The sequence below is a fragment of the Homo sapiens genome, chromosome 8 (genome assembly GCF_000001405.40).
Source record: "Homo sapiens chromosome 8, GRCh38.p14 Primary Assembly".
Classification (NCBI taxonomy): Eukaryota; Metazoa; Chordata; class Mammalia; order Primates; family Hominidae; genus Homo; species Homo sapiens.
The window spans coordinates 65,377,047-65,927,265 of NC_000008.11; the positions used below are offsets into that span (position 1 = coordinate 65,377,047).

The following is a 550,219-nucleotide window of genomic DNA, read 5'->3' on the forward strand; positions in this document are numbered from 1 at the left end:
TCTAACATCTAGATGCCAATAGCACCTCCCTTCCATTGTGACAACCAAAAATGCCTTCAGACTTTGGCAAAATTGCTTCCAGTTGAGAACCACTGGTTTTTGACATTTTAAACAAATAGTTTTAATTCTGAAGTTTGAATTATATCAGGGCAATGGTCCTTCGCTGTTTGGGAATTCAATTGTGGAGATACAAGCGGGAATTCAATTCAGTAATCCCATCTGCTCCTCCCCTACTCTTATTCCCTTCCTTCCATTGTTTCTTTTGCAAATCCCAAGGATGGCTTCTACCCAATAAAAACAGTCTCGTGCACAGGAAGGGACTTGTTCCTGGGCCATGGCGCCCCCTTCGTTGTCATCAGATGTCTCTCCTTCAAGTCAAAATTTTGTCTAGCCCTGATTATCGTACTATCTCCCAACTAAAAACAAAACCTATTTAATTGGCTCTACTATTAAATAACAAGCACACCATGTTATGAACATTGTTTCTATATTTACAAATCCAAAACATGATTGAAAATGTCACTCTCGGCTTTGCAGCAGCTGCTGCCACCACCAGGAGCCCCAAACTATCAGCCATGGTCAACCCCACCATGTTCTTCCACATTGCCGTCAATGGCGAGCCCTTGGGCCATGCCTCCTTGGAGCTGTTTGCAGACATGTTTTCAAAGTCAGCCAAAAACCTTCATGCTCTGAGCACTAGAGAGAAAGAATGTGGTTATAAGGTTTCCTGCTTTCACAAAATTATTCCAGGATGTATGTGTCAGGGTGGTGACTTCACATGCCATAATGGCACTGATGGCAAGTCCGTCTACAGGGAAAAATTTGATGATGACAACTTCATCCTGAAGCATACAGGTCCTGGCATTTTGCCATGGCAATTGCTGGACCCAACACAAACCATTCCCAGTTTTTCATCTGCACTGCCAAGACTGAGTGGTTGGATGGCAAGCATGTGGTCTTTGGCAAGGTGAAAGAAAGCATGAGCATTGTAGAGGCCATGGAGCACTTTGGGTCCAGGAATGGCAAGACCAACAAGAAGATCACCATTGCTGACTATGAACAACTCTAATAAGTTTGACTTGGGTTTTATCTTAACCACCAGACCATTCCCTCTGTAACTCAGGATAGCACCCCTCCACCCCATTTGCTCGCAGTAGCCTATAATCTTTGTGCTCTTGCTGCAGTTCCCTTTGGTTTCCCTTTGGGAGAGAAGTCCCTGCTCTAGCCAAGGGAAGGGGTTCCATGTTTTCCTTGTTCCCTTCCATGCCTAGCTGGATTGTAGAGTTAGGTTTATGATTATGAAATAAAAACTAAATAACAAAAAAAAGAAGTGTCACTCTCTCAGTAGAAACAATATTCCCATAATCAAACATCCAAAGCAAATTGTATGATTTTTTTGTATTATCCAGGATTTCAAGACTCTGTTTCAGGGCAGAAAAGCCAAGTAGAAACAATGGTCAACTTTCAGCATACCTATTTTCAGCAGCCTACTTGCTGCTTCTTATGCAAACATAACTATTATTTGTATTATTTTGTCCAAAATGTTAATACGAGTTTATGTAAACATTCTAAATATATGGATCATAAATAAATACTACTGAATCAAAACTATAAGAAAGCAATATGATTGGCCCTAGAAGACTTTTATATATTTTCGTAAACTATTAGTTCTTTTTAACATATGTTATGCAAACAGGATAATGTAGATATGATACATAAGATGGCAAACACTATGAGTACACACTCTCTTAGAAATTTGGTAAAATACGGCCAGGCGCGGTGGCTCACGCCTGTAATCCCAGCACTTTGGGAGGCCAAGGCGGGTGGATCACAAGGTCAGGGGTTCGAGACCAGGCTGACCAACATGGTGAAACCCCGTCTCTACTAAAAATACAAAAATGAGCTGGGCGTGGTGGCGGGTGCCTGTAATCCTAGCTATTCAGGAGGCTGAGGCAGGAGAATTGCTTGAATCCGGGAGGCGGGAGGTTGCAGTGAGCCGAGATCGCACCACTGCACTCCAGCCTGGGTGACAGAGAGAGACTCTGTCTCAAAAAAAAAGAAAGAAAGAAAGAGAGAGAGAGAGAGAGAGAGAGAGAGAGAGAGAAAGAAAGAGAAAGAAAGAAAGATAGAAAGAAAGAAAGATAAAGAAAGAAAGAAAGAAAGAAAGAAAGAAAGAAAGAAAGAAAGAAAGAAAGAAAGAAAGGAAAAGAAAGAAAGAAAGAAGAAAGAAAGAAAGAAATTTGGTCAAATACAAAGTGCTTCTGAAAACTAGTCTCCCATAAATAACTTTCATAAAGTTCCATCATATTCCTATAATGTCTTTTAAATAAATCTAGTGAGATGTTGCTAAAACGGCAAACTCAAAGATGACATCAAAATTAGCCCAATAATGAAATTTGTCCATCTTAGAAGCATTTTACATTGATATTTAGAGGTATAGTTTTCCACTTCTAGAGCCAATTTTTCCTAAGTCATTTTTTCTAAAACATGTTTGGAAGATTGAGGCCCAAACAGCAGACATCTGGGCCCTCCCTAATAGAACAGGTTTTATTAGATTCCCAACCCAGTGAAAGCAAAGAAACAAAAATGTGCTTTTCGAAGATGGCCGAATAGGAAGAGCTCCAGTCTGCAGCTCCCAGCAAGATCAACAGAGAAGGCAGGTAATTTCTGCACTTACAACTGAGGTACCCAGCTCATCTCATTGGGGCTGGTTAGACAGTGGGTGCAGCCGGCAGAGAGCAAGCAGAAGCAGAGTGGGGCGTCACCTCACCCAGGAAGCCCAAGGGGTTGGGGAACTCCCTTCCCTAGCCAAGGGAAGACATGAGGAACTGTGCTATGAGGAACGGTGCATTCCAGCCCAGATACTACACTTTTCCCATGTGCTTTGCAACCTGCAGACCAGGAGATTCCCTCGGGTGCCTATACCACCAAGGCCCTGGATTGCAAGCACAAAATTGGGTGGCCGTTTGGGCAGACACCAAGCTCGCTGCAGGAGTTTCTTTTCATACCCTAGTGGTACCTGGAATGCCAGCGACACAGAACCGTTCCCTCCCCTGGATAGGGGGCTGAAGCCAGGGAGCCCAGTGGTCTAGCTCAGTGGATCCCACCCACATGGAGCCCAGCAAGCTAAGATCTGCTGGCTTGAAATTCTTGCTGCCAGCACAGCAGTCTGAAGTCAACCTAGGACACTAGAGCTTTTGGAGGCGGGGGGCTGGGGGGCGTCCACCATTACTGAGGCTTGAGTAGGCGGTTTTCCCCTCACAGCATAAACAAAGCCACCAGGAAGTTCGAACTGGGCGAAGCCCACCGCAGCTTGGCAAAGCCACTATAGCCAGACTGCCTCTATAGATTCTTCCTCTCTGGGCAGGGCATCTCTGAAAGAAAAGCAGCAGTCCCAGTCAGGGGCTTACAGATAAAACTCCCATCTCCCAGGGACAGAGCACCTGGGGGAAGAGGTGGCTGTGGGTGCAACTTCAGCAGACTTAAACGTTCCTGCCTGCCAGCTCTGAAGAGTACAGTGGATCTCCCAGCACAGCGCTCGAGCTCTGCTAAGGGACAGACTGCCTCCTCCAGTGGGTCCCTGAACCCCATGCCTCCTGACTGGGAGACACCTCCCTGCAGGGGTCGACAGGCACCTTATACAGGAGAGCTCCGGCTGGCATCTGGCAGGTGCCACTCTGGGACAAAGCTTCCAGAGAAAGGAAAGGGCAGCAATCTTTGCTGTTCTGCAGCCTCCACTGGTGATACATAGGCAGACAGGGTCTGGAGTGGACATCCAGCAAACTCCAGCAGACCTGCAGCAGAGGGGCCTGACTATTAGAAGGAAAACAAACAAACAGAAAGGAATGGTACCAACATCAATAAAAAGGACGTCCATACAAAAACCTCATCTGAAGGTCACCACCATCAAAGACCAAAGGTAGATAAATCCATGAAGATGGGGAGAAACCAGCACAAAAAGGCTGAAAATTCCAAAAACCACAACACCTCTTCTCTTCCAAAGGATCACAACTCCTTGCCAGCAAGGGAACAAAACTGAACAGAGAATGAGTTTGATGAATTGACAAAAGTAGGCTTCAGAAGGTGGGTAATAACAAACTCCTCTGAGCTAAAGGAGCATGTTCTAAACCAATGCAAGGAACCTAAGAACCTTGAAAAAAGGTTAGATGAATTGCTAACTAGAATAACCAGTTTAGAGAAGAACACAGATGACCTGATGGAGCTGAAAAACACAGCATGAGAACTTCATGAAGCATACACAAGTATCAATAGCCAAATCGATCAAGCAGAAGAAAGGATATCAGAGATTGAAGATCAACTTAATTAAATAGAGTGTGAAGACAAGATTAGAGAAAAAAAGAATGAAAAGGAATGAATAAAGCCTCCAAGAAATATGGGGCTATGTGAAAAGATCAAACCTACATTTGATTGGTGTACCAGAAAGTGATGAGGAGGATAGGACCAAGTTGGAAAACACTATAAAGGATATTATCCAGGAGAACTTCCCCAACCTACCAAGACAGGCCAACATTCAAATTCAGGAAATACAGAGAACACCACAAAGATACTCCTCGAGAAGAGCAACCCCAAGACACATAATCGTCAGATTCACCAAGGTTGAAATGAAGGAAAAAATGTTAACAGCAGCCAGAGAGAAAGGTCAGGTTAACCATAAAGGGAAGCCCATCAGATAACAGCAGATCTCTTGGCAGACACCCTACACGCCAGAAGAGAGTAAGGGCCAATATTCAACATTCTTAAAGAGAAGAATTTTCAACCTAGAATTTCATATCCAGCGAAACTAAGTTTCATAAGTGAAGGAGAAAAAAATCCTTTACAGAAAAGTAAATGCTGAGAGATTTTGTCACCACCAGGCCTGCCTTACAAGAGCTCCTGAAGGAAGCACTAAACATGGAAAGGAACAACCGGTACCAGCCACTGCAAAAACATACCAAATTGTAAAGACCATTGACATTATGAAGAAACTCCATCAACTAATGGGCAAAATAACCAGCTAACATCATAATGACAGGATCAAATTCACACATAACAATATTAACCTTAAATGTAAATGGACTAAATGCCCCAATTAAAAGACACATACTAGCAAATTGGATAGTCAAGACCCATCGATGTGCTGTATTCAGGAGGCCCATCTCACATGCAAAGACACACACAGGCTCAAAATAAAAGCATGGAGGAATATTTACCAAGGAAATGGAAAGCAAAAAAAAAACAGGGGTTGCAATCCTAGTCTCTGATAAGACAGACTTTAAACCAACAAAGATCAAAAGAGACAACGAAGGCCATTACATAATGGTAAAGGGATCAATGTAATAAGAAGCACTAAATATTCTAAATATATATGCACCCAATACAGGAGCACCCATATTTCTAAAGCAAGTTCTTAGAGAGCTACAAGGAGACTTAGACTCCCACACAATAATAGTGGGAGACTTTAATACCCCACTGTCAATATTAGACAGATCAACAAGACAGAAAATCAAGAAGAATATCCAGGGCTTGAACTCAGCTCTGAACCAAGCAGACCTAATAGACTTCTACAGAACTCTCCACCCCAAATCAACAGAATATACATTCTTCTCAGCACCACAGCACAATTATTCTAAAACTGACCACATAATTGGAAGTAAAACACTCCTCAGCAAATGCAAAAGAATGGAAATCATAACAAACAGTCGCTCAGACCACAGTGCAATCAAATTAGAACTCGGGATTAAGAAACTCACTCAAAACCTCACAACTACATGGAAACTGAACAATCTGCTCCTGAATGACTACTGGGTAAATAACGAAATGAAGGCAGAAATAAAGATGTTCTTTGAAACCAGTGAGAACAAAGACACAACATACCAGAATCTCTGGGACATATTTAAAGCAGTGTGTAGAGGGAAATTTATAGCACTAACTGCCCACAAGAGAAAGCAGGAAAGATCTAAAATCGACATCCTAACATCACAATTAAAAGAACTAGAGAAGCCAGAGCAAACAAATTCAAAAGCTAGCAGAAGACAAGAAATAACTAAGGTCAGAGCAGAACTAAAGGAGATAGAGACACGAAAAACCCTTCAAAAAATCAATGAATCCAGGAGCTGTTTTTTTTTAAAGATCAACAAAATAGACTGCTAGCCAGACTAATAAATAAGAAAAGAGAGAAGAATTAAATAGATGCAATAAAAAATTATAAAGGGGATATCAACCTGATCCCACAAAAATTCAAACTACCATGAGAAAATACTATAAACACCTCTACAAAAATAAACTAGAAAATCTAGAAGAAATGGATAAATTCCTGGCACATATGTCCTCTCAAGACTAAACCAGGAAGAAGTCGAATCCCTGAATAGACCAATAACAAATTCTGAAATTGAGGCAGCAATTAATAGCCTACCAACCAAAAAAAAAAGTCCAGGACCAGAGGGATTCACAGCCAAATTCTACCAGAGGTACAAAGAGGAGCTGGTACCATTCCTTCTGAAACTATTTCAAACAATAGAAAAAGAGGGAATCCTCCCTACCTCATTTTATGAGACCAGCATCATCCTGATACCAAAGCCTGGCATAGACACAACAAAAAAAGAAAAGTTCAGGCCAATATCCCTGCTGAACATCAATGTGAATATCGTCAATAAAATACTGCCAAACCAAATCCAGCAGCACATCAAAAAGTTTATCCACCACAGTCAAGTCGGCTTCATCCCTGCGATGCAAGGCTGGTTCAACATATGAAAATCAATAAACGTAATCCATCACATAAACAGAACCAATAACAAAAACCACATGTTTTCTCAATAGATGCAGAAAAGGCCTTCAACAAAATTCAGCAGCCCTTCATGCTAAAAACTCTCAATAAACTAGGTATCAATCAAACATATCTCAAAATAATAAGAGATACTTAGGACAAACCCAGAGCCAATATCATACTGAACGGGCAAAAACTAGAAGCATTCTGTTTGAAAACTGGCACAAGACAAGGATGCCCTCTCTAACCACTCCTATTCAACATAGTATTGGAAGTTCTGGCCAGGGCAATCAGGCAAGAGAAAGAAATAAAAGGTATTCAAATAGGGAGAGAGGAAGTCAAATGGTCTCTGTTTGCAGGTGACATGATTGTTTATTTAGAAAACCCTATCATCTCAGCCCAAAATCTTCTTAAGCTGATAAACAACTTCAGCAAAGTCTCAGGATACAAAATCAATGTGCAAAAATTACAAGCATTCTTATACACCAATAACAGACAAACAGAGAGCCAAATCATGAGTGAACTCCCATTCACAATTGCTACAAAGAGAATAAAATACCTAGGAATCCGACTTACAAGGGATGTGAAGGACCTCTTCAAGGAGAACTAGAAACCACTGCTCAGGGTAATAAGAGAGGACACAAACAAATGGAAAAACATTCTATGCTCATGGATAGAAAGAATCAATATCATGAAAATGGCCATACCACCCAAAACAAATGGAAAAACATTCCATGCTCATGGATAGGAAGAATCAATATTGTGAAAATGGTCATAGTGCCCAAAGTAATTTATAGATTCAATGCTATCCCCATCAAGCTACCATTGACTTTCTTCACAGAATTAGAAAAAACTACTTTAAATTTCATGTGGAAACAAAAAAGAGCTGGTATAGCCAAGACATTCGTAAGCAAAAAGAACAAAGCTGGAGGCATCACGCTACCTGACTTCAAACTATACTACAAGCCTACAGTAACCAAAACAGCATGGTGCTGGTGCCAAAACAGATATATAGACCAATGGAACAGAACAGAGGCCTCAGAAATAACATCACACATCTACAACCATCTGATCTTTGACAAATCTGACAAAAACAAGAAATGGGGAAAGGATTCCCTATTTCATAAATGGTGTTGGGAAAACTGGCTAGACATATGCAGAAAACTGAAAGGGCCGCTTTCTTACACCTTATACAAAAATTAACTCAAGATGGATTAAAGGCTTAAACCTAAGACCTAAAACCATAAAAAAAACCCTAGAAGAAAACCTAGGCAATACCATTCAGGACATAGGCATGGGCAAAGACTTAATGACTAAAACACTAAAAGCAATGGCAAAAAAACCAAAGTAGACAAATGGGATCTAATTAAACTAAAGAGGTTCTGCACAGCAAAAGAAACTATCATCAGAGTGAGCAGGCAACTTACAGAATGGGAGAAAATTTTTTCAATCTATCCATCTGACAAAGGGCTAATATCCAGAATCTACAAAGAACTTAAACAAATTTACAAGAAAAAAAAACATCAAAAAGTGGGCAAAGGATACGAACAGACACTTCTCTAAAGAAGACATTTATGCAGCCAGCAAACATGAAAAAAAGCTCATCATCACTGGTCATTACAGAAATGCAAATCAAAACCACAATGAGATACCATCTCACGCCAGTTAGAATGGCGATCATTAAAAGGTCAGGAAACAACAGATGCTAGAGAGGATGTGGAGAAATAGGAGCGCTTTTACACTGTTGGTGGGAGTGTAAATTAGTTCAACCATTGTGGAAGACGTGGTGATTCCTCAAGGATCTAGAACCAGAAATACCATTTGAGTCAGCAATCCCATTACTGGGTATATACCCAAAGGATTATAAATCATTCTACTATAAAGACACATGCACACATATGTTTATGGTAGCACTGTTCACAATGGTAAAGACTTGGAAACAACCCAAATTCCCATCAATGATAGACTGGATAAAGAAAATGTGGCACATATACACCATGGAATATTATGCAGTCATAAAAAAGGATGAGTTCATGTCCTTTGCAGGGACATGGATGAAGCTGGAATCCATCATTCTCAGCAAAATAACACAAGAATAGAAAACCAAACACCACATGTTCTCACTCATGAGTGGGAGGTGAACAATGAGAACACATGGACACAGGGTGGGGAACATCACACAATGGGGCCTGTTGGGGTGTGGAGGCCTGGGGGAGGGATAGCATTAGGAGAAATACCTAATGTAGACGACAGGTTGATGGGTGCAGCAAACCACCATGGCACGTGTATACCTATGTAACAAACCTGCACGTTCTGCACATGTATCCCATAACTTAAAGTATAATTTTAAAAAATGTCCTTTTCAATTTACTAAATTCTTACATATGTGTGATCAATTCTAAGCATTCAAAGGAAGAGGTAATTGCATAAGATAAAGAACAATGACTTAATAAAAGTTAAAAAGTAATTGGTGCTAAAGTTGGTTAAACTTTGGGTCTTCATTGTTTTGTCCTAATCTCATTCTGAAACTTAGTGCTAAAATAAAAATGATTTCCATTAGCCAAATAATGGAGATTCCATTTAGGAAAGTAACAATGTGTATAGACCAAAGTACACCAAATAAATAAATAAATACTTATATAAGTTTTTCTTCTAAATAAAAATTCAAAGGAAATTTTGTCTTAAGTGAAAATGTGCTGCTTACAGAGTTATTGTGAGGAATAAATAAGATTACACACGTAAAAGTACTTTGTAAACCTGAGTATGCTATATAAAATGTGGCACTTCTATTTGCTCCATTTTCCACAAATTTCTCCAAGTATTAGCTTACTGAAATATTCCCAATGCCAATTGGGAGCAGTGGCTCACGCCCATAATCCCAGCACTTTGGGAGCCTGAGGCAGGAGGATCACTTGAGCCCAAACGCTCAAGATCAACCTGGGAAACATAGTGAGATCGCATCACTACAAAGAATTTAAAAATTAGCCAGATGTGGTAGTGCATGTCTGTAGTCCTAGCTACTTGGGAGGCTGAAGTAGAAGGATTGTTTAAGCCCAGGAGGTCAAGGCTGCAGTGAGCTATGATCATGCCACTGCACTCCAGCCTAGGTGGGCAATAGAATGGGACTCCATCCCCAACTTTCCCGGCAAAAAATTCTCAATGCCTTATGCCATCTCCCTCCTGGCCCCTTCCTGCCTTGTCCCATGCCTCCCACTATTCATGAGAATATCTCACATCCAACATAAGTACTTTATCACAGAGCTATAGTATATTAAGAAGTCAAAAATAAAAATTATGCAGCTGCAAATCAGTGAACAAATCATAAACAAACACTAATCCTCAATTGTATGTCTTCAGACTTTGTCAAAATCGTGCCCAATTGAGAACAGCCAGTTTATGGTATTTTAACCAAATACTTCTGACTCTGAGGTTGAACAAAGCACGTCAGGGTTTTCAGAAGGATACCCACTTTTTTTAGTATTCTATTGTAGATACATAAACAGGGTTTGAATCCAGTACCCAATTATAAAACCCCTTTAATTCACCTGCAGTGACATCTTTTTCCACTTTCTAAGTTGGAAGCTGTGCTTTGAGGTCCCCTAGCACAGGCACTGAGCCCTCGAGCTTTCCCCGGATCCCCTTGCAATCACAAAGTTTTGAAATCAGCAGGGGGACTTCCTCTCCTTAACCCCCAGAGGCTGTCCTTGCCCTGTTCTCAGTACCCCGTAGCTACTTTACCTACGATGGCTGAACTTTCCACTTTCTGAGGAACTGCAAACTTTTGTGGTCAGCCTGGCCCACTCTATACCTGAGACATGAATTCAACACATCTAGAAACTCTTATCATGCTGTCAATGCCAAGGAGAAAGGAATTTTTTCTTATGATTTCCATTTTAACCTAAAAGTTGTTTTCTCTATTGGATTTGCCAAAGGGCTCTTTGCTTGTGGCCCCCACACTCCTTATTGCCCTTTTCCATTTTGTGACTCAATATTACAGTGTTTCTACAAATATTGTTAATATTTGCCTCCTGTTTTGAAGTGTTTGAAACATCAGGGAATAAGAAACAAGTATTAGTACTTTGACTGAGCCTGGTTACTTTCAGGTCGGCTTTGGATTTAAAGATTAGGGGCCAGTCTTATATACAAGCAAAAGTGCCTTCACTGTGAAGAACACCCCAGGGGACAAAATTAGACCAGTTAGTTGATAAAATAAATAATGATAATAATAATAACTAAAATTTCAGCACTTACTCTGCATTAAGCATATGCTAGCTGTTTTACATGTACAATCCATCTGATTGTTCTTTGTCTTCTTAAGAAATATTGATTCTTGCACTTTGGGAGGCTGAGGCTGGCAGATCACTTAAGATCAGGAGTTTGAGACCAGCCTGGCCAAGATAGCAAAACCCCATCTCTACCAAAAATATAAAAATACTTGGATGTGGTTGTGGGTGCCTGTAATCCCAGCTACTCGGGAGGCTGAGGCAGGAGAATCTCTTGATCCCCAGAGGTGGAGTTTGCAGTGAGCAAAAATCACACCACTGTACTCCAGCCTAGGTGACAGAGCAAGACTCCATCTCAAAAAAAAAAAAAAAACTTACACTTTTAATGGACTGTCTTGGTTAAAAAATACTGTGAGCTTTGTTTATTTGTGTGTGAATTCATAAATCACAAGTGAGTTTAAGATAATTGCAGTTCCCCATTCATGGACTGGCACCTCCTAATACACACATCAAAGAGTCTGATGTCCAGTCAACGTTGAAAAAAACTGCTGTGGAAAGTTCACATGGATTCTGAGGCCGCCATCCATGCCGGATTTTGACACATGGTTTGACATAGTAATTCCTATTCCACAATAAACCAAATCCTATTCATTCCTCCCTGAAGTCATACACACTTACTAGCCCATAGGTGGCCAGAAGGTACAAGTCCTCTCTAGCATGGGAGGCAGAGGTTGCAGTGAGCCAAGATTGTGCCACTGCACTCCAGCCTGGGTGACAGAGTCAGTGAGACTCTGTCTCAAAAAAAAAAAAAAAAAAAGAAAGAAATATTGATTCCTGGAGCCCCAGTCTATCAACCCCAGAAGAAGTGGTTGGGAAACAGAGGTAAGAAAGAAAGAGAGTGAAGGAAACTTGTTCCTCTCCCAACTAAGCATGCCTCCTCCTATGTGTCCCTTCATCTGTGTCCTCTGCAGTGCTTTGTATTCAACCAGAAAATGTCAGTGTTTCCCTGAGTTCCGTGAGCTGCTACAGCAAATTAATCAAACCCAAAGAGCGGGGCATGGGATCCCCAACTTGAAGCCAGTCGATCAGAACTTCTGGAGGTCTGGACTTGGGAATGGTGTGTGGGGCAGTCTTGGGGAATGAGCCTTCAATCTGTGGGATCTGGGACTGTCTCTGGGTAGACAGCATTGCAGCTGACTTAGAGGACTCCCAGCCGGTGTTCGCTACTGGGTTTGGAAAAAAACTCACACATCTGATCCTACAAGTCTTCTGTGTTGATGATTGTTGTGGTGTGAGAGTAGAGGAAAAACAATGTAGAGAGAGCTCTCTGTGCACAGAGAGGTAAAAGAAGTTTTTATCAGCAAAAAGGGAGAGGCTGACAGAAGCTGCTTAGAAACAGAGTTCCCTGGTTCCAGAGGTTCAAAGCCAGAGTTGCTGTCAGTCCATTGTAGGAGATGCCGTTGCTGGGCAAGTGTTCTCTTGAGAGCCTCTTACCTGAATTCCTGACGTCCTAAAGAATATCTAGTGATAAATCTTGTCAAAGCAGGAAGGGGGTGAAGGACATGAAAGACTTTCTTGTGAGGTTTTTTAAAAGTCCTTAGAAAAAGCTCTGATCTGAGACCTGGAAGCATGAGCCTCCTCTCCTTCAGGCCTTCCTGGCCCTATGGGGTCTGAGTTTGACGAAAGTCATCTCATCCTTGCACCTGTGACTTTCCTATTGGGTGTCTGTAGTGAAGGGATTGGGTTACGAAGTTTAACCTGAGCATTTCAGGGGTTTGGTTCAGGGCAGGGCTTGTTTCTACATCATTAGCAAAAGGGTTAATTTTTCAATGTTTTCTAAAAACAACCTAAGGTGCTTTAGCAGTACCTGGGGATGCTCAAGTCTCAGTTTGGGTTCAAGCCTGCAAGTGAAAACATGCACCTGTCTTCTGCCCTGGCAATATCAATGTTTTTCACTAATAGTCTTCCCAACACCCTCAAGAAATCTCTCATTAGAAGCAAGGGGAGTTATAGAAGGCGGGATGGGGGAAAAATAGGGAAAATATTATTTCTTCCCCAAATGGGAGCAAAGTAGAATATATGAGTAGAGTGATAAATGAGGCATATGTACCTTGAATGAAAGCCATGACATAGAAATTAGATTTAAGCAATTACCTTAGTATAAACAATTTCTGAGGAAAAAAATGCAGAAAAGTATCAGCCAGATCCAGAGTTTTTTGCTTTCCCCCCAAATTACAGAATTGTTAAATCTCATTATAGAAGTCTCCAGCATACTGTTTTCTTCTGCATTATGTTGAGTTGTTAATTCCATTGAAAATCCCCGTAATACAAATAATTTATAAAGAAAAGAGGTTTAGTTGGCTGTACAGGAAGCATGATGTTGGCATCTGCTCAGCTTCTGGGGAGGCTTCAGGAAACTTTCAATCATGGTGGAAGACAAAGGGAGAGCAAGCACCTCGCATGGCCGAAGCAGGAGAAAGGAGGAGATGGGGCAGGTGCTACACACTTTTAAACAACCAGATCTCATGAGAATTCACTCACTATTGTGACACAGCGCCAAGAGGGAAAATCCACCCCCATGATCCAATCACATCCCACCAGGCCCCACCTTCAACAACGGGGATTACAATTCGACATGAGATTTGAGCGGGAACACAGATCTAAACCATGTCACTATGTCTGCTCATTTTTCTCCAAAACTCATTCGTTTTATATGTTTAATGTTTATATGTTTAATCTGTGCCCTATTAATGTATGGTGCTGATCTGGTGCTACGTACATGTGTCTCTCAGTCTACAAATGTTCTCAATGTAAGATGGCAAAAGGAAAAGGCTTCATCCCCCAGGTCACTTACCGTGAACACTTTTTGAATGATTACTTTGCATTTTTGTGCCACATAATATCCTAATGCCTTGTATGTGTTAATTTATTGGTTCCTCATGTCTCTGAATGAGGCACTGTACTAGCTACAGTTCAAACCTTAGTAAGACCAGGTGCAGTGGCTCACCCCTATAATCCCAGCACTTTGGGAGGCTGAGGTGGGCGGATCATGAGGTCAAAAGATCAAGACCATCCTGGCCAACATGGTGAAACCCCACCTCTACTAAAAATTAGCTGGGTGTGGTGGCAGGCGCCTGTAGTCCCAGCTACTTGGGAGACTGAGGCAGGAGAATGGCTTGAACCTGGGAGGCGGCGGTTGTGGTGAGCCAAGATCGTGCCACTGCACTCCGGCCTGGCAACAGAGCGAGATTCGAGATTCTGTCTCAAAAAAAAAAAAAAATTTAAAAAAATAAATAAATAAAAAAACATTAGTAAGTAGAAGAGACATCCAAATATCTCTCAAACCCATCCTTAGTTTATGTTCTTTCTGCCACCATTACAGTGCCTAACGCTGTGCCTAGTGGGAAGACAAAAAGTATTATTTTGACTTAATTCAGCCAACATTTATTGAGAGTCTAAATTAAAAGAATTTTGGTTTGGTTCCAAGTCTTTGCTATTGTGAATAGTGCCGCAATAAACATACGTGTGCATGTGTCTTTATAGCAGCATGATTTATAGTCCTTTGGGTATATACCCAGTAATGGGATGGCTGGGTCAAATGGTATTTCTAGTTCCCAAATGTCCAACAATGATAGACTGGATTAAGAAAATGTGGCACATATACACCATGGAATACTATGCAGCCATAAAAAATGATGAGTTCATATCCTTTGTAGGGACATGGATGAAATTGGAAACCATCATTCTCAGTAAACTATCGCAAGAACAAAAAACCAAACACCGCATATTCTCACTCATAGGTGGGAATTGAACAATGAGATCACATGGACACAGGAAGGGGAATATCACACTCTGGGGACTGTGGTGGGGTCGGGGGAGGGGGGAGGGATAGCATTGGGAGATATACCTAATGCTAGATGACACATTAGTGGGTGCAGCGCACCAGCATGGCACATGTATACATATGTAACTAACCTGCACAATGTGCACATGTACCCTAAAACTTAGAGTATAATAAAAAAAAATAAATAAATAAAAAATAAATAAATAAATAAATAAATAAATTAAAAGAATTTTGATAGACACTGTGGAGCAGTGGGTCTCAAGGAGGAGTGACTTTTCTTTCAGAGGACATTTGACAATGTCTGAAAACATTTTTTGTTTTCACGGTTGGGAAGAAGGTGCTATTGGCATCTAGTGGGTAGGGCCAGTGACTCTGCTAAGCATTCTACAATGTGTAGGACCCCTCCCCACAGCAACAAAGAACTACCCAGCCCCAAATGTCAATAGTGCTGAGGTTGAGAAGTCGTGCTGCAGGGCACGACTTCGAGGTTAACATTACAGCTTGAATGCTAAGTTCTAGGAGGACAGGTGCTGTATCTGTCTTATTCATAGTGGAATACCCAGGCTAAGTCCAGTACCTTCCACCTAATAGGGATTCAGTAAACAGCTCTTACATTATTGCATGTAGTGAAATAAATAAGGTAAATATACACATGACTCAAAGATAACATGGAAAAGGAAAGTCCCATGAAAAGAATATAAATAAAGTGCTTTGGGACTTCAAGGCACAAGAAATCACCTCCAATTGAGCAGAAAAAGAAAGACCACGCAAAAGACGGCATCTGAGATGGAATAGGAAGGGCAATTATGGTTTCAGCAAGAGGAGAGGGTGAGAAAATCACATGAAAGTAGAGGAAAAACCTGGGAGAAACACTGATGATTGAGGAGCTGTCCAGTTAGGGTGGTGCAGGGAATAAGTAGGAAAGGGAGGAGAAACAGCTTGGAAAAGTAGATTGGATCTCATAATTGTAACATACCATGAACACCTGGGTGAATAATTCACATAAGACATGTAAAGAATAGGAGGCCGGCAGATCTCAATTGCCCTATTGTAAAATACTTCCAACTAGAGATGTAATGAGGAAGCACTAGGAGTTGGGTTTACAAAATATTTGGAATATAAAATCCACATTTCTTGGCAAGTTACTATGTAGAATCAGTATAGCAAGTGAATAAGCCAAAAATGATTACCTACGTTTCATTCTGCATAGAAAGAGGAAACTCAGCTTGAAAGGTTTAGGAATGGGAGAACTAATAATTAATTTTGGGCATACAGTGTAAATGAAAGATGTTTAACAGTTTTTGAACATTTCAGAATGCAAGATTCTGAAGCACAGAATAAAAATGAAGGCTAAAGAAAGAAATTTGAAAAAATCTAGATGTTAATGATGGTGCTTATGCAACATAAAACAGGGAAAGGGTCAAGTGAGAGGCCCACTTTCAGGATTTTGGGGAACTCCTTTGTTTAGTTGACAAGGCAAGCAAACAAAGAAAATGGAAGATGATTGGGAAGAGAATCAAAATAGTGTTTTGTTAGAGAGAACAAGATGTGAGAGTCTGAAGAAAAGAGGAGGTGATTGGGCCTATGGGATGCTATGGGAAGCTGGAAAAGATGAGGTCTAAAGACAAATCATTGACCTTGATAATTAAGGGGTAGTTGACAGCTCTGAGTGATCAGTTTATGCACTGTGGTCAGGAAACAAGACAAATTATAGGGGTGCAAAGGAGTTGATGAGAAAGTGATAAGGCTTGTTATGATGCTGTATTAGGGTCCTTCAGATAAAGAGAACCAATAGGAGACAGATACACATATACATACATACATATATTATCATATACGTGTGTGTGTATATATATCGTGTATATATATATATATATATATATATATATCATATATATATTAGAAGGAGATTTATTATGGGAATTGACTCATGCAATTGTGGAGGAGAAGTCCTGCGATATGCCATCTGAAAGCCAGAGAACCCAGGAAAGCTGGTAGTATAATTCAGTCCAACTCTAAAGACCTGAGATCCAGGAGAGTCGATGGTATAACTCCCACTTCTGGGTGGCAGGAGCAGGGGGCACATTTGGAGTTCAAAGGCCCAAGAATCAGAAGTTCCACTGTCCAAGAGCAGGATAAAATGAATGTACCAGCTTAAGAAGAGAGAGAAAATTCACGCTTCTTCTATGTTTTGTTCTATTCATGCCCTCAGTGGATTGGATGATGCCTGTCCACATTGGTGGGGATGGATCTTCTTTACTCGTTTTAATTATTTAAATGCTAATCTTTTATGGAAACACCCTCACAGACACATCTGGAAATAATGTTTTACCAGCTATCTGGGCATCTCTCAACCCATTCAAGTTGACATAAAATTAACCAACAAGATGGAAATATTGAGATAATATTGTAGGGTACATATTTTTTATCTTCCTTCTCTTTGGATTTGCTACTCCATTGCATCTCCATGATAACTTCTGAATGTGAACAATAATGAAAAAGATAATTCACTGGGGAAAATATGGATTACCTAAACAACCAATGTCTGAATTGTAAACAGGTTACCTTCCAAATATTAATTTAAGTATTATGGTACTCAAAAATGCTTTCCTGTACAGAAAAAAAGTGACAAATTGTAATTAGATTTTTAGACCTTGTTAGTCCTCCAAATTATTTAAATCATGACATACTAAAAATAAAATTTTATTTTAACTATTATGTCAATTCTATAACATTATTTAGAATGTTATTTTTTAAGCAAAGATAAGTGACATTTTATTTTTTCTCTGTGGCAAGTATTCCTTTGGGAATTTATGCTTTGGGCAATTATAACTTGAGGATACCAATAGCTTTCACATTAGAGAAACTAGTCCTTTACATTGGCATAAAGAAAAACATTTTACAGTATTTGCCTAAGAGGTTAACTTTGTAGCCTAGTCCCTTCCCAGCATATTAAATGGGGCCACAAGAGACCCTTATTATGAAGCCCAGAGATCTCCCCTTCTCCAACATTGCTCCTTCTTGTTTTATGTAGTCAGTCATAAAGTATGGTCAAAAGTTGGGGAATGCTTCTAGCACACACATATGCACATGCACACATGGGTGTACTCATCCACTCAATAAATATATATGAGATGCCAACAGGTAATGATTTTCTTATCCTGAAGGCTAGCTGACCAGAAAAAAAATTGGATTTCTACAAAGTTTAATGGCTACTGGCCATGGCCCAGTGCTTAAAACAATGGTTCCTGGCTAAATACAAGGCTTGTACCACAGCCGCTCATGATGCCAAGGGTAGGATTCCTGCATTCTCAGTCTTGAAGGCCTTATGAGGGGAATTTACGTATTGTCACAACATAGAGTCACAGCCCCTCATCTGAGCAGGGAAAGGGTTGATGTTATCCCAAACACAAAACCAAGCTCTCAGGACAGAACTGGAGCCAAAGTTCTGCCACTTTATAATGCCTTTGTATCCAGGAAAGAGGATGATGCTTATGTAATCATGCAGCTTAAAAGGGCCATAGCCTAAGGGTCAGGGACTCTCTCCTGGAGTCTAACATCTGTACTTGCTAGATCTCTGTGCAAATGCCCTGTAATGCAATGAGCAACAGGGGACCTGTTATTGCTCCTGTCTCTATGAGTTTTCCCCATAAACACTATTCCAGCAGGCCTGGTGCATGTGCTGCTTGGCCATTTGCCCTTGATGCACAAGTACCAACAATAAATCAGGCACTGGAGACACAGAAGTAAACAAAACACAGTCCCTGCCCTCAAGCTCACATTCTCCTGGGAAAAGAGACAGCCAATAAACAAATAAGTAGATAATGTACCAAGTGGTGATAAGTTATCACAGGCATAATAAAGCAGAGGAAGGAAAGAGAGTGGTCACAGGGGTATACAGGGGTGTTAGTGCCAATCGCTCTTTTAAGGTGATATCTGACCAGTAATCTGAAGGAAGCAAGGGGCTGAGCCATGTGTATGTGTAGGGGAAAGCATTCTTGGCAAAGAGAACTGAGTTTAAAGACCTTGAGGCAGGAGAATATTTGCTGTGTTTGAGGACAAGCAAAGAAGCTCTTCCTAAGCCAGGAGACGAAGAGCAGAGAAAGAGTGGTAGAAAATGAAGTCTTTCAGGCCATGGTAAAGGCTTTGGATTTGATTTTGATTCAGATGGAAAGCCATTGGAAGGAGCTGACTCAAATTTCAGAAAGATCCCTTGGGCTTTCTCTGGAGAAAAGACAGGGCAAGGAGGGTAAGGATGAAATGCAGAAGCAGGGAGTTAGTTAGAGTTGACTGCAATAATCTTGGCAAGATTCGGTGGCTTGGAGTAGGATGAGTGGTCACAGACATCCTGAGAAGTTGGATTTGGGAAATATTTCCAAGAAAGAGCTGACAGGATTTGCTAATTGATTTCATATGGAATATAAAAGAGAAAAGTTAAGGGAATGACATCATCTTTTTTGGCTCAAACAACTGGAAGCCATTTATTGACACAGGGAAACTATGGGATGATCAAGTTTCTTGGGGCAGATTGAGTTCAGGTTGGGACATGTTAAGTTAGAACTACCTCTTAGACCAAGAGGAGATGCTACATAGAGAATTATATACATGGGTCTGGCCATCAGAGAAGTCATCTGGGCTGAGATATAAATTTTAGGAGTCACCAGCATTCAGTGGCATTTAAGGGCACAGGTGAGATCACCTAGGACAACCATGCACAAAATGTGGTCTGAGACTTCTGCTAATCCTCAAGATCCTTTTAACATTTGCCTTTTTAATGCTTCTTCTTTCACAATTGTACAGTGGAGTTTTCCAGGGACTACGTAAGATGTGTTATGGCAACAACTAGAATGCCTAGGCAGATATGACAGTCCAACCATCTTCTATTAACTCAGATGTTAAAGAGACCTGCAAAAATATATAACTATACCACTCTTCTTACCACATTTTTTGTTTTGAAAAATATAATTATTCTTTATAAAAATGTTTTATGTTAATATGTAATGGCTTTGTTATTTTTAAACAAATTAATAAAAATTTTTAACTTTCTCAGTCTTAATTTCTAATACAGTAATTATCAATAGATATAACTCATATAAGCAAATGTTCTTTGGGTTCCTTAATAATCCTTAAGGCTGGGCATGGTGGCTCATGCCTGTAATCCCAGCACTTTGAGAGGCCAAGGTGGTAGGATTGCTTGAGGCCAGGAACTTGAGACCAGCCTGGACTACAAGGCAAGACTCCATCTCTAAAAAAAATTTAAAAACTAGCCAAGCATGATGGCACATCTCTAGTCCCAGCTACTCAGGAGGCTGAGGTGAGAAGACTGCTTATGCCCAGGAGTTTGAGGTTTTCAGTAAACAATTGCACCACAGCACTCCAGCTTGGATAACAGAATGAGACCCTGTCTCAGAAAATAATAATAATAAAATAATGTTTCAGAGCATAAAGAGGTCTAACACCAAAGAGTTTGAGAACTGCTGACCTAGGGAGTAAGTATAGATGGGAAAGAAAGGAAGACGAAGAAATGAGATAAAATAGTTGAGGAAAAACCAGCAAAGAGAGTGAGGGGGAGCCATCATGGAGGTAAAAAGTTAGCAAGAGAGTATCCCAGAGGTCAGGTGAAAAAGGTCTTTCAAGAAGGGAGCAATCCATTGCATCACATGCTGCAGAAAGACTAAATAAAATGAGAACTGACAATTCATTCTGACAATACAGAAGTCAATAGTGACCCAAATAAGAGCAATTTGTCAGAGCAGGAAAGACAAAAGCCTGACTTAGAGGCTTTTGGAGTTAGAGTGGTCTATCCAGGCATATATTGTATAAGCAGAGGCAAGGAATAGTATATTCTTAGAGAGAATTAAAGAGATAGTGAGAGAACAGGAAATGGAGAGGGAAGTATAACCAATATTTAATTAATTTAGTTTGAAAGTAAAACAGAAGTACAGGATGGTATTCAGACTAAACGTACCATCAAGATAGGGTGTTGTTTTCCAGATGAGGACTATAATAGTACATTTATATGATGGTGGGAATTATCTAGAAATGGGAGGAGGCATGCTATAAAAGTCTTGTCTTTGGGTAGGCAAGAGAGGATGGGGTCTAATGCTTAAAAAAGCATGGACAGCTCTTTTATTATTATTATAAGCCAGAAGGAAGAGGATGTGGGTTCAAATGCAACTGGGTGGGTAGATATGGGAGCAGGAGTGTGTGGAAGTCCTCTTCAGGTTGCTCCTACTTTCTCAGTATGTGAAAGATGGAAGGTTATCAGCTGAGAGTAATGAAGAGGAATGTGATGTTGGACATCTGGATGGAGAGGAAAGGTATGAAGTCATCACATTGGAGAGCAAGACAGTGCAGTAACCAGTGAAACAGTAGGATCACAGGGTAGAACTGAGGGCTCACTTGAGCTTTTTGGTTATGAATTTAAAGTGAGACCAATCAAGCAGAATTGTGTGTTTCCCTGTAGCCACATTTAACTAGCAACATTCAAAGACAACCACACATCTCAAAATTCTCAACCTCAATTGAGTGCTGAGATTATTTTTGGCCTATTTTGGCACATATTTTATAAATATTTACCTTTCTTTCTCTTTCCTTATCCTTTAAAGCAATCAACATCTAGCCCTAAAAAAAATGATAACCACATTTAGATATAATCATTCAAGCAGTAAAACTATGTCTCTCTTCTTGAACAACTGACTTAATAAGGAAGGGAACCTAACCTATTAACAACTGCTCAACAAATCCTGAATAACATAAAATTTTAATATCCATATTTAACTAGGACATCCCCCAACACTACCTACACCAAATTAAATTATCATAAACACAAACGCTGCATTATCAATATATTATCATGAACAATTATGCCCTAGTTAAGTCACTTGTTCTGTCTTCTAAGTGTTGTGCACAGCAATAATGATAATTATAACCACAAAGGTCATATCTATATTCTTTGAGTTTCTAGTCATCCCATTATTACCATGATTGACAGTTTTGCCAGAAGCACATTTGTTAAGAGCAATCTAAGTGCTGTAAGGCCCATGTCTAAGAGAATGAAAATGTGTCTGTAATCCTACATACAATGGGGAGATGTAATGCTCATCTCCCCATTGCCAACTATGATTAGCTATTTGAACTTTGTGATAATTGTCTGGAATCTGGGCCTAAATAAAGATCTTCACATGAGAGTGCTAGAGGTAATCAAGGCCTTTGTCGACTAGAAACACAAACACAATCTGAAGGTCTCTTGTAATAGATGATAATATGATCTCTGTACACTGGCTTTGTCACAAATGTGAAATATGCCCTGCTAAGCACTAGATGAAATTGTGACACTGTTCCTGGAAAGAATTCTCTCTTTTCAAAACCATCGAGAGCAACTACTGTGCCTTGCCTACAATCTACTGTCCACTGAGGCCTTTTCACTGGGGGTCCTTGAGACTCAATCCCTGGGGCTCTGCACTTCTACTCGTCTGCATACTCCATTTTATAATCATCACTAAGAATGACAAACACTCCAAGGACAAATACTGTATGATTCCACATATATGGGGTACCTGGAGAAGTCCAATTCATAGAGACAGGCAGTAGAATAGAGGCTAGCAGGGGTTGGGGATGAGAAATGTGGAGTTATCTACTGGGCACAGGATTTCAGTTTGGGAGGATGAAAAAGCTCTGGAGATGAATGGTTGTGATGGCTGCTCAACAATGTGAAACTCCTTAATGCCACAAAACTGTACACTTAAGATGGTAAATTCTATATTATATATGTTTTACCACAATTTTTAAAAAAAAGAATACCAGGCATTCAACATCTCAACTTATTTTCTCTACTCAATTTAGTGAAAACCACCAGTTAGCTGGAATGCAATGAGCATTTGGCACTTGTCTAGCTCTCCAGCATCTCTAAAACAAACTCCTTATATTTGAGAAATTCCACCATGTGAGACTTGCCTTCTCAAATTGAGAAGGTAGAAGATACGCTATGGTTTGAATGTTTGTCTTATTTATAATTTATACTAAAACTTAATTTCCAATGTAACAGTATTAAGGGGTATGGCCTTTAAGAGGTGATTCATGGATTAATGGATTAATAGATTATCAAGAGAGTGGGTCTGTTAAAAAAAAAAAAAAAGGCATTTTGGTTCTCAGAGCACCTCCTTCACCCGTGATGCATTTCACCACGTTACAGTGTAGCATGAGGCCTTCACCAGAAGTCGACCAGATGCAGCTGTCCAATCTTGAACTTCCCAGTCTCCAGAACCATAAACCAAAGTGAACCCCTTTTAAAAAAATATATAAATTACCCAGCTTCAAGTATTCTGTTATAGCAACATAAAACACACTAAGACAAGATGTATATTCCTTGCAGCTCAGGCACCACACATGACTAAGGTTTCATATCAGACACACCAATGGGAACCTTCAATTTGGAATTGAGCAACCTATGCAAGCCAGGCTGTGATGAAATCCATCTTCTGACAAAGGTGGCAACTTTTTCCTGACTGGAAAATATGTCAATCCATTAGTAGGATATAAACTAATTTAGAAAATCACAACCAGTAAATTTTAAAAAAGAAATAGAACAGGGAAAAAAGTTTAAATCTCATAGAGTAAGGATAAGAATATTTACATATTAAAATATACATGTATATGTGAAAGCCATGATGCACAGTGTATTTCTTACTGAGAGTACCAGGCAAAATTCCTTTAACAGGCTCCTTTTCTGCATTAAATAACTAGAGTGGATTGTATTGTTTGCAACTAAGAATCTGTGATAATATATCTGATACCATGTCTAGTATGAGCAGACCAAAGAAGAAGTCTCCTTTTCATCTCTTTCCATCTTTCTCTAAATGCTGCTGATTCATTGTCTAGTACTATGTTTAATATCAGAGAGAATGTTAACTCATTTCTAATATACATGTCACAGTCTATTTGAAGGGCAGTCAGGAAGAAATTTTACATAAAACTACAATTGTATGCCTTTTATGTATACTCATGTCAGTGATGTTAGTTATACTTGCCTTAAATTTTTCTCAAATCATCAAGTTATACAAAACTAAAATTGGAGGCCATGATCACCAATTGTTTATGCATTTTTTTTCCTAATGAGAATCTTTATCCCTCCCAAGAGTACTTTTGATTCCCCTGTGAGTGGAGTTAGAATGGTCTATCCATGCATATGCTGTGGTTAAGCTGTTCATTTTACATAAATCCTAGCCAGATTAACTTTGAATAAGGAATGCATTTCTAGTTTTTGTCTATAGCAAGCAAGTTAACATAGTATGTGGCTCCCATTACTTGAATATATTGCCATGCAATATCTGTCAAAACTTGTGCAAGTTTTGGATTGCCTAAAGAGCATGTAGCCCTCTACATACGTTAAAATTCACCCCTGCATTAAATCAGATGAGCAGAATTGTGTCCCTAGAATGTATAGATTTTTTCCCATATTTAACTACTTTGTATATGAGTGGGATGCCTTCCACATTAGGAATGCATTGGCCTTGGTTCCATTTTATTACCCCATGTTTGTTTTTAGCTTTTTTTCTCATGCCGCTCTTTTGTGTTATTCTGCTGTATTTCATATACTCTTGCCAACTACCTTAAAGACTTCTTTGGAATAAGACAAAGTATAAACAAACAAACAAACAAGCTCCCTTTCTTTCCCTTTCCACAGCCCCCACACACATAAGGCTCAATTCAATGTATGCCTCAATTACTGTAAAAATCTTCTGGCTGGTTTCCCTGCCTCTATTTTCTCCTCTCACAAATGTTTGATTCTTCTTCTTCAATATTGTTTTCATCACTTCACCCAGCTGCTCAAAATCCACAGTTGCTTGGTAATGTCGCTGTAGTAGATATATCTTCAGGCTTACATTCAGAATCCTCCATCAGTTGCCCACACACTTCCAATTTTATCTCTCATGCTCGCTAACAAGGTGCTTCTGTTCTGATAATTCAAAATGATTGCCATGCTTTCTACCTACCTCTTACAATTTTGCAAAACCCAACTCCAGAGACAACTGTTTGTGTTACCTTTGGAAAACCATTTAACCTTACTGAGCTTCATTTCTTCAATTGGAAAATGGGAATAAAACTTTACATGGTTTTTATGAGACAACATAGCACATGAAAGTGCCTAGATTAACTAACGAACTAAATGAATAAAAATGTCTGTCTTCTAAAGTGCCTGGCACATAGTCAGCACCCAATAAAAAGTAATTCAGAATATACTATCCTTTGCCTTTTCTCACACTATTTGCACAGTCCTGAAAAGCTCTGCTCCCTCCTCCGCCATGAGTCCCTAAAGAGCAGGCAATAATTACACAGGCCTTGAGGTCAAAGGGAGATATGAATCCAGACACACTCTGCCTTCCACTGAGTGACTTTAGGCAGATGACGTCAGCATCCACCTGTGTGGTCCATTTCTGAGGACCCAGGAGCATACAGAAGGATGCCCAAGACATGACCTATTCAGTCTTTGGAACACAGTCAGTGCTGTATCTTCTGCTGCTGTTTCCTTTATATTAAAAATTAATGTGTCAGCTGGGCGTGGTGACTCTCTCCTGTAATCCCAGCACTCTGGGAGGCTGAGGCGGGTGGATCACCTGAGGTCTGGAGTTCAAAACCAGCCTGACAAACATGGCAAAATCCCGTCTCTACTAAAACACAAAATTAGCTGGGAGGGGTGGTGCATGCATATAATTCCAGCTACTCAGGAGGCTGAGACAAGAGAATCACTTGAACCCAGGAGACGGAGGTTGCAGTGAGCCAAGATTGTGCCACTGCACCCCAGTCTGGGCAACAAGAGTGAAACTCTGTCTCAAAAAAAAAGAAAAAAGAAAAAAAATTAATGTGTCTTGTTTTATTTAGTTTGAGATAAGGTGGCTGAGTTTTTCCTTTATCTGTGGCACCTAGGAAAGGTAGCTGCTAAGGCAAAATAACCAATATATTAGATATTAGCAGTAAAATTTCATTTTCTAGCTACTAGGAAGCTGGGAACAAGCCTGGCAGTAACCGTATCACCTCTCAAAGAACCCCAGACTAAGCTATAAGAATACACATAAAATGGGACTCTGATGAAATAGGACCTTCAAATAATACAATACCTTACTCCCAAACCATTCTGTTCAATTTACTTAACCACAGGTAAGCATCTCATATTACTTTTGTATATTCAAAATATAGATCTTGACCCTGAGCTGGTGCTTTGTGTTTATTTTTTAACTGAATATAGGCTTTGTCACCTCTAAAAATATGTGAAACAAATCACAAAAGTTACTCTTGTTCTGTGACAGAGCACCCTTGCAAAGAGTTTTTCCAATTCATTAGACCTAAAGACAGTCTATGAAGCCAATAAATTTTGCACTGCCATAGCCTTCACATATATATCTGCTAATTCTAATACTGCACCTTTCTATAGCTCCTAATATCACTAAATATTGAATTTCTGCCTGTAGTTGGTACTGGAAAAATCCCACAGTAAAACCTTTGTCTTAGTCCATTTTGTGTTGCTGTAACAGAATACCATAGATTGGGTAATTAAAAATGAATTCAAATTCATTCATTCACAGTTCTAATAAAGGCTTGGAAGTTCAAGATCAAGGTGCTAGCATCTGGTAAGGACCTTTTGCTGCATTATACCATGACAGAAGGCAGAAGGGCAAATAGAGGGTGAGAAAGAAAAATCAAGAAAGAGAGAAGGGATCAAACTCATCCTTTTATAAAAAACCCATTCCTGCAATAACAGCATGAATCCATTCACTCCACCCACATGACCTAATCACTTCTCATTAGGTCTCACGTTGCAACACTGTTACAATGGAGATTAAGTTTCCACATATGCTTTTGGAGGGACACATTCAAGCCACAGCGACCCTCACCACCTACCCTAGCCTACCTTATCCCAAACTCCTAGCTGACTTGCAATACAATATGAAATAAGCAGAGTAACAGAATTCAATTTCCTTTAGGCTCATTCCTCAACTCCTCTTAAGTCCACTCGGATTTATTTTACATTGTGAGTTATGGGTTGAGTCAAGTCCCCTTGAAATGATATGTTGAACTCTTAATCCCCCCAGTACCTCCAGAATATGACCTTACTTGGAAATCGAGTCATCACAGATGTAATTCGTTAAGATGAAGTCATACCACAGGAGGATGAGCCATTAATCCAATATGACTGATGCCCTTTTAAGAAGAGGAAAGAGACACAGAGAAGAGCAGCCATGTAAAGACACAGAGACACAGAGAAGAAAGCCATGTGAAGACAGAGGCAGAAATTAGAGTTATGCTGCCACAAGCCAAGGAACATCTAAGGCTCCCAAAACTGGAAGAGGCAAGAAAAGATTGTCCCTTAGAGGCTTTGGAGGGAGCATGGCCCCAGATACCTCTTGATATTAGACTCAGCCTCCAGAACTGTGAGGCAAAAAGTTTCCGTTGTTTTAGGCCCAGCAGTTTGGGGTAATTTGCTATGGCAGCTCTGGCAAACTAATGCACTGTGAGTCTGTGCTTATTTCCCAGACTCGCTCAGAAAATGAACTCATTTTCCACACATATGACACTAGGCAAAATGTGTGTTAATCTTCCCTGCACCATTTTCCATTTTCTTGAGAGTTCTTTCCTGAAACTCAAAAGTGCTCATGAGTACCAATGAACGAAGGCTACCTTTGCTTTAATGTCCCTACATTTTCTTTCCCAGCAACCAAGAGGTGATGGCTCAGCACAGTGACATTTTAGGACCGGACTCTCCAATTCAACAGTTAAAAGCCCACACCATGTACACATAAGACACAAGGCATACATTTCATTGTTTCTATACATCACACACTTTGAGCAACTCAGCATGATACTCTCAATAATATCAGGAAAACTATCCCAGACTCCAGAGAGCTGACCTCTCTTCATCTGGCCTTGTTCAATTCGAGAAGGAAAGGCAGCATTGGTCAACTTCACCATCTGCAACACAAAAGTTGAATATTTCACAAGCATTCCAGGTCCTGTTTGCCCTCAGATGGGGTGCAGGTCCCAGGAATGGTAACACTATCTAGCTGATTCCTCCAATTTTGCATTGTTTATGCTTTTAATTATATCATAATCAAATGAAAAATTCCATGTGTAGGGCACAGATTTGGCTTTTAAAAACCAGATGTCTGATGCTTTGGGTCCTCCTTTTAAATTAACATAAGCAAACAATGTTATCTCCATGTTAACAAAGGAAACCATCTCTTCCCCCATTTGTGTTTCTTTTAGAGACTTTGGGTAAATGAAGGCCACACTTGGTCTACTAGCCACATTTGCCCAGGACAGAACTGATGCCAGTTCAGTCAGTTTCTTTATGGTAAATGACATTCGGCAGCCGGGCCTAGATCTCCCATAAGCTCCACATATTGTTGAGGCAGCTCAGAGGACGCGCTTGGATCAGTCAGATGGTGCCCACAGCTGCTAACAGCCCCTGTGAACTGCTCTGACCTCCAGTGTCTACCATTTTCCTTTGGCTTTCCTTGAAAACTTTCCTCCTGTGCCCCACTGCCTGCAGTGACAAGATGCTCATAGAGAACCTACAAGCCTTTGTCAGGATAAAGATAATAATAATAAGAGAAGCAGACTAATGGAAAGAGAAATAAGATATATTTTGCAGTTGCACTTTGGGGTTTTTTTTCTTTTTTTATTTTTTTGGTAGGAAGGATTTTTTTTTCTTTCTTTTTTTTTTTAAAGCATGAGCGTTCTGCTTTTCTGAAAGCGCGGGCTCCAGTGCTATGATTAGCACCAGGAACTGGAGAGGTTCCATCAGAGTGAACCGTTGATTTCAAGGCAGCTTTGCCTCTTGTTTTTCAAACCTGGTAAGCATACACATAAGAAGGCTGGGTCAGAGCTTGGAAAAGCAATTCAGTAGTTGGTGAACAGCCTTCAGAGAAAGCAAGCAAGCATCCAGTTTACATTTATTTTCATTTTAAGAAGTGTGGCCAGCAACAAAGGTGGAGAGTGAGATGGGGGTGGGGTTAACTTATACATAGTTATTTTATGCTGTGCCATCTTGCGGCAGATTTTCTGAGGACTTTGTGTGGGTTTGTTAGGGAAGTAAAAATTGGGTCAGAATAGTTTCACACTCTACTACAACGTTCTTTGCGTTATTTTTTTATAGCCTTCAATTTAGGCAAATCATATTCATGTATCATTGCTAATTTTCAAAACAATGACACAAGAAGACTTTGGCTAAAAAGATATCATATATTTTAACCTGTTCTCAATTTCCCTGATTTATCAGGTTGGCACTGTAACCAGGCACTCTGGTAAAATTGATCCGTACAACAACATTTCAATTTTGCCAGGAAAATGATCACTGTGTTTTATGTTGAGAAAGTTTATTTAACCTGAACATTTTTTTTCAAAAAAGAAAAAGAATTATTTTAAATGGACACAGGATTTTCCATATTTACTTAGATACATTTTTATCAAATCTATACTTGAAAGGAAATTCAGAGTGTCATAAAATACATTAATGACAGAATCAGAATTCAAAATTATTTCAGTATGGTAAATTTATGGGAAAAGTTTAACATGATTATATAGCATTATTATAGCATTTGTCATAAATGTAAAATCTGGCACTTGGACTTCAAATAACAATTATACAAGGAAAGATGAGGTAGCTATAGCTAAATAGCAGCATTCAGAAGAACAACAAAATAAATTTAGTCGAATATAAATTCCAGTGGCTTGAGTACAAATTGAAGCAGCTTGCCTGAAAAGCGAATACATTGTAGCTGGCCTTCTAATGCCAAAGAATGGCAGACATGATTTTGGCTCTCCTAATCACAGGCCAGGCCTCCCCTGGACTCCAGAACTCCAGAACCATCTTCGTTTCTAGGCAGTGCTCATGAAGAGGAGCCCACACAATTTGAAAACTCATGTTCTAGTCCAGTTAGCGTAACTATGACAGAATACCTGAGGCTAAGTAATTTATAAGGAAAAGAAGTTATTGCTTTAGCTCATGATTCTGCAGGCTGGGAAGTATAAGAAGCATGGCACCAGCATCTGCTCAGCTTCTGAAGAGATTTTCATGGTGGGTGATAAAATGATCGAAAATGTCAGAGGGTAAGTGGACAAGTGTGAAGAGACAAAACCCCAGTGGCATCCTAGCTTTACAACAACCCACACTCACAGGAATATTCTCCTAAGAATTAATCCAATCTCATGAGAATGAAAATCCAATCTCATGAGAAAATTATTCTCCTAAGAATTAATCCAATCTCATGAGAATGGCACTCACTATGCCAAGAATGGCACTGAGTCACTCATAATGGATCTGCCCTGTGACTTGAACACTTCCCACCTCTCAACACTACCACATTAGGAATCAAACTTTCACCTAAGTTTTGGTGGGGACAAACAAACTATATCCAAACCATAGTGAGTCATAAACCCCTTCATAGTCTGACCAAAGTTATGGACCTTCTCTCCAAAAAAATACATACACATATAATCTTGCATATCATTTCCAGGTGCTCACAGATTCCCTAAAGGATCTATGAGAAACTATGTCCAGATTCCAGGTACCCATGGGTTCCAGATTAAGGACTCCTGATCTAGAATATATCCAGGCCAACAAGCATCAGAGGTGTTCTGGAAGTGAGGTTCATCCTGAACCTCATACTGAGCTGTCTGCTTTTCTTATTCCTGCCTAAACTCAAGATCGAGTTGGGTGGCCCCAGGGTGGCAGTCACTAACTAACTGGAACATGCTGGCTTTATACCATTACAAAACCATGGGATGGGGTCAATGCAATGATTTCAGGAAAATGTCAGTCAAATATCTGAAATTATTTACATGAATAGATATTCTACTGATTTTTTTCAATGTTTTAGTTTCCTATACATGATAGTCATAATAAAAATAGATAAGACTTATTAAGCATTTATCATATGCCAGACACTATGCTAAGCACCTTATATGATATTCTCAGTATATCCTCACAACAATGGTATGAAGTGAATATTATTGCCTTCCCCAGTTCAGAGATGAGGAAACTAAGGCAGAGAGAAGCTGAATAACTTATCCAACATCACGCCCCATATGAAGCAGTGACACCCACATCTGTCTGCTCCTAACCTAACCACAGTGCTATGTTTCCTCCCTGGTATGACAAGCAAGCCAAGCTGTCTTCCTTCAGGAGATATTGCGGAACATCCACTAAATGGGCATTGGTTACCAGCTTACACTCACCACCAGAGATAAAGCAGAGCACTGTTTTTTTTTGTTTTTTTTTTTTTGTTTTTTGAGATGGAGTCTTGCCCTGTCACCCAGGCTGGAGTGCAGTGGCACAATCTCGGCTCACTGCAAGCTCCGCCTCCCAAGTTCACACCATTCTCCTGCCTCAGCCTCCCGAGTAGCTGGGACTACAGGCACCCGCCACTACGCCCGGCTAATTTTTTGTATTTTTAGTAGACACGGGGTTTCACCATGTTGGCCAGGATGGTCTCGATCTCCTGACCTCATGATCCGCCCACCTTGGCCTCCCAAAGTGCTGGGATTACAGGCGTGAGCCACCGCACCCGGCCAGCAGAGCACTCTTAAACTTACAGGTTTGCATGCTCTGTTGAGTGTCTCGCTTTTTATATTTTCAGGCTTAATTTTCATTTTGCATTGTCATTAAGGTTTGTAAAAGAAGGGCCGCCACATTCTGTCTCTTCTGTCTATGTACCACACTAGCTGCCCTCTTCTATCAATCTTTGATTATGAACCTTTGATGTCTGGGTTTATATTGTAAAGACATTACTCTTCAGGGTTATGAATGTTTTTCTTGTTCAGTATCATGGCCCTGACCTGATTCAAACACCTTTCATAAACAGGCATGAATACATTTGAGAGTGCTTTCTAGCTCTAGCTCCAGATATTGGATTAGTGGAACTTACCCTGTTGAATACTAGCATTCAAAGGAACTCTATGCTGTATGATTGCTTTGTTGTGTAGGGATTCAGTGATAGAAGCCATGATGTAAACAAGAGACATGCCATGTCTGATATGTCCCTACAAACTCTCTCCAAATATTTTCTCATGGGTGGGCAAGTTCACATCTGACAGCCTTTTCCTCCTTCTCTTATGAGGAAAGACCTTCCTTTTCCTCTTATGTTCTTAGGCCTTTAGATTTCAAGAGTTACCCTCTTTCTCTCTCTGAAATTTTTGACTAAGGAATGCTGGATACCATGAGAGAGTTTCATTTCGTGCTCCTTGAACCAAAAAAGCAGATAAATTATTATTAGAATAATTATAAGTTAATAGGATATAAAATATTCAGGTCTTTTAGAACCATCTCCTCTGATATGAGCCTTATGCTATGGAGTTCTAATTTTGTTTTAAAGAATTTGAGAACCTCCAACTTCCCCAGCAGCAGTAATGAAGGGAGGAGGTCCTCTCCCCGGCCCCCCGATCCCATAAAGAGCACATTTCTAGCACACTTACCCACAGTTCAGGTTCTCACATTAATGGGCCTCACAAATAATCTCACTGAACATCAAGCTGGGAAATGAACACTGGCACAGTCCTGGTAAATTATCTTAAACTGGTCCCCGGTGGGAGCAAAACACCTCCAAGTACATGTGCTATATATCAAAAGAGTGCTTCTAAAGGTTGTCCATGGTATGTGTAAAAAAATCTAATAAACATATCTGATAAATCATGATGATAGCCTCCATATTTCTTTGTTTAATTCTCAGTTTTCTTGTAAGCCCTTCTTGAAGTTTGGTTGTAATGGATCATTACGTCCATAATGTGCTCAATGTTGGAGTGAATTTTGAACAGTTTTTAGGCTGCATACTGTTTTCTTCCAGATAATTTACTGGATTAAAATTAGCAGTGTGAAAAGCTGTAGAGAAATCTAAATGCCTGCCAAATCAAAGAAATAATCACATTTTTATGAATATTTAATATCATAGTCATGGCAAATAAGGCAAGTAATTAGTACTTACCATAAATTTGCAAAGTATTATTTTATGTAAATGTTACATTCTACTAGTTTGATATGAATTATTCATTGTATAACCAGACACTGACACAATCCAGTAAACATTTAAATCTATGTGCTATTAGTTTACTTACCTTCAGTGATTTTGTGCAGAATATAAACATATTTTTTCCATGAATCAGTGTTTTCCCCTTGCCTCAAAAAGGGACAAAAGACAATGAGAAGAATGTTATTTAAAACCATCTAGTATATATCCAATAGTAAAGACACTTAAGATGCACATGTAAAATGTGTGGGTCCCTCATGTGTACAGATGCGAACCCCCCAGCTCTGCCTCTGTCTCTTTTCACCTTTCATCTATATCATTAACAAAGAGCAGTTATGAGTGATGCTATAAAAATAAGTGTGTGGGAGAAAAATAATTGAATGTTATAGACTCCATAGTGAAGAATTAAATTTATCCAAAAGAGAAGTCTGCCCTTTGCCCTCAGCCACTGAGAGATGATCTCCAGGCCCCTGGAAGGTCATGCCTAATAAGAGTGTCCTTGTTTGCTGGGGGTCTTTGGTCCACCTGATAGTCTAACAATGAAATTTATGCTGGGCTACATGGGATCTGCCAGTCTTTGGAGGATCCAGAGATTAAAGTTATCAGCCTGACTCCCAGAAGGGCTGGAGACTAAAAAACAGCAACACAGGCAATGTATGATTGAGCCTCCAATAAAAACTCTGAACACCTAGGCTGGGGTGAGCTTCCCTGGTTGGTGATATGCTATGTATTGTCACACATCATTGCCAGGAGTCAGTAATGCTGTTCATGCCTCCACGGGGAAAAGGCAACTGGAAATGCAGCTTGTAGATCCTCCTGGACTCTGCTCTATGTGTCTCTTCCCTTTGTATTCTTCCCTGTAGTAAACCATAACCATGAGTATAATAGCTTTCAGTGGGTTCCATGAGTCTCTCTAGTGAATTATCAAAACTGAGAGCTTGGGAAACTTGCAATTGACATCAGAAGGGAGTACAATGTTGTTGCACTCTGGCCCCTCTAACTTCACAGTTGTTAAAATTTTGCATAAACAGATAAATAAAGTTATCTGTTGATATGATTGAGCTTTATTATAATTGAGACTATATAATTGAGAACTGAAACAGAGTAGCCTCTCTTTGAGAGAGGGTAGGCCTCTAAGCCCACTGCCAGCCAGCTGTGATAGGCTTTTTCTCCCATCATTTTTTCCATGAAGTCCCACTGCCTCTGCCTTACTTTGTGAAGTCAGTTGAGTTCTGTGCTGATTCCAGAGGTACAATGCCAGGGAGAACCAAACCAAAGCAATCCTCACATATAGTGGCTCTTCTAAAAGTCACATTTTCAGCACCTTCCCCAATCTCTATATGGCTCACTTACTGCCCTCCTTGAAGTCTTTGCTCATTGCCTTCCCAGCAAGGCATCCTAATGTTGTTACTTGAAATTAAACCATATCCTCCTACCTCAGCATCCCTACCCTCCCTTCTTGCTTTATTTTTCTTTATAGCACTTATCTCCAGCATACTGTATATGTTACTAATATACTTTGTTTATTTTCTGTCTTCACCCTTGAGAATATAAGTCCTATTAAGGCTGGGATTTTGTTTCATTTTGTTCACCATACCCCAGTGTTTAGAACAGTGGCATGGACATAGTAGGTGCTCAGCAAATATTTGTTGAACAAATGAATGAATAGTCATTCTTCACAGGAAGGGACCAGGGCAGCAGCACTTCCATAGGGGACTGGGGGACTTGTCTTGCATCTGACACACTTTTTTCACTTGGATTGCATGTAACACAACAGTAAATGGCATCATTTTCTAGAGATTTTTTTTATTCCAACTAGTCATAAGATCCATAAAATATTGAGAGAATAAAATTTAAAATTTAAAATGGCTGAAGGCAGAAAAGGGGACAAATGCCACCATTGCCTAGAAAGTCCACTGGAGTCTAATTTAAGGCCATTCCCATTTCAGGAAATGCCTAAGAATCCAGAGTGGTGCTAGAGCAAGGGTATGCAGAATGATAAAAGAGCTGTGTAGGGGAGAAGGGGCGTCAGTACCACTCAGAGAGCATCTTCAATCCTGGGGGTAGGTGGGAAAAGGCAGAGTAGTTTTCTTAGTTCTTTCTAAAATCTAAAGCTGTAAGAATTATTCTTAACCCCTCGAGTTAAGAATCAATCACTGAAGAATACATAACTTGACTAAAACATGTGTTTTCCCTCATCCAAGAGTGGACACAGAGCTAAGTCAAAGCTAATCCATTCATGGGACTGTGAAGAAAACGATGTGCATTGAGCTTTGACCCACTTGAGTTGTGCATGTGGTCCATTTCAGACTTGGCCTTTCCCTTTATTTAGGGAGCCAACAAAATGTGGTTGCAAAGTGGCCCATCCCAGGTCTAAAAATATCAACCTAAGTAAAGAAACTTTTTCTCCATGCTCAAGAAAATAGCAATTAGACCAGTCAAGGAGCAGAAATCATGAAGGCCCCCGACACTTTTCATTGGAAGAAATGCACTAAATGGAAGTTTCTTAAAGGTTGCTGAAGGTAGTAAAGGAAATTAATAGACCATTTAGCACAGTTCTTATAAAACTTGTCCCTTTGCCCTGACACCCTCATGCCCTCAGAAACAGACAATCTTTAGTAGGCAAGATTATTTAAAATAAATAAATTTTGTGAAATCACTAGAATTCAGTAAAGTCAAGGAAATGAGACAGCATGTAAGATTCTAGAATCTCCTGTTTTCAGGAAGTTTCTTTTTGGAATTCCAATCACTCCTAACTATCCTTTCAACCTTACTAGGAAATCAGCTATGAAGTTAGATTTCCTGGAGTAAAATCTAAACTCCATCACCTAAAATCCAAATGACCCTGGGAACTTGCTAAAACTTCATCATATGAGAATAATATCACCACCTGCCACACACACAGCTGCCATGAGGGTCCGATGGCATATCTCCATAAAGCACTCACCAGAACTTCTGCAACCGCATGGGTGCTCTGTAAGCATTAGCTGTTTAAATATTGCTTTTATTGTTAATCTTCTTCCATTTCAAATTCTATTCTACTTTGCTGCTGAAGAAGACCATGCTATTGGAGAATAGGGTTAAAAAATGTTTAATAATTCTTCTGTCTATATCTTTTCATTTTTTTTCTTTGAGACAGGGTTTCACTTAGGCTGGAGTGCAGTGGTGCAATCTCAGCTCACTGCATCCTCTGCCTCCTGGGCTCAAGCAATCCTCCTGCCTCAGCCCCCTCGTAGCTGGGACTCTAGGCACACGCCACCACACTTGGCCCACACCTGGCTAATTTTTGTATTTTGTACAGAGATGGGGGTCTCATCATATTGCCCAGGCTGGTCTCGAACTCCTGAGCTCAAGTGATCGGCCCACCTCAGCCTCCCAAAGTGCTGGGATTATAGGTGTGAACCACTGTGCCCAGCCTACATCTTAAAGTTATGTTAAAGGTTTGATTATAATATTGCCTAGTTAAGCTATAAAATAACTCTAGTTTGGGAAAATATCTTGTTTCCTCTGAGAACTGTCTATTCAATTGCACATGTAATTAAAGAGGAAGCCGAAGAGAAACTTTAAATTTCAAGTTTATCAACTGAGAATGCAGATATTCACACATCCATATGAATATAAAAGCTGGATGGATTTTTTTACACTCAAACCTTGATTTAATGTAACCAGATGTTAAATAAACCATTTCAACCTTAATTTCAACAGAGTTCCCTAGACAATAAATATCACATTTCAAAGTGAGAGGCAAGGAAGGCCACCAGTCAGAATATGCATGGGACTTGCTTAAGAATTGATATTTAACCCTTTGCTAACTACCCACCCTCAGCTCACAAACAACTAGGGGGACTGAAAACAAGAGTTGGTTGTTATAAGAGGACTTTTTGGAGAACTGTTCTCTGCTGTAACTCAAAGGAAGGGACAGACACTAGGTTATTCCCATCGGGCCCTCAACCTTGGGACCACAACCACCAGGTTGAGGGACTGATGGGAATATCCTAGTATCTGCCCCTCCCTTTGAGGAAAGGACTTCGATGGGATCCCTCTGAGAGCTTGACATGCATCGTTCAGAGCTGAGGGCAATGTGGACTGGTGTCTGACTCTGAGACTTTTAAAGGAAGGAAGACAACTAGCCAGCTGCTCTTACAGTGAAATAAAGATAACTGTGCCAGGGTCTGCCCGTGCTCCCAGGGTTTGTTTGAGCAAAAGATGTCTAAGTGCTCCCAGGCATGTGGCCCCTCCTATGAGAAAACAAGCATATAGGTAACTTATGGCCACCTGGATAGTAAGGTGACCCCAACAGAGCGTGAACTGTTGGATTCCCAGGGCTGAGGAAGGAGATGCATGTGACCAGCCACTAGAAACATATTTGCAGGTAGGAAAAACCCAGCAAGTCTTCTGTATGGGGTGAGGGAGAGAGAAAGAGGTAGAATGTAATCTGTGAAAGTGTTTGTCTTAGTCAGCTCAGGCTGCTAATAACAAAATGCCATAAACTGGGTAGCTTATAAACAACAGAAACTTATTTCTCATACATCTGGAGGCTGGAAGTCCAAGATCAAGACACCAGCAGATTTGGCATCTGGGGCAGGGGAGGGGGGCATTTCCTAGTTAGCAGATGGTGCCCTCTCTGCATTCTTGCATGGTGGAAGGAGAAAGGGAGCATTTTGGGGTCTCTTTTATAAGGGCACTAATCTCATTCATGATGGCTCCACCCTCTTGACCTAATCACCTCCCAAAGGCCCCACCTCCACATACCATCACCTTGGAGGTTGAGATTTCAACATATGAGTTTGGGGGTGGGGGCGGATACAGACACTCAAAACCAAGCAGGCCTAAAAAAGTCATTTTACAAATCTTCCAAGTCCAGGGAATACACATGCCAACAGGTAGTGCCTGCCTCCCTTCTCCCCTCCTGTGACAGTCATCTCCAGCTCTGGTAAAGTACTGTATGGAGCACGTGGGAAAAAAACAACCAACACACACCACACCCACCTATAAGCCTGCAAGGGGGCTGTTGGCAACAGGCCCAAGCTGAAGGGAAAAGTTTATCATTAAATGAAAATAGGTGTTTTATGTATTACTCTGGATTGGACACAGTAATTACTAAACCAAAACTGATTTGTTATTAAAAATAACAAGAAGACATTTTGTTATTGAGAGCTAACCAGAAAATCAAGAGGCATCCCCTGGGGACAACAGAAAACCAAACAGTGGGGGAGATGAATGAGGGGATTTTCGAGCACACCCCATGAGCCCTGCTGGCTCGACCTGATGATGACGTTATTTAACAGTATCCTTGCCGAGCTTACTTACCGGGTTCTTCCATAGGCTTCCATATATGGGTGAGGAATACACCTGCCTGCAGGCCCACTTGGAGTGGTACCATCTGAGGGGAGCTGGGAACACGAGGACTATTGAGAGCCCCACAGTTCTGAATAGACCAGCCTCACCCCTTGAGACATCTAGGTCACCCTGTGGGGAAGGGAGACGAGGTGCAGTGAAGTGATGTTTCAACACCCACATCTACCAAGCCTCCTTTTCAGCCAAAATCCAAATGTGTAGCCAAGAGCCAAACAGGAAAAGGAGTGATAGAAATGACTATTGCCTGTTACAAATTCAGTGGCCACCAATATCTAAAAATGCCCCCAAAGCAACTTCATTGAACAATTTTCCTTCCCATTACCAATGTTTTTTTACAATAAACTACAGGGTTCCCTTTTCTGGTGATACCCTTGCAGTGGCCAGGGCAGGGGAGTTAGTCCTTCCGGGTAACATGCTGGTTTTCCTCACCCTAGCCCAGCCCATCCCAGCCCAGGCTTGTTTCTAGAAATGGGAGGGAGGATGCTGTCAAATTTAGAACTGAATCGAAAAAAGTGTAATTTCTAAACCTAGAATAAAACTTGAAACATTTGGAATTTGTATTTCATTTGGCTCTGGAAAAGACGAGTTTGAAGCCGCTGCAGATTTTGTGATCTATTTCCCTGGGGTGTCTTAGAGGCTGGGTAGATAAACTTCAGTGTAATCCCGGCAGAGTATGGAAACTGTGATATCTTGAAATACCTGAAACGCGTGGACTATAAAGGCTGCATTTCTAAGCACTGATTCAGTTTGTGGTAACTATCTAATTCTCTCCCACATAAGCTGAGGAATTGTTAGGTGAGTTGGTTTGTAGCCCTGGGAACAATCCCTCCTTAGCCAGATATTTGTACTTACCATACTAGGACACACAGTTCCATTTTTTGACTTAGTAGAATTCACAGCAGGAATGGTTCCGATTCTTTTATACCTAAAAATGACAGACCAGACACAGACACACACACACTCACACACACCCAAAAAGTCCAAGCATGGAAGAATGTGTCTGACAAGCACAATGAGCAGAAAAGAGCTGGAAAGTAGAGCCATGTGCTCCATAGGACTCTTCTTGGCTTGAAGGGTTTGGTCTGTGCTTGCAAGCCACATGCTGTAAATGAGGAAGTCCACTGTGGAGTTGACAGGTAAGATACAGTAAGTGCCTATCAGAAGTCAACTCACAAAACCAAGCCTTTGACAACACACTGTGATGCTCAGTGGGAAACATGGAATCTGCCAGCTGGCCCAGCAACAAGGAGAGTTACATCCAGGACTCTCAGCTTCCTCTCTCCTACAGAAAGGGGCAGCCCCTTTTGATTTCAGGTTGGCAGGCAGAAAGGAGGAATAAGGGAGATAATCATTGCTTATGATCAAAAGATTGTGAAGACAAAATAAACAGTGAAAGTCACTGTTAATCGTGCTCCGCTGGACTCTCATCAGTACAAAGTGAATGTACAAGGTAGAATCCAGGCCCAAAGACGATTAGAGTAGTGAACAGGAGTCTACCCACACAGACAAGAAGATGGGGCTCATGTAAATGTTTGCCTCTCATTTATTTTGAGCAAACATTTCCTTCCACGTAGCAGACTCATCCTGATCAGCAACTTCCACCTGGTGTTCTTCAAGCCAGATGGAAGCGTAAATTATTTAAATACATGATCTTCCATTAGCTATTGAGCTTAAGTGCCTCAAAAATTTTTTTTAAGTGCTTTCCAGGATTCTAGAAAGCATTTGCACTAAGACAGATAAACATATTCTCAAGACACAACTCCAATGACAGCAATTTTTAGATTTTAAAATATAGTCAGCATCTATAAGTAATTATGACTTCTGCAAAGGATTGTTTACACTGAAAAAGTAAAATCAGAGCTAATGAGCTAATTAAGGTTTGTTTTGTTTTTTTTTTTACCCTCCACATGACACTGTTCCATAAAAAACAAACTTCATGTTCATCCCGACACACTGAGGAGCAACAGTGACCTGTCTTGAATAGTTTCTCTCATTCATGGTTCAGGCATATTTTTCTCAAACTATATTTTTAAGTAAAAATAAATATGAAGGCAGGTTTTAAGCTTAATCATTTTCCTGATGGTAAATCCAGTTAGCACTTCTAATAACATAATAACTGCTGTGTTCCTGTGTGCATAGAGTGTGTAATGGATAGATTCATGAGTAAAGACATCCTAGTTGACTTCCAAAACTGTAATTACTCACTTGATTATAGGAGTAGAAAGGGAATATGTTATAGTTAAAGATTGAAAATTCATAAAATTTCAGAAATTCAAAAGCCTGTAGAGATCACCTAGATCAGCGCTCATCAACCTGGGTTTGCTAAAATACAGATTCTCATTCTGTGGCACTAGCATGGGTTCTGAGAGTCTCCATCTCTAACACACTCTCAGATGATGTTGATGAAATTGGTCTGTGGAACACTCCTTAAATAACAAGCCCTAATTGTTAGATGTGCCCTCATCAGCCCTTCTGGAAATGCCACATCTTGGGAGGATAAAGACATCAGATTTCAAAAGATAAGAGAAAAATCACTTCTTTGCCCTTAGCATACCATTAGTTAACTTTTATATCTAGCGGTCGAACAGATAATAAAATAAAGGTTACAATACTGAGTGCTGCAGTTATTTTTAAATTTATTTGAGTACAAGGAATTGTTCATTGAAACATATTTTACTCAGAAATCTAGTCTGTAAGGGATATAAAAGTGTTACTGTTCAAGTTAAGAGTGTGTGTGTGTGTGTGTGTGTGTGTGCCCTTTTCCACCTTAACCCTGACTCTCCCAACTGTCATTCATGGTCCAGAGGGCAGAAGTCCTCACCTTTGACAAAATGAGTCTGAAAACAACTGTGATCCTGGGTATGTTTTTCTTGTTTGCATTATAAGAGTCTTAATTCCAAGCTGCTCTAAAGAGTGATCCCAACCTAGCATGTTTACTTGCCTCCTTGACTTAAGAGCACGTGGTAGTGTGTCTATATCTAAGGTCTTATTTCAGACTCCACTTCCCTTTTTTTTCTTTTTTTTTTATCACCTTAATTTTTCTTAATTGCCCTTTGACAGTGAATATTTGATATCCCTCCTCCTTTCTTCATTCTGTCAATATTGTTCTTCATTTCTTCATTACCGTAACTCCTTTTACATGGTTTTTACTTCCTACTTGATTTCTCCAGTTGCTTTTTGCTCCTCCCACTAGTGGAGGATGGCTTGAGGATCACTTCACAGTGAGCAGGGGCTATTGAGGATTCCTACTCCATCACCTCAGCTGAGATGTCTGATTTTTAAACAAAATTTACTTACCAATCCTAGCTTTTTTTTTTTTTTTTTTTGGCAGAGTGTTGCTCTGTCACCCAGTGGCAGTGGCATGATCTCAGCTCACGGCAACCTCTGCCTCCCAGGTTCAAGCAATTCTCCTGCCTCAGCCTCCCAAGTAGCTGGAACTACAGGCATGCGCCACCACGCCTGGCTAATTTTTGTATTTATAGTAGAGAAGGGGTTTCACCATGTTGGTGAAGTTGGTCTTGAATTCCGGACCTCAAGTGATCCGCCCGCCTCGGCCTCCCAAAGTGCTGGAATTACAGGTGTGAGCCACCTTGCCCAGCCCCAGGCCTAGATCTTACGAAGCCCCTGCCTTTTTGCCAAGTTAATTGCTGCTATAAATACAGTTAATTTTAAAAATATACTTTCTTTACATATTTGAGGTTTGAAAGGCTTATAAATAACACACTTCTTTTCCCCAACCAAGTTCAGAATTGAGAGACACACAGAGTCAGGGAGATGGAAATAAAATATCGCCTTTGTTCCTAATAAAGCTGTGGGAGAATTTGCTTCAGATGAGAGAGCTTCATGGTGTTGCTAAGGATGCTCTACAGAACTAAAATGACACACTGTGTCAGAGGAAGTGCTGGAGGGCTGCAATTGCAGGACTCCCTGCAGCGGTCCCTGTCTCCTCCACTCCCAGACACTGGGCAGAACCAGTGGTGCTAAGTTTACTACATACCCAAGAGCAGATAAATACACACATTCTCTGCAGGTTGGAGAAATTGAAACTGCAATTGAGCCGGCCATATTCTTTTTCTCATACTCACCTCTCAGATTTCTCTTGCTCTACTCACTCCTCCTCCCTCCAGAAACACCAAGTAAGAGATAGAGGGAGAGGCAAGGAACATTAGGATATCACTTCACCAGGCAACACAGGGAGTGCTTACTAGCATTTCCTCTGAATGTGGACTTTTATTTGAAACATTTCATATAACTTGACAATTCTCTCCTTACGTACAGATAGCGTTGCTGGCACTGCCATAGAAGAATCTATTCTGTTTGCTATTCCTTATCAAGTCTCCAAACAATTTCTGTAAACTAGAACGAATTTATCATACAAGGAATCACGCCAACATTTGTAAGGGTTCCAAAGTATAAGACACTGTTTATGCCCTCAAGATGTTTAAAAATCTAGTTGGAGACACTAGACCTGAACAAACAAAGTTAAGCCATTAAATATTTTAATAACAACTCAATACAATCCTGTGAATACAGGTCAGCACACAATTAACTTTTATGTGAATTTAAAGTAAAATAAGAGCTCAGAAGAAGAAATCTTGATAGGCTGGGGTGGTGGGACAATGTTTTGCTGAGGAGGTATGATTTGGGTTTTCAAAAATGGACAAGGATTTAAGAGAGAAGAGGGAATCATAAAAAGATGGAAGAAGCCAAAGGAAAAACTGTAGCCTGCAGCAGAGGTGTTTTACAAGGGCAAGATTAGAAGGCAATTTTCAAAATTCAAATCTGTTTAGCAACAGTCTCAGCAGCCACAGTTATAAAATTGGTATTCCACTCCAAGGTTTTTGTATCAAGTAAGATGTATGCAAAGCAACAAGAATATAGTAAGTACCCAATAAATGTTAGTTATTGTTTTCAATATCATCATTACACATTATTATTAGTAGTACTCACCAGTTAAATTGCCAATGATTTCTGGAACATTTGCTGATAAAGTTTATTAATGTAGAATTTATTTGGCCTCTCATGTCCTAGCAGCCTGTTCAGCCTTCTCTAAGTAGCACTCTTTTTTAAAAGCAAAGAAGGAAGGAAAGAAGGAAGGAAGGAAGGAAGGAAGGAAGGAAGGAAGGAAGGAAGGAAGGAAGGGCTCTTTATTATAAAAAATTCCAAACATTTACAAAAATAACAGCATATATACCCATCACCCAGATTCAACAATTATCAACTCATGAGCAATCTTACCATTTCAGCTATATTGTACCCAGAATATTTTGAAGAAAATCTCAAACTTCATGTCATTTTATTCTTAAATTTACAGCATGTATTCTTTTTGAAAAATATAACCACAATATAATTCCCACAACTAAAAATATGTTTAAATATCCAAACAATGCTCAAATGTCTTCACTTGGTTCATTTGCTTAGTCCGTTTTGTGCTGCTGTAACAGAATACCAGAGACTGGATAATTCTTCCCCTCTGCTTTCCTCTTCAGTCAGGCTATAAGCACTACTATCTCTCATATTTTCCTTTTCTTCTTTTGATGTTCAATATTAAACATTTTATATCAAAAATTACCTGTGTGATAATATTTGTCAAGTTATAAGAAGTCATCCCACCTCACCATGGGTAATTTAAAGCATAGTATTGGTGTCTGGCAGGGCCTTTATGCTGCATCATCCAATGGTGGACGTGGAAGAGAAAGAGAGGGCAAGAGCAGAGAGGGCCAAGCTTGCTTTTATAACAAATTCACTCTTGAAGTAACAAACTCGCTACTGTGATAACAGCATTAATCCATTCATGAAGCAGAGCTCTCATGAGCTAATCACCTCTTAAAGGTCCCACCTCTCAACACTGTTGCCTTGGGGATTGTTTCCAACATGTGAACTTTGGGGGACAAACTCAAACCATAGCAGTGATCATTGATAGTATTTTTGCTTTTGAATCATTTTTAAATTGTGGATTTAAGCATATTTGAAATGTTTTGGTTCACTGTAGTTGTGGTCCTCATTGATGATCAAATTGTCACATCATTCATCAATGGGGATACTACTAAAGTTGACTCTTGAGTCCTTTGGCTGCATCTTTGATGGTCTTTAATAGGCTCTATGCTTTGTAGTATGATGAGATGCTATAGGGTCATGTTGAACATTTTCTGCCCCAGATTTTCCACTTCTCTGAGGAATTCTGGTTCCTTCGGCAAATAAATGGTGCTACCAGGTCAAGACCTTGACATCAAGTTTGCTGATTGCTACTGTGTCAGCCCTTATTTTCAGGATTTCTTAGTGAAAAGCTATAAATATGTGGTTATTTTGTTGTTGTTTTAAGGTCATATACATCATAAACTAAAATTTATATTTCTGATTCAAACTTAGGACAAGATTTTTAACTTAGCCTCATTTGTGTTACATCTTTTGACAAACACACAAACATAACTACTCATTTACTTCATCCACACAATACACATTCAGAAGTCTTAAAATGAGAATGCTAATACTATCACCTACAATGTGATTATTAAAACAGTTTTTAAAAAATGTTTTTCAGCCAGGCGCAGTGGCTCATGCCTATAATCCCAGCACTTTAGGAGGCTGAGGTGGGCGAATTGCTTGAGCTCAGGAGTTCAAGACCAGCCTGGGCAACATGGCAAAACCCTGTCTCTACAAAAACAATACAAAAATTAGCTGGGTGCGGTGGTGTGTGCCTGTAGTCCCAGCTACTCAAGAGGCTAAGGCAGGAGGATAGCTTGAGCCCTGGAGGTGGAGGTTGCAGTGAGCTGAAGTCACACCATTGCACTCCAGCCTGGGCAACAGGAGTGAAACTCTGTGTCAAAAAAAAAAATTTTTTTTCTTTAGAGTATATGCCACTAGGGAAATATGGTCAAAGCAGTGTGTTTGAAAGTCACTTGAAATAGTTTCTTTCTGAATGGTGTGCCATAAACTCAAATTCTGATATTAATTTATTTCACTTTACTTTTACTTTCTATAATTTTATATTTAATTTTGTATAATTATGTGAATATTTACATGATTTCAAAAACAAAATAATATCTATTCAGAGAAACATAAGCTTCTATCCTTGTCACCTCCAACACATGCCCATAAACACACACGCATACTTGTTTACCCTATGTTAGAGTTTGAATTATGTTCTCCAAAAAGATACGTTGAGGTCCTAATCTAAGGTACCTGCAACTGTGACCTTATATGGAAATAGGATCTTTACAGATGTAATCAAGTTAAGATGAGGTCATACTAGATTAGGGTGGACCCTAATCCAGTGACAAGTGTCTTTATAAGAGAAAGATGAGGGAGATTTGGATCCAGAGACACAGGTGCACACAGCAGGAAGACAGTCACATGAATAAGGAAGCAGATATTGGAGTGATGCAGCTACAAGCCAAGGAATGCCAAGGATGGCCAGCAGCCACCAAAAGCTAGAAAGAGGCAAGTTAGGACTCTTCCCTAGAGCTTCCAGAGACAGCATGCCCCACCAACACTTTGATTTTAGACCTATACCCTTCAGACTGTGAAAGCATGAATCTATGTCATTTTAAGCCACTCAGTTTGTGGTATGTTTTCATGGCATCCCTGGGAAACTAATACATACCCTCCCCCACTCCCATTCCCCGGGCCCTTAAATTAATGAGACACACACTTTTCTTCATCTTGCCTTTTTGACCTGAAATCTATATCCCAAAGATTACCCCATGATGTCATATGAAGACATTTCTCATGCGTTTTTACATCTGCATAGGACTCTAGTTTCTGCATACACCATACTTTATTCAACTAGTTCTCTGTTGATCAAAATGTGAGCCTTTTCTAGCATTTTGCTATCATCAATATTACTACTAATAGCCTTCAGAATGATCTTTTTATATTTTTTCTAGTATCATGGTAGGTACAGTAAGTTCCTAGAAGTGGGATTACTCAGAGGGTAAAGGCACATATAATATTGCAAAATATTACCAAATTCCACCCCAAACATTTTTCCCGTCTTGCATTCACGTTAACCACATATAAGGGTGCCAATTTCTCAGCAGATTCAACAATAGACGGCCTTATCAATCTTCTGGATTTTTATCAATTGGATAGGTGAGAAATGTTTTATTTGCATAGTCTACATTTGCATTTTTCTTATTATGAGCAAAAGCATTGCTCTTCAAGTAGTTTGCAAAATTGAACAGACATATATGAATCAATTCTTCCCCTCTGCTTTCCTCCTCAGTCAGGCTGTAAGCACTACTGTCTCTCATATTTTCCTTTTCTTCTTTTGATGTTCAATATTAAACATACTTAATATCAAAAATTACCTGTGTGATAATATTTTTCAAGTTATAAGAAGTCATCCTACCTCACCAAACCTATAATACACTTAATTCAATAAATGTTAAGTTAGCACCTATCATGCAGCAGGCACTGTACAAGTTTTTAGGGAGTACAGAAAAAGGAAATAGAGAAAGAACTTCTTTCTTAAAAACCTTATCACCTAAAAGGAAATATAGAAACCTATAGATAGGTATGTAAAGCTCCATACAACTATACAAAGTTATATGGATGATATTGATATAGGCACGTATACATAACATACACACACACACCTCGTAACTGAATAACACAGTAGTAGTAGAGTCGAGAAAGGGCAGGGAGGAGAAAATGATTCAGAGGATTATCTCAATTTTATTTTAAGACACATTTCTTTGAGTTAATACAGTACTCTATAAGCATAAATATTTCTGGAAATGGTAAAACACTTGGCTATATAATCATTCACAGCTTAGCAAAAATTAGCTAACCCAAATATTTTCCTTTTTACCATCACCTGAGATCTGTTGCCTTTCTAAATGAGGAATCTCCCTTGAAATAAAAGGATATAGTGTGAAATGAGAACATTTGACGACCAGAAAATAACAGGAGAAAATGAGGTGAACTAGAAAGGCTGCATAATCTTGTGCTTAAAATCTAGGGCTCTGGAGCCATAACAGACTGGGTTTGAATCTTGACTCTACAACTAACTAGCTATAGAATTTTGTGCCAGTTCTTTAAGTAGTCTGGGGCTGTTTTCTCATCAAATACATAATACAAAATTTCCCAATATTACATAAATAGTAAGCAATAATAATAATACCTATTCCATAGAGTTTCTGTGAGAATTAAATGCGAAGAAAAGAGGGAATATTAAATTCTTGCTGTGCCTTCTGCTTCCAGGTAGGATAGATAATTTGTGGCAGTCGATGTCCCCACTGAGAATAACTGAAAAGGCTTGATAGAAAAAAAGTCTGGAGAGTTGGAAACCATGGAAGATGAGGGATGTATTATAGCTGCCTTTTTCCTCCATGGGTATATTTGCTGATTATGATGGTGGGGTGATGGACTGAGAATATGAGATTTGACTGAATAGAGGATGGGGTGCAGAGAAACCAGTAGACATTTTTCAGTCTTAGCCTCCAGAGAGACAAATTGGAAACATGAGGTGCCAAATGGCTGGTGAGAAGGAAAGGATGGAGAACAGAGCCTGACATACAGCCAGTTCTCACTCAGGACATATGTTGACTTCTGAAACTTTATGAAGTAAAGAGTTAACCAGAAAGCATCTGAGAAGCAGAGGAGAGGTTTGGACAGCCTAGCTATATTAAGAAGCAAAGACTAGAATTCAGAAACTACCAGAGTGAAGTACAGATAAATACACCAAGTTCCCAGTTGAAAGTCCCAGGGGCTTTACAACAGGAGTGGTGCAAATCAGTAAAACCACAACCAACTCTTCAGCTCAGAATCTGATTAAAGTAAGGTGACTGGACTTCATCTATCTGCCTAGCAGAGAAAGGGTTAACCCTCTCTCCTGGAAGATGGTAGGTATTACCTGAAGTCTCTAAGTTATTTTCATATGTATCATCTACCATTCAATTTTAAAATGTGCTAAATGCCAAGAGAAAATCATATAACCAAAATGTTCTTAAGAGAATAGACAGTAGAAACAGGTTCATGGTTGATTCAGATATTGAGTTAGCAAACAAAGGCTTTTAAATAACTATGATTCATATATTTAAGAATATATTTTAATAGAGAAAGATCAAAAACTCCCTAATCCATCTTGAGTTGATTTTCATATAAGATGATGATCCAGTTTCATTCTCCCACATGTGGCTAGCCAGTTTTCCCCAGCACCATTTGTTGAAAAGGGTGTCCTTTACCACTTTATATTTTTGTTTGCTTTGTCGAAGATCAGTCGGCTGTAAGTATTTGGGTTTATTTCTGGTTTCTCTATTCTGTTCTATTGGTCTATGTGCCTATGTTTATACCAGTACCACACTGTTTTGGTGACTATGGCCTTATAGTATATTTTAAATCAGGTAGGGTAATGCCTCCAGATTTGTTCTTTTTGCTTAGTCTTGCTTTGGCTATGTGGACTCTTTTTGGGTTCCATATGAATTTCAGAACTGTTTTTTCTAATTCTGTGAAGAAGGATGATGATATTTTGATGGGGATTGCATTGAATTTGTACCAAAGTTGGCATCTATATAAATGTATCAATGGAAATTTTAGAGAAAAAATATAGTAACAGTTATGGATTGAATTATATCTCTCTAAAATTCATGTTTTGAAGCCCCAATGCACTGTACCTCAGAGAGTGACCAAATTTGGAAATAAGGCCTTGTAAAAGGTAATGAAGTCAAAATTAGGTTATTAAGGTAGGCCCTAACCCAACCCAATCAGTGTCCTTAAGGGAAGATATTATAACACACAGAGCCATCAAAGGCACACATTCACAGAGGGATGACCATGTGATGGGGCAGCAGGAGAGCAAGATCTGCAAACCACAGAGAAGATCCCAACCCTGTCAGCACCTTCATCTCAGACTTGTAGCCTCTAGAACTGTGAGAACAGAAAAGTCTATTGTTTCAGCCACCTGGCTGGTGGTATTTTGTTATGGCAGACCTAGAACACCAATACAAAAACTGAAAATGAGAACTCAATAAACAAATCTAGCAGCAAAATGAACATAGCTGAACAGGAATACAGATCAATAGAAAATATCCAAACTGAAGCACAAAGAAAAGAGAGACGGAAAATGCAGAAAAGAGCTAGTTGACAAAGTAAAAAATATTGGAGGGGTGGAGCCAACATGGCCAAATAGGAACAGCTCCAGTCTACAGCTCCCACCATGAGCCATGCAGAAGACAGGTGATTTCTGAATTTCCAACTGAGGTACCGGGTTCCTCTCACTGGGGAGTGCCAGACAGTGGGTGTAGGACAGTGGGTGCAGCACATCGTGCATGAGCCAAAGCAGGGTGAGGCGTCGCCTCACCCGGGAACCACAAGGGGTCAGGGAATTCCCTTTCCTAGTCAAAGAAAGGGGTGACAGATGGCACCTGGAAAATTGGGTCACTCTCACCCTAATACTGTGCTTTTGCATCGGGCTTAACAAACAGCACACCAGGAGATTATATTCCGCACATGGCTTGGAGGGTCCTAAGCCCACAGAGCCTCACTCATTGCTAGCACAGCAGTCTGAGATCAAACTGCAAGGCAGCAGTGAGGCTGGGGGAAGGGTGCCCGCTATTGCTCAGGCTTGAGTAGGTAAACAAAGTGGCCGGGAAGCTCGAACTGGGTGGAGCCCACCACAGCTCAAGGAGGCCTGCCTGCCTCTGTAGGCTCCACCTCTGGGGGCAGGGCACAGAAAAACAAAAGACAGCAATAATCTCTGCAGACTTAAATGTCCCTGTCTGACAGCTTTGATGAGAGTAGTGGTTCTCCCAGCACTCAGCTTGAGATCTGAGAATGGGCAGACTGCCTCCTCAAGTGGGTCCCTGACTCCCGAGTAGCCTAACTGGGAGGCACCTCCCAGTAGGGACGGACTGACACCTCACATGGCCAGGTACTCCTCTGAGACAAAACTTCCAGAGGAACGATCAGGCAGCAGCATTTGCAGTTCACCAATATCCGCTGTTCTGCAGCCACCGCTGCTGATACCCAGGCAAACAGGGTCTGGAGTGGACCTCCAGTAAACTCCAACAGACCTGCAGCTGAGGGTCCTGACTGTTAGAAGGAAAACTAACAAACAGAAAGGACATCCACACCAAGAACTCATCTGTATGTTACCATCATCAAAGACCAAAGGTAGATAAAACCACAAAGATGGGGAAAAAAAAGGAGCAGAAAAACTGGAAATCCTAAAAATCAGAGCACCTCTCCTCCTCAAAGGAACGCAGCTCCTCACCAGCAATGGAACAAAGCTGGACGGAGAATGACTTTGACAAGTAGAGAGAGGAAGGCTTCAGAAGATCAAACTACTCTGAGCTAAAGGAGGAAGTTCGAACCAATGGCAAAGAAGTTAAAAACTTTGAAAAAAATTAGACGAATGGATAACTAGAATAACCAATGCAGAGAAGTCCTTAAAGGACCTGATGGAGCTGAAAACCACGGCACAAGAACTACGTGACAAATGCACAAGCCTCAGTAACCGATGCGATCAACTGGAAGAAAGGGTATCAGAGATGAAAGACGAAATGAAAAAAATGAAGTGTGAAGAGAAGTTTAGAGAAAAAAGAATAAAAAGAAATGAACAAATCCTCCAAGAAATATGGGACTATGTGAAAAGACCAAATGTACGTCTAATTGGTGTACCTGAAAGTGACAGGGAGAATGGAACCAAGTTGGAAAACACTCCGAGGTATATTATCCAAGAGAACTTCCCCAATCTAGCAAGGCAGGCCAACATTCAAATTCAGGAAATACAGAGAACGCCACAAAGATACTCCTCGAGAAGAGCAACTCCAAGGCAGATAACTGTCAGATTCACCAAAGTTAAAATGGAGGAAAAAATGTTAAGGGCAGCCAGAGAGAAAGGAGGGGTTACCCACAAAAGGAAGTGCATCACACTAACAGCTGATCTCTCAGCAGAAACTCTACAAACCAGAAGAGGGTGCGGGCCAAAATTCAACATTCTTAAAGAAAAGAATTTTCAACCCAGAATTTCATATCCAGCCAAACTTAGCTTCTTAAGTGAAAGAGAAAGAAAATCCTTTGCAGACAAGCAAATGCTGAGAGATTTTGTTACCACCAGCCCTGCCCTAAAAGAGCTCCTGAAGGAAGCACTAAACATGGAAAGGAACAACCAGTACCAGCCACTACAAAAACATATCAAATTGTAAAGACCATTGACACTATGAAGAAACTCCATCAACTAATGGGCAAAATAACCAGCTAACATCATAATGACAGGATCAAATTCACACATAACAATACTAACCTTAAATATAAATGGGCTAAATGCTCCAATTAAAAGGCACAGACTGGCAAATTGGATAAAGACTCAAGACCCATCAGTGTGCTGTATTCAGGAAACCCATTTCACGTGCAGAGACACACATAGGCTCAAAATAAAGGGATGGAGAAAGATCTACCAAGCAAATGGAAACAGAAAAAGGCAGGTGTTGCAATCCTAGTCTTGGATAAAACAGACTTTAAACCAACAAAGATCAAAAGAGACAAAGAAGGCCATTACATAATGGTAAAGGGATCAATTCAACAAGAAGAGCTAACTATCCTAAATATATATGCACCCAATATAGCAGCACCCAGATTCATAAAGCAAGTCCTTAGAGACCTACAAAGAAACTTAGACTCGCACACAATAATAATGGGAGACTTTAACACCCCACTGTCAACATTAGACAGATCAATGAGACAGAAAGTTAAAAAGGATATCCAGGAATTGAACTCAGCTCTGCACCAAGCGGACCTAATAGACATCTACAGAACTCTCCACCCCAAATAAACAGAATATACATTCTTTTCAGCACCACACCACACCTATTCCAAAATTGACCACATAGTTGGAAGTAAAGCACTCCTCAGCAAATGTAAAAGAACAGAAATTATAACAAACTGTCTCTCAGACCACAGTGCAATCAAACTAGAACTCAGGATTAAGAAACTCACTCAAAACTGCTCAACTACATGGAAACTGAACAACCTGCTCCTGAATGACTACTGGTACATAACGAAATGAAGGCAGAAATAAAGATGTTCTTTGAAACCAACAAAAACAAAGACACAACATACCAGAATTTCTGGGACACATTCAAAGCAGTGTGTAGAGGGAAATTTATAGCACTAAATGCCCACAAGAGAAGGCAGAAAAGATCTAAAATTGACACCCTAACATCACAATTAAAAGAACTAGAGAAGCAAGAGGAAACACATTCAAAAGCTAGCAGAAGGCAAGAAATAACTAAGATCAGAGCAGAACTGAAGGAAATAGAGACACAAAAAAATTTCAAAAAATCAGTGAATCCAGGAGCTGGTTTTTTGAAACGATCAACAAAATTGATAGACCGCTAGCAAGACTAATAAAGAAGAAAAGAGAGAAGAATCAAATAGATGCAATAAAAAATGACAAAGGGGTTATCACCAATGATCCCACAGAAATACAAACTACCAACAGAGAATACTATAAACACCTCTACACAAATAAACTAGAAAATCTAGAAGAAATGGATAAACTCCTCGACACATACTCTCCCAAGACTAAACCAGGAAGAAGTTGAATCTCTGAATAGACCAATAACAGGCTCTGAAATTGAGGCAATAATTAATAGCTTACCAACCAAAAAAAGTCCAGGACCAGATGGATTCACAGCCAAATTCTACCAGAGGTACAAGGAGGAGCTGGTACCATTCCTTCTGAAACTATTCCAATCAACAGAAAAAGAGGGAATCCTCCCTAACTCATTTTATGAGGCCAGCATCATCCTGATACCAAAGCCTGGCAGAGACACAACAAAAAAAGAGAATTTTGGACCAATATTCTTGATGAACATTGACGCAAAAATCCTCAATAAAATACTGGCAAACTGAATCCAGCAACACATCAAAAAGCTTATCCACCATGATCAAGTGGGCTTCATCCCTGGGATGCAAGGCTGGTCCAACGTATGAAAATCAATAAACATAATCCAGCATGTAAACAGAACCAACGACAAAAACCATATGATTATCTCAATAGATGCAGAAAAGGCCTTTGACAAAATTCAACAATGCTTCATGCTAAAAACTCTCAATAAATTAGGTATTGATGGGACATATCTCAAAATAATAAGAGCTATCTATGACAAACCCACAGCCAATAGCATACTGAATGGGCAAAAACTGGAAGCATTCCCTTTGAAAACTGGCACAAGACAGGGATGCCCTCTCTCACCATTCCTATTCAACATAGTGTGGGAAGTTCTGGCCACAGCAATCAGGCAGGAGAAGGAAATAAAGGGTATTCAATTAGGAAAAGAAGAAGTCAAATTGTCCCTGTTTGCAGATGACATGATTTTATATTTAGAAAACACCATCGTCTCAGCCCAAAATCTCCTTAAGCTCATAAGCAAATTCAGCAAAGTCTCAGGATACAAAATCAATGTGCAAAAATCACAAGCATTCTTATACACCAATAACAGAAAAACAGAGAGTCAAATCATGAGTGAACTCCCATTCACAATTGCTTCAAAGAGAATAAAATACCTAGGAATCCAACTTACAAGGGATGTGAAGGACCTCTTCAAGGAGAACTACAAACCACTGCTCAATGAAATAAAAAAGATACAAACAAAGGGGAACATCACACTCTGGGGACTGTTGTGGGGTGGGGGGAGGGGGGAGGTATAGCATTGGGAGATATACCTAATGCTAGATGACGAGTTAGTGGGTGCAGCGCACCAGCGTGGCACATGTATACATATGTAACTAACCTGTACAATGTGCACATGTACCCTAAAACTTAAAGTATAATAATAAAATTTTTAAAAAAAGATAAAAAAAAAGATACAAACAAATGGAAGAACATTCCATGCTCATGGGTTGGAAGAATCAATATCATGAAAATGGCCATACTGCCCAAGGTAATTTATAGATTCAATGCCATCCCCAACAAGCTACCAATGACTTTCTTCACAGAATTGGAAAAACTACTTTAAAGTTCATATGGAACCAAAAAAGAGCGCGCATTGCCAAGTCAATTCTAAGCCAAAAGAACAAAGCTGGAGGCCTCACGCTACCTGACTTCAAACTATACTACAAGGCTACAGTAACCAAAACACCATGGTACTGGTACCAGAACAGAGATATAGACCAATAGAACAGAGCAGAGCCCTCAGAAATAATGCCACATATTTACAACTATCTGATCTTTGGCAAACCTGACAAAAACAAGCAATGGGGAAAGGATTCCCTATTCAATAAATGGTGCTGGGAAAACTGGCTAGCCATATGGAGAAAGCTGAAACTGGATCCCTTCCTTACACCTTATACAAAAATCAATTCAAGATGGATTAAAGACTTAAACGTTAGACCTAAAACCATAAAAACCCTACAAGAAAACCTAGGCATTACCATTCAGAACATAGGCGTGGGCAAGGACTCCATGTCTAAAACACCAAAAGCAATGGCAACAAAAGCCAAAATTGACAAATGGGATCTAATTAAACTAAAGAGCTTCTGCACAGCAAAAGAAACTACCATCAGAGTGAACAGGCAACCTACAAAATGGGAGATAATTTTTGCAACCTGCTCATCTGACAAAGGGCTAATATCCAGAATCTACAATGAACTCAAACAAATTTCCAAGAAAAAAACAAACAACCCCATCAAAAAGTGGGCGAAGGACATGAACAGACACTTCTCAAAAGAAGACATTTATGCAGCCAAAAAACACATGAAAAAATGCTCACCATCACTGGCCATCAGAGAAATGCAAATCAAAACCACAGTGAGATACCATCTCCATCTCACACCAGTTAGAATGGCGATCATTAAAAAGTCAGGAAACAACAGGTGCTGGAGAGGATGTGGAGAAATAGGAACAATTTTACACTATTGGTGGGACTGTAAACTAGTTCAGCCATTGTGGAAGTCAGTGTGGCAATTCCTCAGGGATCTAGAACTAGAAATACGATTTGACCCAGCCATCCCATTACTGGGTATATACCCAAAGGACTATAAATCATGCTGCTGTAAAGACACATGCACACGTATGTTTATTGCAGCATTATTCACAATAGCAAAGACTTGGAACCAACCCAAATGTTCAACAATGATAGACTGAATTAAGAAAATGTGGCACATATACACCATGGAATACTATGCAGCCATAAAAAATGATGCGTTCATGTCCTTTGTAGAGACATGGATGAAGCTGGAAACCATCATTCTCAGCAAACTATCGCAAGGACAAAAAACCAAACACCGCATGTTCTCACTCATAGGTGGGAATTGAACAATGAGAACACATGGACACAGGAAGGGGAACATCACACACCGGGGCCTGTTGTGGGGTGGGGGGAGGGGGTAGGGATAACATTAGGAGATATACCTAATGCTAAATGACGAGTTAATGGGTGCAGCACACCAACATGGCACATGTATACATATGTAACAAACCTGCACGTTGTGCACATGTACCCTAAAACTTAAAGTATAATAATAATAAAAAAGTAAAAAAATATTATTTGTGTATAGTAGGAGTCCCAGAAGAACAGAGAGAGAAGGGAGCAGAAGTGATGTTAATATTTGAAAAGATGGTGGATGAAAATTTCTAAAACAATAGAAAAACATCAAATCATAGCTACAAGAAGCTCCACAAACTCCAAAAAGGATAAATATAAAGAAAACCACACCAAGGTACATAAGGGTAAAACTTTTTTTAAGAAAAAAAGGCAAAAATAAAAAGACATATTATCTTCAAAGGATCCACAACAACACTAACAATCAATTTCTTTTATTATTATTATTATTATTACACTTTAAGTTCTGGAATATATGTGCAGAACGTGCAGGTTTGTTACATAGGTACACACGTGCCATGGTGGTTTGCTGCACTCATCAACCCGTCATCTACATTAGGTATTTCTCCTAATGCTATCCCTCCCCTAGCCCCCCACCCCCCAGCAGGCCCCGGTGTGTGATGTTCCCCTCCCTGTGTCCATGTGTTCTCATAGTTCAACTCCCACTTACGAGTGAGAACATGCAGTGTTTGGTTTTCCCTTTCTGTGTTAGTTTGCTGAGAATGATGATTTCCAGCTTCATCCATGTCCCTGCAAAGGACATGGACATGGACTCATCCTTTTTTATGGGTGCATAGTATTCCATGGTGTATATGTGTATATGTACCAAATTTTCTTTATCCTGTCTATCATTCATGGGCATTTGGGTTGGTTCTAAGCCTTTGCTATTGTGAATGGTGTTGCAATAAACATACGTGTGCATGTGTCTTTATAGCAGAATGATTTATAAGCCTTTGGGTATATACCAAGTAATGGGATTACTGGGTCAAATGGTATTTCTGGTTCTAGATCCTGAGGAATTGCCACACTGTCTTCTACAATGGTTGAACTAATTTACACTCCCATCAACAGTGTAAAAGTGTTCCTATTTCTCCACATCCTCTCCAGCATCTGTTGTTTCCTGACTTTTTAATGATTACCATTCTAACTGGCATGAGATGATATCTCATTGTGGTTTTGATTTGCATTTCTGTAATGACCAGTGATGATGATCTTTTTTCATATGTTTGTTGGCCGCATAAATGTCTTCTTTAGAGAAGTGTCTGTTCATGTCCTTTGCCCACATTTGATCGGGTTGTTTGTTTTTTTTCTTGTAAATTTGTTTAAGTTCTTTGTAGATTCTGGATATTAGTCCTTTGTCAGATGGATAGATTGTAAAAATTTTCTTCCATTCTGTAGGTCACCTGTTCACTCTAATGATAGTTTCTTTTGCTATGCAGAAGCTCTTTAGTTTAATTAGATCCCATTTGTCTATTTTGACTTTTGTTGCCATTGCTTTTGGTGTTTTAGTTATGAAGTTTTTACCCATGCCTATGTCCTGAATGGTATTACCTAGGTTTTCTTCTAGGGTTTTTATGGTTTTAGGTCTAACATTTAAGTCTTTAATCCATCTTGAATTAATTTTTGTATAAGGTGTAAGGAAGGGATCCAGTTTCAGCTTTCTGCAGATGGCTAGCCAGTTTTCCCAACACCATTTATGAAATAGGGAATCTTTTCCCACTGCTAGTTTTTGTCAGGTTTGTCAAAGATCAGATGGTTGTAGATGTGTGGTGTTATTTCTGAGGCCTCTGTTCTGTTCCATTGGTCTATATATCTGTTTTGGTACCAGCACCATGCTGTTACGGTTACTGTAGCCTTGTAGTATAGTTTGAAGACAGGTAGCCTGATGCCTCCAGCTTTGTTCTTTTGGCTTAAGATTGTCTTGGTTATACGGGTTATTTTTTGGTTCCATATGAAATTTAAAGTAGTTTTTTCTAATTCTGTGAAGAAAGTCAATGGTAGCTTGATGGGGATAGCATTGAATCTGTAAATTACTTTAGGCAGCATGGCCATTTTCATGATATTGATTCTTCTTATCTATGAGCCTGGAATGTTTTTCCATTTGTTTGCATCCTGTCTTATTTCCTTGAGCAGTGGCTTGTATTTCTCCTTGAAGAGGTCCTTCACATCCCTTGTAAGTTGTATTCCTAAGTATTTTATTCTCTTTGTGGCAATTGTGAATGGGAGTTCACAAATGATTTCACCCTCTGTTTAAGACTAACAATCAATTTCTTAACAGAAACAATGGCAGCCAGAAGATAGTGGAGTGATATATTTAACGTGCTAAAAGAAAATAACTGCCTACTACAATTCTATATCCAGTGAATGTAGCTATAAAAAAAAAGGTTGTTTCAGACCAAAAAGAACAAAAAAGAAAGAAAAGATAACCTGAGTGAATTCATCTCTAGACGTCCCACACTAAAAGAAATAATACTATAGGGAGTACTTAGGCAGAAGGAAAATTATCTCAGATGGAACACAAAAATGTAAGAAAGAATGAAGAGCACCAAAAATAGTGCCTATGTGGGTGCTACAGATTGAATGATGTTTTTGTCCCCCCACCAAAGTAATATGGTGAAGTCCTGACCCCCAGTGTGGCTGTATTTGTAGATAGGGCCTCTGGGAAGAAATTAAGATTAAATGAGGTCATAAGAGTGGAACCCTGATCTGACAGAATTAGTGTCCTCTGAAGAAAGAACTTCCTCTTTCTCCCTCCACACATGCACTCAGAGGCGAGACCATGTAGGCACACAGCGGGCAGGCAGCCAACTGCTACCCAAGGGGAGAGTCCTCAACATACACCATCCCTGCTGGCACCTTGATCATGGCCTTCCCAGTTTCCACAACTGTGAAAAAATTAATTTCTATTGTTTAAGTCACCAGATTGTGGTATTTCATTATGACGGCAACCCAGGCAGACTAAGACAGTGGGTAGACCTCAGTGAATACTGACAGTTCCAATCAATAATAATAATGTCTTGTGGAGGTTAAAAATGTGTTCAGAATTTAAATGCATGACAACAATAATACAAAGTTAGTGGGTGGTAAATCAAGTTCGTGTTTTAAGATTCTAGCATTATTATGGAAGAGATAAAATTAATCATTTGGATTTTAATAATTTAAGAATGCAAGCTATAATCTCCATAGTAACCATTTTAAAATAATGACAGGATGTATAACTAACAATATAGAAAAAGATACTATAATAAAAGATATCTGATTAATCCAAAGAAAGGCAAGAAATGAGAGAAAAGGACACTTAAAAGAGATGGGCCAAAAAAAGAGGTTTATTTCGGCTCATGATTCTGGAGGCTACAGTTGCCAGATCTGATCATCTTCCAGTGAGAGCCGCATGTTTCATCATAACATGAGGGGAAGCCAGGTGCACACAAAAAGGGCAAAACACAAGGGCAGTCTCACTTTATGGCACCTCGCTCTTGTGGTAATTAATCCAGTATCATAAAAGTGAGAACTCTCACATTCATGAGAATTCACCCAGTCTCATGAGAGCAGCATTAATCCCTCTTAACAACCCAATCACCTTTTTTTTAAACAGGTGGGTCAAATTTTAAAAAAATGCTAATGTAGGAGGTATCAATCAAATATATCAGTAATTACATCAAATACAAGTGGACTAAAATATGCCAATTAAAAGAGTGTCAGAACATTCAAAGAAGTGTGTAGAGGGAAATTTATAGCACTAAATGCCCACAAGAGAAAGCAGAAAAGATCTAAAATTGACACCCTAACATCACAATTAAAAGAACTAGAGAAGCAAGAGGAAACACATTCAAAAGCTAGCAGAAGGCAAGAAATAACTAAGATCAAAGCAGAACTGAAGGAAATAGAGACACAAAAAACATTTCAAAAAATCAATGAATCCAGGAGCTGGTTTTTTGAAAAGATCAACAAAATTGATAGACCGCTAGCAAGACTAATAAAGAAGAAAAGAGAGAAGAATCAAATAGATGCAATAAAAAATGATAAAGGGGTTATCACCACCGATCCCACAGAAATACAAACTACCATCAGAGAATACTATAAACACCTCTACACAAATAAACTAGAAAATCTAGAAGAAATGGATAAATTCCTCAACACATACACTCTCCCAAGACTAAACCAGGAAGAAGTTGAATCTCTGAATAGACCAATAACAGGCTCTGAAATTGAGGCAATAATTAATAGCTTACCAACCAAAAAAAGTCCAGGACCAGATGGATTCACAGCCAAATTCTACCAGAGGTACAAGGAGGAGCTGGTACCATTCCTTCTGAAACTATTCCAATCAACAGAAAAAGAGGGAATCCTCCCTAACTCATTTTATGAGGCCAGCATCATCCTGATACCAAAGCCTGGCAGAGACACAACAAAAAAAGAGAATTTTGGACCAATATCCCTGACGAACACTGATGAAAAAATCCTCAATAAAACACTGGCTAACTGAATCCAGCAGCATATCAAAAACCTTATCCACCATGATCAAGTGGGCTTCATCCCTGGGATGCAAGGCTGGTCCAACATATGCAAATCAATAAACATAATCCAGCATACAAACAGAACCAACAACAAAAACCACATGATTATCTCAATAGATGCAGAAAAGGCCTTTGACAAAACTCAACAACCCTTCATGCTAAAAACTCTCAATAAATTAGGTATTGACGGGATGTATCTCAAAATAATAAGAGCTATCTATGACAAACCCACAGCCAATATCATACTGAATGGGCAAAAACTGGAAGCATTCCCTTTGAAAACTGGCACAAGACAGGGATGCCCTCTCTCACCATTCCTATTCAACATAGTGTGGGAAGTTCTGGCCACAGCAATCAGGCAGGAGAAGGAAATAAAGGGTATTCAATTAGGAAAAGAAGAAGTCAAATTGTCCCTGTTTGCAGATGACATGATTTTATATTTAGAAAACACCATCGTCTCAGCCCAAAATCTCCTTAAGCTCATAAGCAAATTCAGCAAAGTCTCAGGATACAAAATCAATGTGCAAAAATCACAGGCATTCTTATACACCAATAACAGACAAACAGAGAGCTAAATCATGAGTGAACTCCCATTCACAATTGCTTCAAAGAGAATAAAATACCTAGGAATCCAACTTACAAGGGATGTGAAGGACCTCTTCAAGGAGAACTACAAACCACTGCTCAATGAAATAAAAAAGATACAAACAAATGGAAGAACATTCCATGCTCATGGGTAGGAAGAATCAATATCGTGAAAATGGCCATACTGCCCAAGGTAATTTATAGATTCAATGCCATCCCCAACAAGCTACCAATGACTTTCTTCACAGAATTGGAAAAACTACTTTAAAGTTCATATGGAACCAAAAAAGAGCGCGCATTGCCAAGTCAATCCTAAGCCAAAAGAACAAAGCTGGAGGCATCACACTACCTGACTTCAAACTATACTACAAGTCTACAGTAACCAAAACAGCATGGTACTGCTACCAAAACAGAGATATAGACCAATGGAATCAAACAGAGCCCTCAGAAATAATGCCACATATCGACAACTATCTGATCTTTGACAAACCTGACAAAAACAAGCAATGGGGAAAAGATTCCCTATTTAATAAATGGTGCTGGGAAAACTGGCTAGCCATATGGAGAAAGCTGAAACTGGATCCCTTCCTTACACCTTGCACAAAAATTAATTCAAGATGGATTAAAGACTTACATGTTAGACCTAAAACCATAAAAACCCTAGAAGAAAACCTAGGCAATACCATTCAGGACATAGGCATGGGCAAGGACTTCATGTCTAAAACACCAAAAGCAATGGCAACAAAAGCCAAAATTGACAAATGGGATCTAATTAAACTAAAGAGCTTCTGCACAGCAAAAGAAACTACCATCAGAGTGAACAGGAAACCTACAGAATGGGAGAAAATTTTTGCAATCTACTCATCTGACAAAGGGCTAATATCCAGAATCTACAATGAACTCAAACAAGCTTACAAGAAAAAAACAAACAACCCCATCAAAAACTGGGCAAAGGATATGAACTGACACTTCTCAAAAGAAGACATTTATGCAGCCAAAAGACACATGAAAAAATGCTCACCATCACTGGCCATCAGAGAAATGCAAATCAAAACCACAATGAGATACCATCTCACATCAGTTAGAATGGCGATCATTAAAAAGTCAGGAAACAACAGGTGCTGGAGAGGATGTGGAGAAACAGGAACAGTTTTACACTGTTGGTGGGACTGTAAACTAGTTCAACCATTGTGGAAGTCAGTGTGGTGATTCCTCGGGGATCTAGAACTAGAAATACCATTTGACCCAGCCATCCCATTACTGGGTATATACCCAAAGGATTATAAAACATGCTGCTATAAAGACACATGCACACATATGTTTATTGTGGCACTATTCACAATAGCAAAGACTTGGAACCAACCCAAATGTTCAACAATGATAGACTGGATTAAGAAAATGTGGCACATATACACCATGGAATACTATGCAGCCATAAAAAATGATGCGTTCATGTCCTTTGTAGAGACATGGATGAAGCTGGAAACCATCATTCTCAGCAAACTATCGCAAGGACAAAAAAATCAAACATCGCATGTTCTCACTCATAGGTGGGAATTGAACAATGAGAACACATGGACACGGGAAGGGGAACATCACACACTGGGGCCTGTTGTGGGGTGGGGGGAAGGGGGAGGGATAGCATTAGGAGATATACCTAATGTTAAATGACGAGTTAATGGGTGCAGCATACCAACATGTCACATGTATACATATGTAACAAACCTGCACGTTGTGCACATGTACCCTAAAACTTAAAGTATAATAAAAAAAGACAAAAAAATAAAAATAAAAGAGTGTCAGAATGTATTTTTTACCTACATGTTTACAAGGAGATGTATGTTAACTCCAAAATCCTTAGCATAATGCCTGGCATATGGTGTCCTCAAAGAGGAGCTGGTATTGAAAGCCATAATTAATACTATTGTTAATGGAATTACCATCCTGAGGAACCAGGATAAAAGTTTTTCAGAAGATGTACAAAAAGGGACATGGCTAGCTCACAATTGTGCCCATTACTGGTCCACGCAGTAGACATTAAATTCATTCCATGAAGGCATAATATGAATTAAAACCAAATGTTACATGCTTTGCTTATTAAAAATTTCCCATATTAAAAGATGGTATTATATCAGTAGAATTTTACTCTGTGTTCAAACAACTGATTTATACATGAGAATTTTGAGGAAGTTCTTTATTCCATGGTGACCATTCACAGATTTTAGGTACTTCTTCAAAACAAGATTTGTTTCTTAGTTAACTAGACCTTAAAGAGCTTGTAAGTAAATATGGTGATAGCTATAGTAAAGTACTGCTCCCGATATTTGAGGCTTATTTCATAATCCAATATCATGCTTCAAAACTAATCTACACGAATCAGTGAACAGTCTTCTTCCATTGCAAATCTAACTTTAATTAGAAAAAGTTTCCATCGTTTCTTCAGGAGATTTTGGAATTAAATATTTAAAATTTCAAGAAAAGAGTAAGCCTTTTTTATTTTGAAACAATTCAAACTGCAGGAAACTTACAGAAAAGTTGCATGAATATAACAATAAACTCTTAACCCTGAATTACTAATTTCTGCTATTTTGCCACATTTGCTTTGTATTTTTCTCTGTCCACACGTAAGTATACACATGCATGTGTGCATATATATGTCTGTGCAGCAATTATTATTTTGCTGAGGCTTTTGAAAATGAATTGCAGACATCATTACTTTTTGCCACTAAATATTTCCATTTATATTTCTTAAGAACAAGGAAATTTTCTTACATAGCTACAACATAATTGTCAAATTTGGGAAATTTAAAAGGATACACTACACTTAACTAATCGAGTTAATATTTAAATTTTGAAATCTAGTTCATATATCATGTCGTCAGAGGAAGCTTTCTTGCCCCCCTTCCTTTCTACTCATTTTTATTGAGTCTTCTCTACCCCTAGGCTTTTGATATCATTTTATTGTCATGCTTGCCACAGTCCAATACATTTCCTCCTACATCTTCTCTCCTATCTGGCCGTGGCATCCTAGAGGGCAGTAACCAAGTTTTACTTATTTTTGCGTCTCCAGTTCCTTGTATAATGCCCAGCGCCTTGAAGATCCCCAGCAATGTTTTCTGAATGAATGAAATGAATGTATCATATATACTTTCTTTGCTTCTTTGTCTCTTTGTCCAAAACACATTATATCACTGATTCATATTTAACTTGTGGTCACCTTAAATATCTTGTTTTTTTTTCTACTATATTATTTAGTCCTACTATATTACTACATACTCACCATAAAATTTTCAGTCTGTTTGTTCATTTCTAATTAAATCCAATCTTTCCAACTTCTGTCCAACCACCGGTTACTACCATATAACCAGTTACATTATAAAACTAATATTTTTGAAGACACATGAATGATAACGCGACATCTCATAAAAATTATAAACAAGTAATTATGTATCAAGCAAAAAAATAGAGGTCCAAATTAATATTTGTGGTTTATATCCTCGGCTTTCAATCTGACATAACTCTTCTTCCCTATCCTTTTCAAATAACCAGAAAAAGTTTTGGTGAAGGGGTACAAAGGGGGGGAGAAAAGGAGGAGAAAATGTTGCTACAGATAATACTAAAACCTGGACTTGTGTCAACACAGATGTCATTTGGAAGCACACAGTCCCCAACTAAGTATGGCAAAGAAGAAAAGAAATGTTAAGTAGTGGCTTCCATCTACCCTGATATGGTTTGGCTCTGTGTCCCAATCCAAATCTCACCTCGAATGATAATAATCCCATCGTGTCAAGGATGGGACCAGGTGGAGATAATCGAATCATAGGGGCGGTTTTCCCCATGCTATTCTCATGAAAGTGGGTAAGTTCTCACAAGATCTGATGTTTTTATAAGGGGCTTCCCCATTCACTGGGCACTCATTCTCTCTCCTGCCACCCTGTGAAGAGGTTCCTTCTGCCATGATTGTAAGTTTCCTGAGGCCTCCCCAGCCATGAGGAACTGTGAGTCAATTAAACCTCTTTCCTTTATAAATTACCCACTTTCGGGCAGTTCCTTATAGCAGCATGAGAATGGACTAATACATATCCCAATCTTCTGTATCTAAAAATTCCAACAATGAACATTAATTTAATTGCTACTATTTTCCAATTCTCTGATAAACTTGATCATACATTTTATCTTGCTCTATCCTCACAGCAAACCTGCAGCATTATTACAATTATAGATTTGAAGATATAACTGTATTGTAGCATCTCATTGAGTCTAAATCAACTTTGATTGCCATTATTTATGTTCCACTAAGAAAGAAATAAAAATGCTGAACTTTAAACTGCAATAACATGCCAACATGTCATTGATTATAAAATGAGTCTCAATTTCAGACAAGTTAAAACATGTCTTCAAATGGATGAAATAAGTGGTAGAGGTGGGACTTGAACCCACATCTGTCCATCTTCCTGCTCAGCACAAATTCTACTTCCATCGTGTCAAAGTCAGATACTTCATGTTTGTGTCCAGACAGGTTGATGTTGAACATTGCTTATTCCTAAGCCTAGGTGGCTCTGAAAGGAAAATGATATTTCTGACCATTCACCCAGGTGAGAAAGATCAGGGTTTGCCTCCTTGGAGGCGATGAGCATTCCAGGCCTAACAGACACTGGAAAGAAGGCAATGGAAATTCCAGGCCACTGGAAAGAAAGCAATGATTGCCTGACTGGCACATGGAAGAGACATCATTCTCCCTATATTCCTCACAATATGACTGAGAGCTGCAGCCAATGGATCTTGCACCTGAAGGCCCAGACACAGAAAAGTTCAGGACTCACCCAGTAGTGCAATCCATCAGGCACAACACTGAAACTAAAATATGCAGTTTCTCACCCCCAGGCCTGGTTGAGTCCATGTTGGCATGCTGCTTTCTCTGCACAACTGTGATTCTTGCTGAATAATTGAAGCCCAGGCTTTGTCCATATCAGGGATATTACTGTTTGATTTTGTGATCCCAAAGGGACAGCTGCAAACTGCTGATGCCTGTGCTGGTGCTGAAATTGCTACAGAATGTGGGAATTTTTTGAGTTTCATGTTGGAAAATCATCAGGCATCGCACTGGGAAGTAGGGGTTTCTTAGAGGTTTAAAAAAACAGTTCAAAAGTATATAGGTGGGAAGGACGAGAGGTTAATGAGATGCTTTTCTGCAAGGCAAGATTGCATCTGAGCAATAAATTGAAAAAAAATTAATTATAAATGGAATAACCCAGCCCCTAAGGAATTGAGATAATGCAGAATAAGTTCCCATTAATGGAAAGATGTGAATTTTAATACACACACTATACCAGAGTAATACTGTCCACATTGATGGATTACAAAAAAACATGCTTTATTCCCCCACCTAACCCCAAGAAAAGGGGAAAAAAATCACAAAGGCTGAGTTACAAAAGGTAACTTCAAATATAAATCCCCCAGATGCGAATTCATAAGTGAAGCAGGCTGGCTGCAGTATCATTCTATGAATAAGCCCTGTGATCTCCCCCTAGCAGTTCCCCAAGTGGGTCACAGAACAGAGGGCATAGTCCTATCCAGCAGCAGAGCTTGCATTCTTTACCATGTGCATCTGCAAACATCCTTCCAAAATGTTTAGCAGTCATTGCTCACAGAAATAGAATTTCTCAAACATCTATGATTTTATCATATCAGAAAAATTTTTGAAACAGAGGTACAGAAAGATCCAATGACTTGGCTGGGTGCAGTGGCGCACGCCTGTGGGATCGCACATGTAATCCCAGCACTTTGGGAGGCTCAGGCGGGCGGATCACCTGAGGTCAGTAGTTTGAGACCAGCCTGGCCAACATGGCGAAACCCCGTCTCTACTAAAAATACAAAAACTAGCTGGGTATACTGACAGGTACCTGTAATCCCAGCTACTTGGGAGGCTGAGGCAGGAGAATCACTTGAACCCAGGAGGCAGAGGTTACAGTGAGCTGAGATCACGCCATTGCACTCCAGCCTGGGCGACAGAGTGAGACTCTGTCTCAAAAAAACGAAAAACAAAACAAACCAAAAAAAAAGATTCAATGACTTGCCTTAACAAAAACACATACACTTGAATTCATCAAATTCTCAGTTTTAGGCAAAAGAACATAAACAAAACGTATCTCCCTGATTGGTAGCAAAGAACCCGAGGGGAAAATAGAAGTCTGGAGTTTGCTTTTCAAACCCAAATTTATAAAAAGACACAAACAGCTTACTCCCAAACAAGATGTGGCAAAGCCACTCTCTCACATTCCTCTTTTTTCCCTCTATAATCTCATGGCCATTAACAAAGTGCACAATTACATATCAATGTTGCCTGTCTAACATGAAAAGAAAGCTTTAATTTGTCTTTTAAAAGATAGTAGCTATGACAGTTAATAAATGTGTGAATTAGTAAGAAATTCATTTGATGGAGGAGGCAAATGAAAATACTAGGGTGCTAAGATTCTGGAATTTTGTTCGAAGTCCTGTTTTCTGTGGAAGGGGGAGGTCTGAATTTGAAGCAAGGAGAGGTGGGTTCAAATCCCATCTCTCAAGCCTGGCACTTCATTTACCCACTCTGTGCCCCAAGACTCTTCACTGATACGACGGAGTAAAAAATTCCCACCACCCATTCTTATTGACACAGGAAAATTGAATGGTGAAAGCTCTTAGCACAGAACTTGGTCTCAATAAGTATGAGTTGACCTGGTAGCCAAAAAGAAATTTATTTCGTAGATTGCAAAAAGCAGTTTGAGGGGCAGCCTTAAATAAAAATCATTCATTACAAAATATTGTCACCAAGAAAAAGTTCTAATTTTCTGGGAGGCAAAGAATTAACAACTCAGGGGAAAAAAATCTCTTATTTTATTTAAATCGATCTGTTTTTGGTGTGGGTTGGGTTTGAGGTTTAAGTGTGTTTTTGAATTTGTGTGCATGCACATGTGTGATGCCTACTAAATGTCAGGGGCTCAGTAAGTATTGAGTTGGTGCAAAAGTAGTTGCAGTTTTTGCCGTTACTTTTATTAACAAAACCGCAATTACTGTTGCACCAATCTCCTATTTGTTGAATGGAATTAAAAGAGGGAAGAATTTGGTCAGCAATTTTGTCTATCTTGTAGTGGACTATGCAGGAGCCCCCCCCTGCCCCCCCATGAGCAGTTTCACTTTCTGCACTTTCAGTTATCCATAGTCAACTAAGGTTCCAAAATATTAGATCAAAAAGTCCAGAAATAAATGATTCATAAGTTTTAAGTTTCATGTCATTCTGAGCAATATGATGAAACCTCACCCCATCCTGATCTTTCCACCCTGGTCATGAATCCTCCCTCCGTCCAATGTCTCTATGCTGTAGATACTCTCTGCCCCTGAGTCACTTAATAGCCAGATCGGCTTTCACATCTACTGTCAAGGTATCTCAGTGCTTGTGTTCAAGAAACCCTTATTTTACTTAATATGTACCCCAAAGCACAAGAATAGTGATGCTGGCGATAGATAGGCCAAAGAGAAGCTGCAAGGTGCTTCCTCTAAGTGAAAAGGTGAAAGTTCTCAACTGAAAGGAAAGAAAAAAAAATCACATGCTGAGGCTGCTGAGACCTATGGTAAGAACAAATCTTCTGTCTGTGAAATTGTAAAGAGGGAAAAAGAAGTTTGTGCTAGTTTTGCTGTCACACTTCAAACTGCAAAAGCTACAGCCACAGTGGGTAATAAGTGTTTAGTTAAGATGAAAAAGGCATTATGTTTGTGGGTGGAAGACATGAACAGAACATGTTCCAAATGAGAGCAATCAGGTTCGGTGCTATCCACAGTTGCAGGCTTCCACTGAGGATCTTGGAACATATTTGGACAAGCGGCGACTTCTGAATTCTGGGGGGTCTTCTGTATTCCCAGGACTTATGACAATTCCATGTATATATTCCATTTTCAATGAATATTTGTTACATTACTCAATACTCATTTTCTTTGTTTTTAAAATAATAATTTTTCAAGGTCCTTTCCTATTACATTTTATATTTCCTTTCTAAATTTCATTTCACTGTCAGTGCCCTCTCCCTTTATAGAAGTGATGGCCTTTCTGTAGCAAATAGAAAATATATACCCCTATCTGACTTTCAGTATTTTAGAAAACTGTGTTGTTTTGCCAATATCACAAGTACTGTCCACTACACAATATTTTATCCAATTGTCTCCCAATTTAATTATCTCCCAACTCTTTTCACCGTAACAACTCATTTCCCTGAGCTCCTGGTACCTTATGCAACCGGCCCTGTAGAAGTTCCAAGAGCATGTGAGTCCTTCCAACCTCTTGACCCAGTTCCACAACTTAAATTTAACCTGTTTCCTCACCCACCATCCACCTGCACATTCAAAGAAAACAAGAACATAAGTAACATAAATGCCATATAGCAGAAAGGAGGAAGAACTCCCATCTTTAATTGTCCCCTAATCACAAAAGACACTGTCAGAATTCTCTGAGCCCAAAGGGAACGCCAAATGCATCAGGTGAGTGAGGCCTTCAGGAGGAAATGGGAGCTGGAAAAGAGAAGCAATCATGAGTCATTTACTAGCTGTGACCCTGGGCAAGTCACTGCCTCTCACTATCTCAAGTTTCTCATCTTAAAATGGGCATAATACTAGTACCCAACTCATAGGGTTGTTATGAAAATATAAAGAGGTTTATACTTTAAAACAGTTAGAACCAGGCACTTTGTAAGTTTTATGTGTATACATATATATATACACACACACACACACATATATATATACACACACACACACATATATACACACACATATATATACACACACACATATATATACACACACACATATATATACACACACACATATATATACACACACACATATATACACACACATATATATACACACACACACATATATATACACACACACACACACATATATATACACACATATACACACACACACACACATACATATATACGAAGGTACCTAATTAATGAGAAAGGGATATTTTTTAAAAGTCCCTTGCAGTTGCCCTGTAAGACACTGTATTCACAACTGCCCATAAACAATTACCACCGAATATAATCGTCAGACCCAGTCACTGCTATATTCTGAATGTTTATGTCCTCCCAAAATTCCTATATTGAAATCCTCACCCTCAAGATGATGGCATTAGGAGGTGGGGCCTTGGGGAGGTGATTAGGTCATGGGAGCGGAGCCCTCATGAATGGAATTAGCACCCTTTAAAAAGAGACCTGAGAAAGACCCTTCACCCCTTCCATCATGTAAGGTGAGGGTAATAAGATGGCTGTTTATAAGGAATGGTCGTTTGCCAGACACAAGGCCTGTGGGCATCTTGATCTTGGACTTCTTAGCCTCTAGAGCTGTGAGAAATAAATATCTGTTGTTTATAAGCCATGCAGTCTATAGTACTTTGTTACAGCAGCATGCTATGGTTTGAAAGTATCCCCCAAAAGTTCACACATTGGAAACTTGGTCTCCAAAACAGCAGTGTTGAGAGGTGGGACCTTTGGCAAGTGATTGAGTCATAAAGGCCCATTCATGGATTAATGGGTTATCGAGGGAATGGATTAGTTATCACAAGACTAGGTCTGTTATAAAAGCCACTATGGACGTCTCTTGTGAGCCACCTCACCACGTATCACCTTGTGCCACTAGGGACTCTGCAGAGTCCCCATTAGTAAGGACACCCTCAGCAGATGCAGACCCTCAAATTTGTACTTCCCAGCTTCCAGAACTATAAGAAATACATTTTTTTCTTTATAAATTACCCAGTCTCAGGTATAATTGCTATTCAATTACAGCAACAGAAAATGGACTAAGACACAGCCCAAACAAACAAAGACAGTCACTCTGTGGCTACAAGGGGCAAAGGGTGGAGACAAATCTTGTTCAAGGCCATATTTGAAATGAGATGGAGACAAGGATGCTGAAAATACCCTACCTTCAGCTAAGATGTGTAACTTCTGCTTCTGTACCAGTGACAGCTCTACTCCTACTCTAATCCTCCTGCCTCTTGGACAAAATATTACCAAGATATTCAGTCATCAAATTGACCCTGCTTCTTGACAGCATTCCATCCAAAACCAACCTCAGCTTCTTTAAAAACTCCTTAGAATCACCCAGCACAAGCCCAGATCCTACAGTCCATCCCTCCCAAGTCCCTATTAGCAGGTCAATTTAAGGCTTTCCCAGGTGCACTCCCCCTGCTGCTGCAAGCTAAGGAAACCTGACTTTGTTCTGGTTCTAGGTGTGTTCTTGGTGTTCTTTGCCTGGTGGGCCATAAAATAATACCTCTAACAACAAAAAAAAACAGCTATTACTTCTTGAGTGTTCACTCTGTGCCAGAGACTTCCTAAAGTCTATACATGTATTAACTTCTAATCCTCACAACAATCTATATCCTGGACATAGACAAGTAACTTCTCTAGCAAGTACAGAAGCAAGAATTCACACCCAGGTCTGTCTGACACAGAGCTGGTGCTCTTAGGCAATGCATTCCGCTGCCTCTTGAATAGAGGGCAGTTGCCCAGGGTCGGCTTAATATCTTCCGTATCCTACATTGAAATTGAGTACAGCTTGCCCCAATTCTGCTTGATTATTTCCCAGCTCATATTTATGTTCAAAGAGATGAGAAAGATAAGAAGAGAATAAATCATCTCACCACATGGAGTATACTTTTCATTTTGCACTCATATAAACTTGAAACTGGGGCTATTGGTTTTAAATTTGAAGCTGAGGACAGCTTCTCAGCTGAAGGAGCAGAACAGCACAGAAGACTGTGAAATCCAGGAGAGCTGGTTTAGTCCTGGCTGCAACCCATCTAACAATGGGAACTTTAGGCAAGCCCTTTAACCTCTCTGAAGCTTGTTTTTCTATTATGTAAAATAGATACAATAATGCCTACCTCAATGTGAGGCAGTGAAGTGCTTGATACTTAAAACCAGTGGGTATATGAAAGCTATTATTGCTACCATCATGAAAAGTAGTGATTCTCAGTACCCCACAGAGATGGTTTGCTGTGGCTGACACCGCTTGATAAATCATAAAAGGCCCAGATGTGTCCTTCTAATGTTCACTAAGGGTCACAGAGGCTGTCAGAGCCAGGGATTAGAACAGGGAAGGGAAGGCAAGAAGAAAGGAGCTGTTTAAAAATGAGGAAAGAGTCTTGTTTGAGATCCTGTGCCTACTCATCCTAGAGGCCAACACCACAGAGAAACAAAATAACAATATTCTGGGATCAGGACATTCTGATTTTTGGATACCATTCTTATTCAAACCAGGAGAGACTTTAGTCCATACCCCTACTGGACAACAACAAATTTTCCTCTTCATGATAATCCTGGAGACTTCACAGACAGGCTTCAGAAAGAGCAAGAAAAAAAAAAATATATAGATATATATATATATATACATACGTGTGTGTGTACACATCTATATATCAGAAAAGAAAGCTACAATGACTACCAGCAAATTAACAATTCCCTGTATTTACTACAAACCTCTCTTTAATAGACTGCAACCTATTCATTAAATGGGAGGAAAAAAATATGAGGACAGGAAATGGAAAGGGGCAGAGAAGTGAGGAGGAGACGAGAGGGTAAAAGAAACCACTTTGCTTCTAACGTAATGCAGTAAGATATAAATACAATCAAAGGGGTTAATCTAATCCCTTTGTGAAGCACTGAGTCAGAGAACAAGACAAAAACAAACCTGTGATCTGGAACTTCTCGAGCCCCCACTTGGGGGGATTAATGAGGAGTACACGGCTGTGAAATTACATGTTCTCTGAGTCAGGAAAATGGTCCTACTGGTGCATGACCTTGAAATGAGGGGACGCAAACTTCACCTGATCCACAATTATGAAGCCCAAAAAGGAGGGGCTCGGGGAAAAGAGAGGATGTGGAAAAGAGGCTGTCCAAATGTTCGGGATATGAAGATCCACAAATCTCAACCAACCCATGGCTTGCAGGGGGATCTAAACACAACATAAAATATTCAGAGGACTTTAAAAGGACGCTGGCATTTGTGAGAAAGCATTAGGAGGCAAGCCTGTCCTCTTTATTTACATGAAGTAGATATTTTGTGGCTGTTGTTATGGACTTAGTGATGTTTGTCTCTGTTCAATTTTCCCTTTGCGATGAAAAATTGTTGCGAGATGATTTCTAGTCTTAGCTGCTTTACATGACAGTATTATCAAGGATTCATCAAGAGGCCATCTGTCGAATTTATGAAAAAAATATGCAAAAACAAAACAGATGAAAAGGAAAGAGCAAGACAGACTGGTCCAGGGGAAGATAGATGTGGCAGCATGTGCCTCCGTGTGAAAATGACAACATTTAAATACTGCGGAATAAATTACTGCGCCGAAAAATTAGTGATGCTCTCCCACTTCAGACGCTACCCTTACCATAAGAACATAATGAAATAGATCACATATCAAATCACCCTTTCCTCAGACTGTTATTATATTCTAATGAAAAATTAGGAGAGGAGAGACACATAAACCTCAAATGGGAGGGATGAAAATGAGCCAGAGTAGATTTGCTGTAGTATTGAGCCCTGAGAAGCTTCTCCAAAATGCACAGTCCATATGGAAATAAGAGCTTTCCCCCACTATTTATTAAAAAGTCAATAAAATAAGTTACAGATTGTGTGAAAAACTGAAATAATATATATTAAGATGACAACGAGGCTGGCCAAGCTTACACCCAAATTAGATGGGCTGTAAAAACAATGTATTTCAGAAAGGAAATAGGAAGGAGGCAGAGAAACGCATCAGGATCCAAATGGCCAGTGCTGCGGGTGGCGCCCCCTGAAGGCAAGACGCAGAACCACATGTATATACTGTTTACTGAGGAAGGACTCATGAGCAACTTAGTCAGATCCGCGCCCGCTGGGACTGACTCCTGACTGACCAGAAATGGGGTAGCTCCCTCTGGGCTCTATTTCCAGCCCACAACCCTCAGAGCAGCTTCCTCCACCCCTAGGGGGCGGTCCTCCTCATTTCCTTCCATTTCATCCTTCCATCCTAGAGTTTAATCTGTGGGAAAACTTCTATTCCCTTCCCTTAAGAAGACATTTAATAGTGTTGGTAATAATGTATTATTATTAATTTCACACTAGCAATAAGATAATAACTGACACCCACTCCTAGATTTCAAAGAAGAGCAAAGTCCTATCTCATCATGAGCCAATGAGGGTAATAAACCTACAAAGGAAAAGTATGAAAAGGAATAGCATGCTGTAGCACTAGCCTAAGTGCATTAACCAGTCTAACCTCACACTAGCCCTGTGAGAGAATTACTATTTATCAATGGTCCCCATTGTACAGATAGAAGAATGGAAGCACAGAGAGGTGTAAGTATCCCATACAAGGTCACATAGCTAATAAGTAATGGTGCGGGGATTGGAACCCAGACGGTCGGGTTCAGAGCACAGGCTGTAATTTACCAAGAGCTGCAACACCTCCCACTAGAAAAGCAGCCCTGTGGTACCTTATTGTGTTTGCAAGGTTACAAATTATTCAATCAACAGATATGAGAATAAAAACTGTCTCTATGAAATAAGGTTGGGCTATATCATCTCTCAGACAATTAGAAACCATATGTAAATAGGTATCCTTTACTCATCAGAAAGAGAGCAAACCATAATCCTAAAAAGCCCTGGCTCTCTCTCCTAGTTTGCTCTCTTTCTGATGAGTGAAGGATATATATTTAAAAGTGTTTTCTTCCATCTATTATGGGACTAAAGAAAATGAGGTACTAATAATAAAGAATACTATGTCAACAAAGGGTTAAAGGTAAGGCATGATGCCCAAAGTTCTGGTTTAAGGAAACTTCTTGGAACTAAATTAGGTCCTCCCAGGATGCTCTTCATTTTGCTTTTTTCTTGAAATGTTTTAGACTTATGATATATTCAGAGTTTGTAGAAATTTCATCAGCACAACAAAAAGATCTCTAATCTACATTGAACATCTGATTAAAGACTTCATATCTGAATTAAATATTGTATGTATTTGCTATAGCAAATAATTACAATAGAACAAATAACACTATTTTGGAAATGAAAAATAATTTCAGCATTTGAAATATGCAAATAGCATACATAACCTCCATAAGGATATATTATTTGTGCTGGTCCTTGTAAGAAATTTAAGTAGAAATTTTCTTCTATTTTCAACATACAGAGAAAGTTAACCAACTTCAATTAAGTACCCTTTTTTTCCTAACTTTCACTTTTGATGGAATTATTATTTATTATCTGTAAATTAACACTGGAGTTCAGGAAGCTTGCTGGTCTCAACTTACCTGGTTCTGATGGCAATGAGAGATTAACCACTTCTCCTTCGGAAATTCACCAGGTAATATAACGGGTTCTCCCACAGAAATATCTCAGCCATAGCAAGATGGGGTGTCAGTTGTCCCTTCCTCCCTCCTTTTATTCTACCTTTCACATAGGCATAGCAGACTTTAATGACACTTCTCAAACATATAAAAATAAATTTTAAACAATTTGATAAATTATTTTTTAAATTATAAATACAGTGGGATTATACTCATTGGTCACCTAATGTAAGCCCAGCCCTTAATCTTAAATTAATTTCTATCTAAAATGACCTCAAAACTTGAGACAAGGTTATAGATTGGCCCTTTCACACATGCTGCTAACGAGCTCTTTGGTTTGATAAATCAAAATATCAACACTAATATAAGTAGCTTAGACTGAGCCAGAGATTTCCAGTATGTGAATTAACTAAGACACAGCAAAACTATTTCCAGCTATCACAGTGGCTTCCTTCAGACAAATTTTAAAATGGATAGGACACAAAATACTTTATTTACCTGCCATGTTTATCCAAACACATTCCCTTTCAATTCTCCTGTTCCTCCTATGTCCCCAGCCTAGGAGGCACCTTGGTGGCCAGACACAGACCATGTATACATCTCCTCATAAATAGGACTCTGGCTACCCCAGATCCCAGTACCTGGGATGACTCTCCACCCAGAAATTCTTTGGTAACTGAAATTTTTATATATTTGAATATGTGCATAAGAACAAGTCTGCTCATTGAATTCCAGCCTGAGGTAACTTGCCTGTCCTTGACCCAGAGGCCTTGAAGAGGCATCTAGTACATAGGAATACATGCTGCTAGAGTTAGATATACATCACGCTGCACAGCTATCTCTAAAATACTAGCTCTTCTTGCTCTTCTATTATTTCAACTGTGCTTTACTTATGCCTCTACTTACTATTTCATTTCAGTCATTAAATCAGAAGTTCATATTTGATAGGCCTTCATTCAGATGTATATTTGGAGCAGTTAATTATGATGTTTTCCTCTTCTGGAATGCCCTTGTATTTTTCATCCATCAACCCATCTTCCTGGTCTCTTTCTAAATTAAGCTCCTCCAGAATGCATTCATTGATCACCTTAATCCACAATGCTCGCTACACCCTATTGTCATGTATTATTTTTTTCTCACAAAAACAATCCAAAGAGCTATTTAAGTATCCTTTATACACAGGGCCATATTCAGGTAAGTGTTCAATATGTTTGTTGAATTTAAGCAAATTATTGATTCATTGTTTGTTATTGATCTATTTAAATAAAATTCATTAATAACATTTATAATTTAGTTAATTTATAACATTTTTCCTATGTGAATGAAAAAGTAAGTCACTCAACTATCCTTAAACTCATAACAGGGAAAAATATACAACATAATAGGCATTTCTAACTCAATATGTACTAAACAGAACTCTTAATTTTTATATCCAGGAACTATTCCACTCTCAGCATGCATTATCTGTAAAAATGTCACCATCATCAACTTAGCCAGTTTCTTAAGCCAAATATCTTGTATCATCCTTGCCTCCCTCTCTCATTGCTAACTCATTCTTGGCATTTACGAATGCCCTTGTTATGTGATACCATCTATAAAATGAGAAGAATGATATTTACTAGCTTCTATTATGGTGAAGGCTGTGACGTCTCTTCTGCACAAACAGCTTTTTGCCAGAAAAGTTTACAAAATAAAAAATAGATTATTATTGTAACAGTGAGGACTGCACAGAAACTAAAGATAACCTTCCAAAATGCTTAAAGGTACCATACTTCATTTGGGATATTTTATGAAACATACTCATCTTAAATTTTGAAGAATCAAAGAGGTCTCCTCTAATAATATCCAGTAGACGTAGATGTAATAAACTCTTACATTTGTATGGTACTAAGCATTTGTCAGTCCTATCCTTATTAATGGCAACATGTCATGTTTATATAACAACTCACAATGTGCTCATCAAGTGCTTCCCCCTTACCATGGCACCATGACACCAATTTCACCGTTTTACAGATGGAGGTGCTGGTTAACTTGTCCAGGGCCACTTAGTGTGTCAGTGCTAAAATTCACCCCATGACCTCAGTTTCCTAATGCCTGGTAGGAAGCACACTTTACTGGAACCTTCCCTGGGCAGTTCTTCCCCCTATGAAATCAGCAGCAGAGCCCGAATATGTGTGTGTATTTGCACGCATACATACATGCATGCAACATGCAATACACATGCATACCCCTATACACACAGGTGTGCACCCACTCACAGGCACACACTCATGTACACACACACACACACACACACACTGAGTTTCTTTATGGTTGCCAAAGAATCAGGCTGTTTCAGCAGTTCTGCACCACTCCCAAATTTAGTGATTTGCCTGCTTTGGTATTTGTTGGTAGACTAGGGTATTTCTTGAGCGGCTTGACAGGAATCACCTGAGATCCCATTAATGCATATTAAATTAGTCACTCAATGCATGGCATTGCCCCACAGTGGAGTCACTGACACCAATAACCAAGGCCGCTTCTCCCCAGGCCCCTTGGCTTGGCTTGGCTTATGCAGGAGAGAGAACTCAGGGGAAGCAGGGAGTGAAGACAGAGCTACGAGGCAAATATCCTGAGTGGCAGTCCAGCCTTGGCTTGCACTTGAGTCCATTTTGTTCATTTTAAAGCAATTGTCCTTTGCAGAACAAATCTCTTCTGATCTGTGCCTGCTCAGCATGTGGAGAGGAGTCTGGGGCGAGTTGGTGTTATCTTAAATAACTGTTACACCAAATAAACACACTATGCACACCCCTCAGCATTATAGAAATGGAAAATAAATCATCACCAAAAAGCTTATTTTACAAACCCACAAATCATCAGAAATATAAATGCTTTCCTTTCTATTCTCATGTTTTAATAAAGATTCTCCCCTCTTTTTTTTTCAGACTCACTCAATTACAATGTCACTATCAGTTCACATTACAGGTCAGAGATGTGGTGCTTAATGTATGAGGAGCCAGTTCTCCTCTCCTAATAGCCTGTCATTCCGGGGATTTGAATGTCAGAATACAGCCTTCCGCAGTAATGCTAGTCGGCAGCCCGATGATGAAAACTTTGGACAAATCATGAAGAACACTCCAGATCCACATCATCGGAAGGTTACCGGGGAGAGCCTTTCATTCCGCTTTGACCCCTTGATCTGACAAGTGACACCTACAAAATGAACAGCTCTCCAACTTAAATTGTTTAACTGTAGCCTGATCAGTTTTATTATCTTGCTAATCCAGATATCAGCCGTTTCATCAGAATGGAAGATATGCATATCATGAATTATTTTGACACGGGGACCTTTTAATTTTTGCCAGCAATATTTCACTGCCCCAATCAGGGCCTGCAGTCACTGATGCCGTTCGCCTCCTGGGACGTCAGCGGACAGCGCACTCCTGACAGCACCAAATCATCCGGGAGCTGTAACGAGCCATTGCTGCGATTATTATTATCTCTCGTAGTCATGCATTTCATTACAGCTCAGGCAGCCAGGGGCTTGGGTTTCAGGGCAGTCTTCTTCAGGAATCTCTGCCATTTTATGGGCTTGCCAAGCTCTGGGGTATAATTTCCCTTTTCTTTCCTCTCAACAGACAAGCCGAGGTGAATTTCTAATAAAAACAAACCCTAGGTAGGGACTGCAGGAAGAGCGAGCTCAGTACAGGACATTAAGCAGCGGTGAGGCAGCTTGAATGGCCCACTTGAAGTTTATGAAAGCAGTGGTTAATCAGCAATATGGTTTGCTACAGAGAAAAATAAAGAAGAGTTTATCCTGGAGTAGGGGGAAAACGCTCCTTTCTAAACTGCAAAGTGCTAAGAATGCTTTCTTAAGAAAAACTCCCTTCTTCCCTTAGATGTGTTTCTTAATGTCCCTCTCCCTTGATAACCATTTTCTTCCTCTGCTCGTCCATTCTAAGAGAACCCATCTCCATTCCAAGCCTGAAACTGCATTGTCTGCTTTCACCGAATTGTGCTTTGGCATTATGCCATAACTTCACTGAGCAGCCGCAGGAAATGCACTGTTGTATTTATTCTAAGGCTGTTATAGATCTTGTCGATCAATACATTACATAGCACATTCTTTGAGAGTATCCATGAGAGAAAGTTTCCCCTAGTCTCATGAACAACTGATCCATGTTAACTTTGGGGGCACTGTGAATCATAGAATTTATTGTTTCCTTCTTTGTAATGGCTGCTAGAAATCTCAAAACTAAATTTGTTGTTCTTTAAAAAATTAAACGTAGAACTGTCTTATGGTCCAGCCATTCAATTTCTGGGTATATACTCAAAAGAATTGAAAGCAGAGACTTAAACAGGTATTTCTCCACCCATGTTCATAAAAGCATTATTCACAACAGTCAAAAGGTAGAAAAATCCAGTGTCCATCAACAGAGGAATGGATAAGCAAAATGCAGTATATGATGTAATTGAATGTTATTCAGCCTTAAAAAAGAAAGAAATTGGCCTGGCATGGCAGCTCACACCTGTAATCCCAGCACTTTGGGATGCCAAGGCTGAGGTCAGGAATTCAAGACTAGCCTGGCCAACATGGTGAAACCTCGTCCCTACTAAAAATACAAAAATTTGCTGGGTGTGGTGGCAGGCGCCTGTAATCCCAGCTACTTGGGAGGCTGAGGCAGGAGAATCACTTGAACCCAGTAGGTAGAGATTGCAGTGAGCTGAGATCTCGCCACTGCACTCCAGCCTGGGAGACAGAGTGACACTCCATCTCAAAAAAAAAAAAAAAGAAAAGAAAAGAAAAGAAAAGAAAAGGAAGGAAATTCTAATACAAGCTACAATATAGATGAGACTTCAGGACATTATGCTAAGAGAAATAAACTAGAAAAAAAAGACAAATAGTGTACTATGCCACTTACACGAGGAACTTAGAGTAGTCCAATTTATAGAGACAGAAAGTAGAATAGAGATTGCCAGGAGCTGGGAAGAGGAAGAAAAATGAAGTTGTTATTAATGGGTTCAGAGTTTCAGTTTGGGAAGATGAAAAAGTTCTGGAAAAGGATAGTGGTGATGATTGCACAACATTGTGAATGTACTTAATGTCACTGAGCTGTATGCTTGAAAATGATTAAAACTGTAAATTTTATGTTATATATATTTTACCACAATTTTTAAAAACACAAAATTTGCAGCCAACCTCTTACAAATGTAAGGGATCTCCTAGAATGTACATTCTGTACTTATCTCATTAGTGGCTTCATTTATTCTTCCTACACTTACATTATCTTTGCTTTATTTTCCTCGTGGACTTTTTAAAAATATTATTTTATTGTGTGTTACTTTTTATACAATGATTTTTTTCACAGAACAGGAAGGATTTCAATGTTAGAATATATTCAGTCTGGCAAGACAAAGCTGTCGAGTTACTGTGTTGCAAGAGAGTAAAAGAAATGTGTATTTCTGAACCCCGTGCGTGACACTGAGCTGAGATGGGAAATCTCTCCGAGGTGAGGCTGCTTCTCAAGTCTCCTTGAATCAAGGGGCCGACTCTGACCCACGCACCACCAGGAGACTTTGTATGGTGCATTCCTGGGCCTTTCCCCTCCACCTTGGATCCATTTGTAGCCATCAACTCTTTCCCTGACCCAGAGCCAGCCTCGGGCGGCGTGAGCTGTGCAGCCTCCCAGAGCCCCACACTCAGAAGGGCCCTGTGCTTGCTTTAGTGCTCTGCTGTCGAATATTAAAATTCTTAATAATTTTTTATACAAGGAGACCTGTATTTTCGTTTTACACAGGGCCTCAAAAATCATGTAGCTGGTCTTGCCTCCACTAGACAGTGAGCATCTTAGAGGGAGAAATCCTGTCTTATATTTCATCAAATCCCCAATCCCAACCAAGTGCCTGATAGGCAATTCCATGGGGGATATTCAGTATAGAGACTGAAACCACATCAAGCCCTTTATTCCACAGTCCTCAACATTCCTTCCTCATAATCGCTTATCAAACCCACTCCAGACAAGGCCTGCAAAGCAGGAAGGGCAAGCCAAGTAGGGGAGAGGGAGACTCATTAGTGCAACCGCAAAGAAAGAAGAACTGTGTCCTCCATCTTCTCCAGGTTCAAATGCACCTGTGGAAATCACCTGTGATGTGAGAAAGGTGACGTGTGTTATACCCACAGCTTGAGCAGTCATAGCCCAGGTCTCAGCTGCAAGAGGGAACTACATACAGATTTACTCCAGGAAAATCACTATCCACATGATTTTACAAACTCCCCAGAGATGTGATTTAATAACTTCTCTAGGTAAAAACAGCTTAGCCATCCCATCATTCTTCACCATTTTCCTGGGAGGTAAGACTTTAATAGTTATCCACTTTAACTAGACAGAAATGTAGAGAGAACAGAGCCAGAAGAAAATCGAGAGAAGAAAAAGGGGAAAGAGAAGGAAGGAAGACAGAAATGCAGACAGTCAGGAAGAAAAATGGCCATCGCGGATCACGGCTCATGGCTCACGGCTCACTTCAAGTTCAAACAAGGCCTCTAGGATATCAAACTTCCAGTGAAGATTGTCTAGAAGCTGAGGGCTTCCAGATTATTTTATTCACTTCCCAAAACCTAATAAAATGTAAAAAAAATTTCAACCAAAGAATAGCCATTTGGAGTCTTTGGCATGTGTTTATTAACTTCTATTTTCATGAGGATCAGGGCCCAGAGTAAATCAATGGCATTAATTTGAGGCAGAAAAGAGGGAAGAAATAGAAGATTGGGTGTGGAGGGTGATGAGGAGATTGGAGAGGAAATGTCGCCCAGGGCAGCATTTTCTAATTTGCAGACTTGCATTCAGCCATCCCCCACCCACATGCTCACTCTATTCCTAACAGCATCTTCATCAATTAAGATTCTATGAGACTGGCAAGCTCCAAGATCAACCGTACCATCCACATATTCACTATTCCACTGGCACGGCGAACAATTCCGAATATTAAAAGTAAAGCAACACATTCTGCCATGTCTTTTGTATACAGACAGCTGAAGCTGTGTGAAAGTTTGGCACCAAAAGGCCAAGTACCATATTTTCAGCCACCCACACGCCAAATCCTATAATAACTACAGACTCTAGATGTGAAATTTTCAGACATTTGCAGCAAAGGAAAACTAATAGTCATGTTTCTTCATGGGCTTCTTTTCTGAACAGGGCAGTTTCTCAATTGTAAAACCTCATCAGTGTAAGCTAAAGAGAACAAAGGGTGCTGCGTAGATCTTTTCACCAGATGTCAAATGGTGCTTATTTATTTAAACAGAAACCCCCACTTTGTACATTTGGTTCATTTAGTGGTATGTGCTCTGTAACAAGTATTTTTTATGAGTAAAAAGCTGCCTCCAGTGTGCTTAAGTTACAATAGGGCTTCGGGAAAGTCTGTTAGCTGAGACTAGATATTGCTCTTTTTGCTTTTGGTTGAGATGTAAATTCCACTCCCATCCTCCCTCTATAATAGGGGAAATATTGTAGCTAACGTCATACCAAGACTGATAAGTAATCCTTCTTCTGTGGTCAACTCTAGAAGCAAGGATGTTCAGTCTTGCTGTGCTTTTGAAGGCAGGTGTAGAAGCAACAGAGTATTGATTTTCTCAAAGATAACAACAGAAAATATATTAATTCCCTCCCCTGTGAATATCGGGGCTCCTGTGGCCTGAATGGGCCATAAGAACCTAATGGGTAAGAGCTTCTTTTTCCCACTCGGTGAGGATAATAAAATGATTAACCTGAAACTCTTTTGAACTTTGGCAAATAAGGAGAAAGGAGGATGCTAAATATTTCTATACAAGAAGGGACTCGGTGTCTCCCATTCTACCCATCAGAAAAATGTATTTGCAGGTCAGATCTCTGTCAAGGAGCTTCTCCACCTGTCAGAAATAAGGTGTTTGAGTAACCCTCCTATCAACAAGGTGAGAGACAGTGGACAGAGATGACACCTTGCTGAAATTAGAAATAGGCAAAATACCTCAGAGATGAGCAAATATATGGAGAATTATTCCCAGATTATCAACTAATCAACTCCAGATTCTCCAGATCATAGTGCAAAATGCCAAGCCCCTTAGAAATACAATGGAAAAGAGTGTGTTTACCAGGAGAACTTTGAACAAGTACAAAGAGAATCTGAACATTCTTGGGTAGTTTAAAAGCCCTAAGATAAGAAGCAACTTCCCAGCACAGAATGATCTGAGACACAAATGAGGGGAGAACCTAGGAAAGGGTCAACAGCTCTCACACAATGTAAAAGGGAGAGATGTGTCTAAACTTGAATGAAGACTGTTCACTTAGTTAATGCTTGGTGAAGTTTTCCTCTGCTCCTTGATGAGGAGAAGTTGGCAGCACTGTATGCCCTTTATGAAGTACAGTACATGATTTTATCTAACATAACTTTTCAGTAATGTGTACACAGTTCTCATTCCCTACTGCTCTTCATCCATACTTAATTTTTCTTTTCCAAACCCAAGTTTAATTCATTCAACTTTGTATTACAGTTAGAAATCTAAAAGAAAAGGGACCAAAATAATGTTCTAGTGAAGATGTGGATATCTTTATTTATCAGATATCCATAGATGAATTATCATAGATATCCATGGGCAGAGTAGCACCACTTCCAGAATGCTAACTCAGCTTCAATTTCCATCAATACGCTGGCTTATATTGCTTTTAAAAATCCACCACTACAGGGCCTGGCGTGGTGGCTCATACCTGTAATACCAGCACTTTGGGAGGCCAAGGTGGGCGGATCACCAGAGGTAAGGACCAGCCTGGCCACCATGGTGAAACTCATCTCTACTAAAAATACAAAAAAAATAGCTGGGCGTGGTGGTGTGCACCTGTAATCCCAGCTACGCAGGAGGCTGAGGTAGGAGAATCACTTGAACTCAAGAGGTGGAGGTTGCAATGAGCCAAGATTGTACCACTGCACTCCAGCCTGGGTGACAGAGTGAGGCTCCGTCTCAAAAAAAAAAAAAAAAAAAAAACCACCACTACAAAACACCTGGAAATATGGATCTTTTTTTTTATTCTTTTTTTTGCGTGTGTGAGACTGAGTTTCACTCTTGTTGTCCAGGCTGGAGTGCAATGGCGCCATCTTGGCTCACCAGAACCTCCTCCTCCGGCTTCAAACGATTCTTCTGCCTCAGTCTCCCAAGTAGCTGGGATTACAGGTATACGCCACCATGCCCGGCTAATTTTATGTTTTTAGTAGAGACGGAGTTTCACCATGTTGGTCAGGCTGGTCTTGAACTCTCGCCCTCAGGTGATCCACCCACCTCGGCCTCCCAAAGTGCTGGAATTACGGGCATGAGCCACAGTGCCTAGCCTTTTTAAAATTCTTTTAAGTAAATATCTGAGCTCACAAAAAAAGTAAACAAAAGCTTTGCAGGACAAAAAAAAAAGAAGAAACTGAGTAAAGTAAACCAGAGTAATGAGCCATCTCTGAGCTTTTGACTGTATTGAGAACATTTACTATTCATGAAAATCAAGAGGCTTGTGTCTTAGTGGCCAAATATGGACAGGAGACAAGGCCTTGGGCCCAAACATTGGGCAATTAATGGAATCCCTCTATAAATCAGGGGTTTTCAAAAACTACAATTTCAGAGAAAGAATAAGTTAGAAAAAAAATCAAAGCTTCAGCCCTTAATAGTAAAAAGATATCTTGTCAATCACAGCCTGTATCCCAGGTTTAAAAACAAAACAAGGCCAGGCGCAGTGTCTCATGCTTGTGATCCCAGCACTTTGGGAGGCCAAGGCAGTTAAATCCCTTGAGTCCAGGAATTTGAGACCAGCCTAGGCAACATGGTGAAACCTCATCTCTACAAAAAATACAAAACTTAGTTGGACATGGTGGTGCACACCTGTAGTCCCAGCTACTCAGTGGCTGAGGTGGGAGGATCACATGAGCCTGGGAGGTCGAGGCTGCAGTGAGCCATGATTGTGCCACTGCGCTCCAGCCTCAATGACACAGTAAGACACTGTTTCAAAAAAAAAAAAAGAATAAGGAAGGAGAAACAAAACAAAACAAAAAGCTTCTCTGATATTGGAGAATATGGAGCTTTAGATCTACATTCTGGTCCAGAAACAACTAGGCTGAGATAGAAACATAAAAAGTGGTACCTGACTTGTAACATCCCCTAGAGCACCTAAAAGAACAAAATGCAAAAGCTTCCTGAAGGGACATGTCTTCAATCCAATAAATTCAGGCTACACAGGATTCCCATATAAAAATTCCAGTGAAAGTAAGTTCAACATCAAAAATTACAAAACTGCATGGGAGAAACAAGTTAGCATCAGCAAAATCTATGAGACACAAAAAGTATTAGAATTAGAACCCTGGGAATACCATTGAATACAAAGTAGAAATAAACAGTGAAATTAAACATAGATAAAAGTAAGATCTTATTAGAAAAGATGCAAGACAAAATTTTATCTTTTCTATTCATCTTTTATCTGGAATATTTTAAAAAGAACAATGTAAAATATCTGAAATTAAAATATAGTCATATATGATTTAAAACTTAAAACATGTTTCAAACAGCAAAGAAGACACAGTTAAAAACAGAATTGGAAAACTAGAAGAAAAATGGAAATAAAATAGTCAGAATAGAGCTCAGAAAAACAGAAAAGGAAAACATGAAAGGGAGTTTAGCAAACATGGAAAGGAGAATGATGTGGTCCAACATTTGGACTAGGCGCCTCAACGGAAGAAAATAAAGAGAATGGGGGATAGGTAAGAGATGCTTACTGACAATTTTCCAGAATTGATAAAAGATGCTGATTTTCAGATTCAGGAATACCAAAGAACGCCAAAGAGAAACGAATTTGCACCCAGATATTTTCTTTTCTTTTTCTTTTTCTTTTTTTTTTTTTTTTTTTTTTTTGAGATAGAGTCTCTTGTCACCCAGGCTGGAGTGCAGTGCCACAGTCTCAGCTCACTGCAACTTCTACCTCCCGGGTTCAAGCCATTCTCCTGCCTCAGCCTCCTGAGTAACTGGGATTACAGGCACCCACCACCACGCCTGGCTAGTTTTTGTACTTTTAGTAGAGATGGAGTTTCGCCATGTTGGCCAGGCTGGTCTCAAACTCCTGACCTCAGATGATCCACCCACCTCGGCCTCCCAAAGTGCTGGGATTACAGGCGTGAGCCACCGTGCCCTGCTGATATTTTCTAAATCTTTAAAGCAACCAGAGACCAGAGACAGATTTCTATAATTAATGACAAATTAGACTAACAGGAAATTTCTCAGCAACAATTGATGCCAGAAAACAGTGAAATAATAACTCTTAAAAGGAAAGAGAAAATAATGTTTAACCTATAACTTTATACCCAACTATCTTTTGAGAACTAAAACAAAGACATCTTAGACAAGCACACTGAAAAAGTTTACCAACCATGGTCCCAAATTAAAGAAATGTCTAACAGATGTATTCAGGAAGAACAGAACTGAACCCAGAAGCACGGGCTGAATTGCAAGAACACATGAGCAAAATAATTGATAAATATGTGGACAAATCTAAAAAAAATTGCATAAAACAATATCTATAATAATCGTAAGTAATTCTGGTAGCAAAATACTAAATGTAGAACTAAAAGTCACCATGCTCATTTGAAAGGGGAAAGACGTGGAGAACCCCACATGGGAGTATTTTATATGCTAGGCTTGGAAATGGCACACAGCATTTCCACCGACATTCCGTTGGTCAGCACTAAGCATGAGGCGACATCTATCTACAGTGCCTGGAAAGGAGAGTGCACACAAGAAGACTTGGAAAAAGTTTACTAATGGTTAGCAAAGACTCTGCCACAGGCTGCCCTTTCTTTTTCTAGTAACTTTTTGTAAACAACAGCTTTACTGAGAAATAATCCATAGATCAAAAAGTTTACCATGTTAAAATGTACAATTCAATGGTTTTTAGTATATTCGCAGAGTTGTGCAACCATCACCACTGGCTAATTTTAGAACATTTTCATCACCTCAAAAAGAATCTCCGTAACTATTAAAAGCCATTCCCTTTTTCCCTCTCTCTCCAACCTCTAGCAAACACTGATCTATTTTCTGTCTTCGTGGATTTGCCAATTCCAAACATTTCATATAATTACCTATAAATGTGATGTAATGCAATATGTGCCTTTTCACTCTAGTGTCTTTCACTTATCATAATATAATTTTTTTTAGTTTTTAATTTTCATGGGTACATGGCAGGTTATATACTTACGGGGTACATGAGATGTTTTTTGACACATGTATGCAATGTGAAATGAATTTATCATGATATTTTCAAAGTTCATGTATGTTGTAGCATGTATTAGTACTTCATTTCTTTTCATGACCAAATAATATTCCATTGAATGAACATTTCACATCTGTGTACCCATTCATCAGTTAATACACATTTGAATTGCTTCTACATTTGGCTATCATGAATAATGCTGCTATCAACATTCGTGTACAAGTTTTTGTTTGAACACCTGTTTTCTGTTCTCTTTGGTACATATCTAGAACTGGAATTGCTGGATTATGTGGTAAGTCTATGTTTAATAATTTGAGGAACTGCCAAACTGTTTTCCAAAATGGCTGCAATACTTTACATTTCCACCAGTAATGTAAAAGTACCAATTTCTCCATGTCCTTGCCATTTGTTGTCTATCTTATTTTAGCCATCATATTGGGTGTGAAGTTGAATCTCATTGTGCATTTGATTATCTTTTCTCTAATGACTAGTTATATGACGCATTTTTTCATGTACTTATTGGCCATTTGTATATCTTTTTTGGAGAAATGTCTATTCAAATTGCCCATTTTTAAATTGTATTTTTTGTCATTTTATTGTTGATTTTTCAGAGTTATTTGCGTATTCTGAATGCAAGTCCCTCATCAAATGTATTACTAGCAAATCTTTTCTCCCATTTTGTGGGTTATCTTTTCATTTTTATGATGTCCTTTGAAGCACAAAGTTTTTATTTTTGAAGTCCAATTTATTTTTTTACTGTGTATACTTTTAGTGTCATTTGAAAAAAATGCCTAATTCAACTTCACAGAGATTTATTCCTATTTCTTCTAAGAGTTTTACAGTTTTTGCTCTTACATTGAAGTCTGTTACTTCGAGTCAATTTTTATATGTAGTGTGAGGCAAGGATCTAACAACCTTTTTACTCTTCTTCTCAGGCATAGAACACATTCACTGCCTCCACAAGGGGGACCACAACTAGTCCTATTTGATAACTGGATTCATTGTTAATTTTAAGGCTACTTGTAGTTTTCTCAAACAAATGCTGATATATGTTCAGTGAACAAGGTTTAGTGACCTATGGAAAAAAAAACACAAATTATCTACACTCACAACACACAAAATATAACAGCGGAGTTGGGCCAGGGTAACCATAGTAAAAACCTCATTTTGAAGAGGGAAGAATGAGTAGCACCCACAGGTCACTGGCCCTGGAATCCTGCTAGCAAGTCTATATGAAAGTTATCCACCCTGAGGTGAGTGGTGGAGGAGAATGGAAGCTCCTTGAGTAGGAAGTGCCCTTTTCTTGCTCTCAGAGGAACTCCCTTATGAGTTGTGTTCCTTCAACCCTGAACTCTACTCTCTGAAAGGTGCTTCCATGACCATTGTACTTCATAGATCTGAAGTGAACACTGGAAGAGATTCCCTCCTTAGAAGTTACATGGCTTTCACAATGATGAACACAACTTTTATGGAGAAAATTATAAACCTTTACTTCAAGATATTTTAAAAGAACTGTAACTGGGCTGGGTGCAGTGGCTCACACCTATAAACCCCACACTGTGAGAGGCCGCAGCAGGCAGATCACTTGAAGTCAGACATTCAAGACAAGCCTGGCCAACATGGCGAAACCCCTCCTTTACTAAAAATACAAAAATTAATGGGGCATGGTGGTGCATGCCTGTAATCCCAGCTACTCAGGAGGCTGAGGCAGGAGAATCGCTTGAACCCGGGAGGTGGAGGTTGCAGTGAGCCAAGGTCATGCTGTTGCACTCCAGCCTGGGCGACAGAGCAAGATTCCATCTCAAAAAAAAAGAAAAAATAAAAGAAAAGAAGAACTGTAACTAAAACCCCAGGGGTTCAGTCTAGGTCCTGCTGCCCACCACACAGAATGCCAGTCACTGAGTCAACAAGTATTGCCAGGGAAGAAGGCTTTATTCAGGTACTACCTCAAGGAGAACAGGAGATAAAGTCTTGAATCTCTAATTGGGATGTTTATACAGCAGGGAAGACAGGAAAACAGGAATTAAGGAGGGGAAAGAAGAAACAATGATGAACCAGGGGGTCTGACATCTCATTATGTGGATGTGGGGATCTGATGAGTTTCAGTGCCTTGCCTGAAGGTCAGTTTCCTGAGAAAGGAACTCAGATGAGACAACTGTAAGTTTCAAGTTTTAAAACCAGGGAGGGTCAGTTTCTATGTTTATTTAAACAATAAAAAAAACAGAAATTTTAATTCTATGGGACAAGTAGGCCACTTTCAGAACCAAATAAATGTAGAAATATGGCATATTCTTTGACATATAGCTATCAAGTCTTCCTAGAATGCCTAAATTGATATATAGTTTCAAAATGCAATTCCAATCAAAATCCCAACATGTTGGAATATTATGGAGCCACAGAAAGGAATGAGATCATGTCCTTTGCAGGGACATGGATGAAGCTGGAAGCCATCATCCTCAGCAAACCAACACAGGAACAGAAAACCAAACACCACGTGTTCTCACTTGTAACTGGGTGCTGAACAATGAGAACACATGGACACCAGAAGGGGAACAACAAACACCAGGGCCTGTCCATGGAGCCAGGGAGGTGTTGAGGTGAGGGGGGCATCAGGACAAATAGCTAATGCATGCAGGGCTTAAAACCTACGTGACAGCTTGATAGTTGCAGCAAACCACCATGGCACACATATACCTATGTAACAAACCTACACGTTCTGTGCATGTGTAGGTTTGTTACACTTAAAGTAAAAAATGCTGCTATAAAGACACATGCACACATATGTTTATTGTGGCACTACTCACAATAGCAAAGACTTGGAACCAACCCAAATGTTCAACAATGATAGACTGGATTAAGAAAATGTGGCACATATACACCATGGAATACTATGCAGCCATAAAAAAGGATGAGTTCACGTCCTTTGTAGGGACATGGATGAAGCTGGATACCATCATTCTCAGCAAACTATCACAAGGAAAAAAAACCAAACACCACATGTTCTCACTCACAGGTGGGAATTGAACAGTGAGAACACTTGGACACAGGAAGGGGAACATCACACACCGGGGCCTGTTGCAGGGTGGGGGGAGGGGGGAGGGATAGCATCAGGAGATATACCTAATGTAAATGACGAGTTAATGGGTGTAGCACACCAACATGGCACGTGTATACATATGTAACAAACCTGCACGTTGTGCACATGTACCCTAGAACTTAAAGTATAATAAAAAAAAGTAAAAAGATAATAAAAAAATCACATTGTTACACTTAAAGTAAAAAAAAATAATTTCACCATGTTTTTGTGTGCATGTATGTGTATAACTGAAACTTGATAAGGCAATTGTGAAATTTTTATGAACGATTAAAGAGCAAAGAAACTCCTTAAAAACAGACAAGGGAGAAGGATTTGGCTTGCCAGATATCAAAACTTATAAAAATGTTAAGAGCATGTGGTATTAATGAAGAGACAGATAAGACATAAACAAAACTGATTAATAAAATAAAATAGAAAGCCTAGAAGAAAATCTACTCACACAATGTTTAGAGCTGGCTTTGCATATCAGTGGAGTATAGAATTTTAATAAATAGTTTTGAGATACTGATTATCCATTCTGAAAAAAAATTAAGTCTCTATGTTACACCATCTGAAAAAGAAGGATAAGGATGTATTTTAGGCAGATTAATCCAAATGTGAAAGCAAAATGATAACACTTTGGAAACAACATAGGAGAATATCTTTATTACTTGGAGGTAGGGAATAATTTCTTATGATATGTAAAATACAATACATAATAAAAAGATCTATAAATTCAACTTCACTACATTTATTTTCATATTTAGAACTCCTGAATATCAATAAATAAATGCCTAAAACAATCCAATAGGAAAATAGATAAAATACTTGAAGAGGCACATTACTATAGTAACCTGAATTGCCATTAAACATAAAAAAGATGCTCAGGCATTTTAGAGGTAGGTCAAATACAAACTGACACTACAGTGAAATACTATTTTATACTCACAAGACTGGCAAAAGTTTCAAAGTCTGACAGTGTCAAATTAATGAGGATATGGGAGTTTGATTTAGTACCCCTGCTATGGAAAACACTGATATTAGCTAATAGAACTGAAGATGAGTATATTCTATGACCTATAAATTCCCCTTGTACTTTTGTACCCTGGCAAAATTCTTGTAAACAAATACAAGAATGTTTCTTCACAGAAACACCATGATCACAGAAAAAAAAAAAAAGCATGTCCATAGCAACACTATAATAATAGAAAAAAATGAAAACAAAACAGAAGCAGAAGTAACCCGAATGTCTATCAAAAGTAGAATGAATAAATCAGTTGTCATTCTTTGGTATTTGTGGGAGATTGGACACCCCCCACCAACAGATACCAGAATCCTTGGATGCTGAAGTCTCTTACATAAATTGTGTAGCATTTGCATGTAACCTATGCACATCCTCCCGTTTACTTTAAATCATCTCTAGATTACTTATAATACCTAATGCAATGCCTACACATCACTTCGTTTGTGTGGATTCAACCACCAGTTGTGAGATAAAACATTACTAATATATCAGCTTCGTTCTTTATATTTAAAGTGTTTTACGATTTTAACCAGAATGTATCTTTGTGTGCATTTCTCAGTACTAATTTTGCCAGAAACGCTGTGAATCTTCTGGCTTCTCAGTTTTAGATCATTTAAAAAATTGGAAGGAGGCAGGGAGTAGTAGCAGACTCGTCCATAATGAGCTACTGCAAATTGTGCTCTTGATATTCCTTCTTTATATCCTTAGCCTCAAACATTTTACACTTAAATACTCTTCCAAATGAAGGTTAATGGCAGTTATGGAGAGATAAGACCCAGGGAATGCATAACACTAAGTTGGAATATGAAAAAAGAACTGTTGGCATCTCTTTAGCAGTATGTCAATAAAAACATCGGAAGAGAGCTAGTAATGCTGAATTGCATCAAACTATCTTCTGCTCTAAGTCAAAGCCTGATTTATGTGTCCCAGTCTAAGGACGATTCTGTGTTAAGAGTTAGGCAAAATTCACCTGTAGGTCACCCTCTTCTCTTCCAGAATTTTCCATGATGAAATAATATTTTTCCTCATTGGTGTCTCAAGTACTCATGGCATAATAGCCAAATTTGCTCTGTGAGCTTTCCAGTTGACAGCATGGAGTCAGCCCAGTGCGGTGCATGGACTTTGCAGCCATCCCCCATGCACATCTATGTGGCTTTGGGAAACTGGTGCCATCTCTTTTTGCCTTGGTTTTCTGATTTCAAAATAGGAGAGATTGTCATAGGGTTGTTCTGAGGGTTGAACGAATCAATATACAAAGCGCCCAGCACATAGTAGGTGCTCCAGAAAAGTTAGTTGTCTTCCCCAGTCACTCTCTTTGCACTGGTGACTAAAGTCCTCCATCCCAGTATTCTGAATATCTAATTAGAATGTTCGAAGGCTAGAATCTGACATTATTAAAGAAGGAAGATTAACAGAGCAAGGACACCTAGATTCCTACTCTTACTGCTTATGATTATTGTATGTTTTCAAAAAATCCTTTATGAGCATTTAGAGTAGTTTTCTGTTGAATGAGCTTTACACTACAAACAACTTTATATTTAAAATTTTTGTGAGAAACTAGAAATTCAGTCTCAGCATGGCTTGAGATCATAAATAAATGAATGATAAAACAAAGCTACTAAAAATGAATGTGAAATCTCAGAGATTAAGGAACTTCATTTGATTTTTACCTACACATTTTAGAAAACATTTTAAAGATGCTTGAATTCTTTTTTTAAATTTTGTGTTGTGAAATATAGATAATATTTTGGCAAACTGGGAAACAAATAACTATTTTAAGATTGGTTTCATGAGGCTTCATCACAGTCAGCTGGTGTTTATTTGTGTCTCCCAAGTGTGTGGCTTTCCATTTTTCTTAGCACAACATTAAATAACATGAAAATTGTAATTCTTGCCCTCTAAGGGTATACATTCTAGGATATCACATTCATTTGGGAGAAAAGTATTCTTTCATTTTGAAAACAGTAGGCAGATGGTTTAATCCACTGGGTTTAGTTCCAAACAAACAAACAAAAACATTTTTTGAGGTGTAGAAAAACTAAAAGAAACAGATAAAAACATGTCGAGAGTTTTACATATAGTTTGGCTCCATGAGAACTTTCAATATTAAGGGTTAAATGTGCATATTATTTACACATTTATCCTAAGTCATCAGCTTAACATTCTTCAGCTTCCAAAAGATTCCATTGAACTCAACAAGTATTTTTTCAATACCTACAATGTGCCTGGTTGCTACACAGAAATTCTACTATCATTGGTTTGCTTAATATTTATAGAACACCCACCATGTGCCTGACAAAATTCTAAGTCCTGAGACAAGAAGCTTGAATAATACCAGCTTCCTGTCTATTCATCCAATACCAGTGTTGAGCTGTTTTCTAAATCTCAAACATGAATAAAGATGCAAGGAGCCTTGATTTGTGTTTTGTCCAACATTTTCACAATGAAAACTACTGAGGTAATGTCAGAATGTATGTTCTATGCGTTATGAGACTATAACGTACATGCTGAAGGTTTCCATAATTATTTGAAGGCAGTTGCTAGCTAGAGATGGAGATTAATACCATCACTAAATTCCACCCATAACTTCAGTTCCTAATTAAAATCCGAGATTCAATAATATTTGCTACACTTAGAAATAAGGACAAGAAATACTGAGTGCAATAAAATAAGGAATGCCCTTTAAATAATTGATTCTAAAGCAACAGAGAAAAGAGAGAAATGCTGCAAGATAACTTCCTAAGAAGTCTCTCATCAATAAATCTATTGCTGTCTCTTGCCTGCAAAATACCTGCAAGATTTCTCATTGTGTTGAGATACAATCACTCCACATAAATCACCTCCTGCTCCCAGAGCTCAGACACAGGTCACATTTCTGACCCTGACACTCAGGAAGCTGAGCTCCTTCTCCATGCGCAACTACTCCTTCAGGCACATTTTCTATTCTCAAACTAGTTCCCCTTTCATTTGCTCCCAAAACCCTTGTCTTAGTCCTTCATAGCATTTTTCACAATTGTAATTAAGTAATTATTTGTTTAGTGTCCTTTTCTTCCATTAAATTGTGAGGCCCATGAAAAGTGGAACCAGTATTGCTATACAGACTTGGTCCATGTTTTTTCTTTTTTACAACAATATGCCCATTATTGAGCATGGTGCCTGGCACATAACAATAAACATTTAATGTAGGCATAAATCAGTGAATGAATGAATAAATGATGAATGGATCAATTTCCCATGTTTAGTCAGAACTACACTAAAGGGCTCATTATGAACTCATCCTTGAGCTGAATCTATCATTGAGTAGGATCCCAGAGTGGGAGCTGATCAAAATCATGAAAGACACAATCCCAAACGCCATAATCCGGAATGTTGAAATCCTGAAAGAACAAAGTCCCCAATATCTAAAATCCTGAAAATCACAATTCCAAATGACCATATCCCAAAAATATAATTCTGGAAAAAATATTTTTAAGTTGATGTTCACTTACATGTTTTAAGTAGAATTTGTTGTAGAAACATAAAAACATGACAGAAGACATTTTAGGCCACTTTACACAATAAAATAGACAATAACATACATATTTTTGCAATCATAAACACTCAGGTATACTAACAATAGTTGCATGCATATAACAGTTCAGGGAAGATGCACTGTATACATGAAGAAATAGGTAAAAAGGCAAAATACATAAATGCATATCACGATGGTTGATAATTGTGTGCACCCAGCTTTATATCTGCCGTCATCTAAAATACCACAATGGACAACCTAAGTCTCTCAATGACAGTGATCAAACACTGCAATAGGTCAACACTGCATATGCAGTCTCTCAAAGAGCCAAGATTGAGAAATTTTTTCATAAATGCAGATGTACAAAAAGAACAGCTCTTTATTTATTGAGGAAGTTTCAATCTTTTTACATATACACCCAGTGCTTACACACAGTCAATGTTGTGATAATGCACTTTTGAGGAGTCGAATTTGCAAAAAATGCATAAAATTAATAAGAACTCTTTAAAAATCTTTATACAATTTGTACCTCCAGTGTTGGAAATGATATGAAGATAAACTATACAGCAGAGAAAATTGTAAAAAATGATGCAGACAATTTAAAATAGTAGGGGAAAAACTAAAATAAGAAAAAGACCAAAACAAAAAAACTAAAAAGAAAATGTGACATGTGAAAAAGTGTATTACGGGATAGATTATGAGCAATGGATGGAGGTAGTCTATAAAAGCTGGCCAACTTTCATGATCATTAACTATATTTTGAAGTCTTGCATCATGATGAATAGCTATGTTTTTTCTTTTATCGCATCACTTTCCTCGGAGAATATGTTCACAATCACTTTCTATTTAGTGCTGCTCTTTTTGAAATCCTTCCACGACTCGATATACACCAACAAGAGCATTACCCATTACATTTTTTTGTCGTCTGTGCTATGTTTCTATGTTGTTTTGTGTACATGGAAATCTATTCTGCACGCACTCATGTACAGATCACAGATTTGGTGGAAACAGTACTGGTGATCAAAGAACAAAACCATTGCATATTTTCTTACACTATTGTGCAAATTCATTATTTTTGAACTGGTTGGTAACTTCGATACCTCATTTAGGAAAATGTGGTTTTAATTAAAATCTCCTGGAATTTCATCAGCTGAAAGAAATGTCAATGCAGAAAAATGATGCATTTTTAAAGTGAAGTTTTAGTCATTGCCATATTGCGTGGTCAGTCCATTCATTTGAATTTTCTGCCAAATGTGAATAAAGACAACAACAAGGTAGTTGTTCCACCTAACATGATGCAACTAACATTATCAGCCCCACAACCAAAGATGAATGAATTCCTTTGCCAGAATTCGGCTTTCAGGATTTCAACATTTGGGATTTTAATCTTTTAGGATCATTACTTTAGGGATCTTAATTTTAAGGATTTTGATCTTTCAAGAGTTCAACATCCTGGATTACAGTATTCAAGATTGTGTCTTTCAGGATTATAATCCAACCCCCACCCCCATCACCACCACAACCACCGGCCCCGCCAGAGTCACTCACTTGAAATGGCTTTGTAGTCAAAGTAGACTTTCCATTAGCAAGTATGAATTGAGAACACTTTTGTAATTCTATTACTTAGCATGTTGCCTGATACATAATAAGCGTTTTGTGAATATTGGATGGATGATGGGATGAATACAGGAAAGAAACCAAATCTGATCATTAGATTTGTCTACAGTTATTTGTCCTTTGGAATAAGCATAATCATCATCCTCATCAAATGAGCTAAATCTATTTACACAGATTTGAAAAAGTGCAGGGAGATTAAAGGATAGAGAAAATAAAAGGAAAAAACCATATGTTCTCTCTGAGCTCTTAAAGTTGTGTTATCTGCAGTACACATTTGGCAGGTATATATTGTTGTGTTAGTTAACGTTACACGTGTGTAGGATTTATCACCCCAACTACATTATCAGCTTCTTAAGATCTAAAAACATAACTTATAATTACCTATATCTTCCCCTCAACTTCCACTTTTACATCAGCTGGCTTAGCACCTGGCACTTAAGAAGTACTCAGTAAATATGGAATGTAGCATGACTCAGCGCTACTATATTCAGCTAAAAGCTGAGTGGCCAATTTATTCTCATGTGCTATGGATAAATGCTAGTTTCATCTCCCTGAGCCTTACCCAGCCTTTATCCTGAGGTTCCAGTCTCTGATTGACATCATGATACTATTCTCTGGGTTGCAAACACTGGTCATAAAGATGGATAAGGAAAAGATAAAAAGTTGTCAACTCAGAGCTCAAGTCACTAAAATTCTAAATTACAGTAGCAATTGTGACAATAATTATAATAAAAGTAAGTTAAAAATGATCATTGCTAGTTGTGATTAGAATAGGTATGTTTTAACAATGTATTTTGCTCTAATAATTAACTCAGAAAGAGTTTAGTATGCAGTTTCTGAAATAAAAGACATCTGAGAGGTTCATATATTTGTGTTAGGTTGCTGAAATCCAAAAGAATAAAATATCATATTATCAAGTTTAGAAGTGTGATAAATTGTTCAAATTTAGTTGTTAAAAGTTCTTGGCCAGGTGCAGTGGCTCACACCTGTAATCCCAGCACTTCAGAAGGCCAAGGCAGGTGAGTCACTTGAGGTCAGGAATTTGAGACCAGCCTGGCCAACATGGTGAAACCTTGTCTCTACTAAAATTACAAAAAATTAGCTGGGTATGGTGGTACGCACCTGTAATCCCAGCTACTAGGGAGGCTGAGGCAGAAGAATCACTTGAACCTGGGAGGCGGAAGTTGCAGTGAGCCGAGATTGTGCCACTGCACTCGAGCCTGGGCACAGAGCAAGACTCCATCTCAAAAAAAAAAAAAGTTCTTATATGCCAGTCCCAGTGGCTCATCCTATAATCTCAACACTTTGGGAGGCTGAGGCAGGAGGATCACATGAGCCCAGATGTTCAAGACCAGCCTGGGCAACATTGTGAGACCCCATCTCTACAAAAAGTTTAAAAACTAGGTAGGCATGGTGGCATGTGCCTGTAGCCCCAGCTACATGGGAGGCTGGAATGGGAGGATTGCTTGAGCCCAGGAGATTCAGGCTGCTGTGAGCTATGATCACACTACTGAACTCCAGCTTGGGCAACACAGTGAGACCCTGATTCAAAAAAAATTCTTATAGAAAAAAAAATTGTTTAAGGAATAAAGCACTAGATTCCATCAAGACCAAATAACTGGGAAGGGAGGGAGGAAGGAACAAAGAGGCTACAAAATACTGCAAGATTCTCAGATTTTGCCAGTCTTTGACCTTGTTGCTCTGCTCACATCTCAGTACTGAGCAGCCTATCACCTGCAGATTCAGCTCAGTTGGATGTTTGACCCAACCCGGCACACCTATACAAAGCTGGATTAGCCTGTGTGCTAATCTCCTTGTGCCTAGGCATGAGATGTATCCCTCCTTCAGTAAAGACTATTGAGCATGCACCTGCCTCCTATACACATATCTTTATTTATATGTAAACTATATATGAGTTATGCTGTAGTAATATATACATCATAGGACATACATAAGGATATATATATATTTTTTAATTCTCATTGGCTTTTATTTGCAATCCTAGAATTGGGAAATGCTTCACTTTATACAATAGAATGAATGTTCCCAAAAGAACAATTTTTTTAAAGAATGAGATAGTGACCCAGATAGCCCAGTCAGTAGAGCATTAGATTTTCAAAGAATAAGATAAAAACAAATGTAAACAGCAGTTCTATTATGTCTTCACTCCTGTGAATCACCGCATACTCCTTGGGACAAATACTCTTAGCTTGGAGACCTTGTGTGAAAGTTGCCCTTGCAAGCCCCCCTTGTGTGTTTCTCATCAGGATGACTGTGCTTCTGCCTTGGCTTCTTGATTTGCCCTCTGGTTTCCTCTTCCTACCTGCCCACCAAGGGCCACCCCTCTCTTCTGAACCTACACATCCAGACTCCTAAAACTCTGATTTTTTGTTTGTTTGCAATCCCTTATTCCTGGGAGCATGGACCTTGCTCTTAAACCTCAGTCACAGACCAGGGCTTTGATCTGCAAACATACAGAACACCTGCAACCACCAAGGTGCCACTGACCTGGCTCGAGCATTGGCTCTACCTGGAAATTCATGCTGTCATAACAAACCCTTCAGAGTGCTTGGCTACCACAATGCTGCTCCTCAAGAAGTAAAACAAGAGTTCTTCAAAGAAAGCAACCATCTAGTGTTTCTCATAACAACAACACGTACTCTCCATTCTCTACTCCTGAGTCACATGATATACAAGCAGGGATGTGTCAATGTGACAGACTATAGCAGCACAAATCCGAGTGTTTATTACAATACATGTCTAATATATCTTTGGTGTTGGCTATATTGACTTTCCTATTAATCGTTAGCATACTAATTAAATAAATATTCATTTATTACCACATTTTAGATTAGATTGGCTTTTCCCTCTTTTTGCCATCTGGTGTGTCTTCTTCTACCACAGTCTCTTTCAAATAAGTAATCTAAGGGTTATAAAACTCTGTGAAAATGCATTAACCAATACCACAGTTAAACAAAAGCTTTCAAAGGACAAGAAAATCACTTTGTTGAGGTTCCTGAAGTTTCAGTCAGCTTTTAGTGTGATATCAACAATTAGACTAATCCATAGTGTTCAACAGCCCCAAAGTCACAGTGTAATTTTGATTCTCTGAAATCAGGAGTGAGAGACTCAGAGGTCTGGCCTCAGCTTCTCTTCTCATGCTTATATTCTTTCATTCTTGAAATTCTCCTTTGATAAGAGTCTGTTATTCTCATCAAAGGAGAAATGTAATAAGCAGATTTAAGATAATCTTGTGTCCAAAGAGCTATTTGTAAGGGTCATGAAGTATGTCTAGATTTGATTATCTCACAGGAAGTGTGCAATAAAGAAATAAAGAAAAGGCAGGAATAAAAAGTGTCCTACACATATACACAAAAGGAAAAACTGCAAAACAATCCTAAAACAAAATCTAAATACAAAGCATTCTAAACAGGGTAGCTATTACTAAATTGACACAAAGGAACATTGAGAATGAAAGTATAATCATATTTAACAATTGCTTTATATCTCACCTTATAAGCCAGGGAATTATAAGAAAAATCCAGGGCTAGATAAAATGATAGTATGAAAGGTGAAAATAAAATAGGAACTTTCACCAACACTGCATTGTTTCAACAAGGAATAGTTCATTATTAGAGAATATTAGTGAAACATAAACACTTCCAGTTTGATTATTATATTTTTCAGGTCTAAAATTTCTAGTTCATTCTCTTTCAAATATGCAAGATCACTTTTTATAGTTTCCAATTCCTTGCTGAAATGTTTAAGTCTGAGTTTTCCCTTCATAAGCATAATATACAAGTTTATGTCAATTTGCTTTTGGTAATTCCACTATCCAGGTGACTCATGAGTCTGTTCCTGTATTCTGTTATTTATGGAGGTTCTGATTCATGTTTTCTTGTCTCCTTGTGTGCCTAGTTATCTTTAATTGTGTAATAGATGTCATAGTTGAAAAAAACAAAAAGACTTTACAGTAATAATTTGAGGCTAAGTATAATCTTTCTCTTCCTCCAAGGAAGGATTTTTCATTTGCTTCTGCTGGGAAGCCAGGTACTAGCAATCTAAGATCCATTTGACCAACTTCAGACCTTCAGAAGTTTGGGGGCTCCCAGAGGACTTGAAGCCTGCTTAGGATCCATGAAAGCGTTGGTTTGTGTCTGGTTTACTCTCCTGCGATGCAGCCCTTTGGTTCCCCATCGTCAATCTGGGTGTTCCCATGGATCACCCATGGGATCGCTGGTCTCCAGCTTTAATCCCATCTCCCCTGGGAAGCTATCACGAGCACTGCTCAGCCACCTGTTCCGGATTGGCAAATGTCCCTCCAAGCAGAAGTCATTCCAAAAGCCAGACTCAAGTTTATGAATTTCTATCTTCTTTCAGGTCTTGCTAAGGTAATTCTTTACTATCTTTTCAGTACTTGGGTGTTTTTCGAAAGATTTTTAAATATCTTACCCAGCTTTTTCAATTTCAATAAGAATGCTGATCCAAATTACCTAGTCTAACATTTTAAAAGGTCAGAAATCTAGACATACTTCAATTTTAAACACCTGCTGAAAATGGAATGGGAAAGCAAGCAGTCAATAGATATCATTGTTCTTTTAAACAACTATTGAATAACTAATATATGTCAGTCTTACTTAACAATATGTATTCCAAAGAAATTATTCACACAAATTTTAAGGTGGATTTTATTCAAATCTGTTTTAAAATTATAAATAAATAAACCTCCACGTAATAAAAATATTATTCACTCAACAAATATTTATTGAGGATTTATTATGAGCCAGTCACATTTTAGGTGCTGGGGATACATCAGTGAAGAAAACAAAAAAGATCCCTGCCCATGTGGTGCTTCTATTCTAGTAGCAATATATGACCAAAAAAATTAACATATAAAACAGTAAAGTAGATGGTATATTATATATTGGTATATAGTACATTAGAAGGTAATGAGTATTATAGAGTATAATAGAACTGAGTAAGATATTAAAAGAGTCAGGAGAGGGAGAAGGTTTATAATTTTTCCAGATTGGACAGAGTAGGCTTCATTGAAAAGATGAAATTTGACTAGGCTTGAAGGTGAAGAAAGAGTTGCCCATGTGGGTATGTGGGGGCAGATGGAACAGCCAGAGGGGAGACACTAAGTGTGACTGTGTCCATCCTGATCATGAAACATCTAGGAACCATAGGGCTAGAGTAGAATGAGAAAGTAAGAGAGGAGGTGAGGAGGAAAGAATGAGTTAAGAGAGATAGTGGGGGGTGGAGGGTGAGGACAGGTCTTATACAGCCTTAAGGACTGCTGTGAGAACTTCAACTTTTAATAGCACTGAACACAGAAGGGATTTGATCATTCTGACTGGGACATTGAGGATTTGTGGAAAGAAAAACAGAAGCCAAGATAAGAGCCCACTGCAGTAACACAGATTATGCAGTCTCAATATACTTTCTATGTATTTTCAAGGTAGAATCCATGAGATTTTTACAAATTAGATATGGAATGTGAGAAAAAGAAAGAATGCAAGTACATGTCTCCATGATTTTTAGCCTGAGCCACCAGAAAGGTGGAATTGCCATCTATTGACAAGGTGAAGGCAGAGGGTAGAGCAAGTCAGGGAAGAAGATTGGGAGTCCAGTTTGGGTTGCATTTGAACATGTCAACAAAATAAAGGGAGACATATATCCAAGTTGGATATACAAATTGGGAGATAACGTGAGAGACCTGAACTGGAAATATAAGTGTGGGACTCTTAAGCTAACAGTTTATATTTAAAGCCATGAGACTCAATGAGGTTCTCAAGGGAACAAAATAGACAACAAAAATGTGAAAGACTGAACACTAGAACATAAAGAGGTCCCAATATCTTTCATATATATTGTTTGGAGAGATAAAAAGAAAAAGCTGAATGAAGGACAACAGAAGGACAATTTGAGAACAATAAGAGAGAATATACAAAATTAGAAAAACAGAGGAAGTATGGCCAGTGATTATTCCCCCTCTGGCCATCCCTTGCCAGACACTGTACCTCTCTCCACACAGTTCCTTGACTTTCTTTGAGCTAGAAGTAGATGTCATTTAGCTAGGCAAGCCAAGACCATCAGTATCCCACACCTCTGAAATTTTCTACAACACTAAAGGAGATTTTTCAGAATCATTAGATACAGGAGAGACCAAAAATAAGTTTTCATCTACTGACTCCACAGTCATGTAAAAAAATGTGACAAGGTTGAACTTCATCTCCAGTATCACTCCATGTCCCTCCCTCTCTACCTCCCTTCCATACAATGACACCAAATCTTCAACCCAGTGGATACCCAGTGACTTCAAACTAATACCTTGAATGCTCTCATCTCTATCAAAATGTACCTGTTCTGAGTTTTAGAACATCACAGACTTATCCTCCACTAGAAAACAAAGGTGCTATCATCTGAGAGTGATTTAGAGTGCAATTCTACTCCAAAACATTTGCACTTAACAGCAGCTTTCAGAACTACTCCATTGATTACAATGGACTGACTGTGTCCCACCAAAATTCATATACTGAAATCCTATGTGATGTTATTTAGATGTGGGGCCCTAGAGAGCTAATTAGGTCATGTGCATTGAGCCCTCATGAATGGGGTTAGTACCTTTTTAAAAGGGACCCCAGATAGCTCTCCAGCTCTTTCCCACATGTGAGGACAGCAAGACAGCCATCTATGAACTAGGATGAGGGCCCTCACCAGACACTGAATCTGTCAGCATCTTAATTTTGGATTTCCCAGCCTCTAGAATGGTGAAAAATAAATGTTTGCTGTTTAAGCCACCCAGTTTATGGTATTTTTTTTATAGCAACCAAAATAGACTAAGACACTGATTAAAGTGAATGAGATAAGGGGTTTTTTGGAACCATGACAAAGCTTCACCAGAGAAATGAAAGGAGGGATGAGCATACGCCCCCACAAGAGGTCCCGCCTGGAACTGTTCACAACGAATGCTGCTAATCCCCCTGGCTGGTTGAGGCTGGGCAGTCCTCTTCTTAGAATACCTAACAGGACATTTTAATTTGAGATTTCCTATGAGCAAAATAAAACCACTTGACAAACACTGAGCTCACATGATGAAATGAAGTAAATTCAGATTACCAGTGAATCTGGACATTGATTTTATTTAAATATTAAGTAGCATCATCTGAAATGACCTGTTTTAGGTTAAAAAAAATCAAATATTGGCCTTTTCATTTGATTCAATCTAATAGACATATGTACATGTTTATTTTAATACACAGACATAACAATTTTGTGGCTTCGTTGGCAAAGTCTAACTACTTATGTGACTACATAAATCTGCATATCACTGGAATTATTGCTGGAGACATGTGTCTCTTTGAATGTGAATGAACTCGGCAAAATGCGTTCTATAGAATGCCTTCTGCCACTGGTATGGTGGAGGTCTTAGGGCTAATTATTTAAAGCTGACTGCAGCCTGTAAGATTCTTACCCACACTAAGAAGCCCTTCCTGCACTCCTGTTTGACCCTTTCAAGCCCATCTCATAATGTGATGAGTGTTCTCATCTTAGCATCGCTGAATGTAACCTACTGCTTTAAGTTCCTTTCCTTACACTCAACAATATAATTTTGCTACTCTGACTAGAAGGACATCTGTGGGTCCTCGTATTTTTTTTTCTAAAAAGGAGGATTCTGCTTCCTAGCAGTTGTGCAACCTTTGTCAATTCCCTGTGATAGACCCTGAGTAGATTCTCATCCCACCTGTTTCTTCTTCTTCCTGGAATCACAAGGTACCAGGCTTCCTTGAAATTAGATGTGGCCATGTTGCTTAGTGAAATGTGAGTAAAAATGGTTTATGTCGCCGCTGGACACAGCAGTTAGGAACACCCACTACTTCTCCACTTTCTCTCTGACCTCGGCTCCCAGCCAGGTGCAGAGATTCCATGGGCGGACTCTGGGACCCTAAGGATGGCAGATCCATTAGATGAAAAGAGCCTGTGTCTCAAATGAGTCTGTGATCCTCTCTGGGGCTCTCACTGGGTTGAGTGAGAAACAACCCTTGATTGTGTTAGATGACACAGATGTTTGGAGATATTAACAGCAGTTAGCCTACTCTGTCTAATAAACTCCCTAATATTTTATTTCCTCATCTGTAAAATTTTCAAAATTATAGAACCTACCTGGTAGAGTTGATGTTAGGATTAAATGAGATAACAAATGTAAAGTGCTTGGCACAGGATAAAACTATATAAATGGTGGCTACTTTGTAATTACCACCATTATCATCATCATCATCGTGATCTCTCTCTCACATTTTGGAGGAAACATTTTCTATGATCCTAAAAATAGCCTAGGGTTCAGAAAATAGCTTTTTGGCAGTGCTCAATGGACAGCATACTTCCAAGACCCAATATCTGACCTGTGTAGTAGTGTAACAGCAAAGCTAATGGGATATTGATAAATCTTTTCTGGCTCAGAGCAGTTTCCATTGGGTAAGGTTAGATTTTAATGCCTATCATTTACTGAATAATTTAAATCATTATTTCCAATTGCTCTTGGGCATGCATATTTGTAAAATCCTCTTAGAGATACCATCTGATATAATTCGTTTGCTATAAATCACATGTGTAGCAAGAAACTTTGCATGCCATGCATGTTTTATCAATGCTTGTTGATTGACTAAGGAGTATTTCTTTTTTTAGTCTCAAGTTTCCTAATGATTTCCTAAAATTTATGCTCACCAGCTCCTTTTTTCAATGAAATATTATTTGTCACTTCAATTAATATCAACAGAACACATCCATTTTTCCAACTACAGTTTCTCAACACATCACGAGATAGTAAGTATGAATACACAGCAGCATAGATTATAGCACTAATAATTAGATTTAGATAACTTACTCATACTAGCCAACTTCAAAAACAAATTTGTGTTGATCATCAAATGTAACTTTATAAGTTATACAAGTAGTTCTTCCTAAGGTAAAATATAATTTAAGCAAATGTTGAAAGGAAAATAAAAATAAAAACCCAAGCTCCAAATTGAAATAAGCAGTCTTCTAACATACTCTCCAAAAGTCCCTAAGACCTTCCCAAATACATAATATTACTTTGCATGTATTGTATCTTAGCTTTATCTCTATACCCAACATATCTGAATGCACACTGGAGCATTATGGCTTGTGTTGAAACCACAACAAATGTCAAGAATCACAGGCTTGCTTTACATTTAGCTAACTACTTAAATCTATAGCTTAATTAGAAATCATGTTTTATTTTGCCATGCCTTTTTCTAAAAGTAAATTAAGGTGGTTTATAAACACGTACAAAAAATTACTTAAATAATCTTGCTGAGGAAGTTAAGACTATAAACCAATTTAAAATCTTGACTGTTTGCATCAAGCAATTCCTGAAAACCAATTTACCTGAATAAGCAATTGGCTCATCTGGGCAAATAACTTTTCTACCAGCACATAATTTGCTCACTTGAGCCAAGAGCTTCCTTTTTATGCAACAGTTCAATTATGAAGACTCATTTTAAGACCTTGCTGTATCCACCAAGACTAAATTATTATGTCATGTATTTTGCCAAATTTCAATCTGTTCCCCACCTTGAAATTTCTACCTTAATCTATTTGAATCTACTTACCAAGACTTTATACATTTATCACCTGATCCTTCACTGCCTTCCTAAGCAACTACAATTGTCCGTTATTGCAGTAAGTTTAATAAAGTATTGCTTGATCAATAGTTTATGCCAGTGGTCTTTTGGGGAACCAGAAACCAATAATCTGGTAAGAAATAAAATGCACAATATCCCATTTTTGTCTTAAAGTCAAAAGGAAATTTCTCTAAATGTTAAAAAGTTAATATGGGGCTATAAAATCAGCCTTTAAAATTATACATAATATAATGGAATTAAGCAAATATTCAGAGAAAATTAACCAAAGAGAAAATAGGGGGGAAATTTAAATAAAGCCATTGAGGGAGGTTGAAAAAAGCAACAAATAAGGTGAAGTCCTAAACACTTTCTGAAGATTAGCCACAAATTTTTCTCTGAGCTTCCTAGCAACCAGTGCAAAAAGAGAAACATGACCAGTTACATAAGTCACAACGTTCACAACTGTAACATTGTGAACAATGCCCAGATGAATATCCTAACCCTAAACAAATGTAATAAATTTCACAGGGCTATTTATTTTAACCTACACAAATATTTTTTTTAAATTAAGTCTCAATGGGACAAATGTCAAAATAAAAGATCATAATATCTCTTAACAAGTCTGTAGAAACTTGGGCATGGCCACAATATAATGCTATTATTTGGAGATAAGTAGAGCTGGATTAATAAAACACTTCCTAGAAGATTGGTTTGGAGTGTGTTTTTAAAGGCTAGAAATGATCCAGGAAGGTAGATGTTTCTGGACAAAGCATGATGGGAAATGTCTGAGAATGAGTGATCCAAGAGGCGAGAAGAACAAGAAAGTTCCTTTGACAAGAAGAGAGTGGGATTTGACAGGAAAGTCTGGTTAAAGAAGGCAGGAAGGGAAGGAAGGAGGTGGGTTCAGTTGGATGGGAGGGATGGAGGAAATGTAATGACAGACGATCTCTAAGCACTCTCAACAATACTTGGTATTTGATTCACTGAATATTAAGAAATAGAGAAATAAATTGACAAAGAATGTAACATGAGAGCACATTGGTTAGTGCTAGTGGTTAGTGAACCACTCTAACTGAAACCCACAAACAACTGAATGAGTAAAATCAGGAAAGAAGAGACTCACATGTGAGAGAGATTCCGTGGTCCAGCGGAATTCAGCTCTGTAATTGGGGACCTCAATTTCCTTCTAGTTTGTGAATTTATCAAGGGGAGAGTGGGAGAAAGGGCAGAGGAGTTCGGAAGATGTCCTGAATTTTATATCTTATTTATCTGTATTCACAGTGTGCAACACAAGAATGGCATGTAACCTACATTCAAATTTCAGTTTGTTGTTGGGAAAAAGTACAAAATTCAATTCATTGAATTAAAATATTTATGGTGGCATATTTTGTAAATGAGTGGATGGTAAGGTAAAGAAAGAGAGGCGTGAAATGGTATGCCAAATATTGTACTAGAGAACAGAAAGAGAATAGTGGTTTGAACTGGAAAGGCAAGTTTGGTATTGAGTGTCTATATCTACAGAAGTATTTGTCATGTTTCAAGTGGCAATGATTCAATCAAGTATTTGCATTCTTATGGCAAAAATGGAAGCGTACTTCAGCAAAGAGTAATAGACAAGAATCATAGATAAAAATCATGACATCATCTGTATACAGAAGCTAATTAAATTTCAGAGAATTTGTGATCTTTTTAAAGAAGAGAACAGAAACGGAAAATAGTAATAAAATTTAGTTTAATGGAAGGAATGCTCAATTGGGAGTCAAAAAACTATGCATTGGATCCCACCCCTAGTGCAAGTTCCCTCTCAGATTTCTGTTAAGTCTCTTCTCCTCTTGGTCCAGGTTTCCTCAACTGTAAAATGGGGATGAGGAAGATAAGCTCAGTGGTTTTCAAAATGTGCAGACACCAGGGGTTTCTGGAAGGAAGGTAAGGCCAACAGGCCAGGTCTCAGGCCCAAGACCCAAACCTGTTGTTAGCAAAATAGATCTACTCTAATTTTTTTGTTTCTTTGTTTCTGTTTGTTTTTCTTTTTTGAGAGGGGGTCTCACTCTGTCTGTTGCCCAGGCTGGAGTGCAGTGGTGCAATCTCAGCTCACTGCAACCTCTGCTTCCCAGGCTCAAGCAATCCTCTCACCTCAGCCTACAGGCATGCACCACCAGGCCTGGCTAAGTTTTTGTATTTTTGTAGAGACGGGGTTTCACATGTTGCCCAGGCTGGTCTTGAACTCCTGGACTCAGGCAATCCTCCTGCCTAAGCCTCCCAAAGTGCTGGAATTTCAGGTGTAAGCCATGCACCTGGCCTAACTCTAACTTTTGCTGTAGCAAGAGGCTCTCTTGTATGAATTCTTTAGAAGAAAGAGACCTACAACTTTCAAAAAACTGAAAAACAACTAGACTGGATTATTTCAATTGCCCTCACACCTCTAATAAATCCCACTAAGTCAGTAACATACTTGAGTAAGAAGTGTAAGCAGGTACTATCACTTCCATCTTAAAGACTACAAACACAGGAGAACGAAGCAAACTCTCATTGATGGTAATGCCAAGACTAGCATCTAAGTCAGCTGACTATCAAACCAGGGTTCATGTTTCCAAAACTTTTAAAGCACTTTCTTTTAAGGTGGTTCACGCCTGTAATCCCAGCACTTTGGGAGGCCGAGGCAGGTGGATCACCTGAGGTCAGCAGTTTGAGACCAGCCTGACCAACATGGAGAAACCCTGTCTCTACTAACAATACAAACTTATCTGGGCGTGGTGGCACATGCCTGTAATCCCAGCTACTCAGGAGGCTGAGGCAGGAGAATCCTTGAACCCAGAAGGCAGAGGTTGCAGTGAACTGAGATCACTCCATTGCACTCCAGCCTGAGCAACAATAGCGAAACTCCGTCTCAAAAAAAAAATAATAATAATAATAATAATTCTATGCCATGATTTGCTTATGTCACAAGCAACATGCAAACAGGCACATGATGAAGTCATTTTACATAAAAACATGCATCCACATTTGCAGCAATATGCTTAGAGTCAATGAACATCTGTAATTAAGACCACTCCAAAAGCACTCTATTTTTGCTTCCTAAATATAGGTTTTCCCCCGGTTTTTGGCCTTCTCTGAACTGCTCCACCTCCTTTTCGGTTTGGGTTCCTTTTACTATATGAATCTGCATCCTATAACTACAGTTTGATGAATCACAAAAACATGCTACTTGACACAGAAAATTCACAGTCCACAGATTTGTCAGGGTAAATTATGTAAAATGTAGCTGCTGTACAGAATTAACATTTGATGAATATGCTGGTCTTTTATTTTTTTAGGAATCAATTTAATTTAAGTGGGATTATCACCATTGAGCCAAAATGAACCATAATTTATAAAATAATATGATAAAAATATTAAGAACGGTTGTGATCTTTAAGGTATATTACATTTGTGTCTGAATTTGTTTCAGTAACTAGAGTTAGTGAGACTGGCTACTACAGGTCTATAGGTGGTTGTTACAAAGATGGGTTCTGAAGCCAGACTGCCTGTGTATTAGTCCGTTCTCACACTGCTATGAAGAAATACCCAGGACTGGGTAATTTATAAAGAAATTAGGTTCAATTGACTCACAGTTCTGCATGGCTGGGGAGGCCTCAGGAAACTTAACAATCATGGCAGAAGGCACCTCTTCACAGGGCAATAAGAGGGAGAATGAGTGCCGAACAAAGTGGGAAGCCCCTTATAAAACTATCAGATCTCGTGAGAACTCAATCACTATCAGGAGAACAGCATGGGGGAAACCACCTCCACGATTCAATTATCTCCACCTGGTCCCACCCTTGACACATGGGGAGTATTACAATGCAAGGTGAGATTTGGATGGGAACACAGAGCCAAACCATATCAGCCTGTAATCCCAACTCTGTCATTTACTAGTTGTGTGACATTAACCTAGTTACTTAACCTCTCTGTGGCTCTGTCTCCTCTTCTTTAATATGAGAATATTAAGGATTCAATGAGTTAATTTATATTGTGCCTAACTCATAAATTCTGAGTGTTAATTTAAAAATAAGTAAATAAATTGGAAAAAAAACAATTCCAGCTTGTTTAAGCCAGTATTACTTGGGATCTCTCTTACATACAGAAAAACTTACCCTAATTAGAATAGGCTGCTTACACGAACATGAACTTGCTGAAAAGGGAATATAACATTTCTCAAACATAGACAGGACATCAATTTTCAATGAAAAAAAAGGTAATGAGTTAATTCAAACAGCATCAGCTTTAAATAAAAAAAATTAGCAACATTTTCTTCTTTTCTTTTCTCCCTTCCTCCCTTTCTGAAGAATTCAATCTGAAGAGCATTAGCTCTAAAAGAGTAAAGTAGGAATCTGGATGGTCCAGTTGGGAGGTATTGGGAGCCCTTCCCATGGAAAAAAAGAGAATTGGCACAAGAGCCTAAGGGGGGCTGTGGTGCTGAGAGATTTGTTAGGAGATGGGGGTGGTGGTGAGTGACAAGATTTGATACTTATTAGGAGGACTGGTCCAATATGTAAACATATAGAGGATAATGAGAGCCAGGAAGAAAGCTAGAATGAATTCTGTGTGACTGGATTTGAACTGTTGATGTGAACTCATGGTTTTCAATATAGATAGGCACTTACAGATATAAGTGTAGTGAATGTGTGTTTGTACATATCTGCATATATTCCCTAGCTTCTCACTGAGAGAATCTTCAAGATGAGCCTGGAGCATCTTGCTGTGTCAAATCATAAGAAAGTACTTAAATAATGATGGGCACTTAAATCAAAAGGACAGAAAAGGGGTTCCCACTGAACAAATCTGGGATCATATAAGTATCAAAATAAATAATGACAGTAATAGGTTGTAGCCCATTAAATGAAAAAATACATGAGCCTATACTGATATAAATAAGTAAATAGGGAGCTGAGAAAACTTTTCTTTACATGGAATGCCATCTGATGAATGTGCAAGGAATTATGGAATTGAAAATCGCAATTTGGTAATCATGATAGTAATAACTCAGCCAAGAAACACCAATGGATGCTAAAACTGTGGGTGAAAGTTTGATGAGGAATGGAATATTCAGATAGTCTCAGAGTACCTCCCTGCAAAATTACTGACTGATTAGCAAGGGGGCAAAGAGTAGCTTTACAATGGACCTGACAGTATTTTAACCAAGAAATCAAGGTTAACATGACCGGAAATTAGACAAATAAGATTGTGTACCATCTGATAGAATGCAGCAAGAACCCAGCATCAATTCTGAGATATTCCTTCCAAAAAAAAAACTAAAAACATGTAAATCTAAATCTGAATCTAAACATGAGGAATTATCTGACAAACACTAATCAATGGACATCGTACAAAACAACTGGCCTATAATCTTCCTAAGTGTCAAGATCAGGAAACTTAAGGAAAGAAATGAGGAATTGTTCCAGATTTTAACAATCTAAAAAGACATGACGACATGGTCCTGAGTTGAGTCCTTTTTCTAGAAAGGATGACAGCCGTGAATGGGGTTTGGGGGTTCCATGGCTATAACATTCCATCTATGGTGACGGAGGCTAGGGAGGAGAATACCCTGGATTGCACTGGATTGCAGGAAATACTTATGACATCCAGGGGTAAAGGAGCATCATGTTAGCCACTTGCTCTCAAATGATTCAAGAAAAAAAAAACTCTGCTACTCTTACAACCTTTGTGTAAGTCTGAAATTATTTCAACTGAAAAAAAAAAAAAGCACAACCAAAACCAGGTGCAGTGGGTGGCTCATACCTGTAATACCAGCATTATGGGAGGCTGAGATGGGAGGATCACTTGAGGCCAGTAGTTCAAGACCAGCCTGGTCAACATAGTGAGACCCCATCTATTAAAAAAAAATCAAATATTTATTGTGAAAATATTAAACACTGTATCTATTTTTTAAACTATATCTTCATGAGCCTGTTTTGACAATTAAATGGGTTAATACCCAAAAATCATTTAGCACAATGTCTCGTATAGGAGTAGACCTTAAAAATAGTACAATATATTATATTATTCAATCACAGACACACATATTCTCTATCCCCCTGGCAAATGAGTATGATCAGGAAAGTCAAATGAAAGGATTCAGTCAGATGGTTGAAATTGTTACTACCACAAAGCAAATGTCAGGACCACATGACCTGGAGGCACCATTTGTACTTAATTATGTATGGTCCCATAGTGCTAATTAACATATTTCCTCAGCCTTTTCATAAGCAGCCTCCCGATTAAAAATCATTTATTAGTCACAGTACAATGTATACCACACCACCAAAGCGTTATCAAGTCTTGATTAAACATTGTGCTTTTCCGGTTTCTCTCGTACCCTTATCTACTCTCAGGCTGACATGACGAAGGTGATATGAAGTGTCTCACCCAAGGGCACTGAGCAGTTGATGGCAGAGACAAGAGCAAATACCTTGACACCCACTGACCTTTTTTCTCCTACTGGTTCCAAATGACCAGCTCAACTTACCAAATTTGAGGATAAAGCTCTAACTTGGCCAGGTTTTTATAATAATAGGAACCCTAGTTCGATTTGTCCCTTTTCAACTTCAACCTTGCACTTAGTTCCAGATCCAAAAATATCCCTGGTGCTTAATACAGGATTTTGAAAATAATCATACAGGACTCATCCTGTGTGGAAAGCTAAGTACCTTTATTTTCAAACTGTCATTGTAAAAAAAAAAAAAAAAGAAAGAAAGAAAAAAGAGGAAAAGAAAGAAAAATGCAAACCGCTCAGACCTGGTATCTCATTCTCCTCACACCACCTCATTCCTGGCGCACACAGTTCACTTTGACATCGAGGGGCGCTCTGCCAGGAAAGAGCCACATGGACTGCCGAAGGGAATCACAACCTGACCCTCTCATCTCCTGCTCCTCCCCTTCTCCTGGGCTTCACTGCCAGCTTCACAAACAGTTAATTGCCTTTTCATGCAAAGAGTTTGACAGCCACTCTCCCACAAACCACACTAAAATCTTACCCCCTGTATCGTTTGTGGAAAAAAAAAACTGTTTCCATTTTTAGGAGAGCATAAGACCTGGCCCATTTTATTTAGAAATTAATAATAATCCTGAGAGCTCTCTTTTCTGTGTTCTGGAAGAGCAGTGAAGCAGCTCTGAAATGAAGCATTTACTACTGTGCGTGCCAGGACAAAAACAGATGGACCAAAGAAGTTTAGATGGATGAATCTGAAAAATTGGATGACCTTTATTATACCCCAAAAGTTATAAAAAATTAGAAGAGCAAAACTTCCATTTGCCAGCAAGATTCTCTCCAATTTATAAATTTCATATTGTGGATCCAAACACAGGAGTTAAGGCCCACACCATTGTCTGGATAGCCAGACATCATCGTCTCCCAGCTGCCAGCAAAGCAGCCCACCTTGGTCTCCTTACCTGAAAAGTCTAGAAAACTGTTCTGTTCATCAATTACTACCTCCACCCTCCAATAAAAAGAAGGAAGGTTAAAGGACTCAACTCACAGTCACGTGACATGCTGAGATTCCTGAGGTTGAGCTACCGCAAAAGATGGGTACATTTCATTAGAACACCATTCAAATGAGACCAAAAACTGGCTTAACTCTGAGGTGGGCCAGCAGACTTCATGCTGCTGCCTGCTCCCAACTGAAGCTACTCACCTCACAGATTTTCCCACTATCAGAATGATATAAGAAATTGCAGATTTATAGAGTGTAATTGGGTCAGTACAAATCCAGCATCAATTACAAAATCCATTACAGTATCTGCTGTATCAAGGATGAGTCAGTAGCATGTAATTGTGTATATGTTTTGCACATAAATAAGCTAGAGAAAATGTTTGCTTCACAGTCTGAGTAATTCCTAAACCATGTATAAAATGTGCTATTGAGAATTTATGATAGAAACAGCCAAGGCTTACCCAAACTCAGCCCTGCTCCACTGTTGGAGTATGGGAGAATTACACTCCTCTGCTACCCCTGTACTTGTATAGAGCCATGTGAGTAGTTGTAGCCAATGAGTTATAAGAATGTGTCATTTCAGAGCTAGAGCATATAATTGCTGGAGTGAGACTCTCCGTCTCTGCTCTTCTTCAGCCATAGTAAACCTTGTAGCACCATGCTGATGGGTGGCATCATAAGTAGAGTGAAACTTGGAGGAGAGCCCCCTCAACCCCCACTCAATGTGCAATCGACATTTTTTTCTCCTCAGGACGCAGTGGCTCACACCTGTAATCCCAGCACTTTGGGAGCCGAGGTGGGCGGATCACCTGAGGTCAGGAGTTCGAGACCAGCCTGGCCAACGTGGTGAAACTCCATCTCCATGAAAAATACAAAAATTAGCCAGGCGTGGTGGTGCACGCCTGTAGTCCCAGCTACTCAGAGAGGCTGATGCAGGAGAATCGCTTGAACTAAGGAGGTGAAGGTTGCAGTGAGCCAAGATCACACCACTGCACTCCAGCCTGGGCAACAGAGCAAGACTTCGTCTAAAAAAAAAAAAAAGAAAGAAAATAAAGAAAAAACATTTTTTTCTATTTTAAACTTCTGAGGTTTGGGGGATATTTGCTACTGCTACCCATGCCTACATTAGACGCTTTTCCTATCACATATGTTCCTAAACATCCAACTCAAATCTTATTCCCCAGTCTGATATGACTTAGCAGAAATAATGCCAGGCATGACAGATCCCCCAAAGAAGTAAGAGGTGTACGTCAGGCTTTCTAGGAGAACCTAGTGGCAACACCAAAGCCAGGAAGCAGGGTCATTCACGTGTGCACATGTAGGAAGCCTCTGAAAGCCTGAGGCATAGCAGAGGTAAGAAGCATATCTACCTAGCCAGACATCAAAAAGAGGAAACAATTCAAAGTCCAGAGAGAGAAGTGGAGTCTAAAATCATGCACCATCAATGTGGTTAGACACTAGCCTAACTATGAAATTTCACCATTTTTTTCCTGCTGTTTCAGATGGCTCATTGGCACCAAAGCACACTCAGGGACTCTCTCTCTCACCCTGTGCTACCCTAAAAAGCACCATCTGAACTGTGACAACAAAAAGAAGCCCCAAATGGTTTTAATTAAAATTTCTCAGAATCCTGTGAATTCTACAGATTTACTTTTTTATTAATTTAATTCAATTTATGTTGTTAAATATCATCCAGACAAGAATCCTTAATTATCTCTTAAGTCTTTATCACCTTTTCAAAATAATTGACTCAAACACCAATCACCAGCCATACACCATTTAATTCATTCTTGCTCCTACTCCAGGTACCCTGAGCATAAGCTATTGAGTCATAGAATCACGATCGATTTAAATCTTAAAGGAGTCTTACAGACTAACACTCCTCCGCCCCAAAAAGGCTGGAGAAGAAATAAAAGCCAAATTTTTTTAAAAGCTTTTCAATCTATAGCTGTGGTGCATTTATTTCAGACACTTCTATATCACGAGTAAAATAATGAAGCATCAGAGAGGCCACTGTACATTAGTATAAACATATCAGAAAAATATCCTACTAATAATTAAACCAGACGGCAAGCTGCTGGTATCCCTTAGGTTTTTTTATTAATAGCAAGATGCTATCATTTGCTCACATTCTTCTGCTTGTTAGAAAATTTGGACTGTAATTTTGGATGCTGAGTCGAAATAACTAATTAAATGATAAATGTCACTTTTTCTCCCAACTTACACAACCAGGAGTTTGAATAACATATTTTTCTATTATGCCAAACCAAGAGAGAAAATATTACTCTTTTGGTCTTTGGAGGAGCAAAGGGGACTCATAAAAAGTGATTAATTTGTAAATAAATGGTACTTTTTTAACTAGGATTTTTCAGTTTTGCTTATATACAAGATACATTTTTTTTTTTTGAGACACAGTTTCATTCTGTTGCCCAGGCTGGACTGCAGTGGCGAGGAGCACAATCTCAGCTCACTGCAACCTCTGTCCCTGGGATTCAAGTGATTCTCCTGCCTCAGCCTCCAGAGTAGCTGGGATTACAGGCATGCGCCACTACATCCAGCTAATTTTTGTATTTCCTTTTTTTTTTTTGAGACGGAGTCTTGCACTGCCGCTCAGGCTGGTGCAGTGGCGTGATCTCGGCTCACTGCAACCTCTGCCTCCTGGGTTCAAGCAATTCTCCTGCCTCAGCCTCCCTAGTAGCTGGGTTACAGGCACATGCCACCACGCCTGGCTAATTTTTTGTATTTTTAGTAGAGATGGGGTTTCACTGTGTTAGCCACGATGGTCTCAATCTCCTGACCTCGTGATCCGCCCACCTTGGCCTCCCAAAGTGCTGGGATTACAGGCGTGAGCCACCGCGCCCGGCGCATAATTTTTATATTTTCAGTAGAGATGGGGTTTCACCTTGTTGGCAAGGCTGGGCTCCAACTCCTGACCTCAATCAATTCGCCTGCCTTGGCCGCCCAAAGTGCTGAGATTACAGACGTGAGCCACCACGCCTGGCCACAAAATACATTTTAAAGGCATTCATAATCCTCGAAGCGCATCACAAGCTAATTCACTACTTTGATAAAATCCCGAATGGCTTTCAAATTATCAGTTTCCCCATTTATATAAAGTTTATAGAGGCAAATGTATGGGAATCAAAGCTTGTTTTACTCCAATAAGACAATAGTAAAACCTAACCTGGATTCCAAATAACTTTTCTCATTTGTAAAAGTTGTATTGTGGCCACAGAGTTCAACATTCTAGTCCTCTCCTTCCCTCTCCCCATTTCCTACCAAAAAAGAGAAGTGAAAAATATACCAATAAATTCAGCCACCAAGAGAAGCTGGCAAGTTTTAACAAGTCAAAATATAAACTAAATAATACTTCTCTTTCTCACCTTTATGTCATTGATATAATCTTATATCATTCTTCAAATTCTCAGCCCCCTTAAAAGAACAAATATTATCCCAGGCATGAACAAACTACAGCAACTCACTGTTAACTGGCACTTTCAGACAATGGAATATTAACCATAATAGCAAGTATTTGTTGAGAGCTGACTCTCAGCCGGCACTGTTCTAACTGCCGTATTAGTTCATTGTTTCATCAGGATGCCCCTATAAAGTAGGGATTATGCTTCTTACCTCTGTTCTATAAATGGGGGAACTGCATGAAGACGTCATTTATCTTGTCCTGTGGCAGCCTAGGATTGCGACCTGGGACATCAGGTCCCGGAGTTTGCTTTACTCCATAATCCCTCTCTTGTTAATCCAGTACTCTGCCCAACAGAGTTGTTCCATGCATTTCTCCAATAATTTGCAAAGTCACAATATGATAATCACAGAGCAAAGAACTCTACCTAATTTTGCTTTTCTTCGGTGATTTAGAAAACCTATCAGTACTTTGAAGAATTTCAGGGTCAGTCAGGATAAAATGGAAATAATAACAAAACCTACCTCGAGAGACTTTTCAGAGAATTAAGAAAACTTAGATTAAATGCTTCATCAGAGCCTGGCCAATAGCACGTATTCAATAAGTAGTAGTTATTTATTATTATCTTAATTAGATATTTGCAAGGATACTTTGAAACCATGTAAAATACAATTTGAAGAATGAATTCTTGGTTCTTCTTTCTAATAAAGCTGCACAATGCATTTAGATCTTCCTTAAAATAAGAGTCTTAAAATTTTGTTGTAAATTGGAATTTTTATTAAAGAAGGCATATCTTCCCATTGAAGGACATTTTCATTCAGAGATACTTCATTGTCTTCATGTCTGACTAAATTTCAATTAACAATGGTGGTTACAATGTCAACTCTACTCGGGAGACTGAGGCAGGAGGATTGCTGGAGGCCAAGAGTTCAAGACCAGCCTGGGCAACATAGCAAGACCCCATGTCTACCACATTTATTTTTATTAGCTGGGCATGGTGACATATACCTGTAGTCCCAGCTACTCAGGAGGCTAAGGTGAAAGAATCCCTTGAGCCCAGAAGTTCAAGGCTGCTGTGAGCTACGATCACACCACTGTACTCCAGCCTGGGTGACAGAGCAAGACCCCATCTCTAAAACAAACAAACAAAAATTCAGCTCCCCAGTTCTGCAGCCACCACTCTCTATCAAGGGATTTATAATCAATCAAATATGCCATTGCTCTTGAGATCCAAATATTTATAAAGCCTTATAGTAAAGTTTTTTATAAAGTGCATCAATCATGCTAATTTTGTAGTTTCATGTCTGCATTTTCTTATAGAAGAAAAGAAGAAATGCTAAGTAACACTCCACCTAGCCCTCCTTTCCCTTGCTATGGAAGGCAAGTCCCTAAGCTTGTTGGGAAGGAGCCCAGATGGCTGAGGCAGGATGATGATATTGTAAGAGAAATGCATCTCTGAATTTCCGTTTTACCAGAAACTGTATCCTGTTTCTCAGAGATAGGACACCACAGAAATGAAGACTTACTCTGAATAAGAGTCCTATATAGTCCTATTTTCCAGAAAAGGAAAAAGAAGCAGGAACACAGCAAAGCCCAGCTGAAGCTGAGCAAAAGCACACCCGGGACACAGTTCCTGACTTCAATTTGTCCCTCCAGGTCTCAGGGTGGTCAGACTATTCAATGGTAAGGCTTTGGGAAATGCCTCTCTGTAAACAATGGCAAACCAGGCACAGGGTGGACCCCTGATCAATGTTAAATAAGTAGTCTGCTAAACACAGTGAATTAGTGGTATTTGGTTTGGAGGGTTTTTTTTTTTTCAGTTTTAAAGTCTGAATGTGCAGCTCAATGAATTTTCACAGAATTCTACACCTGTGGAACCACACTCAACTCAAGACACAGAACATTTTCCATACCCTAATATTACTTTTAAATTATTTTAAAATTTTATCCAAAGAAAATGCTGTGATCTGAATGGATCCCTCAAAATTCCTATGCTGAAACTTAATCACCTATGTGATAATATTAAGAGTTGGAGCCTTTACAGAGTGATTAAGATATGAGGGTGGAGTCCTCATGGGTGAAATCAGTGCCCTCATAAAAGGACTTGAAGGAGTAGGTTCATCCTCTTCCATCCCTCCCGCCATGTGGGACAGTGTTTACCCCTTCAGCTGTATGCAGATGCTGCAGAAAGGCCCTCGGCAGACACCAACTGCCAGGGCCTTGACTGGACTTCCCAGCCCTCAGAATGGTGAGAAAATAAATTTCTGTTCTTTATAAATTACTCAGTCTCAGGTGCTTTCTTATAACAGCATGAATGGACTAAAACAAAAAGTTAGACTGCATAAATAGTATTATTACTTTTAAAGTGAGCTGAAAGACTATTAGGGAAGGTGGAGTGAATGATTAAAGGTAGTGAGGTCAAGGGGTTGAAAGTACAGGCTTGGGAATCAGAAAGACTTGCTACTCACTGTATTTGACATTTTGCAAAACAAACCTCCCTGCTCCACAGTTTCTTCACATGTATTATAAGAAAATATATCTGTGGATGAGTCTTATGAGGATTAAATGAATTCACGCATGTAAAGGCTCACAAAGTGCTAGGGGGACACATAATAGGTAAAAATTCAATGAATGACAGGTATCAATATTATTAATTAATCATTTTAATATTCAGCTGATATACAGTCTGTTTGGACCAAAACATCTTCCTTCTTCTTGGCTTTCACTATCTTGGCTTTCATTATCATGATAATGCCCTCAAGAGTAGATAGACAATATTTTCATTCCTATAATTTTAATTTAGCTGTTGAAGAAAACTGTATGTCATTTGAACTACTATATCAGTATCAAATCCTATTTTAAAAGCAATTGTCGGCCAGACTCCGTGGCTCATGCCTATAATCCCAGCACTTTGGAAGGCCGAGGCAGGCGAATCACCTGAGGTCAGGAGTTTGAGACCAGCCTAGCCAACACAGAAAAACCCCATCTCTAGAAAAAATACAAAAATTAGTTAGGCGTAGTGGCGCATGCCTGTAATCCCAGCTACTGGGAAGGCTGCAGCAGGGGAATCACTTGAACCTGGAAGGCAGACGTTGTAGTGAGCCAAGATCATACCACTGCACTCCAGCCTGGGCGACAGAGTGAGACTCCGTCTAAAAAAAAAAAAAAAAAAAAAAAAGGGCAATTGTTAATAATTCAAAGAGAGAAGAAACTTATACTGTCTTTGCTCAAACAGGCTGCTATAATCAGAATAAATGTTCTGCAGTGATCATACTATTTATTTTTCAGAGCTTCCCATTTTTTGAAGCCTAAAATGGTTTAATTCTATCTACCAAGCAATTAATATGTTCTACTAAACAAATTGGAACTGGAGAACCAAATTAACACCTTTCAAGAGTGATATATCAACGCAGGATTCTACAGAATGCTTTATGACCCTGCCACCTAATTTAATGGATAAGTTCGAAGCATCAGAATGCCCAGCATGACTTGAATTCTTTCAGATACTAAAAAATATACATTCATATCAAGTGCAAATTCTCAGCCGAAAAACAAAACTTCACTACTATGTATGAAATTCTTCTGTCAAATCCCTTATCTTTACCCTAAAACTAGACTAAAATCCTCTTCATTAACCCAGACTTAAATGAGTTAGGAAAGAAGATGTTTTGTGCGAATAGATAAGAGCTATGACAAATGAACACTAGACTTCCTTCTGGCCTCACATGCCTGATGAATCATATTCCAAGACTGAGGCCTCTCAGATGTGACTACCTCACCACGGTCCTTAGTCGGAGCAACTGACCAGCCTTTCTATAAACCCGGTTGAAGGGTACATCACAGCCCAAACACCTCAGTCACATTTCCACCATATCAAAGTGCACAGACTTGGCTGGGCATGGTGGCTATCACTTGAAATCCCAGCACTTTGGAAAGCCAAGAAGGGTGGATCACTTGAGGTCAGAAGTTCAAGACCAGCCTGGCCAACATGGCAAAAGCCCGTGTCTACTAAAAGATACAAAAGTTAGCCGGGCATGGTGGCACGCATCTGTAGTCCCAGCTACTTGGGAGGCTGAGGCGGGAGAATCACTTGAGCCCCGGAGGCCAAGGATGCAGTGAGCCGAGATCGCACCACTGCACTCCAGCCTGGGTGACAAAGCGAGATCCTGTCTCCAAAAAAAAGCCACAACAAAGTGCATAGACTTATTATTAATTTCTCCCATGCCCTCACTCCCTGCTCTCCATGGAGTTAAAGTTCTTCGGAGAGATGAACAAGGAAAATTGCCTTTGTGTCCCCCAGAACCGTCTCCAATATTCCTTTTAACTTGACTTGAGGGACTACAGTGCAAAAGAATGAGCCTACCCAGAAATGCCCTAGATCGGACACATGAAACAGAAATTAATATATGTTTCTGGAAGCAATTATCAGATAGTACTGCTAGACAGTGGGAAGATCCTAAACAGCCCCATAAACAATGAAATCCTTCAAGGCTACTTCTTTCCCTTAAAATAGAAAGGTTGCAAGATGGCACCTTTCTTTCCCCTAGCCCCTCCTCTGATACATCCGCCTGGGTAGAGAGGCTGACAGGGAACTTCTGTATTTTTTCCTTAAGAGAACTTAGGGAATGCCTTTGTCTTAAAGGGGAAAAAAAGAGATTTTTAAAAAAAAAGAGGGTGGGGGAATTATTATTATTGTGATTGCACTGAAAGCAGGGCATTGACAACAGAGGCCAATCATAGCTACTAATTGTCCTGATATGAGCAGAGGAACAAGAACTTATTGTGCTGATGAATGGTGAACCAATACAGAAATTGTTCAGAAAGATACCAAAATCATATGTGGGAGATAAAAGGAGAAGAGCAGATCAGATGGGGGGGTGGGAACCTGGAGCAAGATTCTAGAAGGTGGATTAAGGAACATGGCAAAGAAGAGTGATAGATTAGGTGACTGTATTAGTCTATTCTCCCACTGCTATGAAGAGATGCCTGAGACTGGGTAATTTATAAACAAAAGAGGTTTAATTGGCTCAGTTCCACATGGCTGGGGAGGCCTCAGGAAACTTACAATCATGGGGGAAGGCACTTCTTCACAGGATGGCAGGAGAGAGAACGAGTGCAGAGTGAAGAGGGAAGCCCCTTATAAAACCATCAGATTTCATGAGAACTCACTCACTATCATGAGAACAGCATGAGGAACCGCCCCCATGATTCAATTATCTCTACCAGGTCCTGTCTTGACACATGAGGATTATTACAATGCAAGGTGAGATTTGAATGGAGACAAAGAGCCAAACCATATCAGTGACAAACATGAGACTGCCAGGCCAACCACTGCCAAGGACTGAGGGCTGAGCTTGGCTAATGAAGTCAGAAAAGTTAGAGGAGGGTGAGCAGCATCCGAAGCATGATCCTCAGATGCTGGAATATCCAGAGTAGCATCCTAAGTCAGAACTCCCTTACGACTTGACCTAGAAACTTCCTCTCCATCTTCCAGGGCAACATTCAAGGAATGACTGAGCTATAGGATAAGAGTCAGGATTGACAGAGTATACATAGCAACGATTAAGCTAAATTACATGCATACATGAGCACACACGTGCACATGTACACACACCATAAAATAGCTGGTGATAGCTAGGAAAAGAGAAGAAGCTCACCCCAGAAGTCTCCTGGGATTCTACAACTCTAGGGCTGTATTATAATGTTTTAAATAGCTTTGGGAGGCATACGAAGGATACAACTTTTTTTAAATAATAACAAAGACAACCATTTAATAGGTAAAGAAGCAGGTATTGGAGTTATTCTGAGTTTGAATCCAGCTCTGACCTTGGAAAAGTTTTAACGACTTTTTCCTCAATTTTATTATCTATAAGATGAAGACAATAATATCTGCTTATGTCCTTGGGTTGTTCCAAGGTTAAACTTGCATAAAGTGCTTAGTACCTCCCTGAGTAAATAACAAGGTCAGTCAGTGGATACTCATGGTGGTGGTAGCAATGATGATAATGATATATATGAATATAACCCTGATGTTCAGAGAGTTCAAATCCCCTTCTTTGTTAATCCTTCCATTCTGCCAATAAATCAGATATATAATCAGCAAAAGCAGGAGCCTCATTCTGACTGAAACAGAATTCATTTGCTTTAAATGCATTACATTAAATCAGGCCTGAGGAAGTCCTGGCATGAAATAAATCAGTATCTATAGTAAACAGTATTACCTATAATATCATGGAATTAACATCAGCACAGAGAAAATAAGGTAACGAGAGGTTAAAAGATCTCTCTCCCATTAAATAACTATGTAGACAAATGCTAAAAGGAAGCATGACTGCGCTGCTTCTAAAATCCCCATTAATGAATGCTTCCTGGTACTTTAGATTATTTTATTTACTCTTCACAAAAATCCAATGAAGAATATACCATCCCCTATTTACAAATGAGAAAACGGAGGCTTAGAAAAGTAGAGACGCTTGCCTGTGATTACTCAGTTAGGAAAGGGAGGAGCTGGAACCTAAATACACATGCATTTGCCTCAAAGGCCTGCTTCCCCTACCCCTGGCTCAGGGAGGCCCCAGCAGGGATCAAGCCAACTTACCAAATCTGAGGCTGGGATACCAGTAAACTGTATTGATGCAAATTTTGACCATCCCTTTCTCCAAAAGAAAACAATCTGAATACAAAACACAGCATGAAAATGGTTTCATCTGGAACCCAACACATACGTACTCAAAACCAAATATAAAATTTTGAGCTACACCAGGCATCTATAAAAACAGAGATTAAAATTTATATTCCTCCTGCAAACAAAACAGAAATCATGGACATGAACCAGGTAATACAAAACCTGAAATTTTGCCCATCACTGGAATACTTGTACAACCAGTGCTCATAAAACAAAATTGAGACAGAAGTATGTCAGTAACAGAGGCAGAAGATCTATGAGTCTGCCCGACATTCAGTCACATTAAATAAGGTATAGATAAGTTAATGTATGTATATGTGTATATATGGTCTCAAATTTTTTTTATTTTTTTATTTTCCCATAAGTTATTGGGGTACAGGTGGTATTTGGTTACATGAATAAGTTCTTTAGTAGTGATCTGTGAGATTTTGATGCACCCATCACCCATGGGTACACTGTACCATATTTGTAGTCTTTTATCTCTCATCCCCCTCCCACTCTTCCCCCCAAAATCCCCAAAGTCCATTGACTCTTAGGCCTTTGCATCCTCATAGCTTAGCTCCCACATAGCAGTGAGAATATGTGATTGGTTTTCCGTTCCTGAGTTACTTCACTTAGAGTAATAGTCTCCAGTCTCATCCAGGTCACTACAAATGCTGTTAATTCATTCCTTTTTATGGCTGCATAGTATTCCATTATATATATAATATATATATGTATGTGTGTGTATATATATATATAAACAGTTTCTTTATCCACCCGTTGATCGATGGGCATTTGGGTTGGTTCCACGATTTTGCAATTGTGAATTGTGCTGCTATAAACATGCATGTGCAAATATCTTTTTCGAATAATGACTTCTTTTCCTCTGCATAGATACCCAGTAGTGGGATTGTTGGATCAAATGGCAGTTCCACTTTTAGTTCTTTAAGAAATATCCACACTGTTTTCCATAGCAGCTATATTAGTTTACATTCCCACCAGCAGTGTAGAAGTGTTCCCTGTTCACCACATCCACACCAAAATCTACTATTTTTTTATTTTTTATTATGGCCATTCTTGCAGGAGTAAGGTGGTATCACATTGTGGTTTTGATTTGCATTTCCCTGATGATTAGTGATGTTGAGCATTTTTTCATATGTTTGTTGTCCATTTGTATATCTTCTTTTGAGAATTGTCTATTCACGTCCTTAGCCAAGTTTTTGATCGGATTGTTTGTTTTTTTCTTACTGATTTACTTGAGTTCATTGTAGATGCTGGATATCAGTCCTTTTCAGATGTATAGAATGTGAAGATTTTCTCCCACTCTGTGGGTTGTCGATTTACTCTGCTGACTGTTCCTTTTGCTGTGCAAAAGCTATTTAGTTTATTTAGGTCAGAGCTATTTATCTTTGTTTTTATTGCATTTGCTTTTGGGTTTCTGGTCATGAAATCCTTGCCTAAGCCAACGTCTAGAAGAATTTTTCCAGTATTATCTTCTAGAATTTTTACAGTTTCAGGTCTTAATTGATTTTTGTACAAGGTGAGGGATGAGGATCAAGTTTCATTCTCCTACATGTGGCTAGCCAATTATCCCAGCACTATTTGTTGAAAAGGGTGTCCTTTCCCCCACTTTATATTTTTGTTTACTTTGTTGAAGATCAGTTGGCTGTAAGTATTTGGGCTTATTTCTGGGTTCTCTATTCCGTTCCATTGGTCTATGTGCCTATTTTTGTAGCAGCACCACGCTGTTTTGGTGACTATGGCCTTACAGTATAGTTTGAAATTAGGTAGCGTGATGCCTCCAGATTTGTTCTTTTGCTTAGTCTTGCTTCAGCTATGCAGGCTCTTTCTTGGTTCCATATGAATTTTATAATTTTTTTTTAATTCTGTGAAGACTGATGTTGATATTTTGATGGGATTACATTGAATTTGTAGAATGCTTTTGGCAGTATGGTCATTTTCACAACATTGATTCTACCCATCCATGAGCATGGGATGTGTTTCCATTTGTTTGTGTCATCTGTGATTTCTTTCAGCAGTGTTTTGTAGTTTTCCTTGTAGAGGTCTTTTGACTCCTTGGTTAGGTATATTCCTAAGTTTTGTTTTGGTTTGGTTTTTTGTTTTTGTTTTTTGCAGCTATTTAAAAAGGATTAAGTTCTTGATTTCATTCTCCGCTTGGTCGCTGTTGGTGTATAGAAGAGCTACTTATTTGTGTACGTTAATCTTTTATCCAGAAACTTTGCTGAATTCTTTTGTCAGTTTTAGGAGCTTTCTGGAGGAGTCCTTACGGTTTTCAAGGCAAACAATCGTATCGTCAGCAAACAGTGACAGTTTGACCTCCTCTTTACTGATTTGGAAGCCCTTTATTTATTTCTCTTGTCTGATTGCTCTGGCTAGGACTTCCAGTACTATGTTGAAGAGGAGTGGTGAGAGTGGACACCCTTGTCTTGTTCCTGGTCTCAGAGGGAATGCTTTCAGCTTTTCCTCATTCAATATGATGTTGGCTGTGGGTTTGTCATAGATGGCTTTTATTACATTAAGGTATGTCTCTTGTGTGCCAATTTTGCTGAGAGTTTTAATCATAGATGTATGCTGGATTTTTTCAAATGCTTTTTCTGCATCTATTGAAATGATCACGTAATTTTTTTTTTTTTTTGACGTGGAGTCTTGCTCTGTCACCCAGGCTGGAGTGCAGTGGCACGATCTCAGCTCACTGCAAACTCTGCCTCCCGGGATCAAGCAATTCTCCTGTCTCAGCCTCCCATGTAGCTGGGACTGTGGTCACCTGCCACAAAGCCCAGCTAATTTTTGTATTTTTAGTAGATGGGGTTTCACCTTTGGGTCAGGCTGCTCTCGAACTCCTGACCCTTAAGTGATCCACCTGCCTCAGCCTCCCAAAGTGCTGGGATTACAGGCATGAGCCACTGCACCCAGCCATGATTTTTGTTTTAATTCTGTTTATGTGGTGTATCACATTTACTGACTTGACTTGTGTATGTTAAACCACCCCTGCATCCCTGGTATGAAACCCACTTGATCATGGTGGATTATCTTTTTGATATGTTGTTGGATTCAGTTAGCTTTTGTTAAGAATTTTAGCATCTATGTTCATCAAAGATAGTTTTCTTTTTTGGTTATGTCCTTTCCTGGTTTTGTTATTAGGGTGATACTGACTTCACAGAATGAATTAGGGAGGGTTCTTTCTTTCTCTATCTTGTGGAACAGTCTCAAAAGGATTGGTACCAATTCTTCTTTGACTATCTGGTAGAATTCTCCTGTGAATCTGTGTGGTCCTGGACTTAATTTTGTTGGTAATTTTTAAATTACCGTTTCAATCTCACTGCTTGTTATTGGTCTGTTCAGGGTATCTAATTTTTCTTGATTGAAGCTACAAGGGTTCTATTTTTCCAGGAATTTATCCATCTCTTCTAGGTTATCTAGTTTAAGTGCATAGAGGTGTTCATAGTAGCCTTGAATGATCTCTTGTATTTCAGTGGTGTCAGTTGTAATACCTCCTGTTTGTTTCTTAGTAAGGTTATTTGGATTTTCTCTCTTCTTTTCTTGGTTAACGTTGCCAATGGTCTATCAATTTTATTTATCTTTTCAAAGAACACCTTTTTGTTTCATTTATCTTTTATATTCTTTTTGTTTCTATTTCATTCTGCTCTGATCTTGGTTATTTCTTTTCTTCAGCTGAGTTTGGCTTTGGTTTCTTCTTGTTTCTCTAGTTACTTGAGGTGTGACCTTAGATTGTCTGTTTGGGTTCTTTCGGTCTTTTTAAAGTAGGTGTTTAGGGCTATGAACTTTCCTCTTAGCACTGCCTTTGTTGTATCCCAGAGGTTTTGATAGGTTGTGCCATTATTGTAGTTCAGTTTGAATAATTTTTTAATTTCCATCTTTATTTTGTTTTTGACCCAATGCTCATTCAGTAGCAGGTTATTTAATTTACATGTATTTTAATAGTTTTGAGGGTTCCTTTTGGAGTTGATTTCCAATTTTATTCCACAGTGGTCTGAGAGAGTGCTTGATATAATTTCAATTTTCTTAAATTTATTAAGGCTAGTTTTATGGCCTATCATATGGTCTATCTTGGAGAAAGTTCCATGTGCTATTGAATAGAATGTGTGTTCTGCAGTTGCTGGATGAAATGTTCTGTATATATCTGTTAAGTCCATTTGTTCCAAGGTATAGTTTAAATCCATTGTTTATTTGTTGACTTTCTGTCTTGATGACCTATCTAGTGCTGTCAGTGGAGTGCTGAAGTCCCCCACTATTATTGTGTTGCTGCCTATCTCATTTCTTAGGTCTATTAGTAATTATTTCATAAATTTGGGATCTCCAGTGTTAGGTGCACATATGTTTAGGATTGTAATATTTTCCTATTGGACAAGGCCTTTTACCATTATATAATGTTCTTCTTTGTCTCTTTTAACTGCTATTGCTTTAAAGTTTGTTTTGTCTAATATAAGAATAGCTACCCCTGCTCACTTTTGATGTCCATCTGCATGAAATGCCTTCCCCCTGCCCTTTACTTTAAGTTTATGTGAGTCCTTAAGCTAGTTTATGTCACCTTAAGCTAAATTTGTGTTACCTTAAGCAAGGTGAGTCTCCTGAAGGCAGCAGATAGTTGGCTGGTGAGTTCTTATCCAGTGGAGCATTTAGGCCACTTACATTCAATATTAGTATTAAAATGTGAGGTATCTTTGCACTCATCATGCTCTTTGTTGCCTGTGTATTTTAGTTTTTTTTTTTTTTTTGCTTTTGCTTTTTAACTTGTATTTTTGTTTTATAGGTCCTGTGTAATTTACGCTTTAAAGAGATTCTGTTTTGATGTGTTGCCAGGATTTGTTTCAAGATTTAGGGCTCCTTTTAACAGTTCTCGTAGTGGTGGCTTGGTAATAGAGAATTCTTTCAGCATTTGTCTGAAAAAGACTGTATCTTTCTTTCATATATGATGCTTAGTTTCACTGGATACAAAATTCTTGGCTGATAATTGTTTTGTTTGAGGTAGTTGAAGATAGGGCCCCAATACCTTCTAGCTTGCAGGGTTTCTGCCGAGAAATCTGCTCTTAATCTGATAGATTTTCCTTTAGAGGTTACCTGGTGCTTCTGTCTCACAGCTCTTAAGATTCTTTTCTTCATCTTAATTTTGGATAACCTGATGACAATGTGCCTAGGTGAAGATCTTTTTGCGATGAATTTCCCAGTTGTTCTTTGTGCTTCTTGTATTTGGATGTCTAGGTATCTAGCAAGGCCAGGGAAGTTTTCCTCAATTGTTCCCCCAAATATGTTTTCTAAGCTTTTAGAATTCTCTTCTTCCTCAGGAACACCAATTATTCTTAGGTTTGGTCATTTAACATAATCCCAGACTTCTTGGAGGCTTTGTTTATATTTTCTTTTTTCGTTTTGTTTTGAGACAGAGTCTTGCTCTGTCGCCCAGGCTGGAGTGCAGTGACACGATCTCTGCTCACTGCAACCTCCACCTCCCGGGTTCAAGCAATTCTTCTGCCTCAGCCTCCTGAGTACCTGGGACTACAGGTGCGCACCCCCATGCCCGGCTAATTTTTGTATTTTTAGTAAAGACGGGGTTTCACCATATTGACCAGGCTGGTCTCAAACTCCTGACCTCGTGATCTGTCCACCTCAGCCTCCCAAAGTGCTGGGATTACAGGCGTGAGCCACGGTGCCCAGCCCTGTTTATATTTTCTTATTCTTTTTTCTTTGTCTTTGTTGGATTGGGTTAATTCGAAGACCTTGTCTTTGAGCTCTGAAGTTTTTTCTTCTACTAGTTCAATTCTATTGCTGAGACTTCCCAGAGCATTTCACATTTCTAAAAGTGTGTCCAAAGTTTCCTGAATTTTTTATTGTTTTTTCTTTAAGCTATCTATTTCCTTGAATATTTCCCCCTTCACTTCTTGTATCATTTTTTGGATTTCCTTGCATTGGGCTTTGCCTTTCTCTGGTCCCTCCCTGATTAGCTTAATAGCTAACCTCCTGAATTTTTTTTTTTCAGGTAAATAAGGGATTTCTTCTTGGTTTGGATCCACTGCTGGTGAACTAGTGTGGTTTTGGGGGAGTGCTGAAGAGCCTCATGTTGTCATATTACCACAGTTGGTTTTCTGATTCCTTCTCATTTGGGTAGGCTCTGTCAGAGGGAAAGTCTAGGGCTGAAGGCTGTTGTTCAGATTCTTTTGTCTCATGAGGTGTACCCTTGATGTAGTACTCTCCCCCTTGTCCTATGGACGCGGCTTCCTGTGAGCCTAACTGCAGTGATTGTTGTCTCTCTTCTGAGTCTAGCCACCCAGTGAGTCTACCCAGCTCCAGGCTGGTGCTGGGGGTTGTCTGCACAGAGTCCTGTGATGTGAACTGTCTATGGGTCTCTTGGCCATGGATGCCAGCACCTGTTCCAGTGGAGGGGGGTGCGTGCAATGGTCCCCGTGAGGTTTCTTAGCTTTGGTGGTTTAATGCTCTATTTTTGTGCTGGTTGGCCTCCTGCCAGAAGATGGCACTTTCTAGAGAGCATCAGCTGTGGTAGTATGAGGAGGAACCAGCGGTGGGCAGTGCCCTAAAACTCCCAAGATTATGTGCTCTTTTACTTCTGCTACCAGAGTGAGTAGGGAAGGACCATCAGGTGGGGGCAGGGCTAGGCATGTCTGAACTCAGAGTCTCCTTGGGCAGGTCTTGCTGGGGCTGCTGTGGGGGATGGAGGTGAGAGTCCCAGGTCACTGGAGTTGTGTACCTAGGAAGATTATGGCTGCCTCTGCTGAGTCATGCAGGTTGACAGGGAAGTGGCAGAAAGCTGGCAGTCACAGGCCTCACCCAGCTCCCACGCAAACCAAAGGGCTGGTCTCACTCCCAACGTGCTGCCCCCAACAGCCCCCAGTCCATTTCCAGGTGGAGAGCCACAGAGGCTTGAAAACCTGCCCCAGGCTACCCACCTACCAGCTGCAAAAGAAAGGGCTTGGTTCTTCCACCACTTGTGGAGTCTGCACACCAGATTTGCACCCTCCCCCGAGTTCTGGCCAAGAGGCTTCTCACCCTGTTCAAATTGTTAGAGTTCAGCTAGAGATTTCCTTCTCCCTGTGGAGTTTTACCCCCTGCTCCTCTCCTGTTGGATCCCTGTGGTGCCAGGCAGGAATGGGCTGCTTGGGGACCCAGTGAGCTCCCAGGACCTTTCTGCTGCTTCCTCTACCCCTGTATTTCACTCGGCTCTCCAAATTGACTCAGCTGCAGGTAAAATCGGAAACTTCTCCCACAAACAGACCTTCAGCTTCTCCAGTGGGGGTGTGTGTTCAGGAGAGGAGGGTCTCCCTTTCCCACTTCCTCAGTTGGGGCACTCACAGTTTTGGGGGGCTCTCCCAGGGCCTGCAGGAGCAGTCTGCTTCCTTCAGAGGGTCTGTGGGTCCTCTAGGATTGCTGATTTGTTCTTGCAGTCAATCTGGAGCTAAAATTCACGATGCGAGCCCCGCAGGCTGCTCTGTCTAGAGCTGCAATCTAGTCCTGCCTCCCGTCTGCCATGATGATCCAAACAGTCAGAAAAGAAAGCTGGTCTTAAATTTTTCTACAGGACTTATCTAACCTATAATTCTATAAACATTTATAAATAGATTAATAATTAAATTCTTCACCCTGCCTCTACTAATAGAATATTTGTTGGGATTTTAGTTCTTAAAATTAAATGCCTTCATTTATCCTTTCTTCCTTCTTTTCCTTCTTCACCATATATTTACTTTAGCTGTATGGACAGTTTGGCAACAACCTTAGAGCAAACGTGAATCTGGTGGGTATAAGAGAAAGCCACACAGTTTTATGACCAAACCCTACCTTAAGAGAAGCCCATGAAAAAGAAACAAAATATATGTGAGGTGTGGAGAAGGCTCCTAAAGAACCAGACCATCTGCCTTTTCAGACACCCAGTCTCAGATACAAAATCACTGTGAGAGCCATTGGTTCAGGGACCACAGTATGTTTGGCACTAGGCAGGATTCTGAGGACACAGTGCCTGCCTAGTAGAAGATCAGAGGCTGGACAGGAGAGAGACATGGAAACCAATAATTACAGAGCCATTTGACTAGGGTTGTTGTTGCAGTATGCACCAGATGCAGTGGCTGTGGAAGAGTGTTCACCCTTGACTTAAAAGGCTTTCTTATTCTGGTGTATTAACGTGTACCACATATAAATATTTGCTGGCAGGCTGGGTGCAGTGGCTCATGCCTGTAATCCCAGCACTTTGGGAAGCCAAGGCAGGCAGGTCACGAGGTCAAGAGATCGAGACCATCCTGGCCAACATCATGAAACCCCATCTCTACTAAAAAATACAAAAATTAGCTGGGTTTGGCGGCACACGCCTGTAGTCCGAGCTACTCGGGAGGCTGAGGCAGGAGAACCGCTTGAACCTGGGAGGTGGAGGTTGCAGTGAGCTGAGATCGCACCACTGCACTCCAGCCTGGCGACAGAGTGAGACTCCGTCTCAAAATAAATAAATAAATAAATAAATAAATAAATATTTGCTGACATAAAGTACAGATGGCAAAAGATCCATATGATATACCCACACCATCTTTTCCAGCATTGCATCGTATTGAGCTTTAACTTATCAAATCCTCACATCAGCGCCAAGTTGCAGATCACTACCATCCCATGCTCTTTAGTATTTAATCTCATTTTCCACCTTTAGTTTCCAAACCAACATGGACTTTGTCAGACACCTTCCAGTTTAGGTTGAAGGTCATCACCTGGTCATTTATATTGCTGTGTTCTCAATATAATAGAGGCATATGGCTAATGTGTCCTTAATTGTGTTATTTTCTTGTGCTCTGTTGCTATCGCATCTCCTGAATTTTCTTCAGCCAATTTCTGTCAAGTGCATTTAATTTCTTCTATTTCATTTTAGCTCATTGCCAATATTTTCTTCCCCATAGAGTCAATATTCTGCTGCAGAAATATTTTACACTGATACAAAGATTCACTCTGTGATAGTTTCTTGAAAGTGAAGCTATTCCTTTCTGGAAGGCCCACACAGCCATTGTAAGAGCTGATTTCTTTTAGCTTTTCAGTGTATAGCAACATGCTTTATTCAGTATATCACTGTTCCCATGTTACACTTAATTACATGATAATGTAGACAGTGACACTGTATTCTGGGAAAATAAGTTAAATTACTGTAGCTGTCAACAACAAGTGGCAGAACCCACCGACAATGTCATTTACTCACCCTCCAGTCAATAAAAAATACACCTAAGATCTTAATAGAAAGATCTTCAGGTATGACTGAAAGATCCAAAATCTCTATACTCCTGTGTAATGAAATGCTTTTTCCCGAATGCACTATATTTACTATAGTTTCAACAGTTTCCTCTTTCTTCTCACAAAATGGGGTAAGAACCGTTTATAATATCCTTGGTCTGTAATACAATTGAAATGCTTCATATAGAAATTAGAAAACACTGTGATTGTACTTAGTGTATACTTTTCTAATTTTTTACATTATGAAATTGGTTATATAGTTTTATAAAATTAGTTATATGGTTATACGGTTTTTTTAACCATAGAAACTGAGCAGGTTACTTCCTACCTCCGGGACACAATTTACCTTTTTTTTTATTTCTTTAATTTTTTTAAGTGTATTGTTTCCACAAGTTTCAAGCATTAGTTTTAAGACAGAATTTGTGATTTGGATCTTTTAGGTTAGATAACATCTATATTTTCAGTGAAAATCCTAAATGTACTAAGAAGTGAAGCATTTTTCAAAACTTGATATAGCTTACTCCAGATCTTGATTTTTATAATTTTAGCTATTTAGGGAAAACATTACCAACTTACAAAAAAATAGCACAGCGTTTCATTATGAAATTTGTAGTGCATCAATACCAAATTTCTCCACTAAGATTTTTCAAAGGTGTGTAGGCACCAAATTTCTCCACAAAGATTTTAAAGAGGATATTAGAAGTGGACTTAGAATGCTGGGTGGCAGCTGGTCAAACATGACAGACTTGAACAAATGTGCCAACAAAGCCCTTATGGTTTACTGGGTAATTATGGGAAGTGGCATTGGTGCCAGCCAATCAGATTCCTGGGCAGCTACTTCTAAACCCACTTACTCTTAAAGTAGATCATTAAAAATGCACTTTGGTAGAGAAGCTTTGCTCCTACTCAACATAAATAGTCTATTTGCAAAGTTAGTCATTTGGTCAAAATGCAGCACATCAGTGCTGGTACAGTGAACAACCACCTCTATATTACACAATCATCTTCCATTAAAGGCATTTCAGAGTGAAGCTTTCAAACATGAGAGAAATGAATGGGCCTGCCACGGGCATGCGCCCATCCATTCCTGTCCATAAACCCACATATTGACACACAAAAGCAAGTTCATTCCATTTGTTTTCAGAGCTCTAAAAATTTCACTCCAGAGCTCCTATGTACAGTACAAGTTGAAACACATTTTTAAAATACCAAACAGAGGACAAATTTTTTAATTTGAAAAGACAAATGTTAATTCCTGGAAGCTGGTTAAGTCCATCTCCTCCTGCCAAACCACTAAACAAAGAGGTGATAACTGAAAAGCCTTCCCCCAACACCACCAAAAAAAAAAAAAAAAAGCACTCAAGAAGATTAGGACTTTTTCTTAATGACCTGGAGGTAAATATTCTTAAATATGCAATCATTCATTTCCCAAAACTTACAAAAGCTGAGTTGACTCCAAATACTGCCTTGGGGAAAAGGGGGATTGGAACACATCAAGCAAATCATGAAGATTTTAGCCCAAGACTGGGAAATTGTTTTGGGTTACTATGGGATTTACATGGATTCAAATTTTATTTTCTAATATGACACTTACCTTCATTTCCAGAAGTCAGTAGACATCTAATCCTGAAAGTCAAGCTTCTCAGCCAAGTATTTTAGTCCCCAGAAGAAGTATAGGCATGAAGGACTAGAAAGCTCTGCCAATAAAATCTGACTCATAACCAAGGGTGATGTTCCAAATAGTTAATAACTAGGCACTGGCCAACCACTATGGATTCCGGATGTCACCGCCCTGAAGCAGGGTCCGAGCTCCCTTTGTAGGGAGTTCCAAGGAAGGCTTTGGGTTAGGGGCCAAATTAGCCCAGGCAGCAGAGTGGGTACCCAGGGTCTCAAGAAAGGGACCACTTACCGATCAATCCAGACATTTTTCAATATTTTAACCACTAGTTTGGGCATACCTGTGTATACTGGCTGCACATCAGCTTTGCACCTATCTATATGGAAACATCCATTTTAAAAGGAGCATTTTAAAAGGATACTGGTGACTCACATTGAAAATGTAGATGCTGGCCAAGTGCAGTGGCTCACATCTGTAATCCCAGCATTTTGGGAGCCAAGGTGGGAGGATTGCTCGAGCTCAGTAGTTCAAGACCAGCCTAGGCAATATAGCAAGACCCTGTTGCTACTTAAAAAAAAGAAGAAGAAAGAAGAAAGAAGAAGGAGAAGGAGAAGAAGAAGAAGAAGCAGAAGCAGAAGCCAAAAAAGAAAAAAAAAAGAAAAGAAAGAAAAGAAAATGCAGTTGCTGATCAAATACACCTGAGGTCTTCCCCTCAGAACACAATGAGGAAGGTGGGAGGGCAAGAAAGGAAAGGAAGGAAGAGACGAGTTCAGAAATAGCCCTGACCTATCACAACAACTAAAGGATTTAGCCTGTGGACCTTAAGGAAAAGGAATCAACAGTGACTAGAAGGGAAATCTTCACCAAAAAGGGGCTCGAGGAGGTAAAAGATAGCCTTTTCTCAAGCTGACAAGAATAACAAGTGTGCAGACCTCCAGGAGCAATGAAGTAGGTGCTGGTTTCCATCAGCATCCTAAATCCAATTTGAAACCATCATTTCGTCTTCAAAGTAACAGGTGAAAAAGTTTACACTGAAGACAAAGCACCTGAAGTGGAATCACATCATCAACCTGAGGCTGATGAGGCACTGAATGGATTTTCTATTACATTTCTACAGACTGATCATCTGTCTTAGAGTGAGCTTATTCAGCCTCAACCAAAAACTTTCATATCCAGGCATAGTCATCATCACCTAAGGGCACTGAACTGAAAGATACTCTGAGGAGACGAGGCAGACCATTGGGAAATAGTTTTAACTCATGAAAGCTTATCCCATTTATAAGGGAAAAACCACCCTAGATGAAGCAGCATGAGAAAGCAGCTATGGCCCAGCAACTAGGTTGTCTTAAAGGATGAGCCCTTTACACCATTGCTGTGAGGAAAATGACCTTCCCCTTTCTGAAGCAAACCCAGGTACCAATGGGTGACTGACTTATTAAAAGCACAAAACACTCTATCAGGCAGGCAGAAGAAAATTCATGTACTTCTATTTTCACACAATAGGCCTTAGTAAATGTTGACCAAAAGAGGAAAAGAACAAATATATCCAGCTCAATTTATTGTGTTATTCTGAAGGTAGGGAGTTATGACTTAAAATCCCTTCCCTGAAAACAGCGATGAGGGTAAGATCTACAGATAATGGAGTAGGCAAAGATTCAGTATCAGTCCTGGCAAACCATCATTCCAGAAACCCTTAGGGAGGCCTCGTAGCATCCTGGAGCTCAACAGATTTGGGAAGCCATGACAGCATATCTTTAGATCTAAAGAAAATCTAAGCATCAAAGAAAAGACAATTTGAAGCAAGCCTAACTTAAAGCTGTGCCTTCTTTCTCTGGGGAATATTGATAGACAAGCTTCCAGATCCTAAGTTCTGAAACATTTTTGCAAATGGTATGGATGTGGAGGAAAATCTGTTGTGCTCTGTCATCTGCCCTTAAAGCTTTGCTTCTAGCCACTAGATCACGATCAGACTCCTTGAGAGACTGATACACATATCTCAAAGCAGTGGCATGGTGCATTTCACAGAAAGCCTCTCCCTGGAAGGCAGAGCTCCTTGGAATGGTATCACATTGGCCAGAAACCTTCATTTCCTGCAGTGCAGCATCCATCCAAGAAGTGCTCTCTCCAGGACCAATATTGCCAAGAATAATACAGACAAACATGTTGGCATTCACAAACTTTGAAGGTAGCCCAGAAACTGAGATGCTCAGCCCACTCGCAACAGAAAAAGACATGCTCCCCTACTTTTTGGTCTAGATTAACTACCACATATCTGAGAGGTCTAGCTAGACCACTATTGGTGAGAAAAGGCTGGCACAAGAAATAATACTTTCTTTGAAAAAAAAAAGTCGTTCATACGTAAGAATTGCAGACTTGGGCAAAATCATATCCTACTTCGAAGTGTACCTCCCGACGATGCCAATGATGCTGGTGTAGATCCTGCAAGTGTCTCTGTTCTACTTTGTGACTGAAGCTCAGCACTAAGGAAAAGGATCTCCAGTAGGTCAACTGAAACTAATTGACTGCCCTGAGTCTAGATCCAGTGGAATTCAGACACTTGATAAAGCTGACATGAAGTTTATCTCAGCAAACTTCCAAATGCCCTTGGGCTACAGAGAGTGGAGGTGTGACTGCTCATGGTCCCCTTCCTGAATACCTGTCCCTCAGTCTTTTTAGCAAGGAAAGGAAATATACAGAAGCTACAAGAATTTTGTTTTTTTGTTTTTTGTTTTGAGACAGAGTCTCACTCTGTCACACAGGCTGGAGTACAGTGGTGCAATCTTAGCCCACTGCAACTTCTGCCTCCCTGGTTCAAGCAATTCTCCTGCCTCAGCCTCCAGAGAAGCTGAGAATATAGGCACACACCACCATGCCCGGCTAATTTTTATATTTTTAGTAGAGACAGGGTTTCACCATGTTGGCCAAGGTGGTCTTGAACTCCTGACCTCAGTTGATCCACCCGCCTCAGACTCCCGAAGTGTTGGGATTACAGGCCTGAGCCACCACACCCGGCCTTACAAGAGATTTAAATATTGTCAAGTACTGTTATACTCCCTTCAATTTTGTGCCAGGAAATCTTATAATTTTCTAAACCCCTTTTCACCCTTCTAGGTAACCAGCAATCCTCCAAAATCCTAGATCTCTTTAGTGCTTACATACTCTTCTGGCTAAAATAACTTCTTACTATAAAAAGAGGGAGCATTCTCTTAAATGACAATTTTATTTCAGAACATCATTTCTGTATTTTATTCTATAAATATTCCCTAAGTTCTAAGTGCATTGCTACACCGGGCTAATAGTTTAGCTTATAAGCCTATCAGTAACTGAATTAATGCAATTTCATAAGTGACCAATTTATATTCTAGAAATAATTCACTGTCCTGGACTAATTTAGGCAACTACATTCCCATGCACTAGGCTGAGTTTCATGAGCAAAATTTGCAGATGTTTTATAGCGAGGTTTGAGTTGAAGAAGAGTGGCAGACACCCTGGAAAAAATAATGTTAGACATTGGAATCACAAGGCCATCAAGAGGCAGAGTAAAATTAAGAAAGATGGGCAAGGAGAAAATATCTAAATACCTTTTAAATGAGATTTGAAAAAGAGATGGAGGGGCGATGAGGTGTAAAGATAAGACAAAGGCAAACTTCCAGATTTCCAGATAAACAAGCCGACATCATTCACACCCAATGAACTAGTGATGCAGAGAGGCCATCAAACCTCACAAGGAGCAATGCTTCCCCCTTGCACGTTAATTACAAGAGGAGGTCTAGTACCTGTCTGGAGTATAGCTAGTTAGATTTCTAGTTTTCCATCTCACTGCTCTAAGGAATCATTTATGTTGTCTCAAGCCACCAGAGACTAACGGATATTCCCCACTCCATAAACCAGCCACCACATTCATGTGCTTCCTACAGAGAGGCTGGGGAGGAGAAAATGTATGTATGGATTTCTACATAACCAAAACTACCATCAACACTGATGGTGATACACTGCCATGTAAACCAAGTAGACTTATATATTTCTAAAGTGCTGGTCACCTTAATACGTAGGCAAATATTTATCTGATCAGGTAGTGAGTTTTGTACAAAGCTGCACCAAGAATGAGAAAGAAACTCCAAGCTTCAGTGGGACAAATCCCTGTGTGACAGTAAATTTTTTAAAAACCTGCTTTAGCCTTTAGATCTGCTAAGGTTCCTAGGACAATGAAACATAACTGGCTGCCCAGGCCCCAGATTGGATTAGATAGTCGAAGAGATTGTGACTCCTTCTTTCTACCAAAAATGCCAATTTTCAACCATGTTACTATTTATCAGTAACTCCATCAAGGAAACTTTTTATTAATACTCAGACATTCTAATCTTAAAAGATTTTAAGTAACACCAAAGGAATAGACAAAGGAAAATAAGCAAAACAATCAGTTTATTTTCCTCATGTTTAAAAAAGTCTGAAATAATATTGAAATTATGGATATAATTTCTTTTGGCTTTGACCAACTAAAAAGTTTAATCACTGATTAAAGCTGAGATATCATATTCAACTCAAGATACCAGGCATTCAATGACACTATCTTCTATTCAACTAAGTGGGCCATTCACATTTAAATATAAAGAAAAGAAAAAAAATATATATATATATATATATGAGAAAACATGAAAAATTGAATCATATTATTTTGAATTAAATCCCAAGTTCCATGAAACTAGCACTAGAATAAAAGGAATTATTGGTAATTCTAGCTTTATTTTTATAAAATTCACATTTCTATCCTTGTGGCTTTTCGGTTGATATATATTGGGTGGTGGGGGTTGTTGTTTATTTGTTTGGTTTTTTTGCTAGGACCTGGCTCTGTTGCCCAGGCTGGAGTGCAGTGTCACAGTTACATACTTCACTGCAGCCTCAGACTCCTGGGTCAAGCAATCCTCCCATGTCATTGTCCCAAGTAGCTGGGACTACAGGCATGTGCCAGCACACGTGGATTATTTATTTATTTACTTTTTATAGACTGGGTCTTGCTATGTTGCCCAGGCTGGTCTCAAACTCCTGGCCTCAAATGATCCTTCACCTTAGCCTCCCAAAGTACTGGAATTACAGGTGTGAGCCACCACAGCTCTCCTTTGCTTGTCTTCTGTTGTGTGTGTTTTTTTTTGTTCTCTACTGAGTTTCAGAAAATGCAAGGATGATGATGGCTGAAAATTTTGCTCTACAGCCTAGAACCTAGAGGTTGGCATAACCAAATTTACATGGCAAAGATAAAAATCCAGTTGCAGGGGCCCTCTGACATACTCAGGCTACTTTTGTAATTTCCAATTCAGGAATAGCAAGTTAATCTCAGTTTAAGGCATTTAACTTACCTACTGTAGAGCAAACCTAAGTGCTGTTATGAAATAAAATGAAACTAGACAATTTCTGTGCCTGAATCAACATGAAGGGAGTTGGATCTGCCTGAACAAGGATCCTCTGAAATTCATGGAGAGTCATTTTCCCAACACTGTGGAGAAATCACCATTGTTTTTGGTGGTGAGTGGAAGTGACAGATGGCACTTAACCTTTCTGTTTTTAATAAAATTCTTTGTGAACAAGTCCTCATTTTTAAGGAGACATAATCTCTCCTTTTTATTGTTTTTTTCCTTAAGATAATAAACGACAATTTCACTTTTTAGCCCCTCTCTAATTCTTAAAGAAAGCTGCAAGATGGAAATCATGAGAATAAAAACTCCATGCTAGCTGTGAAAAATGAAAAACAGCAATCTTGCAGCCACTGGAGGAAGCAATGTGTGCTTGGAACTCCCACAAAACTTCATCCCCAGACACTTGTCACTATTTGACCTTCTGAGAGCTGACTGAAAAGCTCCACTCTTGGACTTTCTTTATTTGACATGACTCAGAGCTCACTCTGTGCAAGCAGCCCTATCTACAAGGCATTTGTCAAAAACAATCAATGACAATTGTTTAACGTAGTGGCTGCCTGAGGCAGCATTGCAACTGTGGCTAAAAAGAGGCTGACCAAGAAAACATAAAAGGAAAAATCAGGAAATGAGATGCCCATACAGACTTTGAAAGCGTAAAATATTCCTGAGAGTCAAGAAAGTCATGTAAATGAGCAGGTCTATGTGCATAAACCAGGACTGCACACATGCCCAGAAAGATCTAAGAAGACCATGATCTCTCACCCCTGCTGACATTGAAGCCCTCCTCATGCAGAAAGTGAAGGCTAAGGCAGACTTGTAAATAACCTTTCATGGCATTGAGGGTGTGTTCAAACACAAATACACACACACACACACACAAAGAGAGTTCTTCAGCAAAGGCTGAGAGCCTTATTGGCTCAAAGTAATTAAGTAAATCTGTCTAATCATTAGATGATCACTAAGCTAATCAAGCAAAGACTTCAGTGGCCACATACACCCTTATAGACTTTACACAGACTTTACAGAATACTAGCCCAGAAACATCAGTTAATAAACAAACCAATAGGAACAACAAAAACTCTTGGGGGATGGGAGAGGAGTGAAGAGGAATGTGATTTCCAAATTTGTTGCATTATATAATTTCAATTGCCAGATTTCAACAACAACAACAAAAAGCTACAAGATATGCAAAGAATGGGAAAGTATGACATACGTTTTTAAAAATTAGTAATAGATGCTCTTCCTAAGAAAGCCCAGATGTTAGACTTAATAGACCAAGACTTTAAAATACATTTTCCTGAATTACATGAAACAATGTAATTATAAAAGTTCTTAAAAGCAAGAAGGAGAACAAAAGAAGTGGTCAGAGTGATGCAATGTGAGAAGAACTCAACCTCCTGTTGTTGGCTTTGATGGTGAAAGAAAGAAGCCAAAAGCCAAGGAATGTGGGCAGCCTCTAGAGGCTGAAAAAAATGCAAGGAAACAGATTCTCCCATAAGCCCTGTCAGGCTGCTGACACTTATTACAGCCCAATGAGACCTGTGTCAGACGCCTAACCTTCAGACCCACAGATGATAAATTCGTATTGTTTTACACCGCTAAGTGTGTGGTAACCCATTACAGCAACAACAGAAAACCTGTTATGAATAAGCCAGGCACAGAAAGACAAACATCACATGTTCTCACTCATATGTGGGAGCTGAAAAAGCTGATCTCACGGAAGTAAAGAGTAGAATGATGCTTACCAGAGGCTGGGAAGGATGTGAGTTGGTTAATGGGTACCAACATATAGTTAAATAAAAGGCATAAGTTCTATTCAATAGCACAGTAGGGTGACGATAGTTAACAATAATTCATTATATATTTCAAAATAGCTAGAAGATGTGAAATGTTCCCAACTCAAAGAAATAATAAGCATCTGAGGTGATGGATATCCCAAATACCCTGATTTGATCACTACACATTACATGTATGTGTCAAAAGATCATGTGTACCCCATTAATATGTACAATCATTATGTATCAGTAAAAAAAATTTAAGTAAAAAGTAAAATTAATTTTGCTAATATATTTTATGGCAGGGCTCACACCTGTAAGCCCAGCACTCTGGGAAGCTGAAGCAGGCAGATCACTTGAGCCCAGGAGTTGGAGACCAGCCTGGGCAACATGGTGAAACCCAGTCTCTACAAAAAATACAAAAATTAACCAGGCATGGTGGTGCACACCTGTGATCTCAGATACTCAGGAGGCTGAGGTGGGAGGATCACCTGAGTCAGGGAGGTCGAGGCCACAGGGAGCTGTGATCTGTTCCACTGCACTCCAGCCTGGGCAACAGAGTGAGACCTCATCTCAAAAAATATACATATATTTTGTATTTTACCCAATATATCAAAAATATTATTTCAATAAGGAATCAATATAAAAATGATTAAAGCAATCTTTTACATTTTTTAAAAGCCAATTACAGATTTTGGTAATGAGAGTGAGGTGCTGATGTAACAAATACCTGAAAGTGTGGAAGTGACTTTTGGCTTGGGCAGTGGACAAAGGCTGGAAACATTTTGAGGAGAACAATAGAAAAATCCTAGATTCCCATGAACAGATGAGAGTCTGTTCAAGAAATATGGACATTAATGACGCTGTCAGTGAAGCCTGAGAAGGAAATAGGGGAGCATGGTAGAGAAAGCATATATCACCTTAGAAAGTTGCTCAGGAGGCTGGGCACAGTGGCTCACGCCTGTTATCCCAGCACTTTGGGAGGCCGAGGCGGGTGGATCATCTGAGGTCAGGAGTTCAATATAGGCCTGGCTAACATGGTGAAACCTCACCACTAGGAAAGTATAAAAATTAGCAGGACATGATGGCAGGTGCCTGTAATCCCAGTTACTCAGGAGGTTGAGGCAGAAGAATCACTTGAACCCAGAGGCGAAGGTTGCAGTAAGCCAAGATCGTGCCATTGCACTCCAGCCCAGGCAACAGAGCGAGACTCCGTCTCAAAAAAAAAAAAAAGAAAAGAAAAGAAAGTCGCTCAGTAATCATTAACAGACTGTTGGTAGGTTTAGAGGAAAAACTGTTCAGCAAAAATGTAACCAGTTAACCAGGACTTGCTGGTTTGGGGGATTTTCAGCCTTTCTGGATTGCAATTGATGCTAAAATTTAAGACTTTCACTGGCAGTAGAGAAAAAAAAGCTGAGCATGTGGATGCATAAACTTTTGCTAATACCTCAAAACCATCAAAAGGTCAAGGTATTTAGTCATATGTCACAAAAAAGATTAAGTGTGTGACTAATACATCTCTTCAGCCTTCTCAGGAGAAGCCAAAAATAAAGATGAGATTGTCTAAGAAAGATTTTGGAGGACCTCTTGTCTAATGGAGTGAATCTCCAGTGCATGTGACATATACTGGAGACCTACAAGGTTCTTGAGAATTTTAAATACGAGCAGAAACATTGCCATCTTAGATCTAAAAGGACAAATAGAGTACAAAATGAAAGATGGCTGTTGGACAACCAAAAGTCTACAGGCAGGAAACTGATAAAACTACTCAGTTGCAAAAATGTGCTACTTTTTCTGAAAAAGAAGAGGTAACTCAGAGCTGAGAGCCTAGAGAGTAGGACCCAAGCTACAGACAGGTATTCTCAGGCCTTGAAACCCAATAAAGTTTTCTCATTGAATTTCTTTTGGTTTTTTTTTTTTTTTTTTTTGAGATGGTGTCTTGCTCTGTTGCCCAGGATGGAGTGCAGTGGCTTGATCTCAGCTTACTGCAACCTCTGCCTCCCAGGTTCAAGTGATTCTCCTGCCTCAGCCTCCCGAGTAGCTGGGACTACAGGCACCCACCACGCCCTGCTACTTTGTTGTATTTTTAGTAGAGACGGGGTTTCACCGTGTTAGCCAGGATGGTCTCGATCTCCTGACCTCGTGATCCACCCAACTCGTTGAATTTTTTAATTACTTGGGTCTAGTGGCTCCTTTTTTTTATTCCATGGCTTCTCTTTTTGAACAGAAATGTCTAAAACTGCTATCCTATGCCAGTCCCACTATTGCATCTTGTATGCAGATCATTTGTTTTCTAGTTTCACAGGTCGATAGATGGAGATTAATTTTGCCCCAGGATGGATTACCACCAGACCCTCACCCATACCTGATTTAGATTATTTAGATAATCAAATTTAGAATGGTTGAGCTAATAAGATGTAGATGAGATTGTGGAGTTTGGGGTGATGCTGTAATGAGCTGAGAATTAAAGACATATGTCCTCGCAAAAATGGGTACAACATGGGTGAACTTTAGAAATGTTATGCTAAGTTAAAGAAGCCATACACAAAAAGCCACATAGTGTATAATTTCATTTTTGTGAAATTTCCAGAATATGCAAACACGTAGAGATAGAAAGTAGATTGGTGGTTGCCAGGGGCTAGGGGAAGGTGAATGACTGCTATGGCTATGGGGTTTCTTTTTGAGATTATGAAAATATTCTGGATTAGATAGAGATAATGGATGCGCAGCTCTGTGAAAATACTACAAACCATTGAATTGTATATTTAAAAGGGTACACTTTATGGTATATGATCTATTTCTTTTTTTTTTTTTTTTTTTTGAGGTGGAGTCTCACTCTGTTGCCCAGGCTCGAGTACAGTGGCGTGGTCTCAGCTGACTACAACCTCCGCCTCCCAGGTTCAAGCGATTCTCCTGCCTCAGCCTCCAAAGTAGCTGGGACTACAGGCGTGGGCCACCACACTCAGCTAATTTTTTGTATTTTTAGTAGAGACAGGGTTTCACCCTATTGGCCAGGCTGGTCTTGAACTCCTGACCTCGTGATCCGCCCTCCTCGGCCTCCCAAAGTGCTGGGATTACAGGCATAAGCCACCGCACCTGGCCAACATATTTCAACAAAGCTGTTATTTTTTTAAAAGTTAATGCTTATCAAAATGTTCTTTGGTGATCATAAAAACTTTTATTTCGAGAATAAAACTTTCATTATATCTTGCTAACAACTTCTAACCTTCATAAAGAAGGACTAAAAATATGAGATTTCATTTTGTTTCTTATCATGCTTAAAATCTAGTTTTTAGTTTGTGTATATTCAAAGCCATAAATATTGAGTTTTTCATTTTTATTCATTCATTCAAGAAACATTTGTTGAATGGCTATTATAAATTAGGCACGAGATCATGTACAAAAATGCAGTGATAATCTTTGTCCTTAAGGAGGTTCATAAAGGACTTTTCTAAATAAACAGAAAATAAATGTTAAGATGCCTTGAGATGGCCGGGCATGGTGGCTCACGTCTGTAATCTCAGCACTTGGGGAGGCGGAGGCGAGCAGATCACCTGAGGTCAGGAGATCAAGACCAGACTGACCAACATGGAGAAACCCTATCTCTACTAAAAATACAAAATTAGCTGGGCATGGTGGAGCATGCCTGTAATCCTAGCTATTCAGGAGGCTGAGGCAGAATTGCTTGAACCCAGAAGGCAGAGGTTGTGGTGAAGTGAGATCGCGCCATTGCACTCCAGCCTGGGCAACAAGAGCGAAACTTCGTCTCAAAAAAAAAAAAAGATGCCTTGAGATATATGTGCAAACTGCCACGATCACATCTTCCCGCTTACTTTCATGTGTTCATATGTGCTCTAACTTCTCTCAGGTTTCTTCAAATTACGTCTGTTCCCTAAGCCCAAGTTCATGTTTCATACACAGTTATTTCTGCAGCAAGTATTTCCCTCTCTCCTGCATCATCAATATTCCCTAGATGTTTCCTACTAGATTATTTCCATCACCATGCAAACCTGCAGATATTTCTCCTTTATTCTTTTAATTTCTTTTGACTTCAATTCTCTTTTTCAGCTGCTACTATTTTTCTTTCCTTCTATTTATAGTAAAACTTCTTGAAATAGTTGTTGGTACTGTGAAAGTTGTCAGAATCAAAATGGAGTCACTTGTGTAAAAAAAAAAAAAACCTGAAAAACAGCCAGGAAAGGTCATGAAGGGAGAGTTCTTATGCACAAATGCCTGATAACAAAACTACCATCAAAGACTGAAACACAACCTTGCACAAAGTCCATCACAATCTAACACATAAAAAATACTTCTTCGAGGACATATGCCCAGCAACTGCCTGTCCAACATTGGGCTGACACCATCCTTGCTATTGATCTTTGCAGCCAAAGATAATTATCTCAGAGGAATTATATAATCCTCCTCTTTTTTTCTTTTAAAAAGCTTTCTCTTTCTTTACCTCCCTGAATACACACATAGTTTACTGAAGTATGCATATGCCTTGCAATGCCCATTCCCAAATAGACATTATTTTCTTTTAGAAAGTCACCCTCTCTGTTTGCTATTTTTGATGATAGTACTCTGTTTCTTCCTATTTCTCCATTCTCATTTTCTCTTGAGTACATACCAGTTTTCACTCCTACTGATTCACTGAAACTATTTAACGTCACCAGTGATTCAAACACCGCATGCTCCAGGTTTTACCCCTGCTTTTGACTGTTTCTTCTAAATTTCTTTTGCAGATAAAAGATACATAACAAGTGTTGGTGAGGATGTGGAGTAAAGGGAACACTTGTACACTGTTAGTGGGAATGTAAATTAGTACAATCCTTATGCAACTCAGTAGGGAGTTTCCTCAAAAAAATTGAAAACAGCACTATCATAAAACCCAGCAATCCTACTGCTAGGTGTATATTCAAAAACTATAAAAATCAGCATATCAAAGAGATATCTGCACTCCTTCGTTCATTTCAGCATTGTTCACAATAGCCAATATATGAAATCAATCTAAGTGTCCATCAACAGATGAATGAATAAAGAAAATGTGGCATATATACAAAATGGAGTACTAGTCAGCCTTCAAAAAGAAGGAAATCCTATCATTGATGACAACATGGATAAACCTGCCAGACATTATGTTAGGTGAAATAAGCCAGGCACAGAAAGACAATTCCTGCATTATCTTACTTATATGTGGACTCCAAAAATTCAAACTCAAGGAAGCACAGAGTAGAATGATAGTTATCAGAGCCTGGGGGCTAGATGGATTAGGAAGATGTTAGTCAAACAATACAAAATTTCTGTAGAATGGGAGAAATAAACTCAGGAGATCTATTGTACAAATAATGACTATAATTCATAATAATGTATTATATACCTAAAAATTGCTAGGAGTAGATTTTAAATGTTCTCACCACAATAAATGAGAAACATGTGAGGTAATGGACATGTTAATTAGCTTGATTTAGCCTTTCCACAATGTATACATAAATTAAAACATCATGTAGTATACCACAAATACGTGCAATTTTTATTTGTCAATTAGAAAATAAATACAATTTAAAATTAAAAAAATAAATCTCTTTTGTCCCAGATATTTTTTTTTACTCAACTCTTCTATTCTAAGGAAACTCTAGAGATTTCAATCTCCCCAATCTTGGAATGTTGGAAAGCCCTAGAGCTCCGTTCTTGGTCTTATTCTATCTATATTCATTCTCTATTTTCTCTCATCTGGTCACATGATCTTAAATATATCCTTTTGCCCCAAATGTATATCTATAACCTGAACCTCTCCCCTGAACTCCAAACCTGTATATCCAGTTGCCTACTTGATATCAACAATCGATGCCTAATAAGCATCTCAAGGTCAATATGGCCAAAATGAGCTCTTGAGATTCTTCCAAAACAATTCCTTCACCTATAGTCTTCTGCATCTCATTGAAAGTAACTCTATCCTTCCAATCACTCTAGCCTAAAAACTCACCTCCCCCCTTTTTTTCCCAACTCCTACATCTGGTCCTACCATCTGCAAATCCTATCAGTAGTACCTTCAAAATAAAATTCATCAAAAGCTCAAGTACTTTTCGTTATCCCCACGGTCTCCATTTTGATGCAACAGTCGTCTCCCTTCTGGATTAGTTCAGTAACCTCCTAACTAGTCTCTCTCCTTTAGCCCCTGTCGAATCAGCCTTTTTTCAACCCAGACACATCATATTACTTTCATGCTGAAAACCTGCAAATTGATCCAGCTCGCTCAAAGTCTTTACCATTACTTAAAAGATCCTACATGGTATGGCTCTCCATTACCTCACATGTCTCCTCTCTGCCACTCATCTTCCCTCCAACCACACTGGCCCTCTGCACTTCCCTGAACCCCTCAGGCACGTTTCCACATCAGGACCTAGATGCTTGCTTGATCCTCTGCCTGGGATGTCCTTCTCTGAGACAGCTCCCTCACTTTATCCATATCTTTATTCAAAATGTACCTTCTTAGTGAGGCCTCCCCTGGCCACCTTATCTTAGTTCAATATTCCCCGGCAATTTACATCTTTTTACTCTTTGAGTTTTTGCGGTTATCACTAGAACTATATTTGACTCCTGTATTTTATTCATCTTCTTTCTCCCTCACTAGAGTGTAAGCTCGGTAGGGACAGAAATTTTGTCCATTTTGTTCACAGTGTACCCCCAATGCATGCATGAGAGAGTCAGGCTGTGTGCAAGTCACATAGTGCTCAGAAATGAGTTATTGAATGATTCATAAATGAAGAAATACAGATGTTTTTATGAAAACAATGAAGATGGAGAATGGAGTTATCTTAAGGAAGAAAATGATAATTCATTATTGGATACAACCATAATTTGTCTCTCATATTGTGAAGAATTCTACAACAATCCTGATTCTTACTGCTCTTTGAAGCTCCAACGCATGTTTCATCTTTTTCATGAATTCTTCCCTCACGGACTTAGTACTCAGGGATTCTCACCGTTGCCCACCTCCTAAACCCTTACAGTCAGCATTAACCACTTACCACTTAAAGGCCTTGTATGGTACCTTAGCTGTACATGTGTAAGTGTGTGGGTACCTTTGCAAATTCTTTTTCCAGCCCAACTGTCATCTTTTTGAGAATACGACCCTTATCTTATACTTCCATGTATCCCTTTCTTCCCTCCACTGAGAACTCCTGTAATTCTGTGTATGTCTTTTATCTGTGTTTCCTGGATATGAGGGGGACCAGAGCATCAAGATGTTTTTAAAAGTCAAGATTCACCAGGGCTCAGAGCGCTGGACATTCCTAGAAGTCTACCAGGAGAAACATCTCTGAATAACAGGGGAAGGTAAGAATGGCAACATTAGGATTGCAGTTTTTCTCTTTTTTCTTTTTTTCTTTTTTTCTTCCCCCAACCCCTGCCAATTATTATTCTTTTTTATTCTGGTAACATAACATAGATAAAATTTACCATCTTAACTATTTTTAAGTACGGTTCAGTGGTATTAAGTGCATTCCCACAGTTGTGAACCATTATCCCCGTCTCTTTCTTACATAAGCCTTTTTAGATGTCTGCTTCAGAAGCAAGTTAAAGATTTTCATATTCTTCCTTACATGGCACCACTACATCAGTGGCAACCCCTAAATTCCTGGGAGCCAAGCTGCCCTTCATTTTTTGTTTTTGTTGCTTGTTTGTTTGTTTGTTTGTCTGTTTTCTAAAGCTACCTCAGGAATTTAAGGCACCATAATTACTGAAAAGGGATCCTGGCACTGGACATGCTAACTAGATAGGAATAGGCAAATACAGAAAACCATCAAAAAGTGTCAAGTAACAGCAAGCTTGGCAAATAACATTTAAAACTGTTCCAAATAAAATTAAAGATAACTTCAAGTAATTTTACATTACCAAGAAAGCTTCATTGCAACAAAGTTTGTTTTCATTACCCAAAGGTTATTTTATAAATTTATTACAAGTATTTCACAACAAGTAGTTTATTACAAGTATTTCACAACAAGTAATTTTGTACAACAGATGTTTTCCCCTCATCCTTGTCCATTTAACAGTTGTCCTCTATGATGAGTTACCTCATTCTATGTTCCCAGTAATTGCAGGCCAGGCAAACCAAGTGAGGTTGCTGAGCCATTGTAACCAACCTCTTTACCTCTCCACTGGCCTCCAGCAAGTAGCATTTCCCCTTAATCTCCTATTCCTCTCCCTGTAAAACATTTCAATAGTTTTTTTTGTTTTGTTTTGTTTTTTGCTTTTTTGTTTTGTTTTGTTTTGTTTTTTTGAGACAGAGTCACTCTGTCGCCCAGGCTGGAGTGCAGTGGCACGATCTCGGCTCACTGCAACCTCCGCCTCCTGGCTTCAAGTGATTCTCCTGCCTCAGCCTCCTGAGTAGCTGGGATTACAGGCGTGTGCCACCATACCCAGCTAATTTTTATATTCTTAGTAGAGACAGGGTTTCACTATGTTGTCCAGGTGGGTCTCGAACTACTGACCTCAAGTGATCACCCGCCTCGGCCTCCCAAAGTGCTGGGATTACAGGCATGAGCCACCATGCCCAGCCCTCAATAGGTTTTTTAAAAACAAACTCATAAGTTATTTACTAAATACATAGACATAAGTCCAGAAGAAGGCACTGGGAAAAGGTATTGTCTGTGTAATACAAATTTGCAGTCCAGGGCAGTCCTCCTCAGGAAGCCATATTTGCAGCACTTCAAAGCAAAGACTTTGAGCCATGCAGGCTTCAGTTCCCATCCTGATCCCTCCATGCGTGAGCTGCACAACTCAGGAAAGACACCGTATCTCTGAACTTCACCTCCAGCCACTGGAAAATGGAGTGTAATAGCAGTAGTTACTTCTCATGATGTTTGTAAAGGTTAAATGCAATAGGTGCAACTATAGCTCTAAGTTCTGTGCCCATACACAGTAAAATGTTTGATAAGAATTTATGAAGTATACTAATAAATAATTATTTGTATTATTATTATGTAAGAGGAAGAAAAAGCAGCAGCAATATAAAAATCAATCATCACTCTTGAAGTGGGGAGAATAAATTTTAAACTCCACCCCTTCAATAACAAACTGTGAGTAGGAAAAAAAAACTGCTTAAGAATTTGATCACAGTCTGGGCAACATAGCAAGACTCTGCCTCTACAAAAAATTTAAAAATTAGCCAGGTGTGGTGGTGCTACAGGTAGGTGGTCTGTAGTCCTACCTACTCAAGCGGCTAAAGTGGGAGGATCCCGTGAGCCCAGGAGTTCAAAGTTGCAGTGAGTCACGATCATGCCACTGCACTCCAGCCTAGGTGACAGAGTGAGACTCTATATCCAAAGGGGAAAAAAAATGATCATCAAGAATTTGATTTTCTTTCTCCAAAAATCAAAGCTTTTACCAGTTCTTCATATCACATTTCCACCACGCCCAGCTAATTTTTTTATTTTTATTTTATTTTAGTAGAGACGGTGTTTCACCATATTGGGCAGGCTGGTCTTGAACTCCTGGCCTCAGGAATTCAAGAACTCGGCATCCCAAAGTGCTGGGATTACAGGCATGAGCCACCACACCCGGCCTAATTTTTGTATTTTTAGTAGAGATGAGGTTTCACCATGTTGGCCAGGCTGGTCTCAAACTCCTGACCTCAAGTGATCTGCCTGCCTTGGACTTCCAAAGTGCTGGGATTACAGGCATGAGCCACCACACCCAGCCCCTACAACCTTCCTAACAGTCTGTTGTATGCATTGCCTTGTCGGTGGTGCATGAGGCAACGAGGAAGCAGGCACTGGGGCTGATCTGGGGTCATGTGGGCAGGAAAAAGCCAGGAGCCAAAGGACAGGAGATTGGTGAGGAGAAAATGAAATAAAAGAGCTAATACGAATTATGAGTTAAAAAGGCAGGAGAGAATAGAAGCTCTAACAAGAATCCTAGAAAGTACTGGGGAGGGCACTTGACAGACAACATGTGACGAGATGAAAGCTTCAGTTACGCTGTTTGGAACAGATGTTAAAGAAAAATAGGAAGGCTGGAGGACTCGGGGATACTATGATTACAATTGTTAATTCACATATCTCCTGCTAACTTAAAATTTTATGCAACTGTTCACTTATATTTGGTCAGATCTAATTACAAAATGTTAGCTAAGAATCATCAGTTAGGAAGTTAAAATTTACAAGGATATTTTACTTAAAACCTGTGGACAAGGTGATTATTTGATCAAAACTCTTACATTTAAATAAGTGCAAAAGTACAAATCAGTAACTATTTTAAAATATCATATAATATATTAAAAGCATGCCAGGCGTGGTGGCTCACACCTATAATCCCAGCACTTTGGGAGGCTGAAGCTGGAGGATCGCTTTAGCCCAGGAGTTTGGGGCAAGTCTCTACAAAATTCAAAAATTAGCCAGGTGTGGTGGTATTCACCTGTAGTCCCAGCTACTCAAGAGGCTGAGGCAGAAGGATCACTTGAGCCCAGGAATTCGAGGCAGTGAGCTGTGATCACGCCACCACACTCCAGCCTGGGCAATAGCAAGACCCTGCCTCAAAAAAATAAAATAAAAACTAATATGTGTATATATGTGTGTGTATATACATGTATTTATGTGTGTGTGTGGGTGTGTATATATATATATGTATATATATGTGTGTATATATATATATATACACACATATATATACATATATAAAGAGAGAGAGAGAAAAAGCAAAATTGATGAAAATTGATGTAGGAATCAGCCTAAGTCAATGCAAATTTCACTTTTGCTGCTTTGTGTGAGTTGGAAAACTCATTTAAGCTGGGGAACTTCCATGAGTCTTATCTGTCAGTGAGGACAAGGAAGCCCTGGTCTGTCAGGCTGGACATACACAACCCTCATACCTGACCCCACCATTCATTCATTAGTGGGCTCCCTCCATTATTGAAGCTGCCATCTCTCCAGCCCTCTTGGATTTTTTTGGACTCTCCAAAATCCTCTGTGGATTTTTTTTGACTTGAACATCCCTTAAGAGTCTGGGCCTGGCTCATTCATTCAGTTTCTGCAGCTCCTTCACTCCACCCCTCCCCACTGCCTTGGACATGGACTTCCTGCTGCAGACACCATTCCTGCCACGGCACCTGCTCGTGCCCAAGAAGCCCAGCCTCAGGAAGTAGACAAGATTTTGACAATAACACCCACCACTAGGTTCCCATGATAATCAAATGAAATCATGTCTACAGAAGTTTTGTATAAAAATAAGGCTTTAGAACATGATTTTGTATTAGTCGTCACAAAAAGATGCCTAAATACCCCATGTTTTATATTAAGTCCTTCCAGCTTGGATTTAAATATATATATGCTAATCTACATAGTGTGCTTTCAGTTGCTATTTCTCTTGTGATGACATTCTCAACAGAATCCTCCTTAACTAAGATTTTAGCACCTTAGTCCAGGACATAAGTTCTACTAGATGGTTCCAGGTGCCAAGTCATTTGGTAGCTGTAACTGAGCAACCCATCATCCCTGAGGTTTGTGTAAAGTTGATGTACTGGGGTATTCTAAGTAAGAAACAGAATTTTGCCAATCATTGAAAGTTAAAATAGCTGAGCATGGTGGCTCATGCCTGTAATCCCAGCATTTTGGGAGGCTGAAGGAGGCGGATCACTTGAGCCCAAGAGTTTAAGACCAGTCTGGGAAACATGTCAAAACCCTGTCTCTATAAAAAACACAAAAATTAGCAGAGCATGGTGGCACATGCCTATGGTCCCAGCTACTCAGGAGGCTGCATTAGGAGGATTATTTGAGCCCCGGGAGGCGGAGGTAAAGTAAACTGAGATCTCACCACTGCACTCCAGCCTGGGTGATAGAGTCAGACTCTGTCTCAAAAAAAAAAAAAAGGTTAAAATTATTTTAAAATTGTCAAGACATTTAGTATTAAATTCATTACTGGATAAAGAAATAGTCAACATAGCATTTGTAGAGGGCAATTGCGAGCACTTTCCGGGAAACTAAGTCTATTCTCACAGACTCTGGTTAGCCGGTTTCATTAAGGCTGTCTTTCCTACCCAAACACTGTCCCGTCCGTCAGTTACAGTCACTGGCTGACTCAGCCGCAAAAGCTCCCTGTCATTTCTGGACAGGATTCCGACAGCTTCCAGAGCATCAATTCTGTCACTAACACTTATTTCTCTCCAACCTACATAAGATTGTATTAACTTAACCAGGCTAGAGACCTTCTTGTTCTGTTAAGATCAACCTTTAGGCCAGACTGTCCTCGCTCTGAGTTTTTCTGCAGGGTCCACTTCAAGGTCTCTCCTTCCTGCTCCCTCTCAGCTGCCTCAGTCAGTGACTCAGTTCATGGTAGTCACGCTCGAGAACACACAAAAAAATGTTTCCCTCGGTTAACACTCCATTAGCTTTGGAGGTGAATTACTTTAGAGGTGGGCTTCTGCTAAATTATAACTGGCACATTCAGGTCAATTTCCCCTCCTCTATCTATTCTGACATATTTCTCTCTGGGGCAGTAAGAACTGCCACTTCTCTCCCAGAACCACCCGCTTTGCTTCTGCACAGGTGGTGCCCAGGTGCCGGAGCTGCCCAGGTGGGGGAGCATTCCAAACTATCTCCCTTGAAGAACACTCATACTTCCAAGTGTCCCTCATGTATGTCATGAAAACTCACACAACACTGAAGATGCATCATGGTTATTTTCCACACAGAGGATACCCCAGGACCTTTTGCTGATTTCTGTAGAAATAACACAATATGCGTTAATGTTTGCTAATAATAATTAAGCTCAGTGAACGAGTCCATGTAGGATATCATGTAAAATTGACTGGACTTGGAAACTAACTGGAAATGGAGATGAGAGAGGTTTTACAAAAGGTTGAGTAGAGTGAGGAGGCGGGTGGTGAAGCCTTTACATGAAAATGGAATTTCAGGAGTGGGAGCAGGGTGGGAGAGGGATTGAAAGGTGGAGGAGCAGGGGAATAGCAGGGAATAAAATTGATTTTAGATATGTTGTGTTTGAGATACCTACAAAATGAGAATTGAGAACTGAAATGTAAAAGAAAGGTAGAGGCTGGAGAAACTGATTTGAGAATGATCATCATAAGAGATTATTCCTGAAGCCAGGGAAGTAGTTGAGAATTGCAGAAAAAAGAAGACAGAGGAAGAAAAGAGAAAGCTAATCTGTAAGACATGTTGCCATGCTTCTTTTGTCTGTCCCCTTTTGGGCACAAGTCTATTTATGGAAGAATGAGTAAGTGTTGTGACTAGAGAGAGCTTAGGATGGATGGAGAGACAGAGCACAGTACAAGAACAAGACTGAGGAGGACACATTTCAGTTAAGAAAGTCCTTATTTTCTCAGCTTTATCATTAGAAGTTAAGCCATTCTCTTAACACCAACCAGGAATTCAGTAGTAAATTAATTCCCAGAATATGAATCAGTCAGCACAGCAATTGTGGAGAGAAATTGCAAGCACTTTATGCTAAGTCTACTCTCATACCCAGTAAAATACACAAGTCCTGCTAAAACTGTCTGCATCACCCATGCCCCCACAAACTTATTTATTCACACTGGACAAGGAAGCTTAGTAATCTACTAGACAGATCCAGAAAACAAAACTCTACTCTATCTGTGGTTAGACAATAAAAACCCAATTTATTTTTTTTCTACAAGATCTCAGAAAAGTCCACCTAAAATTTTGCATGCGAGCATTGATTTGTTCAATCACAATCATTATTTTCCCCATGATAACAAAATCTAGATTGGAAATGTTAACTTTCACTTTAAAGTTATTCAACTGTACTCGATACTAGCGCCAAGGAACGTGGTTTCTACCTGCTATTATATCAATCATACTGTAAATTTATAGAATTATAACAGTCTTGTGTCTAGGTTAAGTCTGTACTAGTATTGCCCAATAAAAAACACAGATTACTGGTTCAGTAATCTGTGTTTCATCTCACTGGACACTCAAGGTTCTCCCACATGGGACTTTTTACCAAGCCCTACAACAATTCGGTAGAGTCTCACTGAAAGTTGCTATTCTGTGCATCTCCTTTTGTTAACATGACTATAAAAGAAAAGAAGAGAATGACACACAGGCATCAGGCCAGGCGCGGTGGCTCACGCCTTTTATCCCAGCTCTTTGGGAGGCTGAGGCAGGTGGATCACCTAAGGTCAGGAGTTGAAAACCAGCCTGGCCAACATAGTGAAACCCCATCTCTACTAAAAATACAAAAATTAGCCAGACGTGGTGGTAGGCTCCTGTAATTTCAGCTACTTGGGAGACTGAGGTGGGAGGATCACTTGAGCCTGGGAGGTTGAGGTTGAAGTGAACCGACATTGTGCCACTGCATTCCAGCCTGGGTGACAAAGTGAGACCCTGTTTCAAAAAAAAAGAAAAGAAAAGAAATACAGGCATCAGATACATCTATTGTTTTTCTTGCCCTCCTCTCTGCTTCATCTTCTCTCTCCTTGAATCTGACCCATTCACACTCCCAGATTTTCTTATTGGGCTGGTTTGTTATTAATAGTTTCAGGCTCAGCTGTTTAGCATAGAGACTCCTAAACACAACTCTTTTTTTTTTTCTCTCTCTCTCTCTCACCCAACCTGATGATGGACAGTCCTGAGAGTCAGCAGCTCTGCTCCCTGAGATCATGCAGGGACCCACATTCTTTCTACCTTCTTGTCCCCACTGTATCCAAAAGTTGCTGTTTACACACCCATTTTCAAAGCTAGCTAACCACCACCATGGCCTGCAAAAGGAGGAAGGAGAAAGTGGAGGTAGCACATTTCACTTCTGCTCACCCCCCACTGGCCAGAGGTTGGGAAATATAGTCCCTAGCCGGACAGCCTGTGCTCACTGAAATTAAGAGGTATATAGGGGTTTTTTAACTGAAGAAGGAGGGAACGGACTTTGCAGGACAATGAGCAGTCTCTACAACAGCTAGTTCAGATTTAGGCTTAGAAATGCCAGGCTCAGCTGGGCACGGTGGCTCACACCTATAATCCCAGCACTTTAGGAGGCCAAGGCAGGTGGATCGCTTGAGCCCAGGAATTCGACACCAGCCTGGGCAACATGGCGAAACCCCATCTCTACAAAAAATACAAAACTTATCTGGGCACGGTGATGCACACCTGTAGCCCCAAGTGAGAATCTCACCTCAGCCCCCTGACCCCCGAGAACAGGGGCCCGAATACAGAGGACGGGGGTCCAAGTACAGGGGTCAGCAGGCCAAATACAGAGGTCAAGGGGCCGAGTACAGGGTTCAGGGGGCCAAGTACAGCGGTCAGGGGGCTGAGGTGCAAGGATCACTTGAGCCCAGGAGGCAGAGGTAAGCTAAGACTGCACCACTGCACTCCAGCCTGGGTGACAGAGTGAGAACCTGTCTCAAAAAAAAAAAAAAGAAAATGCCAGGCTCACCCCGTCAGATCACAAAGACATAGACATTTTTCATATTAGATCTTTGAGAAGGCTCAGCTATGGGTGCAGTATTAATCATGTCTCCAGGAAAGATATTATGTCTCAGGTATTGTGCCAAATACTTTATATACATGAACTCATATAACCCTCACAGCAAACATGGGATGTGGATACCCTCACAGCAAACATGGGATGTGGATACCACCATTCTCATTTTAGACATAAGAAAAGATGTATTTAGAGTAGTAAGGCAATTTTTCCAAGCTCAGACAGCTAAGTGGCAGCAACACGGGACAGGGTAGAGGGAGGTGGTAGATTTGAAATAAACTAGACAATTGGGCAAAGCTTAAAGCTAATGGGAATGGGATTGAAAGTCAGGCCTCCATGAGGTACTAGAGTGTGGACCAGGAACCAAGGACAATGGCAGAAGGCCATTCAGCTTGGATGACCCATGATGCCAGGATTAAATAAATAAGCCCTGGCCTGATTCTCACTAAGACACTGAGCAAGGGATGTGCTTACCCAGGGGCCCACCAAACCCTGAATCTAGTAGTAACTCACCTCTTCTGCCCCAGCTCACTGGGTGGGGAAACTCCTGCATGGTGCTATAATCAATTTCCACGTTTCAGGACCAGGAAGGGACTCTGCCCCTATTCAGTCATTCAGCACATGTACTGGGTGCCATCCTTTGATCAGACCTTGGGAATATAGAGGTAAACAAGAACAAAATCATGCCTTCTCTCACAGAATGCATGGAAGAGAAAGTAGACACTAGATATTGTGCTCACAATAATGGGTAGCAAATGTTGTGGTAGGGAAAGTGCCGGGCGATGGCCTTCCTGATGTGAAGAGAGAGGTGCCCTCCAACAGGAGGGAGGAGCCCATTCACAACCAGGAGAGAGGGATCCTTTCACAACCAGCAGGGAGAAGCCCATTCATAGCCAGAGGGGTCCATTCACAACCAGGAGGGAGGGGCACTTCATCAGGAGGGAGGGGCCCATTTATAACAAGGAGGGAAAGGCCCATTCACAACCAGGAGGGAAAGTCCATTCTTTCCAGAGAACTAAAGGATAATGGTTTAAGCAAGTGGCCAGGAAGACTGTGAAGACTGACAACAAGGATGAGCTGAGACAATAACCAGAGAAGTATTCTGTGTAGACCACAGAACACAAGTACTGCTGCTTTAAGCCACTGTTCTATGGTTGCAAAAAGAAGATGGCATAAGAGTTTTTAAAAGGACCCAATAATCAAATTATTGTACCACTGACTTTCTTCTTGAAACCTCATTTCCAAGATCCTGACTCTGATTTATTTTAATTTGATCTTTTATCAAGGACTATCTTTTTCTGGTGACCCTTACCTCCCTGGTATTGATGCTTTCATTTAATCCCTTCAGCTTCACTGATCTGATTCCTTTCCCCTACCACTTTTTCCTGGGGCAACCAGTGCTTATGACAGACAACATCCTCTAAGCAAACAGTTGCTACAAAATGTTAGTGGCAATCACTACTGCTAATGAAAGTAAACTACAAGAATATTTGTATCATCAATATAACTGTCAGAGGCGTTCGAACAAGAGCAACTCCATCTTGAATATGGGCTGGGTAAATTAAGGCTGAGACCTACTGGGCTACATTCCCAGAGGGTTAAACATCCTAAGTCACAGGATAAGGTAGGAGGTCGGCACAAGATACAGGTCATGAAGACCTTCTGATAAAACAGGTTGCAGTAAAGAAGCTGGCCAAAACCCACCAAAACCAAGATGGCAATGAGAGTGACCTCTGCTCTCCTCACTGCTGCATACTCCCACTAGCGCCATGACAGTTTACAAATGCCATGGCAACAACAAGAAGTCACCCTATATGACCTAAAAAGGGAGGCATAAGTAATCCACCCCTTGTTTAACATATAATAAAGAAATAACCATAAAAATGGGCAACCTGGGCCAGGCACGGTGGCTCATACCTGTAATCTCAGCAGGTTGGGAGGCTGAGGCAGGCAGATCACCTGAGGTCAGGAGTTTCAGACCAGCCTGGCCAACACAGTGAAACCCCATCTCTACTAAAAATACAAAAATTAGCCAGGCGTGGTGGTGGGCGCCTGTAATCCCAGCTACTCAGGAGGGTGAGGCAGGAGAATCACTTGAACCTGGGAGGCGAAGGTTGCAGTGAGCCAAGATCGCACCACTGAACTCCAGCCCAGGCGACAGTGTGAGACTCCATTTCAAAAAAAAAAAAAAAAGGGCAACCTGCAGCACCCAAGCTGCTCTGCCTATGAAGTACCCATTCTTTTATTCCTTTACTTTCTTAATAAACTTACTTTCACTTTATGGACTTGCCTCAAATTCTTTCTTGCATGAGATCCAAGAACCCTCTCCTGGGGTCTGGACTAGCACCTTTTCCCAGTAACACAACTATAGCACTCCTTGAACACTTTCAATTTAAAGTATAATTCCCACGTTCTTAAGATCAGAAACATACACTATTGTAAAGGAGAATTAAGTGACATAATGAACAGTGTTGGTGTCATTACCCACACGAGCTAAGAATTCAGGCTGTTAGGTGAAGAACGGGGAAGAGAGCCAGGTGCAGTGGCTCACTCCTGTAATCCCAGCACTTTGGGAGGCCAAGGCGGGAGGATCATTTAAGGTCAGGAGTTTAAGACCAGCCTGGTCAACATGGTGAAACCCCATCTCTACTAAAAATACAAAAAATTAGCCTAGCGTGGTGGCGGACGCCTGTAATCCCAGCTACTCAGGAGGCTGAGGCAGGAAAATCGCTTGTACCCAGGAGGCAGAGGTTGCAGTGAGCTGAGATCGCGCCACTGCACTCCAGCCTGGGCGACAGAGCGAGCTCCAACTCCAAAAAAAAAAAAAAAAAAAAGAACGGGGAAGGCTACATAGTGTGTGTCCTGGAGTGCGGACCCTCATTATTGACTAGGTCCAGAATTAACTCAGTTCAAAGAGCAATGACAGAACAAAAAACCCCTTGGCAAAAAGTAAAAAACAGCAAAAAATTTAAGAAGCAGTGTTTGCAACTTCGGAGGGTGCTAACATTTGAATATTTGTCACCTCCAAAAACTCATGTTAAAATTTAATCTCCAATTGGCAGTATTATCAGGTTGGGCCTTTAAGAGGTAACTGAGCCATGAGGGGTCTGCTGTCATGAATGGACTTGTCCATTCATGGATTAATGGGCATCATGGGAGTAGGACTGGTGGCTTTATAGGAAGAAGAAGAGAGACGAGAACCAGCACTCTCAGCCCCTCACCGTGCGATGCTCTGCACCACCTTGAGACTCTGCACAGAATCCCCACCAGCAGAAAGCCCTCACCAGATGTAGCCCCTTGACCTTGGATTTCTCAGCCTCCGTAATACAAGAAATAAATTTCTTTAATTTGTAATTTACCCAGTCTCGGGTATTCTGTTATAAGCAACAGAAAATGGGCTAAAACAGAGAAGTAAGTTCTCCATTTTGGGGTACTTTATACCTCGGACTGTGTTGCTGTATACACCACAAATACTTCATCCCACAAGTACTTATTGAACACCTACTACATACCACACCATCTGATGGGTACTGAAAATGACACAGTAACAAATGCAGTTCTTGCCGTGTGGACAGGTAGACATTCAAATAAATCTATCATCATAAACTGTGATAAAGGCTATGGAGGAAAGTTAAAGAGTTTGATGAACAGTTTGAAATGACAGTAATTTAGATTAAGAAGCCAGGGAAAGCATCTATGGAGAAAACATTGAAGCCCAAAATAAATAGGAACAGGTCAACAAAGTGACAGGAAGTGAGAATGGCGAAGAGCGTTGAACACAGATGAACACAGAATTAGACGACCTGGGCTCCCGCAGAGGGAAGCAAGGCTCCTGTGTTCTGCAGCACCTTCGCTCCCTGGGCTGCAGCAACCCAAGAGGGCTATAAAAGATCCTTTTCTAGGCCGGGGGCAGTGGCTCACACCTGTAATCCCAGCACTTTGGGAGGCCGAGGCTGGTGGATTACCTGAGGTCAGGAGTTCGAGACCAGCCTGGGCAACACAGGGAAACCCCGTCTCTACTAAAAATACAAAAAATAAAAATTAAAAATTAGTCAAGCCTAGTGGTGCATGCCTGTTGTCACAGGTACTTGGGAGGCTGAGGCAGGAGAATCGCTTGAACCCAAGAAAGGGAGGTTGCAGTGAGCCAAGATCACACCACTGCACTCCAGCCTGGACGACAGAGCAAGACTCTGTTTCAAAAAACAAAAAATTAGCCAGGCATGGTGGCATGAGCCTGTAGGCCCAGCTACTCAGGAGGCTGAGGCAGGAGAATCGCTTGTGCCCAGGAGACAGAGGTTGCAGTGAGCCGAGAGCATGCCACTGCACTCCAGCCTGGGCAACAGAGTGAGACTCCGTCTCAAAAAACAAAAAAAAGACCCGCTTCTCAACCCAGGTCACCAGACCTTCAGAGGTAAGTTGTTCTCTGCCTTTAGAGTCAAGATAGGAGGAAAGAAGTTACAAACAATTTGAATTCTGACTGTGAGGTTGTCATTAAGTCAATCCTTGAACTCTCAGGTAGAATTAATCATTAGATATTCTGAGTTCCCATAATGTTTTGACTGCATTTTTCTGTCTCACTGCTGCTGTATTATAATTACATCTTTACACATTTTTCTCCATTTTAGCTCTTGAGGTTACAGAGCATAGAAATATGTTACTTCTATTTATACTCCTGGAGTCTAGCACACTGCCTGGAAAAGAGTAGCTACTCTATAAATGTAAAATAAATAAATGCTTGAAAAAACGAATCAATTCATCAATCAGTTGTTAGGCTCTATAGAATTTTTTTTTATAATTCGAGTTGATATAGGTTTACATACATTATGTATTTTTATGTGAAAGTGTCTAAAGATAATAGTTTAATAAGAAATAGCTTCTTTATTGAATGTTTCTCAAAATCTTAATGAAAGAAAAGAAAATGGAAAAATATGCTGACCCAACCATTGGGTATGCTACTAGTTATTTTCTTAAAGAAATGTCAGTGCAGGCCGGGCATGGTGGCTCACACCTGTAATCTCAGCACTTTGGGAGGCCAAGGCGGGTGGATCACTTGAGGCCAGGAGTTCGAGACCAGCCTGGCCAACATGGTGAAACCCTATCTCCACTAAAAATACAAAAATCGGCAGGGCAGGTGGTGCATGCTTGTAATCCCAGCTACTCAGGAGGCTGAGGCAGGAGGATGGCTTGAACCTAGGAGGTGGAGGTTGCAGTGAGCCGAGATCGTGCCACTGCACTCCAGCCTGGGCAACAGAGCTAGACTGTCTCAAAAAAAAAAAAAGAAATGTCAGTGGATTATGAAGGCAAGTCAGCTGAAGATACAGAGCCCTCCACGTCACCACCTGACTCCAAAAATAAATGCATCCAGCTGCAAAAAAGCAAGTCAGCACTGAGTTCTTTTGTGCACTCATTGAAAATCCGATGATTTTGACTAAGAAAAGACTTATATTCCAAACTAATAGCCTATGAATGCAATTATTCACAAAACGTCCTATTTGGAATCATTACATTTTGCACAACAATGCCAGCCACCCACAGTTGCTGAAACTCTCACCACCAACAATGGCTGAATATCAAGTGTAATAGGACCAGACGCAGCAAACAAATTAAAATGTGTGTCTTTGTCGAATGATAATGTTTCAAGGAGTGTAAGTGACATGGCAATTAATGTCTGTGAACAGCTGGTTTTAAAGATTAAAGAAAGTGATTATTTTGCCCAGGCAATGGACAGATACACCTAAATGTGCTGAGATGCTGGCATTTTAAGTCACATTTCTGTGAAATACTATGGATAAGAGCATGCTGTTTAGAAAAATTTAGTCCAGTATTACAACAGAAGACCATTTTGAAATATTTCAAGAGACAACCAAGAATTTCCACATGCCAGCTGGGAATTGTGTATTGCTATTTATATGGTTCAGAGAGTAATTACAGACTTCTCAAAGCAGGAAATTATTTTATTGCAAAGAATGATTCAGATCCTTTTTTTTTTTTTTTTTGAGACAGTCTTGCTTTGTCACCCAGGCTGGAGGGCAGTGGCGCAATCTCGGTTCACTGCAGCCTCCACCTCCCAGGTTCAAGCAGCTATCATACCTCAGCCTCCTGAGTAGCTGGAACTCAGGTACGTGCCTCCACACATGGCTAATTTTTGTATTTTTAGTAGAGACGGGGTTTTGCCATGTTGGCCAGGCTAGTCTCGAAATCCTGGCCTCAAGTCATCCACCCACCTCAGCCTCCCAAAGTTCTGGGTTTACAGGCATGAGCCACCACGCTTGGCTGATTCAGATCCCTATTGGTTTTTAAAAGGGAGAGAGAGAGAGAGAAAACATATTTCCCCATATCGGGAGGACTATCATCAGTTTTAACAGGAGCAACCCTCAAAATGGCTATGTAATAAAGAAGCACCAAGGCCATGAGTGTAAAGAATATCCAAGTCCAATTATCAGTATCTCTTTAGACCAAAATGTCTCCACTAGCAAACTGGCATGGTAAGCATAGTGATCAAACCCATAATAGTATAGTCACAAATCCCAAGGGACACATCCTGTGAACTTCCGTATCTTAAGAACATTCTAGAACAGTAGCACAGACTAGCAATAGATTGTGGGGGGTTTTTGAGGATTTTTTTTTTTTTTTTTTTTTGAGACGGAGTTTTGTTCTCGTCTCCCAGGCTGGAGTACAATGGCGCAATCTTGGCTCACTGCAACATCTGCCTCCAGGGTTCAAGCCATCCCCCTGCCTCAGCCTCCCAAGTAGCTGGGATTACAGGCACCCACCATCACGCCTGGCTAATTTTCAAGAGGTTTATTCCTTGGAAAATGAGGCCAATTCATTCACATAACAAATATGTATTAAGGTCTTTCTTTTGCAACTCAGATGCCTCCAAATGACAGTTTCACAATGTTCTTGACTCCACACTCCAGCAAATGTACAAACTGGGGAGTTGCTTCCACACAGCCAATGCCCATGTTATGCTTTCATACATATAAACATTTGTAGAAGATTTTTAAAGAGATGATTACACACTTTAAATTTTCCTGAATTTTATTCCTTATTTGGAAAAATGTGACAAATGTATTGCCCTGAGGCCAGTCAAGACCTAATTTCAGACAGCATGCATGACCTTAAACAACCCTCTTTCTTGCCAGGGCAGGCCCTTTTTAAATTTTTTTAACACAAGTAACCTTTGCTTCTCCTCTTCATAGAGATATATTTATCTGAGGTCTCTCATAGGCCCAACAATAAGCCCACAAGCTGTCTTCACTGCAGAAGACCTAGGAGACTCTAGGACTCCTAGTCCTGTTATGGGAATAAGTTGTCTGCTGTTAGCACTGTTATCCCAGATTTCTTAAAGACATACTTGCCAACTAGGCCTCATCCATGCCCTTGTTTCATAAGAAATAGCTAAAGAAATGCAAGTAAGTGTATGAAGTGAATTAGTTAGAAATTAAGTCTTTGAGACAATAAGTCTTGACCTTAATCATGAAGAAGGTGTCAGGGCAATACCTCAAACAAAGGTGGGAACAAGCACCTCTTTATTGTAAGCCTTGCCTGAAAAGAAGAGGCCATGACAGAGGAATGGCATGCATAGGTACAGAGGCAATAAGCTGGTCGGTCTCCCTTAGTGTAAAGCGAAGGAACTCAGATTTGATCAGGCAGGTAAATTCTTCAGTAGAAGAATAGCAGACTAACAAATATCTGAGAAAATTTAATCTATTAACAAAAAAAAATCCAAGAAAATGAACAGAAAGGAAACTGAGTTACAGTGTTATCTCGATAATTTGAACACATAGGGATGAAAACTGGAAAGGTCAACAGTTTTGCAAACAATGAGAGAGAACCCCATCTAAATGATACTGTCCATAGTGAATCAGCAGACACTGGAAACTGACCAGATAGAAGCCTGAAGCAGGGACTAGCACCAAAATAACTCCAAAATGTTGACCCAGGAGCATACTGTAGAATTTAATACAAAATGAGGTTGAACCAGATAACCTCTAAGGTCCAGTTAAACTCTTACTGCTATGATTCCAAAAAAGGTGAAGACCTCACGTTTTTAAAAAAACAAGGAAGTCATCAAACTTTTTTAATTCTAAAAGTATTTACTGAGCACAAACTATGTACCAGGCACTGTCCAAAGCCCCAAAAATACAATGGCACATAAGAAAGGTCTTTGTCTTATACAGGCTATATTCTAAAGGGGGTGCACATAAAAAAAGTCACTGAAGGGCTTAAACAGAGATTGATCCAATCCAATTTATGTTGTAGATTACTTTTCTGCTGGGTAGAGAGTGAGTTAAAGGGATCAAAGGCTAAAGAGGTAAGATTTTTTTGAAGGCAGTTAGAGGGATAAAGGGGGTCATATTGAAGATATAAAGAAGTAAAACTTAAAAGATATTTACAGATAGAGTTTCTAATTGGACTGGATATGGTCGATGAGAGTAATGGTGGAATCTTGAATAATTGCTGTATTTCTGGCTGAAGTAATCAGGGGTATGTGATGCCTTTTACTGTGATGTGGAAAATTAGGGGGAAGTAGGAAGAATGGAAGTTTAAGGAGGGAAAACAAACCTCCTCAGGAGAACATTATTGTTGAAGAAGGTATTACTGACTGACAATGTAAGTAAGAAAATGTTGGTCAATTCATCCATCAGTGGACATTTAGATTGTTTCCTATATATCTTGACCACTGTGAATAATGCTGCAATGAATATGGGGGTACAAGTGTCTCTTCAAGATCCCGATTTTAATTCTTTTGTAGAAATACCCAGAAGTGGGATTGCTGAATCATATTGTAATTCTATTTTTAATTTTGTTATATACACTGACTGGGATATTATTCAGCCGTTAACTAAAGGAAAATCTGTGAAATGCAACAACATGGATGAACCTTAAGGATGTTATGCTAAGAAAAATAAACAAGTCACAGAAGGACAAATACTGAATGATTCCATTTATATGAGGTATTTAAAGTAGTCAAGTCCAGAGAAGCACAGAGCAGAATGGTGGATGCCAGGGTCTGCAGGGAGGGGAAAATGGAGAGATGTTCAATGGATGTAAAGTTTCAGTTATGCAAGATGAATAAGTTCTAGAGATCTGCTGCACAAAATTGTGCTTGTAGTTAACAATACTGTGTTGTACATTTAAAAATTTGTTTAAAAAAGAAAAAAAATGCTCCTGGGCACGGTGGCTCATGCCTGCAATCCCAACACTTTGGAAGGTCAAGATGGTAAGATTGCCTTAGCTCAGGAGTTCAAGACCAGCCTGGGCAACATAGGGAGACCGCGTTTTTACTAAAAATAAGAAATAAAAATTAGCACAGCGCAATGGCCTGTACCTGTAGTCCCAGCTGCTCGGGGGGAGACTGAGATAGGAGCCCGGGAGATACAGACTGCAGTGAGTTGTGATCATGCCACTGCACTCCAGCCTGAGTGACAGAGCAAAACCTGTCTCAAATTAAAAAAAAAAAAGAAAAAGAAAGAAAAATAAAAAGAAATGCTGCATTATTGATGATCTTGATGGTCCAGAGACTGATACCCTGTGAAAAAGATAGGATTTTGACATGTAATTCAGAGGGATAAAATATAAATGTGGAGTCATTTTAGGAATATTTTAACCAACTTATTGAATTTATATTTTACTTCTTTTGAATGGAAATTAAAGTTCTAAATAATAAAAATCTATTTCCAAGTTTTTTTTTAATAAAAAGAAAAGGTGTATCAAGTGTCAGATATTTGAGACATGCCAAAGGAGTTTCCAGCTATGTGGGACTCACCCTTCTACAGTGAGTATCAACATTTAGGGTTTGATCTGTTGGCTTTTTGAGTATCCAAGAGCAAGTATTTGGGGTTTCAGTGGGCAGGGTGAAAGTGAAGCTTGCAGATTGAAGCTGAATAGATCTTTCATATGTAAGTCAGAAAAAAATTACAAAATATTTATGCATCATGAAGTAGCTTATTAGCGCTGTCACACCACATATTGATGACAGTGAAGAGTCTAGGCAGGGATGTTCTTTACCATCTTCATGCCACAGGCAAGACTCAAAGGCAAACAGAAATGTTTTGGGGGGAAAATTAAGTGACTTCCCTGTAATACGTGAGTCTTAACGACAAAATCAATATCCTGCCCCATAAGCTCGTGTAATAGAAAATCTTTATTTACAATATTGGTCTCCGTTATCATTGCTTCAATCGTTATCTAAAAGTTACCATTTCTACTTTAATCCTTACTTAGAAACATCCAGTGCTGAAATATACTCATAGTTGCCAGAAACAGCTAATCAATGTTGTAAAGATTCTTCTGACATAGAAAATAAGAACTTGACAGATAAATGGACTTTCTGTGTTGTCTCTAATCAATAGGTCAACTGGTTCTGGCGCCAAGTATTCAATATATATTTAACCTAAAAATAATAGACTCTTTTAACCTAGTTCCGTGAATCTCTCTAAGTTAGTAGGCTATGTCTATAAGTTATTTGGAAAAAATGGACAGGATCATTCAATGTAAAAAATGGACAGGATCATTCAATGTAAAAAGGCAGGAAATCATTTTCATACAGGATCTTAAAGGCATCTCTGGTTCATTTCTTCTCTAAGTCTTATAGCTCAAATTTTCCTCTCTTCTTACCCATTGCCACTCTCAGTATCTCATCCTTCAGCAGTCTTCAAACTCTCTGATACTATTTAATTAATCCATCTAACATACATTAATTGAGCAGCTACTTATGTGGCAGACATTATTCTAGGTACTTCAGAACCAAGCAGACAAAACTTCCTGTCCTCGAGTTTGCATTCTACTGAGGGGAGACGGGCAAACAAGAAACATAGTAAGTAAATAAATTAAATAGTATCTTAGAAAGTGATAAGTGCTGTGAAAAAAAAAAAGGCAAAGTAAAGGAAGGTAAGGAGGATCAGTACGGTAGTGTGAGAGGTTAGTTAGCTCATTGGACCAGGGAGTCCTTATGGAGAAGGAGAGATCTAAGCAGACTTGGAGGAGGAAGAGTTGACCAAGCAGATAGCTGTGGGAAGAGCATCCCAGGCAGGGGAAATAGCCAGAGCAAATGCCCAAATCCAGGAGTGTGCCTGGCTTATTCCAGGAACAGCAAGGAAGCCCTTATTGGCTACTGTGGCCAAGTTAAGAGGTAGAGCTGCAGCAACAAAGTCAGTTTCTTTTCTGTTTCCCACACCAGGACTCAAGTCACAAATGTAGGCATTATCATAGACTCCTCCTTCCTCCACCATCCATTCTATCATTAAATCATGTTGGTTTTGCCTCATCCATATCTTTCTAATATCTTTTCTGGCTTATCTTATCTGGATGATAGGAATGCCAGTAAATTTTAATTTTCAGACACTTTCATTGCTTACTTTTTCTTTGTAAAACTGTATATTACATTTATAAAAAATAGTAAAATAATTTTATAATAAAAAGGTTATTAATAAGCTGTTGCATTAGGGGAAAGCCTTGCTCTACTTATTTATTGACATGGGGAAATATATGACATTGTTTAGTGAAAAAGCAATCTATCATTTTATACCACATCTGTATTTAGAGAAGAGAGACTACAAGATACACAATAACAAGTTAGAGATGATTTTCTCTGGACATTGTGATAACAGGTGATTTTCCATTTGCATTTTTCTACACTGCTACATGTCTTATGCATTGAATATATATTATTTCTATAATTTTTTTTGAGATGGAGTTTTGCTCTTTCACCCAGGCTGCAGTGAAGTGGCTTGATCTCCACTCACTGCAACCTCCACCTCCTGGGTTCAAGCGATCCTCCTGCCTCAGCCTCCCAAGTAGCTGCGGTTATAGGCGCCCACCACCACACCCGGCTAATTTTTGTATTTTTAGTAGAGATGGGGTTTCTCCATGTTGGCCAGGCTGCTCTCAAACCCCCAACCTCAGGTGAAGCACCCGCCTTGGCCTCCCAACCTGCTGGGATTACAGGCATGAGCCACCACCCCTGGCCTATGTCTATAATTTTTAAAAACAGCAATGTTGTTTTTTATATGTTTTATATATTTTAGTAAAACTAATACTAAAAACCTGAACAGTATTACATATTTACATTGAAGCTACCTTTGTTAATGCTAATTAAATCTTCTACCCATTCCTCCCTCTTGATATGCACTACAACCCTACTGACTGATTGGCCACATCTAGAAATCCAAGAAAAGAAGACATTCGTGCAATTGTTTCTTGTTTATGCAGCCCTAAGATAAGTGAAAATGACTGAAAAAACTGACATTGGAGAGACTACATAGGAAGAATCTGCCATTCTTCTAAATGGCAATATGGTTAAGGGCTGGAACTATTAACATAAACTTGGGAATACTCATCACATTTTTGTTCAGATTCCCAGCACCAATAATATTGTCTATTTGGCTCAGCTGTTTAATACCGTTTAATTTCTATTTCTCTGACCTGAAAGCCTGTCTTCCCTCATATTGAGAAGAGTTCATTATCATTTCCATCTCTCCCCTGGGAATTGCATTCATTTGCTCACCTCCTAATCATAAAGGGTTAAACTATGGACCTCACCTTACCTTGTTCCTAGAAACCCTGACCAGAAAAGCTCTCCTCAATGAGCCCTCAGTGTCTTTATTTTATATCTAAGCCATCTTCCCAGTCAATGAGCCTCCCTAAAAGATTAATGTAGTTTGAACTTTTATAGAGGAATATCATTTGTGCACTGTCATATTTAGCACAAATGGTGCTTCAGTCACAGCTCAGTAATATTCCAGCATATTACTTCCAAGGCATTTGAGAGTTTAAAGAATTATTGAAGGGCACGCTGTACTCATTTGGTAATAAAGCAGAGAGCACTGCTTTCTACATATGATTTCAGCAAATGGAATCTCTGCTAATTTCATTGCACGTAGCAAAATAGTTGTGATAATAACCAAGGTAAAATATCCCACTGGAGGGAATAGATTAGATACATTTTTTTATTAGATCTCCAAGAAGTATTGAGGAGGAAGTTCTAGAATTTGAGGGCAAGATGTTGAGAAATCATCTTCTCTCATTGAATATGTACCCTTGACATTGTGGTTTGTCAGCCCTGGGTGAGAAGTCACAGCCGTTACTTGGCCATTATTTGGCTGCAGAGTCCACTGAGCTACACAGGCACCCTGCAGAGGGATGGGGGCAGTACAGGCATTAAAGAGAAATAAAGGAGTTAAAATCATTTAGAGAAAAAAATGTAACTACACCAAAGCCCAGGTATTTGGTCAGAAAATTCCCTTTTGCAGCTTTGTAAAGAGCATAGATGAGATAAGTTTAGGTACTTTTTTAACATTTAAATTGATAGCTATGTTTTAGAGGAAGGAAAGGTCTTGCTCTCTGTCAGGTGTCACCAAATAGTAGTTTAAAGGTTTCTGGATGTGTGTGAATCAGAAAGAAAGAGAGACACCTGCTGTCATGAAAGGACCTTTTCATATAGATCCTGTTCCAACTCTGTCTCAGGTGTTGGCCTTATTTCTTTACCAAATTATACATTCTAAGCAATTATAGCACTTACATTAATATCTCCTAGTTATAAGAATCCCTAGAGCAGAAGTGGAACTCCCATTTCTAGGTAAAGGAAGGCCTAATTTTGCCATTTGGGGAACAAGCATATTTGAAATCCATTGCAATTTCTTCTGCTTATTAAAAGTTACTCTCTGGTATTAGAATCAACTTGCTGAGACATTTTGAGAATACTCAGTTATTTGTATTAGTTTGAAAATATCCAACCCTTAATTTAGAGAGCAGACAGCTGCGCTCCTCTCTTCTCCCACTGCTTCTCAACAGTGTTGAGCCCTTCTACTCCACTGCTGTCTTTACTTCCAACCAGAGGAATGTCTGCCTTTTAAGTGGATGCTCCTGGGATATTATCTGTGGGCAGCATCTTCATGTCTCTTACTAAGGGAATGTGAAATTATTTCTGCAACATTTTGGTATCACCCACCACTTAGAAAAAGTAGTCAAAAGTACAGGTAGCACATGAAGCGCCTTAGATTTTCAACCAGATATAAACCCAACAAAAACCTTACAAAGTATACAAATGCCCAAAATGACTCATCTGACTGCTGCTGAGGTGACAATATGCCAAAATCCTTAAAAGTATAAAAAGATGCTTTTACAGATTTTTTTTAAATACAGAAATTTTATTATATAGTATTTAGTATCTTGTACATAAGACTATATATATATTACTTTTTTTTTTTTTTTTTTTTTTTGAGACGGAATCTTGCTCTGTCACCCAGGCTGGAGTGCAATGGCATGATCTCGTCTCACTGCCACCTCCACCTCCTGGGTTCAAGAGATTCTCCTGCCTTAGCCTCCCGAGTAGGTGGGATTACAGGTGTGCACTGCCGAACCCGGCAAATTTTTGTATTTTCAGTAGAGACGGGGTGTCACCATGTTGGTCAGGCTGGTCTCAAATTCCTGACCTCGTGATCTGCCCGCCTTGGCCTCCCAAAGTGCTGGGATTACAGGCGTGAGCCACCGCACCCGGCCAAGACTACAATTTTTTTTTTCAGGTAACTTACTCCTCTCCAGGTATCCTATGTTGACGTAAACAACCAACATATTCTATTTTCCTGCATATGTCATTGTTCAGGGATGACCATGGGCCTTTACAAGAGCCAGTAAACATGAAATTCAGAATATTGGTTCAGATGTATTCTTTTCCCCATTAAAATAAATTATAAAAACACACAGCACTAAGAGTTACTGGACGTTATCTTGCAAGCACTAGGGAGAATCAGACTTGGGATAAAGCTGACACCTTAAAGGGCAAAGTAGAGGGAAGAAAAACAATGGCCCCCCCCTTGATAATATTATTGAGCCTCGACACCACGTTCTGAAGCCCAACTTAGCTTTGTTTTACAGCAACATAAACTAATTGGTCCCTCTTAATAATAAGGTAATTTAAGACAGGCTTTCAGTTTTTTAGGTTTTTTTGTTTGTTTGTTTGTTTGTTTTGAGAAGCCTCTGTCGCCCAGGCTGTAGTGCAATGGCACTGTCTTGACTCACTGCAACCTCCGCCTCCCAGATTCAAGCGATTCTCCTGCCTCAGACTCACGAGTAGCTGGGATTGCAGGCGCCCACCACCACACCTGCCTAATTTTTGTATTTTTGGTAGAGACGGGGGTCTCGCCACGTTGGTCAGGCTGGTCTCGAACTCCTGACCTCAGGTGATCCTCCCACCTCAGCCTCCCAAAGTGCTGGGAGGACAAGCATGAGCCACCATGCCTGGCCAGTTTTCAGTTATTTATAACAACATAAAGTGCTAACTAATAAAGATCTAACATATCCAGAAAAAAAATATTAAAACTCTAATCAACAAGCACATTGTCAAAGACTAAATAAAGCATTTTTTGACTTATAATTTTATATAGTAATCATCACCAGGCCACCCAGACTCTGTGACAAATGAGCAAGTATGATAATTTAGAATAAGACACCATACCATTTCTCAGGTTCTGCCTGCAAAAGACCTTTTTTACTTTTTTATTTTCTTCTTTTTTTTAAATCTCTGAACAAAACTGGAATCAGGATTAGATGCAATTTTCTCTTTCATTCAGGGCCCAGATGGCAGATTGGAAGAACTTAATTTCTGGTCTCTTAGTAGAAATTTGAGGACTGTCAGCTCTTAAGATTTTAAGTAATTCAGTTAAGTGACTATAAGCTCTGAGGTTTGAGAACTGTGCTGTCTTCAGTTTTGTGGTTGTTGTGTTGTTTTGTGTTGTTTTTAATCATTGTAACATATCTCAATATTCATAGGCCATCCTTGGAGAAAATTGGCAGGGCTCTCCCCTGTGTCTGACAACACGGATTTGTGTACAAGCCAAAGATCCCCACGGATCTGAATTGGAGCAGCTGGAGTTTCTAAGGACTGGTGTGATGGAGCTCAGTGAACATTTGGGGACATTTGGGGAACTGCACCATGAGGTGTTTCCTTGAGAGAGGCTTGAGAATAGAAGAACGATGACATAGCAGAGGCAGACCAGGGCCCAGAGGAATGTAGGTTGTCTATGGTACTCTGGAGAGACTTTTAAAGCTCACAGATTCAATGCACCATAGGGTTGTGTGTGGGGCAGCAGGCAACATGCTAAAATGGTCACCAAGATTTCCTGCCTCCTCACCCCGCTCTCCGTACACACCCTGCAGGATCCCCAGTACTGTTAATGTGATGAATGTTTCCCCTGTGATTCCATTATGTAATATGGCACAGGTGACTGTAAGAAAGAAGGATTATTGAGATGTACATAACCCAATGACCTGAAAGCCTTAAAAGCAGGGAGTTTTCTCTAGCTAGTGGCAGAAGGGAAGATTAGAAACTGGGAGAATCAGAGGGATTTGCTTCATCATTGCAGGTCTGCAAATGGAGGGGCTACGTGGCAGGGAATGTGAGCAGGATCTGGTTGCTGAGAGCAGCCCCAGCTGACAACCAGCGAGGAGGTGGAAATCCTAGTCCTGCAACTGCAACCAAGGGAATTCTGCTAACAACAAGCAAAAACTGAAAAGTTGATTTTTCTCTAGAGCCTCCAGACAAGAACTCAGCCCAAGTGACACCCTGATTTTGGCCTTGAGTTCATCCTACACAGAGAACCCCACCTTGCCATGCTGGACTTTGACTTACAGAACTGTGGGCTAATAAGTGGGTGCTGTTTTAAGCCTCTAAATTTGTGGTAACTTGTTACCCAGCAATAGATAATGAATGCATTTCTCAAATCAAAACAGTAAACAGAGGAAACTATTTTGGCAGGAACAGTGAAGAATGAATGCAAGGAGGTAGAGCCGCATGTAGGAAACCTACTGAAATCATCTGGGGTTTCCATGCATAATAAGAACCAGTGGCAAACGGCAACATAGTTCAGACCTGCACATTTTGATACTAATCATATTACTGAGTTGGAGAAGAAAGGTTTTCAACACAGAAGATGTATAAAAATCACATGGAAAGGGATATCATCTTCATAACTTCCAAAGCTCAGCCCTTATGCAGTATTGGTGGCAACACCAGAAATGAATAACGGATTTATAATTGTATTTGTAACTCAGCCAAGTGAGTATAAATTTTTTGGCTACACAGATATATATATATGTGTGTATAATATATATGTGTGTGTATATATGTGTGTATATATGGGTGTGTGTGTATATATATTTTATATATATATATGTTTTTGATAGATATTTACTAATGATGGGACAAATATGTAAGAAGAACCTTGAGACTTACTGCCAGATTCCTAGCTCAGCAAATGGTCCCATGCATGTGGGTTAAGAAATCAGAGGTGATAGGATAAGCTAATTTTTATGGTTCTTGGTTTTCACATTAGCCCCTCTATCAATTGTTTTCTGGTTTTGTTTTTATTTCTATTGAGTGATCTTGAAGTATTTTCACCAGCTAGAGTCTGATAGATTAAATGACAGACAAATAGACAGGCAGAGGCAGCTTTGTTGTTTACTAAAGAGTTGTATCTGATTATGTACAGCTTTCTACATGTGAATCTTCAAGCCTCATTTTAAAGAATAATGTGAAGCTATCATTCACAAAAAGTTTTATTAATAGGTATCATTTTTTAAAGCAGTTATAGATTCATAGCAAAATTGGGTGGAAAGTGCAGAGATTTTCTATATATCCCTGCCCCCACCCATGCACAGCCTCCCCCACTATCAACATCCTCCACCAGAATGGTTCTAACAGTTCTAACATTTGTTAGAACTGATGAACCTACATTGACACATCATTATCAACCAAGGTTTATAGTTTAGACTGGGTGTTGTGCATTCTATGAGTTTGGACAAATGTAATGACATATGTCCACCACTGTAGTATCATAAAGAACAGTTTCACTGCCCTAAATATCCTCTGTGCTCCACATGGTGCTCCTCCAAACCCCTAGCACCCATGACTTTTTTGTACAGTCTCCATAGTTTCACCTTTTCAAGAATTTCATCTAATTGGAATCATACAGCTTCTTTTACTTAGTAATATGCATGTCAGTTCCCTCCATGTCTTTTCATGGCTTCATAGCTCATTTCTTTTTAGCACTGAATAATATTCCATTGATTGGGTGTATATCTTGGTTGTTGCCAAGTTTTGACAATTACGAATAAAGGTTTAATAAACATATGTGTGTAGGTTTTTGTGTGGACCTAAGTTTTCAGTTCCTTTAGGAAATACCAAGGAGTGCAATTGCTGGATCATATGGTAAGAGTGTGTTTTGTTTTGTAAGAAACTGTCAACTTGCCTTCCAAAGTTGGGGTACCATTTTGCATTCCCACCAGCAACGAATGAGAGTTCCTGTTGCTTCACATCCTCACCAGCATTTGGTGTTGTCAGTGTTCTGGATTTTGGCCATGCTAATAGGCGTGAAGTGATATCGCATTGTTATTTTTAGTTTGCCTTTCCCTAAGGAGATGTAATGTGGAGCATCAATTCATATGTTTATTTGCCATCTGTATGTCTTTTTTGGTGAGGTGTGTGTTCAGATCTGTTGCCCATTTTTTAATTGGGCTGTTTAATCAGGTTGCTTAATTGGGTTGTTAAGTTTTTAAGAGCTCTTTGTATATTTTGGATTGCAGTCCTTCATCACATATGTCTTTTGCAAATATTTTCTTCCAGTTTGTGGCTTATCTTTTCATTCTTTTGACACTGTCTACTGTCTTTTGCAGAGCAGATATTCTTTTTTTTTTTTCTTTTTGGGGATGGGGCCTCACTCTGTCACCCAGGTTAGAGTGCAATGATGCAATCATGGCTCACTGCAGCCTAGACCTCTGGGGCTCAAGCAACTCTCCCACCTCAGCCTCCCATGAAGCTGGTACTACAGGCATGTGCCACCACACCTAGCTATTTTTTGTTGTTATTTGTAGAGACAGGGTACCTGATGTTGCCCAGGCTGGTCTCAAACTCCTGGGCTAAAGTGATCATCCTGCCTCAGCCTCGCAAAGTATTGGGATTACAGGTATGAGCCACTGCGCCCAGCCAAAATTATTCATTTTAACGAAGTCCAGCTCATCAATTCTTTCTTTCATGGATCATGCCTTTGGTGTTCTGTCTAAAAAGTCTTCATCAAACCCAAGGTCATCAAGATTTTTCTCCTGTTACCTTCTAGTAGTTTTATAGTTTTGTATTGTACATTTAGGTCTATGATACATTTTGAGTTAATTTTCACGAAGAGGTGAAGGTCTGTGTCTAGGTTCACTTTTTGGTATGTGAATGTCCGGTTGTTTTGCCACCATTTGTTGAAACACAAAACACTTTTCCTTTCCCTACCAACCCAAAGAAGACAAAAGTGGGGTGCCCTAGTCGTGGGGAGGATGCATCTGTGGAGACAGTCTCAGATTTGTCATATATGAGCTGAGACTTGAGACAAGTTTACTCACATTAATTCCTCCCCTGTACATTTTGTAGAGGGATTAAATGATGCACTGCACATAAAACACACAGTATTCCATGGAACAACAGATGTGGAATTGATAGGTATTTTATCTCAGCCAAGCCATTTAACCTCTGTGCCTCTTTTTTTTAATCTTTAAAACGGTAGTGGTAATATGAGTAGCCGTCAATGGAAATGAGAGAAAGCATGCAGGGTATGTGGTCAGCAGTGAGTACTGCGTGAACAGCAGCCCTCCCATCCGGGACCAATATAGGGATTACCACCTGATAGAAGTTGTGTGATTCTGTGATTGTTAAAACTTACACATTTTTTTTTTTTTTTAGATGGCCCGCTCTGTCGCCCAGGCTGGAGTGCTGTGGTGCGATCTCAGCTCACTACAACCTCCGCCTCCCAGGTTCAAGCGATTCTCTTGCCTCAGCCTCCGAGTAGTTGAGATTACAGGCACACACCACCATGCCCGGCTAATTTTTTTGTCTTTTTAGTAGAGACGGGGTTTCACCATGTTGGCCAGGCTGGTCTCAAACTCCTGACCTGAGGTGATCTGCCCGCCTTGGCCTCTCAAAGTGCTAGGATTACAGGCATAAGCCAAAGCACCCGGCCAAAACTTATACTTTTTTTTTCAGTAATATTAAGGGTCTTTAATTAGGTACTGCTCATTTGAGGAAGTGTCCCATTTTTCGCTGTCTTGGTTAGAAAAATACTGTGACATCTGTTTATTTGTTTCTGAATTGATGAATCACAAGTGAGTTTAAGATCACTGCAGTTCCCCACTCATGGACTGGTACCTCCTGACACACACATCGAAGACTTTGACGTCCAGTCAACATTGAGAAAAACTGCTGTGGAAAGTTCACATGGATTCTGAAGACACCATCCATTCTGGATTTTGACACGTGGTTTGACCTAATAATTTCTACTCCATAATAAACCAAATCTTATTCATTCCTCCCTGAAGCCATATGTACGTACTAGGCCATAGGTGGCCAGAAGGTACAAGTCCTCTCTAACCACAGAAAATCTCCATCAAGACTTCTGTGAGATCTGACCTGGGTGCTGAATAGGTCCAGTATTCTAGCACAATGCAAGGCACTCATTTGACACTCAGTGTAAGTTTTTTGAATAAATGGCATTTTCAAACTTTGTGGGTTAGTTGTAGATAACTCTATATCTATTTTATATATTATTGGAATTCTGACAGTGACTACGTTCAAATTAGCAAGATAATCTCTATGCTTCTTTCTCACTTCATCCTTTTGTACTATTAGAAGTAGTATTATCTAGAGCCTGACCAAAATAATACCTCTAACTGGACTGGTGCTTAACAACTCCTCTCAGGGGTCTTTGAAACTTATTAAAATGAGTGGCCCAATTGTATTCATGTTCTACTGCATGTTATAGCAAATTACCAAAAACTACCTGGCTTAAAACAACCAAATGTAACCTCTCACAGTTCTGGAGGTCACAAGTCTAAAATCAAGGTGTCAGCAGGGCTATGCTCCCTCTGGAGGCATCAGGGTACAGTTTATTTCCTTTTCCTTGCAGGACTTCTAGAAGCACCTGCATTCCTTGACTCGTGGTCCCCTTCTCACATCACTTCAACTTCTTGCTTCCATCATCATATCTCCTACTACTGATTCAGGTCCTCCTGCCTCCCTCTTATAAAGACCCCTGCAATGACATTGGCTCATCTGGATAATCCAGAATAATCTCATCTTAAAATTCTTGACCATATCTGCAAAGTCCCCTTTACTATATAAGATGACATATTCATGGGTCTCAAGCATCAGGGCATGAACATCTTTGGGTGGCCACTGTAACAGCCTACTACATCAATGATTTCTCAATTCATCTAAAATATGTATTGACAGATTGACTATCTAAAATGTACAAGGCACACTTGGGTATTGTCAGGATCATAAGGATAAGACCAAGTTCCCAATCTTAAAGAATGTATTACCTAATAAAGCAAAATAAGATACATTCATAAATGACTCTCAGTTTAAAGATTCATATAGGCAAGCACAAGGGACAGAACAATAAGGCTCTCAGAGCCAAGTACAGGAAATTAAGTAGGACACTAAATTCAGAAAGTGCCAAAAGTTAAGGTTGTCATGGCAACATGAACTCAGCAACACAGCAAAACCTGTTCATCAAAAGTATACACTTAACAGTTTTTCACAATTATGATCTGCTGAACGAGCAGCTTTCATTCAATGATCCGGAACCTCTTACAACTATGGATTAGCTCTTTTTCTGTGGCTATAAGAAATTGTTTCACTAACCAAACTCAATTTCACAAATATTTAGATGTCATCGACTATGTGTGAGATGTGTAAGACAAGAAGCTAAGGTCTGAGGGCATGCAAAGATAGAAAAGACATCATTCTTGATCCCAAGGAACTTTTCATCCAGGGCTACGGGCATGCAAATTATGGTAGGGAAAGTCCACTAAGCAGAAAATTGCTAAGGAAGGTCAAAGGGGTGAGAGGGCTCAGACGGCTGGGGGCGAAGAAAATTCTCCTAGATTGTGTGGCATTTGAAATGGGCTTCAAATGATGAATGGGATATTTGCAAGGAAGTGGTACGGTGACAACAGCCAAATAAAAGATCCAAAGCTGGAAAGAGCAAGGCATGTAGGGAAACAGTAGCAGTCTGGCTGAAATAAAGACTACAGGAAAGAGTCAAGTTGCTTGAAATGTGAGATTTCTACTTGTCTTATAAAGCCAGGGCCTGGAATGATATGTAGTAATGTATTTAGCAGATAGCAGTATTTTTCATAAAGACATTACCAAATTTAAAAGATCAAAGGCCTCTTTCCTCTGTCTACTTTCCCTGATTCCCTACTGTAAAAATTTACTTTCAGAAAACCTCATATCTGATTTTCTCAAACTTCTTACTGTCCATGCTGTTTTGTGGCCTATATTGTTCCCCCGAAATGCAAGGCAAAAGTTATATCCATTTTCAAATAAGGAGACTGAAAATCAGAGGTAAATTTCTCAAGTTTACACAAGGAAGGCAGTGGTGACGCAGCTTATCTGTGCGACTACAAAGCCCAAGACATTTTTTTTTTACTTTATTGACCTTATCACACCGTGTTGCAATTGCTTGTTTGAATGTCTCTCTCTCCCAAGTTAAACTGTAAGGATCTTTTGGATAAGATTCATATCTTGCTCAATTTTGAATTTTTTTTTTTTTTTTTTTTTTTTTTGAGACGGAGTCTCGCTCTGTTGCCCAGGCTGGAGTGCAGTGGTGCGATCTCGGCTCACTGCAAGCTCCGCCTCCCGGGTTCACGCCATTCTCCTGCCTCAGCCTCCCGAGTAGCTGGGACTACAGGCGCCTGCCACCACGCCCGGCTGATTTTTTGTATTTTTTAGTAGAGATGGGGTTTCACCATATTAGCCAGGATGGTCTCGATCTCCTGACCTCGTGATCCACCTGCCTCGGCCTCCCAAAGTGCTGGGATTACAGGCGTGAGCCACCGCGCCTGGCAATTTTGTATTCTTAGAATCTAATTTGACAAATGACACAGAACCAGAGCCATGTGAGTTTTGTCAAATAAGGAATTATGGATTTTAGGCAAGCAGTTACTGAAGGCACAGAGTTCTTTTCTTTGTGAAAATATAGCAGTAATGTCAATTGTATGACCTGTTATAGCAAACACTTCGTCGGTTTTATTCATCACTTGGCTATTTATAAAAATACAAAAATAGATAGGAACTTCATGGAGGTCTCTTCTCTCATGTTAATTCACACTTGCATCTTTCTCTTTTTCTTTTCCGCCCAAAACTTGTTCCCAGCAATACTGAAAAAAATAAAATAATCTCCAATCCTGCTGGTATCCTCGGAGGACAAGACAAAAGTCTAGCTTCCTTGCCAATTGGGTTGTTATGGCCCATGGTCCAGAGACCCCACATCAAACTTCTCTGTAACTTGTGACACCACAGGGCACCATCAGCCTCTCAGCATCCTGTTTGAGCTGGTTCCCAGTGAAACTTTGGCCTGGATCGCGGCCTCCCTCAGCCTTTCTGTCCTCTCCCGGAAGCTTTTTATCATCTAAGAGCACTGCAATGACCATTTCCTTTTTCTAATTAGGATAAGAGAAAATCATTTGCTCTTTGGCTATTACTTCGCCTGACCCCACTAAACCCCCCAATCTCCTTTATCCTGAATTTTCATACTATGAGTTTATGTACTCTGCCTAGTGCTTTTTCTATAAGAACTGTTATATTAAGCATTTCTCAAGAGACACATTACCTACTCTTCATGCGTGGCCCTTCCCTGGTTCTAGTTTCCAAGTATTGGAAAGACTGCCAGCATCTCTTCAAAGCTACAAAGTAGAAACCTTGGAATAGTATTGAATTCATCTCCTAGCCCATACTCAGAATGCTAAATTAGTTGCCAAGTTCTGCCAATGTTTTCTGTAACAAATTTTTCATAACTACCCCTTCCCTTCTATCCCTCGCTCACGAAAGCTTTGTTGAGTTTCTTATATTTTTCCAACACTCTTTGCCTTTAGACTAGCCTTATTACTGCTGACGAAGGTATTTTCTCCACGTTCTGCTATAAATTGGGGGCTATTTCACTCTTAAACCATAATGGAATCGCACAGGCCTTTCGATCACATCAAAAGTCTTTACCGTGTGCTTCATCAAGATGCTAGGAATTACCTGAATTCTTAGCCTCCTCCCAAAACTCTCCCTCCCTTGACAGGATTATCTCCTTAATGATCCCACCCCACTCTGCTCTTTTAAGTTTTTTCTTCTGCTTCTCCATTCACTTAAATTGTTTTAGAAATTCTCTCCTTCCTTGGAGGCTTGCTAGGTAGATCCTGGACTATCAGGAAAAATTGATTTGGAAGGTCAGCATCACCTTCAAAATACAGGCACAATCTCTGTTTCCACTGCTACCCCCAGGACAGGCCACGGTCATGTCTTTCTAGGACTGCAGCAATCAGTTCTATAGGTCTCCCTTCCTGCCCCTCTGTCTGTCCTCAATACAGCAGCTCCAATAACCTTTTTAAAAATCAAATCAAATCACTTTACTCCTCCACTTAAAATCCAAAATCGTTCCCCCAGGTTACTCACAGTAAAGGCAAAGTCCTGTCCAGACTACGCAGGCCCATGTAGTCCAGCCCTCTTCCCTCCCTGAGCTGGCATCATACTCTCTCCTTCTGCAATCCACTCCCACCACAAAGGCCTGGCCTCATACTTGCCAGGCATTTGCCATCCGTCCTGCTTGGGGCACTGCTTTCCCTTCCATCCATTCCTTCAGGTCATTGTTCAAATGCCATCCCACTCATCCATGAGTAAAGCCTACCCTGACGTCCCACCTAACAATGCAATTCATCCCCTTTCCATGCTTTGTTTTTCTCCTTGGCACTGATCACCACCTCATATACTAAGAATGGTTAATTTGCTTACTGTCCCTATGTACTAAAAATTGAGTACCCTGAGGGCAAGAAGTTTTATCTCTTTTGCTCATAAAACAGTGACAAGAACAATAGCTGGCATACAGCAATTTCTCAATGCAAACTTGTTGAATGAATGAACTCAAAATATTAATTTACTACAAGTTTTCTATTTGGCCATTGTTACTATTCAAACTTCATAGAGATACAGAACATTTGGCCATTGTTACTATTTGGCTATTGTTACTATTCAAACTTCACAGAGATACAGAACATATAAAACACAGCCTCTGCAGTGCAGAGGGCACATTCACTGCTTTAACTTTCCAATGTTTTGCTCATAAGCAGCAAAACCATATTGCTTTTTCTTTTCTGCAGTCACCAACAATGCATTTGCTGCCTTCAGAACCTAAAGGGTGCCTCTTAAACACTAGACCCACATCTAGGAGTCCAGTCTACAAAACTAGACGCAGTTCAAAATGGAGCAAGAAGAGGCAGACATTATTGTAAAAGAATAATGAGGGCCAGGCTCGGTGGCTCATGCCTGTAATCCCAGCACGTTGGGAGGCTGAAGCGGGCAGATCATGAGGTCAGGAGTTCAAGACCAGCCTGGCCAACATCCTGAAACCCCATCTCTACTAAAAATACAAAAATTAGCCGGGCATGGTGGCACGTGCCTGTAGTCCCAGCTACTCAGGAGGCTGAGGCAGGAGAATCACTTGAACCTGGGAGACAGAGGTTGCAATGAGCCGAGATCAAGCCACTGCACTCCAGCTTGGGCAACGGAGTGAGACTTCGTCTCAAAAAAATAAAAAATAAAATATAGAAATAATGAGAAAATGGCTGCCTTATATGGTAAGAAAAAGTTGTGTCTAATGGTCTTGTTTACAAATCCTAGGACCTTATAAATGGAAGAGTCCGGATCTTTTTCAAGATCCTAGTTACCCAGGATATTTTTAAATATCACCTAGTTGATAAAGGTTGAGATCATCCATTGCTGCAATCCCAGAGACACCCTCCAGACCCCCCAAAAAGGCCAGATACTCGGTTTATATAACGACTGGGATACAAGATTCGATTAAAAAACACTCTTGGGACTTGAAAAGGAGTTCTGAATGTGAAATGTTACACCTGTTGTCTTATATTTGAATTTCCATTATTTGTATAAAATGTTTTCCTTCCTTTTCATGAAATAAATAAGAGTCTGAATCCCTTGGCTGAGAAATTCTGTCATAAAACAATACTTTGCCAGCGTTCGCCCCTCCGTGTGAAGTGGCAGAGATGATGAGATGATCTCCGCAGCTCGGCGGGCCTGCGGGTGAGGGGGCCGCCATAAGGCGACCACTCAGGAAAACGCTGGAGCAAACAGATGGGGCCTCCGTTGTGCCCCGAAGGCAGACAGTCCCGGCCCTGCTGGACCCGGGCGGAGCGCATTCCAGAGTCCTGCGTGCCTCCTTGACAATGCCCTGCCCCTGGCTTCCCAGACTTCAGACCTTCCCCTCCTTGATCTCTGGCACCGTGGAGGAATCGAAGAGGAAGAGGGTCCCCAGGGACAGCGCATTTCATTCCTGCCTGGCTGAATAGATAAAAGCCAACACCTGCTGGCGCAGCGAGGTGCGCCTGGAGCCAGTACTATCGGGGCCTCACAGGTGTGTGAAGACCGCAGCGGAGGGCCAAGCTCTGGGGAAGCCGTGGCCACGGAGTGCCTGGTGCAAGCCTAGAGCGGGCGCGCGCTGCCGCTGTTCACACACAGGCTTCCTCCTAGTGCTCTTAAAAAGAAGAGAGCTTCACCAACATGTTCCCACGTGTAATGTACCAGCTCTGCCCATATGGGTGTCATCATAGGATTTTATTACTAATTTCAATTGTGGTGTTCCACTTCTGAAAATGCTATTTGGTCAAAAGTTTAGATTTTAAATACTCACAGAGAAACACAAAATTGCTCCGTGCAGCATTGTAATTATAGCAACAAAAAACATGGAAAACAATATCCATCAATAGAGTTAGTTTAAAACATTATGTCACGAACATGTAATGGAATAATCTGTGGCTTATAAAAACCAAACATGGAAAGATGTCCATTATAGAGTAAATTTGAAACCTAAGTTGCAACGCAGTATCAGTGCTGTATGATCTCATTTGTTAAAATATGTAAATGTGTTCATCTTTCCTTAGAGAAATATCTGCAAGAATATTCACAAACTACCTCAAGGGATTGTGGGACTCTTCATTTTCTATTTCATATATTCCTGTATGATTTAAAAGTTTGCAACAAGCATGTCCTATTTATATAAACAAAAAGCACATTCAAGCGTGCGTATGTGTTGTGTGTGTGTGTGTGCTTGTGTGTGTGCGCGTGTGTGTGTGTAATTAAGTTTCCAAGCTTCAGGCATAATGAAATCCAAAGTAATAAATGATACAGAGTAGTGGTAATTAATTTGTTATTAATTATATCTATAGAACAGACTTATATTGTGCCTTTTATCACTTCATAAGAAATACATGACACTAAAATTAGAAAATTGAGGTCATTTATAGGAAAACAATTTTTCTTCTGAATAAAAAGCACCTGCAACTATCTATTGTTAACTCCAATTACTCCCTCTAACAAATAAGTGAAAACGTAGCTGGTAATGTAAATATAATACAAATTTAGGTGAAAACTGCAGTCTCTATGGAAATATCCTTTTTCCCCACACACTCCCTCTCTTCTTACCCCACTCACCACCCACTCCCCCACCTAAACTCAGGCTCCAATACCTGAAAACCATCTCTTTTCACTTTCTTGTTTGTTCCTAAAGGATGGTGGCATCAGGTTGTAAATCACCACAAAGAACACTCTTAGTGATGTCCCAAAATTTATTGTTCCCAGCTTTTCCAAGATTACTTATGAGAATGCTCACTGTGAAAGAAAAACATAGCCCGGCAAGTACATTTCCAAGCATTTAGACCTGGTTCTTGCTGCAAAATGTAGTGAGCAAGGAAAACAACTTTAAGACCAATAAAAATTAAAATAAAATAAAACTCTCATTACGTCTCTTATAAAAGACATGAGAAATGACTTAAAAATTCTAACTGGTTACTCTATGTTTAGAAAGGACCAAATTACAAAGGTTAGTCTATTTTTTGTTAAAGTGCACTTGTAGCAACCTCTCCATAGATGATAAATTTAAATGAACATTTCTCTGCTGCCATCTCGTGGATTATTTAGGTAATGTACTCAAAGGCAAAGGCAAATCCCACTAAAATTTTACCGGATGTGAAAAGTCATATTGATTACTTAGTCATTTATTTGACAGAACACAACATAACTTAATGTATATAGCATGCTACATATAACATATTAAACCTCATCCTAAGAACAAGGTTTAAGATCCTTTCACTTTTAAATGCTGTTAACCTTGATAGAGAAAACAAAATGCTTTTGCCATTGCATAAGCAATAATTACTACAAAAGACATTATATCTCTATGTAATAATCACTAAAAGTATCGAGATCACACCATTGCACTCCAGCCTGGGAGATGAGCGAAACTCCGTCTCAAAAAAAAAAAAAAAAGATAGGAAACAGGGCACTGCTTTACCTTTGGTTGTAATTTAGATGGTTCTGTGGGAAGAGAAGGGTGTTCACAATGCACAATACACAATGGTGGCATTATCTCGACTTCACAGATGCTCTCCTCTGCAAAGGCTGGGACCAGAGAAGGATGGGAAAGGGGCCATCCCTGGTCAGATTCTGAACATGGTCCCAGTAGCAAATGCTACTGTGATGAGAGGGGATATGTTTAATAAGTGGCTGTCACACCCACTATCAAGCAGTGTTAATGATTCATGCAGCACTTTCCAAACCGTTCCTGGATCTTCAGGTACTCCTTGGAGTAACCAAGTTTTAGAGTCAGCAATAAACCCAGAAAGGAATAAAGGGGGGGAAAAGTAGAAATCCTTGTCAGTCATAATGCATGCATTAGAGAATCAAGGAAAAAAACTGGAAAAAAATTTTGTCTACCTATCCCCTCAATTATTTCCGTAATAAATCAGAAATGTATAAAAATTTTCCATTTGGGAAGAATTTTCAATTCTATATGAGAAATTTTAAATCTTTTTGAGACACTTCAAGTTTGTTCTTCAGAAGCCCATGAACAAGATCTAAGACTTGTATTTCTTTTTTTATATATACTTTAAGTTCTAGGGTACATCTGCACAACGTGCAGGTTTGTTACAACATGTGCCATGTTGGTGTGCTGCACCCATTAACTCGTCATTTACATTAGGTATATCTCCTAATGCTATCCCTCCCCCATCCCCCCACCCCACAACAGGCCCCCATGTGTGATGTTCCCCTTCCTGTGTCCATGTGTTCTCATTGTTCAATTCCCACCTATGAGTGAGAACATGAGGTGTGTGGTTTTCTGTCCTTGCGATAGTTTGCTGAGAATGATGGTTTCCAGCTTCATCCATGTCCCTACAAAGGACATGAACTCATCACTTTTTATGGCTGCACAGTATTCCATGGTGTATATGCGCCACATTTTCCTAATCCAGTCTATCATTGTTGGATATTTGGGTTGGTTCCAAGTCTTTGCTATTGTGAATAGTGCCGCAATAAACATACGTGTGCATGTGTCTTTATAGCAGCATGATTTATAATCCTTTGGGTATATACCCAGTAATGGGATGGCTGGGTCAAATGGTATCTCTAGTTCTAGATCCCTGAGGAATCGCCACACTGTCTCCCACAATGGTTGATCTAGTTTACAGTCCCACCAACAGTGTAAAAGTGTTCCTATTTCTCCACATCCTCTCCAGCACCTGTTGGTTCCTGACTTTTTAATGATTGCAATTCTAACTGGTGTGAGATGGTATCTCATTGTGGTTTTGATTTGCATTTCTCTGACGGCCAGTGATGATGAGCATTTTTTGATGTGTCTGTTGACTGCATAAATGTCTTCTTTTGAGAAGTGTCTGTTCATATTCTTCGCCCACTTTTTGATGGGGTTTTTTCTTGTAAATTTGTTTGAGTTCTTTGTAGATTCTGGATATTAGCCCTTTGTCAAATGAGTAGATTGCAAAAATTTTCTCCCATTCTGTAGGTTGCCTGTTCACTCTGACGGTAGTTTATTTTGCTGTGCAGAAGCTCTTTAGTTTAATTAGATCCCATTTGTCAATTTTGGCTTTTGTTGCCATTGTTTTTGGTGTTTTAGACATGAAGTCCTTGCCCATGCCTATGTCCTAAATGGTATTGCCTAGGTTTTCTTCTAGGGTTTTTATGGTTTTAGGTCTAGCATTTAAGTCTTTGATCCATCTTGAATTAATTTTTGTATAAGGTGTAAGGAAGGGATCCAGTTTCAGCTTTCTACATATGGCTAGCCAGTTTTCCCAGCACCATTTATTAAATAGGGAATCCTTTCCCCATTTCTTGTTTTTGTCAGGTTTGTCAAAGATCAGATAGTTGTAGATGTGTGGTATTATTTCTGATGGCTCTGTTCTGTTCCATTGGTCTATATCTATGTTTTGGTACCAGTACCATGCTGTTTTGGTTACTGTAGTCTTGTAGTATAGTTTGAAGTCAGGTAGCATGAAGCCTCCAGCTTTGTTCTTTTGGCTTAGGATTGTCTTGGCAATGTGGGCTCTTTTTTGGTTCCATATGAACTTTAAAGTAGTTTTTTGAACTTTAAAGTAGCTTGATGGGGATGGCACTGAATCTATAAATTACCTTGGGCAGTATGGCCATTTTCACAATATTGATTCTTCCTATCCATGAGCATGGAATGTTCTTCCATTTGTTTGTGTCCTCTTTTATTTCATTGAGCAGTGTTTTGTAGTCCTCCTTGAAGAGGTCCTTCACATCCCTTTTAAGTTGGATTCCTAGGTATTTTATTCTCTTTGAAGCAATTGTGAATGGGAGTTCATTCGTGATTTGGCTCTCTGTTTGTCTGTTATTGGTGTATAAGAATGCTTGTGATTTTTGCACATTGATTTTGTATCCTGAGACTTTGCTGAAGTTGCTTATCAGCTTAAGGAGATTTTGGGCTGAGACAATGGGGTTTTCTAAATATACAATCATGTCATCTGCAAACAGGGACAATTTGACTTCCTCTTTTCCTAATTGAATACCCTTTATTTCTTTCTCCTGCCTGATTGCCCTGACCAAAACTTCCAACACTATGGTGAATAGGAGTGGTGAGAGAGGGCATCCCTGTCTTGTGCCAGTTTTCAAAGGGAATGCTTCCAGTTTCTGCCCATTCAGTATTTCTACACCTATTGTCCCACTACCACCTTTGAGCGGGTTGCTACTCAGGCATAATATATACAATAAATCCCTTTTAAAGAAAGATGGGAGGCCAGGTGCAGTGGCTGACGTCTGTAATCTCAGCACTTTGGGAAGCTGAGGCGGGTGGATCACCTGAGGTTAGGAGTTTGAGACCAGCCTGGCCAACTTGGTGAAACCGCATCTCTACTAAAAACACAAAAAATTAGCCGAGAGTGGTGGCACACGCCTGTAATCCCAGCTACTCAGGAGACTGAGGCCGGAGAATCGCTTGAACCCCAGAGGTGGGGGTTGCAGTGAGACGAGATCACACCATTGCACTCCAGCCTGGGCAACAAGAGCGAAACTCCATCTCAAAAAGAAAAAAAAAAGGGGGGAAAGCAGAGCGCTGCTGCTGTGTGCTCTCAGTTGGATATTTCTTTACCTTTGGTTGTAATTTAGATGGTTCTGTGGTAAGAGAAGGGTGTTGGCCTAACAGATCATGTCTTCTGAGCTAGATCCTGGCCTCCAAGATTCTATTTCTCCATTATATTCTAGAACCTAAGTTTGGAAGGCTTCGACATGGAATATTGGATACTCCAAGAGTAGAGCCTGGGATTGGTAGATTTAGGGGGAAAAAATAGAACACCCAGTTCAATTAAAATTTCAGAAACACAACAAACAATTGGGGCATATTTACCCTAAAAAGATCCTTGTTATTTATCTGAAAGTCAAATTTCTAATGGACATCCTGAATTTTATCTAGTAACCTCACATAAATTTTCTCCTTCCCCAAAGTACTGTTGATGCCAGTTAAAGAAAATGGATATTGCAACTAGGAAAAATAGACTGGTTCTCTTTCTCACATAAAGTTATTTTTTAATCATTAAGATAAAATAGCAGCGTGGTGGCTCACACCTGTAATCCCAGAACTTTGGGAAGCCCAGGCAGGAGGATTGCTTCAGCTCAGAAGTTTGAGACCAGCCTGGGCAAACCCTTTCTTTACAAAATAATTTTTTTAATTAAATTATAAAAAGATAAAATAGCATAAGAATACACTGAGTAAGAGGTTTTCCAAATATTATGGGGAAAAAACAAGGCAAATTATATCAAGGTTATAATTTAACGGTAGAATTGAAGGTTGGTGGAATTATCTAGTTTAGGCATTCAGATATTTGGTAAGCACCATGTTAGATAGGCACCATCCATGCTGGACACGGGGAAGAAGATGAACAAGGCACAGCCCCTGTTCCCAAGAAGCTCACAGTCTAGTAGAGGAAAGAGACAAAAAGAGATGGCGAACATGTGATATAAATAGAAATATAAAGGAAATGGGGATTTCATCCTGTCCTCTCCCCTCTCCCCTGCACCCTAGTAAAGCCTACAGTGCCTGGTCTCATCACTAATGAGATGTGACTATCAGGTGAAGAGATTTATTTAAAAGAAATAGACTAGAACTGTCTGCACTGATTCTTGGTAAACATCAGAACCTATACATTGTCTGCCAGAAAATAAAATGTCAAAGCTGGTAATAACCTTGGAGATCTCATCTAGCATGTGCGTTTTATGAAACAGAAGCCTGCCATCCCCCAGCCAGCAGTCATCAAAGCAGCTGACTCCTAGTCTACAAACTTCATCTAGAGTTTTTCCTAGCTGCTGCTTCCTTAGGTGAGGTCTAACAATGAAGATGGTTTGGCCCATATCTCAGTTTCCAAATAATTTATTAATTCATCCTTCCAGCGACCAAAACTATTAAAGCAGAGAGAATTATAAAAAGAGTTACAAGAAAGCCTGCTGCCTAAATTGGAACTAACACTCCAACCAAAGTAACATGCAGAGTGAGCTTAGGAAAGTAAAGGAAAAAAAATTATTAACATCGGAGGTGATGCTTCCACCTTATTCAGCAAATAAAATCTACTCATCCCATCCTTTGTCCTCATATAGTTGCTTCTAAAGGCTAATCTCTGGACTTTGATACAAACTAACCAGGAAAATTCACATTGTGTTGACAGTTCACAGAAGCAGGTAGAGGGTAGACATGGACTGATAAACTACTCATGTTAGTTATTTATGCTAAAAGTCCTACTTGTTACGTTAACTTAAAAGAATAAAGAGGGGGAAAAGGAAAGAATAGAGCTGAGATCCAGTCTCTGAGAAAAGGAGAAAATGGCATCAAAGTAGTAGAGGATATGTCTTCATTTTCCTCTTAGTTCCAGTTCTTCCAGTCTCCCTTTCCCTAGGACATCTTCCTCTTTGAAGTCCTTGATGTCATGTTGAGAAAGTCTTCTCTCTCTCTCCCATGTTCCCATATGTGTAAGTATAGCATAGGCTGATCTCTTCTAGAAATAGAAAAATTGATTAAGACCATTCTCAATAAAATGTGAGTGATTAATAGTTTTCAACCTTCTCAATCCACCCAGTAGCACCTCCCTGTTCTAGAAAAACTGGTGAAATTTCAGATATAAACACAGACATACTTTTAATCATCAAGGGTTTAGGCTGGATGCAGAAGCTCACATCTGTAATCTCAGCTCTTTGGGAGGTTGAGGTGGGAGGATGGCTTGAGCCCAGGAGATCAAGGCTGCAGTGAGCTGTATATGCTCCACTGCACTCCAGCCTGGGCAACAGAGCAAGACACTGTCTCAAACACGCACACACACACACACACACATACACACACAAAAGGTTTATTTCTCTGCCTACCCCTCCACACATACTCACATACATCTGTAACAGTGAGATATAAGGGACCTCTGGACAATTTTTAAGGTACATACTTACCACTCCCCAGTTTACTACCCTCCATCTCAGTAAAATGCCCAATACTCATTTACCTTTTGCCCCTACTTATTCAAAACGCCCAATATTTATCTATATTATATTATTGCAGAAAGTATTTGTTATGTGTTATGGCTAGGACTCCCTGTCCTGAGGTTACCCCATTTTGCTCTGTTCGGCCGTATCCTGCTACAGTCAGCCTTTGTGTTTGAATCTACTCTGCAACCTAGGCCAAAACTCTATGGTCAGACAGGCTCTTCCCTAATGGAAGAAAGATGACTATGGCTGCACTAGTGTACACCTTCCCACTTCCATTCCCACAGCAACTGGAATTTGTTTAGGAATGTGTCCAGTCAGAGACAGCACACTGCAATGAGACCCCTACTGGGAACTCTAGGAAAAGGACTTCACTCATTCTCATGGAATATTAGCTTGTGTGGGTTGAGCCTGCTGCTGCCTATTGCTACCATGAAGGGAGAGTGAGAATGGAGCTACAACAAACAAAGGTAAGATGAAAATGGAAATCAGGTCCTTGTGACATCATTTAAGCTCCTATATCAAACTAAACTATACCCAAAGTAAGCCCTACTACTGAACTTTTTAGTTTTGTGAGCATTAAGTTCCTTCTTTCCTTATGCAGTGTAGGAAGTGATTTTCTATCACTTGCAATTAAAAGAAGTTGATATCATTAGTATACTTAGGAATATCTGAGACAATAGGTGAGATATGCCCCTCTAAAAAACAGGACTAAGTGCCAGAAAGATTCCTTAAAATCAAAAGTATCGTTTCCTCAATTAAAATTTCAATAAAAGGCCTAGAAGAGAAAGTTGGGAAAATGTCTCAGAATGTAAACCAGAAAGATGAAACCATGGAAAATACAAGAAAAAAGTTGGAGAATGGAGATCAACTGAGGAAGCCTAATATTAGTCAAATAGTCATTACAGGAGGAAAAAAGAGACAACTAACTGGGAGAAAATAGAAGAAAATTCTTAGAGCTAAAAAGATGTAAGTGTACAGCACAAAATGCCGTTAGGATAAATAAAAAGATTTATACCTAAGTGTATCCTTATAGAACTACAGGACTCCAAGGAAAAGGTGAATATCCTAAAGCTTCTAGACTAAAAACAGTTTCCCTACAGAAGAATGGAATTTTACGTAATATTAGATTTCTCAACAGGGTCCCTGAATATTAGAAGACAATGTCTTTAAAATTAGGAAGAAAAAAAATCGTATGGACCTACAATTCTATCCTACATAGTACTGGACGTTCTGACCAATGCGACAAAAAAAAAATAAGGACTGGAAGGAAAAAGATCAAACTGATTATTTGTAGATGCTTTTATCTCCAAAGCAGTTAACTCTTAGACCTAATAAGAGAGTTGAGCAAAGTTCCCAACTAAAAGATCAACTTATCAATAGTGTTGTTCTGCACTCATCATTTAGAAAAGATAACTGAAAGTAAGCTACCGTTCACAGCAGCAACAAAATCAAGTGTGAGGAAAAAACGCTTTATAGATATAAAAGTACTATTTTGACACACCCTTCTGGAAAAATTACATAGCATCTGAAAAAAATGACACCAACCCAGGGAGTGCAATGAGAAGAAATGCCCAGATGGCAGCTCTGTGGCTGGAACACGAAGTTAGAAGGTATAAAAAGAATGTCTATGCAAATCAAAACCACAATGAGATACCATCTCACACCAGTTAGAACTGCAATCATTAAAAAGTCAGGAAACAACAGGTGCTGGAGAGGATGTGGAGAAATAGGAACACTTTTACACTGTTGGTGGGACTGTAAACTAGTTCAACCATTGTGGAAGACAGTGTGGTGATTCCTCAGGGATCTAGAACTAGAGATACCATCTGACCCAGCCATCCCATTACTGGGTATATACCCAAAGGATTATAAATCATGCTGCTATAAAGACACATGCACACATATGTTTATTGCGGCACTATTCACAATAGCAAAGACTTGGAACCAACCCAAATGTCCAACAATGATAGACTGGATTAGGAAAATGTGGCGCATATACACCATGGAATACTGTGCAGCCATAAAAAGTGATGAGTTCATGTCCTTTGTAGGGACATGGATGAAGCTGGAAACCATCATTCTCAGCAAACTATCGCAAGGACAGAAAACCAAACACCGCATGTTCTCACTCATAGGTGGGAATCGAACAATGAGAACACATGGACACAGGAAGGGGAACATCATACACCGGGGCCTGTTGTGGGGTGGGGGGATGGGGGAGGGATAGCATTAGGAGATACACCTAATGTTAAATGACGAGTTAATGGGTGCAGCACACCAACATGGCACATGTATACATATGTAACAAACCTGCACATGTACCCTAAAACTTAAAGTATTAAAAAAAAAAAAAAGAACGTCTTCAATGTCGGAATGGACTTCATTCTACAAATCATAGATTAGGAGGCTGAAAGAACTTAGTGAGATGGCCAAGAAGAATTATTTTTTTCTCAACAAGAATTTAAAAAGCCACACTAGAACTCTGAGAAAAATTTGAGAAATTACAAAAAAGTCATCAGCCAAATAGGAAGCATTCTCCTTCAAAGGCACAGGTTTAGTGAAGCAGGAGTATATGTCCTTCTCTGCTGTTCCAATCCTACTGACTCAGTGTTAAATAATATTACATGTTTACATAATGAGACTATATATTTAAATTTCATAATGCTAATAATTTAAATGCTGTATTTATTTCTAACTTGTTTATTTGTTTGTTTGTTTTAGAGATAGGATCTCACTGTGTGGCCCAGGCTGTGTCGCCCATGCAGTGGCATGATCATAGCTCACTGCAGTTTCCAACTTCTGGGCTCAAGCAATCCTCCTGCCTCAACCTACTAGGTAGCTGGCATTACAGGTACTGGCTGTACCTGGCTTATTTATTTTATTTTTGTTTTTTGAAACAGAGTCTCACTGTGTCACCCAGGCTAGAGTGCAGTGGCACAATCTTCGCTCACTGCAGCCTCGACCTCCAGGCTCAGGCGATCTTCCCACTTCAGTCTCTCAAGTAGCTGGGATTACAGGCTCACTCCACCATGCCTGGCTAATTTTTTGTAGAGACAGGGTTTCGCCATGTTGCCCAGGCTGGTCCTGAACTCTGGGCTCAAGTGATTCTCCCGCCCAGACCTCCCAAAGTGCTAGGATTGAAGGTGTGAGCCACCATGCCCGGCTTATTTTTTTATTGATATATAATATTTAAAAATCAATGGGGTACATGTGATATTTTGTAACATGCATAGAATGTGTAATTATCAGGTCAGGTGAGGGTATTGAGGTGTCGTCCATCACTCTGAGCATTTATCATTTCTACATATTGGAAAGAACTCAAGTCCTCTCTTCTAGCCACTTTGAAGTATACAATACATTGATGTTAATGATAATCACTCTTCTCTGCTGTGGAACAATAGAACTTCTACCTTTTATCTAACTGTATTTGTGTACCCCTTAACTTACCTCTTTTCATACCCCAACCACACCCACCCACCTTTGAAACCTACCATTCTACTGTCTATCTTTATGAGATCAACTATTTTAGCTCCCACAAATGAGAACATGCAATATTTGTCTTTCTAGGCCTGGCTTATTTCATTCAACATAATGACCTCCAGTTCCACCATGTTGCTGCAAATGACATGATTTCTTTTTTTTTGAGACAGCGTCTTGCTCTTTTGCCCAGGCTGAAGTGCAGTGGCACAATCTTGGCTCACTGCAAGCTCCACCTCCTAGGCTCAAGCAATTATTGTGCTTCTTGGTCTCCGCAGTAGCTGGGACTACAGGCGCCCACCACCACATCTGGCTAAGTTTTGTATTTTTAGTAGAGATGGGGTTTCACCATGTTGGCCAGGCTGGTCTCAAACTCCCAGGCTCAAGTGAGCCTCCCAATTCGGCCTCCCAAAGTGCTGGGATTACAGGTGTGAGCCACCAAGCCCAGCCTTATTTCATGATTTTTTCATGGTTTAATAGTATTTCATTGTGTATATATACCACATTTACTTTATCCAGTTATCCATTGATGGACAGTTAAGTTGATTACATATCTTTGCTATTGTGAATAGTATTGCAATAAACACGTCCCTTTGATATACTAATTTCTTTTCCTTTGGGTAGGTATCCAGGAGTGGGATTAATGGAACCTATGGTAGTTCTATTTTTAGTTTGCTGAGAAATTTCCATACTGCTTATCATAGAGGTTGTACTAATTTACATCCCCACTAACAGTGTATGAGAATGCCCTTTTCTCCACATCCTCACCATCATCTATTATTTTTTTACTTTTTAGTAATAGCCATTCTAACAGGATAAGCTGGTATCTCATGGTGGCTTTGATTTGAATTTCCCTGATGACTAGTGATGTTGAACATTTTTTCATATACCTGTTGTCCATTTGTATGTCTTCTTTTGAGAATTATCTATTCATGTATTTGCCCAGTTTTTAATGGGATATTATTATTATTGAGTTTCTTGAATTCCTTGTATATTCTGGATATTAGTCCCTTATCAGATGAACAGTTTGCAAATATTTTCTCCCATTCTACAGGTTGTTCATTCTATGACTGTTTCCTTTGCTGGCAGAAGCTTTTTAGTTTAATTAAGTCCCATTTGTCTATTTTTGTTTTAGTTGTCTGTGTTTTGTCTTTTTTTTGTCTTAATCACAAAATCTTTGCATAGGCCAGTATCCTGAAGTACTTTCCCTATGTTTTCTTCTATTCGTTTTATAGATTCAAGTCTTATGTTTAAGTCTTAAATCCATCTTGGTAGATTTTTTCGTATGTGATGAGAGGGGTCTAGCTTTATTCATTTGCATATGGATATCCATTTTTTCCAGCACCATTTATTGAAGAGGGTGTCATTTCCCCAGTGCATGTTCCTGGTGCTTTTGTCAAAGATCAGTTGGCTGTAAATATGTGGCTTTATTTCTGGGTTCTCTATTCTGCTCCATTGATCTGTGTATCTATTTTTATACCAATAACATGCTGTTTTGGTTACTGTAGCCTTGTAATATATTTTTGAAGTCAGGTGGTATGATGTTCCAGCTTTGTTCTTTTTGCTCAGGATTGCTTTAGTTATTTGGGCTCTTTCTGTTGTTGTTGTTCCACATGAATTTTCTAATTATTTTTTTCTAATTCGGTGAAAAGTAACTTTGGTATTTTCATAGGGATTGCATTGAATCTGTAGATTGTTTTAGGCAATATAGTCATTTTATTAATTGGTCAATGTGGTAATTTCCAGTCCACGAACATGGAATGTCTTTCCATTTGCTTGTGTCCTCTTTAATTTCTTTCATCAGTGTTTTGTTGTTCTCCTTGTAGAGGGCTTTCACCTTCTTGGTTAAATTTACTTTTAGGCTTTTTTTGTAGCTATTGTAAATGAGATTGCCTTCTTGATTCCTTTTTTGGCTATTTCATTATTGGTGTATAGAAGTACTACTGATGTCTCTAAAACAACCATTGGATTTTTTAGAATTTTAAAAATAAAGAAATGCTATTGATTTTTGTAATGTTGACTTCATCTGCAACTCCTAGCCTCAAGCGATTCTCTCACTTCAGCCTCCCAAGTAACTGAAATTACTGACACACTATATGTTGATTTTGTGTACTGAAACTTTTCTGTATTTGTTCATCAGTTCTAAGAGGTTTTTGGTGGAATCTTTCGGTTTTTCTGAATATAAGATCATGTCATCCACAAAGAGGGGCAATTTGATTTCTTTTTTTTTTTTTTTTTTTTTTTTTTTGAGACAGAGTCTCACTCTGTTGCCCAGGGTAGAGTGCAGTGGCATGATCGTGGCTCACTGCAACCTCTGCCTCCTGGGTTCAAGTGATTCTCCTGCCTCAGCCTCCCCATTAACTGGGACTACAGGCACACACCTCCACGCCTGGCAAATTTTTTGTATTTTTAGTAGAGACGGGGTTTCATCGTGTTAGCCAGGATGGTCTTGATCTCCTGACCTCATGATCTGCCCACCTCAGCCTCCCAAAGTGCTGGGATTATAGGCATGAGCCACTGCACCTGGCTGATTTCCTCTTTTCCCAATTTGGATGCTGATATGGTTTGGATGTTTGTCCAAATCTAATGTTGAAATATAATCCCTAATTTTGGAGGTGGGGCCTGGTGGAAGGTGTCTGGATCATGGAGGCAGATCCCTCATGAATGGCTTAGCACCATCCCCTTGGTGATGAGTGAGTTCTTGCTCAGTGAGTTCACATGAGATCTGGTTGCTTAGAAACCTGGGATCTCCCTCCTCTTCTTGCTTCCTGTCTCACCATGTGATACGTCTGCTCCCGCTTCGCCTTCTACCACTATTGAAAGCTTCCTGAGACCCTCACCAGGAGCAGATGTTGGCAACATGCTTCCTGTACAGATTGCAAACCATGAGACAATCAAACCTCTTTTCTTTATCAATTACCCAGCCTCAGGTATTTCTTTATAGCAATGAAAGAATGGACTAACATAGATGCCTTTTATTTCTTCCTCTTGCTGATTGCTCTGGCTAAGACTTCCAGAACTATGTTGAACAGGGGTGGTGAAAGTAAGCATCTTTGTCTTGTTCCAGTTCTTAGAAGAAAGGCTTTCAACTTTTCCCCATTCACTAAGACATTAGCTGTGGGTTTGTAATACATGGTCTTTATTATTTGAGGTATGTTCCTCCTATATCTACATTGTTGAGCATTTTATCATGAAATAATGTTGAATTTTACTAAATGCTTTTCTGCATCTATTGAAATGATTATATAGTTTTTCCTTGATTCTGTTGATGTGATGTGTCACGTTTATTTATTTGCACCTGGGCACGGTAGCTCACACCCAGCACCTTAGGCGGCTAAGATAGGAGGAATTCTTGAGTCCTGGAGTTCAAGACCAGCCTAGGCAACAGAGCAAGAACCTGTCTCTACATTTTTTTTTATTTAGTTGGGCATGGTGGTGTGCATCTGTAGTCTCAGCTACTCAGGAGACTGAGGCAGAAGGATCACTTGAGCTCAAGAGGTTGAGGCTAAAGTGAGCCATGATCATGCCATTCCACTCCAGCCTGGGCGAGAGAGAGAGATCCTCTCTAAAAAAAGTTTTTAATTAAAAATCTAAAAATAAAAAATAGTGATTTGTATATGTTAAGCCATCTTTGCATCCCTGGCATAAATCCCAAATTGTCTCGATGCATTATCTTTTTATATGCGGTTGAATTTGGTTTGACAGCTTGTTTTTGGTTTCTTGTGTTTTTGTTTTGTTTTGAGAGAGTCTCGCTGTCACCCAGGCTGGAGTGAAGTGGCATAATCTAGGCTCACTGCAACCTCTGCCTCCTGGGTTCAAGTGATTCTCCTGCCTCAGCCTCCCAAGTAGCTGGGATTACAGGCATGCACCACCACACCCGGCTAATTTTTGTATTTTTACTAGAGACGGGGTTTCACCATGTTGGCCAGGCTGGTCTCAAACTCCTGGCCTCAAGCGATCTGCCCGCCTTGGCCTCCCAAAGTGCTGGGATTACAGGTGTGAGCCACTGTGCCTGGCCGATTTGACAGTATTTTTTTAGGATTTTTGTATCTATGTTCATCAGTGATATTGGCCTGTAGTTTTCTTTCTTTGTTGTATCCTTCTCTGGTTTGGTATCAGGGTAATGCTGGCCTCACAGAATAACTTAGGAAGAATTTTCTATTCTTCAATTTTTTGGAATAATTTTAGGAGGACTGATATTAGTTCTCTATGTTTGGTAGAATTTGGCAGTAAATTCATCCTGCCCTAGGTTTTTCTTTGCTGGGAGACTTTCTATTACTGATTCAATCTCACTACTCATAATTAGTTTGCTCGGGTTTTCTATGTTTTCCTCATTCAATCTGGGTAGGTTATACGTTTCAAGGAATTTAACCATTTTCTCTAGGTTTTCCAGTTTCTTAGTGTACAGATGTTCATAATAGTATCTGGTGATCTTTTGTATTTCCATAGTGCCAATTGTAATGTCTCCTTTTCCATTTCTGATTTTGCTTATTGGGTCTTCTCTCTTCTTTCCTTGGTTTGTGTAGCTAGCAGTTTATCAATTTTATTTATCTTTTCAAAGAATCAGCTTTTTTTCATTGATTCTTTGAAATTTTTTTAAGTCTCCATTTTATTTAGTTCTGATCTTTATTATTGCTTTCCTTCCAATTTTGGATTTGGTCTGTTTGCTTTTCTAGTTTCTAAGATGCATTATTAGATTGTGTATCTGAAATCTTTTTACTTTTTGATATAGATGTTTATTGCTATAAACTATCCTCTTAGTACTACCTTTGCTGTATTGCACAGATTATAGTCTATTGATTTTCATTTTCAAGAAATTTTTTTATTTTCATTTTAATTCCTTTATTGACTCAATGTTCATTCACGGGCATGTGTTCAATTTCCATGTATTTGTATAGTTTCCAAAGTTTCTCTTGGTATTGATTTCTAGTTTTATCCCACTGTGTCTAAGAAGATACTTGATATGATTTCAGTTTTTCTAAATTTGTTAAGACTTGTTTTGTGGCCTGACATATGGTCTATCCTAGAGAGTGTTCCATGTGCTGATGAAAAGAATGTGTATTTAGCAGTTGTTAAATAAAATGTTCTGTAAATGTCTGTTTAGAACCATTTGGTCCAAAGTCCAGTTTAAATCCATTGCTTTTTGTTGATTTTCTGCCTGGATGATCTGTCTAATGATGAAAGTGGGGTGTTGAAGTCTCCCACTATTATTGTACGGGAGTCTCTCTCTTTAGATCTGGTAATATTTGCTTTATGAATCTGGGTGCTCCATTGTTGGGTGCATATATATTTTGCTTGTTATTTCCTTCTGGTGAATTGATCCCTTTGTCATTATATAATGACCTTCTTTGTCTGTTTTACTATTTTAGCTTAATGTCTTGTTTACCTGATATAAGTATACTTACTATTGCTTGCTTTTGGTTTCTGCTTGCATAGAATACCTTTTTCCATCTGTTTACTTTCAGTCTATACATATCTCTACAAGTAAAATCAATTTCTTCTAAACAGTGTATAGTTGGATCATTGTTTTAATCCACTCAGCCAGTGTATATCTTTTAAGTGAAGAATATAATCCATTTATATTCAAGATTATTATTGTTATGTGAGGTTTTTTTCTGTTATATTTTTTATTATTCACTGGTTGTTTTGTACATTCTTTGTTCCTTTCTTTTTCTCTTATTGGTTTGGTGGTTATCTATAGTGGTACCATTTGAGTCCTTCTCTTTCTCATGTATGTGTTTGCTTTGCTAGTGAGTTGTATACTTTTGTGTGTTTTCATGATGGTAAATGTCATCCTTTTGCTTCCAGGTTTAGGAATCCCTTGAGCATTTTTGCAGGGCTAGTGATGAATTCTCCTACTTTTATTTGTGTAAGAAAGACTTTTTCTCCTTCATTTATAAAGGATAATTTTGCTGTATATGTTATCTTGGCTGGCAGTTGTTTTCTTTCAGCACTTCAAATACATTATCCTTTTCTCTCCAGGCCTATAACATTTCTGCTGAGAAACCTGCTATTAATCTGTTTGCCTGATGGGGGTTCCTTTAAAGGTAACTAGACACTTTTCTCTTGCTGTTTTTAGAATTTGTCGTTGACTTTCAACATTTTGACTATAATGTGCTGTAGAGATCTTTTGCATTGTATCTGTTTGGGGATTACTGGGCCTCCTGTTTCTGGATGTCTAAATCTCTTGCTATACTTGGGAAGTTTACATCTATTATTTCATCACATTGATATTTGAATGCTTTCATTCTCTCTTCGCCTTCCAGGATACCAATAATTTCTTTATTTGGTCACTTTATGGTCTCCCATGTATCAAGAAGGCTTTGTTCATTCCTTTTTATTATTTTTCTTTATTTTTCTCTGACTAGGGTATTTCAAAAGATCTGTCTTTAAGTTCTAAGATTCTTTTCTCTTTTTTTTTTTTTTTTTTTTCTTTTTTGGAGACAGGACTCACCTGTCACCCAGGCTAGAGTGCACTGCAGCCTTAAACTCCTGGGCTCAAATGATCCTCCCACCTCGGCCTCCCAAAGGTTGGGAATACAGGTATGAGGCACCGTGCCCAGTGATTCTTTCTTCTGTTTGATCTACTCTGTTGTTGAAGCTTTCAAATGTATTTTGTGATTAATTAAATGAATTCTTCAGTTCCAGATTTTCTGTTTGGTTCTCTTTTATGATATCTATCTCCTTGGTAAATTTCTTATTTATATCCTGAATTGTTTTTCTGATTTATTTGTATTTGTATTGTTTTTTCAGTTAGGTGCAAGCCACCTGCTGGTCTAGCCTTGTGCCTCAGCCCCTGGTGCAATGGCTTATGGTTGCTTGCACCTGAGAGTCTCTTGTATCTCACTGAGCTTCTTTAGAATCAATAATTTTAATTCTTTTTACAGGCTTTCATGAATTTCTTTTTGATTTGGATATATTCCTGGAGAACTACTGTGTTCCTTTGGAGTTATCACACTTTCTTGCTCTTCATGCTTCCTGTATCCTTATGTTAATATCTGCACATCTGGCTTATTAGCTGCTTCTTCCAGGTTTTTGAATTTGCTTTCATAGGGGAGGACTTTCTCCTGAGGATGAATCCATAATGTCAGCTGGGTAAAACACTTTGACTTTTATTCTGGGTCTGTGCAATAATGTAGTCTCTGTATGATTTCTTTTGCTGTAAACAGTATCAGGGGTAACCAAGATTTCTTTGGTGGCTTATAGTGTGGTATTTGTGGAGGCTGTGTACAGTTTTACTAGGGACTGGGATGTCAGGTAGCCCAGTCTTTGGGCTCTAGTGGTGGGAGCCATGGGCTGAGCACGCCTGTCCTTTGGTGGCATATGCTGGCACCAGTGTAGCAGGTACATGTGGATCAATTTTGGGGCCTCCACATGGCTTACTCAGATGCTGGTGGTGGCATCCATGGACCAGGCAGGTAGGCAGGTTCTCAGGCCCCTGGGCAGGCAGTGTGGTGGGGGTTGTGGCAGTGACAGGATGACCCTCCAGGTCTAATGCCATGCAGTGTGCACTGATGTTGGTGGTGGCTGCAATGGGCTGGGCAAGCCAGTCTCCAGGCCCACAGGTGGCACATGCAGGTAAGTGCCAGCTGTGATTTTAGTGGCCAGGTGTGTAGGCCCAATCTCAGACCCTCAGGGGAGTGTTCAGGTACCAATGATGGTGGGCTGGGCTGGGTAATAACCTGGCTTTGATTGGGTGCTCTGGTATGAGGTGGGATGACTTGTTCTCAAAACCCCCAATCATGCGTACAGGAGCTGGATGTGGTAGATAACGACAAGGCAATCTCTAAGCCACCAGCAGAATGCTCGGGTGGCAGACAGCAGCAGCTCTGCTGTTGCTCTGCCACAGGGTGTAAGGGAGTGCTACCTTTGGTGATAGCAGCCTAGGCCAGCAGCTGGGGAGCATACATGCCATTCATGCCTCAGCCCCTGGTGCAGCAGCCCACAGTTGCTTGTACCTAAGCACAAGGGTTAACAGCCAGTTCTTCTTGTACGCCTCAGTCCCAGCACCAGTGGGCTCCAGAACAGTGAAGTTTGTTGGGGATGGGGCTCTAAAATGGCACCTCACTTGCACCTCAGTCCTAAAGGCAGCTGCACACCTCAGCCATGTCTTCACCCCCAGTGCAGTAGCTACAGTTGCTTGCACCTAAGCCCCAAAGCCACAGCCTGTGTTTCTCTCGCACTTTAGCCCAGCACCACTGGGCTCCAGGCAATCTACTGAGGATAGCATTCTAAAATGGTACCTCGCAAAAAACATCCCATGCTCTGTTCTCATTCATAAGTGGGAGTTGAACAGTGAGAACATGGGCACAGGGAGGCGAACATCACACACTGGGGCCTGTCAGGGGGTAGGGGGAAAGGGGAGGGGTAGCATTAGGAGAAATACCTCATGTAGATGACGGGTTGATGGGTGCAGCAAACCACCATGGCACATGTATACCTATGTAACAAATCTGCACGTTCTGCACATGTATCCCAGAACTTAAGTATAATTTAAAAATCTCAAATTTTAATTGGAAAAAAAAATCCCATGCTCATAATTAGAATAATTAATATCATTTCAATGACCATACTGCCCAAAGCAATCTATAGATTCGATGCAATCCCCATCAAAATACCAATGTCATTTTTCTTTTTTTTATTTTTTATTTATTTATTTTTTTTGAGACGTAGTTTTGCTCTTGTCACCCAGGATGGAGCGCAGTGGTGCAATCTCAGCTCACTGCAACCTCCACCTCCAGGGTTCAAGTGATTCTCCTGCCTCAGCCTCCCAAGTAGCTGGGATTACAGAGGCCCACCATCACACCTGCCTAGTTTTTTTTTTTTGTATTTTTAGTAAAGACGGGGTTTCACCACGTTGGCCAGGCTGGTCTTGAACCCTTGACCTTAGGTGATCCACCCGCCTTGGCCTCCCAAAGTGCTGGGATTACAGGCATGAGCCACGGTGCCCCGCCCAATGTCATTTTTCATAGAATTAGAAATAACAATCCTAAAATTCACATGGAATCAGAAAAGAGTCCAAATAGCTAAAGTAATCTTGAACAAAAAGAACAAAGCTAGAGGCATCACATTACCCAACCTCAAATTATACTCCAAGGATATAGCAACCCAAACAGCATAGTACTGGCATAAAAATAGACACATAGATCAACGGAATAGAATAGAGAACCCAGAAATAAAGCCACATATTTACAGCCAACTGATTTTAGACAAAGGTGCCAAGAACACACACCGGGGAAAGAACACCCTCTTCAATAAATGGTGCTGAGAAAATTGGATATCCATATGCAGAAGAATTAAACTAAATCCCTGTCACCATATACAAAAATCTACTCAAGACGGATTAAAGACTTAAATGTAAGACCTGAAATTATTTAAAAATACTAGGGGAAAACTTTTCTGGACATTGGTCTAGGCAAAGAATTGCCTTTGGAGGTCTTAGAGTGCCTAAGAGCTCAAAAGAATTGCGTTTGGAGGTCTTAGAGTGCCTAAGACCTCAAAAGAATAAACAATAAAAACAAGGGACAAATGGGACTTGATTAAACTAAAGAGCTTCTACACAGCAAAAGAAACTGTCAACAGAGTGAACAGACGACATGCAGAATGGAAGAACTTTGCATTCAATAGAGGACTAATATTCAGAATATACTCAACTCAATAACAACAAAAAAACAAGTAACCCCATTAAAAGTGGGCAAAGGACATGAATAAACATTTTTCAAAAGAAGACACACAAATAGCCAACATACATATGAAAAAATACTCAACACCACTAACCATCAGAGGAATACAAATTTCAACCACAAAGAGATATCATCGTACATCAGTGAGAATGACCATTATTAAAAAGTTGAGAAATAACAAATGTTGGCAAGTGTATTAGTCCGTTTTCATGCTGCTGATAATGACATACTGAAGACTGGGAAGAAAAATAAGTTGAATTGGACTTGCAGTTCCACATGGCTGGGAAGACCTCAGAATCATGGTGGGAGGTGAAAGGCACTTCTTACATGGTGGCAGCAAGAGAAAAATCAGGAAGAAACAAAAGCAGAAACCCTGATAAACCCATCAGATGTCATGAGACTTATTCACTATCACGAGAATAGCATGGGAAAGACCAGCCACCATGACTTAATTACCTCCCCCTTGGTCCCTCCCACAACATGTGGGAATTCTGAGAGATACGATTCAAATTGAGATTTGGGTGGGGACAGAGCCAAACCATATCAGTGAGGATGTGGAGTAAAGGGAACACTTATAGACTGTTGGTGGGAATGTAAATTAGTACAATCTCTATCAAAAGCAGTATGGAGATTTCTGAAAATAAAAATAAAAATAGAACTACTATTTGATCCAGCAATCACACTAGCCAATGGAAAATCATTATATCAAAAAGCTACCTGTATTTGTATGTGTATCAGTACTATTTGCAACAGCAAAGATACGCAATCCACCTAACAGTCCATCAATAAATTACTGGATAAAGAAATATGCCAGGCAGCTCGGTACAGTGGCTCATGCCTTTAATCACAGCACTTTGGGAGGCTGAGGCAGGTGGATCACTTGAGATCAGAAGTTCAAGACCAGCCTGGCCAACATGGTGAAACCCTGTAATCCTAGCTACTCAGTTGGCTTAGGCAGAAGGATCACTTGAGCCTAAGAGGCAAAGGTTGCACTCCAGCCTGGGTGACAGAATGAGACTCTGTGGAGGAGGAGGAGGAGGAGAAGGAGGAAAAAGAAGAAGAAGAAGAAAGAAGAAGAAGAAGAAGAAGAAGAAGAAGAAGAAGAAGAAGAAGAGGGAGGAGGAGGAGGAGGAGAAAGAAGAAGAAGAAGGAGAAGGAGAAGGAGAAGAAGAAGGAGAAGAAGGAGGAGGAAGAGGAGAAGAAAGGGAAGAAGGGGAAGAGGGAGAAGAGAAAGAAGAAGAAGAAGGAGGAGAAGGGGGAGGGTGAGGTGAGGGGGAGGAGGAGGAAGGTGCAGGGGAAGGGGGAAGAGAGAAGAAAGAAGAGGAGGAAGAGGAAGAAGAACTATGCAAAGGTTGCACTTCAGCCTGGGTGACAGAATGAGACAAGAAGAAGGGGAAGGAGAAGGAGAAGGAGAGGGAGAGGGAGAGGGAGAGGAAGAAGAAGAAGAAGAAGAGGAAGAAGAAGAGGAGGAGGAGGAGAAGGAGAAGGAGGCAGGGGAAGGGGAAGAAGGAGGAGGAGGAGGAGATGGAAAAGGAGGGGGAGGGGAGGGGAGAGGGAGAGGGAAGAAAGAAGAAAGAAGAAGAGAAAGAGGAAGAACTATGCCGGGCACACTTGTAACCCCAGCACTTTGGGAGGCCAAGGCAGGAGGGTCACTTGAGTCCAGGGGTTCGAGATCAGCCTGGACAACATAGTGGGATCCCCATCTCTACAAAAAATAAAAAATTAAAAAATTAGCCAGGTGTGGTGGCACATACCTGTAGTCCCAGCTACTTGAGAGGCTTGAGGTGGGAGAACTACTTGAGCCCAGGAGGTCGAGGCTGTAGTGAGCTGTGACCACACCACTGCACTCCAACCTGGGCAACAGAATGAGATCCCCATCTTAAAAAAATAAAAATTAAAAAATTACTAAAAAGAAATACACGTGTATTTATTATATACACACACAATGAAATACTATTCAGTCATTTAAAAAAAATAAATCATGTATTTTGCAGCAACATGGATGGAACTGGAGGCCATTATCTTAAGTGAAAAATCTCAGAAACAGAAAGCCAAATACTACATGTTCTCACTTGCAAGTGGGAGCTAAATAATATGTATACATGGACATAAAGTGTGGAATAATAGACATTGGAGTCTTGGAAGGGTGGAAGGGCGGGAGGAGGTGAGAGATGAAAAGTTAGTTAGTGGGTACAATGTACACTGTTCAAGTGACAGTTATGCTAAAAGCCCAGACTTCACCACTGTGCAGTATATCCATTTAACAAAATTGCACTTGTACTCTGTAAATTTAGACACAATTTAACATTTAACCCTTCATTTTAAAAAATTGAGGCTGGGCACAGTGGCTCACACCTGTAATCCCAGCACTTTTGGAGGCCAAGGTAGGTGGATTGCTTGAGCTCAGGAGTTCGAGACCAGCCTGAGCAACAAGATGAAACCCTGTCTCTACAAAAAAATACAAAAATTAGCCAGGTGTGGTGGTGCGCACCTGTAGTCCCAGCTACTTGGGAGGCTGAGGCAGGAGGATGGCTTGAGCTGGGGAGGTGGAGGTTGCAGTGAGCCAAGATCAAGCCACTGCACTCCAGCCTGGGTGACAGAGTGAGACCCTCTCTCAAAAAAAAAAAAAAAAAAAAAAGAAAGAAATTGAAAGAGTGGGAAAAAAGTAATCAATTGAGCAATAAAAAATATATTTAAAAAGGAGGGAATCCCCAAAACAAAATAATAAAATGACACCTTGCTGTAGCTGCTTAGACCTCAGGAATGTGAAGGACCCAGTGCAAGCTTCCTCCCTGAGGAAGGGGCAGTGCAAGTTTTTTAGGGCTCCAGGATCAACTTGGCATTAACTCCCAAATATAGTCAACCCTCTAGAGGGTTTGTTTTTTCAGGCTTCTTTATGGATTATAAGGCTGTCACATTTCACTTTTTTCATGAACATCATCTAAAACCCACACTAGAAGTTAATTCGCAAAACATAAGCCTCACTGTGATGATAGGACGCAGAGAGTCTAGAATCAGGAACATACTGTTTGCCATTGAATTATCTGGCTGGGCCATGCATATGGACACGATGAGATTCTGACCATAAGAGGACAATTAATCAAAGATGCCCCTAAGGCTGGGCGTGATGGCGCACGCCTGTACTCCCAACACTTTGGGAAGCCAAGGCAGGCAGATCACTTGAGGTTAGGAGTTTGACAGTAGCCTGGCCAACATGGTGAAACCCCATCTCTACTAAAAATACAAAAATTAGCCTGGCGTGGTGATGGGTGCCTGTAATCCTAGGTACTCGGGATGCTTAAGCAGAAGAAACGCTTGAACTCAGGAGGTAGAGGTTGCAGTGAGCTGAGATCATGCCACTGCACTCCAGCCTGGGTGACAGAATGAGACATTGTCTCAAAAAATAAAACTAAGAAATAACAAAGATGCCCCTAAAAAACTATTCTGGGGTCAGCCCACCTAAAAGAGGAAGTACTGCAAGGCATAGTCACAGCAAAACACACCTCCAAACAAAGTGATACTACTATAGAAACAAGGGAGAGAGGCCAATCTAATGCATCAGTCAGACACATAGCAACTAATTCTAAACCCAGGAAAATCATATAGGTGAAGATCCTTGACTGCAGATATAGAAGACAGGGCCTAAGAATCTCACATTATTCCTAACTAAAGGATGCTTATCCTTTTACCAGAGAGCAATGAGGAGCAGTGGCACAGATGTGACCCTGGGTGATCGCTGGCAGCTGCCCCAGTTTGTCCCCAGCGTGTACACACAGGGTCGCGTCTGTGCACTGCTCCTCACTGCTCTCTGGTAAAAAGTTCTTGCCTCTTCCCGGCTCCAGAGATGGGCACATGGTTAGGTTAATCCCAGAGCCCCTCTGCATCCCAGCCACATTGCTGGGCAGGGTTGGACAATGGCCAACCTGTAGCTTAGAAGTGGGCCTCCTGTTGCCTCCCAGATTGCAGCCGTAGATGGCCTGAGCATTGGTCCCCACCACTTGGGAAAAGCCCTTCCACAGTAATCTATAGAGGCAAAAATGAAGCCAACATGTGCACAAGCTCCAATGGCCTTTACATCTGTAGATCCAGTGGACCCTGGGGCAGGTTCTATGTCTGCCCTTTCTGCAATTTATCTATAGGAACTGATGCATTCTTTTTGGCTTTAACTAAAGTTGGGTGAAAGAGCACTAATGCCTTTCATCTGCATAACAGTTTTATTGAAGATACTCACCTCTTTGGGGAAATAAATGTAAAATAATCTTTTTTTTTTTTTTTTTCAAATGACTGCCTCAAGCTGTACTACATTGAGCCTCCCTCTCATCTTTTAAAAATATGCACAGATTAAATGCCTTTCAGTTGTTATAGGGGTCAGCAAAGTTTTTCTGTAAAGAGCTAGATAGTAAACATTTTAAGCTTTGTGGGCTACATATGATCTCTATTGCATATTCTTGTTTATTTTACAATCCTCTAAAAATGTCAGAACCAGGAGCTGGGCTGCATCTGGCCCATGGGTTATTAAATTATTAAAACAGCTCAGCTTTGGGCTTCAATCTCATTGTTAGGATAGGCGCTTTGGGCCCGGAGAGCCCCGACATGTTCCTGCTAAGTGGACTGGACTGCCAGGACTACATGTCCTTTGACACAGAAAATTCTGTAGCTAGTCTCACAGGCAGCTGAATAAGTCAGTAAGTCAGTGGGAAGTCCAGTAGGACAAGCAGAGCTAGGAAGAGGGTAGGGCAAGCAAGTCCCCCAGGGCATAAGATTTAAGGAAGCTCTCCTTCTCAGGTGCCAATTCTGCATTTGCACAAACCTGAGAGTGAGTACCACCTTATGTTGTCTGCCTTGGGCACCATCCCTTGCCTCATCCTCATCCCAGAGCGGATGACCACCACCTAACTGCTCATTCTTGAGGCCAGGGGAACCAGCTTGCCTGCGGTTTGCTACGATGTGTGCTGCTTGATCAAAAAGCACTGGGCTCTTGGCCCTGGCTTCTCCTGGAACAAAACCCACTGCCAGTGTTTGTGTTATCTCAGCCCATGAAATCACCCTCATGGGACTTGGGAACAAGAAAAACCAACAAATACCCTGAGGCTCATGCTTTCATCATGCTGTGAGTATGAAAAGCCACTTGTTTCTGACCCAGGAGTCTGACATCTTCTGCTAGCAGATATGAAATCATAGTAGGCTAGTAAGTTGGGTAAAATCATACCCTTCATACTTCTCGGCTCATATCTGATGCAAAATCTCCACCCATCCCTACTCCTATGACCATCTCAATCACGGACTGGATGCCAACTCCAGGGGCTCGTAGCAGGGTTGTCTGTCTTTGTAACACCTTCTCTCCTTTCATCTTAAGGCTGGAGTTGGGGGGAGGAAGGATTACGGAGACCAAAATGTGATGTACTTGCCTGCCTGCCTCATGGTGGTAGGAAGGGGCCCTCATGATTGGACTTGGTTCTCCCTGATGCTGGTGGTCTCCAAACAGCTATCTGTTTGTTCTTGGGTTACTGTAAACTTCACCATGGCTCCTTTGGTTGCTGAGAAGCCCCTCAGGAAGGAAAAGCCTAGTCCCCTTTGACCCTGAGAGTGGTAATGTCCCAACCCCCTCTTGAGGTGGGTTGCCTTCTCACTTGACCTAGGTGACTCTACAGTTCCTGCCCTTCCTTAAACCTCCAAGCTCCTTCACAAGGAGCCCAAATAACCTCTGGATACCTCTTCTAGAGACTCTGAGGACTATGGACACTTGGAATGGGGTGGCAGTTGCCACCTTCTATCCAGGCATGCCACATCAAGGTCCTTTCAAGCTCTGCTGACACAGGCTACTTGTACTGATCTCACATCTTCAGAAGCCTCTGGATAGACACACGGGTATTGGTTTCTATGTACACATTACTGCCCCAAATTCATATGGGATATATTGCAAGCTCTCTCTAGGCTCTGTCCATCTCCACTGAAGTGACAATACAAGAAGGGCCTGTAAGCACTCTTGGTCTCAAGATTGATTCTCTTGAAGCCACCCTCCCCACTTCCTGGGCTTGGGGAAAACCCTCACTGTTCTCCCCATGAGGAGAGGAAGTGGCCTTCTGCTACAGAAACTGTTTTCCCCCAAGGCCAAAGTGTCACTCCTCCTTCCCAAGACTTTCCTTATATACACCTGGGGGTGAAGGAAGTGGTTTATAATGTAAATTTGGAATTCGGCAGTGCTGGGCAACAGAAACGAGAGAATCTAGAACCCGTTGCTCTCAGCTTTGGGCCTTGCCAGCAATTCCAGAATAGTAAGAAAGGCCCATCTTAGTTCATTTTCTGTAGCTATAACAGATTACCACAGATTGGATAATTTATAAAGAAAAGAAATTTATTTCCTACAGTTCTGGAGGCTGGGAAGTCCAAGGTCAAGAAGCTGTATCTGGTGAGGGCCCTCTTACTGTGCCATAACAAGGCACAAGATATCACATGCTGAGAGAAGAAGAAAGAGCATGCCAGCTCAAGGTCTCTCTTCCTTTCTCATAAAGCCACAAGTACCACCATGGGGACCCAACCTTGATGACCTTACCTAATTCTAGTTACCTCACAAAGACTCCACCTCCTAATACCATCAGTATATAAATTTGAGGATTAAGTTTTCAACACATGAAATTTGGGAGACATATTCCAACCATAGCAGGCCCCATTGAATATCCTGACACAGGTATTTGTAAGACATGTGTCTTTTTTTTTTTTTTTTTTTTTTTTTTTTGAGATGGAGTTGCTCTGTCACCCAGGCTGGAGTGCAATGGCACAATCTTGGATCACTGCAACCTCCACCTACTGGGTTCAAGCAATTCTCCCACCTCAGCCACCAAGTAGCTGAGATTACAGGCGTGTGCCACCACGCCTGGTTAATTTTTGTATTTTTAGTAAAGATGGAGTTTTGCCATGTTGGCCAGGCTGGTCTTGAACTCCTGACCTCAAGTGATCCACCCACCTTGGCCTTCCAAAGTGCTGGGATTAGAGGCGTGAGCCACCACACCCAGCCAGACATAGGTCTTTTGAAACCACACTTGAAATGCTCATAGGCAACAATACTGCATTGTTAGGTCTCACTCTAACAACAGGAAACCTCACGCTATTTTCTTTTTCTTTTTTCTTTTCTTTTCCTTTCAAGATAGAGTCCTGTTCTGTCACCCAGGCTGGAGTGCAGTGGCACAATCTCGGCTTACTGCAACCTCTGCCTCCTGGGGTCAAGTGATTCTCCTGCCTCAGCTTCCGAAGTAGCTGGGATTACAGGCATGCGCCACAACGCCTGGCTAATTTTTGTAATTTTAGTAGAGACAGGGTTTAGCCATGTTGGTTAGGCTGGTCTCGAACTCCTGACCTCAAGTGATCCACCTGCCTCAGCCTCCCAAAGTGCGGGGATTACAGGTGTGAGCCACCGTGCCCGGCCACACTATTTTCATAGTTTTTAGTATATATGTTAATAGCACAAATGAAAGCTGGTCTCAAATTTAAGGAGAAACTTTCAAGAGAAATTTAGATGCATTCAAACATATTAAACAGAAAAGTCAACTTCAGAAATTGGAAAAGCAAACATTTCCTTACTAGAAGTATTAAAACTATTTTCTGACTCTATTGAGTGCTTACAGCTATTTCAGTGCTCAAATTACTATCATGTGCACCAATGGGAACATTGCCAAAAGTAGCTATTTGTATAGTTTTAGGGTTGGCCTTAAAGAGGTCTAGATTTTTAGAGCAGCGGTTCTCAAACTTCAGCACTATATACATCAGAATCCCCTGAGGCACTTGTTAAAACACCAAATGCTGGGTCCTGTCCCCAGAGTTTCTGACTCAGTAGCAACTGTCAAGTGGGGTCTGAGAATGTGCATTGCTAACAAGTTTCCAGTGACACCATGCTGCTGGTCCGGGACTTACACCTTGAGAACTGCTTAGGGAATCATTTTCTAGCTCTTGAAAAGCCTATCGGTCAAATCCAATCTGTCACATGTTCATATAAATAAAGTTTTATTGTAACAATGAAATAATAATATATATATTGGTCTCTTCTCCCAGTTCCTGACACAGAGGTCCTAAATCTCTTGGAATTTCCTGGATGGTAGGACAATCTTTTGTTCTAATGCGATGACTCTTGGTGGGCTCCTGGATAGCCTCAAAGCGAGGGGCTGGTTGCCAGGTGAATTAACTATGTGATTAGAGGGTATGAACTTTCAACCCCACTCCCTGACCCTCTGGGGAGGGGAAAGGCACTGAAGGTTGAGTTGATCACCAATGGCCTGTGCTCAATCTGGCTATGTAATGAAGCCTCCATTAAAACCCTCCAAAAAATGGAATCAGGAGAGCTTTGGATTGATGAACACATCCACATGCTGAAGGGTGAACAACTACATGAGGACAGAAGCTCCTGCTCTTGGGACCCTTCCAAAGCTCATCCTATGCATCCTTTTATCAGGCTGTTCATCTATATCCTTTGTTATATCCAATATTAATATGATAAGCTGATAAATGTGTTTCCCTGAGTTCTGTGAGTTGTCCTAGTAAATTAATCAAATTTGCTAAGAGGGGGTCATGGGAATCCCAACTTATGGCCAGTTGATCAGAAATACAGGCTAAAACCTGGAACTTACAAATGGTATCTAACGTTGGAGCAGTCTTGTGGACTTGAGCCTTAACCTGTGGGATCCAACACTATCTCTAGGTATAGTGTCAGAATTGAACTGAATTATAGGACACAAAGTTGGTGTCCACTGGAGAACTGGTTGTTGGTGGGAAGAAATCCCCGCACATTTTGGTGAGCAAAGGTGAAGTGGTGAGTGATGTTTCTACTGTCTCACACACAGCCACACTTAACTTGTTTACATATTGTCTGTGACTGCTTTCTCAGTACAACTGCAGAACTGAGCAATTGCAATAAACTTTACGGCCTGCAAAGCCTTTTTGATCCTTTACAGAAAAAGTGTGCTGATCTCTACTGCAGAGCATCATCTTCTAGTCCACAGCCAGCCCTGTCAACATAGCCTCCTGGAATGGACAATTACAGATGATAACTCTGTAAGGCTGCTGCCATGACCAGGGCTTACTTTGTTAATTTTATAAATGACTTTGTATGAGTCATTATAGTTACATGTAGTTTTTTAAATGTTTGCACAAAGCCCTGCTTTATATTCAGATCACTTAATTCTCTTAATGAATTTGTTTTTTTTGTTTTTTTTTTTTTTTGAGATGGAGTCTCACTCTGTCACCCAGGCTGGAGTGCAGTGGCACGATCTCGGCTCACTGCAACCTCCGCCTGCCAGGTTCAAGTGATTCTCCTGCCTCAGCCTCCCGAGCAGCTAGGACTACAGGTGCGCACCACCACGCCCAGCTAATTTTTGTATTTTTAGTAGAGATGGGATTTCACCATATTGTCCAGGCTGGTCTCGAACTCCTGACCTCATGATCCATCCGCCTTGGCCTCCCAAAGTGCTGGGATTACAGGCATGAGTCACCGCGCCCAGCCTATGAAAAGATTTTTTAAAGAGGTATCCACTCACCTTGGAAGATAAAGAGCTTTTTTGATTGTCTATGTTAACCGGTAACAAAGGAAAATTGGAAGGATGCAGCATTTATTATAGTGGTTGCATCTCATAGAGTTGTACACACAAGAAAAAAAATCTCATGGAGTCCAAATTATGCTTGAAAATCTAAGTCACCTTTAAAATACAGTATACAACATTTACAGACTATGTTGGAGGCAGATTCTCAATATGTCCAACACAGCCAGTTTTTCTTTCAGTGTTCAAACAGATGGCTCATTCTTTGGGTGAGCACCAGATGAAGTAGTTGGCTTGCTTTTGAGGCCATCTTGTACAAAAAATCCTTATCTTTAAACACTAGAATCACACTCTGCACAGTGAGAAGCTCACACTGCACGCCACAAAGAATCTATGACCAATTGAGGGAACAGCAGATTAATGTCTCCCTTTTAACATTTACGCTGGGAAATACTCTTCAGAGAGATAGGCAGGCAGAAGTGACTGCACAACTTAAAGTCTCAACCTTTCTCTCTCTTTCTCTCAGCCCCAGCACATATAGTTGGATTCCAAAACCTCAAATATGCCTCAGATGGGACTATGATCATAAAGAAACTAGTAACAAAATAAAGATCTTAAAATAGTTTATTATATCCCATTCTTGGTACCAAATTCTGTCACTGACATGCTCAGATTACAAATAAAAGATAAGCCCAGGCAAATTTATAAGCAAAAATATTTATTTTTAAGATATGTCAGGGCCAGGGGCAGTGGCTCATGCCTGTAATCCCAGCACTTTGGGAGGCCAAGGTGGGCAGATCACTTGAGCCCAGGAGTTCGAGATCAGCTTGAGCAACATGGTGAAACCCCGTAACTATAAAAAATACAAAAATTAGCCAGCTACTTGAGAGGCTGACGTAGGAGGTTCACTTGAGCCCGGGAGGCACAGGTTGCAATGAGCCAAAATGGCACTACTGAATTCCAGCCTGGGCAACAGAGCCAGACAGAATCTCAAAACAAAAAGAGGTAAAATTTTATAAACAACTTTCAAGTCTTTAGGTGAAATAGAAACTATTCCTTATAGAGCACACAGGCACCGAATCTTTGTTTTATATAAGCTTGTATTCAAAATAAACCGATATTCATTACACTTACATATTTGATAGTTACAAATTATAATGTACATTATAGATACTTGCACCTACATATGCACATAAACTGGCTATAACTTCTTTAATAATGAGATTGCCTCCGTAGAGTAAATGACACAATAAATGTTCAACTATTTTGAATGGTTGCTATTTCCATTTTATGGTCAGTAATATGTCTTCATTGTTTTGAAAATGTAGGCATTTGAAATTAAGTAGTCTACAGCATTCATCTGTAGTAAGTGCTAAGTATGTTATACATGAACAAAAACACTTATAAAAGCATCTTATGCATTCCTTTGAAACAGGTGAAAAATAACAGACATAACTTGCTTTAAAAAGTCATAAAATAGCTGCTTTTCTACTGATAACATTTTTGCTTTTAGCATTTCAGATGAGTATTTTTCATATGGAGAATTTATAAATGTACAGGAAACATGTTCATTTAACCAATATTTATAGACCAACATAATTTTGTTTGCATAAGTTGTAATTTGTAAGATACCAATTAACAATGCAAAGTTATTACAACTATCAATGGCTTCTTCATACTAAAGCATTTATATTCATGTTTGTTGATTAGTTGCTAGTGCTAAATTTTTTATATTCATTTTGTTAAGTATTTGACTACTCAAACTTAAGCATTCTGGCCAGGATTGTCTTGAGAAAACTTTGAAGTATATTCTTACCTTTTTACTCTGATGATGGTTTAGATTCTGGATATCTGGAGAATCTAACCATTTTTGGATATATGTGTTGCTAAACCACCTATTTTAAAATAATACTAGTTGGAGCTAAAATAGAGTTTTGAGGTTAAGAAACTTCAAATCTATGGTCTGAGTGCAGTGATGTTTACACCTCACAACCAGTTACAGATTTCTTTGTTCCTTCTGCATTCCCACTGCTTCACTTATCTAGACTTATCTACAAAAAAGATTGAAAGAAATTTCAAATCTAGAAGAGTATCTGCTGTCAAATAGCTGATCAGACATAAGCACAAGGGTAAAATGAGCACACTAAAAGCCATACAACGCCTAGTAAATAATGAAATAGCAAAGATATCCAACTAACAATCAAAGGTTTTGTATACATGTTTTTGTTCTAATTCATGATTTGTGTAGTTTCTGAAACAAGCTGGCTGGAAGAAGGAGCTTTACTAAATGGAGCAAAAGTTTAAGGTAACAGGTCTCAGAAGATCTTTAAATCTTAGATGTGCACTGTATGTTAATACAATGTTGAAAAGAATACAAAAAGAAAAAAATCAAAATAAAAATCTTTGATGTGCAAGAACTACGTCATGCTTTTCAACCTGGGCTGCATATAAGCATAACCACAACATGGTTACAAAATACCCAAGCCCTTGCCCCATCCTTAGAAACTCTGGTTCAGTTGTCTGCAGTGGGAACACAGACTGCTATTTATTAAAAATATGCTGGCCAGGTGTGTTGGCTCATGCTTGTAATCCCAACAGTTCTGGAGGCCAAGGCAGGAGGATTGCTTGAGCCCAGGAGTTCAAGACCAGCCTGGGCAATGTAGTGAGAGCCTATCTACATAAAAAATACAAAAATTAGCCAGGCATGGCCATTTGCACCTGTAGTTCCAGTCACTCAGGAGGCTAAGGCAAGAGGATTGCTTGAGCCTGGGAGGTTGGGGTTGCAGTAAGCCATGGTTGTGCCACTGCACTCCAGCCTAAGCAATAGAGACAGACCCTATCTCAAAAAAAAAAAAAAAAAAAGCCACACACACACACACACACACACACACACACACAAAGCATTTAGGAAATTCTAATGTATCAACAGGGCTGAGACCCACTGAACTAAATGAAGGGATTAAATGAAAAGATAAAAGAAAGGGCCGGCACTGTGGCTCACGCCTATAATCCCAGCACTTTGGGAGGCCGAGGTGGGTGGATCACTTGAGGTCAGGAGTTTGAAGCCAGCCTAGCCAACATGGTGAAACCCCATCTCTACTAAAAATACAAAAATTAGCTAGGTGTGGTGGCACGCACTTGTAATCCCAGCTACTGAGGAGGCTAAGGCGAGAGAATTGCTTAAACCCAGGAAGTGGAAGTTACCGTGAGCCAAGATCACACCACCTGCACTCCAGCCTGGGTGGCAGAGCGAGACCCTGTCTCAAAAATTTTAAAAATAAAAAATAAAAAAAAATTAGCTGGGCATGGTGGCACATGCCTGTAATCCCAGCTACTCGCAAGGCTGAGGCAAGAGAATCACTTGAATCTGGAAGGTAGAGATTGCAGTGAGCTGAGATCGCACCATTGCACTCCAGCCTGGGCGACAGAATGAGACTCTGTCTCAAAAAAAAAAAGAGAAAGCAGATGACAATCTAGAAATCTGAAGATCTGTCATGGAAATTACTTCATTCATGCTAATGTAAAAAATATTAGTGACTAAATTATTAAAATTGAACACATTCTCACTGTGCTTAATTTTCTTTTTTTTTTTTTTTTTTTTTTTTGAGATGGAGTTTCACTCCTGTTGCCCAGGCTGGAGTGCAATGGCGTGATCTAGGCTCACTGCAACCTCTGCCTCCCGGGTTGAAGCGATTCTCCTGCCTCAGCCTCCCGAGTAGCTGGGATTACAGGCATGTGCCACCACACCCAGCTAATTTTGTATTTTTAGTAGAGACGGGGTTTCACCATGTTGGTCAGGCTGGTCTCGTACTCCTAACCTCATGTGATCCACCCACCTCGGCCTCCAAAAGTGCTGGGATTACAGGCGTGAGCCACTGTGCCCGGCCAAACATTCTCTTCTATATCTGATCTATCTCCTGAATCCATCCCACCAGCATTTAAATACTTGTCTCTCCCCCATCTTAAAACATGCATCCCTGGACCCCCTATTGGTAACCTTGCCTACAATCCTATCCTAACAGTGTCTCCTTGCTCAGTGCGCAACAAGACCACCAGCGCAGCTACTGAGAATCCTGGGAGTCTTCCCTCACAACAAATCATCACATTCTTCTGTGATATGGCCTTAAAATATAATCTCCCAAACATGTCACCTCTCTCCACATTCACTGCTACTTACCATCCAGCATTGCCCCTGTACTGTATGTGTTAGTAAAAGCCTTGTAACTTTGTAGCCTCATATCCACTTTTCTCCTCTCCAATCCACTCCCCACACTGTAGCCTGACTAGTCTCATCTTAGGCAAGTACTGAACCATGCTCCATGTTTCCCATATGTGAAGTCCACTTTTTCTTCAAACAGAGCTCATAGGATTGTTGAGAAGATCAAATACTAGACAAAACCACTTAGCAACTGCAAAGCATAATAAATGGTAGCTATTATTAGTTTAACATCCAAACATTTAATACCAGTTGAACTACTGACATTAGGAGAAGAAATACTATAATATTCAGGGACTCGAAGAGCCTGCAAAATCTTGTTTAACCTGGCCTCCACCAACATTTCAGTATCATTTTAGATTTGACCCAGCAGCCTCACTCAAAGCTGTCACAATGGGGGTCCCTTTGCCTGGAATGCTCTCCCTGCTCCCACTTGGCCAACTAACTCCTGCTCATCTTTCAAGTTCTGGCTGAAACCATAATTTATCCAGAAAGCCTACCCTGAGTTTCCCACTGCCCAACCCCACAAACACTAGGTCTTCCAAACCTACTGTGCAACTTCCTGATACGACACATTTGTGGTTATCTGTCCTATGATCTTCCTTCCCACGAGACTATGAATCCTGTGAAGATCTTGTCTATAATTCCACCGAGTAGCACCATGAATGGAACAATATAGGTTTTCAAATATTTGATAACCGACTTTAATGACATAACTGAAAAAAAGATACCCTTTAAGTGCTATACTTAAAGGTGCTTTAACAGCCACTGTGCCCAGCCCTTGGCCTATTTTATTATAACATTAGGAAACTTTATAGTGAAGGAAAAATATTGACTTGCTTTCCCATCTTAAAGACTGTAACTAATTGAGCAGGATCTCAATTTTTCTCTAACTCATTACCTTACAGTTGCCTATACTTGTTATTTACTATTGAATCACAGGAGAATAGATGCCTGTAGATTTCCATCTCCAAGAGTTTTACTATATATACTACTTCCATTAAAAGTTAAATAAAAGGGCTGGGAGCAGTGGCTCATTCCTGTAATCCCAGCACTTTGGGAGGCTGAGGCGGGTGGATCACCTGAGGTCAGGAGTTCGAGACTAGCCTGGCCAACATGGCGAAACCCCGTCTCTACTAAAAATATAAAAATTAGCTGGGCGTGGTCGCAGGCGCCTGTAATTCCAGCTACTCAGGAGGGCTGAGGCAGGAGAATATCGCTTGAAACTGGGAGGTGGAGGTTGCAGTGAGCCGAGATCGTGCCACTGCACTCCAGCCTGAGCAGCAAGAGCGAAATTCTATCTAAAAAAAAAAAAAAAAAAAAGAAAAGAAAAAAGAAAGTTAAGTAAAAGATCAGGCCGGGCGCAGTGGCTCACACCTGTAACCCCAGCACTTTGGGAGGCCGAGGCAAGCGGATCACGAGGTCAGGAGTTCGAGACCAACCTAGCCAACATGGTGAAACCCCATCTCTACTAAAGATACAAATAATTAGCTGGGCATGGTGGTACGCACCTGTAATCCCAAATACTCGGGAGGCTGAGACAGGCTAATCACTTGAACCTGGGAGGCAGAGGCTGCAGTGAGCCGAGATCGCGCCATTGCACTCCAGGATGGATAACAGGGCGAGACTCCATCTCAAAAAAAAAGAAGTAAAATCAAAACTAAAAGTGTAAATACCCATATAAGCAAAAGTTTATTGTATACATCTTTATGGGTATTTTATATACCCATATAAGCATATTTTATGTACCTATATAAGCTTATATGGGTATTTTAAATACCCATATAAGCAAAAGTTTATTGTATACATCTTTATTTTTACATACAAGTTATCTTAAAGCAGTGTACTTTTTCTCTGAGCTTCTGCACTGAGAGGTGATGACTCATTTTTCCCTTGAAGTTTATTTCCTAAAACTGAGTCTGGCTTCTGGCTCAGCTCTTTCTCAGTCTGCCTTATGGTTTCATCCACATTTGCTATAACTGTTTTAAGGTAGGTAAAGTTGATTTTCCATGTATTTCATTTCTTTTTCCATCTTCTTTTATTCCCTACTATCATCTTCAATTCATTCTATGCCACTTTCTTACCTATCGGTTTTCTAATTCATTTCTAAAGTAAAATTTCTCCTTTTCAACCAATCACATAAATACTTTTTCCCCTGAAAGTGCCTTTTCCATTGCCCAATTTTGCTCCTTCTGCATAATTGGAATATTTCTATTTGCTACAGATCACACACAGAGTATTAGCGTTGTGTTCTAATGTACTATCTTCCACCAGAAATAACTAAACATGAGAAAAACAGTACTTACACAACTTATCAGCTTAAACTCCTTACCAGACAGGAATTGGTTAGAAAAGGACTTCAGAGTCAGTAAGGGCCAGAAAGAACCTCAGGATACAGGCTGGTCCTGAAGCCACCAGTAAAGAGGAGGCTTGGGGTTAGGCTTCAATTTGGCTTGATAAGGAAGGGGGCAGTAGAAAAGGGGAAGCACAGGGTTTGAAAGAGATCTCTGCTGTCATAATCTACATAATGAACCCATTAAGTAATGAAGACACAAATGACACAAAATCAGTGTCTAAATATACAGCAGACTGTTTAAGTGTTGGAAAAGTTTGAACAACTGGGAAATAGATCAGCAAGAACCAAAACAAACACGGACAGCTTCATGGAATAGCCAGTTCTTGAAGAACAGATAGAATTTTTTAAGTTGAGGAGAAGAGAATGAGTGGACTCCCAAGCACACAATGCATTTACTGAAGTTTAAAGATGTCAATTTAAGTAAAAATATGAGCGTCAGGTCAATTCACAGGAAAGGAGAGCAGGTTAAGGGGATTCCTGAAAACATAAGAATTTAGATTTGACACAGTAAGCCATTAAATGCTTATGAGCAGAAGAGTAGAAAAAAATCAAATAGCTGGTGTTGAAAAACCTGAAAATGTTGAAAAGAATACAAAAAAAAACTAACAACAAAAATCTTAAATGTGCAAGAACTAAGTCATGCTTCTCAACCTGGGCTCACTCTCAGTCATAGCAATTATTTGGGCAACAGACTAAAAGGTCACTAAGAAGGACCTCTGAGATTTAAATACCAGCCCTACCACTGATTAGTTTTTAAGTGTATTTAAGACCAGTTATTTTATTTCAGACGAGATCGGGCACGTTTAGGATGATATGACCATAGACCAGTTACTTTGTTTCTAAGCTTTAGTTTCCTACGTAAAATGGGTAAGAAAAAGCCCACCTCACTGGACCACTGTGATAATTAAAGGAGAACACAAGTAAAGGTCCAACAGATAGTGTGGGATATAATAAGTGCTCAAGTAATGTTAAAAGTTATTAAGGCTGGGCGCAGTGGCTCCCGCCTATAATCCCAGCACTTTGGGAGTCCGAGACGGGTGGATCACCTGAGGTCAGGAATTTGAGACCAGCCTGGCCAACATGGGATAACACAGTGAGAAGTTGAGGGGAACCACTCTCACACCTTGCTGGAATACTCTCTAAGGAGGAAAGAACCATCAAAATTAAAAACCTAGCCTTTGGCCCATTTACATATCTAGGAATCCTTCCTACAGCTATACTTATATAGCACTATTTTTTTAAGAGCAAAAGACTACAAAGCACTAAATAAATCATGGAACATTAATACAGTGTAATACTTTGAAGCTGTAAAAGAAGGGAGCTGCTTTATACATGAATATACAGTAACTTCTAAGATATACTTTAAGTGAAAAAAGTAGGTGCAGGATATCATACTACCATTTGCGTGGGAAAAATATATGAAATAGTAAATTTGTATAATATCTCTGATGGGCATACAAAATTGGTAAAAATGGCTGTCCCTGATTAGAGGAACCAATAACTAAGGTTCAAAAGAAGAGAAGCAGGACTTTCCGCTGGATGCCTTGTTTTTTTTTTTTTTTTTTGAGACGGAGTTTCACTCTTGTTGCCCAGGCTGGAATGCAATGGCACAATCTCGGCTTACTGCAACCTCCGCCCCACGGGGTTCAAGCAATTCTCCTGCCTCAGCCTCCCGATAGCTGGGATTACAGGCATGTGCCACCATGCCTGGCTAATTTTGTATTTGTAGTAGAGACGGAGTTTTACTATGTTGGTCAGGCTGGTCTCGAACTCCTGCCCTCAGGTGATCTGCCCACTTCAGTCTCCCAAAGTGCTGGAATGACAGGTGTGAGCCACCACGCCCAGCCCTGGATGCCTATTTTTACAAGACGGAGTCTTACCATGTTGCCCAGGCTAAACTTGAACTCCTGTACTCAAGCAATCCTTCTGCCTCAGCCTTCTGAGTAGCTAGGACTACAGGTATATGCCACCACGCCCAGTTCTGGATGCCTATTTTGAAAATGTTGCCAATGTAAAAAAAAAAATTGTAAAAAGATAAATGAAAATAAAATGAAACAAGAAGTTCACAGTTACCTAGACTGTCCATGTTGTGACATGACAGGTGGTTTGTGCTTTCTTATGCATTTCTGTAATATATTGAGCTTATTTTCATAATAAAATATTTTAAAGATGAGAGTATAAAGGAGGAAATTCCCAAAAAGATTACAAAAAAAGATCTAGAGGGCAGGATGAATACAGAATATTTATGCTATAATAGGCAAGGCTAAATAAAGCAGACTGTTATTCTAACAATGAGATATACAACTGTGCCTTTCATAGTCTGAACTAATCCTGGCAAAACTGTGAAAGGCTAGGCTGGCGACTATTTTGATGCTGCACAAAGCAGTCTAAACTTCAGTCCATAGGCCTTTGTTGACATTAGAGCTGAGAATGATGAAAATACTATTAAGATTAAACTGATATAACAGAATGGGCCATTCTAGGAGGAAGAGTAGCCTATTTCTGGCCGACAGACATTTCTTATGTGGCTCTGGTAGTGTCTGATGGGTCTGGAAGAGCCAGAAAGTCCAAAAGCTGTGCATTCTCAAAGCCAACCGCCCATATGAGGATAATGTGGTTTCCTTTAGACAGGTGCTTTCTGTGTGTTTTCCTGTGCTGTCGCCTGACTAGGCTTATTGCTTTCATGTACCTAACTTTTCTGGTCTCCAGACACTGAGTTTCTGACTGCTAACAGGTACCTGAATTAAGTCACCAGACCAGATACAAGCCAAAGGGTCTGGACTAGAAGGGTGGTGGTAGATCTGGAAAGGCACAGTGGGGGAACACAAGATGCAGGCTGCCTCCTGGGGGTGTAGAGACTCAGAAGCCAGAATGCCCAGGTTTGAGTCCTGGCTTCCCCACTTACTAGGTCCATAACCTGGCACTAATGAGCTACTTAATCTCTGTCTCGTTTTTCCCCATCTGTAAAACTGTGATTTAAGAGTACCTACCTCATAGTGGTCTAGGGTTCATTGAATAAATATTTGTAAAGCATTAGTATAGTGCCTGGCAGAGAATTCATTTTTGTTAAAACTTATTGCATGCCTACCATGAGCTCAGTTCTAATAAAAATTAAAATTCAGACTTTACATTTGATAGGTACTGCAAAGGAAAAAAAGAGCAATCAAAAGTTGACAGTAGAGTGGAGGTTTAGAAATTATCTACAAAAAGGTAATAAAATCCTGACAATAAATGAATTATCCAAGGGAGAAAATTTAGATAAAAATCAAAGAGCAGATGACTAAATCTAAAAACAAAAAACAAAACAAAATAAAAACCGCCAAAAACAAAAACTCTCTGATTGGATGTGGGAAGACGGGAAGATGAGGAGTCAGATAAAGCAAGATTAGAATAGTGTATCACTTGAAGGCCAGGCGTGGTAGCGCACATCTGTAATCCCAGCACTTTGGAAGGCCAAGGAGGGCAAATCACTTGAGGTCAGAAGTTCAAGACTAGCCTGGCCAACACGGTGAAACCCTGTCTCTACTAAAAACACAAAAAATAGCCAGGCTTGGTGGCAGGTGCCTGTAATCCCAGCTACTGGGGAGGATAAGCCATGAGAATTGCTTGAACCCTGGAGGCGGAGGTTGCAGTGAGCCAAAATCGCACCACTGCACTCCAGCCTGGGCGACAGAACAAGACTGTCTCGGAAAAAAAAAAAAAAAAAAAGGTTACCACTTGAGAAACTTCTAGTAACAATAAATCCATTGCACACTGGTAAATTTTTAGTTTTCAAAGCACTCATCTCTCACTGGATCCTAATTAACGGCCCCATGAGGCAGAGGAATCATCTCCATTTTAATAAATCTCCAATTTAGAGATTAAATAAATCTCCAGTTTAGAGATTAAAATATTGCCTAGAATCACACAGCTCATGAGTTATAAAACAGAAAATCAAAACCACTATTTTATATATATCATATTCTCCTGTAAAAATTCTGTAAGAATCAGGATAATTCTAGCTCCATTCAATGGAGCAAATATTATGCCCCCTCCCATTTTTTAAAAATAAAAACCAAATGACAAAATAAATGAAGACATTTGAGACACTTGCTTTTTTTTTTTGAGATAGGATCTCGCTGTGTCATCCAGGCTGGAGTGCAGTGGCATTATCTCAGCTCACTGCAGCCTCAATCTTCCAGGCCCAATCAATCCTCCCACCTCAGCCTCCCAAGTAGCTGGGACTACAGGCACTTGCCACCACAGCTAGCTAATTTTTTTTTTTTTTTTGTACAGTCAGGGTTTCACATGTTCCCCAGGCTGGTCTCAAACTCCTAGGCTCAAGCAATCCTCCCACCTTGGCCTCCCAAAATGCTGGGATTACAGGCATGAGCCACTGTGCCTGGCTGAAATTTGTTAAATATTGATAAATCAGAAATAAGCATGCCCAGAAAAAATACATATAACATTTTTCCTTTTGCCCAACAAGTATATTTATGTTTTACTGATTTTTAAAAAAACTTTGCTCATTCCCCCTAAAAAAAAATCTGAGCATTTACTATAAGTCAGGCACAGCTACAAGGTTAATGTGAAGACTCACATCATTATTGTACCCCATAAATATGCACAAATATTATGTGTCAATGCAAAACAAAACTTAAAAAAGATTCTCTTCTCAGAGAGCTTAGCAGGGGAGAGACACTGTTAAATATGCAATTTTGATATAATGTGATAGATGCTACAATGAGTATATGCACAGGAGCAGCAATCCAATCTGGAGAGAGGCAGGTGTGGTGTCAGGAAGGAAACGAATGGAAGATGCATGGGAATTAGTCAGGTAGCACAACTGCAGGGAACTGGGAAAGTGTGCCAGGCAACGTGTGTACAAACAGGCTTAAGAGTAATCAACATAGGGAAACATCACACACCAGGGCATATCAGGGGGTGGGGGGAAGGGGAGGGAGAGCATTAGGAAAAATACCTAATGTATGCGGGGCTTAAAACCTAGATGACGGGTTGATAGGTACAGCAAACCACCATGGCACATGTATACCTATGATACATTCAGCACATGTATCCCAGAACTTAAAATAAAATTTAAAAATAAATAATCAATAATGCTTATACCACAAGTATATAATATCCACTCGATTTTAATTATGTTACCTTTTATTATTTTACAATGTATTTCAAAAAATGCTGTTACAGTTGTCTTAACTACTCTATATGATCTGGAATAAAGAACTCTTAGAATTAGAACACACAAACATCAAGCTGTAATACCTACTTGTCCTGAAACATTACTACCAAAGGGATGTAGTTTTTAAATAAGCAGATGTGTGGCAATGCAAAATAAAATACAAATTTGTTAGAACAGTAAAGTTTGCTTTAATGGCTATAGAAAGAAGGTGGTTTTATTTTCTTTTTTAAACACATCTGGTTCTGGCAGCAAGTTATATTATGCATTTAGAGCAATAGGTGCCCTGAAAGTTATTGTTGCTTTTTTTGTTTTTTTTTTTTCAGTTTGTGCGTGTCACTTGAATCAGAAACCAAACACATGTAAAAAAATATCATCCTCAATGCCCCCCATTAACTCTCTCTCCAGAAGGTGACAATGTTAGTGAACTCAAGACTCTCACTGATGATGGTATTTTACAATGAAAACACAAGGAAACCCTTTGAGGTCCAATTTTCACATCATATTCTCCAAATAGTAAAATAGCAGCTCTACATGTTGATGAAAAGAAATTTCAATTTCTTCCTATTTGTTTTTACTCATATCAACATTAATATGTATCTGGATTTATTAATTTCCAAAAAGAAAATTTTAGTTACCAAATATTTCAGAAATTTAATAAAGCATTACATATATGTAATTAGCACTTATCTACCAAAAAAACATATGTGTATGTATTTATTTATCTTACCTTCACTGAAGTTCTTTTTTCTGGCTGGACATGAGAAACAGGATTAAGTGATCAATGCTGGCTTTATTTCTTCATAAGCAGTAATTTGGGTCTTTTTCATTCAACACAACGCAGCATTTTCATAATAAATTCACAAAAGACAATACAAAGAAACACCTACTGAATAGAACTCTGTCGAGCAATTCATGTTTTAAAGTTGGACTCTATACCAAACTGGCATTATGGTATTATAGGCATTTGATTTTTGTTTTCTTATTTTCAGTTTGTCAGTTTCTTTACTACCATTATTTTTTTCTAGCCGGAGATAACGTATAATCACAAAGTAAGGCCTAGAGACCATTTATAGTTGTTTGCAATATCATGATCACATTAACTCTCAAGAATTGATATAAGCCAAAGTGAAAAGAAGTCAACTAGAACCACATTTGGTCACATTCAAACAGTCTCCAAAAACACTTCACTAATATACATGTTTCCTTCTTGACTGATTTTGTGTTAATTTTATCAAAATTATAATGAATAAGGCTGCAAAATTTTTGTAGAGTTGTTTTTCTAGGGGACTACTGTGTTCAAATGAATGTTTTTAATCTGCAAAATGTCATTAGTAATGTCCTTTCTATAAACACGGTTGGCAAAATAAAAAGGCACAAAAGAGGGTAACAAGAAATGTTTTCAGCTTTCAGTGAAGAGTACAAAGCATGTACCCTTCATGAAGAAAAGCACAGTAAAATATTCAGTAATTCATGCACAACTTGAGCTACAAGAAAACTTCTCTTCAGGTAGGTCCTGAGGCTTGAAAAGAAAATGAGTTTTCCTAATCACATGCTTCACGTAAAATAAAATGTAAAGCTGCACATACACATGTGGTTTTAACAGTGGACCCATGGTTTTTAAATATGAGGCAATTAAATGAAAGAAAACAAACCAAAATACTTTCATAAACAAAGCAACTCCATCTGTAGCCTCTGTCCTTTTTACCACTCAGTGGGGTAAAATGTCCAATAAAACGTGAAATGCAGCATATGCGATCGTGTAATCTAAAAACTTTTCATGATAACTTATTGCAAATTGCACTTGACAGTTCACCACAACAATGGAAAACTGGCCCCTTGTTGGTTCACACAGTCCTTGAGCCCAAAAGTGAAGTCACCAATAAAATGATCTGGATAAAAAGTTTGCAGCTGTGCTAAGCCAGCTAGCTCCACCTTCTGGGTGTGAGCCGACCCGGGACACCGCTTTGTCCTGTTCCTTTGTGGGACTCTCATCCTCAGGCAGGTAGTCAGGTAGCTCTGTGTTCTGTTCAACTTCCACAGGAGTATCTTGGAATGGGACCAACATCTGATACAGAAAATATTGAGAGTTATTACAAAATCAACTTTACTCCTTATTCTAATTACCGTGGTTATTCTCAGGGTAAATTTTCCTCTTACATGACAGTAGGCCCAATTGCTGAGCACTGTGTCAATACAGAAAGGAGTAAGCAGAGTACAAATAAGAACTCAGAAGTTGATCTGCTGAAATTCTAGGAGTAAATGAGCAACCGCTCTCTGTGTAATAATGACTAAAGCAAGTGTCTAGCCACTGCAGCCACTGGATAGCCATGGAACCTCCCATCTATGAGATGGGAACCCAAATGAGCTCAAGGTATATTTGTTTCCCCCATCACAAAGCTAGTGAAAAGAGTAGCAACAGACAAGGATTTTCACCCTATTTACTTGCCCAGTGGTTACACCTTTATTTTTTGGATTGTCAGGATTAGTTAAGATTAGGAAGAAAGTATTTAAAAATAAATGCAAGGAAGACACATATCCTTTATTTCCATGTAAAATCAGCAAGAGCAGACTCTGATATCCACAAAAGATCTCTCTATATTTCTAAAACAGTTAACTGTTAACCAAGAAACAGCACATCCTTACATACTTGGCACTATTAATTTAGAAATACTGGCAATCTGCTAGCCATAAAAAATAATTGAGAGTGAGTTGGATATAAAGAAAATTAAACACAACTTTTACCTCTTCTCCACTTTCACTTTTCACAACTTGCTGAGCTTTCATAACCTTGGTTGATGCTATTGCTGATGCCAAAGCCTAAGCCAAGATAAAAAGGAACAATTTTGAAATTGATTTGTTTACCTGTAATCTCAAGCATATTCAGTCTTTTAAAATACTTACCTCAGCTTTCAAATCTGAACGGATTCGCACCACACACCTTTGAACAGCCATTTGAAAAGTAAAGCTAATAACACCTTTAATTTTTAACAAAGCCTCTTCACATAGATTTCTCCGAGACTGAAAAAGTAAAAGCAAATTGTTATGAAAATAGGTAAATAAAAGGTAATAAATCAGTGAAAACCAAGCTATATTTTGGAGGGGGGAAGAGAGCAAATGACCTATTTCAGTTTTACCATCTTATTTCAGGGCACAGAGTGGGGGAGTGCTTAGTCAAATTTTTTAAATTTTACAGGATCAACAGAATAGTAATTCCTGCTAAATTTTTAAAGCTTCAATACTAATATGTAGTTTTAATAATTTTTTATCAGAAAGAAGTTAGCCAATGTTAATTTACATCTTAAATAAAGCAGAACACAACACAGGGGGAAAAAATACCAAAAAGAAGAAAAGCAGAGGTTCTTCTAGCTCACGGGTGGGGAAAACTATAGTCCACCAGCTGTTTTTGTAACTAAGTTTTATTGAAACACAAGCACACCCACTTGTTAACATATTATCTGAGGCTAGTTTCACGCTAAGGCAGAGTTAGTAGTTATGACAGAGACCATCATGGTCTACAAAGCCAAAAATATTTACTTTCTGGTCCTATAAAGAAAAGGTTTGGCCAGGCACGGTGGCTCATGCCTGCAATCCCAGCACTTTGGGAGGCTGAGGCGGGTAGATCATGAAGTCAGGAGTTCAAGACCAGCCTGGCCAATATGGTAAAACCCCATCTCTACTAAAAATACAAAAATTAGCTGGGCATGGTGGCGTGTGCCTGTAGTCCCAGCTGCTCGGGAGGCTGAGGCAGGAGAGTCACTTGAACCCGGGAGGCGGAGGTTGCAGTGAGCTGAGATTATGCCGCTGCACTCCAGCCTGGGCGACAGAGCAAGACACCATCTCAAAAAAAAAAAAAAAGAAAAGAAAAGAAAAGTTTTATGATCCACACACTAGCCTAAAAATCTCCAGGGATAAATTCCAATAGACTGAAGTTAGAATTAGTGAGCATTCAGTGTTTAAGTCACTATTCCTTAAATCACCTGGTATTACAAATATCACTGCATCATCCATTTATGGCATTCTTATGGTTACTATTGCATTCTCAAGGGTTAGACATACCCTCTGTGTGGTTCTCATTTTCCTAATACTCTTCAAAACACAATATAACATGTACCCTTCAATACTTCAATGCAGGGTACTACATTATCCTGGTCTTCCACTTTCCCACTGATTATTCCAGCTTTGTCTCACCTTAACTCCAAAGTCCAGTTCCTAAACTGATTTTCTTTCTGCTTCAAACCTCAGAAGACTATTCTCATCACTTTAGCCATCACTAACATTACTAACTCCAATATGACTTTCTTATTTGTCTGTCAGACATATCCACTTGACCATCAAGTGGTCATCTCAATACAAGATCCAAAGTGAAAATGGAAAAAGTAATTGCATTTTCTCCTCATAGCTCCCTCCACCTCTGGCCCACACACCAAATCACACTCTCTACATTTTCTGATTTCTGTATTGAGACCAAGTTTTGATTTATATTTCTGAGGGGTCAATCTGCAACTGACCCACGTGCCAAATCTGTAGACTATATCCAGTTTTCAAACTTATTTCCACATCCTTCAAAACAACTGCTCACACCATTGCTCATCTCCCTACTTCTGCATTTCAACACTACTCAGGGAGACGTGGGACACGTCAGTCTGTGGCACAGCACAGGCCCACAGTGGGCTCATCTAGTGCACTGTGTCTGGACCCTGCTCTGCAGGGGCCTGCATTTGGTGAAGCCCCTTAGAGGACTGGTGCCAAATAGCACCATGTTTATCTCTTCCACATATTCAACACCAGGTAAACTTGAAAGTGAAGTAAAGCTCACACAATATATATAAGTTAGGATACTATTAATCTGATCCCTTATTTTAAATGTGAGGAAAGTGAAAAGTTGAAAAACAACTTGCCTGATTTACCACAGGTAGAGTCTGGTACTAAATGCCAACCACATGCAACAGTGAGAAACGAGATTCATAAGTCTAATTTATCTTTATTTTAACATAAATTAACACACTTTTTTAGCAAGCTTATTGCCTGCCTCCTCCAACTATGCTAGCTCCAAGAGAGCAAAAAGTTTTGCTTTTTGGTCATCGCTGTATCCCTGGTATCTAAAATAATGCCTAACATTAGGTGCTCCTTTTTATTGTAAAAATTAGTACATTCTACCATGTGAACTTTCAGATCAGGAAATAAAGTTCCAAAATCATCAGACTGATTGGCATTATTTTAAGTCCACAAATTTAGGAAGAACTAACATCCTTACAAACTTTCAGAAACAGGCATTTCATTCCATTTATTCCAGTCTTCTTATAATACTGAAGACCTTTAATTTTTTTTATTAAGTCTTGTATTTTCTTATTAAGAATACCCTTGCTACTATCACACTGGTCATTAAGTTTAAAAAAACAAAAAGAAAAAAAGAAAAAATACCCCTGCACTCTTCCTAGCTGTTTGTTTTGTTTGGGAGAGTAAAACTACTTTTCTCCTTTTAAGAAGTAACTGATTTCCATATATTTAATAATGTCACTGGATTTTTAAAATATTTTTAAGAAATTTCAGATCATTCTCCTGGATTTTCTATATTTACAGCTATATCAATAGCAAATTATCAAATTATTGACTTACTGATATTATACTAAAATATTTCACTATGTTAAATCATATTTACAACTCCAGGATAAAACTAGATTGTTTCTAGGAAATTATAATATTGTGATTAAAAGTTCGATTCTGGGCCAGGCGCGGTGGCTCACACTTGTAATCCTAGCACTTTGTGAGGCCGAGGCAGGTGGATCACCTGAGGTCAGGAGTTCAAGACCAGCCTGGCCAACATGGCAAAACCCTGTCTCTACTAAAAATACAAAAAAATTAGCGGGGCGTGGTGGTGGGTGCCTGTAATCCCAGCTACTTGGGAGGCTGAGGCACGAGAATTACTTGAACCCAGGGGGTGGAGGTTGCAGTGAGCTGAGATCACGCCACCTCACTCCAGCCTGGGCAAAAGAGCAACTCTGTCTCGAAAAAGAGTTCAATTCTGAAGTCACACTACCTAGTCCAAAAAATGTTGACTAAGCTAAAGTTACATAGGTAGAGTAAACAGTTAAGTTATTTGACCATTCTAAACTCAACTTCCCCTTCTATTATAACCTAGCACTTTGGGAGGGCAAGGCAGGCAGATCACTTGAGATCAGGAGTTCAAAACCAGACTGGCCAATATAGTGAAACCCCGTCTCTATAAAAATACAAAAAAATTGGCCGGGCATGGTGGTGGGCATCTTTAATCCCAGCTACTTGGGAGGCTGAGGCAGGAGAATTGCTTGAACCTGGGAGGTGGACGTTGCAGTGAGCCAAGATCGTGTCACACTGATCTCCAGCCTGGGCGACAGAGTGAGACTCTGTCTCAAAAAAAATAAAGAAAGAAAGAAGATATACATCTCTCTGTGCTGTCAGAAACAAATGAGAGAATCGATGAAATAAACTTATCACTAGTACCAGGCTATGTCACCAAAAAAAGTTAACATGATAGTACAGTACTAGAATTAACTTGCTAATATTTCATTTTGGACTTGGTAATCATGTTTTTACTATATATTGGCCTATATATTTGTTTGTTTGGTTTCTGCTCTTTTTTTTTTTTTTTTTTGAGACGGAATCTCGCTATGTTGACTAGGCTGGTCTTGAACTCTTGGGCTCTAGCAATCTTCCTGCCTTAGCCTCCCATATAGCTGAGATTACAGGCATGTGCCACCACACCTGGCTAGCCTATATTTTTGTGTGTGCTTTGCTGGGTTTTATTACTTGATTTGTGCTAGCTTTAAAAAGAAACTATATTATTCTTATTCACTAAAATTAAACACATGGTATTGGAGATATTTTATATATCTTAAGATCTTCCAGTGAATCAATTTACCTTTATCAGAACTTGCTTTCTAGAAATTGCCTTGTGACCCCACTTCCAGTAAGATAGCTGTGGACTGATTTGGGTCTGACAATATGCATATGGAAGGCTTATTTACTAAACCCCATATCCTGAGCCTAAGCACCTAAACACAACTAGAAAAAGCTGTGGGCCAGGCGCCATGGCTCAACGCCTGTAATCCCAACACTTTGGGAGGCCAAGGCGGGTGGATCACAAGGTCAGGAGTTCGAGACCAGCCTGGCCAATATGGTGAAACCCCGTCTCTACTAAAAACACAAAAATTAGATGGGCATGGTGGCGGGCACCTGTAGTCCCAGCTACAGGGGAGGCTGAGGCAGGAGAATCATTTGAACCTGGGAGGCAAAGGTTGCAGTAAGCCGAGATCACGACACTGCACTCCAGCCTGGGGGACAGAGCAAGACTCTGTCTCAAAAAAAAAAAAAAAAAAAGAAAAGAAAAAGAAAAAAGCTGTGAATAATCTAATATAACCTACCTGGCATTGCTAAAGAGGTAAGTGGTAATCTACCAACTGCTACCCCTAAATATGTAAAGTTATATAACTTCTCTCTGTGCAAGGTAACTTCAGGGGAACTTCCAGCTGCAGTCCAGATGGATTAACAGGGACCAGATTTAGCCTCTAGAATTAAACAACTAAAAATATAGACAAAATTAAAATTTTTTTGTGTGTGTGACGGGATCTCGCCCTGTCGCCCAGGCTGGAGTGCAATGGCGCAATCTCAGCTCACTGCAACCTCCACCTCCCAGGTTCAAGCGATTCTCCTGACTCAACCTCCTGAGTAGCTGGGATTACAGGCGTGCACCACCACACCCTGCTTATTTTTTGTATCTTTAGTAGAGACGGGGTTTCACCACGTTGGCCAGGCTGGTCTTGAACTCCTGACCTTGTGATCCACCTGCCTCGGCCTCCCAAAGTGCTGGGATTATAGGCGTGACCCACTGTGCCCAGCTGACAAAATAAAATTTAAGGCCGGCTGCAGTGGTTCATGCCTGTAATCCCAACACTTTGGAGACCAAAGCAGGCAGATTACCTGAGGTAAGGAGTTCAAGACCAGCCTGGCCAACATGGCGAAACCCCGTCTCTACTAAATACAAAAAAATTAGCTGGGTGTGGTGGCGGGCACCTGTAATCCCAGCTACTTGGGAGGCTGAGGCAGGAGAAAGACTTGAACCCAGGAGGTGGAGGTTGCAGCGAGCCGAGATTGTGCCATCGCACTCCAGCCTGGGCAAAAAGAGCAAAACCCCGTCTCAAAAAAAAAAAATTTAAAAACCAATGATTTCCAGACACCAGAAAACATGCTTCTATCTGGGCTTGAAGTTTTATTTATGGCATGACTTTTAGCTACAAATTCAATTTCTTTAGCAGATCTACAACTAATTGGGTCATCTGTTTCTTCTTGAGTGAGCTTCGGTCATCTGTGTCTTTCATGAAACCTGTTTCATCTACATTATGAAATTTATTGGCATAAAGGTATTTAAAATATTCACTTATCCTTTTTTTTTTTTGAGATGGAGTTGTGCTCTGTCACCCAGGCTGGAGTGCAGTGGTGTGATTTCCACTCACTGCAACCTCTGCCTCCTGGGTTCAAGCGATTCTCCTGCCTCAGCCTCCCATGTAGCTGGGATTACAGGCCTACACTATCACACCTGGCTAATTTTTGTATTTTTAGTAGAGATGGGATTTTACCATGTTGGCCAGGCTGGTCTCAAACTCCTGACCTCAAGTGATCCACCTGCCTCAGCCTCCCAAAGTGCTGGCATTACCGGCGTAAGCCACCATGCCCGGCCCTCACTTACCCTTTTGATGTCTGTAGGATCTATAGTGGTATCCTCTCTCATTTCTGATATTGATAATTTATGACTTTTCTCTTTTATTCTTGATCTGTCTGACTAGAGGCTTATCAATTTTAACAATCATGTCAAACACCAGCTTTTGATTTCATTGGTTTTTCTCTATTGTTTTTCATTTCCCTGATCTTTCTTGTTTCTTCTCTTCTGCTTGTTGTGGCTTTAATTTGTTCTTCTTTTTCTAGTTTCTTTTTTTTTCTGAGACAGGGTTTTTGTTGCCTATCCAGGAGTGTGTAGTGACACGAACATAGATCACCATAACCTTGAACTCTTGGGATCCAGTGATCCCCTTCAGCTGCTTCTATTTTCTTAAGGTAGAAGCTTAAGTCACTGACTTGATACCCTTTCTTTTTTGTATATAAACAGTTAGGCATCTGGAGCTAATGAATTTCCACTTTAAACTTTGTTTAACTACTTCCAACAAATTTCAGCTACATTTTCATGTATATATCACTTTCACTTTTATTACACTTTCACTTTTTTTTTCTTTTTTTTTTTGAGACGGAGTCTCACTCTGTCACTCAGGCTGGAGTGCAGTGGCGTGATCTCAGCTCACCACAACCTCCACCTCCTGGGTTCAAGCGATTCTCCTGCCTCAGCCTCCCGAGTAGCTGGGACTACAGGCGCACCACCATGCCCAGCTAATTTTTGTATTTTTAGTAGAGATGGGGTTTCACTATGTTGGCCAGGCTGGTCTCAAACTCCTGACCTCATGATCCATCCGCCTTGGCCTCCCAAAGTGCTGGGATTACAGGTGTGAGCCACCGTGCCCGGCCTACACTTTCATTTTTATTCAGTTCACTTTCATTTTTATTTTTATTCAGTTCAAAATGCTAATTTCTCTTTTATTTACTGACTCATAGATTACTTTAGAAATGTGCTATTTAGCTAGGTGCAGTGGTTCATGCCTGTAATCCGAGCTCTTTGCTGGGTTGAGGCAGGAGGATTGGTTGAGGCCAGGAGTCTGAGACCTGGCAACACAGCAAGACTCCATCTCTGCAAAAACTTAAAAATTAGCCAGGCATGGTGGCACATGTCTATAGTCCCAGCTACTCAGGAGGCTGAGGCAGAAAGATTACTTGAGCCCAGGAGTTCGAGCCTGCAGTAGACTATGATTGTGCCACTGCACTCCAGCCTGGGCCACAGAACAAGACCCTGTCCCTGAAAAAAGAAAAGGAAAAAAAAAGAAATGTGTCACTTAGTTTTACAAATGTGGGGGAAATTTTTCAGATATCTTTCTGTTACTGATTTCTAATTTGCATTCACTGTGCTCAAAGAACATGCTTTGGGCCGGGCATGGTGGCTCATCCCTGTAATCGAGCACTTTGGGAGGCTGAGGCAGGCGGACCACCTGAGGTCAGGAGTTGAGACCAGCCTGGCCAACATGGTGATACCCCATCTCTACTAAAAACACAAAAATTAGCCAGGCATGGTGGTGCACACTCGTAATTCCAGCTACTCGGGAGGCTGAGGCAGAAGAGACACCTGAACCCAGGAGGCGGAGGTTGCAATGAGCCAAGATTGCACCACTGTGCTCCAGCCTGGGTGACAGAGTGAGACTCCATCTCAAAAAATATATAAAAAAATAAATAAAATAAAATAAAAATTAGGTTAAATTGGTTGATAGCATTATTTGAGTCTTCTATATCCTTACTGATTTTCTGTATGCTTCCTGTATTGAGAGAGTTGTGTTAAAATCTCTAACTGTGGATTTTTCTATTTCTCCCCATTTCTCTAAGTTTTACTTCATATATTTCGATGTTCTATTATTAGGGACATACATATTTTAAATTCTTATATCCTATGATTAACTGACCTCTTTAGCACAAAATGACCCTTTTTATCAGTAAAATACTGATATCGAGATTTATTCTCAAAGACTGTTAGCAAGTGGCACTGAAGAAACTATTCAGTAAACATGATTTCTCTTTCCCATCTAACAGACCTTACCGTATCATCAAGGCCATCTATATGCAAAACCACTGTTTTGGCACGTTTGTTTGTAGTTCCCAGAAAAAATTGAGCTTTCCTTCGACGTGAATTCATCTCATTAAAACTATCACCATCTGCCATATTGGAGGACTGAAGAATGTCATAGATTTCAGAGGCCAGAAGTTTTGTTTCTCCTGGAGTTGTAGTTCTTGAAAAGAAACACATATATAATTAGTCTTGTCACTTCTACTGATTCTGTAATTTTATTTCTCCACTAAAAGGAGCCTTGTTTCTTTTACTCTAATGCCTTGTTCAATTTAAAAGCAATAGCAGTGAATCCTAGAATAATCAATAATGTAGAAAAAGCATCTTGTCTATAATAATCTTCTAATTTCATTTTAAACCCGTGGCTCATTGAGATTCAAAATCCAACACTATAGAGGTATAAAAACACATTTGGCCAGGCACAGTGGCTCATGCCTGTAAACCCAGCACTTTGGGAGGCCAAGGCAGGTGGATCACTTGAGGTCAGGAGTTCAAGCCTGACCAACATACTGAAACCCCATCTCTACTAAAATACAAAAATTAGCTGGGTGTGGTGGCGCATGCCTGTAATCCCAGCTACTCAGGAGTCTGAGAGAGGAGAATCACTTGAACCCGGGAGGCAGAAGTTGCAGCAAGCTCAGATCACACCACTGGGCTCCAGCCTGGGTGACAGAGGGAGACTCCATCTCAAAAAAAAAAAAAACCACACGTTTAATAAAAATAATCAAATACAAAATCAACTAACAAGATCAGGTTGTAACATGTTCCTGTATTATCACTAACATTCAACTCTCAATTTGAAAGTACCTTGACTTTTAAGAAAATACAACATATAAAAATCCAAAAGGAGAAACCAAATTTGAAAAGGATCATTCATACTATCAACTAATTTCAAGATTTCTTTGTATGTTAAAACCAATTTTTTAATTTACATTTTTTACATATTACAAATTATGTGTTTATCATAAAACCACAGCTCTAACAAAAGTTTTCATTCTTAAGCTTTTAAATCCTACTACAGATCCTCACATCAACATCTAGGGGACTGTGCTGTCCAATAATCTTTCTGCAATGATAGAAATGTTCTATAGCTGCACTCTCCACTCACATGAGGCTACTGAGCACTTGAAATGTGGCTAGTGCAACTAAAAAAAATTAATTTACCTTTAATTAATTTAAATTGCCAAACAGAGTGAGTGGCTAACCATACTGGACAGCACAGTCTAATGGCTCTTATTAGTGGAACTGAACAAAGAGTAAGTACATGTAACTGTAAGAAAAGAATCCTCATTTCACCTATCAATGGGCTCAACTAAGTCCAAACCCTTTAATGTACACTCAAGGCCTTAAAATCTGGCCCCATTTGGCTATCTCCATCAGCTCATTTTGTCCTTCTATTATTCTTTGGGTTGACTATGACACTTGGCCATCTCCTACAAAGACCATGCATTTTTATATGTTCTTTGTTCTAGAATGCTTTCTACCCTTAAGTTTTGTTCAGGTCTTTCCTTAGCTGGAAGAGCTTCACCCAGACTGCAGGCTTTCCAACTCTTATTTCAATGCTTGAAGGGTCAGCTTGACCAACACCTTCTATATAATGCCTCTACCTAATAACCCAATTCTCCCTTTGCATTCAGAGTACTATGCTTGTACTTATACTACTGATCTTAATTTTCTATTTCTTTTATAAGTATATGAACTCTTTAAGAGGAGGAAGGTATCCTTTTTGTACCTTCCATAGAACCTAACAAAAATGTTTGCAAGTTATTTAGTGAATGAGTAGGAATACTTCAATTTCTGATACTCAGATTGTATATGTTCTAGCTACTTAGAGCTTTAATTCCAGGGGTGATAATCTGACAGTATTCCAGACACTCAATTACTATATCAAGTGCTTTTCTGAGCCACTGTTGACCACAGAGATAAGTTACTTTGGGTGACTTTAGCCGTGTGTTACAGAAAGCTATCAAAAGGACTAATTTGTATTAGTTGCCTCAGCATTTTTATTGATAGCTATTTTAGAGTTTATTGAAAAGTCACTGCAGTTCTCAGATATTTTAAATATTAACCAAGAACAAGTTATAAAGAGCATGAAGAGACAATGATTAGAGAAACTTACGAACTTAAGTTAAAAAAAAAAAAAAAAAAACAGGGCCGGGTACAGTGGCTCATGCCTGTAATTCCAACACTTTGTGAGGCTGAGGTGGGTGGATCACCTGAGGTTAGGAGTTCGAGCCCAGCCTGGCCAACATGGCGAAACCCCGTCTCTACTAAAAAAGCACAAAAACTAGCTGGGCGTGGTGGCAGGTGTCTATAATCCCAGCTACTCAGGGGGCTGAGGCAGGAGAATCACTTGGACCTGGGAGATGGAGGTTGCAGCGAGCCAAGATCCTACGACTGCACGCCAGCCTGGGTGACAGAATGAGGCTCCCTCTTAAAAAGAAAAAATGAATAAATAAAATAAAATAAAATAAAGTAGCCAGGTGTGGTGGTGGGTGCCTGTAATCCCAGCTACTCAGGCGGTGGAGGCAGGAGAATCACTTGAACCCAGGAGGCGGAGGTTGCAGTGGGCCGAGATCATGCCATTGCACTCCAGCGTGGGCAACAAGAGCAAGACTCCGTCACAAAAAAAAAAGAAGAAAGAAAAACTGTATTATTGTTACTCCTTTCCATTGTCAATAGTTTTGCATCAACTAGAAAATGAATCATAACACATAATAAAACATCCAATAACTGTCATACATTTTTTGAAAACCTGGATTATTTCAAAACTGTTTAATATGCTTAATGAAGCAATAGTGACAAAAAATATTAAAATACTAAAACATAAATTATCTTTCTGTTTTGCATAAAAACTGTAACAGTAATTCCCTCTCCCCTCTCCCCTCTTCCCGGTCTCCCTCTGATGCCGAGCGGAAGCTGGACTGTACTGCTGCCATCTCGGCTCACTACAACCTCCCTGCCTGATTCTCCTGCCTCAGCCTGCCGAGTGCCTGCGATTGCAGGCACGCGCTGCCACGCCTGACTGGTTTTCGTATTTTTTTGGTGGAGAGGGGGTTTCGCTGTGTTGGCCGGGCTGGTCTCCAGCTCCTAACCACGAGTGATCTGCCAGCCTCGGCCTCCCGAGGTGCCGGGATGGCAGACGGAGTCTGGTTCACTCAGTGCTCAATGGTGCCCAGGCTGGAGTGCAGTGGCGTAATCTCGGCTGGCTACAACCTCCACCTCCCAGCCGCCTGCCTTGGCCTCCCAAAGTGCCGAGATTGCAGCCTCTGCCCGGCCGCCACCCCGTCTGGGAAGTGAGGAGCGTCTCTGCCTGGCCGCCCATCGTCTGGGATGTGAGGAGTGCCTCTGCCCGGCTGCCCAGTCTGGGAAGTGAGGAGCGCCTCTTCCCGGCCGCCATCACGTCTAGGAAGTGAGGAGCGTCTCTGCCCGGCCACCCATAGTCTGAGATGTGGGGAGCGCCTCTGCCCCGCCGCCCCGTCTGGGATGTGAGGAGCGCCTCTGCCCAGCCGCGACCCCGTCTGGGAGGTGAGGAGCGTCTCTGCCCGGCCGCCCTGTCTGAGAAGTGAGGAGCCCCTCCACCCGGCAGCCGCCCTGTCTGAGAAGTGAGGAGCCCCTCCGCCCGGCAGCCGCCCCGTCTGAGAAGTGAGGAGCCCCTCCGCCCGGCAGCTGCCCCGTCTGGGAAGTGAGGAGCGTCTCCGCCCGGCAGCCGCCCCATCCAGGAGGGAGGCGGGGGGCAGCCCCCGCCCGGCCAGCCACCCCGTCCGGGAGGTGGGGGGCGCTTCTGCCCAGCCGCCCCTTCTGGGAAGTGAGGAGCCCCTCTGCCCGGCGGCCACCCTGTCTGGGAGGTGTACCCAACAGCTCATTGAGAACGGGCCATGATGACGATGGCGGTTTTGTCGAATAGAAAAGGGGGAATGTGGGGAAAAGATAGAGAAATCAGATTGTTGCTGTGTCTGTGTAGAAAGAAGTAGACATAGGAGACTCCATTTTGTTCTATACTAAGAAAAATTCTTCTGCCTTGGGATGCTGTTGATCTATGACCTTACCCCCAACCTGGTGCTCTCTGAAACATGTGCTGTGTCCACTCAGGGTTAAATGGATTAAGGGCGGTGCAAGATGTGCTTTGTTAAACAGATGCTTGAAGGCAGCATGCTCCTTAAGAGTCATCACCACTCCCTAATCTCAAGTACCCATGGACACAAACACTGCGGAAGGCCGCAGGGTCCTCTGCCTAGGAAAACCAGAGACCTTTGTTCACTTGTTTATCTGCTGACCTTCCCTCCACTATTGTCCTCTGACCCTGCCAAATCCCCCTCTGCGAGAAACACCCAAGAATGATCAATTAAAAAAAAAAAAATTAATCACACCTAAAATATACCTTTAATTCATGGCAACAACACACACTGGGAACGACTAGACAGGGGCAAGGGTTGAAAAACCAACTGTTGGGTACTACGCTCACTCTCCGGGTGACAGGATAATTCATGGCCCAAACCTCAACATCAAGCAATGTACCCATGTAACAAACCTGCTCATGTACCCCTGAATCTAAAATAAAAGTTGAAATTATTAAAAAGAAAAAAAAAAAACTGTAACAGTAGTTCTTAGCCAATTAAGGCAGTATACTAATTAATCCTTTTTTCGGCGGGGGGGGAGGGAGCAGACAGAGTCTCACTCTGTCACCCAGGCTGGAGTGCAGTGGCGCAATCTTGGCTCACTGCCACCTCCACCTCCCGGGTTCAAGCGATTTTCCTGTCTCAGCCCCGTGAGTAGCTGGGATTACAGGTACGTACCACCATGCCTGGCTAATTTTTATATTTTTAGCAGAGATGGGGTTTCGCCATGTTGGTCAGGCTGGTCTCGAACTCCTGACCTCGTGATACACCCGCCTCGGCCTCCCAAAATGCTGAGATTACCGGCATGAGCCACGGCACCCAGCCATTAATCCCTTTAAGAACCTAATGTAAGGCCAGGCGCAGTGGCTCACGCCTGTAATCCCAGCACTTTGGGAGGCCGAGGCAGGTGGATCACAAGGTCAGGAGTCTGAGACCATCCTGGCTAACACGGTGAAACCCCATCTCTACTAAAAATACAAAAAATTAGCCGGGCGTGGTGGCGGGCGCCTGTAGTCCCAGCTACTCGGGAGGCCGAGGCAGGAGAATGGCCTGAACCCGGGAGGCAGAGCTTGCAGTGAGCCAAGATTGGGCCACTGCATTACAGCCTGGGTGACAGGGTGAGACTCAGTCTCAAAAAAAAAAAAAAAAAAGAACCTAATGTAAAGTGTCTCACCAGAAAACTCCAAGTGAAAAGTTTTCCACATCAATTTCAGTGGAATTATGTCCCCACCCAAACCATCCATTTTCTAACAGTCTCAACACAGACATTTAAATTGTTTTTAAAGTTGATTTCAAATTAAACAGGGAAGGAGAACTATGATGTCAAGAAACCATCCCAATGTTTGGAAAAATCTAATAAAAAGGTAACTGTCGGGCCGGGGCGGTGGTTTACACCTGTAATCCCAGCACTTTGGGAGGCCGAGGTGAGCGGATCATGAGGTCAGGAGACCGAGACCATCCTGACTAATGCAGTGAAACCCCATTTCTACTAAAAATACAAAAAATTAGCCGGGCGTGGTGGCACGTACCTGTGGTCCCAGATTCTTGGGAGACTGAGGCAGGAGAATCGCTTGAACCCGGGAGGCGGAGGTTGCAGTGAGCCGAGATCGCGCCACTGCACTACAGCCTGGGCTACAGAGCGAGACTCCATCTCACAAAAAACAAACAAACAAACAGAAAAAGGCAACTGCTGGTAAAAGCATCATAGGTATCATTTGAAAACAGGGATACAAAGACAAAGATATTTACATCTTTGACTTAGTAATTCGCCAGTAAAATCTGTTAGGAAAATAGTCCATGAAACAAAAATAATCCAAAAACAAAAAAAGCCCTAGAGGCAGTTAAGCAAAGAAATTTTAGAGCAGGCCAGGGGTGGTGATTCACCCCTGTAATCCCAGCACTTATAGAGAGGCCGAGTGCAGGTGGATCACCTGAGGCCACGAGTTCGAGACCAGCCTGGCCAATATGGTGAGACTCCATCTCTACTAAAAATGCAAAAATTAGATGGGTGCAGTGTCACACACATGTAGTCCCAGGTACTCAGAAGGCTGAGACAGGAGAATCGCTTGAAACCGAGAGGAAGAGATTGCAGTGAGCTGAGATCACAGACATTGCACTCAAGCCTGGGTGAGAGTGAGACTTTGTCTCAAAAAGAAAAAAAAAGAAATTTTCGAGCAGCTGGGCATGGTGGCTCACACCTGTAATCCCAGCATGTTGGGAGGCCGAGATAGGAGGATCACTTGAGTCCAGGAGTTCGAAACCAGTCTAGGCAACATGTCAAGACCCCATCTCTACAAAAAAATACAAAAATTAGGCCAGGCGCAGTGACTCACGCCTGTAATCCCAGTACTTTGGGAGGCTGAGACGGGCGGATCACCTGAGGTCAGGAGTTCAAAATCAGCCTGGCCAACATGGTCAAATCCTGTCTCTACTAAAAGCACAAAAATTAGCCGGGCATGGTGGTGCGTGCCTGTAATCCCAGGTACTTGGGAGGCTGAGGCAGGAGAACTGCTGGAGCCCAGGAGGCAGAGGTTGCAGTGAACCAAGATCGCGCCATTGCACTCCAGCCTGGGCAACAGGATGAGACTCAAAAAAAAAAAAAAAAAATTAGCAGGACATGATGGCCTAAGTCCCTGCTGCTCAGGAGGCTAAGGCAGGAGGATTACTTGAGCCCATGAGGCAGAGGTTGCACTGAGCTAACATCGTACCAGCCAAGGTGGCATATTGAGACCTGGTCTCAAAAAAAAAAAAGACAAGAAAAGAAAAATTTTAGAGCAGCACTCTACATCAGAACTTTCTGAGATGATGGAAATAGTGTCACTAGCCACATGACTAAACACTTGGAATATGGCAAATGTGACTGAGGAGCTGAGTTTTTAATTTTAATTAATTATTATTATTATTACTTTTTTTTTTTTTTTTTTTTTTTTTGAGAGGGAATCTCATTCTGTCGCCCAGGCTAGAGTGCAGTGGTGCGATCTTGGCTCACTGCAACCTCTGCCTCCCGAGTTCAAGCGATTCTCCTGCTTCAGCCTCCTGAGTAGCTGGGATTACAGGTGCCCGCCACCTCACCTGGCTAATTTTTATATTTTTGGTAGAGATGGGTTTTCACCATGTTGGCCAGGCTGGCCTCGAACTCCCTACCTCAGGTGATCACCTGCCTCCCAAAGTGCTGGGATTACAGGTGTGAGCCACCACTCCCTGCCATTAATTTTAATTAATTTAAATTGCCACATGTTGCTATTGATTACCATACTAGACCCGTTTCAGAAAAAAAAGGAAGATGCTTCTGTTGTCATCCTTAAGCCAGCGCTCCTCTTCCTGGTTAATCACTGCTTCTATCCCTCTGACTAATCACTTCTCTAGCATCCTTTCTGAACTGAGGTCCTGTAAAAGAATTTAGTTCCATTTAAAAAAAAACACAACTATCTGGGCAGGATGTGATGGCTCATGCCTGTAATTCCAGCACTTTGGGAGGCTGAGGCAGAAGGATTGCTTGATCCCAGGACAGCAGCCTAGGCAACATAGTGAGACCATGTCTCTACAAAATAATTTAAAAATTAGCCAGGTATAATGGCACATGTCTGTAGTCCCAGCTACTTGGGAGGATGAGGTGGGAGAATAGCTGGAGCTTGGGAGGTTGAGGCTGCAGTGAGCCATGATCATACCACTGCACTCTAGCCTCAGCAACAGAGCGAGACCCTGTCTCAAAAAACTAACCAAACAAACAAAAAAACCCAGAGTTATTATTTTCTCAATTACTCCAAGGATAGTATAGAGCTGAAACCATTCCAGATACATTGCACAGAAGATAATCCATTATATCCAATGGATTCCTTAGGGCTTTAGGGCTTAATTCTCTTATAAACCAGTTCTAGTGGCTTCCACATTAGCAGCAACAGGATGAGGGGAGAAATAGCCAAGTATTCATATTCATATTAACAATGTGCAAAGTGGGGGTATGCATGCTTATGATTGCCAGTATAGCTACTGAGGCTACTCACACTATTTTAATTATAAACTTAAGAATTTACTACAAAATTATATTACAAAGTCACACAAGCTTCTGTCTACTTAGATAAACAAAGCAGTTACAGATGAGAGATCAGCAACCATGGTTATATAAATTTTATTTTTTGAGACACAGTCTCGCTCTGTTGCCCAGGCTAGAGTGCAGTGGTGGGATCTCACCTCACTGCAATCTCCACCTCCCAGGTTCAAGTGATTCTCCTGCCTCAGCCTCCCGAGTAGCTGGGATTACAGGCACGTGCCACCACACCAGGCTAATTTTTGTATTTTTACTAGAAACGAGATTTCACCACGTTGGCCACGCTGGTCTTGAACTCCTGGCCACAAGTGATCCGTCTGCCTTGGCCTCCCAAATTGCTGGGATTTCAGGCATGAGCCACCATGCCCAGCATGTATGAAATATTAAATGCCTCTACCAGCACCATCTTAACTTTCTTATTTTATAGTTCCACAGTTTTACCATTTTCCTACAGTAATAAATTACTTCTTGACTAATTTGTAATTTTTCTCTACCTAAAATTGAAATTTTTTTTTTTTTGAGATGGAATCTTGTTCTGTCGCCCAGGCTAGAGCGCAATGGCACGATCTCGGCTCACTGCAACCTCCACCTCCGGGGTTCCAGCGGTTCTCCTCCCTCAGCCAGCTAAATGATTAAAAACAGTTAACTACAGGACATTAAAACATAGTAATCCAATAATAGTAGTAATCATGCCTATAATTCCAGCACTTTGGAAAGCCAAGGTGGAAGGATCGCTTGAACCCAGCATGGGCAACATAGTGAGGCCCTGTAAGTAAGTAATATAAGTAAGTATATAAATAAATGAGACACTGTCTATTGTACTTACTTCTGTATAACATTTTGTAAGCTCAACATCATACCCAGTTCTCCTTTCATCTTTTCTCTGTTTGCACGGCATTCTGCCAAGTATCGAAGAGCCTACAGCAGAAGAAGTAATAAGTTAATTCGTCTGTCCAGACTATTCAAAATTGAAACTACTACTAATTTACTGCAAGAAAACAAAAAAGGAGAAAATAGGTTTTTGTTTTTAGAATAAAATCCTTTAAATGAGATGATTCAGAATTATTCCCTAGGGAAGAAATGATCCTTTGAGCTGTAGTAGCTGATCTACTCTTCGAAATGAAGGTTCCTAACTTAGTCACAAGGTCAAAATTAGGTTGTTCTGGTTTTACTTTCACCACTTCACAGGGATGGAACTATATTCCATTTAGTGGGGAAGTGAGCTGTGATTGCGCCATTGCACTCCAACCTGAATGACAGAGTTACTGTGCCTCAAAAGAAAAAAAAAAGGTGGCGGGGGGAACGACGTGGGCACAGTGGCTCACACCTATAATCCCAGCACTTTGGGAGGCTGAGGTGGGCAGATCAAGACCATCCTGGCCAACATGGTGAAACCTCACCTCTACTAAAAATACAAAAATTAGCTGGATGTGGTAGCATGTGCCTGTAGTCCCAGCTACTTGGAAGGCTGAGGGAGCAGAATTGCTTGAACACGGGAGGCGGAGGTTGCAGTGAGCTGAGATCACGCCACTGCACTCCAGCATGGCAACAGCGAGACTCCATCTCAAAAAAAATTAAAAAAAAAAAAAAAGGCTGGGCGCAGTGGCTCACGCCTGTAATCTCAGCACTTTAGGAGGCCAAGGCGGGTGGGTCACGAGGTCAGGGGTTCGAGACCAGCCTGACCAACATGGTGAAACCCCATCTCTACTAAAAATACAAAAATTAGCTGGGCATGGTGGCAGGTGCCTGTAATCCCAGCTACTCAGGAGGCTGAGGCAGGAGAATTGCTTGAACCGGGGAGGCGGAGGTTGCAGTGAGCCGAGATCGTGCTGCCGCACTCCAGCCTGGGCGACAGAGCAAGACTCCGTCTCAAAAAAAAAAAAAAAAATGCTGGGCGCTGAGTGGCTCACGGCTGTAATCCCAGCACTTTGGGAGGCCAAGGCAGGCCGATCACTTAAGGTCAGGAGTTCGAGACCAGCCTGGCCAACATGGCAAAACCCCGTTTCTACTAAAAATACAAAAATTAGCCGGGCATGATGGCACGCACCTGTAATCCCAGCTACTCGGGAGACTGAGGCAGGAGAATCGCTTGAACCCAGGAGGCGGAGGTTGCAGTGAGCCGAGATCACACACTGCACTCCAGCCTGGGCGACAGAGCAAGACTGCATCTCAAAAACAAAACAACCAAAAAAAACCACCATCCATATCAAAGACATCATAATTATTTGCTGAAAATCACTAATAAAGTTCCAGAAGAAGCCAGAAAAAGGCATTATATAAGGTAAGAACAAGAATTACGGCAGTTTTCTTATTAGAAACCGTACATGCCAGAAGACAACAAAGTAAAATCTTTTTTTTTTTTTTTTTTTTTTTTTGGTGTGATGGAGTTTTTGTTCTTTCGCCCAGGCTGGAGTGAAGTGGCACAAACTCGGCCTACTGCAACCTCCACCCCCCGAGTTCAAGCGATTCTCTTGCCTCAGCCTCCTGAGTAGCTGGGATTATAGGTGCCAGCCACCACGCCTGGCTAATTTTTGTATTTTTAGTAATGATGGGTTTTTGCCATGTTGGCCAGGCTGGTCTTGAACTCCTGACCTCAGGTGATCCACCTGCCTCGGCCTCCCAAAGTGCTTGGATTACAGGCATGAGCCACCACGCCCAGCCAAGACCCTGTTTCAAAACAAAAACGAAAACAAAACCCAAAAAAACAAAAATGAATCTATATTGGGGAATAAAGAACACCAGAAATGTAAAAATGAAGGTAAATATAAAAGACCTTTTTTTGCTAGGCATGGTGGCTCACGCCTATAATCTCAGTACCTTGGGAAGCTGAGGGGGGCAGATCACCTGAACTCAGGAGTTCAAGACCAGCCTGGCCAACATGGCGAAACCCTGTCTCTACTAAAAATACAAAAATTAGCCAGGCATGCTGACATGCACCTGTAATCTCAGCTGCTAGGGAGGCTGAGGCAGAAGAATCATTTGAACCCGGGAGGCAGAGGTTGCAGTGAGCTGAGATTGCGCCACTGCACTCCAGCCTAGGTGACAGAGCAAGACTCCATCTCAAAAAAAAAAAAAGACATTTTTAAATTTTTAATCTCTTTAAAAGATAATTGACTGTTTAAGGCAAAAATATATACACTGTAGGTTTTTAAACATATGTAGAAGTAAAATGTATGACAAAAATAGCACAAAAGATGGGAGAAAGAAATGGAAATATACTCTTGTGTGATTCTTACACTACATGTTAAGGGTATGATTCATTTAAAGGTAGGCTGTAAGAAGTTAAAGATGCATATTGTAAAACCTACAGCAACCACTAAATAAATTAAAATAAAAACAAAAGTGTATACTAATAAGCTAACAGTGACGAAAAAAGGAAATCATAAAAACAACACACCCAATGGCCAGGCATGGTGGCTCACACCTGTAATTTCAGCACTTTGAGAGGCCAAGACAGGCAGATCACCTGAGGTCATGAGTTCGAGACTAGCCTGGCCAACATGGTGAAAAACCGTCTCTACTAAAAATACAAAAATTAGCCACATGTGATGGTGCGGGCCTGTAATTCTAGCTACTCAGAAGGCTGAGGCAGGAGAATCGCTTGAACCCAGGAGGCGGAGGTTGCAGTGAGCCAAGATTGTGCCATTGCTCTCCAGCCTGGGTGGCAAGAGCAAAAACTCTGTCTCAAAAACAACAACAAAAAAATCTTTTCTTCAGCCTCTTGGGAACTTTCACTCACTGATCCCTCTCCTTAGCTCTGTCCCTCCATGACTTTATACTTCCCTTCCTATTCAGCCTAGTATCTACTGTATATCATTTCAACCAATCCTGCCAAGATCCTAAACTCCCTTGCACAATCATTCTGCCCAACTTAACCTGGCCAAGTAACAACTCTAGACAAATCCAAGTACTTGGCTCTGTGAGCCTACAACAGGCCTGAATCATATCGATTCAGTATTACCAAACTAATCAGCCCTCAACACTGCTGAACAACTTTATCATTCTCCTCAGTTAGCAAATCTTTCCTATTTTCTGCAATTATGAGAGCCTTCCCCTCAAACCTCTCCCATTCTAGTAGCCCTTGCCCTCTGAACTTAGACATATTCTAGTCTATTTAAAAATAAAAAAGACTTACTTCCTTTAGCCCCAAGTCCCTATCTATAGATCAACCCCCTCTTTCTTCTCATCCTTCTTGCATTTCTTATTGAAATTGAACCCAGACTGGGGACTGTGCCATTTTTCCCATTTGTTACTACTGTTCTCTTACACCAATGTCTTTTTTGACTGCTAAACTTCATTCTGTAAAGGCAAAATAGAAATTTTTTTCCAAAAGGAAAAGTCTATATGCCTTCTGTACAAACTTGTGAAATTAGACTAAATGGGGAATCATCACGAGTCCTTAAGTAAAGGGCAATAGATAAAATTTCCAAAACATTAATTTTTTTAACAACTTTTTTTTTTTTTTTTTTGAGACGGAGTTTCACTCTTGTTGCCCAGGCTCGAGTGCAATGGCACAATCTTGGCTCACTGCAACCTCTGCCTCCTGGGTTCAAGGGATTCTCCTGCCTCAGCCTCCTGAGTAGCTGGGATTTCAGGCACCCACCACCACGCCCGGCTAATTGTTTTGTATTTTTAGTACAGACAGGGTTTCACTACGTTGGCCAAGCTGGTGTCAAACTCCTGACCTCAGGTGATCCACCCACCTCGGCCTCCCAAAGTGCTAGGATTACAGGAGTGAGCCACCACGTCTGGCCCTATTTATATGCAAAATATATAGGCATTTTTGCCAGAATAGGCAAATATAGACATACAAAAAGTAGATTAGTAGTTGCTTAGGGACAGGGAGTGTTGGGGTCTGGGAAGCAATAGATAAAAAGTTGTGGTGGGCCGGGCACAGTGGCTCACATCTGTAATCTAAGCACTTTGAGAGCTCGAGGTAGAAGAATCACTTGAGGCCAGGAGTTTGAGACCAGCCTAGTTAACATAGCTACATCCTATCTCTACTAAAAAAAAAAAAAAAAATTTATTTATAATAAATAAAAATAAAAAGTTGTGGTGATGGTGACACACAACTCTGTGAATATACTAAAATCACTTAATTGTATACTTTAAATGAGTGAATTATATGATGCTGTGTGCTTACATCTTAAAAAGCTGTTATAAAATAAAAACAAAATAAGTGCCTCTTTGAGTGTCTCTGTGTATGATATGATCCAATCCTCAAGATTGTTAAATGAAAAGGAAGTGGTAGGACATTCCATGCATGGAGTATGCAACAATTTGTATAAAAGAATAAAAACAAGGCTGGCCATGGTGACTCACAGCTGTAATTCCAACACTTTGGGAGGCCAAAGTGGAAGGATCACTTGAGCTCAGGAGTTTGAGCCTGGCCAACATGGCGAAACCCTATCTCTACAAAATATCAAAAATTTGGCTGGCATGGTGGTGTGTGCCTATCATCCCAGCTACTTGGGAGGCTGAGGTCGGGGGGATGGTTTAAGCCCAGGAGGTGGAGATTGCAGTGAACTAAGATCCTGCCACAGTGTACTCCAGGCCTAGATGACTCAAAAAAAAAAAAATAAAGAATAAAAACAATGTAGCATGTTACCACTGGTGTAAACAGACCACAGACCACACATACATATGTTTGTACCTACATAAATACAAACAACTAATTGCTCTCTTTCCGTTTTTTTACCTTGTCATCTAGCACTTTTTCCAAATTCTCACCTTAACTGCAAAAATAGAACAGAGATTGAAATTACTAAAGGCAACTTACAAGCAAAGCGGAGTGGACGACTGGAGGGTTGGGATGGTCCATAAATAAAATAAGGCCAGGCAGACATCCCTGATCCTGGACGATGGCTCTTCTGTTTAACGGATCTGCTGCTAGATCCCGTAACTGGTTAACTACCGATAGAGCGTCAGGCTCTTCACTCATGGTGGAAGTGGAAGAATTCATCTTCTATGCCATGCACATGAATAAAATCTTAAATTCTGTAGAAAAGGTTTGCAGAATTAGTTCTAGGCTGCTGAGGTATATTATAGCACTTGTGAAATAACCAGGATTACAACACCTTTAGAAAGAATCAGGTAACTAAAACTAAATCACATAAAAACTTAGAAATCGGCAACTCTACAGTTTGAGAAAAGTAAAATGAACGTAAGACGACTGAAAAAATTTGTGTGCACAATGTTTAAAGAACATATGTTGTCCTCAATATTCCAATAAATTATGTTTTAGCACACATATTTTAACAATAAAATCACAATAAAGATCTTTACAGTTCAAGCTAGTAAGCTTTGCTATACTTCTAAAACTGTTAATATTGCCAGTGCTTTTTATCCTCTAGACTATTTCTAGCCCTAAAACAAGTGCCCGAGGGAAAAGTGGCTAGTTTACAGCTTTCTTATTCATCAGTGAACAAAAACCTAGCATACTCTGTCTACAAAGAATAAAATGCCCTTGGAAAAAGGAGGCAGAAGTCTGTAAATCAAGAAGACAGGAAAGGTATTTAGCCTGTGGCTCAGGCCAGTAGAGTGTGAAAGATCATAGTGAATCTACACTGAATCTAAATACCTCTGTCCATCTGATTATGCCATATTCTACTGCCTAACAGAAAAGCAAAAATAGGAAGAATGAAGTAGAATTTGACATAATTCATTTGCCAGATGAGGAGCTAGTCATAGAGAGGTTCAATAATTTGCCCCACATCACAAAATCTAGTTAGCATAGAACTGGCCTAAAATATTATTTACTATTTCCTAAACTCATCAGCAGTCTTTCCACTTTGCATACTTTGTTTTCCTTGTTTGTTTTGTTTGTTTTCTCCAAGACAGAGTCGCATTCTGTCACCCAGGCTGGAATGCAGTGGCACAACCTCAGCTCACTACAACCTCCGCCTCCCGGTTCAAGCAATTCTCCTGCCTCAGCCTCCTAGCCACGCCCGGCTAATTTTTTTTTTTTTTTTTTTTTTTTTTTGTATTTTTAGTAGAGACTAGGTTTCACCATGTTGGTCAGGCTGGTCTCAAACTCCTAACCTTAAATGATCTGCCCGCCTTGGCCTCCCAAAATGCTGGGATTACAGGCATGAGCCACCGTGTCCAGCCTCATACTTTCGTTTTAAAATCAGTATTTTGGCCCGGCATGGTGGCTCATGCCTGTAATCCCAGCACTTTGGGAGGCCGAGGCAGGCAGATCTCCTGAGGTCAGGAGTTCGAGATCAGCCTGGCCAACATGGTGAAACCCCATCTCTACTAAAAATACAAAATTAGCCGGGCATGGTGGCACGCACCTGTAATCCTAGCTACTCGGGAGGCTGAGGCAGGAGAATTTATTAAAGCCAGGAGGCAGAGATTGCAGTGAGCTGAGATTGTGCCACTGCATGAGCAAAACTCTGTCTCAAAACAAGCAAACAAAAAAAATCAGCATATCGGCCGGGTGCAGTGGCTCACGCCTGTAATCCCAGCACTTTGGGAGGCCAAGGCGGGTGGATCACCTGATGTCAGGAGTTCAAGACCAGCCTGGTCAACATGGTGAAACCCTGTCTCTACTAAAAATACAAAAATTAGCTGGGCTTGGTGGTGGGTGCCTGTAATCTCAGCTACTCAGGAGGCTGAGGCAGGGAGAACTGACTGAACCTGGGAAGCGGAGGTTGCAGTGAGCCGAGATTGCGCCATTGCACTACAGCCTGGATGACAGGGCGAGACTCCATCTCAAAAAAAAAAAAAAAGAAAGAAAGAAAATGTGATATACATACACAATGACACAAATGGAATACTATTCACCCTTAAAAAAGAAGGAAATTCTGTCACTTGTGACAACATGGACAGAACTGGAGAACATTGTGCTAAATGAAGTAAACTAGGCACAGAAAGAGAAATGCTGCATATTGTTGCTTAACTGTTGAATCTAAAACAATAGAACTCAGCAGCAGAGAACAGAATGGTGGTAAAAGGCTGGCAGATAGGCAAAATGAGGAGATGAGGATCAAGGGATACAAAGTCGTAGTAGGAATAAGTGAGGGTTTTTTTGACATCTATTGCACAAGATGGTGAATATAGTTAATAATAGTGTATTCCAGATGGGCGCGGTGGCTCACACCTATAATCCCAGCACTTTGGGAGGCCAAGGCAGGCGGATCATGAGGTCAGGAGTTCAAGACCAGCCTGACCATCGTGGTGAAACCCCGTCTCTACTAAAAGTACAAAAATTAGCTGGGCGTGCTGGCGGGCGCCTGTAATCCCAGCTACTCGGGAGGCTGAGGCAGGAGAATCGCTTGAACTTGGGAGATGGAGGTTACAGTGAGCCGAGATTGTACCACTGCACTCCAGCCTGGGCAACAGAGCAAGACTCCGTCTCAAAAAAAAAAAAAAAAAAAATCAAAACAAAACAGTATATTCTCGGTCTTAAAATGGCTATGAGTTGCCAGGGGTGGTGACTTATGCCTGTAATCCCAGCACTTTGGGAGGACAAAGCGGGTGGATCACCTGAAGTCAGGAGTTTGAGACCAGTCTGACCAATATGGTGAAACGTCATCTCTACTAAAAATACAAAAATTAGCCGGGCATGGTGGCGCAAACCTGGAATCCCAGCTACTTGGGAGGCTGAGGCCAGAGAACTGCTTGAACTCGGGAGGTGGAGGTTGCAGTGAGCCGAGATTGTGCCACTGCACTCCAGCCTGGGTGACAGAGCTAGACTGTCTCAAAAGCAAAACAGAAAAAAATCGCTGTGAGTAAATTTCAAGTGGTCTCACCACAAAAAATAAGTATAAGGTGATAGATATGTTAACTAGCTTGATTTAATTGCTCCACTTTATATTCATGAATCATAACATCATTTTGTACCCCATAAATATATACAACTATAAATTACCAATTTACAATAAAATGTTTTAAAATAAATCAGGGAAAAAAGAACCAAACACTCTGGGTGTTGGCCTTTTGCATACAACGCTGGCCTTGAAACTGAAGAGTTCCATTCTCATTCAAGGAGCCATTAGATAACTATTCAGTAGGAACTATACTGAAAAAAAGTTACATAGCTTTCCTGTTCCTTTGGGATGAATAAAAATCAAAACAACTAAAACTTCCAATCTTCAGCCAGGCGCAGTGGCTCACGCCTGTAATCCCAACACTTTGGGAGGCCAATGCAGCCGGATCGCCTGAGGTCAGGAGTTTGCGACCAGCCTGGCCAGCATGGTGAAACTCCGTCTCTACTAAAAATACAAAAATTAGCTGGGCATGGTGGTAGGTGCCTGTAATCTCAGCTACTTGGGAAGCTGAGGCAGGAGAATCGCTTGAACCCGGGAGGCGGAGGTTGCAGTGAGCCGAGATAGTGCCATTGCACTCCAGCCTGGGCAACAGTGCCAGACTCCGTCTAAAAAAAAAAATACAAACAAAAAACCTTCCAGTCTTCAAAGAGCACTGATAAGGATTGGGCTCAAATCAGCATCTGCACAGGATCCATCAAAGACCTTAGCTAATGCAGTTGGTGCTCTGTATCCACAGGTTTCAAATCCTGAGACTATTGTACAGTATTTTCGATTCATGCTTGGTTGAATCAGACAATGTCATGGGTTTACTGTATAACAGAGGCAGAAACTGTGGTCACTGCATTTCCCATGGCATTTAAAGGAAGGCAAGAAAAGCTGACAGAAGCTGTGATTTGTCCCTCAAATTAGAAGGGTTTTATGTAAAACTTCAGGAGAGAACTCCTCACAGTTAAGACTCATTTTTCTTACCTTGATATTCTTGATGATAACAAGTTACTCTGACATCCATTTCTAACTACCACATTGCCTGAATTTTTGGGGGGGAACAGGGTCTCACTCTGTCACCCAGGCTGGAGTGGCGTGGTACGATTTCGGCTTATCACAACCTCTGCCTCTCAGGTTCAAGCAATTCTCCTGCCTCAACCTCCCAAGTAGCTGGGACTACAGGTGCCTGCCACCATGCCCGGCTAATTTTTTATTTTTAGTAGAGACGGGGTTTCGCCGTGTTGGCCAGGCTGGTCTTGAACTCCTGACCTCAGGTGACCCACCCTCCTCGGCCTCCCAAAGTGCTGGGATTACAGGCGTGAGCCACCACGCCTGGCCATTGCTTGAATTCTGTTAAATGATCAATATTTCTGTGGATTGCAGCGTTCACAAAGCAGATTTTATGAGATAGCAATAGAACAGTTAGGAAACTGAAAACAGATAAACGAAAGTTACAACTCTAACCCCAATCATGTATTAGATACATATTATGTTTCTGTGTTAATTTCATCAACTTCACACACTCAAGCTGTTTGATAAAAATGTCCGCCTTTGCTGGGTGCAGTAACTCAGGAGGCTGAGGCAGGAGACTGGTTGAGGCCAGAGTTCAAGTCTACAGTGTGCTATGATCTTGCCTGTGAACAGCCACTTTACTACAGCATGGACAACATAGCAAGACCCTGTCTCTTAAAAAAAAAAAAAAAAAGTCTATCTTCATAGGTTGGAAAAAATGATTTTAAATGAATATTTCAGGATTCAGTCTATCCTACCCACTATATGCCCAATTTGGCAAAGTGCAAAATAATTTTTATTTTATTTTTAAGATAGGGTCTCGCTCTGTTGCCCAGGCTGGATGGCAGTGGCAGAGCCACTAAAACTTTATGCTGCTGTATAAATGCATCTCTTTTAAACATGGCTATGAACATATGAATAAAATGCTAAGCTCTAAAACTCTGTAAGATGGCCAGGTACCATGGCTCAGGCCGGTAATCCAAGCACTTTGGGAGGCCCAGGGGGGTGGATCTCTTGAGCCTAGAAGTTCAAGACCAGCCTGGGCAACATGGCAAAACCCCATCTCTACTAAAAATACAAAAGCTGAGGTGGGAGGATCACCTGAGCCTGGGAGCTCGACAGAGTGACAGCTCATCTCAAAATAATAATAATAATAATAAAATTTGGGAGGCCGAGGCGAGCGGATTACGAGGTCAGGTGATTGAGACCATCCTGGCTCACACAGTAAAACCCCGTCTCTACTAAAAATACAAAATATTAGCCAGGCGTGGTGGGGGGCACCTGTAGTCCCAGCTACTCGGGAGGCTGGGTCAGGAGAATGGCGTGAAACCGGGAGGCGGAACTTGCAGTGAGCCGAGATTGTGCCACTGCACTCCAGCCTGGGCAACAGAGCGAGATACCGTCTCAAAATAATAATAATAGTAATAATAAAATAAAACTCTACAAGACGCCGGGCACAGTGGCTCACGCCTGTAATCCCAGCACTTCGGGAGGCCAAGGCCTCTGGTACTCCAGGGGTTGAGGCAGGAGAATCGCTTGAACCCGGGAGGCGGAGGTTGCAGTGAGCCGGGATCGCATCACTGAACTCCAGCCTGAGCGACAGAGCGATACTCCGTCTCAAAAAAAAAAATAAAAAATAAAGACCATAGCCTCACTAACAAATGATGAAAATGTGAAAAGACTTTTTATACCTTTACTTTCTCTTGTTTAGTTCAACTTGGACAAACAAATCATTCTATGACAAAGAATACTTCTCATCGTTTAATGAGCACTCTGGTCAGTTAAAGGTTCCTGTTAAAAAGCAAATGCTGATTCAGTAGGTGGGAGAGTCTGAGATTCCGCATTTCCAACAAGCTTCCAGGTGAGGCCTATGCTACTTGTCACACTCTGAGAAGCAAGCAGTTAGAAGATACATGTGAGACACCTGTAATTAGGCAGATGCCTGCAAGATTTTTCCTTCTCGTACAGTCAAGATTCACCATTCAATTCAAAGATTTAATTCTCACATGCCAAGAGATGCAGAGGGAATACGTTTAACCTAAATCCTTATTCAGTTAGGTGGGCTTTGATAAAAATAACATAAGCATTGATATTAAATCTGACTTTCCCCTTACTCGAAGAGTTAACTGTAACTTTGAGAAGTTAAGTTCTTAGAGCCTCAGTTATCTCACATAACAATCCTCAGCGGTTATCAGATTAAAGTAAGAACGCGAAATGGTAAAATCAAACACCAGCAATTACCAAACCAGAATACTACTTGCTCATGTGGGGACATCTGTCCTGCCAGGTGTTGGAGGTACCTTCTGCACTGCCCTGACACTTCAGTGCACTAAGTATCACGAAAGGAGTTGCTAACTGCACGAATACCTACCCCCGCCCTCCCAAAACACAGTCTTAAATATAAAAATGGGAACACTGGTCTCTCTTGAATTAAGCCTAACACAACTATGTCTTTCCGCTCTTAGGAGACACGCAGGTGCACAAAACTAACAGAAAGTTACCAAAGAATAACCTGGAGAGATGAAAAGATGAGATGACACCCATTAATAATACTGGGGTTAGTAAAAGTCAGATGTGAGGGGGGACAAAGAAGAAATGAGCAAAGCTAACAGATTCACGGGACACGTGGGGGTAGAGCGTGCTAAAGCGCCTCACTGGGACCCACTACTGGATCTGACAAGAGGCAGGCGGGGCGCCCCTCCCAGGCGGATTCGCTGCCTCGGTACAGGGGCCGCTTCCCGCGGCCTTCCCGGCTCCACTGCTTTGTCTGCCGCCCGTGGACCCCACATACCGCTCCAGAGCTTTAGGAGTCCAGAGCCTGCCACACCATCAGGGCCACACCTACGGATGAGGTAGAGACCCAGGCGGCGCGGAGCGAGCCCTTCGGTTCGCAGCCCCGGCCGCGGCGATCGCAAGCAACCGGACTAACTCAGGGAGCCAAAGAGCGAAGGCGCTGGCGGGCAAAGGCTCTGCAGACTCTTCCCAGGTGACCTGACGCCTCTGTCGCTTATGCCCTCCTATTGGCTGATAATGAGTCCAACGTGAGGATAAAGTATCCAATCAGTGAAGGTCTTTTTAGAGTGAAGCGCTCATAGGTGGTTTAGGGAAATACACTAAGAGTCAAGGGACTGATCCAATGAGGACCCAGGAACACTATATTGGCCCTAACTACTCGCCGTCCACCAAGCCCTAACCGAAGAAATTTGATTCCGGCTGGGAAACTGTCACACCTTCACAACCTCAATACCCAGCTTTGTGGGGCCAGCAGGACTTCTCCGGTCCTGCATTCGGTAATTCAAATTGAGTATTTCTTTAGCAACTCTTGCAATTCTAATAAAGGCAATACCTAATATTTTATTCGCTTCTGTGAGTCTTAATTCATAAATTTTTTTTGTTTTGTGTTTTACTGTGGACGTTAGCACTACATTAGGCGTTCCTTGGATTTTCGTTTATTTCTTCTTGGTGTCCACTGTCTCCCTAGCAGCTTGAAAGACGCAAAGTACAGTTTTCGTTTAAGTAGCAATTTATTTTGGGGAAGAGGTTTTTTTTTTTTTCTTGTAAGGAATTTATTATCACAATCTTCTCAAATTCATATTTTAAAATATCTTCTATGTAGTTTATCAAAGTAAGGATTTATATACTTGTTTTATGGATGGCAATCACTTGAAGTTTTTGTTTAGGCATAGATTTTATTTTTTTTTTAATTTCTTTAAATACAAACCTACTCTTAACCCGCAGGCAGATCTTTGAGAATAATGTATCCATTGCAGTCAATAACCCCAATAAACAGATTCTGGATTCTCTCCATAACAGTTTGATTCGGCCACGTAGCTCATGTATTAAAGTCAGAAGGAATATGAGAGGCCTCTAATAGGAAAAGAGTGTGGATAACAATAAATATCCCAGATTGTATTCAATGCTAATATCTCCTATACTTCTTGAATTTAAAAACCAAGCAGCTACTTCTTGAATTTCTTTCCGTTCCCTTGTTCTCGGTTATCCTCTTGCTTCCAATGAACTCAAAATAGGAGCAAAATAAGCTAAGTAGAAAACAAATAGGCCGGGTGCGGTGGCTCACGCGTGTAATCCCAGCACTTTGGGAGGCCGAGGTGGGCGGATCACTTGAGGTCAGGATTTCGACACCAGCTTGGCCAACATGGTGAAACTCTGTCTCTACTAAAAACCAACCAACAAACAAACAAAACTAACCAGGCGTCGTTGCGGGCGCCTGTAATCCCAGCTACTTGGGAGGCTGAGGCAGGAGAATCGATTGAACCTGGGAGGCTGAGATTGCAGTTAGCCGAGATCACGCCACTGCACTCCAGCGTGGGCAACAGAGCGAGACGGTCTAAAAAAAAAAAAAAAAAAAGTCCAAAGGGCACAGCCAGGTTAAACATAACCCATTTGGTTGAGTTACTTTCTTCAGTATAGTTATTAAAAACAACTAAAAAAAAATCCCAGGAAATTAAACTTGCTATTTTTGTTAACGTTAATATATTAGGAAGGCAGGTACGGGGGCTCACGCCTGTAATCCCAGCACTTTGGGAGGCCGAGGTGGGTGGATCACCTGAGTTCAGGAGTTCGAGACTAGCCTGGCCAACATGGTGAAACCCCGTCTCTACTTTTTTTTTTTTTTTTTTTTTGAGACAGAATTTCTATCTTCCTGCCCAGGCTGGAGTACAATGGCGCAATCTCGGCTCACCGCAACCTCCGCCTCCCTAATTACAGGCATGCGCCACCACGCCCGGCTAATTTTTGTATTTTTAGTAGAGACGGAGTTTCTCCATGTTGGTCAGGCTGGCCTCTATCTCCTGACCTCAGGTGATCCGCCCGCCTCGGCCTCCCAAAGTGCTGGGGTTACAGGCGTGAGCCACCGCGCCCGGTCAGCCGTCCCTACTAAAAATACAAAAAATTAGCCTGGCGTGGTGGCGGGCGCCTGTAGTCCCAGCTACTCCGGAGGCTGAGGCAGGGGAATTGCTTGAACCCATGAGGCGGAGGTTCTAAGCCGAGGTCGTGCCACTGCACTCCAGTCTGGGAGACAGAGCGAGTCTCCGTCTCAAAATAAATAAATAAATAAATACTAAATATAATCATGCTTCTGCCATTATTGAGAAAAGTAATTCTTCCTGCACACTGCCATTACAGAATAGATGACTGCTATTAAGAAGCAGGGGGTGTGTTCACAAAAAAATAATTACCAGTTTCCTAAGCACCTATGGATTATAAGCCTTAGGGAGGTATTTAAAGATTTTAATAATCTGTATTCCCATATTAAAATGTCTAAACTTGGCCGGGCGTGGTGGCTCAAGCCTGTAATCCCAACACTTTGGGAGGCCGAGGCGGGCGGATCACAAGATCAGGAGATGGAGACCATCCTGGCTAACACGGTGAAACCCCGTCTCTACTAAAAATACAAAAAAAAAAAAAAATTAGCCGGTCGTGGTAGCAGGCGCCTGTAGTCCCAGCTGGAGGCTGAGGCAGGAGAATGGCGTGAACCCGGGAGGCGGAGCTTGCAGTGAACCGAGATCGCACCACTGCACTCCAGCCTGGGCGACAGAGCGAGACTCCGTCTCAAAAAAATAAAAAATGTCTAAGCTTGACACCAGTGAAGTTATACTACCTCCCATTGTGAGTCATTGCTTGTTCTTAGCCTCAGGTATCTTCCCACGGGACACTGGAATGTCGTTTCTCAGTAGCTGTGTTGCTTAAGACATGATTCAGATACTGGCAGTTTCATTCATTTAATTATTTAACAACCGGTTTTTGAACGCATACAATGTGCCATAGACAATCTTGACTATGGATTCAAAGGTAAGGAAAATCACAATCCCTGCCCTCAAGCAGCTCATGGTCTAAAGAGCTCAAGAAACAGTGGATTTCAAAACTTTTTGATCAGGCAACACTTTCAGCTTTATATATATGTATTCGAGTACATAGCTCTGACATATTTATATGTATTTATTCCTAAATTCTATACATGTACTATCAAATTAATATGTAGTTTTGAAAATGTCAAAGTAGAAATTTTTAAAGAAAGAGAAATATTTATAAATTGAAGCTCTCACTACCCATCCAGATGAAAATAAAATTGGATCCATATATTACATCATTTACCAAAAAAATAAATTCCAGGTGTATTAAAAACTCAAACCTTGAAGACTACATATATGACCTAGAAGCAGAGGGAAACCTTGAACAAAACTGGAAACCCAAAAGTTAAACAAGAAAAAAAATGGATACATTGGACTTGTTTTAAAAAGCAGCTGGCCAGGCGTGGCGGCTCACACCTGTAATTCCAGCACTTTGGGAGGCCGAGGTGGGTGGATCACTTGAGGTCAGGAGTTCCAGACAAGCCTGGCCGACAATGGCCAAACCCCGTCTCTGCTAAAAATACAAAAATTAGCCAGGCATGGTGGCACACGCCTGCAGTCCCAGCTACTTGGGAGGCTGAGGCAGGAGAATCACTTGAACCCGGGAGGCAGAGGTTGCAGTGAGCAGAGATCACACCATCGCACTCCAGCCTGGGTAGCAGAGCGAGACTCTGTCTCAAAAAAAGAAAAACAGCTCTATAGGTCAGGGTCAATCCCAAGAGCTGGTTTATAGAAAAGAATACCACAATCTCTGGAAAGTGGTGATCCTTTAACCTATTTGGATATAGATTTTTTTTTTTCTGGTCACTATGCACTGATCTAAGAAGAATTAAACTGTTTCAAGACTCAGAACAACCAAATATGCCCCAAAGTCTATGACTGAAACAAAATAGCTCAACAATTTTTCATTGGGCACCATGGTAAAAACATTCATTCAAATTGAGATTTAGATAATAAATGCAGATTAAAATGTTATCTTTTCCCAACAATATGTGCTTTTTTTTTTTCTTCTTTGAGATGGAGTCTTGCTCTGTCGCCCAGGCTGGAGTGCACTGGAGTGCAGTGGTGTGATCACGGCTTACTGCAACCTCTGCATTCTGGATTCAAGTGATTCTACTGCCTCAGCCTCCCGAGTAGCTGGGATTACGGCATGCACCACCACACCTGGCTACTTTTTACATTTTCAATAGGAATGGGGTTTCACCATATTGGCCAAGCTGGTCTCAAACTCCTGACCTCAGGTGATCTGCCCGCCTCGGCCTCCCAAAGTGCTGGGATTTTACAGGCGTGAGCCACCTCGCCCAGCCCAATATGTGCTTTTATTAGTAATTAAAGGAGCTTTGAAGTCAATGGGCACTGCATGCATCACTGACTCTTGCCTCAGGTGAGATGAAGTTGGCCCACTAACTGGTCTTGACCAGCTCTCCTGTAGCCCAGCCTCTCCCAGACACATCTAGCCTCACTGTGTCTCAAAGCACCCTTCAGAAGGGCACTTCACCGTCCTACCCAATAATCTTTTACCATCCATTCCTATATTCTAATGCAGAACCTCCTGAAGCTTATTTCAGTGTGTTACATTTTCTCCAGGGGGCAATTAGAGCTGGGGAAAGAAAAAACAGAACTAGAGGAAAAGGGTCTCAACTTCCAGGAAAGATCCTTTGTAAGCTTTGCAGATTATTCAACCTGTCTCAACAAATGGGGCTGTCATTAAGCCTTATATGAGAAACAGGCTGACATAGACATTGGTCTGTTCCTACTTTACTAACCACTGGATCGCAACCACCCAAGCTGACTATATATCCTACATGGTTATTATTTATTGGGCCCTTGAGCTAAACCAGGCACTCCCTTGAGCATTTGACAAATGTTACATAATCGGTCCTCAAGGCTACTCTTTGAGCCGTCTACTACTGCCACTGTGAAAGCCAAGAAATTGAGACCCTGGAAGGCTGACTGTCTTGCTCAAGACCACACTACTAGTCATTAGCAGAGGCATATTTCCAACAAGGGTCTGTCTGCCTCTGAAGCCCATATTCTTTCTACTACAGTATACTGCTTCATTGTCTACCAATATTAATGGGAATCTGATATTTTGTTAAATCTCTATGATGAAGGAAGCTCACAATCAGCCTTGGTCACCTTTCTTTTGCCTAATACATCTAACAATGAATAAATCTATTTGCCTAAATAATGGCATTTATAATCCTTTAATTTCCTACTCAGAATTCGGAGGCCCAAAAAAGATAAGGGACTTTTTCAAGGCCATACAGTGAGTAAGAGAGCTCTGTTTCTTTCTCTTCTATTCAATAAAAACTGCAAATGGCAGACGAAGTTTCAGTTATTCCAGATTCTGCCAAGAAAACTGAGCCCTTAACTTGGGTCAAGAACTCTAGGATCAAATACACTAAAAAGAAAAGTATTCTATTTTCTTCTCACATCCCCAAATGGATTGCCCTCTAATCTTCCACATTTGTTTCCAAAGCTAGCTATGCAGAACAATCATAGTTCTGCCGAATAGACCTGCAGATGTAGAGGCCTGGGCATACATAGTTTTAAACAGCTCCATTGTGAAATTTGAGAGCCACTGATCTTGTGGAGGAAACATAAATTGTATTAATTATCTAATGTGTCATTTGTATTTAATTTTATTTATTTAATTTAACTTAATTTAATTTTTGAGACAGAGTCTCATTCTGTCACCCAGGATGGAGTGCAATGTTGAGATCAGGGCTCACGGCAGCCTCAACCTCCCCAGGCTCAGGTGATCCTCCTACCTCAGCCTCCTGAGTAGCTGTGACTACAGATGCACACCACCACACCTGGCTACCTTATGTATATTTTTTCTTTTTTCTTTTTTTTTTTTTAAGACAGTGTCTTGCAAGGCCCCCTGGGCTGGAGTGCAATGGCGCAATCTTGGCTCACTGCAACCTCCGCCTCCTGGGTTCAAGTGATTCTCCTGCCTCAGCCTCCAGAGTAGCTGGGATTACAGGCGCCTGCCACCACGCCTGGCTAATTTTTTTTATTTTTAGTAGAGACAGGGTTTCACTATGTTGACCAGGCTGGTCTCAAATTCTTGAACTCAAGTGATCTACCTGCCTCAGCCTCCCCAAGTGCTGGGATTACAGGTGTGAGCCACGACACCGAGCCCTTACGTATATTTTTTTCTAGAGATGAGGTTTCACTATGTTGCCCAGGATGGTCTTGTACTCCTGGGCTCAAGCAATCCTCCCGCCTTGGCCTCCCGAAGTTCTGGGATTACAGGTGTGAGCCACCGTGCCCGTCCTGTATATCGCTTCCTAATACATTTCTACAAAAGTTGTCAACTTAACACAATAATAATTTACTAGCTTATAGTTTCTGTGCATCAGGCATCCATGTGCAGCTTAGCTGGGTGCCTCCGGCTCAGATCTCTCAAAAGGCTGCTATCAAGAGGTCAGCCAGGGCTTCAGTCATCTCAAGGGTTGAGTGAGAGAGGCTATTTTTCCAAGCTCGCCTCACATGGCCGTTAGTAGGACTCAGTTTCTCATAGCTGATGGAAGGAGAGCCTTAGTTCCTTGCTGAGTGTTGGTCAGAGGCTTCCCTCAGTTTCTTGCCACAGGGGCTTCTCCTTAGGGCAGCTCACATATGACATTGTCTTTCCTCAGAGCACGTGAAGGAGAGCTAGAAGGAGCAAACAGAATGAAAGCCACAATCTTTTTGTAACCTAACCTAGAAATGACATCCTTTCATTCTCGCTGTATTCTATTCACTAGAAGCAAGTCGATGCTCAAGGAGAGGGGATTATACAAGGGGCATGAATACCAGGAGTCAAGGATCACTGGGGGTCACCTTAGAGGCTGACTATCACAGAGATGTAAACAAAGAATTAAAAAACAAGGTGGTAATATATTTCCTAGCTCTGTCTTATAAGAGAAGCTAAATTCAACAATATCCTGGGCCTGGCATGGTGGCTCATGCCTGTAATCCCAGCATTTTGGGAGGCCAAGGCAGAAGGATCAGTTAAGCCCAGGAGTTTGAGGCCAGCCTAAGCAACACAGCAAGATGCCATCTCCATAAAAAATAAAATAAAATAATAAATTAAGTGATATCCCAGTAGCAATGAGATCATCCAGTACCTAAATCTTGGTTTCTAAATACCATTCCAGGACTCCTTGAAGAAATGGCTGATTTTAGGGCTGGGTAAGGAAAAATACAAGATAAGCACAGAGCATCTTATAGTTCCAGAAAAAAGGAGATAATCAAAAAACAAAAGGACCACATGAACCTAGTTAAAATAACTCCCAATGGCCAAAGCTGAAACAATTTGAGTAACAGTAAAAATCATAGTATACTTATGAAACAAAGTATAAAATAAATATACAAGAGTCTATATGTCTATATAAATAAATGATCGAATATAAATCAATAAATGAGGAAAGACAAATCTTCCTCACAGAATTCCAAATAAGGCTTATAGATTGTCCACTCCAGAAGTTGAAGTTTAATCCCCTGTTCCACTTGAGTGTGAGCAGTATTTAGTGACTTGTTTTCAAAGAAACGAATATGGAAAGTGGGAAAATACATCTTTATAGTGGAGTAACTAGCAAATATTACCATGTGTGAGCCTCACCAGTAATAAGGTGGGGTGATAGCATGTATCCTCTGACATAATGTGATGAGAAGGTCATCTCATCATGTGATGTTTTCCCCAAACCCTATAACCACAGTCTAATCATGAGAAAAACATCAGACAAACACAAATCGAGGGACGTTCTACAAAATACCTGACCAAACTTCAAAACTGTCATGGTCATATCAGGGTCATGAAAAACAAGAAAAGACTGAAAAACGGTCACAGATCAGAGGAGACTAAGGAGGCTTGATGACTAAATGCAGTGTGGCATCTTAGATTAGATCCTGAAACAGAAAAATAACCTTACTGAAACCCAAATGAGGTCTGGAGTTTAGTAAATAGTAATGTACCAATATTGGCTCTTTAGTTTTTTTGTTTTTTCCTTTTATTTATTTATTTATTTAAAAAATAGAGATGGGGTCTCACTTTATTGCTCAGGCTGGTCTTGAACTCTTGGGCTCAAATGATCCTCCCAGCTTGGCCTCCCAAAGTGTTAGGATTACAGGTGTGAGCCACCACGCCTGGCTGGCTCTTTAGTTTTGTAAGTGTATCATGGTAATGTAAGATGTTAACATTAGGGAAACTGGGTGAGGAGTAGACAGGAACTTTACGTACTCTTAACTTTTCTGTAAATCTAAAATAATTCTAAAGTAGTTAATTAAAAACAAAAAGCAAAGCATCCTGCTTACAATTTTAGAAGCGTGATGACCAGAAGATCTCCCCTAGATTAGCTTCTGGCTTAGTGCATTTCAAACTCTCTTTCTCTCTCTTTTTTTTTTTTTTTTTTTTTTTGAGGCAGAGTCTTGCTGTGTCACCCAGGCTGGAGTGTAGAGTGCAGTGGCGTGATCTCGGCCCACTGCAACCTCCGCCTCCCGGGTTCAAGCGATTCTCCTGCCTCAGCCTCCCGAGTAGCTGGGAACAGGCACCCGCCATGAAGCCCGGGTAATTTTTTTTTTTTTTTTTGTATTTTTAGCAGAGACAGGGTTTCACCATATTCGTCAGGCTGGTCTCGAACTTCTGACTTCAAATAATCCGCTCATTTCGGCCTCCCAAAGTGCTGGAATTATAGGCGTGAGCCACTGCGTCCAGCCCTTTTTTTTTTTTGAGACAGAGTCTCGCTTGGTCGCCCAGGCTGGTGTGCGTGGTCTCCGCTGACTGCAGCCTCTGCCTCCCGGGTTCATGCAATCCTCCTGCCTCAGCCTCCTGAGTAGCTGGGATTACAAGCACGTGCCACCACATTCAGCTTTTTTGTATTTTTGGCGGAGACGGGGCTTCACCATGTTAGCTAGGCTAGTCTCAAACTCCTGACCTCAAGTGATCCACCTGCCTCAGCCTCCCAAATTGCTGGGATTACAGGCATGCACCACCGCGCCTGGCCTCAAACTTTCTTTCTCCTCCACTAGCCACATACTTCTAGGGCCAGGTGCCAAGGGACCCATCCCTGTATCATAGCACTGAGTGAGTTGGCAGAGCATGTCTTGCTCGAAGCCAATCCAGCACCAGGAAAGACAGCAGTAACTTATCACGAAGTGGCCCAAGTTCAATTCAACTCTCTTTTCCCCACCTAGATCCCCAAAATGTCCAAGGCCACTCCAGCGTATCTAGCATGAAAGGAAGTATGAAGGAAGGGAAGTTGGAAAGGAAAAAAAAAAACAAAAAAGACAGGTCTTAACCCATGCCTCTTTGAGGGGTGCTTTAAGACATTTTCCTTTTAATAAATAAGTAGGAAACAACATATAATCTCGTAAACTCGATGCTAAAGTTCCTCTATGGACTTTGGAAAGGCTGGCGAAAGCCAGCGTGCCTGAAACACAAGCTTCATTAGCTTAGCAGTAAATACCCTCCGGAAAGATCTCAGAGGAAGAAATTAGTGCCCTTTGACAGAATCGCCACCGTCCATTGCTCCCACCCTTTCGGCTCCAAAGCTCCTGCTCTTTCATTCAGCCTCAGACAAGCACTCACTTCTCAGGAAGTATTCCCTGAGACATTATGGAGGCGCCCAGGCTCCCACCTCGATTCCATTATAATATTTGATTAAGTTTGTGTTTTTGTTTAGTTTGTGTTATCTCCTCGTTATCTTGTAGGCTCACTTAGGGCGTGGCTCAAGGCTTTTAACAACCTTTCTGCTGTCATAGTTGTCCCCCAACAAGCCGTTGTTGAGTAAATGAGTTAATGCTCTGGGTGAAGGAGGAAAGCCCTCACTAGGAAGAGACTTGTGCCACCCGGGGCAAGAACATCAGAGATCCAGTGACAGCCCAGCGACCTCCGGGATCAATTGCAATGGGAGGGTAAGAGAGACAGCCAATCAGCAACAGCCTCTTCAAAAGCCATACAAAAATACGGACAGGTTTCCTACCCTACATAGGAATCTTTCATCACGCCTACGCACATTACTACACTGCATAAGTTAGCTAGAAATGTAATAATCATATTTTCACGACAATTATTTGAAATCCAGAGTGTCCTAGAGTATTCAAATCTTTAGAAAGCACGTGCCCCAAATGAATCGGACTGAACAGACGCTGGAACCGAACATGGTAAAGTAAAATACTTATCCATGAGGCACTTTGTAATCCCCGCACTCCTGCTCTGCCTAAAGAGAAACATCTCGGATGTGAGGTCCGCATAGGCATTAGATCTGCCGGGTGGACACAGGTCCCTACAGCGTGGGGTGAAATGGGCTCCACATGTTAGGTTAACAAAAGCTTACGACTCGCAGCCTTTTTCAAGGTAATACACATCTGCGGCTACATTCAGAATGTGGGTGTCCCTAAACCCCTAAAGCATGAAGCTGACAAAAGCACTTCCCAGGACAGGACGGTGAAGGCACAAAGCAAGGTCCGCACAAAAGCACACGCCCCTCTCAGAGCTCCGCGCGTGCGCACACCGACTGTGACTCTCAGCAGCCGGCTTGCGGAGCGGTTGCCGCGTCCTCTGCCGAGCTTCTTGTGCCCGCCTCCGAGCCTGAGGAAACAGCTGATTGATCAGCCTGGCTCAGGCTTGGGGCGGGGATTGGCTGATTGGCAGCAACGCCACGGGACAGCCAAGCTAGAAGCCTGAGGAGCCGGAGAGGGTGCTGGCTGCCGCGCGGCCGAGGTGAGTAGGGTGGGAACTCGGAAAAGCGGTTGGCTAGCGGGTGATGAAGTCGGCTGCAGGCCTGACGGCGATGGGATGCCCTGGAAACAGTCAGAACAGGAGCTGAAGGAGCTCGGTTCGGGAACGCAGGGAGGCCGGCGGGATCCTGGGCCGGTTGAGTGTTTGCCCCGCGGCCGGGAGGCAGAGACTGCCTCGGCTGAGGGCGCGTGGGTCGGGGGCTCCGGAGGAGCTGAGGGAAGTCGGCTGACTTGCCCTGAAGGCTGAGACTCGCCCACCCGCCAATCTACCCCTACACCTCCTGCCCCCTCCCCCGACCTTCGGTCCATCTTTCGGACCCCCGGTTCCCGCGCCGGCCGCCAGGCGGCGGTCCTGGGGAGACCGCCCTTCGCGGCGGCTCCCTTGGGTGCTGCGCCCTTAACGGGCTCAGGAGCCGGACTGCGCGGGTGCACCGCCAGCCGGCCTCCGGGAGGAGCAGTGCGCTGGCTGATCCGCCGGGAAGTTTAACCAGCTTCCTGTGGTTGCTGTGTCGCTTTTCGCCTCCTAGAACTTCCCAGTGTATCTTCTGACCATGACCAGGGTTTGCAGGAAACCCCAAAGCCGGCCTTTGGGCATTAACAACAGCAGCATTTTATTATGGAAATCTTCAAACTGTGGAGAAATTGAACGAAGGATATAAGGAATTCACTGTACTCATTACCCAGTTTCAGTAATTATCAATACGTGGGCAGTCTTGCTCCCCTAATCCGGGTTATTTTGCGTTTTTGAGACAGGGTCTCTGTCACCCAGGCTGGAGTGCAGTGGCGGGATCTCTACCCACTGCAGCCTCCACCTCCTGGGCCCCAGCGATCCTCACGCCTCAGCCTCCCCACTAGCTGGGACTACAGGCAGGCGCCATCACGCCCGGCTTTCCCCCCCCCCCCCCTTTGTAGAGATGGGGTCTCCTTATGTTGCTCAGGCTATCTTTGAACTCCTTGGCTTAAGCGATCCTCCCTCCTTGGCCTCCCAAAGTGTTGGGATTACAGGCGGGAGTCATCGCACCCGGCTATCCTGGGTTATTTTGAAGCAAATCCCAGACATTATATAATTTCAATTATTTTACATATTTCTATGCCTCTGTCATGATGAATAATCATACATATAATAATTTGCTTTCTAGAGGGGTCAAGTAAAATAAGGGACATATTAAAGTGTAGACAGTGCTCATTTAGTTTGTACTACCAGAATTTAGGTAACTGCTACAGTGCAGTTTCATTATCTTGTGCTCAGGTTTTCAAAATCAGAGTTACCAGATAATCTAGACAGTAGTGCTCTTGCTTTTGAATAGTAATAATTGTATTGATAATTTCTATTTGTCGAGTTCTTAGTATGTATGAAGGACTGTGAAGTTGTTTCCACCTACTCATTTAATTTTTGCAATAACCCTATGAAGTAGGTATTATTATCCCCATGTTAGAGTTAGGAGAAAGAAATTTGGAGAGGTCACAATTTACCTGAAGTCACACTGCTGAAAGGATGGGGGTGGGGGTAGAATTCAGAATGCTACTCTTGGCCTTTGTCATTGCAAAGTTCTTGCTCTTTTAACTGTAACAATGTCCTAGGAGTTGTGGAATAAATGGAACTGCTGTGGAAAATTATTTCTGTTAAGCCACAAATCAGTAATGGAAAAAAAAAAGCCTGAAAATTTACACAAATACAAACAATAGTGAGAGAGGTATGTTTGTTCTTTGAAAAGTTAAAGATTATTACAACTAAATTTGATGTCCTGAGAAAACATAGCTCAACAAATACAAGTGCTAAAAATTTTATTCTTGGCCAGATGCATGGCTCAGCCGAGCACTTTGCAAAGGCCGAGGCAAGAGGACCCCTTGAGACCAGCCTGGGCAATATAGTGTGACACTGTATTTAAAAAATAAAAGTAAAATAAACATTTTATTCTTTAATATGTAACCAGTTAGAGAGAAAAGGAAAATATACATCAATGAATAGCCTCTACCACTCCTTTAGCACATAGCATATATTGGATATTAATACTAAATATTTCATCTATATCCTTCATCCTCCCAATCTTAAACTACTAAGACAACATCTTCATCCAAATAGTGTTAGATGAATAAGGAATGAGATAGAAACAGCTGGGCCTCCTCTACTTATTCAAAGGACAGTAGAGAAGGACTATTAGCTTGGAGTTTAGGAATCCTACTGGATAGGAGTAATTCAGAAGTCCAGAAGTCAGGTCAGAATCCTTTGTGAAGGAACTTGAGTGCCACTTAAAGAGTTTAAACTTAATGAGCAAAGAAGTGACATGATCAAAGTTATCTTACAGGAAGATAGATACAGGAAGATAGCTGGTACTGTCAAAGGTGGCTTTACCAGTCATGTGAAAGGATTAGCAGTTGGTTGACCTGATAAATATAAAGGAAATAGACGTGGGGAACTGGCAAATTTATGGATATGAGGAAAGGACCAGACAGAGAATACAGCCTGAAACAGAGAAAAGAGAATGGTATATAGTAGGATTTTTTTTGTTTTTGTTTCTGTTTTTTTTGAGATGGAGTTTTACTCTTGTTGCCCAGGATGCAGTGCAGTGGTGTGATCTCTGCTCACTGCAACCTCTGCCTCCTGGGTTCAAGCGATTCTCCTGCCTCAGCCTCCCATGTAGCTGGATTACAGGCGTAGGCCACCACGCCCAGCTAATTTGTATTTTTAGTAGAGACAGAGTTTCACCATGTTGGCCAGGCTGGTCTTGAACTCCTGACCTCAGTTGATCCAACTGCCTCAGCCTCCTAAAGTGCTGGGATTATAGGTGTGAGCCACCATGTCTGGCCTATAGTACGTTTTGAAGTGATGATAGACTTCATTTTCCATGGGTTTGTTTTCTTGGGCCATCCTGGTGATGAGTTGGTGATGAGTTTTTACTGTATCACTGTTCTTTGAAGTGGTAATTACTGCCCAGCTACTGAACTATTCTTTTATATATTTATTAGATACTATTGATAGAAATTACACAATTTAGATAAGCAACAAAAAAAAAAATGACACTATAATCCTACCCTTTAAAGATAACCACTTGATGGGGAAAAGGTGATAACAGTTTTAGTTAACATTTATTTGATTACTGTTGGACATTTTTCACATTTTATTTTCTGTTTGTATTTCTACTTGTAAAATGCCTACTGACGTACTATGCCTATTTTTCCATTGGGCTTTTGATCATTTGTTTGTTTGTTTGTTTGTTTGTTTGTTTTGAGATGGAGTCTCGCTCTGTCACCCAGACTGGAGTGCAGTGGTGCGATCTTGGCTCACTGCAAGCTCTGCCTCCCGGGTTCACGCCATTCCATTCTCCTGCCTCAGCCTCCTGAGTAGCTGGGACTACAGGCGCCCGCCACTAAGCCCGGCTAATTTTTTCTATTTTTTAGTAGAGACGGGGTTTCACTGTGTTAGCCAGTATGGTCTCGATCTCCTGACCTCGTGATTCGCCCACCTCGGCCTCCCAAAGTGCTGGGATTACAGGCGTGAGTCACCATGCCTGGCCCATTTGTTTCTTTATTTGCAAGCACTTTATATTCATTAGGGATATAAACCATTTGTTACATTAAGTTGCAAATAGGTTTCTCAATTACATGGCTCTTCTCAAAATCTTCAGAGTGGCTAGTAAAATGAAAAATATGTCAGCTGGGAGAGCACTCAGGGCTGCTGTTTTAGGGACCAGAACATTCCACCTCTGAAACAATTCCTTCATTTATGATACTGAAGTTATTGTCAACCAGTCAATCTGCAAGTCATTTTTACCAAATAAATTGTTTTGTGTAAATAGTTGATATCATTAAAAAATTTTTTTTCTGCTCCGACTCCACCGGGAGATATCATTTAACGTATAATTTGTACAACTGGAGTTGACTGGTGTGAGTTGGTTGTGGTTAAAATGTAAACAGTCAGACAAGTTAAACAGGAAAGTTAAGTTTCCATGATTGAAAAAACATACATTGTAATGTACATATAAATATATATATAAAGCAGTATAACTAAGATCTTTTTAAACATTTAAGATTTTTTTTTAGGGACAGAGTCTTTCTTTGTTGCCAGGTTGGAGTGCAGTGATGCTATCATAGCTCTAAGATATTTTATTAATTTTTTTCACCTCCCTCCCTTGGTTACTTTTTGAAATGGCCGATTTGATATATAGTCGGCCTTCTGGATTCATAGGTTCTGTATCCGCAGATAGAAAATATTTGAAAAAACAATGATAAAATAACAATATGACAATAAGAAACAATACAAATAAAACAATACAGTAGACAACTGTTTCCATTATATTAGGTATTACAAGTAATCTACAGATGACTTCAAGTATATGGGAGGATGTGTATAGGTTATATGGAAATACTGTATCATTTTATATTTCTTTTTTTTTTTGAGATGGAGTTTTGCTCTTGTTTCCCAGGCTGGAGTGCAATGGCACACACGATCTCGGCTCACTGCAACCTCCACCTCCCAGGTTCAAGTGATTCTCCAGCTTCAGCCTCCCGAGTAGCTGGGATTACAGGACCCCGCCACCACGACCTGCTAATTTTTTGTATTTTTAGGAGAGACAGCGTTTCACCATGTTGGCCAGGCTGTCTTGAACTCCTGACCTCAGGTGATCCACCGCCTCAGCCTCCCAAAGTGCTGGGATTACAGGTGTGAGCCACCGCGCCTGGCCCATTTTATCTTTATTTTTATTTTTGTGGGTACATAATAGGTATATGTATTTATGGGGTACGTGAGATATTTTAATACAGGCATATAATGTGTAATAATCACATCAGGGTAAATGGTAAATGGGGTATCCACCTCAAGTATTTATCCTTTCTTTGTGTTACAAACAATCCAATTATACTTTTAGTTATTTTTTAATGTACAATAAATTATTGTTGGCTATAGTCATCCTGTGATGCTATCAAATTCTAGGTCTTATTCATTCTAACTGTATTTTTGTATGCATTAACCATCCCTACTCCATCTCCCCCCACCCCCCCACACTGTCCTTTGCAGCACCTGATAACCATCCTTTTGGGTTTTTTTGTTTTGTTTTTGAGATGGAGTCTCGCTCTGTCACCAAGGCTGCAGTGCAGTGGCGTGATCTCGGCTCACTGCCACCTCTGCCTCCTGGGTTCAAGCGATTCTCCTGCCTCAGCCTCCCAAGTAGCTGGGGTTACAGGCGCCCACCACCACGCCCGGCTGATTTTTGTATTTTTAGTAGAGATGGGGTTTCACTACGTTGGCCAGACTGGTCTCGAACTCCCGACCTCAGGTGATCTGCCTACCTCAGCCTCTCAAACTGCTGGGATTACAGCTGTGAGCCACCATGCCCAGCCTAATTTTTGTATTTTTAGTAGAGACAGGGCTATGCCATGTTGGCCAGACTGCTGGTAACCATCCTTATACTCTTTTTTTTTTTTTTTTTTTTTGAGACAGAGTTTTACTCTGCAACCTCCGCCTCCCAGGTTCAAGCAATTCTCTGCCTCAGCCTCCCGAGTAGCTGGGATTACAGGCGCCCACCATCATGCCCAGCTAATTTTTTGTATTTTTAGTAGAGACGGGGTTTCACCATTTTGGCCCAGGCTGATGTTGAACTCCTGACCTTGTGATCCACCTTCCTTGGCCTCCCAAAGTGCTGGGATTACAGGTGTGAGCCACCGCGCCTAGCCAACCATCCTTATACTCTTATCTGCATGAGTTAAGTTGTTTTAATTTTTAGGTCCCGTAATAAGTGAGAATATGTGAAGTTTGTCTTTTTCTGCCTGGCTTATTTCGCTTAACATAATATCCTCCAGTTCCATTCATGTTATTTTCAAATGACAGGATCCCATTCTTTTTAATGGCTGAATAGTACTCCGCTATGTATATGTATCACATTTTCTTTATCCATTTGTCTGTTGATAGACATTTATTTAGTTGCTTCCAAATCCTGGCTGTTGTGAATAGCTCTGCAACAAACATGGCACGGCAGATATTGCTTCAATATACTGATTTCCTTTCTTTTGGGTCTATACCTACCAGTGAGATTGACGAGTCATATGGTAGCTCTATTTCTAGTTTTTTGAGGAACCTCCAAACCGTTCTCTATAGTGGTTGAGCAAATTTACAGTCCCACCAACAGGATATGAGGATCCCTTTTCTCCACATCCTTGCCAGCATTCATTCTTGGCTGTCTTTTGAATATAAGCCATTTTAACTGGGTGAGATGGTATGTCATTGTAGTTTTGATTTGCATTTCTCTGATGATTGGAGCACTTTTTTAATATACCCGTTTGCCATTTGTAAGTCTTCTTTTGAGAAATGTCCATTCAGATCTTTTGCCCATTTTTGAATTAGATTATTCGATTTCTTTCCTATTGAATTGTTTGAGCTACTTATGTATTCTGGTTGTTAATCCCTTGTCAGGTGAATAGTTTGCAAATTTTTTTTCCGTTCTGTGGGTTGTCTCTTCAGTTTATTGATTATTTCATTTGCTATGCAGAAGCTTTTTGACTTGATGTGATCTCATTTGTCCTTTTTTTGCTTTGATTGCCTAATACCCCATGTGGGGTGCTATTCAAGAAATCATTGCCCAGACCAATGTCCTGGAGAGTTTCCCCCAGTGTTTTCTTGCAGTAGTTTCATAGTTTGAGGTCTTAGATTTAAGTCTTTAATCCATTTTGATTTGATTTTTGTATATGGCAAGAGATGGGTTGTAGTTTCATTCTTCGGTATGTGGATATCCAGTTTTCCCAGCACCATTTATTGAAGAGACTGTCTTTTCCCAATGTATGTTCTTGGCACCTTTGTTAAAAATGAGTTTACTGTAGACCTATGGATTGATTTCTGGGTTCTCTACTCTGTTCCATTGGTCTATGTGTCTGTTTTTATGCTACGACCATGTTGTCTCGGTTACTATAGCCCTGTAGTATAATTTGAAGTCCAGTTTTTTTCTTTTTGCTCAGGATAGCTTTGGCTATCCTGGGTCTTTTGTGGTTCCATATAAATTTTAGGATTATGTTTTCTATTTCTGTGAAGAATGTCATTGATATTTTGATAGACATTTTGATAGATATTTCATTGAATCTGTAGATTGCTTTGGGTGGTATGGACCTTTTAACAATATTGACTTTTCCAGTTCATGAACATGGAATATTTTTTCCTTGTGTGTGCCCCCTTTAATTTTTTTTTTTTTCAGACAAGGTTTTGCTCTATCATCCAGGCCGGAGTGCAGCGGCATGATCACAGCTCATGGGCTCAGGAGGCCCTCCTGCCTCAGCCTCCCATGTAGTTGGGACTACAGGCACATGCCACCATGCCTGGCTAATTTTTTTTTGAGACGAAGTCCCACTCTGTCGCCCGGGCTGGAGTCTGGGGTGCAGTGGTGCTATCTCAGCTCACTCCAACCTCTGCCTCCCAGGTTCAAGCAACTCTCGTACCTCAACCTCCCAAGTAGCTGGGATTACAGGTGTGCATTACCACACCCGGCAAATTTTGTATTTTTTAGTACAAAAATATAGGCTGGTCTCAAACTCCTGGCCTCAAGTGATCCTCCTGCCTCTGCCTCCACCTCCCAAAGTGCTGGGATTACAGCTGTGAGCCATCATATCTAGCCCTTAATTTTTTGTTTTTTTGTAGAGGTGGGTCTCCCTATGTTATCCAGGCTGGTCTCAAACTCCTGAGCTCAAGTGATCCTCCTGCTTTGGCCTCCCAAGGTGCTGGGATTACAGGCATGAGCCACCACCCTGACCCTCTTAAATTGCTTTTGAGTTTTCATTGTAGATATCTTTCACTTTGATTTCACTTTGGTTAATTCCTAGGTATTTAATTTTATTTGTGGCTATTGTAAATGGGATTAATTTATTGATTTGTTTTTCAGATTGTTCACTGTTGGCATATAGAAATGCTACTGAGTTTTGGATGTTGACTTTGCATCATGTAACTTTACTGAATTTATCAGTTCTAATAGTTTTTTGGTAGAGTCTTTAGGTTTTTCCAAATACAAGATTACATCATCTGTAAACAAGGATAATTTGACTTCTTCCTTTCCTATTTGGATGTCCTTTATTTCTTTCTCTTGCCTGATTGCTCTAGCTAGGACTTTTTACTATGCCATTTTATATAAGGCACTTGAGCATCTGTAGATTTTGGTGTCCATGGGATTCCTGGAACCAATCCCCTGTGGATACTGAAGGACAAGTGTATAATGTGTACAGGCAGGAGGGTAAACTGCTTTCCTAAAGAGATGATTTTAGGTGGAACAAGAATCAACTTTGTATTTATTTTAGTCAAGATATCCTTTTCTGTCTGTTTTGGCTCAGATAGGGAGTACAATGTATAGTTAAGTACTTTAAAGTATATCCTGGAACAAACTTTGATTGCATCAGTATTATTGCTTGGCATGAGGCTAAGTTTATTTAATTTTTAAAAAATGAGTTTATTTAAGATCGAGCACAGTGGCACACGCCTGTAATCCCAGCACTTTGGGAGGCCGAGGTGGGTGGATCACCTCGATCACCAGGCAGTTCGAGACCAGCCTGACCAGTGTGGTGAAACTCCGTCTCTACAAAAAATACAAAAATTAGCTGGGCGTGGTGGTCTGCACCTGTAATCCCAGCTTCTCGGGAGGCTGAGGCCCAAGAATCGCTTGACCCCGGGAGGTGGAGGTTGCAGTTAGCTGTTATCGTGCCACTGCACTCCAGCCTGGGCAACAGAGCAAGGCTCTGTCTCAAAAAATAAAAATAAGAAAGAAAGAAAAAAACAGTTAATTTAAATTAAAACATTAAGAGCATCCAGATATGACAAAACTCATAAACCAAGTATGAAGGTTTGAAGTTGAGAAATACTAGTATAGCCTGTAAGGGTTCCCAAAGTTTATATATTGCTAATGTTTATTATTTACTTAGATGGTCCAAATTAGAATAATTTTTATGTTTTTACTTTTTAGATTTCAGTTATTTAATTTAGAAAATGTTACTAGTCTTTAAAAATTACAAAAGTAGGCTGGGTATGGTGGCTCATGCCTGTAATCCCAGCAATTTGGGAGGCTAAGGTGGGAGAATCACTTGAAGCCAGGAGTTTGAGACCAGCCTGGGCAACATAGTGAGACCCCATCTCTACAAAAAAGTATAAAGTTAGCTGGATGTGATGATATGCCTATAGTCCTAGCTACTTGGGAGGCTGAAGCAGGAGGATCACTTGAGCCCGGGAGCTTAGGGCTGCAGTGAGCTCTGATGGTGCCATTGCACTCCAGCCTGGGTGACAGAGTGAGACTTTGTCTCTCAAAAAAAAAAAAAAAAAAGGAAAATCACAAAAGTAGTACATGTATCCTATTGGGGGGAAAGAAAACATACAAACAATACAGGAGTGCATAAGTGTATAATAAAAGTGGAGGGTCTCACCACCAAGCCCTCAGATATAGTAAGTGTTAAGTTTTGGTAAGTTTTCAGATCTTTCCTCTATTTCACCACTGTTTCTGTTACTTTATTGTTTTTTAGTTATTTTTAATGGAATTAATATGTATTTGTAACTTTTTTCATTCAGCATTTTATTATGAAAATTGTTTCATGTATGGCTCTATCTTTTTTGTTTTAATGGCTGTAAACTTAGAATGGGCATATTTAATTTATTGAATTAATTTTAACCATTTCCCTATTGATGGTCATTTAGATTACCTTTGGATTTTCTCTTTCACAGTAATGTTTCAGTGAATACCCTTGCCAGCTTTCAAAAACTAAACATCTTTCTCCTTGGAGAAAGGTATAATTTACTGAGTTCTTCCATTAAAGCAATTTTTTTGTGTGTTGTGTTGTGTTTGAGACAGTTTCACTCTGTTACCCAGAGTGGAGTACAGTGGCGCACTGATAGCTCATTGTAACCTCAAATTCCTGGGCTCAAGCGATCCTTCTGCCTCAGCCTCCTGAGTAGCTAGGACTACAGGTGCATACCACTGTGCCTAGCTAATTTTTAAATTTTTTGTAGAGATGGGGTCTTGTTATGTTGCCCAGGGTGGTCTTGAACTACTGGCTCAAATAGTTCTCCTGCCTCAGCCTCCCAAAATGCTGAGATTCCAGGTGTGAGCCACCGTGCCTGGCCTGGCAATTTTTTATACACATAATATGCAGGGGACAGTAACTATTACACAACTTATCAACATCAACTTTATAGTGATTTTTCATCACTTCCTTGGGCCTAAGGGCAACATTTTTAGTCATTGTTGACTGCCAAGTACTTTATTTGCTTCTACTGATGTCCAGCCCAGGATCACTTAAGATATTTGAATAGTGTTTTCAAAAGATTATTTTAAAATTTATGCCTCAGTACTTAATTCATCTGCATGTGGCTGCTTAAAATATTCTGTGTCAATCACTGTGGGGTTATATTTCAGAGATTCTCACATGAAAATGTCAGCCTTTAGTTCAAATATGAATATGATCTCTGTCTCTAACTTCTTTTAAATCATAAAGATAACATCTAAAAATGTCCTTCAGAAGTTTAATTTTATATCTAAATTGCATTAGCTTGAAAGAATTTGCGCCAAGTTTGATTAGCCTGTGTTCATGGACCTCTTATCTTACTAGTTTTTGTTTTTGTTGAGAGATGTGGTAGTATAGGTCATGAGATTTATTCCCTTGTGGACTGAAAAAATGACATATGTCCGATCCTGTGCTGGTACTGGGAGTAGCAGTGTACTTAATTTTGCATGAGCCATATGGAATATTAATTCAAAATTACTACCAGTAAATTGTACCCACAGATTGAATACTATATTTTGTTTTATAGTATGGTAAAGTGTTTTGACTTAAGTATCAACTGGACTGATGTGAAGGATAGCAGTGGTCCCTGGACTTGAATTTCAAAGTTTAATTTTCAAAAGGTAGTATAGGGTCAAGGTGCAGTGGCTAAAGGCTGTAATCCCAGCACTTTGGGAGGCTGAGGTAGGTAGATAACCTGAGGTCAGGAGTTTGAGACCAGCCTGGCCAACATTGTGAAACCCTGTCTTTACTAAAAATACAAAATTAGCTGGGCATGGTGGTGCGCACCTGTAATCCTGGCTACTTGGGAAGCTGAGGCATGAGAATCACTTAAACCCAGGAGGCAGAAGTTGCAGCGAGCTGAGATCACGCCATTGCACTGGGTGACAGAGCAAGACTCTGTCTTAAAAAAAAAAATATATATATATATATACCATATATATATATATGGTAGTGGGTTGATGTAGGGTTGACAACTAAACATTGTGACAAGGACATTTAAAAAAAAATTATAGCCAGGCATGGTGGTGCATGCCTGCAATCCCAGCTACTCAGGAGGCTGAGGCAGGAGAATCGCTTGAACCCAGGAGGCAGAGGTTGCAGTGAGCCGAGATCACATCATTTTTCTCCAGCCCGGGCAACAAGAGTGAAACTCTGTCTCAAAAAAACAAAACAAAACAAAAACAAACAACATTCATCTACTGTCCCTGTATCATAAAAGGAAAGTAGCGTTTACACCATAAGCATAGGAAGGACATAGTCTCAAAATAAAGGACATTAACTTTATTCTTTAATTTTTATTTTTTATTTTTGTTAGAGCCAGGGTCTTGCTCTGTTGTCCAGGCTTGTGTATAATGGTGCACTCATAGCTCACTGTAATCTCAAACTCCTGAGTTCAAGAGATCTTTATGCCTCAGCCTCCTGAGTCAGTAGGACTACAGGCATGTACCACCATGCCTGGCTAATTTTTTTTTTTTTTTTTTTGAGATGGAGTCTTTCTCTGTTGCCCAGGCTGGAGTGCAATGGCGCGATCTTGGCTCACTGCAACCCCCGCCTACCAGATTCAAGCGATTCTCACGCCTCAGCCTCCCAAGTAGCTGGAATTACAGGCACCCACCATCATGCCTGGCTAATTTTTGTATTTTTGTAGAGACGAGGTTTCACCATGTTGGCCAGGCTGGTCTCAAACTCCTGACCTCAGGTGATCCGCCTGCCTCAGCCTCCCAAAGTTCTGGGATTACAACTATAAGCCACCATGCCCGGCTGCCTGGCTAATTTTTAAAAAATTTCTGTGGAGAAGGGGTTTCAGTATGTTGCCCAGGCTGCTCTTGAACTGCAGGCCTCAAGTGATTCTCCTGCCTCAGCTTCCCACAGTGCTGAGATTATAGATGTGAGCCACCACACCTGCAGGACAGTAACTTTCAACTGAATACTTTTTTGTTCTTTTTTTTAGTTCATAATCCTCATTTATTTATTTACTTATTTTTTTTTTTTTCAGACGGAGTCTCACTCTTATTGCCCAGGCTGGAGTGCAGTGGAGCAATCTCTGTTCACTGTAACATCCGCCTCCTGAGTTCAAGTGATTCTCCTGCCTCAGCCTCCCAAGTAGCTAGGATTACAGGCATGCACCACCACACCCAGCTAATTTTGTATTTTCCGTAGAGATGGAGTTTCACCATGTTGGCCGGGCTGGTCTCGAATTCCTGACCCCATGTGATCCACCCACCTTGGCCTCCCAAAGTGCTGGGATTACAGGCATAAGCAACTGCGCCCAGTCTATTTATTTGTTTTAAACAAGATTTTATTTTTAGAGCAGTTTTTGTTTTTGTTGTTGTTTTGGTGAGGAAAAACCATATTCACACCATAGCAGGGTTCAAACTAAATCACTTATATGGTCTGGGCACAGTGGCTCATGCCAATGTTTTGGGAGGCTGAGGCAGGAGTATTGCCTGAGCTCAGGAGTTTGAGGCTAGCCTGGGCAATGTAGTGAGACCCCGTCTCTAAAAAAAATTTAAAAAAATAGCCAGGCATGGTAGTGCATGCCTGTAGTCCCAGCTACTCAGGTGGCTAAGGCAGGAGAATCACTCGAGCCCCAGGAGTTTGAGGCTGTGGTGAGCAATGATCATGCCACTGCACTCCAGCCTGGGTGACAGAAGAGTGAGACTGTCTCTAAAAAAAAAAAAAAAGCACTAATTGGGTAATGATTGTCTTCCTCTGAGTGGTAGAGAGAACAATAACTTCACGTTCCTTTTTTAATTTAACACATAATAATTGTACATATTTATGGATACATTATGATGTTGCAATACATATAATGTGTAGTACTCAGATCATAGTAGTTAGCATATCCATCATCTCAAACATTTATCATTTCTTTGTGTTGGCAACATTCAGTATCATAGTCCTTATTTTTATTTTCCATCATTTGGCCTTAAAATGTGGACTGTCATCTGTGTTGCCTTATCTGTTAGCATTCTGAGAATAGTAAACATTATTCCAGTGATTCATAAGGAACCTAGAAAACAAAATGCCAGCCACATAACTAAGAATATTCTATTAATCTTCTTATTTTCCCCAACTCTAAAATGAGTCATTCCCATCTTTCATAATGAAAATATAGTTAAATGGCCATTTCCTTGAATAGTTCTCAAAAACCTTCTAAAAATAAGCCCCACCATGCTGTTATAACTTTGTAAATTTTTGGCATCTTAAATGTAGTGACAACATTGTCATTGTTGCTAACAGAGTTATTATGAAACTACTGCTGATAACTTTTTATTATAACTATCTCAAAAACAGATATTACATTAGTTGAAGACAGTATTATTTTGTATTATTTTCAATTTGACTGCTATAAATTTTAGTCGAGCTACATACTATTATATATTTTCACAGTGTTGGTAGAAGAAAAAGAAAGTCTATTTCCAATATTTATCTGGGTTTCTCTTCTACCAGCTGCCAACCAAAATTAATTTGCTATTTCTTATACTCTATGCTAGAGTAGAGTAGATAGTCTAGAATATAAGCCTATACCATCTTCATAACACTTGTAGGAATTGAATACACACACATGTGTGCATGCACATATACACACACACACATTTTCATTGATTCATAAGGAACCTAGAAAACAAAATGCCACCTGATTCTTAGCAATTTTTTTAAAAACCTTATTTATTTTGAAGTGTAACACAGAAGAAAGTACAGACATAAATACAGCTCAATAAATTGCCACAAAGCAAATATCCATGTAATGACCACCCAGGTTAAGAAATAGAATGTTGTCTGCACTCTGGGGTAGTTTTGCTTTTGAGCAAGAGCTTCTAAAAGAGCTTAGAAAAATAGGTGACAGGAAACAGCACTGATGTAAAGTGTAAGAGAATAAGCAAGCAGAAACCCTTTGAGAAGGCAGTAGCTGTAGGAGAAGCAGTATTCTAAAGGGAAGCCAAGTTTCATCACGGGGAGGGAAGTAAGCCAGGGGAGTTCAGTAGTGAGTGAATCTGTTGAAGATAAGATACAGAGTTGGGGGATGTTTATAGACAAACAAGTACCAGAGAGCACTGTGAAGAAGTTTGGAGGAAGGGGTAGCAGCAGGAGTCCACCGTCTATGTCACCTCCCTTCTGTGTTTAACAAGGACCATTACCTTTCTCAAAATTTTCCTTTTTGGTGATAATACCACTCTTATTTTTCTACTACTATTTTGATCTTTTTTTGGTTAGTGTCTGTTGGATATAAAAATGCTCTAGGAATAAATTCTCGGTGCTACAAAGTGAAACCAGCACTCAGGCAAAAGTTTTCTCAGCAAGGCAATTTACTGCTGCAGAAGGGTGCCACTTGCATCAATCAAGATCACAAAAGATCACAATCAAGATCACTGAACAAAGGAGAGGTTTTTTTTTTTTTTTTTCAATCCCTGACACGTAGTCTTTGCCTCTGTGTCACTCCCCCATAGGCTGGGGTCGGACCACGCAATCTGAGCTGACCTGATTGGCTACTTGCAAATATTTTTCTAAATATGGAAGAGAAGGGGGACGTGAGGTACAGTGGTGAGATGTGCAGTTTCGGGGTAACAATATTGCAGGTAACCAAGGGAACAGATGTGAGTTATTGATTAGATCTGACAGGAAGCGGGTAGGCTGTTTACAGTAACTAGGGGCAAGGAGACATGTAGAAAGAGAAAGTTGAGTTTGAGAACAAAGGACAAGGAAGTTAACAGGCTAAACCTTTGAAGATAAACTGATTCATTGTATCTTACAGTGTCTTTTATTTTTTTCTGTTTGTTCTAAAAGTATTAATATTTCCTGAGCTTTCTGTCCAGTCTTCCCTTCTTACTCTATATGATTTAACTCATTTCATCTGTTTTTTCTAGCCAGTGCTCTGTATTCTTTATCTCTAGCCGACACTTAAGAAACATCTTTTCCTGGCAAATAAGGATGATTTTTCAAATAATAATTTAAAAAAACCATCTGTGGGCCGGGCATCGTGGCTCACGCCTGTAATCCCAGCACTTCGGGAGGCTGAGGCTGGTGGATCACCTGAGGTCGGGAATTCAAGACCAGCCTGACCAACATGGCCAAACCCTGTCTCTACTAAAAATACAAAAAATTAGCCAGGCATGGTGGTACATGCCTGTAATCCCAGCTACTTGGGAGGCTGAGGCAGGAGCATCTCTTGAACCTGGGAGGTGGAGGTTGTGGTGAGCCAAGATCATGCCATTGTACTCCAGCCTGGGCAACAGGAGTGAAACTCTGTCTCAAAAAAAAAAAAAAAAAAGACAAAAAAAAAACCCATCTGTGGTGGTTAATTTTATATATCAACTGGACTGGTCTGAGGGATGCTCAGATAGCTGGTAAAACATCACTACTGCTGTGTATTTGTGAGGGTGTTTCTGGAAGAGATTAGCATTTGAGTATATAGACTGAATAAAGGCATCACAAATCCCTTGAGGGCCTGAATAAAATAAAAGACAAAGAGAGAGCAAATTTGTACTCAGCTTGAGCTTGGATATCCCTCAGGCCCTCCCTCAGGCCTTCTCATCAGACTGAGATTTAACACTATTAGCTCTGTCGGCCTCCAGCTTGCACACGGCAGACTGTGGGACTTTCTAGCCTCCATAATTGCATGAGCCAATCCCTCATAATAAATCTGTTTCTATGTATCTATATTTTGTTGGTTCTCTCTGGAGAACCCTGACTAAATACACTGTTTAAGAAAGGAGTAAAACTTGCACTGAGATGTTTAGAGCAGCTTTATTCATAGTTTATCAAAATGTGGAAGCAATCAAGGTGTTCTCCAGTAGGGGAAGGAATAAATAAACTGTGGTATCTCCGTAAAATGGAATGTTATTCCACACTAAAAAGAAATGAGCTATCAACCATGAGAATACATGGAGGAACCTTAAATGCATATTACTAGGCAAAGAAGCCATTCTGAAAAGGCTATATACTGTGTGATTCCAACTTCATGACATTCTGGAAAAGGCAAAACTATGGAGACAATAAAAGGATCAGAGATGCCAGGGGTTGGGAAGGAGGGTAAATTAATAGGTGGAACACAGGATTTTTAGAGCAGTGAAACTATTCTGTATGATATAACAATGGTGGATACATATCATTATTCATTTGCCTTAACCCACACAATGTACAGTAATGAAAGTGTACTGTTAGGTAAACTGTGGACTTTAGATGATGATGTGTCACTGTAGGTTCATCCATTGGAATAAATGCACCACTCTTGTGTGGGATATTGATAGTGGGAAGACTGCCCAATTAAGAAATCTGTACTTTCTACTCAATTTTGCTGTACATTTAAACTGCTCTAAAAAATAAACTCTGTTTTAGCCTGTAACCCCAGCACTTTGGGAGGCTGAGGGGGTGTATCACTTAAGGCCAGGAGTTCCTGACCAGACTGGCCAACATGGTGAAACCTTGTCTCTACTAAAAATACAAAAATTAGCCGGGTGCTGTGGTGCATGCCTGTAATACCAGCTATTTAAGAGGCATGAGAATCGCTTGAACCTGGGACGGGGGTTGCAGTGAGCCAAGATCCTGGCACTGCACTTCAGCCTGGGTGACAGAGCGAGACTCTGTCTCAAAAATAAATACATAAATACATAAATAAACTCTGTTTTTAAAAATGAGCAAAAGGCCAGGCACGGTGGCTCACACTTGTAATCCTAGCACTTTGGGAAGCCGAGGCGGGAGGATCACTTGAGGTCAGGAGTTCAAGACCAGCCTGGCCAACATGGCAAAACCCCATCTTTACTAAAAATATCAAAATTAGCCAGGCATGGTGGCATATGCCTGCAGTCCCAGCTACTTGGGAGGCTGAGGTGGGAGAATCGCTTGAACTCGAGAGGTGGAGAATGCAATGAGCTGAGATCACACCACTGTACTCCAGCCTGGGCAACAGAGCAAGAGTCCGTCTCAAAACAAACAAACAAACAAAAAGAGCAAAAGCCCTCTCCCTCTCCCTCTCTCTCTCCCTCTCTCTCTCCCTCTCTCTCCCTCTCTCTCTCCCTCTCTCTCTCCCTCTCTTTCCACAGTCTCCCTCTCCCTCTCTTTCCACAGTCTCCCTCTCCCTCTCTTTCCACGGTCTCCCTCTGATGCCGAGCGGAAGCTGGACTGTACTGCTGCCATCTCGGCTCACTGCAACCTCCCTGCCTGATTCTCCTGCCTCAGCCTGCCGAGTGCCTGCGATTGCAGGCGCGCGCCGCCACGCCTGATTGGTTTTCGTATTTTTTTGGTGGAGACGGGATTTCGCTGTGTTGGCCGGGCTGGTCTCCAGCTCCTAACCGCGAGTGATCCGCCAGCCTCGGCCTCCCGAGGTGCCGGGATGGCAGACGGAGTCGCGTTCACTCAGTGCTCAATGGTGCCCAGGCTGGAGTGCAGTGGCGTGATCTGGGCTCGATACAACCTCCACCTCCCAGCTGCCTGCCTTGGCCCCCCAAAGTGCGGAGATTGCAGCCTCTGCCCGGCCGCCACCCCGTCTGGGAAGTGAGGAGCGTCTCTGCCTGGCCGCCCATCGTCTGGGATGTGAGGAGCCTCTCTGCCTGGCTGCCCAGTCTGGGATGTGAGGAGCGTCTCTGCCCGGCCGCCCCATCTGAGAAGTGAGGAGACCCTCTGCCTGGCAACCGCCCCGTCTGAGAAGTGAGGAGCCCCTCCGCCCGGCAGCCACACCGTCTGAGAAGTGAGGAGCCCCTCCGCCCGGCAGCCACCCCGTCTGGGAAGTGAGGAGCGTCTCCGCCCAGCAGCCACCCCGTCCGGGAGGGAGGTGGGGGTCAGCCCCCCGCCCGGCCATCCACCTCGTCCGGAAGGGAGGTGGGGGGGTTAGGCCCCAGCCCGGCCAGCCGCCCCGTCCTGGAGGGAGGTGGGGGGGTCAGCCCCCCGCCTGGCCAGCCACCCCGTCCGGGAGATGAGGGGCGCCTCTGCCCGGCCGCCCCTACTGGGAAGGGAGGAGCCCCTCTGCCCGGCCACCACCCTGTCTGGGAGGTGTACTCAACAGCTCATTGAGAACGGGCCATGATGACAATGGCGGTTTTGTGGAATAGAAAGGGGGGAAAGGTGGGGAAAAGATTGAGATATCGGATGGTTGCCGTGTCTGTGTAGAAAGAGGTAGACATGGGAGACTTTTCATTTTGTTCTATACTAAGAAAAATTCTTCTGCCTTGGGATCCTGTTGATCTGTGACCTTACCCCCAACCCTGTGCTCTCTGAAACATATGCTGTGTCCACTCAGGGTTGAATGGATTAAGGGTGGTGCAAGATGTGCTTTGTTAAACAGATGCTTGAAGGCAGCATGCTCGTTAAGAGTCATCACCACTCTCTAATCTCAAGTACCCAGGGACACAAACACTGTGGAAGGCCGCAGGGTCCTCTGCCTAGGAAAACCAGAGACCTTTGTTCACTTGTTTATCTGCTGACCTTCCCTCCACTATTGTCCTGTGACCCTGCCAAATCCCCCTCTGCGAGAAACACCCAAGAATGATCAATTTAAAAAAAAAAAAAAAAAAGAGCAAAAGACTTAAACAGATACTTCACAAAATAAGATCTCAAAATACCCCCAAAATGTGAAGAAAACCCTAGAATTGCTAAAATAAAAAAGTACTAACAATACCAATTATTACTGACAAAGATGTAGAGTACCTGGAGCTCTCTTAATTACTTGTGGGAGTGTAATTGGTCCAATTACCTTGGGAAATGTTAGGCAGTTTCTTTCCCCCTCCCCTTCCCCTTCCCCTCCCCTCCCTTCCCTTCTCTTCTTCCTTCTTTTTTTTAATTTCTTTTCTTTTTTTTTTTTTTTTTTTTGAGACGGAGCCTCACTCTGTCACCCAGGCTGGAGTGCAGTGGCGCCACCTCGGCTCACTGCAACAACCTCCGCCTCCTGGGCTCAGACGATTCTCCTGGAATAGCTGGGATTGCAGACAGGCACCACCACACCTGGTTAATTTTTGTATTTTTAGTAGAGACGGGGTTTCGCCATGTTGGCCAGGCTGGTCTCGAACTCCTGACCTGAAGTGATCCTCCCACCTCAGCTTTCCAAAGTGTCAGGATTACAGGCGTGAGCCATTGCACCCGGCCATGTTAGGCAGTTTCTATTAAAACTATATATATCCTATGATCTAACAGTTTTATACCTGGGTACTCAAGCGAATGCTCAAGAGAAATGAGCATTTACGTGTACCTTGCTATCTTTGTGTAAGAATTATCTTAGCACTTTTATTTGTAATAGCTAAAAACAGACAGATGAGTACATGAATTGTGTTACAATAATATAATGAAATACTTTACAGCAATGAAAAAGAACTGTAATTTGTAAACAACATGAATGAATCTCACCGTGTTGAATTATAGAAGTCAGAAGGCACAACTAATATATGGTTGCAAATGTTAGAATAGTGGTGGTTAGACAGGCAAGGCATGGATATTGACTCAGTTCTTAAACTGTTTTCTGTCTAGATCTAGGTGGTGGTTACAAAGGTATATACATATATAAAAATTTGCTGGACACTTATGTGTATATTTTTCTGTGTAGGTTATACCTCAATTTAAATAAAAATGATAGGTTTTCCTTTGTTTTTTTTTTTTTTTTTTCTCCATCTCCCAGGCTGGAGTACAGTGGCACAACCTCAGCCCATTGCAACTTTTGCCTCCCGCGTTCAAGCTATTCTCCTGCCTCAGCCTCCCAGGTAGCTGGGATTACAGGCACACACTACCATACCCGGCTATTTTTTGTGGAGATGGGATTTTGCTATGTTGGCCAGGCTAGTCTTGAACTCCTAACCTTAGGTGATCTGCCCACCTTGGCTTCCAAAAGTGCTGGGATTACAGGCGTGAGCCACCGTGCCCCAGCCAAAGAAATATTTGACATTTTAGTTTTTCATGCTTTTAAAAAAAAATTTTTTTTTTTTTTTTTTTTTAGACAGAGTCTTGCTCTGTCACCAGGCCAGAGTACAGTGGCATGATCTCGGCTCACTGCAACCTCTGCCTCCCGGGTTCAAGCCATTCTCCTGCCTCAGCCTCCCAAGTAGCTGGGACTACAGACACGTGCCACCATGCCCAGCTAATTTTTGTATTTTTAGTAGAGACGGGGTTTCACCATGTTAGCCAGTTTGGTCTCGATCTCTTGACCTCATAATCCGCCCACCTCAGCCTCCCAAAGTGCTGGGATTACAGGTATGAGCCACCATGCCTGGGCTTTAATGATAGGTTTTCAAACTCCACATAAAACCATCCTTTCTCCTTGCCTGTTTTTTTGCCAGTTATTTCCAGCTTTGACATCATTTTTGGTTCTTTGCTCTTTTTATTCACCATTGGCTCTCAGAGGATTCATTTATAAAACTGATAATAGATCCTGGTAACATTAAGATATATCTGCCTGATTAAAGATATAGTCACAGACCTTTTTTAGTAATCAATAAATATATATTCCTGCCAGTGCTTAGCACTCTACCACATAGTTTCATCTAGATACACTTCTGTCATCTTAGACTCACCTTCATTAAAGAGTTTTACTCTCCAGCATTTCCTTATATGATAGTCATAATTTCTCTCATCTCCAATCAAAACCTTGGAGTAATTTGATTTTTCTCTTCTTCCTTATCGCGCTAGCCAGCCACTTTATGTTTGTTGTTGTTGTTTTAAAAAGAGATGGGGTCTCGCTTTGTTGACTCTTAACTCCTGAGCTCAAGGGACCCTCCTCCCTCAGCTTCCTGAGTAACTGGGACTTCAGGCATGCAACGTCACACCCAGCTTTACCAGCTACTTTACCAACTTTGGTTAATTCTTTTATTGGCATATTGAATCCATCTATTCTTTTCCATTCCTGTTAGCATTAACCTACTTTTTTAGGATTTTTTACTAAAATGGCTTTATGCATTAATCTCTATTAATTCTTACAACTCTGTGAGTACTGTTCCTATCTAGAGATAACTTGTTAATACTTACCATTTAGTAGGTAGCACAACAAGGGTACAAACTCAAGTCCAGAGCCTTCATACTTCAATATTTTATGTCATTAGCTTTAGAATATAAACGTGTTGAAAGTTGAGTGTAATCACAATATGAAAATATTAAAATAGAAAACACCCAGCTGGGCACAGTGCCTCAGGCCTGTAATCCCAGCACTTTGGGAGGCCAAGGTGGGTGGATCACCTGAGGTCAGGTGTTTGAGACCAGCCTGGCCAACATGGTGAAACCCCATCTCTACTAAAAATACAATAATTAGCTGGGTGTGGTGGCGCATGCCTGTAATCCCAGCTCTCAGGAGGCTGAGGCACGAGAATCACTTGAACCTGGGATGCAGAGGTTGCAGTGAGCTGAGATCGCGCCACTGCAGTCCAGCCTGGGCGATGGAGTGAGACTTTGTCTCAAAACAAAAACAAAAACAAAACGCTCAAAATTTCGAATAGGTTTTTCAAACTACTCCCTTTTTGTTTAGTTACATGGTGTAGTGGATAAAAGCACAGACTTACAGAAACATCTAGTTTGAGTCCTAACTTTGCCACTTATAAACATGTGACCCTTACTCAAGTTATACTAACTATGCTTTAGTTTGCCCCTCTACAAATAGAAGATAATTTGATATCTACCTTAATAAGATGGTTTGTGATAATTGAGACTTTATATGTAATGACTTAATAAGCATAAAAATGTTCCTGATAATCCCGGGTACATAACAAATGTTCTGTGAAGTTAGCTCGTTATTAATATAATTTAGTGGTGTTTGGACATTTTAGCTAAGGGCTCTTGTTTGGAACACCAATAAATAAAGGAGACTAAAAGCATTATTTCACTAATTCAAATATATATCAAAAGTTCTTTTACACTCCCTGGCACCATAATCCCTCCCATTCACTCTGTGCCCCACTTCCCATACCCAGATACACATACTGTATATCTGATAGAATTATACTTATAAAGGTAAGTGAAAAACATATTAGAAAATTAGAATTTTCCGGCCAGACGCGGTGGCTCACACCTTAATCCCAGCACTTTGGGAGGCTGAGGTGGTGGATCGCCTGAGGTGAGGTCAGGAGATTAAAACCAGCCTGACCAACATGGTGAAACCCTGTCTCTACTAAAATACAAAATTACCCGGACATGGTGGTGCATGCCTGTACTCCCAGCCACTTGGGAAGCTGAGGCAGGAGAAGTGCTTGAACCCGTGAGGCAAAGGTTGCAGTGAGCCAAGATTGCACCATTGTACTCCAGCCTGGGTGACAAGAGTGAAACTCCGTCTCAAAAAAAAAAAAGGAAAGTTAGAACTTTCCATCATGTTAAAATTTTCTATAGAGCCAAATGTGTATACTGTTTTTTTTTTTACAGCTTTTCAAAGGATTAAAAAATAATACTTAATTTAAACTTTGGTGAATTCAGCAAACTTTCTTCTTTTTTCTTTTCTTTTTTTTGAGATGTAGTTATGCTCTTGTCACCCAGGCTGGAGTTCAGTGGCGTGATCTCAGCTCACTGCAACCTCTGCATTCCGGGTTCAAGCGATTTTCCTGCCTCAGCCTCCCAAGTAGCTGGGATTACAGGTGTATGCTACCATGCCCAGCTAATTTTTGTATTTTTAGTAGAGATGGGGTTTCACCATGTTGGCCAGGCTGGTCTTGAACTCCTGACTTCAGGCAATCTTCCTGCCTTGGCCTCCAGAGTGTTGGAATTACAGGTGTGAGCCACCACACCTGGCCAAATTCAGCAAACTTTCTAAAACAACTATTCTACCATATTGAGTCAAACTCTTCTACCTAGGTTCAAGGTTTGTCTAATAGGATTTATGTTTCTTTTTCCCTTTTTCCCAATATAAGCTTTTAGCTCAGATTCTCATATGAACTCACACCCTGTTATACTTCATCCTGTTTTCCCCCACTGCTGTTCATTTTTACCCATGATGCTCATCCTCCTTTCATTAGCGCCCAGCTCTTTTCAGTTTATTTTCACCCAGCACTTGGCATATTTGTGGCACCTTTACTTTTTCTTCCTATTCTCTGTTGTTATCTATAAAGCTCTTCTCACAACGTAGACCACAAACTGTTTCTGGTCATGATGAGATAAAGGGCTTACATCACTATGTAAATCAACTATGGCATACAGCATACTGTTTGGTTTAGCTGACTTTTTGAGCAAGATTTTCTTTTTTTTTTTTTTCTTTTTTTTTTTGAGAGGGAGTCTTGCTCTGTCACCCAGGCTAGAGTGTAGTGGCGTGATCTCAGCTCACTGCAACCCCCACCTCCCGGGATCAAGTGATTTTCCTGCCTCAGCCTCCTGAGTAGCTGGGATTACAGGCGTGCTCCACCACACCCAGCTAATTTTTTTTTTTTTTTGTACTTTTAATAGAGATGGGATTTTACTATGTTGGCCAGGTTGGTCTCAAACTCCTGACCTCAAGTGATCCGCCCGCCTCAGCCCCCCAAAATGCTGGGATTACAGACATGAGCCACCGCACCCAGCCTTTAAGGAAGATTTTCTTTTTTTTGTTTTTCTTTTTTCTTTTTTTTTTTTTTTTTAAGACGGAGTCACTCTGTTGCCCAGGTTTGAGTGCAGTGGCGCTATTTGCATCCTCCGCCTACTGGCTTCAAGCGATTCTCCTGCCCCAGCCTCCCAAGTAGCTGGGATTACAGGTTCCTGCTACCACGCCCAGCTAACTTTTGTATTTTTATTAGAGTTGGAGTTTCATCATGTTGGCCAGGCTGGTCTCAAACTCCTGACCTCAAGCAATCCGCCTCCCTTGGCATCCCAAAGTGCTGGGATTACAGATGTGAACCACCACGCCCGGCCTTAAGCAAGTTTTTATTGATGAGAGAGCAGTGTATTGATTCATGTTCTGGTGCAAACTCCTTTATCTTGTTAGAGACCAACACTTCCAGTAAACTCGTCTATACCATACAAGTTAACATTGTAATTCTGTCAGATATACAGTAGATTGATGGGGAGTGGGGCAGAGAATGAATGGCAGGGGTTATGGTGCTAGTGAATATTAAAAGACTTTATTCATTGGTTTTGGCCTTTCAGCATCTGAATTTCTGTTCTGTATTTCTGGAATTCATTCCTTTATGATTTTTGGTGGGAAGCTTAACCTGCTTGTTACAATAGCCAGGTACTTGCTTTGTCAGCCTCCCTTTTGCTACGACACGTGAGCTGTGGACTTGGTCTAGCAAATGGACCAGTACAGACAGCATCTTTGGAGTTGGGGACATGGAAAAGGAGGAACTGCGTGGACCCTGTCTGTGGTGGTAGTAGCAAATGCAGTGGTGTTTTCCCAGGGCCAAGTCTGCTGCAGTTTTGAACGTCCTTGGTTGTGTAGCCTATAAATTAGTTTCTCTGAAGATTATTATCCACCAGATATCTTTTCATAAATGTATTTTTTACTTAAATTAGCCATACTAGGTTTTTGTTGCTTCCAGCTAAGAATACTGACTGAAAAAAATACAAAAGAAAACAAAACACCTTATACTGTTACAGTTACTTTAAGCAAGCTGATCACAAGCAAATCTTGTTTTCTCTTAAATTACACATGAAGGTTTTTTTTTTTTTGAGACAGAGTCTCGCTCTGTCACCCAGGCTGGAGTACAATGGCGCGATCTTGGCTCACCGCAACCTCCGCCTCCTGGGTTCAAGCGATTCTCCTGCCTCGGCCTCCTGAGTAGCTGGGATTACAGGCATGCACCGCCACGCCCGGCTAATTTTGTATTTTTAGTAGAGATGGGGTTTCTCCATGTTGGTCAGGCTGCACATGAAGTTTTAAAAATGTTTTAGGCTTGCTCTGTGAGACATGTAGACAGTACAAATTCTAAATAATAATGATTTCATTTTAGTATTTGCATTTTAAATTTTCAGTGTGTTTTATGGACCATGTGCTGCTATGTATGCCTGAAGAAGTACTTGAAATGCAAATTTGGGGAGACTTTGCCATATAAATGCTTGGCTGGATTAAGCGCCTAATTAGGATGGTTTTTCAACAAGTTGGAGTAAGCATGCAATCGGTGAGTGCTCAAAATTCATTTTTTAAATCCCGACATTTAGATATTTTAAGAATTTTTTCTGAGAAAATGAAATAAATCTATATATGACCAACATCTTGAATTCAATATGTTTATGTACTGTTTAATTTGCTTTCTATTTAAATCATAGAAGTGAATCTTTTCTCAGCATCTGAAGTAAGGAAGTAACTTTCTGGGTTACATTGAAAACTTACCAGTATTCATGTGACCATTAAGAGCAATATATTTGTTATTAGTGAGGAAAAGGCTTAAATAAGCAGAAAAATCATTGCATAAAATATGCTTGGCCAACACTTGACAGCGCTCTTAATGTTGTAGAATCATTAACATTGAATGCTGTTATAATGTGTTTAAACAACACAGTTGTTTAAAAGGTAAGTTATGTCTCTTAAAAATAACAACTATTGATAAGAAGAAAAAAAAGTTACTATAATGATTGTTCTATGCTAGAGATATTAGTTTTTACCTTGACATTTTTTATAAGTATTTTCTACTGATATATAAAGTTTGTTTAGACCTATAAATTATTAGAGCAAGTATTGTGCCAAGTACATTTTGTAGAATATTTTGTTTTACATTTTGAAATTCATTTTTTTTCATGGCTATGACATAGAATTAAATTTTATTTATTGAAGATACAGGCAGGTTACATAATTTGAATGTGGGTATACTTTTTTTTTTTTTTGAACAGGGAGTCTTGCTGTATTGCCCAGGCTGGAGTACAGTGGAGCAATCTCGGCTCACTGCAACCTCTGCCTCCCAGGTTCAAACAATTCTCCTGCCTCAGCTCCCCGAGTAGCTGGGATTACAGGCTCACACCACCACGGCCAGCTAATTTTTGTATTTTTTAGTAGAGATGGGGTTCCACTATGTTGGCCAGGCTGGTCTTGAACCCCTGACTGCCCACCCTGGCCTCCCAGAGTGCTGGGATTATAGACGTGGACCACTGTGCCTGGCAGAATATGGGTATACTTTTTAGTGCACTTTTACTTTTTTGTTTTTGTGCCTGAACTTTGAATCTCCCCAACTTCCAAGGTTACATCTGTTTTCTTCGGAGATTAAAAAGTAGAGAACCAAATAAAATTATCTTTGTTTATAGCTGCATAATTTTGAGATTATTAGCTTGAGGATAAGCAATAGGAAAATGACTTGTAAATTTATTGGTATTTTCATATCTTTCAGATATATGTTGCTATGTTTTAAATTTCACTTAGTGGCCAGTCGCAGTGCTCAGGCCTGTAATCCCAGCACTTTGGGAGACAGAGGCAGGAGGATGGCTGGAGCCTAGGAATTCGAGACCATCCTGGGCAATATAGTGAGACCCTATCTCTACAAAAAATTTAAAAAATTTAGCTGGGCATGGTGACACGTACCTCTAGTCCCAGCTATTCGGGAGGCTGAGGTGGGAGGATTGCTTGAGCCTGACAGGCAGAGGTTGCAGTAAGCTGAGATTGTGCCACTGTACTCCAGCCTGAGCAATAGAATAGAGCAAGACCCTATCTTTAAAAAAAAAAAAAAAAAAAAGAACTTCACTTAGCTCAGTTTTATCATAGTGTGGATTGACATTTTAGTAATGACAGCAAAAGTTTCTTTTTCTCTTGCTTGCACAAGGAAGGGAAGTTTTTGTTATTTATGATTTCCAAAAACCAAAGCTTTATAATTTCTATTTATTGTAATTTTAGTAAGAAGTATAGTTTAATGGTAAGATTGTGGGTCCTGGATTTAAACACACTTGAATCTGAAATTTGTCTCTGTCAGTTATTGCCTTCGTCTGCAAAGTAGCTGTAAGAATTGCTACTGCTATAAGAATTGTTACCTGTGGATTAAATGACAGAGTATGTAAAGCATCTAGCACAGTGGCTTGTACAGTGTAGATACATTCAATAATAGTTTCTTAGATTTTTGCTGTTACCAGCCTCCCACCCCAAGACAGGTCAATATGAGTAGTGCTAATTGAGGCCAAAGTGCAGAATTCTGTTTCAGGCACAGATAGCACGCTTTATTTAGCTTGTTCACTTTAAGCTGGAAAGTGGGTGCCGTTCATCAAAGAATGGACCAGCTAAAGGAGGATTAACTTGCTCAAAATATTGTAATTACAACTGAGAGTCCTTCCTACTAATGGTGGATTAGCAAGATCTATTTTTAACTTATTGAAGCTAGCATATAATCGTAAACTTTAATCAGTTAGCTGAAAATTCATATAAAACCAAATTTTCTTCTAACATAAAGCAATGTGATCTTTTGGGGTTAACTAATTTCCAGTATTTTTTAGCTTGTTGCCTAAGAATAAAAATACAAAGGAATCTTTCAAGATTTTATATTTGGGCACCAGAAAATAAAAGAAGCTTTCTTAGCTCTACCTTTCAGTGATTAACATGTATTTTCCCATTGATCTGATATATACAGGCATAGCTTGGAGATACTATGAATTTCATTTCAGATCACCACAATAAAGTGATAGTGAAATACAGTGAATCACTTTTTTTTTTTCTTTGAGACAGTCTCACTCTGTTGCCCAGGCTGGAGTACAGTGGCGCAGTCTTGGCTCATTGTAACCTCTGCCTTCTGGGTTCAGGTGATTCTCCTGCCTCAGCCTCCCAAGTAGCTGAGATTACAGGTGTGTGCCATCACACCAGGCTAATTTTTTAATATTTTTAGTAGAGATGGGGTTTCACCATGTTAGCACTTGATGCTTCTTCATCTTGCACTTTTATGTTATAGAGATGGCTTTTTTCCTTATGCCTCATTAACCAACTTCTGCTAGCTTCAACTTTTCTTTTGTAGCTTCCTTGCTTCTCTCAGCCTTCACAGAATTGAAGAGAATTAGAACCTTGCTCTGGATTAGGCTTTGGCTTAAGGGAATGTTGTGGCTGGTTTGATATTTATTTTCTCTATGTCAGAAATAAGGCCTTCTTGCTTTCTTATCATTCATGTGTTCACTGTAGTAGCACTTTAAATTTCCTTCAAGAACTTTTCCTTTGCATTCACAACTTGGCTAACTATTTGGGCCAGAGACCTAGTTTTCAGCCTGTCTGGACTTTGAACATGCCTTCTTCACTAAGCTTAATACTTTCTAACTTTTGATTTAAAGTGAGAGACATGCAGTGCTTCTTTTCACTTGAACACTTGGAGATCATTGTAGCGTTAAACTGGCCTAATTCCAGTGTTGTTTTGACTCAGAATAGGGAGGTCTGAGATTGCGGAATAGCTGGTGGGTGGAACAGTCAAAAAACACATAACATTTATCGATTAAGTTTGCCATCTTACATGTGCTTGGTTCATGGCACCCCAAAACAATTAAAGTAGTAACAAATAACGTCAAAGATCACCACTGATCATGATCACCATAATAGATATAATAAGAATGCATAAGTCAGGGCCTGGCCTGTAGAGGGGTGGGGGGCAAGGGAAGGGGGAGCATTAGGACAATGCATGCGTTGTCCTGATGCATGTGGGGCTTAAAACCTGGATGACGGGTTGATGGGTGCAGCAAACCACCATGGCACATGTATACCTATTTAACAAACCTGCACGTTCTGCACATGTATCCCAGAACTTAAAGTATAATTAAAAAAAAAAAAAATAGGCCAGGCATCGTGGCTCACACCTGTAATCCCAGCACTTTGGGAGGCCGAGGCGGGTGGATCACAAGGTCAGGAGTTCAAGACCAGCCTGGCCAATATGGTGAAACCCCATCTCTACTAAAAATACAAAAATCAACCAGGCATGATGGTGGGTGCCTGCCTGTAGTCCCAGCTACTCAGGAGGCTGAGGCAGGAGAATCGCTTGAACCCAGGAGGCGGAGTTTGCAGTGAGCCGAGATTGTGCCACTGCACTCCAGCCTGGGCAACAGAGCAAGACCCCGTCTCAAAAAAAAAATAGTAATGCATAAGTTTGAAATATTGTGTGAATCATCAAAACATGACACAGACATGAAGTGAGCACATGCTGTTGGAGAAATGGCGTCAGTAGACTTGGCTTGACACAAGGTTGCCACAAACCTTAAATTTGTAAAAAGAACAATATCTCTGAATTGCAGGAAAGTGAAATGCATTCCCAGCTAATTTTGTATCTTTAGTAGGGATGGGGTTTCACCATGTTGGCCAGGCTGGTCTTGAACGCCTGACCTCAGGTGATCCACCCACGTTGGCCTCCCAAAGTTCTGGGATTACAGGCGTGAGCCACTGCGTCCGTCCTTTTAAATGAATTTGATACTGTGCTTTAAAGCATTCCAAGAGTGAAAACTACCTTCATCCTTTATTTTATCTTTTTTTTTTTTTTTTAAAGAAAAAAAGGCTGGCACGGTGGTTCATGCCTGTAATCCCAGCACTTTGGGAGGCTAAGGTGGGAGGATCACTGGAGTTCAGGAGTTTGAAGCCAGCCTGGATAATACAGTGAGACACGATCTCTACAAAAATTACAAAAATTAGCCGGGCATGGTGGTGTATGCCTGTAGTCCCAGCTACTTGGTAGGCTGAGGTGGGAGGATCACTTGACCCTGGGAGGCAGAGATTGCAGTCAACTGAGATCATGCCACTGCACTCCAGCGTAGACTATAAGAGTGAGACCCTGCTTCCAAAAAATAAAAAATAAAAAGAAGAAATTGCAAGCTTTTAGATTAGATTTTGTTTTGTTTCATTTTTCCCATTAGAACAGCCAGTGGTGATTGGCTCATTGTCTTTGACTCTGCACACTAATATTACTGTAATAGCCATCCCTGCTTGGCTTACTATGCCAGTGCTTACTGTGGCCAGTGCTTTTACATAAATTGCCTATATTCAATAGAACAATGCACTTTACAGATGAGAAACCTGAGGTTCAGAGTGTTTAACTGCCTTGAACAAAGTTACCTAAGTAGTAGAACTATAATGTGAACCCAATTCTGATTCCAAAATCCTTTCTCTTTTCAGTGTACTTTGCTACCCTTAGAAGGGAAAGATGACTGTTAATGTTTATTAAAAGCATTATATATGGCCTGGTGCAGTAGCTCACACCTGTAATTCCAGCACTTTGGGAGGCTTAGGCAGGCAGATCACCTAAGGTTAGCAGTTCGAGACCAGCCTGACCAACATAGTGAAACCCTGTCTCTACTAAAAGTATAAAAATTAATTGGGCATGGTAGCGCATGCCCGTAGTCCCCGCTACTCGGGAGGCTGAGGCAGGAGAATCCGGTTTGAACTCGGGAGGCACAGGTTGCAGTGAGCCGAGATCACGCCACTGCACTCCAGCCTGGGCGACAGAGCAAGACTCCGTCTCAAAAACAAAACAAAACAAAAAGGCCGGGCGCGGTGGCTTACGCCTGTAATCCCAGCACTTTGGGAGGCCGAGGCGGGTGGATCACGAGGTCAGGAGATCGAGACCATCCTGGCTAACACGGTGAAACCCCATCTCTACTAAAAATAAATATAAAAAATTAGCTGGGCGAGGTGGTGGGCACCTGTAGTCCCAGCTATTCAGGAGGCTGAGGCAGGAGAATGGCGTGAACCTGGGAGGCAGAGCTTGCAGTGAGCCAAGATCACGCCACTGCACTCCAGCCTGGGCAACAGCAAGACTCCGTCTCAAAAAAACAAACAAACAACAACAAAACCATTATAAATACCTTAACTCATTTAATGCTCATAGGCTCATGAAGCAGATAATATCTCCATTTTATAGGTGAGAAAACAGAAGCATAGAGGGGTGAATAATTTGGCCAGCTTTATACAGGCAGTAAATTCGTAGAGGCTAATTTTAAAGCCAGGCCTATATGCTATAATGGCCTGTTTTCTCTTTACTGTCTTTTATTTTCCCTCAACATTTGTTTGAATTTAAAACTACATGCTCACATATCTCCAAACTTTTTATGTCCCTAAGCAAAAATGTTTTTTAAATTGCAGGAAGTGAGAATAGTGTGAAGCTAATGTGATTCTGATTAATTTCAGTATTTTATATTGGAAGAAAAGTTACTATAGCAAGTATCTATAATAATTTGTATTATTGTACTCTGGTTTTCTTTTGGTGCTTTGGAGGAGGAATGTGAGTAAGGAAGAAGAGAACTGAGGGAAGTGTTAATCTTTGGTTAAGGATTTAAAAATTGTTACAGAATTTCATCTTCCCATTTTCACTCCTTCCCCCTTCCCAACACACACTTTTAATTTTCCCTTAGCTCCCTGAGAATTAAGAATTTACATTTTGTTGGGTCCTAACTTTTTAAAGATCTGATTAACAGTATGGATGCTCTTCCCAGAAAAGTAACACATACACAATTTTGTGTGTAATTTTAGGGATACATGAACCTCTGCATTAATGCATTAATATCACATAGCTTGTCTTGAAAAATATATTTTATTTATTTTTGTTTGTTCTTTGAGACGAAATCTTGTTGTGTCCCAGGCTGGAGTGCAGTGGCGCATTCTTGGCTCACTGTAGCCTCTGCCTCCCGGATTCAAGTGATTCTCCTGCCTCAGCCTCCTGAGTAGCTGGGATTACAGGTGCCCGCCATCACCCCTGGCTAATTTTTGTATTTTTAGTAAAGACAGGGTTTCACCATGTTGGCCAGGCTGGTCTCGAACTCCTGACCTCAAGTGATCCACCCTCTTCAGCCTCCCAAAGTGCTGGGATTACAGGCGTGAGCCACCACACCCAGCCAGAAAAACATATTTTTCTTAGAGTTAAATTTATAGTTTTTCCTGCTAAAAGTTGCCCTCAAATAATAATGTATGTAAAACTAGTCTATAATAAATGAATTACCACATACAGCTTGAGTGCAGTCATCATGGATGAGACAGATGACAGCTTCAGATTCCAGCCTCACACGTCAACACTTTCTACAATAGCATTTCACAATGTTAAAAAAGAACAAACTACTTTCCTGTTGTCATCCTCCTCCTTGCTGTCATCACTTTCAAACACTGTTGCTAAATGTTATGGACTGTCATTACTAGACACAGACATGCATGTGCGCGCACACACACACACAGATTCACTGTTAGATTATTTAAAAAAGCAGTTTTCATAGATAAAGCATGGTTTTTCTGTTTAGCTATTTCTCTCTTTTTTTTTTTTTTTTTTTTTTTGAGACAGAGTCTCGCTCTGTCACCCAGGATGGAGTGCAGTGGCGCGATCTTGCTCACTGCAACCTCCACCTCCCGGTTCAAGCAATTCTGCCTCAAGCCTCCTGAGTAGCTGGGACTACAGGCGTGTGCCACCACGCCTGGCTAAGTTTTTATATTTTAGTAGAGACGGGGTTTCGCCACATTGGCCAGGCTGGTCTCGAACTCCTGACCTCAGATGATCCACCCGCCTCGGCCTTCCAAAGTGCTGGGATTACAGGCATGAACCACTGCGCCTGGCCCTGTTTAGCTGTTTCTTTTTTTTTTTTTTTTTTGAGACGGAGTCTTGCTCTGTCCCAGGCAGGAGTGCAGTGGCACGATGTCAGCTCACGGCAACCTCTGCCTCCCAGGTTTAAGCTATTCTCCTGCCTTAGCCTCCTGAGTAGCTGGGATTACAGGCGTGCACCACCACACCTGGCTAATTTTGTATTTTTAGTAGAGACAGGGTTTCACCGTGTTACCCAGGCTGGTCTTGAACTCCTGAGCTCGTGACCCGCCCACCTCGGTCTCCCAAAATGCTGGGATTACAGGCGTGAGCCACCACGCCCAGCCAGCTATTTCTTAATGGCATTGGATTGTCTTATTTTCTAAATGAAATTGGATTATCTTGCCAGGCTTGGTGGCTCACGCCTGTAATCCCAGCACTTTGGGAGGCTGAGGTGGGTGGATCATGAGGTCAAGAGATCGAGACCATCCTGGCCAACATGGTGAAACCCCGTCTCTACTAAAAATACAAAAATAAGCCAGGTGTGGTGGCACGTGCCTGTAGTCCCAACTACTGGAGAGGCTGAGGCAGGAGAATTGCTTGAACCTGGGAGGCAGAGGTTGCAGTGAGCTGAGATCATGCCACTGCACTCCAGCCTGGCAACAGAGGGAGACTCTGTCTCAAAAAAAAAAAAAAAAAGAAATTGGATTATTTTATGACCATTTTCTTCTCCCTGCCTTCTCTCTTTCATCTAAAGAAATATTAATGACAGTTTGTCTTTAGAGGAAGTCTTTCCTTCTCTAAACTAGCATACTGACAAGACATAGTTCAGCCACAAGTTACGGTAGGAGATGCACTTGGGTCATACAGCCTCCCAATGCACAGATGGTGACTTTTCAGTACCATCTGTTCACTGTTTCTGTACAGCCATTTACAATTTCTCCCCCTCTATGAGGGCTGAATAGAAAAAAATAGAAAAGTAGTCAGACCTAGTTTTAGAGTTCCTGGAAATTAGCTATTCTTTCCCCTCACTTTTTCCTACCATCCAATAAAGGTTATGGCTCTTCATTCTAAATATTTCAGTCATTAGTTTACACAGACCCTTATTTGATATTTATTGGTGCTAAGTACTATGTAATTCACAAGTAACAGAAGAACACATTATGTTAGTCTACTGTGTATGCTTGAAAAAATAATCACATAAAGCAATCTGTTCTTTTCCTTCCTTTAACTTTGTAGAAGATACCTAAATAATCTACTTATTCCTTATAATTAAAAGCTGAATCGGCTGGGCGTTGTGGCTCATGCCTGTAATCCCAGCACTTTGGGAGGCCGAGACGATTAGATCACCTGAGGTCAGGAGTTCGAAACCAGCCTGGCCAACATCGTGAAACCCCGTCTCTACTAAAAATACAAAAATTAGCTGGGCATGGTGGCACCTGCCTATAATTCTAGCTAGATAGAATTGCTGTAACCCAGGAGATGGAAGTTTCAGTGAGCCGAGATCGCACCACTGCACTCCAGCCTGGGTGACAGAGCGAGACTCCATCTAAAAAAATTTAAAAAAAAAAGCTGAATCATTGGCCACTTCTCTTGTTGAAGGCACCTAGTATTTTTCTGATATTAAACAGATGGAAACATAATAGTTGACATTTCACCCTGCAACATGCGTAGTGAAGAATGCTAAAAGCAGGCAGAAACATAGTTCCTGACCTTGGCAAATCCTTTCTAAATTTTTCTTTGTGAGCTTTTTGTCCTCTTCATCTCCAGACAAGACCTTTGCTTGCTGGAGGGGAGAAAGATTCACTTTAGACTGTCTAATTGTCACGTTGTAATGCACAAATAGCATTCCACTTGTACTACATCATAGGAGAATTTTGACTTGTGACTAAATAGAAGACTCAAGAAGAGAAATGACTGAATGGTATACTTACTTTTGCCCTATGGATTTATTTGTAAAAGAACAGGATCTATTAAAATGTATAAGGTAGGGCCATGTGCGGTGGTGCACGCCTGTAATCCTAGGAGTTTGGGAGGCTAAGACAGGTGGATCACTTGAGGTCAAGAGTTCGGGACCAGCCTGGCCAACATGGTGAAACCCCGTCTCTACTAAAAATACAAAAAAATTAGCCAGGCATGGTGGCATTCACTTGTAATCCCAGCTACAGTAATCTCAGCTACTCAAGAGGCTGAAGCAGGAGAATCACTTGAACCTGGAGGGGGCAGAGGTTGCAGGGAGCCGAGATTGCTCCACTTCACTCCAGCCTGGGCGAAAGAGTGAAACTCCATCTCAAAAATAAATACATAATAGTAATAAGGTAAAAAGTTTGCTTAAATACTGTCTTAGAATTATTTGCCCATGTTTGTTCTTTTTTTGGTGGGTAGTCTGATGTTGACATTGTAGAACTTGCGAGGCTTCCCATTTTTCTCTAGTCAGATGTTTTCCTTTCCCTTAGTCCTCACGTTATTAAGACTACTTGTGTCATAATCCTGTATGATTATTGATGTGAATGATGTTTTCTTCTAAGCTTCAGAGTAACTTTGCTTCTTAACATTCTTTGTATACTATTCATATTTTAATATTTTTATCTTCCTTTCTACTTACCAGTTTTCTAATCTTTGCCATCCTTTTTATTTACATTTCCGAAGCAAGAGCTATCATTTTTGTTGGTTATTGGAGTCAGTATAGGTTATAAGTACTTTTTGGAACTCTTCTAGGTAAGATTCAGTGAAACTTTGGAAAATGTGTGATAAAAATTATATGAAAGCTATGGCAGGTGCCAGGGGTATTATATATCCTTCTATGATTTCCACTTTGTTGGTTTTTTTCTCAGGGGTTGGGGGGCGGGGGGACATGGTCTCACTCTGTTGCTTAGGCTGGAGTGCAGTGGTGCAATCCTAACTCACTGCAGCCTGGAACTCCTGGGCTCAAGGGACCTTCCTGCTTTAGACTCTCCTGTAGCTAGGATGACAGCATGCATCACCACCCCTGGCTAAGTTTCCAATTTTTTGTAGAGATGGCGGTCTCACAAAAAGACCCCAGGCTGGTCTCAAACTTCTGGCCACAAATGATCCTCCTACCTCAGCCTCCCAAAGCACTGAGATTACAGATGTTAGCTACTGTGCCCAGCCCTGAACCCCACACTGACTCATACTGTTATCCTTGAATTGGACTTGATTGCTAAAATTTAAGAAATCAGATAGTTTCTGTGCTCATTTTATAAGTTGTATATGCTTTTATCTAAGGGTCTAGTTTGAGTTAGGTTTTGGAGCCTCCACTGTTTACAGTGAACCGTTGTTTGGTTATGCTGTTTGTTTATATTGGGGTAATTTCATTCTTTAAAGTAGAATGATCACGGATTGATCTTAAAAAAGTGGTAGTATCCATTTCTCCAGAATTCATACTCAGCTGATTTGGTTCTTTTTAGTCTTTAGAATATAATTGTTTTTTGAGTTTTTATTTTGTTTTATTTTTGAGACAAGGTCTCGCTTTGTCACCCAGGCTGGAGTGCAGTGGTGCCATCTTGGCTCACTGCAACCTCCGCTTCCTGGGTTCAAGCAGTTCTCTTTTTTTTTTTTTTTTTTTTTTTTGAGACGGAGTCTCGCTCTGTCGCCCAGGCCGGACTGCGGACTGCAGTGGCGCAATCTCGGCTCACTGCAAGCTCCGCCTCCCGGGTTCACGCCATTCTCCTGCCTCAGCCTCCCGAGTAGCTGGGACTACAGGCGCCCGCCACCGTGCCCGGCTAATTTTTTGTATTTTTAGTAGAGACGGGGTTTCACCTTGTTAGCCAGGATGGTCTCGATCTCCTGACCTCATGATCCACCCGCCTCGGCCTCCCAAAGTGCTGGGATTACAGGCGTGAGCCACCGCGCCCGGCCTGGGTTCAAGCAGTTCTCATGCCTCAGCCTCCCAAGTAGCTGGGATTACAGGTGTGCACCACCATGCCTGGCTAATTTTTGTATTTTTAGTAGAGATGGGGTTTTGCCATGTTGGCCAGGCTGGTCTTGAACTCCTGGCCTCAGGTGATCCGCCCATTTTGGTGTCCCAAAGTGCTGGGATTACAGGCAGGAGCCGCCGCACCTGGCCTTACATAACTGAATGTTAAAGTTTGATGAATTAAGTATAATAGTCATATAATTCTTACTCTTTTCTTTTAAAATTGCTTTTAATAGCATACTACCTTTCTTTACTTATTCTGTCCAGGCTTTCAAGTGTAGCACTCAAAACAGATGAATAGTTTTTCCTTTAAAGAGGGGTCATATACTTGGGGAGAAGTTTCAAGGTACAATTTATAATGATTTACCTAACATTCAACACATGTGCTTTTTGTTGTTTTTGTTTTTTTTTTTTTTTTGCTTTGAGGGTTTGTTTTTGTCTTTAAGCATAGCATAATGTCCTGTTTTATTATGATTTCATCTGAGAAATTCTGCTCAGATGAAATTTCTTACCTTTCCTTTGGGGAGCAGGCCTCCCAAGAGCAATATGCCTGGATTTCAGCCTTTGCTCACCCTTGGCCAAGCATTCTTGTGCAGCAAACAACATGGAGCACCCTGCATGGTACACATTCAGATTCTGAACTTTGTACTAATTTGGGATTGTTTTGAAAAGTGTGTAACAGCAAAAGTAACATACATTTAATAAAAACTATGTATATCAAAATTCTAAAACTAAAAATATAGCAGAAGAGATAAAATAGTGTTTCTGTTGCAGAATAGTATGAAAACCTGATGAAAATAAAATTTTTACTGTAAGTATAGTATTTAAAAATTACTGGCTAGTTTATATTTTTATATAATACTTTACATTAAACTTTATTGAATTAATAATATCTATCTCTCTATCTATCTATATATTCTTTATTTTTGGATTGAGAAACATTAGCTTATTTGCCATAACATTTAGAGCATTCTGATCCTGTAATTAATGTGTTAGTATGTCATACAAATAATTGTCTAATGCTTTGTCTTAACAGTTCTGTACATCTTGTAATTAAGCTTTCGGTTTTTCCTACTTCCTCAGGTACTTTGGTCTAGGAAGCCATATGGTTCGTCTCGAAGTATCGTAAGGAAAATTGGTACTAATTTGTCTCTGATTCAGTGTCCAAGAGTTCAGTTTCAGGTATTATATTTTATATATTTTAAGTATTTTATTAATATGTACATTAGAAATATAAATAGGCAAGATGGTTTTAAAAGCATTTTGTTTTTGAGACTTTTCACCAATTGATGCCACTATCAATACAATAGAAGAGGATTAAAAACCACAGTAAAGCCTTTCTAATTTTAGTTTCTCTGTGACGTGATTGAGATTTTTAAGATATTTATCCTTCTTAAGGATGCATATGTGAAGATTTAGGAGCATATAATAAGCTAAGCAGTTGTTAATTCCTAGGTGACCTCAAACATAGGCTTTATATTATTCCAGGTGCTTCATGTACCACCATTATTTTTCTTCTGTAATTATACCTTCCTCTTTGGATAGCCACTCTGTTCCCCTGCTTTATTTTTAGATCTCTGTGGATGCCATATAAGTTGCTTTCCGTCATTGGTTTCAAGATCAGCATTAATTATAGGATCCATTGCCTTGGCAATGACAGTGTCAAGACAAAAAGGTAATTGTGGTTTTCGCAGTGAGGTGATAGTCAAACCGTGAATCAGGAGAACTTTTGAAAGTCTTAGTCTTAGAACTTTTGAAGGTCTTAGTACAGTATTCTCTTTTAGCACCAAATCTGGAGCAACTCTACTCTTTGCTTGGAGATATTGCTATTTTCCTTGATTTGTACTTTTGTTTCTTTCTTTCTTTTTTTTTTTTTTTTTTTGAGATGGAATCTTGCCTGTTGCCAGGCTGGAGTGCAGTGGCAGGATCTCAGCTCACTGCAATCTCTGCCTCCTAGGTTCAAGCACTTCTCCTGCCTCAGCCTTCCAAGTAGCTGGGACTACAGGTGCACACCACCACGGCCAGCTAATTTTTGTGTTTTTAGTAGAGATGGGGTTTCACCATGTTGGCCAGGATGGTCTTGATCTCTTGACCTTGTGATCTGCCTGTTTCGGCCTTCCAAAGTGCTGGGATTACAGGTGTGAGCCACTGTGCCTGGCCTTGTTTTCTTATTGTTATTATAGTATTAGACATTTATCACATAACTTTGTTCTTTTTTTTAGCAATTCTTTACAACCATAATGTAAGAACATTTCAGTTCAACATTGAATAATATAAAATTCAACAGATATCTCTGCCACTTTTAAATAATAGATTAACATGTGGAGATGTGGAAGATGTATTTAACTCATCATTTAGAAATTCAGAAGTGCCCATGTGTACCCGTTTGATAACATGTCATGTTCTTAAATCACTCCTCCTGGTAAATGGAGGTGAAATCTGTTTCTTTTTCTTTTTTTTTTGGAGACAGAGTCTTGCCCTGTGATCTCAGGTGATCTGCGCATCTCTGCCTCCCTAAGTGCTGGGATTACAGGCGTGAGCCACTGCACCCGGCTGCCTTTTTTTCTTTTTAATAATCAAAATGAAGAAATCTGTGGTAGTAAGTCTCTCAAGTACTTTCCAAGAATTCAATTCATTTAGACATGAACTGCTCTTATTTGCCAGTTTCCTTCAAATAGCTATTATGTTAACTAAGTTTTATAAACTTTTTTCTGATTGTTCAATTCCATCAATGTCTTTCTGGTTAACTATCTTACCTCCCTCCTAGTTCCAGGAAAATGTGCTTCAGCGTTTGCATTCATATAGCTAGAGACGTAGAGATATCTAACGTTTTCTGATTGCAACCCCCAGGTCTGCCTTGACAGTCAATGGACTGAAGTACTAGAGTCAAGTACATTTACTTGGGAGAATTCTTTTTCTCGATGTTATCAGTCTTTTAAAAGGGTATGAGCAGAAAAAGAGTATTAGATTTAACTAATTTTAACTGCATTTGAAAAAAATGGATTAACATAAGGAGAAGAGTAAGGTACGAGAAACATTGATGACCTACTTGAGAATGTAGTGAGAGACGGAAGCCATTTGTTTATAGTTATAGATTTGTATTTCCAGTTATATTGAGTCTTTTTTTTTTTTTGAGACTGAGTTTCGCTCTTGTTGCCTAGGCTGGAGTGCAATGGCACAATCTCGGCTCACTGCAACCTCTGCCTCCCAGCTTCAAGCAGTTCTCCTGCCTCAGCCTCCCGAGTAGCTGGGATTACAGGCATGTGCCACCAAGCCTGGCTAATTTTGTATTTTTAATAGAGATGGGGTTTCTCCGTGTTGGCCAGGTTGGTCTCGAACTCCCAACCACAGGTGATCCATCCGCCTCAGGCTCCCAAAGTGCTGGGATTACAGGCGTGAGCCACCGCACCTGGCCCATACTGAGTCTTTTAAAATTCAACATCGGTGTTAAAGTGTTTTGTCTTGTGGCCAACACCTACAATCCCAGCACTTTGGGAGGCTGAGGTGGGTGGATCACCTGAGGTTGGGAGTTCGAGACCAGCCCGGCCAACATGGAGAAACCCCATGTCTACTAAAAATACAAAATTAGCTGGGCATGGTGGCAGGCGCCTGTAATCCCAGCTACTCAGGAGGCTGAGGCAGGAGAATGGCTTGAACCTGGGAGTTGGAGGTTGCTGTGAGCCGAGATCGTGCCAATGCACTCCAGCCTGGGCAATAAGAGTGAAACTCTGTCTCAAAAAAATAAAAAGCATTTTGTCTGCTACTTAAATGTTTTACATATGCTATCATCCTTCTGTATCTCCACTGCTTCTTTGTTTATCAGAAATATAAAAGATGTAGTCTTCAAAATGTATACAGGAGGCAGTTTTGAGTAAGAAAATTGAAAATGCATTTTTTTCCCCTATTTTTGTAGCTCATTTAGGGGCTAACTGATGTGGAATATATCCAGGCTATCTGGAGTCCAATGTGGGTAAATATTATTATTGAAAGTCTGAGACTGAGAGTCTAGTATGGGGCACAGGGCAAGTGGACATCATTATACTGAGACCATATCCAAGGTGAAGTGGATTAAACTGAGAACAGGACAGTCATACAGTCAATTCAGAATAACCTGGGTTGGGAACTTGGCTGTGTGGTTATAGTAGTTTGAATACCAACTCTATTGGGTAATTTCACATTTTTCTCTCTGGTAAACCTAACCCAAGCTATTTTCTTGGACTGCAAGGAGTGGTTTTTGGAATTGGTGGTGGAAAAGGACTGTTTAGTAACCAAAAAAGTAATGAATGAGATTCCAATTAAAGCTCACACATGGTGATTAAATCTGGAAGTAAAATGGCCATTTGTTATGGCACATCTTTATATAGCAAGTAAACCTGAAATTCATATTTTATGCTAGGTGTTGGTATTGAGTGGTGAATGAAACAGCATGTATGTCTGCCCTTATTGGTTATATGATTCAGTGGGAGAGATATTTAAAAAGTCAATATGCTAATAAAGGTATAATTATCATTTGTAATAAATGCCATATAGTATGAAGTAGTATAGCATGGGGGAGAAGATCAGGAGTTCTCAGGGAAGGTCTCTCTAAAGGAATGACAATTAAGGATTACAAAGAGCCTGCTCTACAGGGTTGAGGAGACAAGTAGAGGTTGAGGGAGTCATTGTGTGCAGACAGAATAGCATGTGTAGAGATCCTAAGGCCAGATAGAAATTGAGGAACCAAGAGAAGGTTCCAGTCAGTCAGGAACTATTAAAGTGGGAGACGTAGTAGTATGGTATAGTGATCTTTGAACATCTGAGCTGTCTGAAGATGCATACCTGGATTAATATGTAAAATAACTGTTAAATTTAACCGTGTGTTTCAATAACTACTAGATAATTTGGAATATGCTAGCATGTGATGTCATACTGTATATGATGTTCATTTTTTATTTTTAGCTATAATTTTATAGTCAGTTGGCCCTTAAAGATTACTGAATCCAGCAACAAATAGTATGTTTTATAAATTTTGACACTGTGGAGCCCAGCACAGTGGCTCGCACCTGTAATCCCAGCACTTTGGGAGGCCAATGCGGGTGGATCACCTGAGGTCAGGAGTTCAAGACCAGCCTGGCCAATGTGGTGAAACCCCGTCTCTACTAAAAATACAAAAATTAGCCAGGCATGATAGCAAGTGCCTGTAATCCCAGCTACTCAGGAAGCTGAGGCAGGAGAATCAGCTTGATTCTTGAACCTGGGAGGCGGAGGTTGCAGTGAGCCGAGTTCATGCTACTGCACTCCAGCCTGGGCGAAAGAGCGAGACTCCGTCTCAAAAAAAAAAAAAAAAAAAAAGGCACTGTGAAATAGTAGTTTTGAGACTAACTGAGTATGGCTGGGCACGGGGTGGCTCACACCTATAATCTCAGCACTTTGGGAGGCTGAGGCGGGCGGATCACCTGAGGTCAGGAATTTGCGACCAGCTCGGCCACTGTGGTGAAACCCCATCTCTACTAAAAATACAAAAATTAGCCGGGCGTGGTGGCAAGTTCTTGTCATCCCAGCTACTTAGGAGGCTGAGGCAGGAAGAATTGCCTGAACCCGGGAACTGGAGGTTGTAATGAGCCAAGATCACACCACTGCACTCCAGCCTGGACGACAGAGCAAGACTCCATCTCCAAAAAAAAAAAAAAGTAACCAACAAATGTTTGTGGCCATTTTATTCATCTCAGGCAGTTGATCTCTTAAAAGTCTTGTATTTCCACAAGGATACTGCTGCTTACCCTTAAAGATTATTTTCAGAAATAGACACATTTTCCTCCCTCTGGTGGCTTTGTTCTCTTGCCTTCTACTATTCTAAGTGTGTTACGTATAGAAACTTTTAATAAATGTTCACTTAAAATAGTGACCATGCAAGAGATACATTTACAACATGGTGACTATAGTTAACAGCAATGTATTGTATATTGAAAATCACTGAGAGAGTAGATTTTAAGTGTTTTCACCAGAAAAAATTGAATTGGAGGTAATCCAATTCAGTTGAACCACTGCACATATTTCAAACATAATAAATATATACAGCTTTGTAATCTTAAAGAATACTTTTTTTTTTTTTTTTTGAGATGGAGTCTCACTTGTCACCCAGGCTGGAGTGCAGTGGCACGATCTTGGCTCATTGCAAGCTCTGCCTCCCAGGTTCACGCCATTCTCCTGCCTCAGCCTTCCAAGTAGCTGGGGCTACAGGCACTCGCCACCACGCCCGGCTAATTTTTTGTATTTTTAGTAGAGACGGGGTTTCACCATGTTAGCCAGGATGGTTTCGATCTCCTGACCTCGTGATCCGCCCGCCTCGGCCTCCCAAAGTGCTGGGATTACAGGCATGAGCCACCGCACCCAGCCAGAATACATTTTTAAAAAGTAATCACATTCAGAAATAGTAGTGACTGAGTCTGGGCTAGAATATTGAATTTAGTGTTCTGTCTTTCAGACTGTTGTTCTTTACACAGGTATATCACCTGGGAAGTTGATGGTGTCACTGTATGTCACTATACTGTATTAAAATACAGCAATTCGGCTAGGCGCGGTGGCCCACACCTAAAATCCCAGCACTTTGGGAGGCCAAGGCAGGTGAATCACCTGAGGTTGGGAGTTCAAGACCAGCATGGCCAACATGGTGAAACTCTGTCTCTATTAAAAATACAAAAATTACCTGGGTGTGATGGCACGTGCCTGTAATCCCAGCTACTCGGGAGACTGAGGCAGGAGAATCGCTTGAACCTGGGAGACAGAGGTTGCAGTGAGCTGATACTGTGCCGTTGCACTCCAGCCTGGGCGACAGGGCAAGACTCCGTCTAAAAAAAAAAAAAAAAAACAGGCCGGGCATGGTGGCTCACACCTATAATCCCAGCACTTTGGAAGGCTGAGGCAGGTGGATTACTTGAAGTCAGGAGTTTGAGACCAGCTGCCCAACATGGTGAAACCTCAACTCTATTAAAAATACAAAAATTAGCTGGGTGTGATGGCAGGTACCTATAATCCCAGCTACTTGGGAGGCTGATGCAGGAGAACTGCTTGAACCCAGGAGGCTGAGGTTGCAGTGAGCCGAGATCACACCACTGCACTCCAGCCTGGGTGACAGAGTGAGATTTCATCTTAAACAAGCAAACAAAAAAAACCCCAGAAATTCTGCTTTCAGTTTTTCTTTTCTTTTTTTTTTTTTTTGAGACGGAGTCTTGCTCTGTCGCCCAGGCTGGAGTGCAGTGGCGCAATCTCGGCTCACTGCAAGCTCCGCCTCCCAGGTTCACGCCATTCTCCTGCCTCAGCCTCCTGAGTAGCTGGGACTACAGGCGCCCGCCACCACGCCCAGCTAATTGTATTTTTAGTAGAGACGGGGTTTCACCATGTTAGCCAGGATGGTCTCGATCTCCTGACCTCGTGATCCGCCCGCCTTCAGGCTCCCAAAGTACTGGGATTACAGGCGTAAGCCACCGCGCCCAGCCTGCTTTTAGTTTTTCTTAGCATGGAAGCAACTGGTAAAAGAGAAATAATTAAATCTATGTAGGTAAAAAGCTAGAGATTATCATTTTACTATGTTGCTATTAAGAATATGTATATGTGGGCTGGGTGTGGTGGCTCACACCTGTAATCCCAGCACTTTGGGAGGCTGAGGCGGGTGGATCACTTGAGGTCAGGAGTTCAAGACCACCCTGGTCAACATGGTGAAACCCCATCTCTACTAAAAACACAAAAATTAGCCAGGCATGGTGGTGGGTGCCTGTAATCTCAGCTACTCAGGAGGCTGAGGCAGGAGAATTGCTTGAACCTGGGAGGTGGAGGTTACAGTGAACTGAGATTGCGCCACTGCACTCCGGCCTGGGCAACAGAACAAGACTTGGTCTCAAAAACAAACAAACAAAGAATCCGTGTATGTTATGCATTTGGCTATAAACAAATGGTAGTAAACTAGAATGAGTGTATTTACTATTATGCCCTTTGCAGAGAATCCTAGTTCCCAGCACTGTTGTGTTTATTTTATGAAGTCACAAGAGGATGAAGTTAGTACTTCTAACATTTTTATTCTAAGCTTTTCTACTATTGTACAACATTTGTATTTTACTAATATGCACTTTATTAAATGAACTGATTTTTTTGGTATATTATCAGAATATTTTAAATTAAAGTTGCTTCAGTAAGATTTCTAAAATAAAATTGAATTTTGGGTAATTTAGTGTTATTATTGAATTTTTGCTCTGAATGAAATGTGATTTTGAAAAAAAATTTCTATCTCTTCACTTTTTTTTTCTTTTTCCACTAATAATAGCTGTAGTAGGACAGGACCTTGCTGGGAACCTTCAGTAAGTTGTCCTTTTCTTTCTCAAACTTCCCATGCATGTCGTGGTGTCTAAATCGTATTTCCAAGAATTTCTTAATGTCAGTCCTTGCCAGGGCTGACTTCACCTTGACTTGTACTTTACTAAGTGCATTGTCCTGGAAATTGTCCTTTGCATCCCATGCCTGTGTCACTCAATGAATGCTTCCCTCACCAACACCTGAAACGGCCTTTTATAAAGAAGATTTTCTTCTAGTTTTATTTTGTCTTTTGAATGAGTTTGACTTAAATGCCAAAACTATTTTGTTTTGTGGGACAGGATTTCAAGTACAAATGACATACATCTTATCAGTTTTGGAATTGGTTCTTGAGAGCATCATTAACATTTTCATCTTATTGAGCACATATTATGGACTTGGTATCATTTGCCTAATTAAGGCTTAAGTAAGATCCAAATTAAGTCCGTGGAATAGTTTGTTGTATCTTGTTGTTTTGTTTTTTTAAAGTTTGTGCAAAAGCTGGCATTTTATGTTTAACATATTAATTTTATGGAGGCATTATTTAATTTTATAGATGTAAAATTGAGAAATGTGTTTAATCCTTAATTACTATTTATGATATCCTGAAAATGAGTTAACTTATATTTCTTTGAATATGTATTCTTAGAAAAGTAGTACTGGCTGGGCGTGGTGGTGCATACCTATAATCCCAGCACTTTGGGAGGCTGAGGCAGGTGGAACCCCCGAGCCCAGGAATTTGAGACCAGCCTGGGCAACATGGCGATACCCCCCATCTCTACCAAAAATACAAAAAATGAGCCAGGTGTCGTGGTGTGTGCCAGTAATTCTGGAGGCTTACGCAGGTGAATTGCTTGAACTTGGGAGGCGGGAGGTTGCAGTGAGCCGAGATGGTACCACTGCACTCCAACCTGAGTGACAGAGTGAGACCTGGTCTCAACAACAACAAAAAAGAAAAGTAGTACTTTGTTTTTTTGTTTTTCTTTTTTTCTTCCCTCCTCCCCACACTTTGTTTCCTTTTATAGATGTTTTAGAAGAAAACAGCTATTTTTGTAACTTCTGTAGGAAAGTAAGAAGTCTTTGTCTTAAATATGCCTAACTTTCTACCAACTAGTCATTATATTGGAACAGAATTTTTATTTCTAAACAAAGGGTCATGATCAGATTGATCATCTCATGAAATAGCACCTTAGGAAGGCACCATTCAGATTTTAGTCTTAGGATTTGTCTAACACTTATACAAAACAGCCCATTAAATACCATCTCTGCTAGGAGCCTCACAGGGCTTGGGGAACATTCCTGCTGAAGGATAGCCACATAACCCATTTAGAATCTCCTTATTACAGTGTTATGGGAATATCAGGATACCATTCTGTTTTCAGTAATGGGTAGGAACAGAACATTACCTGATTTCTCAACTCTTGAGATCAAATATGATACCCAGTTGTGTTATTTAAGTTGTATGAGATACCCATTTGCTGAATATCTGTTTGGATAAGTTTCTGAACTACAAAGGGAAGTACAAAAATCTTCCCTTTGATCTTATACCTTGAGAATTTACTTACTGAAGTTCATGCTTTTTTCCTCATCTGACTACAAATTACTTCCACTACATGCAAATTGGTATTTTGAAAGCCTTTTTATCATAATTTCATTATTAGGTTTATTTGTTTTTGTTTTTGTGGAAGGCAAGATTTTAAAATTTCTATTTTTTGAGACAGAGTCTCACTCTGTTGCCCGGGCTGGAGTGTGGTGGTGCGATCATGCCTCACTGCAGCCTCTGCCTCCTGGGTTCAAATGATTCTCCCACCTCAGCCTCCCAAGTAGCTGTGACTACAGGTGCATGCCACCATGCCTAGCTAATTATTTTGTATTTTTAGTAGAGACAGGTGTTTTGCCATGTTGCCCAGGCTCGTCTCAAGCTCCTGGGGCCTCAAGCCATCCGCCATCTTGTCCTCCCAAAGTGCCAGGATTACAGGCGTGAGCCACCGCACCTGGCTGAATTTAAGGTGCTTTAGATACTCGATGTTCTTAGTACTTTATTGTTAACATGTTTTTGGATTTTGGTTTTTTTTTGTGACCGAGTCTTGCTCTGTCGCCCAGGCTGGATTGCAGTAGCGCAATCTCAGCTCACTGCAACCTCTACCTCCCATGTTGAAGTGATTCTCATGCCTCAGCCACCCTAGTGGCTCGGGTTACAGGCGCCTGCCACCACGCCCAGCCCTTAAAATGTTATTTTTAATGCTACTTTATTAAGTTGATTAGATAATTATACCAGGAGAGTACACATACCAACAACTGATATGTTTAAAGTTTTATTCATAATATTACATTAAAGATATTTTAAACTTTCAACAATGTTAGTATTATGTGTCACATGATATATTTTGTGTTTAAGGAAGAGGCATTATTTAAGTATATCTTCCAAAAGTTTGACTTGGCAATGATGGCATTGAGGAGGTTTGAACAATGCATGAGTCCCAAGGGTAACCTTTTTGATAAACATATTAATGACTGAATCTCTTTGGCCTTTTCATTTTTTCCTTAATTAAAAAGTGTGGATTGATTATTTTTCTTTTTTATTTAAACCTCACTCATACTTTTAGTAAGTATTAATCTGATAACTTTATTTAAAAATTATTATTCGTTGACTTTTTGACTCAGGCATTATTATATGTATAACAAAATCTAAATTTAACTCAGTTATCTTTTTTGTTTTTCAAGATAAATTTCAAGATATCCTGCTTGTCTTTTCTTTTTCTTTTTGAGACTGTCTCACCCTGTCACCCAGGCTGGAGTGCAGTGGTGCAATCTTGGCTCACTGCAACTGCCGCCTCCCGGGTTCAAGTAATCCTCCCACCTCAGCCTCCTGAGTAGCTAGGATTACAGGTGTGTGCTACCACGCCTGGCTAATTTTTTTGTATTTTCAGTAGAGATGGGGTTTCACCATGTTGGCCAAGCTGGTTTCGAACTCCTGACCTCAAGTGATCCGCCTGCCTTGGCCTCCCAAAGTACTGGGACTGTAGGCAGGAACCACTGCACCTGGCTGTCTTTTTTTTTTTGTATTTATTTCAAAATATTCTGTTTGCATCCATGTTAAGTTTAGGTAGAGAATTCTGTTCTGCTGTTTGTTCTTTTGTTCTTTAATGCTTTTACTTAAAATTTAGGGGATTTAAGGAGTTTTAAAAAACATTTTCAACATTATAATATATACATATATAAAAACATTGAACAAAACAGCTATATAATAGCCATTTAAAAATATTCCTGGATTTAGCTCAAGTTGGTCTTTTGCTTGTTCTTTTTTTTTTTTTTTACCCCCGAGACAGAGTCTTGCTCTGTCACCCAGGCTGGAGTATAGTGGCACGATCTCGGCTCACCGCAACCTCCACTTCCCGGTTTGCTTGTTCTTATACCCCCCGCCTACACATACCTTTTAAAATCTCTTTAGAAAAAAGTGGTTTCTCATGCTTAGATTCAAAAATTTTTCTTAATTTTCTAGGATAGTTTTTTAAAAAATCAACTTATAGGCTGGGCACAGTGGCTCACGTCTGTAATCCCAGCACTTTGGGAGGCTGAGGCAGGCCGATCACAAGGTCAGGCGTTCGAGACCCGCCTGGTCAACATGGTGAAACCTCATCTCTACTAAAAACACAAAAATTAGCTGGGCATGGTGGCGTGTGCCTGTAGTCCCAGCTACTCAGGAGGCTGAGGCAGAAGAATCGCTTGAACCCGGGAGGCGGAGGTTGCAGTGAGCCAAAGATAGAGCCACTGCACTCCAGCCTGGGCGACAGAGCTAGACTTTGTCTCAAAAAAAAAAAAATCAACTTATAAAATGAAAACTGAATAAAGTTATAGTTCTGAGATTGTCATATACTATTAGGCAACAATATGATTATGACTATTAATCATGGAGACCTTCAGTGGAAGAGTTAGAAACCACTCATGTGTTTTTAACACCAGAGCTGACGATTTTCCTTTAGGTGAGTAAAAAAAATTTAACATTTTGGTGCCATCTTTGGTGAAGAACTTTCCCTATTTATAACTTACAGATTAACAGCCATGCAACAGAATGGAGTCCCAGCCACCCAGGAGAGGATGCAGTGGCGTCTTTTGCTGATGTTGGATGGGTAGCCAAAGAAGAAGGAGAGTGTTCAGCAAGACTAAGGTTAGTTTGGAAGGCTATCAGAACTGAGATGCAATATCTATTTTTTTAAAGAATGATATTATTTGCAGTACTTATTTTTAATAGCCTAATTTTATCTCTAGTAATGCACCCTCTTCTTTTTCTTGAACAGTCTTCTTTTCTGTTTATTTTCCTTTTTTTCTGAGATTGGGTCTTGTTCTGTTTTTCAGGCTGGAGTGCAGTGGTGTGATCTTGCTTCACTGCAGCCTTGACCTCCCAGGCTCATGTGATTCTCCCACCTCAGCCTCCCAAGTAGCTGGGATCACAGGCATGCACCACCAACCCTGGCTAATTCTTTTTTTTTTTTTTTTTTTTTAGATAGAGTCTTGTTCTGTCACCCACGCTCCAGTGCAGTGGCGTGATCTCGGCTCATTGCAACCTCCACCTCACAGGTTCAAGCGATTCTCCTGCCTCAGCTTCCTGAGTAGCTGGGGCTACAGGCACGCACCACCACACCCAGCTAATTTTTGTATTTTTAGTAGAGATGGGGTTTCGCCATGTTAGCCAGGCTGGTCTTGATCTCCTGACCTCAGATGATCCACCCGCCTTGCCCTCCTAAAGTGCTGGGATTACAGACGTGAGCCACCACGCCCAGCCTATTTTTTACTTTTTTTGTAGAGATGAGTTTTCACCATGTTGCCTAGGCTAGTCTGTTCGTTTTCAAGACTTGACTAGTATTTATAAAGTTTTTAGAGACATATAATTATGTCCTAAGTCCTCATTGACAGAATTCTTTGTCCTTCAGCAGTTTACATTCTAATGTAAGAGACCAGAAACAATGATCATTAATTTTTAGATAAGTACAGTAATTATAATGGTCTCATTGGGGCAAAGGGATCAATCTGGATCATAGTAGAGAATTTGTGTAATTGGAGAATGTTTCCTAAAAATTTTGAGTCAAAAGGAGATTAAGAAGGAAATCAGTTGATACTGTAAAGTCTACAAAGTAATTACAGATGGTCACTGCAGGATGAGAGATGTTCAGCAAGACTTCTCAGGAGGAAATGCTAGAGCTCCATCATGAGGGCTGAGTGGGAGCCAAGTAAATGGAAGGCTGGTATTCCTGGAAGAGTAAAGAACTTGTTTAAAGGTAAAACCAGGAGACATTGTGGCATGTTTGGGAACTGCCAGATGGCTCAATGAGACTAGAGAGCAGAAAAGAAGGATAAGCTGTGGGAGATGAGGACGAGAAGTAGGTAGAGGTTTGAAGGTCTTACACGTGACTCTAAGAAACATAGAAAAGTTCACGTTTGTGGAAAGCAATATAGAACCTGAAAGCAGTGTGGAACCATGGAAGAAATTTGAGCACTAGTAAAATCAACATGTAAACAGTATGAAGAATAGAAAAGAGCCAGACCAAGAAATAGACCAACTAGGAGATGATCAGAATTTAACTGAATTAAGAAACTGGCAGAAGAGGTTCAAAGCCAAGTGAGATTCATAAGAATTAAAATGACATAGAAACTTATTAGATATGGAGATTAACGAAGGAAGAGCCTACGTAGTCAGAGTCTAGTTATCCTAAATTCTCAGGTTTCCATGTAGGATAATTATAAGGATGGTGAAACAATTTTTTTTTTTGTTTTGTTTTTGAGATGGAGCCTCACTTGGTTGCCCGAGTGAGGCTGGAGTGCAGTGGTGCGATCTGGGCTCACTGCAACCCCCACCTCCCGGGTTCTATCAATTCTCCTGCCTCAGCCTTCCGAGTAGCTGGGATTCCAGGTGGCTGCCATGATGCCCAGCTGATTTTTGTATTTTTAGTAGAGACGGGGTTTCACCACGTTGGCCAGGCTGGTCTTGAACTCCTGACCCCAGGTGATCCACCTGCCTTGACTTCTCAGAGTGCTGGGATTATAGGCGTGAGCCACCGCACCTAGCTATAATGTATAGGAATATAGGAAAACAGATTGTTTTGGCTGGGGGTAATAAGAGAGGGTAGTCTAGTCTGGAATATATTATGTTTGAGTTTTCTGTGAGATATTCACCTTGATCTAGAAACAGTTTATGTGAATGGATATTGGTAAGGAAGGCCTATACTCTATAACATTTAGATAGAACGGCTGAATATGAGAGTGCCCAAGAAGCATGTATAGAACGTGAAGAGCATTTGTACCCTGAGTGAAGCCAGCATTTTGAAGTTAAAGGAAAGAAAAAGCCTCCTCCCCCATCACCCTCCCCAACCCCAACCCATCACCCAAAGAGCTAAGCGGCAGGAGAAGACCTGGTAGAGGGTATTGTTATGGAAGCAGAGGAGGTAGAGTTTTTATTGAAGAGGAGTAGTGATCAGTGTCAAATACTTAGAGGCTGGGTAAATAGAAAAACTAGCAAGTTTCAATTTTGTTTTTCAGTTGGAAGATTATCATTGACTTCAGCAAGAGTAATTTCATTTGAGTAGTATTAGCTGGATAAAATAAGAATAAAATAAGAGCAAACAAGGAATTTGATTTGAATGACAAATAGAAATAAGGACATAGCAGTAGATAAACACAGGGATTGCAGGATTAGCAGGTAAAGAGCCTTTCTTTTTTAAGATGTTTATTTTATTTAAACTTTTTATTTTGAGATAATTGTAGATTCTTCACATGCATATTTATAAGAAACAATACAGAGAAATTCCCCATGCTTTTCACTCAGTCTCCTTCAATGGTAACATCCTGCAAAACTATAGTACAATATCACAGCAGGGTATTGATGTTGATAAGTCAAGATGCAGGACATTTCCATGCTACAGAGATCCTCCAGTTGCCCTGTTATAGCCACACATACTTCTCTTCCATCCCCAACCTCAACTCCTTCTTAATGGCTAGCAACTACTAATCTGTTCATTTTAACTATTTTATCATTTAAAGAATGTTACATACATTGAATCATGTAATATGTAACTTTTTTTTTTATTTTTTTGAGACAGAGTCTCACTCTGTCACCCAGGCTGGAGTGCGGGGATGCAGTCTTGGCTTACTGCAACCTCCGCCTCCTGGGTTTAAGCAATTCTCCTGCCTCAGCCTCCCAAGTAGCTGGGGTTACAGGTATGTGCCACCATACCTGCCTAATTTTTGTATTTTTAGTGGATACGGGATTTCACCATGTTGGCCAGGCTGGTCTTGAACTCCTGACCTCAAGTAATTCATCTGCCTCGGCTTCCCAAAGTGCTGGGATTACAAGTGTGAGCCACCGTGCCTGGCCAATATGTAACCTTTTGGGACTGGCTTTTTTTTTTTTTTTTTTGAGACAGAGACTCACTCTGTCACCCAGGCTGGAGTGCAGTAGTGCGATCTCAGCTCACTGCAACCTCTACCTCCTAGGTTCAAGTGATTCCCCTGCCTCAGCCTCCCAAGTAGCTGGGATTACAGGCGCCTGCCTCCATGCCTAGCTAATTTTTGTATTTTTAGTAGAGACGGAGTTTCACCATGTTGGCCAGGCTAGTCTCGAACTCCTGACCTCAGGTTATCTGCCTGCCTCAGCCTCCCTAAGTGTTGGGATTACAGGCGTGAGCCACCGCGCCTGGCCAAACAAAGGTGTCTCTCCAAGTCGGAATCAAACCAGCACCTAAGAATGGCCACGGGCGTGCACCTACAGTCCTCCGCTCTACCAGCTGAGCTATTGAAGAGGGCAGGACTGGCTTTTTAAACTCAGCATTATTCTCTGGCTATTCATCTAAATTGTTGTGTGCATCAAGAGCTTGATCCTTTTTAATTGCTCAGTAGTAGTCATTGGTATGGATGTATTACAGTTTGTTTAATCATGCAGTAGTTGATGGACATCTAGGTTGATTCCAGTTTTTGGCTGTTAAAGAAAGTTAGTATATAAACATTTGTGTATAGGTTTTTGAGTGACTGACTATAAGTTTTCATTTTTCTGGGATAAATGTCTATGAGTGCAGTTGCTGGGTCAAATAGTAGTTACTTAGTTTTTCAAGAAACTGACAAGCTGTTTTCTAGAGCCTATTTCATATCCCTCTGGCAGTATATGGCTAATTCAGTTTCTCTGCGTTATTTCCTTAATAGCTAATGATGTTAAACATCTTTTTATGCCATATGTGTATTCTTTCAGGTAAAACGTATCGTGTCTTTTGCTTATTTTCTAACTGGATATTTTTAAGATTTCTTTGTATATTCTAGATATGAATCCTTGTCACATATATGGTTTATAAATATTTTCTCCTACTCTGTGGCTTGTCTTTTCATACATTTAATGGGGTCTTTCATGGAGCAAAAGTTTTTCGTTTTGATGAAGTCTAATTTATGTATTTTTTTATTGATCGTGCTTTTGGTGTCAAATCTAAGAGCTCTTTGCCTAGCCCTAGATCCTGAGACTTCTTTTTCCCTAAGAGGTTTATAGTTTTATATTTTACATTTGAGTCCATGATTTTTTTTTTTCTTTTTTTTTTTTTCAGAAGGATCTGGCTCTGTCACCCGGGCTGGAGTGCAGTGGCATGATCATAGCTCACTGTAACCTCTGCCTCCTGGGCTCAAGCGATCCTCTCACCTTAACCTCCTAAGTAGCTGGGGTTACAGGTGTATGCCACCATGCCTGGCTGTTTTTTGTAAAGATGGGTTTTCGCCATGTTGCCCAGGCTGGTCTCAAACTCCTGAGCTTAAGCGATCCGCCCACCTTAGCCTCCCAAAGTGCTGGGATTACAGGTATGAGCCACTGTGCCCAGCCTTAAATTCGTGATTCTTTTCAAGTTAATTTTTTCATACAGGTTGAGCAACCCTAATTTGAAAATCCAAAATCAGAAGTGTTCCAAACTCCAAATTTTTTAAAAATGGAATTAAAAAAAAACTTTTAGGTTCGGGGGTACATGTGCTGGTTAGTTACATGGGTAAATTGCATGTTATGGATGTTTGGTGTACAGATTATTTCATCACTCAGGTAATAAGCATAGGACTCAATAGGTAGTTTTTTGATCCTCACCTTCTACTCTCAAGTAGGCCCTGGAGTGTGTTGTTCCCTTCTTTTTTTTTTTTTGAGACAGAGTTTCACTCTTGTTGCCCAGGCTGGAGTGCAATGGCACGATCTCGGCTCACTGCAACCTCCACCTCCTGGGTTCAAGCGATTTTCATGCCTCAGCCTCCCAAGCAGCTGGGATTACAGGCGTGCACGACCACGCCCACCTAATTTTTGAATTTTTAGTAGAGACAGGGTTTCACCATGTTGGTCAGGCTGGTCTCGAACTCCTGACATCAGGTGGTCACCTGCCTTGGCCTCCCAAAGTGCTGGGATTATAGGTGTGAGCTACTGCGCCCAGCCGTTCCCTTCTTTTTGTCCATGTGCACTCAGTGTTTAGCTCTCATTTACAAGTGAGAACATGTGGTATTTGGTTTTCTGTTCCTGTGTGAGTTTGCTTAGGATAATGGCTTCCAGCTCCATCCATGTTGCTGCAAAGGAATGATCTCCTTGTTTTCTGTGACTGTGTAGTATTCCATGGTGTCTATCTACCACATTTTCTTTATCCAGTCTACCACTGATGGACATTTAGGTTGGTTCCGTGTCTATGCTGTTGTGAACAGTGCTGTGATGAACACGTGTGCTTGTGTCCTTTTGGTTAGAATGATTTATTTTCCTTTAGGTATATACCCAATAGAGGGATTGCTGGGTCAAACAATAGTTCTCTTTTAAGTTCTTTGAGAAATCTTCATATTCCTTTCCACAGTGGCTGAGCTAATTTACATTCCCACCAGCAGGGTATAAGTATTCCCCTTCTTTGCAACCGCACCAGCATCTCAGGCAGTGGGCAGGGCCATAAAGCTCCCAAGCAATTATGTCCTTTGTCTCTGGAGTTCCTCAGCTTTCCCACAGAGCCTGTAGCTGCAATCCACCTCCTTCAAAGTGTCTGTGGATTCTCTGGCTTTCCTGGTATGTTCCTGCAGTAGTTCTTGGAGCAAAAGTTCACCATGTGGATCTCTACACGCTGCTCTGTTTGTCCAAGTGGGAGCCGCAAGTTAGTCCTGCCTGCTCTCTGCCATCTTCCCCGAATGGAATCTACCCTTCTGTGTTTATAACTTACAGTTTAAGTCCCTATAGAAACAAATTCTATTTAAGACTGTTCATATGTTGCAGTTTGTTTTTCTGCCTCTCATATTTATATTTGTATGAAAGCTGAAGCTCTTCAATATATTTCTTCCTTGAAATTTATGTTGATGACATTTCTATAACAATTATTTATAATGTCATACTATTATGTCTCCAGGAAAACAGGATACATATGAGTCTTTCATAATTGGTTATTATAGAAATGATTTTTTTCAAATGCACCGAACTTGAGATTTTTATTTATAAACTAGAAGTACAGGCCGAGTGTAGTGGCTCATGCTTATAATCCCAGCACTTTGGGAGGTCGAGGTGGGTGGGTTGCTTGACCCCAGGAGTTCAAGACGAGCCTGGGCAACATGGCAAAACCCCATCTCTACAAAAAATACCAAAATTCGCTGGGTGTGGTGGTACACACCTGTTGTCCTTGCTACCTGAGAGGCTGAGGTGGTAGGATTGCTTGAGCCTGGGAGGTCAAGGCTGCAGTGAACCATGAATGCACCACTGCATTCCAACCTCAGCAATGGATCGAGACCTATCTTAAAAAAAAAAAAAAAAAGAAAAAAGAAAACAAAAAAAAGGGCAGCATATTTCTGTGGAATAGAAGTATTCTACTTTGAGAAGAGAATTTTCAATAACATGAGAAAACTGTTAGTACAGTGGCATGCACAAAGTAAGGCCTCATTGTTTTTTCTCTTTTCTGTACACATTTTCATTTCCTTTTTAACTAACAGAAGCATTGACATCCTGATAACTGATAATCTCATCTAAGATAATGTGTTCTCTTTCATAGTAGTATTCTAAGGAGAACGTATAGTCTGTGAAAGGAAAATAAACCTTGGGACTCCCAAATCACTAAGCCAAAGGGAAAAGTCAAGCTGGGAACTGCATCAGGCAAACCTGCCTCCCAAAGCTTTGCATCAGAGCAAAGCTGCCTCTGTAGCTATGTAAGATAGCTACATTATAAAAAAGCTACATACCTCTCTTACAATTTGCCTGCTAGGAAATTCCTTGTGGGCCCCAAGATCCTTACCCTAAAACAGTTCTGCTAAATTTGACTCTGACAATGTGAACTGATAGCTTTTCTTCACAGGTATTGGAAAAGGACGGAACTCAAAAGTTACCCCTCTGCTCACCTGAGACAAATGCATATCTGATTGCTTCCTCTGCCCTATGTTTATTTTATGTAAAAATGCAGATTTACTGAACTAGAGGAATGCCTACGTGACTATTCCTCTACTGCCCCTCACATGTGAACAGCTGATCAGAGACTTAAAAGAATGTAAACTTTTGTCTCTTATCTACCCCCACCTTTTAAAAATTTCTTCCTCTTTCTCTAATATCTGCCCTTTCTCCTTTAAATATTGAAGCCCTCAAAATCATCTTTGGAGAAAGGCACTGATCTGTCTCCCAGGTGCACATCTTTAACCTTGGTAAAATAAACTTCTAAATTGTTTGAGACCTGTCTCAGATACTTTTTGGTTTATAAGTCTTTGGATAAATATACAGTATAACATTTGTACTGTATGATGAAATTAAAGACTGTAATCTCTGAAGCCTTTAGTTGACATCATAGACATTGTCATCAAGCGTTTGATTGGTTCCAAAGTAGAAGAGCAGCTAAGGAGTTTTGAAATATTTCAAGTTTAATTTGTTCATTCTATATTAATATATTAATTTCTAGTTGTATCCAGTTCTTCTGTAGAGTGTCACAATATCAAGCTCACTTACTAAATACAAATTTATAGGTTCATAGGGCTTAAAAATGTTTCGGATAGCTGTTTTCCTTATCCTAGGATGCTTGCAATCTAATGAGGAAGATGAACATACTTATAAAAGTCTGTAATATAAGGATAGTGAATAAAGTGAGACTGAGGTGATGATATCCAGCTTAATTTTTCAAGTGTCAGCATGAAGTATAAGATGGAATGTGCTGTTTTTTAAGGAGTGTCAGGGAAGATCCCCAACCTCTTAGAGGGTGACAGAGTAGCAAGAGTCCATAGGAAATACTTAACAAGCAAGCAGGCTGGCTCCACAGTGCCAGAGGTGCAAGAGTAGGCCAGGAGACTCGGTGGATCAGAGCAAGGTTTCCTACTCACAGCACATCAATCTGCAGATGTTACTGGTTTCTATTTTATTCTTCATTACTTGACAGTAGACATGAACTGATAAACATATGTTATTAAAATAGTATATTCAAGGGAGAAAGATTATTTTTGTTAAATACCACTTTTAGGAAGATTGAACTTCTGAAATATAAAACAACAGAAGGGTTGTGTTGAACAGAGCCTAAAACAGCTAATGAGGGAATCCCACTAGTTTTCTAGGTCTGTAGCCTACAACACTCCTGCCTGTTCCCACTGTAGATTTCTCATGGATTGCTTCCTCTGTCAAAATGATTTCCCATTCTGGTTGTCTTTATCCAGCCACTTGCCCACTTTGAAAAGACTGTTAGTTTTCTTTTCTTTGTTTCTTTTCTTTCTTTCTTTCTTTTTTTTTTTTTTTTTTTTGAGACAGAGTCTTGCTGTGTTGCCCAGGCTGGAATGCAGTGGCATGATCTTGGCTCACTGCAACCTCCACTTCCCGGGTTCAAGCGATTCTCTTGCCTCAGCCTCCCAAGTAGCTGGTATTACAGGCACCCGCCAACACACCCAGCTAATCTTTGTACTTTTAGTAGAGATGGGGTTTCACCATGTTGGCCAGGCTGGTCTTGAACTCCTGACCTCAAGTGATCCGCCTGCCTCAGATTATTCGTTTTCTACCAACTTTATATTTCAGGAAACTAAATTACCAGTTTTTTTTCCCTGGATTCTAGGACAATAGAGTATGTTTTTTTACCTTTCAAGGTTGTTCTGTAAACTAAAAAGATGAGGGAGGGTCAGTAGAAATCATTTTGGGAATAGGGCACATCTAATTTAAAACTGTGTCAGATTTTGAGTTTCCCTTACCTGTGAGATGAGGGGACAGGACCCCAGAGGTGTATTATATTTAACTTAGGGTTCTTTGATATGGGTGAGGAGCTAAAAAGGCCTTTGCATTTATGTAAATTGTGCTACAAAAGTGGCTTCCCTTGACAGTAACAAGGAAAAAAGAGAGCTAGATAATTCAGTGTAGTGTTATTCTAAGTAAGAACCTGTGTGCCTTAGGGAATTTTGGACCCAATATAAACAAAATATAACCAAAACAAATGAATGAAACCAGTAGAAATCTCACTAGCAGAAATTGGTATCCAGAAAATGGTTTTAAGAAACATCAGTTAACTGTTAAACGTTTAAGGTAATGGAAAAAAAAAAAAAGGAAAGGAAGAAATATCAGGCCTGCATAATATATAATCCCAACACTTTGGGAGGCTTGAGGCCAGGAGTTCATGACCAGCCTGGGCAACATTGTGAGACCCTGTCTCTTAAAAAAAAGAGAAAAGAAAAAAATTAGCCAGGCATGGGTGGCACGCACCTATAGTCCTAGCTACTCAGGAAGCTGAGGCAGGAGGATCACTTGAGCCTAGGAGTTGGCAGTGTGGGTAACAGAGCGAGATCCTGTCTCAAAAAGAGAAACATCACCCTTTGGCTGTTTATCTTCTGTTTTTGGTACATCCATGCTTGATGTCTCTGGTTTTTTTTTTTTTTTTTTTTTTTTTTTTTTTTGAGATGGAGTCTTGCATTGTCATCCAAGCTGGAGTGCAGTGGCGTGATCTCGGCTCACTGCAACTGCCGCCTCCCAGGTTCAAGTGATTCTTGTACCTCAGCCTCCCAAGTAGCTGGGATTACAGGTGCCTGCCACCATACTCAGCTAATTCTTGTATTTTTAGTAGAGACAGGGTTGCACCCTGTTGGCCCAGGCTGGTCTTTAACTCCTGACCTCAGGTGATCCACCCACCTTGGGCTCCCAAAGTGCTGGTATTACAGGTGTGAGCCACCCCACCTGGCCTCTTTGTTATTTTTGTTTTTGTATTTGTTTTTATTTCTTAAAATTTCTATGAATTACAAAAATTCTTGCAAGAGTCTATCCTTATTTTGGATTTATTCTGTCTTTGTAATCTAGTTCTTAATAGCCCTCTGTTCTTAAGGATAGCAAAACAGATTGGTTTTAAGAATGAATGGTTTGTTGACTGTCTTAAAAAATAACGCAGGGCTCGGTGGCTCATGCTTGTAATTCGAGTACTTTGGGAGGCCAAAGCTAGAGGATCCTTTGAGCCACGGAGTTATACCAGCCTGGGCAACATAGGGAAACCCTATCTGGGCTCTTAAACCTTCATAGGTCCTATAATTACTATGTTTGAGCCCATAAATATTAAAGTATTTCACATAAGGAAATGCTGAATTATATAATTAAAGACAGAAAAGTAGTATAAAGTACAGTTCTTCACTGTTAATTAAATTGTTTTGTCAAAGGTCCTAAACTTTTTTGCTCTTACCCTGGCACAATAGTGTTCAAGATTAAAGAGTAATTTGTCCTTTATTTTCAGTAAAAAAAGCAAAAAGATAAAAATTCATCATGCAAGGTATGGGGAGATATAGAAAGTTAATCCTTTTCAGACATAACCACTTTGAAGGGCATAAAAAGCTTCTTCTTAGTTCAAATCAAAAGAAAACGTCAATTAGCAAAAACTTTGCTAAAATCTGTGATGCCTCTTGATGGAGTTGGTTTGTGCATATTATGTAGAGATTGACTAAGAAAAATGATGGCAGCAAGAACCCCAGCTGTGGTATGTAACTACATAAGGTTGACAAATGCTTTGCTGTTTTTGTCCTTACACGAAGGGACTTATGTAAGATCAGCCTGAAAAGAGGTTCTTGGGTGTTAATGCGGATACACTGTCAGGTGAGGATGGTGTTTCACGTTCTCTTACAAAGCCTGTGACAGCCCACCTTATGTCTTCCTTGCAGGACAGAGGTCAGATCAAGGCCACCCCTTCAGGATGACCTTCTTTTCTTTGAGAAGGCCCCAAGCAGACAGATTTCCTTACCAGACTTGTCTCAAGAAGAGCCTCAGCTGAAGACCCCAGCGCTGGCAAATGAGGAAGCACTGCAGAAGATTTGCGCTCTCGAAAATGAACTTGCTGCTCTCAGAGCTCAGATTGCCAAAATTGTGACCCAGCAGGAGCAGCAAAATCTCACTGCAGGTCTGTAAGTCCTACATTTGTTAGTTTTAACTTGCAAACTAGAAGTTAGGAGAATGCTACTTACTTTAAAATCAATTAGTAACAGCTATTGGGGTTCTTAGAAAACCAGGTGTCATCCAGGTACGGTGGCGCATGCCTGTAATCCCAGCACTTTGGGAGGCTGAGGCAGGCAGATCACGAGGTCAGGAGACCGAGACCATCCTGGCCAACATGGTGAAACCCCATCTCTACTAAAAATATAAAAATTAGCTGGGCGTGGTGGCATGTGCCTGTAGTCCCAGCTTCTTGGGAGCCTGAGGCAGGAGAATCTCTTGAACCTGGGGGGTGGAGAACCAAGTGAGCCAAGATCATGCCACTGCACTCCGGCCTGGCGACAGAGCAAGGCTTCTTCTCAAAACTAAACAAAAAACAAACAAAAAAACCAGGTGTCAGTCCTTTTTGCATAGTCCAACAACAACCAGGTCAGGTTTAGATGGTGTTCATTTTGAACAATCTTGGTGCTGTCAGAGAAGATGACTAGGAAGTATCTTTTGGAAAACACTGGAATTCATACAGTTGAATTGCTATATAGTGGATGCTTTCCTTTCTAATGGGAAACTTAGTTGTCTAGGATAATGGCACCAACCATATCAGACATGAGGTAATGCCATGGGTTGCTATCTACTTGGTGAAAGGAGCCTGGGTTTCTGTGTGGTACGTGTTGGACTGAGTGGTGTTTACTACCTGCATGTCTTGATGCAAGCACTTGACATCTCACCTGCCTTTACTGCTCTAAAATGGGGATAATAGTACCTATGTTACTGAGTTATTGTGAGAATAAATATGGAAAGTATATAAAATGCCTTTAACACAAAGCAGCTATTTAATAGTTATTCTTCTTCCTTTTGCACAGAGTAGAACCTGAATTCAAGTCTTCTGGTCTAACACCATTGGGTTTATTAGTGTGACATTCTCACATTGGGGAGGAAACTATAGCCTTGAAATTCTAGCCCACTAACCTATTGGCAAGTAGTGGTTATTTTCCTATTGTTGTTTCCAAGGCCTGGCAAGACTCAGTATTAACCAGCTCTGTTGGATAAGGACAATTAATTACCCTGCCTCTGAGCCACTTGGCTTATACTTCTGGAGTTTAACGTAATCCAGCATGGAAACCTCATTTGACCTGGGCATGGCAGAGGTGGGTGGGGGTGGAGGCACTCTGGGCGCTGATGCTGGACTGTGCTTATGCCTGTAACTTGCTAAAATTCTCCACTCCTACCTTTTTCTTGTCTTAAATTGATTTTTCCTTTTGCTTTACCTCCCTCTTCTGGCTGACTGGGAAAGTGCTACCATAAATAGATAATTTTGAAGCTCTATTTATAAGCTGAAACTTTTGAGTAAAAATCTTTTACATCAACACCTCCCCAATCAAACTAGTTCACCCAATAAACAACTTTCTAACCTCCAGTTATGCAGAAAGAGGATTTTTAGGTCCTTACTTCATTTCCATAACTCTTAGTTACTTCTTGTTTTAGAGACAGGGTTTCACTGTGTTGCTCAGGCTGGTCTTGAACTCCTGAGCTCAAACTACCTGCCTTGGCCTCCTAAAGTGCTGGGATTACAGGTGTGAGCCACTGAGCCCAGCCCAGTGCAGGCTTTTAATGCTTAGTAAGTCTTATATGAAAATATACTTAAAATGAGTCACAAATTTGTTAGTTTTCTCAAATCATTAAAATAATACTAAATTGTCAAATTGTATGTAATGTAGACTTGTTTTTGCAGTACTTTGTTTTATATTTCTGTTAAAAGTGATTACAAACTGTGCTGTAGTCAAACTTGAACATTTGATATCACAAAAACACCTCTGTTAAGTTAAATAGAAATTTTCCATCTGGATAGTTTTGGATTGAATGATACAGTGGCTGAGATTCAGGCATTTCTCATGAAGTAACTGAAACTGTCTTGCTTCTTACATAACTGAAACGTTAAGAATATTGTTTTTAGGGGTACAAAAATCTTTAACATCATTTTGCTTTTAAAAACTGATATTTTCTTTGCTTAATACCAGTGGGATTAAGTTTGTTTTCCTTTGTTTCTGTAGGTGACTTAGATTCTACCACATTTGGTACCATACCACCACACCCTCCACCTCCCCCACCGCCCCTGCCTCCCCCTGCACTGGGGCTCCACCAAAGTACATCTGCTGTTGATCTGATTAAAGAACGAAGAGAGAAAAGAGCCAATGCTGGAAAGACTTTGGTTAAGAACAATCCAAAGAAACCTGAAATGCCAAATATGCTAGAGATCCTTAAAGAGATGAACAGTGTAAAACTTCGGTCAGTGAAGAGGTGAGGATACATTCACCTTCTTTCTTCCCCATTTGTTTGTCTTATAAAACCAAAGTACCAGGCTTCTTGAGGAATTTTGTTTATAACATGACTGCCATGAATAGTTTTTAGTTTAAAAAAAAGATGAGCCCCAGTGGCTTCTATACACAGTAGCTAAGAGATTAGCAAAATAAGCTAACATTTCCCAGGTGATGTTTTTAGTTTTCCCATTTTATTTAAATATCAGCCTTTTCATGTAAAGTCTTCACTGCAGTTGCTCAGTGAGCATTCACTAATTCAATAAAGGCGTGCTGTGTACCACTAGCATAGTCACTAGACATGCATGGAACAGGGAACTCTATTTGCCCTGAAGGAGAGTAGAGTCCATGTTCTGCAGACATATTACATGGCCCTTTATTGGACTTCTGTGTGCTTTTGTTGAGCATTAGCTCTAGGCTTCCATCTCAATGCTAGCAGTATTTATCAGGTCTCTATGGAGTAGCTATGATGCTGGAGAGGTGCTGTCAGGCAAAAGGTTGACAAAGTACTTCCCTGAGGGTGGCCAGTGTATTGATCTGTCCCCTTGGTTTGTGTTCACTTCTCTAAGGTCAGAGCAAGATGTGAAGCCCAAGCCAGTGGATGCTACTGACCCTGCTGCCCTCATAGCAGAGGCTCTGAAAAAGAAATTTGCTTATCGGTATCGAAGTGATAGCCAAGATGAAGTTGAAAAAGGAATTCCAAAGTCTGAATCAGAGGCCACCTCAGAGAGAGTGTTGGTGAGTTATTTGCCCAGATTTCTTTCCTGTTATGTAGAAATCCATCCCATTGCCAAGCACTTGCATTTTGCAAGTGATTCACCTGTGTCATCTGTAAGTTCCAAAGGGAGGTGATACAGGATTTGGTCCCTGCCTTACAAGTAGATCACGGCTGGTTGGGAAAAGGATGACATCTTTGCTTAGCATTTACACTTTTACTTTTCTAACTATGAAAATAATAGTTGTTCATTTGGAAATTTGAAACTTGTAGAAGAGCAGAAAGAAGAAAGCCAAAGTTAACCCCTGAGCTCACTACTAAGTAATCTCCAATGTTACATTTTCTATGCAGGGTTATATTTTTATTTAAGCATAGTGAAGTGAAATTCAGTATAGTAACAATGTATATTTTGTGACATAGAAATTCAAAGTACAGTGAGATCATTTTCTCTCAGGGCACCCTGTGAAAGTCTTCTGAAGAGGGTGACATTTGATGTGGGCCTTGGAGGATGTGTACCATGTCAAAGGTGGAGACTGGGTACATTTCATGGAAGCTCCCACATAATAATTGATACATTCCCTTTATTAACATTACTGTCCTGGGGCGTGTGTGTGCTAATCTATTCCAGAGAGGCAGGCATCTCAGAAATTCCAGCACCTTTGAAACTTCTTAAGACATTGGAAAGGAAACTTTGTACTTTCTCTCTTTACTCAGAGAAGTAAAATTTAACAAAAGCAGGGTATTGCCAAGATGGTTGTAGTTTTCATTTAGAGGAAGCAGTTTGGCTACTTCTTTACCTTTCATTCTGTTGATATGTTCTGTGTTCATAACAACCCATCAATTTGTAAAGGTTTTAATATTCCCAGTAGTTGCTTGGTTTTTCATGCAGAACATACCCAGCCCTCTAATCCATGATTGGGAGGTGGGGGCGTATCGTTACTGTTACTTGAACCAATATCTTTATTTATACTTTTTGTTTGTTTCTAGTTTGGGCCACACATGTTGAAGCCAACAGGAAAAATGAAGGCTTTAATTGAAAATGTATCAGACTCCTAATAGACAATGAGCTGCGAAAAGACTCCTGGTTCCCCTGTTGATTTGTGAGGGCCAAGTTTGCTAGTAGAAATCGACACTGTTTAGTAAATACCTCTTTAGTATTCAGTGGTCTTCTTTTCAGGCTAATTAGTGGATTAAGCAATAATGAAAGCACTAAGTTTGGTTTTGCTTTTGTGAGATGGTCAGCTTTGGTGCTCTCCACAACATGTGTGTTCTGACATGTTTCTAATATGTGGCCAGGGCGTTCAGATTTCCAGTTTTGAAAACAATTGTATAGATTTCACAACACAAAAAGGACATTTGTGGATGTTACTGCACATTTTAAATTCTTAACACTAATTTATCTGTATAAGTGTTTTATATGCATATTTTTGGACATAAACAGTTTATGTAAAATTAGTAATGAATGATGGCAACGAGGGCACTGTTATCTTCGTTTGTTTTCAATGATCATTTAGCATTCAATGATGGAACAGCTGGTATAACATAAGTTGTTGGCATGAAATATTTGAGATTGGAAACTTCTTGCCTTGAACAGAACTTATATCTTAGATTCTCTCTCACATTTTCTTGGAGCTGGGGTTTGAATAGGAACCAGATGATGTTCACTGCTGAAATTCCATAATGCTTCCCATTGAAGGGAAGTTGAGAACCAGGAAAGCTGCTTTCACGTCATTGCCATCCAGTACTGACAGGGAAGAAAGATGTAGTTTTCCAGTAGTGATGAATCAAATTATTGAATTAAATTTCTTCTTAAGAAGTAAAAACTCAGAATGTACCATCTTGTTTCCTTTCAGTTTATTAAATGGCATCATAAAGATGACTTTGCTAAGTTAATAGAGTTAAAAATTTTTTTAATATAAGCCAAAATATTAACTTTAATGAAACATTGACTTGGCAAATGAATTTCCTATAAATTATCATTGGTCAGAATGCTGTTTTGTTTAATAATATTACGCAACATAAACCATAGGTGTTATTAGAAGTGGAGAACTGCCTTTTTCATCTGGGGCTTTTAAGGACTTGCTATAAATGATTATTTTTTAAATGCTTTATAAATCTTCATGGTTTTTCTATTTCTGATACACTCAGCTATAGTTAATACCAGAGTATCCTACCAGGAGTAATATTTGGAATATTTAAATCTAGTAAAAGAAGAAAGTTGTACTTCCTGGCTGGGAGTATTAGGAGATGGGAGTAGAGATTCACTTTTAAGTTCTTGAAAATATATGCATTCTCCTAAATATTAACAAAAATGATTTGGGGAAATGACATGGCTTGATTGTTCTGTTTAAATTTGTACTGTGGCTTATGTTACACATGTTCATGTTCACCTCTCATTCACCTGTTTTATATGGTTTAAAATTCTCTTTAACAAAATTCAGAAAATTCACCTGAAACGTATTTTGACCTAAAAGAAACATATTTTTGTATCAGTATTGAATTTTGGACAGTGCCCCCATATAAGGAAGTTACTGTTTTAAAATAAAGCAAACTAACTGTTTTATTTTCCTTGGACCATAGTGCTTCCATTTTTTCTTTTTTCACAATAGGTAAGATTCTTTTGCACACGTAGCTTCTTTAGAATAATTTTCTTTCTGCATTTTTCAAGTGGAATTATATTCCTTAAAATAAGCTCTTAAAATCACCTCTCATTCACTTTTTCTCATATAAAGAGATCTCAGCATTAAAACAGGACAGTCATGAGGTATCACAGTTGACTCAGGGTTCTCAAACCCATAATCTACTTCTGAGATTGGTGAAATTTGTCTTCCCAGCTTCTCCCACACCCACGTCATTCAGTTTCTAGTTCTTTCACCCAACACAACACCTGAAGTAAAAGACCTTAAGAATAGTTATACCTCAGCTAGGTATGAGAAAGAAAGGTAACTAACTTTCCTATGTTTTGTCTGAGTTCTGATTGAGGGACTCTCATATATATATATAGAGAGAGAGAGAGAGAGAGAGAGAATACAAGACAGAATGGGAAGATCTGAGTCAGAGAACACTGGACTTGGAGCTTTACATGATCCCCTGTTAAATAATTTATCTTTACTTTTGCATTATTTTACACAGGGTCTCTGTAGTTTCCAATAAAATGATTTCTCCAGTGGTCCCTGGCACCTGTAAAAGGCATCATCCTATGCACTTGCTTGTGCAGGCTTGGCATAGGAGGGGTAGGACTTGCAGTCTTTAGTTCTGGTTGTTTCCCCAGTCCCAGGCCCTTCTACATAAGACTTGTGTCTTCTTTCTGTATTAGGAATGCCTATGTGTCTGTCTCTCTGGTGAAGAGGAATACACGTGGTAATAACTAGCAGAAACAAATACTTTGAAAAAACCATAGTTCTGATAACTTCCCCAGAAATAAATAGAAGTTCTCTCTGTGGGATAGAATCTGGCAGACAGAAGTTTAAACTTTCAGGAGTTCGCCCAACAAAGTCAGCGCTGGGATTGCCAGATAGATAGAATGAGGCACTTGGTTTCAATTGCAGTAGGTTCCTGTTTCTGTGTCCTCTTTCCCTTTCTCATCCTAGAGATTTAGCATTCTTCTCTGCTACCCTATTGATCCTATTTGTTAGGATTCTTCTTAGACTTGCCTTGTAAACCTTATAAACAATCTAGCTCTTCCTTGGTCTTGGTAGCCATCCTTTGAGGATGGGATAATAAAAATAGCATAACCAAGTAAGGATCTATAACTTTTGCACACTTCTTCCTTCCAAGACTATTATTATCCTTAGTCTAGTTCATATGGTCTAGAAGCCTTAATGTTCCTAAAGCTGGAACTTCTCTGATACATTCTCCAGCCCCTTGTTAAGGTCACAGAGGGCTCCTTCGATAAGGGCAGAGTAGAACACAAGTGTCCTTTAGACATTTTCAGGAGGGTAAATGTTAAGACAGCTCAAACAGTGCCTCCTGATCATACCAAATGGTTATCCCAGGGCAGTCCTCCATAACCCAATTGGAAAAGCCTTAATTTGGGGAGAAAGGCCAGACTCTTCATAACAAGATTTTAACCAAAGGTATAAAAACATTCTGTTAATGTTGCCTAATGGTCACCCCTCTTCATTAGCCAGATACACTTTTTATCGAAAGGTGAAAGAAAGCGTATTCCCCAGGTACTATGTTGTGGAAACTAGGTATCATTTTAAGGGTGAAAAAGGATACAGCTAGAGCATGGTTGGAAATCATTCTGAAATACTAGCATTGAGTACAAGGGGAGGGAAGTGCATAAGGCACTGACCGCGGGGGCTGAGCTGTCCAGATCCCCCCAACCCCTGCCTTCCCTTCTGCAAGGGGCACGCCTGGTAATGTAGAGACTGCTCTGTAACCCAGGACACAGCCCTGATGAGCTTTTCCAATCAGGTTCTCCCTCATGAATTTGAGTAGGAAGCCTCTAGAGTGAATCAGTGCCAGGAGCTCAAATAAAGATGTTATGAGGTACAATTGTATCCATGTGTTTATATAAGTAGAAATTATCAAGAAATGAACTAAAAAGAATAGCCATAGTAACCTTTGATTTAGCACTTACCATATATCAATAGTTAATTTTACTTTAAGGAACAGACATGTTATAGGTTAGGGAGCCACTCAGAAGATTAGGTAACCTGCCTAAGGACCCAAACCTAGGTCTGACAAGCTGTAAAGACAGTGCTCACCAGAACTGACCATTCCAGCACCTGGATCTCAGATTTCTAGCCTCAAGAACTGTGAGAAATAACTGTTGTTTATAAGTCACCTAGTTTCTGGTTCTTTGTTCTAACAGCCTGAGTGGACTAAGGGAAGCACTATCCTTTCTAGTATTTCCTTCAAAAAATTCATCTTTAGATCTGTAACTTCTTTTACTGATTTCAACTAAGTTAAGGGAACTTGGGAAATCATTACAGTCTCCTGCTGCTTTACAGGACATGGCTCAACAATAAATACTTCAAATCTGTGTTCCGAAATGTCATGTAAATAAATGTACAGCTTAAAGATAGGTGTTGTAATACAAGATGGAATGTCTTGGCAAAGACTTATTGATGGGACCAGTGGAAAGCTTCAGTAAACCAATTACATCACTGTGCTTCAATTTTAAATTATAGCCAACAAGAAATCTAATATTAAAAACAGGAGTGGCCGAGTGCCGTGGCTCACGCCTATAATCCCAGCACTTTGGGAGGCTGAGGCGGGTGGATCACCTGAGGTCAGGAGTTCAAGACCAGCCTGGCCAACATGGTGAAACCCTGTCTCTACTAAAAATACAAAAATTAGCCAGGCGTGGTGGTGCACACCTGTAATCCCAACTACTCGGGAGGCTGAGACAGGAGAACTGCTTGAACCTGGAAGGTGGAGGTTGCAGTGAGCCAAGATCACACCGCTCCACTCTAGCCTGGGCAACGGAGACTCCCATCTCAAACACACACACACACACACACACACACACACACACACACACACACAAACAAAACAAAAACAAAAATGTGTTTCTCTCTTTCCCCCACCATCCTATCAGACTTTAAGGTGGGTTTCAGGACAAGTTAGGACATGTAGGTATAAGACTAAAATATGTAATTGATGAAAGTATTTTACCTAAAGTAGCATATTGAACATTTAAAACTATTTTAGAATCAAATTTGAAGGCTAAGTAACTTTATCGGTCATAGATGTTAACTATTTTTTGAAACAGTCTTACTCTGTTGCCCAGGCTGGAGTGCAGTGGCACAATGTCAGCTCATTGTAACCTCTGCCTCTTGGGTTCAAGTGATTCTCCTGCCTCTGCCTCTCCAGTAGCTGGGATTACAGGCGCACACCACTATGCCTGGCTAATTTTTGTATTTTTTTTTAGTAGAGATGGGGTTTCGCCATGTTGGCCAGGTTGGTCTCGAACTCCTGACGTGAGGTGATCTGTCCGCCTCAGCCTCCCAAAGAGCTGGGATTATGGATGTGAGCCACCACACCCAGCCAACAATTTTAAAAATACAAGAATTACTAGATATGGTGTCATTTTTATCATTACCCGAACAAAACCCTACATTCTCCTAAACAACCCAACACTACTGATACCATACAGAAACCCGCCATATTATATAACATGTTGCACTTATTATTCTGTCACCCAGACATGTTGAGAACAGAAACCAAGGTTTGTAATTTTTAATGCCCCCCTTTATTATATATCTAGTGCCATCTTCTGCACACAACAGAAACTTGGATACTGCTTACCACATGACTCCAGTATAGACGGAAGAGTTTCAATATAATCTCTTAGTAATAAATCGATAGCTAAAAAGGGAACACATTAATTCCAAATTAATTTGTTCAACAAACGTTTATTAATGGCCCAATGTACACCAGCCCTATGGTGAGCACAGGAACCAGGAAGATGGAGGAGACCTGCTGGGTGCTCTCCATCAGCTCACTCCCAAGTGGTGGTCATTCCACCTGTAGACCATGGGCTCTTGGGGGCCTTCCAGATGACACAAGTCATTATTAGCAAGGAACAAGCTGCTAATTCTTGCACAGACCTGTATTACTCCGTGTTTCAAATGTATGCAGATGCTACAGTGATTAATATGCACATTTCTTTGAAAGCAATACTGAATTCCTATTAGCTATTGGTCACTGTGTATTTTCTCAATCAGGAGATACCGATTGAGGGGATTTTAAACAACATTTATACATTAAAATATTTATACATGCTTGAAAACACTGGAAATACCTGATGTGAGAGTTTTAAGAAAATAGAAAGTTTAATAAAAACCAAGAAAGCATTTTGGAAAAAAAGATCATTTTCAGAATCTTCAAGGAATTACTAGCACCTCTAATCTGTACCTCAGGTACAAATATATTTGTTTGCAAAGGACATAAAATATGATTTTTACTTTTATACAGAGTATCATTACCAACCATCACATTTACAGTGAGTACAAATATTGACCAGGAACCAATTTTTCTTTTTTAAAGTTAGGACTTGTCAAAATTTTCTCTCCAAGGACCTTTTACTCCTAGAGCAGAGACTCCCTCAGCCCCTGAAATGTTGAGCCAAGAGGCCCAAAGGGTGGCCATGTGTGTGAAAATTTTTAGTCTCCCATGTAAAATAAATTTTGCATTCTGTTCTGTAATATTTACTTGCTTTTTAAAAAAGTAATCTTTTAAATATTTAACTGTTTCCTAAAATTTTTTAGAAAAAAATATTCCAGTAATATAGGTCGTATTTAAGTGGAGCTATAGGCCTGATGCAGTGTCTCACACCTGTAATCCCAGCACTTTGAGAGGCCACGGTGGCAGGACTGCTTGAGCCCAAGAGTTCAAGACCAGCCAAGCCAACAAAGAGAGACCCTGTCTCTATAAAAAAGTTTTTTTTTTTTTTTTGAGACAGAGTCTTGCTCTGTCACCTAGGCTGGAGTGCAGTAGCACAATCTCTGCTCCTTGCAACCTCCGCCACCTGGGTTCAAGCAATTCTTCCGCCTCAGCCTCCCGAGTAGCTGGGATTACAGGAATGCGCCACCACGCCCAGCTAATTTTTGCATTTTTAGTAGAGATGGGGTTTCACCATGTTGGCCAGACTGGTCTCGAACTCCCGACCTCAGGTGATCCACCCACCTCAGCCTCCCAAAGTGCTGGGATTACAGGTGTGAGCCACCATGCCCGGCCACAAAAATGTTCTTAAAAAATTAGCTGGCCGGGCACGGTGGCTCACGCCTGTAATCCCAGCACTATGGGAGGCCGAGGCGGGCGGATCACGAGGTCAGGAGATTGAGACCATCCTGGCTAACATGGTGAAACCCTAACTCTACTAATAAAGTACAAAAAAATTAGCAGGGCCTGGTGGCGGGCGCCTGTAGTCCCAGCGACCTGGGAGACTGAGGCAGGAGAATGAGGAGAATGGCGTGAACCCGGGAGGCGGAACTTGCAGTGAGCCAATATCGCGGCACTGCACTCCAGCCTGGGCGACAGAGCAAGGCTCTGTCTCAAAAAAAAAAAAAAAAAAAAAAAAAAAAATTAGCTGGGTGGTGTGGTGGCACTCAGGAGGCTGAGGTGGGAGGATTGCTTGAGCCTAGGAGGTGGAGGCTGCAGTGATCATGCCACTGCACTCCAGCCTAGTTAGCAGCGAGACCCTGTCTCAAAAAAAAAAAAAAACAAAAGGGCTATAGAAGGTGATTCCCACATATACATAATAAAACAACTTTTCAATGGGTTTATTATATGTGTAGGCAGGAAATGGGAGCCACACCCACAGTTCCCCTGAGAATGTGGAAATAGGATGATCTTTTCAGTTTCAAACTATAAGAGAAACAATGGATCAGAGCAGAAGCAATCATGTATACAGGCAGAATGGAGCCCAGGTAAGCTCAACTGAAACAAGGCTTGAGGTAATGACGTTATTTAATGCATGTGCCAATCAGAAGCTGATGTAGAGAAGCAACTACTGGCAGAGAATCTCTAGCACCTTCCAGGGGAAGAGGGTACCCTGGTCCACAAACATGAATATCACAGAAGACATGGGTCTTCTGTGCACCCAAAGGGACATGGGTGCACGAGGCAACTTGCTTCCCTTGCTCAGAATCCATGCTCACCAGCTGCTCATAATTTGGCTTCCCAGGAAGATTTGCCTAAAGGGAGAGAATAATTGATAGTTACATTTCTCACTGTAAATTAAAATATTGATAGTGTTTTAAAAAAATAGTTACTGTGAGCTTGGTTAATGTGGGTTTGCCATGATAGTTCCACTCTCTATGTACTGAAACAGTGGGCCTGAATTTTTAAGGATCTGAGTTATCAGACTTTCTGTACACATTAAATATAGGCCAAGGTATGGCCATCTCACGAGAGTGACCAGCTGACCATATTCCTCTACTACCCTCAGACCTCTATACCCACACTGTCCAATATGGTAGCCACTAGCCACATGTGGATATTGGGTGCCTGAGATATGACTAGTCCAAATTGAGATGTGCTGTAAGTACACAATATACACTGGATTTCAAAGACTTAGTACCCCCCAAAAGAATGTAAAAACATCTAATTGTTTTTATATTGACATTTTAAAGTGATACAATATTTTGGACGTATTGGAATAGATGTTACTAAAATTAATTCCATGTTTTCTAAATGTGGCTACTAGAAAACCGAAAATTATGTGGCTTGGATTCTGTTTCTATTGGACATCAACACTCTTCTGTACAAATAATATGTTAATGTGTTTGATTTAGAAGTTTGCACCATATCCCTTCTAATGAGTTGGACCTGGGAAGATATAGGGAATGGCACAGTGGTACCTTGTTTACAACTGATATCAATCAAGTAGAGTGGAGTGGCCTTTTCTTATCACTTTAAAAAGGCCAATGATTGATAGAAATAAATACAACTAGTATTTTAGTACTTGCAAGACTTGCTGATGTCTTATGCAGTTCACCACTGTAGGAACAAAAGGCCTGGCTCAAAGCTGACCTCTCCCCTGTGTTAGTCAGGACTCCAACAGCCCTAACTGGGCTTCTGCTTACTCACTTGCAAGGTGAGTCATTAGTAGATAAGCTCGGACTGAGTAAACATCTGAGGGATGAATTACAAGAGCCAAGAAGCTAACTTTGATTTCCTTGTAATTTAGCATTGTGTTTTCCAAAAGATTGAGTTATAAGGTAAATGTCAAAGATAAAAATATGAAAAGATAGGTTTTTATTCATCAAAAGTTAACAGCAACAGGCACATATTAAAATGAGTATGGCAAAGCCTTTTACAAATGGCTTTACACTCAAGCTTTCTCCCAAGAAAATGGCTGTTGCAACAAACTGTAAACAATTAATAAACAGTCTTTTACAGTAACAAGGGAAATACAAATGAACTAAAAGAAAGCACCGGTTTCTCTTAAAACTAGATTACAGTTGTGCTTACTATACATAAAACAATTTAAAACAAATTACAAAAGTGGAATGTTTGAAGTTTAAAATTAGTCCTTATAGTTTGTCCTAGAAAACATCTGTTCACATCAAAAGGCCCGTCAAAGGGTAACGTTTCATCAAAGGGAGGGACAAGAAAACAATGCACTTTTTTCAAATCAAAACAAGAAGTTTGGTCACTTAGCTATGTGCATAGTTTAAGGCAACTGGAGCAATCTGTTACAGCTTACCTACCAACCTTCCCCTCCCCCGAGTGTGGCTGCTCATTATGTCACATTCTAAAATAATAAATAAAAGCTTACATTTCAAATCTTTGCCCACATGGAGAAACATAACATGCACAGTCACACATGCACAAACATGCACGCAAACACACATCCGTACATTCACACACAACATACCTCTCACTCACTGCAGCGAAAGGGACTTTAGTACCCTTGATCTGAAGGACACACTCTCCCATCCCACTTTTATTTCAGATTGGCAAATACCCTGAGCTGATTATGGTGTTTTAAACATTCCACCTTTTTCTCGCATGTGCAGGTCAAGTGTACAGTAGTGAAAACAACATGCAATGTCTTCACTGCAGAATCATAATACAGCTAGGACATTGGTGTTCTTCCCCTCCCACCCCAAATTAAAAACTAATTGCTAAAAAAAATTGCATTGCCAAACGGCACTGGAGTGAAAGCTTGGCGGTACTCTACGATAAATGCTCAGTTTCCAGTGCATGAAATAAAACTATAGCAAATGGGAGGCTTTGGTGGCATCCAAAGAAGAAAAAGGCAAACCAGGGGGAAAGAGCTGCAGTCTAAAGTTTGATCTTTAAATTTGTTTGAGTGGTTCCTTCACAATCATGCTCCAAGGCAATTTAGAACCAATATTTTCAGAGTTGATTTGTAAACATTGTCTTGCCAGAGGCAGCAGAGGCTGGGCACTTCACATTTCCATTTTCTCAGAGAGAACTTAGTGGAAGGTACAAGATACACATTGTTGCATCAGACTGGTTAAATTCCAAGAGATTGTTGCTGAACAATTCAAGTTTCACGTTTTGAAGATTAGATGCTTTGAAAAAGTCGTGGCACATATCAAAACTTCCTTTGTTACTCCTTTCGGATTCTCTCCTGCTGGGCTTTGCATATTCAAGGTTTCACATGAAAGCCAAATTCATATTGCTGTATGTTCGGGTCTTGCAATTAACAAGTGGGTTCAAATGATCCAACAGAGGAAATCTTGGAAATAAATAATGCTGGCTGGCATCACTCACTTGGAAACCTTGGCAGTCAAGAGTTAAGTTCTCTCACCTCAAGACCCCATTTCACATTTCTAAAAACCTCCAGGAGGCAGTTTGTCCCACTGGTTCTGGGGGTTATGATAACCGATTTTCCTGAGGTAATAACTGTGAGTTCAACTCAAATGCAGCATCAGTGTCCTCACTGCTCGACTGTTCTCTCTGCAGTCCCTTCCAGCTGGCTTTATTCAGCCCCACGTGTCCAAGCATTGTCTGGGATAGCCTTGTATTGGAAAACCTGGCCCATTCTGTAAATAAAGGCTCCACTAGGTAAGTCATAAAACCTTGAGAAAATAGGAGAAAAAGTTATTAACATATATGCTGAAACTCTATCTTTAAAACATCATCTATACAACATTAACCTTCCTACATCCTACTCCAGTATTACCCAGATCTTATTCTTCAAAAGATTCCTGTGTATGTGTAGGTGACAGAGTCTGTAATGTACATATCCACTTTGAAGAACTGATTTCTTAAGTAACTCAATGGAAATTTGAGTAAAAGTGAACTGACAAATATATCTAACCTTTTCTGGTTATCCTTCTCAGTGGCACAACTACATTCTTCTACTTAAGCAAAAATACACTGCCCATCTAAACTCTGAGGATACTCGGGCATAGCCCAATTCGAGGCAGAGTTGCAGTGCAACAACTGGAGGCTAAGAAGGGGTCTCCTTCAGGACTGAGGGTGATGTGGCCTGAACTGAAGTGGAGCTGGCAGTAGTCTACTGCTTTACCCCTCAGGGATGGAATCTTCATGCCTGGTCATGACTACAATTGGTCATTTTATTTAACTCAGAATTTATAAAGGCAAAACTTATGATAAGAGTCAGTCTAAAAATAACAGGTGGGGTTAGTGAAAAAATCATTAAAGTGAACAACAAATGTGTACCAGAGACCTATTTTATAAACAATTCATATAATCTCCCTTAATTCAGTCAGAAAAGGAAAATGAGTGATTTCAGGATTGTTGCATCTTTAGGTTATATAGCACTCCACTGCACATTAGATCTGACTTAATACTAAGTAGTATCTTAAACAAGGTCAAAAGAAGCCCTCTAGAAAATAGCTATCAATCAAATCATATTATATATTGGGAACAAATAACATCTTTATCACATTTTGATCTGTTAAGAATGGGGAAAATATACATTCTGATTCTATCACGCTTTAAAATTTTCTTCATATCCAAGACTCTCGTTGCAGCAAAAGACCATGTGGACCACAGACAACATAGGTTCCATTTATCCAACATAAGAATCTCACCAGAATTAAAGCAACCAGCATCCACTACTTTTAATCAGGAAAGTTATATATGGTCTGATGGCTGAATTTTTTAAGTGTATATAATTATGGTATCTGAAATATTAATTATGTACAATATGTGCAATAAGGCTTTCTTTCTTTCATTGATCCATTCCCTCCACACGTATTTACTGAGAACCTACTATGTCCCCGGCACTATGCCACGGTGGCTGGGTATACAGCAGTGAATAAGACAGACAAGATCCCTGCCCTCAAGGAGCTTATGTTCTGGTGAGGAGAAAGAGATAACAAACATAGAAAAGTGTCATTATAGTCAAAGCACACAGCGGCTTTCTGGCAGCCATCTTCACACTACAGTGTTATGTTGAGCCAGCCACCCAAAGCCCTGTCTTTCCTACGTGCCATAAAGTCATAAGCCACTGGAGTTATCTACCCACATGGCCCTTATTATTATAGGTTTCATACCATTCATCTTATTTCATCCCTCTCACTGTTCCAACTGGTTGAGATCCTTGGGGATCTTACCTCCAACAGCCAACAAATTAGCTATCACTTCTGGCTCTACGTTAACCTAAAATTTCTTTTAGGTTTTAAATACCTGATAAAAATGAACAGACCAGAGCCATGGACCAGCCTCTCTCTTGGAGGGCAGGACTCTGTTAATTAGTACCTCGAACACAGCTGTTCAACCATTTGTGACTCCATTTAATTGTACTAGCCCCACAAGCCTCTACTTTATCTTCACAGATTTCACAGGACGCCTTGTCAAATGCCTTACTCTTATCCAGTACATATTTTCTTGTTCAACAAAATTAGTATTCCTATCAAAGAAAGAAACTGTATTAGTTCAACATGACTTGTACATACTGCCCCTATGTTGGGGAGTAGTAATCACTGCTTGGTGAGTTGTTAAGAGGCTGGGATTTGATGTCCGAAAGACCTGGATTTGAAGCCCAACACCAACAGCTGTTAACTGCATGAAGTGGGCAAACCATCTGAAAATAAGGATGCTCAAAGCACCGGTCCCCTAGGGTTGTTGTGTGGAGTCAGCAGATGTCAACAATCACCATCAGATCAGTGACCTTATCCCTGACAACCCATTCTAGATCTGTACAACACTGACAAGATCAATAGCTTGAGATGAACAGTGAAAGGGATCTAGCTTCTGTTACCTTATAAAAATTACAATGTTTTAAATCTCATTTGCAAGTTCTCCCATTAAGCAAGGGAGTAGTTTACTAGGATAAAAAGACATTTAATATTAAAAGTAACTGAGTTGACTACCGATTCACCTGTCTTCGATTCAATTCTCTTTTGTCCATTTTTTTTTTTTTTTTTTTTTGAGATGGAGTGATGGAGTTTCATTCTGTCACCCAGGCTGGAATGCAGTGGCACGATATTGGCTCACTGCAACCTCTGCCTCCCAGGTTCAAGCGATTCTCCTATCTCAGCCTCCCAAGTGGCCATCACACCCAGCTAATTTTTGTATTTTTAGTAGAAACGTGAGTTTCACTATTTTGGCCAGGCTGGTCTCGAACTCCTGACCTCAAGCGATCAGCCCGCCTCGGCTTCCCAAAGTGCTGGGTTACAAGTATGAGCTACCGCTCCTGGCCACTTTTGTCCATTTCTAATGTATTCTTTTGCATTTGAAGATTATTCTACTTGAGAATCAAGACAAAGCATATCTGGTTCTAAATTGTTTTACTATCCTCCCAAAAGAAAAGCATCTGCTACTCTCAGCATTCCTGGCCAGTGTGAGCTCTCTGGGAGATTCAGCATCCCTCACACTCCTAAAGTCTGGCCACAGTTCTACACGCTCTTCCCTTCTCTACCTGTCACTCTGAAGTCAAATCGGCCACTACCCACTTTCTTCCATGAGTATCCATTGCAATCACAATGTAAGAATTACGTTTCTGAATTTCTGGCCCCATGGCATGGTCTTCCTTTCTGAGTATGATGCCACATATTGTGCTACCTTCTTAGTTTCTGGAAACTTCATCTTTCTGAACTTTGGGCACATATTTCACTGTGTTCAGTCTGATTCTCAAAGGCCCTATTCAACACCAGCTACCAAAATTACACTCCTCCCTCTATTCCTTGTTGAGCTACTGCCCCCGTAGAATCCCCCTCCTTTATACCCAAAGCCCAACACACTCAATCCTAGTCAACTTTCCTGTGAACTCCTGCAACAAGCTACACATACTTCAGTCACAGGACATTTTCATTATGCTTTCTATAATACAGTTATTAGTTCACTCAACACACAGTTCTCAAGGGCCTCGTGCTTCTGGTGTGGTGCTAGGCTCCAGGAATCCACAACCAAGTGGATCAGGCACTTTGGAATCTAGAAGAAAAGTGACTGACTCTGCCTAAAGCAAGTGGAGAGCAGCTTCTGGAGAAGGTGACATTTGAGCTGCCTCTTCAAGAAAAATAACTCTACGAGGCACATGGAAAGCACTGGCGAGGCACAAAGAGCGAAAGAACAGCGTATACTTGGGAAACACAGAAGCGTCCCGAGATGCTGTAGGCAAATGAGAGGGAAGTTGAGGCAAGATGGCTGCACAGCATTTGAAGCAAGATTATAAGGGCCTGTCTAGGATGTTGAAGAGTTAGATTTAATCAACAGGCAGTGGTAAGAGTCTGGAAAGGCAGTGGCAGAAGCTGGTCTTCGTATTATGATCAGGCTCAGTGGGTCACCACCTATCCATTTTTATTTTATTTATTTTATTTTTGTCATTTCTTTGTTTACCTATCCTTTTTTAAATGGCAGTCCCAAATGATGCAAAAGAAGCTTCCACATGAGCGAATAATGGATTCTTATTTACATAAGAACAGAAACAAGTTATTGCTGCTGCCTGTTCTGCAAAAATATACTTTTTACATCCTAAAATTAAATGAGAATTAGAAGAGCCATAACAAGGGAAAACAAGGGTAAAATTTCTTAAATTATTTTTAAAAATAGAAATGAGCATAATTTTAATATTTTATATTTCAAATATATTTCCCTTCTTGATAAAAACAGTGGCATTTTTCTAACCAGCTATATCTAAATATGTATAGTTACCAATCTGGATGTTGGCAATAGATTCAGTGTGACGATCGCAAAGTGGACTCACACCCAAATGATATTTTTTTTCTATATCTCCTATAAATTAAAAAAAGAGAAGTATTAATATGAAGAATATCTATTGGTTAAATATATAATTAAAGGCTTGAACATACCTGTGCATTTCTTAGGAAAAACATACTTAATCCTCATGAGAGGACAGCTTCGCAATTAGTTCTTTTTAAAATTTTAAGTTATTTACACATAGAAGAGATTGCCAAGCTGATATTTTTATTTAAATGCAAGGTGTTACCCCAAGACTGTAATTTATAACACATTAATATACAACCTGAAAGGAAGGTTCATGAAATAAAGATTCCTGGATCCGGGTTTTAAATTACACACACAAAAGTTTTACATGTTCATATGGCCCTCCACACACGACAAGGATAAAGCAAGTTCAGGGAAATCTTTCTGTACAGCAAAATTCCAAACCTAATCTATCTATACTCATAAATGCATAAATACATCTGATCATTCCAAAAGAGGACTTCTAATTTTCAAAACAGATGCTCAATTTGTATTGATTAGATGTATATCTATTGTGAATTGTTACTAAAAATGTCAAGACTCTACTGCTAGACCCATATAAATTATTGAGTTATTTTATTCTTACGATGTTAAAAAAAAATGAACTGGATAGATTAATTATCACTCAATACTGTAACTTGCCTTGATGGAAGAATTCCTCCGTTACTTTTTCACTCCACTGCTTGCTTAATTCCCACGTCCGACATGGGTTACAAATATCAGCACATTTCAAAGCCATCTAGCAAACAAAACATTAATATTGTTTTAAGATATATACACACTTGACAATAATACCAAAGAACCAAGTGCAAGGACTGGATTAACCATAAATATAAATAAATAAGCCAGAAATATAATTCTCCTATTTTTAGATGTAAGAATTTATGAGAATAAAATGCTATTTCTTAATTGGTACCCTAATCTTGTAAAAATTGTTTTCATCAGAAATCTTGAGTATGAAAAACACGTAAGCAATGATGCCTTCCTAGGTAGCAGATTCACCAGTGATCTCCTTTTGGAAGGAGTGTGCGCTAATTGAAGGAAATTCTTTAGCTTGCCCTCAAGATTTAACCATTCTGAAAAACTACACTAGAATATTCATTTTTTAGTTTGACAGTCACATAATTTATCCTAGAAATAGAATGTTTCCAAGCCCCATTTTACCTGTAAAACCAAATGTCTGTGTCTGGTGTCTTCTAGGCATAAATCACCTCTATCCAAATGGGACCTAAACAAAGACAGATACTCATTCTGGCGACTGATGTCTGTGGCTAGTATCAGAGCACCTATCTGTGTCTCCATTTGTTGCCTGGAAATAGAGAAATATAAAGAGAAAATATAAGACTTTCAATTAACTATTTATTGATTTTTTTTCTTAACCATAATAATCGGAAGGCTTTATAGAACCCTAAAATATCCAACTATCATTCAATTTAAAATTTATCACACAAAAAATGAGTTTTATAGAATGCTTCAAAAAAAGCCATTAAAATAACCAAAACTAAAACCAAGAGTTTGTAGGAAAATACCAATATGCAAACATTCCAAAAGGAGAGCCTTTATTTTGCCAGCCAAGGTGGTATTATTTGCTTTAAAAAAAAAATCAATGTAACATTGGTTGTTTTTTGAGAAAGTTCCTTGCTGGGATTCTTTTGCTGGAAAATTCTCATGCTGAGGGTAAACAACTTTGGTTTGCTTTTTAGTGCCTGAGATCTGAAGGCAGAAGGAAGATTCAAATAGAAAGAATAATGGCCCATTCAACAGCTGACTCCTACAGACATTCTGACTAAGATGCCTGTTGCAATTCCCCTGAGCAACTTAATAACTGTGTTTTCAAGGTTAAACTCAAGAACCAATCAGTTATCTGTAAATGAATATCCAACTTTTCTGAAAGGAAAAAGGTAACATGTTAATATAAACAGCAAATACATACATCATTTATAAAACTGCCTCAGATCAATTAACAAGATAAACATACTTAAAAAAAATTCTTGCCTTTTGTTTTAATGGGCCATAGCAAATACTATCTCTGTATAATGATCAGTAAAGAGCTGTCAAATAGATAAAAAGACTCACAATATTGAATGTTAAAACAAACCCTAAATGAAGAAAACATTAAATAATGCTATTAGGTAGTATTCCTTATTTCCATTTTTATTAAATCTGAGAACTCAACAGGGTTAATCATCAAATGAAAAACATGATTTTTAAAAAGGGAATAATGAAGCAAACATTTTAATCTGTCTTAATTTTAAGAACCCATAATTTACATATACAGTGTGTTTAAGCAATTTTCGTATTTGTACTACAGCAAAAAATGATTTTACTTACCAGAAGTATTGTCATACTCCAAATGGTATCCGTGAATAAAGATTTAAAAAAATAAAAAATAAAGTCCAGCTTTTTTCTCATGGTCATTACACAAAACAGTTTTTTATACAGTTGTTTTAAATTATGAAAGGGAAACCAGAGAACAGCAAGTGGAACTTAAATTTTAATACTCAAACATATTTTTATACCTCACCACTTTTCTTGAAGTGGATGGTTTCAATCCACTTTCATGGTTTGCTGACGTGCATTTTCCCTCAGTGCAACATTACTAAAAAGCTTGTGTGTGGACCACACTATGGCAATGACGTGAGATTTTATAAACCATCACCATCGTGTTAGCCTTATTCACATTAATGTTTTTTATTAGGTTCTAAAATAGCCCATTTATTTTTTTTTCCTAAAATATTAGGGTTTTTTCCATTCATTATTATATCCTATAGCTCTAGAAGTGTGACTCCAGGATTATGCTATTGAGGACATAAGGCACTCTCTTTACTTTCTTGTCAGTTTTGAAAACTTCTGGGAACAGATTTTAATGAATCTATTTAATGTAATAGAATGTTTACATTCCATCCAATTTACCTTTATACCTAGACCTTAAGGTTTTATTCAGCTGAGTATGGAAATGTGTAATATCTATTTATGTAAATAAGTAGTAAACTATGGCTGAGCAATTGTGTATTTGAGTAAATTTTATAGTATTCAAACCCATGGAATAGTCTTTGATAAAAATAACTATCCATTAAAATGTTACCGACTATATAGTAGGATAGCTCTAAATTACTAAAATTGTATATAATTTATTAAATTTGACAAACACTGAAAACTGTGGAACACCTGAACATAACAATTTTTAAAACTTTATAAAATTACTTTGCCAACTTAACTTCTATAACCAGTAACAAATTAAATTTGTCTTAATCCAACCTACCTGCTTTCTAATGGCAGATGTGAGAATAAGCCTGATTCTCTCAATAAGCCCACTGCAGATCTCCAGTGGTGATTTTCCAGTACTGAGGTATTCTACAACAAAGGACGTTTCTGAGTTACTTAATGATACGTCTCTTTCTGGACATATCATTACTAACAATACTGTTAGCAATATTAATCTGGTTAAAATTCTAACATTCATTGAGAATTTATTTTCATTACTTTCATTTCTTCAAAATATGAAAGATTTTCTAGAATGCAAAAATAATAAATCTTGATGATAAAATTGCACTAACCTTGTATAAAGTTGCCAAGTAATGGTTAGTTTTAATAAGGAAAGGTTGATTAACACCTGGATGATCCAGATCATGAGTGGCAGCTGCAATTAAGCTCAGCAAGATATCCCAAGGAGTTACAGAATTGGCAAGCTGAAGTGTGACAAAAGAATAATGAATCACAGATATATCTAAAATAAGCTCTACGCCATCACAGTAGTTTTGAATTAGCAGCCAATGGTAGTGGTGGTAATCTCCTCCCCCTTCACGTCATTCCTCAGGTGGTTGTTCATTAGGTTCACCAAGCACATCTGCCAGGTCCTGATCTCATCACCACACTGGCAAAGCCATGATACAACAGTGGCCCTGCCCATGTGGAGTTTACAGAGTTCATCCTTAGGCCATTTCATTTTTAACAAGCTTAATTAAAATGGCAGCTAAAACATAAACCGTTCTTTTTGAGAAATAATGGCTTTAAAATGACAAACATAGTTTGGCACATTTTTATTACTGTAGCCATTACTGAACAAAAGATCTAAAATTTTAAGGGTGTTTATTTATCAACAAATTGGTTATTGGATTTCAATAATGTAATCTAAGATGTAAGGTTATTCCTTTAGTCCTGATGTTTAAGGAGGCTACTGAGTAATCATGTTAAGTGGAAGTCTATGTCAAGTCTGTGATAAAATCCTCCCCTAACGGATGGCTACATTCATAACAATGATACAATGTATTCATGTCAGGGAAAGCAATCTTGCACACCAGAAATTGTAACTTTACTCTCAATAATCATTACCAAACTTATTTAATAATCACAATAAATAAAAGTTTATGATTAGCTGACAAATGTTCAATGATAAAAAAGATCACCTTGACTATATCATCTGCTTTTCATGAAATGCCTCTCATTTTCTGGCAAACTTGGCCAGATTTGTGTTCCCACAGCACCTCATGACCTGCCACAATACCACTCATCAGAGCATGGTATTATTTAGGTTTACGTTAGGACAGTGCTGACTAAACTGTAATGATCCTGTGCTCTAACAGTGAAAATTTTTGAGCATACACCACTTATATTAAGTATATGTACTTATGGATTATTATACTGAACTAACATTTATATGTTATACAACAAAGATAAAAACTGAAAATTTTAAAAATGAGATAAAAATAATTTTAGATTCAAATTCTATTGTTTTCTTTCTCTGCTAGAACGAATCAATCATCTCTTTCTACTCCCTGTGTTAAGTTCATCTCAGTCAGAGAAATCACTGTCTGAGGGCTTGAATCTCCTGGAAAACTGTAAGCTACCTGGAAGCAGAGATGCATATTATTTATTTTTGTATCGCATATAATTAGTACACGGAGAAGGTCAATGAATAGGAGAAGATGAAGAAAATTATTTCCTCTTTAGGATATACAAAAGCATTGAAAAAATAAAGCATTCTAAAGCGCTGCTTACTAATCAAGATGAACAGAATGCATAGGATATAAAGCATACTGCATATAAAGCAATCTCCCCTCCTTGACATATACATGAATGGGCATGGGTGTCTATGTCTTATGAACATGTAATTTATTAGGCAGTATGCAAAGGGGTTACATTCTTATTGGCAGAAGAATAGACATCCTGGGAGAATACAATAATCCAAAATTAGACTGATTTAAAAAATTAATGTATGACTGCACATGACATCAAAACATTCTCAGGTATATTAAAGAGTTAACCATTAAAAATAGGAACATGACAATAAGCAACTGAATTCTCAAAAATTCTGTGAAGAGAAAGTAACTTTAAAAACAAATCACACATGCAAAAAAATATTTGATATAAAAATGTAACATTTCTGCTTGTAAAAAAAAACCTTTCATCAGAAACAAAATTTTCAATATTATAACAAAGACAAGGACTTCAATAACTTAACTTTTTAAGGTGGATTAAAAGACAGATGTTATTTCCATTCTGTGATTACATCTGTTAAGAGCTGACAACAAAGAAATGTCAAAAAAGAAACTACAGATTATTTAACATATGTGAAGGTCAGCTTTTACTTGTATCTGCAAAGCCATCATTAGGGTTCTTTTTCAATAAAATAGAAAACTATTAAGTGGTGAGTTTTGCTGTGTTCAGTGAAAAGCTTACTGTTTTCACTGCCTGCCAGCCCTTATCATTTCCCATTGTAATGGTTATCACAGTGAGTTTCGTTGGTGGTAGCTTTTTTTTTTTTTTTTTTTTTTTGGCTAAATTGGCAAATCAAAAATATAGTAGAAATAGCAGAAAGAAGGTACCTGAGATACTGGTGGCTTGCTGAGGGTAAAGAGGAGGTGGCACTATCATGGAGGAGAGCAGTTTAGTGACATAAAATGTCCTGAATCAGTATTGTATTTTTATTTTTCCTAATGATGCTACCTCTGAAAACAGATTCTATTTTTTTGTGACAGAGTCTTGCTGATGCCCAGCCTGGAGTGCAGTGGTGCGATCTCGGCTCACTGCAGCCTCTGCCTCCCAGGTTCAATCGATTCTCTTACTCAGGCTCCTGAGCAGCTGGGATTATAGGCGCCTACCACCATGCCTGACTTTTTTTTTTTTTTGGTACTTTTATAGAGATGGGGTTTCACCATGTTGGCCAGGCTGGTCTCGAATTCCTAATCTCAGGTGATCCGCCTGCCTTGGCCTCCCAAAGTGCTGGAATCACAGGCATAAGCCACCATGCCCTGCCTAGTGAAGACAGATTCTTGACACATTATGTCCATCCTGAGAAATTACTGAAAGAAATGAACCTCCCACACACAGAAGGCAAAAGGACAAGGCGGTCCTCGCAGGGCTCCTCAATCCCCAGGCCATGGACCGGTACTGGTCCATGGCCTGTTAGGAACCTGAGAGGAACCAGGTGCACAGCAGGAGGTGAGCTGCCAGCCAGTGAGCATTATTGCCTGAGCTCTGCCTTGGAAGCAGTAGCTTCTCATAGGAGCACAAACCCTATTGTAAACTGTGCATGTGAGGGATCCAGGTTGCGCACTTCTTTTTTTTTTTTTTTTTTTTTTTTTTGAGATGGAGTTTCGCTCTTGTTGCCCAGGCTGCAGAGTAATGGCGCAATCACGGCTCACCGAAACCTCCACCTCCCGGGTTTAAGTGATTCTTCTGCCTCAGCCTCCCAAGTAGCTGGTATTACAGGCATGCGCCACCACAACCAGCTAATTTTGTATTTTTAGTAGAGACAGGGTTTCTCCATGTTGGTCAGGCTGGTCTCGAACTCCCAACCTCAGGTGATCCACCTGCCTCAGCCTCCCAAAGTGCTGGGATTACAGGTGTGAGCCACCAAGCCCAGCCAGCACACTTCTTATAAGAATCTAATGCCTGATGATCTGAAGTGTAACAGTTTCATCCTGAAACCATCCCCCTCCCCATCCAAGGAAATATTGTCTTCCGTGAAACTGGTCCCTGATGCCAAAAAGGTTGGCGGCCACTGCTCTAGAGGTCTAAAAACAGAGAACTAGGCTGGGCATGGTGGCTCATGCCTGTAATTCCAGCACTTTGCAGGGCCAAGGCAGGCAGATCACTTGAAGTCAGGAGTTCGAGACTAGCCTGGCCATCATGGCAAAACCCCATCTCTACTAAAAACACAAAAATTAGTTGGGCATGGTGGCACATGCCTATCAGCTACTTGGGAGGCTGAGACAAGAGAATCGCTTGAACCCAGGAGGTGGAGGTTGCAGTGAGCTAAGATTGTGCCACTGCACTCCAGCCTGGGCGACAGAGTGAGACTCCATCTGAAAAACAAAACAGAACAAAATAAAAACATAAAAACAGAGAACAGTTAGAGTAAACCCAGCCAATGATAAAGCCCATATACAATATCATTCATTAACAGCTCATATTGACCAAGTACCTACCATGTGCTGGTGCTGTTTTAGGGGACAGGTAAATATTAGGGAATAGACAGACAAAAATTCCTGCCCTGGAGGCCTGACATTCCTGTGGTTTCCATGTCAGGTTCCCATATGTTTTACAAGTAAGATTCTGGGGGCCAAAATTCCTATCTTACTCATATTTTTGTCACTAGCAATTAGCATCTACTCAGAGCATGAATAAGTGTACATCTGCAAGAAAGGCAACTCAACCATCAGTCTTGCTGACATCAAAGGGAAGGATGCGGGGGCCAGGGAGGGACGTGCAGGGCCAGGCTCTTTTGTCAACTGCCAGGGACAAGTAGAGCAAGGTTTAAAGGTTCAGTGCTAGAGTGGGTTTATCTCTGGGACATGTAAGCGTAATTCTTATCCAGACTTAGTTTAAGTATAGTTATTAAGTAAAATAGCTAATTTAAACTCATTATAGAAACATGAAACTAAACATTAAAATAGGAAACAAAGGGAAAATCACAATCTCTTCAGCTGACAACTATGAATGTTACCAGTGTCAATCAATCAAGGAGACTTTGGGCTCAACTTGAACAAAATGCTTTATAATCCACATGAGTTCAGCCTTGAGGACATAAAAAATAAATACTCAAGTTAGTGACAATGCATATATAGAGAGATGAGTTTGTCTCCAAAATTTCCAGTAATTTCTTTGGCTTGAAATATTTTTTTTTCCACATAGACAAGAGTCCAAGAATTAGCTCTTCCATATAAATTATAAGGTATAAAAACTGAAAACAAATTTCTCACAAAATATATATACTTAAGTCTATTTACTATTCCCTCTGTACTTGGACTTTCTTATGGCTGACTCCTTAGTTATGTACTGTCCACTTAAGTGACTTGTGATCACCCTATCTAAAGTTGTAAAACTCTTGCCATCCACCTGGTCATTCTCTATATTATTATTATTATTATTATTGTTGTTGTTGTTGTTGTTGTTGTTATTTTAGACTGAGTTTCACTCTGTCGCCCAGGCTGGAACGCAGTGGCATGATCTCGGTTCACTGGAACCTCTGCCTCCCAGGTTCAAGGGATTCTCATGTCTCAGCCTCCCAGGTAGCTGGGATTACAGGCACCCGCCACCATGCCCAGCTAATTTTTGTATTTTTAGTAGAGACGGGGTTTCACCATGTTGGCCAGGCTGGTCACAAACTCCTGACCTCAGGTGATTCACCAGCCTCGGCCTCCCAAAATGCTGGGATTACAGGCGTGAGCCACCATGCCCAGCCACTAACATATTATTTTGATCAAAATTCTATTTATCTATTTGTTTAATGACTGCCTCCCCCACTAGGATGTACACTTCATGAAGACAGGGATCATTCCTGCCCTGCTCACCACCACATTCCTTGCACCAGGATAGAGCCTGGCATGTGGCAGATGCTCAAAGAGTATAAAACGTGATGCTGTGCAAAGGCTCAGGAGTAAAAGAGATACAATCTTCAGGCATCTATCTAATCTATCTATCTATCTAAAGATAGGTTGTCACCCAGGCTGCAGTGCAGTGGCACTATCACTACTCTCTGCTGGACCTCCCAGGCTCAAGTGATCCTTTTGAGTCAGCCTCCTAAGTAGCTGGGACCACAGGTACACACCACCATGCCCATCTAACTTTTTATTTTTTGTAGAGATGGGATCTTGCTATATTGCCCAGGTTGTTCTCAAACTCCTGGCTTCAAGTGATCCTCTTGCCCTGGCCTCCCAAAGTATTGAGATTACAGGCATGAGCCACCGCACTTGGACCTACTTCAAATTTTTCAGAAGTCATTTTTAAAACTTTGAGTGACTCTGTTTTTTTTTCTTTCTATCTTTTTTTGAATAAAAGAGATGAGGTCTTGCTATGTTGACCAGGCTGGTCTCAAACTCCTGGGCTCAAGCAAGCCATCCGCCTCAGCCTCCCAAAGTGCAGAACTACAGGCATGAGTCACCGTGCCCAGTCCTGGGTGACTCCATTTTAAAATGTTCACTATGATAAGGGAGAAGGGAAATGCCTGCATTGTAGGGCTTTGTGATTTTATCTATATCCTTAATTGAAGCCTTGGGTAAAGTGTTCACTGAGTATGTTAAGGATGAAAAGTGTTTAAGTATTATCAGAACTCCACAGGCAAAAAGTGTTCAAAATCATGTTTTTATTAATTTTTGTCCACATGCATCCCCACCCTGCTCACCTGGCATCACCCAGATTTCCCTGCCCCTGGCTTGGGTTGGGTGTGCCCAGAGGGAGATGGGAGTGCAGAAGCCTTCGCTGACCAGGTTAACCCTTTTGTGTGCTGCAGAGAACTTATTACCATCTTTCCACTTACCAGATTGTATGGTGATTACTCATCAATCTCTCCCACAACATTCTCAAACAGAGGATGCAGTCTTGGCCCAGAGATTTTTTTGAAGTTTAATTTAAAAATTGGGGTGGGCAATAGAGTGAGACCCTGTCTCTACAAAAAATTTAAAAAATTAGCTGGCCTCCAGCTTGAGCCCAGGATGTCGAGGCTGCAGTGAGCCATGATCACGCCACTGCACTCCAGCCTGGCAACACTGTGAAACCCTGTCTCTTAGAGAAAAAAAAACAGTTGGGTGGTTGGGAGTATACATTTGTCAAAACCGTACACATAAAATGTATGCACTGTATTACTGCATGTAAGTTCTACCACAATAAAGTTGATTTTTTAAAAGTCATGATATATATACTAAAAAACGGGCATTTTCACATATTCTATGATCTCTTAAATAATCAGAAGACTAGCTGTGTTCTTAAGTTGGCATCAATGGGCACAAGCCAGTTTGGTCATCCTGTTTCCCGCCTAACACCTTAGCCAGAACTAAGATCTAGGGAGAGAGCAGTTTTGAAGTAGAGATGGGATAGGCAGACATAATTGCAGAACTGCCAGGGATAGGAAATGTCCAGGGGCAAACATGGCTTTCATTAACACCTGCAGACAATGATTCCCAAATCCATACATTAAGTCTGATTTCTCTTCTATACTTCAGACTCTTTTATGTAACTCTATACTAGACCTCTATATTAGGATGTCAAATACATTTAATACCACGGATCCAAAATGGTGCTCACTGTCTCTACAAGCCTTACCCCCAAAACTTGTTCTGCTCTACATTCCTCCTCTCATGGAAGACTTCCACCTTCTACTCAACTGCCCAAACCAGTCTTCACTGACTTCTGTTTCTTTCCCCGAAATGCATTCACCACCACATCCTGTTCATTCTAATTCCCAAGAGAACTTGCAAACTATCCACATCCCTACTTCACCAAGGCCACTCTGCTCTCTTCCATGGAGCACTGAAGTAACTCCTGGCAGGTGTTCAGGCTTTTGGTCTTGATACGATTTATCTTCACATCACAGCCAGGATAATTTTCTAAAGTCTCCTGCCTCCTCTCTGTAGCTCCTCATTCATTCACTGAGTCAGACCAAGGCTGTCCCTGCCCACATGGAGCCCATGTGGAGCTCAGTGTAAATGCCAGCAGTCGAGGTTTCAAGTGACCTGGCCCTTGCTTGGGCTTCTCCAGCCTCTCTCTCAACAACCACCCAATTCTCTAGCTGTTGCACTCTGAAACACAGCCAGATTCAGAAACTTGATCCAGCTAGATCTCATTCTTGTGAAGGAAGTCTGTGATTTTCAGTCAAAGCAGTAACTTCAGGAGAAGTATGTGAAAGTAAATCAAAAGGAATTTTCTTATGATTTTCACCTGAAATCAATGTCAACCTCTTACCTTAGGTTCCTTTAAGTAACAGTGCATGGCCTGAGTAACATCCGCAGCGTGGACTGCGTTATGGTAAGGATTTTGACTGTGGTAATCTTCTTGAATCATAACTGCATCAAAGAAAGAGATCCCGATTTTATTGTATATGAGCAACATATACAAGGACAAAAATTGTGATAATTATGAGTTACCCACTCATACTTTTCATGTAGCTATCGGCTAAAATCGTGCCGATTCGGGCAGATGATAATCACCTCACAACTCACATGTATACCAAAAGAATCAATATCAATTTGACTCTCTATGCTATCATGGACGAACAGACTAGGCTTCGGGGTGGAGCTGTGCCCCCTGCCATCAACCTACTTGACAGCCCTAGCAGCATAACACACAAATCCAGTGGTCTCAAAGGAAAGCGAGCCTACCTGTGATGGGGAAACACAATCGCCGAGTGAGCGGGACAGACCATCAGAATTCTGCACTTGCTTCCGTCCCATCCTTTAAAATAGCCTTTCAGTACCCTTGGTTAATAGTGTTTTTTTGAGACAGGATCTCACTTCGTTGCCCAGGCTGGAGTGCAGTGACATGATCATGGCTCATTGCAGCCCTGACCTCCTGGGCTCAAGTAATCCTGCCACCTCAGCCTCCCAAGTAGTTGGAACCACAGGTGCATGCCACCATGTCTGGCTCATTTTTTTGTATTTTTTATAAAGACAGGATCTTGCCATGTTGCCCAGGCTGGTTTCAAACCCCTGGGCTCAAGGAGTCCACCTGCCTTGGCCTCCCAAAGTGCTAGCATTACAGGTGTGAGCCACTATGCCCCACCTAATAAGCTATTTTTGTATGTGGTTATTTTTGAGATGGAGTCTCGCTCTGTCACTCAGGCTGGAGTGCAACAGCATGATCTCAGCTAACTGTGCAACGCCCACCTCCTGAGTTCAAGTGATCCTCCCGCCTCAGCCACCCGAGTAGCTGGGATTACAGGCACCTGCCATCATGCTCGGCTAATTTTTGTATTTTTGTCACAATGGGGTTTCACCATGTTGGCCAGGCTGGTCTTTAACTCCTGACCTCAGGTGATCCACCCACCTCGGCCTCCCAAAATGCTGGGATTACAGGTATGAGCCACCATGCCCGGCCGTATGTGTTTTATAATTTATATTTTTAGTATAGTAGTCCCCTCATATTCTTGGGGGATATGTTCCAAGACCCCCAGTGGATGCCTGAAACCACAGATAGTACCAAACCCTATTTATACTATGTTTTTCCTATACAAACACACCTACGATAATGCGCAATTTATAAGTTAGTCACAGTAAGAAATTAACAATAATTAAAATAAAATAGAACGATTATAACAATAAGCCAGCATCACAACTCTTGTGCTTTGGGGCCATTATGAAGTAAAATAAGGGTGACGAACACAAGCACTGTGATACCAACATGGCTGATCTGATAACCAACACGGTTCAGGATGCAATGAGATTTCATCACGCTGCTCACAATGGTGTGCAATTCAAAACTTATGAATTGTTTACTTCTGGAATTTTCCATTTAATATTTTCAGACTACAGTTGACCATGGGTAACTGAAACCACAGAAAGCAAAACCAGAGATAAAGGCGGACTACTGTACAGTATTTCAGGCATACTACTTATAATTAATACACATTAAAAAGTTTCTCAAGGCCAGGTGCACTGCCTCACACCTGTAATTCCAGCACTTTGGGAGGCTGAGGCTGGAGGATTGCTTGAGGCCAGGAGTTTGAGACCAGCCTAGGCCATTAGCAAGACCTTGTCCCTACTAAAAATAAAAATGTAGTCTGGTGTGGTGGTGCACACCTATATTCCTAGCTACTCGGGAGGCTGAGGTGGGAGGATCGCATGAGCCGAGAGGTTGAGGGTGCAGTGAGCCATGATCACGCCACTGCACTCAAGCCTAGGTGACAGAGCAAGACTCTCCAAAAGAAAAAGCTTCTCAAAAGCCCTATGTAATAAATTTATCTGTTTTTTTTTTTTTTTTTGCCAGAGTTCTAAGTAGAAGTCTGAAGTCTGAGTTAATATTTCTAGCTCTTCATTTGGCTGTACATTCTTGGTATTGAGGCTTTTTTTTTTTTGAGATGGAGTCTCGCCCTGCTGCCCAGGCTGGAGTGCAGTAGCGTGATCTTGGCTCACTGCAACCTCCACCTCCCAGGTTCAAGTGATTCTCCTGCCTCAGCCTGGATGAGGTGGGAGGCTGGCTGGAGCTTGGGAAGTTGAGGTTGCAGTGAGCCATGATCATGCCACTGCATTCCAGCCTTAGCAATATAGTGAGACCCTGTCTCAAACAAACAAACTAACTAAAAACACCTGAGTTATTATTTTCTCAATTCTCCCAAGGACAGTATAGAGCCAAAGCCATTCCAGATATGCTGCACAAAAGATAATCCATTGAAGCCAATGGATTCCTTATGGCTTTAAGGCTTAATTCTCTCATAAACCTGTTCTAGTGGCTTCCACATTAGCGGCAACAGGATGAAGGGATAAACAGCCAAGTATTCATATGAACAATGTGCAAAGTGGGGATATGCATCTTTATAATTGCCAGTATAGCTACTGGGGCTACTCACACTATATTAATTATAAACTTGAGAATTTACTGCAAAATTGTATCTGTAGAGTCACACAGGCTTCTGTTTACCTAGATAAAGCAGTTGCAGATTAGCAAAAATGGTTATATTAATTATTATTATTATTTTTGAGACAGAGTCTCATTCTGTTGCCCAGGCTGGAGTACAGTGGCGCGATCTCGGCTCACTCTCTCTCTCTCAATCTCACCTCTGCCTCCTGGGTTCAAGTAATTCTCCTGCCTCAGCCTCCCGAGTAGGTAGGATTACAGGCACATGCCTCCACACCCGACTAATTTTTGTATTTTTAGTAGAGACGGGGTTTCACCATGTTGGCCAGGATGGTTTTGAACTCCTGGCCTCAAGTGATCCACCTGCCTCAGCCTCCCAAAGTGCTGGGATTACAGGCGTGAGCCACCATGCCCAGCATGTATGAAATATTAAATGTCCCCACCAGCAACATCTTAACTTATTTTATAGTTCCACAGTTTTACCATTTTCCTACAGTAATAAATTACTTCCTGAATAATTTGTAATTTCTCTCTACTTAAAATTGAAAGATTTTAAAAAGGATATCAAATCAATGTGATGGTCTCTCACTATTAAGTATAGACATACCAGTGAGATATTTAGTGTTAAGTTCCAGACTACTAAAATAAAGTGAATATTGCAATATAGCAAGTCAAAATTTTGGGTTTCCCAGTGCATACAAAAGCTATGTTTACACTATAGTCTATTAAGTGTACAATAGCATTATGTCTTTAAAAAAAAACGATGTATACACCTTAATTTAAAAGACTTTATTGCTATAAAATGCTAATCATTATGTGAACCTTCATTAAGTTGTAATCTTTTTGCTGTATATAAGCAAAATTGTATATAACCAAATAAATTACAAATTAAGCTATCTCTTGATCTGGGCACTATATGAAATATCACAATGAGGGTCAGAAAATGAGACCCCAAAATATGCTGCTTTGGACTTCAAACTCAGAGCAGCAAATGCAGGAGAGGACTTTCTCAGAAGTTCTCCTATCCACCTAAAGGACGGACAAAGACTTTACCAGGAATCATGAATTCCTTCCTCAGGTAGAACCAACTAGGAGAAACTGGTGCCTATTACAAGAAGGAAGACTAGAGTTGATATCTTGTGCCTCAGCCTCCCGAGCAGCTGGGATTACAGGCGTGCGCCACCATGCCTGGGTAATTTTTTTGTATTTTTAGTAGAGATGGGGTATTTGCCATGTTGGCCAAGCTGGTCTCCAACTCGTGGCCTCACGTGATCCACCCGCCTCAGCCTCCCAAAGTGCTGGGATTACAGGTGTGAGCCACCACACCTGGCCCCAAATAATCTTTAAAGCCTACCGTCAAAGAGATTCTAGGGGTCAGAAAAAGAAGAAACCTAACTGCAATATACCTGCTCTTTTAAAGTTTTAGCCTTCAAAAATTTAGAAAAGTACAGAAATTGTGTCATCTTTGTCAGCAATCTGTGGCCAATGTAAGGAACATTGCAAAATGAAATCAAGTATCCACAATTTCCTGTATCTGTGGCTCTGTGACTTTGCAGCCTTTGCACCAACAGGTGTAGTGCATCCCTGGTCTGACTTGCTGTGGCCACTTGCTGCATGCAGAAGTGAAGGTGGGCCGATTCTGAGCCCAGGGCTCCAGCGGCCTGGGGATATCAGCTCTCTCGGAAACCTGCCACTACTGTTTGAACCAGCTCGGCTAATTGTAAAATAAATAATTCTTTTTTGTTTTTAATGTAAATCTATTATGGTGCCAAACTCCTCTGCTTCTTTTAAATTTAACAGAAGACTATGTAGAGCCGAGATGGGTCAGGCCTGGTATCCTAGCTGAGGTCTCTACAAAACCAACATGCAGCCCACCTGTTGCTGTCTGCAGGTGCACAAATGAGCTCACCCAGACCAGACCAAAAGAAGCATTTAACAGCCCCACAGATGCAAGAGCTAAATAACTGTGTGTTGTTTTAAGCCACTAATTTTGGCTGGTTTGTTATAGAGCAATAGCTAACCGATATAACTGAGATAAAACTTAAACAGGTTCTTGTATAAATGTAAATCTTGTTACTGTTAATGGGTTAGAATCACTTACCTAAAAATCTACGAAGTTTCATCATATCTAAATGGAAGTACTCAATTAATCCATGAAGACTAAATAAATGAAAGGTTAAGCTTACTAGACTATTTCCTAAAAAGAAAGAAGAGACATTACATTAGTAGGAAATACAAGTCAACACAATTATATTATGCTTTGAAATACAGATTTTGAATATAAAACATGGAAAGAGTAATAATTCCCACTTTTTGTCTATCAAAAATATGCATCTTCTTACCAGTTATGAACTTTATATGTCACATCTTGTTTCATTATAAGAAAAATTTAATTTTTGTTGTTTTACTTTTCCACAACCAAAGAACTGAAAACTAGACATTTTCAAATAGATTAATTTTTTAAAGACACCAAAATAATGAGAATAGACAATAGAAAACTTTAAAAATTGTCCCACATAGTAACCTAACTCAGTGTGGCTGCACCTGACCTCCCTCCTGACATTGCCTCTGCCATCTTGCTTTCACTGAAACTGACTGCCCCAGAGCACACTTCCTTGGCTGCAGCCTTGTTAGGTGGAGAATGTGTCTATTCTCATCCATACAGGGTTAGGAGGAGGCATCAATGACCTCAAGATCATCAGGATTAAAAACTCTGAACTCAGCCACTTGCTTTTCCAGAGTAGCTGCAGAAAATCTGAGAGTTGCTTGGGGGGGTGGGGAGGGGGAATCACAAAACTAGGCAGAATATCGCTACAAACTCGTAGTCAACACTGCCCAGCAATCATATTGTCTTTCCAGTGAAATGGCTCTTTCACGTTTTAAAATGCCTATTTTCAAGCCTTTTATGCTCTTCTTAAACTTTCAACATACTTAGTTCCCATCCACCCCCTCATTCTCCACAGCCTCATATGTCACAGAAATAATACAAGCCCTCAAGTTTCCTTTTCTTTCTTTTTTGAGATGGAGTCCAGCACTGTCACCTGGGCTGGAGTACAATGGTGCGATCTTGGCTCACTGCAACCTCCACCTCCTGAGTTCAAGCGATTCTCCTGCCTCAGCCTCCCGAGTAGCAGGGAGTACAGGCACCCGCCACCAAGCCCGGCTAATTTTTTGTATTTTTAGTAGAGACAGGGTTTCACTTTGTTGGCCAGGCTGGTCTCGAACTCCTGACCTTGTGATCCGCCCGCCTCGGCCTCCCAAAGTGCTGGGATTTACAGGCGTGAGCTACCACGCCTGGCCAAGTTTCCCTTTCTTTCAAAAGCCAATCCATCCACACCTCCTCAGAGATATTCCTTGTTCTATCAGGTACAACTATCCCCACCCCACCCCACCAATCTCTCTCTCTTTTCTATATTGTCTCAACAAGCATCAGCATTCAGACATGTTCTAGATTCTCTCATCTCTGAAACAATAAAGAATCACAGCCTCTCCTGGCCCCCTCCAGTTTCACCTGCTCCATCCCCCTACAGAGCCGAGTTTTTGGAAAGAGCTGCTACACGCAATGGGGACTGTTTTCGTCCTCAACGTCCACTCCTTTGTCACTAACAAGTGGAGTCACACCAAGAATAGAAATTAAATTTGGAAAAACTACCATTTTTATGATGTTTCGTTTTCCCTTCCATGGTGTAACTCTCCATTTTTTATACCTCCTATTATACTTCTCAGTTTTGTAAACTTCCATAGGACACATATACTATATTATTTTAACAATTAAATAGACCACGTTTTAAATAGGCTACATATTAAAAAGTCTATTTTAAGTAGACTACATCCTTCACATAGACTCATAAATTACTGCCAACATTCAGATAATGCAATAAAATACACGATTCTAGTATTCTCTCGTCTATGATGACTCTTACAAAAATGTATAAAAGACATACTAGTCCCAAATTGAAAATTTATAATAATAATATTTATGAAGGATAATAAAGGACTGTTTGGTTAACCTTGTTATCTAAAACTGCCTAACCAACTGCCAACAAAAGACCACAGCTGATGAAAAAGTACATTAATTGGAGCATTATTTGCATAAGCAATGACAGAAAAGATGTGGCAGGCCAAAAGAGACTATTTTTAAAAACTACCTGACGTATCACCTTCATGTGGAAAGAAAAAAGCATTTCAAATCTTACATTTTAAATAAATTAAATGTTAAAATGTGTTCAGGTCCTGATATGCTCTATTGGTACAAACACGAGTCCATGTGGTGTGGAGCCATTTCTGAAGAAGTGAACAACGTGTCTGTTGCTATTGCTGTAACAACCATCTTCGAGTATATAAATATTTTAGAATGTTTATTCATTCTCTGTATATTTAGATTATCATAAGGTTCTCCAAATTGTTTTTCAAATGTAACAAAACAAATTACCCATTTCTAGGATGTAGAATAAGTTTTAAGAAAGCTACAATCTAATGGGAAAATACCCTCTTTTGGAATTCAGGCAAAGTGCAGTGAAGAAACACATGTAATGTCCCCACCAAAGGAATCTGACAAGAATCAGTCTCTTAAAGTGTACTACCCATATGTAATTGAAAAGCTGCATGCAAGATACCAACTGAGGATTATAATACCAGTGAGTAAGAACACAAGTCAACAAAATATTTCAAAACAAGAGATGCTCAGTTGTGTTAAACAAAAACCAGGCACAGAAGAACTTTTTAAAAAATGGAAATGGAAACACTTTCTTGAAAAAGAAAATTGTATTTTTAGAAAAGCTACCCACATAAAAATATATCAAAAGATAGAACTGCCTATGAAAGAGTGGTCCTCAATCATTTTTAGAAGGTGATCCCAGATGGGATCTGGTTGGAAGGAGTAGGCCACCCTGACAACGCAGGCCTGGCAGCTAGTGTCCTCATGAACCAGGTGGCTTTAGGAGTGACAAGCTTTTGCTATGTCGCATCACTTAACTCCCTCAATCCTACAAAAGGAACTCCAAATGCATCCTACCAGACAATAACTACTTCCCTCCTTGTAGCAGACAAGCTGGGAACGATTTGTCTTGGCACGAATCACTGCATTTTGCTTCCTCCTCTGCCTTGCTGTTCTTCCCCCAATATCAACTGGGAAATTACCAGCATAAGAAACACAAGAAAGCACTGGATCAATAAGCAAGAAGGGAAAACTATACACTTGGATACCATGAATGTATGTTATCCAGAATTCACTTCAGGTGAAGCAGTTTTAAAAGGAAAGCCATTCTCATTATATAATATAAGCTAAAGGAATTTTTTTCTGCCCATTTGTTCCCCAATAACATCTCTTTAAGTAGAAAATTCCTGAGCTTTTGAATAGCTGTAGTTAACTGAATGTATAAATCTCCACCTCTAAAATCAAAGGTGGGTAGCTAACCATGAGTGGTTTCTACTAAACCCTAATGATCTGGAATGAACCCTAAGGGGAAACTAGTTAGCCACCCTGTCCACAAATCCCATTCAAAGAGTGAGGTGATCAAAAGGAAAGCGAAGTGCTTAGTTAACTACTGTGGACTGCTGGCTATTTCTTCTGCCCATCCAGTGCACTGCTGAGCTCACGCCGCTTTCATCACCATGCCCCCAACTAGCAGAGTATGTACTTTTTAAAAATAAAATTTGGAGAAGAACAATCAACTATTTCAATGAGTGACAAGTGTCCCAGTAGACTAATAATAGGCTATGAGCTGTGAGAGTTTATGTAAGGCTAAACCTTGAAAATGTTAAGAGTGGCATTGTTTCATCTATATTTGCCTTGAGATAATACCTAAAATAATATTTGTGTTAAGTTAGGAAAGGGGAATTTCCCTGAGCAAGAAGAAGGTGGGCCACTTGATATTTCACTACCTGTATTTTCAAAAAGGAGAAGGGCCAAGGGAAGGCTAACTGTGTAAATGATATCAGAGCCTTTCCTGTGTGTACGGGCCAAGGTGGGGGCAGGGAGAAGAACAGAACACTTAATCACCAAGGGCAAAGGAAAAGTAGAAGAGAGATAGCGAAGGGGAGGAATAAAAAGGCAGGGAGGCAGGAGGGTGGCTCTGCTGATAAAGACAAACTTCACTGTCTTCACAATTTTGCCTAGGATCAGTCCAGTTTATTTTCTGTCAACACTGCATAAGCAAACAGAAGGTATAGACAAAGGTATTTCCACTAGGCATTGCCATACAGCTTACAGAGAATAATGGAGTGATACTAAAAGACCCACATTGATTCTCAAGAAAAATAAAGGTAATTTATTTGTTCATTTTACATATTTGGCATCCTTATCAAAGGAGCTTCATTCCAAAGCAATAAGAAAAAGCAGGTGATTTCAAAGTACAGCAGTGATTTCATTATTCTAAAGTCAGCACTGACTTCCTCTCAGTGTACTTTCAGCTCTGGGGCAAAACATTAGCTGAATTGCTTTTTTTTTTTTTGAGACAGTCTCGCTCTATTGCCCAGGCTGGAGTGCAATGGCGCGATCTCAGCTCACTGCAACCTTTGCTTCCCAGATTCAAGCAATTCTCCTGCCTCAGCCTCCCATGTAGCTAGGATTAGAGACATGAACCACCACACCCAGCCAATGTTTGTATTTTTAGTAGAGATGGGGTTTTGCCATGTTGGCCAGGCTGGTCTTAAACTCCTGACCTCATGTGATCCACCAGCCTTGGCCTGCCAAAGTGCGGGGATTACAGGCATGAGCCACCACGCCCAGCCTAGCTGAACTGCTTTTACCAGTGAATAAGAACACAAATCAACAAAATATTTCAAATAAGAGATGCTTAGTTGTGTTACAAAACAAAACAAAACAAAACAAAACAACAAAAAAAAACAGGCATGAAGGAACTTTTTTAAAAATGGAAATGGAAATGAACACTTTCTTGATAAAGGAAATTGTATTTCTAGAAAAGCTACCCAAATAAAAATATACTAAAAGGTAGAACTGCCTAAGGTTTAGTGGTCCTCAATTGTACCACCAATAATTATGCCCACAATTTTATCCTAAATAAGAGTGATTCCCTGTTCCTTTTCCTACAGAACATGTTTCTGTCCGCAAAGAGAATAAGAAAACATGACCCCTCCATCCAGAACCAAACTAAACTCAGGAGTGATTAGAATCACCTGTGGGCATTTTCCCCCAAACCACCCATACTCTGTAGATTCTGATAAGCGCTCTTAAAGAAGCTACAGCTCTTCCCCATTCCCTATCTGAAAGCAAGGAACCACTGCTTTGGTCAGGAAACAGGCATACAACATCAGATGTGATTATAAATGGCCACAATCTAAAAGAAACCAAAAAATAAAAATAAAAAACATGAGATAATAATGTTTACTTTGGGTTATTAATAATAGCAGCGGCAATTGCCAACCAATCTGCCAAGTCATGATGATGATGATACTAATGATGATTTGATTACTTTTAAGGACAATAATCAAAACATAAAATTATGAGATTGATTCTGTAGGCTTTTAGAAAAGTCACTTAAAAAGAGAAAAAAATGATGCTCCCTGATATGGTTTGGCTGTGTCCCCAGCCAAATCTCACCTTGAATTGTAGTTCCCATAATTCCCATGTGTTGTGGGAGGGACCCGGTGGGAGACAATTGAATCATGGAGGTGCTTTCCCCCACACTGTTCTTGTGGTAGTGGATAAGTCTAACGAGATCTGATGATTTCATAAGGGGTTTCCCCTTTTGCTTGGCTCTCATTTCTCTCTTGCCTGCCAACATGTAAGATGTGCCTTTCACCTTCCACCATGATTGTGAGGCCTCCCCAGCCACATGGAACTATGAGTCCATTAAACCTCTTTTTCTCAATTACCCAGTCTCGGGTATGTCTTTATCAGCAGTGTGAAAATGGACTAATACACTCTCTTCCAGCAGAGGGCTAACAACCTTAGTACAGTAAATGAAAGCAACGCACCAGCGGCTGCACCATCAATGCAGTAATCTAGACTACATTAACTTGAGCAAGTCAAATTCTTCACTTACCATTTGTTAGTCTATCAAATAGAAAGATATCAAAATTCCAATTTCCAACTTTTTCCAGCATACACTGAAATGAAAACCAAACATTTCTACTGTAATTTAATTTCAATAACATTGTCTTTTGGAGATATTCCATAGAGAAGTTAAAGAAAATGTAAAGTGATTGATTTACTTTAAAAAATACAAGTATCATTTTTCTTTTAATCATGACTTTTTCAACTGGCTCCAAAAAAATGCCAAAGGGATAAACTCCATTTGAAAAATGAAACATTATTTTGTTTTTCAATTAATGAATGCACAGGAAGGTTATGTTTCCCAGCTTATTGCTACAGTCTTGCAAACCTTTAAGAATTCTAGTATCACTTAACATCACAGAAGTGTGGTTCAAATGTTGTATGGTTTAGAAACTAAATTGCAAACAATCTAATAAAAATAAGTGACACTACTGAGTATTTACTGTATTCCAGGTACTGTTATAAGTTACTCACTCTTTTATTACTAAGAACAACACTATCAGATGTTGTTTTCTTTTTTCTTTGAGACAGGGTCTCACACTCACTGTCACCAAGGCTGGAATGCAGTGGCACAAACAAGACGGCTCACTGCAGCCATGACCTCCTGGGCTCGAGCAATCCTCCTGTCTCAGCCTCCCGAGAAGCTGGGACTACAAGCATGTGTTACCATACCTGGCTAATTTTTTTTTTTTTTTTGTAGAGACAAGGTCTCACCATGCTGCCCAGGGCTGGTTTCAAACTCCTGGACTCAAGTGATTCTCCCACCTTGGCCTCCGAACGTGCTAGGATTACAGGCATGAGCCACTGCACCCAGCCCAGGCATTGTTTTCAATTCTCATTTTAGGGACGTAGAAACAAGCAAAAAATAACTAACTTGCTCAGCTATAAAGTGATAGAGCTGGGATCTTAAATTAGGTAGTCTGTTTCTAGAACCTAGGCATCTGACACTGATACCACACCATGCTTAAATTATTTGTTATTCAGTTTTTAAAAAAACACTTCTAACTTATGGATATGTATTTATATTATCTAAATATGCTTATAAAATAACACAATTTACTACATTAACTTTTAGGATAATGTGTACTTCAGCCAAGCAAATAAATCCCACAAAGGCCCTAAAAACCAAATATTTTTATACCATACATTCTTAACCTGAACCTTTTGTGGACTTTTTCTAGAAAAAAACTTATATTTTATATCCAAAAGTTCACTGTTGTATACATTTATGAATACACTGACATGAGCAACACTAAGATACTACTAGTAGAAATCATTAATTATAACAGTACTAATAACAACAAATGACATAGAGATCAATATTCTCATTCTAAAAGGCAGAACTTGTAAACATTTTAACATTTAAAGCAGGCATGAACGCTTTCCACTGATTTCTTTTACTAAACAGGGAAGTAATTTTCTTCACTTTCATGTAATTGTAAAGAAGACACCCCAGCTTTACCTACACAACTTAAAAACTTATCTACACAAACTCAAGAATCTGGTCTGTAAATATTAAGTCAAATATAACTTAAAATACATTGGAAATTTAATATTATTTAAAATCCTCATTTGGTTAAAAACAAGCTCATTTAACCCTGATGTTCAGTAAGACATTTCTTTTAAATTATATAAAGAGGAAGTAAATAATGCTCACAATCAACAAGTTTAACTATGATACATCTAAACCCTCAAAAATCTCTCTCAATGCAAGAGACTATCAAGACTCATTTGACTGAAAGTCACGAGACCTTTGTGAAAAGATGTTATTAATACACACACACACACAAAAAAGAGAGAGAGACCTAACTTTCTGTGCTGGGTTTACCTCTAACCAGCTGGGTGGGCGCAAACAAGTCCCTCGTGCTCTCTTGGACTCAGTTTCTTTATTGATGGAATACGGACATGATTAGATCAGGTAATCTCTAAGTCTTCCCAGCATTACAATTCTGTGAGATCTTATAGTTTAATGTTTTATTGATCTCCTTGTTACGTAATGTTATAATAATAAATGAAAACATTGTCACTACTTTAGTTATTTCAGAAATTTCCCTTGCTCTGTAATGGCTAATTATAAAACAAACAGCTGCTCTAAAGAAAAAAACCTGGAAAATAGGCTCAACTGCTTTTCATAGACAGAGAAAAAGACTCTATAAATCATTACTGTATGGGGAATAAAGGCCTTCAGTAAACTTATCAAAAAATTAATGTTTTCTTAAAAAAACTATACACACCTTGGCTTGTCCATTATAATCATCATCTAAAATGTTTAGGGAATTTGAAACCGCAGTACCACGAAAAAAGCGTGAAGATCTAAGATATCGCTGGAAACTTAGTAGCCTTCTGATATTCCTTGCAGAGACAGACACTTCAATTTCAGATTGAGCTGAAATAAAAAGAATAAAAGGTAAGTATAGCAAGTTAAAATTATACACATGCTATCTTTGCAATACCACTTTTAGTTATGTACAAGTATTTTTAAAAATTCATTTAAATAATTATACCACATTTCCATGAAAGAAGTGATACTTTATTTCTATTTTATTTTATTTTTTTAAGTGAGTTCTCACTCTATTACATTTCTATTTTCAATGAAAGAACTAAGGATGAAGGTCAATGGCCAATTTTGACAGCATTTAGAAAGCTAACGAAGACTGGTGGGATTAATAATCACGGTTTGTTTTTTTTTTTAACTTTAAAATACTATAACCTCTTACTCTTTTGCTTCAATATACCACATAAACATGGAGCAGAAACATGGAAAAAACCTAGTTTCAAACTACTAGAAAAGCCAGGTCCTAAGTTACATATGAGATTTTAACAATTACACAAGTAAAACATTTCATATCCCAATGAGGTATCATTTCAAATATTTACTTAAGATAATTAAGAAGAAAAGGAGGTAGAAGGGGGAGCAAAGTGGTTTATATCCTGTAAGTGTTCTAAAGGATAGGGATAAAAATTATTAAGGTGATATGCTCTAGAAAAGATGCAGTTCTACAGTGGAGACTGGAATGTTCTCTTTCAGTGAGTCTAACATAGCCATTTTTTCCCTCTAGTGTTAGAATAAACCAGAGTTCCCTGGATTGGGCACCAGATGAAATGACAGATCTGGGGTAAAATCTGTCTTGCAGGGAACATACGTTATCTTTAGATTCTAAAATCAAACCAAATTCAGTAAAATGTTCACAATATAAAACAGGAAAATCAAGACTGAGGATCAATAAATCATCTCTTAATTTAGAATCACCAGGTGAAATGGAAGGTAATCAAACATATTCTCTCTTGCATATCCAGTCACTCACTCCTCTATTAACCTCTAGCCCTGTGTTTCCTTATGTGTATAATGGCAATAATATCTAATTTAAGGGGTGCTGGATTAAATGAGATAATATATATACAAGTCAGAGACACAGCAGGTGTTAAATAGTAGCCATGTCGAGGGTGGTAAAATTGATGCTGCTCCCACTGCTTGCAGGTATGCTACTAGTAATTATCAGAAATTCTGAATCTGCTCATCTTGCTCTAAATAAAAGCATTTCATGGCTCTTCATCATCTTAATATGAACTTCATTTCCTTAGCCTGGAAGAGAAGGCTTCACGCTCCAAGTCTGGCTCTTTGTAGACTTGACTCAGCTGTCACCTTCCCTGGGAAGCACATTCAGTACACTGCCCCTATCTTGAAGAGGCGGGAAGCACCCGCTCTGGCTTCCCAAAGCTCCCTGTGCATTCATCTATAATAGTACTTCTGATATTATAATTAGTTTTTTGTCTCCTTGAACAAATGATGACTTTCAGAACAGGCATGAACTATCTTTTTTACCTCTGTATTCCAAAGCCTAATAGTAATGCAAAGCATATAGTAAGTAATTGTAAAATATATTAAATAAATGCATACTATTTTTAAAATATCTGATGAACTCTGAGGTTCCCATACACACAAATAAACAGAAGTAAAATAATGCACACTGTTATGTGATTTACTTCTCCCATTTTTCATTCCAGTGAGTAAAATGCAAGTATCTAAAACAATTATGAATCTTAAATTTCTGATCTTTACCAATGTAACTTACTTTAAAAAAAGGACTAGAACCAAAATAGTAAAAACTATTAATATCAAGTGATGATTATGTTTAAACTAGAATTGGTCTGTTTGAAGAAATTTGGGTAGATTAAATTCTATGAAAGCAATGTTCCAAGTGCTTTGTAAAAAGAATCTCATTTAGCCATCAACAGCTTCAAAAGATAAATAGTATGCCCCACTTTACACATGAGAACACTGTGCCTACAAGAAATTAAATAACTTTCCTAAGGTCACATACCCAATATAGGGTGACACCTGGATTAAAAAACACAGATCTGTTTATAAAGCCTGTTTACTCACAAGGGTTTTTAAATTATATTTCTACAGTATTGTTTATTTACTGTCCATTACAAAATTCTGTGTACATCCTTATTCAAAATAGTCTTTATTTCAGATGAAGATATGGACAGAAAAAGAAACAGAAGGAAAATAGCTAATGCAAAGGAATGTTAAGTATATAACGGACTCTTCTAACTTTATTACTAGAAAAAAGTGGATCTGCAAGGGACATAATAGCATGGCATGAATATGTGGGGGAGGAGATAAGATCTAATTAATGTAACACTAGCACCACCATCTCTGTATTTGTAAAGCACTTTACAGTTTTACCAGAGTATGTTCACATCCACTATCCCATTTAGTAATCATTACCATCCTGTGAAGAAGGCAAAGATTATCATCTCCATTTTACAAATATATCCTTAGAAACCAAGGTAAAAATGCAATACAATGAATGCATTAGAGCCGACACACTTAGAAAACTTTTAGAAAATGTTGCAGAATACTTGTACTGTATTTATTATGAAAAAATAACCTAAAGCAGAGTTCAAGGTCATGAGTGCCACTTCATGAGCATTCCCTCTGATTTACCTTAAATTACACACAAAAGGTAACAATTTTATTACTGGCAATTAGGATTGCTGTGTGTGTGTATTAGGATCACACTGTATGTATATATGTAAATTAGAATCACTGTGTGTGTGTGTGTGTGTGTGTGTGTGTCTGTGTGTGTCTGTGTGTGTGTGAGACAGAGAGAGAATTTGAGAATCTCTTTGCAAGGACAACTGCATAAGGTCCAAAACATGAATTAGCCTCATTTGAGAGGGAAACTCCAACAATTCAATCCACTGTGCTCTGTCACCATGGTAGGATACATACTGTCAATGGTTAAGTCAATTGGTACTGTCTGGGAGCCAAGGCCCCAACCATGAAATCATGGTTGTATCCTCCCCTGCCTAACTCTTATTTTCTGGGCAACTTCTGACAAGTCATAACCTTCTGATATCTCATTTTCCTTAACTGTAAAAAAAAAATCATGTTTCCTGTTTCACAGAGCCCTGAAGTTAAGATTCATTATCAAGAGTTCTATTTTGACCAAGTTAAGCTGCAAATGAGTATTAGATATTGACTCACAAGGAAATGATCACTCATCATGGAAGCCCAATGCCTTCTAAGATTAATCTCATAAAGAAACCTACATAACAGGATAAGAAATGGACCTTCACTTAATGATATAGGACCACCCTTATCAATTACTGATTATGTCACAGACAAATTAAGAAAGGACATGGAGCCTGTCTAGATGAAATGGAAGATCATTCAAGGAAAAGTGTTTTCTTCACCTACAGGGTCTGAGGGCCTCATACAGGAAGCCTACACGTAACAAGATTATATTCTGGTAAAGAATGAAAATCCCACGAGACTTTGCAGAGATGCCAACTAAAACTACCTCAAAGTTTTGTCTAAGATTTAATAGAGGACCAGAACTTTCGGGGGATGTCTGGTTTGATTTTTTTCATTAATCTAATCTTTGAATATGTAATGCATTCACGTTTCAAAAACAAGAAGGGAGGGAAGAAAGAAAATAACAGTGAATGATTCAACCCTCTATGTGTCCCCTTATACAACCACTCTCAAGCCCTACCCCAAAATGGTAACTTTTATCTTAAAGTTTCTATTGTATCCTTCCTGAGGTTTTTTTTTTTCTTTTCTCGAGTTTCATCTCTTGTTGCCCATTCTTGTTGTTCATTCTTGTTGCTAGAGTGCAATGGTGCGATATCGGCTCACCGCAACCTCCGCCTCCGGGGTTCAAGCAATTCTCCTGCCTCAGCCTCTCAAGTAGCTAGGATTACAGGCATGGGCCACCACACCCAGCTAATTTTGTATTTTTAGTAGAGACGGGGTTTCTCCATGTTGGTCAGGCTGGTCTCGAACTCCCGACCTCAGGTGATCTGCCTGCCGCGGCCTCCCAAAATGCTGGGATTACAGGCGTGAGCCACTGCGCCCAGCCCTTCCTGAGTTTTAAAAAATTAAATATATAGAAACATATTATTTTTCTACTTATTTTACATAAATGGTAGCATATTTTACAACCTGTTCTGCATCTTGCTTTTTAATTTATTGTGGATCACTCTCCCTGTCAGTGCATAGACACCTTCCCTGTTCTTTTATAAGGCTGTAAAGTATTCTATCATACAGATGAATCATAATCTATTTAGCCAGTCCTCTACTGAAGGGCACTGCTACAGTTTTACAGTTTGCAAGAATACCTTTGTTTTGTTAAATATGCTTATATTTCTACTACTTGATTTGTCAGCTTGAGATATCATCCTCTAATTTTCAGTTATTGCACGAGGAAGTCACTCTATATGCCATCTTCTTTCCCCTTTCCTCTTCCAGTATTGTTAGTTACCAGAGCATATTTTTTTCCTTTCACTCTTATCTCTACTTTCATTTTAGGCTTAGCTGTAGAAACTGAATATACTCAATAACGCAAGACCTTTTATCTTAATTTCCCCAGTTATCTATTTGCTTGTGTTCATACTCTAGTAGTATCCTTAAGTGCTCATGAAAACAAAATTATCTCACAGCAATATATTTCACTCATAATATATTATTGAATGTTCAAATTTTTTTTCAGTAGTCTTTTGTCTTTCTTGGTTCTCCTTTTCCTTTCTTGAATTTCTTTGAAGGTACTGGTTCATTATCTCTGGCATTGAAACTTGCAAAATCTGAGGCAAACCTGTTATTTTTGCCCTTGTAAGTGACTAGGTATTTTTGTATGGCCGCCCACAGAATTCTTTCTTTCTCTTTAAAGGCCAATTACTTTACTAAGATATATCTCATTGTTAACCATTCTGGGTCATTTTTGCCTGGTATGTTCTTTCAATATACAAATTTAAATCTTCTGTTATTCCTGGAAAGTTTTCTTGAATTATATCTCTAAATATCTACTTTGCTCCACTATTTTAGCTTTTTAAAATCAGACACTCTAAACTGTCTATGTTGAAACACCTTTATGTGTTTTCTATCTCACTTTCTCTCCAATTCTTTTTAACTATTTGTTTGCTTTTCTCATTTCTATCCACTATAACCATTACTGTGTTCAGTATAAATTCTATCTTGTCGCCTTCCAAATCTGTCTTCCTTTCCATGATATATTTAAATTTTACTTCTACTATTTTCTGATTCTGAATGTACATGTCTAATGCAACTGAACTCCTTTTGTTGTCTTATCTCTTCACTGAGTTCTTAAATTTGTGCTTTATGGTAAAGCTATTGTTTAATTTAATTTTTTGAGTGGTAGGAAATTTAGTCACAATTTTCATCAGTTCTATGGCAGCACTATTCCATTAAGTGCTCTCCAGTCATTAAATTCTGCTGCTGTCTTCCACTGTTTTACTTAAATTATCTGCTGTGCCAGTTTCCTTTTTTAAAAGTCATTATTGAATGAGCTGAATTTTCCTGGACCAACTCTTTGTACCAAGTTCTTAATGGGGATAAAAGGGAGGTCTTGGGAGAGAGCAGAGGAAATCCCTCTGAGCTCTACTACCCAAATGGCTCTCTCCTTCTCTGCCAAAGAAATAAACTGCTTCTTAGGATCATGCCTCTGCTATTTCTCTAAACCATACTGGGCCCAGAGAGACTGCACTGGACCCTGCTTAACCCAGATCCTAGACCAGATGTGGAAAGTGAAATAATTAGCTTTGTACTTCAGGGTGAGCTCCCCACCCTCACCCACCCCTAAGCTTTAAAAAAGAAAAATTAAGACTTCTTTGTGTCCTAACATATGGTCTATTCAATGTGCACTCGAGAAGAATTTGTGTTCTGCTGTTGAGTACTCTGTGTCTGTTACCTCTAACTGGATTATAGTGTTGCTCAGGTGCTCGATTTCCTTATTACTCTTCTGATTGTCCTATCCATTATTGAAAGTGGGGTATTCAAGTCTTCATTATTGTAGAATTGTCTCTCTCTTAAATTCTGTCAAATTTTGCTTCATATATTGTGGAAATCCATTGTTAGATATACGTATGTGTTTATCATTATTATATCTTCCTGCTGGATTGAAACTTTTATCAACATACAATGCCTTTTATCTCATAACCTTTTTTTTCAAAACTTAAAGTGTATACTGTCTGCCAATAATAATATAGTCACCCCAGATCTCTTTTGGTTATTATCTGCATGGTATGTTATATTAGGGTTCTCTAGATTAGTTCTGTCCCTCTAAAGGGGAGTTAAGTATTAACTCACACGATCACAAGGTCCCACAATAGGGCATCTGCAAGCTGAGGAGCAAGGAAAGCAAGTCTGAGTCCCAGAACTGAAGAACTTGGGAGTCTGATGTTTGAGGGATCCAGCACAGGAGAAAGATGTGGGCTAGGAAGCTAGGCCAGTCTAGTCTTTCCATGTTTTTCTGCTTGCTTTATAGTCTAGCCACGCTGGCAGCTGATTAGATGGTGCCCCCCCGCCCCAAGATTGAGGGTGCGTCTGCCTTTCCCAGCCCACTCGCTCAAATGTTAATCTCTTTTGGTAACACCCTCACAGACACACCCAGGATCAATACTTTGCATCCTTCAATCCAATCAAGTTGACACTCACTATTAACCATCATATACCTCCTTTCCCATTCTTTTACTTTCAACCTCTTTGTTCAAACCATTCTCCTGCCTCAGGCTCCCGAGTAGCTGGGATTACAGGTGCCCACCACCATGCCCAACTAATTTTTGTATTTTTAGTAGAGATGGGGTTTCACCATGTTGGCCAGGCTGGTCTCGAACTCCTGACCTTGTGATCCGCCCGCCTCGGCCTCCCAAAGTGCTGGGATTACAGGCTGAGCCACCATGCCCAGCCGTTATTTGTCTTCTATATGCCTTGTTTTTTGTTCTTTAATTCTTCCATTAGGCTGGGCACAGTGGCTCACGCCTGTAATCCCAGCACTTTGGGAGGCTGAGGCGAGTGGATCACGAGGTCAAGAGATTGAGTCCATCCTGGCCAAGAAGATGAAGCCCCGTCTCTACTAAAAATACAAAAATAAGCTGGGCATGGTGGCATGCACCTGTAGTCCCATCTACTCGGGAGGCTGAGGCAGGAGAATCGCCTGAACCCGGGAGGCGGAGGTTGCAGTGAGCCGAGATCGCGCCACTGCACTCCAGCCTGGCGACAGAGCGAGACTCCCTCAAAAAAATAAAAATAAAAATAAAAATTCTTCCATCATTGCCTGTTTATTTTTTTTTTCACTTATTTTTTTTTTTTTTGAGACAGAGTCTCACTCTGTTGCCCAGGCTGGAGCGCAGTGGTGTGGTTTCGGCTCACTGTAACGTCTGCCTCCCAGGTTCAAGTGATTCTCCTGCCTCAGCCTCCCAAGTAGCTGGGACTATAGGTGCATGCCACCACGCCCGGCTAATTTTTATATCTTTAGTAGAGATGGGTTTTCCTCAAGTTGGCCCAGCTGGTCTTGAACTCCTGAACTCAGGGGATCCACCCGCCTCAGCCTCCCAAAGTGCTGGGATTACAGGCATGAGCCATCATGCCCGGCCCATTATTGCCTTTTTAAAATTTAGGTTTTTGTTTTGTTTTGTTTTGTTTGTGCATCATTTTGATTCCCTCCTTTCCTGTTTTGTGTATTTTTAAATTTACTTAGTGGTTACTTTGGGGTTTACAATTAACACCTTAAACTTATAAAGACCTAGTTTGAATAATACCAATTTAATTTCAATAGTATACAAACACTGCTCGTATGCATCTCCAATCCTCCTCCTTCCTATTGTTATTATCACAAGTTACATCTTTATATGTGTGTGCCCATTACCACAGACATAATTATTGTTACATGCATTTGCCTTTTAAATCATATAAGTAAAAGAGGTGTTATAAACCAAAAATATAACACTGGTTTATATATTTACTTGTGTAGTAACCTTTACCAGTGTTCTTTATTTCCTCTTATGGCTTTAGGTAACTGTTAATACCCTTTTATGTCATCATAAAGAACTCCCTTTAGCATTTCTTTCTTATTCTCTTTGAAATGGAGATCTCACTATGTCGCCTAGGCTGGCCTTGAACTCCTGAGCTCAAGAGATCTTCTTGCCCTAGCCTCCTGAGTAGCTAGGATTACAGGCATGTGCCACTGTGTTGAATCTACCATTTCTTGTAGGACAGGTCTACTGGTAATGAACTCCCTCAACTTTTGTTTGTCTGGAAATATGTTAAACTCCCCTTCATTCTTCAAGGATAGTTTTGCCAAATATGGAATTCGTGGTTGACAGTTTTTTGTTTTTGTTTTCAGGACTGACAATATGTTAGTTTATTCCCTTCTGGCCACCAAGGTTCTTAATGAGAAATCAGCTATTAATCTTATTGAGAATCCCTTGTACAAGACAAGTTGCTTCTCTCTTGCTGATTTCAAAATTCTTACTCTTTGGGTTTCAACAATTTGACTATAGTGTGTCTCAGTGTGGATTTCTGAGTTTGTCCTGATTGGAATTTACCGAGCTTCTTGGATGTGCATATTCATGTCTTCATCAGATTTGGGAAGTTTATTTTTTCAAATATTTTTTTCTGCCCCTTTTTCTTTCTGGGACTCCAGTGATTCATGTATTGGTACACTTGATGGTGCCACCAGTCTCTCAGGCTCTGTTCATTTCTCTTTTTTTTCTCTCTCTCTTTCTACTCCTCAGAATGGACAGTTTGAATTATCTTGCCTTCAAGTTTGCTGATCCTTACTTCCCCCTGCTCAAAGGTTTCAACAGCAGATTTTTCATTTCAGTTATTCTACTTTTCAATTCTAGAATTTCTGTTTGGTTCCTTTTTACAATTTCTTTCTCTTTACTGAGATTCTCATTTTGTTTGTACATTGTTTTCCTTATTTGTTTTTAGTTATTTGTCCATGTTTTCTTTTAGTTCAGTAAACATTTAAGATAGTTCATTTAACATCTTTGACTAGTAATTCCAATGTGTGGGCTTCCTCCGGGGTGGTTTATATCAAATTCTTTTTTTTTCCTGTGGGCTATATTTTCCTGTATGTTTTGTATTTTTTTGTTGGAAACTGAACATTCCAAGTTTTACACTGGGGAAGCTCTGGAAACTGAATTATTTTACTCCTCCAGGATTGTTTATTTTTAAAATTTTGCTGGCTTATGATAAAGGGTATTTCAAGGAAACAGATAAAGGGATGTATAGGGCAAGGTATGGGGGAAGGGGTGCAGAGCTTCCATGCCCTCCGTAGGTGCACCACTCTCCAGGAACCTGCAGGTGTTCAGCTATGTGGAGGCTCCCTGAATGCGGTCCTCTTGGGTTTTTATGGAAGCTTCATAATGTCAGCATTCCTTCCCCCAAGGTATAGGGCAAGACTCTCTCTGGGGAAGGTCTTAGGACCCACAATCAGAAAAGTGGGCAGACATTAGAGTCCTGCCTTGGGGCAGGTGAAAGGAGGGCAGGAGAAGGTCAGAGAAATTGTTTTTCTTGAGGCCTGCTCCTGAGGCCTGACACACTCAACATTACAACAAAAGACTGTAACAAGGGCTATGGAAGTTACAAGCCAGGAATTGTGGGCAAAAACATAATACCACAGGTCATCCCCTGGTTTTCATACATGGATCCTTTAAATCAAAAGAATATACATAATTATTAATAACTAGTCCAGTCCATCATAGTGCATGACTGTCTCCCAGGGTGAGGCTACTCAGGTTTGTAGGGTTTTTTTAGATCTTGTCAGGTTCCAAAAGTGGCAGTAGTTTGGCAAACATACAGTGTTATTCTTTCCGGCATCTGGAATAATTGAGCTAAGAGATAATGTTGTCTCTTGCTCCAAGACTTTGTTTTTGTTTTGTTTTGTTTTGTTTTGTTTGTTTTTTAAGACTGAGTCTCGCTCTGTCGCCCAGGCTGAAGTGCAGTGGCATGATCTGGGCTCACTGCAACCTCTGCTTCCCGGGTCCAAGTGATTCTTCTGCCTCAGCCTCCTGAGTAGCTGGGACTACAGACGTGTGCCACCACGCCCGGCTAACTTTTGCATTTTTAGTAGAGATGGGGTTTCACCATATTGGCCAGGCTGGTCTCGATCTCCTGACCTCGTGATCCGACCGCCTTGGCCTCCCAAAGTGCTGGGATTACAGGTGTGAGCCACCACACCCAGCCAACTCCAAGACTTTTAATGTAATATTTGATTTCCCTCAATTTATAACCCACTTACTCATTTATTTACCCTCAGTTATTAGTCCTCCTTTTCTCCACTTGTCATTTATTTTTACTCAAATGTTTCCACATTTGGAAGGAGCATTAAGTTTGGTCTCTGTGCTAGTCCAGATTGCTGGTTGTAATACTAGTCTAGCAAGTGCCTTTTCCTGTGTCCATTCCCATTCATAGAGGGTAGGGTTACAAAGGTTCTGAACTAGTGAACCATTTTTACCACTAGGCAATAACAGCCGTATTCACTCTCAGCCCCAATTTTGCCAGATGGGGTGAAGGCACAACCCACCCCCATCAGGCCCTCAGGAATTCTGGCATAAGGCTTAAAAATACAGTTATACTTTCTTGCTTAGAAATAATCCTTGTTTCCAGCACTTGTAGTCCTAGGACTACTGTATCAGGTAAGGGGGAAAAAATGTTTTTAGGTGATTTGGGGAAGAAAGAAAAAAACTACAGTTGTTATACTAGTGCACTTCTCCCTTGGCAAGAATTTATAGTCATATCAGCATCCTCCACAACCCCTATTCACCAGATCCACCAGAAAAAGACACAAATCTTGTGGGGACACTCCTTTAGTCCCACTCATGCTGAATGTGAGCACACACTTGTGACGGTGAGTAAGCCAGCCCTTTGTGCTTTCATCTCCCTCTGTTATGGACAGTGTTTCAATTGCCATTTCTACTTATCTTTCAAACTATACTCTGAAGAGGTTATCTCTCTGCCCAGTGCTGGACATTATGGGCTGTACAGTATGTTCCTTTGTCTGACAACTGTTGGCCACCGAAATCCATGCAGTACCTTCTGTTCTAGTTCTTTAATGGCACTCTAAGCATTTGCATCTTCCACAAGTAAGCAAAGCCCAATCCAGAATCAGGTCTATCCCATCTGTAGCCCCCCAGGGCTACCAGCATCAGTCTCACTTGCCAGCTATGTTCAGGGCGTTCCTACCATGGAATCTGTCCCATAACCATAGGCAGCCTCTGTCTCTCTTGCGGAGAAACAGGACTGTTCTTACCGTCATTATGTGTCTGAGAGGGGGCAAAAGGAACATGTCTTGACTCAGCCCATCTCTACACTGCTGCAGTACCCCCAGATCCACTCATTCCATGGACCTCAGGGAGGCACACGGGGATACTTGCTTGCATTTTACGTCTTTTCCAAACTATTTTTCCCTTTGCTTGTCTGTTTGCCTTTTTCTATTCCTTGTATGTAATCACTGAAGTTTCTGTTCCAGTATCTCTGCAGTCAGCCAGTGATGTGGCACAGATTTCCTTAAGTGTCTGGCTCCAAAATGGGGGTGAGGGGCTCAGGACAGTACTATCTCCTTAAATCTCCTGACAGATGCCACTGGGGGAAACCCCTGAGGCCAAGAGGGCCAAATCTTGTGAAAACATCTGCATCAGTCCCTCAGGGATCCGCCAGAATGACGAGAACACCAAGGTCCCCACTTCCCACCCTGGCTTCAGCCAGATACTGCAGGCATATGGGCCATATCCCCACAGGCCACAGGGCTGAGGAATGGGGGATGGCTACTGGTTCACCCAAGCTGTCCTGCCAAAAAACAGTGGCCTCTCCCTTCAACAAGTACTCTCTTGGTGACTCTAAGTGTCCAATCAGGGCCCAGAATGCTGAAATAGTTGATTCTGGTCATTTTTTCTACTTGGGTAGTTGTTTCAGTGGAGAGATCAACCCCTGGAGGTTCTTACTCTGTCATTTTGAATGGCATTCACCCCTTTCTTTTAAAGGGGGTTTTTCCTAAAGGTCCTTTCTGGAATGAGACATCCCAAACCCTCTCTTTTGCTCAGCCTAGGTTTGAGAATGGGGAAAGGTTGCATGTGAGAGCTTAACTGTCCAGAAACAACCATTGTTAACACCCCACCCTGGTACTCTAGATTTTTTTTTTAAGAATTATTTTCTATATGTATATATACGTATAATTTTTCTTTCATCTAAGAAAGTTAATACTATTTTTTTCACATCAGAATTTATCAGCTGAGCACGGTGGCTCACACCTATAATCCTAGCACTTTGGGAGCCCGAGGCAGGCAGATCACTTGAGGTCAGGAGTTCAAGACTAGCCTGGCTAATATGGTGAAACCCCATCTCTACTAAAAATGCAAAAATTATCTGGGTGTGGTGGTGGTCGCCTGTAATACCAGCTACTTGAGAGGCTGAAACAGGAGAATCATTTGAACCTGGGAAGTAGAGGTTGCAGTGAGCTAAGATCGTGCTACTGCACTCCAGCCTGGGCAAGAGTGAGACTCCTCAAAACAAAACAAAACAAAAATGTATCTATTATCTTTTCATGCCAATAAATATATGTAACATCACTTTTACTAGCCATGTATTAGTCTAATGTATGAAATTATCATCACTTAATATTTTTGCTATAAAACTGTTTCAAACTTTTATTTTGCTTACAAACAATTCTGCAGTAAAGATCCTTATAACTAAATTTTTGTACACAACCTAATAGATTCCCTTAGAATAAGTATTCAGAAGTAGAACAAGGAATAGGAGTGCACTTCAATAGTGTCTAAAACCCATGCCAAACTGGAGACTAAGTACTAAAAGAAAATTAGAGAGATTTCCAGAACTGTCCTAGAATTGCTTCCAAAATATGATCTAAGAAAAGGGATCAAGAACTATAAATCAAGGATAAAACATGATGAGATCACTTTAAGACTGTTGGAAATTTTTAGTTTCTTCATGTTTACTCCACACCCCCACTCCCCTCATCACACAGACACTGTTTTCCTGGAGTAATGACATGTAAAATTCTTACTTTGGAAAAGCCTAGACTCCTATTATGGGGAAAGGAAGGAGGGTAGTGCTGGGAAGGTTACACCCAGGTGTTCTGTCAGCAGGTTAGCGAAACCTGAGTGAAAAAAGCAAATAGAGGCCACTACAGAGAGGAAAGGATATCAAGCTGAATAATTAACATCATTTAGGAATACAGGAGAGAGGATACATGAGGAACTGGGAACAAGAGTGACTATGAGAATTTAACTAGTACTTTCATCCGAACAATTACTAAAAAGCTCACCCTCTGGCTGTATTACACAATATCTGACCTTCTTACCAATATTGTTTTTTCTTTTTTTTTTTTTTAGACGGAGTCTCGCCCTGTGGCGTAGGCTAGAGTGCAGTGGCGCAATCTCAGCTCACTGCAACCTCCGCCTCCCAGGTCCTGATTCAAGCAATTCTCCTGCCTCAGCCTCCCGAGTAGCTGGGATTACAGGCACGCACCACCATGCCCAGCTAATGTTTGTATTTTTAGTAGAGATGGGGTTTCACCATGTTGGCCAGGCTGGTCTTGAACTCCTGACCTCGTGATCCACCTGCCTTGGCCTCCCAAAGTGCTAGGATTACAGGCATGAGCCACCACGCCTGGCCCTCTTACCAATATTCTCATGAGCTCACTGTGACATGAGACAAATTATTTATTTCACAGCATAATGCACAACAGATTAAACTTGCCTTTATTAAAGCTCCACTTCCATCAAGCCTGGACTATTTATTTTAAGTCCCAGGCTTGTGCTAGTTTACATGGTTACCTACATTCCAATCCAGCTTAGAAAGCCAACAGGGCTCAGTGAATTAATCAAGTTACTATTAAAGAGCAGTTGGCTTTGCTGGCTCTTTTCTAAAATATCACATTACTTCACTATGTGACCAAGAACAAACTACCAGCCTCCACCAAACCTAAATGAACACTGTGACTTAGTGATCACGGGTATTACTTCCAGTTAATGATTCTTAGCTTCTCTAAGCCAAATCACAAAAAGTGGGATAGCAGACGAATGTAAAAGACATGTTTTTCTGTTGCTTTCCCCTCCTCATATTAGAAAGTAGACAGGAAATACAAGCCCCAGGTCAAGGAAACAAGCGCTGAAGAACCAACACAACTGGAGCAGTATTACTCTAACTCTTCCACAGATTCTTTTCTATCACCCAAATCGCATGTTTTCCCACAACCGATGTCACAAAAGAGGCCTTTAACAGAAAAGCCTCTGGCTCTTGAGACCCGACCACTACTTGCTTTAACAGTCCACGAGAGGGAGCCCTGCAGCCACTGTATCTGCCACCTTAACAATCATGAAGATACTAATCATGAATTACCCTTGGAGATTATTGTTTAAAATTTTTTTAATTCAGTCCTATAAGGTTTTAACTCTAATCTAGGGCAAGGTCATGTTGAATGGCGCTGGTATTAAAACAAACCTGAAGATGTTCTATATCCTAACCTTCCCTTTCTTTCTCTTGATTTCCCTCAAAAAGAACAGGAGTGGTATCTAAAAGCCTATTGTTAACATCGGGTAATTACACTTACCCTACATCTACGGGACACATTTTCTTAGAAAAAAATTTTACATTTAGCATGCATGAATGAATAGGGGAAAATCAGCTAGGTGTCTGCAGCAATGGTCATTAGTAGAGCAGCACGTGCTGACATGGAGAGGCAGAGCAGCAAAGTACATGAGAACACAGGGGCTTAGGAATTAGACACATCTGAGTTTGAATCCCAATTCTGCCACTTTTACTAGTTCTGTGACATTAAACAGGTTAGTTAAGGTCTCTAATCCTCAGTTCTTCATCTGTAAAATAGGCCCCACAAGACTGTTAAAGATTAAATGAGATAATATATGCAGTATGTCTTTGCACATTTTTGGCAAAGAAAAAGCACTTAAAATTAATAGACATGGTCATTATTATGAATATCAAATATTTTTAAATATGTCATACCATTTTTTTTAACAAAACCAGATTTATTTTTCATGACAGTATAACTTCATCCTGAAAACTAATGTGCTAGAGAAATAATTGGAAACATTTAAAATATTTCAGAATAAGCATACAATCTCATTACCATAAAACAAGTATATTGGCCAAGTATGGTGGCTCAAACCTATAATCCCAGCATTATGGGAAGCTGAGGTGGGAGGATTGCTTGAGCCCAGGAGTTCGAGACCAGCCTGGGCAACATAGTGAGCCTCCATCTCTTTATATTTATATAAAAACAATGTGTGTGTGTGTGTGTGTGTGTGTGTGTGTGTGTGTGTGTGTGTGTATAAAATGAATATACAGCTTAAACTTCAGTATGAACCAAAGAAATAAATTAGCCACTCGTAATCTAAAAATTAGATTAATGTTATGTGTACAACCAATATTCCCTCCCAAAAGAATTGCTTAAGGGAGGGAATATTTGTTATACATATAACATTGATCTAAGTTTTAGATTATGCAGAATTCAATGTTCACTTTGAAAAAATTTAATAAAATAGGGATATGGGAGACATAAAACCCTATAAAAAGGTTACATACGGTGGCTCACGCCTGTTAATCCCAGCACTTTGGGAGGCTGAGGCGGGTGGATCACCTGAGGTCAGAAGTTCGAGACCAGCCTGACCAACATGGTGAAACCCTGTCTCTACTAAAAATACAAAATTAGCTGGGCGTGGTGGCGCAGGTCTGTAATCCCAGCTACTTAGGAGGCTGAGGCAGGAGAATCACTTGAACCCAGGAGGCGAAGGTTGAGGTGAGCCGAGATCATGCCATTGCACTACAACCTGGGCAACAAGAGTGAAACTCCGTCTCAAAAAAAAAAAGATTGATTACTCTTATTGTTATGGGTTAGGCATATTTTTACTCTTCAGAGCTGGGATGTGGGATATGCTGGATCCCTCTTATGCTGAAACTCAGACGCTGAACATAGCATAGCTCCTCAGTCATTAAATTCTTAATTCCCTTATTAAAGTAAGCTGAGAAAGAAAGATGAAAAGCAAAGTACACAAAGTCTTAATGCAGTTCCTTCAAAACTTAACATACAAAATAAAGCTGAATTTCCAATGTCACCAACTTGCCAAAGCACAAGTAAAATTAAACTACCATTAAACTGTATTAAGATTAAGGTCCAATACGTATCGGTCAATTTCCTAATTTATGCTATCGAGTTAAGGAAGATATTTAGAAGACAGAACATTCTGTTCTTTCAACTTTAGGACAAACAAGAAACAAAGATTAGTGGTTCTTAAATGTAGGCACTTATGAATCACCTGGAAACTAGGTGAAAGTTTTTTTAAAAACTGCACATACATGGGGCAGAATGCTCTGTGTCCTAATGCAATTCAGTACAGCAGTGCTAATCTCTACAAGCACCACTTTGTAAGGAATTACAATAGAAAAGAGATAGGAGCATGGGTGATAGAAAAGACAGGAAAAAGGGACATGGGATTATTGTTTCCTGGGATATCGCCATAAACTATTAAAGAAATGTTTGCTCTGAAACAACCTGATATGACTTCAAGAGAAATGAACGACTGGGAAGAAATTAAAATTTAATAGACACTCCAGACAAATAAGATCTTAGTCTACAATACCATAACTACAAGCACAGGCTGGCAAACTCGAGTCTGAATGAGAGACTAAATTACAAATGATGGATAGCTGCTTTCGCAGACCAAACAGATAATGGTTGGAAAAAAGTATGCTTGTGAATAGGAAACTAATGACCATGCAGTACAGTATGAAAGTTAGATAAGAGAAAAATACTATAATGAAGAAAGCTGCATGGCTGAGGGAAATGCTGAGCAAACTATTTGTACACCTAAAGAAAAGGGGAAAAGCACTAAAAGCTTCCAAATATAACAGAATCTACCCTTGTATGGGAGTTACTAGATATTAAAGACTGAGATAAACTAAGACAATATAATCAGTACGATATGAGCTTTTAAGAAACATCTTCTTTCATGTCATAATACAACTAAGTATGAAACAAATAATCAAAGTCTAACACAGTCTTATCAGAAAAACAGGAAACAACTCCAAATCAAATACACATGAGGAACTAAGCGAAATTTAGGGAAAATTCTGTATGCTTTCATACAGTCATTGTAATAAAGACAATATGAGACACATGATTCAACAGAAAGGCAGCAACCAGCCTGAACTTGGTTAACAGTTAATACAGATTATATGGAGAGAACTACAAACAGGCCCCTGTAAAATCTAACTGTAGGAGATACACAGCCATAGTCAATTCAATGCAATAAAAATATACTCAGTCTCTACTATGAGCCAGAAGCTGCCAGAGACCAGAAATAAAAAGATGAATAAAACTAAAAGCCTAAAGTGAAGAGCTTATAGGCTACAATGTAAATATCCTGAAAGGTCCCCCTGCTGCCCTAGCATGGGATGAAGTTAACTGTTAAAATGAATACAGAGCTCAAGATAATGGGCGAGCCGGGCGCGGTGGCTCACGCCTGTAATCCCAGCACTTTGGGAGGCCGAGGCGGGCGGATCACGAGGTCAGGAGATCGAGACCATCCCGGCTAAAACGGTGAAACCCCGTCTCTACTAAAAATACAAAAAATTAGCCGGGCGTAGTGGCGGGCGCCTGTAGTCCCAGCTACTCGGGAGGCTGAGGCAGGAGAATGGCGTGAACCCGGGAGGCGGAGCTTGCAGTGAGCCGAGATCCCGCCACTGCACTCCAGCCTGGGCGACAGAGCGAGACTCCGTCTCAAAAAAAAAAAAAAAAAAAAAAAAAAAAAAAAGATAATGGGCGAAACATGCTTACATGGACTGGAACATGACTGTGTCCCAAGAGTAAAAAGAAAATGGAAAAAACTGCATTTGTGTTGACATGAGAAACACTGAAAGAAAACATATTCCTTGTATTACATCTTGCTGGATGTTGGCAGAGAGACCAGGCCCTCCAGTCTGGATGACGTCAATGAGCTTTGGCAAATTCCATGAAAAGAACTGTCAAGCTGACAACTTCCATTACTATTTAATAATCATGCCAGAATTGTTCAAAAGAACACATCAGACTAGAAATTCTAATGGGCATGCATAATGGGATTATAATAATTCTTTAATGTTTAAGACATTAGTATCTCTTATACGTTAAAAATAATGTGTAACTAAAGAATGATTTATTAAGTTTAGAGACAAATTTAGAGCAGAAAAGAGATGAAATTTTATTTATTTATTTTTTGAGATGGAGTGTCACTCTGTCACCCAGGCTGGAGTGCAGTGGCACTATCTCAACTCACTGCAACCTCCGCCTCTTGGGTTCATGCCATTCTCCTGCCTCAGCCTCCCGAGCAGCTGGGATTACAGGCGCCCGCCACCACGCCCAGCTAATTTTTGTATTTTTAGTAGAGATGGGGTTTCGCCATGTTGGCCAGGCTGGTCTTGAACTCCTGACCTCAGGTGATCCACCCGCCTTGGCCTCCCAAAGTGCTGGGATTACAGGCGTGAGCCACCATGCCCAGCCGAGATGAATTTTTGACAAAAAAATCAATATGGAATTTATTTCGTGTTCACTTAATTTAGGACTCAAAATATCTTATTTCAAGAGACCAAGTATATGGCTAATTGAACAGAGGAAAATCTCTGTAGGAATATTTGCGACTCTTACTTTAGCTGACTGAAGTTACTTACTCAAAAGAGTGAAACTAAACAAGGAGCCTCCTGGTTATCTTTATGGAGTTGAATGAAAGCAGGAACTTGAGAAGCCTAGTAAGGAGACGCTGCCATAGTAAAAAATGATGCTTAGGAGCAAGGGAGCCTGTTAGAACACGTAGAAAGCTCTGGGCACCTTTCAGTGTAAACCACTCTATGGTCAGCCCAGCATTGACGTCAGTCTCTTCCTCTCTCCCATGCATCACCCTCTCTCTATTTCTCCCTCTCTCCTCTTCCTCCATTATCTTTTCCTCCCAATTTGTTGGGGCTACCCATTGCTCATTGTTATTAAGTGCCTCAAACTTAAATTTTCCCAGCATCAGTCAGGAGACCAAACAGGTTAACGTTAGCTGAATGAAAGGGCATCAAGAATCAGTTAATTAAATGCAGGAGGACCACAAATCTGTACCTTAATGGGTGTAATACTTAGATATAGGGCAGGTCTGAGGATTAGGAATCTTTTTAAAATGGGATGAGAGTTGAGGAAGTTTCTCAATGGGTCTTGGAAAAGTATTAATGCCAACATTTTCAGTTTAAATATTTGTCAGAAATAAGTCTGCTCATTCAAAACAACAACAACAACAACAACAACAACAACAACAACGCCTGGACCACTACATCCAACTGAATCTTGTTTTTTAAAAAAGGTATATATTAAATACGTCATACACTTAGAAGAATTAGATCCTTTATTTGTGGCTAATCTTGTAGCCCTCAACACCAACACAGGATTGCATGCACAGCTTTGGGGGACAGACACAGGGCAAAGAGGTTAAACATGAAGCATGAACCTCAGATTTTTGTTACGTAAATAAATCATCAATGACCAGCATAGTATGAACGTTTATGGATTAGTTGTCATGATACATTTCCAACTGCATGACCAGAGACTGTGCTTTCTGTTGTATAAGCAACCACAGTCCTTCTATCAGGTTGAATAAAAGTTTTTAACTAATGGGAGTGTAGTATTATGATGTATATATTGGTTTTCATCCACAGTCCCAGGCTAACTCCTATATCCCTTGTTACAGTCTTTTATTAAAACGTTGGGTGTGTTAGGCCTAAGGAAACAATCTCTCCAATATTCTCCTATCCTCCTTTCACCTGTTTCAATCTTCCCTGGCCTTTCTGACTGTGAGTCTTAAGACTCTCCCCAGAGAGGGTCTTGCCCCATACCCTGGGGGAATCTGGGGGAAGGAATGCTGACCTCAAGAAGCTTTCATAAAAACCCAAGAGGACTGGGTTCTGGGTGCTTCCACATAGCTTAACATGTAGAGTTTCTTGGAGGGTGGCGTCCCAGGGAAGGCATGGAAGTTCTGCACCCCTTCCCCCATACCTCACCCTACACATCTCTTCATCTGGATCCTTTGCAATATCCTTGATAATAAACTGGTAAATATAAGTGTTTCCCTGAATTCTGTGAGCTGCTCCAGCAAATTAATCCAACCCAAAAAGAGGGTCCTGGGAACCGCAACCTGAAGCTGGTCGGTCAGAAGTTCCAGAGGCCAGGACTTGTGACTGGTGTCTGGGTTTTGGGGGCTGGGAGGCAGGTTTAGGAACTGAGCCCTTAACCTGTGGGGTCTGACACTCCCTCCAGGTAGACAGTGTTGGAACTGAATTAGAGGACACCCAGTTGGTGTCCACCGCTTGGTGTGTTGGGAGAAACCCCTCCACACATTTGGTCACAGAAGTCTTCTGTGTTGATGACTGCCATGGTGGTGTGAGAGCAGAGGGAAAACACAGTTTGAGGGTTTTTCCTACACAGTGAGCATCCACAAATTTAAACAGTATCTTTAATGAGCTAAAATATTCCAAATCTCTTAACACAAGCCACTAGTATAATTCTGATATGGTTTGGCTGTGCCCCCACCCAAATCTCATCTTGAATTGTAACTCCCACAATTCCCATGTGTTGTGGGAGGGACCTGGTAGGAGGTAGTTGAATCATGGGGGTGCTAATTCTCATGATAGTGAATAAGTCTCAGGAGATCTCATGGTTTTAAAAAGGGGAGTTTCCCTGCACAACCTCTCTTGCCTTGTCTGCTGCCATGTGAGATGTGCCTTTCACCTTCGGCCGTAATTGTGAGGCCTCCCCAGCCAGGTGGAGCTATAAGTCTAATAAACCTCTTTCTTTTGTAGATTGCCCAATCTTGGAATGTCTTTATCAGCAGCGTAAAAACAGACTAATACAAATTCTTACTGATACTTGTATTCTCTTTTAATCACAAAATAGAACATTTCCCAGAGAAGAAAATACTATTTCAAGAAAATACTCCAAGAATGTTTCTGGTCATCCTAAAGTGATGTTAACAATGACTTCTTTATGTAAAAAATCCCTTTCTCAAACTCATAAACTATGTAAATATGTATGATAAATATTACCTTCTGTGCTAGAATAATAGATAATAAAAGATATAATCAAAAATAATACAAAAAGGTCAAGAATGCATCAGAAAACTTCTTTAGTGACAGATGCTATCTGAGGAAATTTTTTTATTCTGGCATGAAGAGCCCACTAAAAGTAACAGACATGGCCAGGCGAGGTGGCTCACACCTGTAATCCCAGCACTTTGGAAGGCTGAGGTAGGCAGATCACTTGAGGTCAGGAGTTCAAGACCAGCCTGGCCAACATGGTGAAACCCCGTCTCTACTAAAAATACAAAAATTAGCCGGGCGTGATGGCAGGCGCCTGTAATCCCAGCTACTTGGGAGGCTGAGGCATGAGAATTGCTTGAACCAGGGAGTTGGTGGTTGCAGTGTGCTAAGATCACGCCACTGCACTCCAGCCTAGGTGACAGAGCAAGACTCAGTCTCAAAAAAAAAAAAAAAAAAAAAAGTAACAGATGCATGCACATATTTTTTTTAAAAAATTGTTATGAAAGTCTGCATGATACGGCCATCTGAGAAATGACTTAACTTAAAAATTACAGAATTTATTGATTAAATCAGAATCATTGCAACAAAGCTGCCAAACTAACCCTGAGAGCATATTTGTACCAGATCTTTGAGAAACTACTTCTTGGCTAGAAGAATTCGTAATCATCAAAATCCCTCTATCTTGTGTAACCACGAATACAAGTTAGTTTCAAAATGTCTTCCCAAAGCTTGAACTCTCTCGGCTCTTTATAAATAACTACAGAACTGGCCTAAATTTCAGTTAATTAACAAATATGTGATCTAGACTGGGTGCGGTAGCTCATACCTGTAATCCCAGCACTTTGGGAGGCTGACGCAGGCAGATGACTTGAGGTCAGGAGTTTGACACCAGCCTGGCCAACATAGTGAAACCCCGTCTCTACTGAAAATACAAATATTAGCCGGGCATGGTAGTGATTGCCCGTAATCCTTGCTACTCAGGAGGTTGAGGCAGGAGAATTGCTTGAACCCAGGAAGTGGAGATTGCAATGAGCCAAGATTGTGCCATTGCACTCCAGCCTGGGTGACAAGAGTGAAACTCTGTCTCAAAAAAACAAAAACAAAACAGAAAAACCCCACAAATATGTGATCTGAGTATAAACCCGTGATTTTTAATTAGGTGAATAATTTCATAATACCATACTCTTAAAAATTTTTGTCCAGAGATAATTTCAAAACACATACAAAAAGTTACAAAAATAAATAGTATAAAGAACACTCTATTCTCAGATATGCATTGTTAACATTTGTCTTATTACTTGCAGTATACTTCTGTGTGTGTGTGTGTGTGTGTGTGTGTGTGTGTGTGTGTGTGCCACACCTAATTCTTTTTTCTGAACATTTGAGGGTAGGTTATAAGCACTCTAGTCCTTCACCTCTGTATTAGTCTGTTTTCAACGCTGCTGATAAAGACATACCTGAGACTGGGTAATTTATAAAGAAAAAGAGGTTTGATGGACTCACAGTTCCATGTGGCTGGGGAGGCCTCATAATCAGGGCAGAAGGCAAAAGCCACGTCTTACCTGGCAGCAGGCAAGGGTGAATGAGAGCCAAGCAAAAGGGAAACCTCTTATAAAATCATCAGATTTCGTGAGACTTATTCACTACCACGAGAACAGTATGGGGGAGAACTGCCCTGATGATTCAATTACCTCCCACTGGGCCCCTCCCAGAACACATGGGAATTATGGAAGCTACAATTCAAGATGAGATTTGGGAGGGGACACAGCCAAACCATATCAACCTCTAAACACTTCAGTGAATAACACCATAACTTAATACATGTTCCTATTATAAACAAGGTGAAAGTGAATGTCTTTGCACATACATTAACATTTATATATGATGACTCCATTTGCATACATTTCTAGTGGTGAAATCAAAGAGAAAAAAAGTTTAAAGGTGATACATATTACCAAACTGCCCTCCAGAAAGCCTGTAACAATTTGAACTTCTTCCACCAGCTCCTTAGCTGATTGCCTAAGTTTCTAAATTTGATAGGAATTTGTTTAGATGTGAGGTTTAGCATTGTTTCTTGTGTTTAATGTGTTTCTGTGCTCAACTGATTTTCTTCTTTTGCCTCTTCATACCCTTTCAGAAAAGACTCGTTAAAGTCAGAACCTGCTGGACAAGAAGGCCTATGGCAAATCCTACTGAAGATAAATTTATAAGCCTTAAGAGAATAAGGACTATGACAAAAACAATCCAAACCACAATAATTCATGGTAGGAAATATTGTGGCATCTACATAATAAAATGGTTGAGGTCCTTCTTTTGTTAATTTTGAGGCCTATAATTGCTCCTTAACTGGTCAGGTATCTTAGATATCAGCTGGCTCACAGGAGAATGTATCTTCATAATATAAACCCAAACGTTGCTTATAATAAACTGTACATATAAAAAATCTTAAAAGAAAAGTTCAATATTGCAATATAGATGTCTAATTTCTAGGTAAATTTAGTAAACAGAATATGTTCAACATGGAGAAAATCACACTCCAGAAATAAGTTAAAAATATTTCAACATCTAAAAAAAAATTCAGCAGCACCCACAGATACAGCACATAGAAGAAATTAAAAAATTATGAATAGTTTTAATAAATAACACTAATATCATATGTCTTTAACCTGTTGATATCGATCTCCCTCTATATTTTAAGCTCTCTCTCTCTTTAAAAAGACCTGACCCTGGGTAAAGGGTAGAGGATGGATCAAAGAACAGATAATCCTGGCTGGGCGCACGCAGTGGCTCACGCGGTGGCTCACGCATGTAATCCCAGCACTTTGGGAGGCCAGGGCGGGCGGATCACCTGAGGTAAGAGTTCGAGACCAGCCTGGCCAACATGGTGAAACCCCATCTCTACTAAAAATACAAAGGTTAGCCAGGCGTGGTGGTGGGTGCCTGTAATCCCAGCTACTTGGGAGGCTGAGGCAGGAGAATCGCTTGAACCTGGAAGGTGGAGGCTGCAGTGAGCCACGATTGAGCCACTGCACTCCAGCCTGGGCAACAGATCGAGACTCCGAGACTCCATCTCTCAAAAAAAAAAAAAAAAAAAAAAAGAAGAAGAAGAAAGAAGGAAATATCCTGAAAGCAGGGATAACGGTTAGTTAGGAGAATACCAGAACAACCTCAGACAGTGGTGATAAATGACTGGTTCAAGGAGAATAAGAGATAACGAGGCAGAAAAGAGATGAATAGAATAGGCTATGTAAGCATACAAAAACCCAAAGGATTTAATGAGACTGGATTTAAGCAATGAAAGAACAGAAAGAGACAACAATTTTACAACAGGGAAATTAACAGTGAGTTTAGGATAAAAGTAAACAGGTGCAGAAAATAAGTGGGTTGAGGAGCTGTAAGCAGAGAACATTCTAGCTTTAATGAATTTAATACACATATCCAGAATTTTGCAATCAGAACACCTAGAAACTATTTTTATTTCAGCATGCATGTAAATTTTTGTATCATTAGGGAAAATAGTCTTATTTTTAATTCTATACAAGGTAGAGGGCACATTATAGTCTTTCAAAGCTTCAGTACCTCTGAAGGTTTAAACACATCCTGCAAGGTTGCTTTAGTGTTTGTATCTTTGCCAAGTCTGAGATTATAGGAAGTGAATGGGTTTGTGGCATAAATCACAAATTCCTAATCCAAGGAACTTCACAGGGAAGAAGAGGGGTAAAAAAGGACAACTTTGCCTCCAGGTAAATAAACTACTGATATCTTCAACTAGTGCAAGGGAGAAAGGAAATACCCCACAAGGAAGAAACCTTAAGATTCATAACTGGAAATAAAAGAAGGATAATCCTCCTGGTCATTAAGTCCAAGGCAGCTCAACTTTACTGTGCATAAACTCAAGCCTAGGGTTAAACTGGCCAGGTGCGGTGGTTCATGCCTGTAATCCCAGCACTTTGGGAGGCCAAGGCAGGCAGATCACTTGAGGTCAGGAGTTCAAGACCAGTCTGACCAATATGGTGAAACCCTATCTTTAATAAAAATACAAAAAAAAATTAGCCAGGTGTGGTGGCACACACCTGTAATCCCAGCTACTTGGGAGGCTGAGGTGGGAGAATCACTTGAACCTGGGAGACGGAGGCTGCAGTGAGCTGAGATCGTGCCACTGCACTCCAGCCTGGGCGACAGATTGAGACTCTGTCTCAAAAAAAAAAATTAAGAAAAAGTTTTGTAAGCTAACTCCTGCAGAGAACAAGTTCAGGCTAATGTTTAGGACAATCAGAGGAGTCAGTGGAAGAAGGGAAGGCCTGAAGATGACTAACAGATTTTAGTCATAGCAGGAGCACGTGCTCATTTCTCTGATTAGATCACATTTCACAAAACACACTAGATTACAATTTCAAAAAGAATTCCAAGCTGTGTGATAAGCAGAACCTATTATAAGCAGCAAAGAATAATGCATTTTTCTCTATTAAAAAAAACTCCTCTAAATTATATTACCATGGTGGCTTAAAGAGACATATTCTTGTTTTGTAATAACTATAGGACCAAGTCTATAGCAAGAGTCCATTTTCAACTACAACTTACACATTTGTCACCTTTTATGAACAGCATGATGAGATCGAGAGGATAATCTGCTGCTCTTAACACTGAGCTGCCTCCAGTGTTCTAAATACCATACTACAAAGCTTCCACATCACTGGATCAGGATATAAGTATAGATACCAAAACCTCAAGCCCGGTTCTGCTTCATATTAATTTGAACCATTTTTTTGTCATTAAGTTTCATTTATTATCCAATTTGACCTTCTTTATCTCTTAAAAGGAATATTTAACCCATTTATCTTTATTACTAACATTGATATGTTTGGTCTTCCTTCTCTTGTCTTTTAGATTTATTTTATTTGCTCCTGGTTTCCTAGTGATTTAGATAGTACATATCCTATTTTAATTTCATTAGAGATACTTCTAACAATCTAATCATTTTTAATGTCCCTCTCCCACTAAAACGTCCCATTATGCCCCCTATTTAAAACTTCTAACAGTTATATTTTTCGAATTCTCTTATTTTACTAAATTCAGTGAATGTTAGGGGGTAGGCTGGAGACTCCAAATACAATTGTACATTTCTTTATACAAATATCAATATTTAGACTTAACTCTTTTACTGATTTCCTTACCCACAGCCAATCCTTATTTATTGCAATACCAAAACATACTTTTACTTAAACTTTCCAATGAGCAATACGTTCACATGAGTCAAAATTCAAAAGGTCTACAACTAAGTTTCTTTCCCCTCCCATCTCCTCAAGCCACCCAGTTTCTATCCTGGAAGCAACCAATGTTATCAGTTTCTGCTACGTTATTGCAGAAAAACTATGTATTGAATCATCCTTGCTTCCTTTTCTAAAACAACCCCACTATCGCTGAAGTATTACTCTTTCGTGCTGTTGGAAATCCTCATGCTAATAAATATTTTTAAAAGATTTTTTGTACTGACATTTATAGTGAGAATATTATAAAAAGTTATATTTGCTTTATAAAATTACTCTGAATGGTTCCCTCTTTATAATCAGAAAGTTTAAAGAGCTTTGAAACTAATCATCAATCTTTTAAAGATCTTAAATAATTTGCCTATAAAATTCTCTGGCCCTCAGGCTTTTAGAGAGATAACTCTTACACAACTTTCTCTAACATATTGGTTCTCAGGAGTCTTTCGCACTCTTAAAAATTATTGACAACCCAAATAACTTTAACTTTATATGGGTTATAGCTATCAATATTTACCACAGAAATTAAGTATTTACCATAGAAATTAAATTTTTAATATTTAAATATTTAGTTAATTTAAAAATATATAAAACAAAATTTATTTGAAAATATCTAATGGCTAAATATTGTTTAAATTTATTTAAAAAATTTATTACTATAAACCCATAACATGTAACATAAATAACATTTTTATTAAAAATAACTATATTTTCCAAAACAAAGAAAAATTTAATGAGAAACGTCCGGCTGTTTCTCATATCTGCTAATACACTGAATTTACTGAGACATCACACATCATGCAGCCTTGGAAAACTCCACTGTATCCTTGAGAGAGAATAAAAGCAAAAAAGGCAAATAACATCTTAGTATTACGATGAAAATAGTTTTAACCTCACAGACCGCACTTTAAGTACTGCTGGATTAATTTATGTTTTCTACATTCAGTTCTGATAAACTGTAATTTTTAAGAAAATTTTCTGGATCATACAAGTGTTCAAATATATTTTTGGGGTCAAGCAAAATAGTCCATTTCGATTCTTATATTTTCTCTTTATCTGTGGTGTTTTCCCCTCTTAGTTTTTGAGTATGCACGTTAGCTCCATTCAATCTTTAAGTTAGCTAGCAACTTATCTCTTTTATTGCAAACAACCAGCTCTTAGTTACAGAGTTCTACTTTTATTTTAGTTTACTAGTTCATTGATTGCTGTTTTTTATCTTTAACAACTACTTTATCTTTTCTTAGTGTATTTTGATATTATTTTTCTAATTTCTTGAGTTGGACTACTTAGTTGACTTATTTCATTCTTTCTCATTTATGAATATAAGTATTTTTTAAGGCTATGAATTTTCCTGCAAGCACTGCATTAGCTGAATTTCATAGATTTTCCCATCTAGTCTTTAATTATCACGTTTTTATGGTCTACCTCTTTGACCCAAGAAGTACTTATTTCAGAATTTGAAAAATTTCCAGGTGGCCAGGCCTTTTTGTTTTCTAGCTTTGCTATTAATTTCTAGTATCAGTGATCCTACGTCCTCTGTCAGTTGCCTCTCTTATTTCTTCCCTTTTCTTTGAGACGAAGTCTCGCTCTGTAGCCAAGGCTTGAGTGAAGTGGTGTGATCTTGGCTAACTGCAACCTCCGCCTCCCAGGTTCGAGTGATTCTCCTGCCTCAGCCTCCTGAGTGGCTGGGATTACAGGCACGCACCACTGCACCTGGCTAATTTTTACTATTTTTAGTAGAGATGGAGTTTCACCATGTTGGCCAGGCTGGTCTTAAACTCCTGACCTCAGGTGATCCACCTGCCTCGGCTTTCCAAAGTGCTAGATTACGGGCGTGAGCCACCATGCCCGGCCTCTTCCCTTTTCTTTGTAGCAAAAGTCTCTAAAAGAGTTGTTTATACTTGCTATATCTAATTCCCATCTTTCTGTTCTCTCTTAAATTCACTTTAATTTCAGGCTTCCCCTACACCATATCCACATTGCTAAATCAATGTTATTGATTTAGCATTCCTCATCTTACCTGAATTATCAGCATAATTTGGCAAAGTTAATCAACCAAAATTTGATTTTTTTTAATGCATGGTGTGAACAGGGTCCAAGATTCACTTGATTTAGTGAAATTGCTATTTCTACCCATTGCATTATTTATCTTCTACCTACTTCATTACCACACTTGTCACAAATCAAATATCCATATATGTGTGGGTTATTTCTGGATTCTATAGTATGCCTTTATTCTATTGTCAGTCCTTGAATTAACATCACCTTGACTTAATTATTATTGTTTATAATAAGTTTGATATCTATGAGATGTAAACTCCATAATTTCATTCTTCTTCCTAATTGTCTTGGCTATTCTTGGAGCTGGGATTTTTTCACTGTGATTTCACTAAACCTATACAGATCAATTTAGGAAAGAAGAAAAACTGGCATCTTTAAATACTGAATCCTCCAATCCATAAATAACAGTATATATATTTCTATTTAAGTTATCTTTAATTTTTCTATGTAATCACTTACAGTTTTCTATGTAGAGTTATACATATCTTTAGTTAGATTTATCCCTACATATTTGATGTTTCTTGATACAAATTCAAATTATATATTATGTTAATTTTGTCACTGTTACTTTACAGAACTCCCACTACGTACTGACTTTGTATCCAGGAAAACTGCTAACTTCACTTATTAATCCTAACAATTTTCTAAGTACATAACTATGTCATCCATAAAAATGATACTTTTTCTTTTCTAGTCCTTATACTTTTCATTTCTTTTTCTTGCATTACTATACTGGCCAGAACCTCTGAAACAATACTGAATAGGAAAGATGATGAAAGATATTCTTGATTTCTCATCGCAGAAAGAATGTTTTAATATTGCGCATTAAATATGATGTTTGCTATGGGTTTTGTAGCTAATGTTTCAGACTGTTTAAGTTTTTCTCTGTTCCTAGCTTGCTCAGAATTATAAGAAAGAACAAATACTCAATTTTATCAAATGCTTTTTTTTTTTTTTTTTTTTTTGAGACAGAGTTTTGTTCTTGTTGCCCAGACTGGAGTGCAATGCAATCCTGGCTAACCGCAACCTCTGCCTCCTGGGTTCAAGCGATTCTCCTGCCTCGGCCTCCCAAGTAGCTGGGATTACAGGCATGCACCACCACGCCTGGCTAATTTTGTATTTTTAGTAGAGACGGGGTTTCTCTATGTTGGTCAGGCTGGTCTCGAACTCCCGACCTCAGATGATCCGCCCGCCTCAGCCTCCCAAAGTGCTGGGATTACAAGCGTGAGCCACAACTTTTCTCCTTTATTTTATTAATATAGTGAATTACACTGATTGATTTTTCACTGTTAAACCAATCTTATATTCCTGGAAAAATACTAATTAGGTCAAAATATATTAATTCTCCCTTTGTGTTATAGATATAATTTGATAATATGTTATTTAGGATGTTTCCTCTATATTCATGAGCGATTTGGCTGTTATTTTTTGTTCTTTCCACAACCTTGTCATGTTGTAGTATCAAGATTACATGCTAGCCTTACGTAACAAATTGTGAAGTGTATCCTTTTCAGAGTTTGTGGATGATATTTTTAGTTTGACAGTTTATTTTTTTCTAGCACATCAGAGCTATTTTTCCTTTGTCTTCTACCTTTTTAGTTTCTGTGGAAAATGAAACCATCTGTTTCTGGCAATCTCATAATTGCTCCTTTGAAAGTAATACTCCACTACCCCTCATTACTTTTAATTCTTTGTCTTTGATTTTGGTTTTCATAGTTATACTCTGGTACACTTAGGTGTGATTTTCTTTTAATGTTACTCTGCTTGAGATTTATAATACTTCCTGAATCTGTCCCTTAATGTCTTTTACCAACTTCTAGAGATTTCTCAGCCATTGCTTCTTTAAAGACTGCTCCTGCTACATTTTTCCCTCTCCTCTCCTTCTAGGACCTTAATTACTTTTTCAAAACATTTTGTGCCAGATTACAGATGGGAGATTAAAAAGGTTTTGACCTTGCATCCCTTTGACAACCAGGGTTGGGAGAGGGCTGTGTCTTCCCTCCATGACCCTGAGCAAGCTGTGTGACACAGCTCATCAACAGAATATGGAAATGCGATGTTATGCCAGGGTCTGGGCCCAGATCTTCAGACACTATGAGTCCTCACACTTCCTCTTTCTTGAAATGCTTGCTCTGGGAGAAAGTAGCTGCCATGTAATTAGTCCAACTACCCTAAGACTTCCCTGAGACTGCCATTTATGGAGAGAGAAAAATGTTGGCACCACACCTAAGAGTGCAGAAGCCATCTTGGAGGTTCCAGCCCTGGAAGATGACATGAGATGGACCAAGGCCCTGGACATAAGGCTCCAGTGTCACCATCCCAGCCATTTTTAAGCTGTCTGAACCATTCCAATCAAAGACCAAGACACTGTAGAGCACAAGCAAGCCAAACTTGATATATACCCTGACTGAATTCCTGATTCTCGGAATCATGAGCATTAAAAATAGTGGTTATTTTATGCCAATAAGTTTTGGGGTCATTTGTTACTGGGAGAGGTAATCCTCCTCCGAGGCCCCGAGTGTCCCTACACATTCTTACTGATGTCTCAAGAATACAAAGCCCTGACTACTCTCTGCCTAGGACATGTCCCAGGGCTCTGTTTGCAGCTAGCAAACTTAAGGGATGAGTAACATCTCTGTCCTGCAGGTGGCAAGAAACATGAGTCACAGATCACATTAATGTATTCGGTGAGTGAGATATTTCAAAGTTGGGATTTATTTCTAAGACATAGCACTTTAGGATTCCAACCGAAGCCTGAATGGTTTACCAGCACCAACCTTCCAGCCTTGCTGGGCTCTAAACACCTGTTTTTGTTTCTCTATCCCTAAGTGTCCATAAAAAGCTCTGCCCATCTTCTAATCCACCTTTCCCAGAATCAGTACATGCTATTAAGAAGAAAAGTGGCCTGAAGTTCTGGACTTATCTCTCTGCCTCAATAGCATTCAGATACATTTGAATACATACATGTCTTTTACATTTTGAATAGTTTTCTCATTTTTTAGAGCATCAATCCAAATTACTTTAGCTAACATTACTGAAAGTGGAACTCCTCCAGAAACAGATTTAATATGTTTAATATTTAAGGTGTTTAGAAGTTCTGTTTTTTCCCCTTTCCCTCCACTATAGGCCAAATCCACAAAGAATGCTTGTTTTTGAAATAGGCATTCTACCAAGCATCTTTAAAGGTGATATACATTTTCAAATAAACCTAAAAGATAAGTTAAACTACTGAAATACCTTTATAAAATATCATTTGCACAAAAACATTTCAGTTGAAGTAGTGAAGACTAACCATTTGGAATAAAACAACTTAAAAAAATCTTTTTAAAGAAAAAAAAGTAATAAATTAGAGGAGAAGAGAAAAGCTATATCAACTTTCATATTTTAGTATCTTCCTCTTCTAATTGTCTCTAAGTATTTACTAAGATTACCTAGAAATAGTGTCATTTACATGACCTAGGTTTTAAAAACATTCCAAACATAATAGAGTTTTTTTTCTGGTATTCTTTTTCCCTTGGAAAACTGTGTAATTTTATTAAAATTTGTAGTGAAAATCCGAGAAACTTCATGTCTACCAACACTTACAGTGGAAAATACGAAAATCAATATATGGGTGAGAACCTCTTCTTTCTGATTCAAATCCTGCTCGGCTCCTTACACGTACATCTCCTGGACAGAATCAAGAATAAAACATAAGTTTAGAAGGTTGTCATTCGGGAAGAAGCTTCCATATGCAACAAAGGTCCGTGTGGTATCATATTCATAAGTAACAGCCCACTGATCATATATGTGGAACAGGTAGTTAAGAGCTGATTTATTCAAAAGGGTTCACAAAATCTCAGTAATTAATTGTAAGGCTGAATGAGGAGGATTTTTTTTAAATCTACCCCTATAATAATTATTATAATCTATATTTTAATAAGTTAGCCTTCTGAAAGAGGATTCAAGTGTATGATAAGATGACCTAATATATTATTCACATGGGCAACATTTTTTTTTTTTTAAAAAAAGGCCATTGGGAAGCAATATCTGTTTTACAGGAGGTTGAAAATCCTCAGCACAAAACTTTAGAAAGCTGCAGAAAGAAGCAACATATTTATTAAGAGCCGACTCTGTGCCTAGCACTATACTATGGGCTAAAAGGGATATGAAAAATGGAAAATACATTACTTATTTTTAAGCAGTTTACAATTTCATAGATGTGTAAAAACTTAAAATGTTAAAGACTTTGTTTTAAAGTCAATCTGATTAATCACTCTTTTCTCATTGACAGTGGGTACATCCAAGGCCTTTAGCTGAGTCTTAAACTTTGGTCTTTGGAAGCTCAGTGTCGTTCCTACATGTGCCCACATTACTTCCAGATTTATTTTTCTATACAGCAACATAACCATAGCAACCATGTTCTAGACACTCTTTTTCGTGTTTTACAGGCATTATTTTATTTTCTTCTCTCATCGACCCTCAGAGATAGGAATCTTAATCCTCATTTTACAGATTCAAAAACTTGACTTTGAGAAGTTAAATAGCATGCTCCATGCCACAAAGCTAGTACAAAGGGTAAGTCAGGATTTAAACCCAGCTCCATGGGTTCCAAAGACAGTACTGTTCTCACTACACTTTTACAGCCTCCAAGTTCATAACCTTTAAATCTTCAGCCTCTATCCCTTTGCTCTTGCAATTTGGCTTGCCTAGAGGGCACTCCTGCTTACTCTGTTTCTCTGAGTAGGACCATGACTTCCTCCAAGGCTCACTTCATCGACTATAATTCCATCCCACAATGACTAGTCACCTGTCCTGTGGCCATTCCTTCATGCTGCAACAAATGTTAACATGTCAAGCACTGGAAATAAAGCAGTGAGCAAAATACATAAAGTCCCTGTCACTGTCCTCATGAAGCTTATCTTTTTGTGTGATGACACAAATAATAAATACCAAATTTCAGTCTATGGAAGATGATGAGTTACATGGAGAAAACTAAAGGTAAGAGGAATGGCGAGAGAGGAGCAGGGGAGGGTGACTCATTAGTGCAGTCAGAGAAGGCCTCACTGAAAAGGAGGCATCTGGGCAGGGACCTACAGGAAGTGAGGCAGTGAGCCAGGGAGGAAGAGCCAGTGTAAAACTCCCCAAGACAGAAGCATGCTTGGCACAGTCAATGGCAAGGCAAGAGGCTGGCGTGGCAGGAGCAAGGTGAGTGAGGGGAACTGGTGGGGGTGGGGTGGAGAGGCAGTGGAGTCAGATCATGCTGGACCTTTGTGGCCATCAGAGACTTCTGAATAGAGGAGTCAGATGATTATGTCTGAAAAGGTTCACTCTAGGTGTGATGAGAACAGAGTCAGGGAACACAGGTAGACACAGGGCCTCCAGTTAAGGAGTAAGTAATAAATGTGGTGGTAACAGCATTGGTGTGGTGAGATTTGGGTGTATTTAAAGGTATCAACCAGTAGGATCTGCTGATGAATTCAATATGGAGTGTGTAAGAAATAGGAAGTAAAAAAATGACTCTGAGGTTTCTGACCTGATGACAGGAAGAGTGGAGTTATATTTACTGAGATGGCAAAAGACTGCAGAACACAGACATGGGGAACACAAATGTTTTGCTTTAGACATGTTAAGTTTGAGGTATCCATAACATTTACATGGAGATGTTCTACAGAGTTAAAGAAAATATGAATCCAAAGCTCTGTCTTAAGGACAGCGGAATCCTGAACATGTTTGTTAGAGAAAGATGGAGACAGCAAGGAGAAAAAGGCTGCACATTTGTGGGGGAAAAATATGTACTGGAGTAGAAAAGAACTGAGGCAGGTAAGACACACAAGATAAAATAAAGAGGACAAAAAGGAATAGGAGTTACAATAGAACTCTGGGGAACACTTCAGCTTAAAAGTATGAAAAGGAATTAGTGAAGGTGGCAAAGAAGAAAACAAAAGTAGGTGAAGAATAAGGATGGATCAGTATCATAAAGTTGAGGGAGGAATTCTGAGCTGAGGAGGAGTCGTGGGAGAGACTTCTAACAAAAAATGAATAAATTTGCCTGTTGGAATCTTAATATGCATGTTTAATAATATGAGTTAAAGTGCAAGGATGAAGGAGACATGGATGAAGACAGAAATCTGGCACAGAGAAAAAGAGAAAAAGAAAATTAGACATATATACGCACATATCTAAATTCATTTTACCTTGCGGAATTGACTAATATATAAAAAATTTAAGCACCAGAACTAGAAGAAGTCAAATGGTCTTCCTTACCAGCCAACTGAGAACAAAATACATCTAGTGACAGGACTATCTGAGCAGGTGTTTCACAGCCTCACCTTTGTCCATGCTGGCATTCATCTATTTGGTATTTAGCCACTCTACAAATCTAAGACTATTTTCTATGAAGAATGTTCAAGATGCAATTCGAAACTGTGTACTAATGACAGTGTCCCAGTTATTAGGCCAAAGATTTCTCAATTACCTATAACTCTAAAATGCCTCTCTTTATTCACATCACATTCAATATTGGTTTCCAGACTCTAAACTCCATGAATAGGTTATTTCTACTACAAACAGTGATGAAAAGCTATCTAATGAAAGATACCTCAAACTCAAATAACAACAGGTAATAACAAAATTAACTGATATTGGTATAAAATAAATAATGCTTACCTAGCATACGAATGTATAATGCAGTCTGATCAGAACTGTCATAGGAAATAGCTCCACGCCTCTAGAAAAAAAAATACACATTATAATACATGACAATTAAATATGATACAAAATTCAACTCAACAAACATGTATTCATCATTTATTATTTGTGAAGCACTGTGCAAGAGAAGTTGGATACACAAAATGAAATTAGCTATGGTACCTGTTCTTGAAATCTCTGGGGTACGGGGACGACAAATAATTGTAATACAGTATGGTTAAGAACTACCATAAAAATGGATACAAAGAGAGACACATGCAGCCTCTCTTTGGAAATTTAATCTGTTTGAGTAAGTCAGTAAAGGTTTTGGGGTGACATCTGTGTTGACTCAAAAGGGATCGATAGGAGTTGCCAAATATTAATAGAAAAGAAAGGAAAGGACAATCCACTGGCTTTCCTGCTGCATCTCTTTGGTCCCCATTCCATGCTTCACATAAAAGCAAAAGTAAGCACTTCAGCTCCTGCTCAAAATCCTCCAAAGGCTCTCCATCACACTTGGGGCTCCCCAAACGTTACTTTCGAGAGTCATCTGTGACCTGCCTGCCCTCTTGTACTGTGGCCTCCCCCACTGCTAGGAGACAGCCAAGCCGGTCTCCTGGCTTTTCCTCATCTACACCAAATATACAGCCTTTCCAAGTGCTGTTCCCTCATCCTGGATCACTGCTTCACTGTTCCCTTCTTACCATGCAGCTTCTAGACAAAGCATCATCTCTTCAGAAAGGGATTCCCTGACTACCAAATCTACAGCCACCTAGAAGCCATCCCCTTCCACAGCTCCCTACCTCAGTCCTCTGTGTAGCTACAGCTGAAGTTGTCTTGTCTGCGTGTTACTAAAAGCTCCACAAGAGCAGAAACTTTGTCTATCTTAGTCATCACTGCATCCCTGGTCTCTAAAACAGGACCTATTATTTAGTTAAGTTCTAAATAAAAATTTGGTAAATAAATGACTAAATGGACTTATTGCAAATTAATAATAACTGATAAATAAATTGATGAATAAATTAGTCACTAACAGAATGGATATAAATAAGGATAGATTTAAAAATGAGGAAGATAAAATTGATCAAACCAGAGCTTAGACATAAAATCTAAGCTCTGTGGAGGCAGGGTTTTCAGTCACTGCTATATTCCCAGATCTAGGATAGATCCCAACATTTAGAACAGTGCCTAGCATGTCAAAAGTGATCAGTAAAATCAGTTGAATTAACAAGCAAAAAAAAAAGTTTAAGTAGTAATAGGCCAGGCATGGTGGCACACACCTGTAATCCCAGATACTTGGGAGGCTGAGGCAGGAGGATCCCTTGAGCCTAGGAGTTGGAGGCTGCAGTGAGCTAGGATGGCACCACTGCACTTCAGCTTGAGAGACAAAGTGAGACTGTCTCAAAAAAAGGGGCGAGGGGAATGGACTAGCACCATGGGATATTAACAAAGTAGTGTGACATTGCAAAGAAATAGAGAAAATAATCAATAGAGACTCTAGAAGCAAATCCAAGAGTGATTCTGTATATGATAAATACAGGACTTAGAATCTGTGGAGGAAATACTGATTTTTAATAAATAATGTTAGATTAAGTGGTGCTATCTAGAAAAACATAAAGCTATATTATTACCTTCCTGCTCCAAAATATATTACACATGGAACAATGATTCATATGTTAAAAATTAAAGCATGAAAATATTAAAAGAAAACAGGACTGTATTTTAAAAAGTCTTAGATAGGAAGGCCTTTCTAACTGTCCTATAAAAATCCCTAAGTCATGAAACACTGACAAATTTGGCCACTTAAAAGTTAAATTATGATGGTAAAAGTTATCACAAACAAAGTAAAGGATAAACTTCAAACCCAGAAAAGTGAGTTCAACTGATATGACAAAGGGCTAATTTTCCTCTACTATCCTCCCACCAAAAAAAAAAATTTTAACTGTCTTACAAATCAATTAGAAAAAGACTAAAAAGCTGTAGAAAAACAGGTAGGACATAAATATACTATTCACAAGGTTAAAAAAAATATAAAAAAATGCTTGACTTCATTAACTAAAGAAATACATATTAAAGCAATGAGATTGTATTTTTACATATCAGATTAATGATCATCTTCCCTCACAAAACTCTGGCATGGGATTTACAACTCCTCAACATATACCTACAAATCTCCAAAAAAAAAATCACATTTTTTACAATTATTATATTGAAAATTTACTGAAAGCCCTCACTTGGATTTAGTGTGCAAAAGAACTACCCAAAACATTAAGTTATTATATCCTTAATGCTTATCTTTTAAGAGAAAAATATCAACTAAAATCTTACATGATTTCACAAGTTCTTAAAAAAACACAGTTCATGAAATATAAGAGGAACAAAAATTTCAAACAAAGATAAAATTCTAACTATCACCACTGGGTGTCTCCAAGGAGGCTGAGGGATACAGAGGTAGGAGAGGGGCTTTTCAATGTTTATCTTTGCACTTTTTGAGTCTTGCAGTGTGTGTAATTATCATATATTCACAAAATAAATAAAATTAAAATTGAAAAGTAAAATAAAAATCTACTACAAAGAAAAGCATGATCTTAAATCCCAAGGGACCAAATCATATAGACTACACTTCTGGCATCATGCTTAAAGTGTCTTCCACTAATAGAATATCCTAAGGAAGCCTCCTGCAGTGTTTCATGGTATTTACTCTGGAGCAAACAGCCACTGTAAAAAGGCACCACTCACAGCTACTGTGCAAATCCCCTCCCCAACATATTTAGCTTACTAGATTACAGGTCTCTCCTCAATACCACCAATCTAGGGGTAAACCTAGTAGCCTAGGAAGGGCATATGTGGCAATAAATATTCCTATCAGCTAAAGCAAATTAATGAAACTGCAGATACTATGTAATAACTTGTCATGACCTATCAATTTGATGGTGTCCAGTAACAACTCAGATAAATAACTTGTTAAAATAAATTTTAAGGTGTTATCTCTAACAGTTCTCTTTAGGAGGGGAGTTGACATTATTATTATGATTTTTTTTTAATGTAGGAAGGGCATTTACTATAACAGTTGCTATTTAGAAAGGTAAAATATTTATCACTTCACACATTAAGGATTGTGAAAGACTGACCAATATTAGCTCTCTGTTAAATATCACAAAATAATATTAAGTCAAAAACTGGGTAATGCGCATAGTCTAGATAACACCATGGCATACTAAACTTAACTAAGGTAATCATTTTAGCCTCATTTATAGAAGCACTAATTTAGATATTAAAATGGTAGGGTCTGTATTAATCTTAATTTCTTAAGCAAAAAAGGCAGAGTTTAATTTTAAAATAGATACAAATTACATAGGTCTGTGCAAAATATCCAAGTTATTCTATTCATTATAAGGTACTAATTTAAGTAAGGCTAGTCTACAAATACTTAGCTTAAATGCTATACTGAACCACAAGACATAGCTTTTATGAAATAAATCCAAATGAGACCAAAACTGTTTTTAAAGAATGGACTTTAAAATAAATATCTGAACCCATCAACAAATACATCCTGAGTGATAATTCATTCACCTACCCACTTAAGAATTAAAATTAAAATGAATATTAAGTTCTCTCACTAGGTAGAATAATCTAAAGTAGGAAGGTAGAATAATCTACAGTAACTCATTTTGGAAAAAACACTATAAATTATGAGTTCTAACAATAAAAATTTGACCTCCGTGTTAGAATCATGTTGTTTTAAAAATAATTATATCTACTTTTATATAAGACTGCTGCAAATGTAAAAAAGATTTCTTTAAAGATTATCATTTTAAAAACCATATACTACTAGAATTTTCTTTTTAATAACAGTAAAACAAATTTCATCAAAATCCTGTGTCACACTGTCAGTCATAAAACTCTCAGAGCTATCACCCACATTCCCACCTCACTTCACCAGTGAATGGAAATAACTGAGAGGCTTCTACTCGTGACTTTTCTAATTTAGCCATCCTGGGAACAGCTTGTAAAGCGAACTAGTATAGGTCAAAACATGGGCGAGGCTGAGCTAATCAGAAACTGTCAGCAGTAGCACAAACAAGTTAAACTGTAAAGCACCAAAGGACCCACTGCCTCACTAACAGGAGTTCTGAGTGCCCTGGTAAGACTCACCTTGAATTAGGGTGAATCATTCTTCCACAAAAGATTTGACTTGAAGGTAAATGATAAAAGGTGTAAAAGTTGTTCCCAATATTAGTTAATACATAACTTTTAAAGACAGACATGTTTTAAAACCCAGCAAAGATATTTTAAGTGTCATTGTTTTTATTTTGTTCCAAGTTTTCCACTAAATGATTTATTAGCAAAAGCAAGTGCCATTTCCATTACACGGTAAGAGTGATAATATATTAACTAACACTTGCTGTGCTCCTTGTGCCAAAAAAATGTTCCAAGTGTTTTCGCACAAAATCTCATTCAACCCACACAAGATCTCTATAAGGTAGGCTTTATTAGTTCCATTTTGCAGATTCATAAACTGATGGTTAAAGGGCTTAAACACGGGAGCACTGAACAAAATTTTTGGCAACATTACCGAAAAAATAATAATATAGCAAAAGATGAAGCCCAGCCAAAGTTGTGAAGTCAATTTCCTCTGACATAGCAAAATGAGCTTTTTCAGAGTAGTCATCTTACATATGCTAGAAAAACATGCTTGTACTTGAGTGCCTAAAGTATTCAAATATTGCACTGATCTACCAAACAGTATCCTTCCCATTCTTCTTCCTTTTTTCAACAGTTTTTTTAAAAATAAAATATTAGCATTGTTTTTGTTTAAAAACAATTTAATTTTTTGGTGGCAATTAAAAGAGTAAAGTCTAGAGGCCAGGTGCATTGTCTCACATCTCAGTTCTTTGGAAAGTTGAGGTAGGAGGATTGCTTGAGCCCAGGAGTTTGAGACCAGCCTGGGCAACATAGTAAGACCTCATCTCTACAGGGGGGGGAAAAAAAAAAAGTAAAGTCTCTGAAAACACCCACAAGACAACTAATGCATTATTAACATTAACTTGACCTTCATTCAATAACTTGGCAAGCCAATCCTTTAAAAACAAGAAAATAGCTGTCACTGCAACAAAATTAATTCTTAACTTTTAAAACACAAAGATTTTAAAATTTAAATACATTATTTTTCTTTAAGAGATTTCTTCAATCATATTCACTAAGAAAAGAAGACCAAGAGATAATTATGCTTAAAACATTATGTTTAAACGTGGAAAATTACATAGCAGGTATTAAAATCTTGCTTGAGAAAGAAAATTAACTTTATAGAAGCTTTGTTTCTAAGTGATAGCCTTAAAAATTCAGTTTCTCAATCTAGAAAGAAAAAAAGCTGTGTGGTGGATGAAAGATATAATCATTTTTATAGAAGAATAGAAAAAAATAATTTCAAAGAGTATAATTTTAAATATGTTTTACTTTAGTTTTAGACCCTTCTCCAGATGGCAAATGGCTAGCTAGCATTCTATCAAGAATTTCTCAAGCCTGACATTTAGAATTCAACTTCAAAAACAACATATATGTAATCCTACATTTATGTCATTATATTATAGCTAAGGCACGTATTTTAGCAGTAGCAAGACCTTAGGAGAAAACATGATAGACGGTGGTTTTTCGTTTTTAAAAAGTTTATAATTGTTTAGAAATCCTCAACATTATACTTTAAATACACAAGTGTTATTACATTTTCTCCGAGAGAATGTTTAAAATATATACACCAAAAGTATAACTTAATTTTATAATCTTAAAAGTTAAACTTCTTTAGTCATAAAAACTTCTTTAAGGCAGTGATACTGAGGAATGCTGCTTTGATACTGAGGAAAGATATTATAAAAAGCCCTTAAGAAGAAATAATGTGGGATAAGAACAAAAACTACAAATAGTAAATTTAAGCCCTTTGGTCGACAGATGAAACTCACAGCTCTTTTAATCAGAGAATAAAAACTGAGGCAAAAGGAGGAGAAAATCGAGCTATTTAATTCCTATCAAATATGTAAACTAATGATGAATGTCACCATCCTAAAAATAAAGATGGCCTACCTTAGAGGTGATCCACTTGATAAGAACCAAGGCCAGACACCAGATCAATGTAATTCCCATTGGATCAATCAAAAGCCCGCTGCATAATCTCTCTCTTCTACTAGGGAGCAAGGAAAACTTCTTAGGAGTCTGATAAATACCAGCTGTCCCGAGGCAAAAGAGAGGGGACACTGACTGCCTTGGACCTCAAGCAGCTGCCTTCCAACAGTGATCACCTGACTCCTCTGGGAATGCACTACCCAGCCAGCCTTCTTACCCAGCGCATGCTTCATGCCACAACCGCAGGGTTGGGGTAGAACTGCCTAAGTAATGTTGGAAGAGGGGAGGGAAAAGACTTTAGTGAGCGCTGACCTAACAGTCTAACAAAATGTAGGCAAAGGAGGCCTCAGGCCAGCCCCAAACACTTCTACAATCTTAGTACTAACAGAGTGCCTTAAAACAACTTTCAAAAAATGTGTGGCAGTACTAAAAATTTCTTCATTCTTTTCACATAGAACTGTTTCACAAGCACAGTGTCCTGTGACATTTTAAAATATTAATGCATTTTATTCCATCTTTTCAATTTTTAATTGAAATTTGTTCAACTTTTTATTTCTTTTAGGGATAGAACTACTTTATGAATATTAGAGGCTGTCATATTATCTATGCTTCTTAACATTATAATTCACTCATTTTGGACTTACTGAAAAAAAGCCAGTCTAATAGTGCATTTTCAAATAATTAAGGACATATTATTTTCAAGCACTAACTGCAATCTAACTTATATTTTTGGTACAGATCTTGTTCTCGCGGCTGTAAGTGAGCTTTCTAATAACAAAGTATGCTTCTATTCATCCATCTTCATAACCGAGAGGCTGCAGATAATACTGCTGAGAAAATGCCTTTTGTGAAACTTTCATTCAAGTATTCAGCAAATATTTATTAAGCTGCTAATATGTACCAGGCTCTGCACCAGATGGCAGGGATATAAGCATCAAGTAAAAGCAGACAAGGTTCCTGCCCTTGTGGTGCTTGCAATTTAGTTGGAGTGTACATTAATCAAATTATGTAAATAAACACAAAATTGCAACTGTAACAAATGCGATGAAGCAGACGTAGGAAACGCCAACAAACCTGAATCTGACCTAGTTAAGAGGTGAAGGACTTCTTCCAGAATCTCTGAAATGACCCTGAGATAAAGTGTGATGGTGCAAGAATTGTGAAGACAGAAGACAGATTGTGCAGACGAAGAACAGGCGTGAGGGCCAAAGGGTGAGACAAAACCAAGCCAAGCAAGTCTGAGAGACAGAAAGACCAGGGCGGCTCAAGGGCAGGGAGGAGGAGCCAGATGACGCTGCAGCCCTGGGGAGCAGAGGCCAGGCCCTACGAGGGCCATGTGGGGGTGTCTTGTCTGAATTTCAATCTACTGAAGTACTGTAGTAGATTTTGCTTTTTAAAAAGACCACTTTGGTCAAGTATAGGGAGGTGGGGTAGGGGCTGGATGGGCAGTCAGGCCACCACTGCAGAGGTCCCAGAGAAAGGTGAAGATGGCATGGGCTGACTGAAGAACACTCAGGAGGTGACTGCAGTCCATGACAAGACAACGTCATCTGATTATCAATGTACACAAATGATGATCCTAAAATATTTGAAAAGAACCAAAATAGTTCAAATAATAATATTATTTTCATTATCTAATCCTCAGTACAAAGAGCTTATTTAAAAGAGAAGTCAGTTCTAGGCTTGTCAAAATGAAGTGCAAATTAAATTTATAGGTGTAAATCCAAATTTTCCTAACCTGAAACCATTCTTAACACATGGCCATAAAATTTTCACTTCTTGCTACAGAACTAACAAGTTATAATACTCATCTTTGCATAAATCCAGATAACATTTTAATTTTTGCCATGAGACTAGCTTTAATATGAGACCGTCAAGGTCTCTGATTACTCTGTCTTCCAGTAAGGTTCTAGCAACTAAACTTGAAGGATGCCTAGGCATGAGACAGAGCAGCAGAGTGTATCTTAGGCCAATGCTCCAGGGAAACACTGGCGGTCATCTGTAAGAGGCTGTGCAGCCTGGGCCCCTGGCTTCGAGGTCATTCTCTGCCACTCTGGCCTGGGCTATACACTCCAAACCAGCCTATAACCTCGATGCTTGGCCCAGGGATGCTACCCTTCCCACCTTCACATTTCTCTTCCAATCAACTGCTCAAAAAGAGTCAAGTTTTGGAAAGCGAATACAAGATGGCTATTTTTGGTACAATACTTGAAAAATCATAATTGAGATGAAGATTTAAAAAGAGGAAGTAAGAAAGGCAGTTCTAAAAGTTGTCTCACTGAAATGAATTTCTATCTAGATTATTTCTACCATCTCAAAACTCTACTGTGCTTGAAGTTCAGAGCCTAGATTTATTTCCCAGCTTTACTGCCATGGGCAAATCACCACTTCTCTGTGCCTTAATTTTTCTCCCCTTCATGGGAGGTAAGTGGTATCTATAAACGAACAGCTAGCTCGTAGTGGACTCTCAACAAATTTTTGCTAAATCAGAATTAAATTCTACTGTATTTAAAACCTAGAAATGAGAATGCCCTAAACACTCCAGCTTCACCTTAACTCTAGACCTAACTGCAATCACAATGGTCCATGAAGGGAACTTGCACTGTGTTTGCAAGTGCCCTGAGAAACCTCCGATTCTCAGCAGGATTAGGCTCTTGGCTTTCATTTCTCACGCTAGTTAATAGGTTGGCTCCCTAAAATGCTTCCCCCAGCATCCACTTCCTAATTTCCACTAATGTCTGACACGGTAATACAGAGATAATCAAGACACAATTCTCCCCCAGATCAGAAAATTTCCTATTAGAACAGAAACAGCTACTGAGTTTATGCCTGAAGTCGTAAAGCTTTCATTGCTAATGACACATTTACATCACTCAAATCTTACAAAAATCTCAGGCAACACAGTTTTTCTTAAAGTAGTAATCTCAACTTTCTCAATGTCATAAACCTAATGGCTGTAAGACTTTTTCTTATTTTGAGATACACTTAGTACTACTTATCTTGGTGATTTATAATTAAATTTTAATAATAATAAAATTTCAATAAGATGAAATAAAAACAAATGCTGTTTCAAATTACTATAAAATCTCTTTTACCATAAATATTATGCTTATAACTTAGATAATTCTCCTAAAAGTTTATTTTTCCAGAGTTGGATCATGTAGTTTATTATTCTATAAAGTTACCTCTTTTACACTAACAACAAATGTATTCTTTTACATTAACTGTTTTCGTAGTTGTCTCATATCCTTAGTGAAACATGGCAAAGTAATAAATCAGGTGACTATTCTAGAAAAATTAATGCATAGGATACACTTAAAATTTTCAAAAACAGAATTTGATACTATAAGAAGAAAGTATAAAACTTTTTACCTTTCTGGGGTTTATAAGGCTAATATCAGAAAAGCTGAGTTAAAAGCAGACCTCACTATTTTATGAGTGTGATCAATAGGAAAAAAATATGACTTTGTTCATTGTTTCTTAGAGAAGTAATCCAAGAGAAAATTTTATCCCTGGGGCTCTCTGCCACTCACAGGACACCTGTCAATCTTGGCAATAGCCTTTAGCTATCCATACAGAGACTCGGCATGTCCCTCTCTTGCCCAAATTAGGCTAACCTCATCTGCATTGACATCAGTGTCTATAATTTTGGAATCCCATGGACAGAAATAGTCTATCACAGAGTTCTTTATACAAATGTAGTGTCTGTAGAAAACTATAACCAAATTTGCGACAGAAAAAATGTGAACACTATAGTAAAAACCCTCCAACTGTGCTCTCATTGTTTTGAATTCCAGCCCACTTTAATAACAAGTAATAAATCAGAGTAAGGTTTTGGTTTATTTCTTTTACTAAAAACCAAGGCTTATTATTCTTCAAATGGTATGAATTTTAAGTGACATGAAACTAAGAAAAAAGCTTCCATAACAAAAAATTATTTAAAAGCTATGGTACTATGAGAGTTTTGCCATTCAATTAAGACCTTTCTGTAATACTGACTTAGAGCTCTGAATTTTTTGTCATGTAGTATCCGAATATTTGATGAAAATGTCATGTGATTTCTCCTAGTATAAAGAAGTAAAAAAAAAAATCTTGACACTTTACCAACAATTCAAGTCTTCAGGTCCAGAAAACATCACCTTATGATACTAAAAGCACTTAGAAAGTCTCTGGTGACATTCTTAAGAACCAAACAGAGCCCCATGCTACAATTAGGCACACTCCTAGTTGAACAAACACACCCAGAGATAAAGTATTTGGGCGGAAATACTTTCCCACCCAATTCTTCAAACTAGTGGAAGAATTCTAGAAGTAGCCAACAAGACTCTTCATTAGATCTTGTCTTGTTCCACAGTTTATTTACTGGCATGTAGATCAGAAAAACATATAGCAAATCTGCATATAAAACACAATAGGTATATCAGCATGCTGAATTACAAAATTAAAAAAATTAAAGGTATGTCAGTATGCTGAATTTCAAAAATTTAAAAAAAATTGTCTGCATTTTGATATACAATAAATTGCATACCTATAAAACAATGAAAATAAGTTTTTAAAGTTTCCTAAAAAAAAAAAAAAAGGCAAATATGGTTAAATTCTAAATGAGAGATAATAAGTGAAGACAATCTTAGGAGGCAATGAGATCAGGTACGTTTCCAAATCAAGGATGCTCCACTATCTTCAATACGGGCCACATAAGAATGAATTCAGTTCTGAATACCACTGCAGATGATGCATGATTACATGCATATTTTAATGTCGACAGGGATACAATATAAGGAATAGTTTTAAAACTGAAGCTTTAGGCAAAGAAACAAAAAGAAAGACAGAATAGGTGTTAAACTGCTGTAACATAAAATAACCTAAGAAGAAGTCTACCTTTATTTTGGGAAATTACATAAGGCAGAAGTAGGACCAGGAGCACAAGTTTGTTAAAAACAGAATTTGACTCTTATTTCCTAAGAACTTTCTACAGCTTCTTACAACTTTCTACAATTAAAATCATGTAAGGATCTGCCTCAAACTAGCCTCTGTTCAGGGGCTTTTCGGGTAGGCTAGAACAAATGACTTTCAAGGTCTCTGCCAATTCTAAGGCTCTACAGTAATGTAACTGACAGCTCATAAGTGCTTATAGGCTAACAATTTTAATTTTAAACTTTAAACTGATGGCAAACTTGAACCAAATCATGACAAATTTTTGTACTAGTAATCTGAAAATGCTATCACTCACAACTCTGTGAAATGAAAAATGGAAACATTCTTTTTCCATACACAAAAGATAAATAAGATTAGCATGGCATGAATGCACCTTCTTCAATTTAATAATGAAAGAAGTCTTTCTAAGAAAGCTACTGTTATCAAAGGCTCCTCAATGGGACAGTGCACCCACCACCACACCCCACAAGACCAAGCCACATGAACTTCCTCAAAACTACTATGGCAACTAAGTGGTTACAGTGTTTATCTTGAAAGATACTTTTTTTAATGAGACCGATTTGTAGGTGAGGGAAAAAAAAAAAACTTCACCTATAAGTAGTATTATAAACAGACCAATACTTGTAGGCAAATATAAATTATAACATAGACATTAAGGAGAAAAACACCAATCTTGGCAGAAATAGGATAAATTTTAAAAGAAGACTTCTGAATAAGAATGGTAACTGTCCATAATTGCCTGTCTCTCCAAACCAGTGTAGAAGTCCAAAAATTTTCTGAAGTATACTTGAGGCACTTTGAATTGAATAGTACTATTTCATCTCCACATATAACATTGCAAAAGAGAGAGACACACACACAGAGATTGAGATCTTCACTGTGTTAGGCACAAGGGAAATAATGTGAATGAGACACAGTCCTTGCCTTTACACAGCTTAAGTTTTTGTGGGGGCTACAAACAATCAGCATAACAACAAGTAATTACAATTACATGTAAATCCAGAGTGCTATAAGTACCAAGTATGACAATTAACCCAGGATTTGTTAACATCAAAGAAGACTACCAGGAAAAATGCGACAATGTAATCTCATCCTTAAAAATGATGAATAAGAGCTTGTCAGGTACAGGCAGTGGGGAAAAGAGCCCCAGGCAGAAAGAGCAATATGTACAAATTATCAGAGGTGAGCTAAATCTTCGCCAGCAAAAAACATAAACAAGATTCAATAAATTATAAGGTAACTGGTACTGGACTAGCTCTCCCATTATATAAACAACTAAAAAGTTAAGCTTTCAATATGAGATACATGAAACATTGTTTTCAGATGTTAGACAGCAAGTACTGCAGGACTTTGATCCTTGAGAGAATGGAAAAAACCAAGGTAAGCCCTAACATTGCCCAGGCTCCTTCCTATAGGCAGTCGCCAAACCTGAAAGCAAGGCACAATCCTGCAGAGCACAGCGGTCTCACAAAGCTAAGGACACAGAGACTGCAGCTCAGGGAGGCTGAGGTACCTGGAATTTGCAGGGCTGAATGCCAGAGAGGAGGGAGCTGTGAGGACAAGGAGCTCCAGAAGTCTGATGGTGGATCCCCTTGAATCTTTGGCTGAATACTAAGCTGAGTATGTGTAGGATTAGACTCCATGAGGCCAGAAAAATAATAACTACCAGGGAAAGAACAACTACAGGAGAGTTCAGAGTTCCAACCAACCACAGAGAAGAGACCTCAGGGAATACCTGGGACATTCCATAGAGATTCCAGAAATGCCATACCGTTAGGAGGTACTAGTCCATCAGCGTAGAAAGCCCTATCAGAAACACTAACAAAACTTACAATAAGCGTAAAGGGATCAGGTGGATCTGCAAGTCACTAAACTGCCTACCAGAACAGAATTTAACATTCTTTAAAAGATGACAAATCAAAAATTACAAATTAGTAGGGAAAATAAAAAAGTCACCTCAAAACTGGGGTGGAGGGGAGTGTTCAATAAAAACAAACCCAAAAATGATTAAGATAATAGAATTGGTAGACAAAGACTTCTTAAATGTTATTGTAAATATGTACAAAGATTTAAAGGAAAACATGTACACAATGAAAAAAAAGAAACTAAAAAAATGGATCATCTATAGCTGAAAAATACAGTATCTATGCTAAGAAATTCACAGTTGGGCTTAATAGCAAACAAAACACAATATAAGAAAAGATCAATAGAAATTACCTAACCTGATGCACACAGAGAAACAAAAGCCAAAAAATAAATAAATAAATAAATAAAAACTAAAAAAAAAAACATGAATCTGAACCTGTGAGCCTGCGGGACAACATCAAGCAGTGGAGTAATTAGACTCCAAAAAGGAATGTAAAAGATAGCAAACATACTTGAAGCAATAATGATGAAATATTTTTCTCATCTGATAACAACTATCAATCCATATGTCAAAGCAGGTTAAACGAACTCCAAACATAAAAAAACACAAAGAAAACTATACCTAGATACATAGCAATCAAATGCTGAAAATCCAAAAGCAGACAATGACATTACAAGAAAATAAAACCATAGACTAATATCCCCTATAAACACAGATAAAACAATCATTTAGAAAACATTAGTAAATCAAATCCATTAGCATATAAAAAGGAAATACATTATGAGAAGTGGCAATTATCCTAGGAATCTAAAGCTGATTTAGCATTCAAAAAACAATAAATGTAATTCAACATTAACAGAATTAAGAAAAATCATACAATCAGTTCAATTGGTAAGAAAAATGCATTTGACAAAATTCAATAGTCATTATGATAAACAATCTTAATAAACTAAGAATAAAAGAAAACTTCTTCACCATATAAAGGACATCTATTAAAAAAATCCATAGCCATCATTGTACTTAACAATAAGACTAAATATTTTTGCCCTAAGATCACAAGCAAAGTTGCTCTACCACTTCAACATGGTACTGAAAGTCAAAGCCAATAAATACATTAAGGCCACAAAAAGAAAAAGCATAAGGCATATAAATTAGAAACAAAGAAAAAACTGTCTTTTGTGCAGACAACATGACTGTCCATGTAGAAAATCCTAAAGACCCTACAAAAGAGCTACTGGAACTAATAAAAATTAGTACGGTCAATAGACACAAGTTTGATATTAAAAAAATCAACTGTATTTCTATATATTAGTAAAAAATGATTGGAAAATGAAATTTTAAAAATACCATTTGCAATCATAACCATAAACATAAAATACTTATGGATAAAATCAATAGGATATATGCATGATCCATACAATGAAAACTACAAAACATAGTATGGGGTTGAATTGTGTCCCCCCAAAAGATATGTCAAAGTCCTAACCCCCAGGTGCCTGTAAATGTGACCTCATTTGGAAACAGGTTTTTGCAAATGTAATCAAGTTAAGATGAGGGCATACTGGGTTAGTGTGGGCTCTAAATCCAATGACTAGTGTCCCTCTAAGAACAGGGAAATTTGGACAGACCACACAAATGCACAGGGGAGAAGCCCATGTGAAGATAGAGGCAGAGATTGTAGTGATTTATTTATAAGCCAAAGAACACCAAGGATTGCTATCAACCACTAAAAAGAAGCTAGAAGAGGCAACTGCCTCCGGGGGGCAAGGCCTTGGCTGACAACTTGATTTCAGACTTCCAGCCTCCAGAAGTGTGAGACAGATAATTTCTGTTGTTTTAAGCCACCGAGGTTTTGATACTTTGTTTTAACAGCCCTAGTTACTAATACATATGTTTACGGACTGGAAGACTCAATACTGTCAATTTTCCCTTAATTGTTCCATAAATTCAATGCAGTCTCAAAATCCCAGCAGACTTTTTTTTAGAAATTTGATGCCCAACAAAGGTACCAAAGTAATTCAGGGGAAAGTATAGTCTTTTCAATACATGACACTGGAAAAACTATATAAATATTTTTTAAATGAATAAAATAAATTTTAAAATGAGTCTAACAATCTCATGCCATACAAAAAAATTAAAAATGAATTATATATTTAAACATAAAGACTAAAATAATAAAATTTCTAAGAAAATGTATGAGAATATATCCATAATCTAGGGTTAAGTAAAGATTTCTAGACACAAGAACACCAATCACAAAAGGAAAAAAAAAATGTGTTAATTGGACTTCACTAAAACTAAAAACCTCTGTTCTTCAAAACACAGTGTTAAGATATAAAAAGGCACAGACTCAGAGAAAATTATCTGTAGTATGTAAGTCTGATAAAGAACTTGTACCAAAAAAAGGCAGAATAAAAGAATTAGTATCCAGAAATATATACATGTGTGTGTGTGTGCATATATATATATATATATATATATATATTTTTTTTTTTTTGAGATGGAGTCTCGCTCTGTCACCCAGGCTGCTGGAGTGCAGTGCAGTGGCGTAATCTTGGCTCACTGCAACCTCTACCTCTCGGGTTCAAGCAATTCTCCTGCCTCAGCCTCCCAAGTAGCTAGGACTAAAGACATGCACCACCATCCCCAGCTAATTTTTGTATTTTTACTAGAGATGGGGTTTCACCATGTTGGCCAGGCTGGTCTCGAACTCCTGAGTTCAGGTGATCCACCCGCCTCGGCCTTCCAAAGTGCTGGGATTACAGGTGTGAGCCACCTTGTTGCCTGGCCATATTTAAAAACTCATAACTTAATAAGACAACCCAATTTAAAAATACAAGCTAAAGATTTAAACAGACGAGTCACAATAGAAGATATACGAATAGCCAATATGCATATGGATGCTCAACATGTTTAATCATCAGATAAATGCAAACCAATGTAACTACAAGATACTATTAACCACAAGAATGGCTAAAATTGAAAACTGACAATATCTCGTGTTATCAAGGATGTGGAGCAATTAGAACGCTCATGCTAATTAAAATGTATATATGAAAAATAACTTGAACACAAATATTCATACCAGTTTTATTCCTAAAAGTCAAAGCTGGTAACAACATAAGCATTCATCAACTGATGAATGGATAAATTGTGGCATATCCATACAACAGAATACTACTCAGCAATAAGATAGGGCAAACTACTAATACATGCAATGAAATAAATAAATATCAGAAACACTGAGCTAAGTGAAAGAAGCCAGGGAAAGAGAAAGTATACTCTATGATTCCATTTATATGAAGTTCTAACAGGCAAAACTAATCAATAGTGATAGAAGTCAGATCAGTGGTTGTCTGGGGCAGGGGCTGGGGGGAACCTATGGCAAAGGGCCCCAAAAGAACTTTTTGGAGTGACTAAAGAGTACAATATCTTGATTGGAGTACTAGTTGCATGAGTGTACCTGCTTGTTAAAATTAATCAAACTGTATGTCAATTATCCCTCAAAAAACTGAATTTCAGAAAGAGGAGCAAAATCCACCCCACCCCCAACCCCCAGAGGAAATTTAGCATAATTACTAATAGAATTTAAAGTTAAATTGGGAGCAACAAGAGGGTTGAGACCACAGGAGTAATCAAAACTGTCAACCATAATAGGGAGTCTGAATTGCATGCAAAGACAAAAGGAAGTCACTGAGAGGTTTCATCCAGGAGACTAATACACATTTTGGAAAAAATACTCTAGGTCCCAGAGTGGAATGGATTAACACAGCGGAAGACTTCACTCTTCAGGGAGATCTGTAAGAAAGCTATTGCCTTAATCCAGAAGAGAAGATGGTCTAGACTAGGGTAGTAAACAGGAGAATAGAGAAATGTGACGGGATTTAAGAGGTTGATTTGCTTTAATGTTAGGAGAGGTTAAGTGTCTGGATACTAAGGACAACTGAGTGGAAATATTCACTCATGGCTGGGCATGGGTCTCACGGCCTGGAAAGAGAGCTGGGCTGGAGAGAGGGACCTGGAGTAATCCTCTGCCAATCAAGACTGCTAAGTAGGATTACCCAAGGAGAGAAGTGAAGACAGCTAAAATCAAAACCTTTAGGCTCACAGACAGAAAAGGACTGGGAGGGCCAAAGGCCAAAACTCACAATTGGTAACTATTCAAACTAAATAGCAGCCCCTGAAGATAGCTGTTTTTTGAGACAGAGCAGGGACTCCCTTTTTTAGGGACTCACAAAGGAAAATCCTTAAGTTCCTTCAAGGGAAATTCCAGGCATCTAGCTAGCCCCAGAGGTAACTACTAACTAGAACAAGAAGGTAATAGTAGCCTAAAACAACAGCCAAAGAAGTTAAAGCTCCAGAGATGTTTGCTTTCCTTATAGAAACTAAAAATAACATCTGAACATATGTCCCTGAATTGTCTTTCAGAGGCTCGGACCCCCCACCTAACAGATCCACTGGCACCTGGAGTCCAGATAAGGAGACAGTGAAAACTAAACTTTATAACTGCTTTTTGTTCTAAGTTTCTTCCTGCAGTGCTTGGAGAAAGTCACACCCCCTAGCCAGTTAACATTTTTCTACTGACCCTAAATTTTTAAACAAAGCTGCTCTTCCTTAACTAATGGCAAATCTGAAGATCTTTGAATCTACCTGCAACATGTAAGCCCCTGCTTCAAGATATCTCAACCTTTTAAACTTAAACCAATGTGTAATCTCCCTGTATTGAAGTATGATTTTGCCTGTAGCTTCTGCTTTCCTGAAACTCACCCCTGTGTTTAAAAATCCTTGCCTGCAAGTCACTGGGGAGGCCAGGATTTGAGCATTTAGCTGCCTGTCCTCCCTGCTTAGCACTCTGCAGTAAACACCTATTGCTGTGTTCCTCTGTGTGGGTATTTGGTTTTACTGTGCCAGGTGAGTAGGCCCTAGTTTGGTTCTATAACATTCTCTCTCACACACATACATACCAGTAACATTCCTCTCCCTCTCACACCTCAGTAAGGTTAAAACCAGAAAGACGCCACTTTGAATACAATATAAAAATAAAGTGACAAGAAGGCCCTTGCTCAACGAACATCAAACAGAAACTCCTTTTAGGGCTTAAAGTTTCGTCCAGTGCTAGGCTAGAAAAAGAACATTAGGTTCAAACCCTCTCCATCCCCTCATCTGCTCCTTTAGTGCCTTCAGAAGATGAAAGCAAGCTATTGCAGCTAACATCAAAAATTCTTTCATTCGAGTCTAAAACAGACACGAACAGACACTGACTTAGTAGTCAAAAATACACAGTGGCAGAATCAGATAGAGTCGTGCACCCCTTTTGTCCCATCAACTCAGGAGGTTGAGGCAGAAATTCAGGCCTATGATCACAACTTTGACTAGTGACTCCAATCCAGCCTGGGCAACACAGTGAGACCCCCAAAGGCGACAAAAAATAAAAACAAAAAACACACCAAAACAAAATCTGTGTTCCTATTATTACTGTTAACTGGGTGGAGTGAATGAAACTATTTAGCAAAGTCTCTAAGAATACTTCCATTTCCAACAATGGACTAGTTTAGAAACACAACTCTACCACTGAAAACAACTAAAAATGCTGGAAGATATTGAAAATATATTCTGAAATGAATCCATGAGCAGTTAAGAAAATAATTATTCTGACAAAAACAGTAAAAGAAGGAATGCAACAAGTAAAGTAATGAAGCTGGCTTTCAACTCAAGGTCAAATTAAAGTGGGTGAACCTGAGTTTTAGGATTTTCACAACCTCATGGGTCAATGGAACAAAAACTGACAAAGCCAAGGACCTGACCAAAGTATAGAGCACCCCCCAGTAACTCTTACTAACGGAATACAATGAGCAATAATCATTATATTCTACACTCATTTAAAAAAAAAACAGCTTGAATCAAAAATAAGTAAATAAATAAATAGAAGTAATAGCTTGAGTCAAATTATGTGCAATTTGATAACCATCAGCTAGGAGAACATGATACAAATTTATGCAGGCTGGCAAAAAGATCTCTTGGATTTGTTACCCATTTTGATGAGCTTAATTGCAAAGGCAATTAAGACTAACAGCAATGTAACTTAAGGAACTCTAACTAGAACAGTGTATAAAAAGCAGTTTAGTAAGGTTCAGGAAAAAACTATTTTCTCTTAACACCATTTGTTTACATTTAATAAAGTAAGAGGACATGAAGCCTTCTGTATTTAGCATATGTAATTATAACACTTTGTTTAAAATAGAAGAGACAAAAAATTAAGAAGTCAAAAATAACTTAATTTGCATTGAAGTACATGGTACTTCTTGTTCGAAAGAAATTCATTTATGATCAACACTCTACAAAGAAATTTAAAAGTTAAGCCACATGATCTAACATCAACAAAACTTTCTCATTAAGAAAATACTTTGTTCACAAACACAGAAAGTAGAATAGAGGTTGCCAGAGGCTGGGGAGAGCAGGGAATAGCAAGTTATTGTTTAAGGGGTACAGAATTTCTGTTTGGGATGATGAAAAAGTTCAGAAAACAGATAATGGTGATCACTGCACAACACTGTGAATGTACTTAATGCTACCAAAGTTCTGCACTTCAAAATCATTAAAATGGCAAGTTTTATGTTAGGCATATTTTACCACAATAAAAAAATGCAAAAGAAAAAAGTATTTTCATGTTAATTCATTAAAGTTAGGAATTCTCTCTAGTCTGAAATTCATGCAAACAAATATGCTCTTAAAATTGGACCAGGGGAGCACTGGCTTTGGGTCATCTGATCACTGATTCAAATCCAGTGTTTACTCTTCCTAACTACGGAGTCTTCATACAAGTTATATTCTAAACCTCAGTTTTCTCCACCAGGATAATGGGAAGGTACTTGGACAGTTGTTACAAGGATTAAAATAGATACTGATGGTATTCATAAAAATAATCCAGGAAGATAACCAAGTTGTTTTTATCCAATTCTCTCGCAAGTCCAAATAAAGTCATCAATTAAAACTTGCAAACCTGAAAAATCATCTCTCTTTAACTAGTATGATATAGTTCGGATATTTGTCCCTGCCCAATCTCATGTTGAAATGGAATCCCCAATGTTGGAAGTGCAGCCTGGTGGGAGGTGTTTGGATCATGGGGGTGGATCCCTGATGAAAGGGTCCGGGCCATCCCCTTGTTGATAAGTGAGCATTCTGGGTTCACTCATCTGGTCGTTTTAAAAGTGTGTGGCACCTCCCCCTCCCCACACTCTCACTTGCTCCTGCTTTTGCCACATAATGTGCCTGTTCCTGCTTTGCCTTCTGCCATGATTGAAAGCTCCCTGAGGCTTCACCAGAAGCCAAACAGATGCCAGCACCATGCTTCCTATAAAGCTTGCTGAACCGTGAGCCAAGTACACCTCTTTTCTTTATAAATTACTCAGACTCAGGTATTTCTTTGTAGCAAAGCAAGAACAGCCTAATACACAGTGCTCTGATAATATATTCAGGCATATCGATGACTTGATTCAATTCTTTAAAATGATTTCTGCCTCTCTACAGAGCAGACATTACTCAACCTTGTTCCCATTGCTCCCATTTAAATGGCCAGCTTCTCTAAGTTACAGCAACAGACAGACATGGTACTTTAAAAAGAAATAAACTGAAGATTCATTATCAAGTAAAAGTTTGACCATAGTGCTCCCCTTTTCAAGTTCTGGCTAGCCAGCACTCTTGGTACTCAACGTAATAGTCAATTTTCAGTCAGCTGCATCAGTAATCAGGTGTGCATTTAACAATGTTAAACCAGTCAGAAATTTTCCCAAGTGTTTGACAGTCTAAATCACAAATTTACTTTCAGGAGACAAGACATGGCTGGAATAGGTGGTGTTTAATCTTTTGAAGAATGACAAACCCCTTTTAATGGCAAAATAGTTTGCACACACCCACAAGATAGGCCTTTTTCTTCTGGTATCCACTGAGAAAAGTACAAAATAGCATAACATTATTGTGAATTTATGTTTAAATGGATTTAATTCATCACAACAGTATTTATATTTGAAATATGCTTATATATATGTATGAGAGTTTTTAAGTTTACTTTCTGAAATATACATGAATTCATGAAGCTCCTGTCAATTCCCAAATTCTCTTGGGATTTGCCACCAGCAGTTGGGAACCATAGGACAGAGGATACGATTGGGAGAACAAACCAGCAGAGGCAAGGTGTGTGTATATGCATCTCTCCTTGCACCTCTCCTACACACAGACACACATACACATTCTAGAAAAAATATGCATCATTCAGTATACCAACATATCTCTTTTAATATGCTGATATAATTCAAACTAATATGGTAAGAAAAATCTATATGACAAAGGTTTAAAAGGGGACACAGCAAAGAACATACAATATGTAACCCTCTTATCAAACTGCATACACCAGCACTTTATCACACATCCTTCTCTAGCCAACAGCATGATATTTTGTATTACAAAGACAGAATATCATTTTTAAAGTCTCTCTCATGGCACAAATTTAATTCTAATATTTCATTTTTTAACCCTATACCTACCCTAATTCAAGCCAAATAGTTACTCATGATTTCCTGAACATGGCTGGGGCATTACCACTGTCATACTTTTACCCAATTTATTTCCTCATTTTAGAATGAATTCCCTCCATCCCAAGAAAGTCGTGTCAACTTTAACATCTCTAAAACATAGGTATAAAGAGAAAAATGAAATTCAGTCATATTTGGACACCAGAATTGCTTATTTCAAGATTTACTGGAGAAGCTTTAAAAACCCCAAAATAAGTAATTTGAGAAAGCTGAAAGTTTCATTTTGTTGCTTTTTTTTTTTTTTTTTTTGAAGACAGTGTTTCCATTGCCCAGCTGGAGTGCAGTGGCGCAACATCAGCTCACTGCAACCTCTGCCTCCCGGATTCAAGCTATTATCCTGCCTCAGCCTCCCAAGTAGCCAGGATTACAGGCATGTGCCACCACACCAAGCTAGCTTTTTCTATTTTTAGTAGAGACAGGGTTTCACCATGTTGGCCAGGCTGGTTTCAAACTCCTGACCTCAAGTGATCTACCCGCCTCGGCCTCCCACAGTGCTGGGATTATAGGCATAAGCCACCGTGCCCAGCCAAGTTTTCTTTTATTTTGAGATGGGATCTTGCTCTGTCACCCAAGCTGGAGTACAGTAGTGTGATCAAGGCTCACTGCAGCCATGACCTCCTAGGCTCAAGTGATCCTCCTGTCTCTCATCCTCTCAAGTAGCTGAGGTCACACCTGTGTACCACCATGCCCAGCTAATTTTTGAAAAAATTTTTGGTAGAGATGGACTCTCCCTATATTGCCCAGGCTGATTTGGAACTCCTGGACTCAAGCAATCCTCCTGCCTCAGCCTCCCAAAGTGTTGGGATTACAGGTATAACACTGTGCCCAGCCAAAGCTGAAAGTTTTAATTCATTGTATGAACAGTTAAGAATCAGTTGGATATAGTACAAGCAGTTTATGGGTGATGACTAATATATATTTAAAGAGCCCCTTATTTAGAACCTGGGATACAAACTGGTACCACAGTAGCTTTGCTTATTTGAGGTAATGCTTCAAGTACATTTGATTTTAAAATTATGACTCATGTTCACTGAAAAGTTTCTAAAGTGTTGAGCAGAAAACAATTTTCAAAAGTAGTCAAGTAAACATTTAATTGAGCAGCAGAGATTACCCTATATAAAGAAAATAAAATATGGTGCTGTAGAGGCTAAGGCAACTCCATCTTGGTTGCTAATCTACCATGTTGACTTCTAATTAACCTGTTCTGGGAAGGCCTCTAAGATTTCCAGTTTATCTATTTCCTGTGTAACAGCATGGACTTACCATCAATCTTGCTCTTGGGTCAAAACAACCTTCATGTTATCGTTTTTCAGTTGTCCCACACATTCCTTCTGAATCACGTACACCCCTTCCCTATGGTGTATAAGCCCTGGTTTGAGGGATAATGGTACTGTGGATTCACCCTCGTGTCTTGCTGCTGCCTAAGACACAGGCATGGCTTCTGTTCGTAAGTCCCTATTAAATGCTTCTTTCTGAGAAACTGGATATGTTAGCCGCCTTCTCAGCTCTCTCAAACTTTGGGGGTAGGTTTGCACAGACCTGCCCACCACAGAACAGTCACTTACTGTATTATTATACTTTAAAACTTATATGAGTCTTTCTTACATCACTGTTTGAGCAAAAATTGGTGCAAACTTCTGGAAGGTAATTTGGCCATGTTTATCAAAGACTTAAAGCTGCACCTAGCACTGTAACTAGTTACACTACTTCTAGGAATCTTAAGAAAACAATCATGGATAAGCATGAAGATTTAGCAACAAAGATTTTCATTACAGCATTGTTTATAATAGTGAAAAACTGTAAACACTCTAAATATCCAACAATAAGGAATGACTGGTTGACTAACTGTAAAAGTAGAAGTACGAAATATTTACAATCATTTGAAGTAAATGCTGCAAAACATAAATTTTCAAACTATCTCCCAAATGATAATAACTTAATTCTTGGACACTTTTAACTATTTTAAATTTGTAGTAAAAAAAAAAGTACATATTCACTTTGTAAATTCATAGAGACAGAAAGTAGATTATTAATTGCCACAGGTTGAGGGAGGAGGGAGTGGGGAGTGCTATTGAGTATAGAGTTTATTTTTGAGGTGATAAAAAAGTGCTGGAATTAGAGTAGTAAAGGTTGCACAACTTTGTGAATAAACTAAAAACCACTGAATCATACACTTAAAAGCGTGAATTTATGGTATGCAAATTCTTTCTTTAAAAATGCACATATTCAAACACTTTAGAATTTTAACTTGGTGGGACTCCTACCACAATATTAACTTATGTTGCCAGATAAATGTGTTTATATGAATCTTAAATTAGGCTGTCCCTTGGCACCTCTGTGCATGTAAGTGAATGTTCCATACACGTGTTACTGATTCACAAAGTTTGGGCTCTGCGCTGGCCTTCATCCAAGTTGGAGCACATGTCAGAAATGCATTCCTTTTCCATGTGGCTGTCCAGTTGTTTAGCACAATTTGTTGAAAAGACTATTCTTTCCCCATTGGATGGCCTTGGTACCCTTGTCAAAAATCAGCTGACCACAGACACATTAGTTTATTCTTCTACTCTCAATTCTATTCCATTGATCTATGTGTCTAAGCTTATGCCAGCACCCCACTGTCTTGATTACCATTGCTCTGTACTAAGTTCTGAAATCAGGAAGTGTGAGTCCTACTTTGTTCTTTGTTTCAAGATTGTTTGTGTTATTTTGGGTCCCTTGCAATTCCATATATTTTTTCAAATCACTTTGTCAATTTCTACAGCAATCAGCTGGGATTCTGAAAGGGACTATACTGAATCTGTAGATCAATTTGGGGAGTACTGCCATTTTAACAATATTAAGTTTTCCAATCCATGAACATGGGACATTCTTCCATTTATTTAGATCTTCAATTTCTTTCAACATTGTTTTGTAGTTTTCAGACAATACACTTTGCACTCCCTTTGTTAAATTTATTCCTAAGTATTTTATGCTTTTTCATGCTATTAAAAATTGAGTTGTTTCCATTTCATTTTCAGGTTATTCACTTTAAGGGTACAGAAATACAAGTGATTTCTGTATGTTGATCTTGCATCCTGCAACTTTGCTAAACTCATTTATTAGTGCTAAAATTTCTTTAGTAGATTCCTTAGTATCTTCTATGTAGATAATCATATCATCTATGACTAGAGATAGTTTTACTTTTTCCTTTCCAATCTGGATGTTTTTTTTATTTTTCTTGCCTAACTGACTTGGCTAGAACCTTTAGTTCAATGCTGAATACAAGTAACACAAGCAGACATGCTTACCTTGTTCCTGGTCCTACAGGGAAAACACCCAGTCTTTACCAGTAAGCACAATATTAGCTGTGGGTTTCTTGTAGATGCCCTTTATCAGGTTGAGGAAGTTCCCTTCTATTCCTAGTTTTCTGGATGGTTTTATCATAAAATGGTGTTAGATTCTGTTAAATGCTTTTCCTGCATCTACTGGGATGAGCACATGGCTTTTTTTATTCTACTGACATGTTGTATTACATCAGTAGCAAAAGAGACAGAACATGGGTCAGTGATGATGATTCTGAGCTGCTGAATTAACCATATCTGGAGCCACTAAACCCTGGGTCTTCTAGGTAAATCTTATTGTATACAAGAATTTGGAACAAGTTTTTTGTTACTTGCCACTAAAGAAATTCTGGCTGATACAACGAGTGTCATACTGGAGCCTGCTCACACTGTTTCAGGAAAGCCAGTTCTGTACATGTCTTCCCCACCCCCATTCAGTGATACTGCACTGACAGCTTCAAATCAGCCATGGTAACAGGATGTACACTATTTAATCTCTATTGAAGTATAGAGAAGACTGGAATAGGAACATTCAGTGCTAGTAGTTAAAATGAGCAGAAATTGGCAAGCACCATTTTTCTTTCAGAGATCCAGTTGCTACACATTTAGCAGCATACCACTGGATACAACTCTGTTTCAAAGTTTTCTTTTCATCAAATCTACCTTCTTATTCCCATAATAAAGTTAATAATAATGAATAAGTTACTACAATAAGAATTTTACCAACAAAATACTGTATATATCTGGGTTTCTAATAAGACTTTACTAGAAAAAAGTCTCCAGTATTTATTTCTATAAAAGAATATTTCAGAATATGGAAAATCACCGACATTATAAGTTTTTTTTTAAAAACAAACTGATTATAAAACATTACACACAGTAGGAGAAAGAATCTATTTCAATGAACAGATACTAGGACTGTCGAGCTAAACACCAATGTGTTCACAATGTTATTATCTCTGGGTAGTAACATTACAGATGATTCTTATTATTTTTGCATGTTCTTTCCCTTGATTTTTAATGATGAACATGTATTAACTTACTAAGAGTAATAAAGAAAAATACAATTTATATTTTCAAGAGGAAGAAACGTAAAGTATAGTAATTTTTGTCCGTGAGCACAAGAAGACACTTTTTTTCCTTCCATTTTATCTAGGAAGAACCTATACAATTCCTTGCAGGTAGGAAGGTAGCACTAGTTCTTAAACTGGGTGATTCTTTGTTGCTATTTATAATACAAAGTTATAAACTTGTTCTCTACCTCAAGACAATGTAGTCATAACTTACAATATGCATTATAAGAAAAGTGCTGTATTCTTCACACATAATCGCTTTGAAAAAAATGTGATCTGATTCATGAAATTGCATAACCTCTACTCCTAAAGAGGATATAGTAAAGTGAAGTAGCACTGGACCAAGAGTTAGAAGATTTGGTTTCTGGTTCTAGAGTTAAACCTTATTAGCCATGTGACCTCTGGCAAGGAGCAATCTCTCTGAACCTAAATCTTCTCATTTGTTAAATGGAGCTAATAACACCCATTCCTCTTCACAGGATGAGATAAAGTATATGAAGACTATCAAATGAAAGATGGTATCATATGCCACTGCTTCATTACATAAACATTAAAAGTCTTATAACAACCGTATTTTGTTCCACTTTGATACAGAAAAACAGCTTTATAATCAGGAAGTTATGATGCCAGTTTTTCTGGTAACAGGTTAATTTGCTCAGTGCTTTGAAGATCTTTGTATCAAAAAAAAGTTTTAAAAATATTTTCTTTACTGCATTACTCTTTTTAAGTTACCTCAAAAAATCCAAGGATGTCAACAGATTAGCATTACCACAACATGACACTAGAAAAGCCAAGAAAGCTATAGATTGATTTCCGTAAGAAATATTGCTGTAAAAGAAACTACCATCAGAGTGAACAGGCAATCTACAGAATGGGAGAAAATTTTTGCAATCTACCCATCTGACAAAAGGCTAATATCCAGAATCTACAAAGAACTTAAACAAATTTACAAGAAAAAATCAAACCCCATCACAAAGTGGGCAAAGGATATGAACAGACACTTTTCAAAAGAAGACATTTATGCAGCCAACAGACACATGAAAAAATGCTCATCATCACTGGTCAGAGAAATACTAATCAAAACCACAATGAGATACCATCTCACACTAGTTAGAATGGTGATCATTAAAAAGTCAGGAAACAACAGGTGCTGGAGAGGATGTGGAGAAATAGGAACACTTTTACACTGTTGGTGGGAGTGTAAATTAGTTCAACCATTGTGGAAGACAGTGTGGCGATTCCTCAAGGATCTAGAACTAGAATTACCATTTGACCCAGCGATATCATTACTGGGTATATACCCCAAGGATTATAAGTCACGCTACTATAAAGACACATGCACACATATGTTTACTGCAGCACTATTGACAATAGCAAAGACTTGGAACCAACCCAAATGTCCATCAATGATAGACTAGATTAAGAAAATGTGGCACATATACACCATGGAATACTATGCAGCCACAAAAAAGGATGAGTTCCTGTCCTTTGTAGCGACATGGATGAAGCTGGAAACCATCATTCTGAGTAAACTATCGCAAGGACAGAAAACCAAACACCGCATGTTCTCACTCATAGGTGGGAATTGAACAATGAGAACACTTGGACACAGGGTGGGGAACGTGACACACCAGGGCCTGTCATGGGGTGGGGGGATGGGGGAGGGATAGCATTAGAAGAAATACCTAATGTAAATGATGAGTTAATGGGTGCAGCAAACCAACACAGCACATGTATACATATGTAACAAACCTGCATGTTGTGCACATATACCCTAGAACTTAAAGTGTAATAAAAAAAGTATTGCTGTAAAAGCCCTAAATAAAATATTAGCAAGTAGTCATCAATAGAATAATACATTTTTTTTTGTTTTAAAAGAACAATATATTTTAACCAAGTAAAAATCATCCTATTTTTTAAGGATAAATTAATATTAGAATATCCACTAAGGTAATTTACTATATTAGAGCAAAGGTGAAAAACTTAAAGTATCTCAATAAATGACCCAAAATCATGTGAATAAACAATCACTCCCATATAAATACTCCTAATATTCAAACATATTTTAAGAAACAATCATTCCCAATAAATATTTCCTAATAAAGTAAGAAAAAGGTAAAACTGTTATTTGCAGGTGATTATGAAACAGACAAGAAAAGGGACTGAAAAACTATTAGAAACAATAAACTTAATATACAACTGATTTACAAAATTAATTCAAAAATTATTATAGTTTGCCCACATACAACCAATTAGGTAGAAAACATAATGAGGGAAAAAATTTATATCTGCAACCAAATAAAAGTAAATCTGGGTGTAAACAACAAAAATTGTAAAGGCCTCTATGAAGAAAATTTAAATCTCTATTGAAGGATAGAGAAGACTGGAATAGGAACATTCAGTGCTAGCGGTTAAAATGAACAGGAGGAGGAAGTGGAGAAAAAAAGGAGGAAGATGAGAGCAACTTTACCAGTCAGGTTCCCAGCAGAAAACTGATGACAAACTCAAGGAGGTAACTAAAGAGAACTTCATGAAGGGACTGTTTACTGAGGTCTGGCCAGGGTGCAGCACCCAGGGGCTAGCAATAGTGGGAAGATGTTACTACTGAACCCTAGTGAAGACTCTCACTGTGGGAGAGAAGACAAGAAATGTGGCCTTAGGTGAACAAACACAGCCCTCCAGGGGGAAAAGCTGGGAAATGTACCCTAAACTCTCTCTCCTCCCACCCGCCCATCTCCTGCTAGGCCTCCCATTGGCCAACCCAACGAGAAGCCAGACGGCATGAGAGGCTGGATGATTCCACAGAGGTTAGCCTCTTTCAGCAGAGAGCAAGATGAAGAGTAGAGAATATATTTGAAGGATAAAAGGAATATCCAGCACAGCAGCTATTCTCCTTTGACTGTTTATGCCAGGCACTGCTCTAGGCACTTTATTTGGATTAATCCTTTTAACTCTCACATGGTCTAATAATGCCAATTAACCCTAAACTACAAATTCAAACAATTCCAGTAAAAATACTTGGTGTGTAGTTAGAGGGAAGAAGGGAGTTTTCGACAAATGATAGATTCTTCTAGAATGATAAACATACACGCAAGGTCAGGGAGGGGGAAAAGAGAAAAATAATCCTATCAAATACAAAAATTAATTATTAAACTATTAGTTTAAATGGTTTGATACTGGAACATGAATAGACAGATCAATGGAAAAGAATAGAAAGTCCAGGCCAGGCGAGGTGGCTCACACCTGTAATCCCAGCACTTTGGGAGGCCAAGGCAAGTGGATCAGTTGAGCCCAGGAGTTGGAGACCAGCCTGGGCAACATGGCAAAACCCCATCTCTACAAAAAATACAAAAAATTAGCCAGGAGAGTGGCATGTGTCTGTGGTCCCGGCTACTCAGGAGTCTGAGGTGGGAGGATCATTTGAACTCAGGAGGTGGAGGCTGCAGTGAGCCAAGAATGCACCACTGCACTCCAGCCTGGGTGACAGCGCGAGACCGTTTCAAAAACAGAAAAAAAAAAAAAAAAGTCCAGGAATAGAACAAAATACATGCACAAGAATTTCACATGTGATAGAGGTGGTGTTTCAAATAAATGGAGAAAAGATGCAGTATTTAATAAATGATTTCGGAGAAACTGGCTAGTAAATAGAGGAGGAAAGGCTAAATTCCTGCCTTATTCCTTATACCACAATAAATTCCAGATGGAGCAAAGATCAAAACATGAAAAACAAACTGTGGAAGCAGAACCATAAAGAATAATGTAAAAGAACTGTATAAGAACACAACAATGGAAGTATTATCTTGAAGTAGTAAGGAGAATATTCTAAGCATGATATAGCACCAGAAGCCTTAAAAGTGGAAAAAAAATGACACATTTAATTAAATAAAACCACCACACACAAAAAAACTACCATAAAAAGTCAAAAGACAAGACATTAGATAAAATATTGGTAATATTGTAATAAAACCTTATTTTTCTTATATTACTCTTACAATGCAACAAGATAATGGCCAGATACGTATTTTTGAAAAATACAAATGCTATTAACATAAAAACATGCATAGCACCACTTTTAATAGAAGCAAAACAAACCTAATGAGATACCTTTTTATTTTAACCTATCACACTGGCAAGGATTCGAAAGACTGATAACACCTCACTGCCAGTAAGGGTATGGAGATAACGAGAAAGAAACAACAGATACCCGCACTGTTCAAAAAGGCTCACTAGCCAACTCAGGAACCAAACACATTAGAATAAATTTTCAAATGAACCCTCATTATCTGGACTGTCCCTACACTTGCTCAGGAACTAAACAGATTTGGATAACACCATATCCCTCACCATTTGAACTCACTGTGCTAATTCAAGAAAAGGAAAAGATTTGGACACAGTAGGCACTGTGAAAAACACAAATAAAAATACAAAACATACAGTTTTGTAGTGAGAATGTAAGTTAGCATAACCCTTTCAGAGATATCAAAGTTGTAAATGCACATAGCTTCTGACCCAAGTTCTACCACTTCTAGAAATGAATGTCACAGATATATTAGCATAGGAATGTAAATATATATGCACAGAATATTTACTGCAGCACTGTTTGAAAGTACTATTAAAAAAAAATACAAGAAACCCAACAACCAAAAAACTGTTAACAGCCTAAGCATCTTGATTAGTAGGGACCTGATTAAATTACAGTCCATTCATAGAAAGTTATGAAATCCTAGTTTTTCAAAGATGATTGGTATGAACTGGGAAAAGACCATTTAGTGAATCTTCTTAGACCAGGAACCAAAATGTAATTGTAAATATTGAAAATGATAGCTGATTTTCAAATTTTGACTTGAAAAATAAGACAAAAATATAAAAACAAGTTTATTTTATATTTGACAAAATTAAGTTATAATTTCAACTGCAAAATTCTTAGACTAAAAGAATGAATCAAGCATTGACTTTATTTTTTAATGTAATCTTTTTGACAAAACTGTATAATAGCACGATTGGATATCCTTCATGTTTTTCTCTTATGGGACAATTACAAAGAAGATATTCTTGCAAAAATTCTGAAGGGTTCCATCCATTTTCCTAAGGTCCTCTCTTTAATCGTCTGGTAGTCAAATCAGGCTCCCTTACAGCATCTATTATATCATCAACCTTGATAATTTTCTCTTCTTCAACTGTCAATAGCTTTGAGTTCTTTAATATCACACCCATGAACTTCATAAACACCTGCATATTTTGCAAGTTGAGCAATTTCAGTTTGCAAATGATTTTATTCTCTTTTATTAAAATTGCTAATAAATGGTCAGGAGCAACATTTGAGTGCAAACTAATTTTAAAAGTGGTATTTTCATTACTGAATTTTTTTTTTCTGAAGACCTTGGCTTACATAACCAATGCAGTAACACAGATGCTAAGCAGATGATTAAATGAAAATGACCTATTATACTGATATAAAGATGTGCAAGATACATTTATTTATAGAACAATATGTAGTATGATTCCATTTGCTTAAAAAGGACTTTCGGCCGGGCGCGGTGGCTCACGCCTGTAATCCCAGCACTTTGGGAGGCCGAGGCGGGCGGATCACGAGGTCAGGAGATCGAGACCATCCCGGCTAAAACGGTGAAACCCCGTCTCTACTAAAAATACAAAAAATTAGCCGGGCGTAGTGGCGGGCGCCTGTAGTCCCAGCTACTTGGGAGGCTGAGGCAGGAGAATGGCGTGAACCCGGGAGGCGGAGCTTGCAGTGAGCCGAGATCCCGCCACTGCACTCCAGCCTGGGCGACAGAGCGAGACTCCGTCTCAAAAAAAAAAAAAAAAAAAAAAAAAGGACTTTCATATGTGTATATATATAATACGTACACATATAATACATACGAAGATGTCTATCTTTATATGTGAACAAATTTTCAGAAAAAGCATTCAGGAAACTATAAACATTGCTTAACTCTGGGGAATTGCTAAGAAGAAGTTACCTTTAAGTGTATTTTATATCCTTCTAAATTATTTAATTTTGGCCAGGTGTGGTGGCTCATGCCTATAATCCCAGCACTTTTGGGAGGCCAAGGAGGACAGATCACCTGAGGTCAGGAGATCGAGACCAGCCTGACCAACATGTAATCCCAGCACTTTTGGGAGGCTGAGGAGGATGGATCACCTGAGGTCAGGAGTTCAAGACCAGCCTGGCCAACATGGTGAAACCCCGTTTCTACTAAAATACAAAAATTAGCTGGGCATGGTGGTGGGCACCTGTAATCCCAGCTACTCGGGAGGCTGAGGCAGGAGAATTGCTTGAAACCAGGAGGCAGAGGTTGCAGTGAGCTGAGATTGCGCCACTGTACTTCAGGCTGTGTGACAGAGTGAGACTCCATCTCAAAAAAAAAAAAAATTAATTTTGCCACAAAGAATAATACACATTTACAATAATGTTGACAATATTTATAATGTATTCACAGTAATGGTGATGTTGATATAACTAGGTTTTAAATTAAATACATAGTAATGATAGATAATCTATGATCCCAGCTTTCGAGAGTTTAAACTAAGCCCTAACTTATAAGAGCCATTAAATTTAGAAATCTCAAATACTAATTAAACCATTTAAATAACATTCTAATGCAAGGCTCAATTACCCTAGCAGTTTTTTTCAAATCTAATTACTTCAGACAGAAAACCTTTGTTTACCTTTTTACACTTTAGAGACAGGATCTGGTCTCTGATTACCAAGTTGTGAAACAAAATTTGAGATTTAAGAACTAGGCAAAAGATAAGCAAAACTAACTCCCAGTCATGACACAAAAAATATCTGTGCTCACTGAAGCAACTTTAACTGTTTTAAAACTTTTCCTAAGAAAAAAGAGAGATGTGTTCATTTTATACTAAAATTCCAATAAATGTTAAAAATGAAAGAATAGTCAGATGATTCTCAAAGTGTGCTACATACAGGGAGACCCAATACCTTTTCAAAGGGTCTTAGAGATAGAATTATACATTGCTAAGATCCATTGATAGAATAATGGATTTTAATGTAACAGTACAAAAAAATTCGTTGATATGGTTTCAGATCCTATGTTGTAACTAACTTTTACAAAACTATCACTTCTTGAGTTTTACTGTCATATCACAGAATTTTCACCATTATATGAAAGGGCTTTTAAAATATACCTCCGACTACATCTTAGTGGGGCCAGATTTTCTTCACTTACTTCAGCCAAAGCAACACACTATAACAAATTCAGTGCAAAGCCTAAAGTGAAATCCAGTTGTCTTCTATTAAGGTAGACGTTAATGAGATTTGAGAATGTAAAGCAATGCCACTCTCCTACTTCATTTTGGAAAATATCTATTTTCATTTAACACATGTTATTTATGTTAACATGTAATTGGTATTTCTTGTAAATGAATAATATTTAGCTCTTTTCTCAGTTTTAATTTCTAATACAATAAATATCAGTACATAAAACCCACATAAACAAAAGCTCTTTAGAGTTCTCAGAATAATAAAAGTGGAAAAGAATCCTGAAACAAAAAATTTTGAGTATCATTATCACAGTCTATTCTATGAATCAAAAGGCAAAGAGGTGAAAGCAATTTGCTTACAACTAGGACGAATGTGCAGAAGGTAATGTTAGATACTAAATTTGTTTTTTAGATAGAATTCAATGCTTTTTAAAGAAGAGATGAGAAAAAATATATTTATAGTCTTCTATATTAACCTACATATTGACATTTCCAGTGCTCTTCATTTCTTCCTGTGGATTTGAGTTTCCATCTGGTGTCATTTCCTATCAACCTAAAGAACTTAATCTTTTAGTATTTCTTATAAGGTAGGTCTGATAGCTACAAATTCTGTCTTTCTGTAGGAATGTATTTATTTCACCTTCATTTTTAAAGGTTAGTTTTGCTAAATATAGACTTCTTCACAGACAGTTTTCTTCTTCCAGCACTTTGAATATGTCACCCCACTGCCTTGGGCCTCCACCAATACTGATGAGAAAGCAGCCCTTAGTCATTGCTGATGCTTCCCTCTTGTGTAGTGAGTTGATTTTCTCTTGCTGCTTTCAAGATACTCTCTTTATCTTTCAGGAGTTTGACTATGTCTAGGCATGGGTCTCTTTGTATTAATCCTAGTCACATTCACTGACCTTCTGGATGTGTAGTTTAATGTTTTTCATCAAATATGAGAAGTTGTCCAAAAGGTCATTTTTCTGACCCTTTCTCCTTTTGAGATTCTCATTACACATCTGTAGTACACTTAATGTTTTTCACAGATTTCTGAGCTCTGTTCAATTTTCTTCCATCCTTTTTCAAATGTTTTCAAGATCGAATAATTTCTACTGGTCTGTTGTTCATGGATTCATTTTCTTGCCATCTCAAATCTGCTACGAGCCCCTCTAGTGAATTTTTAGTTTCAGATATTGTATTCTTCAACTCTAGAATTTCCATTTGATTTTTAAAACTTTTAACTTTGCAATAAATTATTTACAGAAAAGTTGCAAAGATAGTAGAGTGTTCCTATATATGCCTCCCTAATGTCAAAATTTTCTCCTAATGCTAATTAATATCTTACATAACTGTGTTATACTTACATACCATATACATAAACACACATCTACAAATACACAAACATGTCTATATATAACACATTTACATTAACAGACATAATAATGGAAATGTCTTACATAACCATGGTACGTTTATCAGAAATAACAAATTTCCATTGGTGCAACAAAACAAAAATATAGACTTTATTTGTCACCAGTTTTTCTACTGTTATTTTCCTGCCCATGATTCAATACACGATGCCACATTGCATTTAGTCATCATGTCTCTTTGATCTCCTCTGCCCTGTAATAATTTCTCAGTTTTTCCTTGTGTTCCATGACCTTGACAGGTTTGATGAGTACTAGTCAGGTGCTCTTATGGAATAAGCCTGAGTTTGGCTTTATCTGTTGTTTTCTCATGATCGGACTCAGGTTATAGGTTTTAGGGGAGAACACTACAGAGGTGAAGTCCCTCTCATTATATCTCATCATATCAAGGAGTGTTTTTTTTTTTTTTTTTCGAGATGGAGTCTCACTCTGTCGCCCAGGCTGGAGTGCAGCGGCGCTATCTCTGCTCACTGCAAGCTCCGCCTCCCGGGTTCACGCCATTCTCCTGCCTCAGCCTCCTGAGTAGCTGGGATTACAGGCGCCTGCCACTGCGCCCAGCTAATTTTTTGTATTTTTAGTAGAGATGGGGTTTCACCGTGTTAGCCAAGATGGTCTCAATCTCCTGACCTCGTGATCCGCCCGCCTCGGCCTCCCAAGGTGCTAGGATTACAGGCATGAGCCACCACACCCAGCCAGCTTTTTTGTTATTTAAAAAAATAATTTCTATATTCTTGTTGAGAATCTCAATTTGTTGACACTGTTATACTTTAAATTTCCTTTAGTTCTTTTCACATATTTATAGTAATTTAAGTCTTTACTAAATCCAGTATTTAGGGACATTCAGAGACAATTTCTACTGACCTTTTTTTCCTCGTGTATGCGTCACCCTCTGTTTCTTTACGTCTTATAATTTTTTTTGTTGTTAAACCTAGGGATTTTAGATAATGTAGTGACTCAGAATTCTGTTTTCCCCATTAAAGGTAGTGTTGCCATTTTGTTTTTTTGTTTAGCATCATGATCAAGACAAATATGTGGAATCTGTCTCCTCTGTTGTACACAATCACTGATATCTCTGCTCATTTTTTTAATATATTCTCATTTTGTATTTTTAAGCCTGCCTTCCTAGTTGTCCCTTTGCACAATTTAGTAGTTACTGTGACACTCAACAGAGACTGTGTTCAAATACCTCAAGATAGCAAGGCTTCCATCTTTGTTGATGGGCATGTGTGTGGGCAGGGAAGTGCATTCAAAGTTCAGCCTGTTTTCAAGTTTGCTCTGAGTTGAACTTCCCAAAGAGAGAAATTTCAAGTCTCCTATGTGCAAGCATGTACCTTTGGAACCAGCCAAAAGTATGTGAATACCTTAGGCTTTCTAAGGTCTCTGTTGAGCACATGCACAGCCTCATCCAGGAATATTCTTGCCCCAAACACTACTGAATCTTCAGGCTATTTGAGCTGAGCCCCTGGTCTTCCCTTGTACCTCTGGAAATTCATATCCACAACATTACCCACCACTCCAAAGAACTAAGCCCCCTTCAAACTGAGGTCCTTATGTCCTGCTTCTCACTGGCAGTACCTTCATGCCAACCAAGCTGGGGCAGAATTGGGGGAATGTGAGTAGCCTCAAGCTAGAATGGCCACTGACTCCCACTGTTCTCACTCCAAATTCAAGAGCATAACATTTTTCAAAGTTTTATACAATTGGCCTTTAGTCAACCTCCAGAGCACTGAAATGGCTGCTTTACAAAAGTAATGTAAGGGTGGGTGTAAGGGCTCATGTCTGTTATGCAGGCACTTTGGGAGGCCAAGGTGAAAGGACTGGAGGCCAGGAGTTCAAGACCAGCCTGGGCAACATAGTGAGACACTGTCTCTACAAAAAAATATATGTTAAGTTAGCTGGGTGTGGTGGCACATGCCTGTGATCCCAGCTGCTCTGAGGCTGAGGAGGGAGGATCACTTAAGCACGGACGTTCAGGGTTGCAGTGAGCCCGGACCACACCACTGCACTCCAGCCTGGGTGACATAGCGAGACCCTGTCTCAAAGAAAAGAAAACTTGTTTAAGAAATAAAAATTCTATTAAAATGTTCAAATTGTTTGGACCAATAATTCCACTTCTATAAAAACCATCCTTAAAGAAATAACACCAAAATATGGAGAAAGCTGTAATTAGCATGTCCTTACAAAGTTATTGTTAACAGCAAAAAAATTAAAGCAATGTAAGTATTTAGCAGAGCTAGATATTAATAAAACCATGGTACACACAACTGATACATTACATAATCCTTAAAAGTTAAAATTACAAAAATTATTCCATTGTAAACTTCTTAATTCTTCCCATTGACAAAAGTTAGTAAGATTAATTTTATTCAAATTGTGGCACACTACTAGTTGTCTCCCAAAACATCTATTCTCATGTTCTTCCTGAGCATACAATCAGTCACATAGGCTCCATTTCCCAGCCTCCCTTATAGGTAGGCATAGCCGTGTCACTAAGTTCTCACCAATGATGCAATGTGAGTAAAAGAAATAGCAGAACTTCCTGCTCACCTCCTCAATGGCAAACTGTCCTGAATTTCCTCCTTCTCCTCCCCACAGACTGAAGTGTGAAATTGTACAACCATGACAAGTGGATCCCTGTATTACTTCATGGAGCAGAATAGAATATCTCCAACCTACTACATGACAGCAAAATAAAATGTTATCTTATTATGAAGACTAAGTAACTGTAAAAATCCACATTTTAAAAAGTATTACATGGCCAGGTGTGATGGCTCACGCCTGTCATCCCAACACGTTGGGAGGCCGAGGCAGGTGGATCACTTGAGGTCAGGAGTTCAAGACCAGCCTAGCCAACATGGCAAAATCCTGTCTCTACTAAAAATACAATAATTAGCGGGACATGGTGGCACATGCCAGTAGTTCCAGCTACTCAAGAGGCTGGGGTGGGAGGACTGCTTGAGTCCAGGATGCGGAGGTTGCTGTGAGCTGAGATCATGCCACTTCATTACAGCCTGGGTGACAGAGTGAGACCCTGTTTCAAAAAAAAGAAAAGGAATTATATCCCCCAAAGCTATAAAATTAAATGTACCAAATGATCAAAACTACCTTAAAATATGTATATAAACATAGGAAATACATAAAAATAATATTTGGTGGTTGAACTATTAATTATTCTTTATCAAACTTTCAGTAATGTTGTTTAAATTACTTTGACAATTTTAAGAGTTGAAATTGTTTTTGTCTGTCTTTTGAGATGGAGTCTCGCTCTGTTACCCAGGCTGGAGTGCAGTGGCGCAATCTTGACTCACTGTAACCTCTGCCTCCTGGGTTCAAGCGATCCTCGTGCCTCAGCCTCTCAAGTAGCTGGGACTACAGACGCACACCACTATGCCAGGCTAATTTTTGTATTTTTAGTAAAGACAGGGTTTCACCACGTTGGCCAGGCTGGTCTCGAACTCCTGACCTTAGATGATCCACCCGCCTCAGCCTCCCAAAGTGCTGGGATTACAGGCGTGAGCCACCATGCCTGGCTGAAATTGTTGATTTAAACAACTGAGGATATAAATAATAAAACAGTGAAAAGCAGTTCCAAAATAGATTTAAGAAATTTTTATCCTATTGACTTTCATATTATAAAACATGGGTCCTCTGGCCAATATTCCAAATCCAAGGTGCTTGGTCTGCAAATCAGTGTCATCTGCATTCTTTAATAAGAATTATCTACTCATACTTCTCAAGGGCACTAGCTAGTAGCCTTAACCAGTAAGACTACCTCCATATAACTGAATAGGCCTTTTTGACTTTTTAAAAAAACAAAACAAAACAAAAAAAAACCCTTTTTTCATATTTGTATTTTTTTTAAGAGAAAATAATGCCTCAATGCAAGGAGATATGAGAACCAGACCTAAAAAGCTTTATGAAGCTTCCATTAACCTAAAAATCTGTCTAAAGAAGGATGAGCACTGTTCCCGCTGTGAAAAGCATAGCTTCTCATAAAATAGCAATTTAAGGTTAAAATTCCCTCCCCCCTAAACCAAGATACAGCCCAACCCAAAGAAAGCAAAATAAATGTAAAAACTTTGCCATCCTCTCATATTTGAAACTATATAATCCCTCTAAAAATATAGCCAATTTATACAGTATCTTGATATTCCCCAACGATTAAACTTAAGTTTTGAAGAGGAAGAAATGTGTATAACCCTGTAATATATTGCTACTGCAAATCTATAGAAGTGGTACCCCGACTCCCAAGCAATATGTACCATAAATGTTCATTTTTAGAGCTATGCTGTCCAATGAGAATCACTAGCCATCTGTAGCTATAGAATACTTGAAATGGTGATAGTCAGAATCAACATGTGCTACCAGTAGACAATACACACTGAATTCTGAAGACTTATTATCTAAAAACTATAAAATATATCAGTATCTTTCTAATTTTGATTACATGTTAAATTGATAAAGTTTTACATACAGTGAGTTAAATAAAATTATTTTCGTCTGTTTCATTTTACTTTTTAAAATATGGCTACAACAAAATTTAAAATTACACATGTGGCTCACAGTATATTTCTACTGGACACCAATGGTGTCATAACTGAACAAGCTGATCCAGTTCCTAACAGGCAGAATTTTATAACCACTGCCTTTTGGCTTAGTACTCTCTAGTCCCATACTTTTATGCTGAAACAAAGAGGGTATGTTGACCTGGGGTTATGTCCCACAGATTACCAAAGGTAAGGGCTGCCTATAGTCATCCTGCTACTCAACAGGGACCCATCTATTAAAGAAAGAAGTCCCCAGGAGAAATCCAGAGACCTTTGTAAAGTCTTTAAGGGGCTGGAAACCTGCCCCCTCATTCTGACCTTGCCGTCCATCAGCTTTATATGAGAGACTGTGAATGCTATACCACTTCAAGAAGTGCTCCAGAAATCCTCCGTCATTCTAAGAAAAAACAGTAGCCACCTTGAGATGGCATATGGTATTTTAGAACAGAAATGACTGAATGCCACCGCAGAGAAAGGGATGGCATTGTGGGAAGGAGAAAAAGGAGGAAGTGTGGGTAGAGCAGACAGCTGGACTCTCCGTAGGACTGGGTCACTGACAGGACTTGATAATGGTTTGATTCACTTTCTATATTTGCTAATATCTACTTGGTGTGAAGCACTGGGCTTACAAAAGTGAAATAAACAGTATCCACTCTTAAGAAGCACATATTCTAACCAAACATACTGAAGTCGGAACAGATCAGTGGACAAGGTCAGCTGTGCTAAGAGTTAATCCTAGGCTGTAACCTTAAGAACTGAAACCAGAGTTGGTTAATAAAGTCAAATAAATCAGTAGAGAAAAAGCTGAGGGCAACTGGACTCAGGAAGCAAAGAAAGTTATAGATACATGGTATCCTAGGGGTATGATGAGTGAACTTCAAGAACCCCCAAATGTTTGAAGTGTTACAAACATTTCTATACAGGCTCCCCCACTCCCATTTTTGGAGGAGGTGGAAATAATGCATAGTAATTTAACAGATTATCTGAGGCAGCAGTCTCCAAAATTTTAAAGCACTTATTATCTTATCTATTAACTTTATCTATCTATCTATCTATCTATATACACAAACACTCTATGGAAAATAAATAAAACTAGGATCAAAAAAATTAAAGTTAAAAATAAATACAAGTAAAATCTTCAAGTTTTATTTTTCTATTTCCAGTGGTTCTTCTTGCACAGCCCACTTGAATCCTGCTCTAAGGTGTCCTAACATTAAAATAAAGACATTTAAAAATACCACTGATGGGGAGAAGAGGGTGGAAAACCTCTAAAAAGTTTGAAAAACCACACCTCAAATAGAAATGAGCTGAGGCCAACCACCAAAATCCTTAAAGTCACTTCCACAAAGTTTTTCTCCAAAAATGAATTTGGAGAATTTTCATTGTGAGACAAAGAAAACATTAAACTGAATAATGATGTTTCTACAGATTGCAGGTAATCTATGTTCTGCTTTTACCTTCAAATTGTCCTCTTGTATGTTATTATTATTTAAAAATCCCTTTAAATGTTTGCAAGATATAAATTCTCCTTAAAAACTTAAAAGTTTCAGAAAACTAATCTGTCTAAATGGGTCTTATTTTCTATTTTTCTTACTATAACATCACAAAATTAAAAATACTTGATTTAGGGGGAGATTATGTGTGGCAATTTCTTTAACACTGAGTGCTTCTGTAGTACATTCAGTTACACGCATAAAAATTTTTCCCTCCCATTCCACATTCTCAGGTCTAGAAAAATATTTATCTTGTCACCTTTACCATATATTAAAAACATGAAGAGATAACTAGTCATTAATTACTGACAATTAGCCAATGCAATATATTAAAATCTTTATCAAACTAGTATATTGAAGACAAAAAGTTTACATGTGCGAGATTTATAAAATACTAAAAACTTTTATTAATAATAAACGTACTGCTATTATTACATCATTACAGCAACTAAAGACTTACTAGTTAAGATCTGGCAGTACAAGTAGGACATTAAAAATAAGGCAAAAAAAGGGAAAGTTTCCCACAAATATGACAAAATGTTCTTTCTCAATACAAAATAATTCAAAAATTGATATAAAAATACTAAGTTGACAACAAAAACAAGAGCCAATAGAAACAACTCACAGAAGATACAGGAATGCCTTGCTTTATTGTGCTTTTCAGACACTGCATTTTTTTTACAAAATGAAGGTCTGTGGCAACTGCACCTAGCAAGTCTACTGGCACCATTTTCCCAACTGCATCTGCTCACTTCTTATCTCTATGTCACATTTTGATAACTGTCACAATATTTCAAACTTTTTAATTATTGTATTTGTTATGGTGATCTGTGATAGTGATCTTTAATGATACTATTGTAATTGTCTGGGGCGCCATGAAACTTGTCCACATAACACTCAAATTTAATCAGGAATTCCTTCTTACTGATGAGCAAAGAAAGTGGTTTCCGGAGTTGAAATTTACTCCTGGTGAAGATGCTGTGAACACTGCTGAAATGACAACAAAGAATTCAGGATGTTACATAAACTTGGTTGATAAAGCAGGGTTTGAGAGGACTGACTTCAATTTTGGAAGTTCTGCCTGTGGATAAAAATGCTATTAAACACTATCACATGCCACAGAAAAATCTTTCATGAAAGGGAAAGTCCATCAATGCAGCAAATGTCATTGTTATCCTATTTTAAGAAATTGCCACAGCCACCCAACCTTCAGCAACCCCCACCCTGATCAGTCAGCAGCCATCAACTGAGGCAAGACCCTCGACCAGCAGAAAGATTACAACTTGATGAAGGCTCAGAAGACTGTTAGCCTTTTTCAGCAATAAAGTATTTTTAAATTAAAGTGTGTACATTGTTTTTATTAGACATAATGCTACTGTACACTTAATAGACTACAGTACAGCGCAAACATAACTTTTATATGCATGGGGAAACCAAAAGATTCACGTGACTTGCTTTATTGTGATATTAGCTTTACTGTGATAGTCTGAACCCACAATATCTGAGGTATGCCTATAGATAGAGCAGGTAATTAATAACAAACATATATTACAAGTTTAATATTTAAAAAATTCCAGAAATGGAAACTAAATATATTGGAAATATAAATTGGCATCATCTTTCTGGAAACAAATTTGACAGTATGCTTTGATCTAGTAATTACATTAGGAAATGATTTCAAAATTCAAGATTTATGCACAAAAATCATCACAATATTTTTACATAAAAAATACTTGATTAAAATATTCTAAAATGTTAATAGTGGTTATCTCTCAGTGGAAGAACTATGGATGGTCTTTACTTCTTTACATTTTTTCATATATTCCATGTATTTTATAACAAGCATACATTAACTTTAGTCCAAAAAAAATTCAGGTTACTTTTTAAAGGTTCTGTTAGCAAATATCACCCAGTTCTTCTTATAGAAACAAACAATGAATGTTTGCTATTTCTATTCCAATGGACAGGGCTCCTATTCTAATTCTGGATTTATACCTCCCACTTACCAAGAACATCAGCCTCCACACCAGCATAGCAGAGGAGCTTTAGTTAGAGAGAGATCTAAGTTTAAATCCTAGAAATACCACTTATAGCTGTGTTACTTTGGGCACCTTACTTTTCTAAACTTCAACGCATTCTTAAATAAGACTTGCATATATTATATTTATATATTTAGAGTTAAGATAGTTCCAATATTACAAAGGGCAATTCAGAAAGGGTATAAAGATGAAGGTGGAATCTTGGAGGAGGTAGGTGGGAAGAATACAATTTGGGATTCATCCAAAGGAAAGTTATGGTGACATATGCTCTGACATGGTATGCATGAGATTAAATGAGTAAGTTTTTCTTTATTCTTTTGTAAAGAACACTTACTATGTGATGTACACTAGGGACACAGTAGTGAATAGGGTAAACAGGACTCCTGTTGGCTGACCACATATTCAATGGCGGTGAAGGTGGGGGGTGAGGCGGAGATGAATGCCAGGTAGAGACATACAAATCAAATTAGTGAGGTGTGTCATAAATAAAACGAAGTGTAACAGGTAATGGGATAGATGGGGGATGGGTGCTATTTTGAAGAGGATGGTCAAGGAAGGCTCCTCTGCAAAGACTGGGCTGACACTTGAATGACATGGAGCCATGGGAAGAGCCTGAGTCTGACAAAACAGCCAATGCAAAGACAAAGACCAGAACAAAGCTGGCATATTCACAAACAGCAGGAAGACCACTGTGAAAGGCCAAGAGATTGAAGAGGTAGCAGGAACCAGATCACATGGGGCCATATCATGAAAAGGAGTTTGAATTGTGTTTTACTGTGATGAGAACACACTGATGTTTTCAATAGACTGACACAATCTTACTGCATCTTAAAAATTACTTCAACCAAATTGTGGAGGTAGAATTCTAGTGACAGGAGGCTATTGCAGCCGGCTAAATATGCTTTGAACTAGGTAGGACTGATAGCACTGCAGTGGCAGAATAAAACAGAATTCCTATGGAGGCTGGTTTCAACTCTATCTTTGAAACCAAACACAAAGATCTCACTTCGTAAAACATCCCAGGTTCTCCTAGCTTCAGGTGCCATCACTTAACTTCATATAACATTCTAGTGAAAACATGTATCAAAATGTATTGCAACTGTCTATTTACAAAGCTGCTTTTTCTACTGAGTCAAACCCCAAGAATGAAGGCAGGAACAATGTCTTATTTATCTCTGTAATACCTAGCAGAGTGCCTGGCATGTAAGTGCTCAGTAAATTTGATTGAAAGAATGAACAAATAAATTTGAAATAATCAAAACCATCTGTAATAGTTTCCTAGGGCTATTAACACAGTACCACAAATCGGGTGGCTTAAAACAACAGAAATATATTCTCTCATAGTTCTGGAGGCTGAAGGTCCAAAATCAAGGAGTCAGCAGGACCATGCTCCCTTTGAAGGCTTTAGAGGAGAATCGTCCTTGCCCCTTTCTAGTTTCTGATGTCTCCCAGCAATCCTTGGTGTTCTTGGCTGGTGGCTGCATCACTCCAATCTCTGCCTCCATCTTCACATGATTTTCTTCCTTGAGTGTGTCTGAGTTTCTGGGACTCCAGAGATACCACTCATTGAATCGAGGGTCTGTCTTAATCCCATATATTCTCATCTTAACTACATTTGCAAAGACCCTTACTCCAAATAAGGTCACATTCTGAGATTCCTGGTGAACAAGAATTGTTGGTAAACACTATTCAACCCCACTACACCATTAAACACCACAATGCATTGCCTTACCAAGTGGTAACCTTCCCGCTCCAAAAGTGTTCCATAAGGCTGAATAGTCAAAATCAGAAACATTCAACAGAAGAGATTTCTGTATTGCCTTTGTGTGTCCTTTAACCTCTCTTGTTTCAGCCTACTGATCTGTATGTTATGAGAAGTTTACAGGCTCTTCTAATGGTAATATTCTATGATCTTAAGCCGTAATTTTTCTTGACAACTTTTTAGATTTTACGAACGTATTAGGCATATAGAGACCCTCAAATATTTTAGTAAATTTAAATATAACAGAAAGTTTATTTTCTCAGCTTTGAAGTAGGTAGAATGTTTTTTGTAAACTAGCCACCATAACACTCACTTTAATTTTCTTCATTTTTCATTAAGAATGCAGCATATTCCTCCAAACATTATAACACTATACAGTCATGTGCCAAATAACCACATTTTATTCAATAATGAATAGCATGTATAACAGTGGACCCATAACATTATAACACTGTATTTTTAGTGTATCTTTTCTATGTTTAAATGCACAAATACCATTGTGTTACAACTTCCTACATATTTAGTACAGTAACATGCAGTACAGGTTTGCAGCCTAGAAGCAATAGGCTATACCACACAGCCTAGGTGTGTGGTAGGCTATGCTATCTAGATTTGTGTAAATATGATGTTCACACAACGACGAAATCGCCTAATGATGCATTTATCAGTATGTATCCTCATTGTTAAGCGACACATGACTCTACTTTCATTTTAACAGACTATACCTCTGAACACCTTCTATGTGCCAGGCACACAGGGCTATGGCAGTGAATAACCCACTTCCAACTCACATACTTGTAACTCATTAGATTATTAACTAACTAGACCTCAGTCTCTTCATAACTTAAAAATTCCACTTATATGATACTCTAACAGACATGTTACTTTTTTAAAGGGACTATTTCAAAAAATAGCTTTGTCGATTTCTGAAATAGATATATTTTCATTGTTTAAAAAAAAAAATCAGAAAAGTAGGAAGATGGTAAAAATTACCAGAAATCTCACTACCCAAAGATAGGCACTGTTAACATTATACTGAATAACCTTCCAGATTTGGATGTTTTCACACATTGATATATAATATCTTCCATGATTTTATCCAAAAATACAGATGTAGAAAGCAGCATTAAATGGCTGTTAAATTGACAGGCATGCCATTTTGCAACTAGTTTTTTTCCCCCAAAGTTGTTATGTGTATCTTTCTATGACAAATATGGCTATTTGGCATCATTTTATTGGATACAGAGTTTTCTGTTGAATTAAAATACCCATAATTTATCCAATCCCCCACTGATAAACACTGAAATGAATTAAAATATCTATCATTACCAATGTTGCAAATTGTTACCAAAAACCTGTATACATATATCTTAGCAAAGTTTTGCAATTGCCCCTTTGGACAAATTCCAGGACTGCAGAAATGGTAGTATCTACATTTAAAATTTTCATCTGTATAGCATAGACCTTCTGTCCTCTCAAAAGGTTGACTCAAATGATACTCCAACTCCACATATAAGATTACTCATTTTCTTATATCCTTCCCAACAGTGGATTTTGTCAGTCTTCACCAATATGAAAGTACTCTTCTGCCAAAACAAAACAAAGCCAAACCACCTTTTATTTGCATTTCCTTTATTACTAGATAAGCTATACATGTTTTGCTACATTTATATTTCTTCTTGGAACTGCTTGAGACTTTTGCTAATTTTCTACCGAGTAGTCTTATATTCGAGTATTTTGCTAATTTTCTACTGAGTAGTCTTTACATTCTTGGGTATTTGATTGTATTATCCTTGTTAAAAGTAAAGAATCTTTTCATTTTACTTTTTAGAATAACTTCATTGTTTTTCTTAAAATATATATTCACTATGAAGAATTTACACAAAAAGTAAAATTTTAAAAAAATTTAAATTACTAAAAAATTCCACTACTCACCATTTCATACATAACAGTGCTAGAGAGTGAGCTCGCTGTATGTTATGATATTAACTTTTGTTCCCCAAGGTGAAAATGGCTTCATTCATAAGTTAATTTTTAAAGGCAAGTAAGATATGTCTTTCTTTATAAAAGGTTAAGTTGCACATAAATCACATTTCAACAAATCAAATGCTATCTTCCCAAATGACCCATTATACTTCTGATAATGGCTTTGCTTTATCTCTGATTATATGTTAATTAAAAGTAACTCAGATATTTTCAGAACTGAGTGTGTTTGTACTCTTAACTTTTTCAAACGATTACTGGGCCATAAACAGATGGCTTCAATGTATTAAAGAAGATATGCCACCCAAATAATGTCCATTAAAGAAAGACGGCAACTGAAAGAATTCCTACAGCTCAATCCTTTTATAAGGAAGCAGGGAATATAGTGAGAAAAGCAACAGATTAAAAGTTGGAAGAACTAAATTTAAAGCCGTAACTTCTCCACTTTCTTACTGTGTGATCTGGGACAAATCACTCAATCTTCTGAGCCTCAGCTGCTAAATTTCTAAAATGTTGGGAATGGAATTATTTATAAAGTCCCTTTCAAGCATTGATATTCTGATTCCACAGAGTGATGAAGTATGGAAACCCAGAACTAGTAACAATCAAAAACCTAGAAAAAAAATGACAGATGAATAAGGTATTATTTCTGTATAGCTATGGAGAGCAGCAAAATACAGCAACAAGGCAGCAACAAGTAACAAAGGGAATATAGTAAACCAGCAGTCCACAAATTGGGTCATGTATACCCCTGGAAGCATATCAGCATGGAGAGTAAAGAGAATTGATGATTAGGTTCTCACTTTCCATCTGTACAGTTTTCTAGAACCATTGTGTTGACACAGCATGTCTGTTTTCCTTTACTTCCACTTCCTCTTTCCCTTTACCTCATTCCCCTCTGCCACTTCATAAAAGAAAACCGTAACTCTCACATTTTCTGAAACTTGCTGTCGAGTACTGTCTTTGGGCTAAAAATATCCAGGTGGACAAAAGGACACTTCAATATATTCATGTTGAGAAAGTTAATTACTCTAAAAACACTGAAACCTTTTTCTTTCTTTTTTTTTTAACATTTATTTTAAGTTCAGGGTTCTTTTTCAAATCAAGGTGTCACCACTTCCATGAAAATGAAAGGAGAATCAAATCCAGTTGCTACCTGACAAAGCATTAAGAATAATTTTGATTATGGATTATTTTGTTGTTTTATGCATACAACCTAGAAGAATGGGTGCTACTGCTAATATAAAGCACTTTTTAATGACCATCTACTAAATTCGTAAGTGAGGTTTCTCAACACTTTCAAATATTAAAGTAAAAAAGGAACAGAATCAAGCAGAACCCCATCTTTTCTAATATTTAGAAATGGATAAAATAATTGAAATAAATCAGCCCCATCTATCCCACTGAAAACGCATTTCTGACAAAATTTTACTTTAATACTTATTAAAATTTGTAATTAACATATGTTGTTTTGATTGTCTACTGGACATGACTGAACTGATAACTCAGTCCAAAATAAATCTGACACAGAGCATTATGGACATACACAATTTTCGTATTTTTGTATTATAACTGTCCATAGAACTCAGAACTGAGTGACCATTAAAATAAAGCACTTTTTATTCCCATCTACTAAATTCATGAATGAATTTCCTTTTGTTGCAGAAAAATATAACATGATTGATAAAAATGCTTTCCAGCATAAAAGAATACATTAGGATAATATGTAGAGAAAGTAAAACAAAAATAACAGTTCAAAGAAAAAAAAAGACTATAAAAAATTCTGTTAAAATTAACTTTGTTCACATATTTTTTAATGAATGAACTGTTAAAAATCCCCTCATATACATTTAAAATTGTGATTTGAACAACACTACCAGAAATTACATCATTTATATATATTAAAACTTAGATGAAAAACTCAAGATGTGGGAGAAGGTACACAGTTTTTTTGTTGTTCAAGTTCTTTGAAAGGCTGTATGAGCAAAATGTTTGAAAACCCTTATACTAAAGGTCAGAATATATCATTAGTGCTAACCTTTCTACTGGACATCCTCATCTGGATGTTCAGACACTTGAACTCTACATATTCGAAGTAAACTTATCTACCCCCCTCTACAAATGCACACATTTGTTTTTGAAAGAAGAAAGAAAAACAAACCTGCCTCTTCTTCCTATTTGCATTTTTGTTCCTAGCTTCACAATCTACCTGGTCTTTCCAAACTAAAACAGTAGGAATACTTTTTACCTCCCAAAGCAAATCACTTCCTAGGACCTAACTCCTAACTTTCTCTCTTCCTTCCACCACTGCCATTGTTGAAGATCTCTTCACCAGCTGTCATCAAATAGCTCTTCTTCAAAACAATAACTATACTTAATTTTACCTCCCAGGATCTCTCATGGAAAGTAAAATTACTTTACAATAATCAGAGCTATGCAGGTGTACCTGTCATGCATATATATGACTTACCAAAAAAAAAAAAATCACAGAATCACGAAGGTGGAAGAAATCAGTCAAACCCTTGGAGACTATCCTTATCTAAATACCTTTCAAGCTGCTGTCTCAACAGTCACTGGTTGAGAATTTATAAACTCATGAGCTGCCCACCCTTTACGAACAGCTTTGCCAAAGATCTGGGTCCAAATACAACTCACTTGACTTATTATTCCTAAATTAATTTGGTTAAAAAAGAGATTCATGTTAATACAAGAATATCAATAAAGTTACATACAATTATAAAGAAGTTAAAAATAACTTATAATTTCACCACCCAGCAATAGCTTCAGTTAGCATTTTGGGATACATCTAGCTTTCTCTTTATTTTTTGGCACGCATGCATGGTATATAGATATGTATGTATTCTGTTATTTGTTTTTTAAACACAATTAAGATAATCTGTAGATACTCTGGGGTTTTTCTTCACTTAATTATGTTGCTAGCATTTCTTCCATGTGATTAAAGATTCCTCAAATTCTTCAAATCATTTTAGTGGATATACAATATAGAAATAATACTAGAATCCATTGAGCCATTTGTAAACTATATTTTTATATATCCTTTAAATTTTTCAAGGCATTTAAGTGCTAACATAATACAGAAACAATGAAAAATACTATACTACATAATACTATAATCTACTTCATCATTTGTAAATTATGTTTTCAATTTTTCACAGTGATAAATAATGGGATGAATAAACTTGAAGATTAACCTTTATCTACATTTTTAGTCATGTCCTCAGAATAGATTCCCAAAAGCGAATTATCAAAAATACTAATTTAAGTATTAATTTTTAAAATCTTACTAGCATTGTGTACATGTAACCTTCAAGCTATAAACTCACTTTGGCTGCAGTGTAGTAGCACGATCACAATTCACTGCAGCCATGACCTCCTGGGCTCAAGAGATCCTCCCACCACAGCCTCCAGCTTAGCTGGGACTACAAGCACGTGTCACCATGCCTGGCTAATTTTTAAAATTTTTTTTGCAGAGACAGGATCTCTCTGTGTTGCCTAGGCTGGTCTCAAATTCCTGAATTCAAGCAACCCTCCCACCTAAGCCTCACAAGTGTTGGGATTACAGGCATGAACCACCATGCCCAGCCAGTATCACATTTTTTAGTATGCATTTCTTTGATTACCAGCATGGTTAAACACCAGATCTCCTTATTTCCTACTGTTCCTAGCTATTGGTACTTATTTTACCCTCTGAGGTAACGTCCTTTTCCCATGTGGCAAAAGGAAGTAGAAGAGAGTACACAGGCTTTAGAGTCAGCATGACCTAGAGTTTAACCCATTTCCACTACTTAATTGTGTTACCTTGGACAAATGACAGCTTTAAACTTATATCTTCTCCAAATTAGAGACGCTTAACACAAAGTAGGAAGAGTGCACAGCAATCAACAACACACAACCAATCGAAATCTATAACATATTAACCCTCTTTTTCCTTTTATTCACATGGCAGTCCTTTAAATCCTGGAAGACAGCAATGCTCTGTCCCCTCTCACCAACTCTCCATCTCCATCTCTATCCCTGCTGGCTAAAATCTGAGACTTTTTTTCTCCAGAGAAGTGGTTTCAAATCACCTTACCAACCTGCTCATTATCTTCAGAGAACAATTTAGCTGAGTTATACCCTCCTAGAACATGGCATTTAGAACAAAATACTCCAGATAGGATTTGAAAAGATCAGAATGAAAGTTATTACTTCAAATAACTACATCAAATAATCAGTCAAATGTGTTTTCCTAATCCACATCCATAAGACAACAAGATTTATAATTTGTAAACTCAAAATTCTAACTGCAGTCCACTCATCTTCCCTGATTAGGCAGGCCAGATTAAAAGTGAAGGTCTTGGAGCACAACAGGCCTTTCTGGAAGTTCATATAATACCTTGAGCAACTTAATGTCTGGAAACTCAGTTTATTCTTTGGTAAAAATGAGAGTAATACTACTTAATCTCACGGAGTTTTTGTAAAGATCAAAAACACCAACTGGGCCAGGCACGGTGGCTCATGCTTGTAATCCCAGCACTTTGGGAGGCCAAGGTGGGCGGATCACTTGAGTCCTGGAGTTCCAGACCAGCATGGGCAACATGGCAAAACCCCATCTCTACAAAAACTAGAAAAATTAGCCAGGCATGGTGGGGCATGCCTGTAGTCCCAGTTACTCAGGAGGGTCATTTAAGGCCGGGATGCAGAGGTTGCAATGAGCCGAGATACTGCCATTGCACTCTAGCCTGGGAGACAGAACAAGACCCTGTCTCAAACAAAAACAAAACAAAACAAAAAAACACCACACTAATTAAAAGTATCTGCCATATAGGAGTTACTCCAAAAACAGAAACAAATACAGTTGACAATTCAATATGGGTTTGACCTGCAAAGGTCCCCTTACAAGCAGATTTTTTTCAATAAATATACTAAGAAATTTTGTGAAGATTTATGAAAATTTAAGAAAACTTGCAAAGCATCACCCCTGAGACAGACCAATCCCTCCTCTTCCTCCTCAGCCTACTCAACATGAAGATGATGAGGTTCATGAAGACCTTTACAACGATCCACCTCCCCTTAATGAATAGCAAACTCTTACTTCTGATATTCTTAATAACATTTTCTTTTCTCTAGCTTGCTTTATTGTAAGACAGAATATAATACATACACAAAATTTGTGCTAATCAACTGTTTATGTTATCAGTAAGGCTTCTCACCAAGAGTAGGCTATTAGTAGTTAAGTTTTTGAGGAGTCAAAAGTTATATGTGGATTTTTGACTGCACGGGGAGTTGCAGCCTGCATTGTTCAAGGGTCAGCTGTAATTATAATTGTTACTAAAGCAAAACTACTGCATCTTTATTAAGAACCACTTGCCAAGTACTTTATATGGTCCTGAACTACACTTTGTTCTACTCAAAATTCTGATAAGTAAAGCAGACTTTGCTGAAATTTAGTTACCCAGTTAACAACTAATTTTCTCCCCCAAATTCTACCCTGACTTGCCTTGGTCTTCTCCATCTCCCTCTAGCCATCACTTTCTGAAAATGAAGAGCCATCCCTACCAGCAGGTGGAGGCATGGAGCAGTGTTCCAAAATTGCTACTCAAAGAAAATTATAAGCAGGAGATGCTTCAGTGTCAACCATACAATCATTGGCACAGTCCCTTCCCTTATAAAAGGAACCTACCAGCAGCCAAAATAAAGCCCTGCAAGTTTAGAAGGCTCATCTACAAATCTAGTTTTTGTTCCTCTCCTCATATGCTGATCCTATGAACACTACCTGAATGCAAATATACCTGAATGCAAATATGCAAAAGTATCACTTATTTGTGAATAACCTTTTGAAAAGCATGTTTGGCAACAATATAAAAAAATCAACAAAGTCTATGTTACTTTTAGGCAAGAATAAGCCATTTAAATGTGGAAGAGAATAAATTCAAAATTGTCTCTCAATTCAAATTAACCATAAAAGATAAGCAACTTCACAGCCAGAATTTAAGTTTTGAATTATTTTTAAATTAGAAGATTCAAAATGAATTGGAGTTTTTTGTAGTGAACACAGGGAATTTAAGAATGTCTAGATCTGAAAAGATCTTTAGTCAAGAGACTTCTAACAAAATCAGAAATAGATTTTACATAAACACATAAATGTGATCCATAAAGTCAAACAAAGAAAATTAAGAAAACAAAGAAAAGTAAATTCCTTAAGAGGGCCTGCATGCAATAAGGCTTCTTCATCATCTAAATTTACTAGGTCTTTAATCCAGTTAAATGACTGTTAACGATCTTAGACAAAAATGAGACAGAACCTAAGTTTTGTCCACTCCCCCTTTCTTCAGCTCTTCTTTTCCCAAACTTGCCCCTACATTCATCCTCAGAAAACAACACAATTCTCTATAACTGCTCTGGTCAATAGTGAAGGAAGAGGAGGGAAGAGAAAAGAAGAGAAGAGTTGAAAATTGCCTCAAAGAGAATGAAGGGCACCTCTCCCTCTTTCCACCCAAAGTGAGCTCCCTCTCTTCCTAACTTCTGTGAAGGGCTTAATATTTTACCTCTTGCAGACTTTGGTGTTTAAGAAGGAATTCCTGGGTAGACAGCATGTACAGCTGATGGAACTCTAGGCATAGCAACAAAGCAGTAAAATCTCGGCATATAAATCACATCTCCTAGACTGAATGTGTTCCTGACAACCTATAAACTAGCAATTTGAACACCCTGTTAGAACTACACTCCCACTCCAAATACACTATGGATTTACATTAATATTATGTTTGAGCATGTATCTGAAATATAAACATATATTAGCTCAGAAGTGAAAGCTAAAGTATGGTAGTATTAAATTTAAATCAAAGTATGAAGCATTTCTGAAAACAGAAATGAAGCCAAGGTCCCAACAAAACAGGTGTTTTGAGAATACACAGGTAGGAAGGTCTCATAAATATAACCACTTCCCTTGGGGTATCCCACTCACTGGCCACACTAGTCCCTGTATCAGCTTCTGTATCTAAGTTTGCAAAGAGGCAACTATTATGCTAACAGTAATTTGGAATAATGCACATTTATATACTGATGTTGGGTACACAAGAGCCCTTATAAACAAGCACGGGATATGCAAATAAAATTTCACAAAAGAGCAAATACAAATAGCACAAGCAATACTTCAGAAAGCACACTCTTGCTTACTGCAATTTAAAACAAACTCAGTGTACCACACTGCATCTACTATAGTAGCAAAATGTTTATAAAATGTCTAATAATATATGATTGGAGATGAAACAGACAGGATCACCTATTTTGGTAATATCAAAGGATAGATCCTTTTGTGAATTTCAAAAGATGTTCTTACCTTTTGACCCAACCTAGTGATTTTAAAGACTTTATCAAGCATGCATGAAGGTATTTATTAAATGAAGTTTTGCATACATCAACGAAAACCTAAAAACAAAAATGTTCAACATTCAGAGAATGTGTTGCTCATAGATTAACATGACTTCACTCTAGTTTATTGACAATACCTCTGCTCTGCCAATTGAAAAGCTGCTAGCCATATGTAGCTATTTAAATAAAACTGAAGTAAAAATTCATTTCCTCAGTCATACTAGCCACATTTCAAGTGCCCACTAGCCACATAAGGCTAGTGACTATCATCAGATAGTGCAAAAACATTTCCATCATCACAGAAAGTTCTACTGGACATCTCTGATCATATCCACGTGGGCCATCCTCCTTCCTCCTCCCCCTACATTCACCCATTTGTCTAGAAACAACTGCTTCACCTTCAGTCCTTGGCCTAAGAAAGCCTCAACGATTACATAAGGCTAATCCTGATTTAAACCAGAAATTTAGGCATACATGCCTTATCATCTCATAACACTTTGATAACTCCAGTATAATAATTACACCACATATAATCATACCATTTTCTCTATCACAATTCTGTAAGCTTCCTGAAGGAGGAACCAACTTTTATCCAAGGGGCTTTGAACTATTCTCGCACTCACAGGACCTGGATAATTTGTCATATACTAAGAACACTGCTAAAGAGAGAATGGAAATAATGACTGTAGTTGAAAAACGGTTGTGTATAAGGAAGGGTATGCATACAAAGGAAAACTTGGTTAGGGTGGCAGTGTTACAAACGATTAAAACAACAGCAGCAACAAAAAATTACTACAGGCTGAGTATCACTATCCAAAATGCTTGGGATCAGGAGTGTTTTGGATATCAATCAGACTTTTTTGGATTTTGGAGTATTTGTGTATACGTCATGAGATACCTTGGAGATGGGACCCAAGTCTAAACACAAAGTTCATTTAGATTTTGTATACACCTTATAAACATAGCCTGAACATAATTTTACACACTCTTTTAAATAATTTTGTGCATGAAACAAGGTTTGTGTACACTGACCCACCAGAAAGCAAAGGCGTCTCATCACTCATGTGGACGATCTTAACACCCATGTGGTTGATCTGTACTTGTTTGGCATCACCATCATTTCTGACTCTGAATTTATATGCTAGTGATAAGCAATCATTTCTCACACTTACACAAATGTACTTAACAGTAAACAGTACAACATACCATTAATACAGTGAGAAAATAATGTGTTTAGGGTAACTAGGCAGCAGAGCAGCAGCCCCAGAATACCTGCATCAGCTGCTCAACAACAGCAACAAATAATAGCAGGCTGTCTCCGTGTCGGCACTCAGAAAGTTTCCCTTTGAGGGCATTTTGGATTTTCAGACTAGGGCTGCTCAGCCTGTAATTCTTTACATTTTCTCAACGCATAACACAAGGAGCCTCACTCACAAGAAGCTATTCTATGAGTATATATTTGTGAAATATTTCTTAAAAAAAAAAAAAGACAAATGATAACTTAGCAACAATATAAATTAACAATAGATTTCTAAAAATTAAAACTCAAATTTCTAACCCATATAAGATTTGCTTCCAGTGCATAGAAAATCTGACTGAATAATTCTAACTGCAGTGCTTTGGCATACCCATCAATGTACTCACTCAACTTTCACATCTACCAAGAACCTACCTATGCAAAGTACCACAGATATGATGGTGAATAAGACACAATTTCTGCCTTCACAATATTTTTTTTCCAAATATGAATGCTATTCTGAAAGACAAATCTTTAAACTCAGCTATCAACAATAGATATCCAAAAACGACAAAGAACAGGCTTCATCTACTTTATCATTCACTAATTCAAAAAACTCACATTAACCATTTGAAATAGTATACATCCTAGTTTAAAACAAAAAATTAATGCCTCATTTACTTGGCATCCTTGGAAGAGCTGGTGTTCCATCCACATAAATGAATTTTCCAGGTAACTCAAGCTTGTCCATTTCAGTTCAGCATCAATACTTAAAACTCTTTGGCATGGAAATCTTTTTAAAAACAAAAAAACAGTACGAATCTTTCAACTTTTAAAAACAGGCTCTATTAACATTATTCTGACTAAAAATTATTGTGTTATACAACACTCAAGCCCCTCAACTAAATGTCCCAGGGTGCTTGTAAAAGTTGCTGGCTTCTAAGAGTTTTTCTTCTGATCCCTGGCTTTTGGTGTGTCTGCTGTCAACCTTTGCTGCTGTCAGTGTGAACTGACTCTGGCAGCCTCCCACCCCACTTCAAATTTGCTGCTACTTGAAAACAAGTTGTGTCAGAACTTTGCCTAAAACACACCGGCTTTAAGACGATCTCCAAATCAATTTTGGTCACTCGGTCTTTTCTGTGTATTCCTGGAATCGTTATGGTCTGCAGTTACAAGTTCCAAACCAAGTTTTGGATAAATGAATTTGTGCTGTACCTTCATGCTCCATATTGTTTTCATATTTAAAACTGATGCTCAGTCAGAGATAATTTCATTACCTATTCATTCATTCAACAAATATTTATTAAGTACCTACTATGAGCTGGGCTCCAATACTATGGTGACAATAAGGAAATGAAAAGGAAGGTTGCCAGTTTTAAGCATATTTTAAAGTACAAAAACTGTAACTATTTTACTTAATGTCTTTTTTTTAAAAAAAAAAGGGTTTTTTTTCCTAAGTATCTTAAAATTACAAAACCAGTTAAACTTTTTATAACTTCTGTACCTTCAGGCTTACGAACTAAAAATTTAAGGGTAAAGAAAGCATTTGATTAACCAAATGTTTATTTTACAAGTTCTGAGCAGGATTCCAAGGTTTTCTGTCTCCTTTTTTTTTTTCCTATTACAAATTCACATCTAGGCCTAAAGAAATCAATATCAACATATGCTTTATTATTAAATGATATGCAAAGTCTTGATAATGATAAGTATGTCCATCTCTGCATCCACTAAGTTTACATTTACCACAATGTTAATAGAAAAAAAAGGGTTAATTGAGGAAAATTTCTGTCCAAAGTTTAAGAAGTTCCTGTATACTTCACTTTGGGGTTCAGAAATTTTTTTAAAAGTTGTAAGGGTTAGCAAAATATGGTGTAATTCTACAATATTTGCTTCATCTGCCACAATCATATTTTTAAAATTCCATTACCCATTTAAACCTAAGGCTGGAAAAATGAATCAAGAAGTGGAGCTTAAAATTGGTCTCTGTGGATTAATTAAGACATCAGGAAAAACCCCTGGCATCAGCCTCATTTTAATCCCTTGGAATCTTCCTTCTCATTCATTTTCTTCTCAGAGAGCACAAGAACTTTATTCATGTTTTATAATTGTATAAATAATCAGTGATTGCCTTTATTATTCAGACATAACTGGAAATGAGTTGCTAGTCATGTGCCTGCTGATCTGAGGAAGTAAAATAATATTTAGAAGTAAAAAAAGTTACTACCATTAAAAACCTTTAACTACTACTATTAAAAACCTTCTTCAGCAGTGCATTAAGATTTCCTCAACATTAATTCTGGAATCTGAACATGCTTTAAGTGGTACTAAAAAGGCAGATCACAGGTCTAACCTTCAAAATAAATAACCATGTAATATTATTCTAAATGACACATTATAGTAATTTTCACAAGTCTGCTCTGACCTCATTAGCATACTACCTTGTGCTGTGAAATAAGTTTTAGTTTAAATAAAAAGGATTCAGAGAGAGACCCAAATATAGGCTCTTGCTCCTTCTACAAACACTTTAGGCAAAGAAGTAAATGACAAATATTTACTAGACACTTATTACACGCAAAATTTCTACCAGGTGCTGTCCACACTACCTGCACACACACACACACACACACACACACACACACCTTGCTCAAGATACAATATAACTGGAGAGAGAAAATATACTCCCATAAAAGATAGTATTAGCCAATAGGAAAAATATATTTGATTAATAAAAGTGATCATTAGCCATAACTTCTGGCAGCAGAAAGTGAGGGCACTCAGTTCAGATGTAAACAAAATTCTTTTCACCTCTCTGTTTTAAGTCTGACAATCAAAATTAGCCAAACCTAAGGAATTGGGCCAACGGCATCACCACAGGAAAAAAACAGAAATGCTCAGGAGCAACTGGTATTGGACCACTCAAAGTCTTCCCATGAGTGTACATCAGTAGTTTCTCTCCTAAAATCTCCTTATCAAATTAAAAACAAAACTGATTCCTGGCTATGAACTTTGCAGACTTGTTCCTCTGATACCCAGTACAGCCCAGCCACAGAAACGAAGGAGTCGGGGAGACTACAGCAACGGGGCATCTAGGCCTATTGTTCAGAGGGAACCGCAGGACCAGGCGAGCGCCGCGGGGCGCGCGGGAGCTGGGGGAGGAGAGGCGCGAACCCCGTACAGTTGTGTGTATGGGAAGGGGGACAGGTATGTTGCAAGGCGGGGGAGCACAGGTGTACCCTGGGGCCACGACTAAGGAATAAAGACTCAACTTCCAGACCGAAAAAGACAAGGGCGGTCATTCCTGAGGCTTAAACTGCTGGGCACAGAGGGTGACGAGCCTGGGGAGGGTCTGATGAGAGGATCCCGGAACCCACCAGGGTGGGGTTTTGGGGAGGCTGGAGAACTGAGGGGGGACAGCCAGGAATATTCAAAGAAAAGGCTCTGCAATCGAAAGGCCAGCCTAGAAATCCCCAGACAATGGACAATGCGCGGGCTGGGGGTTGTAGAGGAGGTGAAGCTGGGTGGGCAGAGGGAAACAAAAGAGAGAAGCCCTCAAGTGTGGGCCCGGCGGCGGCGATTACCTGAGAGAGCTGCCGGGGATTGGGGCAGCCGAAGAGAGCGGAGCTGGAGCTGAAGCTGATGGCTCCTCGGCGGCTGAGGACGTGCTGGGGGACCGGCCTGTCCAGGGGCAGTACCGGCAGCTGGTAACACACTTCCATTGAATACGCCCGCCCTGCCTCCGCGCGGCGCCCGCCCTGCCGCGGCCGCCGGCCCCTGCAGTGGGAGGGGGCCGCGGCTCGGGGGCTCCGGGCCGAGACGGGGGCAGGGCGGGCGGGGACCGACCCCGGGCTGGGAAGCCGCGCTCACGCCTCCCCAACCCCAGCCCTCCGCTCGGGCCGCCGGCGGGAAGGCTCCGCGGCGGCCGCGGCGCCAATTACCAGGACCGGCGCGCGCCTCGCTCCAGGCGAGGGGGGACGGGGTGCAAGCGGGGCCAGCACAGGCAAAGTCGGAAAGGGAACCCCGCCGCCCTGGGGCTCCTCGGCCGAGAGGAGCAGGTACCCGGACTGCAGAGTTCGAGCGCAGCACGAACGGAGCAAAGCAGTGCAAGAAAAGACAGCTGGAGCCAGCGGCCAGACCCAGGGCGCGCGGGACTCAGGAGCAGCGACCAGCTCGGGCCGCCGCCGCCGCCGCCGCCGCCGCCGCCGGAGTCCTGCTCCTCCCCTCCCCCGGAGCCTGACTTCACTCCGCCGCCGGCGCGAGCCCGGCGTAATTCACACTTTGCAGCCGCGGACCTTGCGCCAACCACGGCTGCCGCCACCGTGACGTCACGACGCCGCGCCGCAGGCCCAGCGCCCCGCGCCGCCGCAGCGCCCAGGGAGACTGGCAAGCGGCCGAGGGCGACAGTAGCCTTCCTTGTGTTCTGCACCCTGGGGCTCTGTTGGAGTCGCCTCCCGACAAACGTTTTCCCCCATCTATCTCATCCGCAGTTCCCTTCGCGCCCCGCCGTGACTCCCTTCCCTAGCTCCTCGCCAGCCAAGGCGCGTGCGCACGAGGCCCCACCGTTTCGGGGCATCCCCCCGAGCGCTAAATTCGTGCGTTCCAGCGCGCCTAGGCTATGGGGTGTGCTCGTCCCGCGCTAGAGGCGGCGTTCCGGCCTGCCGACCCCAGAAACCCAAAGCACCCGGCGCAGTCGCCGTCCTCAGCCCTGACCGCGGGGTCACTGCTGGCTTTTCCCTCCTTGAATTCCCATTCATGGGTTTCGCTAGAGACCGCTGCGGCAGTGACGTCAGCGGGCCGCGCGAGCACCGTCCTCCTGGCTACGTCACTGCCAGTCCCTCGGTGGGGCCAGGCTCCAGCGCTCGCCTGGCAGATGCGGCCCCGGGGCCATCCCGAGCCCGAGGGGCGGAGAGGGGAGCCGAGAATTCGGAAGTGAGAAGGGGACCCGGAGACAAAGGGAAAAAACCAAGACTGAGAAAGAAGTGAGAGTATGGGTGAAAAGAATGAGAAAGGATGATACTGAGAAGACAAAGGGAAAAAGTAGACTGCATGCCCCTCTACCAAAAGTGTTGTTTGTTGACTTTCGATTTTTCGAAAGCGAGAAAAGATAAAGAGCTCTTGACCTGTTTTGTAAGCTAGATGTGTAATTTGAGTGTTCATTTTGTCACATTTCTCACTAAACGGTCAAAGCTTTCAGCATCAACTAATTGTTTCTAATGCATTCCAGCCTTTGGGATTTCAGCCTGAACAACCTCTCCCCTGCTGGCAAAATTATTGCTTTGGTTCAGTTCTTAGGGCATCCACCCTTCTACTGATTTGTGATGACTAGCCACTGACAAGGTGGAAGGCCTTTGAAAGCACTGCATAACTTCCACTGATGATGAGATCACATACCAAATGCACATAATCCGGTAAATGAGCAAAAGTAGACCTTTTATCATCTTCCCATGGCATGTTTCTTTTCTCTTGCTAAAACTTTATACCTCCTACGTGGATATTTTTCTACCTGTCTGCTTTCTACTATTAAAAGAACTATGACCTCCAACGTGGTCTTGTGGATTTTGTCTTCATTAGATGATGTAAGCTCCCCTTTAGTACAGCTGATCCAACTCATCTTTGAAATCCAAATTACTCCCACAACTTCTAGTAGATGTATTGAGCATCTACTATATGCTTGGGATTATACTGAGCAAGTTTTCCTACGTTATCACGTTTACTTCTCACAAAAACCTCATGAGGTAATTATTAGTACCTAAGTTGAGAATAGGCTCATGGAAACACGCTTGCCCTAGACCTTACACAGGTAAGTGGCAAGAACTAACCTCAAATAATGTTTGAATTCTGTGTAAATCTAACCATCCAGGAGGTGATATTGGTGTGATGTTACTGTGTGCCAAATAAAATAACTATATTACATTTAATAACATCTAAGAGACTCAGGTTGATTAAATCATTTAATGACACTCAGAGCACTAAGTAGATAACTAAAAAATGTATCCCCCTTCAACATAGTTGGTTACTATTGTGCACCTGTGAACCAAGAACCATGACAGGCATTCTACTTACAATGTTTAACTTTACCCAACGCAATAGCCAAGTAAGTCAGGTAATTTTATCCTGATTCTACAGATGAGGAATCAGATTACAAGACCATAAGTCATTTGTCCCAGTGAACTCTGGTCTATGATTTCAGAGCCATGCGTTTTCCACCATACCACACAGTATCTCAAGACCAGAGTTTTTCAGCTCTTTACAGTGTTCTTTACAGCACATTAATCAGGTTATTCAGAGAAACACAACCCATAGGATGTACATATAGAGAGAGGGAGAGAGAGTTATTTTAAGGAATTGGCTTATGTTTTTGTGAAGGCTGGCAAGTCTGAAATCTGTAGGGCAGGCCAGCAGGCTGGAAATTCAAGTAAGAGTTGAAATTGCAGTCTTGAGTCTGAAATCTGCACAGCAGAACCACAGGCTGAAAACTCACACAGGGTTTCTACATTGGAGTCTTGATGCAGACCTGAGTCATCCTCAGGAAACCTAAGTCTTTGCTCTTAATGCTTTCAACTCTTTGGATGAGGTCCACCCACTCCATGGAGAGTAATCTGCTTAAAACCAATGGATTATAAATGGTAGTCACACCCACAAATATCTTCATAGTAACATCTAGACTAGTATTTGACCAAATGACTGAACATCATAGTTTAGCCAAGTTGATACATAAAATTAACTATCACAGGAAGCAAAAGTTAAATATAGAAATGCTATTACTTTCTGTAACAAAAAGAAAAGTACCTAAGAAAAAAGTATCAAAAACTGCAAAATTCTTATAAAGGAGGCTTTTACATGGTTGAAATATAATAGCCGACTTGAATATTTAGAAAGTATTCGCATGAAACACAAATATCTTCACATTATGTGCCCATTTAATCTTTCCAACATGTTTTCCTTCCCCAGACCTCCTTGTCACCAGTTTTCTAATCATATTCCTTCCGAGGTCCAAACCATCTATCCAAGCAGTCAGATACTGCTCATGAATCAGTATAGACCTCCACATGTAGCTATTCCCCTTTCCAGACAAAATGAACAACCAGGTATGCAGCTCCAAGTTCTGCTGACTGGGAGTATTTCTCTTCACCGCCTCTAGAACCACCACAGAGAGGGGCCATCGTGTTGTAGCTGTCCACTGTCTGCACCATAAAATGCAGAACTATCTGTAAATCAGTTGCAAATATTTTTCTCAACAGGTTATAGGGGACCACATGCCTTGGATGCCTTCTGGCTCCAAGGTTTCTGCTGAGAAATTAAATAATAATCTCATTGAGAATCCCACATATGTAAAGAATTACTTTTCTCTCATTGCTCTCAAAATTCTCTTTGTCTTTTTTTTTTCAGCAGTGTGATAATGTCTTGGTCTGGGTCTTTTTGGGTTTGTCATACTTGAATTTGGCTGATCTAAGATATCTAAACATGATTTCTATAAATTCAGGGAGTGTTCTGCCATTGTTTCTTCTAATAATCTCTCTGCTTCTTTCCCTTTTCTCTTTCTGTAAATACCATAATGCATGCATTAGTCTGCTTGATGGTGTCACATATGTTCCTTAAACTCTGTTCACTTTTCTTTACTCCTTTTTATTTCTGTTTCTCAGAATTTGTAATTTCACATGTCCTATAGTCAAGTTCACTTATTCTTTCTTCTGCCTATTCAAGTCTGCTGGAGAACCCCTCTAATAGATTTTTCAACTTGGTTATTGTATTTTTCAGCTTCAGAATTTGGTTCCAGTTTATAATTTCTATCTCTTTGCCAATGATTAATTTTGTTTACATATTGTTTTCCTGATTCCACTTAGTTCTCTGTCCATATTTTCCCTTAGCTCTTTCAGCATATTAAGGACAGCTATTTTAAAGTATTTGTCTAGTACGTCTAATGTCTGTGTTTTTTCAGGGAAGGTAACTGCTACTTTATTTTCTTTTTGAGAGGGACATGTTTTTCTGGGTTTTTGAAATATGTCTTGTGGGAGTTTTGTTGTTATTGCTGAAAATTGGGCAGTTGAGAAAACAGATACCTCCCCCAGTCTTTGCACACTGGCCCTGTGCCAGCGAAGTTTTTCACTAATTAGGTGGCCCATGGTTCTAAGCCTTAGGATCAGCTTCAGCTTAAGGAGAAAGCTTAAGACCTTACAAGTTCTTGTATGAGCATGCATCTTGCTCGGGCCATTGTGTGGCTTTTTAAATTTCTCTGTATACACAGCTGCTTTTTAATGTCTTATTTTCCAAATGAGTTTCTCCTTGAGGCCTTTGGTGGTCTATTATATATCTCTACCCATAATGTCTTACCCCAGGTGTCTACGGGCCAGTCTCCCTGCAACTTTCCCAAGCAGCAGCCACTGCTTCTCCCTGCTTGAGATCTGAGTTAGGCAAAGCGGAGACCAGTCCTTCAGGCATTCCCTAGTAGGTTAGAGCATTACAAATAAAAGTCTGCTCTGCTCCTACTGATTTATAGTTTTGTTTGGTACTGTTTTCATCTGGCTTTGGTGTCAGGTCAATATTTGCCTCATAAAATGAGCTGGAAAGGTTTCATTACAGTTCTATTTTTCTGAAAGTGTTGGTGTACAAAAGTGGGATTACTTCTTCCACAGATATCTGATAGGGTTCACTAGTAAAACTATCTGCGACCTGCACTTTTTATTGTAGGAAGATTTTAAATGACTAATTCAATTTATTTACCTGATGAATCTTATAAACTAAGCTCTATATAACCCCAAAAGTGGTCTCCAAGGTTATAGGCCAAAATGTCAGAAGTGGTGGGATTGCAGTTTTTCCTTTTCTTTTAAAATGTTATCCTAATCAATTATGTTTGCCAAATTTTCTAAGATAAACCTATATTATTTTATAACAAAACTTATTCATAGCCTAGGCAACATGGTGAAACCCTGTCTCTACAAAGAAAATACAAAGATTAGCCAGGTGTGGTGGCATGTGCCTGGAGTTCCAGCTACTTGGGAGGCTGAGGTGGGAGCATAACTTGAGTCCCGAAAGTCGAGGTTGCAGTGAGCTGTGATTGTGCCACTGCACTCCAGCTTGGGCAACAGAGCAAGCCCCTGTCTCAAAAAAAAAAACCCAGTTATTTATTAAATATATAAACTGTGAGTAAAAATAAAATGTCTATAATGTGATGATAAACACACAATACAATAAAAGAGTAATTAAAGAAAAAATTTCACTTGAGGGTTAGTTCCCTAGACTATTTAGTAGTCCAACACTAATCAACAAGCACTTCTATAGTAGTACACTAATGAATAACCAGTCAGAAGATTTCTAGCTAAACACAGCAGATTGTATACAGGTATTTGTCTGTTGCCTCCTCAAACTCTCCTAAATGACACTGAAAGAAGAAAATAAAGCATTAGTTCAGGACAAAGAGAAAAGAAGGAGAAATGAAAACTGATAAGAAGTTCATGTTTTGGAAACTGAAGGTGATGAGTAAGTTATACATGTCTTAGCAAAACAGAAAGCTAAACCCCAAGCTCACAAGTGGAGAGGGCTACATCCAGCTGATATCTGCTGTGGAGACACAGGAAAGTATCAGAAATTAGAGACCCCACCCATCTTGCAAGGCAAGGATCCACGCGGGCTGAAAAAGGAAAGATCATTGAAGTTCTTTATAACAAGTGGTCAGAACCTCAGATCTCCTCTCCAAGGCTGTGCAGACAGGCAACTTGCTCTTCTTCACCTCAGCAGAAGATTGGATGGACTGACCCAAACAGGCTCTGGACTTGGATTCACCAGGCAGAGCTGAGGGTGAGGTGAGAGTACCATATGCAAAGAGGTGGCATAAGTGAGAGTCTGCATACTTGGTGACAGCCAAGTTTATATCCTCCAGGCAAGAGCCTGGAAGATTCCTCTTTCAAAAAAATGGAAGTTTTGCTGGTGCTGTCAGTTGGGAGTCCTCCGACCAAATAAATGGGTCCACACATAATTCTAAAGTAAACCCCACCCATGCACAGGGAGCTTGTAAACAGCATCTCATTCTTAAACATGAAAGAACAATCAAGCATTATCAGAATTTTGAAAAATCCTGTAGCATGAGAGATGATAGAAATGAACAGAAAAAAGAAACAAGGGGAAACAGAAACAATACAGAAAAATCCCTTCAAAAAACCAATAATATTCTTAGAGAGATAAGAAATTATAAGGTATAAGGGCAGAATGATATGAAACAAAATAGTTCTTTTAAAATAAAACTATAATAGCAAAAAACTAAATATTTAATGAATGGGTTAGATGATAAAGCTAAATATATCTTCCCAAAAGTAAAACAAAAAATTAAAGATACAGATAATGTGAGAAAAGACATTAAAATTAAAGTCCCAGTCCAGGGGGCTAAATGTCCAAATGATAATGATTTCAGAAAGAGAGAATTGAGAAAATCATAGGGAGGAAATAATTTAAGAACATTTAGCAGAACTGGAAGGCACATTTCCAGATGGAGATTGCCAAGTCTGTGCTTAGAATAATGGACAGAGAAAAGATAGACACCAAGGGATAGCGTTGTGAAATTTTAGAATAATGGGGACAAAATTAAGAACTTAAACATCTTCCAGGGAATATACGTAAAAACAGGCCACATACAAAGGACCATGAATCAGCATAGCAAAGACCATCTAAACAGCAAATTTGGAGCTAAAAGGTAATGAAAGCCTTCGAAATTCTGAAGAAACATGGTTTTCCATCTAGGAATCTGTATACCTGGCCATACTATCAATTTAGTGTGAAAGCAGAATAAAGATAATTTTCAGACACTGAAGAACTCCAGTATGTAGCTCCCACTGCACCTTTTCTCAGGAAGCTATTAGGTAATGTACTCTAGAAAGAGGAGGAAGGATACCACGAAAGGGAAATACAACAATCAAGCAAACAGGGGCGTCAACAGAGGGGAGAGGGGAAGGAAGTCCTAAGTGATAGTCCTTGAGTCACAGCACCAGAGAAGACCGAGACAGCAACAAGGCCACATGTGAGCAGGCGGGTGGAAGCTCTGGGAAGAAAATGGAACTAATAAGTGACCTGTAGTAGCTAAACCCAGTGAGAGAAGCTCTGGCAGAGAGTTTGGGAATACATTTATTATGAAGACATAGAAAATTAAGCCTATAAACTTCAATTAATAACACTGAGAAAAACAAGCTGTAAAAGAAATTTAATCATCATACATTATATGGCTAGTTTATAAATAAGCTATTCATTACATATTCACAACAATATAATCGCTGAATATTGATTTAGCAAAAATATGGTGTTACAGCTAAATATATTGAGAGGTGTAAGGGGATGAAAGGTGTGTGTCTCCTTGGGCGATATTAGAGAGCCAAATTTTCATCTTACACAGTAGAATATTAATAGATAACATAAAAAATAGAGATGTGAGATATATATATATATATATATATATTTTTTTTTTTTTTTTTTTTTTTTGAGATGGAGTTTTGCTCTTGTTGCCCGGGCTGGAGTGCAACAGCATGGTCTCAGCTCACCGCAACCTCCACCTCCTGGGTTCAAGCAATTCTCCTGCCTCAGCCTCCCAAGTAGCTGGGGCTACAGGCGCCCGCCACCATGCCCTGCTAATGTTTTGTATTTTTAGTAGAGACAGGGTTTCACCATGTTGGCCAGGCTGATCTTGAACTCCTGACCTCAGGTAATCCGCCCACCTCAGCCTCCCAAAGCGCCAGGATTACAGGTGTGAGCCACCGTGCCCGGCTGACATGTGATTTAATAATATGAAACTAAATCCTTGTAAGAAACAACTAAAAGCAGTATATATTCTTGCCATAGCAGAGCAAAAATTGATAATGCATAGGGATGGGACAGGATGCTGCTAGGTTTATTATGACATCATCAACGTTGAACTCTAAAAGCTATGTACATGCATTATGCTTTTCATTCAAAAAACAAAAATAATCATATTATGTTGAGTTGTGTCCTGCAAAAGACATGAAGAAGTCCTAACTCCTGGTATGTGTCACCTTATTTGGAAATAGGGTCTTTGTAGATGCAACCATGTTAAGATAGGGTCATGCAGGATAAGGGAGGACCCTATATCCAATGATGGTGCCCTTATAAAAGGAGGGAGATTTGGAGGCACTCATACATGCAGGGAAGAAAGCCATGTGAAAACAGAGATGGAGACTCAAGTGGTAAGTATACAAGCCATGGAACACCAAGGACTGCCAGTAACCACCAGAAGCTAGGAAAGAGGCATGATCAGATTCTCTTCTAGAGCATTCAGAGGGAGCCTGGCCCTGCCAACACCTCCATTTTAAACTTCTGACCTCCAGAACTGTGGGAGAATACATTTCTGTTGTTGTAATTTACCCAGTTGATGGTCATTTGTTATAGCAGCCTTAGGACACTAATATAATCATGTTAATTCTGTGTATCTGAATTGGAGCAGGAGATGTTTCACAAAGAGTCAATTCTTCTAAATTCATTTCTACACTTGAGGTTAAACAACACAATAACAACAACAACTAATCAATTTAGTTTTTTTTAAGGCACAGTAGAAAATCCATCTGTTTAATTAAGGGATGTGGGAGGACTAGCAATATGGAATCACAAATTTTAGTTGCTAGTTATAAATATTGAAGTGAACGCCTGTCTGAAGTTGACTTTCTGTTTTTAAAAACATCCCTCAGTTTCCCTGCTATCTCTGAAGAAGAATGTAAAGAACAAAGGGCCTTTTACCTCACACCCCATACAATAACAACATAAAATATTGAACAGAATAAATCTTACTCAAAACAGAAAAATCTTTTATAGTGAAGCTAAAAATCAATTACTAAACAATTTTTGCACTAACAAATATCTCTGAACTTAATTATAATTTTTATATAAAATAGTGACAGATTTAAAGAAAGCACCTGTATTATTTACATTTTCTACACTCTTAATTCCAGTGCCCCCTCTGTCTAAATATCTGCTTAAAAGTAGTTTAAATAGGGCCAGGTGCAGTGGCTCATGCCTGTAATCCCAGCACTTTGGGAGGCCAAGGTGGGTGGATCATGAGGTCAGGAGATCGAGACCAGCATGGCCAACATGGTGAAACCCCCTCTCAACTTAAAAAAAAAAAAAAATTAGCTGGGCATAGTGGCACACACCTGTAGTCCCAGCTACTAGGGAGGCTGAGGCAGGAGAACTGCCTGAACCCAGGAGGTGGAGGTTGCAGTAAGCCAAGATCGTGCCACTGAACTCCAGCCTGGGCAATAAGAGCAAGACTCCATCTAAAAAAAAAAAAAAAAAAAGTAGTTTAAATAACGAAATATTTAAGATCTTTGAAGCCAATTGGTTATAGTGTGTTTTAATGATGAGGTAGGAGGCAGGACTAAACTCTGGAGGTGGGGCTCGGACATGGGACCTAATTGAAGACTAGCTAAAATAGGGCTGGGGTGAAGCTGCATTCCATGAGACATGCCCACCAGTGTGCCATGTTAGTTTACCATTGCCATGCCAATGCTCAGAAGTTACTGCCCCTTTCCATGGCAATGACCTGATGACCTGTAAGTTATCATTCTTTTCCTAGAAATTTCTACAAAGCACACCCCTTAATTTGCATATAATTAAAAGTGGGTATAAATATGACTGCACAACTGCCCTTGAGCTGCTTCTCTGAGTACACTGCCTACAGGGTGGCCCTGCTCTGCAAAGAGCAGTACCTCTGCTTCTGTACACTGCCACTTCACTAAAAGTTGCTGTTTAACACCACTGGCTTACCCTTGTATTCTTTCCTGGGTGAAGCCAAGAACCCTCCTAGGCTAAGTCCCAATTTTGAGGCTCACCTGTCTTGCATCAATGGGTTGAATTATGGTTGCCCCACCACCCTGCCAAAAAATATATATGTTGAGATCCTAACCTCCAGTTCCTCAGAATGTGAACTTATTTGGAAAAAGGGTCATTGCAGATGTAATGAGTTAAATTAAGATAAGATCACAGGATTAGGATGCACTATGAAGATGTCCTTATAAGAAGACAATGATGGCCGGGGGTGGTGGCTCATGCCTGTCATCCCAGCACTTTGGGAGGCCTGGGCAGGCAGATCACTTGAGGTCAGGAGTTCGAGACCAGCCTGACCAACATGGAGAAACCCCATCTCTACTAAAAATACAAAATTAGCTGGACGTGGTGGTGCATGCCTGCAATCTCAGCTACTCGGGAGGCTGAGGCGGGAGAATCACTTGAACCTGCAAGGCGGAGGTTGCGGTGAGCCAAGATCGTGCCATTGCACTCCAGCCTGGGCAATAAGAGCAAAATCCCATCTCCAAAAAAAAAAAGACAATGATGTGAAGACAGCATAATCCCCTAACACATTATGACAGATGTCCTCATGAGAAGACAGCAATGTGAAGGCATAGACACAGGGAGAATACCACGTGAAGATGACACCAGAGGCTGGATTGATGCATCTATGAGTCAAGGATGGCAAGTATTGTCTGCCATCACCAGAAGCAAGGAGAGAGGCATGAAACAGATTCTCCCTCAGAGGTGCTGGCAAGAATCAACCCTGTTGACACCTTGATTTTGGACTTCTGACCTCTATAACTGTGAGATCATAAATTTCTCTTGTTTTAAACCAACCACTTTGTGGTACTTTGTTGCAGAAGCCCTAGGAAATTAATACACAGGGTTTTAATCAAAATTTTTGAAAAGTCTTTGATTTTTTTAAATTTCAAATCAATTTTTCATTCATTTGTTTATTCACCAAATATTTATTGAATGACTACTATCTGGTAGGCACTAGAGATGAGATAAAGACTGGCCCCTGCCTTAATGATGTTAAAATTTTAATGGAGGAGAGTGGAAATAAACAAATAAATACAGTCATGCATTGCTTAATGACAGGAATACATTCTCAGAAGTGTCCTTAGATGATTTTGTCATTGTGCGACTGTCATAGGTTAGTATAACTAACCTAGAAAGTATAGCCTACCACATGCCTAGGCTACATGGGATAGCCCATTGCAGCTAGGCTCCAAACCTGTAAAGCATATTATACTGAATACTGTCGGCAATTGTAACACAATGGTATTTATGTATCTAAATATATCTAAACATAAAAAAGGTAAAGTAAAAATATTGCATTAAAGATTTTTAAAATGATGCTCCTGTATAGGACACATCACGAATAGAGCCTGCAGAACTGGAAGTTGCTCTGGGTGAGTCAGTGAGTGAGTGGTAAGTGAATGTGAAGGCCTAGAATATTACTGTACACTACTGTAGACTTTATAAATACTGTACACATAGGCTACACTCAATTTATTTAAAAAATTATTTCTTCAATAATAAATTAAACTTAGCTTACTGTAACTCTTTTGCTTTATAGACATAAAGTTTTAAAAATGTTTTGACTCTTTCATAATAACTATCAGCTTAAAACACACATTATGTAACTATACAAAAATATTCTTCCTTTATATTTATTCTACAAAGCTTTTTCCTATTAAAACATATGTATATTTTTAACTTTTTATAGTTTTTTGTTAAAATCTAAGACACTAACACACACATTAGCCTAGGCCTACCCAGGGTTGGGATTATCAACATCACTGTCTTCCACCTCCACATCTTGTCCCACTGGAAGGTCTTCAGGGGCAATAATACTCATGGAGCTATTATCATCTAAGATAAAAATGCCTTCTTCTGGAATACCTCCTTACCTCTCAAAGGACTGGCCTGAGGCTGTTTCACAGTTGACTTTTTTTTTAATAAGTACAAGAAATATACTCTAAAATAATGGTGAAAAGTAGAGTATAGCAAATACATAGAGCAGTAACATAGTCATTTATGTAAATATAAAATATGAACTGTACATAATTGTGTGTGGTGTACTTTAATACGACTGGCAGCACAGTAGGTTTGTTTACACTGGCGTCATCGTAAACACATGAGTAATGTGTTGCACTATGACGTTCAGACGGCTACAACATCACTAGGAGACAGAAATTTTTCAGGTCCATTAAATCTTATGGGACCACTATGGTGTATGTGGTTCATTGCTGGCTGGAACGTGGTTATGCGGCACATGACTGTGCATGACATGACATAATATGACATAACAAGCTAGTGTTAGGTGCCATGAAGAAAAATAAAACAGGGAAGTGTATTAGAAAGTGGGATACAGAGGTCAGGGAAGCCTGCTTTAAGAAGATGGCATTGGGCTGGGCGCAGTGGCTCACACCTGTAATCACCAGCACTTTAAGAGGCCGAGGCCAAGGCCAGTGGATTGCTTGAGCCCAGGAGTTTTAGGCAACATGGTGAAACCTCATCTTTATGAAAAGTACAGAAATCAGCTGGTTGTGGTGGCACGCCTGGTGGACCCAGCTACTCCGGGGGAGGAGGTGGGAGGATCAACTTGGGCCCAAGTCAAACTCTTAGAAACAGAAAGTAGAACAGAGTTACTAGAGGTTAGAGAAAGAGACAAATAAGAGTTAGTGTTTAATGGGTATAAAGTTTCCATGTGGAGTGATGAAAAAGTGCTGGAAATAGTGGTGAAGGTTGTACAACACTGTGATTGTACTTAATGCCATTGAATTGAACACTTCTAAAGGACTGAAATGGTAAATTTTATGTTAGGAATATTTTACCACAGACCATTCCCCTGGCCCACCCCAGGAGATGTAGAAAGGAAGGGCCAAATATGTTCTTTGAGAGTTCACTTCTTTGGCCCACCACTCTTATCTGAGCTCTGGAATGAGACCCCCGCGGAGGCAGGTCACCACACTGGCTTGGAAGGCACAGCCCCTCCAGTCTCCCAGTGCTCGCATTCTCACAGCATGACCATGATTTTCCTTTGCTACAGGTGCCAGAGCCTGTGATACATCTCATCACAGTTCCTATCATACTTTTTCCCTCTACTGTTTTTCCAGAAAGCCTTGAAAAAACTTTTCAGATATTCTGACACTTACTTTCTCTTTTTATTTCAAATATTTTGAGTTGACCAAGAAAAAAGGAGTCATTCACCAAGTCGAAGTTTGTTCACTTATTATTTTCCTTGACACTTTCTATACGTGGATTCTTTAATTCAGATTGAGCCTATTGTAAGGGACATGAATGTTACCAATCATGCCTATACACTTTGTTGGCAACAATATGTCTTGAAACTCAACTCTTGGTGTCTGTTTCCTTGATTAAAGCAATCTATCCAACCCCAGCAGACAAAATAAAATAATTGCAATGTATCTGCTGGCAATTATGATAAACCACACAGACTACAAGCCTCTCCACAAGTAAAACTGTAGTACACACAAGGGAACAGATAAACCATAAGGCAAACAAAAAATAATACAATTTAAATGAAAGGAATACTTTACAAGTAGAAGATTTATTTTTTTACATAAAATATCTAAAAAAAATTCTGAAACAAAGCCACAAGAAACAAATTACTTTTACTATAGACAAGTTCCAGTCACATAAAAGAGATAACTGGAAGAATTATTTTTCATAACCTATGGAGTGTTTCACCTGCCAAAGAATCCTCAGTTGACCCTCCTTCACTCCAACAGTGAGATCACACTGTTCAGACCTATAATAAATGTAGCAGTGATGAAAGTTCACGAAGAAATAGAAATAAAAAGTTTGCACATGCATGAATAAAATTTGACCCAGTTTAAATGTCATATCCTTAGTGAAGCCTTTCCTGAACTCCTCAGCTGGAAGAAATCTCTCTTATGAAGTCCTATAGGACCATCTGTACTTCTCTTAAGGTGCCTTCCTTTCTGCATGTTGTATTATATTTCTTCATATACATATTTGGATCTCTCTGGACTCCTAAATTCAGATGTTCTCCAAAGGCCAGTGCTGAAGCCCCTTGTTTTGTCAGTCTACATTACATCCACACACACACAGAGACACACACATATCCCCCCACCAAGACCATCCTCCCCACTGCTTCACAATCTCTTGCCTCTGTGAACATGACTTCAAAATCTCTATTCTTTTTCCCAAAGTTCAGTCGCTAATTTCTGACTGCCTGCTAGATTTCTGTACCACAGTGCCCCTTTAAATCACAAGCTCACTAAGTCTACAATGGAAATGATCACCCTCCCTGCCCAACTTTATTCCTCTGATCTCCTTGTGTTAATGACAACAATACCATCCTGTTCAGTTGGGTGCAAAACTCCCCAACCATCCTCACTGCCCACATCCAATCAGTTACAAAGCCTTGCCAACTTCATTTCTGTAATATTATTGTAATTTTAACCCTTTCTACTTACCCCATCTCTCTCTGCCCCATACTTCAACTACTACTGCATCTTGTCCATCACTGTATCCACAGTATCTAGAACAGTACTTTATCTAGAGTGGAAAATCAATAAATACAAAATAAAATAATGAATGGATGAATGAATAAATTTCCCACCTCAATGCCTTTTCTCAGGCAATTCTCTTATCTTGGAATGCTCTTGTACCATATTGCCAGTATTTGCAGTATTCTTCAACATACAGCTCAAACACTTGCCCTCTATGAGGTTTTCTCACAGAGACAAATTTCATGTGTCTGTATTAGTCAAGGTTGTTGGTTGCAAACAATAGTAGTCAACTCCGATAATTTTGAAGAAAAGAAGAGCAAAAATGATTTATTGAATTAATGTGGTGGAGACTCACAAAATGGATGGCTGAAAAGCAGGTGGGGTTATCTGTAGGCCAGACAGAAGCATCTGGCAAGGATGCCACCACCCTTATTGTTACCATATCCCACTGCTGCTGCTAGGTCTAGGAGCCAATACGATCTCTTCTTCCTGTCCTTCATCTTTCACCACTTGCTTAAGATTTGAAGTCCAGGGTGGGTACATACATTTGCTAATCCTAAGTTAAGTGCCCACAGTCAAAATGGTAGGGTTCAAGGACACGGAATATCTGACTCCTTGACTTTCATAGTAGATGGCAAGACTCTGCCTCTCCCAAAGACCCATACAATGGGAGAGTCTCTACATTTACAAAATAATTAAGTTACTGGGAAGCCAAAATAAAGCAACAAATGTCCACTGCCCTCCAGCATACACGTCTCCACTCTTCTGCAAGATTGTAAGTCCCATGAAGGCAGAATTTGTCTGACTCATTTTTGTATTCACTGAAGTTCCTAGAAAAGCACCTTGCACTTCTCCTAGTTGAGATAGTTCCTTTCTGATTACTTCATCACATCCATCTCATCAAAAAATTTCTAGTTTAAGCTACTCCATGCCACTCGAAATTTTTCAGATTCTTAAAATTTTGGTCGTTTTTGTTTTGTTTTGTTTTGTTTTGTTTTGTTTTGAGATGGAGACTTGCTCTGTCACCAGGCTGGAGTGCAGTGGTACAATCTTGGCTCACTCCAACCTCTGCCTCCTGGGTTTAAGCAATTCTCCTGCCTCAGCCTCCTGAGTAGCTGGGACTACAGGCGCCCACAACCACACCCAGCTAATTTTTGTATTTTTAGTAGAGATGGGGTTTCACCGTGTTGGCCAGGCTGATCTCAAACTCCTGACCTCAAGTGATCTGTCCACCTTGGCCTCCCAAAGTGCTGGGATTACAGGTGTGAGCCACGGTGCCTGGCCTCGGCCATTCCTTTTATGGCAAAAACCACAGTTACTTTTGCACCAACCTACTATTTGTCAAATAAGAAAATGAATGATGCTCCTTGTAAGCAAAGAAGCCACAGTGTTTTACATACATTAGTTTTCTCACTCACTTTTGACCAGTTTGTTAGCTGTTTTTTGCTGTAGCACTTAATACAATTATGAACCCATTTAAAACTAATAAAACACTCAAATTCTGTTATTGAAAGGGAAATCTTCAGTTCCCCCACTTAACCATACACCTTTATTTTCTGTTCTCAGTTCCTGGGGCTAAGAAACCCTACTTTATAATTTTTCTCAATCAAATTTCCATTTAATTACTCAAAATAGCTAAGAATAAAAACTTCAATCTATTTCTTAAACTATACTGTGCCTCATTTAATTTCTCACTTCTTGTTATAAGCATTGCTTTCTTCTTGCTGAAAGTTCATGCACCGCGTCGCTCCTTTAAACCTCAAACTCACTAAGTCTAAAATGGAAATGGTTTTTTATCATATCTATTTTGTTTGAAAGTTTTTTAGTTTAAGCTACTCCATAGCACCTTCAAATTTTCAGACTGATCACATTTCTGATGTCTGCTTTACATTTTTGTCTTCTCTAACACCTCCTTTGATCTTTATGGGCAGCAACCATTTCCTGGGTTCACTGAGTACCCAACACACAAGTAATATTTGTCAAACAAACTGATTAATAAGAAATGAGAAGTAGTACAGCTTAAGAAATTACAGGGATGCAAAGGATTATAAATCATGCTGCTGTAAAGACACATGCACACGTATGTTTACTGCGGCACTATTCACAATAGCAAACACTTGGAACCAACCCAAATGTCCATCAATGATAAACTGGATTAAGAAAATGTGGCACATATATACCATGGAATACTATGCAGCCATAAAAGAAGGATGAGTTCATGTCCTTTGTAGGGACATGGATGAAGTTGGAAACCATCATTCTGAGCAAACTATCGCAAGGACAAAAAACCAAACACCACATGTTCTCACTCATAAGTAGGAATTGAACAGTGAGAACACTTGGACACAGAAAGGGGAACATCGCACACCGGGGCCTGTCGTGGGGTGGGGGGAGAGGGGAGGGATAGCATTAGGAGATATACCTAGTGTAAATGACGAGTTAATGGATGCAGCACACCAACATGGCACATGTATACATATGTAACAAACCTGCACATTGTGCACATGTACCCTAGAACTTAAAGTATAATAATAAGAAAAAAAGAAATTACAGGGATGTCTGACTCAAGCACATAAATGGTAGCAATTATATTCATACTATCATTATTAATACAATGTGGTTCAGGGGTTCTCAAAGTGTGGTTCATAGACTCTAGGGTGTCCTAGAGACTCTTTCAGAAGGTCTGAAAGATCAAAACTCTTTCCTAAGAATACAAAGGCATTATTTGCCCTTTACACTGTGTTGACATTTGCAATGATGGTATGAAAGAAAGGGTAAAACTGCTGGTTCTTAGCACAGAGTAAACTGTGCTACTAGTCATTTCATTCTTCACTGCTATGTACTCACATTTCAGAAATGCCAGTTTTAGCTTACAAATGTCCTTGAAGTAAAGATTATTAGTTTTATGATATGTCAACCCTTGAGTCCACATCTTCTTAATATTCTGTGGGATGAAATGAGAAGTGTGTGTATAGCACTTATGCTGCTCGATGCTTCTCTCAAGGAAAACACTTGTGCCATTGTTTGTACTGGGAACTGAAGCAGCTGCTTTTTTCATGAAATACCATTTTACCTGAAACAATGACTGACAGACAAATTAGGGTTATTAAGTCTTTGGTATTTAACAGACATTTTCTCTAAAAGGGATACAACTTTACCTCAAGGTAAACAACTGACAGGATTTGTCATCAATGACAAAGTCCAAACTTTCAAGTGAATATTAGAATTTTGGAAAATATTATCTACTACCATGAGTTTAATTCTTAATGTATTTCTGATGAGATCAATGGTGATTTTAATGAATATAATTTTTTATATTGTGTAATAAAATGTGCCAACATTTGGAAAATCTGCATAACAAAATGAAACAATATTTTTTAAATGATGAATGTATAATTTGCAAAAGTATGCAATGACAAAAAGATACATTCAGAACTCAAGACAGCCCAGTGGATTTTAATGTAACAGAGTAAGAAAAAAACATTTGTAGTAAAGTTTCAGATTTTACACTGCAACAAACCTGTAATAAACTACCATTTGTGAAGTTTGGGTGTTGTATCAAAGAATATCCACAATTATATGAAAAGCCTATTAAAATAATACCCCCTTTTCCAACTGCGTATGTAAGTGAGTTAGATTTTCTTCACATAAGTCAACCAAAACAATATATTGCAACAATTTGAATGCAGAAACAGATATGTATATTTAGCTGTCTTCTATTAAATCAGATATTAAGGGTATTTGCAAAAATGTAAAACATTGCAACTCCTTTCACTGTTTTTTTTGTTCTGTTTTGGAAAATACAGTTTTTTTTTTTTTTACAAAAGCGTTATTTATGTTAACATGTAATAGATTTATTATAGTTATTTTAAAATAAATACTTTAAAAATTTAAATTTATAATATGATAAATATTGATAGATATAACTCACATAAATGAGAGCTCTTTGAGATCCACAATATTTTTTTGTTATTCAATATGACCTTTTTATTACTCTTTTAAAAATTCATAGACTTTATTTTTTTAGAGCACTTTTAGGTGTATAGAAAAATTAAGCAGGAAGTAGAGTTTCCATAAAACTCCTCATTCCTACACACACACACCCACACACACACACCCCAATGCTGCCCCCCAACAATTTCCTGTATTATTAACATGTTGCATTAATGCAGTATGTTTGTTATAATTGATGAACCAATACTGATACAATATTATTAACCAAAGTCCACACTTTACATTAAGGTTCACTCTTTCTATCAAAACCCATTCTATGGGTTTTGACAAATATATAATGACATGTGGCCACCATTATAATATTATACACACTAGCTTCACTGCCCTAAACATTTCCTGTCTTCTACTTACTCATTCTTCCCTCCCTCCCCTTGAACTCCTGGCAACCACCGGTCCTTTTACTGTCTTACCTAGTTTTGCCTTCTCTAGAATGTCACATTGGAATCATATAGTATCATATAGTAATCATATAGCCTTTTCAGATTGGCTTCTTTTGCTTAGCAATATGCATTTAAGGTTTCTCCCTGTTTTTTTTCTAGCTTTTTGCAGTGAATTATATGCCATTGTATGAATGTTTCATGTTTGTTTATTCATTCACCTATTGATGGACATCTTGGGTGATTTCAAGTTTTGGCAATTATGAATAAAGCTGCTATAAACATTCATGTGCAGGTTTTTTGTGGACATATGTTTTCAACTCATTGGGGTAAATTCCAAGGAGCACCATTGTTGGATTGTATCGTAAGAGTGTGTTTAGTTTTTAAGAAATTGCCAAATTGTCTGCCAAAGTGGCTGTACCATTTTGCATTTCCATTCACAATGAATGAAAGTTCTTGTTGCTTCACATTCTTGCCAGTATTTGGTGTTGTCAGTGTTCTGGAGTTTAGCCACTCTAACAGGTATGTAATGGTATCTCATTGTTGTTTTAATTTGCAATTTCCTTATGACATATTATATGGAATATCTTTTCATATGCTTATTTGCCATCTGTATATTTTGTTTGATGAGGTGTGCAGGCCTTTTGCCCATTTTTAATTGGGTTCTTTGTTTTCTTATTGTTGAGTTTTAAGAGTTCTTATATATTTCTTGGATACCAATCCTATATCAGAATGTGTTTTATAAAGATTTTCTTCCAGTCTGTGGCTTGTCTTTTCATTCTCTGAATATTGGCTTTTACAGAGAAGAAGGTTTTTTCATTTTAAAGAAGTCCAGCTTACCTTCTTTTCTTTCATCAACCATGCATTTGGTGTTGTGTCTAAAAAGTGATTACCAGCTCAAATTAACTTAGATTTTCTTCTTTGCTATCTTCTAGGACTTTTATAATTTTGCATTTAGCTCTACAATCAATGTTAATTTTTATGAAGGGTGTCTAGATTCTTTTTTTTTTTTTTTTTTTTTTTTGCATGTGGATGTCCTGTTCTAGCATCATTTGCTGAAAAGACTATCTTTTCTCCATTGTATTGCCTTTGCTCTTTTGTCAAAGATCAGTTGACTATATTTGTATGAGTCTATTTCCAGACTCTATATTCTGTTCCATTGATGTGTTTGTCTGTTCTTTTAACAATACCATACTGTCTTGATTATTGTAGCTTTGTAGTAAGTCTTAATGTCTGGTAGTGTCAGTTCTCTGACTTTATTTTTCTTCTTCAATGTATTGGCTATTTTGTCTTTTGCCTTTCTCTATCAAACATCTTAAAATAAGTTTGTTGATGTTCACAAACTACACTTGCTGAGCTTTTTAGTAGCATTGCATTGAGGCTATAGATCAAGTTGGGAAGAAATGATATTTTAACAATATTGAGTCTTCTTCCATGCACATGGAATATCTCTCCATTTACCTAGGTCTTTTTGGACTTCTTATCCAAGTTTCATAGCTTTTGTCATATAAATCTTGAACATATTTTATTTAGATTTATACCAAAGTATTTCCTTGTTTTTGGTGCTAATATAAATGGTATTGTGTTATTAATTTCAAATTCCAATTGTTCATTACTAATAATTGAACATAACCTTTTAATTTGACTTTTATTTCTTCTTCTGCAGAATTTCTTCGTTTCCTCTTAAATAATTTTTTTAAGTTCTTTTTTTGTTTCTTGAGATGGAGTCTCTCTCTGTTGCCCAGGCTGGAGCACAGTGGTGTGACCTCAGCTCACTGCAACCTCCACCTGCTGGGTTCAAGCGATTCTCCTGCCTCAGCTGCCTGAGTAGCTGGGACTACAAGTGCGCACCACCACACCTGGCTAATTTTTCTATTTTGAGTGGAAATGGGGTTTCACCATGTTGGCCAGGCTGGTCTCGAACTCCTAACCTCAAGTGATCCACCCGCTTCGGCCTCCCAAAGTGCTGGGATTACAGGCATGAGCCACCATGCCTGACCCCCCCCTTAAATAATTTTTAAGAGTGTAAAGGAGTCTTAAGGTCACAATGTTTGTGAACAGTAGTGTGTTTTGGAATGAGCATGGTCTTTGGAGCCATGTGGAATAAACTAGTTTTCAATTCTATCTTTAACACTTATTTTCTCTATTGCTATAGGGACCTTGTTCAGGTTTTCTTTGTCTCAGTTTACCTGTGGGCAAAATGTGGTAATAAAAAATAACTACTACAGAGGGCTGTCTTTAGGATAAAAGTGATAAAATCTGGAGTGTGTTTGACACATAAAAGGAACACAATTAATAGTAACTATTGATATTTATATTGTTTTGACCCAGTCATTTTATACTGGAGAATAAACCTCAAGAAAATAACTTCAAAGGTGGTATTGGGCTGAAAGACATTTTATAAAAAGTGTTTATATCAGCATTCTAAATAATAGTAGCAACATATCCGGCTACCATATTTTGACATTTTAGAATCCAATTATGACCATAAGAAACCCATAAGGCCTGTGTTACAAACCAAACGTTTTTTTCTTCAAGGAAAGAATTGTTGTATTACTGATAAGAGTCGTTAAAGTGATTATGGCGAATCATCACCTTTCACCTTAAATTCCGGCAAAGCAATGAAGATCGGTATGCTGTAGACGCTGCCTTTCAAAATGGAAACTTCTAGAAATGGCACAGCAAAATTCTCAAGAGAAATTCCCTCTCTACCCGTGGAAGTTCATTCCAACTGCTGATTTGCCAGACCCAGGTTTTAGTGGCCTTCTGAAAGATTCTCCCCGGAGCCTGAAAGCTTACGGGAATGAATAACTCCTCCCTCCTCAGGCCCAGTCCCAAGGCACAAGGCCACTTGTACCAGCAGTGTGCATCAGTAAGATAGTAGAAGCAGGAAGAGAGCTGGCCAGAAGACACATACCCCTGAAGATCGAGGCGGAGGCCATCTGAGTACTATGCAGCAGTCACATCAGACTGGGACACTTCCTGTTTACAGAGGACTATAAAATCCCTGCCCCATCCTCATTTGGGGCTGACGCCATTTTAGGTCTCAGCCCATCTTCACCTAGGCACTTATTAAAACAGCGTGTTGCTCCACACCCGCTGGTGTTGTCTGTTGGTGGGCTCTCAGGGTTTGAACCAATACAAGAGTCTTTCATCTGGTGCCGAAACTCAGTAGAGGCTTTGGTCCATGTCCCCCAGGGACCTACCCCTTCACCTGGGAGAGCAGGCCATAGCAGCCAGGCAAAGGAAGCTCTGCAGCCTCCAGCGGGCCTCTCTGTGCACGCACATCGGTCACTGATATCACCTACTGGTTTCTCTGGTCCAAAAATCCAACGTTGGTCCAAGAAGACTCCAGAGCGTGCCAGGCACTCGCTGATCATCTGGTCTTAGGGGGACGCCTCTAAGCCATTTGATCCCATTCCGGCAACGAAAAAGGCAGCAGTGACAATCGCTCCTTTTATTGTCTCCCTCTGGCTGTCCAGGACGGCCTCCTTTTTCCTGTTCTCTGGAGCCTACCCGCTATGGGAAATTCCCAGTCTTCTATTCCAAAGGACAGCCCTCTAGGCTGCCTCATAAAAACCTGCAAACCTTAGGCCTCAGGCAAGATATCCACTCTAAGCGCCTTGTCTTTTTTTGCAATTCAGTCTGGCCACAGTACGGGTCCAAATGGTTCGCAAATGGAACATTCAACTTTATAATTTTAACTGACTTAAGCAATTATTGTTGACGACTGGAAAAATGGGGAGAAATTCCTTATGTCCAGGCCTTTTTGCACTCAGATCACAACCCGACCTCTGCAATTATTGCTCACCTATTCAAATCCTTCTCCATTCTCGCTGCGCAGATCACCTTTCTCCTCCCCACACCACCTCTTTTTCCTCATTAGATCCAGTAGACTGCTGTCCACCTCTCCCAGCCCCTACCTCTCCCTCTCAACCGTCTTTTTTAATCCAAGCCTCCTCTTTATCTTCTCAGCTGTGATCTTCTCAGCCACCATCTTCCCAGCCGCCATCTTCCCAGTAAGCAGTATTAACTTCTTTTCCTACACTGTCCCCTCTTCAGGACAATTCTAGTATTGCCTGTACCCATTCTCCTCCCCCACCGCCCTCTCCTAAGGCTTGTAAACCCATCCTGCCACCTTACGCCCCTATCCTCCACTGCCTGTTAACTCAAACCCTCTTCCCCCTTCAAACCCTCAGCAGGAACCACTTCCATGTTCTTCCTTCTCTCCTGCCCATACTCGCTCAGGCGCCATCTTCGGCCCATGGCCCACCCTTACTTCAGCATCTGTGCTAGAGTGCCCCCTTCAGGAAGTAGCAGGAACTGACGGTATTGTTAGCGTTCATGTTCCCTTCTCCCTCACTGATTTCTCTCAAATTAACAAAAGACTTGGTTCATTTCCAGAAGACCCTACCTTTTATATTAGAGAGTTTCAATACCTCACCCAGTCTTATGAACAAACTTGGCATGACCTCTACGTTATCCTCTCTTCCACCCTCACCCCAGAACACCAGGACCATATCTGGACCCTAGCTCAGGCACATGCTGATACAATTCATCACCAAGCTCCTGTCCGGCCTACTGGTGCAGAGGTAGTCCCTAACGAGGACCCCCACTGGGATTATCAAGACGGGTCCCCTGGACACCACCATCAAGACCACATGATTGTGTGTCTCCTTGCAGGACTCAAAAAGGGTGCCCTAAAGCAGTCAACTATGAAAAACTTTCAGAAATCACCCAAGGTCCCGACAAGAACCCAGCCCTTTTTCTCTCTCATTTAACTGAAGCCATGAGAAAGTATACCAACCTAGAGCCAGCCAGCCAGCCCAGAAGGAACCACTACCTTAAACCTTCGGTTCATCTCCCAATCCATTCCCAATATTCGGCGCAAGCTTCAGAAGCTTGACGACTGCCCTCAAACCCCACAATGAGACCTTCTTAATTTAGCCTTCAAAGTCTTCAACAATCATGATGAAGAAAGCAAAAGGCAAAAACAGGCAGAGTTTCAAATGCTTGCCTCCGCCATCAGGGGCCCTGCAGGCTCACAGGGCTGCAGCTCCACACAGAAGCCTCCTAGACATCCACCTCCACCTGGCGCCTGTTTCAAGTGCGGCAATGAAGGCCACTGGTCCAGACAATGCCCAAACCCAGGTAAGCCCACCAGGCCGTGCCCCCTCTACAGAAGACCCCACTGGAAGTCAGACTGTGGGTGGCCCCCACAAGGACCGCCCCCATCCCTTCCTGAGCCAGCCAAATCCTCCTACTCAGATCTCATCAGCCTTGCCACTGAAGACTGACGGTGCCCTGGAACGGACGCCCCAGCAACTACCATCTCTTCCTCTGAGCCAAGGGTAACCCTGATGGTGGCAGGTAGGCCAGTATGTCTTTTTAAATTAATACCCTGGCAACCTACTCTGCTTTACCTAATTTTTCAGGACCCACCCAGTCCTCCCAAGTCTCTGTTGTGGGAGTTGATGGACAAGTCTCCAAACTCCGAGCCCGTCCTCCACTTTTCTGCTCCCTGCACACCTTTCCTTCACTCACTCTTTCTTAGTCCTGCCCTCCTGCCCAACTTTGCTCCTAGGCAGAGACATTCTTTCAAAACTCCACACTGTTCTCCACTTCCACGTTCCCCATAGTACCCAACGCATCAACCCAGACCTCTCCAGGGCTTCCAACTTTCTTCTATTCCTCCAACCTCCCACCTTAAAACATGGAACCTTTCCTTATCCCCCATCCATAGTTAACCCTGCTGTTTGCAATACTTCCACACCCTCAGTCACAAAACACCACACCTCCGTCCGCATTACCCTTAAAGAGCCCACCCAGTTCCTATCACAGAAGCAGTATCCCATCCCCCAAGCAACTCTCATAGGCCTAAATCCTATCATTTCTCGCCTCCTCACCAGTCACCTACTCTACCTGACAGACTCCCCTTTTAACACACCAATTCTATCTGTCAAAAAGCCAGATGGAACTTATCACTTAGTCCAGGACCTCAGGCTCATTAACCAAACTGTACTCCCAGTACGTCCAGTAGTTCCTAACCCACATATTTTACTTTCCGCAATTCCCTCCAATACCACCCATTTTTCTGTTCTAAACTTAAAGGATGCTTTTTTTCATAATTCCTTTACACCCTGATTCCCAAAACCTCTTTGCCTTTACATGGGAAAACATTGACACCCACCTTTCATGTCACCTTACCTGGTTCATACTACCTCAAGGTTTTAGAGACAGCCCCCATCTTTTCAGACAGGCCCTTGCTCATGACCTCTGTACCTTATCCCTGAAACCGTCCACTCTCCTTCAATATGTTGATGATCTGCTCCTGTGTAGCCTCTTTCAAAGAGACTGCAATGCCCTTACTATCTCTCTTTTAAACTTCTTGGCAGAACGGGGGTATTGGGTCTCCCCTAAGAAAGGCACAAATATGCACCCCCTCAGTCACCTATCTAGGCCTAGCTCTTACCCCACAAACCTGAGGGCCACAACTGACCACATATCTCTCCTCCAATCCCTCCCATCTCTGCAAGACTAAGCAAGAAATTCTCTCCTTTCTAGGACTGGTGGGATATTTTAGGCTCTGGGTCCCCTCCTTCACTCTACTTGCGAAACTATCATACCAAGCCACCAAAGGCCCTCTCCATGAGCCTTCAAACCCTGCACAGCCTATTACCCAACCTTTCCATCTACTCCAGAAGGCTGTCACCTCAGCCCCCGTCCTCACTCTCCTAGACCTCACCAAACCTTTCTCCCCTTATACCAACGAATGGCGTGGAGTTGCACTAGGTGTTCTAACACAGTCTAAGGGACCCACCCTCCAGGTTATGGCCTACCTCTCCAAACAGCTTGAAGCCACAGTTCTCGGATGGCCTGCCTGCCTCTGAGCATTGGTGGCTGCTGCTGTCCTCATCCTTGAAAGCCTAAAACCATCTCTCCATGCCAACCTAACAGTTTATTCAACCCATAACATCAAGCACATGCTAGCTCACCGCAGTGTACTAAGTCTCATCTCTGCCCCACAGCTCCTCCAACTGTATGCTCTACTCACAGAAACTCCCCATATCACCATGCTAACCAGTTTCCATCTAAACCCGGCCATGCTCTTACCTGAAGCTACAACCACCCAAGACCCTATACACTTCTGTGTGAACACTGTTCAAACCTTTCTTATCATTTTCCAAACCTAACAGATTAACCCCTTCCAGATGCCTCCTTTACTTGGTTTGTAGATGGCAGCTCCTTCCTACATCAAGGATTCTGGCATGCTGGCTGTACTATAGTGTCACCCCCATGCACACTATTGAAGCCAATCTGCTCCTCCTAGGCACCACCTCCCAAAAAGCTGAACTCATCACCCTCACTTGAGCTCTCACTCTAGCAGCCGGACAACAGATCAACATATATTCAAATTCTCATTATGCTTTCCACATAGTGCTCTCACACTCATCCATCTGGAAAGAATGAGGTTCCCTAACTACAAAAACACTCCTGTCATAAATGGCTCTCTCATCAGCAAACTCCTTCAAGCTACCAGGCTCCCACAGAAAGTTGCCATCATTCATTGCAGGGGCCACCAAACCCCAGACAATCCTATATCAGCAGGAAATGCGCTAGCAGATCAGGTAGCCAAACAAGTAGCCCTACAACCTGTGCAAGGCCAGTTTCTGTCCCTGTCCTTGTTCTCGCCTCTTTACTCCTCAGAAGAAAAGGAGGACTTCTGAGCCCCAAACCTTCAAAAGCAAAGACCATGGTATGTCAAGGAAGGGCACTTTGTTCTTCCTCACTCTCAAACAATCCCTATTCTCCAAAGTCTCCACAACTCTTTTCATGTTGGTTACAAACCTCTCTTACAACTTCTCCACCCTATTGTCACTTGTCCTCACCTTTCCAGCCGTGTTCGAGAAATCACCCAGTCCTGCTCTATCTGCCATTCAGTGTCATCCCAGGTCTCCCTCTGGCCACGGCCTTTTCCTACCCACCAAGCCCAGGGCCAGGTACCTGGGCAAGATTGGCAAGTAGACTTCACTCACATCCTGCCCAATAAATGGCTCTGCTATCTTCTAGTCTTTGTCTGTACTTTCTCTGGGTGGTAGAAGTGTTCCCAACAACTTCAGAAGTTGCAAATGTCGTCACACAAACTCTCACCATGCATATACTTCCCCGCTTTGGACTCCAAACATCCATCCAGTCTGATAACGGGCCCGCCTTCATCAGTCAAATTACTCAAGGTGTCTCTACATCATTAGGTATAAAATGGGTTCTCCACACACCCTACAGGCCTCAATCTTCAGGCAAAGTTGAAAAAATTAACTCTGTCCTTAAAGCCCAACTCACCAAGCTGGCTCTAGAAACTTGCCAGTCATGGACAAAAAAAATCTCCTTTTCGCCCTCATGAGACTCCATGCAACACCAAAGTCACCCTCTTTTTATAGTCCCTTTGAAATAATGTATGGCCGAACTTTTATCTTGGAGCCTCCACCCTTACCAGACTCTGAGCCACTCGAGAATTACCTCCCCTTCTTAATCCAGACACGGTCTTTCATTCGTGAAGCAGCAAATGAGGCCATGCCCCTCCCTGTCAACACCTCCTTGTCCTCTCAACATAACTGTCTTGCAGGCACAGAAGTGTTTATCTGCAAATTCGACCCTCACGAAAACCTACAACTGAAGTGGACAGGCCCCTATGCTGTGATACTCAGTATGCCAACTGTAGCGAGAGTCCAAGGACTCCCCCACTGGATCCATTGCACCAGGGTCAAGCTCACCCCTAAGGCTACTCCTTCCTCCAAAACATTAACAGCAGACAACACCCTCAGAGTCCCTGTATATAATAACCTAAAAAAAAAAACAAAAAAAAACAATACTTAAAGGTAGGAGGAAGCCAAAGATGGCAACAGGATGAATGGCCTCCACAATGGATCATCAAACATTATGGTCCTGCCACTTGGGCTGAGGATGGTTCGTGGGGTTATCGCACTCCCATGTACATGCTAAATAGAATAATTAGACTACAGATGGTTCTAGAGATAATCACTAACCAAACCACCTCAGCCCTGGAAATGCTTATGCAACAACAAAACCAAATGCATGCAGCAATTTATCAAAACAGGCTAGCACTAGACTACTTATTAGCAGAAGAGGGTGAGGTCTGTGGCAAGTTTAATATCTCCAATTGTTGTCTTAACATAGATGATAACGGAAAAGCGGTTCTAGAAATCACTTCAAACATCAGAAAAGTAGCCCATGTACCAGTCCAAACCTGGAAAGGATGGGACCCGACAAACCTTCTAGGAGGATGCTTCTCTAATTTAAGAGGACTTAAAACGCTAGTAGGGATAGTAATCTTCATCACTGGGTTCCTCCTATTTCTCCCCTGTGTTATCCCACTGATAATAAAAGCCATTAAACTCTTGTGGAAACTATAGTTAGCGGCCAAACAATCCAGACGATGCTCCTGCTACAGCGATGTGATGGATACCAACCCATCTCTCAAGAATACCCCAAAATTAAGTTTTTCTTTTTCCAAGATACCCACGCCACCCCTATGTCATGCGTGAAGTAGTTATGGAGAAAGTTGTCCCTTTTCGTTTTTCTATAACCAAATAGGAATGAAAGATTCTCCCCAGGGCCTGAAAGCTTAAGGGAATGAATAACTCCTCCCTCCTCAGGCCCAGTCCCAAGGCACAAGACCACTTGCATCAGCAGCATGCATCAGCAAGATAGCAGAAGCAGGAAGAGAGCTGGCCAGAAGATACATACCCCCTGAAGATCAAGAGGGAGGCTGTCTGGGTACTACGTAGAAGTCGTGTCAGCCTGGGATGCTTCCTGTTTACAGAGGACTATAAAACCCCTGCCCCATCCTCATTTGGGGCTGACGCCATTTTAGGCCTCAGGCCATCTGCACCTAGGTGCTTATTAAAACAGCACGTTGCTCCACACCGCCTGGTGTTGTCTGTTGGTGCGCTCTCAGAGTTTGAACTGATACAAGAGCCTTGCACCTTCAACATAAAGTTTCCCTCAAAGAGGATTTTGTTTTGGTTTAGTTTTGGTAGGAAAAAGGAAAGTTATTGTTTCTGTTCTCTGCTTCTAAAATGCATTTTGTTTTTGATTTTATGAGATTTACTTTTCCGATTTCATTGACATTTTGTTCAGTTAAGATATTTCTGGCTGATATTTCATTAAAAAAATTACTCGTTAGAAGTAGTATTTTAAATAACTTGGGCTTCTTCCTTTTTTTGTTTGTTTGAGGCAAGGTCTCACTCTGTCACCCAGGCTGAAACTCAGTGGTATGGTCATAGCTCACTGCAGCCTTGACCTTTTGTGCTCAAGTGATCCTCCAGCCTTAACCTCCCATGTAGCTGGGATCAGGTGTGTGCCACCATGCCTGGTTATTCATTTTTTTTTTTAATTCTTTGGAGAGACAGGGTTTTACCATGTTGTCCAGGCTGGTCTCGAACTCCTGGGCTCAAGTGATCCTCCTGCCTTGGTTTCCCAAAGTGCTAGGTTTACAGATGTGAGCCACTGTGCCTGGCCTTGCTTTTGAAATGATGTTCAATGCCATAAAATTATTTTTTTAGTAGAAAATTAAAAGCTATTGAAATTGTCCCTTTTATTAACAAACCTTATAGAAGTAGTTATCCCAAGGAAAAGCAAATTTTTACTCATCAAAGGTTAGGATACTTCATGTTACAGTAAGATAATTCTGGAAAAGATAATCTGTTGACGATAATGTGCATAGACATTGCATTTTTGTTTTTGTTTCTAAAATAAGCCACAAATGACTTATTTTCAAGGACTTTCCTAAGGGGTTTTTAAATCAAGTTTAGCCTAAAGCTGTCTCCTGACATATTTTAACTTTGCCCTAAAGGTTTCTCTGTACATTGCGAACTATAACCTAAATGGATTTGTATACAGACTGTAGTCTACTATTGGGCCAATCACCAAGGTTGGACATTCAAAGGTGACCAACTGTTCAAACTGTGTTCAAATAAGGCAAACGCTAAGCGGTAACTAATCTGGCTGCTTCTGTCCCTCACTTTCGTTTTCTGTACATCACTTTCTTTTTTCTGTCCATAAATCTTCTCCCGTGTGGCTGCACTGGAGTCTCTACACTGGCATCCCTATTCTGGCTTGGGAGACTGCCCGCTTACAAATTGTTTTTTGCTCAATTAAACTCTTTTAAATTTAATTCGGCTAAAGTTTTTAACAGATGGCATCAGAAGTGGGATCTGAAATAGAGCTTCAAATGATCCCCTGAAGCACTGAGTGACCAAGCAAGGTACCCGCCGGGCCCATTGTGTCCATTGCTCTCTCGGGGCAGCTGGGGATCATGGTAAGTCTTCTCTCGGATTCTGAATCTCCATGGATTTCTGTTTTAAGCTCTCCCAGTTTCTCTGAGCAAATTTCTGATCCAAGTAGGGTTTGAAAGTCCCAGAAACTGGACTGAGGCCAGGATTGGATTTGATCTGGTAATGAACTTGCTTGGATCCATTTAAAGTCCCCTTACTTCTGACTGAGTCAGAAAGAAACTTAGTAAATGGCAATATTGCAGGGGATGTAACATTTGGCTTTTGGAAATTTGCAGGGATTTTTGTGTTCTACCTCTTTGTTTCATTTTTCTTGCATGCTTAGGTTGGAAAAAAATCATTGGCTAAGTTGATCCAGGAAACCTGAGAGCCAAAGCCAATATTTGAGGTAAAAATGGGATCCTTAATTTCTGAAGAACTGAGTTTCTTCCAGCTTATCCGTGCATAAGTATTAGGCCCCAGAAGCTGCAAAGTCTTACAGAAATGGCAACATCTTACTAAAGGTGCAGTGAAATGTTCCAAATGAACAGCACTGCACTGAATTGCATTTGAAAACAAAGGCTCCCAAATGAGTCTCATCTTGGGATGCCTATTGATAAGCAGAAGCTTCTAAAAAGATTTCAACATTTTTATTTAAAAATTTATAAATGGCAAATAAAAAGCTTAAGTGGCTAAATGATTTAAAAAATTAAGTCTGCTAACCTTTTGTCTTGGTTACTATCCTGCCTCAAAGGTGGAAAGAAAGCTATCCTAGATAAGGTGTTTATAAAAGGTAGGCGTAAAATAGGCTTGTTTCTTTTTTAGATCTATCCATGCTGAGTCCAGGCATCCAGTGCTTTATTGGCCCTGTTTCTTAACGGGCTCCACCTATTAGCCTGAACTCGGTAATTTTAGCTAAAACACAGTAGCTAAATTAAGAATACCCTATTAAAGCAAAATACACCTTTCTGGAATTTAATTGGCTACCTTGAATCTCTTTTCTAAAAGAAATTTACATCTATAAAGGAAATCTCCACTTTTAAGGATGTCTGCCTATGTATATTTGAAACTCTTACCACATTCTTTTAAATTTACATAAGAAGTCCCACCCTTCTTTAACGTGCTTTTCTGGCCATCCTGTCCTAAGTGAACTTTTGAGTGTTTTTTTTCCCCCTTGGTTTGAGCAAATAATGATGCAATATTTAGGCCTAAAATCTTAGCTCTATGCTTATAAAACATAATTTTTTTGTTCCACGTAAGAGTTGTCCTTTTAGAAATGCTAATTTGTTGCCTAATTAACAATGGCTTAGGGCAATGAAATCTATAATTGTTAAGATTGACAGAGCAAGTGGGGAAAAGAAAAATTATTTAAAAGCCGGCAAATGAAAATCCTTTATGACAGCTATAAGATCTGCTTCTATGTGTTTGTATGTCCATATGTGTAATGGGTATGTGATATTTGGTAAATAAACCTAGTTTTTAAATTGTTGGTAAAATAAAAGTGGTTTCAAAATTATCAGTTAAATATAATTAGATACTTGCTTGATTTGACTGAGAACTTATGCCTTTGGTTTAAGAGTCTCTGAAGTCCGGGTGCAGTGGCTCATGCCTATAATCCCAGCACTTTGGGAGGCCGAGGCAGGCAGATCACGAGGTCAGGAGATCAAGGCCATCTGGGCCAACATGGCGAAAACCCGTCTCTACTAAAAAAAAATACAAAAAATTAGCCGGGCGTGGTGGTGGGCGCCTGTAGTCCCAGCTACTCAGGAGGCTGAGGCAGGAGAGTGGCATCAACCCAGGAGGCGGAGCTTGCAGTGAGCCGAGATTGTGCCACTGCACTCCAGCCTGGGTGACAGAGTGAGACTCTGTCTCAAAAAAATAAAAAATAAAAAAATAAAGAGTCTCTGGATTCAGGGGTCTAGATAGTGACCACAGTGAGGTCTGAAGACATATTCTTACTGCCTAGACCAGCAGCTACAAGCCAGAATCAAGCCCAGTGTGACCCCTTCTTCCCTGCTTTCCTCTGTTTTGCCTTCTGGCTATTTTGGGAGGAGTTGGATCCTCCAGATGTCAAAGGCCTGTGAACTATGGCAACTCCATCTTAAATAGGGGCTGGGTAAAATGAGGCTGAGACCTACTGGGCTGCATTCCCAGACAGTTAAGGCATTCTAAGTCATAGGATGAGATAGGAGGTCAGCACGAGATACAGGTCATAAACACCTTGTTGATAAAACAGGCTGCAGTAAAGAAGCTGGCCAAAACTCACAAAATCAAGATGGTGAAGACAGTGACCTCTGATCATCCTACTGCTACACTCCCACCAGTGCCCTGACAGTTTACAAATGCCAGGGCAATGTCAAGGAGTTACCCTCTATGGTCTAAAAAGGGAAGGCATGAATAATCCACCTCTTTGTTAGCGTATCATCAAGAAATAACCATAAAAATGGGCAACCAGCAGCCCTGGGTGCTTTTCTGTCTATGGAATAGCCATTCTTTTATTCCTTTACTTTCTTAATAAACTTGCTTTTGCTTTGCTCTGTGGAATTGCAAGATCCAAGAACCCTCTCTTGGGGTCTGGATCAGGACCCCTTTTCTGTAACACAGGTATAGGCTTCACAGCTCTGTCTTCTGTCCTAATGGACTCAGACACGCCCTGACCTTCATAATCCTCTTGGGTGCCACACGGCTACTTGGGACCTAGAACTGCTGGGGGAAGACATTAGGGAAGCTAACTGTGTCATAATTTCAAAATTCTTTTCAGTAATTTAAAATCATAGAGTCATGATATATTAAATTAAATAATACATAATCATAAACTATCTGAATAATTTGTAGGTAAAGATACTGAAATATGAATTATTAAATGAGTTTAAGTCTATATACCTTGACATATTATTTTCATATGGTTTAGAAAAGCTAGATATATTTAGATCTGTTAATAAACAATACTTTGAAGAACTATTGAAACAGGAGTTTCCTTACCCCCTGTGGCAGAGGGAGTGGCTTGCTTCTTCAGTGCCCCAGAGCTCACACCTCTAGGAAGAGCATGCAGATGGGCAGGTTGTGGGAGTGTTTTGGGGCTCCAACCCCATGGCAGCATCTAGGGTTGAGTGTTTACAGCTCCCAAAGCCCCAGTGTGTGAGTTATAGGGTGCTCTTTCAGTTTTGCCGTCTGCATGTGGCTTGTGTTAATCAGCTCAATTAGACCCTCTGCCTTATTGCAAGGACAGAGGGCTTTCTGTATCCTGGGGTTCTTGCCCTTGTGTACTAGAAAAATCAGATCACACGTGGGCTTGGAGAATGAGTGAGATGTTTTATTGAAGGGTGGAAGTAGCTCTCAGCAGATGGATGGGGATCCAGAAGCAGGATGGAGTGGGAAGGTCATTTTCCCCGGGAGTCGGACTGCTCAGCAACCAGGCTCTCCCTCGACTGCTCTTGGCTGAATTTCACATTGTTCTGCTGTCTATGGCCTGCTGGCATCTGCTGGTGCCTGTCAGTGTGCTCTTTCACTTCTCTGCTCCTCTTGATGTCCAGCTGCTTGTATGTGTGTCTGCTAGGGTCTCGGGGTATTTACAGGCACAGGATGGGGGACATAGTGGGCCAGAGTGGTCTTGGAAAATGCAACATTTGTGCATGGAAACAGGAGTGCCTGTCCTCACTTAGGTCCATGAGCACAGGCCTGAGCATGGAGCCTTCGCCAGGGACCCCGCCCTTCTCTACCCAGCACTTCCCTGCCCCCTTCCCATATTATTTTTCTAAAAAATTATAAAATGGTTTTTATCTACAAATACTGATATAAAACCATTCAAAATTACTTTCTAGGGTTTTCACTAGAAATTAGGGTTACTAAGAGTTAAAAACTACTAGATATGAGAGAAACAATTCTGTATACATAATGTATAAGCAAAAGCAAAATATGCATTTGGTAAGGAAAATTATAAAGGCATAAAAACGTGTGTTAAAACTCTTGTCTGGTTTAAAGTTATTTAAAGGTTTCAAATTGAAGTAAAAGGATAGATAAAACAAGATAAATATAGAAAGGGAAAAATATGAAATAAAAGTATTATGGAAATCTTGTTAAAAGATGACAGACTTGATCAATTTATTTATGTTTTATTAAAACTAGTGTTAATAGTGATAATACACTAATAAAAATGTAAAACTTGGTTTTCTCTATTGAATAAAAATTCTGTGTAGTATTAATAAGACACAGTAAAATATTTTCATTCACCTTTTGAGTAAACTGCAAAAAGGAAAAAAAAGAGAGAGAAAAGAAGAAGAGACAAATTCTGTCTTAGGTCTTTTGACTGTTTGGGAAACTGAGTCTCCTTTATCAAAGAGTACAGGTTTTTGTTTTTAAAAATCTCCTTTGGTTTTTAAAAATCACTTTGGTTAAATAAATGACTTGTTTTTTGGTGGCCTGTGACCCTGTTTTGGTCAAGTATTTTAAACCTTTGACATATTTGACAGGCTTCCCAAAATCAAATTTTAGCTTCAAAATTCTTTTCTGACCCCTAACTTTAGGATGCTGCAGAGGGTCCCTGAAGCATCCAAAAGAGAGGTAAAGAGGATTATTTGGCATGTTAAGTTTACATGGGAAGCATTGACAAATAAAAAATAATTTTTAACCTTCTTCAGCTTATATTTTAATGAATATGATTAACGTGTTTCAAAATTGTATGGGATTTCTAAAATTCTAATATGTCTGAATGTATGCTATTAATAATTATTATGGTTATTAGGTTAAGTTATTGTAGACCACAGAAATAATAAAATTTCCTTGTCAATTGTGTCTTTAACTATGACTATTTAAAGTCATTCCGAGCTAGGCGCAGTGGCTCACGCCTGTAATTCCAGCACTTTGGGAGGCCGAGGCGGGCGGATCACGAGGTCAGGAGTTCAAGACAAGCCTGACCAACATAGTGAAACCCTGTCTCTATTAAAAATACAAAAACTAGCTGGGTGTGGTGGTGTGCACCTGTAATCCCAGCTACACAGGAGGCTGAGGCAAAGAATCGCTTGAACCCAGACAGCGGAGGTTGCAGTGAGCCAAGATCACACCACTGCATTCCATCCTGGGCGACAGAGCAAGACTCCATCTCAATAAAAATAAATAAATAAAATCATTCCCATAGCTAATTGCTTAATTCTGATGCAGTTTCTGAAAATTTCACAAGCACAGAAAATTCTAGAATACGGTGTCTTTAAGGAGGTACATGAAAGGGTGGAAAGGACTCTGAAAAGCACTCTTAAATACAGGTTTCTGATAACTTTAGAATCATATCATTTGGACTGGGTAAGAATTCCTGGAACGTTAATGAAACAACTCAGTGGTTTATAAAACTACTAACCCAAGCAGAAAAAAAATTAATTTAATACGAAGAAAATATTTTGCCAGATTTTCATGCTAAATCAACCAATACTGAAATTGTTTAGATACACAATTTGAATGAACTCCCTGGTCTAATTTAAATTACCTATGATAACCCATCAATTATCAGTGCTATGCACATAATTGGAGACACAACTGGTATTCAAGAGGACAAAAGTCCAGTGTTAAATGTGGACTCATGGAGAACCAGGATGGGCGCCTTAATCCCCATAAGTCCTTAAAGCTTTTGTTATTAAAAGTTCTGCATTCCATGGCTTATTATGGAAAAGATAAAATGATCCAAATTAAATATATATTGGTGTGGTGACTTCTAAATTGCTAAAATAGTTTATGACCAATATTTGGCTTGTCAAACCCATATTCCTGGGAAGACAATAAAAACTTCAGGTTCATGGAGCCTCAGTGGGAGTCCACGGGGGAGGAGGACGCCTACTTCCTAGTCCTTGACCAGAGACTTTTCTAGGTGCAGGGAAACTTGAACCATGTCTGTCAGACCCATGACTGCCACAAGAAGATGTCTCAAGACCTGACTGACCCGTGAATTGAAGAAAGACAGTTCCAGCTTTCAGAGGGAGATGTTCTTCCATGATAAATGGCCCGGGAGGGCTGCATGGCCACCACAGCCACTGAGAGAGTGCTCCAGGTGCTCCAGAAAGAAAATGACAGCAACAGGCAGAAGCTGGCTGACTGCAAGGCTAACTTCCAGCCTTTCCTGAGAGGTCCTTTGGCTCCTGGGACTCTGCCCGCAGCCCACGGGGGCCTGGAAGTACCAGGGGGACTGTAGGCCCCCAGGTTCCCCAGGAGAGAGGCGGGTCACAATGTGAGGGCTTGGGTCCAGAGCACCTGCTGGGTTGATTCTGTTTTCCCTGTAGCCAGGCCATGAATGCCCAGAGACTCTGCAGAACATCAGCTGGTGCTGCTACCTTTAAAGCATTTGTGATCAGTCTCTTGTTTAGCTATGATTCATTAGTTGATGCTGAAATTGCTCTTATTGAAATTTGATAGATAGCATTAGGATTGTTAAGTACTGTTTTTCAAATAAAGATTGTTTAATATAAAAAACCCAAAGGCTGCTAAAAGAAATTCTGATCTTTTATTTGTGTAATATTTTTCTCATATGAGACTCAAAACTCTTCTATGTATTTTCCCTTATTTGTGGTTTTGTAAAGAAATCCTGGTCTAGCATCCTGGCTTAGGAGATATGGTCTCTGACAGAGTCTGTACAGGGTAGGGTAAAGTCACATCTGAGAGGTCTCAGCTTTAATTACAGTTTCTCCCTGTCACAGATCTTAACCACTAACATACACATAGTGGTAACCTAATATTATGCCGTCTCAGAGAAGAGATAACTTGGAGGATATTATGTATAGACAGAGAGGAAAAAAGGAAGAAAGGAAGGAAAACAGGAGGACAGAAAGAGAAAGACAAAACAGAAAGAATACGAGAAAGAGGGGAAATCCAAGGGTGTTGCTGCTCTAAGTCTATCATCAGAAAGAATACGAGAAAGAGAGGAAATCCAAGGGTGTTGCTGCTCTAAGTCTATCATCCTAACAAGAGATAAAATCATCAGAAGTATTCCAGAAACAGACAAGACTTGAGAGGCAAACTATAAACACAACTTTGAATCTTTTTTGATGTCAAATTTCTACTAATTCATGAAGTATGTTTTAAACTCCTTTATAGTTTCCTCATCCCAAGGCTTTACTGTTGATTAATACAATTACGCATTTACATGAAATAATGCTATATTATTTCTTAAATTCAAAATTATACAAATACTTTAGTCAAGTGGCATTATGCTATTTTTACTTCTTCAGTACTGTTTTCTCTTTTCTAGTCTTTAATGAATGTAATTGATCATTTATTGTTTTACCAAAGTCTCACAAAGTCCCCAAGTTTGTAGATGGTTCTCTAGACCTTGGCATTAAGGCTCCTACGGCATCTGTTATAGGTGGATGTGGCTGGGAGGAGACTCAGTCTTCCTGCTACCAAGCAAAAAGGAATCTCTGAGGCAGTTTGGGAGAGGCGTTAAGCTTATAAAATTATTGCTGTGACTGCTTCCCTCCTAGTGAGCTATTGAAATAAATTCTCAGATTTAATTCTTCCTTTGAGAGTGAAGTCACTGTCCGGTAGGTTTTCCAAGGCACAGGGCCCAGATGTTGCAGCCAAGGGCACACCCTCCCAGCAAACAGACTATCTGCCTCTCCTAACCTGATGATGTACCCATTTTCAAATAACTGTTATTAAGATGCCAAGAGAACAAAATTAAAAACTTTTTTGAAAAAAAAAATCACTCTCTCACCCCAAAGCACTCCAACTCTTTCATTTTTGCATATAACTTTCCAGTCTTGTTACTAGGTAAATCTATTTTACGTAGTCGTAATTTCACATCCTCTTTCTTAAAATAATGTTATTTAGAATCTGTTCCTTTCAAAAGCCACAGTTGCTGTTTACCTCTGTAGGTGACTTTTCATGAAGCCTGTGTTCATGCACCCCAAGTGCGAAGGACCAGAAGAGAGAGTGTTATCATTACATAATCTTGGCACTGATTTCTAAAATCTCTAGCATGTTATCTGTCCTTCCCAGATTGACCTAAATTTCATTCCATGTTCACACATTAAAGTAGCCCCTTCTGCAGTATTTCATTCAATGTTGTGTGAAAATAAATAGATATCTAACATTTTAAGTAGATATGTAATCTTTTTTTTAAAAAAAAAAAAAGAAACCAAGAACTGCTTTAGCTTATTAACAATAAACTGGCAAAATGTTGCCATGGAAGATGTGACATCACCAGGACAATGATTGTGAGAACCTTGTCTGGAGAATTATATTCACAGAGGAGAATGAAAAGGAAAGGAAAGCTTTCATTTGCCAACAGATTGAATAGCCCAGCAAAAGAAAGTATTAGGTACCATTGAAGTTCCATGACTTTTCTCATTTAGTGTTCTAAGGATCATTAAAGCTGTAATTTTTATCAAGAGAATTACTGCAAAAGAAGTTTTGGTTTTCCTAGCTTAATTGCCTGTTATGAATTCAGATTTTACAAATTACTTAAGCATACTTCCAAAATTCTGTTTTATTCCTATTCACATGACAATGAAAAAAATACTTTAAAAGAATCTATTAGGAAATATCAGGAAATAATATTTTGGTGATTTTTCTATGGTTTTTTTCAAGGCACATTTAAAATTCTTATGGCTTTTGTTCTGTTTGAGTGGTAAAATGTTAACATCTTAAATATTGAAAGTCTCAGCTTATATGGTTTATAAAGAGCATTTTTATTCTACAAATAAAAAATATCTTTTTTATTTTTTAAAAAGATTTTTTTATTTGTAGAATCACAAAAATATCTACAAATATTGCAGATATTTGTGATTAATATACTATAAATTACTAATAAAGACACATCCAAGACTGGGTAATTTATAAAGGAAAGAGGTTTAATGAACTCAATGTTTCAATGGCTGGGGAGGCCTCACAATCATGGTGGAAGGCAAAGGAGAAGAAAAGGCACATCCTACATGGTGGCAGGCAAGACAGTATGTGCAGGAGAACTCTCCTTTATAAAACCATCATATCTGCTGAGATTAACTATCAGAGAACAGGACAGGAAAGACCCAGCCCCATGATTCAATTATCTCCCACCGGGTTCCTCCCATGACACATGGGGATTATTACAATTCAAGGTGAGATTTAGATGGGGACACAGAGCCAAACCATATTATCTGCCTTCAGGCACAAATAAGTCTTGATCTAATGGAAGGATAATTTTCTTCTAGGGAGTTAAAACACCTTTCTCTCTGTCTGTCTGTCTGTCTCTCTCTCGCTCTCTCTTTTTTTTGACAGGTCTGGACTCCAGGCTGGAGTGCAGTGGCGCAATCTCAGCTCGCTGCAGCCTCTTCCTCCTCAGCTCAGGCAATCCTTCCACCTCAGCCTCCCAAATAGCTGGGACTACAGGTGCGTGCCACTCTGCCTGGCTAATTTTTTTTTTTTTTTTTTTTGGATTTTTTATAGAGACAGGGTTTTGCCATATTGCTCAGGCTGGTCTCAAACTCCTGGGCTCAACTGATCCACCTGGCTTGGCCTCCCAAAGTGCTGGGATTACAGGCATGAGCCACCTGGTAAGATCGGTCCCAGGCATAAACTGTCAAGATAGCACCGTGGATGTTTGGCGTTTTCCATTTCCCCTTTTGAGGTATCTTTTCCTCTAGTCTCCAGCGGCTGCCCTGCCTGCCACACACCCATGATAGCAGCCCTGGGCCAATAGTGCTGGGCGGCCACTCAGATCATTGTCCTGATTCACTGGGCCTGGGTTTCATTTCCATGGCATTTGTTCCTTTTTCTCTTCAATAGGTAATTTCCCTTCATTGTCCCAAGGCCACTTTATTGAGGGTTCCTGAAGACTCACAGGAATATAACTCCAATTGTAATGTAAAGTTTATTCACCATAATAGAAAGTGAACTTTTTCTTTTCTTCTGGTGCAGCAGCCCTAACTCCTTTCATATCCTGTGATTTCTTTCCATGTGGAGTTGTAGGTGCCTCTCTGTGTGCTGCTCACATGGTAGGCGCTCCCTAAGTGGGGCAAGATGAGGTCAGGAACAGATACACTGAACTCTGAGGCTGAAGCATCAGGCTTCCTTTTAAAAACAGCTCCTCCTAAGGCTTTGGGACAGACCTTAGCAATGTGTTCACATGCCATATGCTTTTATAAAATTTGCACACAGAAAAACATATTTTAGCCACCCTCAGTCAACAGTGCTCTTACCTCTCTGACTTGCCCTTGTGTTTGGTGGTGTTGGAGAGGGAATGTTGTGTATTTTAGGGTACTGATAAGAGAAAATTAAGTTGGTGATATACTTAATTTACATTTCATGGGATATATTTATGTGCTTTGTGATCATTTCTGTGATTAGTAGTTATAGCTAGGTGTCCTGGCAAATGAATAGTTTCCAGGAATACTTCTACCACCCACTGTGCTGAGCCACCCAGCGCCATGATATAAAGGTGCCAAGCCAATGTTCGTACATCATGAATGTGTCCCATTGCAGGGGCCCCCAACCCCTGGGCTTCTGGTTGGTACCAGCACATGACCTGTTAGGAACCCAGTCGTGCCGCAGGAGGTGAGTGGCGGGCAAGCATTACTGCCTGAGCTCCGCCTCCTGTCAGATCAGCGGCAGCATTAAACGAACCCTATTGTGAACTGCGCATGCGAGGGATCTAGGTTGTGCGCTCCTTAGGAGATTCTAAATAATGCCTGATGATTTGAGGATGAAACCATTCCATCAGTCCCCTCCAGCCCATGGGAAAATTCTCTTTCACGAAACCAGTTCCTGGTGCCAAAAAGGTTGGGGACCACTGTCCTATTACACCTCTTACCAGGACTGTGTAGGTAAGGGGTAGAGAAGCATGTTTAAAATGTCATAAGCTAGTCTATGAAAAATTCCTCCTATCCTCAGATGTAGAAAATTGTAAGCAGAGGATTTGGTTTGCACTGAAGCCTGTGCATAACTGTAGCATTCTAGTTGGAGTATATAAGATGATGCAACGTCTACAACGATCAGCACACGAATATACGTATTTTTCTTTTGGGATGGGAATTGTGTGAAATAGAATCAATCAGAACATTTTGATTTTTAGGGCAAACACCTATAGCTGTACTAAAAACAACAAGTGTGTCTGTGTACGAGGTTGAATGACTTATATATCCCAAACCTCAATATGGAAAACAAATTTTGATCAACTATACTCCAAAAAAGACTGAAGTATTTTTCTAGTCGCATTACAGAAGATGATATTACAAAATAGCTATTGTGTAAAGAAGCTACCAAAGAGCATTAAACCAAAAAATGAAATAGAAAACTATTATAAAGGTATGTTAGGCAGTTAGTTAATGAAATTATGTAAGTTTCCTAGAGTTTGTAATATTTATGGTATTTGTCAGCATTTAATTTTTTAAAATTTATTGTGATTTCTATTGTCATTCTTGTTTTCCATATTCTTGTATTTTGTAATTTTGTATTATTTTCTTTAAAGAGAGCCCCCAAATTGTATAAGCTTTTGACTTTACAAAACTTGGATCTGCCTTTGAATGAGATGAGATGAGCTAAGTCAAGCTGATACCTGGCATCTGACGTAATGAATTAATCAAATAAGAAATGAATTTAGTAAGAAAAGGAAAAAATAGTCAAAGTACTATAAGCTAGACAAGGAGAAAACCGTGTATTTTTAAAAATAACAACATATTTTCTGATGGTGGATATGATGTGCATAGGTGTAGATGGGATTATTTAAGGGGAAGTATGTGGATTGGTTGTATATTTTAATTTTTACTATGTTTATTTGGCTCCACTTCCTTCTCTCATTCTGAAATATCCTATTAGTTGCTTAGCAATGGAAGAATATTAATGCTAAGCATTTTTTAAACCTAGCTGTGGATTTGGGTTATGTTTTGTTTCGTTTGTTTGTTTGTTTGTTTGTTTACCAGCTAGATTTTAAAAATAGACTCTTCCATTTACATTAGAGGAATTTTGTCCAATCTACACAATCCCAAAACATATATAGTAAGATACTCAATGAATAACTGAATTGAATTGTCTTTCCTATCTACTTATCCAGGGCTTTGTCCAGGGGAGCATACTTTTCATCTCAAGTATATTTATAAATTTCATTCCTTAGAAAGTATAACTAGTGTCAGGGACATGCCAGGCTACAGATTATTACATTGTCCTAGAACCAGTTTGTTTTTGATGCTGCCTGTATAAATTCTTGTTACGATGATTAGTTAATTTTAATCTTCATTCCAAATGTCTGAAATTCTGCGGCCAGCAAAGGCACATTGCTGGTGGTAGATTCTTGTCTCTGGAATTTGCATTCCTTTCAAGATGGGAAGTCTCTGATCCTTTCTATCCCAAACGCATACCCAAAGCCCTCATAAAGTGCTATTCACTCTTGTTGGTTTCCTATTGACTGACTTTCATAATGAAGGTTATTGCAGAAAAAGCATGGAGACACTCTTCTACTTCCATTGCTGCTTGAATTTTGTTTTGTTTTGCTTTGTTTTGTTTTGTTGAGACAGGGTCTCACTGTGTTGCCCAGACTGGAGTGCAGTGAGGCAAACACAACTCACCTCAGCCTCGACCTCCTGGGCTCAAGTGATCCTCCTGCTTCAGCCTCCTGATTAGCTGGGACCACAGGTGTGCACCTCCATGCCCAGCTGATTTTATTTTTATTTTTATTCTTTTAGAAATGGGGTCTCCCTATTTTTCCCAGGTTGGTCTTGAACCCTTGGGCTCAAACAATCCTCCCCCCTCGACCTTCCAAAGTGCTGGGATTATAGGTGTGAGCCACTGCACCTGCCCCTTACTCACTGAATTTTTGTCATTCTTAGTGAGACCCTTTTTCTGGAGTATTTATTAGATTTGCATTTTCCAGTATAAATCTTACAGGCAGTACATAGTTGATTAGTGGTAATAACTGGATTGAGAGAACTTTAAGATCCTGCTCTGTTGCTTCTCTCTCTTTCTGTCTCTTACTTGCGCTTTGCTATAAAACTACAGGAAAGTTTGCTTGCACAATAAGGAACAACATGGTCCTTGACAAATCAAATTATGTAACAGATTGAAGTTTTGAGAGACTGTATAAAAGAAGCATCGGGTTTTACTTTTTAACAATTACGTGAATTTTATCCCCTTTAAGACCTGTATTTATTCTACATGTTTGTACTGCTATTGAGTATTTGGAATTATTTAGATCTATTGTGCTCCTTGTACTGGAAGAATGGCTCAATAGAGGTTTGTGAACTGTTAAACAAGTGTGAGTGATTCTCTATAGATTGTCACACCAGATCAGAAAATTCAGCTCCCAGAAGCACGGCAGCAAATCTGCCAAGTGGCACAACCTGTGCTTACTTGAGCTGATCAAGTCCTAAGCCTTTTTTGTTTATTTATTATTATTATTATTATTATTATTATTATTATTGAGACAGAGTCTCTCTCTGTCTCCCAGGCTGGAGTGCAGTGGCCCAATCTTGGCTCACTACAACCTCCGCCTCCTTGGTTCAAGTGATTCTCCTGCCTCAGCCTCCCGAGTAGCTGCGACTACAGGCGTCCGCTGCCACTACTGGCTAATTTTTGTATTTTTAGTAGAGACGGGGTTTCACCATATTGGCCAGGCTGGTCTCGAACTCTTGACCTTGTGATCCACCTGCCTCAGCCTCCCAAAGTGCTGGGATCACAGGCGTGAGCCACTGTGCCTGGCCACCTTTTTTGTTTATTAAACTGTGTTCAAGGATTGCAAGGAGAATATGACCCACCATATCTCTAATGCATTTTAATAGCAAAACTTTAATTTTAATAAAATTAAGTTAAATTTTAATAAATTTAACCTAATAAATTAAGTTTTAATAACAAAACTTCTTCCAGTCAAATGATCCATAGTCTGAAAAGACTGGTAGTGTAACACTTTTATTCAAACATTTCAGCCAATCATTAGCCATAGTGTAGCACTTGCCACAGAATACTCAGATTTTATTTAGCCAGATTTGGCCCTGCTAGTATTTTAAGTGTTTATATATAAAAAATATTATAAATGTGTTATCTAATATATATACATATCTGTGAATTTATATATTTATATAATCTTTATGCACAAAAAGACTTTAACCTAAACTCTCAAAAGAATTAACAACAACAAAAAAAGCCTGGAAATCAGGAAACAGCTAGCCAGGCATGGTGGTGTGTGTATGTAATCCCAGCTACTCTAGAGACTGAGGCAGGAGGATAGCTTGAGTCCAGGAGTTTGAGGCTGCAGTATACCATGATAGCAGCTGTGAATAGCTATTGTGCTGCAGCCTGAGCAACACAGCAAGACCCTGTCTTTAAAAAAAAATATAAGAGACACAGAGCTTCTCATTTTGTTGTTTGACATTTTCCTTTATTAATGTAATGCATATTCATACAATGTTCCTTTTAACAATAGCTGAATATAAAGTTAATAGTGTCTTTCCTTTTTCTTCCTTAACTCTCTACTTTCAGGAACCAAAAGTAACAATTAGTTAGATATCCTTCCATATCTTTCTCTAAAACAACACATCTCTGCAAATTAGATTTTGCCTCTGACTAGCTGGGATCTAGAGCGTGAGACTCAAGTCTTCAGTTTGCTTGTGCCAAAAATAAAGGTGGCCCAAAATCATAGTTAAATACCTTTACACTTACTAGGGTGGCTAAAATAAAAAAGACAATAACAAGTGTTGTCGAGGATGTGGAGAAATTGAAACTCTTGTATATTGCTGGTGGAAATGTAAAATGGTGCAGCTACTTTGGAGATGGTTTGGCAGTTCATCAAAATATTCAACATAGAGTTATCATATGAGCCAGCAGTTCTATTTCTAGGTAAGTATGCAAGAAAAATGGAAACATATTTCCATGGTGAAATGGGTGTTCATAGCAGCATTATTCATGATTGCCAAGAAGTAGATATAACACAAATGTCCATCGATTGATTAACAGATAAACAAAATATGGCAAATCCACACAATGAAGTTTTAGTCAGCCATAAAAAGGAATGAAGAATGGATACATAAAAAGGAATGAAGAATGGAATATGGATGAACTTTGAAAATATACTAAATGAGAGAACCCAGTCACAAAAGACTATATATCATATGGACTCATATGATACATGTGAAATGCATGGTAAATAGGTAAATATGTGAAGTTCATGGTACATAGGTAAATAGGTAAATCCATAGAGACAGAAAGCAGATTAGTAGTTGCCTGCGGCTGGGGAATGACTGCTAATGATTTTATTTTTGGGGTGAGAAAAATGTTCTATAATTAGATTCTGGTTATGGTTGTACTACTCTGAATATACTCAAAATTACTGAACTGAGCACTTTAAAGGAGTGAATTTTATGGTATGTGAAATGTATCTCAATAAAGTTATAAAAAATAAAAATAAGCTTACTTAATTTAGATGTTCTCCAAAATTTCTTTAGATTATAGAAACGTGGAGACACTCCATTTTCTTTTCTTACTTTTGTTGACAATTTATTTCAAGTTCTTAACCTTAAATCCTATTAAATTCCCCATTCTTTTAAATGGTTCATTGTATTTATACTAAATTTTAATATTTATTCTATGACATGAATGTCAACTTTTAGTTATGACAGTATAGAATCCTAAACATCTTAGTAAAGAGAAAAAAATGTGACTTTCCAGTTGTCATAACCAGTGTCTTTCTGGCTTTATATTTATCCTAACCATTGCTAAAACAATCAAGAAAGGAAAATGTTAGGCTAATCTTGTATGTGTGGAATATCAAATTTTGGTTTCTAACATTTTAATATGATTACCATATGTTATAGCCTCAAAGTGAAATATGCCAAGAAAGAAACCTAAATAGGCTATAATTTTGACCATGGCAAATATTTAGCAAATGTACCATTCCCGTACAGACCTTCAGTGGCCACTCCAGGATATCTCGGAAGGCAGGGAGCTTACAGGCTGCAGCCTGCCTAGAAGTGGGAGGAGACTATGTTTGCCTAGATTTGAGAAAATTCCAAGTGTCATTTATGTTCTGTGTACATTAAGAAAGATGGAGGTTAATTATTGTGGGTCTGAAGCATGGCCAAAGTCTCTCTACCACCCTTTTCCTGGCGCAGGCATTGACAGCATTTTCTTAGTACCAGAAATAATTTTCTCCTTGCCTGTACTTCCTACATAGAAAAACTGCCCTATTTATACTCAGAAAAGGCAAACCTCTGCATAACCACGACTCCCAGGTTGTGTCCAACTAAACCAGGGCTAGACCTTTGATTCAAAATGAGCTTTAAGACTCATTTTGGAGTTCCTACTTCTTAGAACTGAGACAAGAGATGGAATCAGTTACCTATGAGGTTACATGTTAGACTAAAGTTAAGTAATGCTTTTAAGTAAGGGAGACTTGGAAAATAAATCTGGAAAAGTAATGCCAGAAGACTTCAGCAAAAGCCTATTAAAGACTTTGACTAGTATGTTAGAGGAGGAAGTGAAGAACGAGGAAAAGATTTCAGACGCATTACGTGAAAAAAAATCAATACCAGTTTGTGGCTGATCAGATATGGGAGTAGTGAAATGAGGACAAAGGATCAGACGAGTATAAGGGCAATGTCCAATCTTAGTGCTGCTGGTTTGTTGATGCCATAACATAAACAGGAAGTCTGGGGGGAGAAGGAGTTTGGGGACTAGATTAATGATTTCATTTCTTGATATCAATGATTGTCAGACATGTGAAATGAAGTGTCCAGCAGGCAACTGAAGTTAGGGTACTGGAGCCAAAGACAGTTATACCATGTTATACAGTTATACAGTTAGTTATACCGTGAGTCTTCAAAGTGTGACAGCAGGTGCTCTGAAACAGAACAAGATTTCAGAGGGAGGGATAAAGAGGGAAAGAGGAAGATGTCTGGGAACTTGGACACCCACCATTATTCTGGAACAGGAAGAGTCAAGGAAGCAACAGCCAGAGGAGGAGGTATACCTGAGTCTCATCATTTTTTCTGAAAACTAGGGACAAAAGGGCTTCAGGGAAGAGGAGAGTAAACTGTTTCAAAAGCTACTGAGAAAATAGGAATGGAATTTAGTGAGAAGAAGACTTAACGTACATGGTTACAATGAAGATCTGAAGCCAGAATTCAGATAAGGGACTAAAAGGAAAGCCATAGAAAGAAAATAGCAGCAGAATGTGGAATCATTCCTTGAGAATTTAGCAATGAAAAAAATCAGCCAGATGTGGTGGCATGTGCCTGTAGTCACAGTGACTCAGGAGGCTAAGGTGGGAGGATCTCTTGAGCCCAGGAGTTTGAGGCTGTAGTGAGCTGTGATAGCACCACTGCACTCCAGCCTGGGTGACAGAATGAGATCCTGTCGCTAAAAAACAAACAAAAAAGAGAATTTAGCAATGAAAGGAAGTAGCAAAAATTGTAGGTTATCTGGGAGGTTCAGGAGGAGATAAAATTTTGAATATTACCAACACAAAGAAATGATAAAGGCTGAAAGTGAGATGCAAGTTACCCGGATTTGATCCTTATACATTGTATACATGTATCAAAATTTCACACTGTAAATATTACACTGTAAATATGTACACTTATTATGTGTCAACTAAAATTTCTTTTTTATAAAAAGAAAAGTTGCCTTGTTTCATCTTCCCCTCCTTTAGAGAGGAGACCTTCATGTATGAAGATGGCCAGAAGAGAGCAAAAGAAGTTGAAACTACTTAAAAAGAAAAACATGAAAGAGGAAGCAAGGTCCACATATTTCAGCAGTTTTCAACTTGTGTTAGCCATAGAGCTGTTTCTTCAAACCAGTCTTGCTGGGAAGCCTAATATATAAAACTAATACAAGTGGAGTCACTCTACTGAAGGTCACTATGTGTGTGTATGTGCATGTGTGTGTATGTGCATGTGTGTGTGTGTACACATATGTGCACACACGTGTGTGTGTTAGCAGTTGGGAGGTGCTTCCCTAGGAGTTCTCTGTTTCTTCTATGACAACCAACGGCCTACATGATCCCATTGGCTCCACATCAGTGATGAAGGTGTTTCTATCATTTCTAGTTGATTCTTGAAGAAACTGACTGAGAATTTAGTGACTTATTCAAAGTCACACAACTAGTTTGAGACAGAGTCAGGACCAGCACCAGGATCTTACGGCCCCAAATCCCGTCTTCTTTCTGACACGCCACTTCAAAGGCCTTCCTCTTCTGTGCAGCACAATCACATCTTCCTTTTTACAGGAAAGTATTTGAAGAGACTATGAGCAACAAAAAGAAAGATTTGGGGGGAACATGTGGTATTCAACAGCTCAGTAAGACCAACTCATTTATCTGATCAGTCAGATAAATTGGTAAAGAAAATGGGACTTCTAAGATAGAGGTCCCAAACGGTAGTCTATTTAAGAAGGGAGCTGCAGTCCCATAGCATTTATTTATTTATTTATTTATTTATTTATTTTTTGAGACAGGATCTCACTGTGTCACCCACACTGGAGTGCAGTGACATAATCGTGGTTCACTGCAGCCTCAACCTCCCAGGCTCAAGTGATCTTTCTACATCCACCTCCCGTGTAGCTGGGACCACAGGCACATGCCACCATGCCTAGCTAATTTTTTCTTTTTGTAGAGATGGGGTCTCACCATGTTGCCCAGACTAGTCTTGAACTTCTGGGCTCAAGCAATCCCCTCGTCTCAACCTCCCAAAATGCTGGGATTACTGGCATGAGCCACCACACCCAGCCTCCACAGCATCTTTTAAAAATAATTCCTTGTTGCAAAACATAAGTTTTCTTCTTTTAGGAAGAGAAGGGCATTACCGATGGGAATGTAAAATGGTGCAGCCAGATAGAGGATTAAGATAGCAGATAGGAAGCAGGACTAACTTGTAGCTCCTGCTCAGATGGACAGAGCAGTGTGTGGAGACTCGTATCACGAACATTTGCTCCAATAACCACTGCAGGAACATACCAGGAAAGCCAAGAGAATCCACAGATCCTTTGAAGGAAATGGATCACCACTGTAGGCTCCCTGAGACACTGAAAAACTGTGCTGGTATCCACAGCTGAAAGACCTGAGGATGGATTATATCACAGGACTTGTTGCAGACACTCCCTAATACCAGCTTGGAGCCCAGTAGCTCCACTAGGGGACTAGACCCAGAAGAGCAAAAACAATCACTGCCTTTTGGTTTTCATGAAGCCCCATCCTAGGGAGGGAGGAGAACACCACATCAAGGGAGCACCCTGTGGGACAAAAGACTCTGAGCAGCAGCCCTTAAGTCCCAGATCTTCCATCTGACATAGTCTACCAAAATGAGAAGGAACCAGAAAAACAATTCTGGTAATATGACAAAACAAGATTCTTTAACACCCCCAAAAGATCACAACACCTCACCAGCAGTGGATCCAAACCAAGATGAAATCTCTGAATTGCCAGAAAAAGAATTAAGAAGCTTGATTATTAAGCTAACCAAGGAGCACCAGGGAAGGGTGAAGTCCAACTTAAAGGAATAAAAAACATGGTGCAGGATATGAAATATCAGTGAAATCGATAGCATACGTAAAAAACAATCACAATTTCTGGAAATCAAGGATACACTTAGAGAAATGCAATATGCTCTGGAAAGTCTTGGCAATTGAACAGTAGAAGAAAGAACTTCAGAGCTTAAAGACAAGGCTTTTGAATTAACCCAATCTGTCAAAGACAAAGAAAAAAAGATTTTTTAAAAATGAACAGAGTCTCCAAGAAGTTTGGGACTGTGTTGAACATCCAAACCTAGGAATAATTGGTGTTCCAAAGGAAGAAGAGAAATCTAAAAGTTTGGAAAACATATTTGAGGGAATAATCGAGGAAAACTTCCCTAGCCTTGCTAGAGATCTAGACATTCAAATACAAGAAGCTCAAAGAACACCTGGGAAATTTATGGCAGAAAGATCATCGCCTAGGCACATAGTCATCAGGTTATCTAAAGTAAAGATGAAGGAGAGACTCTTAAGAGCCGTGAGGCAAAAGCATCAGGTAACCTATTAAAAAAAAATTATCAGATAAACAGCAAATTTATCAGCAGAAATCCTGCAAGTTAGAAGGGACTGGGGTCCTATTTTAGCCTCCTTAAACAAAACAACTGTCAGCCAAGAATTTTGTACCCAGTGAAACTAAGCTTCATAAATGAAGGAAAGATATAACCTTTCCCAGACAAATAAGTGCTGAGAAAATTCACCACTGCCAAGCCATCACTACAAGAACTGCTAAAAGGAGCTCTAACTCTTGAAACAAATTCTTGAAATACACCAAAATAGAACCACCTTAAAGCATAAATCTCACAGGACCTGTAAAACAATAACACAATAAAAAAAACCCAAGGTATTCAGGCAACAAATGGCATGATGAATAAAATAGTACCTCACATCTCAATACTAATGTTGAATGTAAATGGCCTGAATGCCCCATTTAAAAGATGCAGAATAGCAAAATGGATAAAAATTCACAAACCAAGTACCTGTTGTCCTTAAGAGACTCACCTGACACATAGGACTCACATAAACTTAAGGAAAGGGGTGGAAAAAGATATTCCATGCAAATGGACACCAAAACTGAGCATGAGTATAGCTTCTTATATCAGACAAAACAAACTTTCAAGCAACAGCAGTTAAAAAAGACAAAGAGGGACATTATATAATGATAAAAGGACTAGTCTAACAGGAAAATATCACAATCCTAAATATATATGCACCTAACACTGGAGGGCCTGAATTTTTGAAACAATTACTTCTAGACCTAAGAAATAAGATAGATGGCAACAAAATAATAGTGGAAGACTTTAATATAACACTGATAGCACTAGACAGGTCATCAAGACAGAAAGTCAACAAAGAAATGACAGATTTAAACTATACCCTAGAACAAATGGATTTAACAGATATTTACAGAACATTCTACCCAACAACTGCAGAACATTAATTCTATTCATCAGCACATGGAACTTCTCCAAGATAGACCACATGATTGGCCACAAAACAAGTCTCAGTAAATTTAAGAAAATTGAAATTATATCAAATATTCTCTCAGACCACAGTGGAATAAAATTGGAAATCAACTCCAAAAGGAACCCTCAGAACCATGCAAATTCACAGAAATTAAATAACCTGCTCCTGAATGATCATTGGGTCAACAACAAAATCAAGATGGAAATTAAAAAATTATTTGAACTGAATGATAATAGTGACAAAACCTATCAAAACCTATGGGATACAGCAAAAGTGGTGCTAAGAGGAAAGTTCATAGCATTAAATGTCTACATCAAAAAGTCTGAAAGAGCACAAATAAACAGTCTAAGTTCACAACTCACAGAACTGGAGAAACAAGAACAAACCAAACCCAAATGCAGCAGAAGGAAAGAAATAACGAAGATCAGAGCAGAACTAAATGAAACTGAAACAAACAAAAAATACAAAAGATAAATGAAATGAAAAGCTGGTTCCTTAAAAAGATAAATAAAATTGATAGACCATTAGTGAGATTAACCAAGAAGAGAGAAGATCCAAATAAGCTCAATTAGAAATGAAACAGGAGATAATACAACTGATACCACAGAAATACAAAAGATTATTCAAGGCTACTATGAACACCTTTATGCTGATAAACTAGAAAACCTAGAGGACATGGATACATTCCTGGAAATATATAACTCTCCTAGATTAAACCAAGAAGATATAGAAACTCTGAACAGACCAATAACAAGCAGTGAGATTGAAATGGTAACAAAAAAAATCGTCTACCAAAAAAAAGTCCAGGACCAGAGAGATTCACAGCTGAATTCTATCAGGCATTCAAAGAAGAATTGGGACCAATCCTACTGACACTATTCCAAAAGACAGAGAAAGAGGGAATCCTCTCTAAATCATTCTATGAAGCCAGTATCACCCTAATACCAAAACCAGGGAAGGACATTAGAAAAAAAGAAAACTATAGACCACTATCCTTGATGAACACAGATGCAAAAATCCTCAACGAAATGCTAGCGAACTGAATCCAACAGCATATCAAAAAGATAATCCATCATGATCAAGTGGGTTTCATACCAGGGATGCAGGGATGGTTTAGCATATGTAAGTCAATCAATGTGATATGCCACATAAACAGAATTAAAAACAAAAATCACATGATCATCTCAATAGATGCAGAAAAAGCATTTGACAAAATCCAGTATCGCTTTGTGATTAAAACCCTCAGCAAAATCGGCAGAGAAGGGACATCCTTAAGGTAGTAAAAGCTATCTATGACAAAGCCATGGCCAACATTATACTGAATGGGTAAAAGTTGAAAGCATTTCCCCTATGAACTAGAACAAGACAAGGATGCCCATTCTTACCACTTCTGTTCAACATAGTACTGGAATTCCTAGCCAGAGCAATCAGACAAGAGAAAGAAAGAAAGGACATCCAAATCAGTAAAGAGGAAGTCAAACTGTCACTCTTTGTTGATGATATAATTGTATACCTAGAAAACCCTAAAGACTCATCCAAAAAGCTCCTGGAACTGGTAAATGAATTCAGCAAAGTTTCAGGATACAAAATTAATGTACACAAATCAGTAGCTCTGCTATACACCAACAGTGACCAAGCTGAGTATCAAATCAAGGACTCAACCCCTTTTACAATAGCTGCAAAAAAAAAAAAAAAAAATACTTAGGAACACACGTAATCAAGGAGGTGAAAGACCTCTACAAGTAAAACTACAAAACACTGCTGAAACAAATCAGACAACACCAAAAAATGGAAACACATCCCATGCTCATGGATGGGTAGAATCAATATTGTGAAAATGACCATACTGGCAAAAGCAGTCTACAAATTCAATGTAATTCCCATCAAAATACAACCATCATTCTTCACAGAACTAGAAAAAACAGTCTTAAAATTCATATGGAACCTAAAAACAGCCCTCATAGCCAAAGCAAGACTAGGCAAAAAGAACAAATATGGAGGCATCACATAATCCAACTTCAAACTATAAGGCTACAGTCACCAAAACAGCATGGTACTAGTATAAAAATAGGCACATAGACCAATGGAACAGAATAGAGAACCCAGAAATAAAGCCAAATACTTACAGCCAACTGATCTTCGACAAAGCAAACAAAAACATAAAGTGGGAAAAGGACACCCTATTCAACAAATGGTGCTGGAAAAATTGGCAAGCCACAGTAGAAGAATGAAACTGGATCCTCATCTCTCACCTTATACAAAAATCAACTCAAGATGGATCAAGGACTTAAATCTAAGACCTGAAACCATAAATATTCTAGAAGATACATTGGAAAAACCCTTCTAGACATCGGTTTAGGCAAAGACTTCATGACCAGGAACCCAAAAGCAAAAGCGACAACAAAAAAAGATAAATAGATGAGACTTAATTAAACTAACAAGCTTCTGCACAGCAAATAATAATAATAATCAGCAGAGTTAACAGACAACCCACAGAGTGGGAGAAAATCTTCACAATCTATACATCCATCAGAGGACTAATATCCAGTATCTACGAAGAACTCAAACAAATCAGCAAGAAAAAACAAACAATCTCATCAAAAATTGGGCTAAGGACATGGATTGACAATTCCCAAAGGAAGATATACAAATGGCCAACAAGCATATGGAAAAATGCTCAACATCACTAATTATCAGGGAAATGCAAATCAAAACCACAGTGTGATGCCACCTTACTCCTGCAAGAATGGCCATAATCAAAACATAAAAAAAATAGATGTTGGCATAGATGTGGTAAAAAGAGAACACTTTTACACTCTTGGTGGTAATGTAAACTAATACAACCACTATGGAAAACAGTGGGGAGATTCCTTAAATAACTAAAAGATCCACAATTTGATCCAGCAGTACCAGTACTAGGTATCTACTCAGAAGAAAATAAGCATTATAAGAAAAAGATATTTGCTCGTGCATCACATGCATGTTTATAGCGCCAAAATTCGCAATTGCAAAAATATGAAAACAGTCCAAATGCCCATCAGTCAACTAGTGGATAAAGAAAATGTTATATATATATATACACATACATATATACATATACACCATGGAATACTACTCAGCCATAAAAAGGAATGAAATAATGGCATTCGCAACAACCTGGATGGAATTGGAAACTCTTATTCTAAGTGAAGCAACTCAGGAATGGAAAACAAAAATCGTATGTTCTCACTTATAAGTGGGAACTAAGCTATGAGGACTCAAAGGCACAAGAATGATACATTGGACTTTGAGGACTTCAGGGGAAATGGTGGGAGGGTGGTGAGGGATAAGACTACACATTGGATACGGTGTACACTGCTTGAGTGATGGGTGTACCAGAATCTCATAAATAAAAAACCTAAAAAAAGAACGGTGCAGCCCATGTGCAAAACAGTATGACAGTTCCTCAAAAAAATAAACATATAATTATGATATAATCTAGCAATTCTACTTTGGATGTTTACCCCCAAATAATTGAAAGCAGGGACCTGAACAGATACTTGTACGCTCATGTTCATAGTAGCCTTATTCACAATAGCCAAAAGATTGAAACTTCCCAAATGTCCATCAACAGATAAATGGCTAAACTAAATTAGAATATACATACAATGATACTATTCAGCTTTAAAAAGAAACAAGGTTCTGATACATGCTACCACATGGATGAACCTTGAAAACATTATACTAAATGAAATAAGCCAAACACAAAGGAACAAATATTGTTTGATTCCACTTATATGAGGAAACTAGAATAGGCAAATTCACAAATGCAGAAGTAGAATATTGATTAGCAGGGGCTGATGGGAACGGGGAATGGGGAGTTAGTGTTTAGTGGGTACAAAGTTTCAGTTTGAGGTAATTAATGAATGTAAGAGTTCTGAAGATGAATTGTGGTCTGGTTGCACAACAATGTGAATATAATTAATAACACCAAATTGCACACTTAAAATGGTTAACATGATAAACTTTAGGTTATGTATATTTGACCAAAATAAAAAAAGAGAGAGAGGGCATTTTGTCCTCACTGCATTTTGTGCCACTTTTAAAGCAATTTCTTGGCTTCTATAATCACTATTCTAGTTGAAAAGCAAAAGAAACTTTGTTTTTCCTTGTGATAGGCATGTTTTTGTTCTCATTCATTTTTGTTTTTCTTACCATTCCTGAGAGATCCTTGAATGCGTGATTATCAAAACCTCTACATTAAGAATGATCCTTACTAGATTTTTCTGTGGCAGAAATATGCCCCTTATTTTGGGGTCAAGAAATGTAGGCTAGGTGCAGTGGCTCTTGCCTCTAATCTCAGCACTTTGGGAGGCCGAGGCAGGTAGATCACCTGAGGTCAGGAGTTCAAGACCAGCCTGACCAACATGGTGAAACCCCGTCTCTGCTAAAAATACAAAATTAGCTGGGCATGGTGGCGCATACCTGTAATCCTCGTTACTTGGGAGGCTGAGGCAGGAGAATCATTTGAACCCAGAAGGCGGAGGTTGCAGTGAGCTGAGATTATGCCGCTGCACTCCAGTCTGGGCGACAGAGTGAGATTCCGTCTTAAAAAAAAAAAAAAAAAAGTAAAATCAAACGTTAACAAGTCCTAGACTTTACATCTTTCTAGGAAGCATGGAGGTACATCCTAATATTAGCTAACTCTAATTCTGACATGGATAGCAGGTTGACAACATTAATAAACCAGCCAGATCACCTATACCCTTGCCGCTTAAAGTGTGGTCTATGGACCAGTGGTGACAGCATTCCTGGATCAGTTTATTAGAAATGCATAATCTTGGGCACAATCTCAGACCTACTGAATTGGAATCTGCATTTTACCAAAACCCCAGGTGTTTCCTATGCACATTGAAGTCTGTGAAGTACTGAAGTACTGATCTACACTACTTTCTTAAATGCAACAAATTTTGTGTGTGTGTGTGTGTGTGAGGCGGAGTCTTGTTCTGTCGCCCAGGCTGGAGTGCAGTGGTGCGATCTCGGCTCACTGCAACCTCCGCCTCCCAGGTTCAAGCGATTCTCCTGCCTCAGCCTCCCGAGTAGCTGGGACTGCAGGCACATGCCACCATGTCCGACTAATTTTTTGTATTTTTAGCAGAGATGGGGTTTCACTGTGTTAGCCAGGATGGTCTCCATCTCCTGACCTTGTGATCCGCCTGCCTTGGCCTCCCAAAGTGCTGGGATTACAGGTGTGAGCAACCGCACCCGGCCTCCTTATTTTTTTTTTAATTATTTTTACCTTTTTTTTTTTTTTTTTTTTTTTTGAGATAGGGTCTCACTCTGTCACCCAGGCTGGAGTTCAATAGCACCATCATGGCTCACCGCAGCCTCAACCTCCTGGGCTCAAGCCATCCTCCCAGTTTGGCCTCCCAAAGTGCTGGGACTACAGGCATGAGATATCATGCCCAGCTAGAAGTTTCTTTCTCCTTGAAGAAAGAGTTAAAAGTAGAGAACAAACATTTGCTGAAGATTTGCTGTGCAATACATACTGACATATGAACCAATGTTATCTCATTTAATTCTTAAAATAACAATAGCGGTATAGATTATTGATTCCTTTTAACAGATGAAGAAACTGAGGCTTAATCATTCCATTGTCACCCAGCTAGGAAGTGCCAGGACTGGCATTTGACTCTGGGTGTTTTTAAATCAGAAGTTTTTTTCCATTACACCAAGATATCTTTTAAGCATATGAAAGAAGACATTCTAAAACCGTTTGGAATAAAAAATTACTTAAGAATTTCACTAAGAAAAACATGGTATGACTCAGAACCATAAAGCTATCAACACTGAGCATTTATTTTATCTTGCAACCTGCTTTTCTTTATTAATCTTCACAATAACCAGGTGAGGAAAAAGTTATCTTCATTCTGCAAATAAAATACCCTGAAGCTCAGAGTAGCTAAAGGTTTGCCCACAGTCATAAAGCAGTGAGTCAGAATTTGAATTAAGGTGAAAAGGCTTAACTGTTAACTGCGAATACACGGACAGTCTACTCTCTGAAGCCATTTAGACACTAAGAAAGCCAAGGTAACTCTTTTGCAGATGTTAGCTGTTGTAGTTTGGAGCCAGCTGGATTAATATTTGGGGCATTCTACTTTCCTTAATGTGTCTAAATGAAACCATGTGGATCCCACCCATTGTTTTATGTCTGGCTTTGCCTGACATTATTGACCAATACTTATTTTTGTTATTATTATTTTAGAGACAGTGTTTCACTCTGTTGCCCAGGCTGGTGCAGTGGTGCAAACACAGCTCGCTGTAGCCTTGAACTCCTGGGCTCAAGTGATCCTCCTGCCTTAGCCTCCCACGTAGCTAGTACTACAGATGGCAGGTAGTACCACCATGCTTGGCTGTTTGTTTGTTTGTTTGTTTGTTTTTTATATAGATAGAGTCTCATGATGTTGCTCAGACTGGTCTAAAACCAGTGACCTCAAGCAATCCTCCAGTCTAGGCCTTCCAAAGAGCCGAGATTACAGGTGTGAGCCACTGTGCCTGGCCCTCCAATGCTTATGAATGTGTGAGGTTCTGTGGTCAAATCCTTAGAAGGTTGTGGTCTGCGAGACTGAACGTGACGTGGCCCTGTGTCTCCTGGCCCATTCTCCTTTTATGTGACTTGTCTCGTGGCTCTGGATGCTCAGCCATCCTGCCGTGCTGTCATCATTTCCTAGAGTAGGTTGTGCCCCTTCCTCACTCAGCTCCTTTGCACAGGCTGTTTCCTTGGACTCTAAGGCTCATTCTCCTCTTTGTTGTCTAAAGCTTATTCATTCATTCTTCAGGTCTCAACCTGCATCTCACTTCCTCAGGGAAGCTTTCCCTAACTCTGTTGTTCAGTTCAAACACCCATTGGCCACTCTCATAATCCCCTGTATTTCTCTATTATGACACCTATCACAAGTGTAATTTATTAATTATTTCTTTAATAATTTCTTTAAGGTATAGCTTCCCCCACTAAACTGTAAGTTCTAAGAAGGCAAGAACCATATTTTATTTTATGCTACTGTCTCCTAGCAAACATATCTAGCATATAATCAATGTCTAATAAATATCTGTTGAATAAGGCCAGGTGCAGTGGCTCATGCCTGTAATCCCAACACTTACGCGAGACCAAGGCAGGAGGATTGCTTGAGCCCAAGAGTTCCAGACCAGCCTGAGCAACATAGTGAGAACCCTTCTTTACAAAAAAATTAAAAAATTAGCCAAGTCTGGTGGCACATGCCTGTAGTCCCAGCTACTTGGGAGGCTGAGGTGGAAGAATCATTTGAGCCCAGGTGTTAAAGGTTACAGTTAACTGTGATCGCACCATTGCACTCTAGTCTGGGTGACAGAGTGAGGCCCTGTCTCTAAAAATATATGTGTGTATATATATAAATATATGTATATGTGTACATATATGCATATAATATATATACATAGATAACATATATACACATATATTACACACATATATACACACATATTATTTATACATATATAATATAAAATATGCATATAATATATATTATATACACATATGGTATATATACAATGTATATATGCATGTATATATACAATGTATATATGAATGTATATATACATGTATATATGAATGTATATATACATGTATATATGCATGCATATATACATGTATATATGCATGTATATATGCATGTATATATACAATGTATATATGTATGTATATATACAATGTATATACAATTATCTATATATATTTGTTGAATAAACCAATGCATTTAATGTTTATAAAATATTTTTGTGAACTAGAAAGTTTTATACAAATGGTATTACCATTATCATTATTTGTACTCTGATTACTTGAAGTTTATTTTGTATGTTAATGATGTTGATGATAAATAATGAATTTGTATACGTTAAACGAATTGTAATAACTTTTTATTGTAATAGCTGAGCCTAACTTTGTCCTGCGTTGTAGCTTTGTATGACATGTATGGGAAGGGCCTGAGTTAACCAGGCACAGGCAGGACGATTTTCATTTGATCAACCGGATCCTGACAGGAATCTGAGCTAGGTGATATGTCTCTGAATTCCTCACCTGACCTTTTTCTCATAAGGTGGATGAGTTAATCCTAAGAGATTCACAATCAAACCAGAAGAGTTTTGGCAATCTTTCTGGTTCTACTTGTTCCCAGGAGAAAGTATGTGTTTGCAGACAAATGAGTTTGCTTTATTTTTGGTCAGGAAACAGACCAAGTTACGCAAGGTGCTTCCAATTTCTGCCAGAGTTGCCAAAACATGAAAATAAATTTAGTGCTGAAATTTATAAAATAGTTTTATAAATGCCTTGAACCCTAGTATCTGCTACTCTTCTGCTTTTTAAGTGATTTATGTTGTTTTTATTCCTAATCTCCTGTTTTACAGCATATTCAACAGCCTCTAATCCTTTTGGGCAGTAGGCATGATTTACATTTTGAAAAAATATTGCATGCCTTTTGCCTGAGCTATCAGCAATTCAAGAAGTAATCACATTGAAAAGGAGGATCTGGCAAAAACAAAGCTATTATCCTTACTACAGTAATGGATTTCATACACTATGGCATTTCGTTAGAGAAATGTATTGTGCCTTAAGCTTTCTTTAGTGTTTCTCAATTAAAATCATATATAACTCACTTTTTGACTAAAAAGAGGCTATCTTAACTACAGAATCTCTAAGGACTAGACACTTTTTTAAAGTTCATGGTATACATTTAATAATGTGTGGGAAAGCACTTGGTAAACATGTTAAGTTACTTAGTAAAGAGTCTAAACAAGAGTAATTACTGTGGTTATAGGCTTTTAAAAAAAATTGATGCATAATAGATGTACATAGTTTCAAAGGGTCATAAGTTTTCTTACTCTAATTTCATAGAAATAATGTTAGCTATTAAGTGTATTGAATCTTGAATCTGGGCATACTGAGTGTCTTAAAAAGGTGTGTATATTCTAAATCTACATTATGAGTTTAGGCAAATAGGGTTAGGATTAGGGTTTGGGTTAGGGTTCAACTGCTGAACTGCTATGTTTGTGTTTGATCAACGCTGTAGGGCCGCTGAGTTGCCCAGACAAAGCCAGAGTCTGTCATTAGCTTGGATGGAGACTATGGTTGTTTGTTCACTTATCCAACTAGTATTCATTGAGCATATACTATGTTCAAGCCACTATCCTAGGCTTTCGGAATGTTTGGTATAGGGATGTACAAAATAGACCCTGTCCCTCAGCAATATCTCAAGTAGTTCAGAATTGGGAGAGACCCAAGGTTTAGTTCTGGTTCCTATTTGAGGAGCTTGGTGACCCTTAGAGAGTCACTAGCTTCCTGGAGCTTCTTGGGAAACATTAATTTTCTCATCTGTGGAACTCAGGGAGGGAGCAGGGCAATTAATTTTTAAGGGAGGGACCTCAACTCATTAGTGACCACTTCTAAAAGATGTGCAACTTCCTTCACATACATGTTGTATTCCATTTAGCTGATACTGTTTTCTTTTTGGTGATGCTGTATTAGTCTGAAATTTGAAACTCTACAAGGCAGTAAAATTGATTTTAAATGTTAAATAATTTAGTATAAGTAAGCCCTGTACATAAACATGCAATTATGTGAATTGCTGTTATTGATGTTGAAATGTAACTGTTTACCCAATGAAGGTTAAAGGTGTTCCCTAGTTAAAGTCTTTTAAATTCATGCTGATATTTGTATAGTTTGAGATGCCATAATTATGTTCAAATGAATTATTGGTGCTTCAGGGAACATATGGCTATAGAAAATAATAATGTTGCTATAATTATTTTGTATTTATTTAATGATATGATGGTTTATGCAATGTTAATGTTCAGGTATAATGGATTGTTAATGTTGTGAGTGTTTAAAACAGTAAACTGTTGTAAAAATAATCTTCCGTGACCGAGAAATTTTATTTTTTGTTGCATTATGCTAAAGCACTATTTTTTCACATGTTGGATGATAAATATCATATATTGCTTTGATACCTGATTCATATGTAAGTCTGCTGAGATATGACTTTCAAATGTTCATGCTTAGTGGGCACTTAGAATATACACACTCTGGTCTTTATCCATCTTCATAGATAATACATACTTCTGAATATTCTCAGCAACTAGCACACTGGTAAGTGGAGCAACAGTAAGTACAGAGATGGGTAAACAGAAGGGAAAGACTGACATGAACATCTGATCTTTCACCCAGTTCCTCAACTACCTGTAGCACTGAGAGAGCATGTAACTCCACACACTTGGATTTGTGTGTGTGTTTTTTTTTCTCTAAGGCCTGAGTGAAGTCTATTCAATGAAACCTTCCATGAAACAACTATAGCGGCTAAAACTACTGAACAAGACTGCTTTGTCCAAATCACCAAGGCACAGTTCTCTGGGAACTGGGCATTGCATCTTCAGAATAAAGAGGCCAAAGAAGTCCTCATTTAGTTCTGCATTAATATACTCATGGAAAAGGACATTAGGTTTTGCTTGTCATGGGAAAAGCATGCAGTTTGGCAGAGTTAGAAAGTGTCCAGAATCCAAAGTCAGGTGGACCTGGGTTCAAATCATGGCTCTGATAACTATTAGCTGTGACTGTGGTCAAGATACTTACTGATATTGTTTGGCTCTGTGTCCCCACCCAAATCTCATCTAAAATTGTAATTGCCATAATCTGCAGTGTGAAGAGAGAGACCTGGTGGGAGGTGACTAGATCATGGGGACAGCTTCCTCCAGGCTGTTCTCATCAAAGTGAGTGAGTTCTCATGAGATCTGATGGTTTTGTAAGTGTCTGACTGTTCCTCCTTAACACTCGCTCTCTCTTGCCTGCTGCCATGTGAGATGTGCCTGCTTTCCTTTCATCTTCCACTATGATTGTAAGTTTCCCATGGCTTCCTCAGCCATGCAGAATTGTGAGTCAATTAAACCTCTTTCCTTTATAAATTACCCAGTCTCAGGGAAGTTCTTTATAGCAGTGTGAAAATGGACTAATACAGGAAATTGGTACCAGGAGTTTGGGGGCACTGCTATAAAGATACTTGAAAATGTGGACGTGACTTTGAAACTTTGGAAGCAACTTTGGAACTGGGTAATGGGCAGAGGCTGGGACAGTTTGGAGGGCTCAGAAGAAGACAGGAAGATGTGGGAAAGTTTGGAACTTCCTAGAGACTTGTTGAATGGTTTTGACCAAAATCTTGATAGTGATGTGGAGAATGAAGTCCAGGCTGAGGTAGTCTCAGATGGAGATGAAGAACTTATTGGCAAATGGGGTAAAGGTCACACTCGCTATGCTTTAGCAGAGAGACTGGTGGCATTTTGCTCCAGCCCTAGGGATCTTTGGAACTTTGAACTTGAGAGAGATGATTTAGGGTATCTGGTGGAAGAAATTTCTAAGCAGCAAAGCATTCAAGAGGTGACAGAGCATAAAAGTTTGAAAAACTTGCAGCCTGACCATGTGGTAGAAAAGAAAAACCCATTTTCTGGGGAGAAATTAAAGCCAGCTGCAGAAATTTACATAAGTAATGAGGAATTGAATGTTAATCTACAAGACAATGGGGAAAATGTCTACAGGGCATCTCAGAGTCCTTCATGGCAGCCTGTCTCATATGGTTTGGCTGTGTCTCCACCCGAAACCTCATCTCGAATTATAATTCTGCACTTCTCTCTCCTGCCACCATGTGAAGGACATGTTTGCTTCCCCTGCTACCATGATTGCAAGTTTCCTGAGGCCTCCCCAGCCATCTGGAACTGTGAGTCAATTAAACCTCTTTCCTTTATAAATTACCCAGTCTTGGGCAGTTCTTTACAGCAGCGTAAAAATAGACTAATACATCCTCCCATCACAGGCCCAGGGGCCTAAGAGGGAAAAATGATTTCCTGGGCCAGGTCCAGGGCCCCACTGCCTTGCGCAGCCTCAGGACATGACCCCCTGCATCCCAGCCACTCTAGCTCCAGCTGTGGCTGAAAGGGGCCAAGGTAGAGCTTGGGCCATTGCTTCAGAGGGTGCAAGCCCCAATTCTTGGCAGCTTCCACATGGTGTTGGGCCTGTGGGTGCACAAAATTCAAGAGCTGAGCTTTGGCAGCTTCTGCGTAGATTTTAGAGAATGTATGGAAACACCTGGATGTCCAGAGAGAAGTCTGCTGCAGGGGCAGAGCCCTCATGGAGAATCTCTTCTAGGGCAGTGTGGGAGGAAAATGTGGGGTTGGAGCCCCCACACAGAGTCTCCACTGGGGCACTGCCTAGTGGAACTGCGAGAAGAGGGCCACCATCCTCCCAACTCCAGAAAGGTAGATCCACCAAGAGCTTGCACTGTGTGCCTGGAAAAGCCACAGTCACTCAATGTCAGCCCATAAGAGCAGCCATCGGGGCTGAACCCTGCAAAGCCACAGGGATAGAGCTGCCCACGGCTGTGGGAGGCCACCTCTTGCATCAGCATGCCCTGAATGTGAGACATGGAGTCAGAAGAGATTATTTTGGAGTTTTAAGATTTAATGACTGCTTCACTGGATTTCAGACTGGCATGGGGCCTGTAGCCCCTTTGTTTTGGCCAATTTCTCCCATTTGGAATGGGAGCATTTATCTAATGCCTGTACCCCATTGTATCTTGGAAGTAACTAACTTGTTTTTGATTTTACAGGCTCATAGGCAGAAGGGACTTCCCTTGTCTCAGATGAGACTTTGAACTTGGACTTTTGGGTTAATGCTGGAATTAGTTAAAATTTTGGGGGACTGTTGGGAAGGCATGATTGGTTTTGAAATGTAAAAAGGACATGAGATTCAGCAGGGGGCAGGGGCAGAACAATATGTTTTGGCTCTGTGCCCCCAACCAAGTCTCATCTCAAATTGTAATTGCTATAATTCCCACATGTTAAGGGAGGGACCTGATGGGAAGTTATTGGATCATGGGGGTGGTTTCCCCCATGATGTTCTTGTGATAGTGAACTCTCACAAGATCTGATGGTTTTATAAGTGTTTGACAGTTCCTCCTTCACACTCGCTCTCTGTCTCCTGCCACCATGTAAGACATGCCCACTTCCCCTTCATCTTCCACCATGATTGTAAGTTTCCTGAGGTCCCTGCCATGTGGAACTGTGAATCAATTAAACCTCTTTCCTTTACAAATTACCCAGTCTCAGGGAAGTTCTTTATAGCAGTGTGAAAATGGACTAATACACTTATCTTCTTCAAGTCCCAGGGTTTTTTTTATAGAGGGTTTCTCAATAGCAGCACTATTGACATTTTAGGCCAGATAATTTTTTGTTGTAGGACGCTGCCTTGTGCATTGTAGGATATTTAGCATCTCTACCCACTAGATACCAGTAGCACTTTCTCCCAGTCACTAAAAAACAAAAATGTCTCTACCCATTTCACATTGTACTAGGATAAATCACCCCTAGTGAGAACCACTCCTTTAGGTGTCAAACTATGGATAACCAAACCCACTTCACAGGTAGTAGGCATAATACTAGCCTCTGAAGATGTTCACATCCTAATCCTTGGGACCTGTGAGTGTGTTACCTTACCTGGTAAAGGGAAATTAAGGTTGCATTGGTGACCTTAAATTTGAAGATTATTCTAGATTATTTGGGTAGATCCAATGTAATCACTAGGGTCCTTAAAAGTGAAAGGGTGAGGCAGAAGAGGTTGGAGTGATGTGATGTGAAAATGACTTGAATTATTTTTTCTGGGTTTAAAGATGGATGAAGTGGTCCATGAGCCACAGACTGTGGACAACCTCTAGAAGCTGGAAAAGAGAAGGAAATAGATCTTACCAAGGAAAGAACACAGCCTTGTTGACCCCTTGATTTTAACTCTGTGATACTCATGTCAAACTTCTGACTTACATAACTGTAAGATAATAAATGTGTTTTAAGCCACCAAGGTTGTGGTAACTTGTTATAGCAGCAGTAGAAAACTAATACAATAGGGCTACTGTGAAAATTGTGAGATAACGCACATAATTTATTGTCATCTGGAAATAGTAACTGCTTAATAAATGCTTTTGAAAATTTTCTTAGCAAAAAGACTGGGTCATAAGGCATTAATCTACAAGTTTTAATGGTGTTCTAAGGCTTTTAAATGGATTCATGGATTTTATGTGATATGCTATCTAGAAATGCCACTTGTTCAAGTGTAACAGGAAATCCCTCACTCTACCTTGGCATTCATGCTCCTGCTGGCGTGTTTCGTCTCACAATTCTGTACTCTATGTTCCCAGCTCTCTGAATCCTTGACTCCATTCTCCTCTTTAGCCTGCCTTCTTGTGGCCGTTGTTCTAGACATGCACATTTGGGTCTGATCCTTGGAGCTCTCTCTTGAATGTGATTTTTTTTTTTTTTTTTTTTTTTTGGTCTTCTGGCTCCTTGCAAAGCAGCTGTGATAGAGCAGGTAAGTCTTATCATGAGTCCATTGTATCCACACAAGTTATTACCAAACCCATTGTATCCACACAAGTTGTTCTACCCACTGATACTGGTAGCACTTTCTCCCAGCCATAAAAAAACAAAAATACCTGTACACCATGCACATTTTGGAGTAAATCACCCCAGCTGAGAACCAGTCCCTACCAGTCAGTCTCATTTCTGGAGTGAAGATAGGACAACTGGGGTAGCTTTGTTTCAGGTATTTTGATGCTGTTGTTTGTTGCCATGACATTTAGGATCATTATGTCTACCCTGTGATTGATCCTTTTACTGTTATAAAATATTCCTCTTTGTTGTTAGTAATTTTCTTTTCACTGAAGACTAATTTTTCTGATATTAATATAGTCACTACTGCTTTTTAAAATGAATTCTTCTTTTTTCATCCTTTTTCCTTCAACCTACCTATATCATTGTATTTGAAGTGACTTTCTTTAAGAAAACATATGGTTGGATCATGTTTTTTCATCCAGTCTGCCAATTTCTGTCCATTAACTGATGTAATTAAATTATTTACATTTGAGTTAATTATTGATATGTTAGGGCTGAAATCTACCATTTTGTTATTTCTATTTTTTTATTTCTCATTTGTTTCATTTTTCTTTCCTTTTTGTATGCTACTTCAATATTTTTAGCTTCTTATTTTGATTTATATATAGTCTTTTGTAGTATATTGCTTTGTATAGTTTTCTTAGTTGTTGCTCTAGATATTATTACAATATATGCATGTAATTTATCATAATCTATTAATATAAACTTTTTACCATTTTGAATGAAGTGTAGTAAAGGTACTTCCTTTTAGACACATTTACTCTCCATTTAAATATAGTCACCTTTAAATATAGTTGTCCTGAGTGCCACAATTTATTATGCACCACATCAGATGATGCTACACTTTTTTCATCTACTATCAAATATTATTTAAGAAGTGCATGAAGCATAAGGATAACATATAGATCGATGTAATAGAATTGAGAGTTTATAAATAAACCTTGAAAATTATGGTCAACTGAATTTTAACAAGGATGCCAAGACATTTCAATGGGGAAAAAATAGTCTTCTCAACAAAGGTGTTGGAACCATTGGATATCTGTATGCAAAAGAATGAAGCTGGAACCCTTACCTCACACCATATACAAAAATTAACATTTCTCCCAAAAAGACATACAAATGGCCAACATGCACAGGGAAGGACGCTTAACATTATTAGTCATTAGAGAAGTACAAATCAAAACCACTTGAGATCCCACTTTATACCTACTAGGATGGCTATAATAAAAAAGTCAGATAAAATCAGTGTTGTTAAGGATATAAAAAAGTTGGAACACTTGTTCACTGCTGTGAGAATGTAAAGCAATTCAGCCATTTTAAAAAATATCTAGAGTTACCAGACAAACCAGGAATTCCATTTCTAGGTATCTACTCAAAAGAATTAAAAACATATGTCCTTACAAAAACTTGTACATGAATGTTCGTAACTGCACTATGCATGAAACTCCCAAAGTGGAAATACTCAAATATCCATCAACTGAAGAATCAATAAAGATGGGGCCTAGCTATAATCTCTAGAAAGAAAAAGTTTTACAATGAGATGGTCAGTAGAAAAAGCCACAGTCACTGTTCCTACAGCTGTTCCATGGGCCATAACTGATATACTTCCTCTTCCTCCTCTCCATAACCCATTTTCTATTTTCTCCATCCTTGGCTAGCATTTCAGTCTCTCTGGATTCCTTGCTTGATGGAATGACCTAAAATGTCACCTCTAGACTGAGGCTTTGCTTGCCTTCCCCTCATCAGGCCATTGTTACTGCATTCACCTGTTTGTTTTTATGTACTTGGAATAGTAGCACTAAGGGATGTTCCAATCAGTCCTTTGATTTGTAGGCTTTTCCCTGACCCATAAAGTAGTAGCAACCTGATTTCTTGCTTATAATCAGAGCCAGTTGGCCCTGCTGATAGAGTAACTCTTTTCACCGCCTGTTGGTTCATGAACATGAGGAGCGACCAGGCATTAGTTGTAGTTTTGAGTTTACTGAAACATCATATCCCTAGTGAAAGTATTATCTCCTTCCTGAGAATCAGAACCTCGAATCCAGTAGACCACAGAGTTGCAGGGATGGAAAATAAAAATTCTGCAAGTTGGATCATGGGAGTCATGCAGCATAGAGCCAGTCTTATTTCTACCCCTTGGTTCCTGAACCTGTGCAGTGAACTTGTCAGGAATAGGACCAAATATCATGCAATTGTTGAATGCATATATAACATCCTGAAGGATGGTGCAGCACCACTGCAGGATGTTGTCTACAAATGGGCATCTTAATGGAACCTTTCCAAAGTTCTACCAGGCTGGTGCACTGGGGAACATAGTATGTGATAGGACCTAGGTCCCATGGACCTGTGCCCACTATTCCATCTTGTTTTGCTGTAAAATGACTCTTTTGGCCTGTGGTGGTGTTACACAGGATCTCATGTTGGTAAATTACATTATAATCCCTTGGAGACTGGTGCCATCAAAGGTACTGCAGGCAGAGAAGTCACACCTTATCTAAAGTTAGCATCAAAGATGAATTATACCCTTTCAGGATTGAAAAGACGCAAAATATTCCATTTACCCAAGATGCTAGCTGGCCTGCTTAAGGGGTACTGTATTGAGAACACATTTGGTCCCCAGTGCTTCCTAGTTTTGTAGTTAGCAATAGAAATAACAGGGTCAGCTATGGTGAAAGAGAACCTGAGATACTGAGCCCATGAACAACCTCTAACCCCACCACCATGGCTACCTTGTATGTAGCATGCTATGCAAGCACTGGAGCAGCTAAGAAGAGTTACTCAGTCTGCCTTGTTGTTGAATATCTCCTCTGCAGTTGGTGTTTTCTGGTGGGTATTACAATGAAACACAAAGATCTGCACTCCTTGTGCCCACTCTCTAAAGTCCATCCACATGTATCTTCCCCAGATCTTGTCTCTGATTTTCCATTTCCACTGTTTCCAGGCCCTGAGTAACCTACCAGGCCATTTACCACTACCTAGTTCCCTTTTGGGGCTGCAGACAATGAATATAGAAAACATGTAGAGAGATTTTCTATAAAAAGGAACAGGGACTTGGAGAATGATTGGAGAGAGAAAAGGGGTCAAGATAGTTTTTCTTTTAAGATAAGAAGAAATCAGAGTGTGTCAGTATGCTGATGGAAATAATCCCAATGAAATAGAATCTATGATGTAGTACATGGAGAATTGCTGCAGATGGATTTCAGTAGCCTTGAAATGCACTGTAAATGATAATATATTATTTGAAGCCAAATTATGACATATTTTAATCATTTCTACATAAATTTAATGGGATTATATAAATTAATCATTCAAGTAACATATATTAAGGCATCTACTGGGAGCTAAGGGTGTGCTATTTCTAGGGATATAAAGATAAATAAGAACTTCTTAAGGAATTTACAATGAGAGAGATGATTGTGGAAAAAGTTAATTGCAATTCAATGTGAGAAAAGCTATAATAGAAGCCTGGGTAGAAGGATCTTCATTTTGATATCATATACCCCAAATACTCAAATAACTGCTTACATATATAGAACCTAAGTGCAAAAGATACACAACTTGTTCTTTCAGGATTTTAAAATATCTTTTATCTGTTGTTCTTGTACTCACAGGAAAAAATCAAAAGAGAAGCTACTTCTTTTTAATTTGCCCTCTTTTTTTCTTACTGCAAAATGGATAGAGAGATGATGTAAATGTAAATGTGGTTATAAAAAGTTACAATTATGAATAATTGGTACTGCCAGTTACAGATTCTGATGAATTGCTGATATGTAGAATCACTAAGATAATTGGCAGAGGAATGTTATAAAATCAGATAATGCTTCCCTAGGAAATTATTAGGGAAAAATAGCATTAGAATAGAGAAAATGAAGCTGATATTTTTGGGCTTTACTGTCTTTTACTGAGCATGCATTATGCATAAAATTGCATGGCATGAGTCAATTTCTAGAAGGTTTACTTTGAAGGGGAAAAGAGTGCAATTCTAAGAAGAACAATGTAAGTCCAAAGCCAAAAAACATCTTTACATTTTAAAAAGTTGCATTGCATTTCCCTTATCTATATCACTGAGATATAACATCTTCAGAGGAAAACATGGATGAGGACCAAATGGAGCTGACTCTTGGCAATAGCCAACAATGGCATTTACAAGTAACCAGAGTTGTTTAGAGCCAAACTAAGATCTATCTCCTCCCCCATATCCAATTAACTTCATTAAACTGACCCCATGTCCTACACAAAATACACTCTTTTTTGTCTTAAGAGATTAAAATAATTTTTCTAAATTTTCAATTTTATTAAATATAAATTATTCTTATTCTCATGATATAAATTATATTAATATATAATTAAATGAATATTTAGCCAAGTTAGATCTCATTGACATGGAGGTGGCTTAGCAAGATGGCTGAATAGAAGCCTCCACCAATCATTCCCACCATGGGAACAACAAATTTTTAACAACTGTCTGCACTCAGAAAAGCACCTTCATAAGAACCAAAAATCAGGTAAGCAATCACAGTACCTGATTTTTAACTTCATATTGCTAAAAGAGGCACTGAAGTGGGTAGGAAAGATGGTCTTGAATTGCCGATGTACTCCCTCCCCCATGCCCCAGCAGCAGTGGCATGGTACAGAGAGAAAATCTGTGTGCTTGGGGGAGGGAGTGCACAATGACTAGAGGACTTTGCATTGAACTCAGTGCTGCCTGTGGCAGAGGAAAGCAAAACTGTGCTGAACTCAGCCAGCACTCACCCATGGAGGAAGCATTTTGACCAGAACTAACCAGAGGAAAAGTACCCATCCCAGCTGTCAGAACTCGTGTTTCTGGGCAAGCCTTGCCAACATGAACTAAAGGGCTCTGGGGTTCTAAGTGAACTTGAAAGGCAGTCTAGGACACAAGGACTGCAAGTCTTTAGGCAACCAAGCACTAGGCTGGGCTTAGAGCCAATGGACTGGGGTCCATATGACCTAGTGAGATATCAGACAGTTTGGCTAGGGAGTGCTTGTGCCACCCCTCCCCAAATACCAGGCAGTGCAGCTTGCAACAGTGAAAGTGACTCCTTTCTTTTGCTTGAAGAGAGGAGAGAGAAGAGTAAAAAGAATTTTGTCTTGCATCTTGGATACCAGCTCAGCCACAGTAGAAGAGGACACCAGGCAGAGTCTTGAGGCCCCCATTCCAGGCCCTAGCTCCTGGATGACATTTCTAGACACACCCTGGGAAAGAAGGGAATCACTACCTTGAAGGGAAGGAACCAGTCCTGGCAGGATCCATCAGCTACTGACTAAGGAGCCCTTAGGCCCTGAATAACTAACTGCGACTCCCAGGTAGTACACTGTGAACCTTGAGTGAGACCCTGAGACATGCTGGCTTCAGGTAACAGCTTGGCCACAGGGTGGGAGAGCACCAAGTGGGTTCTTAGGGTCCCTGAGTCCAGGCCTAGGCATTTAGACAGCATTTCTGGGTCTGCGAGGGGCAAAAAGGGAGCCCACTGCCTTGTAGGGTAAGTCCCAGGCCTGGCATCATTCACCAAAAGCCGACTGAAGAGGCCTTGGGCCTTAAGTGAACATTGGCAGTGGCCTGGCAGAACTCTCCATGGGCTGGTGGTGGTGGTGGCATGGGGAGAGGATCCTCTGCCTATGGAAAGGGGAGGGAAGAGTGGGAATGACTTTGTCCTGTGGCTTGAGTGCCACATTACCCATAGTAGAATAAAATACCACGTAAATTTTTAAGGTTTTTAGCTCCAATCCCTGGCTTCCAGACAATATCTCTGGACCCACCTGGGGCCTGGAGGACCTTGCCACCCTGAAAAGGACACAAACCTGGCTAGCTTTGTTACGTGCTGATTGCCGAGCCATAGGGCCTTGAGTGAACATAAGTGGTAGCCAGGTAGTGGTTACAGTGGGCCTTGGGTGAGACCCAGTGCTGTTCTGGCTTCAGGTCTGACCCAGGACAGTCCCAGTCATGGCCACAGGGGTGCTTGTGTCACACCATCCCCAGCTCCAAGTGGCTCACCACACAGGTGGTGAGAAAGTAAGTGAAGAGAACAAGAGTCTTCACCTGACAATCCAGAGAATTCTTCTGGATCTTATTCGAGACCACCAAGGTAGTACCTCTATGAGTCTGCAAGAACCATAGCATTACTGGGCTTGGGGCCAAGTCCCCTTCTAATACCTGGAAAGCCTTCGCAAGAAGGATGCGCACAAACAAGCCCAGATTGCAATAATATCTAACTCTTCAATGCCCAGACACTGACGAACATCCACAAGCATCAAAACCATCCAGAAAAACATGACCTCACCAAATGAACTAAACAAAGTACCAGGGATGAATTCTGGAGGAGCAGAGATCTGTGATCTTTCAAATAGATAATTCAAAACAGCTGTTTTGAGGAAACTGAAAGAAATTCAAGATAACGCAGAGAAGAAATTCAGGATTCTATCAGATTCCTGTAATTTCAGCACTTTGAGAGGCCAAGATGGGAGGATCACTTGAGGTCAGGAGTTCAAGACCAGCCTGGGCAACATGGTGAAACCCCATCTCTATTAAAAATACAAAAATTAGCCAGGTGTGGTGGTGCACACCTGTAGTCTCAGCCACTCAGGAGGCTGAGGCACAAGAATCACTTGAACCCAGGAGGCAGAGGTTGCAGTGAGCTGAGATTGTGCCACTACACTCCAGCCTGGGTGATAGAACAAGACTCTGTCTCAAAAAAAAAAAAAAAAAAGAATTATATCAGATAAATTTAACAGAGATTGAAATAATTAAAAAGAATCGAGCAGAAACTCTAGAGTTGAAAATGCAATTTACATACTGAGTGATGCATGAGTCTCTTAACAGCAGAACTGACCAAGCTGAAGAAAGAATTAGGGAGCTTGAAAATAGGCTATTTCAAAATACACTCAGAGGAGATGAAAGCAAAAAGAATAAAAAATGAAGCATGCCTACAACATCTAGAAAATAGCCTCAAAAGGGCAAATCTAAGAATTATTGATCTTAAAGATGAGATAGAGAAAGAGACAGGGGTAGAAAGTTTATTCAAAAGGGTAATATTAGAGAACTTCCCAAACCTAGAGAAAGATATCAATATTCTACTACAGAAGGTTATAGAACACCAAGCAGATTTAATCCAAAGAAAACTACCTCAGGCATTTAATAATCAAACTCCCCAAAATCAAGGATAACAAAAGGGGCTGGGTGCGGTGGCCCATGCCTATAATCCCAGAACTCTGGGAGGCCGAGGTTGTGGGTCACTTAAGGCTAGGAGTTTGAGACCAGTCTGGCCAACATAGCAAAACCCTGTCTCTACTAAAAATACAAAAAAACTAGCTGGGCATCTTGGCATGTGCCTGTAATCCCAGCTACTTGGGAGGCTGAGGCATGAGAATCACTTGAGCCCGGGAGTTGGAGGTTGCAGTGAGCCAAGATCATGCCACTGCACTTCAGCCTGGGCAACAGAGCAAGACTCTTTCTGAAAAAAAAAAAAAAAAGAACAAAGAAAAGATCCTAAAAGCAGCAAGAGAAAAGAAACAAATGATACACAATGGAGCTCCAATAATTCTGACAGCAGACTTCAGGGAAAACCTTACAGGCCAAGAGAGAGTGGCATGACATATTTAAAGTGTTTAAGGAAGAAAATTTCTACCCTAAAATAGTGTACTAGTGAAAATATTCTTCAAACATGAAAAAGAAAAATAAAGACTTTCCAAGACAAATAAAAGCTGAGGGATTTCATCAATGCCAGACCTGTCCTACAGTAAAAGCTAAAGGGAGTTCCTCTATCTGAAAGAAGGGAACATTAATGAGCAATAAAAAATCATCTGAAGGCTCAAAACTCACTGGAAATAGTAAGCAGAAAAACAAAGAATATTATAACACTGTAATTGTGGTGTGCAAACTACTTATGTGTATATATATATATATATATATTTTTTTTTTTTTTTTTTGTGATGAAGTCTCACTCTGTCACCCAGGCTGGAGTGCAGTGGTGTGATCTTGGCTCACTGCAACTTCTGCCTCCCAGGTTCAAACAAGTCTCCTGCCTCAGCTGCTCAAAAACTACTCTTATCTTAAGTATAAGGACTAAACAATAAACCAATCACAAATAATAGCTACAACAACTTTTCAGGACATAGAAAATATAATAAGATATAAAGACAAACAACAAAAAGTTAAAAAGCAGGGGAACAAAGTGTAGAGTTTTTATTAGTTTTCTTTTTGCTTGTTTGTTTATGTAATCAGTGTTAAGTTTTCATCAGTTAAAAATAATGGGTTATAAGATAGTATTTGCAAGCCTCATGGTAAACTCAAATTTAAAAACATACAATGGATACACAAAAAATAAAAAGCAAGAAATTAAATTGCATTGCCAGAGAAAATCACTTTCACTAAAAGGAAGACAAGAAAGATGACTACAAAACAACCAGAAAACAAATATCAAAATGGCACAAGTAAGTCCTTACTTACCAATAATTACACTAAATGTAAATGGGCTAAACTCTACAATCAAAAGATATAAAGTGGCTGAATGAATAAAAAAAACAAGACCCAATGATCTGATGTCTACAAGAAACACACGTTACCTACAAAGATACACATAGGTTGAAAATAAAGGGATGGAAAAAGAGGTTCTTTGCTAATGGAAACCAAAAAAGAGTGGGATACTTATAGCAAACAAAATAGGTTTCAAGACAAAAACTATAAGAAGAGACAAAGAAGGTCATTATATAATGATAAAGGGGTAAATTCAGTAAGAAGATATAACAATCATAAATATATGCACACAACACTGGAGCTGCCAGATATACATAGAGCTAAAGAGAGAAATAGGCCCCAATACAATAGTAGCTGGAGACTCCAACACCCCACTTTCAGCACTGGACAGATTATCCAGACAGGTAATCAACAAAGAAACATCAGACTTAATCTATACCATAGAACAAATGGACCTAATAGATGTTTACAGAACATTTTATCCAATGGCTGCAGAATACACATTCTTCTCCTCAGCACATGGATCATTCTCAAGGATAGACTATATACATTAGGTCACAAAACAAGCCTTAAAACATTAAAAAAAAAAAAAAACCCTGAAATAGTATCAAGCATCTTCTCTAATCGCAACTGAATGAAACTAGAAATCAATAACAAGAAGAATTTAGGAAACTATACAAATACATGGAAATTAAACTATATGCTCCTGAGTGACCAGTAGGTCACTGAAGAAATTAAGAAGGAAATTGAAAAACGTCGTGAAACAAAAGATAATGAAAACACAACATACCAAATCTACGTGATACAGCGAAGGCAGTACTAAGAGGGCAGTTTGTAGCTATAAGTGCCTATATCAAAAAAGAAGAAAAATTTCAAATAAGTAACCTGATGATGCATCTTAAAGAACTAGAAAAGCCGGAACAAACCAAACCCAAAATTAGTAGAAGAAAAGAAATAATAAAGATCAGAGCAGAAATAAATAAAATTGAAATGAAGAAGGCAATGCAAAAGATCAAGGAAACAAAAAATTGGTTATTTGAATAGATAAACAAAATTGACAAAATGTTAGCCAGACTAAATAAAAAAGAGAGAAAACTCAAATAGATAATATCAGAGATGAAAAATGAAACATTACAATGGATACCACAAAAATTCAAAGGATCATTAGTAGCTATTATGAGCAACTATGTGCCAATAAATTAGAAAATCTAGAGGAAATGAGTACATTTCTAGACACATATGACCTACCAAAATTGAACCATGAAGAAATCCAAAATCTGATCAGATCAGTAACGAGTAATGAGATTGAAGCCATAACAAAAATCTCCTAGAAAAGAAAAGCTTGAGACCCAATGGCATCACTTCTGAATTCTACCAAACATTTAAAGAATACCAATTCTACTCAAATTATTTTAAAAAATAGAGGATGAGGGAATACTTCTAAACTCATTATGTGAGGTCAGTATTATATGGATACCAAAACCAGACAAAGACAAATCTAAAAAAGAAAATTATAGCCCAGTATCTCTGATGAATATCAATGCAAAAATCCTCAACAAAATACTAGCAAACTGAATTCAACAATGCATTAAAAAGATCATTCATCATGATCAAGTGAGATTTATCCCAGAGATGCAAGTATGGTTCAATATACACAAATCAATAAATGTGATACATCATATCAACAGAATGAAGGACAAAAAACCATACAATCATTTTAATTGATACTGAAAAGACATTTGATAAAATTCAACATCACTTCTCAATAAAAACTCTTAAAAACCTGGGTTTAGAAGGAACACACCTCAACATAATCATAGCCATATTTTACAGACACAGCTAGTATCATACTGAATGGAGAAAAACTAAAAGACTTTCCTCTAAGATCTGGAACATGAGAAAGATGCCCACTTTCACCACTGTTATTCAACATAGTACTGGAGGTCCTGGCTGGAGCAATCAACCAAGAGAAAGAAATAAAGAGCATCCAAATTTGAAAAGAAGAAGTCGAATTATCTTTGTTTGCAGTTGATACAATCTTATATTGGAAAAACCTAAAGACTCCACCAAAAAACTATTAGAACTGAAAAACAAATTCAGTAAAGTTGCAGAATACAAAAATCAACATACAAAAATCAGTATGTTTCTATATGGCAACAGTGAACTATCTGAAAAAAAGTAGTCCCATTTACAATATCCACAAGTTAAACTAAATACCTAGGAATTAAACAAAGAAGTGAAAAAGTTCTATAATGAAAGTTATAAAACACTAAAGAAAGGGATTGAAGAGAACATCAAAAAATGGAAAGCTATTTCATCTTTATGGATTGGAAGAATCAATATTGTTAAAATGTCCATGTGACCCAAAGCAATCTACCGATTCAATGCAATCTCCATCAAAATACTAATGACATTGTTCACAGAGATAGAAAAACAATCCTAAAATTCATATAGAGCCACAAAAGATGCAGAATAGCCAAAGCTATTTTGACCAAAAAGAATATAAATAGAGAAATCACATTACCTGACTTCAAATTATACTACAGAGCTATAGTAACCAAAACAGTATGGTACTGACAAAGAAACAGACACATAGATCAATGGCATAGAATAGATAACCCAGAAACAAATACATATATCTACGGTGAACTCATTTTTAACAAAAGTGCCAAGAACGCATATTGAGAGAAAATCAGTCTCTTCATTAAATTTTACTGGGAAAACTGGATATCTATATGCAGAAGAATGAATCTAGACCCCTATCTCTCATCACATACAAAAATAAAATCAAAGTGGAGTAAGGCTTTAAATTGAAGACCTCAACTATGAAACTACTACAAGAAAAGATAGGGTGAACTCTCTGGTACATTGGTCTAGGCAAAGGTTTCTTGAGTAATACTCCACAAGCACAGGCAACCAAAGCAAAAATGGACAAATAGGATCATATCAAGTTAAAAAGCTTCTGCACAGCAAAGGAAACAATCAACAAAGTGAAGAGACAACCCACAGAATGAGAGAAGATATTTGAAACTACCCATCTGATAAGAGATTAATAACCAGAATATATAAGTAACTCAAACAACTCAATAGGAAAAATATCTAATAATCCAATTAAAAATGGGCAATAGAGGCTGGGTGTGGTGGCTCATGCCTGTAATCTTAGCACTTTGGAAGGCTGAGGTGGGCAGATCACTTGAGGCCAGGAGTTCAAGACCAGTTTGGCCAACATGGTAAAACCCCATCTCTACTAAAAATACAAAAATTGTAGGGCATGGTGGTGCACACCTGTAATCCCAGCTACTCGGGAGGCTGATACATTAGAATTGCCTGAACCTGACAGGGGGAGGTTGCAGTGAGCCAATATCATACCCCTGCACTCCAGCCTGGGTGACAGAGCAAGACTGCCTCAAAAAATAAAATAAAATAAAAAATAAAAATAAAAATAAGAATTGGCAAAAGATCTGAATAGACATTTCTCAAAAGGGGGCATACAAATGACAAACAGGCATATGAAAAGGTGCTCAAAATCATTGATTATCAGAGAAATGCAAATCAAAACTACAATGAGATATCATCTCACCCGTTAAAATGGCTTATATCCAAAAGACAGGCAATAACAAACAGTGGCCAGATGTGGAGAACAGAGAATCCTCATACACTGTTGGTGGGAGGGTAAATTAGTACGATCACTTCAAAGAACAGTTAGGAGATTCCTCAAAAAATTAAAAATAGAGCTACCATACAAACCAGAATCTCACTGCTGGGTCTGTACTCAAAATGAAGGAAAATCAGTGTATCAAAGAGATACCTGGTTTCCCATGTATGTTTCAGCACTTTTCACAATAGCCAAGATTTGGAAGCAACCTAAATGTCCATCAAGAGATGAATGGAAAAGAAAATTGGTACATATACACAATGAAGTACTATTCAGCCATTAAAAAGAATGCAATCTTGTCATTTGCAACAACATGGATGGAACTGGAGGTCATTATGTTAAGTGAAATCAGCCAGGCACAGACAGACAAACATTGCATGTTCTCACCTATTTTGGGGAGCTAAAAATGAAAACAATGGAACTCATGGAGCTAGAGAGTAGAAGAATGGTTACCAGAGGCTAAGAAAGGTATTGGAGGTGGGGTGGGGAGGAAGTGGGGATGGTTAATGGGTACAGAAAAATAGAAAGAATGAATAAGATCGAATTTTTTTTTTCTTTGAGATAGTGTCTCACTCTGTTGCCCAGGCTGGAGTGCAGTGGCACCATCTCAACTTGCTGCAACATTCATCTCCCCAGTTCAAGTGATTCTCCTGACTGAGCCTCCCAAGTAGCTGAATTACAGGCACCTGCCACCACACTCGGCTAATTTTTGCAATTTTAGTAGAGATGGGGTTTCTTCATGTTGACCAGGCTGGTCTCAAACTCCTGGTCTCAAGTGATCCGCCCACCTCAGCCTCCCAAAGTGCTGGGATTACAGGCTTGAGCCACTGCACCTGGTCAGGACCTAGTATTTGATAGCACAACGGGGTAACTATAGTCAATAATAATTTAATTGTACATTTAAAAATAACTAAAATAATGTAATTGGATTGTTTGTAACAGAAAGGATAAATGTTTGAGGGGTTGGATATCCCATTTTTAAACATGATGTAATTATTACATATTGCATGCTTGTATCAAAGTATCTCATGTACCCTATAAATATATACATCTATTATGTACCCACAAAAATTAAAATTTTTTTTTAAAATTGGAGGCAGTATTATTTTTATTTTTATGTTTGAAACAGCTCATAGGCTCTTAGAAATGTCCCAACCCCTTCGAGACCAGCCTGGCCAATACAGTGAAACCCTGTCTCTACTAAAAATACAAAAATTAGCTGGGCATGGTGGTGGACACCTGTAGTCCCAGCTACTTGGTAGGCTGAGGCAGGAGAATTGCTTAAACCTGTGAGGCGGAGGTTGCAGTGAGCTGAGATCGTGCCATTGTACTCTATCCTGGGTGTTACAGCAAGACTCCATCTCAAAAAAAAAAAGAAAGAAATGTCCCAACCCCAGGCACTTTGCCAATAATGCCTGGTGGATAAAATTTACATGGCACATGGAAAAAAAAACATGGATTCTGGGTCCCCACCCCCCACCGACCTTATTCAGGAATGTCTCTCCCATTTTAGGATTATGAAGTTATTCCATGTTCATTTAATTTATCTGGAATTCTTTTGTGTAGGGTGTACAAACCTAACTTCATTTTTATAAATGCAAATATCAAATTGCCTTATGTATTTGATTATTAGTGGAACACTTGTTACAGGGACTTGTTTATGTTTAAGTAAGCCAGTTGGCTCTCAGGACTACAGAGAGGGTCCAGGTTAGGAAAAGAGATGAGACAGGTAAAATACAGGTAAAGAATGGAGGAAATTATCCTCCTTTTCCCTTAGTGGAAAAAATACCAATCATTCAAAATATCTTCAGATGACTTTATATATTGTATGTTATAAAGGTATAATGATTATACCTAATAACTATTTTTAATAAGATAACTGCCTGGTAGCACATGAGCAAAGAGATTCTAGGTAAGAGGACAAGTCTGAAAACCAGATTTTTAGTTTCAACATGTCAATGATCTCTTCTTTACAAAACAGCTGCATGTTAGAAGCATGTCTCAGGTAGGAACTTCCTAAAGGAAATCAAAAAATTTGAAGTCAAGTGTGTAGTGAATCTAATTCTGGACCCAGGAGGCAGCAGCCTTCAGTGAAGCCTTCTGTATGGGGGCTTCTTGGCTGTGCATGAGAATTGGCTCCTGTGCGTGCTCAGAGTAGTTGGTCTTTACCCAGCTTCACTGGAAGTCTGATCCTGCTTTCAAAAGTGCACAGCGTGGAAGCCTCAGGACTGGACAGAGAGATACCTACAGGACATGAGAGTGCAGGAAGAAAGTGGAGCCCCTGGCTTTCTCCTTGATGGGTGGCTGTAGATTGGCTGTGCTCTCAGGCAGCCCTCTTCAAATAGTTTGCTTTCTCTGGATTCTGGCAAACATGCGTTTACACATAGAGGTTGTAACAGCTCCCTGCAATTGCCAGCACCAAGATTCTGCCCCATCTTTTGTTGGATTCCCTAAACCCTGACCATACCTTTATAAATAGGCTTCTTATTAAACTCTGTTCAATTCCCTTGTTGAGTTGTGCAGTTTCCTGCTGGGATCTAAAGAATACACTCATTCTGTTCATTGTCAAGTTTCAAAATAAATGATTCTCTCTGCAGTCCCTGGAAAAAGAAAATGCAGGTTTATTTATACTTTACCTTTATTCTGAGGGTATAGCTTTTTGATGTCCCAGCCATATGGAGAAGGAACGCCAATTGGACTTACCTTGGCTAGAACCTGGGCTTTAGCTCTTCATCCCTACACCCTAAGTCCTTGAAAACTGAAGGTCCAGCTCATCAAGTTCAGCAAAGACCCTCACAGCAAAAGTGAGCAGCTCCACTTGCCTCTTGAGTTCCAGCCTCACTTGAGGACTTGGCCTGAGAACTTTTTTTTTTTATTTGAGATGGAGTCTTGCTCTGTTGCCCAGGCTGGAGTGCAGTGGTGCAGTCTCGGCTCACTGCAACCTCCATCTCCTGGGTTCAAGCGATTCTCCTGCCTCAGCCTCCTGAGTAGCTGGGATTAAGGCGCATGCCACCACACCCTAATTTTTCTATATTTAGTAGACACAGGGTTTCATCATGTTGGCCAGGCTGGTCTCGAACTCCCGACCTCAGGTGATCCACATGCCTTGGCCTCCCAAAGTGCTGGGATTACAGGTGTGAGCCACCAAAGGCCGGCCAGGTTTTCTTTTAAACAATGGCCACTCTGTAGTTGATTTTACTACTCTGTACTTATCCTAAATACCTTGATTGACAATTTGGGTATAGAAATGCTGGATACAAATTATTTACCTAAAGAGTTTTGAACACATTTATCCATTGTCTCCTTGATTTTAATGTTGCTATGGAAAAGCTTAAGTCATTCTGATTCTCAGTCTTTTGTGTACTTCTGCTTTTCCTCTATGGAGGGTTTTAGAATTTTTTTTCTCCTAAAGTTTGATAAAATGAACTTGATATGTGTATTGTTTTCAAAAATCTATTTTACTCGGCACGTAGTCACTAATATTTAGAAATTCCTGTTCTTCAGTTTTAGACACTTTTTTTGAAGTATTTGATAACTTTTCCCCTTTACTTTTCCTCTTTTCCTCCTAGAAACCTTATTAGTTAGATGTCAGTCTTTTAGGGCTGGTGCTCTAATACTTTTATGTTTTATGTTCAATCTTTTTCTTGTTTTACTTTTGGTGAGATTTATTTTTTTCTCACCCTTCTGTTGAATTTTAAAAATTATTTTGATATTTTTATTTTTAAGAATATTTTCGGGCCAAGCATGGTGGCTCTCCTCTGTAGTCCCAGCACTCTGGGAGGACATGGCAGGCAGATCACAAGGTCACGAGTTTGAGACCAGCCTGGCCAAAAAGGTGAAACCCTGTCTTTACTAAAAATACAAAAACTAGCCGGGTGTGGTGGTAGGTGCCTGTAACCCCAGCTACTCGGGAGGCTGAGGCAGGAGAATCGCTTGAACCCAGGAGGCGGAGGTTGCAGTGAGCTGAGATGGCTCCACTGCACTCCAGCCTGGGTGACAGAGCAAGACTCCATCTCCAGAAAAAATAAATAACTAAAAGAATATTTTCTTTTTATCTGTTTCCATTGCATAGAATACAGTTTTTGTTTCAATACACAAAATATTTTTTAATTTATCTGAAGATATTAATTACAGTTTATTTTTGTTTTGGTCTCTGTCTTTTGTGTCACAGACTATGCTCAAAGAACTGGTGATATGCTATAAAGCTATTAGAAGTTCCCTGTATAGGGCTGGCATACTGATGAGCTTTATGGTAGGATGGTGGTTCTCAACTGAAGGTAATTTTGTGCCTAATGTCCGCCCCCCAGGCATCTTTGATTGTTATTAATGGGCAAAGAATACTACTGGTATCTAATGGGCAGAGGTCAATGATGCTGCTAAACATCCTACAAGGCACAGGAGTGTCCCCATCAACAAAGAATTATCTGGTCCAAAACATCAACAGTGCTCAGGCTGAGAAATCCTGCTGTAGAGGGGTGGCCAGCCTGCTTTCTCACGGTGGATGTCATATGTCAATAGCTGAAAGACTTTGGTGTGTGTGGTCAGTTTCGAATCTTTCAGTCCCCTGCTGGAAAATATAAACTTGGCCACTCATGTTTTGAGCTGGGCAGAGGAAGGAGGCTGGCAGGGTTCTTGAGCTTTAGTATGCAGGCTTTCACCTAAAATCCTGTTTTCACTCTAGCACTTCATGCCTCCATTCTCTTTGTTAATATCCTCTCTGGTTCAAATTTTTCCAGAGGGATGGTCACCAGGCTAAAAGAAATGGGAATGAGGATGTGAGACTCAGTTTTTCCTTTCACAGATTTTGAGATAATCTCCTGGTTATGGATATCTACTTGCCCTTACTTTTTACAGTGCTGATGTCTCCACTTTCTGAGCCACTCTGGGATCCTATGGGTTGATTGTCTTGCTTCTGGCTGCCATCACCTCTGCAGGCACTTAGATTTGACCTACCTCTGTTCTGCTAAGTCACTTACCATTCCTCCATCAAATTTCCCCCCAATATAGTGTGGTTTTGGGGTTACAGATGTTTCCTAGATTCATCAGAGATGGAATGTAAGTTTCTGTTTCTTGTTCTTCTTGTGAGAAGAAGGAATTGGAAATATCTTTAAAAGGAAGCAATTGTGACTTCTATGCCAAATTGCAGAAAACTCTTATTCTCTCTGTCTTTAGTTGCTCCAAGTTCCCAACTTAAGTATAGTTTGTGCTCCCTTGCAATATGCAGATAGAAGCTATTTGAGCCTCTCGTTCTAAGCCCTTGTGCCTCCATCACAGCTGTGAGATAGCTATTTTTTATGCAAAGAGGACAAAAGTAATAAATAAATACTTTGGAGGTCCAGAGGAGAAATGAATAACTTTAGGAGAATCTAGGAGGGTTTGAGAGAAGCAAGTCCTTGATTGAGGTTAAGTTGGCATTTGGCTGTCATAGAAGTACAAGATGGAGTTTCCAATCCTCTCTCCCCACCCTACCCTAGCCTAGGCAATAACTAATCAATTTCTCTCTGTATAGATTTGCCTGTTCTGGACATTTCAAATAAATGGAATTATACAATGAGTGAGCTTGTATGACTTGCTTCTCTCACTGAGCACAATGTTTCCAAGTTTCGTGTATGTTGCAGCACATATCTGTACTTCACTTCTTTTCAACTGAATAGTATTTCACTGTATAGATAGACCACTTTTAGTTTATCCATTTGTCAGCTAATGGACATTTGGATTGTTTCCACTTTTTGGGCTACAATCAATAATGCTGCTATGAACATTCATGTCAGAGTTTTATGTAGACATGCTTTCAATTCTCTTGGGTATATATGTAGAAGCTGAACAGTTGGGCCATATGGTAATTCTGTTTAAACATTAAGGAATTGTCAGACTGTTTTCCAAAGTGGTTGCACTATTTTACGTTCCCACTACCAGTGTACAGAGATTTCAATTTTTCCACATCCTTGCCAACACTTGCTACCTGTATTTTTTTTATTATAGCCATCCTAGTGAGTATGAAATGGTATCATATTGTGACTATGATTTGCATTTCCCTGATGGCTAAGGATATAGAGCATCTTTTCATGTGAGAATGGTCAAAACAACAACTGACATGAGAGAATGGTCATATAACAACTGACAAAAGTACAACTGAAAAATATTTCAGTGTGTCCCAATTTTGTATATTACATATGTATGAGTTTTTAATATATACATTTTATGTATTAAAAGAGAAAAAACAGAAAATAAGCAAAGTCTTAACAATTAATCTTTTACTTATTTTACACATTTTCTTTACTGTATATATATTAATATAATGAAAAATAAAATGAAAATGAAATACACTCCTTTAGTATGTGTAAACTTCTAGCATCTGTGTACTGACACACCCTCCCAGAAGACTACAGCAGTATTGGGAAAATAGCAATGTTTTAGCAAAGTTTACACAATTCACTTACATTCTGGTAGAAGTACCAATACATTATAATTACATCAGTTATAATAACAGGTACATTTGTATGAATTAAATGGCAGAGGCCTGTATTTGGTCTACTTTTGGCACTAGGTAAGCATAATTATACTGCACATCCTTTCCACACTTGTCATCCTCAGTCTTGTGCCTGTCATGACGGTGATGATCACCATGACAACGATAGGCATCCCTGAGTATTTACAATGTACTAGATTCTTCTGTTATTATTTGCAATGAATCTTTACAATCTAATGAGGTAGAGACTGTTATTATATTTATTTCATATATGAGGAAACTGAGGCATAGACTAAGTAACTTGCCTGTTTAAGCTAGATTTGTGTCTAGAGACCAGTAACAGAAAACCTGAGTAACATAGGCTTAAACATTTAGGGGTGGCATTTCTTATGCCACACAGCTCAAGGCCACAGAGCTGGTATATGGTGCAGATTTATGCTCTTAACCACTCTAGTGATCTGCCTGCAGGTATTCAGAGGTTTTATTTAGAGTGTATTAATGGGTTGGTGTAACATTTTGTCAAAAGTATGGCTTTTAGAATTGGGGTCACAGAGCCCCGTGGAGAATTGAGAGGAATTCATGATCCAAGGGATGACATTCAGAGGGCTTTGAGAGCTGTGATCTGAGAAACATCTAAAAAGAATGCAGACTCAATCATGCAACAAAGGGATTAGTTTAATTCCACTAGGGTTAAGAAGGGAGGGGGAAAGGTGGTTTGTAGAATTCCATCCACCAAAATCAAGCTATAACTGTGAAAAAAATAAGGTGAAGGTGAAACAAACCCAGGGAACAGGTATTGTAAAACTGAGCCCATCTGAAGAATGCGGTCTTAGAATTCTCTCTCACCACAGCTGTTCCCTTTGTAAGCACATATCCTTTGGGCTTGCATCCTGCCTTGAATATCTAATTGATGATCAACCATCTCATGGTCATAGTCATGGTCAACACAATCTCATTAATTGCCTGGGATGTTACAACTCCACCTCTGTCCAGAATGGTGTCTTCTCAACTATATGGAGTTTTAGATAATTTTAAATATAATAAAAATAACCAACCCACAAATAATATTTTTGTGTAAAGTTCAAGAATAGGTAAGCATTGGGGGTAATCTCCTATACTTGTTATTTAAAATATAATCCTTAAGGAGAAGCTGACAGATTACCTGTGTGATTTTCATTTTACCTACATTACTAATTTCAGACAATTCTAAGTTGATAGGCATAAGAATTTGGCTAATATTATGAATAGGTTTTAATAATGGAGATATTATCTTTTTTCTTTTAAGTTTTTTTTTATTATACTTTAAATTCTGGGATACATGTGCAGAACGTGCAGGTTTGTTACATAGATACACATGTGCTATGGTGGTTTGCTGCACCTATCAACCCCTTATCTAGGTTTTAAGCCCCACGTGCATTAGGTATTTGTCCTAATGCTCTCCCTCCCTTTTCCTCCTACCCCTGATAGGCCCCGGTGTGTGATGTTCCCC

The 550,219-nt window shown here is 39.7% G+C and overlaps 3 protein-coding genes, 3 long non-coding RNA genes and 1 pseudogene across 42 annotated transcripts, besides 26 other annotated features; 4 read left to right on the forward strand and 3 right to left on the reverse strand.

The window, feature by feature from the left end:
• On the forward strand, positions 546 to 1,065 carry PPIAP86 (peptidylprolyl isomerase A pseudogene 86; annotated as a pseudogene).
• Positions 77,964 to 78,193: a silencer, noted in NCBI's record as "fragment chr8:66367245-66367474 (GRCh37/hg19 assembly coordinates)". NCBI's record gives its function as "represses an EF-1alpha promoter that drives an FKBP-Casp9 reporter gene in an ReSE screen in K562 erythroleukemia cells {active_cell/tissue: K562}" and the evidence as "EXISTENCE:reporter gene assay evidence [ECO:0000049][PMID:32094911]".
• Positions 129,999 to 131,198: an enhancer, noted in NCBI's record as "MED14-independent group 3 enhancer chr8:66419280-66420479 (GRCh37/hg19 assembly coordinates)". NCBI's record gives its function as "activates an origin of replication core promoter dependent on BRD2, BRD4, P300/CBP and CDK7 cofactors, and independent of MED14, by STARR-seq in HCT116 cells {active_cell/tissue: HCT116}" and the evidence as "EXISTENCE:reporter gene assay evidence [ECO:0000049][PMID:35650434]".
• LINC01299 (long intergenic non-protein coding RNA 1299) lies at positions 149,962 to 185,620 on the reverse strand. Its single transcript, NR_033893.1, has 5 exons — positions 185,560 to 185,620; positions 157,682 to 157,818; positions 154,369 to 156,078; positions 153,530 to 153,563; positions 149,962 to 150,539 (listed from the first exon to the last, which is right to left on the reverse strand). It is a non-coding gene; the product is annotated as a long intergenic non-protein coding RNA 1299 (long non-coding RNA).
• Positions 183,523 to 184,222: an enhancer, noted in NCBI's record as "H3K4me1 hESC enhancer chr8:66472804-66473503 (GRCh37/hg19 assembly coordinates)". NCBI's record gives its function as "activates a minimal SCP1, AML or CMV promoter by ChIP-STARR-seq in naive H9 embryonic stem cells {active_cell/tissue: H9 hESC(naive)}" and the evidence as "EXISTENCE:reporter gene assay evidence [ECO:0000049][PMID:30033119]".
• Positions 185,621 to 225,411: 39,791 nt separating the features above from the next.
• Positions 225,412 to 257,131, reverse strand: ARMC1 (armadillo repeat containing 1). Of its 5 annotated transcripts, none has more exons than NM_018120.6 (7): positions 256,952 to 257,131; positions 250,170 to 250,387; positions 245,217 to 245,308; positions 236,198 to 236,387; positions 228,376 to 228,492; positions 228,217 to 228,291; positions 225,412 to 227,539 (listed from the first exon to the last, which is right to left on the reverse strand). In NM_018120.6, exons 2-7 carry the CDS (start codon positions 250,350 to 250,352, stop codon positions 227,348 to 227,350), a joined length of 849 nt encoding a protein of 282 aa, NP_060590.1. In that variant the 5' UTR covers positions 250,353 to 250,387; positions 256,952 to 257,131; the 3' UTR covers positions 225,412 to 227,347. The 5 variants fall into 5 exon arrangements, with proteins under 5 accessions (NP_060590.1, XP_047277882.1, NP_001273631.1 ...); XM_047421926.1 differs by lacking the exon at positions 256,952 to 257,131 and adding an exon at positions 255,852 to 256,870; NM_001286702.2 differs by lacking the exon at positions 236,198 to 236,387.
• Positions 239,063 to 239,845: an enhancer, noted in NCBI's record as "H3K27ac-H3K4me1 hESC enhancer chr8:66528344-66529126 (GRCh37/hg19 assembly coordinates)". NCBI's record gives its function as "activates a minimal SCP1, AML or CMV promoter by ChIP-STARR-seq in primed H9 embryonic stem cells {active_cell/tissue: H9 hESC(primed)}" and the evidence as "EXISTENCE:reporter gene assay evidence [ECO:0000049][PMID:30033119]".
• Positions 256,772 to 257,021: an enhancer, noted in NCBI's record as "active region_27458". NCBI's record gives its function as "activates an Ori minimal core promoter by ATAC-STARR-seq in GM12878 lymphoblastoid cells {active_cell/tissue: GM12878}" and the evidence as "EXISTENCE:reporter gene assay evidence [ECO:0000049][PMID:35858748]".
• Positions 256,772 to 257,586: a biological region, named in NCBI's record as "NANOG-H3K27ac hESC enhancer GRCh37_chr8:66546245-66546867".
• Positions 256,964 to 257,586: an enhancer, noted in NCBI's record as "NANOG-H3K27ac hESC enhancer chr8:66546245-66546867 (GRCh37/hg19 assembly coordinates)". NCBI's record gives its function as "activates a minimal SCP1, AML or CMV promoter by ChIP-STARR-seq in primed H9 embryonic stem cells {active_cell/tissue: H9 hESC(primed)}" and the evidence as "EXISTENCE:reporter gene assay evidence [ECO:0000049][PMID:30033119]".
• Positions 257,032 to 257,081: an enhancer, noted in NCBI's record as "active region_27459". NCBI's record gives its function as "activates an Ori minimal core promoter by ATAC-STARR-seq in GM12878 lymphoblastoid cells {active_cell/tissue: GM12878}" and the evidence as "EXISTENCE:reporter gene assay evidence [ECO:0000049][PMID:35858748]".
• Positions 257,412 to 257,471: an enhancer, noted in NCBI's record as "active region_27460". NCBI's record gives its function as "activates an Ori minimal core promoter by ATAC-STARR-seq in GM12878 lymphoblastoid cells {active_cell/tissue: GM12878}" and the evidence as "EXISTENCE:reporter gene assay evidence [ECO:0000049][PMID:35858748]".
• Positions 264,717 to 264,776: an enhancer, noted in NCBI's record as "active region_27461". NCBI's record gives its function as "activates an Ori minimal core promoter by ATAC-STARR-seq in GM12878 lymphoblastoid cells {active_cell/tissue: GM12878}" and the evidence as "EXISTENCE:reporter gene assay evidence [ECO:0000049][PMID:35858748]".
• MTFR1 (mitochondrial fission regulator 1) lies at positions 266,843 to 401,552 on the forward strand. 30 transcript variants are annotated; one of them, NM_001413079.1, is made up of 10 exons: positions 267,688 to 267,738; positions 292,827 to 292,972; positions 305,307 to 305,405; positions 305,797 to 305,898; positions 312,520 to 312,553; positions 316,598 to 316,713; positions 327,648 to 327,883; positions 329,964 to 330,210; positions 330,797 to 330,965; positions 331,930 to 333,516. In NM_001413079.1, the coding sequence occupies exons 4-10, from the start codon at positions 305,807 to 305,809 to the stop codon at positions 331,996 to 331,998; spliced, it is 963 nt and encodes a 320-aa protein (NP_001400008.1). In that variant the 5' UTR covers positions 267,688 to 267,738; positions 292,827 to 292,972; positions 305,307 to 305,405; positions 305,797 to 305,806; the 3' UTR covers positions 331,999 to 333,516. The 30 variants fall into 30 exon arrangements, 26 of the variants coding, with proteins under 26 accessions (XP_006716547.2, NP_001399997.1, NP_001400008.1 ...); NR_182101.1 differs by lacking the exons at positions 305,797 to 305,898; positions 312,520 to 312,553 and adding an exon at positions 304,998 to 305,034; NR_182102.1 differs by lacking the exon at positions 312,520 to 312,553.
• Positions 267,728 to 267,777: an enhancer, noted in NCBI's record as "active region_27462". NCBI's record gives its function as "activates an Ori minimal core promoter by ATAC-STARR-seq in GM12878 lymphoblastoid cells {active_cell/tissue: GM12878}" and the evidence as "EXISTENCE:reporter gene assay evidence [ECO:0000049][PMID:35858748]".
• Positions 267,938 to 268,197: a silencer, noted in NCBI's record as "silent region_19245". NCBI's record gives its function as "represses an Ori minimal core promoter by ATAC-STARR-seq in GM12878 lymphoblastoid cells {active_cell/tissue: GM12878}" and the evidence as "EXISTENCE:reporter gene assay evidence [ECO:0000049][PMID:35858748]".
• Positions 308,805 to 309,005: a silencer, noted in NCBI's record as "peak7054 fragment used in MPRA reporter construct". NCBI's record gives its function as "represses an SCP1 promoter by STARR-seq MPRAs in K562 erythroleukemia cells {active_cell/tissue: K562}" and the evidence as "EXISTENCE:reporter gene assay evidence [ECO:0000049][PMID:32103011]".
• PDE7A (phosphodiesterase 7A) lies at positions 337,288 to 465,018 on the reverse strand. 4 transcript variants are annotated; one of them, XM_011517540.4, is made up of 14 exons: positions 464,325 to 465,018; positions 411,836 to 411,932; positions 405,737 to 405,797; positions 402,674 to 402,757; positions 370,606 to 370,757; positions 368,361 to 368,424; positions 362,456 to 362,551; positions 357,748 to 357,848; positions 350,124 to 350,255; positions 349,829 to 349,920; positions 347,731 to 347,875; positions 347,209 to 347,305; positions 346,495 to 346,575; positions 337,288 to 342,449 (listed from the first exon to the last, which is right to left on the reverse strand). In XM_011517540.4, the coding sequence occupies exons 2-14, from the start codon at positions 411,893 to 411,895 to the stop codon at positions 342,244 to 342,246; spliced, it is 1,371 nt and encodes a 456-aa protein (XP_011515842.1). In that variant the 5' UTR covers positions 411,896 to 411,932; positions 464,325 to 465,018; the 3' UTR covers positions 337,288 to 342,243. The 4 variants fall into 4 exon arrangements, with proteins under 4 accessions (XP_011515842.1, NP_001229247.1, XP_016869027.1 ...); NM_001242318.3 differs by lacking the exon at positions 411,836 to 411,932; XM_017013538.3 differs by lacking the exon at positions 411,836 to 411,932 and having other exon boundaries at positions 461,428 to 464,410.
• LOC107986949 (uncharacterized) lies at positions 358,482 to 365,170 on the forward strand. The gene is made up of 2 exons (XR_001745946.2): positions 358,482 to 361,546; positions 364,860 to 365,170. It is a non-coding gene; the product is annotated as an uncharacterized LOC107986949 (long non-coding RNA).
• Positions 375,451 to 375,500: an enhancer, noted in NCBI's record as "active region_27463". NCBI's record gives its function as "activates an Ori minimal core promoter by ATAC-STARR-seq in GM12878 lymphoblastoid cells {active_cell/tissue: GM12878}" and the evidence as "EXISTENCE:reporter gene assay evidence [ECO:0000049][PMID:35858748]".
• Positions 435,855 to 436,055: a silencer, noted in NCBI's record as "peak7055 fragment used in MPRA reporter construct". NCBI's record gives its function as "represses an SCP1 promoter by STARR-seq MPRAs in K562 erythroleukemia cells {active_cell/tissue: K562}" and the evidence as "EXISTENCE:reporter gene assay evidence [ECO:0000049][PMID:32103011]".
• Positions 452,751 to 452,870: an enhancer, noted in NCBI's record as "active region_27464". NCBI's record gives its function as "activates an Ori minimal core promoter by ATAC-STARR-seq in GM12878 lymphoblastoid cells {active_cell/tissue: GM12878}" and the evidence as "EXISTENCE:reporter gene assay evidence [ECO:0000049][PMID:35858748]".
• Positions 463,579 to 464,148: an enhancer, noted in NCBI's record as "H3K27ac hESC enhancer chr8:66752860-66753429 (GRCh37/hg19 assembly coordinates)". NCBI's record gives its function as "activates a minimal SCP1, AML or CMV promoter by ChIP-STARR-seq in naive H9 embryonic stem cells {active_cell/tissue: H9 hESC(naive)}" and the evidence as "EXISTENCE:reporter gene assay evidence [ECO:0000049][PMID:30033119]".
• Positions 463,871 to 463,940: a silencer, noted in NCBI's record as "silent region_19246". NCBI's record gives its function as "represses an Ori minimal core promoter by ATAC-STARR-seq in GM12878 lymphoblastoid cells {active_cell/tissue: GM12878}" and the evidence as "EXISTENCE:reporter gene assay evidence [ECO:0000049][PMID:35858748]".
• Positions 464,149 to 464,717: an enhancer, noted in NCBI's record as "H3K27ac hESC enhancer chr8:66753430-66753998 (GRCh37/hg19 assembly coordinates)". NCBI's record gives its function as "activates a minimal SCP1, AML or CMV promoter by ChIP-STARR-seq in naive H9 embryonic stem cells {active_cell/tissue: H9 hESC(naive)}" and the evidence as "EXISTENCE:reporter gene assay evidence [ECO:0000049][PMID:30033119]".
• Positions 464,421 to 464,680: a silencer, noted in NCBI's record as "silent region_19247". NCBI's record gives its function as "represses an Ori minimal core promoter by ATAC-STARR-seq in GM12878 lymphoblastoid cells {active_cell/tissue: GM12878}" and the evidence as "EXISTENCE:reporter gene assay evidence [ECO:0000049][PMID:35858748]".
• Positions 464,718 to 465,287: an enhancer, noted in NCBI's record as "H3K27ac hESC enhancer chr8:66753999-66754568 (GRCh37/hg19 assembly coordinates)". NCBI's record gives its function as "activates a minimal SCP1, AML or CMV promoter by ChIP-STARR-seq in naive H9 embryonic stem cells {active_cell/tissue: H9 hESC(naive)}" and the evidence as "EXISTENCE:reporter gene assay evidence [ECO:0000049][PMID:30033119]".
• Positions 464,961 to 465,010: a silencer, noted in NCBI's record as "silent region_19248". NCBI's record gives its function as "represses an Ori minimal core promoter by ATAC-STARR-seq in GM12878 lymphoblastoid cells {active_cell/tissue: GM12878}" and the evidence as "EXISTENCE:reporter gene assay evidence [ECO:0000049][PMID:35858748]".
• On the forward strand, positions 465,120 to 466,285 carry PDE7A-DT (PDE7A divergent transcript). The gene has a single exon (NR_186488.1). It is a non-coding gene; the product is annotated as a PDE7A divergent transcript (long non-coding RNA).
• Positions 465,131 to 465,190: a silencer, noted in NCBI's record as "silent region_19249". NCBI's record gives its function as "represses an Ori minimal core promoter by ATAC-STARR-seq in GM12878 lymphoblastoid cells {active_cell/tissue: GM12878}" and the evidence as "EXISTENCE:reporter gene assay evidence [ECO:0000049][PMID:35858748]".
• Positions 465,288 to 465,856: an enhancer, noted in NCBI's record as "H3K27ac hESC enhancer chr8:66754569-66755137 (GRCh37/hg19 assembly coordinates)". NCBI's record gives its function as "activates a minimal SCP1, AML or CMV promoter by ChIP-STARR-seq in naive H9 embryonic stem cells {active_cell/tissue: H9 hESC(naive)}" and the evidence as "EXISTENCE:reporter gene assay evidence [ECO:0000049][PMID:30033119]".
• Positions 480,655 to 480,855: a silencer, noted in NCBI's record as "peak7056 fragment used in MPRA reporter construct". NCBI's record gives its function as "represses an SCP1 promoter by STARR-seq MPRAs in K562 erythroleukemia cells {active_cell/tissue: K562}" and the evidence as "EXISTENCE:reporter gene assay evidence [ECO:0000049][PMID:32103011]".
• Positions 502,358 to 502,497: an enhancer, noted in NCBI's record as "active region_27465". NCBI's record gives its function as "activates an Ori minimal core promoter by ATAC-STARR-seq in GM12878 lymphoblastoid cells {active_cell/tissue: GM12878}" and the evidence as "EXISTENCE:reporter gene assay evidence [ECO:0000049][PMID:35858748]".

Excerpts from the sequence above, each read along its gene's own strand:
- ARMC1 (NM_018120.6), bottom strand. The coding sequence starts at position 250,352 with ATGAATTCTTCCACTTCCACCATGAGTGAAGAGCCTGACGCTCTATCG. Across the intron at positions 245,309-250,169 it reads TCGTCCACTCCGCTTTGCTT|GCTCTTCGATACTTGGCAGA; the intron begins GTAAGTTGCCTT and ends CTTCTGCTGTAG. Across the intron at positions 227,540-228,216 it reads AAAGTGAAAGTGGAGAAGAG|ATGTTGGTCCCATTCCAAGA; the intron begins GTAAAAGTTGTG and ends TTTCTGTATCAG.
- MTFR1 (XM_006716484.3), top strand. The coding sequence starts at position 292,907 with ATGCTTGGCTGGATTAAGCGCCTAATTAGGATGGTTTTTCAACAAGTT. Across the intron at positions 305,406-316,597 it reads GTCCAAGAGTTCAGTTTCAG|ATTAACAGCCATGCAACAGA; the intron begins GTATTATATTTT and ends TATAACTTACAG. Across the intron at positions 327,884-329,963 it reads GCAGCAAAATCTCACTGCAG|GTGACTTAGATTCTACCACA; the intron begins GTCTGTAAGTCC and ends TTGTTTCTGTAG.
- PDE7A (NM_001242318.3), bottom strand. The coding sequence starts at position 464,462 with ATGGAAGTGTGTTACCAGCTGCCGGTACTGCCCCTGGACAGGCCGGTC. Across the intron at positions 357,849-362,455 it reads GAAACTTCGTAGATTTTTAG|TTATGATTCAAGAAGATTAC; the intron begins GTAAGTGATTCT and ends TCTTTGATGCAG. Across the intron at positions 347,306-347,730 it reads ACAGACATTTGGTTTTACAG|ATGGCTTTGAAATGTGCTGA; the intron begins GTAAAATGGGGC and ends TTTGTTTGCTAG.